This window comes from Tachypleus tridentatus, chromosome 13 (assembly GCF_004210375.1).
Source record: "Tachypleus tridentatus isolate NWPU-2018 chromosome 13, ASM421037v1, whole genome shotgun sequence".
NCBI lineage: Eukaryota > Metazoa > Arthropoda > Merostomata > Xiphosura > Limulidae > Tachypleus > Tachypleus tridentatus.
The window spans coordinates 162312963-162761822 of NC_134837.1; the positions used below are offsets into that span (position 1 = coordinate 162312963).

A 448860-nucleotide genomic window follows, 5' to 3' on the forward strand; every position below is an offset into this window, starting at 1 on the left:
GTGTTTCAAGACATTTGTATTTATTCAAAACACACTACCGATTACTTATAACCTGCGCTTCAAGATTGTATAGTTTGATTAGCATTCAATGCTTTAGATTGTCCCGGTATTCGCGTGCACTTAACTAATCTGAGTTTCAGAAGTGCAGATTTGAACATTCTCATGGAAATAGGGCGTTTCTTAAACTATTGATTAGATTGGACAGAATTATCCTCTTGAAATCTTGTAACCAGTTATTAAAAATATTGTTTTAACATATTCAAAAACAAACAAATAATTAACCCATAAATGGCAATGGGCTGATGTGATGCCGAATCCATGGAAAAGAATTAGTGTGAACCCACCTATGTATATAGATATTTCTCTGTATAGAGCTTAAGTTTGCATTGAAGATTCGAGCCGTGAATACCTGTGAACAGTCTCTTTCATCTGTAGGAAAGTCGTTTGTTTGTTTGTTATTTTTAGTTTTACGCAAAGCTACACGGGAGTTATCTGCACTAGCCGTCTCTAATTTAGCAGTGTAAGATTAATCATCACCACCCACCGCTAACTCTTGGACCACTCTTTTACCAACGAATAGTGAAATTGCCCGTTACTTTATAACGTCCCCACGGACGAGTATGTTTGATGTGACGGGGTTTGAACCCACAGTCGAGTGCTTTAACCACCTGGCTATGCCGGGTCTATGAAAGTCGTAATTGTAGCATTTTTCCAATATTTGTAAAATATGTCAGTGCAGGTAGCTGATATCGTTTACTAATTACAATGTACTCGTTCTGGTTACCAATTCTAAAGTAAAGGTATCTGTACTTAAATGGAATTTATGGGTTTTTGACGTGAATGTTTCGTGTACGGTGACGTTCAAATATTGAAGATGCCAAATATACTTTCTTGTCTATTGTCGATGTTCGACGTGGCCCTAATAAAGATATTAGAAACAAAAAAAAAGCCTCGAATGAAAAACAAGAAACGTGTGATATTCCTAGGTGAAAGGTTAGTGGAAGCCAGGGGTAAGCTTAGAAATGTGTAAGAATTTCAGTAGCTTTACATTATAGCTATTGAACAAATTACAATAGCTACCTTATGCTCGTAAGTTATGAATTTTGTTTGCTCTTTTCCATCACTTAACAACATTTAGTCTTCATATTAAATTGTTTACGTTAAACTTTAAATGTTCTTAACTGACTATTGGCCTTAAGTTGGGATCATGATATTATTGTTTTGTTGTAAACCTCCAACCATCAATATATACATGTCTTATTTCTCTAACTATAATATGCATTCACTGTATTGTCCTGGACTTTGATCATAATGTATATTAAATTTAATCAGTATCATGTCATACATTAAGTTCTTTGGGCTGAGACTTCGCCCATGATAACCTTTAATTACCCTGGAGTCCTAGTTAGAAATATACATTTAATGTCTAGTTGTCAACTACTAATCTTACTATATATATTTTGTATGTTATTCTATTCCATTAACGGAATTGTACGTCTTATTTCTTAGTATTTCATAAAATATCTCGTTTTCAACTTTTTCAACCATATACATTTTATGCCTTGTTTTCTAGCTTTAACCATCATTAGGCCTCCCAGTGGCACAGCGGAATGTCTGCAGACTCATACTACTAGAAACTGGGTTTCGATGCATGTGGTCAGAGCACAGATAGTCCATTGTGTACCTTTGTGCTTAACTTCAAACAAAATTGACCATGATTGAATTTATTTCCCAGCTCAGCCACTTGTCTTAACAAAAACTTGCATCACCTTTTTCCAAACCCCGATTATTCTTGGCATTATATTCCTAGTCATTAAAAGCATGTCATAGTTTGTGTTTATCCTTTGACAAAAATGTATTGTTTTATGCACGTGATCCTTCTGTGATCACAAATGCATTGACCTGTCTTTAAATTTCGATCATATTTCATTTCAAATTAATGGTTAGGAAACGCATTTATTATCTTAAGCTAATTTTAAATTAAAATCTACAAGTTTTTACTTAATATCAAATCCCTAATGGTGGCAAAACATTAGATATTAATACATAAAAAGCACGTATTGTTAAAATATGCAAATTGTGTTGCCAATTTCAGTAATAATAATCCAGTATATATGTATATTATTAGTGTGTGTGTGTACGTATTCTCTTGTGTTTAGACTCTGACCATGTTAACTGTTATTATATTCTCAGACTCTGACACTATTTTCTATTTTTATTTACAATATTCTTATTGCCATATATACAATATGTAAGCGTTTCTTTGTTCGCCTTTGTTTTCTTACAAATTATAAGACGTTCAAACAAAAGTTCAATTTGAAAATATTAGTATTTAAATTATACCTACTGATGGATATAATTTTTTTTTTTTAAGTTTCATTCTGTTGTCTACAGATAAATTTGAAAACTTTCAATAACATCAAATAGCCCACATACGGAATGTAAATACTTTGCTTTCATACTTTATTACAGAACAACACGTCTTCTGGATTGTAAACAAAATGTTCTTTGTACCTTTGACCAATAGAGCTCGAGCAATGCATTGTTGCTTAGTGCATCGCGTGTAAACTCGTTAGGAACGTATCGTGGATACGATTCTCCACTTCTTTCACTGAACTGTAGTGATTGCAGAATATCGTGTCTTTAGGCTTCGAAGTGTTTTGTTTGTTAAGTCTGATGAACCACTTCGTGATAGTTTTGTATTATTCCTAGGATAACAGCTTCACACGACAGCAGCACGCGAAGTTGTTTTTTTCTTTTTCTGTTGTTAACGATGTTCAAATGGCAATCATTCTCGAAGGAGTTCGTAATTCATATTTTGCATGACTGTAATACCGGCAAAACATGCTGACATCATTCTAACGTTGTCATGGAAACTGAGATTTATCAACTGGTGGTAGAATTCTCACAAGTTCTATGCTTTATGTACTTCTCTCATCACATCTTCAGTAATATAAAGTCGACTAGATTATCTTCTCTTCTGATAAACATGTAAGAGATTTGTTTATATTATTGATGAGAGTTAGACAAGAAAGACAAAACATTACATGTAGCATTACACTCACAGGCGATAACTCGTACAGATAACACTTTTCGTCTGTTTTTTTTATTTTTCATGTTTATTAGGAAATTATGAACTAAAAAAAGCCAAATTAATACGTTGAAACTAGATTGTTTTCCAAAGATTAGTGATTTAATCATCTGCATATTCGTATTTTTTAACTTAATTGTATTAGGATATTTGAGTTGGATGTAAAATATATTTATAGAATTTTCTTAGAATTTCCTGAGGTTTTATAGAATGGGTCTCCACATCAACTAAATGGGAAGCAATCAGAAGAAAAACGTAGCATATTTATGGTCTCAAAACAGTAATAATTGTATACTTTTTAGTAAATGAAGGATTTGATTGGCTGTGAAATTAGAACGGGAAAAAGCATAAATGCTTAGAAGTAAAGAGAGACACTGGATTTCAAGTATTAAACTGCTGTGTTTTTGCGTTAACTACTTTAAACAGATTATCAGGAAATTTCGTTTCTATGGGTTGGCAGTTAATGAGCACGTATTTTGATTCCTTTGGTTCAAAATCAATTTTATGACGTAAGAACAGTAAACTTACAAACCTTATAGTTTTAACGAAAATAATAACTTTGCTCTCCTGGAAAGAAGGAATTTTTAAGAAATTTTATTACGAGCAATTATGATACTCAGTTAGTCTGACTCAGTAAACAAGCAACATTATTGTATAATAAATGCATCGAAAAATATAATCCTGTAATTTAAGCGTAGCTCTTTCCTCCATTTACCCTAAAATATTTTGAGCTTGTGGTATTATATGCATTCAGATATCAACCAATCCCCGAAGTTTCAATGGTCATCACCTGTCGACAGCAAACAGTTTACCAGCCAATCAGAGAACGGGTATATAGCATGAGTTCGTTATCTCGACACATGTAAGTTGCAAGCTGCACTACTGTTGATCCACGGCTACTCTCTAGCTCACGCTGAAGGTTTTGTGTTATTCGTAGTAGAGAACTGTCACTGTTGCACGCGTTTGTCTTACTCTCTCACAGTGGGAATAGATATCAGTAGCTAACGGTGATTAAGACAAGGTAATCAGCCTCAGATGCCGGTTATCTGACGCTGGACTCAGAAATCCCTGCTGTTATGGACTGTTAGAAACCACGCCGTGCATGCTATGGGCTGAGGACGAAGTGTAAGCAAGCTAGCAAACCGTGTATTTAGCGGGCCGACACAAACGGCTTCTGACTGCTGCTCTCCCTAGGGTTTCGGTATTAGCCCACTTTGGAACAACATTTACGGACAAGTGATCGTGCTTTCATCTGTTGACAGCCTGACATGGGCCGCCTAGGGTTGTGGGTCGCACTGCTCAACCAGGTGGTACTGATGGTCATGGTCAACCCTGCTTTGGCAAACTGGATGTAAGTACATATCTTCGTTTAGATCGCTGTGCTTAATCAAATTATTTCGCGTTTAATCATATCATAATTGTAAAGTGTATCGAATATCGTCTAACAACTTAAGTTAAACTATGAACAAAACTTTAAGCCATCTTTGTACGTACGCTCTCGACGGTTTATGTAACAGTGATAACAAATCACGTAATTGCTTTAAAACTTTAAACTGACAATGCAACGTGCACTGACGATCTAACAACAAGAAAAGTATTAATTTTGCTTATGTTCTGTAAAGAAAGAAATACGAAAGTTGAAGATAATTTGTTAACAAAATTTATGAAGTTTACCTTACAGGTTTCAATACGTTTCAATCAGGATTGCCGAGAAAAGCAATAATTTGTTAATGAGGTAACGTATTAACAGATACAACTAGAACCATTACTAAAGAGTGTGACAAGCAGGGCAGACTTTGTGCTAATATGCAAAGAAATGATACTCAATAAACAGTTGAACTTTCTTAGGAGAAACACCGTTACGAAACTATAAAACTGTTAGTGTTGTAACCATTGCCATAAAAATCAGTCTCTGCTTTAATCATTTTCTGGTTATTAGTTCTAAGAATCAATGAAGTGAAAGCAAAGTAAAATACGTTATAATGTGTCAACCTCAAGGTCTTTCGTTCAATACCAAGGTTCACAAGGCCGGCTGGGATACGACAGAGATAGTAGTAATCTAGACGATAGGATAGACGTTTTAGTTAAATTAGAAAGAAAAGCTATATAATTACAAATTCCGGTTGTACTGGGAATAACATACTACTTTTAAATATTGTTTAAGGGACCAATATTTATTTACTGTCATAAGACAAGTAAAGTTGCAGCTTTTGTTATTCTCAAAAACTTAAATAAGAACTTTGGGATTTTGTTGAGCTGGAAACTACTATCTGTATGAAAAACTCTTTTTTTTTCTGTAGGAAGATACACGAAGTTTTGTCATATTTGTTATTAAATGTAAAATAATCCCATTGTTGAAATTTAATATTAGTTCTGTGAAAGCTTTACTATATAATGCCAGATAAGGCTCTGGAGAATATTGTAAAAATTATTGTGAAAAACGCAGTCAAGGGTTGTAATTTATATATTTTGTTACAAACACAGCTAATGGTTGTAACATAAAAGTCAATCAATCTCGAAGCCTTAAGCAATAGAACATGTGTCATAAAGTTTACAAACATGGATATTAAATAAAACAACTTTTAGTGATAACATTTACAGTACTCTCATTGTTTTAAACACAATGCTTGTCATTTTATCTTACGCCTTCCTTACTGATAGGTAAGAGTTGAGGACATCTCTGCTAGCTAAGCTGTTAAACTGATTAGAGCTTGTGTCTTAATAACAACGTAGGTATTTTCAATAGACTTGTCTATTGAGTTACCATGTTTTAATCAACCATTCAAAGGGTATCTGATAAGTTAATATACACGCACAAGTAATTCAAGGTTACTTCGTTAAATACTTAGTTAATGTTATATCTCCCAATATTCTAAATCTTTCGTCGTTTGGGTAAAATTGTTTGGTTTGGTTTGAATTTCGCGCAAAGCTACACGAGGGCTATCTGCGCTAGTCCTCCGTAATTTAGCAGTCTAAGACTAGAGGGCAGGCAGCTAGTCATCACCACCCACCAAAAGCTCTTGGGCTACTCTTTTACCAACGACTAGTGAGATTAACCGTCACGTTACAACGCCTTCACGGCTTAAAGGACAAGCATGTTTGGTGTGACGGGGATTCGAACCCGCGACCCAAGGATTACGAGTCGAATGCTTTAACCACCTGGCCATGTCGGGGCAGATAAAATTGTAATAAGACTTTTTTAAAATGAATAATAATTCTTTTTAGGTATAAATACACTATCGCAGCATGGATAGTCAATAACAGCCGTTTATAATCGTATCTCTGAAGAAGAATCTTGGCTGTTAGCTGAGTCTTAAAAACACGTGTAATCATGACGTCTAATTGAGCCAAAATCTACATTAACATTCTGCGTTTATAAGTGTATTAAAATAAATCTTACTGGAAAAAACCTTAACCATGCATAGCAATTAGTACTTATGCTGAGTTAATTTAAATAAATATGTAGGGGGTATGGGGGTAATACAGGTTTTGGCAGATGACGTAAAACGGATGTTTAAGTGTTTTTTTTTCTTTGTAGTTTAAGCACGAGGTTATACAATGGACAATCTGCTCTCTATCAATCACTTTAAGTATATCAGTATGAAGAAAAACTCCGTTAATTCAATGCATATTTTCACATAACTAATAAATTTAATTGAAATGCATATAATGTTTTACCAGAATCAAATTTGTTTCTCTTTCATTACTAATAATGTCCTAATCAATGTTTTGTTTTTTCTTAATGGAATTACTGTCGAACTTGTCTTTTTGGTAATTGTCTTCCGTTGTTTTGTTACTGTTTTGGTTTGTATAGAATGGATCATTAATCTTCTGGCAAGATCTTCTTAATGTGTAGAAATATAGTTTCCCGTTATGAAAACTGATGAAATACAATAAATCTAAATATTCAGGAATAGTTATACTGGTATAACATAAGATATCTTCTCTTTAATAGGGCTTTGAATCTGTAGATGCAGTATGTTGTACTGAACGATTTTAATGGTTATTATAATTAAAACAGTTAGAAGGCATTTGTTTAAAGGGTAGGTCATTCGGCTGTTCGTTAATGCGGAAAAACAAACTTCTCGTAACCTGTAAGAACAAAATTTGAATGTTTCTTCTTGGAGCTTTTACAGGTAATGTGTGTTTTTTTTTATCTTAAGAAGTAATTTTAGTTTTAAGTTCAAGGACTAATGCTTGGTTGTTTGTTTTTTTAATTTCGCGCAAAGCTACCCGAGGGCTATCTGCGCTAGCCGTCCCTAATTTAGCAGTGTAACACTAGAGGGAAGGCAGCTAGTTATGGCCACCCACCACCACGTCTTGGGCTATTATTTTGCAAATGAATAGTGGGATTGACCGTCACATTATAACATCCCCACCGCTGAAAGAGCGAACATGTTTCGTTTGAAGGGGATTCGAACCCGCGACCCTCAGATTACAAGTCGAACGCCTTAATCCACCTGGCCATGCCGGGCCGGGGTTAATGCACTTTTACTAATTAAAACTGGCTTGGTATTTCCTGGCATTGATCATAAAATTATTTATTACGTTGTGGTACTTATTAATATTGGTTTAAGCAATCTTATTTTATTTCGCATTCACGAAACAGTGACAAGTTAGATTTTACCTCAGGTATTTTTCACGCTTTTAAAGAATTAACGACCAAACTTTTAATCCACCTCTTAAAGAAATCTTGATTTAAGGTGTTTTGCGACTTCGTAATTTTAATTATCCCATTCGTGATGGAATAAAAGAAGGTACGCAGCTAACAACTCCCTCGGCATGTTTTTGCGTTCATAGTCGTTGCGAATGTTACTGGTTAGACTTCGTTTGTAAAAATCGTTCTAGAAAGTTCATGAAACGCAAAGTAGTCTGGGGTGATCCATGGAATAAATCTTTTAATAACTTCACATGTTCTTGGAAAGTTTTACATCCGTTTCTAACTGGGCGGTCTAGACGCATATACTTCTTATAAACTAAGTAGTTCGTGTCTGGTAGGAAAACAAGTACGTTGTAACGTTAGTGTTTCAACCAATTACTGTTTTTACACTGTATAACTGCTCTGACGTTTCTCACAAATTTCAAATGTATTGTTCACTAAAATATTTCTTTTTTGCTCAACACTATTTTATAAGTTCTCAACAAGGAATATAAAATGATGTCACTTCTGTAATTTTCTGCAGAAGTGGTAGGCCTGGCATGGCCAGGTGTTTAAGGCATTTGACTCGTAATCCGAGAGTCGCGGGTTCGAATTCCTGTCACACCAAACAAGCTCGCCCTTTCGGCCGTTGGGACGTTATAATGTGACGGTCAATCCAACTATTCGTTGGTAAAAGAGTAGCCCAAGAGTTGGCGGTGGGTGGTGATGACTAGTTGCCTTTCTTCTAGTCTTACACTGTTAAATTCGGGAAGACTAGCGCAGATAGCCCTCGTGTAGCTTTGCGCGAAATTCAAACCAAACAGTTTTACCCAAACGACGAAAGATTTAGAATATTGGGAGATATAACATTAACTAAGTATTTAACGGGGCCTGGCATGGCCGAGCGCAATAAGGCATGCGCTCGTAATCTGAGGGTCGCGGGTTCGCATCCAAGTCGCGCTAAACATGCTCGCCCTCCCAGCCGTGGGGGCGTTATAATGTTACAGTCAATCCCACTTTTCGTTGGTAAAAGAGTAGCCCAAGAGTTGCGGTGGGTGGTGATGACTAGCTGCCTTCCCTCTAGTCTTACACTACTAAATTAGGGACGGCTAGCACAGATAACCCTCGAGTAGCTTTGTGCGAATTTCAAAAACCAACAAACAAGTATTTAACGAAGTAACCTTGAATCACCAAACCAATTCTACGAAAACTGAGACATTTTGTTATCCTGTTTATTGAACTTAAAGTTGAAATTGTTTCTTCTACAAAAAGTAATCCTGTTGATATTCTGACCTGATAATTATAAAATGTGTTTCTGGTAAATTACTCCTTGTATATATTCAAACTATTATTAAATATAAATGAAAAAGGTTTTATGTGATATTCATACTTCGATCATATCTTGTATAAATAGTTTACTACCTCTTTGTTCTATATCATAAACTTATGTAATGTAAAAATAAGTGATTCTATAATAAAGACAGTGAGTGTAAGTTTAAAATACAACGAAACATTGTGTGTATTTTTGTTTCAATGCAAACATTTTATTTTAAGTGTAATGAGAAAAATCTTCATTTAAAATGCAGCGCAAGTGAGTTTAGTTTGATTTTAACGTTTTTGTTTTTGCATAAAATATACGCATGAGAAACGTATAAAAAATAAATAAGTATTTGTTAGGTGCATTAAACATAGTTATCAACATTTCCCTAGTTTATACGCCCAAGAAATTTCATCGATTGTTTTTAAATGACTGGTCTTGCTATATAATAAACATCTGATAACAAAAATCAGTTTAGCCTAATGAAATTATTCCATCTTATTGAACATCTATAGGCCATTTACATTCACCTAAACTACGTTTCAGCGGGTATTATTGTTTTAGTATCAGTTAACAGATGACAATACCTATAACCAGTTTTTTATTAGATAATTCAGTACTATTTTATTGGTACGGGAATACAATATTCTGACATACTTCTTTCTCTATTATATCACGTTTTACCTTTCTCATCTGAAAAACAAGTTAAAAATAAGTCAGTAAAATATAAATACATATATCATGAAATAATTTTTAACGTGTAATACCCGACTATACTTCATTTTAGAACAGGTTCAACAGAAGTTTAGTTGTAATATAATAGTTGTAATATTTTCGTAATATAAACTCTATGTATTTGATGGAGAAAATACTGTTTTAACATAAATGAAAAACAAAGATAAAAGTTAACCAAATAAGAGAAAATTAATGATAGAACTGATAATTTAATAAGTCAAAACTAGAATCGTTTCTCATATTAATCTTACTGATGATTCACATATCAATATTTATTAATGCTTATATATCATGCATAAAGTAATATGGTTTAATTATATCTTTTATCTGTCTTTTCTTATGTAACATGGGACGCTGAGTTGTTATAAATTGTTTTTACTGATTTTGTGAATTTTAATAGAACATAAAATTTGTGTTTCTCACTTAGATTAAAAATTTGTTGATAATAATTTAACTCTTATTGAACCATTAAACTGCAAACTTTGAACGTTTAAATTCAACTGCTTCACTGGCGCCATCTATTACAACAAGTTAACACTCCATATGTTTCTTCTAAACAATAATAAAATAACGATTTAACAATTGCGTATGCATATTAAATATTAAAAATGTCGTTGATTTCAAACTAACATAAAATACTCATTAACGCAATTTATTTCCCATTTGAATTGCATGAACAGAAGTTTTTTCCCACTTTTGTATTTATGTTTTACTGTTTTTTGTAAATCAGTTTAAAAACAAAATCTATAAATTAAAGCAAACGTGATAAAGTCTGGTAGGCATATTTTATCTGTGATTGTAAATGTAATATTATGAAATTTAGATTTAGCTACAAGTTCCCGTAATAACTATGTGATTCTTTAATTTATAGTTAACGTATGTATCAAATATATGCTCAGTGTGACTGGTTTTATACGAACTACTTTGTTACGAAATAAATAAGTTTGTGTATTTAAAAATAGTTCGCGCCAGTGCATGTCACATAGTGACTTTTATTTGGATTTTAAAATGTGTGTGTGTCTATGAGAGAGAGAGAATAAATGTTTGACTTAGTTAGATTTAATATTAAAACACTGATTTAATTCAGTCTGGATATACATTTTCTTAACACAGCAGACTGTTTAATGCCGAGAAAAATCGATCTTTCAGAAATTCTGTTCCATGAACTACTAATATTGCAAACGATGGAGTAAGACAAGAACTAACATTTTAAAACCGCTTTTCTTTCAGAGATTAGTGAGCAAAAACATTTGTGAAAGTAAAACCTGTGACAACAGCTCTTACCAATTATTGTTGTTTTTCACTTATACAAATAACGGTTATAGAAATTTTCATTCACCAGTCAGAGATACTATTTAATTAGAAATCAGCTTTTCGGGCATTGAAAAAATTTAAAGATTTCTCTATAAGCTGAAAGCTTTTTTGATTGCTTATAAGGTAGTGCTTACGTTTGCAAATAGGTGGTGTTTAATAAAATCAAATGTAGTGAAATGAGATTAAACTCCAAAATTCAAAGATTGTAAAAAGTTTTGGTTATTCCCTTTATTTTCAGCTTGACTCTGCTCGAGTTGATTTACCCTAAACTTCTACCATTTGAATATATGTACAATCACATTCATTTCATTAATACACAAGTCTACACTGACTTTTTTTTCTTTTCTTTTTTCTAAATTACAGAAGCTTACGTAAAAGCAGCACCTGTAGTTACAAACCACTTCTGTACTATGAGTGATTTGTGATTTAATTAATTTCTTTATTTTTGTATTAAGCTGTTTTGGTAATATTAATAATTATTTTTCTGTCGTAACTTTGTTTATTTTTTTGCTGTGTAATATGTCAAGGGTTTCAACTTGATAACATTTCTTCCTCCACTCTCCTTACCTAAGTTTGTTATTTTGTCATATCCTTTTGTAACAAATGGCTTTATTTCTTTAGCTTATAATCTCTAAGTCAACTATGTTATATTTCTTGAGTATTTGTTAAGCCTACTGCATGTTCTTTGTATTTTTGTTGTTGTTTTGAATTAAGCACAAAGCTACACAATGGGCTATCTGTGCTCTGCTCACCAAGGGTATCGAAACCCGGTTTTTAGCGTTATAAGTCCGCAGGCATACCGCTGAGCCACTGGGAGGGCTGTTCTTTGTAAGGAGCATTGATGAATCTCTGTGTAATTATCAATCTTAATTTTTTTTAATGTCAAAAGGTTTCTCTGTATCACAAACATATACTCCAAACTACTTATTTAAAAAGTTATATGAGCGTAAAGGTAATAGTGAATTCATCCATTACCAAGAGTAAAATTCAAAGTAACTCATACAGTTGTTAGATTTTTATACTAGTTCAGTTGGTGTTGTAGAAATTAGGATAACAAAAAGAATGTTTAGAACAATCTTGAAGTTACATGACGGGAATATTAGAGGGTAGAAAAACAATCACATGAACGTGTTTAGTGTATTTATATAGTCTCGAACTCAGAGATCAGGAACAATAAAAGAAAAGAAGAGAAGCAGAAGCTTTGTGAACTGTTCACGACTTTTGAATTATTAATTCGATAAAGAAACAATAACTTTATAGAATGTTCAAACCCGTTGAATGATGCAACAAAAACTCTAACATAAAGACGACAATTTTGGAGAATTATTAAGACCTTTTGATAAAAAAAATAAACAAACTAGATAAGAACATAAAAATAATTATACATGAATAAAACCAGCCTTATGTGTTAAGTCAATCTACTGAATATCATGATCACTTCACAAGAACACTAAAACAAATAATGATCAAAGTGCATTGAATCATCAGTGGCATACTCTTCTTTTCAAAAAATAAATAACAAAATTACCGCCAGAGCTCCGATAGTACATCACAAGTTTGATTAACATAATTTAAGATAGTCCTAAGCCTATTTATTAACCAAACAATGCAAAATAAGCTTCATACTCATAGAACTTAACAAGTTATTGTAAACATTGTAGCAAGTAATATTAATGTTAAGTACCGTTAATGTGAAAAGAGCGTTTCATTGCATATAAGTTTTATAAGCGTCGATGTGCTTGCAACTGTACACATCAAATAAAAATAACTTAACTTACATTTTAAAACCTATACAAGTGTTTAAAACTTATGGTGTTAACAACATTTTACTTATACATCAAGAATCACAGAAAGCAACTGAAAATGAGTTGTTTGCATTGTATGAAAGAATGGTAAAATGAACATTTGAATAACTCCTCAACTTTGGTTTTATTTTCAATAAGTCATCTACAGATATTGTTTTTAAACAATATTAATTTAAAAGTTAGTTAAGGGTAAAAAAAGTCAATAAGTGAAGTAATAATCTATAATAAGAACTCATCTTATGAGTTCGGACATTAAACGTAACTGGTTTGAAACGCGTCAATCAGACTCATCCGCACAAGTGGCCTCGTAAAAATAAAATGGTTCTTGTTTTATTCTTTCACAGGCCCAAAAACAATTATGGTATCATAAAGCGTCGTGTTGTTGAACATTGATAGCCCGAGTTGGTTAAATCAAAATGCATCGGTTCTGACGGTAACCGAAATCGGGTAATATAGCTTAAAAGGACGTTTTAGCCCATGTGACTAGCCTAACGTCGGGAAGCAGGAACGTTAAAGTCCCTGGCGGTTATCTCGAGAATCTGGCAAACACTGTAAAACCTCTTTGCATTTATCCTAACATTTTGGTCACTAGATCTTTAAACGCTTTTTGGCCCAACCTCTCCTTGAGAAGAAAATTTCCAGATAAGACGACATGGATGTTAGAATTACTGCTGTTTCACTGTACGTCAACCGAAGGTTGTTAGAACCCGCCTAAGGGACACATTGTCCCAAATGTTAAAGAATAATGTTTACAAGTATATGTCACAACTTAAATGTCGTTTCCCAAAGCAATGCATCACTAATTGGAAAATTGTGTCATTTACATAATCTTTATTTTATTCATTATAGAAAAGAACAATTTTTTTTCAATTATAATTCTGACTAATAAATAGAGGAACTATAAAACATGTTAAAAAATAGTTTATCGGTAAATTTCTTTGATTTGAATTTTCGTTCAGTTCCTCTTGTGTTCAAAGCGAGTGAAATTTAGTTTTAGCAATACGGAAAAATATTCCCTTAAATTTTTAATCATAGTATAAAAATAAGCACGGCTGATTGTTGTGTTTTAAATATATGATAACGTATGAAACCGCTTCTTGGAACGTGTTTTGCATACCGTAAACATGCTCATAAAACCTTGTATGTTAGAAACTGGTATCTAAGACGTACTCTGTGTATCCCACACTCTGAGGTCAGCCATTCAACATACCAATCACGAAACGTAATAACAAAATCTATGAACGAATTTATGATCAAATATTCTCGTTTGTTTTATTTTCATTTTTTATGCGTTTCCTTTCCATAGAGTCACTGAGTAGCTAGCATATTTTGTAGAGAATGAAGAACACTTAGGTTCAGAAAGTCTTGAATAGAATGATATAAAACTTCATGACCCGAGTGCTTTCAAAGAGTTTTTATTAATCTTTTTCGATAGTAATATCTAATAAAAATGTTCACAAAAAGTACAGAACGACTCCTACCGGATTTACTATTCTAGTAAATGACAAATGTTTTTTATAGTTTTAACACTAACCACTAGTCAGTGAAAGAATGGACAAATTCTGACGTTTTTTGCTCAGTATCATGTGTATTTTTGTGTACTTAGAGGACACCATTTATGTTTATCTTCTTTTTTTAAAGTCACGACATACATGATAAACTAACGGGTTTCAAAAGCAATGTCATTCTGCGCAATCTTTACTGAAACTTTATTATACATAAAAGGAAAAACAATTCGAATTTCTCATTAGGTGTTAGTTATTTAACGAGGGATTGGAGCGTATACGAAGCTTGGGTGGGAATAGTTAGCCACCTCACATGGGTGAAGAGAGATATTTCATCTCTGACCGCCCTAGAGGCAGTCCTCCTTGAACACCTGTCGCGAACAAGCAATCTCCCCTAAACAAAATGTCTCTTATAGAGCATTATTTTCACCGACTCAAAAATATTATATGATACATGTGACAGAAGAGCCTACCCAAACAAAAGACCCGCGCGTCACCTATGATTTAATGCAAGCGGCACAGTTTTTATTTTGTGTTTTTAAAAATTTCTCATTTTGCTTCTGAAAAGTGTTTTAGTGTTAATGCAAAAAGTAATTATCATAGTTTGTCACATTTGTAGACTACAGAGAGTATTCGCTGTTTTTGGTTGTTTTTTTTGCAGAATGTTCTTTCAAAAAAATGTTCAGCCTTTTAAGATTGAATATCATTTAAGACATCTATGCTAGAAAAAAAATTATATTTTTAAAACTTTCGTAATCTGTTGTATTGTAAGTTATTTTTTATGTATAGTTTTTACGTACACATTTGGAAACTACTACGCAACTAAATTTGCACGAGAAAATCTGAAGTAAATGTTTGTTTGTTTGTTTGTTTTGAATTTCGCACAAAGCTACTCGAGGGCTATCTGCGCTAGCCGTCCATAATTTAGCAGTGTAAGACTAGAGGGAAGGCAGCTAGTCATCACCACCCACCTCCAACTCTTGGGCTACTCTTTTACCAACGAATAGCGGGATTGACCGTGACATTATAACGCCCCCACGACTGAAAAGGCGAGCATGTTTGATGCGACGGGGATGCAAACCCGCGACCCTCAGATTACGAGCCGGACGCCCTAACCCACCGGGGCTGAAGTAAATGATGCATTATTGTAATTCCTTTTAAACATAGTTAAAGCATCGTTTACAAAATTTTGCTAAATAAACATCAAGTTAGCTAGCTGGCAATTGCCTCAACTGTTTATCCTTTTTTTTTACTTTCTTCAAAAGGTCGAGGACCTGATGACTGGCTTATATGAATAAATTCATAAGAATGTACAAATTTCAAAGTTAGTTATTCCAATTGTTCCTGAAAAACCTCATTTTTATCAAGGGATTTCATATCAATATACACACTTTTTTGTTTTCAAACTGATTGACCAGACTAAGCTTTGAATCTCCATCCAACTGGTAATCTTGTAGTGGGCAACATTTTAGTTTCTTTGCTGAGACTTCGTCAGTCGCTACAGCAATTATATAGTTATTGTTTTAAGTTAAGTTACTGTTATTAAACATTGAATTATACACACTTTTCTGATATTTATATATCAATTTATTTTTTATTCTTAATTTACTTTGTCTCTATATCGAAGAAGTTAATGTGAAAAAATATTTTTAGGCCAATTGTATTCGTGTACATTATTATAAGGTTATTCAAGTATATAACCTCAAGCATGTACATTAATCCTGTACCTTGATGCGTAACTAAATTATACCTGTACAGTTACTTAACAGTAAATAGTACAATACATTGATTGTAGCCTCAGCAAATAAATAATAATAAAATGAAATAAGACTTTTTTTACCTTCAGTCTCACTATTGAAATTGAAGTCGAAAGCGGCGAAGAAAATCTCATCAGTTACACGTTATACTTCTAAAATCGCTAAAGTTCGTGTACAGTGTGACAGACGTGTACGAACAGCGCGAAATCATAAGGCTAAGTTAACAAACCACGATTACAAAAGTAAATCGAAAACTTATACTGATTTACATGCACAAGATTGTTTGTTTGTTTGTTTGTTTTGAATTTCGCACATAGCTACTCGAGGGCTATATGTGCTAGCCGTGCCTAATTTAGCAGTGTAAGATTAGAGGGAAGGCAGCTAGTCATCACCACCCACCTCCAGCCCTTGGGCTACTCTTTTACCAACGAATAGTAGGATTGTCCATAACATTATAACGCCCCCACGGCTGAAAGGGCGAGCATGTTTGGCAAGACGGGGATGCGAACCCGCGAGCTTCAGATTACGAGTCGTACGCCTTAACACACTTGGCCATGCCGGGCCCATGCACAAGATAACATAATTTTGAGAGTAGAAGGTACATACACATGAGTAGATTTGAGAAGAAAATGTCCACTGGAAGAAATACAGGTCTTGAAGATGTTCCTGGTACAGGTGAAGAGTGAGAGTGGTATACAGGCAAAGAGTGAGAGTGGTATACAGGCGAAGAGTGAGAGTGGTATACAGGCAAAGAGTGAGAGTGGTATACAGGTGAAAAATTAAAATGGTATGCGAGTAAAGAATGAAAGTGGTATACGGGTGAAGAGTGAGAGTGGTATACAGGTGAAAAGTTAAAATGGTATGCGAGTAAAGATTGAGAATGGTAAACAGGTGAAAGTTAAAATGGTATGCGAGTAAAGATTGAGAATGGTAAACAGGTGAAGAGTGAGAGAGGTATACAGGTAAAGAGAAAGTGGTGTACAGGCAAATATTGAGAGTGATATACACGTAAAGAGTGAGAGTGGTATACAGGTGAAGAATGGGAATGGTATACAAGCAGAGTGTGAGAGTGATGTACAGACGAATAAAGGCCACTGGCGAGTACATAGACATCTTAAGGATGGAACAGGTAAAGAAGACAAGTATATTTTTATATATGATACATTTCCAAAAGAACACGTACAGAACGCGAAGATGAAAAAGATATGATAACGTAGACAAATTATGATAATAAGATATGTGTATAACGCAAATAAATCGCGAAGGTGGAACACGATAATGCAGATAGATCGTTGTGGCACAGGGTACATGACAGCACAGACAGGTGTTGAATCTTAAGCATTGGTAAGAAAAGGTAGATTTTAAAGTTATGTTATGCGTCAAATATATTGGTTATGAGTGCGTTGTATGCACGAGAACACTGGAAGATATTCGACACATTAGTAGAAATGGTCTTCGAACACAAGGCCCTATATTAAAATATCAACGTCCGCTTTTTTTTAAATCAGAGAACATTTTGTACGTCTGATTACATCGTGCCACCAACGTTTCGGAGAACATTTTGTACGTCTGATTACATCGTGCCACTAACGTTTTGGAGAACATTTTGTACGTCTGATTACATCGTGCCACCAACGTTTCGGAACCTTTCTGAATTATTTTCAGTTTTGAATTTTACTTCAGTAATGTTGTGAAGTTTATTTTTTTAATAAAGCTTTAAATTTTACTTTTACCACAGTTATAAACTTTGATTTATTTGAACAATACTATGTACTTCATTTTATTTGAATACTACCACTAACCGTATTTTATTTAAATAATATTGTGAACTTTATTTTAGCTGAATGATAATAAGAAATGTACGTATTTGAATAGTATTTATTTTATTTCACTTGAATAACGTTATGAACTGAACTTTATTTAACTAATATTTCCCCAGTCATGTTATTATTGAAGATAAGATGAAATCGTAAAACACTTTACTTGTGTGATTCGTATCGTACATTAACTGTCACGAAACTCATAATGCAGACCATTCTACCTCGCGAACAGAACTTAGCTGATCCAGACCTAAAGCGGCAGTTTTTACACACTAATCATCAGTGCATAACTTGAAGTAAGAACATTTTCACTTTACCTAAAGTCTTAACTAAACTGCCTGCTTCTCGTTAAACTATAATAGCACATAAGAACAATTTCAAATGCATACTCCTTTTAAGAAAGCTAAAGAGGCCGTCATAATTAATACGAGCATATCATAAATATTAAAAAAACACTAGTCAAGTCACTTACAGCATAACGACCTAGGATAATTATTTCTGAGAGATCAGTTGATTTTTTATTACTATTGTTTTTTTTGGGTGTTGTTTTTTTTTTTTTTTTTTGCAATCTTCTACTTGTAAGTTTACGTAGCGCATAATATTCTGATCGTTGGGTGTCTGCATCGATACCAGCATGAGCAAACTCTCCAGACAGACTCTCAGACGTCACCAATCCACTGACCTATGTTTATGAATACCAGCAAGTTAAAAAGAAAAAGACGCCACTCTCAAGGCCGCTGGTCACGTGACCACTGGCCACCTTGTGGTGAATTATTTTTCCTCGTCGCCTCTAGGGCATCCTGCAATAAAAACTTAGCATTGGAATTTCTGCGTGCGTGGATGGCGAAGGAAAAATTGTGTGGAAATGAAGTAAAAACCTGCCCTGGGCTAGGGAAGTACAGGAACCTGGATGCTGGATTGTCTTCACGTATAAGAACATGTGTCTGTGATTCCATTCACTTCCACCATCTATAGAAAGGCCAAGTTTTTATTCTTCTTGTTGAATACGAGAACAATTTTCCCGCTGTTTTGGGCAGAGAAGCATTTTATTCGAAAATCCTTTCCTCGAATCTTTTGTTGTATTCACCAACGGTGGAATAATCAAAGTGAATTGAAACTTCCACTGTAATTTCTTCCACACAAATATTAACGATGTTAAACATTACGCTCTTATCTATCGGTAAGGCCGCCCTGAAGACAGCGGCACAAGTCGGCGGGTGGTCCCGGTAGCGCCCCCGTGACTCCCTCGTCTTCTCACAGCTGGGTTTCCAGGGCTCATGAACCTTCCGAAACTTGATAGAGTTCTACCGGCTCAGCTCCGGTAGCCTCGACGGCAGGCCAAATTTGTCTCTTCTTAGCTAGGCCATGACAGCTGGATAATAAACCTTATCTATTAGGCGCCACCCGACACAAACATCGCTGAGTGAAAATTGAAACCCATTGAAGGGTGAGTGAGAACAACGGTGTTGCACTTATTTCCAATCTAATGACGTCACGCTTGGTCGAGAGAGCGTTTCCCAATACTTCAGGCGAACGTAATATATCAAATAAAATTTGTAATGAGTTATTGCAATTACATAGTGTTTTGTTTTTATTCGAGAAATAATTCAGTCCGTGTCAGGCATGTATTTTGATTCATTTCTTAGTTCGTACTCAGTTGTGAACACTACTATGACCATCTCATTTACGCTTGACTACCGCTAGTACAGCGGTAAGTCTACGGTCTTACAACGCTAAAATTAGAGGTTCGATTCAATTCGGTTGGCTGAGCAGATAAGAAAAACACATATACACATTTACTCTTATTATGAAACGTGTAACTAATTTAGCCATGTCTAGAAAATATTTTAAATACCTGTGGTCTTTTGTTTTGGGGCCTGGCATGGCCTAGCGCGTTAAGGCGTGCGCTTCGTAATCTGAGGGTCGCGGGTTCGCGCCCGAGTCGCGCCAAACATGCTCGCCCTCCCAGCCGTGGGGGCGTTATAATGTGACGGTCAATCCCACTATTCGTTGGTAAAAGAGTAGCCCAAGAGTTGGCGGTGGGTGGTGATGACTAGCTGCCTTCCCTCTAGTCTTACACTGCTAAATTAGGGACGGCTAGCACAGATAGCCCTCGAGTAGCTTTGTGCGAAATTCAAAAAAAAAAAAACAAACAAACTTTTCTTTTGTTGCTCAACATATCACACGATGCTTCGTTCGCAACAGAAGAGAGAAAAAAAAATCTGTGTAGGAAACATAATGATGAATAAATGACAAGCTCTATTTTAAAAATGAAGAGGTCCAATACATTCTGCTCATTTGTTGTTCACGTGTTAACTGGTGTAAAGATATCAATGACGTTTTATTTATCAGCTTGAACAGTCCCTGAACCTCACATACAATTTTTACTACCTATAAGATTATGGTACTTCATGTCTGCGGGACGACCAAAATTCTGATTTTTCGCTTCAACACAGAAGTGGATGTCAGTGTGCAGAGTTTTCCAAGCATTACACGATTCGTATATACAGTAATGACGAATTTGTTTGTTTGAAATTAAACACAGGACAATACGACAAGTCATCTGTGCTCTGTCCGTCACGAGTATTGAAACCCAAATTCTAGCGGTATAAGCCCACAAGCGTATCGTTGTGTCACTTTGAGAAACATACATTATATTTATTCAGTGGTACCACTGGTCTGAGACACAATCATACACAATAGCTCATACAGATCATTAAAATCATTGGTTTATAAACCACTTATATTTCGAACATACTCTTCAAAATGAAGAAAATAATAAACAGGACAATCACAATTTGTTTTTAACACAAATACAACCACGTTTCAACAAGAATGACCTTCAAATGATGTTGTACGTTTTTATTCCCAACTGATCTATCTACCGGAGTCAACTGTTCACACAGTTTCTCACCATAACACAACCATCTTACCTCAGATTGATGATTTTATGGCTAAAAATGTTTATTATGTATAGAAGAACTTTGTTAACTGTAAGCCATATAGTCTGAAGCTACTCGTAAAAGAAGCATCTGCGTTGCCTATAAGAAGCGGGAAACCTTGTATTACAAGTTTTTTGTTTTGTTTTTCTCACAAAGCCTTCTTAAGGATTGGTATGTAGAAGAAAACTAAACTAAATTGACATGTGTACCATATAATTAATATTTCGTAACGATTGTTCAAATGGCGTTCCAAAGATGACTGCTCATATAGAACACTACAAAAAATGTTCCTGTATTACTTAACCCCCTCTAGTGGCACAGCGGTATGTCGGCGGACTCGCATCATGGTAACCAAGTTTCGATACCCGTAATGGGCAGAGCACAAATAGCCCATTGTGTAGCTTTGTGCTTAATTCTAAACAATGAATTAATCAACTGGTACCTAGAGCACAAAAGCCAGTCACCTTAAAAACAAAATATTGATACTATATATAAATATATAGTATGTTTTGAAATATATATAGAATTATTTTCAAAGGGCTGCATATGATTCTCTTGGAAACTGTAAAAGAGTATATATTGAACTGGTAAATATAGTAGCATGTGGTTATTTTTGTTTTGTTACTGCCCAACTTTTCATCTTTGTCAAAATCATCCTAACCAGTTTGTTTTTTTTCCCAAAAATGGTATAGGTGGAAAAAAAAAAAGATCTAAACATAATAAAGATAACAATGTTTGTTTTTCCAAGAAAACAAACTGGATTATTTCAGAAACACAGGCAAGCTGAATTACCAAGGAATCACACTTCCAAACAGAAGACAAAGAAATGGCTTTAACCAGTTTCTAGAAATATATTTAGCAACAATAGCTACTTGTTATGCTAATAGATATTCTGCATCCGATAATCCTCGAAATTGATTATGTAACTAAAAGTGGGTTAAATATATCAAACTTGCGCATTTATTATTGTTCTTTATAAAAATATGAATATATTGATACCACAGAAGAGTTTAAGAATTGGGTTGTTTCGTTATACTTTTATATATACATGTATGTATGTAATAATAACTTGTATTACAAGCATCTTCAGTACCCATAAACTCCTGTGTTATTTTGATAATTACGAACATATGTACGCACGAACTACGAGCTAAAAGAATACCAATCGAACAGTATATAACACGTGCTGGCGTGCATGTTGACGTACATAATTTGAGACAAGTTGCTAACAAGCTTTACCAGGTACGAGTTTAAAAAATCTCGTACCCAGAGTTCACTTGACAGCATGTAACTAGTATGACCCAAAACTGTGATCTGTATTCTTCAGAGGAAATAAAAGGAAATACGAAGAAAGAACCAGTTCCCGCTGCTCACTAGTACTATTTATTGTCTTATGATGGGCTGCTAATTTCATGTCGTAAACAGTCACGCCCTGACAACCCCGGACTTTCCTATGTAGGGCTTAAAGATCAATTCTGATCTAAGAACTCCTCGTGCATACTAATATACTAGTTGGAAAAAGAATTGTTGAGCTTATATCACGTTCAAGCTGTCTGTGCTGGTGCTGAATAATCAAGTGTCTCACGAGGGGGCGCTTGAGTAGACATCTACTTCTTTCCTCATGATGAGAAATTGATCTAACTTCTTCAGAACAGAGCAACACATAACTAGTCAGTAGGTGTACTGTTAAAACTTATATAAATAGTAATAATTGTTAAATTTATTACTATACGCGTGTATTAAGTTTTGTGTTTTGTTTTTTTGCACTGAAAATCAGCAAGTGACAGACATTCAAAGTACGTTTCACTGCTTGTGCTGGTATATTTTTTCGTGCACAATGTTTCTCAACAGATTAAAGCTATGAACAACATCTTGTGATCGCTGATAAAATTGATCGTTAGTAAAAGATTTTCAAATTTCGTTGAAAACTTACGCAATACTATCGTTATCTTATAGACGTTTTTAATTGTTCATTTTTAACATATGTATAGGCAGAGTCTAAATATCGAATTTCTCTGATATTTACGGGGCCCGTCATGGCCAGGTGGGTTAAAGCGTGCGACTCATAATCTGAGGGTCGCGGGTTCGCATCTCCGTCGCACGAAACATGCTCGCCTTTTTAGCCGTGGGGGCGTTATAATGTGATGGTCAATCCCACTATTCGTTGGTAAAAGAGTAGCCCAAGAGTTGGCGGTGGGTGGTGAAGACTAGCTGCGTTCCATCTAGTCGTACGCTGCTAAATTAGGGACGGCTAGCGCAGATAGCCCTCGTGTAGCTTTGCGCGAAATTCAACAACAAACAAACATATGTAGAGAATTATTTTCAAAGAGGCAAAAACAGTTCTCCTAGCAACTACGAACTACGAAAAAATAATAAATATTATATTGCTTGTATGCAGTAGCATGTGGTTAGATCTGCATTTTTATTGTCTAAAACTATTACTTTTCACCTTTGTCAAATAATCATTGTAATAAGTTCTCCCAAAAAAGGTAATAGGTGAAAAAACATCATCTGAAGGCTATAAAAACTGTTTGTTTTTGGAACAAAATAAATTGGATTATTTCAGATACATACAAGGTGAATTACAGAGCAATTCTAAAAGAAGCTAAGTAAAAGTTGTTTTTAAACAGGTACTAGAAATATATCTTGCACTGACATTTAATTGTTATGGTAGTTCAAATTCTACACCTCAGAACTGAATATTTAAATAAAACCGTGTTAGATATATTAAACATGCATACATTTTTCATTTATGTATGTGGGTGTATTGAATATATACATTTATCATTCTTATACAGACATAAATGTAGTGTTTTACGTTCTATTTTCAAAGTTTTTAATGTTATTGTACAGGTATAAATGTGTACTAGACGGGTTTAGCCCATAAATTTATCAGTTATTTAAATAACTAAAACTGTGAACTCTTTTCAAATCCACAAATTTGCCAACGTTTTTATACAAATAGAAATGGTTTTATGTGTATGTGGGTTAGCGTATGGGTGTGTTAAGACAAAAAGAACTGCGTTTCTTTACTTATAAATAAAAACGTGCTCTTTCTATTAACTCTACAAATTTATCAGTTTTTCGTACAAGTAGAAATGTAAGTAGAATTCACCATTTCTTTACTTCCGTATAAAATGTAATTTTTTATTCAACGTATATATTTACCAATATTTTTGTACAAACAAATATGTGCAATAAGTCTGTTAACACCAGGAATTCATCATTTCTTTACTTGTAAATAAAAATGTGCTCTTTGTATTAAATCTAAAAATTTATCGATGTCTTTGTGCAAACAAAAGTACGTAATGAATATGTTAAGCCTACAAATTTATCATTTTTTATTTATAAATAAAAGCCTTCTATCGTCATTTAACCTCCAAATTTATCAATGTCTTTGTCACAAGTTTGTACTGTGTGTATGTGTTGGATCAAGAAAATCACCATTTCTTTGTACAAAAGTAAAAAGCACTCTCTCTAGTGAACCTATAAATTTATACTTTTGTATGAACACTAATGTTTCGGATACGTTACACTATAAATTTGTAACCGTGTGTTAACAAATATTGGTTTAATATGTCAATTTCTGACAAATCGTCATACTTTTACATAAAAAACGAAATCTGATTGGTGGATTGGCCTATAAAGTTTATCATTCCTTTATATACATAAAAACCTACTGGTGGTATTAAAATACACATTTGTCATTCTCATAAATGATAGGTTTATTAAACCTACAAGTTTATTATTCTTTTATCAAAACATAAATTGCTGAGAATGTTAAACCTACTACTTTATCGTTTAATATTTCTATAAAAAATCAAATATTGTATATTAATTTAACAAATGTATCAATCTTTTATACTGATAACAAAGAGATCTTGCTTTTAAAAGAAGTATAATTAAAACACAAATTCTTACTGATGGCTCATGAACTGGATAAAACAGAATTAAACGAAAATAATAACACCGTTTTATAAGGTGTTCCATGCTGTGTTCCTCTGCATTGTATAAGAACATCAAATGTTTCTTAGAAACATAACAGTGATAACGAAAGATATTTTATTGTAGATGTGATATTCTATATACTGTGAACATAAGAACATTTGTGATATAAAAGTATAATAAGGTTTTTCAGAAATCGATTATTTTGTTCCCATATTTAATTTTATTGAATGAATAATGAAATGAGTCACAAATTTTCTTTCCGTCGTTTTAGCCATCTTTTAATTAATTCCATTAATATAATTTAAGCCCGTGACAGCTTCGTTGGATGTAAAGTAACAAGTGAAAATTGACTTCAGTTTGACGTTAAGTTTAAAACATACATAATTTACTTGCATACTGTGCATTGTCAAATGTTTCCTTATAGAAAATCGAAAAGGCAAAATAGTGACACATTTTTGTGTGTCGGCCACGTTAGGATACGTAATAGTGACACATATTTGGTGTGTCAGCTAAGTCAGAATATTTTATAGTGACATATATTTGGTGCGTCAACCAGGTCAGTGTAATTATTCAATTCTAGATGATACACATATACATATACATATATATATATATATATGTTGAGTGAATTATGCTAAGAAATATGAACATTTTTCCGAGATAAATGTTGAGGGGGTGTGCAGGATTAAGAGCATATTACACTCCCTATCGTGACACTTGTAAATAACATCAACTATAGCAAACCAAGTGTAAAGTTAACAGTTACGTATATGAAGTTATTCAGCTGGGCTAAGAAAAGTGTACATTTCATTCTTATTTTAAGAAAAAGTAGCCAGTATGACCAAATTTCGTTTCAACTTGAGTCAGAATAAAATAGTCAATATGATTCGTTTGACCGAGTTACTCACTATGAGATATAGTCCGGTTATTTAGTGTTTTTCTAGAAAAAAACAAACCACATATTTAATCAATGGTACTAACTGGCTTTGCTTTCAAAAGCCCTCCAGTAGGACAGCGGTAAGTCTTCGGATATACAACGCTAAAATCAGGGGTTCGATTCTTCCCCGCGGTGGACACAACAGATAGCCCGATGTGGCCTTGCTATAAGTAAAACATACACACACATTGTTTTTAAAAGTGTTTTGATATTCACCTTAGTTATAAAAAAGTTCTGAACATTCAGCGAATCAAAATAAGAACCTTCAAATAAAAGTTAATGATATTATTGTTAATACTTGAATTTCACAATAGTTAAGATTATCATTCTAAGCATAATATACAAACTAATTTTCGTATTCTAGTTTATATGTAGAAAATACTACAAGAAACAATTTGTTTCAAAGTTTTTTGAAAACGTTATCAAGCTAATTAATAGGTAATTTAGCTGCTAAGATAAAAGTAGTTTTAAAATGATTTTGTTATTAGCTAGCACATACGTTCTCATTTAGCAAGGTAACATTGTTAACAAGTACTACTGCATGAGCAAATTATTTTTATTATAATACCTCAGTATTTGTACCATGTTAATAAATAAACCAACATAGATCAATAACTAGGTACTGAATAATTAAAATATTTAGTATTTTCAGTATAAATAATTGCGTATGATATATATATATATATATATATATATATTTCACTTTCAAAAAGCAGTACCTTCGAAATATTGCATTGTACTATGTCACATCTTAAGCCATAATATTCTAACGACATTTTGGTTTGCTTCCTCATAGCACAGCGGTGTGTCTAAGGGCTTACTACTCTAGAAACCGGGTTACGATACCCCATGGTGGGCAAAGCACAACTAGTCCACTATGTACCTTTGTGCTTAATCAAAAACAAAAATATTGTCTTTTTTACCTCGTGTACAGAGAGAGAGAGAAGAGCCCTGTTCATAAGTTCATTCTTATTTCTATTGATACATTTATGATTGTATTGTTAAGCACAAAGCTACATTGAGGGGTTATCTATGCTGGTCACTGCGGGTATCGAAACCGATTTTGAGCGTTACAAGCCCTCACGCTTAGCGCTGAGCCACTGAGGGACACAGTTGGGGTAAATCTAACTATAACACAAACATCTGTTTCCTCTTCTTCCTCGCTACATCCTCGTGGGATGTTGAATCCAGTGTACAATACAATAAATAAAGTTTAGAAAATAAATGCACATACCTTGAACCACTGAGTAAAGTGTATTTATTAATATGTTTTAATACGAAAAGCGACATAGCAACGTCTGAGTAATTGACGAGTTAATCCCTTAATGGTAATCTTTCAGACGTATTTAGATTTGTATTATTGTTTGGTACATTAATTTATATATGGAGATTATATTTGTTTGCACTATATGCACAAATAAAATTACCTTTTGTGTATGGAAGAACGTTGAAGTTTCTCACTTGTAACATAGTTAGGACTATTTACAGTGTATACTAAATAAAATCTCAGAACCTGAACAAAACAACGAATGAAAGTATGAACTTGTAAAGTACATTACATTATATTAGTTTGTGTTGTGTTTTTTTTTTTCCTGGCTATTACAGGTATCTGGGAATGTTGGGAGCGTCGGTGCCTTCCGATGGACCCAAGAATTATGATAGTCCAAGATCTGACCAGCCAGCTCACCCTGGCACATCTATCTGTTCCAGCGTTCCTGGACTGGTGACCAAACAGAAGAATGTATGCGAGGAACAACCTTCTTCCATGAATGCCGTCATCGTCGGAATCCGTCGTGGCATTCTGGAGTGTCAGCAGCAATTTCAAAACGAACGTTGGAATTGTACCCCCGAAGGAGATGAGAATGTTTTTGGATACACGTTAAACAGAGGTAAGCTCGTAGAACTTTTTTTGAGTAAATAGCTTGTTTATTTCGTTTTTAGTGCAATAGACTACATACACTACACCTACGATGGAAAACCGAATTAAGGATTTTTAGCGTAAACTTGTCACTGACCTCCCCACCGATGAACATTGCAACTAGTGCATTTTTAATTTCAACTATTCCGCATGCCTTAGAACAGTCGTTCCCAACCAGGGGTGCTCGCACCCTTTGGAATGTGAGATAGCGTTTCAGGGGGTGCGAGATAAGATTTATTTTGACCACCTTCACCTTTATTCGTAAATAAATAATTACTGTGAGGGGTGCGAGAACATATTAAAATTGTTTAGGAGTGCGGGGCATAAAAAAGGTTGGGAACCACTGTTTTAGAAGTCAAGCTAACTAGCCTAGAAATTATAAATGTATTGATGTTCTTGGTTTCCTCACTCTCGTTTTGTGTGTTTATGTTTAAGAAGCTCTGATGAGTAAAAACTTGAGCATTTTTCTCTCTTTTGCTGCCCATAGTGGCTCAACGGCAAGTCTGCAGGGTTACGACGCCAACATTAGAGTTTTGATACCCGTTGTTGGCAAGACACAAATAGCCCATTGTGTATCTCTGTGTTTAACAACAATCAACTCAAACTCATTTGTTTCGATTCTCGTAATGTTATTATATAATTTAACAGTTTAAAAAAATAATATTCGTTCTCTTTTAGTTAAAAAGGACTGTTAAACCTAAAAATTTTCATTTTTATAGGTTTGAAATACCTTTGTTTCATAAATAACATCACCTGATGGCTCAGTGTGGTAGTTAAAAATTAGATCTAGATACTCACAGTGCTCAAAGTACAGATAAGTTATTGTGCATATTTGTGCTTAACAAGAAACATTAAACATTGGGGTTGTTGTATATTTTTATTCATAAATAGTTTCTATTGAATAATAATCTTGTTAATCTGCTAGAAAATCTCATTTATCACGTCCATAGGTATATTTTAATGTCTTTTTTTAATACATAAGCTGCGAATGTGTCTGGTATTAATGTAAAGATATAACTTAAAACTCCTGTCCAATGAAGTTATTTTAAACTAGTTTTCTTAATATTTTTGTAAATGATCTTCTGAGCAAGAATAGTTTCATTTAAATGATCAATTTCACCCCACCCATCTTCTTTTTTATCTGAAGTTCCATTATTGACTCAAAGAAACTAAACATTCGTGGTTAAGTATTTTCTGAAAGCCAAAACTCCTACAAATGGTTCTGTAAGTTAATATTTTATAGAAATCTTATGTTTTAGTGATTGTTTGTTTTTTTTCTTCTGAAAGTTATTTCTATGTGATTTACTATTAATAGCAACTTTATCATTATGCAACGTCATTCACTCATTGTAAGCATCCAGTTGGCAAGCATTTTAGGTGCAATCAAACTCTATTTCACTGGCAGTGAAGTTATTAGTGGCCCCACTTAGCTTTTATCTTCCATAACTGTTCTTATATAACCTTATACCACCCCTTGCAATTTGTTTGTACCATAAAAGATGTAATAAACGCAAGAGGGCACGGAAGGGTCAAGTACTACACACACACACACATATACAGTCACTACCTAAAAGCAGCATATAGTTGCTGATGGAAGGGTGAAAATGTTTTGTCAGTAAGCTAATTTCTTTTTATTAAAATACATTGACACTGTTAGATAGACTAAGACACGTAGAAAACAGTAAAAACACCTTTGACAAATTATTATCACGATAAAAAAAAAGCACTGGCTGTAATACTGCTGTTGGAATGGTTATAGTAAGAAAAAACAATACAAGGTCATCCTTCACGATCACGTTACTAAAGGCACGGAACAAGTTAGCTGCCATGAAAACTACCATGAAAGTCAACTCATGTAATTGACCATCGTCACACGACTGTCAGTTAATTCAAACGCTTTGTGGTGATAATTCGCGAGAAGAAAATAATTATTTGCCATCTGAGATAAATATTGTGTTGTCCATTGTCAAAACAAGAGTTTTTGACCAAAGAATATAAAATAAGACGTACCATTTCGTGATGTTCGTCACCATTATATTTAAGTATATATATGTATTTATTTATTTATTTAAATTATATTCTATCAATTTTGTAGGCTTTATAATCGTCCAGATGTTAGATTTAGTTCAACATTAGTATTAAGTAATGGGTCAAGCATAACACTAAATAACACTGAATGCTTTAAAACTGAGATATTTGGTAGATAAAAACTAAGTAAGTTTTTATTATTTAAAATTCGAAATAGGCCGATTTAAAACGTCTTCGAGTACCTCAAGTCGGAGCGGCATAACTGAATAGTTAACATATTTTATTTTGTCACACAGAAGATATGATTGTTTTATGGGTGATGTTATAATTCAAATATTCCGCAGCTGTGTGATCATCATTTAGTACAGATAAAGAGCCTCGTTTGTTAACGGTTTAAACAACGTTGTTGAGTAGATGAAATATATTTTTGTGCATCTCTTCAACCATATTCTGAATGATTTATTGAGAAGTCTTTATCTAAGTCCTTGTAAGAGAACAAGTTTAACAGTATTACTAACCCTAAGGCACTCACGTCTGAAATAAGATCGTCCAACGATATGATGTACATAGGTATAATTATGAACTCAGCCCTCTAATTCCACTCTCGAATAAATGACTGCGGGAAAAACGAAATGTTTATTTTTCGGAAACCACAGTAATATATGATTCTGATCACATAGGAGTTTTCTAATGTCATTATGTGTTTTGAGACCTATATACTTGATTCCTGAAGCTTAGAACCTAAATAAAAACCTGAATATAGCTTAATAAGTCAAGTATTGTGAAATACAATTACGTAAAAAGGGCATCCCATTAACATATGATAAATTTCATGATAAATATTCTTTCTTATTTCTTTCTAATGAATAAAAAAGTGTTTGTTCGATAATCACTTGGCGGGGAATAATTAATGCCCTATAGATCAATAAGTACGAATTTAAAGCAAACATTTTACAACAAAACCATCTAACCAAATGGGTGTTACTTTTTAAGCCCTCTGGTGGTGAAAACAAGTTCAAAGTAGTGTAATGGTTATTCTCATCGAGTGATTATGATATACTGTCCAGATGTAGGGTGATGGCTAAGCCTAGTTCATCCAAGCGACTGGTTTAACATATGTTCGTAGTTCTCTATATAAAGCTTTAAGTTATCACCAGAATGGGTGATGATGCTATTTTTTTTCCGAGTTAGACTTATCTATCAACTTTTAATATTGTAGCCTCGATGTTTCTTAAGATAGTCCTAAAAGCTCAAATACACAGTCTGCCTTTTCGAATAAGGATTAGGTTATCTAGTAGCGCTTGGTGTAATGGAGAGGATGATGTAGTTCACGGCTTTAGTGTCTAAGTTTGCGAACAAATGGCTACCAGATTACGCTCTTAAACTGAAAGATGTGGCAACGTTTCGGTGTCTTAGTTTTTTAGCAAGCCAAAAGAATTACTTACTTATCTTAAACATTGTACATTTATTGGTGAATTTGAAACTGTCCAGAAAAATAAATTAAAAACAAAATGTCGCTATATTTTGCTCTACAAACAATCATGTTCCAACAGATACAATCACCCTACTGTTTAGTAGTAGTTTGTTTGTTTGATTTGTTTTTTTGGAATTTCGCACAAAGCTGCTCGAGGGCTATCTGTGCTAGCCGTCCCTAATTTAGCAGTGTAAGACTAGAGGGAAGGCAGCTAGTCATCACCACCCACCGCCAACTCTTGGGCTACTCTTTTACCAACGAATAGTGGGATTGACCGTCACATTATAACGCCCCCACGGCTGGGTGGGCGAGCATGTTTGGCGCGACTCGGGCGCGAACCCGCGACCCTCAGATTACGAAGCGCACGCCTTAACGCGCTAGGCCATGCCAGGCGTTTAGTAGTAGAAGACAGGAAACAGTACTGCAACAAATTGATTATTTTTACATTTAACATGGTGTTATTGACTTTGTTTGTTTATTTCAATTTCGCACAAAGCTACACCAGGGCTACCTGCGCTAGACGTCCCTAATTTAGCAGTGTAAGACTAGAGGGAGGACAGCTAGTCATCATCACCATTGACAACTTTTGGGCTACTCTTTTACCAACGAATAGTGGGACTGACCGTCACATTTTAACGCCCCCACTGCTGGAAGGGCGAGCATGTTTGGTGTGACGGGGATTCGAACCCACACCCCTCAGATTACGAATCGAGCGTCTTAACCACCTGGCAATGTCGAGCTAGTTTATTGATTGTAGTATAAAATATGTAATTATCACAAAAAAACAACCAAAAAACGGTGGATTGTTTGTTTGGGAATTAAACATAAAGCTACACAATGAGCTATCTGTGCTCTGCCCACCACGAGTATCGAAACCCAATTTCTATCAGTGTGAAGAAACAGTATTACTATAAATTAATTTCTCTTTACTTTTAATAGGGTGTCGGTGACATTAGTGTAGTAGAAGATACGTAATTATTAGAGAGAAACATTAGAGATAAAAAGCAGCATTATTATAAACCAGTTCGCTTTTCCTTTAATAGGGTGCAAGTGGTTTGACTATAGTATAGTATATGTAATGGCAAAAGAAAAATAAAGCATTAAGATGTGAAAACCTATTAAAATTAACAAGAACTTGACTTTTTTCTTTTACCTCGTTCGTGTTGTAGAGCCCCTAGTGGCACAGCGGCACGTCCGCGGCTTTGTGTCTAAATTCAAACAAACCATGTTATAGAACCACTTAACTTGGTATAACCCAAGCAGAACATCAAAAGACAAAATAGAAAATATATTATGATTTGACTTTTTTTTTTTTGTCTCACCAGAATATGGCGAAGTAAAAGATATCCGTACATAAATTATGTTTAGTTTTGTTTTTATAGATTAAGAAAGCACGATTGGAACGTGAAACTTAAAAAACCTTGCTAATCAACTTCCGTGATTTATTTTATCTTACCTGTTCATAAATAAAGTACTAATCACGAATAGTACAGTAATTCTTCCATGCCATTCGTGGTTAGAAGTTTCGAACGTTATTTGTTAATAATTTTATTGATTCTTCCAGTCGTTGCTACCCAAAAAGTTTATTTGTTTGTTTTTTGAATTTCGCACAAAGTTACTCGAGGGCTATCTGCGCTAGCCGTCCCTAATTTAGCAGTGCAAGACTAGAGGGAATGCAGCTAGTCATCACCACACACCGCCAACCCTTGGGTTACTCTTTTACCAACGAATAGTGGGATTGACCGTCACATTATAACGCCCCCACGGCTGAAAGGGCGAGCATTTTTGGCGCGATGGGGATGCGAACCCGCGACCCTCAGATTAGGAGTCGCGCCTTAACACGCTTGGCCATACGGGGCCACCCAAAAAGTCTGACGTTGAAAAATGAACAGCGTTAATAAACTGCTGAGTACTATAGAAGAAATATTATCAAGGATGTTGTGTTTATGCTGAGTGGAAATTCTTATTAAAGGCATTTATATTAATCTTTATTAAACTACCCAGTTTTTCCCATCATTTACCTGATTCTTGTAAGTAATGTCATAGAATTAATATTATTTAATTAATGTGCTTTAAGGCCGATATTCGAACACATCAAATTAAAGAAACAAAATAAATATTTCGTCATTATGTAATACTGGAGGCGAACTGTACTCCTCTCTATTTAACTCGGTTGTATTCTTCTGTGATTTTTCTTTTTTTATAAAAATGCTCCCACCAATGGCACGGCGGTATGTCTACAAATTTACAACGCTAGAAGTCAGGTTTCGACGCCCATGGTGGGCAGAGCACAGACAATCCATTGTTTAGTTTTGTGCTTTAACTTTAAACAAGCGAACAAATCTATAAAAGTGGATTTATTTAAAACCAGAAACTTTCTTCTGTTGTACTTAATTGGACTGAGTTCCTAGTTAAAATGCGAACTGTCAATGAGAGAGCCCATGGCTCGGTTCCAGTTGCGATAAAATCGCGCTTTGCACTTCCGGTCGTAGGTGTCTTACAAGATTAATAAGCATATCCCACAAATCGATTAGAGTTGTCCTAGAATTGACTGTGAGAGCTGTTAGCCATCAGCCTTCCTTCAGTTCAAAATTAAATAGCTAATGCAAACAGCCTGTGTGCAGCTTTCGCGAATATACGGAGCAAACACAAATTAAGCTAACTCTGTGTATTTTATCACGGACAAGATAAATGGTTAAGTTTTATAGCAGAGATACGATATTATATACAGAACGTAGATATACACATACATATTTATGTTTTCATTGAAGATCAGTTATTGTCCAGTGAAGAATCTTCTGTGTTGATTTCTCTAAAAGAAGCTTCATCCAAAACAATTTCTTCTTTTAGTTATTTCTAGATAAAAAAAACTATTAAAATATTAAACAACACGCTTGAAAGAATCGTTTTGTAAGGTAAGCACTTAAGAAAGAAGTGAATTCTGTATTAAATCATAGAATAAATCAAAATTACTTAAACGTCATTAAATAGATTATTTCTAGTTACAGAACGTAAAAGTGGAGAAAGTTTTTCAACAGTGTAAGTAATAGTTGTATGAAAACTAAATTACAGCGGTTGAATAAAAAAAAACATAGTTTTATGCCAGTGCAAATAACGAAACCAAATTTGTAAGATTTGCAGGCGCCGTCTATCGTTACAGCATCCATAATATCAAAAAACATGTTTAAGAGATGCGGCGTTTCTTGTGTAAAAAGTAAAATTGTGGCAGATAATATTTACTAGTAAAATAGTTTTTTAGAATAGATAAATAGATAGATTATTTGAATCACTTCATCATACTAACTAACAGTATAAAAAGACGACACGTCAGCTTTCCTTTTTCCTATCATCTGGTTTAACAAATGACCGATCTCACCTTCAAGTTCACAAACCAAACAAACAAGCAAAAGCGCTAACAAGAATCAAAACGTGTTTGTATATTGTTGTTTTAAATACAGGCTCTAATGGTGTAGGTAGTTATTTTTATGTGCATAGATACCGGTTTAGAGGCACAGAATCATTTTCAGAGTGGTGACCATCAGCAAAATCTAACATGAAGTTTTAATACATCATAAATAAAATAAAAACACTGGAATATACATTCTCATATCTTTTTAGCAACAACAACATAACCGTTGCTTCTCTGAATTCGGTTAAATCATTCTTATTTTATTAATAAAAACAGTTATAAATAACAACTTTATTATTATATATAATATATATAATAAAATCTGTATAATTTTTAAAAGGAAAGAACTCGACAATAAAGCCTAATTTCTTCAGCAGAAACTTTGTTATTTGTTTTTATTGTTGTTGTTGTTAAGTGTTTTGCCCACTACTGATGTTAAAACCAATCTTTTAACGTTATAAGCACTCACATTTACCACTGAGTCATCGAGAGCTTTTTCAGAGTTAAACGGTAGCATTATAACCACTGTTTTCCTCTCTGCTTCAAAAGGCATATTTTCTGAAACTGCTGCCAGGTGGCATCACAAAAGAAAGGCAAAACAGTTCGATATGATTCGTAGTTTTATATATACATAGTATAGCTGGTATAAACAAAACTATGAAAAGTCAGTTGGTTACACAAATTGCGCAATCAATTTCCTGAGAATATCTTATGTTACAATGGACTTAGTATCCCGTTTTTGGCATGTATACTTTTATAGTACAGCAGATCATAGATCTATTGAATAATATATATACCCTCAGTAAAATCTCGCCAGCCTCACTTCAAGCTTAGCTTAAATGTTCAAAGACTAGAAATATTTAAACAGCATATTTATAGACTTGTGTTAATAGCACAGAAATGGCCTTATTTCTCTAGGCGGATTTTTTGTTTGTTTTTGTTTTCGCTTTTCTGCTCGTGCGATCTGCGTTTACTCTTTACGTCTCAGATCAAGTTTGGAGTGCACAGTCTACAAAACAATCTAAACAGAAAAGCTTTGAGCGTATTCATCCTGTTTCGCGTATTACAAGTTGTTGTTTTTCATGTTATCATGGGGTTTTCTCTTTAGTATTTTCGTTATCGGAATTTTGGTCTTTGTAGACCAGGGAGGGTCAGGTCCACTAAAACCTCTTCCTCCTTACCATGAAATGTTACAACATCTTTGTTTGGTTTTTAATTTCGCGCAAACCTACACAAAGGTTATCGGTGCTAGCCGTCCCTAATTTAACAGTGAAAGATTAGAAGGAAGGTAGCTAGTTATAACTAGTCACCGTCAACTCTTGAGCTATTCTTTTTACCAACGAATAGTGGAGTTGGCTAAACATTATAACGCCCCCATGGGTGAAAGATCGAGCATGTTTGGTGTGATAGGGATTCGAACCTACGACCCTAAGATTACAAGTCGAGTGCCTTAACCACCTGGCCATGCCGGGCCAGAAATTACCGTAACAAAGTGTATTGAGATTTAAAAACGTAGATATGGAGAGAATTGCGAGTCAAGTGCCCTAACTACCTGACCATGTTGGGCCAACGTACAACCCTCCACTGTCGTCAAAGCACAGCTAATAGTCAAACGCATAGCTATCTACACATCAATAAAAAAAATATAGTCTGAGATTTTTAAACAGTTTCATTTGGAATTCCAAAGAATGATCGTTCATTCCCTAGTCTCCTACCAAGAATTTCTTGAGCTAATACTATCAATAACAATAATAATAACTAATGACTAAAAGCACCAGCATTCATTTCCGTTGATTACTTTTTTAACAAACATTCCAAAGTCATGGCTGACCTATACACCCATAAGTTAAAACAACTTTGTGTGATGTGAATGTTATAACTAAAGCAGTAGTTATTAAAACATATTTCTTCAGCGTAGTTCCATTTTTTGCACAAAATACATGGTCGAGTTTTGTAAAAAGGAAAACAACAGAATGGAAATAACATTATGATCTACAAAAATATAGTGTTGGAAGTAAATTCACGTGAGATTTGTGCATGTGATAACAAATTTGGTGTCGCCAATTAAAACTTTTATTATTACCACAATTTGTTCTTGCTGTATGCTCAAGCATGGGTAGCGATAAATTATCTTGTTTTTAGCTTTATTCTGTTAAGCTATAGAAAAACCAACTTATCTGTATTAGTTTTGAAACGTGAATAAAATCACGTGTTAAAAAAACAACAATGACATAGAATACTCGAGCAAGGATTGAAAAAAAAATAGGATAACAAGATAAATAACATTAAATTCATTCTTCATGGCTTGTGATCACGCCAACAATGAACCTGTTCATATCCCTCGGGCTAACGTTTTATATAGTGTCATTGCCTAATTTCAAACCTGTAGTTGGTTCACGTGGTTCTTTTTATATGTATGAGCAGATAGATTTCTGTATGATTACTCATATTATCTTTCCTGTCAAAAGCCTTTGGAAGTGCTGGAACAGGTCTAACACGAGGGGCACCACTTTAGGACCATTAATAAAGAATTAGCCTACTTTGATTTTCAACCACTTCAGGGAGTGTTCTTCTGGAGTTTGAGGCGGGAGTCGTATTACTTTTATTTGCATCTCGGTCAGATTAATGTTTCATTCCTGAGAGTAAGAGAAACTTTTGTCCCTGTAAAGCGCTTGTGTGCGTTAAGTCACGCATTGTCTACTCGTAATTGTAGGGTAGGGTTTAGCCCTTGATACCAACAAGGGAAAACTGTCTGTTGAGAGGGGTGGGGCCATCACGGCGTTGGGTGCTAATCAGTAAGTCACACTCTGTGAACTTTGACACATAAAGAACCTCTCAATACTAGTTCACGTGCCCCTGAGATGCAAAACATAACATTTCTTACTCATCATCCATCGCTTAAGTGTGACTGCCACGCCCTTCCCGCCACCTGCCGGTAAGAATCTTGATGAACGGGGAAATATCTTGGAAGCCAATTTTAAATATATGTAACTAACTGTCTGATAAGTCGACTGATACATTGCTGAAGGACGGACGATAAGCTAATGGTCTAACTCTTTAAATCAGCTTGTGGCGCCATCTTGCCCAGTTAACCAATTCCAAATAAAAAAACCATATCATACAATATAGGCATTCCGGATTTGTAAAGTTGTTTCAACAACAACACAAAAAAGTTATTACAAAATTATTCCTAACAAATTTTCAGAATATCTGTTTGAAAATAGCACATAAGATACAGTGGTTTGATTCGAAAATAGCACATGAGATACAGTGGTTTGATTAAATTGCCATTTTGATGGATTCTTAGTGGACTGCGTTTAAAAAGTATCAAAGTGTCATTTACAATTATTACATGGATTTCTTGTTTGTTTGTTTTGTTTTTTTAATTTCGCGCAAAGCTACTCGAGGGCTATCTGCGCTAGCCGTCCCTAATTTAGCAGTGTAAGACTAGAGGGAAGGCAACTAGTCATCACCACCCACCGCCAATTCTTGGGCTACTCTTTTACCAACGAATAGTGGGATTGGCCGTCACATTATAACGCCCCCACGGCTAAAAGGGCGAGCATGTTTGGTGCGAGAGTGATTCGAACCCGCGACTCTCAGATTACATGGATTTAAAAAAATAAGAATCCTTCATTTATTTATTTCTATTTAAAAGTTATAATGTCATTTTATCATAAATGAGAAAACAAAACGCCAAATCTATAAAATGCACGAAAAACAAGTCAACCTTCATCTGTAAATACCTAATCTGTTTAGATATTATCATATAGTAACTGAATAAAGTTACCCTGTTGTTTGTCTTTCCCGCAGTATTTGTTTGTTTCTTGTTAAGAATAAAACTATAGAATAGACTCTCTGTGTTGAGATGAATATGAGCATGAATTCCTGTTTTTAGCAATATAATAAGTAAATCTTCATACTTACCGCTGAGTCATTGGTGGGAGAACCCTGGCCTCCCGAAATATAGTTTAATTTTAACGTTAATTACATCTATCAACAGATGGCGCAAAATATAATATATGAGTATTGAAAGATTATATTTAAAGTACAAAACTTCACAATGAGAAAACTATCTGCACTGTGCCCATTGCGGGTATCGAGTCCCAATTTTTTAAGTAAAGCTTTAAGCTTACTGCTGAGCCAATGGAAAGTGATCGGAGTGATACTGTGCTTTATCTGTTGTATTTCTCCTGTTTGTCAAGAACAATATATGTACGTAATGAAAAGCACATTTCATGTTTCAGGATTGTCAGGGTTTAAATTACCTCATTGAATTTTTATGTTCAATTTCTTTGAAAGCCTGATTTTTTATTTTTTTTTCCTAAATCAAGTTCTTGGTTTTGAAACGTTTTGAATTCATAAGTTTCACGAAATCGTAAACTCAATCAGAAGATAATATAATGTTTAGGGACAACAAATGACCAACTGGTCCATCTTGGCTGTCCCATCCTCTAAACTAATCCAAAACTATTAGATAAAAAGAACTCAAACATAGCCTTTATCATTCATACAGTTATCAAATTACCTCTCAGATTCGCTTACGTTTACTGCCTTCACAACATTTGAAAATACCTCGTTCTAAAGGCCAACCACCCTGATAGAAAAATATAACTCTTGGCTGAAGATGACTCCTACGCTGCCAAAATTTATATTTGTGTCCCCTAGTTCTATCATTCTCACCATTAAGTATTAAAAATATAATGCATCAAGACTATCAATTCCCTTAACAATGTTATTCACCTCAGTCAGATACTCTCTAACTGTTCCTTTTCTAGAAAAAAAAAAACCAATCTGAGAGATTTCTGGGCCTGGCCTGGCCAAGCGAATAACGCGTGCGACTCGTAATCCGAGGGTCACAGGTTCGCGCCCGCGTCGCGCTAAACATGCTCGCCCTCCCAGCCGTGGGGGCGTATAATGTGACGGTCAATCCCACTATTCGTTGGTAAAAGAGTAGCCCAAGAGTTGGCGGTGGGTGGTGATGACTAGCTGCCTTCCCTCTAGTCTTACACTGCAAAATTAGGGACGGCTAGCACAGATAGCCATCGAGTAGCTTTGTGCGAAATTCCAAAACAAACAAACAAACAACCAAACTGAGAGATTTCTACCTCTCCATCCCAAGAATCACTCTATTAACCTTTCAACAATTCAATGTCCTTCGTAAGGTAAGGAGCCCAAGATTTCTAAACACAACACTCAAAATGTAACTTAAACAGGGACTTAACAATGAAATTATAACCTCTTTAGACTTGTATTCAATGCTTCTGAAGAAACAATCTAAAATCCTACTTGCCCTACCACTAGCGACAACACATTACTTGGATGGTTTGAAAGACTGTTCAACCAATATACCAGAATCTGTTTCTTTCATAACATTGTTAAGGTTATTTCCATCCAAATTATATTTATAATTCAAATTGTAATAATCCACGTGTTTTTCGCATTTTTTATAATTAAAACCCATCTGTCATTTACTTGTTCAACTTGCTAAATAATCTAAATCTATTTGTAGATCAGAAGTATCTTCTTCATATCAAGCAACACTCAAGATAACAATTCCTTCACCTGTCATTAATGTAAATCGAAAAGAGTCCTAAGACTAAGCCTTACGGTGTACCACTTGCAGCATTAATCCAGTTTGACTGAACTTCATTTATAACAATCCTCTGCTTTCTTCCATCAAGCCACTCTTCTATCCAGTTGGTTATATTATCCCACACACCTGTAGAGATAAATTACTTTACAAGCCTTTCATGTGGCACCTTGTCACATGCCCTCTAAAAATCTAGATACACCAAATATGCACACTTACCCTCATCTACATGTGCAATAACAGTTTCAAAGCATGTCAAAAGATTTGTAAGGCAAGATTTTCCCTTCGTAAAATCATATTGATTATCTAATAAAATTCTAAACTTTGTCAAAAGACCTTGCATAGCATCTTTTATCAGGCGTTTCAAAACTTTTCCCACGACCGATGTGAGGTTGGTAGTTGTTCTTCTAATTGTAGAGTAAGGAGTATCTTTGGAAATCTAGTTCGTATTGTTTGTTTGTTTTCTAGACAAAACTTCACAGCTTTTGTTATGTGAAGGAAGACTAAATTCAGTGGAGAAAGTAATTTTTAAAAACATAACACGTGTTGCTGTTTTTGTTTGTTTTTTTTCGTTCTAAAGAGCAGAACAATTTGAACGGAGTACCAGGGAAGGACATCGTTTTACTTTCAAGAACAGTAAATGCCATTTTGTCTTACACTTAGAATGTTTGTAGGGCTTTAGTCTACTTTAAAAAAACGTCAAATTCGAAGTTTTGCAATTTTTTAAAACTATTTTTTATAAACTATTTATGTACCAAATTCCTTGTGGCCCCATAACTTGTTGGTTAAAAGATCCCCAAAATAACATAAAAGTCATACAGTACCATAAAATATCATTAAAAATGGCTTCAGTATTACATTTAATCCCACTAAAATGTTTTAACAAGGTAAGTTGTTTCTCCGAATTTTGTATTTTTTACAATTAGTGTTTTAGCAAACAAAATATAAAATGACTCATTATGATGCAATATATAGACCCCTACCAGCAATGAACGGTATAAAAAGTCCGTAATTTAAGGATTAACTCATATAAACTAGAAAATATCAGAACAAACGTGACTCAACATTTCCTCGTGTAAAGCAGAATCAAATCATGGCCGTTCCGATTGTTGAGGTAACCTTTGATTCAGCTGTTATAATCCTACAAGTTGTTTTATTTTTCGCCATTTTTACACATTCTATCGCTGAGGCTTACGTCTATTCATTCATATTGGTCATCCAGTTTGTTTTATTTCTTCCTCTTCTGAACTTCCCTTCAATGACGTCACGCAGGAGAATGTTTGTAAGGGTATTTAAAACTCGATCAAAGCATTGAAGTTTCCTTCTTCTTGTAGGTTCCAATCTTCTCCACAGTTTTCTCTTTAACTGAGTGTTTGTTCTTTTGTGCATGATATGGAGAATGCGCAACAATCTTCCGAGGCAACTAATTTTACTCACTTTTCCAACCTGTTTGAAAGAATAGATGCCTCACATCCATATTGTGCTGTTGAGGTAGCTACAACACAGGAAAGATGATGTTTGTTTGTTCATTTAAATTACCTACATTGCTGTTTTATTCACTACATGCGAATTTTCGATATATACTTTAAACTACGAAATATAGTGAGCAAACAAAAACAATGCCAATGCGTTCAAAAAGAAACCTTCCTTGTTTGATATATGGAACACAGGAACATTTGAACACTTCCACTACTAACAGAACAAGCTAACAGTCATGAAGATGTTTCCATATAGTGGTGCGAAAGATACTAATAATTGTGTGACCATATATCTAACTGCGGTACAAACAAAAATATGCCAATATCCAAGCATAGTTCTTTAGAAAGTTCAATAAAATAAGGCTAAAGTACCCCTGAAAATTTTAAGTATTAAATACTATCTGTTTAGCTTAAAAAAAAAGAGTATACCCTATTATCCAGCAAATATTAATAATAGGTATATTTTATTTTCCCATTATTTTGCACTGACTTTTTTCGGTGTGAATCATTTCTATCCCCCTTCTTATGCATGTACTTGAAACTTAATTTTATGAAAATTTAGTCCCCCGTTGTTACAGTGGTAAGTTTATGGATTTACAACGCTACAATAAGGGGTTCAATTCCCCTCGATGGACACAGCAGATAGCTCAATGTGGCTTTGATATAAGAAAAACACAAACACACATGAAAATTTCAGTATAGTTTGTCTGTTTGAATTAAGCACAATGAGCTACCTGTGCTCTGCCCACCACGGGTATCGAAAACCGGTTTCTAGCGGTTTGAGTCTGCATAAATACCGTTGCGCTACTGGTGTGTAGCTCCAATTAGTACACTTAATTTGCTCAAAAAAATCTCGGGTCGTCTTATACTGAATACATAGTTAATAAAAAAATTTAAGTGTAATTAGATAAAAATTGGGTGACTCTAATAAATATTATAAACATTTCATTGGTATTCATTTACATGATATTGATTGCAAACAATTATAGCGAAAAACTATAATGTGACAAAGAGCGGATTGTCTGCCGACTGACGACACTAGAAACCAGGTTTCAATATCCATGGGAAACAGAGCACAAATAGTCCATCGTGTAGCTTTGTACTTAACTACTACAAACAAAACAAACAAACAACAAAGAGCTCAGTATAAGTAAAGTTGGTCTTTCCCTTTGAATGTTTGTATCCTCTTCTGTGATTGGAGAAAAATGTCAAAACTGCACTGAAGAGTTAGCAACAACCAATCCTGTTGACTCTTACTCTGTATGTGGATTTAACTAGATTTCCAATAATATATTTTATTCAATATTTAATTTCTTATTTTAATCCATATATGGCTCCTCACTGTACAGAGCCCATAGTGAGAATGCGTCTAACGCATTTTCACATCTTTGCATCTAATTGGCTCAAAAATCGTGGTAAAACTTTCACGGTCAGAACTTTCATTTATAAAGACGTTCTACTGAGCTATTTCCTTACTCTTCTCGCAGGTCACTTTCATGACCTAAGCCTTTCTTCGTACAACTGCGTCAGTTTTGTTTTTTATATTTATATAGAATTTCTGTGTATGACGCCCTCGTAACGCAGAAAAGACCAACACCAGGGTAAAAATAATAAATAGTTTTTAGATATAATAATATTTGATGTGCACAAAAAGAATTTTGTACAATGTTTTTGTTTCATTGTACTTGTTTTGTACATACATATATATATATATATACGCAAATAATTAAATATAAATTTTGCATTTATCAAAAACAAATACGAAATGTGAGACACAAACAACTGGTATTAAATATTTATTTTTATTTTGCTACAGAGTTGGTCCTTTAAGTGACAAACACAAAGATATATAATTGCTGTATACAATCTTGCCCCTAAAATTATCGATGATATATAGACTCAACAAAATATTTAAGGAAATAATACTATTAATATTATAATTAATTCCACTTATTACTGCTAAGGCCTGTACCTTTATGCACTATAAATAGATCACGAATGATTTTACACAACGTTTTTTCAGTTCTTTGCACTGAACGTTCTGAAAAGATAAAATATAAAACTAATTGATTTGATAAAAGATGTGGTAGTAATTAATACATAAACAGTAAGTAATTTAAGAGGTAATTACTATGCACTATTTCTACTGAATATGGAGTTTACAGTGCTATGAAAATAATTTTTATTTTATATTCTATACCAATAGAAATGTATGGAAACATTTAGGTGTTTATTTCCTGGTTACATAAAATTTTCTTTTCGTCACTAATAAATATAACCGCTTTCAAGCTGTAAGAAAAACAGTTGTTGTGTTTGTTATTAACCGTAAGGCTACACAAAGAATTATCTGTGCTCTGCCCACCACGGGTATCGAAACCCGGTTTCTAGTAACATAAGTCTGCAGACATAACGCTGTGCTACTTGGGGGACGGAGGAACAAACACCCCATTGAATAAAATTCCTCTAAACTTTTCAAAAAGTATAATCAGCTCCTTTCTCTGAGTTAAATCCTGATTAAGACGCCTCCAGGGTGATGCCTTCATGTCGAGATCCTTTTTTGAAAATTCTGGTATTCTATTTGCATCTCAACTTATTTTAATGTGTGAGCCTCCATACTTTTACCACCGCGTTTCCTTTTCTTTCAAAACTAGTAGATTGTCCATGGTTTCCAAGCATGTATCCTTGTTTAGCAATTGAACGTCAAGCGTTAAGAATAAAGATTTTACCCATGACAACCATAATAAAGAGGGTTTAGCCTTATTTATGCGTGTTGATCGGCAAATAGTTTTTCTTTCTCTTACTGATATTTGCTTCAGAAAACTCAGTGAGGTGTTCAGTATTGGGCCTAATAATTTTCCACCTATCCCACCTGGTCTCCCGGAAGATCCTAAGGGGAGAAAAAAGAAAATCCTCAAACTTTTCATCAAATGAGGCTTTTTACCTGCCCATAGTAACGGAAACGGGGTTGTTTTGAGCTCTCTATTTGGTTTATGGTACAAAATCCAGATTGAACAAGCCTGTAGATAACTCTTCGCCGGTGGTCGTAGAACGCACAACATCATGCCATCGAGTTAACCGGGCGGAGCCGAGGGTTGTAAAAACACGTTCGTCCGAGAACTCGTCACCCGTGAAGTGTGACGAATTCTCGGCGCTATCCAAACTGTTCTCTCCTGCCATCTGTCAAAATCCAGCTCTCGGAGGCCGCTCATCAAGCGAGTTTGAAAAAGAAATTTTTATTCTTCCACCCAGCGTAACACAATTTATTGTGACAGTTCGGCTTTAACAACATAACAAAACAATGAACAGGGAACCGAATGAAAGCTTAGGTGGTGTTGAGAAGAGTTCTGTGCATGGTCTGCGCGCCAAAAGGTATTAATGAAAATCTGTCATTTTGCAAGGTCGCTTTCTTATTTTTCAAACTGACAGGTAATAATTATTGTTATTACTCTATTCGTTTGTTGTTGTTTTGTTTTTTGTATATATTGAAAAAGTAGATTACACTAAAGCCACGTTACCTACTTACATTCTTCAATCATTCTTGGCGTTTTTTAGCTTTTCCTGGAGAAGTCTCTTAACACTATTTTCGAACTACCAAATTCCTATGTTAGCATCTTGGCCTAAGGCGACATCAAATAAGCAGCCAGTACGATAGACAGTAGAATCGCCATTGGTGGCAAAACGAATACCGCTTTGTGACGTCATAGTTTATGTGTTGTTTTTTTCTTTCTTTTTTTTTACCTTGACGTCATAAATTCCAGTTAAGGTTCGTGCCAAGTTTTTTTAGACGTACACAAGAACAATAGAGAGAGATTTTAGCCTTTTAGTAATTATATAATGGTTTAATAGAGATGAGCTTATATGTTTTAGAGCTTTTACTTAAATTAAAAATGCACCAACTGGAATGACACAGAGCTCTTTAAAATATTGTATATATATATATATAATGGACTTCAACTTATGACAAAGTTCGAAGTCATGCTGAGATTTAACTTATAGTATATTGCTGGTGTTTATTCCTTTTGTTTACCGTAGGTAGCAGGGAAACAGCATTCATCCACGCTATCCTAAGCGCAGGGGTCGTCCATGGTTTGACTGAGGCCTGCAGTGCAGGAAACCTAACAGTGTGTTCCTGTGACCGTTCTCAAGAAGGCATGCCTACTCCCGAAGGCTGGAAGTGGGGAGGCTGTTCGGACAATGTTCGATTCGGAGCCATGTTTGCTCGGCACTTTGTTGACGCTCCGGAAAAGGAATCTCGTAAAAACAGTAGAAAAAAAGATGTGAGGGACATGATGAACCTCCACAACAATAACGCCGGTCGACTCGTAAGTTGGGTGCTACCACCTGTTTTTATTTGTTGTTGTTTTTAACTTGCATATTTGTAATTATCTATATGTGTATGAGTGTGTGTGTGATAGAGGTCCTGATTTTATTTCTTTCTATGTTTTTGTAGGCCCGGCACGGCCAGGTGGTTAAGGCGCTCGACTCATAATGCGAGGGTCGTAGGTTCGAATCCCCGTCACACCAAAAAGATGCACGTCCTCTCAGCCGTTGGGGCGTCATAATGTGACGGTCAATCCTATTATTCGTTGGTAAAAGAGTAGCTCAAGAGTTGGCGGTGGGTGGTGATGACTAGCTGCCTTCTCTTTAGGCTTGCACTGCTAAATTAGGGACGGCTAGCACAGTTAATCCTCGTGTAGTTTTGCGCGAAATTCAAAAAACAAACAAATCTATGTCTTTGTTGGTGTTTGCTTTTTACTCCCCTTGTGGAATTTTGGAGTAATTTCACTCTTCATACGTTTGAATTTCTTTTGCTTGTGAATGCAATGCGTTTGTTTAACGTATATGTTCTTTTTCATTGGGCATTTATCTCTTATTATCTTATTTCTCATATAATAAAAGCTTATATGTCAAATTGTAACATATATATACCAAATGGCACTATTTTTGGAAAATAAAAAGAGAAGAGTTTTTTGCGTATTTATTAACTTATCAATTTAGTGTTAGCTTTCTGTCGTAGCAAGTTAAACTAAGACTTTCTCTAAGTTTAATATATATATTCGGATTTGAAACATGTCGATCTACTTAACTTACCACTGCATGAAATGTTTCAAACTGTCAGCGTATACTTCTCAGGATACTTGTATCTAACTGGTTGTTACATGTCATGTTCGAGTACTCTCAAGCACAGGTACACAACAGTATCTATTGTAATCTGTACAACATATCAGTTTAACGTATATATGTGTTGAGTATGAAATGCTGCCTATGTAACTACGTCAGCCATTTTATTATTACTCATACAATGTTTTAAACTATCTTATAAAATAACACATTGTAGCAGTAGTAATGTACAAGAAGTAAAGTTATTTTTATAATTCTCTGTGTATGTTGCTTCAAACTACGTTTATCTTAAGTATTAGATGAAAAGTAAATTGATACATTTTTTATATTACTTAAAGTATTTACTTGGTCAAACTTATTTTCACTTGGTGAATTTTTTTGTTTTTGTGTTATTTACCAATTAGTTGTAGAATGTGCATGCTTTAAGTATTAGTGTCTTGTGATTATTACGACAAAACTTTGAAAAACTTTTCATAAAATTGTGTAAATAAATAAGCCTGGCACGATTTTTAAACGAAAAGGCAAAATATTTCTATTAAAAACTCCCTCGTCAGCTCCGTATAGATAAACTCTCTCAATTTTATATACCCGTGCGTGATTCACTTGAGGTAGCGAACGTTTTAGCGTTTACAGTTGTCCTAACGTGATATAGTCAATGAATGGAAGCAAGATTTATCAGCCAATCCCCTCGGGATAGTAAGACAAGGATATAGCCAAAGAGCTTTTCCATGTATTTTTCTCTGATACTATATCGTTCATGAGTCACAGACTGGGTTTATGAGTGATGTTCTTGTTAAAGGGCTTGTCTATATCGCATTTCATTAAATGAACCTATTTAAAACCTTGTTATGAAATGTGATAAAGAATAATCTAGTTTCACGTGTATACTGAGACGCGAGTCACGTGAAATTGCACGTGTAATAATAATTTAAAATATGGATATTTCGTCAATATGGTACATCATTCGTACCGTAAAAGCTTCACCACATCATAATTTCTGTTCCATATTTCATTATTTAGTTTATTTCATTTCAAATATTACTCATTAGTTTCATAGACCTATATTTATATAGATTATCATCATATGCTATAGAGGTTACTGTACTGCAAATTTTTTAATGGAGATTTAAAGCTGCAATGAGCGCCACCCAGCGGAATGAAATGTAGCTTGTTACAGTGTAAATTTTCTGAGTAAGTTTTGTTTAACTGATTTAATTTTTTAATTCATTGTTTTCGTATCTTCATCCACATTTATATTACTATGTTTACTTTTTTATTTTATTCTTTTAAAAAATGGGCTTGGTATGTGTGAATAACTAAATTTAGCGATACCGTACAAATTGTCTTCTGTTATGATAGAACTTACAGAAAAATAATTTACTCAAGTGATTAAAAAAAAAAATTCAAAGATGCTAAAGGTTGCAATACATCTTACTTCTCATAAAGACCGTAATTTTGTTGCGAGACAGGAATATAATATTTGATTGTAGGCTTGTCATATCGTCCGCCTAAGCGCTCGCCAAATAACTTGCAGTCCTTAAATTATATGACTATTACCGTTGAAGATAACGCACGAACTTGCATCACGAAGTCACGAGCTCCTCCTGGAGGACGTTAGAGAAGAGAAACTTCCATCTTTTGAAGTTACAACGTATAAGTGCATCTTCAGAAAGTGGTTAACTTTCATAGCGTTTTCGTGGAGTCGATTAAGAAATGTATATATGACTCGTGTTCCGTTTTATCGTAGCTGAGATTGGAAGCAATACCGGAAATGCTAGAAATCGTTTTAAGTCTATAAAATGGTTTGTAAATAGCTATCATTACCCCAAAGCTCACAGGAAATCACCTCCTGCTCATGCCATTCTTCGTATTTGGTTTTGTGTCCCTGCAAGCTGACACAAAATCATTTAAGGAATTTGGATGCAATCGCTCAGAGTCTGTAGTGAATAGGATGCTATAATGGAATAAAGTATCGCCAGTAACAAATACCAAAAGAAATTCACATTTTCAAGCCAAATGAGAGTTGGAAAGTTGATGGAGACATTGGAATATTACTGGAAATGTAACTTTTTATGTTTTATACCAACAGAAGTGTGCCTAATGATGTAGATTTTTTTTATCTTCTTTCAGACATAGTTTTGTTCGAACCTATTTACAGAAAGGAATTCTTTTGAAAATGATAGCACGCAGATCGACTTTTAGTTAGTATTTATTTATTAAATTATAAAATTCGCTGTATATACATAAGTAATTATTCAATATCGAACACTGTTTTAAAGCAAAACACTGATGTGCCATAGATTCAATTGGCAAGAAATAAGTATGTTTGTATATGTATGTATAAATCAAAACTATTACAAAAAGACTTAAAAATCAAAATTAATTTTTGCGTTACTACTCCTTGTTTTTATAATTAAAACGAATAATATCTGTGGTCATAGCACCCAAACGCGTAGATGTTCTGTCTTTCAGACAAGATCCAAACGCTGATAGTAAACTAGTCAGCAACTGAGGAAAATCAGTTAATGGTTAGGAATTGAGTAGCTGAACCCACAACATTTCAACTTCTACTGTCAGATACTGAACATTTAAATACAACTTTAAAGTAGAAATAAACCACTCTAAATGTGTACATTGTAAAAACTCCCAACCAGGGGCGTAGATTTTTTACACCCGATGGGAGGGATGATTTTTGCAAATTGGTAATCTCTGATTACGTGAACCTGAAAGCTGTAAACATGCACTCACAGAGTAATCTCGTTGCCACGATACTTGCATGTATACTTAAGCCTACTGACTGATACTTACGAACTATCGCTTAGATCGAAAAGCTTAGAAGCACGCCTATATCAAAGATGTACATTTCGGCTACTGAAAAAGCCTACATCTAGGAGTAATTATGTAATTTGATTGGTAAGAGCACGAGAATCACAAGAACAAACACACAATTTGTAGGCCTGTGATGCAATAAAACAATTCAACAGACCAAACTGTAGGGGGGATAATTGTATGCACCATACCCCCCACCTAAAATGAAAGGGGATGTATGCCCTCATCTCCCAGAATCTACGTCCCTGCTCCCAACCTACACCCTTTATAAGATAAACAGAAAATCAAGAACGTTCTCATTGTAGAAACAGACCGACCTATACTATATTTCTACAAGATTCTCAACCTCCGCACATTTATTTAATAATTACAAAATGACGTTAAATAAAACTAAAACCCTTACTTTAATAGGTCTTATTTATGTTCCTTTCTCTCGAAAATTCGTTCAAATATAAACTAGATGAGCTGAGGCAAGCCCTGAAGTTGGTATTTCCGTCTTGATATAACGAAAACATGACCTAAATATTTTAAGTCAATGGTTATATTGAGTAAGTTAAGGTTTCTATGTTCTCCACAAAGTAGAGTTTATTTTTGATATAATTTCATAATTATTAAGTTGTGATGAATTATTTCTACTTTAAGGTTGTATCTAAATATTAAAGGCCTTCCCATAACTGACTAGAAAGCAGTAGGAGTTGAGACGTTCTGGGTTTAAGTACTTAATTCTAAATTCGTAACTGATTTTCCTTAGTTGCTGGCTGGTTTGTTTCAGGATTTCGCACAAAGCTACTCGAGGGCTATCTGTGCTAGCCGTCCTTAATTTAACAGTGTAAGACTGGAGGGAAGGCAAGCTTATCATCACCACCCACCGCCAACTCTTAGGCTACTCTTTTATCAACGAATAGTGAGATTGGCCGTCACATATAACGCCCTAACGGGTGAAAGTGCGAGCGTGGTTGGCGCGACCGGGATTCGAACCCGCGACCCTCAGATTACGAGTCGAACGCCTTAACCCACCTGGCCATGCCGGGTCTGTTGGCTGGTTTAACATCGGCGTTTGGATCTTTTCTGATAGATAGAACATCCCCTTTGCGTTTGGGTGCTATGACCACAGATATTATCCGTTATGAGTTCTAATTATGACAACAAGGATTAGTAATGGAAAAATTAGTTTATGAGTCTTTTTGTAATGTTTTTAATTTATACTACTTTTGTCATTAATGTTTTATAGTGCTGATTAAAAATCGCCTATTTACGATTAACGTATTTGATAACTTTAGAACTATATATATATATATAAGTTAACAAGTCAAGTTTCAAATCCTGTAGATATTATAGTTCACATAATAACTTCTGCTTCCATACAACAATTCTTTTTATTCTCGCATTCTACTTGCAAAATTGTTTTAAATTAAATATTCTTTAGAGAACCGGTTTTGTAGATTGACTATTTTTTTAGCCTGGAAACATTAACATTTAAAAGTACAATTAAGATTGCGAAAAGTGAATACAGTTTCAATAGATAGAATCATAACAAATTCTGTAAACACTTATATTTTTAAATTCATTTAGAATATATAAAAACATAACAAACTGTGTAACTTCTAATTAAATTCATGTAGATATAAACAAGGAAATTACGTAATAAAACATGAACGTTCCCTAAAATTTATCCTTTTTCAGTTTGTTTGAAGTTAAGCACAAAGCTCATTGGTGGACTGTGCCCACCATGAGTATCGAAACGCGGCTTCTATTATTGTAACTCCCCAGAAATAACACTGGGCCAATGGCGGGCTCCTTTTCGCTAAGCAATAACAAAATAAAATTAATATAAGAAAAAAAAAATTAATCAAGTTTTAAGTTTCCTTGAATAATACTTAATAATAAATTACAAAAAAGAAACACTTAATAGCAATACTTTCAGCCATTTGTAAAGAAATAACTTACAATACTCAGTGTAGACAATGAGAAGTTTATTTATTATAAAGCTACACATTGGGTTACCCATGCTTTGCCCACCACAAGTATCGAAATCAAGTATTTAGCGTTGTAAGCCTTCAGACTTAACTACTGAGCTAGTTTTAAAGAAATCGAATGCCAAATTATACTTTGGGGTTAATTACGTTTGTTTACCCTTTGAATTTTAGAAAGTTTAATAATGAATAGCGTTGATGCGCTACTTATAACCGAGCTTTGTTTCTGTAGTTAATTCTATTACAACATTCGTGAAAATTATTGTGTATTTTGTATCTAATTATTCATGCTAAGTCATATATGTTTGTTTATAAATATGTGCTTTATAATTTTTATCTAGTTTTAAAATATTCATGATTATTATCAAATATTACTAGTTTGTTGTTGTTTGAGTGTATTTGCTAAAGCATATATGGTTTATCATTAATTATTTTGTGTTTAGTTTTCCTTAGTTTCATGCTAAGTGTTGTCGAGACATAGGACACATTAGCATTGTTACGGATGTATTTTTCTCCAGCTATTATTGTTAACTTAAAATGAAGAGTTTTAAAATGTTGACATTCCTTAACGTCGCTTTTACAACTGAATTCACAGATGTCTACTGTGACTAGACACCGAAATGTTTACTGAGACTAAGATATGCTTAATGGCCGGTCATTGCAATAAACGGTGTTCTCTTTTATTGTGAGAAACACCGAATCGTAGTTCTGGGATGGTGTGGCTTCCACCCGTGAACTTAAGTGGTATTGGTGTTTTGTTTGTGTGTGTTCAGAGAGACATTACAAACATGCCAAGTGCAGGGCAAAATGGAAAAATGATCACGAACACTTGGGTCCAGGCACTGTCCGACCGACCTATACGTGTTGGTCGGGCTGTGTGGTTCACGAGCTGTATTTAGTCGCCCTGGAAACAGATAGTAGAACAAAAGGCTGAAGTATGTTAGATTATTTTCTTTAAACAGCAAAGAATTCTCTCCTTGTAACTCACTTGGTCATTGTTGATTGTATTTTGCTGTTTATGAATGTATTTGAAACGATCAGCGTTACAAGAAAGGTAACAATAATATTGTTCGGTAGGTTAGACTCACTCCTAGTGCATTTTTCATAACTTGTATCTATATCTTCTATATTATAAAACGATCTAATTTAATAACTCTCGAAACTCTACTAACTTAAATAAAATGGTGTCGCTAATGAGACAAAAGAAAAAAACAATACTCAAGAACAGCTGATATGTCCCAAATATTAAATAAAACTAAATGTCTGGACGTAACGTAAGGGGGAGAGCGCAATATAAGTTCTTTGCGCTTTTCGTATACCCTACAGCTCTTGAACTCGTTTTCCCATTCGTCTAATATAGACAGTATTTTACCAAAATTATCACCTATATCTGCAGTAGATTATTTAGAAGCTTAATTTCTGTTATTTTGTCTCTCCCTAACAGTTTCTCAATGATTTTCATTTCAGTCTACTTCCACAATCATAACAAAGGGGTTCAAGATTTGAGACGTAATACCACTCAATACTCTTCGAAGTTTCAACTTAGGGCCGGTTGTAAAAAATGCCAATCCTCTTATACCAACGGGTGTTGTTGGCTATCTATCTTCTGATCAATAATTCAAAGTTAGGGAGAATAATATTTGACACGAGAGGTCTCTGACTTGACCGTTGGATCCATGTCTCCATAAATAATGTTTAGGTTGAAAATTCTAATTCCTAATCTCCCCAAAAATAAATTCTCCTAACTATTGATAACCAAAAGTTATGTTCAATATAGGGCTGTATCAATGTGTTCTCTAACTACTTAAAACTTCAACTATTTTGTATATCGCCTTCTGCATAACCTCAGTTATTCACAGTATTGTCTTTCAGAAGTTCTAATTATTAATTTTTACCATTGTTTCATTTTGTGCCTTATACCTTTTAACCAAATAAAGTTGAATTTAGACACTCCTTACAAGTTTTCAAAGGCTCAGCAGTAAGCGTGAGAGCTTATTACACTAAAATTCGAGTTTCGATAGTTAGAGTGACTAGATCAAAGATAGTCCATTTTGTGGCTGTGAATTTATTGACAAACAAGTCTTTACAACTTGTTAAAGCTACTTTAGTGTGCATCGAACTCTGAAGAAAGAATTGTAATGCCTTCAATGTCGTCGACGATTTAAAATAGGTCTCTTGAAGACTATCGAAAACAAAGGTGAAGAAAGAATAATACTGGACAGAGTTTTATGTTTATGGTAACTTATTGTTACCAGTACAACTTCTCAGAAAACTATCTTCCTGTAGATCAGTGGTTAGTTTCCGAGCTTACAATGCTAAAATCCGGGGCTCAATTTTTTGCACTAGACAGAGGGTAAATAATCCATTGTGAAGCTTTGCGTTAAAACCCAAAAATTTTGGCGTGCTATATCTATATAAAGGATTAATCATACTTCATTAAGACGATTTGCATATGCCAATACAGTGGCATGTTTCTATTCCTGCAACTCGTAGCGCTAAGGACGACATAGGTACCATCTATATATATAATTCGCTGAAAATTCTCGATCGTTCAACAGTACAATGCTACTGCAGACATATCTTATAGTCATTTCTGAAGAAGGATATTCGTAATGTATAGTGAAACAGCAAAGAGGTGCAAATGAAACGTCAATTTCAAAGACATTTATATATAATATCGTGAACAAATATTGGCAAGGAAAGAACTGTTTCCCATGTAAGATAAAATTATTTATAACAGTATTTCGTCACATGCTAAGTTACTGTTACTGTACTGCTAAAATTCGCAGACTGATCGTCCAGGAAAAGCCCTCCCAGCCAATAAAGAAATTACTTCCTAACAAGATGAATATATTCCCATCAACGTTGCAAAAGATAATTTTCAAAAATACTTCATTCTTAAGAAGAAGAGCGAGTGCGCGAGTTTCTTCATAGTAATATTGACGAAAGAAAAACAAATCAGAAGCCTGCACCAAAATATACCTTGCGGTTTGAAAGTGAGAATAGATTAGTAACAACACTAGACGAATGTGGCAAAATTGAGCGATTCGCCAGCGGGACTAGAAAGTGATAAGGAGAATATAATAATAGTTTATCGCCAGAACTTTGTGGTTGCTGTAGGTATTTTTTATAATGGGAAAGTTAAGCTTCATAACGTATACAGTCCAACAAAGATGAACGCTGGATATTACCAGAAGAACATTTGACATCAGTTGTGCGAGATACAAAAAATCGTGCTCTGTATGTCATGGATACCAAGATATGACTGTATCAAGAAAAACTGCTAAGTCACATTTCACAACGGAATTTCTATGAACCAAAGAAAATGAAACTGGTATTTACACCTCTAAGTCTAAAACGTGATTTTTATTACCAGTAATGTTATCTGATTGCTCACCCATTGAGTTCTGTGCATTTGTTTTGCCTAAATATGGTCTTGGAAGCCAACATCCACGTACAATGAAGGGTCTGTGGAAAGCTTATGTGTGGTCTAAGACAAAGATTTCCATCCTTTGCAGAAGCTTGTTTCAGTGAAAATTGACGTGCCGGGCTACAGTATGTAATCATGCCTATCATATCGAGCACGACTGATTACGGACGATGTAGTTCTTAGGACAATAGAGGTCGTGAAACATCATTCATAAAGGTGCGATAACCCTCTGTATTCGATGTCTTATAATTGCCACAGCGTTAATACTTGATCGAGTACACGCTTTCAGTTTGCATATACATAGTTTTAGCAGATTGTTAATAACCCCCAAAATAACTTTGAGAGCTCGAAAAAGCCAGTATTGTAACAACATACCTCATCTTCACAATAATGGTATGGCTGAACAATGCTTATAACGTAACTTCAAAGAAGAATTAAAGGAAGACCTGGTTGTTTCTATTTTTTTCGGTCTTTACTATTCGTCTGTCTGTCTGCAGTGCAACTTGAGCTATTAATTCTATCTTTTTTTAATATTTCTCATAACATAACAACCTTCCTCATTGAACTAGGTTTGTTTGTTTTTTAATTTCGTGCAAAGCTACACGAGGGCTATCTGCGCTAGCCGTCCCTAATTTTTCAGTGTAAGACTAGAGGGAATGCAGCTAGTCATCACTACCCATAGTGGGATTGACCGTCACATTATAACTCCCCATCCCCTCCAGCTGAAAGGGCGAGCATGTTTGGTGTGACGGGGATTCGAACCCGCGACCCTCAGATTACGAGTCGAGTGCTTTAATCACCTGGCCATACCGGGCCTTGAACTAAGTCTAGTGTGAACGATCTTACAATAAACCAAGTGACACAATACTTACGTTTAAGTCACTTTGGTGTGAAAGTATATAAAGCTCCTGATGAACCATAAAGCTTAACATTTGTAAAGTATGACTGCTTGATAATGTATACGTTAAATACATCATTTATATGTATGTGTAAACTCGGATACAGAAAATACGCACATAAACATAGTATAAGTATGTCAAGATACTTTTACCGTCCGAAATTGGAGAAATGATAAATTAATAAAAAATATTTGAGTAACATTCACTTTTGTTATACAGTGTAACTAAAAAAAATATACTAACAAGTAAGTAATTCAAAAATTGAGAAATGTAAGAAAATAACTGATCGTTATGCTATGAAGCGTAGCAACTAGTGACAGCATAAGTGATGACATTCAAGATCATCTTGAATGTCACGTCTTTTGTATATTTTATTAATATGCAACATACATCTAAAGTGTTACTGGTAAAGATGTAGACAATAACAAAATAAACATTTTAAATCAAAAATGGCCAAAGTCGCTTCTCAAGAACGACTTTTTAAAGCATGAACGCGCCTCTTACTTACGTATGGAATTGTTTCTCAGAAGACCAAAATTTGATCTCAGTAGAAGCTGTCACAAAAGCTTAAGTTTGAGGTGCATTGTAAGAGCTTTCGTAAGTAGTTCACTGCAAAGTTGAAGGGTCCAAATGGTCAGAAAACATTAAATAAAAGCACCTACTTTAGGTAGAAAACAAGCATTGCGCCGCAGCTGTTCAAACAAAATCTTAGCACTGACACAGTACTCAGATGAGGAAGAGTATAACGTGTAATGTATGGATACTGTTACCAAAATTCAAGGCTTCTGCCAGATTGTATACCAAATAATTCCTAGATTAACATAATTATTCACATTAAATGACGGGAAATGTGTGTCAGTGGCTGCGTACTATAGGCTCATTTAACGCACGGACGTCGTGCGTGCAGACCCAAGAACAGAAATCAGTATTAACAACAAAGCCGCCATATTAGTGTCTATCATGTTTGAGTAGCACTTTGAACACGTCTATTGCTTGTTTGCCCCACCATTTCGTAATACTGTTAATGTTAAATGCTTATCTCACTTGCACTTATACCCAGAACTGTTGTAGTTGTGGAGCGAACTTAATCATTTTTAGCTTAAGATATACATTTCTTATCGTTTACGTTTTGATATATTATGCATAACAATAAACGTTTCGAAGTATATGATCTTAAAATTGACCTCATTGATAATTTCACAAGGTAAGTCCACAACACCTCATTCCATAACACTAAAAATTAGTTTCCTATACCACTCTATTAATACCTGAATTACTTGCCCATAAATGGATTTCTGAATCACTCTTTACATTTGTCAACGGTTGTCAATATATATCAATCCAATAAAAATTATTTCAAGATATTGACCTTTAAAGTTATTTAATTTACGTACTTATTTAATATCACATTAAAGCGTGTATTGCATTTTACCCCTCGAGTATATTATTCAGCATATACATGTTTGACGTGCAAGATTAGGCATTCGGAAGACCACACACGCACCTGTCTAGCGCTTAGTGCTTTGACGGAAGAACCCGGAGCGTGAGCAGTTCCCTGTAGTCACCCCCAACCGTGGCCGGAGGTGTCCATGGTACAGTGGTACAACACCCGCCCTGATGGGGTCATTACAACCTCGAATGTTGATAACATGGATATGAATCTGATTGTGAGGAACCTCATCCATCGTGAAAAGCACAATCTAATAGACTGACAAAAGCTTATTGTGGCTTTGTAGCTGGAATCATTGGAATACAGATTTGTTCTTTCCTTAAAGCCAAAGTAGCTTTGACAATCAAGCCTCTTGTTCAGCTACATGAAGTGTCACCCATTACAAGAAACTAAATCTCATCCAGAGGCTAGAATTTCAAAAATTATCAACATTGCTGGAACTCACTGTTGTCTTTTCTTCACCCTGCCGTCTTTAGTGACACAAGACATCGCGAACACCACTTGGCAAACTTGTGATTAATGTTTTCATATATTTTCTTAATGCATATCTTTTGTATACTTTTTCCTGTAGGGGATAAAACTTTAAAAACAGAAAAGGAAAACGTATCATACACGTCAAACATAACATTTTATTTCAGCAATTCACAAATTAAAAAAAAATTAAACAATAATCCAAGATACATTTAGCCATCACGAACTTAAACCTGCTGGTTAAAGCCAATCGATTCAGATGATGAAATAATTGATTTTTAGCTGCAACGTAGCTGCTCATAGAATGGCTGAGTTTTGTTTGTTTGTTTTTATCAAGTACAATCTTTTAGTTCATAGTTCCGTCATCTCTTGACCGAGTTCAGATCTAATTACAGTTATCAACTCAGGAGGTACTTGACCACGTTGAAGGACTCATAGATTAATTTACTTTAATCCTACCCAAAAGAACTCCAATTTGAGGGTAAATATTGCTGGGGCACAAAACTATAGTTAATAAAAAGGAAACAAAATGTATCATAGATTAATTTACTCTAATCTTGTCTAAAAAAATTCAAATGTCGCAACTATTGAGGATTCTCTCTTGTTTTAGATGACAGAAGAAGGAAAATATTAGTTGTTACGATGAATTGCTTTACATTTCAATAAAAAATAGCATGGCTTCAGTAAAATTTATTAACAGAACCTTTACGTAAACTAACTAACCCTCTGTGTTTTATAAAATAGTTAATTTATGAAGCATTGGGAAAAAAAGATAGTTGTTTAGATTTCCTAACTTCTGACGGCCTTCTTTTTCCATGTAGTATGTATGCTTTAGATGATAAGAATTTATTGTTGTAGGCTATTCTCCAATGTTTATATATGCTAAAATATTTATTGCTGCGAAAATAGAATACTGAACAAAATTATTCAGTTTTTTAACTGCGATCCTGTAGCAAATTTGCCGTATTATGTTGAATGTAAAAAGGCCCTAACATAAGATTCTTATACAAAATATCCGCCATTATTTTTCACTGTGCGTTATAAGTACTTGAAAATAAAGTTAACATAGACTGACGTCTAATGATGTACAAAGAAACATACCACGATGGACAAAAATCGGTAAGGCATAATTGGTTCGTTACGTTAGCTTTGCAAACAAAAAGGTATGGGAGTTTAACGATTTATTTATTAAAGTAGAATTTATGTATCTAAACACGTTTTTCCACACACACACACACAAATAAGAAAAACAAAAACAGCACACAACATCCTAAAGTACTTAACTCTTTAAATACTGCGAGTGATCCAATGATTTTCTCAATGCTACGATGTTACTAATTGTTTTGAAATAACCGAGGGTCACGGGTTAGAATCCCCGCCACACCAAACATGCTCGCCCTTTCAGCCGTGGGGATGTTATAAAGTACAATCAATCCCACTATTCGTTGGTAAAAGAGTAGCCCAAGAGTTGGCGGTGGGTGGCCATGACTAGTTGCCTTCCCTCTAGTCTTATATTGCAAAATTAGGGACGACTAGTGCAGATAGCCCTCGTGTAGCTTTTGTAGCTCACCATGATTTAACGGGAAGTTGGATAACGGCTCAATTGTTCTCAGAAATCAACTCGTGTGGTCTCACAGTGTCCTCTCCAACTTTTAAACAGTTAACAAAAGCAGCTTGGTCTGATATCTCAAGCAGTCCTACATATTTTCTCTGAAATGTATAAGCCTTTATTTTCTCTTTAACGTTTATGGACAATTTTCTTTTCTAAATGTGTGCGATATTTTATTTTTTGAAATCCTCTTGTTGATGCTACCATTTTGTTTAAAAGCTTCGTCTTCGATGTTTCGTGTCTGTATGCCTGACCAAACAGTCACTGGAGTGTAAAATCTTTCGACATTGATTAAACAAAGAACAATCAACTAACGTCGGTTGAAATAAGCTACCGTAAGTAGATGTGTGCCGGAGGCTATGCCTGCCGGAAACCTTAGTAGCGAGATCATTAAAGGTAACCCAGTTTGAACGTTACTTACGTATGCTTACCACGAAGACGTGAAGTCGGGCCCGCTTCCACGTCGAACTGGTGTTATAAAGTACAGCCAAATACAGTAGCAAAACTGATAAAACAGAACCTCTTTTTTTCTTTAGCATGTCAGGCCAAGTTGGCCTATCGTACCACCTCCAGCTGTGATGTACGGAAGAAAACTATGACCTCCCACGGTCAGTTGCGATGGTGTTGTAAGATTGAAGTTGACAAACTCTTGTTAGGCCTTGTCTCCAGTCTTGACAATTGAGTTCCTAAGAGTCTAACGGTCACGTAGCACGATAATTTGTGATTCTTGTCGCATCATGCTAAACACTCTTATCACACGTGAAAGTATAAAATATCAACTAAAGACGACATAGATTTCGCGATTTTTACTGATGTTATAAGAAGTATGTACAAAATAAAAATAACTGAAAGCGTGACGAGATTCTATTGTCAAAGAATGTTACAAAACATGTAACGTGGTTCAGTTATATATACAATTCCTTTATTTCAATAATTAAAACTATCATGTTTATATTTTAACAGGTTAATGCATTTTGACGAGTCTATTAATCTTGAATGGAATAACTAAAATAAAATTAAAACCAAACAGGCATAACCCACGTTAAATTACAAATAGGGTATTCAGACAAAATCGAATTTTGAAACCGAACAATACTGTTCAATGATTAGCTTTAATAGTGAATGAGCAGTTAACCTGTAATATGCCAAATATGACATTCATGTTTCTAGCTTTAGTCAAACAAACATATTCCGTAATAAAATATTTATGTGTAGATTCAGACTAAGTAAAGAGCAGTGCTTTATTTCCTAAAAGGAAATCCTACATTTTTTATAGCAGGAACATTCAAAATCTATAGGCATATATCAAATACTAAGAGTGTTTTCCCTAACATAATATCTTACTTCATATTTGAGCCGAAGACCTGTTACACACGAGAGGATTGCTATATCAACTGATCTAAAAGGATTAACTATGTTAATGAGGCATTTTTAATTAATCTAATTTCTACATTAGACTTAAAAATATCATTTTTAATGCAAATAAAATCCAACCAAGGCATCCAAGTAACCTAAAAGAGCCTTGCCGAGCTTATTTTTGAACAGAAGTTTTTAACACATTCTAACAATTAATCCACTAAAACAAGCGCAGGTTATGTTACATAAGTTTAATTGACGTATGTTAACGTTTTGTATAATTTCGTTTCGTTTTTTCATGAGTCTACATCGATATATGTAAACAACACCCAAATTAAACAAACGTTTATGATTGTTCAGTGACTTTATAACATTTTATATGACTCTACAGAATTGAAATTCTGATATTACTCTGCATATTGGCGTTACAATATGAGACGTTACACAGTATTAATCCATTTACTAAGAAATTCATTGAGCAAAATAACTCTCACTTGTGTTGCCATTGATTATTGGAAAGTACAGTACCACAAACAGCAGTGGCGGCACCAGGATATTTTCGTTGGGGGAGGGGCTGAGGTAAACTGTGGAGGGGCTTCCCAAGATGCCATCAATATGAAGTATAGATGGTAAATTATAATAATGTAAATACCAAGGTACATTTCAGAAAGGTTTTGAACTGTGTTTTCAATGCAGTTTTCATTGGAAACTCATACTCTGATTAATAATTCATTATTACAAATTAGAAATAATCTGTTTATGAAAAAATGCGTATATGTAAAAGAGAAAGCTCACCTAAATTCCACTCAAGGTAATACATAATAATAAAGAAAACCAAGATTAGCTTAGATTGAACATTTGATATACCATTATGAGTACAGCTACAAATCAAAAGAAGTATAACATAAAGACATACTTTACATAGCAGAAACGAATTATCCCATGTAAAGTTAATACACTCTGAGGAAAAGTAAGGTCACTACCAGGCTAACTATCAGCTAAATGCTTCATAGTTTTCACCTATACACAATACACGTATACATGCATGCTATGTTTTACTTTTCAATAAAAGATAAATAAAATTAATGGGTAAATACCTGTGAAACCTTTGGTTTATCAAGTAAAATCCCTGATGATCTGTTGTAACTTGAAATCAACGTGGTTGTCTAATCTTCGTCAAAACTCAAGATAGAATGGCATTACACAGGGAGCGGCAACACAGCGCATGAGTTTCAGTGCATTCAGTACGTTGCTATGGGATGCATGACACATACTTCCGTCTTAATAGAGACATTGAGTTCTACAGGCCTGTCTCTTTGATGTTAATTGTTAACCAACAAAGACGATTGTGTTTTCCATATTTTATGAATATATGTAGGTAACAATATTGGGGGGCTGAGGAGGTTAGCTCATTTGGGGGGCTCAAGCCCTCCTTGGCGCCGCCACTGACAAACAAACCATATTTATTTCATTCATAACCAAATTATTATTTCTTGTTACTGAATTATATTTTACTCTTTATGTACAGTTTCTACCAGTACCAAAATACTGTACAATATTTTCTTATTGCTTAGTCAAAACAAACTACCAATAGATTAGAAATAAATGTTAAGATAATATAATTTATTTATGAATTATTTCCACTTCACTAGGAGTATGTATTTCCATAAAATAAAAAATGTTAATGATCATTGATTCGTCATTTGAGTGCCCTTGTTATCGACTGTGATCTGGAAAATATCTCATAAAGTTTGGCCTGCTTAGGAAATTTCTAATTGTCCTGACTTCATCTCTTCAGTAAATAATGTTCAAACAATGTAAAATAATCTCATAATATTTACAAATATGTTAAATTAAAAAATACAGACTATCTATGTTACAACACCACAACATTTGAACTCCTGTTTTGTTTTATTTTCTTTATTATTTCCCGGCATCTTATGACATAATTTGGTTTAAATTCAACAGCTGTCTTGGCTTCACAGGTCACTCACTCCTCAGGATGCAAGTTTACAGAGAAATTATAGGAAAGAAAATCTCTCATTTGCAATTTTTTATGAATAATAAATAGTCTTGATCAAGTACATTCTTTTTCAAATCATACACGCATAAAGTACTATCTTAATAAATTAAGTGTATTAAAATATACTCAAAAAGAGACTGGTTTCTGCTTATTAATGGTTTCGAATCCCGTCCCTGCACATGCTCGCCCTTTCAGCCCTTAGGGCGTTATACTGTTAGTCTCAATCCCACTGTTCGTTGCTAGAGTAGCCCAAAGTTGGCAATGGGAGGTGTTTTTAATCGTTGTCTTCCCTATAACAATGCTAATTTAGGGACGTTTAACACAGATAGCCCGAGAGCGGCTTGTACAAAATTCAAAACAAACTTAATCAAATATGGTTTTACTAGTTTTTTCTTATTCGTTATCATTTTCGTCATTCTGAAATTTCACCTCTATTATGCTTTTACATGTTACTATAAAAATATAGTTTATTTCCACCATCTTAATACAAAATACCTCTTATTTACTTTGATGTCCTTTCTGTGATTTCAGTTCCAACTAGGCCTGGCATGGCCAAGCGCGTAAGGCGTGCGACTCGTAATCCGAGGGTTGCGGGTTCGCGCCCGCGTCGCGCTAAACATGCTCGCCCTCCCAGCCGTGGGGGTGTATAATGTTACGGTCAATCCCACTATTCGTTGGTAAAAGAGTAGCCCAAGAGTTGGCGGTGGGTGGTGATGACTAGCTGCCTTCCCTCTAGTCTTACACTGCTAAATTAGGGACGGCTAGCACAGATAGCCCTCGAGTAGCTTTGTGCGAAATTCCAAAAACAACAACAAAAACAACAGTTCCAACTAACCTTACTCAAGTACAGTTCACCAGCCTTCATTTCCACCTGGCGCCAAAGAATTATGAAATATTTTTTTAAAACTAATATTTCATGTTTTATTTTACATGTCCTGAAAGAAAAAACTTAAAAATACTATTTTTACCGAATATTAAATGTGTTCATAATACCTTTGCTAAACTATTTCCTGGTGTATAGTGCTCTTGTCGTTTCAGTTAATCTCGTATGAAATTTCAGTAAACTCATTCTTAATCTCAAATTATCTGTTTCATCAAAACAGAATTTGCCAAATTTTACACACGCTAAAAATATTACCTTTCTAAAACTATAATGAAATAAAATGTTCTAAGAAAATCGTATTATTTTTATTCATTCTTTTTGTAGGTTCGTTACAACATAATTTGCATAAAGCACGATTTTTTTTCATAAATGAACATTTCTTTCTCAGAAGCCCTCCAGTGGCTCAGCGGTATGTCTGCGGACTTACAACGCTAAAATCCGGGTTTAGGTACCCGTGGTGGGCAGAGCACAGATAGCCCATTATGTAGCTTTATGCTTAATTCAAAACAACAACAACTTTCTCAGAAAAATTTATTTTCTTGTGTGTACGTATTTAATAATCTATATAAATTTCAGAGCCCGGCATGGTCAGATGGTTAGGGCTCTCGACTGGTAATCTGAACGTCGCAGGCTCGTTTTCCTGTCACACAAAACATACTCACCCTTTCAGCCGTGGAGGCATTATAATGTGACGAACAGTCCTACTATACGTTAATAAAAGAGTAGCCCAAGATCTGGTAGCAGATAGTATTGACTAACTGCCTTTCTTTCAGTCCTAGATTAGGGGCAGCTAGGGTAGATAGGTGTTGAGTAACTTTGCAATAAACTCCAAACAAACTTTGCAACCATTCACTTAATTGTCTCTCTTTCAGCTAAACTGTCTTACTAATAATGTTATAGTAATATTGTGTGTTTCGACTATACAATATAAAACCAGTGAACTATTAAAATCTGTTCCTTGTTTTATGTATACTTTTTGGTGCTCCAAAGTGAGATGTCCATTTCTTACCTAATTTATCAGCTACGTAAAGTACTGGACATTTTTCAGCATATTTACTGAATAAAGCACTTATAATCAGCACAACCTCATTGCCCTTTTCTCATTCCAAGGGATTTGGCTCTACCCACGGTGATCTGTTGCTATTGAGGACCTTTTCTGAAATATCTGTTTCTTTACCTGTATAGTACGAATAATATAGTATCGATATCATTAATGAACACCATTACAGGACGTTTCCGGTAGAACAACCCCCTTAAGTTGATTATGGTGTACGACACACTCTAATTTCCTTTGTTTCTCTTATCATAAAACGTTTTAAAAATATTCTAACTTAAAATCCTATAGACTACTATCTGTTTCACAGTTTGTGCTCCATGTTTTCATGGTTGATAGCAATATTACGGTGCTCTCCCGTATTATCTACTGTTTATAGAGTATTGTACTGTATTGGCTGTGCACGTCTTTGACTGTTCTATTAATTAGCATTCAAGGTAGGTTTGAGTCATTTAACTTGACAGCTTAAGTGGTTTATTAGTTGATTACAGTAAACAGTTATTCTTGACATTTTCATTGCTGGGAAGTCTGGTTGCCAGTATGCAAATTTAAATTTTTGCTGGTTTATTATGACCAACAAATGAATGTAGTCCTATATACCTCAAAAATAACCCGTCTGCATTTGAGTTATATTCTTGAAGTGCAAAGAGTCATATCTTCTAAATCTATAAAGATGGAATAGTTACCATAATAACACGTGGCCTACTTTCGCGTTTTAACGTTTGGAAATTCTTCAGACGTTTCACAATGTTCACTCCGTCATTGGACTTATAACAACTTAGCTTTGGTATAACTACGTAGACACCTCACATAAATTACCAATCTGGCTTCAGATACACTAGCACTAAAATATCTCGTAAAGCTTCCTTTAGTGACTTGGATGTCATAACCACATCCCTCAGCAAAAGTATAAATCAACTTTAATCAAAATAGATAACTTTGCTTCTATGATTTAGAAAATTCCGACACTATACTGATATCATAATGCTCAATAATATTCCTAGCTTCTCTCTAAAATGTAGACCGTTTCTGTTTTTGTTTTATCCCCGTAGTAGTTTGGACTGGTTTGTTTGATATTTATCACAACTGTTGGGTACTGATACGCCTTCTGAATGTAGTACACATCATTTCCATTGCAAAGCACACCATAAGAGAGACGGTATGAGCCACTGGAAAGTATCTGACGCATTACAAATGATTTACATTAAAATGAATTCGACGAGTCCTTTCTTTAAAACAGACTTGGGTCTGCTGTCATCATCAACAAAAACCATCAGAGAGTCAAACACGAGCTCTGAACAGCGGATTCTCTAAAGCATTAACTCATATAAATGTATGAGAATGGCCTTAATACTCCAGAGTAGCCTTTACAATAGTCATACTTCACCTTCATCTGTATAATGCTGTGTCGTGATTTTTCTACTTCGTGCAGATGACTGTCTAGTCTCTCAAAACATCCGAGTACTCTACCAGCACCAAGATGAGTTATGTTTGTTAATTTATTCTACAAATTCTTTTACCAGTTACCACAGCTATTCTATAGTAGCAATTTGTTTTTGTTCGTGGTCGTAACGCCACTGGAAAAAAACCAACAAAAACATACAAACTATACAGCTAGTTTTGCTTACTTTTTACATGTTTAGTCTAAAACTAAACCATATACGGAAAATTTTGGATGCCTCTCCATAATTACATGCCCTTACGAGCACATAATAAACAATGTGTTGCATCTGTAGTCTCACACCTCACTATTACCGGTCTTCCACAGAACAGCAATCGTGCATTGGGAAGGAAGCTATTTTCTTTTTATGGCACTGGAACAGTCCACTGTTCGTGAGTTTTATTGGGTGAACATTTGATAGTCTGTTCACAGACTGCCTGATTCACAAGCTATGCTGGCAGATAGATGACACAGCAAACTTTCCGCCAAGACATCCAAGTTTATACCAAGGTCAACCGTTACTATTTTTGCTTTAAGCAACGTTTCGTCAGTCATGAAACAGAGTTGAAATGCTCTGTTAACTTCAAAGCAGTTTCTGTTATTCACCAAAGTCAGTATCTCTAGGCCTGCGTGTTAGCTTAAGTATAAATATTTGAAAGTAGAGTCTTATTTCATAGACCTGGGGGTTAATTGAATTGTTGATCAGATCATTTAACTGCATCAGTGACTCCATTTCGAACTTTCTCATAATATCTTGTGGTACCTGTAACTAAATTACTTTTTATTGTTTTAGGTGTGAGACCTTGAAAGTTTTTGCTGGCGGTTGAATACAAACTCTAAATCATTTCTAAGTATGTTTCTATTCAGCAACATTGGCAATGTAAATATATTTTAGTCTACTGTGTTGATTATTATCGTTATAACTATTTCCTCTGCTTCATATAATCTACATCTTTCATGCCAAACTTTAGTAAATAAACTAAAGAGCCTAAATCAACAATAGATGAAAAACATTAAATATTTTGATTATATTTTAAATACCATTCCTGAAACGTACAAAAAAATTAAATATTTTATGTCTAAATTAGCAGTTCTAGGCATCAAAGATGTAGTTTAGAGTCAACAACAGGCAAGACCTAGTTTAGCAACATCTGTAAGGAAACATAGGTTACAATAGCTGTATATTATATGATATACATCTGTTTCAAACTTGAACTAAGCTTAAATAAATGAGCTGATAGAGAGGGGGTACCATCAGTTGTTAACGTATATAATTCATTTCTCGGGGAGAAGCTGAATTTATCGATTAAAGTTACCATATATGGTGCTTCCATCAAATATAAAATCAATTATCTTCTCCTATTTGTTGCCATACACGTTGACGTCAGATTTGAGCGTCATAGTAACGCAGGTTTTTATTGGATTAATAATATATTGTGGAATTCATGCAATGGAAAATAAATTAGTGTATAAAGTTAGCTATTTGACTAGTAAATAAAGCGATAAAAGAATTGTCACATTCATTTAAAACACGTTCAGCGTTTCTTATTGATGCGAAGACTAGAACTGTCTAACGTTTGTTTTTAAACTAAATCAAGAATAATCCATACATAATCACATTATGCAAATGATGGCAAGAAGAGCACCTAGACCTTTACTATGCCTGTCGTATACCAGCCGTTTTGATGAGCCCTCGTATTGATGAATAGGCCTTGTCAGAATTTGAAGTGGCAGATAACGTATGATTGAATCATTATTATTACATATTTTTCTTTGCTTTTATTCGTAAATTCATTGAATAAGTGTATGATGGAAATACGTGAAACAAAGTGTTCTAAATGAATTATTATAACTTTTCTGTGTTGATCACCAGTTTTTAAAGTGTAATGCCCACGGCTTTTTTTACCTCAAAGACAGACTTTTACGACACGTTTTGCTTGGTTGTTCATATTTGTATGAAAAAAAAATCATAAGCTTCCCATTTTAATGACTATATTTTAAATAAGGTTTATGTGAAATCATTATATTACGAAATTTCAAAGTAAGATGACTTTTCTTTGACCTGGTCATTTGTTTGGTTTGAATTTCGCGCAAAACTACACGAGGGCTATCTGCGCTCACCGTTCCTACTTTAGCAGTGTGAGACTAGAGGGAAGGCAGCTTGTCATCACCACCCACCGCCAACTCTTGGGTTACTCTTTTACCAACGTCTAATACGATTGACCGTAACATTTATAACGCCCCCACGATTCGAACCCGCCACCCTCAGTTTACGAGTCGAGTGCCTTAACCACCTGTCCTTACCGGGCATGACGCTGGCCATATAAAAAAATTTCAAGTTCTTAACGCTGTATATAAACATTTTTTCCTTTTTTCTTTCCATATTTATAACTTCTCATTTGCCTGTTACCCAACATGCACTACATACCAGGTATAAATGTTGAAATCAGATGTATAACATGTTTTATTTAGCCTGGCGTATGTTTATATTACGTCAATGTAATTCCAAGAAGTATCAACTAATTGCGTTACTCGAAAAGATAGTGTGCTCACTAAGTAATTCACTATTTTCTCTTTTAACTGACAGAACATCAAACCTGCATAACTATTTTAAACTGCAGATAACCAACAAAAAAAATCATACATTGCTAAATTGTAAGAATTTTTCTTTTATCAACGGAAACAAAACTTTTTTAAAACTTAATGTTTCTTAACTCTTCAATTTTCATTTATATTATCTTTTAGAGACGATGTTTTTAAATGCAACTGTCACGTTCAAAGTATGATTCCTTTTCTGTCAGTAAAGCGTCCTATATAATTCACCATTGCTGTAATTTACCAGTATATTACAGTTTATATAAATAATTTTAAATTATTAGTAATGACGTCTCAAACACGTTACTTTTTGCTATGAAACTCTGTTTAAGAATAAGACTATCGGTGAATTTTTGTGGAAATTTAAACGCAATATCCATATGCCATATAAGTTGCCCAGTTTCCTAATAAAGACTTCGTAAGCTTCTGCGCTGCCTTTTTCTATTATAATTATTAGACGTTTAAATTAATATATACTCAGTAACATAGTTATCTTTTCAGAGACTAAATTCGTGGAAATTTAAGTCCTAAAAATTGTGGAGGTAATCAGATATTGCTCTTTGTTTCAAACAATGTTATATCACTTGTTAACCAGTTTTGTCAAAGTTTGTAATTAGCTTGGGTTGAACCTTGTGCAAACACTGGTTTTTCTTAGGGTAAGAAAAACCTACAATACCCGTTGTGGCCATCAACAAAGACGTTTAATTTCAGGTTGTTATTTAGCTAGTTAGCGCCATGCTGTGGTGACTGAAAAGAAGCAGGAACTCTGTGTGGTCCTGTGACGTAAAAGATAGCTACGCCACCATGCGGTAGGTAACACCGAACATTGAGAGCCTAGTAAATAACGTTAGGCCTAGTAATTAAACAAATCGAACGTCGTTTATGGTGACGGTAATTGCCCATAATTAGGATGGCTTCACAAAAGAAATCATGAGCTGAACAGAAGGCCAGAAACAGCATCCTGATGAATGGCGGAAACACATCATGAAGTCGATGTTCCCGAGGCCACACAGATTGGCAGCGCTGTAGGTGGCGTGCATGTTGTTTATGATGACCTTTGTCCACGGGTAGTGAATGAGGTCGTATGATAGCCATGGGGTCCGTTTCTAAGTTTAATGTTCTATACAGCAGGAGCTCAGGTAGGCGTTGTTCACAGATCATACAACTGCTTTTGTTGAGCTGACCAGGGTTCCCTGTCCTTTTGATGAAGTTATTCACGAACTCAACTGAGTGCTTATTAGATGACTCTCACGTTTCGAAGTCGTATTCCAGCACCTCATTATATGTTAAAATCTGGTGTAAAGCTCAACATTTCCTCTCCTTCGTGGATGTGTCAGGATCGTTATCACTATTTACGTAGTGCTGTTCTTCTATCGTGTATACCAAAGTAGGCAATAAAACAACACTTAAGTATCTTGTCGGTACAAGTTCAAAAACAGATTAAACCTTTAAAACACACCATCGTAATGTATAGCTATATTCTGTTTTATTGAATACAGACTTGTATTTTACATTTTCAAAAATGCGTGTCTGTCTGCAAAAAATAAATTTAACGTGTAGTAACAAAAGTCAGTTTCGTATCAGAGGAAATCAAATGTATTGTTATATCTAAGATGAAAAACAATAAGATTTCTAACATTCGTTCAATACTTTTTCATTTTTAAGTTAATTTCAACAAAATACTGTTTGGGTAATTGAATATTTATATATTGCGGTTTAATTCCACTGGTTACGTAAACTATTTTCTGCTCCAGATAAAATATAAAAATAGAACCAACCAAAAAGGCCTAAGTTATGCTTTAAAAACAACACCTTAAATATTTAATTTTTACTTAAAATCACTGATTCAAAATGGAATTCCTACAAGTCGTATTTAAATAAGTAGAGAATGCTTTTTTTATTGTAAGTAAATAACTCAACTGGCATCCCACCTAATATTTAAAGTTAACTAGAATAGCTGAGTTTGTGTATGTGTTTTCTTATAGCAAAGCCACATTGGGCTATTTGCTGAGCCCACCGAGGGGAATCAAACCGCTGATTTTAGTGTTATAAATCCGTAGACATACCGCTGTACTAGCGGAGGTAAAATAGGGGAGAACACATGTTTATGAAGGTGATAAAACGCATAAGATACATGTAATGACATATAGATGTAAATTGTTAATATTACATCTAAAATTATTTTAACACAAATAGATAAAGCTTGTTTAGAAGTTTTGCGCAAACTAATACAAAGGCTGTAGCGAGTCCATAGTTTTGGACAGCTGATGGACTATAAGGAAGGCAGATAGCCAAAGCATCCACCGTTGGCTCTTGAACTACGCTGCCTAATTAAATAGTGGGGTTTGGTCGTTAGTCTTACAATGCACATACAGCCACAAAGTGTAGCATGTGTTTTTTTACAACAATGGAATATGAACCATAAATCACTGTAATAGATTAATAAACCTTTTTGCATTGTTCTACAATTATTTGATATAACACGAAGAAACAAATTATTTATTTTACATTCTCGGTTTGTTCCACTCAATAAAGAGTTTACGGAATAGACTGGTTATGAAGAAAAAAATCAAAGGCATATCATTAAGTTTGTTTAACTTTTGAGCAGAAATTTTGTGTTATTTTATCAATGAAGTTCACAATAATTAAAAACAGTACAGGATGTTTCTTTAATGGTGTCGATAACAATAACAACAAAATTCAAGAGGAATTTCAGAAAAGTAAATTTTATGATGGAAACCATCACAAGAAGTAAATCAACCTCCTTCCGCCCTTTTTATAACTACTTTAAAATTGAAGCCTTTTTTAACATGTTTATGTGACCATTACACATTTTCATTTATTGATTTTTACCTGTTGTAAGAACGATGTTAAATAGTTGAGTTTTAACACCCTACTAAAGTTGGTAATATCACTTTAACTTGTTCAAACACTGTGCCTGTTTTATATAATAATTAGTTTTAAGTTTTCAATAAGTGTTGTTTCAATCATTTTAAATGAGTCTTTCGCATAACTGCTCCACCCTAAAAGAGTTTAAGTTGATTAATTTTCCTTTTTCTTAATGTATGCCCACAATGAGTGAATACCAAATTTGGATATTTCGAACAACGCTTACATTGACTGTAATTGTTTTCATTAATTATTCCAGGCAATAACGCGTCATATGCAGAGGAAATGTCGTTGCCACGGAGTTTCAGGATCATGTGAGTTAAAGACTTGTTGGAGAAAGTTACCATCTTTTGTTGAGGTTGGTAACCGTCTGAAAAAGAAATATGAGGACTCTGTTTTGATATCCATGAAGGCAAGAAAAAGACTTCGACGACGAGGGAAGAGAAAGGTACCCGTTAGAAAAGATGATTTGGTGTACATCAACAAGTCTCCAAATTACTGTGTAGAAGATCCAGCCAACGGTATTTTTGGTACAAGTGGTAGGCTTTGCAATAAAACTTCTGCTGGCCCAGATGGCTGCAATTTGCTTTGTTGTGGACGAGGTTACAACACACAGGTAATCACACACGTGGAACGATGTCACTGTAAGTTTCATTGGTGTTGCTACGTCACATGTCGCAACTGTACCACAGAAATGGAAATTTATACTTGTAAATGAAAACTGAACTGAATGTTTGCATTTGTGACAAGGAGTTTATTAAAGGTTTCTTTAAATCAGAAGACCACTGCACCTCAGGCTGGAATACGGGTTAGTTAGCACATCCAATCGTTCGGACAAATACAAAGATACTGGCAATAAACCAATCCACCTACCAATTTTCTTTATGCTTCATGGGGTAGACTCCTGTAAAAAATTTTTGCGGCATATCCCCAGGAAAAGAGATGTAAGAATTGAACTTAATATATTGAAGCTTAGGACACAGCTGCGGTATATTTAGTATATGCAATGTTAATGCTTTCAAAATCAAATCCGAAAAAGATTTGTTTTACCTTGTAATATTACATTCTGCTTTAAAAACAACTGTGATACATACGGAAGAATATAAGGGCCAGACTTTTCGAATGCTAGACAAAACCAGGCTTACAAGAGCATTTCGATCATCCATATTACTGTTTTACTCCTTTTCATCATAACACTATGAACATTGTAGAAAGTTTTTCTCTACTCAATCAAGATGTGAGCGGAATTTTCCAAAGAAACACAAATCTATGTTTGGTGATCCTGTATAATATGTAAAGACTTGGATAGATGAACAAAATGTTTTGTTCTTATGGGTCAGTTTTCTGTACAAAACTTTAAAATTAGCCATTGATTTAACTTTGATAAGCCGCAATACATATTTTTTTAGAAACCAAAGAAAGTTTTACGTGATGGTTTTGCAGCATTTTTTTCTCAGAAACATCAAAGAAAGATATTTAAAGAGCCCTATTAGGATATCTTTTTCTAAATAATTTTGAGAAAGTCTAGCAAACGAATTTTCATTCAAAATATTCAAATTCGGTCGTTATTCATTCAATCTGACAACGTATGAATATTAATGATAATACAAAGCATAAATTAGCAGGTTATGTCTGAATAAACCTAAATGAACTGTTAGTTGACGAATAACCAGAAACAACTACATTATTATAATATTATAACACTAAGAACAATTTTGCTGTATGTACGATTGGGAAATATTTTTTATTTTATTTCAATGGGAGTTTTTCTATATTTCAAGTTTGAGAGTTAAACATCAGTAAACAGTAGTTACATAAAGAACAACTATATAAGGAAAACTGTGTAAGCAAAGTGAGTAATATAAAAGTTGGACATGTTAAAATAAATCTTGTATCTTTAGGACATCTTTCTATTTCTAAATCGGTAAAAATATTCGATTTATTTTTCTCAGGCATTTATTTAACATTATTTTATACAATTTCAGCCTATAGGAGGCTTTTTTTCCTGGGAAATTAAATTACGTTCTTAGTACTGGAAATGGTTAAAACAGTTAATGAAAGAGAATATCGAATATATGAAAGAGTAAAATGAAGTTATAATTTATATTGCATTATAAGCTACAGCTTTTACAGTAAGTACCTATACTAAAAATAAATGTCACTTGCTGTAAATGTTGTAACTTGAAATACAATTAATCAGTAAGTAAACTCAAAATGAAACTATGAAATCATACTTTTTTCCGACTTTGTATTTCAGAATTTCATTTGTAACAAGACAAGAACCTACATTATATTATAAGTTTTTAAACAAAGATCAAATTGCCAAATTTAGAGACTGTACTAATATTTCCTTTCAAATATTTAGGTTTTCTCGTGCCGTTTGAATGAGACCTTTTAATTTCTCTGAAGAACTTTATGATGCTTTCAGTTAACAAAAAAAATTAGAAAATAACTAAATATTGCGCGTCTGTATGCTTTTTGTACTTAATCAATGATTTTCATGTCGTGAAGAAAATAAAGATTCTCGAAAGTTTAAAATATAACCATCAGAGGGAACAAAGCTTTTTTTTTTTCGTCTGAAAGATGACAAATGTGACGTTTATATCCCGTGATTATCACGTTGTTGAGCCACAAAAAATAATATTAAGCGAGTGATTATGTGTTTAAAGATAGAGAAAAGTAACTATTACCTGGCTTCCTTCAAGTCTTTAATCCAGAATTTTTCTTGTAAATCTTTGTTGAATATACATATGCCACGAACGTCGTGCTTTCGCGGTATCACGTTTAGGGAAATCCCTGCAAGACAATAAGAAGGTATAGCCTGGAAATCGTTTTTCTTCTGTATCAAGGAGTCCACTATTCTGTTCAGGATAAGACTGATTTCTCTAGGAAATGTGTGGAAAGAAAGAACTGAGATAAAATACCCAGTAATTCAGAACTATGTATAATATATGTCATAGAATGGAAAATCTTGCGTGGTTGAGCTGTTAGAGTATGAATATACAGAAGTGAGGTACAGAATGAATTTTATGTATAGTCTGTAAAATGTTCTAAATGTGGTCCATGTTTTTGCATTTATGTCTAATTTAAATACTTCAATGTAGACTACTTAGATGTATACACTTTTCGTATTAACTTATTTCTAAGTTTGATTGTTTTTTGTTATTTTTTACTTTGTAGGTTTTGTGATCAGAAAGTAGAATATATGTAATAAATGGTGTTGTCATGAATGTCCTTCGACGAGTTTGGTGTTTAATTTTTTATATTTTCATTAATTAACGCAATGGTTTTTATTTATTTCAGAATTTTGCGCAAAGCTACCGAAGGGTTATTTGAGTAGAGTCGTCACTAACTATGAACTAATATACTAGAGGGAAGGTAACTACTCAACAACGCCCATCACTAATTCTTGGCTGCTCTTATTTGATCAAAAAAAGCAAAACTTGACCGATGTTTTTGTAGCGCATTGAAGACTCCAAAGCTCGGACACTCTTTGTTTGTTTGTTTGGTAATAAACTCAAAGCTGCAACATAAACTATTTGTGTGCTTTACCCACCCTGGGTACTGAAACCCAATTTTCAGCGTAATAAGCCCTCAGGCTTAAAACTGAGTCACCAGAAGATTCAGACACGCTCACACTAATGGCAAATGGCCCTGAATTACAATGATTTAAAGAAATATGAGATTGTGAGGATAAAATAAGCATTTTGAAAGTATTTAATTAAACAACGATCCCCTCAGAAAACTTTGTATATGTAAATAACTTCTACAAACTTTTTTTTACAGAAGTATTACGGAAGTTAATATTTTAGCTCCTTTTTTGGAAGATTTGTAGTTCTAATTCTTTATAAACAAAGAGAAATTTTAGTACTTTTAATTTTCTTTTTTTGCGTTCTAAAACTGAAATTGCTCAAATGGACACTTAAAGTTAACATATGTAATTTTGTAATATTTACTATCCTAATTACTTTCCTAAAAATTTTGTTAATATTTTTTCTCTAACAGAAAAATTAGGCTGTAATTTATCAAAAGTGGTCATTTCAACTCAACTCTAAAAAGCACTGTTCCAGAAAAAAAACGAATTGCTTAAATATACTCATCGATATATAGTAATCACTTATATATTATATATATATTAACATGTGTGTGTGTTTTCTTACGGCAAAGCCACATCGGGCTATCTGCTGAGCCCACCGAGAGGAATCGAGCCTCTGATTTTAGCGTTGTAAATCCGTAGACGTACCACTGTACTAGCGGGGGGGGGCGTGTATTAATATAAAGTGTTCGTTTATATTATCTTTCCAGTTAAGAATGTCTAATGTACGCAGTACTTACGGATATGGATTACTTGATTATATTGTCGTGTTAATTACAATACAATTAAGGATGAAATTTTGAGGTTAAGAAAACATGATTATGTGTGTTCTTATAAAGCCCAAGTGGACAGCATTGCTTCTTCAACCTTTCGTATTCACATCAACAGTCCAACTTTTTATGAATTACTTTAGGCAACTGTTGATATTCGTTATAATGAGCTACCTATATGTTTGACATAGCTGCGTTGAAACTTAAATTTAACTTAATTGTATCGAGAATAGTTAATTCAAGTATAAAAAAATGTCTGAAAATGTTTTCTAACAAAATACCGATCGCTTTCGTGTAAAATATTATATCTTATTAAATTAATTATTAACAGATGAGTGAAATTGAATTTCTTCTTAAATATATATGAGAGCTAAAATATAAGATAGTTTAGGTTTTTATGGAAATATGTTCGTTCGAAGTTAAGCACAAAGCTACACAATAAGTTATTTGTGTTGTGACCCCCACGAGTACGAGTATCGAAACCGAAACCCTATTTCTAGCTTTATGCCACTAGGAGGCATTAAGATACGTAAATCCTTAAACAAAGTATAATCTATCAACATTAATCCCATCTTATCTGAGTAAGTTATAAAATCTAGCATCTGGTTGGTTCTGGTTAGAGCTTAATCACTTAATTTTGTACAAGTAAACTATGTATGCGTGTATATATGTATATATATTTATCAGTAAGTTTTGGCGTCAAGGTTACCATTTCTGATTAAATATTTTGAAGTTAAAAACAAATGTAAATTAATTAAGAACTCTGTATTAACGTTTAAGACAAGCGAATATAGGATTGGCTTTAAATCGGTTGTGTAAAGTATGTAACATGTATCCTAAACCAAAGAGAAATATAATACATTTTGATGAAAGGAACACAATTGCAAGTAAGTCCTGCATTCTTCGTTTCAGGAAAAATACCTTAAGAGACTCTTGAAATTCCTTGGGTTAGCTATTTGCAAATTGTATAAATTTCAATACTCCCCCTTATTTGCAATGTCCACTTCAATGTAAATTTTGAACGTTCCCTGATAAAGTGCAACTTTTCATTAGAAATCTGATAACTTACTTTTCCAAGAAGTAATGACTGACAGTGATCAGTTAGGTGCACAGTGATTGAAGAATGGTGGAAGTGCTGGTGAATCAAGTTCTCCAAATGGTATTCTGAACGTTTGTTTGTTTTTGAATTTCGCGCAAAGCTACACGAGGGCCATCTGCGATAGCCATTCCTAACTTAGCAGTGTAAGACTAAAGGGAAAGCAACTTGTCATCACAACCCACCTGCCGACTCTTGAGCTACTCTTTTATCAAAGAACAGTGGGATTAACCGTTACATTATAACGCACCCACGGCTGAAACATGTTTAGTGTGACGGTGATTTGAATCCCCGACCCTCAGATTACGAGCCGAGCGCCTCAACCACCTGACCATGCCGGGTCACTTTTGAACTTATTCGTTGAACTTAAGTTGTCAAATTCGCAACTCTAGTAACTTCTTTCCTAACTCAAAATCTCATAGATTTTATTATCAGTAATCACACGAAATGTGTATATACTTGCATGAACAAAAATATATGTATCATTAATTTTAATATATGTCGTTGTTTAAATAAACTTTTGTGGTATTTTCGTATGTATTTCGTACACATGTTTCAACATATTGCGGAAAGCTTAACTCGCTGGAGTTAGATTTTTTGTAACATTTCAAATGTTAACACCAGTGCATGAGAAGGAAATACGTATTTGAAAATGATAAACTATCTTAGAATTGCGAGAATCACAAACCTTTGTGTTTGAATTTCGCGCAAAGCTACACGAGGGCTATCTGCGCTAGCCGTCCCTAATTTAGCAATGTAAGACTAGAGGGAAGGCTGCTGGTAATCAACACCCACTGCCAACTCTTGTGTTACTTTTTTACCAACGAATAGTGGGATTGATCGTAACATTATAATGCCCCCACGCCTGAAAGGATGAGCATGTTTGGTGCAACCGGGATTCGAACCCGCGATCCTCGGATTACGAGTCGAACTCCTTAACACACTTGGCCATGCCGGGTCACCACAAACCTCATTTCAGAATTAGTACATTTCTACGAGCTATTTTGTAGTGCCACAGAAACAGCTATAATTCTCTGGTTTAACACACACAAAAGCGTTAATTATTGACTTATTAATCAAGTTCAGTATAGCACGTGTGTTATAACATCTGAAGTTACAAGAAAGAATAAAAAAACATAAATTCTTGTTTATTTTCCTATTTATTTTGTTTTTAATTAATGCATAATTGCCCAAATAACAAACCTATAACGTAATTAAAGACAACTGAACGAAAACAAAATGATTAAACGTCGTTAGATGACAGATAAAAATTTATTTTAAATGAACGATGACAATAGTTTTGAATTTTTTAAGTGTTGTAAATTTATTGCTGTTAAAGTTTGAAATATGTGTACATGTGACTTATCTTTGGAGTGACTACTAAACACTTAACTATTATGTGAAACCCAAACTTATTCTTTTGATTTGCCCTAGCCTACGGAACTTTTCGAAACTGGTAAAACTCAGTCATAAGTGGTAAATTGGATGATAAATTTGGCTTTGAATTTTTTGTTTTTATATATTTTAAACAGATTTACGGTTAAAATTTCACAAGAATAAGTTAATAGGGCCAATGTTGCAAAGTCTTGAAATTCTTATATACGTATGGCTGGGATTACTGTTTAGAGTAAGCAACATTTCAAAACATCATACAAGAAAAAAAATGTTTGGGAGAAAAATGTTTAAATAAATCATTTATGTGTTTTATTACAGACACTTGTAAGGCCTTGATTAACGAGACAGCTATCCAGAGCTGCCAATTAAATAGACCTACAGGAAATGTTCATTCTTTTTAGTTTGTAAGCACTTTTACGTTATTGCCAAAGACAAGTAATTGTTTGGAACCCAATGTCCTGTTCAGTTTTTAAGTGGTTGGTACACACGCTTCAAGCTCTTGAACTACAATTATATTCGAGTTTATTTTCTGCTGCAATGCATACAACTGTAGATGAATCAGCAGCACTTGGGCAATGATTTTTTTTTCCTTTTTTCTGACCAATAAATACAGAATGACTGAAAAATTTAATGAAAACCAGAATTTATTTTGAAATATATATATATAGAAAATGTTCCACTTATTCATATAGATATTTATATAGATATTTTTCATCGTTAACATTCGCTAATCTTGTTTTTAAATTCCCCCCTTTTTTAATCTTTGAACATTTTGAAGCAACCAATGTAAATTATGCTATTATGCACCAGTCTTAAATTGGACAGTTTTGCAATTGACAGATGAGTCATGAATATGTTGATACCTTACAACTTATTTTTAAAATTATTCAAGTATTATATCATTTGCACATTAGTTTCAATAATTAATTAAGTTATGGATTATGAAGTATTTAATAAAACTCGTTGACATCATATCGGCAGGAATTGTATTAAACAAGAGGAAACCCTCAATAACCGCGGCACTTAAAATTCTTTTAAGTAGAATTATACTAAGTTAATCTATGAAACCTTTGTTCCCCCTTTTTATTAGCTACATTTTTGTGCGCCAGAAATGCCATACGCGATTCTATTCTATTTTATTATTCATCAGAATCTTTATCAGACAACCCTCAAATTGAAATTATTTTAAGCAGAAGTAGACTAAGTTAATATATGAAATCTTGGGCATGATCAAATACATCAATCGAAAGGATTTGACCTCTTGAGTCGAAAACTATAGTTATATCTCAAATTGGCCAAGAGATGACGGAGTTTCGAGATATAAGTTTGCACATAAACAAAAATCAACTCAGAACCGTTCATCCGCGGCTAAAAACTCCTATATCGAGATAGTATAAGGTTTATTTTACGAACAACACATGGTTTTGGTTCATTTCAATATGTTGTGAAACTGTTATTCAGGGAAAGGGGATTAGCCAATAAGAGATAATGAACCAATTATAAAATTTGCTTTCCTGAAGAGTAATGTCGTATACATTTTGAGTTGAATTTGGTGTACCCGGAAAAAGTTTCTTCCGAGAACACTAAAAACCGTGTACTCTCTTTGAAAATCGATTCACCTAGTTTTAAATTAAAGCTAGATTACGTAATAAGTCTATAACTTCTTCGTTTCGTATTACATATAATTTTTCTACACTATTCATGCATTTAAAAGTTATCATATGAGCCGAATTGTTGATCTGAGGATATGTGATTCGCGCCCAGTTACTGCAAAAACAAATAATAAAGTGCAAATAAGCTTAATTATATTTAAGTAACATTATAATAAAATATATTTAATCACCTATGCTCGTTATTATGGTCAAAATGAAACAATGCTCGGTTTGAAAACACCAAGTGATAAACTAATTTGCTAAAGTTATTAACACATTGTTTGATTAAAGGATATTAATTCGTGATTGACTATTCGAAACTACTGATGATGTCATCAAACACTTCATTTTCTTTTTACGGTTTTATTTTAATCATAGGTGCACCAGGAATTATACAACAAGTCGAGCTTGTTGATGTATTAGATAAAGTAAATGCTATTTAGCCACAATTGAAAATCATGTAAATAATCTATGACAATCTATACAGTTGTTAGAAAAGCCATACAGATAGGGACGAACATTTAAAGATTTGTGAGTTGTGCATAAAATTTCAACTTTGGGCTTATGAACTGCATAAAGATTTTTTACTGCTAAGTATTAATTGCATAGTGGTATAATAAAATTTAGGTCACAATTTCGATGGCTCATATATTTTCCCATAAGTAATATTCTTGTTAATAACAATAATAATTCGTAAGTGCCAGATACGTGTTGTAGTGAAAATGGCAGTTTTGTGACCTTGAAACTTTTTTGTAATGTTTATCTCCACGAAATGCTAAATCACTTTAGAAGTGTGTTTTAATGAACGTTGCACTTTTCACGGTCTGTTAACAACGTGTCTAAGCTAAAATCTACACCGTATGTAAACATTCACCATTCACTTTGGGTTAATCGTATACTCAGACATACAGGCCTTGACGTAATAAACTGTGAATATGAACTAGGTCAGTTGACATTTTAACTGGAATCAATGCTTCCCGGAATTTGTCACTTCTCCCGATAATTCTGCAAACTGTATATCCGATGAATCGCTTTCACTGCAGCATAATTCACTCATGAAGACAAAATTGCGCTGTCGCAATGTTTCGGTTGAAATCGGTTTGGTTTGAATTTCACGCAAAACTACACGAGGGCTATTTGCGTTAGCCGCTCATAATTTAGCAGTCTAAAACCAGACGAGAGGGAAGGCAGCTAGTTATCATCACCCACAGCTAACCTTTGGCTACTCTTTTACCAACGAATTGTGAAACAGATCATCACATAATGATATCACTACTGCTGTTAAGGCGAGCATGTTTGGCGGGACGAAGATTCGAGCCCACGATCCTCAGATTGCGAGTCGAGCGCCCTCTTTTCTCTGGTCATGCTGGGCCCATTTAAGCTGAATCATTGTTGTATGGAACAACAGAATAGGCGAAGCCTAGCAGTTATTTTGCCCGAGGATCCACTATTCACAGCACCTTGTCTCAAAAATGCACTCCGCACCCTATAAGGCCGTGAGTGCGTTTTAAAATTCGAGTAACGACCAAAAGTTACTATTCGATCAACTAATAGTAGCTCAAGGGATGGTTTTTGTCTAGTTACCTTCCCTCTAAATCTATCAGTTCAAGTTGGTACCTGATATGCACAGATAATGCTTTGTGAAGTTTTCTAAGATAAGTTGTTTACATTTAAATCCATTTTAATACACTCGTGCCTCATAAAATATGAATATAAAACGTTTGTTTTAGGCAACAACATTAAGTTTCTGCCACTTAACAATTGTTTTTAGGTTTACGTGTTGAAATTCAACAAGTTGAGCCCTCGCGTATTTCACTTGCCCATAGTTGTAGGGAGATCTTGAACTTAAAAAGCATTTACCACTTTACAGGTGAATATTTTGTGTATGCATTAAAGAGAGTAGTACAAATGTTCCTGTTGTATGGAAACGTATCAATTCTTCTTCTTTTCTGTATATAAATAAAAACACGCATAAAAGAATTGCATTCGGAAAATAAAAAATGTCGAAACCAAAAAGGTTAACTACCGAGTGAAAATAATAGCTTAAGCAATCAGTCATTATTACTGAAAAAATCAATAAAAGCTGAGTTCGTGAAGGTTGAATAGTTAGAAATTAGTTCAGCTACCCAGACATTTCTTCCGTTTTCTATCTTTCTATGTTAAGTACATGTTTGAGCTCAACAATAACAGTTTCCAATATTTGATATTGACATATAGTGTATATATTTGATATTTCCTACCCCCCCAAAAAAAAAAAAATATATATATATACTCATTCAGGCTGGTTTCTTACAAAGGGTCCCCGTTCGTACAGCCGTAAGTCTACGGATTTACAACGCTAAAATCAGGGTTTCGATTCCCTCGGTGGACTCAGCAGATAGCCCGATGAGGCTTTGCTATAAGAAAAACACACAAACACACACTCATTAACTTATGTTACTTTTTAAACTTATCTCAGTTTTGATCGATATATTTAGCTTACGTTTGTATCAGAAGTTGTTGATAATTAAGGTAATAACATAAGAATGGTTACATAGAATATGTCATGAAAATATTTTGTAACTGAGGCTTCTAGTCCAGGGACAATAGAGTAAAGTTAGGATGGCTTGTCACGCTTCACCAAGCTTCCCACCAAATAGTAGAAAATATGATGGGGATGCCTTATTGCTATAGCTTTACAGGCCCTCTCGTGGAGTGTTTTCCACTGTTATGCTCTACGGAACCACAAATCATGACTTATTCTCTGTTCCACACCCTTTTCTGTATGAGAAACCCTAACTCAGGCTAACAAATGCGACGAATGCCTTTAAATAGGACCCATTAGCCCGTGCAGATTACCACGTCTATCACATATCTCTCTTCAGATTATTCAGTGAGCGCTCCAAATCCGTGGGCGGCTTCGAGAAACTTCCGCCTAACTTCACTCAGACAAAGTGATCGGCTTAAGTGAAGAAGACGTGGCTGTCAGCTTTACAGCTTGTTCGACTGGAGAGGGCTCGCTCTTCCGGCGAGTTATGTATTTTCGGAAGCTGTACCATTCAGAGAGTGAAATACACCCACATTTGTCATGAAACAAAAGCCCTGGAGACGTCTTCTTTTCGATTCTATACAAAATCCATTTTTCAAAGAAAGTGATTCCAACTTTTCTTTTCAGCCTCAATAATTTTTTTTTTCAGTTGGCACAATTATATGTCACAATATAAAAATGTACACTACTACTACCTTCCCGAAACAGCTTGAAAATAAAAGAATGAACCACTATTCAGATAATTTGACCACCTAGTATATTTGTAAGTACTAGACCGACCACTGTTTTATAACTGATGTTTAACCATATCATGACGTAAATAAAACATTAAAAGGGAAAGACACTCAATCCAACCATTCATAGCCGATTTAAAGATTATAGTTTACTGTGTACTGAGAATAGCAGCGAATCCTGATTGTATCCAGGATTGATTTCAGCATAGAAAATAATAATTTGTTTATTAATATAAGTTCTAAAAGTGTTCATTATTTATGAACTACAGAAAGTCATTTAAATCATGAAATACATACAGTACACAATTTTCCCTTATTTATTCTAGACACACAAAGCGAAAACTTTATACGCATCACTCAACGAGGGGCCCGACATGGCCAGGTGGTTAGGGCGTTAGACGCGTAATCCAAAGGTAGCGAGTTCGGATCCCCATCACACCAAACATGATCACCTTTTCAGCTATGAGGGCATTATAATGTTACATTCAATCCCACTGTTCGTTGGTAAAAGAGTAGCTGAAGAGTTGGCGGTGGGCGGTGATAACCAGCTGCCGTCCCTTTAGTCTTATACTGCTAAATGAGAAACGACTAGGTCAGATAGCCCTCGTGTAGCTTCGCGCAAAATTCAAAACAAACCAACCCATTATCTATGGTAATAGAAAATGATTAGAAATGAAGTTATATGAGACACGGAAAGATCTATATGTTTAGCTTCATAAGTAATGTGATATACCTATTACTTGATACATTTCGTTTTAGGTCTGAAACAAAAGATATTTTTATGATATGAAAAACAACACGCGGAGATCAATGATTTAGTGAACTAGTAATTTAAGAATAACTATTTAATACAGAGAAATCATATGTCAGTCATTTAGCTATTTTGCTTTTAAAATAAACATAAGATCAAAATTTACTTTTTTACCCAATTGGCGAACTCAAATGTAGGCTCTATTGTTTGTCTCGTTCAGAGTTGAGCATAAAGCTGTACATACGGTACCTCTTTGTATTTATCGAGGGGATTTAACCCATAATTTTATCGCTATAACTTCACAGTCTTATTGCCGAGTAACTTGTGGTGGGGGTGGAATTTTAATGATTCATTGAACCCTTCCAAAGAACATATAATTTTTATAAAATAAGGGTTAAAATCAGTACACAATCACAGCACTTATGCATAGAGATTTATTATTTAGACAGTAAAATAGGCCTGACATGGCCAGGTGGTTAAGGCACTCGACTCGTAATCTGAGGGTCGCGGATTTGAATCCCCGTCACATCAAACATGCTCGCCCTTTCAGCTATGGAGGCGTATGATGTACGGTCAATCCCACTATTCGTTGGTAAAAGAGTAGCCCAACAGTTGGCGGTGGGTGGTAATGATTAGCTGCCTTCCCTCTAGTCTTACACTACTAAATTAGGGACGGCTAGCGCAGATAGCCCTCGAGTAGCTTTGTGCGAATTTTAAAACAAAATCAAAACAATATAATGGAAGATAAGGGATATGAACAAGTTCCAACTTTGTAAATATAAATATAGCAAAATAGATTATAAAACAATATATCTACCCTAGCCGTCCCTAATTTAGCAGTGTAAGTCTAGAGGGAAGGCAGCTAATCATCACCACCCACCACCAACTCTTGGGCTACTCTTTTACCAACGAATAGTGGGATTGACCGTCACATAATAACGCTCCCACGGCTGAGAGGGCGAGCATGTTTGATGTGATTGTTCTAGAAATGCAGACCATTAAAGTTTTTCGTTTGTTATTAAACAGAAAGCTTCACAATGGGCTACTTGGACTGTGCCCACTACGGGTATTGAAACACGGTTTTTATCATCATAACTCTTCATACATTGCATTTAGCCACTGGTAGAGGGTCTTATTTTAAGTTTACTTTTTAACTTTTGAATCCTGAAAGAAATGGACTTTTGTTGTTCAACGCTAGAATATGAATAGATGTGCAACCGTCTGATCATCAAATGTGGTAAGTTAAGCTGTTAAAAATAGATTATTAATAATCCTCAGTAGGATAACAGAGGCCTGTAAACTTAAACTTCATAAAAGGTGCTTTGGATCTATCAATGAATTTTCTATAATTCAGCTATGCAGATTTCGAAAATAATATTATTATTTTTTCTATCCCATAAGAATTTATTACGAATCAGAAAGAGCAAAAAACTCTTACATAGATCAAATTATTATTTCAATTACCATAATGGGCATTTATTATTGTTACTTTTGTTAGCAAAAATATAAACAACTTGAAGAAAAGGAAAGAACACTGACGTCACATGAATATGCATTCTCATTCATCCTGATATTTTTTTTGTGAAATCTACGTATTTTAGAGTCAAACCTACGTGTTGTTAAGTTCTGTCTGCACGAATAACATTACCAAAAATTGATGCATGTACAACTTCTGTGTTCTTGTATTCATTTCTTCTGGAGTATCTCGCTTCAATGACCAGCAGTAATCAGCAATAATGGTGATGTTCCATCTTCCCTAATACCTTTTATCCATTTCCCTGATGTCTTGATGAAACCTTTTCCCTTGTTCTTCGCTGATGGAGCAAAGATTTTTAGAGAAATAGTCAATATCTGAGTGCAAGAAATGAATTTTCAAGCTTGTATTACAACCAAACTCTTTGCTTGTTGTTTGTTTTTAGAATTTCGCGCAAAGCTATTCGAGGGGATCTGTGCTAGCCGTCCCTAATTTAGCAGTGTGAGACTAAAGGATAGGCAGCTAGTCATCACCACCCACCGCCAACTCTTAGGTTACTCTTTTACCAATGAATAGTGGGATTGACCGTCACATTATAACGCCCCAACAGCTGAAAGGGCGAGCATGTTTGGCGCGACGGGAATGCGAACCCGTGACCTTCGGATTACGAGTCGCACACCTTAACCCACCTGGCCATGTCGGGTATAAACTCTTTGCATTTTCGAACATGTTATTGATTATGTTTTCGTAATGTGGGTCCCGTTATTTCCTAAAAATTATCAACATCATATTTAAAGGTAATCCATGCTTATTTCTGAATTTAATCATTGTCCTTTGGAACAGCTCACCTCAAGTAAATTTCCTAGCATGAGGCCAAACAAAAAAAAAATGTCTTCTTTAAGTTTCGCTTCTGAATGAGCTGGGAACCGTTTATATATTTTCCGTGTGTTATTTGTGGGTTCCAGAATAATCGCTAAGGCTCTTATGTCGCGATGAATCTAGAGAAATCTATGGTAAGTGCTTGTCAAGATTTTAAGCATTAAAAAATGTGACTCGGTTTCAATGAAAATGATACATTTCTGGAAGAGAACATACGAGATTTTGCGAAAATTCCGTACGTGATACAAAAAAAAAATTGATATCATTTTCGGATTCAGCGTACAGGAACATGTAGAACAAGTACAAATTTGAAGATAATAAAACAATTGCAGACTCGTGTAATCCTTTAGTTCAATGAATAAAGATTCGGTTGGCGCGTGATAGCCCGGCATGGCCAGGTGGTTAAGGCACTCGACTCATAAAAAGAGGGTCGCAATTTCGAATCCACATCACACCAAACATGCTCGCCCTTTCAGACGTGGGGGCGTTATAATGTGACAGTCAATCCCACTATTCGTTGGTAAAAGAGTAGCCCAAGAGTTGGCGGTGGGTTGTGATGACTAGCTGCTTTCCCTCTAGTCTTACACTGCTAAATTAGGGACGGCTAGCACAGATAGCCCTCGAGTAGCTTTGTGCGAAATTCAAAACAAACAAACACTGCTAAATTAGGGACAGCTAGCGCAGATAGTTTTGCGAGAAATTAAAAGAACTGAACGCCTCACATAATTTATTGAATATATTGTTAAGTGATGTGCTTGAATCAATGATCTAATGTATTCCCACTTTTATAATTTGCCTTTAAATAAAACAATTGTCTAAAATATCGAATAAAAAGTAATTAAACACGAGTGTGTGCATATGTGTATGTGTGTGTTTTTTTTTACAGCAAAACCACATCGGGTAAAACTATGGTGAAGGCCGCTTGATTTGTAGATGAAGACTTATCCCCCAGTGACACAGCGACGTGTCTAAAGACTCATACCCTTAAAACCGCGTTTCGATACCCGTTATGGGCAGAGCATGGATAACCCACCATATAATTTTGTGCTTAATTCCAAAAAACTGAAGTTTAAAACGTTTTTAAAAATTAGGATTACCAGTTATTTTAAAATATGAAACTTTTTTTTCTCACTGTAAAAAATAAATTTTAATTTTTTTCTATCGACAGTTTACCCATATTTTACACTGAAATGATAAGTACGTCGACAGGTACGCCCATTTAACTAAAAAATTAACGTTGTAACGCAAATTATACATAATATCTTAGAGTTTCGGTAACCCTCACTCCTCAAAAAGTGCATAAATAGCACGTGCGTAAGTGTAATTCTGCAGTTTTATACATCAAATTCTTATATTTTGATGTGGAGGTTATTCAACAATTAACATGGTTCCGGAAACTTAACAGATTTCCACGTCAGTTTTCCTAAATTTTATTCCTTGTACTGACTGATAATCGTGTGATAACCACACTGTAACCAGAAACTGAATTTGTTTATCTCAGATACCGGTGCAAGATATCTTACAGATATCGATTCCTGGACTGTTGTAATCAGATTGAGGACTACAATTTTTCACTTATAACGCCCCGAAGTACGGAGTACAATTTTGTCTTCTTTTTATTACTGAAGCGGGATACAAGTCATAGACCCGTATATTCACAATCCGGCGCACTAACCACTGGGCCACGCATTACAAAGAAACAAAGAAATATCTTAAAATTATGATATATGAATTATTGAATGAGGTGCTCGTGGTTGCTTAAACAACGGTGGTGGTTGAGCTTTTCTGTTACACAAAGACTTTGTCGTTACTCTCGTGCAAGTTACGTCATCTATTTTCAATGACACATGAATCGCAAGCTTAAACAAGCACAACACTCGTGTCAGCAAAACTTTTGTTGAGTTTTGCAGTCAACAGCACATGAAGAACGAAGGGTGACTGTCACAAAAGTACTACAGGAAGTGACATGTTCAGCTGGCTCCCTGACAACCCCATTGGCTACGCCTAGATACAGCGCAATTCAACCAGAACTTGCAGGTTTCTTATTATCTTGCATATTGGATATACACCGAAAGCTTATAAGCGTTGCGGCATCATATCGTGGCTATTGAGCTCTGCCTGCCTTGCATCCCGGCTCTACACGATTAAAATGCCAATCAAAACGTCAAGTTAGACACGTGGAGCGCCCGTGCAGCGTTTCGTAACTCCGATGGGAATGCGTGGGTATTAAATTTAGGTTGTTAATATACAGCTCATAAAAGAAACGTTATACCGTGGATGTGGTGTATTATCTTGCCATTTTTAGAGTTACCCAAGGAAACTCTGTAATTAAAATATCCATAAAGCCAATATGATCCTGCATAATATTTGCATGTTTTATAGGGTTGCACAAGAAAAACTAGCGTGGCGAAATTATGATTGTCTGGAACGAAGAGTAAATTTCAAAAAAGAAAGACGTGGACTTATGAACTTTGTGGTTCATTCTGTCGATAAGCTCAATGTTTCTTATATCGTTACAGACCAAATAAATCTATTAAGGATAAATTTCTTTGTTTGTTTAGAATTAAACACAAAGCTACACTACGGGGTATCTGTGATCTCCCCACCAGAAGTTTCGAAACCTGGTTTTTAGCGTTGTGAGTCCGCAGACATACTGCTATGCCACTGGAGGACTTAAGAATAAGTAATCATGATGATATATATGAGACTGTATATGTAGCTTTCGCGTTTAATTAGTGCTAATAGTAAGTTAAACAGTTTGTGATTATGTTGCACGTAAACTAGAGTTCATGGATGTGAAAATGGTGTTATGTATAAACAGAGGCATCTAGAGCCTAAATGTTATTTGACGTGCTTACACTAGTAATTGCCGATATGATAGAAGCTCTATCGTATCATCTAGGTAATTTGAACTTTTTGTTAGTGAAATTTACTATATTTCGAAACATCAACTAACAAATTAAATTGCACGACGCTTTCACATGTGATTTTGAACTCTTAGCCTGACATTTGTCACAGTAACTTGTTAGTGATATAAGAATAATTTGTTTCGAATTTCTGCACCAGCTGTCCAAATTTTAACAATGAAAAACTAGAAGGAATGCAACTAATCATCACCATCCGTCGCCAATTATGGGAGTACTATTTAACCATCGAACAGTAGGATTTACCGTAACTTCATAATGCCCCAGCAGTTGAAAGAGCGAGGAGGTCTGGTAGAAAAAGAATTCGAACCCGCCACCCTCAGGCTGGGAATCAAGCGTTCTAACCACCTGGTCGTGCTAGGCCACATAATAACGGAGAGAGTCATAAAGTCGCTAATTTACACTCTTCAGAACTTTAAAAAACGTACATAGTTTGAATAGCTTCCACTGTTACATTCTCTAAACTTTCATTTAAATAGGTAACAATAATTAATAATTTCCTTCGAAAAAACAGTTATTCAAATGTTAGAGGATTTAACCACATTAATTTTATAGCTGTTATAGGCAACCAATAGTGTTGTTTTAATATATTTCGATATTTTCAAATATACTTTGCAATCGTTGCTACAGACGTAATGTAAATGTTAAGTATCATCCTTTCGTGTAGCATAAGATCTTCAACGTTTGTCATTTTAGAGTATATGTGTTTTTCTTAAAGCAAAGCCACATTGGGCTGTCTACTGAGTCCACCGAGGGGAATCGAACCCCTGATTGTAGCGTTGTACGTCCGGACATTATTTTATAAGAAGAGTTACAAGAGAATCTAATACTTAAAACGATTAGATCTTAAAAATTACTCCTTTTCAACGGAGACACAATGGGAATCGTAAGTTTTAGCAAGAAACTTTGAATACGGTACAGAGTTTCCAAAAATGACACAGAAGGTGCATGTTCAACATGATTTTTTTCATTCTCAATTACTATATATCAAAATAATTCAACACACCTATTCTTTGTAGAGATATTGAAAAAGGTCAAATACTGGTGATTTTCTAGATTTTCATCAGTTTCAAATGATTTGGAGAAAGTTTTCATTAATTAAAATATCTTAATGAATCGTATAATATATCGCATTATAAGGATCCTCACAGAATCTACAGTTACGACAGAAAGTGTTCGTACCCCTGCGTCCCGAGTAGTTTTTTGCTCATAACTTAAAAAGTACCATGATTAGGCTAATAGACGTATAGTATATATTATAAATATTATACTAACACACATCTACATAATTTTTGTTTTGTAAATTAAACGACAAATAAACTGTTTATAAACAAATAACCAAAAATAGGAGGAGCAGAAAATGTTCGTACAGTTCAGAACTTATGAAAAAGCTGATATTCTTGTAAAAATGTTGTTTAGTTTGGCGAATAAACTACATTATACCATTCCAGAACTAGACACTGGGTTCATAATTATTGGAATTTAGCCAGCAAAAAATTACTTCCGGCAATTTAGCACCGTCTCCGTCATTATCTCCTTGGTCATCATGGCGAACAGGAAACAACTGTCCAGTGATTTAAAAACACCGAATTATTGTAAAATACAAGTCGCGTGTGTCTCTTTCCGGTATTGCTACACAACTTACTGCGCCGATATCTACTGTTCAAAGCATAATTGTTAAGTTTAAGCTTATAGGATCAACTGCTAACCTCCCTCGTTCCGGACGCCCCACCAAAATTCCAGAGAGAACCAAGAGGAAGGTTCTCAGAGAAGTTAGTAGGAACCCTCGTTTAACATGTAATGACATACAGAAACTGGTAAGGGAAACTGGGGTTGAAGTAAGCACCTCTACAGTTATGAACATGTTATGCTCTTCTGGCTTCAAAGCATACCGTCCTCGTAGAACTCCATATTTAAAGCCTGTTCATTTAGAAGCACAATTGAGGTATGCAAGAAAGCATGTAGATAAACCCTTTACCTGTTGGAAGAGTATTCTTTGGTCAGACGAGACTAAAATCGAGCTTTTCGGCCACTATGATGTTCGCAATATTTTCCGTAAGAAGGGGGAACGAAATCTTCCAAAGAACACCGTCCCTACAGTTAAACACGGAGGTGGCTCGATCATGCTATGGGGTTCCTTCAGCTCTTCTGGTGTAGGCAGCCTTCACCGCGTCAACGGAATCATAAAAAGGAAGAATACGTTGATATATTAGGCACTTATATCAAGAATGATGCTCGGATCTTGCGGCTTGGGAATCGTTGGATGTTCCAGCACGACAATGACCCTAAGCTCACATCGAAATATGTGTAATCCTGGTTGCAGAGGAACCATCTAAGCGTTTATAATATACTATACTTTCATTATCCTAATCGTGATACTTTTTAAGTTGGTTTGTTCCGTATTTGAATTTTGCGTAAAGCTACACAAGGCTATCTTCGCTAGCTGTCCCTAATTTAACAGTGTAAGACTAAAGGGAAGGCAGATAGTTATCATCACCCACTGCCAACTCTTAGGCTACAATTTTACCAACGAATAATGGGATTGATAGCACATTATAACGACTCCATAGCTGAAAGGGTGAGCATGTTTGGTGTGACAGGGATCTAAAGATGGACACAAAAATTGTAGAAATCGATTAGCTAAAAAAAAATAAAGTATATTCTAAGCGATACGTGAACTGTGTATTCTGATGCATTAATTTTTAAAAATTAAATAATCACAATTTTACTAAAACTTATTCTGCGAATATTATGAAAGCCAAGTAAGGGTTAGCTGACATTAAAGTGTGTCAGGAATGTGGCATGGCCAAGCGCGTAAGGCGTGCGACCCTAATCCGAGGGTCGCGGGTTCGCGCCTGCGTCGCGCTAAACATGCTCGCCCTCCCAGCCGTGGGGGCGTATAATGTGACAGTCAATCCCATTATTCGTTGGTAAAAGAGTAGCCCAAGAGTTGGCGGTGGGTGGTGATGACTAGCTGCCTTCCCTCTAGTCTTACACTGCTAAATTAGGGACGGCTAGCACAGACAGCCCTCGAGTAGCTTTGTGCAAAATTCCAAAAAAAAAAACAAATAAACAAACAAGTATCAGGAATAAGTCTCAAAGGATATAAGTTAAAGTATACCCTAAGTCACTCTTAGTTAATCCTTTCATTCTATAACCGAGACAAAGAAAAATTAGGATGCTATTTTAATACTTTGTTTGCTGAACATGTGAACTCTCTGGGGTATTACAAACACAGAGCAGCTAATTTGCTGCTCATACATGTTAAAGTACCACTGTGGAAGCAGATTTCTGCCTTTGAATACAAATATTTTAGTATACATGAATTAACCTATCTTTTATAACAAACGGGAGAAAGCTTATGTATTGTTGTGTTTTAATATATATATCTTCTTTCTGGTGCTTACAATAGTTCATTTGTTGGTTCTTTCCGGCTTTGAAGCCTATAGCGATGGGGTTTTATATAAATCTGTATAATAGTATCGGCTAGATTATCAAGATAGAATATATGTGACAAAGCAAAACGATTTCTCATCTTTTAAAAATAACCCATTTTGTACTATCTGTAGATTAGTTCATTCCAAATACCAATAAAAATTAATGATATAATTTGGTTTTCAGTTTGGGTCAGTAGATTCCCAATTACATTAGGTTATAAATCTCTACGTGAATCATTTGAAAAACATTACATTAAAACTTCACGGATAAAATAATTACTCAATCAAACGTTAATTTGTATCTCGCCGCTATGGGAATTGTGAACACTGAACAACGCGTAATTTTTTTTAGATATATAGAATAATTGATACGTTGCCCTATATCTATACACAGCTTAAAGTAATTTTCTTTAGCAAATATATTATTTCTTTTCTTATATTAGTTGAAATTATCATAAATTCCACAATACTTGCAAAAGTTACTTTTAATTGCTCGTTTGTTGTTATGTCTTTTATCGTGTATGTTACTTAAGTTTAAACTGTATGACATTAATCTGAGTACAAAAATAAGTTAGAAATATTGCTTTTTAAGTCTTTTCTATTTGAAATTCTCCGTTGTACCAAACATGCTCGCCATTTCAACCGTGGGGGCGTTATAATGTAACGATCAATCCCACTATTCGTTGGTAAAAGAGTAGCCCAAGAGTTGGCGGTGGGTGGTGATGACTAGCTGCCTTCCCTCTAGTCTTACACTGCTAAATTAGGAACGGCTAGCGCAAATAGTCCTCGAGTAGCTTTGCGCGAAATTCAAAAACAAACATTTGAAATATAAAATAAACAGCTGAAAGAGAGAATTTTAACTCACTCATGATAGCAAATAAACATTTTCGTTTACATTTACGAGCACATAAAAAGCGATATATAACGTACCGTAGTAATTATATAATAATTAAAACTATGTAACTTGAATTATGGCGAAGAACACTATGATATGAAAATTACAAGTAGATAACATTAAGTTATTTATTACAATAATTCATTTTCATTAAAGATATATTGTTGTTAATTCTATCCTTTATTTTTGACTTTATATCTTTAATATTTAATAAAAATCATACTATTACCTTAATTTACCTTTAAGTTCAACTGTAATTACTAGCCATTAAAACTAAATTTTACGATAGCTAAAACGTAACTTCAAATAATTTAGTTTAATTTGTTTTCATTCTAATAAGACTGTTAAACATGAGTCTGTTCAAACATTTTAAGGTCAGTCAAAAAAGTAGAAACTACATAGTTTGATGTCCACTAGCATAGCTAGGAAAGTTAGGCCCACGTGCATAAAAAGTAATTGATTTGTTTGTTTGTTTTGGAATTTCGCACAAAGCTACTCGAGGGCTATCTGTGCTAGCCGTCCCTAATTTAGCAGTGTAAGACTAGAGGGAAGGCAGCTAGTCATCACCACCCACCGCCAACTCTTGGGCTACTCTTTTACCAACGAATAGTGGGATTGACCGTCACATTATACACCCCCACGCTGGGAGGGCGAGCATGTTTAGCGCGACGCGGGCACGAACCCGCGACCCTCGGATTACGAGTCGCACGCCTTACGCGCTCGGCCATGCCGGGCCAAAAGTAATTGAAACTTCCTACATTTATTTTCCTTTTCGGCAATTCTCAAGTTTGCCAGGTCCTTCGACCCTTGACCAGTAGTTTCTGGGTTTACAATGATATACTTGACAAGTATATACCACTGACAAGTACCTACCATTTGGGATTTTAAAAAAATACCCATTTTATTAAAATAAAAACTTGGTGTTTCTCGTTAAAGTTTTTAATAGCACAATTTATTTTTTTTCACCGAGAAAAATAATGTTGGAAGTTGTTGAGATTTATTCAAGTATTTGGAAAATAAAAATGATTTTTTCACTTCTAGAAGTGCTGTATACGCATATTACATTAGGATCATCACTCCTCTATTTTATTTAATATCTTTCAATAGCAATAACTGCTATTTCGCATATGTTTAACATTTTTACTTGAAATAAAATACAATACTCGGAAAAAGAAAAAAAGCAATAATAAAAATAATATAAAGAAAAGCAAACTGTAACATACCACTATTGAAAATAGGTCATTATGCCATTTCGGTTCGAAAATTTCTTATGTGTCAAAATAAAGAAAAAATTATGGCGAAAGACAAAATTAAAAGATAAGTTATATAAAGAACTAACATAAGATAATGTGTCCATTTCATAAAGGTTTGATAAAATGCTGAAACATTTTATATATTGATGTATTTTTGTACGAAAACAAACTCTTTTAAGAGGAATTAATTTAGCTCAATAAAACCTGTTTTCAATTTCCTTTTTCCTTTGCTTATTATTTATAAAGACAACTAGAAGATTGAATAATAAAGACTGCTATAAAATTAAACAAATAGTTTATTGCAGAGATGTTCCTGTATCTTATTTTGAAACAACGTGAAATATTTTATAGTTAACAAGACAGAGATTAATCAAAAGGATCACCAGTTCATGAGTAGGACGCCTGTGGTCAGGAAAATTTAATTTGCCTTGCAAAGTAGACCACCGTAGGCGCAATTTACGGACCTCCCGCGATTTGTTGCTGTCTGAATTTGTTTTCAATCATAAATGGCCAAAATCCGAATTTCGCAAATTTACAAAGAAAGGTTGCAAAGATGTGAAATATTAAAGAATGAAGAACCTGTCAGATTTTCATGAACCCCGTATTGTGATGAAATACGTCTACAGTTGAATGTTTGTGAAAACTTAACAGGTGAAAATTTAATGTTATTCCTAAGAAGATTCTATAGATGACACAATGAGGTAAAAAACGTTAACATCAATCCCGAGATATTACGTTTAACATCAGCTTAATTATATATTTAAGGCATGATTATCTCGATCAAGCCTTTGTATATATAAGTGGGTACAAAGCTCTACAAGTGGGTAGATTGATGGGTAAATAATTTACTGCTTTTAATTCATCTTATTGTCTGCTTAAAGAAAATCAATTCTAGCATACACCAATAGTTATTTACTTCTTTCATAACACTGTATTACCAGAATCACTCAATGTATGAGGTTCTCGATTATAACGTACCGTACAACAATCTTGGACCTGTAGACATGTTGCGTTAATTATATACGCAACGGGATAGCTATGTACTCTGTTACTCCCACTGTCTTATCCTATCAGCTTGATTCCCATAGACCGTAATTAATGATGCTTTAATGACAGAGTTTTCAAGAGTGTTGAAGTACAACAGGCTTCACTAAAAGAAAAAACAACTATCATGGGAGGTAGTTTTTGGTGGTCAATTTTGATAACGTTTAATGCCTTAAACTTAGTCGTCTTTGCCATTTAAATTTCATTTTTTTTCTGAGAAAGGGGGAAGATGCGTAAGGTTTCAGTTCATTATTGTATTCATTTAAAATGCTAACGAAACAAAGACCCATGCTGAGTGAAATCTGATATGAGACGCTGTTATAGGTTGTGGTGACCCAGAAATGTCACCAATGGGCAAAGAAAACATTGCAAAAATATCAGTATTGAAATCATGTGATGTAACAATGAGGTCCTCTAAAAGTACAATAAAACATTAATACTTAAATCTATATAACCTATCATGGAATTAAATATTTTTATATTAAATTTGTTATTAAACCATATTAATCGTATGACAGTTTGACACGCTCCCAATTTACTTGTTTCTATGTTAGTATTGCCATCTAGTGAGTAACCGTAGAAGTTTCATAGAACAAACGACACAAGAACGAGAATCTCAAAATTTACTAACTCCTGTTTGTTATAATTATTTAAAATATAATATTTTAATAGTTTTGCTTTCTGAAAACACATTGTTTACAGTGCAATGTTTTAAGAAAAAGTTCACATTTATATAAAGTGAAGTCATATATATTAATCCTGTCACCTGGTTCGACAGCGTCAAGAACTTACAACGTTAAAATCCAGGATTTGATTTCTAATAGTGAGCACGCCATATAGCTCAATGAAGTCTTACTCTAAAAATACAAACAGCTGAATGAAAATTCATACATTTCCATCGTACCTAACAATTAAAATGTAGAAATGTTTATAAACTGGTGTTGTTAATCTACCTTTATAAATTAATGTTATTGAAATTACTTAGCACTTATAATTCATGGTTATAACCCAGGAAGTATTCTAATGAGTTTTTTTATTATCAGTAAGATAAAATTAACCGACTGGAAGGTCGGTGCAAGTTGTGCATTACGGTGCTTAACTGAAGATGGCTTTCAGTTGAATACACACGCTATTCTAAGAGTTTGGTGTGATTCCAATAACTTCTGGCAGTTTCTATTTCATAACGAAGACCAATTTTTATTCTTTCGTTAGGCCAATCTAAGACAACCTTAGAAGACTCTGCCACGTTATTTCTCAATAATGGAAAATTTTCGTAAAAAAATGGTCTTATTGCTGTCCAGGTGGAAGCTTTCTTTAACAATCCCATCTCGAAATGGACATTATTTTACCATCTTTACTGCTAGCGTAACCCTGTTAATAGACATTACTTTATCACCTTTACGGCTGGCATGACTCTGTTAATTCACATAAAAGTATTCTGGAACACAGAAGTAGTTAAAACAAGGCTCACATCATTATGTTATAAAATATTCCACTGCCTGATACTTTATAATACTCTAGTTATTCTCAAGAATTATTCAAAGAGACCAGAGGGTCATAATCCTTCTAATACAAACAGAAGGCTGCGTAACTATGAATGTGAGGCTCTTTATTCTCACTACAGAGAAGTGTCTTTCTCATCTGTAGCTTGTATACACAATATAAGTTCCGAGAAAATCTCTTGTCTATCAAATAGAGCTACATTTTTGAGAAAAACAGGGTGTCATAACTAATGTCATTTCATCACCTAGTCATCTAGAAAGCTTGTATGCTGTGACATCTAGATTGCTTGACAAATTGACTCAAAGTTTGGTATGACAAGGAACCTTATTAATTCATCATTTTCCTTATCAGGCAGGTAGGGATGATCTTTCATTTAGCAGTGGCCAAATAGATAGGAGTTCTGGCTGGTAGGGTCCGTAATAAGCCACAAACTGACTTTATAGAGCAAAAAAAACAGAGCTTAAAATGCCATCATGTCAACCCGTCTTCTGATAAATTAGAATTTCTGTTAACAACATTGGATCAAAAGCTACAGCCTTGTTGAACAGCACCGAATCTTTATTGTAAACATGATATTAAATGATGAAAGAGAATAGGTGTAATATCTTTCACAGCATGACAAAAGCACATATCTTACGCTGGAACAAGTGTCTCCAAAGTGTCTCTGAACATTCTAGTTAAAATCAGGTTTCGATTGTAAACTTCTTTAATGGACGTCTCAGAAATACACAGATTCTCCTTCAGCAAATCTGTGATACCTGAAGGGGATAATTTCAGTATAATTACTAATATCAGAATACAATAAATAGTGTTAGTAATCTATAAAATATTTGATTTATAAAAGAGAGAAAGCTATTTCAATAAAGTAAAGGGGAAAAAAGAGTTGGAATTTTTCTTAATAATTGGATTTTTGTTTGTTTGAATTTCATGGAAAGCTGTCTGCGATAGTCGTCCCTAATTTAACCGTGAAAGAGTAGAGGGAAGGCATCTAGCTACTCATCACTACCCATCACTAACTCTTGGACTACTCTTTCACCACGCTCCACAGTGGCACAGCGTTATGTTTGCGGACTCACGCCACTAAAAGGTGGGTTTCGATACTCTTGGTGGGCAGAGCACAGATAGCCATATGTGTAGCTTTATGTTCAATTTCATACAACAACTCTTTCACCAATGAATAGTGGGACTTACCGTAACATTATGACATCCCCACGGCTGAAAGGACGAGCATGTTTTTTTGGTACCGGAGATTAGAAACCACACTTCGTAGATTGGGAGTTGAGGGCCCAAACCACCTGGCCATACCTGTATTTTCATTCATTCTAATCATTATCTCCACAAGATAGTTTCTAAGGATTTGATTGTTTGTTTTGAATTTCGCGCAAAGCTACTCGAGGGCTATCTGCGCTAGCCATCCCTAATTTAGCAGTGTAAGACTAGAGGGAAGGCAGCCAGTCATCACCACCCACCGCCAACTCTTGGGCTACTCTTTTACCAACGAATAGTGAGATTGACCGTCACATTATAACACCCCCACGGCTGAAAGGGTGAGCATGTTTGGTGCGACCTGGATTCGATCCCGCGACCCTCGGATTACGAGTCGAACGCCTTAACACGCTTGGCTATGCCGAGCCCAGTTTCTAAGGCAACGAGGTTTGATGACGTTTCGTTGTGAGAGTATATAGAAGAGTTAAGTGGAATTTAAAGTTCAGTGTTTCAGAAATTCCCATACATTCCAAAGCACGTACTTGTAAGTGGTGATAAGTCTTGTTTATATAAACAGTTTTGCAACCACCACATGAATATTTATATACAACCTTTGAATGTAAGAGCGAAGGTAAGATGTATTTAGTTCTAAAATATTACTGATACGAAGCGACGATTTGTAGATAATGTGGAGTCAAATCTGAGAGTAGAAAGACCTAGATAGCTTATTGAGATGGGTTTTAACTTATATTATGTGTATCTGATTTAAGCCAAGCTTTTGCTACCTTAATTTCTAAGGCTCTGCTAGATAAACTATACATTATGGATATAATGGGAAAGTTACATGATTGTTTTATAAATTACTTGAGTAATAGGATTACAATAACATGAGTTGGAGAAATAATGAGTGATAAATGACAATAAAGTGTGATGTTCTACAAGGTTCTGTTTTGGGTTCACTCCTGTTTAATATATATTGTAAATATAGGTATAGATGGCAGTCATTTTTTTTTAGAAAACTGGTTTTCTGGATTCAAGTGTAATCATCAGTTGCTTCCTCTAGTGTTTCAACTTTCTTTCATCCAAATAAGTTTTGAGAGCGTCACTTGCACAACATTTAAATTCCTCTGTTAGACATAACTGTCTTAGTTTGACGAAACTATTGCCGATATGCATAAAATTACACCACCGATCAAAGTAAACCTCTTTAGTAAATTCAATGTAAGTTTGATTATCTTGTTTACAATAACCTCGAAACTTTTAGTGATAACCTTCCAATATTAACTCGAATGATTTGAGAATAACTGCTTTAACCTTATCATAATCCATACAATCCTTTAAAAAAAACAAAAAGCATACGCTTCTTGTGTTTTACCAGATAAAACACTTAAAAATAATAATGAGCATTTTTCAGTGGGCCATTCCATAGTTTGGCAAGCTTTCTCAAAATTTTGGATATATCTTTCAACTTCATTTTTGTTAAATGGTGGTTCAAAGTAGTCATGTTTCCATAATCTATCGGAGATGGGTCTAATTACCATTTCTTTCAACCTAATTTTTTCTCGGCTTCTGTACATGCTTGTTCAGCCTCGAGATGTTTACCTTCTCTTTCTGCTTCGATAAGGGGTTGTTCTTTCCGAGCTTCAATGCGGACTTGTTCAAGCTCAATTTTTAAATTGGATTTCTAACTTATCTTTATCACACAGCTCTGGTTGGCTAGTGGAAACACTAACGTATTCCCCAAACGCTTTCTCAGACAACAAATTGTTATCGACTAACAATTCAATAATATGCTTTTTTAGTTTATTTTTTCTGATTGATTATTTTAATCTCTGATTTTAAGATATTGGCAATTTGGAGCAATTCACTTTTGTTATATTTTTCTCATAGTTCGAGAGAGAATGATTCAAGAAAATCATGATAATGAGACATAGACAGATCTTGTCGGCACTGATAATTATAAATCGAATTATGATTTGAATTTGAACTTATTTCGAATTCTGTTTCTGATTCGGGTATCGGACACAAGTTTCAATTTATTATGCTACGTATTATAATTTCAAATAACCGGAAATTTGAATTTGAGTTTAGAAGTTAAATAAATGTTAATATGTATTACATTTATGGTATTTCCCAACAACACTGATACGCACAATTTTCTCTCTTAACATAAAAATATTTTAATATACAAAAAAATGCAATTTATAATAATGGTTATTGCAAATAATTAATAGAAATAATTATTTATATACAAAAAGTTTACAAACTGACAAACAATAATCAGTTTTATATCTAGTCTGGAACTTAATATTTTATCGACGGTCCAGGTTCACGAGACGCAAATTACTTTTATGTTGATACACAAATATACTTCACTTGACGGAAATGCTAGATAGTTGTATTCTTGTTTGGCCTAACGCAGTTGTACAAGTTTTCTTTTCACAGGGAAAGATAGTTATCTAATGTATTCGTAGAAATACTAACGTTCAAAGTTAATTTTCTGAAGTTAAATGGTTCTTAATGATCGAAATTTATAAATATTTCTTGTCAAATTATGCAGTTTTCCGTTTTATGTGCGTTAATTACATTTATAGCTTTGAGGCTTATAGTGTAGTACCTGGGATTGACAAAGCTGTCACTTGGCGTCTTTTGATAGCTTGCCATTATATACCAGTCAAGCGAGATTCTGAAACGCTCCACAATACTCTAAAACACGCTAGTATTTTCGTAAAACACATATTGTTGATTCTTGCTCGTGAGAATCTTCTACAAATTTAAATAAAAGACGGGACTTGCGCAATACACATCCAACATTATACGTCATATGCATAAAACCTATACTGAAATAAACGTAGGCATTAAGCTATGTGTATAATAGTAATTCTGCTACAACTTCAAAATGAAACTAAGGTCCATATGCTACTACTTTTGCCAGCACTTACCGCAAACAATATCTTTATGGTAAACCACTCCAAACTTGCAAGTCACTTGTTAATGCTTTGATTTCAGGAAATGAGAAGTGCTTTAAGCTGCTTTTGTGATAGAGGATCACGTTCTCGCAGCTGCTTTTCTCCCCTAGTTTAAACTGATTTGGATTTGCTCTAACGCTGGAAAAGAAACTACAAGAAAGAAAAGATGGTTAAAATCTTTCAAAAAAGATGGAAGATAGCGATTATGAGAGTTCAGCAAATGCTGATTTAAGTGAATTTCCGTTATTTTTGAGCACTGAGGAAAATGACGATGAATATTTCTTCATGTGCTTTAAGCAACAAAGAAAATCTGTAAGTAATTCATCCCAAAGTAAAAGATAAAATAACACTGTTCCTAAGAACAGTCTACTTCAAATGATATAGAATCAAACATGTTCTCTTCATCAGCTGTTAAATCTTTCTTTATTTACTTCAGTACACCCATTCCATCGCGTGCAGCTGTAGAGCACAGTTTTTCAACAATTTCGAAAAGCTGATGCTAATGAAGTCAATAACTAATTAAAACAATAGTATAATTGAACAAATCAGAAGAGACGTAATACCTTCTAACATTAAAGATTCTTTATTTAATATTAGCTCATTTAGTCCTCCGTAATTTAGCAGTGAAAGGCTAGAAGGAAGGCAGCTAGTCATCACCACCCTCCACCAACTCTTGGGCTACTCCTATACCAACGAATAATGGAATAGACTGCACATCATAACGTCTCTACAGCTGAAAGGGCGAGCATGTGTGGAGGGACGGTGATTCGAATCCGTGACTCAGAATACCACTCAAGTCATCTAACCACCACGACATGGCTATGTTTTATATATATGTATTAGATCTTTTCCTTTAGATATGTCGCGGGATCGAATCTCCATCACACCAAACATGCTCTCTGTTTCAGCAGTAGGAGCGTTATATGGTGACGGTCAATCCCACTATTCGTTGGTATACACTATACACTGCTGAATTAGGGACGGCTAGCGCAGATAGCCCTCGAGTAACTTTGCGCGAAATTCAAAAACAAACCAAACCTATAGATACTATTATTTAATGGGCCTGGCATGGCCAAGCGCGTAAGGCGTGTGACTCGTAATCTGAGGGTCGCGGGTTCGCGCCCAAGTCGCGCCAGACATGCTCGCCCTCCCAGCCGTGGAGGCGTTATAATGTGACGGTCAATCCCACTATTCGTTGGTAAAAGAGTAGCCCAAAAGTTGGCGGTGGGTGGTGATGACTAGCTGCCTTCCCTCTAGTCTTACACTGCTAAATTAGGGACGGCTAGCATAGATAGCCCTCGAGTAGCTTTGTGCGAAATTCCAACCAACAACTATTATTTAATGTATTGAAGACTGTATAAATATGGATAAGCTTTTCTAATAATTTTTAATGTGTTATTGTAGCAATAAAATAATACCATTTGCCAATAAATCTGCATTTTTCTTTATTACATTATCCAAAAACAAATTATCGTGAAAAATGTCAATTTCGAAAGTAGCGGTAGCGCTGCTATATTTATCATTTAAAGCGACAACAATATCGCCGCTGTATTTTTGCTGTCAAGCGGTAGCAGCTCGATATCTCAAAGGTACCTTTGTTTGTTTGTTTCTAAATTTCGCGCAAAGCTACTAGAGGGCTATCTGCGCTAGCCGTCCCTAATTCAGTAGTGTAAGACTCGGGGGAAGACAGCTAGTCATCACTACACACCGCCAAACTCTTGCGCTATTTTTTACCAACGAATAATGGGATTGACCGTAACATTATAACACTCTTACGGCTGAATGGGCGAGCATGTTTGGTGCGACCGGGATTCGAACACGCAACCCTCAGATTACGAAGGGAACGCCTTAACCCACCTGGCCATGCCGGGCCCGTAAAGGTAGCGCGCAGTGTAATATCTATATGTGGGATAATGCAAATTATTAGATTTCATTTGTTTTGCAGATTGTTTTTGTGTTTTTTGACGTGTCTGTGTTTTTCTTAGTTTGTTTAGTTTGTACAACAGCTGTAACAAAGAACAGATTTATGTTAGTAAGGCAGTGAACTAAATGTGCAAATTCTTCATCGATATTTTCTGTGATGCATACAGTGTAGGCTAAACGTAGGAAGCTTGTTTAGCGTGTATAGTTTTTGATCGATTACTTAATTAAAAAATCAGTTTCCATCACTTCCGCTGTGTGGAGTTTTTCTGCGAATTATAGTGGCGAAGTCTGATGGGGGAGATGTGTCTGATGTGTAATTTTTTTAAATATTTTCTCTTTGTAGATTGTTTATATGTTAGAAGAATTTGGTTGTTTATCTTGACAAATAAAACAGTAAAGTACATATCTAAGTCAAAAAGAAAACTTATATAATGAAGTGACTATGGCGTGTTGTTCTATGCGATTTAAGAAAAGAGTGACTAAAGTGCCCGATAATGGGTTTCCATACAACAAGTCCGTGTAAGTTAGAAAGTACAAATATCTCTATTGAAAGCAACTATATGTGGCTAGCTGTAACAGTTCGACTAGATGTTTCATTTTTATGTTGATTCTCATTTAGAGTCTTGCGAAATAATTTCTATAGTACGTTATATTGACTCATGACAAGGCTTTTAAGGGAATATGTTTGTGAATCAAAACTATACATAACGGCGTTACTGTCTACACTATGGGCCTGGCATGGCCAAGCGCGTAAGGCGTGCGACTCACAATCCGAGGGTCGCGGGTTCGCGCACGCGTCGCGCTAAACATGCTCGCCCTCCCAGCCGTGGGGGTGTATAATGTGACGGTCAATCCCACTATTCGTTGGTAAAAGAGTAGCCCAAGAGTTGGCGGTGGGTGGTGATGACTAACTGCCTTCCCTCTAGTCTTACACTGCTAAATTAGGGACGGCTAGCACAGATAGCCCTCGAGTAGCTTTGTGCGAAATTCCAAAACAAACAAACAAAAGTCTACACTATGTGATCATTGTGGGAGGTGTGAAGTGTTTTTAACTGGGTGCTTGTTTTGGAAACTCAAGTGGATTGGTTTGTTTTAAATTTCGCGCAAAGCTGCACGAGAGCTATCTGCGCTAGCCGTCCCTAATTTAGTGAAAGAGATAAAGCAGTTAGTCATCACCATCACCGTAAACAATACAGTTGAAAATTTACGAAAGTTATGGTTTAAAATAGTTATAAAATGATGTAATGTTATTGAATTTTATGGACTTTCGGTAAACCGTTGGTGCAACAACTTGTAAGTTTAAAATTAATAATTTATTCCTTTAATACTATTTTGAGTTGTTTACTTAATTCCTTATTGTAAATTTAGTTGAAGTCAGTGTTTAAGTAAATAAACTTAGACCTATCATTCAATATGTATTTACCATTAAGAAATCACACTGTTCGGTTGGTAGATTCACGACAGTTTCCTTTATCAGCTCTGTAAAAGGCAGTGTCTTCACTGTTTCTAAGAAGTTTTAGGCAGTTTTTTTTTTCTATTGGCATCAAATTTTGTTTTATTGGCTTCTTGCGGTTTAGTATTTTCGGAGTTTTTTACTTATTTCATCTCACGCACGTACGCAGGGGAGGTTCGAAGGGGTTCTACTGAACTCCCTACTTTTGCAATGTGAAAAGATTATACTTATATAGAAGTAGCGCAGCTGCTTATGATATTCAACGTTTTCTTTGTAGCCTACATTCTTCTGATGAAACAACAGCACTATTTTGACTTGGAATAGTCACATGGAATTGCTTCTGTTGACACTTCATAATTGGAAGTTCAAAGCCGTATTCCTACTGTCAGGTTTTGTAGACTAAATTCTTTACAAGGCAAATGTATGTACAAATATTCGTTAAACGGTTGGTTATCACAGTTGTATCCAGAGGTTAAATAATCACCTCTTTTCAGTCAATATTCACACAGGTTGGTTCAATTACTTCAGAACACAATTGACAAGATTGATTATACTTCTCTGCTTTGTTATGACAATACAGTTTGATAATTTAATTCTAAAAATTATCACTATATACTCTTTATCGCTAAACTCACAATCACATAATCTAGATACAAATAACGATCTTTCAACGCGTATTTATACCTCGAAAGTAATCTAAAGGATTCTATGCAATGTTACACATCCTGATGTAATAATACTCGATTAAAACAACGAAAAAATTCGAAAAGTTTTAGTAACAGAACGCAACAATATAACAATTGTTATATTGTATAAGACGAGGAGTAAAATCAGGCATTGTCTTAAGAGTAAACAATATCGTCTTAAACACTGGCAAATACCCTAAGCTCGACCTTCGACACTTCTTACTAAACAGATTGAAATACCTACGCAAATGTTTTTTTTTTATTTTTTGTCATAAAAGGATCGGCACGTGATGACAAAAGTTTGGTTTGGTTTGGTTTGAATTTCGTGTAAAGATACTCGAGGGCTGTCTGCGCACGACAAAAGCACAGTACTATGTAGACTTCCTGCTTTAAAAGCTAAGATAGTCCATGACATACAATTAGAGTAGTTACCTTATGTTGAGGGCCCGGCATGGCCAAGCGTGTTAAGGTGTACGACTCGCAATCTGAGGGTCGCGGGTTCGCATCCCCGTCGCGCCAAACATGCTCGCCCATTCAGCCGTGGGGGCGTTATAATGTCACGGTCAATCCCACTATTCCTTAGTAAAAGAGTAGCCCAAGAGTTGGCGGTGGGTGGTGATGACTAGCTGCCTTCCCTCTAGTCTTACACTGCTAAATTAGGGACGGCTAGCACAGATAGCCCTCGATAGCTTTGTGCGAAATTCAAAAACAAACAAAACAATCCAAATGTTGTGCTATACATTTAACTGGTGTTTTAAATTACAAAGTTTGTCTTTAATCCATGAATACCTGTTTTGATAAAAGTAAAGAAAAGCAATCTTAATATGTCAAGACATGTTCAAGAAGTAGAACGTTACAAGCAGTTTTATAATTTTACGAATATGCTAATGTCAAACACCCATTTGTAACAACTCTGAAGAAGCCACGCAAGTGAAACATTAGTTTAGATAAAAAATATATATATTTTTTTATATTTATCTGGAGTGTACAGGTGTTCTATCTTTCTTTTTTATCAAAATATGTAAATCCTCCCAGTATGCATTACAAAATTTGAAAGAAAACAAAATTTACCATTAATACCTATGTATGATATTATAATTATTCTATATATATGGATATGTGCAACACTTTTCACCATATATTTTGTATCATATAAACTACAATGTCATGTTAAAGCTATGTATTTTTTGTAGCCTTTTCAAAATTGCTACGTACTTTTGTTTTCAGACACTTCTAATTACAACAACTTTCTTTGGTTCCAGTGGTCAATGTGAAGTTTGTGAGGTTGACACTATTGCACTATATTTTTTTAGTGATTACCTTTAACTGTAAATAACGGTTTAAGGTAAATGTGAATCTTGTGATTTAAATGCTTCAAGTATTGCGAAAATGTTAAATTCACCAACTTTCAGAAGTGATAGTTTATTGCAGGTTTGTTTATACAGCTGCATACAAATCATATGTTGTGTAGTTCAACTGTTATGCGGCCTGGCATGGTCAGATGGGTTAAGGCGTTCAACTCGTAATGTGAAGGTCGCGGGTTCGCGCACGCGTCGCGCTAAACATGCTCGCCCTTTCAGCTGTGAGAGTGTTATAATGTGACGGTCAATCCCACTATTATTTGATAAAAGAGTAGCTCAAGAGTAGGTGGTGGGTGGTGATGACTAGCTGCCTTTCCTCTAATCTTACTCTGCTAAATTAGGGACGGTTAGCGCAGATAGCACTCGTGTTGCTTTGCGCGAAATTCAAAAAACAACAAATCAAAAATAAACAATCAACTGTTGTGAATTGGTGCTTGTTGTATTATTGTGCCATGTTACTAGAATATTTTTGTTTTACTTGAGTATTATTGCATCATAATATCTTACAGTGTGTAGAAAGTTATAGGCCTTCGTCAAGGTATAAATATGCATATAAAATGAAGTTCAAGTTAAGTTAGACAAAGTTAATTAGAGATAGATAGATAGATCTGGACTGAGTAATTATGAGTATAGCCATAAAGAGCATATAGTAGCACACTCTAAGTTAAAAGTATCACAAACTGTATTTTAATAACAGAGTAAAAATAAATAATTTTGTCGTTAACTGTGTTCTAAAGAAATTAAACAACCTGTGTGAGCTTTGACTTTTTTTTAAGGTTCTGGATACAACTATGATAACCAATGTTGTAACGTAAGTGAAATTATCACAAATCGTATTGTAATAACAGATCACAGAAGAAGAATTCGTCTTGTCATATGTTTTTTAAAGTAACTGAACGAGACAGTGTCGACTTCAACGGAAAAAATAACTATTTAAAACTTTGGATACAACTGTGTTGATTTAGTGTGTAATGAACATTTGTGTATATATTTAAATTGTTTTAATATATTATTTCTGAACAAATGTATATGGTTGCTGCTTGTTGAAATGTATTGCCAACAAGTCACAGACACCTACTGTAAAGAACTTGGCTCATTCACATGTACATAACAAAATCTGACAATGACATTGCTGATATACAAACTACTTTACTCAAAATACTTCAAGTACTAACAACTTCATTCTTCTTGGACCATCATCATCGCACTAAACTATAGCAGCCATAGACTAATCAAATATTTATCATAGTATTTCTGCAATCACTGGGTCATTCATTGATACTGACAGTTTACTGACACGAGCGAATCACTTAATGAAAACTGTTAAGCTGTTAGTAATATATCAAGTACTGAAAAATATTCCTATCTTTACAAGCAAACCAAAAATGCTTTTTCTACTCCTGTTTCATGGATATAACTGAAAATTTAAAGTAGCTTGGATAGGAAAATACCCATGGTTATCATAAAGCCCAAAAATAGATAGTATTTTTTGTGATCCTTGTGCTACCCTTCTTCCAGTACATAGTCGACGTGATAAAATAAAATTTGTCAAGAAATCGTTTAACAACTAGGTAACAATTAGTAATAGTTAAAGCAAACATACTGATTTTTTTATTATCGTGTTTCTGTGCAGGCTGCTGATGCTTCGAAGGGTTCCATTGAACATCCGTCATTCAGTAAAATTGATACTATTACCAACAGCACCCTTCAATCATGTATGACTTAAACATATTCTCAATCAATCTGTTTGTGCCATTTTGTGCTTAGAAAAAGAAGGCTTGGTACTTCGTGGCAATGTCAAAAATGTAAGTTCTTCCAAAAATTCTGGCAATTTTCTGGTTTTCCTGAAACATTGTATTGGAAATGATGAAATACTAAAAGCTCACTTGTATCACCCCAAGGCAAAAAAAAATGGTACATATTTATCTCCCTACTCACAAATTAACATCCTCAATGTCATAAGATATGATTTAAATTGAATAAAAATTAGTAATCAAGTAAAAAAAGTTGAATTTTGCTACGTTCTTTCTGATTAAATGTCTTCTCACAATGTGGAACATTTGCCAGTATTTCTCTGCTTTGTAAGTGACAACTGTAAAATTAGGGAAGAATTTACTGGTTTGTTAAGCCAGAGTAACAGATATTGTGTGTGCACTTACAAAGATATTGACTGATGTTGGATTATCTCCACATGAATTGTGTTGTCAATGGTATGATGCAGCATCCATCACAGATGGCGAAAGATCTAGTGTCCAAAAACAAATATAAAATATTCAAAGCAAAACCTTGTACATACACTCATTGCACGAGTCACTTATTTAATCTTGCTATTATAAATTCATGTTCAGTTTCACCAATATGAAATTATCGATCAACTTAAAGGAATGATTACTTCAATTAAATCCTCAAGTAAACGTGGGTTACTATTAAAGGCAATATATCAAAAGAGCACCTAATATGGAGCAGTTCATCACGTTTTCCACTACTCAATATGTGCATTACACGTTAGGTTGAGATATTGAAGTCTGGGGAAAGTTCTGTTTATGTCTCCCATTCTTAGTTCACATGCATGAAGTTATTGTATATGTAGATGATAATTTTGAAATATCTAATGGCAACTGGGCTACTGAAGATAAGAAAAATGCCATGGTTTATCAAAGAAATACTGGAATCTTACAAATTCATTTCTCGTTTAACAGCTTTACTATTTGAAAGACGCTTCTGTAAATTTTCTAGTGTTTCCTAAATAAAACAATGCTGTAAAGAAATGACTTCACCAAAAGTGAACACAGAAGGTTATTGACATCGTACTTTCAAGCACAGCAATAATATTGTATAAATCATATACGAATGTCAGATGTCTCGAGTTAGTCAATAGCAAATCCAACGTGCAAATGTAGAATATAGTTTTGTAAAGGATTAGTGTAAAAACATAGTAACCGTTCCTTTTCGTGATTACATTATGAGTAATCTTTTTTCCAGATTTGATATGCATGTAAAACAAGCAGCATCAGTTCAGAAACTTATGTCATCAAAACTCACACACTAAATTTCTATTTCTGACATCAGACAATCTATAGATTTTTAGAGGAAGGACTTGTCAAATCCTGACGTTTTTAATGAAAAGCTTCATTGATGGAAGACAAGATGTCTTTTTATATCTTTCCAGGAAAGGCCCCAGATACCGGCTGATTGATTAAAAGTGTGCTTCAGTGTACTAAATATATTTATGTTACTGAAATTCTTCGCCACTAAGTTCATGTGAATGTCAGTCCTCCACTAGTTGAATAATTATATCAGATATACACAAACTGAAGAATAACTAAGTGCTCTATCTTTAATACATAATCATTATAATGCTGTTATCAACATTGAAACAACATATAAGTTATTTATGGTAGAGCACATTTGAAGAATGGAGCATGCTTACATGTTATTTCAGTAGTGAATACATGTACACATATAATAATCAATGACTGAAATAGCCAACATACTACTGTTGTACAGAGTTGTTTCAATTAGTAATATAATTTACAATTAATAACTTCTCTGGATGTAGATAGTGTCAGTATTTTATAATAACAAAGCATGAACATGTATGTTAATATCAGTCTAGCTACACATGCAGTGTTTCCCCTAGTGACACAACAGTATGTTTGCGGACTTACAATGCTAGAATCCGAGTTTCGATACCCATGGTGGGCAGAGTACAAATAGTCAATCGTGCTGCTTTGTGCTTAACTTCAAACAAAAATATGCAGTGTTCTTGTTGGATGTTTGTGTATTTTAGGCAAAACAATATGAGTAAAAGTTTAAGCTGTTTCATTCTAGACCACGTATTTTGTTTCATCCATCATCATGATCCAAGCTGAACATATATATGTAAAAACGGCTCGTTTGGGTTGAGAAGATATTTTACGTAGAGGAACGAACAACGTTTCGACCTTCTTCGGTCATCGTCAGGTTTACAAAGAAAGAAAGAGGTAACTGACCGGAAGTTGACCACATGTGTGAAAGGGGTTGTGTAACTCAGTGTCGGAATGTAGAGGGCGCGCTTAGATGTTTGAACATAAAACGCAGTCTGGCTAGTTAATTAATGGACAATTGCTGTACAATTCTTATTAATTCTTTATGTGTAGTTATCAGTTTAGCCATCAATTTTTGACCACGTATTTTTTTAATACTTAAAGGGCTTTGAATTAGACCTTATATCACGGATAGAGAAGCTTGTGATAGTTTCATAATACAAACATTTTCAAAATCACCATACTTTTAGATATAAGTTGAGTTAGCCCTTTAATATAACTAAAACTTCATAGTTGAACTAAACGATAAAAGACTAATAAATAAATAGTAAAAACTATAACTTTCATAAAAATGAAAGTTGCTATTTCATTTTTAGTTTTGTTGTTACTTCATGCAAATATTGAGCGAATATTTTAATTTTATATTTAAGGAAAAGGCGCTAGGTGTCGCGTTTTGGATAAACTGTCTTCTAAAATATAAGAAGTCGCACGTACGTATGCGTTCACTGTTTTATAAAGTGTTTGTAATCGATATTTTAAAATATTCTAATTTGTGTATCGTGACACAAACCTGAAAAGTTGTAAAAGTTGGTTTAGCCTATAAACTCACTATTACTTAATTTAAACGTAACGTTATGTTTATAACTTTTGAAGAATGAAATACTAACCAAGTAAGCAAATATTTTTAGATGATTTATAATAATAAATTATGAAGCATATGAACTGTATGGTTAGTTATTGAAGATTTTGAACTATTACTACTAGTATTAGTATTATACGACAGGTAGCTATTTGGTACGTAAATACGTTATATTTACAGTTTAAGGCTGTTGAGGGCTCTTTCACAATCACCCTGAAGTAAACATTTAAAGCCGCCATTTATATATCGGAAAATCATCGATATTCCCCTTAAACTAAGTTAAACTTTAGGTAAGGTCTTTTTTCCAAATCTCAGATGTGTGTCCCGTCATATTACCAGTAGTATCGTGTTTAGAATACAGCAAAAAACAAAACAAAAGCAGAAGATTTTCTTTATTTTATCAATCTGTTGGATAGTCTTGTAATGCAAGGTGTAAACTCAAATAATTTGACGCTTTTAGACTTCTTATAGCTATATCCTTTTCACATGAGAAAATACGAGATCTTTAACTCTTCCTTCCTGGGAATCATACTAGTAGAATATTAATAAGTAATAGTGCTCACCTGAACTCGTTGCATTAATTTATATAGAAAAGAAGAAATCTATTCCTTTGACTTGAATTTGAAACCAGTATGTCTGCAAATACATTATAAAAAAAACAACAACAATGTTTTATAAACTTCAGTACTAATACCTATACTATAATACTAAATTGGATTTTTTAATTATTATTTTTAACTATAATGCCACCATTTTAAAGGGATTCCACCTTACACAGTTATGCAGTAAATTTCAAATTCTGGCCCCTTTTTTTATTTAGTACTAAACTACTGCTTATAATTACCAGTGCAACTCTCATCATGCTAAAAACTATCCAGTACTCAGGCACCAGGTCACTGTCTTTTGATCTACTAGGAATGAAAGGCTTACATATCTGATCTTTGACCTCTTATAAAAGTACAACAACAACTTCTAGATTTGAGCATCAAAGGCAATAGTTTGTAAACTCTCAGGTATCTGTATGTTTAAATGACATTTTAAGTTAATTACTACTAAAATTTATGTATTGAACCAAATTTAGATCTAACTCTTCAAAACAGGATTTTCATCTTTACCACGATGCAGTCTATTTTCACTGTAGGCTGGTGTAATGGTATATGACATATTACCACATTGGAGTGATATAGAAGACTGAACACAATTTCTGCAATGCATGAAGTTTAGAGCTAGATAATTAATTTTAAAATATAATGGATTGCTAATAAGTATCACTTACATGATTATTTCACATGAAGTAGAAATTATTATTCAAATTTATGGTCAGTTCAATTAATGTCATGAAAACAGTAAACTACTTGGAAGTTAATGTTTCCTATTATTGTTATCTGAAGTAATTGAGTAATTGAAATTATTATTAAATTGAGTAATTTCATGAAAATAATCAATTGTTTTTTATTATTCCAATTACTCAAGTAATCAAAATATTGCTATTATTATCTCTCAGTATTATTTTTGATAAATTCAAGGTTGTTCAGTTTAATTAGTACCATGGTGCAAGAAATTAATAAGTTAATTAAAATTGATATTTTTCATTATTACTATCTTTGACTATTCTAACTATCCAAGTTTATGTAAAAGTAATGGATTAGTTAATTGTAACTAATTAATGAACCTGATGATTATTCGTTATGAAATTCTAGTAATTGTCTAGTTCTAGAATGAACACAAGTTATTCATATAGATTAATTTTGTTTTTACTTTTTTAGTGCAAATTTTATAATCTTTGTTCAAAGGTATTTTGATTACATTGCTGCAAGTTTTATTTCTTGCACACATAAAAATAGTTTAACAGTTGCTTGTTTTATTTATTTACTTATAGATTGTGTTATTACTCAGCAAGATGATTTTGTAGTCAGACTTTGAAGAATTTATGGTAGGAATTGAAAGACATTGAGACTTGTTTTATTAAAAAGAAAAGAAAACCCAGGGAAATTTAAATTTTGTTTTTCCACCAATTATTTGTAGAGAGAGAAAAAAATGCTATTGTTCTGCCCAACGTGTGCAAACATATTAGTAGTTGAGGAGGGTCCTCAGTGTTATAGGTTTGCTTGTAGTACCTGTCCTTATGTACATAATGTGAAACAACGTATCACTAACAGAAAATATCCTAAGTTAAAGGAAGTAGATGATGTATTAGGTGGAGCTGCTGCTTGGGAAAATGTGGACTCAACTGAAGAAACCTGTCCTAAATGTAACCATGGCCGTGCTTTTTTCATGCAGATACAGACTCGTTCAGCTGATGAACCCATGACAACTTTTTATAAATGTTGCAATCCTCAATGTGGACATCAATGGCGGGATTAACACTTAAACAAGCTAAGGATTATGTATTGCTCATGGTATATTGCACCTGTAGCTAAACCCAGAATGAAGAATAGTTGCTATGGTGTAAGAAATGCCATGTTATTTCCTTGGTTACCATCTGACAGTTTTATACTTATAATCACCAGGAATTTGTTATTAGATGTAAATGGTTTAGTAAAATGTTTTGTTTAAAGTAAGTGGGTCATATAAAAGATAAATTCTAATGAAAGTTAAATGTTAAGTATGAATCTAATATTTTTATACATTGTGGAACTTTTTTTTCCCCAAATTACATTAATGATGCCAAAACAGAATACAACTTGTTTGATTTTATTCTTTCAGATCTGTGCATATTAAAAAATTATAATGAACCTGAAGAGGAAGATGTTTATGGTAAAAGTAATCTTTTTCTAACAGCTCTAATATCTTGAAGATAATATATGTATGTCATATATTCAGACAAACTGAGTATTCATTCAACCTATTCAATAAGTCTGCTAAATAACAGGAGATTCATTAGAGTTATAGATTATGGAATATAACTATATAACTAAGCCACTTAATTGAGTTGGTGTTAAACAGAATAATAAAGCTAGATACAAATGTAGAATAAAATGCACAATCAAACACAGAGTCAATGTGTATACTTGCAGTTTTCATGCCAGACAATCACTTTCAACAGCCCTTTTATATCCAAGTGTTTAAACATATACAGTACTCTAAGTTGAGATGAAGTTCCATACAGACCAAATGCAACATTTCTTAATTACCCAGAACAATCTTATTACAGTGTTCTAATTCAAGAATGGTGAAGGATGTAACCTCATTATCACCTGAACAACCACTGAAGGATATTGCTATCAAGCAGTGTTCTCCTTTAGCATCAGTGAGCGTTTGTTGTTGTTTTTTGAGACCAACAAAAGAGCATAGGTAACAAAACTATATCAATTTAATGATTTTCTTAACCAATGTATATGAAATCTGCACATATTCAGAAGAAAAAATAAGTTTAGAACAAATATTATCATACCACAAGACAGAATACCATGGTATATACATATAAAACAAGTCCTGTCTATAGAGTATAGAATCTAGTTTACTTACTAAATTTCCAACATTTTTCTTCTCCCTATTGTATTATCACACATTTATTTGACACATGCATACAGTTTCATAATATTGTATCATTTGTATAGTTGTTTATTTAATATCCTATCACAGTGATAAGAATTTTTATAAAACAATTCTTAATCAACACATTGAACTTTCTCCAGAGTTAGTAACAATGACATGTAGCAATGTTACTCAAAGTGTAATACATGTACTACAGGTGGTACCTAACAGTGACAGAAAATAAACAGAGATACCTGCTTTAAAAAATCCCTGATCCCAACATGCAGGGCTCTATGTTGGTCTTGTACATATCAACACTGAGCTTAATATTCCTGCCCCTACTCTTTGTTCACAAGCAGTTCCACCCCTCAAATGAGCATCAATTTGTTTACTTACAGGTACGTAAGCAAATTATATTTAGTGGACAATAGTAATAAAGTTCATAAGATTCTTTCCTTTTCTTTTCTTTTTGTACATTGCTTGTATTATCATGTGACTGTCTTCCTCTCTCAGACAGCAGTTGGATGTTATTCATATCAGCAAACACTTGATTGGATGTATCCACAGTTCCATGAAGAGTTCAACACTCAATTAGTTCTAATAACACACACTTCTAAGTTATTTTGTCACCCTTTTGGGGACTGGATTGGTTTTTCATGTAACAGAATTGCATCTAGGCAGCACCATTTTGAATTTTGTGACATGTTCTGCACTTTTTGCAGCATTCTTTAGTCCATGTGGCAACACAAATTGGAAATAGGCAGAGATGATGCATAAAATGGGAGCTCCACACGTGATCAACAATCTAGACGAAACTGAACAGAGGCAGTTACATGAAGGTGATCATCTGTAAATGAAAATAGATATGATTAGGAAGATATTCTGCATTGCAAGTTAATATTAATTGGCCTGGTTAATATCACCTTTGATCTGTATATTTAATCCTAGCAGTGATTCCTTCAGCTAGATGATGCTAAGTGTCATCACTCCCAATAGGGTTTCAAAGAAACATGACAAAAATGTTAAAACATTGGTGATTGTCAGCCAATAATTGCATTATGAGATCTGTGAAGAAACAAGTCTTCTGTTCCAGTCAAATGGAAGTCAAAAGTATGAAGCAAATTCAAAAAATTGTTGAAAGTGCTCATTCTAAATTTACAGGTTAATATAAATGTGTGCCATGCTTTAATATAGCCATATTCTAGGATATTTTATGTTCATTACCTTAGTTTAATATGACCCTTATCTTTCACGTATATTGGTACACCACATGTACGTTTGTATTTCATTAGGGTCCTTCTCAATGATTGGAATTCCTGATATGTCAAGGCATTCTTTATATAAATGCACCATATTTTAATACATTCCATACATCTGATGGTGTGTGTCACATTCTGTGTACTGGACATGCCATCTTACATCTCTGTCAAAAGAAAGTGAATGACTGCAGAAATTCAAGGAAACAACACATATAATGTATTGATGTCAAACAGGAGCAGCTTTGGTTTAAAAACAACATTGTTTACACATTGCTAGAAAGCTAATCCTTTATCAAAAGATGATTCTTAATAATAACATGCATGTCATAATATTTATGAGCTTGTCAAGATTATGGCAAATGATTGGGGGGGGAAGAGCAGTTCAAAAGAAATTTTATACAATGCACACAAATCTTATATACAGGAACTATTTCCTTATTTGGTTTTGCAGTATTCAGAATTTGGAATTGGAGAACTTTTAACTGTTAAGCTTGTGTGACAGCAACCAGCATTTCTTGGGAATTAGAAGATCGTAGTTTCAGAGTTGATCACTTATTCAAGTGGGAGGTATTGATTTTTTGTAGTGATTAGTAAAGGATCTGTTAATCATGGAATTGGCCCATTTGGATTTATTCACCCCCCATGACATTCCTTGTTCTCACAAGGCATATCAGTAGCGTATAGTGATGACAACAGCATTGATCCTCTAAATATTTATGCATCCAATTTTGTTTGCCAGATTACTTTCCCTAAGAGTTTTAACTTCTTCATCAGATGATGGACAGCCATTTGTGAGGGATTTTCCTTTCAACTGAACTTTACTGAACTGACAGAGAATAAGTCAGTCAATAGTTACACACTTCTGTCATGGTGCAATGATTTCAGGATACTGATAAGTTTTTTTCCCAATATCCACCATCATCAAACAAGACTTCAGAAGTTGTTCAATGCCACTGAATATTTAGCTAATGATAATGCAAGATTCAATACAGACATAATTCATTCCACAGAACTTGTCCAACTGTGTGCTGGAGCTGTTCTTACTGCAATCTGCATGTCAACCTAAATACAATCACATCTTTTGATAACATATCAAGGAACCCAGAAAATTAACACTCCTACGAAAAGACGTTTCTAATCCTGATTTCTTCAAGCCCGTTCCCCTGGCTGTGGTTTCACTAGATAGTAGATAGGGACAGTGGGAATCTCATTAATCCATTCATTAATGGATTTAAATGGCAATTTCATTTAAATACAAAATTATTAGCCTAATATTAATAACCTTTCAAGTTGCTCTGGGGCCTATTAGGCCGCACTTTTCATAGGAGTGTTAGTACATTATAACAGTAGTTAGTTATAACCAATTGGTCAGTAGAGGGCATTTTCACAAAAATATGGCTTCCATAATTACAATGTACCACAATATAATGTTATTTTTTGTTTTTGTAATCTTGCATCAGACTGAAATACATGTAAGAAAAATTAAGCTTCCAATCTTTATTTTCAACTAAAGAGGATAATTTACAGCATCAATGTGTCAAGACAGAATTATGTCACTCTACTTGCAAAGACAAATATCTTGCTTAATAAGATCTTTTACCTTGGTTTGAAGATGACCCAAACACAGTGTAAAAAACATATCTTCAATCAGCAACAGCTGCATAAAAATTGCCGTTTTGAATATTTTGGTGAGACGAAGTTACTGCACAGCTTTACTAAGCAGTCCTTGGCTTGTGACTTTGAAGGCACTTCTTCAGCAATGAGTATGTGTTTTCTTATAGCAAAGCCACCACATTGGGCTATCTGCTGAGCTCACTGAGGGGAATTGAACCCCTGATTTTAGTATGGTAAATACTAAAATATACTGCTGCACTAGCAGGAAGCCCTTCAGCAATGAAGTGACATTTTCATTATTTTCCTCATCCTGATCATTATTTTGATGTTCCAGTATGAAAGAAACAATGTCATCATCAGATGGCAATCCACAAACTTCATTTTCATTGTCTACATCCACATAATCCAAAAATGGTATTTCAGGAAACTTGAAGTGTCAAGATAGGCTCTCCCAGAGACAGCCAACTTCTTCATTGGGATCTTATTAGAAGTTTATAAGTTTCACTGGAATTATAGTTATCAGCACTGACATCAACTTCACTCTCTATGATGAGACTGCACAGTATTTTGCACAAGGGAAAATGACACTTTACAGAAGCAGTTGGCAATGGTCAATTTTGTAACTTTCTGCCATGATGAATGTAGCATATCAATTGTGTTTTTGATGTTGATTGTTGGCAGATTTATTCCAGAATCGATAGACACCAGCATTTTCTGTACAGCCTGTTTTCAGTCGATGCTGGTTCATTGTCAATGGACATGAGGATTTTTCTTAAAATCAAGCTTTGTTATTTGTGTATCCAATCTCTGAATAAATTACTATCCATCCATGCTTTTTTGTTTGCCTGATAATCGAAAGGTAAAAGGTTCACATTCTTCAAACACTGCAATGTCTTTGATCTTCTTATAATGAATAGTATCAGTTTTTCTGATCCATTTATATTTGTGCACAACATTATGGTGGTTCTTTCTTTGTTTTTCTTTCCTTCCAAACAGACTTCATTTTTAAATGTTAAAATCTTATCAAGCATCAAATGAAAAAATAATTCAGTTTCATCAACATTAGAAATGTATCTTAGAGCATAGTCTTCGATTATCACTGGTCACAAGGTTAACACCCAGTCACCAGCCATATTATTGCTGACAGCAGGAACTTCACCAAACACCAATTTATAGGTGATACCACATTGAGACTTGAATCTTTCCAGCAACCATTGCTGGCTTTGAAAGTGGAATGATTCAATTTTTGTCCCAGTTCTGTGGCTTTTACTTGGAGAAAGAACCTGCTGATCAGAATATTTATTAAATTTGCATTAATAAATCATTTTAATTATGCTTGCTCATCATCATTCTCTTATAAAAACTGGAAATTTTTGCAGATTGGTTTGATTTTATTGTATTAATACTTTTTCTTCAAAAGTATAGACAGTATACCAGGTTTCACATTGAATTTTAAACAGACACACCATGGTGAATACTGGACTACTGGACAGCTTCGATCATTTGGACATTGTAGTCCAGCAATAGAGCATGCTATTTAGTAGGAACACAAGTTGCTGTCATCTTAAAGATGGTGCATTAAGTGCTGCTTCACTGACATAAATGTTCCAATTTATTGAAAATTGTAATGTCACTATTTAATAGTTTTTATTCATGAATTTGTGGATGTCATTTTGCAATGACTAATCATGCTAAACCTGCAAATGATTTCCCAGCTTGTGAAAGAAAAAGAAGTGTTTGTTGTGAGTGTGAAAAAATATTACAAAAACAGTGTACTCTAAATAGGGTTTTATAGTAAGCAACTTCATTTTAAGCCATGTTTATTTACAGTGGTATTTTAAGGGACTTCGTAGTATTGTTCATTGTAACCAAGATAGTATTAATGGGATTGAACTGTATTTGAAAACATATATAAATGAGAGTTTTACACTTCTGTATCCGAGTCTTTGGTATGAACCACCATCACTAAATATCATCAAGAGTGGATTACTTTTAACATCCAATGACTGGATTAACTCCATTTATTCTGGAGCATGACAAAAGAGTTAACTCACTTGGAGTGTGGAATCCTTCAAAGTCTTGGTGACTTAAGCAGTGTAGAAACTTATGCTGTTATCTGCTGGAATATCAGCATTCAAATACACACAGTTGGGGTGAATGAACCTTTATGTTGTACATCATGATCAAGAGCCCTTTACACTGATTTTACTGATGGAAGTGGTTTTTCTCAGTAAGCACCTGTGGACAGTTTCTAACTGATTTAACCATAATCCACCTTTGCTTTATCATTGACACTTAGAAATGTACATATTCTATGACATAATTTCTCATATACTTGAACTATTCAGCACAAAAAAACTCATTAATATAAGATGCTCTTGACTGGTGTGACTGGACTTTAAACTGCATGATTATCTTCCCACAGTATAATTTTGATGCCTTGGTAAATGCATTTTTCAGAATGAATGCCAGTAGCATTTAGAGGGCAAAGGTCTGTTACCTTTTCAATTGAGTACCAGATTAATAAATACTGTAAAAAGTAAGGCACATTATTTTGACCCCATCAGATAATGTAAACTTTTCAACCCGTTTTTTCCAGAGTCTTAAAGAATATTTGGAACATATCCCCAAGCCATCCTGTATTGGAATGATGTAGTGAGTCAGTAACAAAATCAAAATTTTCTGTGAGTAAAGCACGATGAACTCTTTCATCGATATCTGGATTCTGATCAGCAGAAGCATCCTGTGTAGGCAGCTTGTATAATGTGTGATGGCATATTTACACCAATATTACAGATCATTTTCTGAATTTAAGCCCTTTGTTGACGTGTGTTGAAAACATTCAGTTTATTTCAGAATATATCCTGATATAACTTTCATTGGTTCTCTGTACAAAAATAGCTGCTGTATGCAATTTTCCTGGATGATATATAAGAAAGAAAAAAAATCCAACACTTGTATTTGCATATATGTTAATAACTGGTATCTATTTTTGTTTCTCTTTGAGGTTCATGCATCCAGTGTGTTCCATTTATTGTTAATGAACACCATACATTCTAGGGTGCTTCACAGAAGGAAATGTAATACATACACTCACATGATCAAACATCAGCAATATTATGCCATAGTCTAAGGAAGACTAAACAATATACAAGACCCTGTGATTATGCCATGACTTTGCCAGTAAGTTTTTAGCTTTCTTATTATTGTAGGCCTATAACTGTTAATGTCTCATATGGAGAACACTGTACTAGACAGTATTGAGCCTGCAGAAAAAGGGATCTGAAGGTAGGTGACAAGTGCATGAGGCCCAAATTCTCTTTTTCTATCATCATCCTGACAACCTCATTAATATGATGACTCTGCCATTATTTTAGAATTCACTTGTTATGTTAATTACAATGTTTTGCAAATGATGACCTTCAATTTATGAATAGTCTTATTGATATTGTTTGCCATTCAGTAGAGATTTCTTCCATGAGCAGTCCTTATTCACATAACTGGTGACATTTCCTACATAAATGTATAGCAGATGCCATTTTGTGTTTTTCAATAAATGGCTACTAACTTATGTCGGCATCTCATTTACTGACATTGAGCTGGCTTACTGAAGCTATTCCATAGTATATAAAAAACAAAACTTCCAACTTGTCATCAAACACTACAAACAAGATCCATGTATATACCAAGCAATCTAGATCTTAAAACTTTGTTTACCAATGAATGTAGCAAACTTTACAATGTTGACATCAACTATAGTTTCATAATTATGAACAATTGGAAGCAATGGATGCTTGCTGAATCTTCAAATAAAAGAAACAACACCTCTTGCATGTCATAATATTATAATCTGAAAAGGGTTAATTCTAAGACTGATTTGAAATTATTTAAATTGTAAACTATTTTTGTATACATTTCTCAAATATATATATGTGTATATAAATAGAATATTAATACTGAACAGTCAAGTAAAATAAAATCAAAAGGAAGAACTGTGTTAAAAACAGCAAATCCAAACTTCTGACTAATAACTTGTTATAAACAAAAACACTGCACTAATTGAAAGGATCCCCAGGGTACAGGCTACAATGTAAGATACAAAATGCACCCTAGGTTTTGGACATGGAGGATAATTAAGTAATAAAATAATCAAAATAATACTGGTTAGTTTAGATAACTGTTTGAGACCCTTTATACTGGTATAATTTGACTACTGGGCTACTAATTAGTGCCATACCACCATAATGGGAGCTTGAATGCCAACTTCAAGAGGTAAGTTTATTTAACTAACTTACCCCTAAGTGATAATACCTCCTTTTTCCTTCTTCATCTTTACTTTGGAGAGTGATCATGTTCCCACAACTGTCCAGGCAGTAAAAGGTGATATAGGTGGGGGACATGGGCTTGAGCACCCATGTCTCGTTTCCTAATTTCTATTCAAATTATATTATTACAGTAACCAATAAGCTCTGTAGTATAGCCATTCTAAAATGTATATATAAGCAAGATCTGCACCTACCACTTTTGCTTTGTAAGCAAATCCTCCTAGATATAATTGGAGCATGAATTCTCCATTCACATCTAGTTTACATCCATTTTCAGAAAACAGTTTGTGTAAATCTGGCTGAGTGATGGTTTTATTCAAAATATATTAGAAAAATACTGTACTGGCCACAAGATAGAGGCAGTTTTCTCAAAAGCAGCACAATGCACTGTATATATACAAAGGCATTGATAGAAATTTGCAGCATATTAAGTATGAGAAAATCAGGATAGCTCTTGCTGTTCACTGTATACCAATTAGGCTGCATTACACTGCCAAAATGTGGGAATCAACAGTTAATCCTAGACTGCATTTGAACACAAAATGGGTGCCTGGGTAGGAAAGGCTGCTAGATAAGTCATTGAAGCTGCTTCTAAAGGCTTCTTCCTCTCTTGGAATCAATGCAAAGTTACTTTTTACTATTATTACATCATGAAAGAAACTGATTCAGTAAGGACAAGAAGGTCTCTCACACTTAGATGATGCTGCAAGGGTAAGATCTATCACACCTAGGTGATGTTGCACCATCTTACTGGGTAGCTCCTCTAAAAACTTGTCTAGAAGGATATCTTTACAATATTTTGAGGCCATTGTAGAATAAGCTTCACCATCCAAATAGTGAAAATAATTTACAAAAGTAATCAAACTACCAGTAACACTCCCTTCTGACCTTGAATTTAGCCTAATAAATTGCTTTGTTTTTCACCAATTTTAAACTCTTGAACAACACAATTATGAATTTTTGCACACTCCCATTGTTGCTACTCATCTGACTACTTGATGGAGTCTAAGGAGAATAGTGTGTTTCTTAATCCATACATTCCAAGCAGTTATATGCCTGAGACATTTTAGGAAATTATCCAAATGTTCCTTTGCAATACATTTGAATCACTGGAGTGATCTGTTTCATTTTACTTACAAAGACCCAGGATCTTGGCCAGAAATTCTCCTTTCCAAATTCTTGATCATCTCCTGCCTGAGATATTAGCAATATCATTGGCAGAGCAAAGAAGAAACACTAAAAGGTCTAGGTGATCCAGCTAGCAATAACTCCTGATTATACTTTCCAGTTTAGGGAGGTTTACCACTTCTCATGACCCACAATTTTCATAGTTTGGCATGTGTTATATCTACTGCTGATGAGAAGGATCTAGTTAGCATTGTTTATTATAGTGATTCCAGTTTCATTCTGTAATTCTTACACAGCTTTGATCAGAGTTAAATCACTCTAGCTGTGATGTATCTTGCAGTCATGCAAAAGGTTTCAGACTGAACAGGTCACAAATTACAACAGTTATCAGTCCATGTTCCCCTCCCATCAAAGTTGATCCTCAGGGAAAGAACTTGACTGACTAATCTGGATGTACTAGATATTGACAGATCCTTTTTTTGGGTCATAACCTTTCAACAAGATTGAAATCAGAACCATCAGATCATTGGCAGAAATTCAACATCCAAAACAGGATTTCTATACCAGAAAACTCTCCCATACAATCATCTCTCTTTTGCAACTGACACTCCATGTGGACCATAAGTTCTTTTGGCAGTCAAAAATGCAATTTCTCTTATTAGAAACATTTTTTTTTTGTACTTGATAAACCTGAGAGTTTAAGTAAAGGGCAGCACACACTAAAGTAAAGTAATAGCAAACTCCACAGTGATGATATCCTACATTCATAGCATCAAAATTTTCTACAACCTAGCTACCCTATGACATTTGTCCAAGCTATCAAATAGGTCTGCTAAATAACTGGAAATTTATTCAAGATATTAATTATAGAATTTTTATTTAATTAGTTGATGTTAAAAAGAATAATGGGGCTCAACAGATAAGTAGAACTAAATGCACAGTCTTTACTGAACAATTAAACACAGACACAGTGTGTACTCAGAGTTCTTGCACTTGATGATCACTTCTATTTCCAACTGTTCAAGTTTAAAACATATGTAAGATTATTTACTTCAGAACGATGTCCCAAACCATCTAAGTCTCAGGTTCCTTTGTTTACAAAAAACCTTATATTTACCTAGAGCAACTTGTATTGCTCCCATGACTGTTCATTCTTATAGCATAGGTAGGGCCACAACCTCTAGATATTAACTTAGTAGCTACTGAATGACATTGCTGTTGACATTCTTACACAGTGAAATATTAAGCAATGTTCACCACATGTGGTAACAGGTATTACCTACTACAAGAACAACCCAGATATCTTGAAACAATATCAACTTAATTTGTGTGTCTTAAACCTCCACATATTCTTAATAAATAATAATTCTAAATAAATATTGTAATACAACAAGAAGATAGACGAAATGCATGATATATTCATATACCACACACTATTCATCAGAAGACTAAAGACCTGGAAAAATAAGAAGCGAGGGAGCTGAGAGATACTTTTCTTACAAAAAGAGCTGTGAAGAAATTTTGTGCCTCAAGCTGTTTCATATAGTAAAATAAAACACTTTGAGAATAGTGAGATACTTGAGCTACCAAAGAAAAAATATGAAAGATAAAATTTGGTATGCCAGAGCAACAGAACCATTTCTTTGATTTCACGAAAGTGGTAAGCACATTAGGATAACACCCACAGAAAATAATTCAGTCCCTTTAAATATGTTAGGGGACTGGCATGGACTAGCGCGTAAGGCGTGCGACTCGTAATCAGAGGGTCGCGGGTTCGCGCCCGTGTCAGGCCAAACATGCTCACCCTCCCAGACGTGGGGGCATTATAATGTGACGGTCAATCCCACTATTCATTGGTAAAAGAGTAGCCCAAGAGTTGGCGGTGGGTGGTGATGACTAGATGCCTTCCCTCTAGTCTTACACTGCTAAATTATGATTTTCAATTTTGCTAGTTTAATACTAAGAATCAAAGTTCAAACACTTTCTTGTTTTTCAAAAGATTTATCCCTTTTTTTTAATCCTTATGCAATTTCCAACAAATCTGGCACAAATATTTAGTGAGTAAAAATTTTATTTTCATTTTCTGATTTGTACAACATCTGTGTACAGAAATTATCATAAATTACAAGTGGTAAGGTAGATATCACCTATTTGATGATTTGTCATGGAATAATTCTATACTAAAACTTATTAGTAATGACATTTTAATCTTTTTTTTTTTGCTGTCTTTCTTATTTACCTGCTAAATCTTTACACAACTAAACATTTGGATGATATTAATATAGTCTTTCAAACAAATGTTACATTTTATGGCATCTTGATTTTTAAACAAACATGAAGTATGTTAACCATGACTTCACTATGTTATGAGATTGGAAACGTAACAGTTCATTTTTTAAGTGATCATCCAGTAACACTATGCTGTTGTAAACATTTATAGTTGAAAGATAATCTGCCCAATACAGAACAGTTATGTGCTTTATTATTGTGTCTTTGATATTAACTAACCAGTTTCTTTTTAAAATTTATAAATATACAAAACATAATTAAACTGCAAAGAAAATATGATATGTATTTGATAGCATCCAGGGCCAGTCCTTTGATTGTTTTCATCATTTGCTAGATACTGTGATTACCAAAGCAGCTAATAATTTCTATAAAATTGGCTTCTGATTTTAATTTTGAATAAATTTAAAAAAAATTGCTCACAATATTTTACCATTGTCAAATAATAAACATGTCTTTGGAAGATTAAAAAAACAATGTTTCTTATAAAATTCCTGATGATAGTTACTCAGCAAGAACTTGACAAATATATTCAATATTATTTGTATCCAGCTGATCAAATAAAGCACTCTCTTATTTTGTCTAACATGTTTAATATAAACTATTTAAGTGTTTCATTTGTCATTTTATGATTCCTTGATTATGAAGTAAAAACTATTAATTTTGTTAATCATTTGGTGATTACTTTTACACTGAAATAAGCAACTCTCATGAATTCACCTTCATAACTGTTTTTAAATGTAAAGTATTTAGCTCTAAAGATATATATATATATATATTGTACCTTTTGAAATGATATGATTGTAACATTTTTTTGAAGTTACTTACAAAGAGAAATTATTCATGATTAGAAAGTTATTCTAATTTTTATCTATGAAATGAGGAAGACTTTGGCAAAACTTTGAAAATTACAGGGTTGACTACCAATGTTAAAAAGATGCTTGAATATGCTGTTGTGGATCACTTAATGGATGATCTTGTAATAAAGTACAATTTGTTAAACAATACTCAGCATGATTTAACAAAAATTGTCTGGTCTTGTCAAGTTACTTTGAATTACATATAAGGCTAGTTTAAAAAAAATAATTAGGGCATTGAATATTAGATAGTAAGCAATGAGGTACTGCAAAAAGATATAATTTCAAATTTGGAATCTTATATGTAAAGTGAAAATGGGTTTCATAATATAAAGCTGATGGCATGAGCATGCTTACTGAAAATTTTGAGAATATTTATTCTACAGCTCCTTGCTGAGTAATATAGCAACTTGAGCCCTAAATTATTCAGATATACTGGTGTCAATAAGTTGTTGAGGAGAATGTTTACTCTGAAGAATCTCAACATGCTTAGTTTTTCATCAGCTAAATATGTAGTAAATAGATTTATGTAAGTAATAGATTTGGCTATGTATTTAGAATTTTAAAAATCAATATGACACTAAAATATTTAACAATTAAGAAACAATAAAAAATAAATTATAAAACAATAAATCTTGCACTTCAAGTTAAAACAAAATAGTGATAAGAACACAAAAACTTCAACCCAATGTATGTTAACATATGAAAATGTATACAAGTTAAATAAATCAAAATTTAATAAGAGCTAAACAAAATTTGTTTCAGGTTATCACCTTAAACCTTTTCACTCCAAATGCTACTATTTCCACATTTAGAATGTCTCTCAGATACAGGTGAGGTAACACTGACTTGCTTAGAAGTACTTTGATAAACTTGTTGAAAAGGGTATCCTCACAAACTGCTGACCATAGTGGAATATGCCTTTCCTTTAAACAGCAAAGATCATCTACATAAGTAGATAATATTTTGGTGAAACCCTTCTTTCAAGCTTTGAGTGTGACTCCTTGCTTAGCTCTATTTTCACCAGGTTGAAATGTCAGTGTAATTCAGCCATAACTTAAACTAGTTACTAAGATGCTCTTCCATCAACTGCTCAATTAAATTAAGTACGACTGTCTAAGATCAACATCAGGCATTTGTTTAACTCTTCTTGAACATTCCAAGCAATTACACACTAAAATTCTTGACTTAAACATCAGAGGTGTAATTTGTTTAACTTCAACTTATGTGTGATGGTAGTGTCAGCCTTTCTTTCATGAAGTTGTGGCCAACATTTGACTCAGATATTTTAAACATCAGAGCACAATATAGTAAGTGTGTTGGTGGCTGTTCACTATCATAGTTCATTTCAGCAGTTTATAAACTAAAAGGATGATAGACAGATTTAGCCATGGTTTGACTTGATTAGTAGTAACAAACTATCCAATCACAGTATTGATACAGGATCATAACAGTGTTGATTCCTATTGAGTCATACATTATCAAAGATTGCAACTTTGTCATTACTTTCTCATGGACTAGTTTTAATAAAGATAGTGGACCTTGACACACATTTCAGTTAACATCTTTCAATCGTCCCATGTTCTTTCCAACACCCTTATATAGTCCCCATCTACCCGAGTATTCTCTCTCATAATCAAATCTAAAAAAACTTCACTGTTGCACAACTTCATTTTCATCTCTGCCAGTGGGGACAAAAAAAAGCCAGACCTACACAATTAACCTTTTCTTTCATAATATTTATGTACCTTACTTAAAATTTTTTATCAGTGATCTTTAAGTTTACATAGTAACTTTCTAGCTCATGCTTTCAGTTAACTGGTTTATATAACTTCATTAAAAACAATCTATTACTGTATACATTTGGTAAACTATATTTCAAGATCATTTTTAGTTCATTTTCCTAAATAGCTAGCCCAGTGTGTTCTTACTATAAAACAAACGAACACTCAACAGGAAAAAAATCATACTTATTCATCACTCAGTTTCTTACATGATCCATAACTTGCATAAAATTAACTTTTTTTCACATAAGTTAACTCATTAAGTGGTAATTGTATTGTTAACTTTACACAAGATATACCTTTATTAATTTGTATTTAAAATATGCCATATTAATCGTCAGACTGAGAAAAACTATCTGATCAATGCAGTGAAGACATTTAAGTTACACTGTTGTAGTGCAAGTTGTAATTCTAGTCTAAGCAATAGTGTTTAAACCAATAGCATTAAAAATATCACAATATTACAAATCAAGTCTAAAAATAACTTTTTTTTTACTTTTAGTTTATTTAAACAACTGTGCAATATATATTTCATTCCTAATTCTCGCGAATTTTCACCAGTTCACTGTAGTGTATCTCATTATTAATTACTTAATGACAAGAGTAGAAAAGTCCAACTTCATTGTACCGATTTAATATAATAATAAAATCCTACTAAGTTACTATAAGTAATATGCAAAACTGAAAAAATTAGCTTATAAATTTTGTGTATAATTCCTAGTTGTATTACATACCTTTATTATTATTATTAGTGATTAATTAACAAATGTTCCACAGTTACACAACTCTGTATATAGTACAAAAAATTACCAAACTCTTATTATTCATTTTCCTTTCCTTAACTTTACACATCGATTTCCACTTTCCTTTCACCTAGAACTAAAACTAAACAAAATTTGAAACCCATCCTGTTAAATAACCGCTAGGTGGCAATGCAGCAATAAGACAGTATGTTTGGTTACAGCGCCTGCGTGAAGAGCCTACACAATAGATTCATGAAATTTGGCGTCTGTGAGATTGTGAAGACTAATTGTAATAATAGTTTGTTTTGCAAGTTATTGTATATTCAAGAATTATGGGTAAGTAAATTGATATAAAATTGACCATTCATTTTTTAAAAATACAACGAATTAACTCAGGCATTTCGTTTTTCTTTGTTTGTATTTTAAAATGTAAACAATGTAAGTTATTCATAAATGATTTTTGTTGTACTTCAAAGGTACCATGTTTTCCCGCCATTCCTCGAGTTTGTTTCTTCCAAAACAAAATTTTCACCCAAATTACGTAATTATAAGCTCTTTAAGGTAATATAGTATTCGTTGTTCAAAATTAATGTCATCTGCTAATGTAAAGTGCTTGTAATTGTAGTTATTTGAATTTAATATCGAGTATAAATTCTCATGAAATGGGGGGCTCTGCCGCCGCTCCTCCAAGAGATAAAAGCTGGCAAAGAAAGGAAGCCAAAAGTAGGGTTAACACAAGCTATTTAGTGAGAACCAGTTAAAGTTGTCGTAAAATTCAGCTGGGAGCTTTGGACCAATCAGAAAGCTATTTTGAATTACGGCAAATGTCGGCTGTATGAACTGATAATATAAAGCTCGTTTTTTTTAGTGTGTGGCAAGAAATGAATTTATTGTAAAATATGCGAAGATATTTTACATCAGGAACTTAAATATTATGTTATGGAACAGAAACATTTTATGTAACGTTTAGGATTTCATTTTATGAAAGTGAAAATGAATGGACAGTGGCAATTTTTGAGTTTATTAATGAAGTACTTTGTAAAATGTAAAACTTTACTGTTAAATTTGGGTAGAAACTGAAACTTAATTAATCCATATAAAGTACTAATTAATTATTATTTTTAAGCATCTATTCTTATTCATTGAGATTAAGATCTTAACATTTTAAAATGTTATACTAGTTTTAGCATCCTAAATAGAACATTGGAGTACAGAACTTATCGTTTTTTGATGGAAATAATGATAGTAATATTGTAGTAAGATATATTCAAATTTTAAAGAAACAATAAAATATTGTGAAAATTTGTAATAAACATGTTACAAGATTACCATAGGAAAATAAAATGAATAAATTGAATGCACATACTTTACAAAGTTTAAAGTAAATCAAATTTTAGGTCACTGTTTCAAAGGAATGAATTATTAAAATTCAGAAGTACAGTTAGTGATACATGTAAGAGTTATGATAATGATCAATATTATTTAGGTTTTTTGTTGGAATCCAAACTGTTAAAATTAGCAGGGGCTTCAGTTAACATTTTAGGAAGTCCTTGAGAAATTTATCACTTGCCAAAAAAATTAGTAACAAAATTATTTTATTCTTTCTTTACATGTGTGAAAATATGTGTATAAAAAATGCAAACATTTTAACTACTGTTTTAAATGCATTGAATAATCCACATTACCACATAGTTGATCTGTTTACAAATCTAGTTTCAGTAATGTTTACTATGCTTTAATACAACTGGTAATTAGGTTTACATTATTTATGGTCCTTTAAACAATTTCATACTGCATCTTTCAGTAAGATAATTAACTGTTAGAGTAACAGCTGCTATACTTCTTGCTCTCTCTAAGACAAGGCATAGCACCCATTAGTGTCCTTCATCAGAATTACAGTTGAAGCCATTGATGGTTCAGGATCATTGATCATCTCATCTTGTAGAAATCTACCCAAGTTAGTTGAGTACTGCAACATGCAATACGAAATAGTAACCTACTACAGTGTTTTGCCAAGTATAATCTGAAGTATTTTATAAATCAAGGAAAAACCACAACAATATGAAAGGAATCCTTGATAGAAGTATGGAGAATGCTTCACCCAGGAAGTAAAGCTGTTCCAAAACATATCTCTGCTGATAATGTAACTATTTCTCAGTCTCCAGGGTTTCCATTCTGCCCATCTAAGTAATGAGAATGCTTTCTCCAGTCTTTTATACCCAACTCGATTGCCTTAGGCAAATTTCTTCACCAACTTCAATGCACCTTCTATTTAGGCACTGTATATAAGTACCTCATCTCTATAGAGTATCACTCAGCATGGGTTTTTATCAACAATAGTGTTGTGAATATTTACTTTGGGAGATTATAGTTACTTTTTGCTTATAATTATACATTGTGTAACCAAAAAAAAACCAAGAGGCATGAATTAGTGCATTATTTTTCTACTACAGAGGTCAGTAGGACCTCTGCTGTATTGTGATTGTCAACAGCCAAGGGAGGAATTACTATCAGTCAAAGCTGTCTGTGATATGATCGAGATGGAGATATAAGTGCAGATGAAGGGCATCTCTCCAGGGTTTCTGAGGTGTATTTTTTTTGTTATTGTTTTGTTGGGGTGGGGGTGGGGCAAATGACCTCGGAATGACTGGCAATAATTTATATTCTTTTTTCAACTCTTTCTAGGTGAGCCTCAATAGAGGTTTATTTTGAGCAGCCACCTCAAACCCCCCTTTCTTCAGTTGGTAGCTTAGGTTTATGAGGTTTTCAAGGTCTCGTCTATTGTATTTGATTCCTTCCTTGTTAGTAGAAAGAACAGTAAGTGACTGCTTGGTTTTCCTCCCTCTAATGCTAGGAAGTTTGGTCCACAATTACATGATGGGATAACTTTGGCTCATTACTGCCAGGAAGAAACCTATTTTGATCCTCAACAGATGGACAACTTTTGGGCCTGTGGATGTCTACATTGGAACCTGTGATCACTTTTAACATATTACAGTTTTCTTGTATTTGACTTACTCTTACAACTACCATAAGGAATTTATCATGAATCTAACTTTTGTCTGAAGCTTATCATTGTTCCCCTCAGCAACTTAAGAATGAGTTGGAGATTTTGCTGATGTGTCTCTTAGTCAGATCGTTTAACTTTGTTCTTTCATTGATTTTCTAGCTGATTTGTTGTTGGGATTTATTGGGTAGAGATGCTTTGTTAAAAAGGTTTCATTTACTGTCATCTGCCCTCAGGGAGTTACAGGAAGCTCTTTTTTTTTCCACCCCATATACCAGAGACATTAGAATCATGAATTGTTAACATTCATTTACATTTTTCATCAAAATTAGCTTCTTGTCTTTCTGGGTCTAATTTGAGAGTATTAGCCCATAGTGTTTTCCAGGCGTGTTAGTTCCCATAATAGGGTTCATCCATATTTTCTGAAGAATCTTCAGCTCAGATTGAAAATGATGGCATCGGTGACTATTATGGGGTCTAGAGAAGCAAGAACATGATTACCTCACTTCATGGACACTTGTAGTTTTTCACCTGAAATTTATAGATACCCCATATTTTGGCTGCTTCAGGGTTGGTCATTCAGTTTACCTCACCTTCACCATTGTCTGCTCAACCTTTTGCCCTTTTATCTCCAACATATCCACAGTGAATGGAGCTCTGTTCACAGGCAATGAAAAAATTGTTCATATAAAAGGAGAGGGTCAATCCCATTTTCCAGGATTTTATTCCCATTCATTCATGGTACCCAAGAAGACAGGATACTGATAACCAACAATTGATCTATATTGATTTAACCAGTTTTTAGATCCTCCTCTCTTCACAATGGGATTTATTCTTACCTCTCAATGGCACTTTGCACTAAGGCTCTGGGTGACCATGTTTGATGTTACTGATGCATATCTTCATATTCCCATAGCAGAATCTTCCCAGATATTTCTCAGGTTTTGGCCTTGCATCAACATTTTATGTCTATTTCAGAATTGTTCAAGCTTTTTCTCATCACTTGCATTCCTTGGGCCTGTGTGCACGTCATTATATGGACAACTGACTCTTTCTGGCTCCATCCCATCAGTTAGCAGAACAACACTCAGATTCTCCTTTCAGAAGCAACAAAAGCAGGCTTCCTTATCAGATTGGAGAAATATATTTTGCCATCAGTGAAATATCTCATCTATTTGGGTGTGTGTTTCAATACTCAGGTTCCACTCAGCCAACTCTCATCAGGCTTCAAGCCATGGAATGAGTGGCCATCAGGCTTTTACTTCTGTCTCCTGCTGGCTGATAGCTATCTTTCTCAAGCATGGTATACATTTCTTCAGTATCTGCAGGCACATCCACCTCTATCTCTTCCATATTGGAAGTCTTAGTTAAGAAAACTTTGGTCAGACATTCTGAAGTTTTTTGCCTGACATGTGTATAACTTCAAAAGTATCTCTGCACTTACCTATATCTCTCTGTAGGCCAACCATGATAGCTTATCAACAGAAATGGAATATTTATTGTTAGTGGTATCTTAAAAGGAAGTTAAACCCTCTTCATTCAAAGTATCTATTATATATTCCATTTTTGACTTGGGTATTTGAGAATGTTCTTGCTTCATCTGCAGTGGCTTTATATAAGGCATCCTTATCCACTATTTTTATATATTCTAAATGTTGGAAGGTTTATTGAATTCCCAGTTTTATCTGTTCTGCTAAAATTCTTTCATATTCTTTGGCCCAAACGTTTCAGTTAATGGAATTGTGATTTTACAGTTGTTTTACATGTGTTACATCATCAACTTTTTGAGCTCTCAGCTTCATGCTCTCTGTTTCACAATTCTCTTAAATTGTATTTTTTTCTTGTTGGATTGTGGACATCATCAGTTGAAGTTGCCATTTGCATAGGACTTTTTATCATTCTACATTTCTCTTGCTTTACCACAGTAGTTCTTTTCTTCCCAATACTGGTAACCAGGAAAGGAGAAAGATCCTTCTCTTTAATCCATTTATCAGCCATTTATAACCACTTCAATCCTGATTATTTGTTAGGTCCTATCAGAACCTTTAAGTATTATGTGGCTCATACTAACTTATTTTGAGGTACTGAGAACTGATTGCTCATTCATTGGGATCCTTCTATTTCCCATGACTTAATTCCCATTACCCTCACAAGGTAGCTTTACAAATTGATTCATGTGGCTTATAATAGATTATCATAACGGGGAGGAATCTTTTGCATGTCACATTTCACCAGATTCATTACATCTTTATATCATTATCCACCAGGTTGAATTGCTCTCTGAAAAACACTGTATGGGCTTGTATGTGGACTATGCTTAATACTTTCTTATCTCATTACTTGTATGACCTGGCAGTTTCCTCTTCTGAGGATTTTTGACTACCTTTATAGCTGTTTTGACCATATTTGTTAGACTTTAACCAGAGGTGAGTATTTTATTCAATCATTTTCTCTTTCATTTCCATGTTCCCTTTATTTTTTACTGGATTCTACTCTGGTGTTTCCTAGGCAGGAATACTTTCTTTTCTCAGTTCTGCACTAGCAACCACTTTTGTTATAATTACTACAGGTTGCAATAGGCTCTGTCAAAATGGGATGTCTCATAAGACCATCTAGGCATTTTCCAGATGGTATTAGATTATTATGGACTGCTACTCATTGATAATCATGAGTAAAGTTAAAGGAGGTCCTTTCTGTCTTTGCCAGTCTCCAGGTTGAATGAATCAGTATGAGTTTGCTTTTTAAAAAGTAGGGAACTTGTTTCACCTATTGCACAGTTTCCAGAATAATGTTTCTTACAACTCACCAACATATTTTACCCACTCCTCATATTCTCCCTCCCAAAATACTGATTGAGAGGTGATCCCATCCTAGGTTCTGGGTTGAGCATAGGTTTCATGTTCTTTCCATAATTCCAGAGACAGTCAGAATACTCCTTGTCCACTTGGTTGGGGAGTAATGATGAATATTCATAATTTCACTTTGGATAACTTTTGTTCCTTTGATTGAGTTGGCATACACAATCCCATTATTCTGAGCCTCCGTTATTGCCTTTTGGGCTTCTTGAGGTGGAGAAGAAAGTTTGTTCACACAGGTATTGCTTATTTTATCATTTGTGATTCTGGTGGCATGAAACCTATCACTCTGTGGATGTACATATAATATTATGATCCAATTGCCCTAGGTACCAATGTGAATATAGATGCCATAATCCATTGATTTGGACAATGAGTTGTGGAACCTTGATGATCTGATTTGGACTGGCTTATCTGTTTCACCTTTCATATAGAAACTAAGTTCCAAGCAAAGAGCATACTTGTTCTAAATGTAGTGCAGTTTCCCCACTCTAGTACTGTTTTTTTCTCTTGATACACTCCTTTCCCATGCAGATGCTTTCCATAAAGATGAAGCCTACATTGGCCCCTCTACCTTCTCATTGTGGGATTCTAGCTATAGTGTCAGTGGATGGTATGCATGTTTTGAAAGTTAACATTTTCCTTAACTAAACTCCTAGGTGTGGATTCCTGTACGTGGTGAGGGGACCTCCCAGGGAAGGTTTTGTTCTTTCAGTTTACCTTCTCTGGGATCTAAACATCCACCCACATGTTTGCAGTGCGACCCGTGAAGGGGAGGAGAGGATCCTGGTGGTTGAGGGGTCCAACCCAAACACACCACTTTGGCCTTGAATTCCTGTAGACGGGCGGCTTTTGGGTGGCCCCCATTGGGTCATTCGGCTGGTCCACTTGGGCTAGAGTCAACCAAGTACCAGTGTTGGAAGTTCTCAACGGGTGTTGTGGACATTGTGTCTGATGCTGGATTTTGGGTATAGTGCTCACGAAACCCTGGCATTGCTGTAATGTCCTTGCATGACATTGTAGTGCATCCCCTTGTAGGGCTCCATGGTGGTTGGGATCAGTGGGTACCAAAATTTTCCTTTTTTCCTATGGATTCTCCAACAAAAGATTTAAATAAAATAGTGAAAAAACAGTCAATAGGTAAACAACCACGTCTTGAAGACTCTGAGCAACAATCTTCAACATCTGTAACACCTGTACTCCATTTTCTTATATTACATTCTCTTTCAGAAAAACCTTTAGGGCAAATGTCTCCATTTTTTATTCAGAAGGGACTAGAGGGACTTGCTGGCAAAGTCAGTAAAGAAGCTTTGATCTGGAGACATATTGGTTGAAACATCCACATCCAAACACAGTGAACTCCTTTTGAATTCAAAGGCAATTGGGGATGTACCTATTGAGGTTACCCCTCATGCTACCTTGAATTCATCACAAGGAGTTATTGTTGAGAGGGATTTGAAGAATGTTCCCGAGTCAGAGATTCTCGCTGGTCTCTCCACTCAAGGAGTTTCTGCAGTGAGGCGCATCTACACTCTCAAAGACAGAGTTACACTGCCAACAAATATTCTCATTTTGACATTTACATCGCCACGTGCACCTGCCACCATCAAGGCAGGTTATCTAATTTGCAGGGTACGGCCGTACATTCCAAATCCTCTTCGATGTTTCCAGTGTCAGAGGTTCGGTCACTCGTGGTTCCCTGACATGTGCTCGTTGTGGTGGCAAGGACCACGATGCCTGTGAGTGTCACACGGACCCACATTGTGTCAACTGCAATGGTTTCCACCCTTCCTACTTTCGTTCTTGCCCAAAATGGTTGGAGGAAAAAGAGGTGAAGCGTTTGAAAACGACCCATAACATTAGTTATCCTGAGGCTCAGAAATTGCTGTCTGCCACTCCATCTCGGACATATGCTGCTGCACTTTATTCCATAACTACAGTGGGAGTGCAGACAGATCTCTCTGTACCTCCAAGAGAATCATTTTCAAAAGAAATGAAAAGCCTTTTGACCTCCATGGTTAAAAAGGTTGATGAATCGACTTCTACACCCATCTCTGTTCCTCCCATACAGTCCAACACTTCTCAAGATTCACATCCTTCAGTTTGAAATACAGGCATTTCTTCTGATACATCTTTTTCTCCAACCCCACAATGCAAAACAATCTTTCATTCGCATCTTTAGTCACTGGAATTCCCTTCCAACAACAAAGACTCACCCAATCGACCCAGGGCAGGATCCATGGAGGTTGATAGACCTCCTCCGAATAAGGACAGTGAGGACAAAAGACGTGGTCATAAACAGAAGGGTTCTCCAGCTACTTCACCTACCCGTCATTAAAAATGGTCACCTTAATACAATGGAACTGTCGATGTTTACGTTCTAATCTGGATGATATCAAAACACTGATTGCTTCCTACCATCCTGCATGTCTTTCCCTACAAGAAACATTTCTAAAACCTGTTGATACGGTCACCATTTGGCAGTGTTCTCTGTACAGAAATGACAGGCTGTATGATGGATGAGTACATGGAGGGGTGGCACTATTGGTTGATCAGCATGTGTCCACCCTGTCTTTGTCACTCAACACACCCTTGGAGGCCGTAGCCATCCGTGTTTCCTTGGGTCATACCATCACTGTTTGTTCTCTTTACCTGTCCTCTGGAGAGACATATGATCAATCAGACCTTGATGCTCTCATTGAACAGTTGCCATCTCCATTTCTAATCCTGGGGGACTTTTATGGGCATCATCCCCTCTGGGTTATTGATAGGAGGGGTCGCTCTGTAGAGCGTATGCTCTCTGATCACAATCTTTCTCTTTTCAATACTGGTTCTTCCACTTATTTTCATGCACCAAGTCAGTCCTTTACCACTATTGATCTCTTGGTTTGCTCCCCTTCATTATTTTCCCATTTTTCATGGAGGGTTGACAATAATCCACTAGTCAGTCATCCTTTTGAGAGAGACTGGCCATGGTCGATGCCACCATATCCGTGTGCCCAGGTGGAAGCTGGATTAGGCAGACTGGTTTACTTTCACTGCTCTCGCAGAACTTGATTCTGCCACCGTGAATCAGCCATCAATAGACAACTGTGTGGCAATGGTAACTGACTGTATTATACAAGCAGCTGCTCAGTGTATTCCTAAAACCTCGACATGTTTTCCACGATATCATCATCCGTGGTGGAATCCTGCTTGCCACTTGACACAGAAGGTTCAAAAACGGGCCTGTGGTACTTTCCGTAGATATCCCACACTTTCGAACTGCATTGCTTTCCAACAGGCCCGTGTACATGCTAGGTAGGTAAGACGTCAAAGCCAGAGGGAATCTTGGATTAAGTTCACAACTAGCATATCTTCTACCACCAGTTCCAAGGTCATATGGGACAGAATTCGGAAGGTCAATGGGCACTACAATTGTGTCCCCCTCTCCATCTTACACTCTGATGGCCAAGAGGTAGCTGATGTCCAGAGCATCACCGATACTCTAGGTGAATGTTTTTGCCGGATATCTAGCACTTCTGCTTGTTCCTCCACCTTCTTGGCCTTCAAGGCTCGGGCAGAGCGTTCACCTCTTTCCTTTCGAACCGACTGTTTTTTTTACTATAATTGTCCCTTTACACTGGTGAAACTGAAAATGGCCCTTCATCGGTCTGGCAGTACATCTGTTGGACCTGATGATGTACACTGTGACATGCTGCACCATCCTTCTCCTGCTTCTCTTGATGTCCTTCTAATTGTCTTTAACCGGATCTGGCAGGAGAATGTTTTTCCTGATGCCTGGCACCAGGCTATTATCTTACCTTTCTCTAAACCTGGGAAAGATCCCAAGATTCCTTCACACTACCGTCCAATTGCTTTGACGAGCAGTCTCTGTAAGACCTTAGAGAGGATGGTCAATGCTCGTTTTGTTTGGTTCCTCGAATTAAACAACCTCCTCTCGCCCATTCAGTGTGGGTTCCGACGACAGCACTCCACCACAGACCACCTAATTCGACTTGAAACATCAATCAGAAAAGCCTTTCTCAAATGCCAACATCTTGTTTCAATATTCTTTGACATTGAGAAGGCTTATGACACAACATGGAGGTATGGCATTTTGTGAGACCTCCATATATGGGTTACGTGGCCATTTATCCATGTTAATTAAATTTTTTTAATGAACAGGAGATTCCAAGTTCGTGTGGGTTCAACACTTTCCCATTCTTTTGTACAGGAACTTGGGGTCCCTCAGGGCTGTGGTTTGAGTGTCACACTTTTCAGTATAAAAATTAATGCCATCACTGTTGCAAATGGACTCTATGTTGTCGACTTTCACATTTCATGTCAATCATTGAACATGAGGTATATTGAGCAGCAGCTACAGACCACTCTCAATTGTTTACTGTAGTGGACCACAGCAAACGGCTTTAACTCATCTCTCTCTCTAAAACCATTTGCATCCACTTTTGCCACTAACAGGGTATTCATCCTGATCCTGAACTCCATATTGGAGAAGTTGTGCTGCCTGTAGTCCCTGAGACAAAGTTGACCGTAAGCTGACCTTTATACCACACATTCACAACCCCAAAATTCCAAATATAAGGTGAGGGACTTCATTTGCCCCAGACAAAATCATGTTCTTCTAAATATATTAGGATTTTGTCTCTAAGGCCAATCAGTCTTTACTACCCAAGAATTGCATTTAGCATGACCTGAAAGTATGCATATATATTCAAGAAGTGGTGTGAATCACACTGATGTTCCATTACTATGTCTCATTTTGCACACCTCTTTTCCGTGTGAACTTGCCCTTGCTGGCCCTTCCATCTTGTCAGTTTATGATTTTGGCTAAACTATGAGAGGAGGCATGTTTTCCTGTACCAAAAGCATACTTAGATAAAACTTATCACCTTTCACACTCTTCTGCACTTCCTTCCCATAGAATGGCTGGTTATGGGTCTGTTAATTTGAACAGTCTCAAAAAGTGATTATGAAGTAATAATGGGGAGCTTATATACAAATCTGATATAGAAGTACTGTTGACATAGGTGGAGAAAGTCACAAGATTTAAGTTCATATGAGCAGTATAATGGGATGTAAAGATTAGAGCAAGTGAGGTTAGATTCACACCAATGCTTAGATGGGCAAAGAATAGAAAGTTTCATCAGGATAAAGCTAAAGTCTGAGAAGAGCTAAGTATTATTGAAAATACATTTTCAGTGTAGGAAAACATTAACTTTTACCAAAAATTGAAATATGAAAACTTTAAGATAAGAAGTAATTTCATTCTTATCATGGAAATCACCTTTCACTCAGACTGATTCAGTAAAAATTATGGAAATTTACAGATAAATCTTTAATAGAAATAATTTATTAAAAAATCCAGTTTTTGCAGACTTGTAACATTTACTAAAAGCTTGTCAGATTTTGAAAAGATACAATCCATAAATTAGAGTTGTAGTATGTATAGTTTTGCAGATGTAGGGTTGGTTAAATCAACCAACTTTTTTGTAACAGCCAAAACAGCTATCCTACAGTCCAATCAGGTAGTCTTTCTCCAGTGTAATTTTTTAAATTTAATCTTCCATTGTACCACATAAGCAAAAGCCTTTTAAAAATTAAAAGTCCCCACTATATTCATTATACAGATAATAAGTAACATTTAAAAAAGTTAACAGGTTAGTAAATTAAGATTTGCCTTTAATGATTCATGCTAACTCTGTTTTATATTGTAACATTTCACTAAATGATCTCACAGAGGTTAACATTTGGATAATAAGGAATAATTTCATTCACCAAGGCTGTCCTTGCACATGCAGAAAAGTAAAACTTAAACCTACCCTTTATTATTTGATAAATCATTAATTCCCCTCTTAAACTTCTGTCAAGTACTGACTCACTAATATTTACAGCTTATTTCTTGATGGTCACTGTCAAAACACTAAGCTCCACTGGCATGTCCATGTAGCTACTGCTAATTTTGGGTCAAGAGAATTTTTAGATCTCAGCAACCCATTCATTGTTTCCTGAACTACTAACAATATGTAATGGAGGTATACATATATGACCTTTAACCTGTTTCCTTTTTCTTTCTCAAGTAAGTTCAAAAAAAAAAAATTTTTAATTTTGTTAAATTAGGCATGTTGAGAAAGTGAAACTATTTTGTAATAGTTTGTTATCAGTTTTATTATTTGAGGGAAAAAAGTTTTATAATGAACTTGAGATATCTCGTTAAAAATAAGAATAGTGTATGGAAAATAATATATTTAGGTTTTTTTGAATTAAATGTCTTATACTTTTAAAAACAATTACACAACTATAAAAATGAAGTAAAGTGATAAGCAGTCAGAAAAATATTTAAAATCTGTAGCATATTCAGTTAGGTATTTGTTGTAGTATAGTAGATTTGGGAACAAGGTGTGACACAGAGTGGTACATGAGTTGGGAGAAAAATACATGCTTTCTCTCTCCATTAGCATCTCATTTTCTTGTAGTAAGGCAACTACAAATATATTTGCTTGTGCTGCCATCTGTTAGTGTAATATAGATTAGATATCATATCAATATTCAGTCTCATATATAAGCATTGAATATACTTAGATAAAAATCTTTCAGAGTACACCCAAACCTATATTTCAGGCTGTTCCATGTGAAATGTTGGATTTCATGTGCAAACTTGAAACTCAATTTTTAGTAGTTGAAAGAGAAGCATTATTGTAAATTTATCAGAATAACATAGTATATCATCTGGTTCATTTCAAGCTCACTTTATTTTTTCTTATTTCGGGAACTAAATCATATGTATATTGATTTTTGTCACCTTGGATAAAATTGATATACATGTAACTTTCTCTGAGTTCAAGCTTGGTCACAGTGGGACAACAATAGCTCATACTATCGATTATACATTTGATAATGGCACAACTAATGAGCACACAGTTGATTTGGTGACACAAGCCTTAAAAATGAGCCTTAGAGACAACCTCAGACAGCCACTAATAAGGAAGAATTGAAGACCTTAGTTGAATCAAATACCCAACAAAAAGTGAGAGAACTTGCCAACTTAATGTTCATTATTCAATGGTTTCTCAACATTTTGAAGCAACTAGTAAGGTGAGAAAGCTCGATAAATCGGTCCCTCACGAATTTACTGAAAACCCTCGAACAAGATGACTTGAAATTTGTTCCTCACTCCAAACTCGTAATAAAAATGACCTGCTTTTCCATAGAATTGTCACCTGTGATGAAAAATGAATTATTTACAAAAATCAACAATAATGTGGACAGTGGCTTGACTATGAATAAGTGCCAAAATGAGGTCTTCACCTTAAAAATCTTATGGTCAGTGTTTTGTGGTCATTAGCGAGTGTGATCCATTATTCATTCTCAAACCCAGGAAAAACAATCTTAGCAAAGAAATATTGTTGTAAACTTGAATTATGCATCACAAAGTTGTTACAAAAATATCTAGCAATATTCAATTGCATGCTGCTTCTTGAGAATGCTCGACCTCACTTCTTGCACATTTTTGTCCAAAAACTGAATGAACTTTAGTATGAAACTTTACCTCATTCATCATATTCACCAGATCTTTTCCATACATATTATCACTTTTTAAACATTTATATATTTGTTAAAGAAAAAAAAAATGCAAACCAAAGGTCAATTGAAAGTGCCTTTATAGATGTCATTTATAAACCTATAGTTCATTGGCAGAAGTATATTGAATCTAACAGGGTTTGTTTTGATTAATTAAATTAAACACCAAAAGATGTACTTGTTTCACAATTTCCTTTAAAAATCTGACATTTCATATGCAACAGCATGATAATATGATACAATGATTAGTTATAATACAGCTTTGCCTGAGTGAATGTGGGATAACCAGGAAAACATTGTCTAGTCCTGATGTTTACCTGTCATTTAATCTTTCAGTTTTTTTATTTACCATCATTAGATTAATCCTTTTGCAATGGGCTCGATATAATATATACAAGTTCATCAACACTTTTGCACACACTAAATATTTGCACTATAAATTTTGATAAAACTTGTCTATCTTCACAAAATTTGGTAGATTTTGAATGAAGTATTTTTACTAAAGATTTGTTTGTGAAAATATTGAGACAATTTCATTACTAGTCATAGTGCAAGGTGATTTTGTGTTATGATTTTAAAAAAACTTATTCATTCCCAAAATCTCCAATATTATTTATATAATCTCTAAAACATCCTAAATACATATCAAATGTTTGTTTTCAGTAAGACAGTATGTTATTTTCCATACCTTAACTATGTGGGGTCTGTCACTTGACCAACCTCATAACCATTATAAAAAAAAATATTAGGAAATAAATATAAGTTAAGCTTTTCTACTGCTAAAATGACTACATATATAACATGAAAATATAAATATTTAGTCTAAGTAGCTTAATTCTCATAATGCTACATATTTATACATATATTTATTATATTAACCTTCAGTCATACCTAACTGACATTAAATGGCTTGGATTGATGCATTGCACATGCACTGATGTTATGTGTTCAATAATATAAGACTGGCCTATAGTCTTCCTGTCTTGGTTGTATTTTAATGGATTAGTATTTTGTAATATACAGTCATATTTCAATTATTATATACAGGGTGTTCAGAAAGTCACTGTGCAGTTTTGTAATCATATTTTATTCAGTCTATTTCAAGCCAGTAACTAATAGCGGTGTTTAGAAACAAAATAAGAAGGATCCAGGCCTGTATTGATGCCAACGGGGGTCACTTTCAACATTGTTTATAATTGTCATTCATATTTACCTCCTGTATTCTATATTGAAACGTCTGTTAATAAATATATAAGTGCATAGTGACTTTCCGAGCACCCTGTATGTATGTAGATTATTACTATTTAGAAACAAATCATTTAACTTATTTTTCTTAAAATACATAACAATAAAGAAGTGAAGCAAACAATTATATCTTCTAGCTACAAACTTTGAACTCAGTTGCTGCTGGATGTTGCACGTGGAGGGGCATCAAACAAAAATTTTTTTAGGTTCTACATATATAGTTGAATAAACACTAAACCATAAATAACTATAATGTTACTGTAGAATTCCATTATAATTTGTTAGGCTTGGTAACTGAGATATACTGAGGTTTAAAAAAAAGATACGAAACTTCAAGCAGACTAAAACACAACCTGTCTTTTTTTAAATCTTGGTTTGAAACAACATTCTAAGCTGTCAGTTGTTCCTGTCATACATTGAAGCAAGTGTATATTAGGGAAAATTTCCAAAAACAGAGGTGAATGAGCTTACAATTTGATTCAGTACATAAGTCATATCTCAAGAAAACAGAAAGATATGAAGTTCTTGTTTTGTATTCTAGCTTGTTAATATTGGTAATTTGAGTTACTAATTTGTCTGAAACTAGACTTACTATTTTAGCATCAAAAACACATAATTTTAAGCAGTGCTGCATTTAACCTACTACATAACTCATTAAAATTTACATTTAGGTTGTTCTTTTAAAATTTACTTTAAGAAATTAACTCATGTAATATTAAAGTTTGAGTTATATTTGATTCCAAACTTATTGGTATAAATTCATAAAATAGTAATTCAATAAAATTTTGAATTCAAATCAACAAACTTGATGACATGGACTTTGACCTCTGACCTATTGTGAAAGGGTTAATATCTAAATGATTCGCATCAGTTTTAAAATGTTTCATCAGTATCTTAGGTTTAGAAATATTGTTACCATTCTCACGTGTAACAACAGAGGAAATGAAAACATCAAAAAGCTCATTCATGTCATTGTTTCCAACATTCTAAATCCCTAGTTTACCCATAGATCCACCAACCTATTTGTCAGGTGAAACTAAACTTGTGACACTTATAGTAGGTACAAACACAATACCATGTAAAGTAATCCAATATATAATTTAGATCTGTTGTCAAAGTCTTCCGTAGTTCATAAAAACTTTGGAGTAAAAACAAAAATCCCCACTGTCAGAACATATTGCAAATTTTCAGATCCGTGAGTCAACATGTGAAAAAAGAATTTGTGATGTGTAAGTATATGTACAAGCAGGATCATTAGGTTTACAAATTATACTAAGCAAAGTAAATAGTAATAAGTGTTTATTTCAGTGAAGATGTATATTTAACATTGCACTATTTAATAAACAATCTGACATATACACTTGTAAGAAATTAAGGTATCCTTATTTATTCCTTCAGATATAAATATCTGTTGATATATGGTCATTAAATGTATTATCATATTATTACACATGCAACTTCTGTTAGTGATAACTGATATTTTGTGCATTCATCCTGTATGAGCTTAAACTACAGTATATAACATAATAGTCATATGATTTCGGATGAACAGGGTATTCATTGTTGATTGGCTTGTGGTGTACAGTTATAACAAGTTCTGTAAATGTGTAACAGTGACCTATGCTGAGATACAGTATAGTTAGGTAATGAATTTTTTTTTAGTAGTCGTTTGAATTTGTACTGTTCTTATATTCAGTCTGTTGGTGCTTGTTGGACCTACTACTCAGCATGTGAATATCATTGGTCCAGTGTTTATGAACTGTCTTATATAATTGACCTTTGTGTGTTAATAACCAGCTATTTGGATTACTCAGTGTGTCTTTATTGAACTAGCCAAGTCTATAGTAGACAAGCAGTTGTCATGTTATACTTACAGAACAATGTCGTCCTTATGTTAAATGCATCATTTTTTATATATGTATGCGTGTATATGTGTTCACTTTTCATTTTCAATGTAACAAGTTATGATAAAAAAATAAAACCATGTTTTGAGAATTTTCCATTTTCAGTAATAATTTACTCCATCAGTATACCTATGGCTTTCACAGAAACCCACTTTTAGAGAGTACAGTCAAAGTCAAATGAGTTTTCATTGTTTTCATTTAAACTTATCCTTAAATGTTTTCTTCAGTTGGGTCTTTATTATGTTGACGTTTACAGTACTAACTGGTGTAACCATCAGGTGCTTCATAACCACAGCTGTAGTAGCTGATTTCATTGCTTCTTATGTGAAGTGATAAACTGGGTTGGACATAATTATTGAATCTGTTCACTTTGATTAGTTTTTACTCACTTTCTTTGATACTATATACTTTACGTTTTCAGCAATCTTAATTATCTCATTATTTATTGAACTGATATCTGTGTGGTAAGCAGGTGAAATTAATTACTTGTGACTTGTACAATGAACATATTCTGCATTGAAACATTGATGTTCAGATGTGTTGTAAGCAAAAATTGTTAAATGCTAGATTTTGTCACTAACAAGGGATTTAAAAAAATCATGAAATACTATTCTAGTGATGTTCATAATGGCCCCTGACTATTGCTTGTTTATGGAACAATAAGTTTATATGGATACATTTGTGACACTGTCGTGTGTCCTTATCAGTTAAGTTTTTGTTTGTAACATAAACACTCACACAGCTTATTTTATAACAGAGCTTCAAGTTGCTCAAAGGTAAAGATTACCAAACTCTAGCACAAGTATCAAAATTTGTATCCATGTACATTACTTTCCTCGATTATTGATTTAAACTGTTTTATAACACTTATCCCTGATTGTCTTGTTTGACCATTTCTATTATCATTTTGTTTTTGTTTGTTGTTTTTAGAAACTTGGCTATTTTGATTTATTTTTATTTTCTGAACCTAACTTTTATCACCCATCAACTCATTTCATTATTCCATTTTATATACAGTACATTCTGTCTCACAGCATCTGAATATCAGGAGCTAACATTAAAATTATTTGTTTTTTAATAAAATAATTTAGTTTTGGACAATGTGTGAAAGATAATAGTTAAACATCCTACCATGTTCTCACTTAAGCTCCCTTTGAGGTTTAGGATACACCTTGTTAGGATGTTTATAAAATTTTCCTCATAAAAAAATTCAGTAATTTTACTTGAATGTCTAAGTAAAACGTTATCACTTCAGATAAACTTCTATCCTCCATTGTTAGGTTCCAATTGAAATCTTTTAAAAGACCGACATTATTTTTTACACCTTATATAAGAAGAAAACAACCTAAGTAAAATTTAATCCAAATGCCTTTCGTGATGCCTCTTATTTAAAAAAGTAGTTTTCTTTACTTCTTTTTGGCAGGAAATTGTTCAGTTTTGTGTAAGATTTGTCTCATCAGTGTTTTATGATTATAGTATACCAAGTCAAATACCATGGCAGGTATTTAGCTTTTTAGGAAAGTCTTTTCACTTTTCCAAACTGGAGTGTTTAGTGATATGGTTATCCCCTTTCACCCCACCTATGAATATGCTCTAGAAATGTTGAGGGATTTGATGATTTATAATGTCCATGGTTGTTAGTGTGTGCTGATTGAAGGATCAGGTAAATATCTGTCATGAGCCCTGGCAAATGTTTGAAGAGTGCAGAGGCAGGGTGAAGCTCAAGTTCAGAGTCATAGATGTCGATGATGGTGATGACAGCTTTCATGGTGTGGAGTTTGTACAGAGATGATGAGAAGAAGCAAGTCAACAATGTTCAGAAAAACATCACATCAACAGACCCTTTAGCAGGACTACCTGATGGCTAGGATCTGCAAATCCAATGCCATTACTAGGATCATAAAGTCTAAAAGAGCCAGTGAGTTAGATGTGGGGGAGAAATGGGAGAACCCTGAGAAAACCCACTTTCACAAGACAGGCACAGAAAATTCTACTTGTCCTGTGGCCAGAGCTGAAAAAGAAACCATACAAATAGATTAGTAATGCCCCTTGAGTGTGTTTAGGATTCTTTCATGACTAGGTATGCATTATGTAGTAATGTTTTATGTGGTGCACTTATTGTTGTGTGAAGAGCAGCTGTTAGGGAGTTCCTTTTTTCCACTTTTTTCAAAGTACTTGAGCACTAAGATGGTTAGTCTTTCATTAATTGTTTCGATGTTACATATTCTATGCAGATAATCTATTGGAAGGAATTTAGGAAGTCTTAATGCTAGTTTTAGAGCTATGTTCTGTTGTATCTGGATCTTGTTTGTAATTCTGTTTGAACAGATGAAGGTGGTTGTTAGGAGAGGAATATATGGTGAATAATATTTTATATGTGTTTGAGGTTTACACTCTTTATTCCTTTCTGTGATGATGCTTAGGTGAGCAATTTGTTTATTTATGGTTTTATTTATGAGTTAAATGTTCAGCCCACGTGAGATGACTATCCAAGATTATATTAAGAAACTTGGCCAAGGAACATATTTTTATTTCCTTATCATTGAGTTTGATTGTGACTTTTTTTTAGCATTTTAAAATGTTTGTTAAGGTTAAGCAGAAAAATTACACCTGTTGTTTTAAGTGGATTTAGAATTTCTCTCCACTTGTTATACCATCTGATAATGATATCTAAAGAATTCTGAATTCTAGTGGCAGCTTTAAGGGGTTTTGCAAGGTGCTCCAAGCAGCAGTATCATGTGAATACTATGAAAAGAGTGTATGGTAGGTTCAGGATGGGTATGTTACTGACAAAAAGAATGTATAGTTGTGGTGACAAGATGGACTCTTGTGGAAACACTTGCAGATATGTTGAAAGTTTTGGATATGGTGTTGTTGACTTTAAACAGCAACTGTTCTGTCTGAAAGAAAATTATATATCAATCTAATGATTGTATTATTGGCTTTCATTTCATGCAACTGATATCTGAGAACATTGTGACACACAGTATCAAATGCTTTTATGACATCAAGGAAAATGGTGGTGTTTGTATTATTATTAAAAGCTCTGTTGATGGTCTCTGTTAATCTTGTTGGGTGGTCTATTGTTTGCCTGCCTTTATGAGAGGAGTTCTGTATGTTCAGGATCAGATTATTATTCTCATAGAATAATAGCAATTTGTTTATGGTGGTACATTCCAAGAGCTTGTCTAGGCAGCTGAGGAGATTGATGGGTTTAAAGTTATTGGGATTTAAATTATTAGTATTGGATTTAGGAATTACTGTGATTATTGTTTGATAAAAAAGACATATTCTTTATGTTTTGAAAGTGAAAAGGAAGGTGAGGTGATGCATTTTTTGAAAATAATGTTGTGGATACTATTATATTGCAGAGTAAATATTTTTAGTGATTTAATACTTATCTTAATTTCACCAATGGAAATTTTTCTGTTGAAAAGGTCACAGTCAATCAATGATGTGTGCACATTTATATTAACTTGAAATTTCAGATAAAATAGGTCAGGTCTGGAGGTAAAATATATTATTGTTAACTTCTTGTTTGAGTTGTACAATAAAATGGGGAGAGTCAGTGTTGGAAAAGGAAACTTTTTAGTATTCAGCTAAGAGGTCTGTTTTGGCAGTGGTGGTGGTGTTAATTTGATTATGGTGGAATAATATGTTGTTTATCTCACTCATTAAAGATTGGAATTTTACCAAAATTCTCTAGGATTGTTATGGCTGGTATCCAAGGAGTTACAGAATAGTAACCAGTTGTCATTCTTTAATATTGATTTTTTTTTTTAATTAGGGCATGAATTTCATTAATATGTGTTTTAAGTGACAGGTCTTGTGTATTCATGAAATATAACCTTAGGCATCTTTGTTCTAGGATTAGATTGTGTATTTTTGGAATAAATTTCCAGTGTTGTATTATGTAAGACTTGTTTGTCATGGAGTTAGTTAACTTGATTCTTAGTGTTATTGCTAGTTCACTTTTATTGTTTATGGTAGTGATGGGATTAGGTAAAATATTATCTAAGAGCATGTGGAATTTGTTCCAGTCCATTTTAGTGTAATTAAACACCGATGGGAGGTTAAGAGGCTATAGTATACCATAATAATAAGCTTGTTTTGGTTGGTAGTGTACCTAATTTAGCTGTTCATGTTCCATTTAGTATAAATTACTTACCCAGGATGTAATCAAACATTTTAGTTTTAATATTAGTGACTGGTATATTGATTATAGATTTTATCACTTTATATAGCTGAGATCATGGTCAAGTGAGACCAAGTCTTAAAAGTGTGACATCAACATTACACAGAGTCTGTTGCTTGTTTGAAATGTGCTGCTTACATCTGAAGCTATGTTCAAATAATTAGTTTTATCAAACAGTGTTGTTGGATAACAATCTTTATCATATTTGTTTATTCTTTGATGAGAAAAAATCTTTGATAAAGTGACAAGCATAGAACAAATATACTTCTCAAGTTAAAGACCAAAAATAAATACATCAGGAAGTGTTTTTGATGAAAATATATATTCTGTAAATATAATGATAAATAACATCAACAAGTAACAAATAAGAGCTAAAAAAACAGTGTTTTAACAAAATATTTATCATGAATATACAAGTGTTGCACAGAATACACGTACATTCCTATCAGAATTACTCTTGCTCATAAAGAACACCTTCAAAGTATACATGAGTTGCTCTTATGGTAGCACTACAGCTGCAGCTGTTTCTCCCTGCTCATTACACTCCTGCATTTTTATCTTCTTACCATGGTTTTTGGTCAGTCTCTAGTTATTTATTATATAAATTTTCTTACTTGCTACCATCTTTTAAGAGTACAATGCCATTATACAAAAGAAGTATTTTTTGCTTATGTAATCAGAAATGTTTATAAATTTTTTGTTGTTTTTTTTTTTCAAAGAAAATGTGCAAAAGTTTTTAAAATAATTACTTAATAATGTTACAGTTGAAAGACAAGGAAAATAAAATAAGATTTTATTAGAAGAACCAGCATCAGAAAGTCATGAACAATATCAGTCGATTCAACAAAGGTTTTAAATAAATCTCAAGATATAAAATTGCGTGTGAAACAATTTTTTTTGTTATGCCATTCTCTGCACTTTTATCAGACAAACAGTTTCTAAACAGATCTAATCAAATAAATGATAATTTGTGAAGAAGGAAAAAATATTTTAAGCATTGAGATATATTTTTAAACAAGTTGATTTGGCTTGCAATATTGTACTATAAATAAGTTATAAGTTATGTTGGTGAAAAATTTATATTTTTTAAAATATGCACACTTATTAAGAGTGATGCTAAATTGGTGCATGTATGTATGACCATATCATATACTTATTTCTTTTCTTGTGATTAGTTATTGTTCGGATCACCTAAGATGATTTCATTATTTTCAACTTTCAGATTAATATGTCCAGTATGCTGTGCATTTAGAAAGTGTGACATTTTTTGTTTTGTTTTTCTTACCTACAGCAGAGTATGACTTTCAGGGATTGGCACAGCATCAAGCAGCAGCTATGTCATCAGCTGGAAATTCCTCATCTGGTATCCATCCTTCAGTGGCTCAACTATCAATATTACCAGCAGGACTCAATTTAACAATGAATGCTGCAAATCAGTTGGTAGGTTCAGGACTACAAGGTTCACCTTTTGTTAACAATAGTACTCGGCATTTTCCTCATGGAGCACCTCTAATGGCATCTTATCCAGCTGGCAGAAGTGGTGGTGGAAAGATGAAAAAGAAGCCAAAAATGAATAAAGATGGCATGCTTGCACCAAAACGTGCTACCACTGCATACATAAATTTCACTCAGTGGTATAGAGAAGAGATGAAGAAATCTGGAAGACAGTTACCTCGGGTAAGTTCAGAGACTAAATATTACGTCAAAGTTTAGTCTATAGCAGTGGTTCTCAAAGTATTTTTTTTGACAGACCACTTGATTTTCTTGTTATTTCTTTTAGCATGCCACAGTGGTGTGTGTGTGTGTGTGTGTATATATATATATATATTACACACACACTGTAATGCTGCTTGTTTCTGTAATTGCACAAGATTTCTGTAGATCACACTTTATTTGTCAGTTCATCTCAATTATTCAGTGTATTTTGTTCTAAAATAGGCAATTTACTCAAATTGTGTAGTTTGATCTCATGACTTCAATAAAATGCGACTTGAAATTTTGGATGTCCTTTATGCATATATCACTTACCCATAATTCTCCACTCTCCTGCCTTCCAGGTAAATTATTTTATAAGCATTGGGGATTCTTGTATAAGCTATGTTTTCTTTCCATAATTTAGATCTTGTTAACACTCGTGCTGTTCACTTTATTACTCTGTTCTTTCTATTACGACTATTTCTACCACCATCAGAATTTCTATAACTTAGTTGGATACCAGATGTAATTTGTCTGTAGAATGCAGTCTTAGCTTTGAAGATTCTATGTAATTATGCTGTTGTATACTGATGTTGGCATGTGTGATGATTGTGTGCATGCTTGATTTAAGAAACACTAGCCTTGGTCATTTGTTTTAGATGAAGTTTGATTACTTATTAAGGTCGTCTGCTGGTCTCTTTTTTTCCTCCTCCTTCTCTCAGCTGTATATTGAACTTGTTTCTATGATATACATGGGTGCTATGGCCATGTGAAATTATTTTAATACTTGACTTTTTAATTTATTCCACTTTTTTTTAGTATTAAGGTTGCAGATATTTTTCAAATATTCATAAACTTTATATTTCTCTTCTACTCCTCCCTCTCAAGCATTTTTACACTTTACTTGGAATTTGGTTCTTGCAAGTGAATTTTTCACAAGGTTTTTAGTCAACCCTCTCAATTATGTATTTGTGCTTTGAATATTTTGGTATCCAGAGCATTTCTCTATTGCATTTGGGACTCTTGCTTCCCTAAGAGCTCTAATTCTTATTCATCATGCACACTTTCCCTTCAGTGAGCTCTGGAGGATCATTGGAACATATGTTCTTTTATTTACCCTTGAGTCTTTGCCTTTCTTTTTACTTCTCTTTCTCATGGCAGCCCAGTCACTCCAATACATTCTGGGATGTGCCACTCCATTTTTCATCCATTGATGATTCTCTTTTTGGACTGTAGAGCAGTTTTCAACTTCATGACTCTTTCTGGAATCTGTGTCTTCATAAAATATCAACTTTCTGAAGATGAATTTAGATTATTGGTCTTGCTCCAGTCTAGCCTTGGCTATCTAGTTATCTAGAATATGATTATTCACTCAGACAATGCAATGGTTGTTACTTCAGTCAGTTACTAGGGAGGCACCCAGTCTTGGGAGATATGTATCTAAAAAAATGCTGTTTGTTTTTCATCTTAGTAGTAAACATTCAATGTGACAATCAACTTTTGCTGATCAAGCTCAAAAACAGATTGTAAGTCGTGGTACCACATATTGTTTGCTTTCATCGATGTGATATAAAACAACAATCAGCAGTCTTTTGCTTTTACTGAGATAAGTGTGTGAATGTAGTATTTTAATTTTGACCAATTCCAGATGCCATCTGGTTTTAGTCAGTTGACTCTGTCCAGTGTGTTCTCTGTGCATTGATATACAATATGTTAACATGTCACAAGATCATGGTTTGCACAAATTTAAGATGGCATGTTCTGCAAGACTACTATTTACATAAACTATTTGTTACAAGAACAGCAATTGTAATAATGCAATGTCTTCTCTAAGGGGAAGAAGTATGACTGTATTTAATTGTATGCTCTAATTTTTGTAAATCCCTAACAGATTAGATTAAAAAAAGATGTAGTAGTCCTCATAGTAGTGTCTTATGACAAATGTAGTTAATTGTAATCATGCTTCATCAGCTTGGAAGAGGCATTTGCACCATAACAATTGTTGAAAAAAAATGTGATTGCTCAATATCTTAGTCAGAAAAGCACATGTTCATAGCATGGCATGATTTCATCTTGATCAAGACACATATTAGTGTATTGTGCTGCAGAACACATTGTGTGTTATTAACAAGATTGATAGTTTAGCAATTTTTTTACTTGCTGTAGCTTGGAATGGTGTAATACAAATCATCACATATTTTCAATGGATGTGCTCTTCTAGAACCTGACTTCATGTACCATGTTTCTAGGAAATCCATTAAGAAATATTTGAAACATAACATCTCAAGTTTTGATTGTAAGAAGTAAGATGATGTTATTTCTGAGAAAAAACATGCTTAAATTTCATAGATTTTTTTCAAATTTGATACACTGATAGATCTTTAACTTACAGTTAGGAATCAGATTTGGTGTATATGTAAGACACAAGTGCATAGTTATTCAACAAAATCATACTATTTTAATCAAATTTTTTGTGCACATTTACCCAAACATCTGTGAGCTATCACTGTGAAATTTTACTATAGCTTCACCTAACGGTAGAAGTGAATGTTTTTTATTTTGTTTGTCATTCAGATTAAATATGGCTGATTTAGATTAATGAAACTATAGGGTGAAAGCATGTGCAGATGCATAAGTATTGGTTAGGCCAAGTAAATTAGATTAGCAATTTCTAGCTCAAGCTTTCAAAAGAATCATACAGGTGGATGATTATTATTGATTTTTCCTGCCAAGTTCTAAGCACAAATTCACTAAATTTTAATAAATTATCCACATTAAAGAACTTTTACATCATGTAATATTAGTGTAAGCAGTTAACATAAATAATGATAGTTGTAGTTGTATGGGGATGATGACAAGGAATTGCTAATATGAGTTCCATGGCATTACTATAAAGGAAGTTGTTAACACTATTTTAAAGAGAGAAAACTGCTACCACATGTTTTTAAAAAATCTGGATAGTTCTGTAAAGTATAGGTCTGTTTTGAATAATAACTATGGCTAATGTTTTGCTGTCAAATGTCACTTTCTTAACAATTCATAACATTGCTTATCCTGAGGCTCGAGAGCTGCTGTCCACCACTTCATCATGTACATATGCTGCTGCACTTCACTACACTACTACAGTGGGAGTGCAGACGGATCTATCTGTGCCTCCAAAAGAATCGTTCTCAAACCATATGAAAAGTCTTTTGATCTCCATGGTTAAAAAAGTTAATGAATCAGCTTCAACACCCATCTTTGTCCCTTACATGCATTCCAACAAATCCCAAGAGCCACCTTCTTTGGTTCCAGCTACAGGTACTACTTCGGATACACCTTTTTCTCCCACACCAAGCTGTAAAATGATCATTCATTCATGTTCTCAGTCACTGAAATCCTCTTCCAGCAGCAAAGACCTGCCCAATCGACCCAGGGCAGGATCCATGGAGATTGATAGACCTCCCTCGAATAAAGACAGTAAATAAAAAAAGACGTGGTCATAAATTCTCCACCCAAATTGCCTACTCATAAATAACAATGACCACCTTGATGCAATGGAACTGTCTGGATGACATCAAAACGCTGATTGCTTCCCACTATCCTGTATGTCTTTCCTTACAGGAAACATTTCTGAAACTTGCTGATACAGTCACCTCTCGGCAGTTTTCTTTGTATAGAAATTGCATGCTGTGTGATGGATGAGTGCATGGAGGGGTGGCACTGTTGGTTAATCACTTGACACACTTGGAGGCCCTAGCCATCTGTGTTTCCTTGGGTCATACCATCACTGCAAACAGTGTCCCCTGTTGTCTGGACAGACCTATGACCAGTCAGACCTTGATGCTCTTATTGAACAGTAGTTGTCTCCATTTTTAATCCTTGGGGACTTTAATGGACATCATCCCCTCTGGGAAAGTGCTGATATTGATAGGAGGGGTATTGTAGAGTGTATGCTCTCTGATCACAACCTTTTCAACACTGGTTCTTCTGTTTATTTTCATGCACCTAGTCAGTCCTTTACTGCTATTGATATCTCCATTTGCTCCCCTTCACTATTCTCCTATTTTTCTTAGAAGGTTGACAATAATTCACGAAGCAGTGATCATTTTCCTAAAATTTTAAGAGTGACTGGCCGTTGTAGATGCCACCCGACCAGTGTACCTGAGGTGAAGCTGGATCAAGCAAACTGCCCTTCTTTCACTACTCTCGCAGAACTTGATCTTGACATCGTCTGTAAGCCATCAGTAAACGACTGTGAGGCAGCAATAACTGACAGTATTATATAGGCACCTGCTCAACGTATTCCTAAAACCTCAACACGTTTTCAACAATATCCTCATCCATGGTGGAATCCTGCCTGCCACGTGGCACGGAAGGCTCAAAAATGGGCCTAGGATACTTTTCCAAGGTATCCCACACTCCACACTCTTGTACCTCATTGCTTTCTAGCAGGTCTGTGCATATGCTTGGTGGGTAAAACATCAAAGCTAGAAGGACTCTTGGATTAAGTTCACAGTCAACATATCTTCTACCACCAGTTCCAAAGTCATATGGGACAAGATTTAAAAGGTCAGTGTGCAATATAATTCTGTCCCCATCTCAATCTTGCTCTCTGTTGTCCAGGAAGTACCTGATACCCAGAGCATTGCCAGTACTCTAAGTGAAAGCTTTTGCTGGGTATCTAGCACTTGTGCTTCTTTCTCCACCTTCTTAGCCATCAAGACTCTATCAGAGTAATCACCTATTTTCTTTGGAGCTGATTGTCCCTTTACACTGGTGAAACTCAAACTGGCAGAACATTGGTTGGACCTGATGATGTACACTATGAAATGCTGCACCACTTATCTCCTGCTTCTCTTGCTATCCTTTTAATTGTTTCTAACTGGATCTGGCAGGAGAATGTTTTCACTGATGCCTGGTGCCAGGCTATTGTCCTACCTTTCTCTAAGCCTGGGAAGGATCCCAAGATTCCTTCAAACTACTGTCCAATTGCTTTGATGAGCTGTTTCTGTAAGAGAGAGGGTGGTTAATACTTGTCTTGTTTGGTTCCTCGAATCAAACAACCTCCTCTTGCCTATCCAGTGTGGGTTCCGACGACAGCACTCCACCATGGACCACCTGATTCGACTTGAAATGTGATTCAGAGAAAGTTTTCTCAAATGACAACATGGAGGTATGGCATTTTGCGAGACCTCCATTTATATGGGTTATGTAGCCATTTGTCCATTTTTATTAAAAAAAATTTTATGGTGGGTGATTCCAAATCCATATGGGTTCGACACTTTATTGTTATTTTCTACAGGAACTTGGAGTCTCTCAGAGCTGAGTTTTGAGTGTCACACTTTTCAGTATAAAGATAAATGCCATTACTGAATAACTCCGGGGCTTTCCGCACTTCCCCAGGTCAGAGCTAATACACAGAGTCTCATGAACCTTCTTTGCCCCTGGTGTTTGCAACTGTCTTTACTATGTGCCTTGAAATGTCATTCTTTACTAAAGTATACCACCTGGGGTTGTGTTTTCCTTCCTCAGTGGGCCATACTTTTTCAGAACAGATGATCTGCCATTGCTTCTTTTGGCCTTCATATCCAGGTGCAGTTGGATGAACTGGGTCTGTTCTTGGATAACATTGCTGCATCCACTGGTCAGCCCATCCCACCATGACTTCTTACAGTCCCCAAATGTGACCTATCCTTAAGTCATCTGAGTAAAGCAGACACTCCTGATTGGAAATACTGTCTGTTATTTGCTGAACATCTTTTGAACCATCTTTCCATTCCTGTTTATACAGATGGTTCGAAATCAGGTGACTGTGTGGGCTCTACCATGGTTTGTTGTGGTTGCTTGCAGAATCCCCTCTACAGCTTCTGTGTTCACTGCTGAACTGTATGCCATTTCTCTTGCCTTAGATCACATAGAAGCTAAGCAGTATTCAAACTGCACTATTTATACTGAATCACTTAGTTCTCTACTGGCTTTGGAATCGCTTCACATTAGTTTGTGCTCCATTCTTACAGATATTCAGAACTGACTGGCCCATTTCTCTTTAACATCTACTTCTATCCAGTTTTTCTGGATACTGGGCCACATTGGTATTCACAGGAATAAGTGTGCCGATACCACAGCTTAATCTATCTACTACAGTACTATCATTGCTGTACCTGTTCCATATATGAACTATGGTGCTGTATTCAAGGATCGGCTCCATGCCAGTTGACAGTCGACTTGGAGTGAGCAACGTGAAAACAGGTTTTTTCCAAATAAAACCCTCTGTTGGACTTTGGCCGTCTTATTTTCATAAAGATCAGAAAGAGGAAGTTCTAATTCTACTATGCCTTGATTACAGTTTTTTAACTCATCATTTTCTTTTATCTGGGACTGATGCACTAACGAGTTGTGTAACACTCAGGTCACAATAAGCCACATTTTACTGTCTTGCCATCATTATGACTCTCAAAGATGGCATTATTTTAAATGTTTTGTCCAAAGGTTTATCTGCGACATTAGACAGTGTTATTGGTGATGGTGACATTGTCCACCTTAGAAATGTTTTAAGTTTTTTAAAGGCCATTAATCTTTTTAATGTTATTTAAGTTTTTTAATTTATGCATTAGATATTTTTAATGTGATTCCCTTTTCAGAATCAAAGTACATCTAGTTCGATTTGAAATTAGAAAATGGCCATAACATCAAATAACTCGAAACCAGGTCTGGAAGGGCTAACTTCAGATGACTAATGCTGCTGTTTGAACTGCCCGTTAGTCATCCTGGCAAGTTATAATTAAAATTTTGGTAGGGACTCAGTTGACAGATTTTGTTCCCCTGTGAATAGATTTTGCCACAAATCTTTGGGTTATTCATTTATTATCCAAGAGGCTTGTCATCAAATTATTTTCCCATCCTGCATTATCTCTAATGCATGTATTATTTCCATTGCCTCAAGATACTACCACCAGTCAGTGACTGTCTGAGGTGGTACAAAATGTGCTATCCTAAAAAGCTGTCAAACCTGTAACTCATCCTCCTCCAGGTTTTTATTCCAGGCTATTTATGGTACCTAAGGAAACTGGAGACTTGCAACCTTTGATTAATCTGTCCCACTTCAATTAATTTTTGGTTCTGCTCTGCTTTACCATGAAGTATTTTCTAACCTGTGCTTTTTCTCCAGGTCTGTACATGAGAAAGGTAGATATTTTGAAGGCTTATCTACATATTCAAATATCTCATCTTTGGTTTATTCATCACAAGGTAGTATATCAATTTCAGACTCTGCCCTTTGTGCTTCCTTTGGCCCTATTTGTCTTTTGTTCAGTGGTGAAGGTTTTGCCTGACATATGCATGCTCAGGGGCTGTGCTTACATAATTACATTGGCAACTGGCTTGTATTAGCTTGTTCTGAATGGCAGTCCATCTATCACAATAATCTGTTACATCTGGAGGCATCTCCTGTGAACAGGTTAATCAAGTTGGATTACTGCTCATGAGGTCCTAGTGCTTTTCAGATGTGGTCAAGCATATATGAGGTTTCTTCAGTGGTTTCCGTACAACTACTGAAACCTTGCATGGGATGTCTTGGATTATCCTATTTCCTTTTGCTTCCCCCCATGGCTGGGAGTGTAGGCCGATCAAAAGGAAGCTTCAGGTCTGTGGTTTCTGGCTGATAATTATTACGACAACAACATTCTGGAGCTTTTGGCTGCACATTGTGCTTGAGATTATTTTCTTCATCTTGCCAAGAATCATCTGGTCATGAACCATTCCAACAATTCTGTGGTGGTGGTAGCTTGTATCAATCACCAAGGTAGCAGCTGTTCTCATTCTCTTTGTGATCAAACCTTGGATCTTCTTATCTGGTCCTACATGCTTAATATTTAGCAAATAGAGGGAGTCACATGCATCAGGATGGTGTGTGGCACTCCTGTTTATGAAGGGTTGTTGCACGATGACTTATGTGCAAGATGCAGTTGAACCATGTCGATTGTGGGGTACATGGGAGCTCAAGGCTTATGTTGCTCAAAAAAATATTTTGCATATAGAGAGCAGCACTGAATGAAATAGATATTTCTGTGAGAAAGGGTAAGTACATATTGGAAATACATTTTCAGTATAGTAAATTATAAATGTATAGCAAATATTCATTCATTAGTTAGCTAGGCTACATATTTTGTTCTATCCACCATCATGCCCCAGGTTAAAACAAAATATATATTTTCTTTCTAAAGCTGGTGTTCATGGTAAATAAAATTGTGTCTCACCATTATTCAGGTTCTGTCAAATTTTGTATCAGTCATGGAAAAAAATAACATTTTAATCAACTTTCTAGTTCATTAGCCATTATTCAAGAAAAATTGGAATATCAGGCATTATCATATAATCCAAGAGAATGTTAATCACAAAACCAATTGTATACAGGACAGAACATTTAATGATTACAAGTTTTATTGTTTAGTATATTAAGTTATCTTTATACATTTTGTTATGTTGTATTCTACAAGATGAAGTATTGAACATTTTCAGATTGGAGATTTTGGTAAAGAATGTGCTGCCAAATGGAATTCTATGTCAGAAGAAGAAAAACAACCTTTCCTTGATGCATCAAATAAAGACAGAGAACGTTACAGAAGAGAGGTATGTGATATTGTCATGTGTTATTAAAAATCACACAATGTACATCTTGTGACTAAATTATTTTACATGTGGTTAATTTTTTGGATACATGCTAGATGAGAGTTAAGGAAGTAAAAAATATAAAGAACTCTCAGATAATGTTCCTCACTTCTTTCCTTTGTTGTTAAATCCCTAATGACATTATAATGTGCTATTTACATAACCTGCTTTGTTGGATGTAATATTTGACTCTTTTCACTTATTAAGTACTTGTGATTTTAAATTTAAAGCTAAAAGACTATGCAAAGGTGTAAATGTTCTTTGTTTCAATATTTTTATCTGCCTTCTGCAAAATATCCCATGTGTGTTCTCAGACTGAGACCTTGTACTAGGAAGAATAAAAATCACAAACATCAAATAAACATTATTAATATCTTAACTGCAAATTTTTTACAGTTTAATCCCATGATCTTTGTTTTAATGAATCCTTGTATTGAAAAAAAGAAAATGTAATAATGTAACAAATGAATAAAACTAAAACCAGTATTGGTGTCAGTAAATTCTTTATAATGTTTGAAGCCAAACAGGATAACACCAGATTTACTAGAAATGTCAAATATCAGAGATAATTGCTAACACCTGACAAATATGTGCACCAGATGAAGTCCATACAAATTTGTAGTAAGCCTACATGTAATGCAATGTATGGTAGCAGTTAGATTTGAATAGCATGTGTTATTACTGTGGATTGGCATACAGGCAGTATAGTAGTGTGCATCTTCACACACACACACAGAGAGAAAGACATGCACATACACAGACGTTATTGTTCAATTTTATGCTAAGATTTTTTTTTAGTACATATAGTTTTGTGCTTTAGATTTCCACTGTTTCACAGTTTGCAGAATAAGTTAAAATGGCAATAATATAGTAGAACGAATCTCAAACATAAATGCCATGTATAAAATAGTGAAATTTTTGCCATTAAAAAACCCCTATCAGTTTATATCTGAGTAGGTCACTCATTATTTACAGTGGTCAATCTAGGCTTAAATGTTCTGAGTGGGGATGTGGGTTTTATAATAAGTCTTTTGTGGACAATCAAGATGGTATATACAGTATTTTGAGTGTGTTATTCTGTCAAATTTTCTTATTAATTAAAGCATTTATTAAAACACTGGTCCAATAATTTATGTGCATTCATTATTCCCTCTGATGACTGATAATGACAGCACCCTTGGCAACAGATGAAATTATTCAGAACAGTTATTGTGTTAAATATTATATAAATGTGGACAAATGTTAAATTTTAATGAAAATTACAAACAGAACACCACATTGAAATATGAATGTTTTATCACCCCACCAGGTTTCAAATTATTTCAGATAGTATTTTGTCAGGTGTAATTGTAGCAATAAACTGAGGAAATGCTTAGACATAATAGAATACAATTGTGGGAAAATCATGAGATACAAAACAGTAACAATATGAGAGTGAGTCTTTGCTTTTTTTCCTTTTTTTAATCTTCAGCACATGTATTTCCTGAATAGTATTCATTTAGGGCTTGCTAACTGAAGGTTTGAAGGATACCAGGTTTTGAAATGTGTGCCTAATTGAAGCATAAAAATGCACAATTATCTGTAATAACAGACTCACAAACACTCAAACAAAACATAGGCAGGTATATCTGTGTTTTGTTGGACTGGTGAGAGAAAGAAAGATATTGAAACTGTAGTGAGTAGCCTCATCAGTTTGGCTTCCCTGTAAGAGAAAATAAAACTGAAATTTGAAATGAAAACAAATGCAAAGTTAAGAGAGAAAACAAAAACTCTTAAGTTGCATTATTTACTATTTACAAAGTTCAACTCGAAAGGTGAACTAAGATCACAGGAAAAGTCTCAAGATCTCAAAATTAAATAAAAAAATGCTAAATAAAGTTAAATCTAGTTTTAAATACTACAAAACACAAGATAAGGTTGCACACATCACTTTTTAACTACATGATCTTTGTCCACTACAACTTAAGTGAAGGTGTAGCTTAATCCTGAGCCATTACCTAATTTTCTAAGAGAAAAGACAGTCATCTATCACAAGTAACCTTTCTGCAAGAAAGAGCAAATATGCAGATATTTTCCAATTTGTAAAATAAGCCCCAGGAAAAGCTAGTATTAGTAATAGGTAGGTTTGTTTCTTGAATGGTTTTTTTGTATTTCATTTGAACAGAAAGAAAATATAGTAATCTTAACATGGTACCACCTTGTATAAGCTTGATTAACTTGAAATATATATTTAGCAGCCATTCACATACAATATGACTTCTTGTTCCTTTGGTTTTGGTTACGCACGAGTGTTATGGCAAAGCATTGTATTTGTGATAAAGGTGCAAGGCTTTATCACTTCTTAATAAATTGAAATTGGAAAAAGTTGGAATATAGATAGAATACTGTAACTGATGAAAAAAATAGGTTGTTTTCAATCTTTTGTATGGTGGACATGTACATTTATTGTTCTGTAAGACTAGTAACTGTAAGCAAATTTCAGGTGACCATATAAGTTGAGATTAGCTAAGCTTGGTTATAATAAACATAAGTGTTTTTTTTTTTGTCAGTGACTTTATTTTTGCCTTACTAAGTTACAATTTATGTAGTTTTGAATGAAATTAGGTATAATGTAAGTAATGAAAAAGACATTCTTAATCTAGCTTTCAAGTTGTGACTGTAACAGAGCACCATTATGATTTTTATTATAACATGGTGGTTCTTAACCTGGGTTCAATCGAACCCCAAGGGTTTGGTGAGTCAGTCTTTGAGGTTTGCCAGAGGTCAAGACACACACACTGTGTGTGTGTTCGTTCCATTCACCCCACCTCGTATGATTCGTGACGTCATGTTCCACTTGGCCATCATTGGCTATGGCTGATCACGTCACATCACTTTGCCTTAATATCTGAGCTGCAGGGAACTTCATGTGCCTAGCAGTCAACTTGTGACTGTAGTAATCGTGCGTCATTTGTGATTTTTTTCCTAATCTTTCAATCCCTTCATACTAACTATGTTGAGCAAAAACAGAAAGTGGTGGGACGAATACATACAATATGGATTCATGTGTATAATGGAACATGATGGGAGTCAGCATCCTCAATGCATGATTTGCAATGCCAAGTTGAGCAATTCTAGTCTAGCACTGGCAAAACTAAGAGAACACTTCTTAAAGCAGCATGGAGATGGGAAATACAAGAATACAACTCTTGCTGAATTAAAGGTAAAGAGAGCTAGGTTCAATGAAAAGGCTACTTTGCCTGTTCTCGGCTTTGTACTCATTGACAAACCGATCCTCACACCATCGTACAAAGTTGTGTACTTGATCGTAAAGCAGGGCAAACCACACACTATTGGTGAAGCACTCGTAAAACTAGCTGCGTTGAAGATGGTGAATACCATGCTGGGAAAAGCTGCTGAAAATAAGTTATCCCAAATTCCTCTTTTCAAATGACACCATCAGCAGCAGAATAGATGACATGAGCAATGGCATCTTGGCTCAAGTAGTTGCAGATCTGATTTTAAGTCCAGCAAAATTCAGCCTTCAACTCGACGAGACCACCGACATTTCCAATCTAAGCCACCTTGTTGTATTCGTGAGCTATGTGAAGAACAATGAGACAAAAGATTTTTTATTTTGTAAGCCTCTTACAACAACAACTAAGGCAGCTGACATGAAGAAATTTGTTGATGACTTCAGAGACAACGATCTTTCATGGGATATGGTTTCTGCAGTTTTGGATGGAGATCCAGTCATGCTGGGATGAAACTGTTGTTTTGGTGCACTGGTGAAACCCGATGCACCACACATCATTGTAATGCACTGTGTTCTGCACAGGCATGCATTGGCAACAAAAACCTTGCCTTCAAAACTGGCAGAAGTATTAAAAATTGTAGTGGAATGTGTGAACTTTGTGCGAAATAATGCCCTGAAGCACCACATCTTCAAAGAGCTGTGTAATGAAATGGGCTCTGAATTTGAGGTGCTTCTGTACCATTCTAATGTTCGGTGGTTATCCCGGGGAAAGGTGCTGAATCATGTTTTTGTCATGGGTCTGAATTAGCCCTGTTTTTGTGAGAGCACCAACATTGTCATGCAGATTGCTTTGAAAGATCTGAGTTCATTCACATTTTGGCATACATGGCTAATATCTTCAATGCTCTCAATTAACAGATGCAGGGCGGTGGAGTCAACATCATCGAAGTGGAAGAAAATCTGAAGGCTTTTCAAAAAAAAGCTAATGTTATGGAAACGACGAACAGAGAATGATAACTTCGCAAACTTTCCCCTGCTGGACGACTGTGTAAGTAAGATCGAAGATGTGTCTGAAATCGGAGACATTTCTGTACCCGGGTAACTGAAGCAAGCAATTCCCATGCATTTAGATGAGCTTGCAAAGTCTCTTGACGGATACTTCCCTACCAGACAGTCATATCCAGCATGGGTAAGACAGCCACTCACATTTAGTGTTGCAACAGCAGATGTCAATGATGAATACTTTGACAAAATCATTGAACTTCAGCAGAGCCAGGTTCAACAGCAACTTTTCAGAACAACAATGCTCTCCACATTTTGGTGTCACCAAGTCGTAGTTTACCCTCTTATTGCTAAGAAAGCCCTTGAGATACTCATATCATTTGTTACAATGTATCTTTGGTAGCAATCCTTTTCGAGGATGGTAGACATAAAAACGAAGAAAAGGAACAAACTTTGATGCAAAAATGATATGAGAGTGGCACCTGCCAAGGTGAAGCCGTGCATTTCTGAACTTGTCTCTGAAAGGCAACAGCAAAAATCACATTGATTTGCAGTAAATATTCATTGAGTTTTTGTTTTTGTATGAAATTCATGTTTTGTTGGTTTTGTTCTTTGAACACAGTGATATTGTGTGCAACTGATGCATGGTTCATTTTGTGCACTAATAAAATATCCAGTTATGTTTTGAATTTGAAAAAATCATATTTTATTTTTCCAATTACGAAGGGTTCAGTGAATGCAAATGTGAAACTTCTGGGGTTCAGTACCTCCAACAAGGTTAAGAACCACTGCTTTAACATATGTAATGGACTGATGTTATGATTTATGTTCCATTTATAAAGTGGTGAAGAATAATTACAACCATACAAGCCATAAGGCATTAGTATTAGGCTTTATTAATATTTAAGCAATTCATTTATTATTTGGATTAAGAATTGGTGTTTTAAACTTTAATAGACCTAATACTAGTACCTTAGTAAAACTATTTGATGTCTTTATTACTTGTATAATAAAGTAAAGATCATTAACTAGAATATTTTTTTGATGTTTAGATGGCTATTTACAAGCCTGCTCGAGATGCCAACAAACCAAAGAGACCAGAAACTGCATTCATGTTATTTATGAAAGATATTCGAAAAGAAATGGCTGGAAAAGAACCTGAAGGAGGTGTAGCAGCTCTAGCTAAGTTAGGTGAGTTGAAAATGGCACAGAGGAAATTGTTTTCTCATTATTAAAGTATATGATTTTTAATTATCAACAAAGTTAATATTTTTAGCCACATCTATTCTGACAGGAAGTCACATAGAACTGTGACACAGTTTCAGTTGTTCAAAAAATTATATAAATCTGTAGATATTCTTGTATATATAGTAGTAGACTCTTAATTGATGGGCACCTCCTAACAGTTGGCACTGCACTACTAAGGGCAGAAATTTTCGGGCTCTTTCTTTTTTCTACTATTTGCAACCAAAATAAATATTTCAATATTGGACACCTTGATATTTCAGAAAAAAAAAGTCTTATTCTCTGTACAGGATCTTGATAAAACCGGTAGTTAACTCCTTTTCTGTAAGCAGGTTAAAGTGTGCATGTCATGTTATTTTGATAAATAAGGGTTGGGAGAAATTAATTGCAGGTGCAGGAAAGCAGTGATGAACCAACCCCTTTGCCTGAACCAGAACTTATGTCAAGTTATTTGTACAAACATGATGATGGGCTTTTGACCTAAAATAATATGAACCTGAACAAGGTTTGTCAGACATTTTCACAGCTCTCATTGGTCGATTGCAACACCATCAGTGTAAATGTGACAGGCAGTAATTTATTTAAGACTTTTTTTTACAAAGTAAATACATAATTAATGACATAAAGAATATGAGTATAGGTATTCTTTACACAAATTTGTGGCCCGGTATGGCCAGGTGGTTACGGCACTCGACTCACAGTCTGAGGGTCATGGGTTCAAATCTTCTTCACAACAAACATGCTTGCCCTTTTAGCCATGGGAGGCATTATAATGTGACAGTCAGTCCCACTATTCATTGGTAAAAGAGTAGGCAGTGGGTAGTGATGACTGCTTTTCCTCTAGTCTTATACTGTTAAATTAGGGACAGTTAGTGCAGATATCTATTGTGCAGCTTTGTGTTAAATTCAAAAGGTGTTTCAGCATTGGTTACATAGCTGACACATGTATGTGTTTGTTTCCAAGAGTAATTCAGTTCATCAAAACAACTGCAAGTTCTTGATGTTAATGAGAACTTACTACAAACTCTTGAAGGTTCTTGTTTTTAAAAAAAAACATTCTTAATTTTTAAAAAGATTTTAATGTAAGTTTTAACTTGTCTTTTGTGAAAACTTGAATAAAGAAAGGTTTGTCACTGATAGCTGGAAAAAGTATTTAAATGAATTTTTAGCTTTCATTTTTGTTTCTCTTTTCTTAGTCAGCTCCCCTTACCTGTTTCTTAAAGGTTTCTCAGCTGTATATATATATTATTCTATACCATATGTTCTAAAGGTTCTAAGTTGTTATCTAGTATGTATGTTTTACATTCTGTAGATGAGATCTACTGTAAGCATGCTAACGAGATTGTTTGCCCCAGTATTGGGGCTTATGAGGCTATTTTTTTTAATGGTTAATGAACAGGTTCAGTAAAAACTTCACTTTTTTGTGACTTGTTACAAATTAAGACAACAGACATCATATCTGAGTTATGGACTGATGTCTTTATGAAATCTTACCTAAATCATTGAAAGATTGTTTTCATCTTAATCCTTTTGCTATGGCTATCTGCTTCTGCACAGGTTATGATGTTTTGGTGAGTTACATTCAAAACCTAATTAAACTATTTGCTTTTTATAGTGTGCCAATAAATAGAGAATAAAAATATAGTTAATAATCCATATTTTAAAAGTATATGAGCTTTAAGTTTTATAAGGCAGTGTTGAAGAAAAAACACCCTATAATTTCTCCTTGTATGCAAATTATGGCATTTGCTCTTTAGGTATCCTCTCTTTTCTAATTTATTTGCCACCCCCTCCAAAAAAATTACAAAATTTAACATAAATTACTTACTGTAATATCAACTTCACTCAGGCAGCATATAATTTTTGTAGCCTACAATGTTGTTAGGTTACAGAGCCATGAAATAGACAACCATTCTTCCTGCCATGTCCACCTGTGACATCCTTTCTTTCAGAAACTGCCAGTAGTTCTTGTTCACACTGTATTATTTATAACTGATAGAAAGATAAGGTTTTTCTTCTATCAAACTACATTTTATATTGCACTGCTTACTGTGCATAAAATTTTTAATTTCTCTTCCAGTTCATCTTTATCCCCATGGGAAACAATGATGAGCTTAACTGAATTCCTAATGGCTCTTGTTGCATAGTTAAAAAGCCAGAAAATTTTTGATAGTTATGGAATATTATTTGTTTTTCGCATGTTATTATTCTCTATTTTTTTGGTGTATTAGTTACTTAAATATAAAAAAATATTTAATGCACTACTACTATTAGTATAAAAAAGTAGGGTTAAGTGTCACCAACGGTTGACATAAAAAAAAAAAGACTCAGGTTAATACTTTCTTTTCATGTTTCATTAGTGTCATTTATTTATTATCATAAAAGTAACCAGAATGTAAAAATAGGAAATATTTTATATTAGTTAAGGTTAAATTTGTTGAAATAAATATTATATTATGAATAATAAAAATATTTTTTCACAAGATATGCTGGCAGAGTAGTTCACCTGTAACATAAATAGATAGTGTAAAGTGAGCTACATGCATAGCCTCTGAAGCCACATGGAAATGAGTTATGCAGCAGGTGGTATAAGATTTTTAGGAATCAAGGTACCACAGCATTATATCCAAGAAAGCATTATGACTAAATGTGTTAAAATGAAGCAGTATTGTAGTTTTCATTTATCAACTGCCATTATCATGTAATATTTATAGATATGTTGAGCTTGCTGGTTTGTCGATTTTCTAATAGAAGATTAAGTTTTTATTTTCTTGTCCTAGGAGGTGAACGTTGGAGAAACATGACTGAGGAAGAAAAACGGCCATATGTTGAAAAACAAAATGAAGCCAAAATAGCATATGAGCAATTAATGGAAGAGTATCGTAGACAGGTAGTGATTTGATTTTAGTTTGTACTTTATATGAGAATGTCATGATAAGAAAATAATTAAAACTAGATTGTATAGCCCCTGTTGAAAAAGTTACTTGGCTGCATGCTAAAAATTTGAAGATATTTATCTCCAATGATCCTAATATGTATTGTACTTTTTAGGTAATTTATTTTCTGCTTTTGTTCTTTCTTATTATGCATATGTATCATCTTTGATAATTGCATACTTTAATGACTTATTTATTAGTGGCCACAGTACATAAATGAACTTACTGTTGCTACTTACCTTCTTTCTTTTTGTTCTATAATAATAATCTTGAAAATTTATTTGTAGTAACAGAAAAAATATGGACTTTTACACATTTTCTGTATCCACAGCAAAGTGCAACAGATCAACAGGTAGCCAAACAGCCTAGTATGATGATGATGCAATCAGAGGAAGAAAATGACTCCGAGAGTAAGGACATAGCACAATCTCCATCTGGAAATTCTGCTTCAGCTTCACCACCTGCTGCTCACTCTGACAGCCCAGCCCCATCAGGGTCATCTCCCAACATTCCTTCTGGCATTTCTCCAATATCTTTGGCTCAGATGACTCCAGCTCACACTGGAGGTCTTCAAATGGCATATGGTCAGCCATCTGTGGCTGCTATTCCCAACTTTTCTCACTTGGGTAACATCTTGAATACCCCGATCAATTATACTCAGGCTCATGCTGCCAACAACTCTCCATACATGGGTAATAGTAACAACAGCTACAACCAATCACCACAGTCTGGTCAGTACAGCTGGTCATGAGCATTTTGTGGTGGCAATTTCAAAGCTTAGAGTTCTTTACCACGACTAGGGACTGAGTTCATTCTAGCTTCTTTAGTGCATGTGAAATGTTATCCAACTGCAGTGGTGTAAGGCAGATATTTATATTTTTGTTTTTATATCTGTGACAGTCTGGGCTGATTTGTGCAGTTTTGTGTACTTTAGATATGGATTGTTCTCTTCATTACATATACAAGGTGGTTTAAGGTTCACATGGTAAACAAACCTTAAGTCTAATTACCTAATCCCCAAAATGCAGAGAGCTTTGGTAGTGTCATTTACTCAAAACAGTTCTGTAAAATGGCCCAGAACATTTGAAGCTAGCTTATGTTATCAGGGGTATTCTGACAATCTACAATGAAACAGTGCTTGTAATTGTTTTTAAATTATGTTATTGTTAGTGATTTTTTATGCAAATTACAATTTTTCTTTACCTGAATACACATGCTCCAGTATTTATTTTTTAATTTTTTTAGCTAGAAAAGAACTGGTCACAACAGGTATTTTAGACCACTATGTGCATCCATTGTGTCATTTTTAGGTTATTTAGTGTATTACAGATGTATTTTACCTGCACATTTCAATTACATTGCTTATACCAGAAAGACTGTGAAGCCAGCCAGTTTGACTGCTTTTGCCCAATCTTTGTTTGTGTGTGTATCTATACACACTATACGTCACATATAGTGAACAAGGGAAAATCCCATAGTTGTAATTGACTACAGACTTACAATAATTGTGCTAATACATGATTTTACTTTAAAAATTTATCCTTCAGCACATTATTTTATCATTTTGCATTAACAAGGCTGTTTGCAAGAATAATGTTTTACCACCTGTTAAATTCTTCCAAAGGCCACACTACTAATAATGTTTTCTCTTCCATTTTTGAAAGCAAATTATTGTAAAAACTGTTGTAATAATTGGTGTATTATTTATTTAAACATATTTCATATTTTCATATTCAGTTATTATTGCTGTATTGACATAGTAAGGTTTTGATTATGGTAAATGATTTTACAAAATAATTACACTTGGGTTTTTTTGAGTAAAAAAGTTTTGTAATACAAGTAATACATTAGTCAAATTTCTTTATGTAATTTTAATGTTAATAAAATATAAGGGGCACTCATTTAAATACTTTATAAAAGTATATAACATAAAAAGTAAAAAAAATATTTCAGAACAATAAGACATTATTCAAATAATTTTAATTTTTCTTATTTTGTTGTTACAGTTTTTACACATTTTTCACAAAGTAAATAAAAGAGAATGTTCCAACTCAAATTAATATGCAGCTCCAAGTAGTCTTGCCTATAATAAAACAATGATTTTTGTAATAATTTTACTGCCAGTTCCTAAGTAAAGGTTTATAAATACTGAGTAACTATCATTCACAGAAAAGAAAATATTTCTTGTTTCTTGTTGATTTTCTTTCTCCGTTAGTGGTTTTATTATCACTGTCTTCATTCTTCCCTTTTATGAATTGGATATAGCAGGTTATAATCTATTTACACCAATGTAAAGTAAATAAAATTGGTTTCAACAATAATTTGTGAGATTTTAAATACTGACTACCCAGAGGTCCTGTAGAATCAAACAAAGCAATCTGGTTTACGAGACTTGCGAACAAGCTATGGATCTGAGAATGTTTTAGCTTCTCTAAATACTCTCTAAGTTCCAAAAAATGTTCTTTGTTAAATTATATTTGTTTGAAAGCTATAGAAATTTACTGTCACAGGAAATCACTTTATCTTAGATTTAGCAAATGTAGTAGGCAAAGGCAATATATTTTAATGACTTAAATCTTTATTTATTGAATGTTATTGTCTTGTTTATTCCATTGAAGCAAAGGCCATAAAGCTCCTATTATTTATTGAAAAGAAACTGTATTTATTAGATACAATTTGATCTCTACGAAGAACCATAATACTGAGGTTGACAAAGGCAACCATGATGTCATCTTTAAAAGTAAGATCCTTGGTCATCAAAATCTTTATTTTTTTTTTTTTTTCTATAATTTTTAGCTTAAAGTAAGGGTTGAAAATGTGTTAATGAATATCAGTCAAGTCGTTCTTGAGATGTATATGAAATGGATCTTTCTAATCAACAGGAAAAAATAAATAAATTTAAATTATAAGATGAAAAGAAAACAAATAATTTTTTTTCAAAAATCATGTCACAACTAAATTTAGAAAATTTAACAACCTAAAATATGATAGGAATATGAAATAAAATTTTTGTATATTACATATATATATATAAGTATACATGTTAAACAGTTTGTTTTCTGTGTAATATAGAATAATTACTTCAATGAAATGTCATAACATTATTAATTTGTTACTATTATGGTATAGTAAAATGGACTCGCTACCCCATAGACATAATGTCTACCAAGTTTCATTCAGTTTGGTATTTACACTGTGAGAAGTTACATATCAGAGGATATTAGTGACACCCCTCCTGTTTGGAAAGTTAATAGAACACGTTCAATCCATCATTGACATATTATAAAATACTGCTCTGAAAGGGAAGAGTCACAGGGAAGTGTTTTTGTGTTTTTTTAACCTCCTACCTATGTAGTTTTGTTTGCAAAATCTTGTGACTATGCATTTAAAAGAAAAAAATTAACTTATCCAGCTTAGGATGGAAATTTTCATATGCAACTTTCGGAATGTACTTTTTCCCATTTCACTGAAGCCTTACAACTACAAAACTGTGAGGAATTTTACACAGCATCTGGGCCTCTGCTGTCTTCTCAAACAATTTCTTATACAATTGGAGTAAAATGTGGCACAAAAAAGTAAACAGTGCATTTGGCAATTATTAATGTATTTTGGCATTCATAAAGCTACTATTGACAAATGTATATCCAAATACCTTTTCAGTGAACTGAACAATTAGACCAACCCTCAGTGTACACTGGAAGTGATTTTCTTATTGAGTAATGTGTCCTTGTTGTCCTGACAGTACAATTTCTTGATGATTTTTTAAAAAAACTAAAGTACTCCATGATGTTATTCAAAATGTTGCTGTAGTGCTCAACATTTTGCAGTGGTACAAAAATAGTGGAGCTGACACTCTTCTTACACTTTCTTAAAGTTTATTTTAATTCATTTTTCTAGTGAATAAAGTTGCAACCCAGAATTCAGAGCATATTTTAACTGTAATTAGATAAGTTTGTTTGTCTGCCTTATACAAATGGGGTAGAAAGCCTTTGAATATACCTGATACTACATCATTCTTTAAAATGCATGTCCTTGCTTTAGTTTATTTATCATACAATTACTGTAAAATTGCTTGCCACAAAAGCAAATGTACCCTGTATGCTTTCACTTTTCCATTTTTAGTGCATTCAAAGTTGGATTCAGTGCATCTTCTCTTATTAGGGAAGTATCTGTATGTATAAAGTCAGCTAGGCCTGCAGTAGGTTTAAAATTTTTTATAGAATCTGACAATTCTCTCTTTCTTCCTAAAAAATAACAAATCCAAGCTAGTCTTATTTTGTAATTTTCTTTTTAAACTAAACATATGGCTATGACAAACAAGTAACATTTCACTCAAAACTCATTTTATGATTTTAAGTTTCCTGTAGCAGACGTGGTTAAATTTAAATACCATCTTTCAGTTATGTGTTCAGCATTAGGCTTTTAAACTTTTAGCACTGTGAAATAAAATTTCTCTGAAGATGGGCATCAGAATTTAGAACCTACTTATTTTTTCACCATGCAAAAGTGGTTGAGACAGGTGGTGTCACCTTTCCTCAAGTTCAACCCATATGCTGTCTTTCCATAAACTGTGAGTCCACAGTGTGTGTACATACATATGTAGTTACTGTAATTCACAATTACTTTTTAGGAACTGATTTAGCATCCAGAGTTTATTGATTAATAAAATACATTTATATCTAAGCATGTTCCTTTTTCTTAGGTAATAATAAAACACTACATTGCAAATCATCAAAATTGGTCATTACGAGAAAGGAAGCATATTTTAACAAATGTTTTATGGAATTTCAGTAAAGTTGTTTTTTGTTGCAAGTTTTGCTTTATGTTGTACTATTCAAGTTTTGAATCAAAATTAACAAAAAGCTTGACAATAATAACTTTTCTTTTTAAAAACCTCAGTGAAAGCTTTTGTTTACTATATGTTGATGGTTCGACTATATTGAACTTACCCTCAGAAGTTCTAGAAGTTTCAGTAATATCTACTAAATATTTGTATTGATATGGTATTATCCCCATCACATTGTACCACTATTAGTTAAATAAATATACGTGTATATAGAGTTGTCTGATAAATATTGCATAGTTAGTAATGTTTGTAATTATAACTGTGTGTTCATAATTACTTTTTCTTTTTTATCCTTTTACATTTCATATTTAGTATTACAGAATACTGAGTTTCAGAATTGCCTACTTGAATATTTAATATAGTATTTACACGTTGTAGATTGTGGTGCCATGAAACTGACTGTTTGGTAATATAATGCAGCATATTCTGAAGTACAACTGAATTTCTCTGTCAAAATTAAGTTTTTGCAAGTTATCGTTGTTCTAATGTTTGTTATCATTCACCCAAAATATCTGTGCCAGGTGTTGATAAAGTACAAGTGAATTTATTTTAACAATCAAAAGTAGTTTTTTTTTTGTTGTTGTTGTTGTTTTAGTCTTATCTCAGTATTAGTTTATTTCCCAAAGATTTTATTTATTTGAAAAAAAATCATTTTAATTAAAGGGTAGATCAACATGATTTCTACACAACATTCTCTTCAGCTTTTTATATTAAAATTATAGACTATCTAAGTAATATTTCTGAAATAAATAAAGCATTACTGTTGTTAGTTTTACATTGTCAAAGTTTCTGTAGTTTCTGAAACAGTTTGTAGTTAATAATATATTTATATTTATGATAGATATGTGTAATAAGCCATTTTAGTTTGTCTTTATGTTTTCAGTAAAGGCCCATTTAAAGAAAATAAACATTCCTTTTAATTAATTTCAAAAACCAAATTTACAAATTTTTTGCAATGCTCTGGTTTCTTCTACTATTACATTATTCTAATTTGTTTTAATTAATATGTGAATTATTGTAAGAGGAAAAAGCCTTCACTCATATTTTAAGATAATGTTATAGATAAAAATCTTAAAATTTCTCTGTATATTTTAAAATTTTATGAAACTTTTTAACAAAACTGTGCTGTAACTTGTTAAAAATATATTTGTAGTTATATGATCTTATGCTTTATATGAATAACTGGACTGAAGGAATTTCCTGATAGTATAAATTCTAATTTATCTGTGAATAGTATGGGGAAAAACTTTGATGTATTAAATGTTTACAAAAAAGTTGTTCAGTAACTGACAAGGATCATTATTTATATTATCATAATTTTTGTCATTTTAAATTTTTAAACTCACATTTTATTAATTAGCAGAACCATAAAAGGTTTTTATGGTACATGTAGTGGGAGGAAAAAATAACCCCTTGGCCCTGTATACAGTTGCAGAAGGTCAAGCAAAAAGATGTAAATAAAAATACTAGTGCTGGGATTTTATGAATTGTTTTTTTAATATGTATATATGTATATGTATGTATTTCATATGTAAAACTTGCAGAGTTAATACAGTATATGGAAGAGCAAAATGAGAAAGTGAATATTTAATGATTTCCATGAAATTACAGTTATTTATCTGAACATGTTTGTAGCTGATGTTGTTTCTACTATCATTTTTCTGGTGTACAATGCATAATAATATAGAGAGGTTTAGACTCTACTGAAAAATGTTGTTTGAAAGAAAAAGCATAAAGGACTAAATGTAAATTCATATTTTGTTTTTAATATATTATTGTGCCTTTTACACATGAAGGAAAGAAACTAACAATTCTCTTTAGTGCCAATAATTACAATAAACACTTTTATTCAACAACTAATATTACTGTAGATATTCCATTATCTTATAAAAAAAAAAAATATATTTGTTTATAAAATCTAAGTACTTGCTTCAGTGAACTGTTAGCTGTTCAGAGTTCGAGATTATGATTTTATATGCTTTAAAATAAAAATGAAAATCTTGTGTATGTTTGGTTAGAGAGAGAGAGAGGGGTCTCTCAGATCCATGTATTGAATGTTCTTTGAAGTCGCATCTGCTTTCGTCCTCTTTGCTTCAGAATCTCTAAAGAAACAACGAAAGGATATGCGTGAAAAAATCATGCACACTAGTTGTTTTTCTCTTTTTTCATGAATGATATTTGTAAGTTTTCTTCATTTTCATGTGCCTACTTTAAATCAGTTTTTACCTTATTTCATGGCAAAAAAAATACTTTCCCATGTAACTGGCTGAAGGTTTTCACTAATATAGTGTAGCTGGTGATCTTTTGTTTGTTTTTATGGAACTTATTAAGATAGTATATACCCTTTACGTACTATTATCTAGGTTTGGTCTTTTTATCAGAAAAAAACGCATCTTTATGTTATTTCTTGCATGAAAATATGGTGAAATAGGTATAAAGACATATTCTGGGACACTGTGATTAATCTGCACATTATAAAAATGAAGAAATACAAAAGAAATTTTCCTGATAACTTCTACAAAAATGAGTAAATATTCCAAGAAATGGGTCCAGACATTGACAGGATGTAAACAAGTAATTAATTCAAGGTCAAATTACAGCACTAACGAGTATGTCCTAATTAAGACATATGTTGCAATGACTCATTAAGGGCCATTTAATAAAAACCAAATCTCTCATCAACTTTAGTACATTATTAGATACTCTAATAATGCATATTTATTTCAATTGTGAAGTTATAGCATCAACTGATCTGAAGATAGGAGTTAAAAATCATTATAAGAATGTCAGTTTTCAGATTTTGATAAAAAAGTATTTAAAAATTTGATGCAAAATAGTCACATAAAGGTATTTGTCTAGGCAGAAAAAGTTATACTGTGTCCTACAAACTGTGAAAGTTGCACCCCTTAAATATGAAAAAAATTGTGATATTTTTTGACATTTAAAGGGTATATGCTACCTTACAACAATGCTATAGATTCTGAACCACTTAGTTTTCTAACTTGGTAAAAAATATGTTATGATTGCACAGAAATTAATTTAAAAGTTTAAAACTTCACAATTTCAGAATTGCAGGTTTTTGAAGTAAATGTTCGTTCCATCAGTTTTCTGCTGAGAAACGATTTAGTTAAATTGTAACTTGAGATGGGTATCGTTTATTAACTTGCTGTTAATAAACTTGTTTACATGTTAGATTCATTTTTATATACCCTTTATCAACTCATTTTGTAATATTGTTGATTAATGAGACAAAACACCTGTTGCTAATAAAACTTTATAATATTGTTTAAAAAAATTATATCACGTCCGGAGATAAAGAATAAACAGCAGAATAAATAATATTCTTTATTTAAGGCCTAGGTCTTTTATATTTTTCAATAATGAGCTGTTAAGTTAATCTTGTTAGGCTAAGATGAAAGTAAGAAACATTAGAAATGAAACAACACTAATGTTACCTTGTATTAATTGAAATTTGAAAACAAAGTCATTGATTTATAAAAACATTGAAAGACCTAATTTTTGGATAACATTAGCTCTTGACTATAGTAAAATTGTTGATTTTTTTTTAAATTTTGCACATTGAGTGAACTCCATTTTATCGTTTCTGTGATAAGTATGAATTGAAACAGATTACCTTCCTACCTGAGAATCAGTGAAACCATGTATTGTTTCAATTTTGCATTGTTTATTATACATTTTATTTGGCAGTAGAAACATTAAGTATGGTTTATTTTCCAATAAAATGTATTCACTTTATCAAGATTCTTGTATAGCTGAATGTCAAGTGTCTGAAAGAATGGCAGCTAAAATGTTCTTATATATTTAAAAGGTTCTATTTTGTTGGGGGGTTTTTTTCTTGCTTTAAAAAATTTAAAAGTATTTTTGCTCAATGGAGATGATTCTCATCAACCCTTGTTCGGATAGCAACACCAAGTTTCAATTCTGTAAGGTTATGAGAGTAACATTTTGTAATTCAATAAGACCTTTGTAAATAGTAACATTACCTTTATTAAGCGTATATCATATTTACTTTAGACCAGTGTTGGAAATTAATGCTTCTGTATTCTTTTATCACTTTTGAGAAAAATATATTCATATTGGAAATGTAACTTCAGAACGACTACAAAAATCTGAAGTAATTCAATAAGACCTTTGTAAACAGTAACATTACATTTATTAAGCGTATATCATATTTACTTTAGACCAGTGTTAAATCAATTTAGGTAAACAAAATTAATGTAGTAGAGTATTTTCTTTGAAAAACTTTTCTGATGCCTTTTATGTAAGCTAAGTGGCTATTATAGTTAAAATTTGGAGCTGGGTAACTGCTGTGAACACAACACTGATATTTCATTGTTCAACTTTGCAAGTAGTCAGTTTGAAACCGTTATCCAAACAGTATAGTAAAAACAGATTAAATATATAATTAATTTTTATTCTAATTTCATTTAATGTATATCAAAATATTTTCCCTCTTCTGATGTTTTTAAAGCAGAGTAATGGTGTAGTTATTGTTATTAGGATGTAGGTGACACTCATTTTTAAAGTTTTAGATAGCATTACTTTGCCACAAAAATACTAAAATGCTCATTTGAATACACTAATCTACAAAAAGCATTTGATACAAAGCCAAAGAAAGGCATAAATCTCAAATATATTTGCTTTAATTTCTTAATCTAAAGCCAACCATTGTTATTCATATGGTTATCAAGCTTTCTCTTGAACTCACTTAAATTTACTGACTCCATCATATCTTCAGTATACTATATTAAAATGAATTTCAAGCCTCACCACATCTAGTAATCTTGACAATAATTCTTTAGTGTAGTTTACATTACGAGAGACTGTGTTATATGGCTATTGTATTCAAAGCAAATATCTTATCTCTGCTATTCTCCATAATTCATCCATTTCACAAGGATGATGGCCTGAGTGATTTCACTGAATTCTCTAAACCACGCAGTTGACTTTTTTATTACAATGTATGGCCTTTCCCAGCTTTTGCTTAACTTTTGAAGTTCATCTAAGGCATACTGGAATCGTGTCTTATCAGTAGTATATCATAATGTGTTTATTTTGTCACTACCTGATTTAAGCATTTCCCTGGTACATTCATGTATGATGTCATAGGTGTTTCTTAATATCCCTAGATATTCTGTGTAAGGCTTTTTTGAAAGACTGTCTCTAGCTGCAAATGCAAAAGGTCCAGTGGTATTTAAAGTTCTCTTCTAAACATCAGTGATGAAAATGATGATGTGTTGCATTAGCTTAATGTATTGCTTTATGATAACTCGTAACTAACAGTGAAAGACCTTTATCACACATTTTCTGATATTCATCAACATAAATAGTTAATTTATTTAAATATGTGTGGTTGTATCTTTCCATTATGCTGTCAGAAAATGGATGAAGTTGCTGTTATGTTGACATTTTTTATTATATTGGTACAACACATTTCTGACAACAGGGCTGGTCTATAATTTTTTTCCTGGCCTTTGTAAAATTTTGTAGACATACTGAATCTTGAAAACATTTGCCAACAAAATTACTTGTTGGTGCTTCTGCTTCCTTGGCAGCCATTTGATGAAATGGTCCACAACAACCATGATGCATCTTCCCATTATCACTCCTTGGCAGGTTACTAAGGGCATCAACAATAATTCTCAACTGATTTTTCAGCATAATACTGCCATAGCTGCACATGCTTTCTTTTGTGGATCTTATGCTCACAACAAAGTTCATATTTTATACCAATTCTCTACAGACCTCCAACACTCTAATAAGCATAATGAATCCCACTGTGTGCAGCCCACTTTTGTCATTGGACTTATATGGATTGATTGTTTACCATGAGGGTCTTTCTCCTCTATTCTTGATCCACGAAGTAATTGTTTTCAAAATCGTATATGGTCTTTGAAATAATGCCTCATCATTTGTATGGTTCTGTCCAAGGTGATGTGTGGGTTTAAAGCTGTACACCTAGGATTTTTAGAATTATTTCTAAATTATTTCTTATTATTTTGCTTTTTGGATTGTCAGAATTTTCAGCCACTTTAATATTGTATGATCAAATTGAACTTTTCAAGTTGTACAGTATATCCTGTTGATGACATTTATAGTTTTGCTGTGGTGAGAAATCACATTCTTTTCCATATTTGTGACAAAACTGCTTGCTCTACAAAACCATTGACATTTGTATCCAAAATGAGTAGATCTTCCAGAATTGGGTTTGCTGAATTATTGGAGTTTTCAAGATTTTGTGTTGAGAATGAGCTATGCAATGGAATGATTAACAAAATGATGGCAGCAAAAGAAGTCCTTATTTCATATGAGTTATTTGGTGTTGACAAATTCTGAGAGAGTCAGCCTTTGATGGTTCTGTTGACTTACAAACTGCTGATTATGTGTCCCAAAAGTCTCACTTTTTGATGGAATAATTCACATGCTTGGAGATTTAGCTTAAGGTTCTCTTTCTTTAACCTATCACATGCATTATCAAAGGTCTCCCATGTGCAGTTGTCATCCAAGTAAATGAGTATTTTATTACCTAATAGTTCAGGTAGAGCACACTACATTAAATTTTGAAGTGTAACAGGTACTTTACACCATAAAAATGGTAAATCAACAGATAGCTCAATCCATTTCCTGCAGTAAAGGATTTCTTCTCTCTACTTACTTTGTCAACTTGTTCTTGCATATATCTCATGCTGAAAACCATTTAGATGTAGTAAGTATACACAGGAGTAGTCAGACCTTGGTAGTGATTAGGCATCCATCCTTGTACTTTATACACTTTATAGTAGCCCACACAGAACTTTGTAGTCCATCCTCCATCACAAGTACAATGGGTGATGCCCAATAACTAGAAATTGGTTTTTCTATTCCTTGTTTCTCCATGGCTTTTATCTCTTTGAAAATCTTAGACTGTTTAGTATTTCATTTTTTGATAGTATCAGTATCTTTGTTGTCATAGGAAGTTCAACCTCTTATGTATAAGTTGTCATGTAGTACACAAGGATTTTCTGGTCATAGATTGTGAAACTACTCTAACCTTACATATGTGTTTTACACAAAATCAGTTTCCAATATGCATTCATCACAGTCAATTACCCATTCATCAAGTGGTACAGAGAAATTTTATACACCAAGGAGAAATCTTTACTTTACTCTTAGGGCAACTTTTTCTACTCACTGTTTTCATCACTTCCTCTTATTTTTTCATCTGAAAGGCAATTTCCACCTTTTCAAATCAGGTTAAATTGTTGTAGCTGTAGAACCAGTATTGATTAAAATACAGCAAGGCTTCCCATCAAAAAGCTTGTGGACTTGTTTTTTTATATATTTTTTTTATTTCAATGAAGTAGATGGGATATTCTCTGCTGAACTTTGGTATATATGTCCAGTTAATTCTCTCTCTTTGTTGTTGTTAATTGTTGGTTCCTTCGTGTGGTTGGGCACAAAGCCTTATCCTTTGGTATTGTTTTATGGGTGTATGTGAAGAATCAGTAGGTACTAAATCTCACTATTATGACCAGGTTTTCTGTATCTATAATGGTTCACCATTTTATTATCACCTGTGGATGGATGTTATGTTTCACTTCTATGTATGTGTGTGTGTGTGTTTGTCAGCAAGATTTTTTCAAGATGGCTGAATGGATTTGGACAAAAGTTGGTATACATTTGTATTACCACCCAACTTAGAAGTAATTAATTTCTAGAGGGCCAAGCTTATGAAAATCAAAGAAATTCTGTTTGTTAACATGGAGACAAATTTTTCCCACTATTTTTGTTCTGTACCTCAAAAATGATCATGGCTTGATGAAACTTGATGGATTATATAAAATATTTTTTTCAATGTCCTGCTGAAAATGGTCCATTGTTATCAGTGGATCTATAAACAGATTTTCATATATTTTGAAGGCCAGATATGATCAGTGCTGTGTGGTTGGAGGTATGAGCTCTACTGAATTCTTGTTTATCTCTTTAGGTGAAGTTTTCATTCCCTACAGTCTTTTAACTGCAGTTCATAGCAAAGTCCTTTCAAATTACTTGAAACACGTGGTTTATTTCCTTCATCCTATGTAACTAATTTTTCAATTAATCATTTTAGTTCTAGACTGTCATCAGTGAAAGATGATGTTTCATTAACACACTCTTTACTGATTCTGTATCTTCAAGGTGATATCTTTAATTTTTATCTGCAATTTTGATGTAGCCTACTTCCATCACCAGTTGCAGAACTTCCCTTAAAGATGTACACCTACGCTGCTTTACCCTAATTCTTTTATCCTTGCCTTTTATAAGTGTGTTTGGTTAAGATAGTTGGGAAAGCTGTTTTAAATCTGCAAATTTGGCTCAGATCTGTTCTTTCTTTTGTACTCTGTTCTAGAACTTTACTATGGATGTTTTCTTCTGTTGTTCTATTCCAAACTTGTTGTATGAGGTAGCTACTACTGTTTGATAGTTGTTTATTTATAAATTTCTCAAGTCTTTGGATCACTACTCCCCAAATTAGTGTATTCTTTAAGTAAAGCTTAGAATATTCTAGGTATCCTATACCAAGTTTTATTGACTAATGTGTGAACTAAAGTGTTGAAGATACAGACTACAACAATATATATATGTATTAACGCTACTAAAGGTCGTGTAGCTGTTCAACACTAATAGGATTTACCAGTTAATAAGTTGTACAATTAATGCATTTTTTCGTGTATTTTTAGGAATTTTGTTCAAAATGTTTCATGCAGTTGCTCTGCATACATTTAACGTCAGTGTGAACAGTATGTAAGAATTGATAAATTTGAGATAATTCTTGTTTCTGTTCCAGGTTACATACTGCATTACCCATTCCAAAGAGCTTAATAATTTTATTGTAGTACTTTTTTTAGTGAGTGTCATTCACAAATAAACAAGATGGTATATATGTTCGACAATTTGATATGAGTGGGAATTATTTTATCCTTGAATGTATAAAACATAAATGATTATTTACATAGGTAATTTAAAATTTTGGGAGACCACATGTGGATTATGGACTGAATTGAAAGGGGTAAAAAGACGCCCAAAACTCAAAAGCCTGAGCTCTACAGAAAGTTGAGGTAGTCTTACTAAAGAAGACACCACAGTCAAAGAAAAAGCCAACAGTATTGGATGATTGAGCTCTGAAACAGCTAGAACTTGCAATAATACTAAGACTTCACAAAGTGTTACTAACAGCTCCACTACTAAAGGATGTCATGGTGCAGCAGCTTTAGTTACATATGGGCCAACAAGACATCCCAGGTACATTTGATATTGCTGCAATACCCGTGCATTAGCTTTATACCTTGAGATGATTCTTAAAGCATGAAGAATAGAACTGCTGTTTTAACTGTTACTTAACAGATCACTAGAAACAAAAATGCCCATTACGTACCTGTAATGGAAAGAACAGTTGTAGGTTTTATTGTATCCAATTCCAAAGCAAATGCTGCCATTTATGACAAGTTGCAGTTTCACTTCTTTCTTTGGTTTAACTAGTAGAGTCTGAATACCAGGTCTGATAGCTTGTTTAGTAAACTCTGGAATTAGCATAACATGCTATGACAATACATGAACTTGAAGTTAAGTTTCCTATTGACACTGGAACATCCGAAATCTTACTTTCATTACGGCCACCATTTTGTACTATTCATGTAAACTTTGTTTTAGTGAATGATGACAAGCTAAATGTTAGCGTAGAGTTAGATTTGACTTCGTTTTCGTACTGTCACTTACTGAATGTATATAGTTGTCACTAATCTTGGTACAAAAATTGGGTTTTTAGGAATGCAGCTACATCAGAATTTTTCAGCCAGTTTCACACGGAACAAGTCAGCTACAGTTTTGGAAATAAAGTCCAGGTTAAGCCTCATAATGGAGAATGAAATTCAGCCCACGAGCATTTTGAGATTATAAACATGGAAGTGGTGTTATATGATGTACTACGTGTGTTGTCTAGCACCTTGTCGCAATCTGCTGTTGTGGGAAAACTAACAATTGGCAGACTTTTTTATGCTCAAAATAAGCTTTATTTTCTTGAACAGTTATCTGTATGTACAATGCTAGCATTATGTTAGTGTGGATCTGTAAGTGTACAAGTTTGACTGTTCAACTTTTGGGTAGTGCTGTGACAATAACTCAGTGAATTGCTTATGTGTAACTGATTAAACATTTACTATGAGATTAGTGTTGTAGCACCAGAGATTATCTCGATGCTTAGATTGAGGAGATATTATTAGAAGAATACTACATTTGGAGAGTGCTTTATCATTTTCATTAGGTATTGTGAAGAAGAAGAAAACTGGTCGGATTATGGGATCTCCACTTTAAATAATACCATAGTTTGTCCTCTCCCTTAGACTGAATGAGGTAATCTGTATCATATGCTAGTCGTAACTGAATACTACATGAAATGGCTAAAACATATTTGGTAGTCAAAATGTTTGCACAGTCTGTCTCTCATGGGTTAACTGAACAATATATCACACATTTCTAGCACTTGGAGAAACTCACACTCAAGAATTTCAGTAGTGAATCGTGTAAAGTATGGTGAAGATGCACACTCTCTCATATCTATTGCTTGAATGTTTAACAGAACGAGTAATACATACTACTAATCAGGTGTTTATAAAGTCTATTAGTTCTGACCAAACTGACCGGGATAAGTAACTGCTGTATATCATGATGGGGTATTGTAGCAAAAGTCAAAAAGCTGCTTTACAGATAATCATAATTTGTTGTGAATTATATTTCGATGTGGATGTGGGCAGTTTCAGGTCCAAATGCAAATGTGTCACAGTTTCCACAAAGATATCTGAAGTAGTTTAAGCCAACATTAGCTGTGCACTAGTAATTGTGTAAGGATACCATGTTATAACAAGGTAGAAAAGAAGTAGAGCATAAAGACTGGTATGTCGTTAACGGAGATGCCAACAATTACGATTTGAGCGTAATCATTACGATTTTGGCGTATACATTGCGACTATACGCTCGTACAGACAAATATTACGACTCGTTGCAACTCCCAAATTATTATATATTATATAGGCCTATACAATAAAGGGATAAATTGTTCCCCCAGAGCTTGAAAGGGGTGAAAAGAAAATTTCTAGAGAGGTACAAATAAATTTTGATAATAAATAAAAGACTACTTGCGATAATCATGTTTGTGCTTAAAATAATAAAAAATATTTGTATCTCCGACGTCTACCAATAGTTTGAGTGCGGTGCTTCTCCATAGTGGGTACGTTGGGAAATCCATAGTTAAGTCATCAGTGCCTATCAGCCAATCAGCGCTCGCATAGATGGGTATTTCTCGTTTTCTAAGCGGCATAGAAACACCAATGCGATTGTTCACAAGATGGAAAAAGGGGCCTTGTTTCTGGCAAATCTGAAAGGACTAATACTGTGAATCAAAAATTTAGGAAAGAGTATAGTGCAAAATATCTGGTCATTGCATCAAAAGTCAGTGACAGTCATGCGTTTTGTACGGTTTGTCACATCAATTTTTCTATGGCGCATGGCAGGATAAACGATTGTTCCAGACATACAAAATCGGCATCTCACCAACAAAAGGCTGAGGCGAAGACAAAAACGATGCAGATAACGACATTTACGATTAAGAATTCAGAATATGAAATCATAAATGCAGAAGTGATGTTCACGCAATTCATCATTGTTCATAATTTACCCTAGCTGTAGCCGATCATGCCGATTTTTTAAATTTTTCTATTTAAAAAAAAGCCTTCAAAGTTTCTATCTGCTACTGAGTCTGGCCACAATTTCTTCCAGGCTGAGTTCATGGTCCTCAAAGACACTTCCCTCCAGGCTTTATCTATGATCCTCAAGCAATGGAGGATATTAAAATTTATTTTTCCAGAACTCTGAGGGTTAACTGTGTCAGAAGTCACTTCAAAGCACCTTTGAAACAGTGCTTTGGTGTAGAGTTTCTTAAAGTTCGATATGACCTGCTGGTCCATAGGCTGAATGAGAGGAGTCGTGTTAGGGGGCAAGAGCTTCACCGTAATGAAACTGTACTTCTCCACCAAGCCTGGTAGGTGAGCAGGTGCATTGTCCATCACAAGAAGGGCCTTGAGTAGCAACTAATTTTCCATGTGGTAATTCTTTACACTTGGGGCAAACACTTCATGGACCCACTCCATAAAAAACTGCCTGGTTACCTATGCTTTACTATTAGCCCTCCATATGACATTTAGTTTACTTTTCAGGACATTATTTTTCTTAAAAACCCTCGGGTTTTCAGAATGGTACACAAGCAAAGGCTTAAGTTTTAAGTCCCCACTTGCATCACTACATAACAATAGAGTTAGCCTGTCCTTCATTGGCTTGTGTCCTAGCAGTGACTTCTCCTCCTTAGTGATGTAGGTTCTCTTTGGCATTTTCTTCCAAAAGAGGTCTGTCTCATCACAGTTGAACACTTGTTGGGGAATAAAACCATCAGCTTCTACATAGTCCTGAAATTCTCTAACAAATTTGTCAACAGCGTCTTTGTTAGAACTGGTACCCTCCCCATGTCTCACCACACTATGTATGCCACTTCTCTTCCTAAATTTTTCAAACCATCCCCTACTAGCCTTAAAGGCATCATTTGTAACAGCACTCGTTCCAGGGGTGTTTTTCGAAAGGTCAGCATACCACAAATAATGGTCTCAGAAATGCTATCACCAGCTATCTGTTTTTCGTTTACCCAAATCAACAACAGTTTTTCTACCTCTTCCATTGTTTGTGATCTTTGTTTCGTAAGCACTGTCACTCCTTTTGCAACATCAGCTCCTTTGATGACCTCTTTATTTTTCATATGGTGCAGACTGTAGATTTCGCCATATCAAACTGTGTAGCAAGATCAGACACGCGAACACCACTCTCATACTTCGCTATGAAATCTTTCTTCGCCTCTATTGTGACTCTAAGAACTTTTCTTTTTGGTTTGCTGCTTTTATTATCCTTCTATGACCCCTTGGTGGCTTATTTAATCAGAATATTTAGAAAAAAAGAAAAACGAGAACGTTCACAGCAGATTTTAGTGGGGTTGTGGACTGAGCGACAGGTGCGGGTAAAATGTTTTGGGCAAGCTTGGCGTGGGCCGAGAATGGTCGAAGGGTCGTTCGGGTTATTTCGGGGGTTCGGGCCACGATAGCTTGGTTCGGGAACCAAGTTTATGTTCGACAACCGAGACATTTTTTTTCTCAAACAATATGTTCGAAAACCGAATTGTTCAAGAAGGGAGTCGTTCGAGAACAGAGGTACCACTGTATTTTTCTCTACAAGTTTGTTTTCTCGCCATCACGAACTAACTTGATCATTTCACGAATGCAGTAAAGGTGGCAGTCCGTTGTCCATAAGGTGAAATAAGCACTTCATTGTTTTGTGTTGTGTCAAATAAGGATTGTTTTCATTGTGTATCACACTTTTGTTTATTTCATAATACAGACTCTTATAAGTTATCCAACAAGATTCCAGTGCACGAAAACTTGAGTGATATCTCTATAGTGTTACAGAATTTCCATAAACAAGGGTTAGTGCATGGAGCTGGTGAAAATCTGGCCAGAACTCCAAGTTATTTGATACCTCTCTAATATTATAGAGAGTATATAAATAGATGTCAGTACATGAATATTTAGGAAGCTTAGTGCACATTTGGAGACTGCGACAGCGAAGACAAATACAGAGTTTCACAAATGAATAGCCCAAGCGTGGCCAGGTGGTTGTGGTGCTCGACTGGTAATCTGAGGATCGCGGGTCCGAATCCCGGGCACACCAAACATGCTTGCCATTTCAGCCGTGGTAGTGTTTTAATGTGACGGTCAATCCACAATTCGTTGGTAAAAGAGTAGCCCAAGAGTTAATGGTGAGTGGTGTTGATTAGCTGCCTTCTCTGTAATGAGTCTAGTCTCACACTGCTAAATTAGGGACGGCTAGCGCAGTTAGCCCTCGTGCCGCGTTTTACGAAATTCAATAAACAAACACAAATGAATAACAACAGGATGTGTATTTACACTCAAACATAAAACTTGTGCTTATACGTCGAATAAATTTATTTTGATTGAATAACAAAATTGGTACTATTTCCTTTAAATTTATAATAAGATTTTCATTAAACTTAAAAATTGTATAACTAACTAAATCTAACAGTACATAATTTTGCGAAAGAGGCTTAATGCAAATCAAATGTGTTAAAGAAAGGAGCCGTAGATCATGAAACAGCCCGGCATGACTAAAAGGTTAAGGCATTCGACTCGTAATCCGAGGGTACTGGGTTCGAATCCCCGTCACACCAAACTTGCTCGCACTTAAAGCCGTGGGGGCATTATAATGTGACGAATAATCCTACTTCGTTATTGAAAGAGTAGCCCAAGAGCTTGTGGTGGGTGGTGATGACTAGCTGCCTTCCCTCTTGTCTTACATTGTTAAATTAGGAATGGCTAACGCAGATAGCTCTCGTGTAGCTTTGCGTGAAATTCAAAACAAACCAAATCAAACAAGATCATGAAATATAAATAGCGTGTGTGTGTTTTTTTACAGCAAAGCCGTATTAGGCTATCTGCTGAGTCAACCAAAGGGAATTGAACCCCTGATATGAGCGTTGTAAATTCGTAGACTTACCGCTGTACCAACGGAAGACCAAAATATAAATATAAAAAAAAAGTTTTCAGATAACACAATTGGCAAGACTGAGGCTTCAGAAGCACAGTAATAATAATGTAAATTAATTTATTAAAATAATTCCATCAGTTTTCATTAACTTAGAGTTTTTTTGTAGTGAAGCACAAACCTACACAACAAGGTATCTGTTTTTTGTTCACAATGATATTGAAACCCGCTGTCTAGAGCTGTAAGTCAGCAGACCTACCGCTGTACCACTGGGAGCCCTTAACTTACAGAATAACTTATATATATGTTATTTATGTTTTTATAGTTGACGAATTTTATATTATCTTCAATAACCAAATCATTATTATTATTATTTTACCTCTTGAAAACGCCTACCATTTGTGCGTGTGTTTTTTTTATAACAAAGCCACATTGGGCTATCTGCTGAGCCTACCGAGGGAAATCGAACCCCTGATTTTAGCGTTGTAAATCCGTAGACTTAGCGCTGTACTATCTACTTTTGTGTAGACGAAATTCCCCAGTGTTTATATTTCCATACAAGCTACTTACAATTTCATTTCATAGTATTCCAGAATAATTAATGTTGAATAAATTTCAATTACTCTGGTAATGCTATTAAAAGTATCATCTTATCCTGATCACGTTTTTGTAAATATTTTCAAAATAGATAAGATTAAATTAGATATTTACCAGATCTCTTTAACAGCATGCTACTAGTGTCTAAAGGTCTCATGCAAAACATTGATATCCACGAAGATTATCCGAAGATGGCAAGTTGCCAAGTCAGTGTAGTCCGCCTCCACAGAGCGACAAAAAGAAATGCGTTTTCCATAAAGGGAATGAATGTACTATGCTGACGTGCTTCACCGATCAGAAACTGACACAGACTTTTAACTTTAAATCGAAGATCTGCCGTCTGTTTCATCAGTTGAAAGGTAAGCACATCGTGTTTATATGACATAATACATTTAAATATTTTGATTTTATCGTTTAAGTACACTTTGTAGCGAATGAGTTGAAGGTTATTGCAGTACGGTTCAGTTATACACAATAACACACAAATAATGTACAGTATGCGTATAGTGTATTTGTAGTGGATAGTAAACATTCCTCTCTCACTCTTTCTCTTATCAAATAAGTTTATTTATATAGATACATTAACAACTATGATTAACAATGAAAGACACATTTGAGATAAATTAAACATTGCTTATAAAGATCACTGAAAATGACGTTTGCAAAAGACACAGCACGCTTCCATAAATTAGCTATGGTGACGAATTTCATAATTTCCTTTCTGTAATTTACACTTATTTTGATTATATGTTAACAGTAATTCCCACTACAGTGTGACTACAAGATGTAGCTTATTTAGCGTTTAAAAGGTTCATTGACACCTTTATGCATGGAAGGTCATAGTTTGTTGGGTTTTTTTAATTTCGCGCAAAGCTACACGAGGGTTATCTGCGCTGGCCGTCCCTAATTTAGCAGTGAAAGACTAGAGGGGAGGCAGCTAGTCATCACCACCCACCGTTAATTCTTTAGCTACACTTTTACCAACGAATAGTGGGATTGACCGTAATATTATAATGCTCTCACGGCTGAAAGGGCGACCATGTTTGGTACGACGGGGATTCGAATGGAAGGTCATAAAATGTAGTAATTGAAATTCCTGCAGAAGCATAATGAATATGATCCCCACTGAAACAGCTGTAAGTCTATGGATTTACAACGCTAAAATCAGAGGTTCGATTCCCCTCAGTGGACTCAGCAGATAGCCCGATGTGGCTTTGCTATAAGAAAACACACACACACAATGGATATACATAGAAGTGTCGAACAGCGAATAAAATCAACTAGATGATGAAAAATCATCACAGAAAACAAAACAAATATTTATTTAAATTGTATTTTCTGTGTAAGATTTTTGCTTTAGATAAAATATTATCCTCATTTTCAAACTCTCAGTTTATCAAGTTACGGTTGTGCGCACTCAATTGGCCTCTATACTCTCACGATGTCATTCTTCCATATTTACTGTATTCTTGGAATTGTTGTTTTGCTGGGAAATGAGTTATCGCCCGATTAATCGTGTTTCTAAGGTCAGAGCATGATGGATCAGAATCTGGGTACGTGTATTTGTCAGTAGTCAGAATGCCATCACATGCTGCCCCACACTGGTACCGAACCCCTGCCATGCTTTACTCTAAACATATGGTATACATTGGCTATGATAACGTTTCCTCCTTATCGTCAAACGGACTATCGGCTGTTGACGAACGATTAAGACTTGGATTCATCAGTAAAACACGCGTCTCCAGCTTTGTTACTTTCACTGCTTTCTGTTCGACACCAATTCAACTTTTTGGTTACCTCTTCTTAGCATCGGTTTTTTCGAGCACCTACACTCCCGTTCCTAAAGTGTTTCTGTTCTCGAGACATTATTCACACCCGTACATACACCAAAGTCGTTGACAAGATCTTTACTGGATTATCATTTGTCTCGTAAAGAACCTACCCTGAGGTTCCTGATGTCACTACTGAATAATTTCAGTTTTCTACTTTCACCATTTCTGTCATTAACAGTGACAGTTTCGTTGTTCTCTTCAGAAAGCTGCACACAGTTATTTGCATGAAGTTTCTCTGATAAGCCAAAACCGAGATTTCAGACCTGATAACCACGAGCAGAATTACACTGATACTACTAGACACATTATGTCTGTACTATTATTATAAGTTTTACACTTATATGACACTTTGTGAATGGACATGTGACAACCAACGAGAGTGTAAGCTATCAGCATGTGTTCTTTAAACTCTCTTCCTTAAAACGTAGTTGACACCTACGGTTTTTATCTAACTGAGGCTCTTGTCGAAAATAAAAGTCAAGTGTAGAGTGGAAAAGTGCCAAATCAGTATTGTTTGTTTGTTTGTTTTTGAATTTCGCGCAAATCTACTCGAGGGTTATCTGTGCTCGCGGTCTCTAATTTAACAATGTAAGACTAGAGGGAAGCCAACTAGTCATCACCACCCACCGCCAACTCTTGGGCTACTGTTTTACCAACGAATAGTGGGATTGACCGTCATATTATAACGCCCCCACGGAAAGGGCGGGCATGTTTGGTGCGACCGGGATTCGATCCCGCGACCCTCGGATTACGAGTCTAACCCCTTATCACGCTTGGCTATGGCGGGCCTACCAAATCAGTAAAGTTTTAAAACTATACCATTTTATTGACAATCTAACGAACACCATACATTTGTTAATTTAACAAACAACATAAATTTGACAATCTAACTAAAGCTATAGAGTTGACAATCTAAATAAAGTTATAAATTTGCCATGCTACGTAACGCTGTATATTTAGAAAATTAACTAAATCTACATATTTTACAACTTATCCAATGCTATATACTTGTCAATGTAACTAATGCTATATATTTGATAATCTAACAAACATTATATGTGTGGCAACATGAAATAAAAAGAGTTTTAGTAAATTAATGAAATAATTTACCGTTCATACGTTAGCAGCCCAAAACTGGTCTTGTAAAGACCTTCGTTTGATGAAGTTTGTCAAGGCAACATTCTAAGAACTGAGATTAAAGTAATATATCAAAAGTATTCTGATATTATGATATATACTTAGACTTTGTGTCTGTAGAAATTAGGACTCACAAAACTTATTTCTTTACAATGAGTTCTTATTTTCACAAGATACAAGCTGAGTCATTCCGAACTTGGTAATCTAGAAAACGATGTTTTATAGCTCGGTCAGTCTGTAGCTCGTGCTTTGAGTTATACCTTCAAAAGTTCTGCGATACTCTATCAGATTGTTCATAGTAAAGACGTGTACACGTGTCTCGTTCAAACAATCTTATCTGGCAATGTGTATATGAGTGTAGCGAACCCATTACATTCTGTACTGTTTAGTTTATCTGTGAGTTAACTCTACGTCCTCTTGGAGCTATTCTTAAGGTAACTTGTATAATCAAATTTATGTTTGTTTAAACAGCCTGTGAGCAGATTTAATACGATGATCGTGCTTGTTGATAGAAAATACACGTGGTTGATGATGTCATATATGGAACTTGTGTTTTTCTTTTCTCAGTTTTCCGCTACATTACATGATATAAATATATAGTACAGTATTTACTCATTTTACACTATATTTCTTATTTATTCAGAACGTTTGCTGTAATCCAATATATACTGCAATTCACACTTAAATAGCAGGGAATAGCAATTACTTAAATTATATAAGAATAACTGTTGGCGTTAACTTGTTTGAGTTCACTTAAAATGATATTACTGTTGTTAACTTCATTGATAAAAATACAAACATAATTATATATGATATTAAAAACAGATTCAGGGTTTGAAGTAAATGTAATCAGGCTTTTTAGTCATTTTAATGGAATGTTAAGCTTAAAAACTTTAACTGTAAAAGCAATACCTTTTACCCTCAAGGCTGACTTATACCCATTTGTTTTGGTTATCTTCACACTAATTGAAGGACGACATACGAAACAAATAGTTTCACCGAAGCTTCTTTATTTAACCAGAGAGTTGTGTTTTGTTTATTTAACGAATATTCGCTTTTCTTGGCTACGTAGGTTGGAGCGTCGAGTTACAAGACATCACGTGCAGTTCAACCAGCTGTATGAGATGTCGTTAACCACTTAACATATAAGGCCGTGCAAGATAAACTTAATCCGTTCCATCAGAATTTTACACAAAAATAAACGTGCCTGTTTGTTTTTTTGTTAGAAGTATTTCAATATGGTCTATTGAGTATTTTCCGGTTGGTTTTTTTTATAAGATTTTACCCCGAAATAAACACAAGAAAAACTAGCTCACGCTCATATAACGAACGATGTATCAGTTATTGTACAAAGAAAAATCTAATTATTTCTAACATTTAATTAATCAGTGCGACTTACTCACGTTGAGCATTAATCGTACTTTTTATGAAAAATGCTCCAGGTCGTGGTTTTATTCATCTAGAGTCTGATGGCTGTGATTACGTATTGACGGCTGACACCAAGATTTCCATTGTAGCAAGCTGCTGCAAAACACGGTATGGTTGGACTTGAACAACATGTTTTAACAGATTTTTCATAAACCTTCCATTGTATTCAGACTTCAGCCTCCAAGACTGAAAGCATAAAAGACCAATTGTATTGCGAAACCTGATAAGTATGCGGTAGAACAGAATTAATGATTATGTTTTAAACGCTCTCCTATGCGAGTTTTCCCGCTTTAATTAGGAATATTGAAGGTTCCGTCTTCAAAATGATGTGTAAGTTGGCTCCGCTTCTTGTAGCAATCTTACCGTACTAATGTCCTTCCTCTGAATGTAATGCGACACCTAAGTACCTAGGCTGTGGCGACACATTACTGAGTTAGCGTATGAACTGAGATTCACTATCTGTACGATTAATATAAAGAACTGAAACTGCATCACACTTTGGATTAATTTATCGTTTGTCTGCTCGTACTGGGCAAAAGGCCTCATCAGTACTGGCTATAGAAGATATAGTGTGAATGACATATTATTATACAATCACTTTTTTTTTTTACTTTAGAAAGTTTTATTAATAACTTAAAGCAAATTTAGCCACACTGTGTTATTTGAGTGTCTCTTGAGAACGTGTTTAAAACTTAAGTTCTAGACGACAAAAATATTTTTAAGTATGTTAAGCATTTTTAGACTGTAACCATCACCTGATAAAGATGTTTTTTGTTTTCTTATCCATTTATAACAACTTAAGCATTTGTGTGAAACTTACAGACTACTGGATAACATTACTACAGTTGTGGTCATCATACGTGTTTATGGTTTCCTATTATATTTAAAAATTCGGAAGATAGACAGCAGTTCAGTTTCCTTTGAATGTATTTATAGTTCCAAATGATGCATTAATTACATCATCAGTTTTTAAATATTCTGCAAGTTATGCTAGTTGGTTTAAGAACATATCTGTTCAGATTATTGGTTTATAAAACAGAAACATCAATGTCAGTACAAAGTTGGTTTAAGAAAATATCTGTTCAGATTATTGGTTTATAAAACAGAAACGTCAATACCAGTACAAAGACTGTAGTGTTTCTTTGCCTGTTCTCAGTGTAGCTTCGTTTCGGAAAACGCCTAAAAAAAAATCTGTTTTTGGATCTTAAGGTGTCACCGACCTCGAGGATCAAATTATTGGCTTAAGAACTGCTGACACTGTAACTTTCTTAACATTCCAGACGTCAGTAATGAGAGGGAATTAATTTATGAAGGGAATGTTAAGTTTAGGTAGTGGATAAAAAGTTGTTTACATATTTTGCTTAACATATAGTTTATAGATAGTTGTATTCAATGTATTTTAATTTAAAAAATTCTTATTTTCATCTCTCGTACTTTTTAAATTGTTAGTTATTTGATACAATTTTAAACAGAACAAATACTGTGAATTAATAAAATTCGTAGGTAGTTTGGATATCTTTATTTGAATATCCAATGTTACTGAAACAATAAACACTTGGAGGGGGTTGAAGGATATCGAAATTTGTTTTCAACTACTTTATATATAGGATGTTAACAATTAATTTTTTTTACTGAAATCGAAAGTTTGGTTAGGTTCGTTTTAATTGTTAAAAATTAACTTCGTGAATGTTTGTTTGGTTTGAATTTCACGCAAAACTACATAAGGGCTATCTGCGCTAGCCATTCCTAATTTAGCAGTGTAAGACTAGAGGGAAGGCAGCTAGTCATCACCACCCATCGCCAACTCTTGGGCTACTCTTTTCCAACGAATAATTGGATTAACCGTCATATTATAACGCCACCACGGCTGAAAGGACGAGGATGTCTGATGTGACGGGGATTTGAACCCGCAACTCTCAGATTACTAGTCGCGTACATTAACCACCTGGCTATGCCGGGCCAGTGGATTTTAGTTTGTTGGTTTATTTCTTCTAATATTGCTAGTACAGATAAGGAGTAATTCAGGGGAAATATTCTGAAATAAAAGCGTTTAAAATTGTGAATTTTCAACATTTATCATTACACAAGTGGTAAAGGTGTTAAAAAAATAAACGTTAGCTGGTTGTTGTTTTCAATCAAGCGCAAAGCTACACAACGGGCTATCTGTGCTCTGCCCACTACGAGTATCAAAAGCCGGTTTTTAGCGTTGTAAGTCCGCAGACATACCGCTGAGCCACTGGGGGGCACGTTATATGGTTACAGAAAGAGCAACAAATTTTAAAGACTGATTTGTTACTAAACAGACCAAAATAAAATGTAGATAAATAATAATTCTCTCTTTGAAATATGTGCGTAAATAAATGAGGGAAACGTTAACTCATTAAATCGTAATTACAGTGGTAATTTTAAAATGTTAATTTTCAATATTATAAAGAATAGAATTTTCTACCCCTTCATAGACAAAAGTTAAAACTTGAATAACTTGTAATGAGATTCAATGTGATGGACACATAGTTTTTGTTTGTTTGTTTTTGAATTTCGCACAAAGCTACTCGAGGGCTATCTTTGCTAGCCGTCCCTAATTTAGTAGTGTAAGACAAGAGGGAAGGCAGCTAGTCATCACAACCCATCGCCAACTCTTGGGCTATTCTTTTACCAACGAATAGTGGGATTGACCGTACATTATAACGCCCCCACGGCTGAAAGGGCGAGCATGTTTGGCGCGACGGGTATGCGAACCCGCGACCCTCAGATTACGAGTCGCACGCCATAACACACTTGGCCATGTTGGGCCGTGTCACATAGTTTTTGATTAGACACAGTGTTAAGTTAATAGATAATAGTATTGGATAATAAAATGACTTAATAACAAAAAATATAAATCAATATAAGTAATTTTTTGTGTGTTTCAAGGTAATATGCAGTAAACAAACAAACCTGAAATAATTATTCAAATAATACTAGCCTGCGATTATTTTATTGTCTTTAAATTTTTAGATGTTCTACAATAATTCCTGTGCGCTGAATCCGAAAACCATATCCATTTTTCTCCATTACGAAAAGATTTTACACAAAGCATCAAATGTTATAACATAATACACAAAAGAAAAACTACAACACGTAGTTTTGAGACTAAAAGACGAAGAGGCCCTGCAAGGCCAGGTGGGTTAAGGCGTTCGACTCGTAATCTGAGGGTCACGGGTTCGAATCCCCGTCGCACCAAACATGCTCGCCCTTTCAGCCGTGGGGACGTTATAATGTTACAGTCAATCTCACTATTCGTTGGTAAAAGAGTAGCCCAAGAGTTGGTGATGGGTGGTGATGACTAGCTGCTTTCCCTCTAGTCTTACACTGCTAAATTAGGGACGGCTAGCGCAGATAGCCCTCGTATAGCTTTGCGCGAAATTCAAAAACAAACAAACAAACAAAGACGTAGATTTCACACATACACACACATAAAATCAGAATAAATGAGGATATAGATTCATCTGACATCAATGTTCTTCCCTTTTCTTCTTCTTGGGGGCATCAACGGCATGTCTGCGAACATACAACGCTAGAATTCGGGTTTAGATACCCGTGGTGGGCAGAGCACAGATAGCCCATTGTGTGGCTTTGTGCTTAACTGCAAGCTACAACAACAACAATTTTTGCTAACAAACATAATAACAAAAAATGTTCATTGTGATAAACTAAATAATAATTTGATCTAAGTAAGAGTTTTTTCATCTTCCCTATTTGTAGCGCATATAGCCCTCTTGTAGCTTTGCACGAAATTCAAAACAAATTTGAATAATTTGTATAAAATCCTTACGTGATAGAAATATATATATATATATATACATTATTTTCGAGTTTATTTTATTGTCTGAATTATAGAAAATATGTTATTAAAACTAAAACAACTTATATGAAGTTTAAATTCGCAGGTCTGTGTGATCTATAACCAGAAAAAGCTGTTAGAAACACATCATACTGCTATATTTAAACAGATAGCAAGTAATAACTAAAACTCTGCTGTCTGTTGTGTCCACCGAAGGGAATCGAATCCTGAATTTTATCGTTGTAAGTATATAAGTTTACCACCGTCCCACTACTAAAACAAACATCGATTACGAGAATTAAATTACCAAACACTGTTAAAAGAGGCAAAAAACTCGATGTTCTTTGATGATATTACATGTGAAGAGATTTAACATATCGAACCTTATTAGCGCTGAAATTGTATGTTTGGTCGACTTTTTTCCAGAAGCACATTTCGTATAAAGGTATGGTAATATTATAGTATTTATTCTAAATTATTCTTTATTCTGTATATGTACAGATTTTACGTAACGAGAAAGTCGTAAACTTGATTTCGTTTTAGCTGTCTGTTCTAGATCGTGAACATTTGTGTCCTTCAATGCTACCATAACGTGATATGTAGAGGTTATGGTTTCACCTGTGTTGTAGTGAAAATTTCTGTCACTGTGTAGCGCTAGTCACTCTGGGTAAATGCGAGGTTTATGTTTGTTTTTCGAATTTCGCGCAAAGCTACTCGAGGGTTATCTGCACTAGCCGTCCCTAATTTAGCAGTGTAAGACTAGAGGGAAGGCGGCTAGTCATCACCAATCGCCGCCAAACCTTGGGCTATTCTTTGACCAACGGATAGTGGGATTGACGGACACATTATAACGTCCTCACGGCTGAAAGGGCGAGCATGTTTGACGTGACGGGGATTCGAACCCGCGACCCTCAGATTACGAGTCGAGTGTATTAACCACCTGACTATGCCGGGCCTGTGCGGTTTCTTTCGAACTAAGGTGCGTTGGTTTAAACAGTTCATGACATAGATGCAACTTGAACAGTTGAATTTAGAAGTTCCAGAAACAAGTTATTGTTCTGCAAAAGTTACTTAAAATTCATACAATGAGTTTGTGTTTTTAGTGTCGTAATGAAGACTGATCATTTTGTGTTTTTACTTTGTGAGCAGTCTCATTTAACATCATAACTCAGTTAGTCAGAGATTTAATATTTTTCATAGATCACTATCTTGATCGAATCTCCAATTATCTCGAGGAGTAACTCAGTCACTGGTTAATCAGATGTGTGTTATTTGCGAAAAAAAAAAAAAAGAGATTGTGAGCCTAGCCTATAGAAAAACATGTGTAGAAAGAAAGACATAAATATCGGTGTGAAAACGAGCAAAAACAAACAGCTCTTTAATATGCAAAATAATTTCTGAATGTCTATCTGTTAGACTATTTATTATGCTGTTCTATGTTAAACTAAAATAAATGTTATAAAATTTATTCAAGTAAAATTAAAATAAACTACTTTGAAAAATAAAAGGGTGAACTGATAGATACAAAGTATACATACAATCAGTAAGTTTCACAGTGAGAAAAACATTTAGTTAAACTACAATACTTTTGTCTCTTTCAACTTTGAAAGGAACTTGCTCGAAGGCGCCAAAACTGCTCTCACATGCCACATTCTCTCCATAGCTGATTGATTGGTTTAATACTCGTGTGAGAAGTTAACAGTAGTCGGAAATGTTTACTTCATGTGAAAATTGTAAAAACAATTTTCTATAAATAGGCTAAAGTATGGTACAATACAACTATTTTCATGAACTAGTATATAGTTTCTATAATGGATTTTGCTACAAAAGTAACACCTACAACTGAATTGGAACATAACCTCGACCCAATTTAGTGGGTTCTGAATTAGAACAACAGTAAGTACGAAACAACACCATAGGAGAGTGAGACACGTGGCATTTTCATATCACTCTTACATACTGTTTCAATGAAAGTTATATGTGTGTTAAATTCACTTGTACATTTTATTTCTGCTTTACAAATTAAGAAGGTTCAGGAATCGAACATATATCTAAAAGATTTAGCATTCGTCAATAACTATGGTTACCAAAATCCACACACCAGAGTTTTTTTTTTTTATCGGGAAAATGTAATGAGCCTGTGCAAAGTGCAGTGAATAGATTGACTCTGGTCTCACGGTGGATCAGATGTAAGTTTTATGGACTTACAATATTAAAATTCAGGGTTGATTACCCGCAACTGGCAGGGCGCAAACAGCCCATTATGTAGCTTTGCGATAAAAACAAATAAATATTGTCTCCCTCCAATCCTCCAACACTTATTTATGTGATTGTATTTGACTTTAAAAGGACATTTGGAAATGGAAGGAAAGTAACTTCTCAAGACATTTCTCATACACTCCAATGAGCAGCATTTTCATAAAATCTGGGCTCACCCACTTAATGCAGGATAAAAAAACAAAAAACATTATACCTGGATCTAAGAATCTATGTAGTCATGTTAATAAAATACCTAATGCGAATTTAAAAATGCATAAGAAAAAGTTGCTTAAAAACTTAATACGCACCATTGCAGAATCAGTTCCTTGGACTTTTAATATACAGTTTTTAAGCTAAGACTACAGCGGTCTAGTGGTTCACGCCCATTACTGCCTCCTCAAATATTTTAATTTGCGTTTCACATCCTGGTGTTGTGGATACATTATAAGAATCATGATCAAGTTTTATTATTCGATATGATAAGAGTAACGCAAAAGTTGGCGGAGAGTAGTGTTGATTAGCTGTTTTCTCTTTAGTCTATAACTTCAAAATTAAGGACGGATAGAGCAAATAGACTTTGAGCATATTTGTGCTAAATCAAAGAAACAAACAACTAATAATCATTCTTCAACTGTTGAACAGTAAATTCTCTAAAAACATAAAATAACACTGCTGCTAGTTGGCTCAGTGGAAGAAAAAATTACTTAAATAGAATCGACACTAAAATAAAAGAAAAACAGATAAAGTTTGTTTATAGGTTACTAGTAATTTAAAACTTTATTACTAGAATGAAACATTTTAACAATATATTTAAAAAGAGAGGTAACCAAGATAATGACATAGACATGCAAAGTTTCTTTTTTTATTATTAGACATTCCTTGCTGAACATTATATCTACACGTCGGTTGCATCGACAAAATAAAAGATTCGAGTATATGATCGATATGCATGTTTCTTGTGACTCAAGAGAATCGAAGAAGATCGTAGCCTTATTTAAACTGTATTTATAGTTTTTGTCTCAGTTATACCCTCTGATTTTAATCTCTCTTTTAGCTTCAACATGTTCTCTAATTATTTCTTCTTCTTTTTTCTAACTTCACCCTGGCCAGTAATTTTGTTTTGTCTCTTTTAACGTCAGCTTAGATTGAAATTCTATTTTCTTTTCTATCGTCAGCATATATTAACATTAACCCCGCCTCTCATTCTTCTAAAGTCAGTTTAACCTCTGTTTATGTCCCTCTCAACTTTAACCCAGCGTTTGATTCTTCTGACGTCAGTTTAGGTTCTATTTATGTTCCTCTCAACTTTAACCCAGCGGTTGATTATTTTAACGTCAGTTTAAGCTCTATTTATGTGCCTCTCAACTTTAACCCAGCGTTTGATTATTCGAACGTCAATTTAAGCTATATTTATGTTCCTCTTAACCTTAATCCAGCGTCTGATTATTCTAACGTCAGTTTAAGCTCTATTTATGTTCCTCTCAACCTTAACCCAGCGTCTAATTATTTTAACGTCAATTTAAGCTCTATTTATATTCCTCTCAACTTTAACCTAACATCTGGTTATTCTGACGTCAATTTAGGCTCTATTTACGTTCCCTATCAACTTTGACTCCGTCTCTGATTATTTGTTTCTTCTAACTTCAGCCTAGCTTCTAATTCTTCTTCCTCTCTTGCTATTTTTACTTCATTCTAGTGTTAAATATTGTTCATTCTCTCTTTCTCACTTCAGTCTGGCCTCTAATTCCCTTTTCTGTTGCTCTTTCTCTCTCTTTTAGCTTCAGCCTAGCCTTGAATTCTTTTTTTTCTCTCTCTCTCCTTTAGCTCCAACCTAGCGTCTAAATTATTTTGTGTTTCTTCTGACTTCAGACTATTTAAGCTCCAGCATATCTTATTCTTGTCTGACGCCAAAGCTCAACTAGGATACTACATTACAAAACATAATACAAACACACGTACCCCTCCAACCAAGCTGAACTAGTTTAAACTAGTTGAAATTTCATGGCTGTTGTGTCTTCTCTATAAATAAATAAACGCTAATAACATATAGATTTTTTTTTTAAATTAAGAAGTTAAATATCATTATCAGTATTTGTAAGTTATTGAGAAAAAATAAACGTATAAAAATGAAATATATAAGTACAGTTTGTCTTTGACTTTAAGTTTAACCTTTGCTGGGTCTCCTTCTATCTACTGATTAACGTCATCAGGAAAGTAGCAAAATAACATAATCGAAATCAAAATATGGACAACAATGTGTGATATTTTAAACTTCAATCCCATTTTATGAGCTTCCATCAAGAAGGGGGTTAAATACACTATTTATTAAAATATTCTGGTCACTATTTGATACAGAATTACAGTTTCACTAAAGAAACTTAAAAATAATGGTACAACACATTAGCCTCCAGATATGTCTTTATTGTAGTTGCTGTTTGATTTTTTTTTACCATATTCTCACTATAGAAACGCTACTTTACGCGCCTTGAATTTAAGATACATAATGAACAATTCAAAATGAAAGAGAAATCTGCTCTCCTTGATTTAGATGTCGGATATTAAGCCTGTGAGTTTATCTTACTTCACCTGCTGCATTCGGTATTAAAATTCAAACTTTATACTTAATAATATATTAAGTTACAAGTACGTTTCATTCCCTTGATTGGTAACAAATATATAACATCAAACTTCATCATCGTGAAGTTAGGTGATTAAAATAAGTACAGATACACATAGATTTAAGACGTCATATGTGTGTGCTGGATTGTTTATGTAAAAAAAATTCATGTACTGAACTAAGTTGCCTTAAAGTAACACATTAAACCAGGACTCACTTTACCCCTATGGTATTTTTAGTTAAAACCGATTCTCCGACAAGATAGAAATAAAATGTATTGCAACAAATGCAAAGTTCACCCAGAAACTTTATAAGAGGATTTTGTGTAAGATAATATAACTGAGTTTCTTTCCTTAGAGGGAAAATAATGGGTCTAGATTCTTGCTGAAATAAAAAAAAATAAACAAAAGAACTCAGTGCACGTGGTTACATTGACAGGCAGATAGGCCGTTCTTCTATCCAGTGGATGTTCAGTCCTGTAGCTTTTCTTCTTTCAAAGTTGAGCGCTGAAACACCAAACAAGAATATTTTCCAGTAAAAAAAAAAGATTAAGATCATCTAGGGAGAAAATTGGGCTAAAAAGCGTGCCTATGTTCAAAATGTTAACTCGCTTTCTATGTCAAATAGACAAGATCATCACGTGACCTCTATTTCCTGACAGCATCTGTCAGTTTCAATCGACGTCATAATAGGTCAGCAAATGTTAATTGAGAAGGTACTAAACCAATGATATGCCCCCATATCACTTCCTGTATCGATAATTTTTTATAACGTTTGCTATTTAAGTAACATCTTTCAACCATATTGTTTCTTTATACTTGTATTGTGACTCGGTGGTTAAGAAAATATGTATTACTTTTATATGATTTGTGTCGTGTGTAAGTACAATTAATTTTTCAATGAAATATTTTATTGCTGTTAGTTTTGTACCTTTCATGGAATTGAAAGAAAATTTTCCGTTTTCCACCAAACATCTGATGTCATCGTAGATGTCATATTTTCGTTCCTAACGAATTAGTGTATCATATCGATAGCTATATCTTTAGTATTCTCATTAAGTGTTACACATTTAATGCTGAAGATTTCTATCAGGTGAGATCATGGCTATTGATATTAGAGTATGATAAGAAAGGTTTCATAGAATAAAAATTAGTTAAGATATGTTTAAAAGCTTCAGAGACTTTTAAACTGGAATATAAAGATATCTCATTGTTACTCAAAACGAATTTCTATTTTGCATCATGTGAGAATTTTAAATCTCTGCGTAGTACTATTATAATTTATTAATTAATTATCAAGATGCTGATGTAGGCAAGAAATAACAATAATTAGCGCAGATAATCTCGTTGATTTGCACCGTTGAATTACAACCAACAAACAAAAAATTAATCCAGTAATGAACACAGCTAATTAATGTGTTTCATTACATCCATACTCATCAATTAGGATACATTCTTTCATCATTTGAGTACCCTCGCGGTTAACAATATTTTCAGCAGTAATCCATATAATACCTCAGGAAATTCCACCAACTTAAGATATTTAGGTTACCCCTAACAACACAGAACAATATTTCTAATAAAAGTACAATAATAGAAAAATAAAATTAAAAATATTAAAATTAGATATAAGTTAAATAAAGTATTAAAATTTGATATATTAGACAGTGTAACCAATACTGTTATTAAAAGTAACACTTCATTTTGGGAACAAATACCAGCTGTTGGTTTTGACTGCTGTTAATGAAGTTGGTGTTGAAGAAAGAATAAAATAGAACCTACAAAACACCGGTCGATTTTTTATTTTGTTTTATTATAATGTTATGTATGTGTGTGTGCTTGTAAATCCGCATTCCCCGAACCCAATTCTGGTTGGAATTTTGTAATCTTCATCGCATTTGTGATTTAGCAAATAAATAGACTATATTATTATAAATTATAATGAATGTATGTGGCTGTTACAAAATGTTTAGGGGAAGGAAGAAAGATGACAAAAGTGAACACATTTCACTTTGTTCAGAGGTGTAATTCATTCGAAGAGTTATAGAGATTGTTTGGGCAGGAACAATCGTCTCTAGTGGCCGAGGTACAAAATTCCATATCTGATGAAAAGTTACGAAGTTTCACAACTGCAAATTTGGCTTTCATTATGTGAAATTTTATCTGAAAAAACAAGAAATGTCAGGCCTAACACCTCTTTTGAAACTTGTGAAAGAAAACATAGTGCAATATATATCTTGATGCAACTGGTAAAATTTTACAAACTTACTCCCAAAATTAACCACCACGAAAACTTAACAGCTCCATAGCAAATTTCTTCTTTCTTACTTCTTAGGCAAGTTTTTATTTTAAAAGCTAGATGGAACACTTGGGAGTTTATGAGTTTTAAAGCACTACTTAAAAAACGAAAGATAAGTTGGTTGAAATTTTCTTAACGAATTTTATTTTAAAGAAAGGAAAAAAATTCGCTTACCAAGTTATCGTTATTTTTAATTTGTAGACAATTATCTTTCTTGGTGTGACCAAAGATTTTCTGCTCCATGCATTATACTGATAACCTGTCCTTTGATTTTATTTTGTTTCTTTGGAATTTCGCGCAAAGCTACACGACGGCTATCTGCGCTACCCGTCCCTAATTTAGCAATGTAAGACTAGAGAGAAGAAGCTAGTCATCACCACCCACCGCCACTTTTGGGCTACTCATTTATCAACGAATTGTGGGATTGACTGTAACGTTATAACATCCCTAAGAATGAAAGGGTGAACATGTTTGGTGTGATTGGGATTCGAACCTGCGCCTCTCAGATTACGAATCGAGTACCTTAACCACTTGGTCATGTCGGATTTCTGTTCTTTGAAAAGATCAACATTTAAAATAAAAATAGAAAAAATAATGGTATCTCATCTTTTCTGCAGAACATTTCGTTTATTATTTAGAGACATTATGTGTATCTAAAATAAATTTTTCACCATCCAACCGAAAATGGAAAGTGGAAAGTACAAGAACATTTACTAACATTAATGAAATTCTTGGTTCATAACTTATTCATATTTTAGTAATAATTATTTATGGAGTAAAATAATAAAATGAAAACATTGTATTCATATGTCAACTACAATATATCTAGTATATCCAATGCTGATAGATTTTTCAGCTAACACCAGGCTCATCAGATCAGCAGGGATATGACAAACGTACATAGTTGTGATCGAAACGCTATTTATATTACCGCTTGTTAGAATAGCAGATGTTTCAATATAATTTTTATTTACGTCTTCACAGATTAGAATTAGTTTAAGATTTTTAATAACATCATATTATTTAATTATTTTATCACCAACTCGTTTATTATTAAAAAATATTTACTTATTTAATTATTTGTAGGACAGTAGGACAGCTTTAAGTCCGAAGGCTTATAATACTAAAAACCATGTTTCGATACCTCTGTTGGGTACTGCACAGATAGGAATATGTGTAGCTTTGTGCTTAATTTCAAAGAGACACTTTATTTATCTATTTTACTTGAATTAACTGTGACCACAATTGTACAGCGGCGTGTCTGCGGACTTACAACGCTAGAATCTAGGTTTCAATACCCATGGTGGGCAGAGCACAGATAGTGTATTGTGTAGCTTTGTGCTTAATTACAAATAAACAAATGAATTAACTTTACTTGTCGTTCAGCTGGCGAACCAGTAAGCTGGTTGGTTCAGAAGCCGAAACAGGTCAAGTGCCCATAGCATCAACAGGAGAAGATTACAGTAGCAAGTAATTGTAATAACTTATTGCTCTAAGTAATATTTCCCCTATCGATATCTACATTCTCAGATATTATATAGCGGGACCAATTGTTATTGTCACATAATAAAGTAAGAAAACTGGAGTCTGCAGTGTCGAAGTTTCGTAATTTTTGGAAAAGTGATGTATGCCGGTTCTCTAGGCTTTAGCGATATTTAAAGGTCACAAAATATATATTTCAGTCTATGACCTTTAAACACACTTCTTAGTTTAGTGGGCTGTAGCGCTATTCAGTTTTTCCTTAAAGAGGAGTCAATATTCACTTTTAGTGAGAGAAGACGTGTGGTATTTTCAACTTAAACGCCACTTTTATGCCTTCAAAGAAAACAGTCCCAAAGTTTTAGTTACTTACTGGAGAAAAGTCAGCGAGCAGCAGGTGTTTCAACTGATTAATACAGTCGGCTATAATCTTTATAATACCCCAACAGCTGAAAGTGTTGCCTGAACCTAGAACCTTTCGACTGCAACCCTGCACCGTAGCCACTAAGCCACGTCTAGCCATTGCTACTATCAGTGTAATTTACGAACACAAGTTTCACTTGTGATACATTACACGTTATGTAGTATTGATATGAATAAATATTTATGTATACAATTTATAATCACATTTTTAGAAATATAATTTACATCATCAAGAAAGTCAAAAAACATTGTAGTCTTTAAAATAATCTACGTTAAAACCCTACGACATTATATTAACAAAAACTAATCAATTAAGCCTAGGTCATTGACTTTATACTATTATATCTTGCAGGATAAGTGCGCTTGCGTGTTTTAAATATATATTTACATTTATCGTTTATAGAATAAAGTTTCAACTACTCTTGATTAACTCAACGTTGTATTTTAACAACCTTACGGATGTTATAATTTCTCCCACACTTTCCCAGTTACGCTGCATACAGTCGTTTAATTCCACGTTTATAAGAACTGTAATTTCTTAAAGGTTCCATATGCGCGTGTATTTTGAAGTAGGGGACATTAACTGTTATTTTATTTTGTAGTTGTTTCAGCGTTTTACGTTGTAAATGAATTCCTACTCTGGTTTTGAAATGCCTGTTTTATAAACGCTTGCCTTCGTCTAGTAAATGGCCCGGCATCGCCAGGTGGTTAAGGCACTCGACTCGTAATCTGAGAGTAGCGGATTCGAATCCCCGTCACACCAAATATGCTCGTCCTTTCAGCCGTGGGGACGTTATGATGTGACGGTCAATCCAACTATTCGTTGGTAAAAGAGTAACCCAAGAGTTGACGGTGAGTGGTGATGACTAGCTGCCTTTCCTGTAGTCTTACACTGCTGAATTAGGGATGTGTAGCGCAGATAGCCCTCGTGTAGCTTTGCGCGAAATTCCAAACAAACCAAACTCTAGTAGATCGTTGATTGAAAGCGTTTAAGAGCTCCTCAGGAAAAGTCGTAAACATAATTCTACGTGTACTAAAAAGTCAAGTAGCAGACAACAGAGTCTATGCACAAACTGTAATTTATTACAGTTCATCTAATTACATCGTAAAACTGTTAACCAGTAATGTTAACCTAATATATGACAATAAATATCGACATATTGTTATCTTGCACGCGTGATATCAATAAAACCACTGAAAATAATGAAAGGCTTAAGAAATCTGATGACGTTACTGAAAAAAAATACATTTTTGTACTTAAGAAAAATAAAGTCCAAACAACACGTCGAAAAGATGTAATGTTAAGTGGAGTAAAGTCGAAACAGAAACAAATATCTTGGAGAAACGTGTTTAGTTGAAGAATGCACATGTAGAGGGTTTAAACTTATGAAAATAAAGATAAGGCATTAATTGTTTGATTTGAAAAATGGTACAATCTTCGTAGTTAATAAGAAGGATAATTCGTCTGCTTACACCAACAGTTTAATACATCCTTCTTATGTTCTGATAAGTAAATACGACTATACTTAAGTTATTTTTGTGGTATATTTTGCACCAAACTCTATATTCACTTCTCTTCTTTTTATAACTCAAGTATAAAATACACCATTCGTAAGTTAGATTGTGTCAAACAAGATATGCTGAGTAATTTGGTTTTATAGAAAAAAATGAAATGTCGCTTCGCCGGCGTGGTATTTTTAGATCAAACTGAATTGCTGCCTTGTTTTTCTGATGGATATGCCAGCGAATAACTTCCCGGGTTAGGCCCAGTGGTTTAAGTGACCTTCTCGAGTGAGAGTGTTCAACTGAGTTTTGAAACTCGTGTGGGAATACGAGAGCCTATACACGCTAAATAACGTCAAAAATATATTTGTTTATTAAAACTTAAAAACCGGACTCGTACCAGCAATCCTCACTCCATGTGACTGTTATTCCCGAAGTTTTCCTTTTCTTAAGATAGATTACCTCTACACTAAACGCTGAAGGAACTTCGGAAGGTCCTCCTTGTACAACACTGGGAGATTCCAAACATCAGCTTGCTATCTTCGTCCAGCAGATAGCGTCACCTTGTGACCTTTGTTCTCCAACAGCATTGATCAGCTACCAGATTCAGTTGACGTTATATTTCAGCCAGAAAAGGATTTTCTAGTTTAAAGTAGTTTTAATCCAGGCTTAAAATATTTAAACAGATTTATTTTATTCATTTTTGAAGTCTTTATTGGTATTTCATGTTCGTTGATGTTTTCCAACGTTCTAAGAAACGTCAATTCCAGAAATCTCAATATTCGAAACTATGTGAAACGACATAATCGAGAACGACTGGAAAATCACGAATCTTTGGATTATAACGGATTTACTATGATATATTTATTTAAATATCTATGTTTGTTTCAGTTTAATACGTATTTAGAAATGCATGTAATTTATATTGTTAAATGTGTGTTGCTAAAGTCTTGTTTGTTCTCTAAATTTGTAGAAGATTCTTGAGTGCAAGAATCAACGATATGTGTTTTACATTGTTGCCAGATGAATTTTAGAGAACCTCGCCTTAAAGTTTATAAATCGTAACACCCAGGGAAACAGTTTAGCATTGTTGGTTTGCTACAATTAGTATACTGTATACCACGAAAGTTATAATTATAATTAACGCTTATTAATCGAGAAAGTGTAAGTACTTTACCAGGAACGTTTTTAGATTTCGAACATTACAAACTGTTCAACTTCAGATAATTAACTTTAAACTAAACGTCAGTATTTGTACGAAAGCATCCGCATAACTTCAGCGGAAAACCCAGGTATGAGCAGGGAGAAATAGCTTACCTGTTAAGTTAACTGTATCAATATCAACATAGAATCATTCGTTCGTCGTTAACCGTCGATAAAATAGTTAGTTCCAGACTAGATAGAAGACTCAGTATTGTTTTTAAGTTTATAAAACTTTTGTATATAAATAATTACTTGTAATAATCATTATTATGAATTGTATTATTTTTTGTATATTAAAGTATGTTTGTGCAAAGAATGGAAATTGTGTGTTTTAGTCTTGTTGGTAAATATCAACATTCAATTAATTAACTACTAAATTCAAATTTCCGGTTATTTTAAATCATAATACGTAACATAATAAATCGGAGGCTCGTCCGAGATAAATTATAAGACGAAATAGAAATAACAGTTCTGGCATGCTTACTGCTAGTTTTCGCCTAGATCCAGTATTCTAAACCTACTTATAAGTTCTGAGGCCTGTATACCTTTTAATGTATTCTAAACATACTTATAAGTTTTGATGTCTGTATGCCTTTTTATGTATTCTAAACCTACTTATAAGTTCTGAGATCGGTATACTTTTTTATGTTCTGAAACAAGACAAGGTGTGATAAAAAATTATTTACATATATTTTACAACAATTTAGTGAAACAGTCTATTTATAACGCGTCTCTTTTTACTTCACCGTTTATAGGTTGCAACAAACCCAGGACACATTTGGGCAAAATAATAAATGACGAATATTATAGCATTATAACACTGTAGACTTTGTAACCCGACAAATGTGTGATTGTCACACCACCCTCCAATGTCACAGCGGTATGTCTGCGGACTTACACTGCTACAAATTGGGTTTTGATATCCATGGTTGGCAGAGCACAGATAGCCCTTTGTATAGCTTTGTGCTTAAAAACAAACAACAACTGTCGTACTCAGTCTTACCAACACCACAGCTAAAAGCCCAAGCTGAGGAATGTTTTTCTCAGAGATTTCGCGTCATGTATTACAATACATTTAGTAGAAAATCAAAACTCATTATAACATATTCATATAATGATATGACTTCAAAAGTAAAATAAAAGTGTAGAGATCCATAGCTAGCTATAGGATCAACGTACGTTTACTCTCACTAAACGCTGCCATGATTATATGAAACCTTACTGTAGAAAGTCAGATTAATGATGTATACAAAGCTAACTTGGCCATGAAACACCAAAGTTATAAACTGACTTCATAAAAACCTTTTGTTATCATTAAACAAAAAGTCCATAACAAATCGAAAAGCTAACCCATATTCTATAGAAACTCTCAATAGAAAACCAGTGTGCCTGTAATTACTTTTACGCTCAGACATTTTACGAGCATTCTTTTAGGGGGGAAATTTTAGAGAACTACAACTAATATAACGTTTGTGATACAAGAAGAGATCGATTAATGTTAAGTTCACAGTAATATGACTAGTAAAGAACAGTTTGACTAATTTTGCCTTTCATAATTTATCGATGAAAGAATGGCTATTAAAATGTCACCTCACTAAGTTTTTTTGTCTTTACGAAGAAATAAAGTGAGATATATATATATATATGTAATAAATTATTTTCAGATTTATCCTATAACTATTTGTCGGGAGGTTTTGATTTGTTTTTAAACCTAATAAGCATTTGAAAACTAAATGGCGCCATCACCATAAACAAAAAAATCTATTCGGGTTCACACTGACGTGTGATGCCTTGACATTTTCGAAGTATCTGGACTTGACATATAAAATGTCAAAGCTTGAAAAAAGATAAGAAGAAAGAAAAGAGAAAGGCATTAAAAATATAGAGTGGCAATACCCACGTTTGGGCTACTCTTTTACCAACGAATAGAGGAAACAACCGTCAAAATCATAACGCCTTCAAGGCTAAAAGGGTCAGCATATTTAGTGTGAGAGGGATTCGAACCCGCAACCCTCAGATTACAAGCCGAGCATCCCTAACCACCTGGTCGAACTTTATAGAAAAATTAATGAAGACCATGAAAAAGAGAAAGAAATGTAAAAAAACCTCAGGAAGAAAATAACGAAAGAGACACAATTAAAATAAGGACAAGAGGAAATAATCAGAAGCTGAATTCAATTAGAAAAAGAATATATAAGAAAGATTAGAAAGAAAGAGATGTGAATTTAATAGAATAATTAAAAGAAACACACAAAATGTAAAGAAGAATTACAAAAATGTTTGATTCAGAACAACAACAAAGAAGCAATTGGAGATGTGTAGAAGGCCCATAGCAACAAGACAGAAGTAATGCAAAACGACACCTATGAAGTGCATAAATTATGTAATGACAAATTTGAAGAAGCGCAAAAGAACATCGACAAAAGTGACCTATAACGTGTATAAGTATTATAATAATATTCAGAAGTACAGAAAGAATATAACACCATGAACAACGATATAGAAAAGAATGTCAATGACATTAAAACGTCTGAGAAATTAATTCGTAAAAGTAAAAACTTTAACAATCATACATCTCTCTGAACCTCCTCAAGAATTTCAACCACATAAACATTAAAAAATTCAAGAAACTTATTAATAGAGCCTATTCACAAATTAAACTCAGCTGTGTTTTCAGAACACAATACAGTCTAAAAACTTCTTCCCGTTGAAAAACTGAATTAGATACATACATAACTTCATGGTTATGTAACAGTACCAATGCTCTAGTAGTAAACAAGAGTGTATATGGTCGATAGTCAGAAGACTAAAAGAATGAAGCAATGAAAACCTAAACTTTAGAAGTGCACTCTGCATAAGTAGTAAGACGTATACTAAATTGTTACAACAGCCCATCGAATAAAGAACACTTCAAGATCCTTCTCAGAGCACATAATGAAAGAAATCTACATACTATTAAAACATTACGATGAAAACAGAGAAAATCACCGATCGTGGACAAGCGTTTCCATTTTTTCTGACACCATTAACTATGAAATATAGAACAACAAAACCCCTCTGACATACCCTTTTCACTACTATTGTTGTGTCACTTATGACAGTGGAACTTTTATAGATTGCTCCAGCTATCTATCACTACCTAATTCAGTTCCTGAACTTAACTGGCAATATCAATGTAATAACCCATTTGAGCAATCAGTAAAGTATGCACACATATTATAATGGGAAAATGTACTGGAAGGCATATTTGTCTCAGTTTGAAATAACTTCTGAAGAAGATTGATGGATGGTGAAAAAGAGGTTATAATTTAGTTATCCATTTAAAAGAACCACCCTTAACAACGTTAAAGAATCTACCCCCTGAGAACCGTTACAACTACAAACATTGGTAGCTGCCTTATCAAACAGGCTTGGTATAATGAAGATAGTATAAGAGCTTAGATAAATTCACAGAAGATATGAAAAAGCTTGTTTGATTGCCTCCTTATCCAGATACCACAAGTAAAAGATGGACTTGTTGGCCAGATATTAGTTCATAGATGCCACAACAGATGAGGGTATGCAAATTAGACTAAGGCAACGTAGATGTACATCTTTAATCTTAGAAAGCTCTCCAATCAGTAGAGAAACTTTAATTGATTAAAGTTGCAGATAAATAAGTAAAACTACTATCCACAAATTATGGATGGTTAGATCAAGTAGTGTGCAAACAACAAATATACCTGATGGAAGTCTAGAAGCAATCAAAGAATTGATTACTTAAAATAGATAAAGTAAACGAGAAGGTAATCATTGTTTTAACTGCAACTTAAAAGAACGTATTACCAGGAGCAGCAGATGTAAGGCTGTAATAAATACAAACTCTTTCAAAAAAGATGTCAGAAAAGGCAGCTGTAATAACTGCGGGAAACATTAACATTACAGCTGGGACTGACAGAAATAAACAGATGATAATAAGCCAACAAGACGATACCTTAAGGGAGAGTCACAGAGTCCAACCAGACTAAAGGAACAACAAAAACTAACCAGACATTTAAAAACATGAATTAGCAGGATTAGTGGTTAATATTCATATGCCCTAGTTTAGTTAAAAATTCATTAGTTAAAGAAACCAGTCTACGAGTTGGTAGGTCTGTTGATGAGAGGTTTTACAATTTGTTGATCAACACAGATTCTATAGCTGAAATTGTTAAGCTCTATCTGATGATGAAGGTTGAGAATTTCTCCAAGGATGAAAGTGGATTGATGTAAATAGCAAATGAACAAAAAATTCCAGCACATTTATCTATATCACATGTGTGGGAAATTGACATCGAGGAAGAATACATCTTGGAAACTGATTTTACGCAGGTACATGGATGTCAGATTATACTAGCTTCAAATAACTTCGCAGCCTTTGGTGAGGAAAACTCCATGCACGAGTATTACACCACCAATGTTTTGTCTTCAAGTGACAACAAAGACTGTTGCACAGGGTAAAGAAGATGGCCAAATTGGAGTGTAATAGAGAAGAATAAAGAAGAACTGTTGATCTAAACCTACAAAGACGTCGATTTTAAAATAGCTCTTTGCTTAACATCAGCGGACTTCAACACAAGTAAGTTAATCAGTTGAATAAACCGAAATTTCTGTCGAAACCACTTTCAGAGTACCGCCAAAGATGGAGCCATTTGTTGATTCTACCGACTATCTATCTGTAATGAACTCAAAGTGACAAGACAGCAAGCGTCAGATACCCCTTCTTTGTACCACACTCCATTGAAGAGAAAACAACCAAAAATTATTGATCAATGGGTAATTTACACATCATAAATCACTGACGAAAAAAACTACCTGTCTTGTTGATCAAATTAAGATCGTACTTTGTGTATTTTGTATATTTCACTTTCGATTCAATAATTATAAAGTTAGATGATTGTTTCTAAGTTTGGACTTTTTTATTTAGTGTATAACTTTATCTGTATATTGGGATTGTTCAGGGTAAGTCATGATTCAGGGATGGACAGTGCTGTGAGCTAAGTTTTAACATTTTAATTTGATCATTTCGTATTGTTTTCTAGATGGAGTTATCACATGGTATAGTGACAATGCTTGATGCTAGTAGATGTGAAGTCTCGAATTTTCGAGAGACTTATGGGTTGGAATAAATGCTGTAATAATATAATACACTAGTCAGTGAGAGAATTAATCGGTTAGCTAGTGAGTTGATTTGGTAGTTAGTGACTCTATTAGTGTTGATGATCGATTAATGAATTACTTTTCGTGTCGATTTTTTCTATATTAGAATTGATTGATTATTTGGAATTAAGCACAAAGCGACATAATGGGCTGTCTCGGTTTCAAGCAGTGTAAGTCCGTAGACATACAGCTGTGCTGCTTGGGAGTGGGCTATGTTAGAAACTAAGTGTATGTCAACTAGAGAGTAATAACCTAAAGAAACACGATCAGTTTTGAAAGATGTAACGTGAAGATAGTAATTTATTCTCAACGTATTGGAAGGTTAGAAGGTGATGAACACCTGACTGCAGTTTGATGTAAGAAATTACACTTCGATTATTGATCGTAACAACTGTTGAAAATTTTATTTGTATTCTGCTAAAGAAATTATCAAACTGAACAGGTTAGTGTATATGTTGTATATAGAAGTTATGTAAATATATGTTTTATATAGATATGTGGTATATATTTGCCGTACCTATATGTACACAAGTAAAGTAAAGAAGTGAATGTATGGATGGCTGATATAAATCACTAGCAAAGAAGAGAATACGGATGGCATTTGCATCATCCCTACATAATAGAAGAGGCACAATGTAGTTGAATGGTAACAGACAAAGACTGGATAAATTAAACTCAATAGTGATTGAATAGTTATATATATATTGCTACATGTTAATTCTTGCAAGAATTGTGTTTTGTGTGTGTGTTTGTAAATCCGTTAGACTTCCCGCTGTACCAGCAGGGGACCTTGCAAGAATTAACACCCAGTTTTTTTACAAATAACATCACTTGTTTCTTGCGCCATTAATAAACAATTGCAGATAGTAGTTTAAAACATTTTAAGTTAGTATTGAGTTGAAGAGACTGGAAAACATTTCTACATTTATTCATTTCTTCTTTTTTTTTCGTGTCTGGGATCACATTTGTGTCCATAAATAAGGTATTTTGAAGACATCAAAACTTTATTTCATTTGTAAATAGTCCCGGCATGGCCAAGTAGTTAAAGTTAAAGCACTCGACTCGTAACCCGAGGGTCGCGGGTTCGAATCCCCGTCACACTAAACATGCTCGCCCTTTCAGCTGTGGGGGCGTTATAATGTTTCGGCCAATCCCACTATTCGTTGATCAAAGAGTAGCCCAAGAGTTGGTGGTGGATGATGATGGCTAGCTGCCTTCACTCTAGTGTTGCACTGCTAAATTAGGGACAGCTAGAGCAGATAGCCCTTGTCTAGCTTTGCTTGAAATTCAAAAACACACAAGCAAATCATTTGTAAATTAATATAAATTTAGTAATTGCACATAACACCCACGCTTTTCTATTAGTTGCTGTGCTAGATTGAAGAGCTCCGCGAATGTGATGTCACAGCTGGAGAGTCTCGTTTTAGAACTATGAATATGTATGCAAGTATAACTATTTACCTAGTCATTTATCAGGCTTCCGGATTACTTTCACAGTTTAAGATCAACACCATTATTTCGTTTGTCATATGGATACTAAAATCAGCAAAAATATACAATATTTTGGTAACTTTAGATTTTATTTTCATTCCATTCTGAAAATAAATTGAAATATTTAGAAGAAATTTATGGAATATAATTATTAGAGTACTAGCATGATTATACGCTTGTGCTGATAAATATTTTACGCTTGGAATACTACACATCTTGAAAATAATGAAAATGCAGTGACATTTTTTTAACTGTCATAAAGTTGCATGTTCCTACATGAACTATTGTACAAAAGAGTTGAATATTAAATTTTAAAAATCAACGGAAAATATTCAAATTTCGAGTGAGAATCACTTTAAAGCAGTTTTGGTATCTTATATTTGATTGTATTGAAGTTTTAGGCAAATTACTGATCTAGAATTCAAGTAGGATTGAAATATTTTAGAATGAACATTATGTTATTCTTGATGACGAGAAACCCGCTTTAAATAAATATGTATCTCAGCACTGCTGGTGTGGGTATTAACACTTTTATTGATATGTAGAGAACAACGTTTTGACCTTCCTAGGTCATCTTCAGGTTAACTTTATTGTATCTCAGGACGGTTGGTATCAGTTTTAACACTTTTATTGATAAGCAGAGGACAACGTTTCAACCTTCCTAGGTCATCTTCAAGTATTGGTTAAAGTTGTTCTCTGCTTATTAATAAAAAATATTATGTTGCTTTATTCTGTTTCTGAAAAACAAGTGCAGCCAAGTTTGTCATAATTTTGTGTCTAAATATAGAATTCAGGCAGTAGCTGACACTTATATACACACTTTCTTCAGGCAGTAGCTGACACTTATATACACACTTTCTTCAGGCAGTAGCTGACACTTATATACACACTTTCTTCAGGCAGTAGCTGACACTTATATACACACTTTCTTCAGGCAGTAGCTGACACTTATATACACACTTTCTTCAGGCAGTAGCTGACACTTATATACACACTTTCTTCAGGCAGTAGCACACACTTATATACACACTTTCTTCAGGCAGTAGCTGACACTTATATACACACTTTCTTCAGGCAGTAGCTGACACTTATATACACACTTTCTTCAGGCAGTAGCTGACACTTATATACACACTTTCTTCAGGCAGTAGCTGACACTTATATACACATCTTCTTCAGGCAGTAGCTGACACTTATATACACACTTTCTTCAGGCAGTAGCTGACACTTATATACACACTTTCTTCAGGCAGTAGCTGACACTTATATACACACTTTCTTCAGGCAGTAGCTGACACTTATATACACACTTTCTTCAGGCAGTAGCTGACACTTATATACACACTTTCTTCAGGCAGTAGCTGACACTTATATACACACTTTCTTCAGGCAGTAGCTGACACTTATATACACACTTTCTTCAGGCAGTAGCTGACACTTATATACACACTTTCTTCAGGCAGTAGCTGACACTTATATACACACTTTCTTCAGGCAGTAGCTGACACTTATATACACACTTTCTTCAGGCAGTAGCTGACACTTATATACACACTTTCTTCAGGCAGTAGCTGACACTTATATACACACTTTCTTCAGGCAGTAGCTGACACTTATATACACACTTTCTTCAGGCAGTAGCTGACACTTATATACACACTTTCTTCAGGCAGTAGCTGACACTTATATACACACTTTCTTCAGGCAGTAGCTGACACTTATATACACACTTTCTTCAGGCAGTAGCTGACACTTATATACACACTTTCTTCAGGCAGTAGCTGACACTTATATACACACTTTCTTCAGGCAGTAGCTGACACTTATATACACACTTTCTTCAGGCAGTAGCTGACACTTATATACACACTTTCTTCAGGCAGTAGCTGACACTTATATACACACTTTCTTCAGGCAGTAGCTGACACTTATATACACACTTTCTTCAGGCAGTAGCTGACACTTATATACACACTTTCTTCAGGCAGTAGCTGACACTTATATACACACTTTCTTCAGGCAGTAGCTGACACTTATATACACACTTTCTTCAGGCAGTAGCTGACACTTATATACACACTTTCTTCAGGCAGTAGCTGACACTTATATACACACTTTCTTCAGGCAGTAGCTGACACTTATATACACACTTTCTTCAGGCAGTAGCTGACACTTATATACACACTTTCTTCAGGCAGTAGCTGACACTTATATACACACTTTCTTCAGGCAGTAGCTGACACTTATATACACACTCTTCTTCAGGCAGTAGCTGACACTTATATACACACTTTCTTCAGGCAGTAGCTGACACTTATATACACACTTTCTTCAGGCAGTAGCTGACACTTATATACACACTTTCTTCAGGCAGTAGCTGACACTTATATACACACTTTCTTCAGGCAGTAGCTGACACTTATATACACACTTTCTTCAGGCAGTAGCTGACACTTATATACACACTTTCTTCAGGCAGTAGCTGACACTTATATACACACTTTCTTCAGGCAGTAGCTGACACTTATATACACACTTTCTTCAGGCAGTAGCTGACACTTATATACACACTTTCTTCAGGCAGTAGCTGACACTTATATACACACTTTCTTCAGGCAGTAGCTGACACTTATATACACACTTTCTTCAGGCAGTAGCTGACACTTATATACACACTTTCTTCAGGCAGTAGCTGACACTTATATACACACTTTATTTTAAATAAGCACCCACGTGACACAACGTTATGTCTGCGAACTCACACTGCTAGAAATCGGGTTTTAATACTCGTGGTAGGCAGAGCACAAATAGCCAATTGTGTTGCTTTGTGCTTAATTTCAGACAAACAAACCAACCAAACTTTTAAGTTAGTTTTTTTAAATATTTAAAAGTAAAAAAATGATTACGACCATGGTCCAATCATTGTAGGCTAAAACTAAAAAAACGTAATAATAATAATAGTGCATTATGTCTATTTAAATTCCCTAGAAATCCAACTAGTGAAACACGCCCATTTTGGGATAAAAATTGGATTTGACAAAAATTCACGAAGAAAAGAAATTCACTGTAACTTCACTATTCATAGTTTGATTTCAGTAACCAAAGTTATTTGTGTTTCTTTAAGTGTATTTTATAGCATATTAAAAATGCCTTATGATTCAATAAACTAACCATTTTCATTTTTGGCCGAAATATTTTTTCTGTTATTTTTGTTAAATTGTCATGAAAGCTTAAAAAATTTCTTTCAATTTACAAAACTGTAAACCTTACCTTGGACAAACTGTAACAGGAAAAATGTTTACAGACGATCAGTTTATAACTGTTTTATATAACATGAAAGAGTCATTAGATGTGATACTTCCCATTTTGGATGGAATATTAGTATTTTTTTGTTAAAGTGTGTGTTTTCTTACAGCAAAGCCACATCGAGCTATCTGCTTTGTCCACCGAAGGGAATCGAACCCCTGATTTTAGTGTTGTAATTCCATAGACTCATCGCTGTCTCAGCGGTGAATTTTTTTATTAAAAACAAGAAAAATGAAAGTTGGTTATTGAAACAATTCAGTGTCTAAATTGAAAAAGTAAAGGGTTTTTAGTTTTGTTTAGTTACTGTACTTTGTAATAATATAAAAAATCATATGGAATCTTTGGAACTGAGTATCTTTATTTTGGAAAAAAAAAATCATTGCTTTTCTCTAAATATTGTGAAACTGGAAACTGCATTGAAATACAGTACAATGACTAATTTTATATGAAAGAAATATGAAAGCGATAAACTGTATTTGTCTGTTGGACTAGCCTTCTGGTGCATACGATAATATTTAGGGTGTGGGTGGATGAGGTGAATATTTATTCCGAAATCGTAAAAAAAACATCTAGCTATTGCTTTTCTTCAGGTCATTGGAATCAGCCTGATTTGTTTATGTTTTATATTTTAAGACTAGTTTTATGGCATGCTTTGTGTATGTATTGAGCATACTTAAGTTTATTAAAGTGATTCAGTCAAAATTTAATTTTGGCACCTTGGCATGTTGAAAACCACAGAAAAACATACATTTTGCTGCTACATCTCAGACTGAAGCAACCTGTCCTAGTGTTATATATAATGACATTTGGTAAAGCATGGAAAGCAGGTTCAACATCTGTCAGTTCAAAAACCACATGATCATTTCACTCAAACCATCTTCAGTCATGAGGATTCACATTATGACCTGTTTCTTTCCGTAGTCTCACTTGAAAGTATGGTATTTACTAAACACTGAAGATAAGTTTATGAAAAAAACATGTAAGGAATCAGCTCCAAACTTTCGGTTTCCATTCCATATTAAAGTCTTGTCACAGGCACCAATAAACCGAATTATTCCTTCATCCTCTAAAAGATTCAAACTTTGAATCTTTTAAAAATTAAAAAGATTTAATCTTTGTTACAAGTCACCCATTTGTAGGCTGTTTTCTTCCTTGCTTTCTACAAAGTATTGAACGATCTTTCCAAATGCGTCCGACCTTTAATCTGTTAAGTTTGATCTTTTTAAAAAATCGAATTCTCTGATTTAACTTTACATACATTTATGGAATAACTTTCCTTGATTTAAGATTAACCAAGTTCTGTTTGTTATAAACACTGTCTATGGAAATCTATAGTGGCAAGGTATCTAACATGAACCTTACTTGACCATCCATCATTTCTAAGCTTGCACATATTGTCAGCAGGTTCGTAAAAAGCCACGATTGTGACAGAAAAAAATTCCAGATTATTTGTTCGTTCCGTATCTATCATAGTACCCACGAAAAAAAATCTGAGCGTAAAAATAATTATTTACTTTTCACTTTCAGCACCACTAGGCCATTTTTGTGTGTGGCAGCTATATTTGTGGTTAGTGTATATATATATATATATATATATATTGGTTGTGGACAGTGTGGCCTGTTTTGACAGACTTGTTATCGCTCCTATTTCACCTAACGAAGTTATTCTTTTCACACACTTCTCTTGGAGAGCTACAGTTTGTTTTCCACATGAAAAAAATAAGTTGGAGAATACGAAATTATCCATTATCATTGTTTATTTGTAAAAATCTCTCAACAAACAATGAGGACAATCGAATTTGTAATCTTTGCTACTGCTTGATAGATAGACGTCAGAATTCAAAATACTGTACTCGAAAATTAGATTGAATTTCCAGTTTTTCATGTTTCGTCTAAAAAAGTAACTTTTCCTCCAAAATAAACACATTCCATTAATTGGACTTCCTAGGAGTTTTGATGATATAGAGTACAGTTAACTGTACAAAATGCCTCAGATTTAATTTCTTTTGCAATTTGTTCTAGATTAGGCCTAAAATTCCATGGTCGAACTGGGCTACTATATTATTTTAATCAAACATCTTAAAGGAAATATTGGCATAGCGTGCATTTCTTTAGAAATTCAAGAAAGCAATAGGTAAATCATACTGTAATTTTTGTCTGTTTTATTCGTTTTTTAGAATTAGGAAATTGGGCATTATAATTTCTCATTTATTCCTATAATGCTTTCGCTTTTTTAATTCTTGTGGTTTGAATTTCGCGTAAAACTACACGAGGGCTATTTGCGCTAGCCGTCCCTAATTTAGCAGTGTAAGACTAGAGGGAAGGCAGCTAGTCATCACCACCCACCATCAAATCTTAAGCTACTCTTTTAACAACGAATAGTAGGATTGATAGTTACATTATAACGCCCCCACGGCTGAAAGGGCGAGCATGTTTGGTGTGACGGGATTCGAACCCGCGACCCTCAGAGTACAAGTCGAGTGCATTAGCTACCTGGCCATGTCGGACCTATATTAAGAAAGCATTGTTGTTGTTATCCTCCGAGTCTGAGACTTTATAATGCTAAAAATCAGCTTTCAATACCCGCCGTGGGCAGAAAGAAGGCAGGTACTCTGTTCAGTATCTATCTGCTTTTCTTCCTATAGTCAGACAACCGGTCTGAACAATTGCTTGTATATTACAGCCACTGAGTGTCATCGATTTTACTCAAGTACATTTCAGTATTATATGTAAGAGTTCAACATTCCGTAACAGTAAGTATAACGTTACTTGAACAATACAGCACTGTTCTTTCCGGCTGACGTCAGCAGTAATGAAGGTACACTTGAAAAGTAGTTGGGAAAATTATAGCGTCTAGAAGATTTTAAACATCAGCATGCGCCGTTCCTAGTAATAAAAAAAAAGGTGGAAAAATCTGTATTAGCGCACAATATTTAAAAATACCCTAGGATGAGCTGACAAAGAATGAGACGGTTAAATCCTAGATTTATAAAATCTTTCTTACTTATGGAGTTTTAGTTAATAACACTGGCCATGATGTTAAACTGTGTATGAATTGCAAGTTAGTTTTATTATGAAACACTCCCTTCCACTCTTCTGTTTTATACGTTCATTTCAGACCATAATGTTCCAATTTGCAGCCGTGTAAAAAACATCGTAGTTACGTACTAGCTTTTGCTTTCCACGTACGCAATAAACTTCAATCTGCACTTTAACCTGCGCAGTCATGAAAAACTAACTTGATTTTTCGTTTCCCTAGTTATTTCAAGCTGGTATTAAACTACTGTTTTTACTTAAGCATTTAATTTCAAACTAGTACTGTCCTAAAACAGTCACTAGCAAACTCGTGTCATTCTTTATAATTATCTCGAACTAGTTTTCTTCTTATGTAATTTTAGATCAAATTCGCTTGTTTATTGTTTTATTTTTCTGTGCTTTAGCATTAATCTTCTGGTCAAAACAACGTTCCGCCTTAGCATTCTCATGAATACCGGTCCTCTTGAAATTACGTTATTCAAAATGAGTTTTATATTTGGGTCATGGATGAGTTATAAAGGTATGTCAAATTTCACTGTTCGGTCAAACAAACGTAGGTGCTGAGTGCTGTTAGTTAGCTCCTTTACTTCTAGTCTATCAGCTCAAACCGAGGAACAACAAGCAGAGAATGTTCGAAAAACAAACAAACAATATCTACACGTACCAGTATCATGTTGTCCTTCAGGCATTCCAATGTAACCATTTTCTAGATTTTTTATTGAAAGGGCGGTTTGGAGATAGAATATTTGCTACTTTATGCACCAAATAATATTTCAAATTATTGTTTTGGGAAATTTATGTATTGTATCAATGCTGGTATTTTTATAATTCAATGGGAAGATAACGTTAAAATTATAATGTTACTTGACAGTTGAAATACATTATATAAAGGGTTTTATCAAAGATGATATCTTTTTAAATAACGGTTTTACGTCAGTTTACAAAACGTGAGGTTCCACAAGTCCATTTTTAAGTTTTAGTTTATATATTATGTGGTTTCAATACTCATCTGTTCAGTTAAATGTTGTCTACTATAACGACGAAATATAAATTTGAAAAGAAAGTTTCATGTGAATTTTTGAAGTAGTTGTGTTTATTCTTTTCTGAGAAAGTTTGAATAGGTATATTAAACTGGTTGTTTGTTTGTTTATTTTTGAATTTCGCGTAAACCCACACGAGGGCTATCTGCGCTAGCCGTCCCGAATTTAGCAGTGTAAGACTAGAGGGAAGGCAGCTAATCATCACCACCTACAGCCAGCTTTTGGGCTACTTTTTTACCAACGAATAGTGGGTTTGACCGTCACATTGCCCCCCGCTAGTACAGCGGTATGTCTCCGGATTTACAACGCTAAAATCAGAAGTTCGATTCCCCTCGGTGGGCTGAGCAGATAGCCCTTTGTGGCTTTGCAATACGAAAAACACACAAACACACTGACCGTCACATTATAACGTACCCATGGCTGAAAGGGTGAATATATGTTTGGTGTGACTGGGATTCAAACCATCGATCCTTAAATTTTGAGTCGAGAGCTCTAACCATCTGGCCATGCCGGGCCTGTTTATTAAACATTCGTTTCTTTGTTTCTTTTATGGTGATAAAAATAAAAACTATCTGTAAAAACAATAACATCAGACCGAAAATTATATCTTAAGGAATAGATACTGCTTGAACGGATATCTATTATTACGATATAATCAATATCTAACATTTATATTATTATACACATTATCATGCATAATAAGTATCCAACCTATTTATTATTAACAAAATGCTGTTTTATGAATAGCAGATGAATCTCAGAAAGTAATTCAAATTCTCTATAGGATACGGGAACATGAACTTTCAAGGTAGAGGTAGCGTCCAAATAGTATACTTGCCAAATAATTTATTTATTTCCTTTCAACGAGCGCAGGATTTAATTGAGAAATTTGATAACCTAAAGATTATATTTACCCTTGTACAATTCTAACACCTGCAGAGTTATTTTTCACTACATCTGAACAGACAGCGATAAATTACACTTTCTCTAATTACAAAGTATTCGAAACTTGGTACTGGAACATCTAATATTCTCGTGACAGGCATAAAACGCCTCTATAGACACCTGGAGAAAAACGAGAAAAACAGTGACATCATTCTGGCACATATTGTGGAAAAGAGCGATTAGTTAACTAATGAGAGTTGAAACAATGGAAAAGACAGGTGGTGATCTCATGACACGTGAATGTTTAGTTGTGAGGAAACAAGCTAAAACGAACAGGTGTCTATATGTTACGTCATGTAAAGCTTAAAAATACACGTCATGCTTCAACAGTTGCTAATATTCATTTTACGCGTTACAAGCCCAGTATTATACCAGGAAAGCGTAGTGACGAGGCCTGTTTCGTGTACAATGATCTAGACGTCGTCATAGGCAAGTTTGTTCACACGTTTATATCTTTCTTACTACAAAACTCATTAGTCGACACGCACAAGAAAACACTAGTCTTCTTGGTTATGTTACAGCAGAAATTACCGATCGTGAAACTAAAAACAAACAAAGCAATTTTACTATACTAATTATTCACAATTTTATTAAATCATAATAAGAATAATTTTACAGTGACAATATTTACACAATTTATTAATATAACAACATTTACACAATCACGAAAATAATAAAAATTAATTAATATGGCCAGAACCAATAGTTCCATAATACAATAATGCTTAACACGCACAATTTAACCGTCAAATACAATTCCAGTTTGTTTGTTCTTTAACTGTCACACACAATTCCAAGTTTTCTAAAAGCAGGGGCGTGATGACTTTCAGCAGTCGGTTAGATCTCTGTAGAAGGTAGTAACTTCACACCACCCTTAGTAACATTTATATGTTACACAGTTACAGTTTCTATGATGACTTTCAGCAGTCGGTTAGATCTCTGTAGAAGGTAGTAACTTCACACCACCCTTAGTAACATTTATATATTACACAGTTACAGTTTCTATGATGACTTTCAGCAGTTGGTTAGATCTCTGTAGAAGGTAGTAACTTCACACCACCCTTAGTAACATTTATATATTACACAGTTACAGTTTCTATGATGACTTTCAGCAGTCGGTTAGATCTCTGTAGAAGGTAGTAACTTCACACCACCCTTAGTAACATTTATATATTACACAGTTACAGTTTCTATGATGACTTTCATCAGTCGGTTAGATCTCTGTAGAAGGTAGTAACTTCACACCACCCTTAGTAACATTTATATATTACACAGTTACAGTTTCTGTGATGACTTTCAGCAGTCGGTTAGATCTCTGTAGAAGGTAGTAACTTCACACCACCCTTAGTAACATTTATATATTACACAGTTACAGTTTCTATGATGACTTTCAGCAGTCGGTTAGATCTCTGTAGAAGGTAGTAACTTCACACCACCCTTAGTAACATTTATATATTACACAGTTACAGTTTCTATGATGACTTTCAGCAGTCGGTTAGATCTCTGTAGAAGGTAGTAACTTCACACCACCCTTAGTAACATTTATATATTACACAGTTACAGTTTCTATGATGACTTTCAGCAGTTGGTTAGATCTCTGTAGAAGGTAGTAACTTCACACCACCCTTAGTAACATTTATATATTACACAGTTACAGTTTCTATGATGACTTTCAGCAGTCGGTTAGATCTCTGTAGAAGGTAGTAACTTCACACCACCCTTAGTAACATTTATATATTACACAGTTACAGTTTCTATGATGACTTTCATCAGTCGGTTAGATCTCTGTAGAAGGTAGTAACTTCACACCACCCTTAGTAACATTTATATATTACACAGTTACAGTTTCTGTGATGACTTTCAGCAGTCGGTTAGATCTCTGTAGAAGGTAGTAACTTCACACCACCCTTAGTAACATTTATATATTACACAGTTACAGTTTCTATGATGACTTTCAGCAGTCGGTTAGATCTCTGTAGAAGGTAGTAACTTCACACCACCCTTAGTAACATTTATATATTACACAGTTACAGTTTCTATGATGACTTTCAGCAGTCGGTTAGATCTCTGTAGAAGGTAGTAACTTCACACCACCCTTAGTAACATTTATATATTATCATAGAACTCTAGAAACTTTTAGACTAAAAAACTTCCACACGTTAATGTCATCACATCCTTCTGGAAAGTTCGATTGTAGTAAGTTCACTGACCTCCAACCTGCATTCCAGAAAGTTTCGGCATCTTATAGATTCCTACGCATATGTTACGAATGTTCCAGTATACGCAATAACTCTTCTGTAGTTAGAGAAATATTCAGTGAGAATCAAACATATCGATTATGCTAAGGATTTTGATTAAGGTTGTTTGGTTTTTAAATTCTAACCAGGTATTAAGTTCAATATTAAAAACAGTAAGAATTACGTCTAACCATTACAGTATTATTATTAGCACTACTATGTAACAGTTATTAGATTTTATACATGAGGGAAAAAATCTTAATGAAAAAAACGAATATTTGTGAGGAGTCACTTTCTTCCAAGATTTTATTCTTATTTCTTTACTACTTCAAGTTCTATAAAAAACCGCTCACAATGGAAGGTGATCTATTGTAAACTTGACCCTAACAACTCGGTAAATTTGGTGTCTTGGACCCAAGTCCCGAGATAGCAGTATGCTGTGTTTAAATTCTATCATGAGAAAAAATATGAAAAAATTCTGAAAATCCACTTTTGTTTCATTCTCCTAGTTTTAATTCTCCGCGAACGATTTGCTCGTTGCTTTATTGAACTTAAGAGTTGAATTATTTTTTATTCATTCTGTTTCAAAGTACGTTATAATCTCAATCACAAAACGTCGTAAATGCTATCCAAATAAATCGTTTTAACACCGAACTTCCGGATGGTCATTATAAGTTAAGTATTAGTTTTGTTATTTTCTGGACTTACTGAAGTGTGAACGAACAATGTGTATGTTGTATGCTTATCTATCTGTCTATGGGTAAAAAGTTTGAACATGAAGAAGAAAGGTTCACCCTTTTGAAAATGTTCTGGTTATACGATATCATATCTTCGTGTCAAGTTTAACGTATCGAAATATTCAAAACAATGACTATTATTTTTTTGTTTTTTTTTCTATTATATAACGCATGAGTGTATTTAGACACGCCTAGCTGCCCACTTCTCACATTGAAACCATATAAAATCATTTGTAACAAAAATTTGCTAGTAAAACTGCTTGTTTAGTATATGATTCACAAAGGGATGCTTGTAAGAAAACCTACTAAAAAGGAACAACGATTTTTTGAACAAACATTAATAAAATATGAAAGAGTGAGTGTGTGTGTGTTTTATTATAGCAAAGCTACATTGGGCTTTCTGTTTTGTCCACCGAGGGAATCGAATTCCTGATTTTAATGTTGTAAACCCCAAAGCTTACCGCTGTACCAGCGGAAGACAAATACGAAAGAACAAGCAATTTGATTTTAACGTAAAAAATTACAATTCTAATATATTCATGCTAAATAAAGCTCAAAATGGTTAACTTTTAACGTAAAATTTGTAAGCGAAAATACTGATTAGTATTTCTATTCTCACTAGTAGTTTTTAACTAATTTGACACATCTTTGAAGCATTATGAGGTGAAAATTGACAACTCTCCAGGAAGACGTAATGTTCACCTACTAAACTAAATATTTTATTTAACTTAATAAACACATCCATCCGTGCTAGGAGGGTACCTGTGAGATGTTTTAAAGCATTCCATCGTCAGGAATATCCTAAACCATCCAATGAAATACTGATTTAAAATTAGACTTTTATAACAGAATTAATCTGGAAACTGTCTGCCATTAGCATTGCTGATTTAACTTCGTAAGTCCATGTACGTACACTGAAACATAGGTTGCAAAGGTCGGCGCTTGGAGAGGAGAGAATCCTTGATTGAATCATTCGGTCTACACTGCTGAAGAACGGAAGTATCATATGACGTCATGTTGAAGAAGTCAAACAAACACATCAGGGACACAGGGAACATGTGGAGAAATTATACAGTTCTATGATGGAAGTGTGTGGGTAGTATAAAATTAAACACTTGGTTAAAGGCAATTATTCTATTTCTTGTTTCCGAGTTAAAACGATGTCCAAACCACCATTAAAAATTATTCACTAGTAACGTACAAAACCCTTTGTGATGTATCTATCAGAAAAAAAACACCTACAAACCTGTGAAATACATCAAACGACAGCATGGCCCTCAGACCGCTAGTAAATACAATTTATTACACGCATGTCCCTTTTAAAACTACAAAGAGGGGTGGGAGAGAGTCGGTAAAACAAGAATAAAAATTGTAAATGTCTTCGCCTGTTTTCTATTTAAGTGATAAAGTACATGATGTATCGTCCACAAGAACTACTCCTTTCAGATATGAAGACAAACCATACCGAAAGAGATTTTCTCTGTAGTTATATCTGTAAAAATGAGTTTAATTCTAAGAACTTATGAATGACAGTAAAGAAGAATATGTAATGTTGTTATGTTTTACTGTTGACATATTACTTATTTTTATTTACTCTTCATGAAATAATTGTAATTGAGTTGTGACGTTGGGCAATAGACAATTACATAAGTTTATAAAATAAAGTTGTATTTCAAAAATAAGCAATTATCCGTTTACCTGATCATTTTAATAACGAAAGGTTTATGGATATAAAATTAGAATAAAAATATAGTGATTTGTTGCAGATGTAATGAAAAAGACAACACACAGTGTGAAGATGAATTGTTTGTTTCGTTTAATTTCGCGCAAAGCTACACGAGAACTATCTTAGCTAGCTGTCCCTAATTTAGCAGTGAAAGACTAGATGGAAGGTAGTTAGTCATCACCACCAAATTCCAACTCTTAGGCTACTCTTTTACCAAAGAATAGTTAGATTGACTGTCACATTATAATGTCTCTACGACTGAAAGAGTGAGCATGTTTAGTGGGATAGAGATTCGAACCCACGACCCTCAAATTGTGAGTCAAGAAGGAACTATTGGGATAAAGTTGAAGTAAATTAATGAAATACACTTATTTGAACAATTAATGGAATAAATTATATCTGCCAAAATAAGGTGGAAATTAGTTTTACTTGAAAATAAACCTAAAATTTAGGGTGTTGGTTAAGCGCGTCTCAGATCCTGGATGTCTGGAAGGAATCTGGTTGAAAATGCCAACTAACTGCTCTTACACTGTCGTTAACCGATGACAAGTATTTGGAGGTATTTCTGATGTGACAGCCATAAAGTAGATAATGTAAGATAAACTAGAACTACCCATAACAGAATCCTGCTACAGAAAGTAACACCAGTGGTTGAATTTACTACATTACGAACGTTTGTTTGTAGTTAAGCGCAAAACTACACAATGGGTTATCTGTGGTTCGCCCACTACGTGTATCGAAACCCGGTTTCTAACGTTGTAAGACAATCTGCAGATATACCACTGTGCCATTGGGGAGCTTAACTTGTCGGATAATTACTTTCTTCAATAGTATTTCAACACTCTGTGTTCACCAAATCTGTTGCTGAGGGCGCATTTCGATCAATGTCTTATAGCAAATATGTATGTGTGTGTGTGTGTGTGTGTGAAGGGGTTGTTGTTTTCTAATAGAAAATTCTCATCGGGCTATCTGCTTTTTCTACTGAAGGGAATCGAACCCCTGATGTTAACATTGTAAATCCGAAAACTTACTGCTGTCTCATCCGTGGACTATGGTAAATATAATTAATTAGCTCATCTATTATTTATTTTTCCTACAAAATATAGCAGTGTAAGAAGTAGAGGGGACAAGATGCTTTGGGGCAATCTTAAATATAGGTGTTAATTATATGTGTATATATGTACGTGCAAACACAAGCATATAAACATGAATTAGCAAAGACAAGATATTCGATAATTAACTATAGTTTAATATCCATCAAAAACAAACTCTTCAACGAAAAAAATAAGATTTGCTACAATTAAAATCCGTTCGTGCACTAAAGTTAAAATTTTGTTAGGTTTTGCGCTAGCGCAAGCGTAACTGTAGGTGTAACTCGTTTTCATCTCAAGATTCTCAATTACGACACATACGACATGCAACACTACCCAAAACATAATATAGTCGAAATTCGTTATATTATAGCTGTGACAAAATACTATTACAAAATAAAACCTCCCAGTTGCACAGCGGTATGTCAACGGACTTATACTGCTAAAAACCAAGTTTCTACACTCGTGGTGGGCAGAGCACAGATGGCGTTTTGTGTTTAATAACAAACAACTACAAAGCAATAGCAACCACCTCCCCCAAATTAATTTATTATGCTAGTCAAACAATTAGTCGCGATATATTAAATGCAAATGAGCCTACGCTCGTAAACGAATGATTAGCAGATGTTGTTATATCTTTATAATTTATAAGCATCTTACTTTAATGCTGAGTATGGTTACCATGTATAGCAAAGACAGTTGGCACCGGCCTTGCACGCATGGTAATGAAGTTCCGAGTTATTCTCGACCACTCCTTTGAAGAAGCGTTTTCAGGACATCTTTAGTCTGGAGTTAGTTGACGGACTATAATACGTCTCTTCCGAAGCATCCCGTACATGATGATACTGATGTCCGTTGGGTGTGAGGGTCACTTTTCTAGGTTAGTCATTTTCCCTTTAAGACATGTAACGGTTCAGCACAGGAAGAAGAGGAACAATCAGTTTGTCTTAATTCAGGACTAATTGTGCCATCATTTGTTGTTGTTGGATACCATCGTTACAATATATGGCCTTAATGGTAAATTTCACAATTTGTAGAGGTTGGCACATCCGCTAGTGGTTATTCCTTCTCACATGTTACTTCCTACTCCGCTATATCCGTCACATTTCTGTACGTGAAAGAGATGTATCTTGTTCTTTATTCTATATATATATGAGTATGTAAAAACAACACAGCTACATATGTTATTGACACAATTGTAGGCTAGATATCTTGTGTCTTGTTATGATATTGTGAAGTATATTTCTGACTATTTTTATACTCATTAAACACGCATCTGCGGCTGAGAACATCTGATTTTATCTTGGGATGTGCATCGTACGATTTAAGCAAGCCAGCACGCACAGATAATGGTCTTGTCGTTTCACAATGTTCTGAAAGATGGTGTAACGGATTTACCGTTGTACATTTATTTTGGTGCCTACATTTGTTTCTGTACAGTTTTCATTTTTACCTATGACCTAAGTTCTTAATTGTGATTTGCGCATGTACCACCTGTCCTCAAAATCAGTAAAACGTTCTTGAGTATAAAAATCAACAATAGTTGTTTGACGAAAGCACTTGAGAATATTGTTGAATATAACGTGTTACATAACGTCTCTGTTGCCAGATATAAGTTAACAAAAACAAAACAGCACAATGTCCAAATCAAGTGTAAGTAGAATCAACGAGTTTAAATTGTTTGTTCTTGAGCGCACAGTTACATAATGGGCTATCTGTGCTGTGTCAGTCGCATGTATCGAAACTCAGTTTTTAGTGTTGTAAGTCCTATGGAAGTGCATACAGAATTAACAAGTTTAAATTGTTTGTTCTTAAGCGCATAGTTACATAATGGGCTATCTGTACTGTACTGGTCACTGGTATCGAAACTCACGAGCTTAAAGTGCCTTATTGTGGTAATCATTTTCACTTGATTTTTGTTTACTGTGAAAGCTGTGTGTATCCGTATTCGTAGAGGTGTGCTACATAATTATTAATCGGCAGGTTTTTTGTTTTTGTTGTTGTTTGGCATGTTTGCACCGGACGCTCACGCAAAATTATACCAGGACTAATTTTAAACTCTAGATAATAGGAAATAAAACTAATTAACAGCACTCGCCCCAACTGTTGAGCTATTTTAATGAAATAATTGTATTTGATAGTCACTTTTATAACGCATTCACGGCGGAAGTGATTTATTTCTTTTTCTTCTTTGCTTCGATAACCGGGCTCGAACCATGTACATCGGATCCATGCACCCTGGCATGCTAAATTAGGTCTTACCTGGCCATTCGTTAGGCCGAAAAAAAAAAAAAAACATTCCAGAAGAAATTAATTAGAAATTTAACGGAGGCGGAAAGTATTTGTGCAGTAAGTGTTAAATGCATACACCTAAAATATTTAATGACCTGTTAGTGAGAAATGATGTTTGCTTTTATTAAATATTTGCTGTTGTAGATTAAGAAATAGCGACTACGCAGTTGGACTGCAGGTTTCATTACGCCTTCTTCTGTTTATAATAAATAGTCGTCTGAATAATTTTTAAGCCTCGTGTGTCCTAAATCAGTATGTACTGATAAGTCTGTGATGTAGCAAATAAGTATTCTACTTACAAACAACTATGTAGTCCTATCGTCTCTGCTAGTTATTTGGGTCATAATATATGGAGGAATCTATTAAGTCACTGAAACTACGACAAAGCCTTCAGGTGATTTAATTAATCTTTTCTTCGCTGACTGTTTACTGGTTTCTGGTTACACCAGCTGTCAGTTGGATTGCTAGTAATACAATTTATTGCTCCTTAGCCAAGATGTATGTGTGTGTTTTCGTATAGCAAAGCCACATCGGGCTATCTACTGAGCCCACGGAGGGGAATCGAACCCCTAATTTTATATACATGTGTATATCATCTTGTTCCTAGAATTTAGGTGATTTTCGTCGAAACTTTGCTGTTGCTGTTTTTATTTCATAATGAAAACTGACTTTAATATATACATATTCCTAGTCTCACTCCTACAATTAGAGTGAATTTTGTTCCTATTGTCGAGTCTCAGGCCCGATATGGCCAGGTGGTTAGGGTGCTTAACTCGCAATCTGAGGGTCGCGGGTTCGAATCCCCATCCCACCAAACATGCTCGCTTTTTCAACCGTGAGGACGTTATAATGTACGGTCGTTCCCACTCTTCGTTGGTAAAAGATTACCCAAGGGTTGGCGGTGGGTGGTGATGACTAGCAGCCTTCCCTCTAGTCTTACACTGCTAAATTAAGGATGGCTAGTTTCTTCAAAAAAGAAACTTAAGAACGTAAGCGAGCATTGAGACCAACTACTCGATCAGAAATAAGTAACCCAACAGCCAGTTTAGTTTGGATTGAATTTCGCACAAAGCTACACGAGGGCAATCTGCGCCAGCCGTTCATAATTTAACAGTGTAAGGCTAGAGAGAAGGCAGCTAGTCATTACACCCACCGCCAAGTCTTAGGCTACTCTTTTACCAACGAATAGTGGGATTGACCGTCATATTATAACGCCACCACGGCTGAAAGGGAGAGCATGTTTGGTGTGACAGGGATTCAAATCCCCGACCCTCAGATTACGAGTCGAGTGCCTTAATTACCTGACTACGTCGGGCCCAGCAAATTTCTGTTGTTGGACTAATTAGTAGGGGTGTATATCTCATCCTTGTCGTCAATATGACACCTATCTAGGTATTAATACCGCGATAAAATGCGTAGCTAGATTCAAAAGTTTCACCAACAGTTGTTTTACAAAGTTTGACACTCTTGTCTGCAACTTTATTACCTACATTATTAATATTATCTTACTTAAGTACTTCACACTTTATAATGCTTTTCCAAATTCTCAGGTTTGATCAAATAAGTGGCAGTTGGCAACAGAAGTAAAATAGAAAAGTTAATATCTGTCTATATTTTGTCATTGTTAATTTCTTATTTTACTTTGTATGTATTTTGATGAGATAAATAAAGACAACATGTAATACTTAATACTTACTTTCCTTTATTGGAAACAAACAAACAAACAAAATCAATACAATTGTATCGCAGTATCACGATATGATATAAGTATCGTATCACTGTACTGTCATAACTTTACCAGTTAGCTTGTCTTATGAAATCAAAATTTATGCACAGATAACACTGGTTTTGTTTTGAGCGCGCGAAGTTCTGAAATAAACGAAATAAAAATTAATATGAAAAAAACTTGAAGTGGACCCAACTTGATACGTATGGAAAAAAAATGTGTAAAAAAATGGCTTCCATGAAGTGGACGAGAATTGATAGGTATGATTTTAATAATTTTCTTCACAGTTTTCACAAATCCGCACCAGTTGATAAATGAATTGATCACGCAATATTGTCACTAATGCATTATTAGCATAATCTACTCGTAAATACTAGATTTTTGTTTTGTTTTTAATTTTGCGCAAAGCTACACAAAGGTTATCTGCGCTAGCTGTCCCTAATTTAGCAGTATAAGACTAGAGGGAAGGCAGCTAGTTATCATCATCCACCGCAAATTCTTGGGCTACTTTTTTACCAACGAATAGTGGGGTTGACCGTCACAATTTTAAAGCCCCACGGCTGAAAGGGCGAGCATGTTTGGTGTGACAGGGATTCAAACCCGCGACCCTCAGATTACCAGTCGAACGCCTTAACCCACCTGGCCATGCCGGGCCCCGTAAATATCAGAGAAATTCGATATTTAGACTGTGCTTTGTACAATAACAATAAGAATTGCGAACATTATTTTTAAGAGCTTGTGTCGCGTGACACTGCATGACGTCGTACAGCTTAATTAGTCATTATAGTTAATTTCATGGATTGATAATAATTTAACTACTGTCATCTAAGAAACTGCGTTCAGTAACATGAGAACACACACAATAAAACCCATTATATTATATTTTTTACTTTTACGCTAACGTATAATATTTACCGCTGCCTTGTACATCAGTTATAAACTTTTGTTAAACGAACGAATGAACTAAAATATTGTAAGAAAGTATGAATTTGGTATGACTTTAGTATTTTGAAATTAACACTGAAAAGCAAAAAAAAAAAAATATGTATGTGTTGTGGCGCGTGTTGATTATCATGTATGTTTGTGAGGTTCAATGGTGGGTAAATAAACACTGCATTAGGAAATGAATAACACATGCTCATGAAAAATTTGCAAGCAATGTAACACAATGTATAATTGACAAATTTATAGTGTAAAATTCCATAAAATATGCAATACTGACCCTTACTTATGACATACAATAGGTTTCGAAGAAGGTCGAAACGTTGTTCGCTCCTCAATATAGAGCTTTCTTTATCCATACAAGCCCGTTTTTACATATATAAAAACACCCTTAGGCTAATTTAAGGCAATTTTTTTTCTTCACATTACTGATTTATATGACAGAAATTGACCGAAACTTATCTGACGTTTCGCCTCAGGTTCAAGGCAGTCGCCTTCCATTACACGAAATTTCATCTTGAGTTTTATTGTATTATTTCATTTAAAATATGTGCATCTTTATTCTAAAATATATTGCATTCTGACAAACTGATCCAAAAAGGCAGCTGCTAATGAAACGAAAAAATAACTTTTTTTTTTTTTTACTGAAATGTGTAAAGTTGATAAGATACAAACAGACCAAAATAAACTGATAATACATTACAGCTTCGCTCCAACATCAGTTCCAGAAAGATTTTGTAGCTTATGGTCTTCAGAGCATTTAGCAGTATTTTTTGTGCAGTCTGGGATCTTATTACACAAAAATATGGCTTTCTTAATTCACGTAGATATGAACTGGTAGGATGTATAACATTTCTTTAGCATTCAAATTATAAACCAGATTTCATTTAAAAACATTAACACTTCTGACAACTAAATTTCTGGAACCTATAAATAGTTGTTATTGTTTTTTTTTAAAGAAACTGTTTTCATAACTAGGTTTTTTTTGTTGTTGTTGTGATTTTATCACTTCGACCTTCCACAAGAACAAGCGCACTCTTACGAGTCAACCATCTGTAGTGACTCAATTATCCTACCACTTCAAACTTTGCAATTACCAGTATTTCCACTAACGTACAGGTATCTACTAAGGTAATTTCTTTAAAATAACATTTCGCAATGTCAGAGCTTACGTTTACTTATATTAACACTGCCTGAGTCATCAGCGTATTGTCATAACTAAGAATGTTCTGTGAGCCAACATTGTCTGAAAGGAGAATGTGTAATGTTTGGCACGTTGAATCAAACTGTACTCAACTTTTGGAAAAGAGCCAAACTACATTTAAATGCGTTGTAAAACTATTGTGGGGAGAGTTTTATAACACATTTAACACAAACTGTTTTGCCTGTTTTTTGATACCAGGGAATAATATAAACCTGATCATATGTCTACAAAACACAGGTATACTCTTGTGTTAGTAACTTACTGAGTACTCGACTGTAAGAATAAATAATTGCATAAAGTTGTTCTATATTTTCATTGTTAAATCATTATGGTTGCTCTCCCACTTACGTTATCGACCACACTCTATTCTGTGATACAACTACTTCACGTTTCCTTTGGCCAGTAAATCAACTTCTTACTCTCGAGGACAGACACCTTTCCAGTCAAATTGGTATTTTGAAGGACGCTCCTGCTGTTCAGTTCCTTATAGGGCGTGGGTGTGGCTCACTTTTCATCATGACGAACAGTGGATCCAAGGCTAATGGTTCGAAAAAAAGAGCACTTCACACTTTTATTCCGTTGATACGTACTGGTTCTAAAAACTTATGAGTAAAAACAAAGAAGTACTTATAATAACATGCTATTATATCGGATATATATAGTGGCGACGAGGCCTTTCGCCTATATCAGAACTCACCAGGTCGGCTGGGACACATTTGTTTGAAGTTAAGTTTAAAACTACAAGATGAGCTATCTCTGCTCCGCCCACCACTAGTTTCGAAACCCGGTTTCTTGCAATGTAAATCCGAAGATATACCGCTGTGCCACTGGAGAACAACTGAAATACGACAGAAACAGTTGTGGTTGAGCTGCTACATTTGACGATAAAACCTTGATATTCGATTACAGCAGCTCGAGATTTGGCAAAGGATGGCTAGCGCAAATATCCCTGGCTTACTAACACGCAAGTATATGAAATTAATTAAAAAATACTTTCTTAATAATAGGGCTGAAATGCAGTGCCACTTACTGCATACTTTCATTGAATTCTTGAATACAATTTGAGCCTTTCTTAGTTGTTATAAACTATTTTCAACTTGTATTATATTTGTTGGATGAGAAGTTTAACTATAGTTGGAAGATGAAGGTAACTATTTTCAAATGCTGTTCCGTGTTCATCTGTTGTACATGTACATCAATACTGATTGTATCTTTCAGAAACCCCCAATTGTAGAACAGTGGTAAAGTTGATCACATATTGCTATCCAAAGGAAATGCTATCCAAACAGTTTCCGAGAGCTTAAGGATGTATTGAACATTCACATTACGTAACACAAATTTTGTTCCTGGATAGTATGTGTTATTTCTTAATTGCTTATGTTGTAAAAGTACAGGAATCGGCCATTATTCCCTTCAAACTTTGCTTTTGTGACCTGGATAATGAAATTTAGAAATTAACCTATTTTCTACGTAAAAACGGGCAAATTTGCACATTTTCATTTACGTAAGATCTGAATAAAACAACACATGAATCGAGATTTACATGTATTTATACTAAAGTTATACAAAAATGTTTAGAAGGAAGTAGTTTTTCGAGATTTGCGACAGTAATGTAAATCACTTTCACGTATCAGCACTCAAATATTGTCTCCTATCATGTTTTCGTTATGCGTTCCTTGATAGCGGCGTTCAAAGTCCAGTATATCTTGGGGTAAGCGCTCGTCTTGCTCCTCTGAATATGTTCCCATGTTCTCCTTTAATTTATCAAGATGAGTGTCAAGGATATGGACTTTCAGGGACATTCTGCAGCCCATTGTGCCGTAGATTTTCACCAGAGCCTCAACCAGTTCCACATAATTTTCGGCCTTGTGATTGCCCAAGAAGGCCCGAACCACTGCGACAAAGCTGCCCCACGCTTTTTTTCCTTCCTACTGAGCTTCTTGGGGAATTCTGTGTACTTCAGGATCTTCTTTATTTGTGATTCAACGAAGACACTAGCTTTGACAATTGCTTCAGACATCTTATAGAAGAAGTCTCAAAGGTACTTGAAGGCTGCAGACTCCTTATCAAGAGCTGTGAAAAAGTGTTTCATAAGACCCAGTTTTATGTGCAATGGTGGGAACAACACCTTCTGTAGGTCCACTAGTGGCTCTCACATGGCATTGTGCTTTCCCACAGAGAACTCGGTCTTTTGTGGCTAGTGCTTCCTGTTGTAGTGCACTGCGGATTCCCTGCTGTCCCAAAGGCAAAGATAACAGGGAAACTTGGTAAAGCCTCCTTGGAGACCCATCAGGAATGCCACCATTTGAAATCTCCAATAATCTCCCAGCCATACTCATCATATTTCAAGGCTTCTAGCACGGTCTTGACGCTGTTGTATTCCTCTTTGAGGTGCACCGAATGAGTCAGGGGAAGAAGCGGATGCTTATTCTCATTATAGAACAGCACAGCTTTGAGGCTTTTGGATGCTTCTGGAGAATGCTTGCAGCTTCTTGATGCCATCTCTGATAGAACCAGATAGCGCTATGTGTTCACTTAGGCAGTTAGAACTATACTGAAGTGGTGAGTGGTGAGCCTCTGTATATATATTACTATGGATAGTTCTAGAAAATTCTAAAAGGTTCTTGAAAATTTACGTAAGTTTTACAACATTCTAGAAAGTTCTTGAAATTCTTGTAAGTTCGAGAAAATTCTCTATCAACTACTCAACACTGAATCTACCTGAAATGTTCTGGGAAATGGGTAAATTTGAAAATTTCATTACCCAGGTCACAAAAGCAAAGTTTGAAGAGAAAAACAGTTTTTTTTTTACATTTACTTTAGGCATAAGCAATTGGGAAATAACATTTTCTGCTGAGGAACAAGAAAAAGTAAAAGTTTTGTTACATAGTGTTATTATAATCTCATAACAGCATGTTTTCTCGTCCCCCTTCCCGATAGCTCAGTGCTAAGCTATGTCCGCGAAGGGCATGATAACCCTCATTGTGTATCTTTGCTTATAATAAAGAAACAAAAAAAATATTTTTGTCTTTTTTGAAATTAATATGTTTTTATCAGCGAATAATCCTGTTCACAGATTTAATTTTGATCTTGTTAAATTTACACGTTTGCCAATTAAACACAATAATATAAACAAGTGATGACATATGGGTCTTCAAATATTAAAGAAGGCAGTTCTTACCTAGAAAAATCTTGTTGAGAAAGTCTTGTAGGAATGAACAACACAAGGTCAACATTTTTAGAAATAACCATTTAAATTTAAAGAGCGTATACATTGAAATAGGAAACGTACCATTCACAGCCTTCTATTTATCTAGTAGATAATTATGCAACTAACCAAGGTTTATCGTTTCTCGTGTGAAATTAATGAAACATATATTGAGAAAGAAATAGTTTGATTACATCACTTTGCGTTTTAAATAACTGGGAAACAATAACAGGTTTCCCATCGTTATTTCTGTGTTGAGTCCTTAAACATTTTTATTTACCATAATGAACCATTTTGAGGAACAAAACATAATTTCGGCATGGTGATTGTCATTAACAATATTGTAATTGGAAACCATAATTCGTGAAGGATTCAAAACCTGTTTTGTGTTGTTATTAATTGTACTGTAAATATGTACATCCAAACACGTACCATGTACAATGTTGTTCCCACCAGGAGTTGATAGTTTATATTGCAATTACGTACTGTCTTACTTTTCGATCATCTGATTTATTACGATCAAAATCTGGCTTATATTGGTACTCGGACAAACAATAAATAAACCTGACATAAAACTGCCTTCAAACATTGTAAAATTAAATCAGTAACCTGCACTTTATTAGAGTATTCTCTCGAATTCCATTTCTGTCACATCAGTAAATAGTTTCATCCCTAAATAATGAAAGTTACACTTGAACATAATGTTATCTTGATAATGAATGTGACGGCTGGACTATCTGCTCTCAATACTCGTTAAAAATTTCCCATCAAAATATTACGGGTTTATTCAAAAATATTTGTACTTACAATTTAACTATGATATTTTATTCCTAATTAAAATAGCATCAAAATTTGAAATAACAAAAACAGCTTTGTCACGTGTTCTTATTATTTATCATTAAAGCAGTGGGTCTACTTTTTGAAGAGAACACTCAACAGAACAGATTCTGTCTATTTATTTTGTAGTTTAACTTATTCTTAACTACTTGAACGATAGTTTACCATGTACAATGATTATTGAAGCATTGCTTTACTTTTCATTGAAATTGTAAAACTCTGGGTAAGTACATCATGTACTCTCTCGTTTCCTTAAACAATCTTCTCTTCATCACTATTCAAGAGTGCTTGAAGTCTTAGTCAATTGCTAGCTAGCTCTGTCCTTCGTCCTCTAAACAAAGCTGACTTTGAGGCACGCATGCTCAAATTAGTAATTATGGTCAATTAAAGACCCTGACCATCGAACCAAGCCATGATTCATGCTAGACTTCGTTTACATTGTTTACGAGTTTGGTCACATGATTCTAAGTCCATGTGCTATTGGCTCTCCAGTGGAATGTAGCCAAGTCATTCATCTGTAGCCTAAAGTTTGGAATGATCAGATAACGCGCAGTGTACCAAGAGCAGTGTAACGTACATGTTTACATGTAGTTCGTTTCATTTATTGCATTTTGACCCAGTGTTTGTTTTCAAAAGAACTAACAGACTTCCCCTAACAAAAACACACTACACAGTTTCAACAAACACCAACCTCGTTTTCTCTGCATTGTTTAAAACATTTTATAATTCCTCATAAACATAAGTTTTAATTGTATTGATAACGAACACTTTAGTCTTTCCGTACTTAATAACGGACAACATGAAAAACACCTAAGCTTTCATATTGGGGGGAGAGCATTAATTTTTTTTTTTTGCTATCATTTTCGCATGCATTCGCGAAGTTCACAGTTTTATTTAATAAATGTTTAATAGCAATATAAAGGCCTGATTATGTTGAAACTCCTGAACGTTTGTCATAATGAGAACGTCAAATAGATTCACTTTGAAATTGTTTCACATTGTGTATATAAAGCATGTCCAAATGACATCTATATTTGTTTAAAGCACCTAAAGTTAATCATTTATTTCTGTATCGCAAGTGAGTGATTCTATAGTTTTCTTTTTTTATTCTTAATTAGAGACAACAACACCATTGTTTAGAATAATTAGCTCGAAAAACGTTTGACGACGTTGAATATTTTGTGAATGAAGGTTATTATCAAGACTAAAAATCATTTTAGTTGTTGTAGAGCACAGTTATGGGCTACTAGATGTGTCCACTACAGAGAATCAAACTCCGGATTTTAGTCCTTTAAATTGGTAAACTTACCGCTGCCTCACCGAGGGACAACTAAACACATCAGTAGTCTGGTAAAAACACAAATCAAAACAGAAAAGCATGATCACTCCATGGTTATTTAGAAAAATCTTCCTGAGATCCAGTTTTTATTTCATGCTTTTAGGTTTGTGTATGCAATTAAGGGATTTTATTTTTTTATTTTTGTTTGAAGGGATTTAATTATTTTTCTTAGGAAAACTTTTCATCCCCGTTTCTGAAGAGATTTAATGTAATTAATTTGAAAAAAAAAAACAAGGATGAAAGAAGATCTTTGATTTAGTGAGAATCAGTTAAATAACTGGTACTCTATAGTACAATTAATATTTCTCAGGTAATCAGATAAATATAAATCACCCAAAAATATGCCCTCAACCCAGCTGTATGTCCGCGAACTTAAAACACTAGAAACCGAATTTCGGAATCCATGGCGGGCACAGCACAGATAGCTTGTTGTGTAGCTTTGTGCTGAACTTTAGATAAGCAAACAAACCAAGAAATATAAATGATGGAGTAACAACAGGCTGTACATTTGTACTGAGACTTCAAATGTCGCGTGGATTCCCCCTTCTTTCTCCATTTATTTTTGTTTATGGAATATTACGTCAGGCTAAGGGCTGCAGTTGAAGAAATAATATTAGATTTTTTTATGCGCAGATGGAGAGTGAAGGAACAAAGCTCGTGACGACAGCTCCTATTCTGGTGTTATAGAAGGGCTGGTCTGAAAAGCGTCTGTGTTATAGCCATGGGAAAAAAAAAACACTTTATTTTTCTTTACTTGAGGGGGTGGGGGTAGTGGTGGAAGTTCTTAATGTTAATTGTTATTCTCTATAATAACCTGACACCAAGCACATGGTAGCTTCGATATATCTATCACACATATCTATAGCATTTGTCGATCTCAAGTTCGATCTCTCGCGAATGAAGACTTGTTCTCACGATGTACGTGGTACGTGGTTAATACGTCATAACCAAAATTGAGCGATGAGTTAATCGAAGTGCTGGATGAGGTCAACTCGTTCCAAACGCTACCCGCAAAAGAAAGTGAACAAGTAGAACGAAACAAGACAAGAACTCAACCGAGGATCTCAAAGACGGAAATGTTTCTCATTGCTATTAAATATGTAATTCATACTACTTGAGAAGATAAAACTAGATAACTAATTTGGCCTGTCTCAGAGTAAAGAAAACTTCATTGGACTTTACTTATGTATGTATGAAAAACGGCGTTTTTTTTTTCATATATTTTCAAGTAGCAGTTTTATATGAATGTGTTATTTACAAACTGTAACATTTACTAATATAATAAAATTAGTAATCGAGTCGATGAGCAATAATACAAGTGAATCACTGTGTGAACGAATAGAAAGGACTTAACTTGTTTATTCCTCAAAATAGTAACTTAATACGACACCCGGTGGTTCAGCGGTAAGTCTTGGGACTTATAACGCTGAAAATTGGGTTTTGGTACCCACTGTGGACACAGTATAGATGGTTCATTGGACAACTTTGTACGTAACAACAAACAAATCTTAGAAACGAATGAGACAATAATTTGTTAATTTTAATGAAGAATAACTACAAATACGGGTATAATCCATGTTATTTAATGTAAGAATTCTGTGATATATCATTTCCCATTCGTTTAGTCAATATTTTGTTTATTCAGTATTTTTAAACTAACAGCATTTTTATTTAATACTGTGATGGCGCCCTAGTGAGCAATCAATATAACGGCATATTAAATTATCTATGTTAATTACTAGGTTACCTTTTAGCTATAATCTATGCAGGTGAGTTGCTTTGGCCAGATGTTAATTAGTGATAATAGCCTAGCCACTTACATTTCTATTAACGAGATTTTCATTTTGTTTCGTACGTACACCAGATAGAATAGTTGTGGAAGGTTGTTTCTTACCACTTATCTATCCACACCGAGTTATTTATTACCCAAGAAAAAATCGTAAACAAATGATACACTTATTCGTTGGTGAAGAGTAGCTCAAGAGTTGATGGTGAGTTCTGCCGAATGGTTTTCTTTCTTTCGATAAGTAGTTCAAAATTATAAACCACGGCAGACAGGTTTGGTAGCTCTTGATGAAGAGAAACCCGCTTGAAATAAAATTGTATCTCAAAATGGCTGATATGGGTATGTTAATACTTTTATTGATAAGCTGAGAACAACGTTTCGACCTTCCTAGGTCGTATTTAGGTTAACAGTTCTTCAATTTTATCAATAAAAGTGTCAATACCCATACCAGCCATTCTGGTATCTTTTGTCTTAAAAAATTTAAAATCTTATCTTCCTGCGTTTATGTAGATATATACATATACTGATCAACACCAAACGTTTTTTGTTTTGTTTTATAATACATAAATCGTTGTGTCGATGAATATTTAATTTAAATGTTTCATGTCGTGTGAATTACTATTTTCTAACTGTGGTATTTTCTTCACGTGCCTCATCTTCCATTCATCACGTATTTATCCTCCTTTTTTCAGTAACTCAAAACGTATGCAAGCCCACGACCTCCATAAAAATAAGAACAATACCTATTCGTTTCACTATTTTATATACAGTTTGCGAAGACTAAACCTTCTGTTAACGTTTTATTCATGTCTCTGAAAATCGATCATGCTTAAATAAGGCTATGAAACAGTCAGAGAATTTATAAAGAAATATAAAATAGTGGAATAAAAAACACGCCCTTGATACGTCAGCACATTCCTTTTTTCTATTTAAAGCACGAAAAACTTTCCTCGGCATATTTAGTTTTATTTGTAACCAATTTATAAAGCAATTAATATACACAAGCAAATTAACTTATTTTGAAAACTCTGGTTTTTGATTTTTTCAATTAATCTTTAGAAACGGAGCCAAAGAACAAGTTTGTGTTCTTTTCTGTTATTGTGGTCATCAAACGATTTGTTTGTTTTGGAATTTCCCACAAAGCTACTCGAGGGCTATCTGTGCTAGCCGTCCCTAATTTAGCAGTGTAAGACTAGACGGAAGGCAGCTAGTCATCACCACCCACCGCCAACTCTTGGGCTACTCTTTTGCCAACGAATAGTGGGATTGACCGTCACATTATAACGCCCCCACGGCTGGGAGGGCGAGCATGTTTGGCGCGACGCGGGCACGAACCCGCGACCCTCGGATTACGAGTCGCACGCCTTACGCGCAAGGCCATGCCAGGCCGTCATCGAACAATTAATTCTTGTTTTGTTTGGTAGTACTTTCTGTAATCTGTTATTCATATGTTTAGTCAAGAAACAGCACCTTTTATGTAAAGTGTACTGTAATAGTCTAAACGTAACTTCTTGAGTAAAAATATATTTTGTTTTCACAAATTCGTGTAGTTGCCAAGCCTTTAAATTCTATGAATCGTTTTAATCAATTATGTCATCTGTATATGGTATGCAAGTTTTCCAAGCATCAATTTGATGAATCATATGAGAGATAAAGAAGCCGGAATTATGACATGTTTGGTTACTGGTGTGAATAGGAGTCAACTGATAAAAAGAATAAACAACACTGAAAAACAGGACGAATCTTTCTTAAACAATATTTCCAAATGTTAAAGCATATTCTAAATGATATTATATCCTGTCACTAGCCAGAGTGATTTAACTGTAAAACCCTTAGGCCCAGTTTTTCTTCCAATGTCAGTTACTTATTTCTGACTGAAACCACAGTCTCAAAAAGGGTATCAGCTGTCTCTTTGGTAAAAACCGAAATATGAGTATGTATTGGGCAGAACAAGTAAATAAAGGATCGTAAGTGCATTTTGACGTAAATATTATATAGGTTGGTCAAGGATTAAAATGGTTATTTTTGGATGAACATTATTAAAACAATATCTGCCACTAGAATGGCCTGAATGAAGAAATGGCTATCTCTAGAGTAAAATAGGTAAATAAGATTTGTGAGTCAGACCAACCAAACGGTGGCTGTCTCTAGGAGATTACAAACAGAAAAATGACTGTATGAAGTAGTACTGCCAGGGCAATAGTTGCTTATGGAACAATCTCAAACGGGAAATCACCCGTCTCTTGAGTAACACACAGAAATAAAGGCCTAAGCAACAGACCTCTTCCAAGAAGATGTAGAAAGCAAAATTATTATGTCTGACTGACCACTAACAGAGCAGTAATTATTTCTAAAATGATTTAACTAGGGAATAGCTATCTCTTCGATTAAGCACGGGATTAAGAACACTTGTTTTTGCTCATATACTCCCATGAAGTCTAGTTACGCCACTAGGTATACACATAGATATGACTGAATAAATAAATGTTGAAAGAAAATAAACCCCAACAAAATAGTGAAATAGTTAAGGTAGATCTAAATTGTAAAAAGGCTGTGAATGCTGCTCAGTCTTAAGAGTGTAGTAACTGCCTTTTGGTAGAAGTCTGTGTTAAATAGACTGAACTTTAATGGCAAATACAGAGTTTTTAATGAGTTCTTTGTTCGGACAATAAATTAATTATTAAAATTATAGAATGTTTCCGAAGATGAAACAGGGTACTCTGCAATTGAAATTAACAGTGTTTTTGTTCAAGTCATATTGAAAAATAATTCAAAGTGTTTAACAACATAGTCGATATACTCTCTAAGTGATGCTTATAGTAAACATTTGAACGTTGCGATGTTTGAACTATCTCTGGAAACTCCCCAAGGAGCAGTAGTGAGCACGACCGTACACATCACGTGATCTTCTTGACTTCGTCTAGCGCTTGAAATATACCATTAATGTTTTCAGGGCTGTTGTGGTAAATTTTGTATGGTGTTACGATCTGTCTGGTCCTCATATTTCTTTGTTATGTTAAGTTGGCGACCCAAATTATTAGAAGACGAATATTTATTTTTTGTCATGAAATGAAATTACAGTTTATTCGTCAGGTATGTGAATGTTCAAAGTTACCAAGCAAAATATAAGTTAAGTTTAAGTTCAAACTATTTAAAGAATAAACGCAGTGACAGTTTTACAACTTCGTACATTTATAAATTATACTTAAACAATACAAGTTACGCTGAAGTTACAGCGTTTGTTCATAACTTGATCAACTTCCTTGAGTATTACTTATACCAATTATCATAAATGTAATAATTAACATTATCAGTTAGTATTACTTCACATTGGTCCTACGAACGTTTTTTTTTCTTTTTGTCTATCGACTGTTTTACTCATGTGAGTTATGTAAGTTTGCCTGTTATTATTGCTAGTACTACTGCTAATAATGAACGGCGTAATATCATTTTATGAATAATATTAGCATAATTCATTGTTTTTTGGACATTTTTTCGTAAGTTTTTATTTCAACGATGGGAAGAGGCTAAGTTAGCGCGAACGGCAAAGACATTCAGTAAAAAATTCTCTCATAATTCAACCACTTAAAATTCAACCAGTTATCAACTGCTTGTACTTGTAGAGTGAAATCGAGTTCAAGTCGGAACTTCTACCAGTTCAGAATAGTAAAATACCATTTCCACAATATATTCAGTTTTAACATAAAAAAAAACTTTAAATTTCATCTTAAACATTATAAAGTATTTGGAGTAACTAATGAATGTTTTAACTTCTTTAGCCTGTTGATATGAACGTTGTTCTGTATAAGGTTTAACATATGTCGTCATGATGACCTATTTTGTTTGTGGTAACTTTTTTTTTTTACTTTGCATGCACCTGGATATAGTATATAAATTTAAAATATAAGCTTGGGGACCCAGTACTTTATGTCATCATATGTTATTTATTTTCATAAGTACCTGCACATTTTATGACGTGTTATTTCAGGAAGAGCCTTGCGTGTGAAGTAATAGCATTACAGTAAGAATATATCTGCCCGTGTAAGTGACAAAATTTAGGTTAACGTGGGAGTTCTCAGTACCGGTTTATTTCTTTTATATTAATTACTGGTTTAAAGAATACGGGCTCTCTTTTTTTACTTTCTGTTACCGTGTTTTAAATTGGCTGCTCCATTATTTGTGATGTGCCCGAATATTAATTTAAATCACATTCCGAATTTTCTTGTTACATATAACAAGATGAATTCGTGGGATACAAATACATACTAATCACGGCGTATAATACCTCATAATATAGTGGAATGCTGTATGTTAATAATTTATCATATATTTAAATACACGTTTTCGGTTCACAAGTTAGAATAATTATTAAATTTATTCAGTGTTTTTCATAAATATTGTTTTAAATTCAAGTGCTAGTGATAAGTCATCCGTATTATAGTTAACTTTTCTAATATTCAACCCCGAATGCGATAAAAATTAAAACAAATTTTATTGAATTTGTATGTTTTACAAATTCGTCTCTACGATTGAGAGCATCATGTGAAATTTGGTTTAGTAACTTGTACAAGAGGCCACATTCACTTTACAAAATGTTTTCATTCAATGAAACATAAATAAAAATATTTTTACGGTATTTTAGACGTTTTAAGAATAAGAAAAATATCAAATTCATAAAAACATCATGGTCTATTTAGTTTACTTTATTGGTTCTTACTGAAGGTGCGGGACTAATTTTACTGATTTTGTTAGTAGGATTATAATTATTCACCTACTTGCATTGATTAATGAACGAACTCGAGCTTGTTGCATAGTACCACTGAGGAAAGACGAAAATTGGTTTTTAATTATATGTAGTAAATTTACTTATTCAGTGGTGAAGACTGAAATTACATATTTTAATACACCAAACCACTTCAGTATCACGAGTCCACTTCAGAGTAGGAAAGACTATTTATTGCTTTAGGCTTTCTGACTGGATACGTTAATCTGTTAATGCAAGCTAAAGCTAATTAGGAATATGAATAAATTAGTTATAAGTCCTTAAAGAATAATTTAGTAAGTGGTCTTCTGTTGTACAATTAAGAGCATAAAATGTGTTATTATGATTAAACTTCCATTACCATGAAAATACGTGTCATAGGAGAATCCCCTCTCAATCAATATATTTTTTAAGGTTGTGTTACCAACCTCTGGCTAAGTGAATTTGATGTTGTGCTTATCTCGTTTTTCTTGTTTGCTTTTTCCTGTGTCACTTTCTATTATCAAAAAATCACAGGTATTTCTGTGATTGAAATAAGTAACAAAGGAAGTCTAGCATTGATTGTGAATAGTTAAAACCAGAATGATATGGTTCTGAGGTATTTTCGACCATTCCTTTGTAAGGGCTATTGTCTAGAGTCGACCTAAAAGGGCACAGCATGTTTTCTAAGAGCGTTCCACAAATGCTCGATAGGATTGAAGTCTGGTGAGGGTGCAGGTCCGTTTGATCAGTCTCCTATTATTTAGTTTATCTAATTATAAGGATATATGCTGAAGAAAGGATCCGTATGATTTGGTGTCATTAACTGTACTGGTTCACAGGATGAAAAGCCACCAAATGAGTCATTCATATATGAAGATTGGGTTGGATATTGGTTATATTTCTTTCCAAATTAACATACCCCTGTTATCCTTTTGCAGGGTGAAGTGCGATTCCTATTTAGAATAATATGGTTTTATATGTCGTTGATCTTCTACAAGTGTTCTTTGTATCAGTGTAGTTCATAGAATGGCATACAACCCAACCTTGGGAGGTATGTTTTTAACCATATTTCACATCCGGCAGTCAGTTATGGTTACAAGTGCGTGATGTAGTTGTGAAGCTGTCTTTTGTTGTGGTTTATTGTTTGAATAAATATCTAATTATGATAATTTCTTTTTAAGACTTTGCTAAATTTATTAACAGAACGGAAGTTGTGTAAATTCATGATTAAAGAAAGGTTATCTTAGGACATTTTTTCCTTTATATATAATTAATAAAACACGTCCTTAAAAACAGCAAAACAAAATGTGAAACCGTAAATTTGAAACCTAACGAACCTCCATATCAATTTTGGCTGAGATCCATACACACCCTATAATGTATTTACATGAACATACAACAAACTATTGTATAGGTGACGCTAGTGCATAAGATTAGCATGTGACGTATTCGTAACGTCATATCTGCACCTTAAAAATGGAGAAAAAGTTTTCAGTGACAGGAGATGGAGGAGAAACGAGGAATTCGTAACTACTTTTGCAAATCTACATGCACACAGGATAAAAAAATCGCGAATTTGGAGATTGCATCTTGCGTAATAAAAAATATTTCCAGTATCATATAAGCAAGAGTTCCATTATAGTATGATATACAGGACTGGTTTTCTGATGTAATGCTACTGTTGTGTTTCTGAAGATATTTTAATACCACTGTGCTACTTACAAAAGACCAGTTTAATATCTTTTTATAAGTTAGGAGAAATAATTGGTGTAAAAGTGGTGGTATTTTCCTTTTAGGAGTTGACTTCCTAGGCAAGCAAAGGAATACACACTGTTATAAAGTGCTTTTTTCGGACGGGTTCTTTGAAAGTATTTAATGTAAATAATGCGAATCCAGTTCAATAACGATAACGAATTAGTTTATTTTCCTTACAAAGTTTCTACAAGCTAGGTTCACTTACAGTGTTGTAGACCCAAGTTTAAAAACATTTCGACCGAAGTGTTTCGATAACAATAGTATATTTGAAATCACTTGTACAGCTCCATGAGTAACTGATTAATTAAATTGTTTTGTTTGTTTTGAATTTCGCGCACAGCTACACGAGGGCTATCTGCGCTAATTAACTAGATATATGCGATTAATAACATTGAGACTTCTGACAATCAACTAAATCTTTCAGTTGAGTGTTGAGTAACATTAGTTTATCGTGTTCTTTTCATGCTGCACTTCGGATAACGTTGCACCCACTGAAAAATAATCATCACCTGTATCTAAAATGAGGGGTATTTGAGAGTTTGGTTTGTTATTAAAAAGTGGTGGTCAGGGTTTTTTTGGCTTTAAGTCCAATAAAACGTGTTTGGTTTTTAATGTAAGTCGTATGGAGGATAAGCTGTGGCAGAATGGTTTTAGCAAACGAGGATCGTAGGAGCATTTTGTGTACGACACATGAAAACGTTGAAACCAGTTCCAGTCTTTGTACCAATGTAGGAGCACAGTATTTTGTGTACGACACATGAAAACGTTGAAACCAGTTCCAGTCTTTGTACCAATGTAGGAGCACAGTATTTTGTGTACGACACATGAACACGTTGAAACCAGTTCCAGTCTTTGTACCAATGTAGGAGCACAGTATTTTGTGTACGACACATGAAAACGTTGAAACCAGTTCCAGTCTTTGTACCAATGTAGGAGCACAGTATTTTGTGTACGACACATGAAAACGTTGAAACCAGTTCCAGTCTTTGTACCAATGTAGGAGCACAGTATTTTGTGTACGACACATGAAAACGTTGAAACCAGTTCCAGTCTTTGTACCAATGTAGGAGCACAGTATTTTGTGTACGACACATGAAAACGTTGAAACCAGTTCCAGTCTTTGTACCAATGTAGGAGCACAGTATTTGTGTGAAAACGTTACGACACATGAAAACGTTGAAACCAGTTCCAGTCTTTGTACCAATGTAGGAGCACAGTATTTTGTGTACGACACATGAAAACGTTGAAACCAGTTCCAGTCTTTGTACCAATGTAGGAGCACAGTATTTTGTGTACGACACATGAAAACGTTGAAACCAGTTCCAGTCTTTGTACCAATGTAGGAGCACAGTATTTTGTGTACGACACATGAAAACGTTGAAACCAGTTCCAGTCTTTGTACCAATGTAGGAGCACAGTATTTTGTGTACGACACATGAAAACGTTGAAACCAGTTCCAGTCTTTGTACCAATGTAGGAGCACAGTATTTTGTGTACGACACATGAAAACGTTGAAACCAGTTCCAGTCTTTGTACCAATGTAGGAGCACAGTATTTTGTGTACGACACATGAAAACGTTGAAACCAGTTCCAGTCTTTGTACCAATGTAGGAGCACAGTATTTTGTGTACGACACATGAAAACGTTGAAACCAGTTCCAGTCTTTGTACCAATGTAGGAGCACAGTATTTTGTGTACGACACATGAAAACGTTGAAACCAGTTCCAGTCTTTGTACCAATGTAGGAGCACAGTATTTTGTGTACGACACATGAAAACGTTGAAACCAGTTCCAGTCTTTGTACCAATGTAGGAGCACAGTATTTTGTGTACGACACATGAAAACGTTGAAACCAGTTCCAGTCTTTGTACCAATGTAGGAGCACAGTATTTTGTGTACGACACATGAAAACGTTGAAACCAGTTCCAGTCTTTGTACCAATGTAGGAGCACAGTATTTTGTGTACGACACATGAAAACGTTGAAACCAGTTCCAGTCTTTGTACCAATGTAGGAGCACAGTATTTTGTGTACGACACATGAAAACGTTGAAACCAGTTCCAGTCTTTGTACCAATGTAGGAGCACAGTATTTTGTGTACGACACATGAAAACGTTGAAACCAGTTCCAGTCTTTGTACCAATGTAGGAGCACAGTATTTTGTGTACGACACATGAAAACGTTGAAACCAGTTCCAGTCTTTGTACCAATGTAGGAGCACAGTATTTTGTGTACCGACACATGAAAACGTTGAAACCAGTTCCAGTCTTTGTACCAATGTAGGAGCACAGTATTTTGTGTACGACACATGAAAACGTTGAAACCAGTTCCAGTCTTTGTACCAATGTAGGAGCACAGTATTTTGTGTACGACACATGAAAACGTTGAAACCAGTTCCAGTCTTTGTACCAATGTAGGAGCACAGTATTTTGTGTACGACACATGAAAACGTTGAAACCAGTTCCAGTCTTTGTACCAATGTAGGAGCACAGTATTTTGTGTACGACACATGAAAACGTTGAAACCAGTTCCAGTCTTTGTACCAATGTAGGAGCACAGTATTTTGTGTACGACACATGAAAACGTTGAAACCAGTTCCAGTCTTTGTACCAATGTAGGAGCACAGTATTTTGTGTACGACACATGAAAACGTTGAAACCAGTTCCAGTCTTTGTACCAATGTAGGAGCACAGTATTTTGTGTACGACACATGAAAACGTTGAAACCAGTTCCAGTCTTTGTACCAATGTAGGAGCACAGTATTTTGTGTACGACACATGAAAACGTTGAAACCAGTTCCAGTCTTTGTACCAATGTAGGAGCACAGTATTTTGTGTACGACACATGAAAACGTTGAAACCAGTTCCAGTCTTTGTACCAATGTAGGAGCACAGTATTTTGTGTACGACACATGAAAACGTTGAAACCAGTTCCAGTCTTTGTACCAATGTAGGAGCACAGTATTTTGTGTACGACACATGAAAACGTTGAAACCAGTTCCAGTCTTTGTACCAATGTAGGAGCACAGTATTTTGTGTACGACACATGAAAACGTTGAAACCAGTTCCAGTCTTTGTACCAATGTAGGAGCACAGTATTTTGTGTACGACACATGAAAACGTTGAAACCAGTTCCAGTCTTTGTACCAATGTAGGAGCACAGTATTTTGTGTACGACACATGAAAACGTTGAAACCAGTTCCAGTCTTTGTACCAATGTTTTATTTAAAAAGCACTGTTTGTGTTTCTACATTAGATGACATACACAAGTATTTTTCATTACTATGCAGTAGTGATTTTAGTTTTCTTTATACTTTAATTTATGACGTCAAACATATTGTAACTTAAATATCAGGTCATTCCTTAAGTAATGTCCGATTTTAGGTTCAGAAAACGCTGTATGTTCCATAATTTTAATTACTTCCTGCCAACGATCCATAAGCTTCTGAATGCCACTTCTATATTATTCTTGGGGCTTGAAGGAAAAGAACGTAGAGAGGGTAGTTTTGACATCTTCATGTGTTCCAAACTTTTTTCCATCAAGATAGTTCTGCAAACTTCGGAATAGACGATAATCAGATGGGGCAAGGACTGGAGAATGAGAATGTGGAAGTTTTTCCCAGTCTAGCTTTCAGTATTTGCAGATGTGATCCCTGCTGTATTGGGCCGTGCATTATCCTGGTGTAACAAAACATCTTTACGATTGATTAAAGCAGGCCTTTTTTTTTCCAGTGCAACATTCAAGCGCTCTAACTGTTGACAATAAAAGTCTGATGTAATCGTTACATTGAGTGGCAGCAACTCAATGTGGATCTCACCAAACACTTAACAAGACTTTCGTAGGGTGAAGGTCCATTTTGGGCTGTGCATTACCCAGTTTACCTGCACTGAGCCATTGTCTGTGGCACTTAACATTTTATAAAATATCCATTTTTCATCTCCAGTCATTAACGTGTCCAAAAAGGTGAGTTACGTTCACTCTTGCTCTAAGGTTGGCTTCTGTCATGGGAGATCCATTTTCCAAGTTTTGACATATTTCCAAGCTGTTGCAGATGACAGTGAACTGTTGAATGGGTTTAATTAAGCTTCTATGCTAGTTCTTCAAGTGTTACGGCACAACCTTTATCAAGTGCAACCAGCAACAAGCCATCATTAATCTCAACAGGACGACATGAACTTGGCGCATTACTTAAGCTGTAGTCACCTGATCTGAACTTCTGAAACCACCTTTGACATTTTCTTTCTATTAGAGACTCCGCATCATAAACACCTTGAATGTTTCGTGCAGTTTCTGCTACACTATTGCACTCATGAAGCATTATATGCCTGTGCTCCTCCGATGCATCAATCTTCATAAACGCTTATTTGATTAATGACGTGAAAAAGTGGAGTTGGGTTAGTTTCTTTTATTTACATAGTTTAATAATTAAAGCCTTCTACAAAGACAGAAATGATGATGCACTTTCTGTATTAAATTTTCGGAAACATGGGATGACCTGATAATTATGGAGCAAAATCAATTCAAATACATTTTTAACATTTAAATGATTGAATAAGCCTACGACTTGCTAAAATTAAGTTGTATGCAAGAAATAATAAAGCGTGATTTAAAATCTACTTATGTATAGTATGAAATAGTTTTGGACAAAGGTAGTTATATTTGATCAAAACAATTGCATGAAATGACAAGCTTTGTTAATAGGAATAGAGAAATTATGTAAAGGTTTATAAATATGAAAAGATAGAATATTAACGGTCAAGTTGAACACGAAACAAAAGATCACATTGACCTTTCCTCTTGTAATGAAAAGGGCAGAGTCGGTTTTACTGAAGTCGTCTTTTTATTTTTTGATTTCTTAACACTGAACACTTTTCACACAAAAAATTAACTGGTTAAATTAACCACACTTTGTTTACGTAGACTTCTCTGGGCGAGTTGAATAGTTATCCAATACTTCACCAGTTCGTTAGTGATGGATTATACTAATATATCAACCAGTAACAAGTCCTCGGCCCACTTACTAAAGTAAAAAGTAACGGTCACAACATGCCAGTTTCCTCTTTCAGCCTCTATAAAAGCACCAGTGACAGTCGGGGTTATGCTCTGCTGTGTTAAATCAACAATTTTCTGCTGGAGTTTTTATTTGGGCAATATACATCATGCATTAATTACATCAACAACTGATATCTTGATGCGAATATACTCAGCATAGATGTCATTTAACATTAACACCTTACTGAGCTCCAGCCCTTTTGTTATTCAAAGCTTGAAGTGTTTTCTGTTAATGAATTCTGGAGAGCATTTATTTGAACACAAGTTGAAAACCGTGTTCGTGGTTTATAATAATGGCTCAGAACATTTTGTTGCACCTGTACGTGGTTATTCCATTTTAGAGTGACCTTATCTTTAATTGGTGATTAGCTATCTGCAGTAATTAACAAAAAAAAATTAATTGTAGGGTATATTTTCACTCTTAAAAGGTTTTAAGAACTTAAGTGAGGAATAAGTATAGGTTAATGGTTAGTGTTGGCTACAGCAATTTATATTTCGTCAGAGCAAAAAAATATAGTTTATTTTAAGGCAAAGCTGCATTGAACTATTTGCTGTGTCCACCTCGAGAAATGGAACACCGGATTTTAGCCTTGTATGTACATACTTACATTCTCTTGATGGCATGGCCAGGTGGGTTAAAGCGTTCGACTCGTAATCTTAGGGTCGCGGGTTCGAATCCCTGACCCACCAAACATGCTTGCCCTTTCAGTAGCCCAAGAGTTGGCAGTGGGTGGTGATGACTAGCTACCTTCCCTCTTGTCTTACACTGATACATTAGGGACGGCTAGCGCAGATAGCCCTCGAGTAGCTTTGCGCGAAATTCAAAAACAAAAACAAACATTCTTTTGATACTCCGTAAGAAAGCAGTAACACTCGGCACTTTGGAGATGTGGATTTGTTATAAGAGTGGACTGTTTTCAATATTCAGTTCCCCTCGGTGTGGATTGCAGTACGTGGTGAGGGGACCTACTGGGGAAGGTTCTGTTCTTTCAGTTTAACTCCTCTGGGATCTAAACATCCACCCGCATGTTTGCCGTGCATGATGATCTGTGAAGCGGAGAAGATCCTGGTAGTTGAGGGGTCTAACCCTAACACGCCACTTTGTCCTTGAATTCCTGTAGACATACGGCCTTGAGGTGGCTTCCCCTTGGGTCAATCGGCTGGTCCACTTGGGCTAGGGTCAACCAAGTACCAGTGTTGGATGTTCTCAGCAGGTGTTGTAAACATTGTATCTGATGCTGGTGAATGGGTATAGTGCTTGTGAAACCCTAGCGTTGCTGCAGTGTCCTTGTTTGGCACTGAAGTGCGTCCCCTCCTAGGGCTCCTTGGTGGGTGGGGTCAGTGGGTACCGAAATTTCCCTTTTTTTATGGATCCTCAAAAAAAACTTAAATAAAACTGAAAAACAATTCGTAGGTAAACAACCACGATTTGAAGATTCTGACGGCAATCTTCAACATCTGTAACACTTGTTGTACCTCATTCTCTTTCAGACAAACCTTTAGGGCTAATGTCTCCCTTTTTTATTCAGAAGGGTCTAAAGGGACTTGCTGGATCTCCAAAGTCAGTAAAGAAGCTTCAATCTGATGACGTATTGGTAGAAACATCCACATCTCAACACAGTGAATTCTTCTTGCATTCAAAGGCAATTGTGGATATACCTATTGAGGTTACGCCTCATGCTACTTTCAAGTCATCACGAGGAGTTATTGTTGAGAGGGATTTGAAGAACATCCATGAGTCAGAGATTCTCTCTGGCTTCTCTACTCAGGAGTTTCTGCAGTGAGGTGTATCTCCACTCGCAAAGATGGAATTACGATGCCGACCAATATCCTCGTTCTGACATTTACATCACCACGTCCACCTGCCACCATCAAGGCAGGTTATCATAATTATATGGTACGGCCATACATTCCAAACCCTCTTCGATGTTTCCAGTGTCATCGGTTCGGTTACACAAGACAGTATGTCGTGGTTCCTTGACGTGTGCTCGTTGCGTTGGCTTTGACTATGATGTCTGTGAGTGTGAAACAGACCCTCATTGCATCAATTGCAATGGCTCTCACCCGTCCTACTTTCGTTCTTGCCCTAAATGGTTGGAAGAAAAAGAGGTGCAGCATTTGAAAACGATTCATCACATTACTTATCCTGAGGCTCGAAAGTTGCTATCCATCACTTCATTTCAGACGTATGCTGCTGCACTTCGTTCCACTACTACAGTGGGAGTGCAGACGGATCTCTCTGCCTCCAAAAGAATCGTTCTTAAACCATATGAAAAGTATTTTGACCCCCCTGAGTAAAAAAGTTGATGAATAAACTTTAACACCCATCTCTGTCCCTTACATACATTTCAACAAATCCCAAGATCCACTTTCTTTCTTTCTGGGTACAGGCATTTCCTCGGATACATCTTCTCCCACCCCAAGGTGTAAAACGATCATTCGCTTACGTCCTCAGTCATTGGAATCCCCTACCAACAGCAAAGACCTGCCCAATCGACCCAGAGCAGGATCCATGGAGGTTGACAGACCTCCATCGAATAGAAACAATAAAGAAAGAAAGATATGGTCGTAAACAGAAGGGTTCTCCGCCAAATTCGCCTACACGTAAATAAAAATGGCACCCTTGATACAATGGAACTGTCGAGGTTTATTTTCTAATCTGGATAACATCAAAACACTGGTTGCTTCCTACCATTTTGTATGTTTTTTTTTGACAGGAAATATTTCTGAAACCTGCCGATATTGTCCCTTTTAGCAATTATAGTTAGCAATCGACTTGGAGTGAGTAACGCGAAAACAAGCTTTTCCAAATAAAACCCTATTTTGGACTTTGGCCGTCTTGTTTCCGTAAGGATCGGAAAGAGGAAGTTGTTCTAACTAGACTACGAATTGGTCAGTTTTTTTACTCATCGTTTTCTTTTTTTCTGGAACTGATGCATTAATGTGTTCTCTGTGTAACACGCAGGTCACAATAAGCTACATTTTACTGTTTCGCCGTCGTTGAGAGTCATAACGACAGCACCATTTTAAACATGTTCTGTCCCAAGGTTTGTCCATAACGTTACAGTGTTATTGGTGATTGTGACTCTATCCACGTTGGAAATGTTTTTAGTTTTTTAAAGGCTATTAATCTTTTTAATGCTATTTAAATTTTTAATTTATACATTAGACATGTTTAATGTAATCCCCTTTTAAGAATCACAATCCATCTGGTTCGATTTGAAATTAGAAAATGGTTGTAACGTTAAATAACTCGAAACCAGGCCTGGAAAGGCCAACTTCAGGTGACTAACACTACTGTTTGAACTACTCGTTAATCTTCCTGACGAGTTGTAATTAAACCTTTGCTAAAAGTCTTTTAAAACTTTTAGTACTTTAATTTCTGAAAATGACCATAACGTCAAATAACTCGGAATCAGGATTGGAAAGGCTCACTTCAAGTGACTAACGATGGTTTTTGAACTTACCTGTTTGTCTTCCTGGTGAATTATGTTATAGAAAGTCCTTTACAACTTGTATTACTGTAGTTTTTCTCTTATCGCTATAGACTATATGTAAACATTGGTTTTTAATGCTATTTATTTTTTCAAACTTTGTTTTACTTTAATTTCCTTCTTCGAATTTTACTAAATTTACTTTAACTTTTTACCGGATGTTTGGCGCAGATAGCTTAGTTGCTTTGTGCTATAAAACACCAAACCAACCAGTATTCAGTTATAGTAGGTACAAAGTAAAGGTTCCGAAAAACTCTTACCTGTGAGTCAACAGTGAGTTCACGGACTAACAATCCCCAAACGACAACAGAAGTGACAAATTCACGATCGAAATAAACAGTTTATTAAAACTAAATTGGTAGTTTGTACATAATTTTACACACTTTGTAAGGCTAGCGCCCCAATCTACCCCTAATTATTCGAGTTTCTTTTGTGAATTTTCGGTTTTCGTGATTATCTAGTTTGCACATTTTGAGTGGCGCCATCTACTAGTGATATTACACAAGACAATTGAAGTGATCTGCATTTTATAGCCATATTCGTTAGAAGAGAAGCAGAAAAACAACAAAAACCGATAATACAGCCCTACAACTCTGTATTAAAAGCTTTAGACCATTTACTGAGTAATGCAGCTTTTAAAGTAATAAGTTCTGTTTAAATTATCTCGTGGAAAGTATTTATACTTTTATCATTGAGTATTTTCATACACTTGACTTTGGCTTTTTAAATACTCAGTTTGTATTGCAACTGATTTTATAATTATAACAACTGCAACAATTGATAATGTTATAGTATGTCTCTTTTGACACTGACGTGCTGGTTTCGTCTTCACAGATATCGACCTGTGTTTGTCCAGTAAGTCAAGTACTATAGTTTGAGCTCAGTTGCTCAAACGTTTGAGTAAATCTAAGTTCTTGTGGTGTAACCTTTGTTCCACATGCTTCAGTTGGAGAGTTGGATGAAACACTCAGAATTGTTATCGAAGATGAAAAGTAGAGCTAATTAAATAAAGTATTCGACGATGTGTTCAGGAATTCGGCTTTAAACTTGAACTTTGTAGTTAATCTTCTCGGTTGTCGCTTAAAGTGAAGCCTGCAGATGAACTTTACGCAGATAAAAACGTGTTGTATAAATAGAAGTAGATTTTGTTAGGAAGTATTGTTGTATTTATCCCATGATTTTAATGGTGTTAATTGTATGTTTTTGTTTTTTCCTCATTTGATAGGGTTTTAGCATTTCTTACTTATGACTGGCTTAACTGAATTGAATGTGCTTTTGTGATTTTATAATGAACTTTTGAATGGTCATTTTCATATATCAATCATTTTTCAAACCATTTCTAAATTAGAGGCCAATAATGTCTCCTCGCAATCCCAACATGGCCAATTTTGACATTAGAAAAATCGTGCGAAGCAAAAATTGAAAATGTCTATCACTGCTTGGAACTCACAAGAAGGTATTTTTGTACAAAATCTCGTACAAATCTGTTGACATATACACATGAATAACACAAGAAAACTTCAGATTATGCTTTCGTTGCTAAAATATTGAGCAATAGACAAAAAATTGTAAGCTTGTCTACATGCATGTTTGGGATTTGGGAACTAAATCCCACGTAAATTGTTCGAAATATGGCAAAGTAATTGGTCAAGATCCCTAATAGTATGTTTTTTGTTGTTTTCACTTTTGATCCAAATGGCAATATCCCCCATTTTGTGTCTGTAGTTACGTGTAAGTGTATATATGTACCAAATCTCACGTAAGTTGGCCGAAATACGCCAGCGTAATTGTTAAAAAACCTTAAAACTGTTCTTCTTGTCATCTTGAACCCCTTCTCTATAATTACTAAAAATAGCAAGTCCCCTATTTTTGTTTGTCAGTGTGTGTGATCTCTAAGAAGTTTCTTCTACCATATCCCCTGAAATTGGTCAAAATATGGCCGAATAGTTTACCAAAATCTCAAATTATGATTTTTGTTGAGCTCTGGCTCCCCTCTTAAAAATGACCAAATCTAGATTTTTTTGTATCTCAATGTGTTTTGCGCATGAATATTATTTTCTTGGTTGCTGTAAATATGATTGCACAGGAACTCGAACATATTTGGGTTGTTTGAGTTTTAATTCTATTGCCATTAAAAAGGCTTAAGTAAAAGAGAAAAAGGTATATTAGACCTTGGCATAATTTTACGAACTTTCAAGTTAATTATCCGAGAAATTAAAATGACGGTTTATTGAAAAGTGTTTGGAAGAAGGAGAAAAATATAAAAACAGTGTTCTTGTCTGCGGAAACATAAAAATCACAAGTGATTTAAATCTGCAAATTGAAGTGTCTAAGTAGCTTGTGTTCTTTTTGATAAGGTTAATTTTGTTTTGTTTTTTGTAACTTGTTGACAAGAAGTTGTGGATTTGTTTGGAGTTGACTTATTTTTGTGATCTTGCACTGTATAAACAAAGTTCTACTATAGCGCTGTTTTTCTTTTTTTTTTCTTGTTTGAAGAACCGGTTTAGCTGTATTACAAAACGCTGCGCGTTTTTTGTTGGTTTTTTACCCTCTGTCCGTATGTTATAAAGTGCTATCTGCTCTGTCCCTAATTTTGATCTAATAACTACACGAAAGACAGCTAATCAACAACACCAAACTCCAACTCTTAGGCTTTTCGAACAAAATCGTGGATTTTAGTTTCATAAAGCACCTATGGCTCCAAAATGCTGGCGATAAGATACAAATATGGAACCCTAGTATTCACAATCCGGCATGCTAAATACTAGGCCACGCCCAGCCTGATTAGGTTTTGATCATAGCCAGTTATAAAACTGTGTATTACAATGAGTGTCAATAAGGACTTGTAAAGCACGTTGGGCATAAAGTAGTAATAGCACCGGTGGCGTCAGATTTGTGAATATAACCATTGACTTCGAAACTCCATTAAGTTTGAACTTAATTGTTGTTGTAGGGAAATAAATGTCATTATTTGTTGTGAATGTTTCGTTGATTTGTGTACACAGACACTTCATAAAAACCCTTTGTTAGTATGTCATATACGAACAGAACTCAGTTGTTCAACTATATTTGCACCCAAAGTACAGTTCAACTCGGTAATTTTAAAAGACGACGTTACAATATCTTACGATGAGGTCATACTGCACATGCTTATTACAAAATCTTAAGAGTTCAGAGATTAATATCACGCAGGGCATTCATTCCCCTCGACTCACACTTCTGGCTAACCAACATGTTTCATGAACTTTGAAACTGTAAACGAAGCGTACAACTTCACAAATTCTGTATTTGCAAAAGTTTTGTTGAAGCAAAATGGCTGTCAGCCATTGAAGACTGAAAATTGATTTTACTTTGGGCATCTATTGTTATAATATTGGTATATTTATTTGCGTTAATTAAACATGAGGCATCACTTTTTTTCTCTTTAACAGAGTAGCTTCGACTCCACAACCGAATTAGCTTGGAATGAAAAATACAATGTGGCATAACTCTTTGGCTATTCTGAAGTCCATAAAATATGCTAAAAACTATGAACAAAATCGTAATTGACTTAACTGCAAAACACAACACACACATTTATGAAGAGAGCTGTCAATTCACTGTACTGTTCAATACAAATAGCAGAAATTCGGAATTTTTACGTCCAGGTCGAGAAGGATGGAGAATCTGACTGATTCGTTTACTTCACAAAAAGGACCAACGATGGCTAATCAACTGGACATTGTAATCCGACAGATCACTGAGAGTACGAACTGTTAATTATGGATATCAGCTACGAATGTTAAAATCTGTACATAGTTGTTTTAGTGAGGGTAAAGGTGGATATTCAGACAAAAAAACAAATGGTTTTTTTTAATTTGCAGTCGTGAATTTGAAATCAAACGGTATATGAAGCTTAGCTTGTGATACCGTAATATCGGGAAGTAAAGATGTGTAACCCTCTTGTGTGAACTTGTTCTCTGGTCATGGTCTGCAAGCCACAGAATGTCTAAGTTTAGTCACCCTTGACAAAAAGTTTTATAAATCAGTTGAAGCAGAAAATTAAAAAAAAAATCGCTAATGATGTTATAAACTTGCGTTTAACAGGTTATCTGGCAATCCATATGTGAACTTTGAAGAGTTAGGCGAAATTTTTAGACTCTTCACTGCATCCTCAAATCGTAGAAGGTCATTCATTCACTGTACATTTACGAAAAAAACTGATTATCTTTCGTCAGTTAAAGAACGAAATTCACGATTTTGTTTAACATTTACCTATAAAATTCATTTAAGAATAAAACCAATAACTTAGTAATGTATTTGTTTGGGTAAGGTGTAGCCCAATGTTTGGCGTACTGGGCTGAGGATGGTCGAAAAGTTCGATCCGTGATATGTGGGGTTAGAAATGTTACAGTCAATCCCACAGTTTGGTAAATATATGAACGATGGGTGCTCTGACAGCTTATCCTTTCTGTGGTGACGAGGATAACCCCTTTTACGTATATTCATTAATCAGTGTTATCTAGGTACGTCTGCATTTAAATACGATTAAAATTTATTTTTTAAGAAAAACTTTGTTTTTTTTATATTTCATTTGATTACAGTCCACGTGAATATAAACTAATCAGATTTTTTTTATACGAGATACTACAATTTCTAACCACTTTTCAAGTACGACAAATCTTTATTTCTTTTTACTTAGGTTATGAATTTGTTATACATGGCAGTAGTTTCTCTGACCATTGGTGGTATAATCAATTCAAACTTTTCTGTAAGCCACAAAATTGGTGGAACAGGGAAACTTAATGTTAAAGGCACCAGCCATTATCAAATATAGAAATACATGATAGTTTATTTAGTCATTTAAAGATTTTTTGTTACAAAAATGTAAGAGATAAAAGATAGAGGTACTTAATTTAGTTATTAATACCTAAAACAAAATAGTTTTGTACAATATATGAATTTTATTAGTTAATACATTTCTAATAAATATAGTTTAATAACGCGTTTGGCAACTGAATCAAGACAGGATCGAGCTTCTTAATATAACAAAACCTTTACTGGGGCCCCACGGTGGCTCAGTGGCAAGTCTGTGGGCTTATAGCTTTAAAAGTGTGCTAAACAATAATAAAACGTTAAAATATTTGAACATTTTCAGTGATATTGCATGTACCATTAAGTCTTCGTAAAACCACAAGTTAAATTGAACGTTTCTAATTGTAATATAACTTGTTTAGTTTTTGTTTTAATGTAGTATTCTGTAATGCGGTATTCTGACTAAACTTTCGTTTCTGTTGCACATACCTTTGTTAATAAATTTTTCGTCTGTACAAACATCCATTGAAGTTTTTAGATTTGTAAATGATAGTATGTGTTAATCGTACACAGATTTTTTAATGGAAATTGGTATTAACAAACATTTGCTAATCAAGTTTTTCCCAAGGTTGTGTTGGAAGTTGTAGATTTTAAAATTTTTTACAAGGTTACACATATTATAGCAACAATGTAGCTATAGGTTTGCAAGATTTATTCGCTTCACCTACCCTACAACTTGTAGGAAACGGCGTTTCACTGTTTCACTACAAGAGCAAATTGGATTCCAGTTACAGTAGTTATGAATGTTTAAAATATCATTTGAAGATATCTCTAAATTTGGCACTCGTTAAATGGCTGTATGTTACTTTGTACTAGGTTATTGAACGACCTGGTTTGTTATTTGGTGTAGTTGAAAAAAGTGTGTGTGTGTCATATGTATAATGTATTTATGTTCATGTATAATTAAATCTAGCGAAGAATTATCGAGGGAATTCGGTGATTGGTTCAAGTTTCAATTAGAAAGTCAGTGAAGAAATGTTGGCCTCGCTTCTGCCCCTGTCCCTCACTAGTACAGCAGTATGTCTACAGATTTACAACGCTAAAATCAGGGGTTCGATTTCCTTCGGTGTACACAGCAGATAGCCCGATGTGGTTTTGCTATAATAAAAACACGCACACTAACTCACTCTGCCTGTTATTTAATCCTTCGAAACCACATCTTTTGAACCCTACAGTTCCGACAACATTTTTTTGTTAGCCATATTTTAGTAGTATATTATTGGGCTAAATATAAATGTAAAATGCGTTACGCGTATGGCGTCCATAGCGTTGTCTCAAAGAAAATTTGTTTGCTCCACGCTACTTTCAAATTTAGATGAATAGTATCCTAGTGATATACATTTTTGTCAGTGAAATTAAACCTTGTAAAATAGGTAGTGCGTTATTACGTATTTTTTCAAAATATCGAAATTAGAAACCAGTGTAACTGTGCAAGTTGTATTAGTATTAAATAATTATAAAGGATTTCAGCAAATGTACACCTTGACTCTCCTTCGGGCAATTGGCACCGCGCCTGATTGTGTTAAGGAATTTGCGTCTGGTCGTCTGGTTTTATAAGTCGTGACGCAGCTGTTAAAAGATAAATGCATTCTGTTACTACATCTAGGCCACGTTAGGCTTAACCACTTTTTTTTCGACATCTTAACACTCCCATTTCCCCTTCCTCTAAATAGATTCATAATATTATCAAATTAGAATACCTCATGGCCTCTAGGTAAGCATGCCCATTTCTTTTCACTTTTCTTGTATAATGTGAGGGTTTTACTTTAACGCCCTCTTGATGATTCTAATCTTATTTGTGCCTTTCTACAGTGAAATAAAAAGTCTCTTTAAGGTAACAGAGGTGCGTTTTCTAATGTTTCATTTTTAAGTTTTTACGTGATGTATTTTGGAACTCCTAGAAAGGTGAATGTGTAATTCATTTCAGTTACTTCATGTCTGAGAGAGAACTGAGAAAAGGGTGCAAATATTTTTTCTTTTCTGACTTATCACAGTAAACAGTTTATCATTTGGATATCAAAACAAAGAAGATTGAAAATATATTAAGAGGATAACGTTTGAAAACGATGTATATTATTGTATGTAAAATTATGTATATTGTTAAAGGCACACTAAAATTCGTTAAACGCAGAGTGATTGTTGTACTGATGGCAATCGATACAGAATAAAAGTATTTATTTCAGTGACAAACTCAGAGGAATTGCTGGGTGGGCTCAAATCCCTGCTTTCATATACTTATTCCCTCTAAAGTGCGCCTTTTCTCAATCATAACAATTGCCTACATCTACTAATATATGCCTAATTCCACGCTGTAGGTCTTTAAACTAAAAGGACATTTGTGATATGTTGCTATTGTTAATACGCTATAACTCATTGTTTAGTTTTAGATTTAAGTGTTTGTGACAGATTGAGTGAGATTAAAAGAGAATGTTTTCTTGTTAAGGCATTCTACCATTTGTGTACTAGAGGCAACCCACAGTCCCCTTCCCCAATTCTTTCCCTTCGTAAGAGAAGTTATTTCTTTACGATGCTATAAAATACTTTTTATCAATGAGCCACTGACATTTTAATGTCCTTAGCGCGTTCTTTTAAGTGTGGTATTGGTACGTTTTCTTCCTGTTAAGTATGATTGTAAGTGAATACATGAATAGTATTTGTATGTATTTTTGTTAACACTTTGCATGTATTCATTACGTACAATTGGTGCTCCTTGACTATTGACATGGCAAAAAATATTTTGGTTTGCAGTTCCCTTGTCATTAAATCGAAATGAGAATCCCTCGCAGACTAAAGCGGACGCAGTTGATATTTCTGTCTTTTGGCTGATTTTACAAGAGTCAAAGGTCAATTTTTTACATAAATACACTTTGCGGTATGATAATTGTGCTTTTCTTTCGAGTTCAAATGGGTTAAAGGTAAAATGAAAAATAGCAATATATCGAATAGGGAGCTTTGGACCTCGAAACACTGTTATAAAGGTTTTAGTAATTGATATGGTTAGAAGAAAACGAAGGATAACGATACCCAGGATAAACCACATTATTTATAACACAATGGAACACAGATAATCAATATAGTCTTCGTTTAAATTGCATATTTAATGTGCAGTATTTTGTAACTCGTCTAATCTTTGTTGTAGCTTTGCTTAAATTACTGTTATTAAACTATGTATTTCTTGTACTTAAAAGTGATGTAATTATTTTATTTTACTTTAGATACTAAAAGTGAAATCTGTTTAATTCCGAAACGTTTATCTGTGTCGCATTATTATAAGTAAATAATGTTTATCTTAAGTATTGTTATTAGGGTTTTTATTATGTATTTTACACCAAGTTGCATCTATACGGTGTCAAAAAATAGACCTCGTATGCCAAAAACTTGTAAAGCTTTTTTCACAGTTAACAAACGTGTTTCACAAACACTTGTGTGTTATAAGATCACAATTTTGTGCAATGTATCGCAACAGGGAAGAGGAGGGCTTGTATTTCGCAGTTGATCTGTTAATGTTTGTTATAATTTTAAACAAAAAATAGGCAATTTCTGGTGATTTTTTTTCACTTAGTAAGATACGGGTGTTGTATGCTTCGTATTGCCTCAGTTTTTTTGTTATATAGGTCAGGTATTGAACTTCGTAAAGCTTAAGAGCTACAAAATAAATTGTAACCAACAAGTTAGACACGCACGTTAAAAACATGGAATAAGTATACGTGTTCTGGCTCGCACTTAACCGGTAACTGTACATGCAGAACTGAACTGATCAGGAATCAGATGACTTTGGGAAAATACTGCAATGCCATTAGACATTCTACGAACCCATAAGTCAAAAAAAAAAGTCCTAATTTAGCAACTATGCTACATCTGTCGTATTGTATAAGACAAGTAAAGGGAATAGATATTCAAGGAACCATACTATTATCACTTTCGATATAGGTATTTGACACTAGATTGCTCATTTTCTAGTAGCTGTAGTAAATCGTTCGATTAGGGTGTAATCGTTACTGCTTGTTAGACAGTAACGAGCAAACTTGTTAAATTAGACGTTTGGAGTAGTCGTAGTATATCATTGTAAAATAACAACAACAAAAAACGACCCGGCATCGCCAGGTGGGGTAGAGTGCCAGACTAGTAATTTGAGGGTCGCGGGTTCGAATCCCCATCACACCAAACATGCTCGCTCTTTCAGCCGTGGGGGCATTATAACGTGACGATCAATCGCATTATTCATCGGTAAAAGAGTAGCCCAAGAGTTGACGGTGGGTGGTGATGATTAGCTGCCCTCATTCTAGTATTACACTGCTAAATTAGGGAGGGTTAGTGAACATAACCTTCGAGTAGCTTTGCGCGAAATTCAAAAACAAATAACCCATGTAAAAACAAAATTATTGATCGTAGTTTTTGTTTCTACGTTTTTATCATAATTTCAGTATTAAATTTCTTTTTTTCGAAATGGAAATAAGTTCCTTTTATTTAATCACTTCAGAAGAAAGAGACATCCCACTTTTTATGATTTTGTTTCTCCCTTTTTCTAGCTACAAAATTATTGAACGTTTTTACACTTGTGAACTTTATGTGAACTGTGTTAATAATCATGTCTGAAAAACCTTTGTTGTCCTGCCATAGTAAGTGTTTTATATACTTAACAAATCGACAGTTATCTGAGATTTACTAAAGAAAATAATCTTTCTTCTCGGGCATGCGTGTTTTACTTCTAAAATACAAAATTCATATTTATCGCTTCTCAGTGGCAGAGCGGTGTCTTTGCGGACTCACACCGCTAGAAACCAGGTTTCGATACCCGTGCAGGTTTGTGCTTAAACAATTATATTTCCTATAAATCCAAGACAGTTCGTTGATCAGATGTAGAATCGTGACACACCTCTTAACTCGATAGTTGTGTAGATGAGGAATGTTTGTTTTATTACGACTATCCATGACATTTATAGACATAATTATTCGGATTTCATTATCTGCTTCCTTGTTAGTTGTATTGATAACTTGGGTACCGTGTTTAACGATTTTTAGGATTTCCGAATAATTCTTTTCAAGATCAGATGTGTCATGTAGAGTTAAAATAAATTGATGAAATCGCTTTGTAAAATGACCCCAAATCGAAGCTTTTTTGCGTGCTAGCGCGAATCTATGAGTCACGTAAAGTTTAGTGTACGTATTCAGGGATGTTAGTCGCCCTAATAGCTTAAATTAATCATGGTGTGCAAACCTTTGTGTAATAATTTTAAAATATATGCATTTCTCTTCAGCTGAATGAACTCGCTCGATTTTCATTAGCAAGTTCAGAAGTAGTTGTTTGTAAATTCTTGTTCATAATGAAGGTGAAACTTTATATGTAAATACCACGAAACCGCTATCTATTGACGCTAATTCAGTGTATCATTATTTTTAATTGTGTATTTTGCGCATGCACTTGTGTTTAATTGTTTTACGTACATATAAAGACGTGCATGTGAAGTTATTTGATTTTGTGTTTGATAAACTCTGTGTGTTTGTTGACATAAACTTCATTATATTTAAAACATGACAGGTTTTTTATCTTTTTTTTTTCAGGACTGGTTAAAATCATCTTGCTTAACAATTTCCTGGAAACATGCTTTGACGAAAAAGGTTCATTGAACGTATCCAGTGTGAAAGCAGATAACCTTGTGGGGTTTTATCCGACTCTACCACACATTTCACTAATATGAAATTACCGTTTAACCTCCTCAGGTCCATGTTACCAAAGAACTTCTGTTACAAAAGTGTACAGATGATAGTCTTAATTCTATCGTTATTGTGCATGACGTGTGTATCAGTGAACACTACTCAGGCGGGGAGTTTCAATAAACTCCAGGGTCTGCTGAAGAAAGATGTACAAGTAAAGAGGTTCTGGGGAGTACCAGACACCACTGCGACTATAGGGAAACTTTTCAACTACTCTATACCTGAAGATGCTTTCACGGGACAAGTGGATCATTACAAGGTGAGATTTGTATCGGTTTTATTTAATCTTGTTTTTAAAATACTTTTTGTGAGTGAGGTGTTATGTGATATATTGGTCATATTTGTAAAAACACCTACCAGCTGTCGGGTTCCATCACCACGATAACACTTGATGTAGCTCACAATGTCAGAAAGTGTCTTGTTTGACAGCAGCTCATTCATAGAGTTTACAGTTGATATTCAGTTGGCATCGCCGAATTACTATGATGAACATGCATTCAAGTGTATCCCAAAGATAATCATGTTGACAGATACTCAACAGTTGTTTTGGGGAAGGATTATCATAGTCACTGTCATGCCCTCCAAACCAATATTGGACAATAGAGCAATGCGGATTGGTGTATTGTCATCTTGGAAGAGCTTCTGGCCATCATTATTGAAATGTAACATCGTGGAGTGAATGTGGTCGGTACATTTATACCTGTAAATGGGGTCAGTGCCTCCCACAAGGAAAACGGAACTCCTAAGGCACGTCATTGGCTTCAATTAATTTATTGTACTCATTTTACACTGAAAACCCACCGAAATCGCGATTTCCTATTTATTTAAAAAATAAATGCTTTTTTGTTATATTATATTATTTTGCATCATTCACTTAGTATGATCAGAGCTCATTTAACCCTAACTGCTGTTACCGAAACAGATCACTAAGGGCATGGTCTGATATCTTTTGCATTTTTCAAGCCTGCCCAAACAGTTAGTGGTCAGATAGATTTCATTCGTTTCCCACTATTGGTAAACCCTGCCTATATTCTACATATGCCTTTAAAATGCTTTCAGAGAGAAGGTATGTGATAACAACGGTCCTGTTAGAAAGTATATTAATACTTTATTTTATATACTAATTATAATATGAACGGTTAGGTAAAGGGATGTTGTGCGCATGAGTGTGAGAGAGGAGAGAGTTTTATAAAGTGTACGGTCGATGCATGTATCGTTACATGTGTTTTTTTTCTTTATTTTAAGCCTAGTCATTTATCTTCATAAGTTAGAATTTAGCATGTAAAAAGTTAAAATTCTGTCTTAATTCGACAGAGTTAAAATCTTGTATACTACAGCTTTGAAGTAAACAGTAATTCATTATTATAATCACCAAATATTAAAATGTTTATATTTTAAGTATAGTGGTGTAGCTGTTCTGGTTGTCATAACATGAAAATGAATCTTATTCTGTAGATCAGTGTTATATCATACAATACTTTCTTCACCAAGGTTTATAATTTTTAAACTTAACATTGAATAACAGTTAGAGAAACTTAATTGCCGAGAAATATGAATAAGAAACAAAAATTAGAAGCAGCGAGACTTGCAAATCTACCATTTCTTTTAATTCATTGAAAGGAAACGAATAATTAAAATGTACCTTAGAACGGTTTGTAAGGGTATTAACACTTATTGATAAGCAGAGAACAATGTTTCGACCTTCCTAGGTCATCGTCAGGTTAACAAAGGTTAACTCTCGTACCAAACGTTGAGATATATTTTTATTTCAACTGGGTTTCTCGCCATCAAGAATAAGTAAATGGCCCTGCTATTCAGGAGAAACTGGTTCTTGTTTATACTGACTGTAATTCTTCTAAGACTCCTCTCCTTACACATGTACTGTTGTGAGATAACTAGACAGACCCCTTATAATTAGAGATTTATTTAAAATGTGTTCTTCTGCCGTATGTAAACTTGCCACAAATAAGCGGTTAATTTCGTGTTCATTTTTTTGCGGATTTCTCAGAGCTTGCATTGTCTAAACGAAAACAAAAAGCCACAAAAATAACAGTTTATGTGAACGGTACAGGATACAAGCTTGGCCAGTACTGAAACCGTTTAATTGCAGTCTTTCATGTGGTGAAATACATCTGGGATGAATTACATGTTCATGTACATACAAGCTGAAACCCAGCGGCTAATACGACTTGTTCGCCTCAGCTACGCATTTGTTTGCTTTTATACTGGTGACGTAATTTTTATATATTTTTTTCCATTTGTGTGAAGTAAGTGTCCCGTGGGACGCACAATGATATCTTCAACGGAAGAGTTGGGTTCAGGGACATGCCCCTAATCCTGAAAAAGGAGAAAAGTTTGTTCGGTTTGGGTACAACAAAACCTTTGTTGAGGTGCAGGATTAAGTAACCATGACAGTAATTAAATGTTCATAATTAATATCGTGTCAAATTATGAAAGTCTCTTCAGTGATGTGGCCACTTCCCGAAGTTTCTGTCGCGTTAGGATTACCTTGAACGTGCCAACTACCAATAAATGTTTATATTATCACTGAAAGAAAGAAATAGAATTTTCACACGTGCAATTAGCAAAAATGTACTATTAAGGTCATAGTAAAAGAAAGTACATTTTAAAGTACACATTGTGTAATTGTTCAAGTCCCATGTATCGGACACGCGTTTTTTAGAAAAAAATAGTAGCACAAAGGTCGTAGTATTACATTAATTATTCCCATTTTAAATCCGAATACTTTAGAGTACCCGCCATATTTTACCAGTAGTTCGGTAGTATTTAAAACTTCAACCTGATACAGGTTTTATCTTGATAGCGACTGATATACAGTGCCAAAGTAAAATTACTAAACAATATCAAATTAGAAGTCCCACTCAGTTAACCAAAACATGTATTTGGTGGAGAGCAATTGTCAGGATTACTTGACAACGAGCGGCTGTGTGAACAAGTTAATACTGATCGGTAGTATTTATGCTTCAAGTAAAATAAAATTTAAAAAAAACGTAAATTTTTGGTTTTAGAAAGGACAACGTAGAAAGTGTTTGTTCTTTAATCATATCCAATTCATTGCGTCAAAATGATTCAATGTAGAGACCTCAGTTTTCGAATAATAAACTGCGATGTTTTCATATACTAAAAATGCTGCTTTTATTGAAAAATAAGTTTTAAGAACCCAAGTTTGTAAGTAATACATCAATAAAGATATCAAACCTTCATGTATAAAGAAATGGTTGTCGCACATATACCACATTTATTTTTCTAATTGTCTGAGTTTAAATACTGTTTTTTTTTTTGGTGCCAGTCAATAGACGACACAGGCTTTTTAGTAACATACATAGATATTAACATACACACTACGTTTGTTATACTAAGAAGATGAAGAGCTTGTAAAATGGTGACAATAGCTGTGATATACTTCGACAGGATTTTTGTAAAAATGAAACGGGCATGGCCTAATGGTTAGAATGTCTGGTCTTTCACTCACAATGGTTCATGGTTAAGGTCGCGTCTCTCACTCTGGTACCGTAGTCGCTATCATAATAACAATACAATTACACTATCCAATGATAGTAACTTAAGAGATGACAAAAGATATTGTTGATTAACTGCTTTTTATTACGTCATCCCCGTCACACCAAATATGTTCGCTCTTTCAGCCGTGGGGCGTTGTAATGTAACGGTTAATCCCACTATTCGTTAGTAAACGAGTAGTCCAAGTGTTGTTGGTGGGTGGTGTAATATTCTAGCTACAAATCAGTGCATTATTATATGTAAAACGAGTAGCAAATATTAGCCTAATAATAAGGCATATTACCACACAATAACATTCTTAGCTGAACGTTTCTGTTATAATGTATCTAATCAAAAACGTTAGAAAAATAAAAAAATAAAAAAAAAGACGTTGCCAAAAAAAAAAAAAAAAAGAAGCAGTACACGACTTCAAAGAATGAACTCAAAATTATTTATTAGTTAAGCAGGTCACGTTTTTTGTTCAACTAACGTTCGTTGAGGCTCTGGGAGTCTGATACGTTTTCGATTTCTTCCTCAATTTTGTTCAACCAAGCATGTTGGTGGGTAAAACGAAATACGCAGCCTAGCTAACTAATGGCAGGGGTGTCTGCGCATGTCACAACGTTTTAATGAGTTACATTTAAAATTTAATTTAACTACATAATTATCATGGTATACGAATAAACTTGACATCAAAACACAGATAATAAATCACGTTTTAATATTATATAAGTTTTTGAAAGGGAATATTTAAAATCCTAAATCTTTCCTGTGGTGAGAATATTGACATTTGTTTTCCCGAATTTAGTTACCCCCGTTCGAGAAGTACGAAATCTAACACGCATCTCGCTATAATATAACCATGTATGACGTGAAGCAAAATGTTTACAACTTTCAGTCTTGGTTGTCTAACTTCGAAGGGTAATCAAATTGAAAATCAGACTTTTCCCGCCATGTCCATCTGTTATATCCTCTCTTTTAATGTTATTAGGGTGCAGTCGATTTTGAGTTGGGAAATAATGAAATAGAAAATATTTTACTTTAATAGATATATTGAACCGCTATGTGTGTACATACACGTCAATGAATGAAGTAAAGAATTATCTAAAAAATCTTGCATATTCAAGCGCATACATGCAGCAAGTTAACTACAGATGGTGACCTCTCCTTCCATTCGTAAGTCTTCCTTTGCTGTCAAAATTATAAATGTGTGAAAAAAAAACCTTTACGCACCTCTGATTTCGGACCGCAGTGGATAATTTAAGAGGAATCTAGGGGGTGAAAAACATCTGCAGTTAACTTTTTTTGTTTTACTTCATAGCAGTTTTTACGCCTGTTGCTATACCATATTTTACCGGCTTTCGGCGTTGGAATCAAGATAGATAATCAGCATTATAAGATAGCACTGGAAAAATTTACATTTTCTGTTTGAAGAGTATATTCGAATTACTGGACTACAGGGTTATTGTTAAGCCGGTATGTATAATTGAATTTCATTATCTGTAATTCCAACTCAATACACCTTTACGTTAATTACATCGTTCCCAGGTTGCTACGTATATGGAAGCTGTTAGTAAAGCACTATGTATACTGATGTACGTATTTCCGAACTTTTGTATGTATAAAACGTGATAAAATGGCTTTAGGATGGCTGTATTTATTTATAATGCGTGTCATATATCTTTTTTTTTTACTGTAATTTCTGTTTTCTGTAGACAAGCTCGGTGCAACAAATCACGCGTGTGGATGTTTGAACTTTGAACAAATTGACGGAAAAATAACTTTGTAATTTATTAGCACGTTGTTTTTAGTTAACTTATTAAACACGCATGTAAAACTGATTAGACCGAACCATCAATTTTATTTAAAACAATGGTTACAGCTACGAATTTAAGAAAGCATAACAACAATATATATGTAAATAAGCTAAAACTAGTTACAACACAATGTATTCTGAATATCGTGAGTAGTATTGTAATTAAAGTACATTTGATATACTCGTGTTGAAAAGATAAATCGGGGCACGAAAAGACAAGTCGTACTATATTTTTGTAAATTGTAAAATTATATTTTGAGTGAACTGGAAAAGGAAATGGAGACACAATACTTCAGGACGTTCAGTTCAACGTGTTTGTTACTATTCTGTTGTCACTAGGATATGTAAAACTGGAACTATAAGATTTTGATTCATCGCAGGAATCAGCGAACGACCCATTTCCAGGCAAGATAATCAAGTTCCTCCTACATCTACATAGAAATCTTTACAATGATGAACTACGACTTGAGTTTTTCGGTTATTTCCTGATGTTAACTGTGCTTTGTCTGTTCTTTAATTTTTTTGTGTGATCCAAGTTGTTATATTATAAAGCTTGTTTACCAACCTTATACCTGCATGTTGTTCATTATTTTCTCGAGTTTAAATTAGTAGCAGATATTCCGTATAATTGTTTTAACGCACTATCTTCTTAGTATATTTATATCTACAAGCATATCCAGTCATTGTTTTTGATTACATAGTTGTAATAGTTTCTTGCAGAATTATAAAGTTCTTGAGGGGGGGATATATTTACACTATAAATAATTTATATATGATGCACATAGACTTACAGTACTAAAATCTGGGATTGGACAAAAACAAAGACAACTTTATATTAATAACTAGCAATCATATGGCGTTCAGTAATGTATAATTACAACAGTTGCATTTTCAAATGATAATTGTAAAAAAAAAAAAATAAATAAAATAATAACGAAAACATGATTGTAGATAACAAGAATTTGGATGAAAGGGTTTGGGTTTTGAATTTTGCGCCAAGCTGCACGAGGGCTGTCTGCGCTAGCCGTCCCTAATTTAGCAGTGTAAGACTAGAGGGAAGGCAGCTAGTCATCACCACCCACCGCCAACTCTCTTGGGCTACTCTTTTACCAACGAATAGTGGTATTGACCGTCACATTATAACGCCCCCATGACTGAAAGGGCGAACATGTTTCATGTAATGGGGATTCGAACCCGGGACCGTAATATTACGGGTCGAGTGCCTTAACCACCAGGCTATGCCGGGCCTGGATCAAAGGAGGAATAATAGTTTGTTTTAAAGAACCAACAAGATGAAAGTTTACAGTCGGTGACCTCTGTAGCCAGAAAAGTTGTTACACATTATATCGATGTATCACGATATATTTATATCAAAGCACCTGGACTACTAAACGCAAAGAATCTGTAACATCAGAAATTAAAGAGAGTCAGAGTCCAGTTGATGCTTTTTATACTTAACTGTAGGGTAATTTCTTTTGGGGCGAAGAAAGTGCAAATTAACACATTTCTGGCGTAATGTTTTGTTTTTGTTTAATTAAGCGAATAAGTGTACATATGAAGAGTCCCGATGACAAGTGGCTTTATTCCTAAAGAAGACCGAGCATTTCCTAACAGTTAGTTCGTCCTGCTGATCAAAAGACGTGTGATTTGAGACTGACTTTTCTGAATATTTTTTTACACATTCCTTTTTGAATGTGTATAAGTGACAGTTAATCCCGTTATTCCAGTCAGATAATGACTAATCATGTGTAACTGTGAGTACTGCTGGTTGGCTTCTTTTCTTCTGGTCATTAATTCAAAATTAATGACGACTATACTTAAATCCTTTGAAGTTTCTCTCCTTGTCTTTTAGCCCACGTGTGTTGTTTAGGTTAAAATATCCAGTTCCTTTCAGTAAAAGAAAGGAACCTTCTGATTTTGCTGTTATTTTTATGTCGACAATTTCCTGTAAAAATATTTTTCCATTATTACTAACGTCATTATTAACCTTGTTTTAAAACTTAAGTGCAGTTGTTAATGTAAATCGTCATGTTCCAAACCTCAGTTTTGCACTAACGAAGAAAGTCCAGTCAACACACTTTCTCAGCTTATCAGTGTGTGTGTGTGGTGTTCCTTTCCGTTCCGTGATATATGTATTTTACTTGTGTAATTTTAGATAAGAGCTTTTTTATTTTCTCCCAGTACAGGATGAACCCAAATAAAATATTCGGTCATATGGGAATATGTACATGTGAAAATTGATTAAAATATACCTGGTTTAGTATTATTCAGTTAAAAATAAATGCCTTTCATAGTCCTTATTCTTTGGTTCCCCGAATCAAACAATCTCTTCTCGTCCACCCAGTGTTGGTTCCGACGACAGCGCTCCACCATGAACCACCTGATTCGACTTGAAACATCAATCAGAGAAGCCTTTCTCAAACGACTTGTATCAATGTTCTTTTACACTGAGAAGGTATATGATATAACATGGAGTTATGGTATTTTGCGAAACCTTCATATATATGGGCTACGTTGCCATTTGCCCATTTTTATTAATTTTTTTAATGGGCATGGGATTCCAAGTCGTGTGGTTTCGACACTTTCCCGTTCTTTCCTTCAGGAACTTGGAGTCCCTCAGGGCTGTGGTTTGAGTGTTACACTTTTCACTATAAAGATTAATGCCATCACTGAACAACTCCCTCACTGTTGCAAACGGGCTCTATGTCAACGACTTTCACATCTCATGTCAGTCGTCGAACATGAGGTATATTGAGCGGCAGCTACAGACTGTCCTCTATCGTTTACTGAAGTGGACCACAGCAAATGGCTTTAACTCTCTCTCTCTCTCTCTCTCTAAAACTGTTTGCATGCACTTTTGCCCCCATCGGAGTATTCACTGATCCTGAACTCCTTATTGGAGAAATTGTGCTGCCTGTGGTCCCTGAGACAAAGTTCTTGGGGCTTATCTTTGACTGTAAGCTTATCTTTATACCACACATCAAGCAGCTACGGGTCAAATGTACAAGAGCATTGAACATCCTCCGTGTCCTCTCTTCCACCACTTGGGGGGCAGATCGATGTTCTATGCTAAAGATGTATCATGCTTTTATTCGATGGAAACTAGACTATGGATCACTGGTCTATGGCTCTCCTAGGACCTTGGCTTTAAAGATGTTGGACCCCATTCATCATCAAGGACTTCAGCTCTGTACTGGGGCTTTCTGCACTTCCCCAGTTCAGAGCTTATACACAGTCTCATGAACCTTCTTTGCACCTCCACTGTTTGACTGTCTTTACTGTATGCTTCGAAACTTCGTTCTTTACCAAAGCATCCAACTTGGGTTGTGTTTTCCTTCCTCGGTGGGCCATGTTTTTTCAGAACAGACGATCTGCCATTGCTCCTTTTGGCCTTCGTATCCACTGGTCAGCACACCATGTCTTCTTGCAGTCACCAAATTGAGCTATCTCGAAGTAATCTGAGAAAAGCAGAAATTCCCGATTGGAAATATTGTCTGCTATTTGCTGAACATCTTGCGAACCATCCTTTCATTCCTATATATACAGATGGTTCGAAATCAGGTGACTGTGTAGGCTCTGCTATGGTTTATTGTGGTTCGGTGGTTGCGCGCAGAGTATTCTCTGCAGCTTCTGTGTTCACTGCTGAACTGTACGCCATTTCTTTTGCCCTGGATCACATAGAAGCTAAGCAGTACTCAAATTGCACTATTTATACTGACTCGCTTCGTTCTCTACAGGCCCTGGAATCACTTCACGTTAGTTCACACCATGTTCTCGCTGATATTCAAAACCGACTGTCCCATTTCTCTTTAACATCTACTTCTATCCAGTTTTTTTGGATATCGGACCATGTTGGCATTTGCGGAACGAGCTTGCCGATACCGCAGCTAAATCTATCTGCTCTGGCACTATCACCGCTATGCCTGTTCCATACATGGACTATGGTCCTGTATTCGAGGCTCTGCTCCGTGCCAGCGGACAGTCGACTTGAAGTGAGCAACGCGAAAACAAGCTTTTCCAAATAAAACCCTATGTTGAACTTTGGCCGTCTTGCTTCCGTTAGGATCAGAAAGAGAAAGTTGTTCTGACTAGACTAAGCATTTGTCAGTTTTTAACTCATTGTTTTCTTTTATCTGGAGCTGATGCACCAATGTGTTGTCTGTGTAACACTCAGTTGACAATAAGTTACATTTTACTGTTTCGCCATCGTTGAGAGTCATAACGACGGCACCATTTTAAACATTTTAAACCCAAGGTTTATACATAACGTTAGACGGTGTTATTGGTGACGCTGTCCACCTTGGTAATGTTTTTAGTTTTTTAAAGGCCATTAATCTTTTTAATGTTATTTAAGTTTTTAATTTATACATTAGACCTGTTTTTTAATGTGATTCCTTTTAAGAATCGCAGTCCATCTAGTTCGATTTGAAATTAGAAAATGACCATAACTTCTAATAAATCAGAACCAGGACTAGAAAAGCCAACTTCAGGTGACTGACGGTGGTTTTTGTTCTTACCTGTTAGTCTTCCTGGCGAGTTATGATACAGTTATGCTACAGAAAGTTTTCTATAATTTGTATTACTGAAGTTTTCTTTTAACGCTGTAGACTCTGTGTAAACATGGGTTTTAATGTTATTTGTCTTTTTTAAACTTTGTTTTATTTTAATTACCTTTTATGAATTTTACTAAATTTACTTTAATTTTAACTTTTAACGGCACACTCGCATTTAACTGCAGGAGGCGGACCGTACACTGTACGACGAATCAGCAGTCTATTAGTTAAAGACGATGCAAGAAGATAAATAAATAAAACTAGTTCCATAAATCAAAGTTGGAGTTTAATTACTAGTCGTTTCAAACTGTACACGCAACTAATCAACGAAAGCAGATTTGTTTCTTGCTTTCTTTGGTTTGTTTGTTATACTTTCAGAAATCCACTTTGTCATATACAAGTTTTAACAGAGTTGAAATAAATAGAAAATTTCTAAATCATGAAAAAAATGCATGGTAAAGATTAAGTTCACACCTTGTTATGTTCCGAAATTTATCAGAAAACAATGATTTGTTGCGATAAATAAAAGCTATCATAATCTTGATTGTCTAATATACACTTTTTCCATTATTATTTATGTATAAATTATGTAAATAGTGTGGCTTTTGAACTTTGAGTCTGATATCTGTTTTATATCAAACTCACCCTTGGGAAAGCATATTTCTTGCTAACTTCAGATAAACAGTTTTTTTCCTGTATAAACGACTGGACGAGTGAATCACCCTTTTGACATAGCAGTCTAATTATTATTTTTAAAAAAAAAGAGGTCGGAGAAAGTAATAAGAGAGTTGACAGAGTTATTTATGCTTTGGAATTCCGATTAATGAATTCTTGTGAAAGTTTAAGATTTAATATAAGTTAAATATTTAGGTTCAACTCGATGTTACTTAATATGCAGATCACGTGAAACAATTGTATAAATAAACATGATGAGGTAAACAATTGAACTTTTTTTAGTGTTGCTTTAACAATTGTAACTTTGTGGAATTTGTACTGAAATATTACCAGGAAATCCAAAACTGGTGTATTGTTCAGTGTATGTTGCATGATGGCAGAACATCCATTCGTGGCATACCGTTTTATGTATGGTGGATGATGAATTAATGTGTATTGTTCTTTATACAGTGAAAGCAGTTTTGATGAAGCCCACAGTACAGCAGAGAGTGATTGAGGGACGGAATTATTAACACAAGAATTTATGAATTGAAGTTGAAAAGAATGCAACATCTCAACCACACTATATTTGATATATCCAACGAGACCTTTCGTCTAATACCGGGGCTTTTCTGGCCAGCCAGGATACTACTTTTATTATTATTTTTTTTTTTAATTTCACACAAAGCTACTCGAGGGCTATCTGTGCTAGCCGTCACTAATTTAGAAGTGTAAGACTAGAGGGAAGGCAGCTAGTCATCACCACCCATCGCCAACTCTTGGGCTACTCTTTTACCAACGAATAGTGGGATTGACCGTAACATTATAACGCCCCCACGGCTGAAAGGGCGAGCATGTTTGGCGCGACGGGGATGCGAACCCGCGACCCTCGGATTATGAGTCGCACGCCTGAACACGCTTGGCCATGCCGGGCTCACTTTTATATTGGTGGATTGTAATTGTTTTAATCAATTCAGCGATTGCACATCACAAGAAAATGTGTAATTCATATTAATATCAGCGTATTTTCATTGTTAACATGACATTTGTTTTCATTTCTTACATAAGACATAAATAATTATCAATTAGTTTACTTGAATTAATTTTGCTCATAATTCAGAAGAGCAGGAAGTTACTTTTCATTCCGTACCTGGTAAAAAGGACCACAGCTTCAACGATAGAAAAGTACATTAGTAGTTATAAGAACTTACTACATCTTGGTCAAAGTTCAGGGTAAAAACGTTGTTTGAGAGCTGAATTCAGTAAACAACTTCACCTTGCTTACCGAGAAAAGTATCCATGTAAATGTAACCATGTGGTGTCAGGGCCATGTGGACAAAAATGCGCATTTGCGTTACACGAACATCAAATGAAGGGTAATTTTGTGAGAGCAGTCAAAGTTGTATTGTTTGTGTACGTTGTTTTATCGGTGAAGGTTTTGTGAAGATCGACCACATTATTAGTTCACAAACTGTATAGAGGGTTATATTCCATGTGTGGTGATGTCTCACTGAAGAACAGTATCGGACTATGATGCTTGACAATTATTCTATTTAGTTAACCATTGTTTCTATCTGAATTATTTTGTTCGTTTTCTATTGCACTGAATATATCCATACAGAATAAAGTAAGTTAGTTCTGTAGTACTGTTAAGTAATGTATGTCATGTATATCTATTTCATCGTATGCTTATTAAAATATGGCTTAAGTTCGTCCAGGTTTTAGGCCATAACCGCTAACCATTCTTCTGCCTTTTACACATGCGCATACATACGTTCAGAGTAGAAATGTGGATTGAAGCCTATTATATAAAATGAGGGTTTTAAGTTAAAAGTTATGTTTTATGTTTTACTGGTATATTTGAAAGAGGATCAGTACAAGCAAATCATTTTGTGACTTACTGAGTACATTTCGTTCGGATACACTGAATCATGCACCGTCCTCATGGTTGAAGGTTATTTAAATACGATAGTTTAATAATTTTGGCACCGCAAGGGAGAGGAAGCAAAATGGAAAAGTTAGTTGGTTGTTTTCACTCTCTCCACGGATATCAGTTATACAACTGCGGTTTCACAGCAGGGGATCACTTCTACATCAACCCTGCTGTCACTAGCCTAACAGCTGTCGTGATCCCTGCCAGACACGGTGGTTACGTGACACCTACACGCTTGCCTTACTTGCAAAACCAGTGAACTCTGTAAAGTTGCGTAGTTTGTCTCATCCAAGTGTAGCTTTTCCTTTCTTTTATTGGCAGTTGTTTATTTTAACAAATATGTTTGTGGTAGTCAAGACTACAGCAGTTGCTATTAGCATTAGTATTGTGTATTCTTTCAGGTTTTTCTCCTAGATTTATCTTGCGTAATCCATCCAACCATCTCGGTGTTCAGTATTGTATTTAAATTTCACTTTGTCGGAATTATTAAACCGACAGTTCAGTTCTGTAAGTAAGAATCACTATTATATATTCAATATAGTAATAGCAGGATTAAGAAGCAGTAACCAGTAGTCTTAAAATGAACGTTTACTTGTTCAGCTGCACAGATTAATAATCGTAAACGTTGTTGATCCAAATGTGTAATGGCGAAGTTAATCTACTCGTTGTTGACGTTCTTTTTACACGTTAATGCAGTGTTCTGACGTCTCTAAAAATTTAATCGTACAAAACCAGCTCAAGATAGCGGAACAGTCGAAAAAAGCTAACTACATATCGGTTTGTTTTAAATTTCTCGCAAAACGACACGAGGGCTATCTGCGCTAGCCGTCCCTAATTTAGCAGTGAAAGACTAGATGGAACGCAGCTAGTCATCACCACCTCCAGCTAATTCTTAGGCTACCATTTTACCAAGGAATAGTGGGATGGACCGTACATTATAACGTTCCCACAACTGAGAGGACGAGCATGTTTGAGTCAAGTACCCTAACCACCTAGCCATGCCGGGCCCTGCCCTGCTCATTAATGTTAAGATTATTTGACGTGTTGCTATGTTTGTATCGAACATAGTTTGAACTTTTAAGTGAAATCTCAGCATATATTTTGGTTGGTAAATCATATGGTACTGTCTGAAAATAATTTGGTATCGAGAAATTACTAAGTTTTTGACTAGGTTAGAAGTTCTGTTGATGAGAAAATAGTACACACTTGAGGAATGAAAATAATTTTTCATATAAATGTTGTCCTTAATCTTAGTTAGATAGAACTATAAAGTTAGTTCTCGCAGCCAATCGCGAGATTCCTCAAAACCTCTTCATCCGAATGTGTAGACGAAGTTCAAGTAATTTCAAAATCTAATAATATACTCTTGTTATGAACGGCTGTTCACAATGTCTTTGCCGGTTTATTTGTAAATGTATGCTCAACCCTGAGAGCTTTCCAAACCCTTTTGTCAGTATGACAGTTTGGAAAAAATCAAACGGAGATAGTTGTTTTGAACTATTCCCTATATGTGAATCTCAAATAATATAAATCTTGTATGCAAGGACTACATTGTTTTGAATGGCTCTTTACATATTAATACTTATTATAATTTATTCCGGGTGAGTCTTCGATTTATTATGTTACGTATTACGACTTCAAGTAGCCTGAAATTTTAATTTAGAAGTTAACTAAATATCGATCAGCATCAAATTTATATTTGCCAACAAGACTGATACAGTTTTCTTAACAAATATATTTCACTCTACAAACAATAATACATTTTATAATAACGATTATTACAAATAGTTATAATAAGTAATGATTTACATACAAAGTGTTTACAAACTTACAAATAAGTCTTATTTGCGGTCTGGAACTTCCTTTATCTTATCGAGGATTTACGATAATCGAATTAATTCCGAGTTATTGTGAACACAACCGACTTAACAGAAAGCTAGCTTGCTTTGTATTCTTCGCTGATCTCACGCCGTTTACAAGCTGACTTTCACCGCAAAAGTTATGTTTTTGTAAAAATATTGTCCGATGTTATTTCATTGAAGTTGAATGTTTTGTAACGTTCGAAATCTATAAACTTTCCCGGTCAAATATTTGTAGTTTCCTGATTAATAAAAATTAATTACAATTATAGCTTCAGAGGTTTAGAGCAAACCAACAACATAAACTCTTGGCGCGTCAATTTATGAACTTTAGGTGAGGTTTTCGAAACTTCAGTTGGCAACAATACTTCAAGACATGTTAGTGAAACATATATTGTTGATTTTTACACTCGAAAATATTCTACAAATTTAGGGAATAGGTAGGTATTTTGCATTACATTTAACAGTACAAGTTGCATGCATTTCTAAATATATATTTAACTGAAACAAACGTCGATAGTAAAATATATAATAGTAAATCCGTTACAACACAAAACTTGAAATAAGTCGGTGAAAGTCAAACTTGATACCTCTCAATAAACCTATTCCTCAATTTTAAAAAATCTTGTTCACAACTTAATTTTTTCTTTGATATTTAGTGGTGTGAAACTTCAAGTTATTCTATCAACTTGAGGCAGAAATTCAGAAATCAAAATAATGTAGGTAAAGAATACAGAAACGGTCCCAGTAACCTGAAGTTTACGAATGTGTGGTAAAAGATATGTTGATGTAGTGACAGAAAACTCAGTAGTAGTATGTTGTTCTATGGTGTAGTCCACAGAGAGCTCAGTAAGTGCCATTCTGTAGCATGATGTAGGCTGTAGTAATTTTAAGTGAATATGGTGAATGAACGTATGTTGTAGTCTCCGGAGGGTGAATGGTATGATTTAGTTTACGCAGTCCACAGAGAACTCGTTTAGTGGTGTGAGGGCAGTTAACTTGGCATGTTCTACTCTGAGAACACAGAACTTATTGTAATGTAAACTTGTGTAGTATTTAGATAACTGCTGTGCGTAGCCCTTGGGGATAATAGTAGTTAGTGCTGGTGCTGTGTTCCCCAGAGTAGTAGTGTATTTCATTAATAAAATAATTTCATGGGTCTTATAACGTAGGGTATCTGTAACACACAGAAAACAACGACGTTATGGTCTATGTAACGTACTGATCATGCACATCAGTGTATTTTAATGTAGAGCATTGAAAACTGAGGCTTTTTTCACCGGTATTTCATCTGTTTAAGACTAGTGCGTGACTATGAGTTCAACTGAAAATTTGTTTTTGTTTGGTATCGTATATACATAGGAAATTATCATAAAATTATAAAACACTAACATGAATAACTTGTATCAAAACGAGAGAGAGAAAACCCTTGACAGCCGTGGCATTTGAAATTCTTTTAGGTAGTATTAGAGTAAATTAATCTATGTCACCTTTCTTCCTTTTTCTTAGCTATATTTTTGTGAGCTATTATTACCGAGTGAAGGGCGCACATTTACCCGATTCGATTGTATTATTCTACCGACCTAATCTCACATTGAAATTCTTTTAAGCAGGATTGGAGTAAATCTACGAGACCTTGGGCGTGGTCAAATACATCAATGGAAAGAGTTTACCTTCTGAGTCCAAAACTGTAATTAAATCTTTGGTCAAGAGATGACGGAACTATGAACTAAAAGTTTGTACTCGAAAAAACAAAACAGACGGCCATTATATAAACTTGTGCCGCAGCTAAAAAATCGAAGTTAGTGAGTAATAAAGGTTTACGTGTTTTGTGCTTGTATCCAAGAGTGAGGTACGTGAGAAAGTTTGAGGTGCTACCATGCTCTATTGCGATGGTAGTAAAGAAGAGTTAATGATAAACAATTTGTATGCTATTATATTGTAATAAAACTGATAAACGTAATCAAACCATCTTTGTTGGCACTGTGCGAGTTTTCAGTAACAATAGAAATTTAAACGATTAACAACACAAAGCATTGGTCGAAATGTCGCACGCACGCGCGCGCGCACACATCGTAGGTGTTTTTCCTTATATAGACAGACACACGCACACATCGTAGGTGTTTTTCCTTATATAGACACACGCACACATCGTAGGTGTTTTTCCTTATATAGACACACACACATATCGTAGGTGTTTTTCCTCACCTTCTCAATCAGACTGTATTCTTTCTACGACTGCCCTTATTTTTCTTATATAGTGAAACGTTTCATCTCTGAGTACAGAGAAGTACAGGACTACTACTGCTGAATAGTTTTATTCAAGTCCAATATATTTATCAGTTGTTCTTCCATAAAGCATCATTATTTTGTCCTTGGACTAAATACGGATTAGTTATATATTCATTCACATTACGCATCATGTACATTAGAGTGAAGAGAATTGTTAGGTTAAATTACTATGTAAACAAATGAAAGAACTATTAGTAAAGAGCATGTGTTAAAGGCGATAATGTATAATGGTTAAGTGTTTTCTACATCAGTAGCTAATTAACTAACGCAATAGACACCAGGTGGCAGGATTTCCATGTCTCTCTGAAGTTCTGTTTCTAGAATCCTGCGTAATGAACATTAAGTCGGGTGTTTATGTTAGGCAAAAACTCGTCTTGCGCATGATTGATTGAATTTACAGATTAATGCTGTTACTCCGTTCCAAGAAATTCTTAAATAAATTACATGATGCGTGAAAGTAAACAAAAATAATGATAGTGAAAGGACAGTTATCCGTTATCTTTCACTTATATTGCAAATTCGAAATACAGCAAAATATTTAAATAAATGTTTTTTCTGAGCCTAACTTGCTTAATTGTTGTAGATTAGTTTCGAATCGAACAGGATTCATTCACACTTGAGACTTAAAAAAAAACAGCTTTGATATTTCTGGACATTTTAGTCCAGACTTTGGCAAGGAAGTTCAGACGTTCAGAGGAGTGTTAGCTCAGCTACATCCATATTTGGCAGCCATGCCGTTTCGACCTCACACGTGTGCTTTTGCCTCTATACATATGGTGGTAGGTATAGGATGTGGAATGGTTTTTGATATGCAGGCACTTTCAAGTTGCCATCACAGAACTCCTTGAAAAGACGACAAAGCTTTCTTTAGAAATCCTATAAGAAACTCGTAAATGTCAGATAAAAAAAACAACAACAACAAACGTCGCGGTTTGAAATCTAAACCCACGTTATCTTTGACATACTTAAAATTACAAATATATAATGATGCTCATGGAAACCTGAGAAAGGTATAGTTTGTATTTTTGTAAACGTTGTTTCAAAAATAGCCTCAGTTCGACGTTAGGGCCAATATCTTAAACTGGCGCATACTTTTAGAAGGTATAGAACGAATGAATGACGAATATCTGTAGTGTAACATAATCTAATAAACCGCTAGGCCAGTTTGATAGAAGCATCTTTTATGTAAAACAGCGTTAGAAACAATTTAATTAAAAATATTTATGTGGAGAAAGTTGATTTTCCGAAATACATTATCAACGACAATATTTATACTTGGGCAATATTTATATTAAAGTGTTCATGATATTTCCTTTCTTTGTAAATACATTAGACGTGTTATTCAAACCTGATTAAATACAGTAGCATATATATAATGGGATTTTAATGGTTCTCAACTACCTTCTTTTTTACCAGTAGTGCACAGTATATTTTCGTGTAATGGTCTCAGGTTTTAACTTGTAATTATCAAAATGCATTTTTTAATTTAATTATTCCTTTAAAAAGTAGAGGTCACTTGCCGATGTAAGCACTGAGTCAACTAGACAGTCACGGGCGACAGATCTGTATAGACTCTGAAACAACAAAAATTTAGTGGTCGAAAATGATACTGTCTTGGCAGACAGTAACCACGCATCATATTTGTCATCTCCGATTAAACAAATATTGCATGTTAGTTAAGCTGTTTTAACGAATGTATTTGAATATTATTGTTTCATTAACAACTCTACTAAAAGCACGTAGTTTGATTCTCAGTTCTGTCTTACCCATATTATACAGTTAAATAAATATACGTTGGCTGTATTGTTAATTCAGAGCTACTAAACGTTGTAGAACAAGAGATACGTTAGATTGTTATATTTTTTTATTCGGTTGAAATAAAATCAGTACATTTGGAATTTGAACTTTTTTTAGTAACTGGGTGATTTACTGAGTATGGAATTGTGGGGGGCGCACAATTTGAAGATTTGCATGGGTACCAAATACCCTTGCATCGGCCCCGTTAGAAGTTACGAATGTTTGTTTAATTTTCGTCAAATATTAACGTATGGTATTACCAAACAGTGTAACGAGAAAGTTTGAATAAATATTTGGAGTAAAAGTTCAGTAACTTTTTGTCGATCGTTTATCAGCGTTTTTAGAAGGACAAGAAGCATCGTTTTCACTCGTAGCATACATAGACTTGTTTTCAACCCTGAACACGCCAGAGAATATGACTACATTATTCACCTATAGTATTACGTTCACAAAAGCCAAATTTGTCTTAATATTTAGTCATTTGCAATCATGAGACCGACATTCTTAACAGGGAGATGAATGTGCTGGGAACTCGTGTCTAGTTCACAAAACAACTCGAAGTTTTATCCAGATATAGTTCCACGGTAGTTAGTTTTCATATGTCACAATTGATAAGTTTTTGTTAGGGATAGTTTGGCAATTTTTGTTTATTAACTTAATGGTTTTAACCTAATGCAAATTGCTATACATGGGTCGCCGTATCTGAAGGAAAAATTTGTGATTTTATTAAGATTACAAGCTATTATAACTTACGTTAAATATGCTTAGCTTAGCATGCTGGAATCTAATAATGATTTTCGCCAGGAGGCGGAACAGAAGGCAAATGAAAGTATAGAATAAATTTCATTATGTATAAATGCTGATTGTAATACTTTAATAAAATTACATGTAAATTCATCATTATAAGAACTACACATGTAGTGCCGTGAGTGCTAGGGGGCGCCAATTAGATTTATATTTGAATGCATAGGTACGGGTAAACAATAATGCGTTTTGTGTAAAAACTAATTTTGTGTTAGATCTTTGAGGTCGTAGTATTTCCTGAGAACCATTTATGTATGCTACAACATGCACCCCAGATATACATTGTAATGTAATAAGCGTTGCAATATGTTGAGTGACTTGTACATACCTAACACCGTACGGCTGATAAATCGCTTTAAAGCGTCAACAAACTTAGTTTGATTTATAACATAAAGACGTCGATGGTTTTTCTAACTTAGTTCCACTTTCGTGTTTGGAAGAAGGCTGTAGTCAGATAAGCATATCAGTATGTATTTGATATATCTATCGTTGATCAGAGCTTGCAGAGGGTGGATATAGGAGGCAGTTTATCCCAACATTCGTAAAATATGTTCAAGCTGACAAACAGGTTTTTCACGTGTCACTTAAGTGTTGTGGTGGTGTAGTTAATCTGTGCTTTTGGTATGTGACAAGAGCCACCTGGTGATGATAGAGAGGGAAGAAGCTATTTACTTTCTTTAACTCTCAATCATAATACAGCAGGTCATTGACCCTAAATGAAACTGAAGTGTCACTTTAATTTCTATCTTCGACATGATCCAGTTCATCTACTAGCAAGTTTTTGTACATATATGGTCGTGAGACTGAGAAACTCTCCAAGTTAACATATGTACATCAGTAATACTGTAAGTAGTATATTTTCCTTTGAGGATTAGTGTAATTTGTATAGAAAACGTTAATCTTAATTCGCTTGAGACTTTCACGACCTATGAGTATCTATACGTAATTCTAAAATTGTTTCCAACCCACATTGCAACACAGGTATACGAAGCTCATATTGTTATTTGCAAGTCTATTCTAAAATATATATTGTAAAAATTCTGTATCGTCAGTATTCCTTTCGAGTTTTATTTTGATTTGGACCTATCGCTCTGTAATTGCGCATTTTACAAGATTATTGGGTATTCGAAAAAACTTTAGATTTATATATGAAAATATTCTTTTTGAATTTCGCTTAGAGCTACATGAGGGCTATCTACACTAGCTGTCCATAACTTAGTAGTGTAAGACTAGAGGGAAGGCAGTTTGTCATCACTACCCATCTCCAACTCTTGGGGTACTCTTTTAATGACATATAGTGGGATTGACCGTACATTATAACGCTTTCACGGCTGAAAGGGCGAGCATGTTTTGTGTGATTGGGATTCGAACCCGCGAGCCTCAGATTGCGAGTCAAGTTCCTTAACCACCTGGCTTACGGAAACCTTTGTTTCACCAGCTTTTTTTGTTTTTATTTTTTTTTACATCATCTGTGTACGCGTTTTTCAGGTATTGCATAAATATAATAACACTTTAGTGGAAGGTATATTTAACCATGACTTTCTTTAAAGTGAATGGAACTCATGTCAATGACACATTTTCAATTGTGGGATTCAAATGACAAGTCAGAATTTTTTGGTAACCAAATGACCACGTGACTCAGCGGCTAGTCTGAGGACTAGTAACGGTAACGACTTTTTCGCGTAAACAAGCCAGTAAAGAAGTCTTACAACGTTCGTTCTTTGTTTTCGTTTTCGTGTATTTTAAAGGGCTTCATGTTTTCAAAACAACTAATTATTACATGGTTTGAAAAGAGGCTTCTGACGGGAGACGAATGTTATTTACTGATGTGATAACTTCCTCTTGTTGTTGTTGTTGTTGTTTTAACTAGTCCTCCAAACGTTCATCTTTGAATGGAAACATTTAAATGTATAAGCAGTTGTTAAATAGCGTGTTCAGCGTTAACAAGTAAATTTACATTAAAATAATTAGCAGAAGCTAAACTGTTCACGGACTGTGAAAGTATAGGGTGTCGAAAAGTCTGGAACCATGGATGATTTACAGATTTTCTTAGTTTCAGTTATGTGACTGATTATCGCAGTGCCAAGGTATAGAATATCGAGTTAACTCTGATGTTAATTAAAAATTGTTTTGAATTACAAGGACAGCATGTGAAACAGCGTTGAAGTGCCTATGGTTCCAAACTTTTCGGATACACTGTAGTATTAAAGCCGCATTTGTAATATTTTCTTTTAACCTACTTGACATTACTCTCATATATTGTTTTGCTTTTATCATCTTTCTGGGATGGTAACTATTAAGACCTTTATTTGTTCCACAGCTTTCGCGAGTAACTACACAAAGGGTTGTATGCGCATTGTCGTACCTTACTTTCAGTTGATAGATCAGAGGGAAGTTAGCTATTGAGTGACGCCCTCCGTCAACTCTTGGGCTATAATATCCAATCGAATAGTAGTGGTTGACCACTTGTTATATCACACCTGCAGACCAAAGATGAGATGCAAATCGTAAATTAAGTGGGCACCTTAACCGCCAATCCCAGCCTCGCTCTGAGAGATTTGTAACTGCTGCACATATTATGATGCAAATCGTGAATTAGGTGGGGACATTAACCACCAATCCTAGCCTCGCTCCTAGAGATTTGTATCTGATGCACATATTATGCAGCCGTATCATTGAAATGTAAGTTCGAGACTGATAGTATACCACAAGTTCCTTTGATGCTCAAACATCATTTGTTTAATTCGAGGTTTGTTTTTTATTAAGATATAATTCTTTTTGTAAAGTCATGATTAAAGTTTTTGTGTGTGTTATATAATGATAGCATTTCAAGTTCATGAAGTATTAGAACTTTGATAATCATACCTGATGAACGTTATCAAGTCCCATGAGCTGATCTTGTAGATTACACCATGTGAACGTTGGTTTGACTTTTCTAGCAGTAATGTTTGATTTGATGACACCAAAAATTCCCATAACTACCAACCCCCTCTCTCGTCTTGATGTTTTAATTTTTTATTTAGAGAACCTAAACCGTAAAGAAAGAAAGAAAGGAGTAACTGACAGAACAATGTATTATTCATGCAAAAATAATTATTAGACAAAAATATTTATTTTTTGTAGAAATCTTAACTAAGAACTTCATAAAGTATAGAACGTGTTATAAACTGGGAAGCATTCCCACGCAGAATTAGTCTTGTATTTGATGACATACTGATTCGGTAAACATAACATCACTCCTAGAACTTACACAAGTTGTACGTCAACATCAATTAATATTCTGTTGAAAACTAACTTGCGATTTTAAATCAAAGGATATCGTGGCTGGAAAAGGGAATTATTTTGCACTATTGAAGACTTATCAGCCTAATTTAGAAATTTAGTGTAGGTCATGGAGTTTCATACAGGCCACCATGTTTTTGAGTTAGAGTACTGTGCGAAAGTGTTAAGATTAAGTGCAAAATTAGATTTCAGGTTGCATTCAAGGTAAATCACAGCTTGAAACATCACACTTTTATAAATCTTCATATTTAGCACAACAGAAAACTTTGTGGTAGTGCTTGAATTCAACAAGCATTTAATATTTTGTGTCTTTCTTTTGTTTTAATAACTGCAGACAATCTTTCAGGCATTGTTTCAACATATTTAATGAACGTATTCTTTGGGTTTCTACTTCAAACTTTCTAATACGCTCCCATAAAGTTTCTTTTGGAGGTAACATTTGATTTATCCAGTTTTTAATTTATAAAATTGTAGAGCTGCTCAGTTTGGATGCCATTGTATCAGTTGCATAACTTCAGGAGTTTTATTAGCTAAGTAATTTCTGCATAGGTTAGATGAGTGTTTGGGGTCATTTTCTTCTCGGTAGTACAGTCCTTTATCAGCAATACGCAAACCACTGGGTATACCATCACTGATGAATATCCGATTGCACTGTGCTGGTCCATTATTCTATTTTACAAATAACTCCTGTCGCCTTAGCAGAAAAGCATCCATCACACTGCCTCCCCGTATGTTTTATGATAGGTGCTGTGCATTGAGATTAGTATCTTTCATCCTTTTTTTATCGCCGGACGTACAACCTGCGCTCTGAACCAAATATTTTAAACTTGGGATCATTCATCCATAAAACCCTTTTCAATCATCAGCAGTTCAGTTTTTGTAATATTTAGCAAATTTTATCTTTTTAAAATATTTGGAGATAAAAGTAAAGGTTTTGTTTTTTAAAACTGATACATGACCAAATATTCTTTGTCGTTATGTTTTCATATTGTAGATCTGGACAGTTTTTATCGTTTGGTACATGGTTGTTTATCTCGTATTTGAGATCATTTGAAGTCTTCCTTCTGTTCCAAAGGCTGCATAAACAAAGGTACTTAATTAAAGACTTAATACACAGTTTTAAATACTGTTTTTATCAAGGTTTAATTGTGGAGTACTAAAAAATTGATTTCTTCTGGCATATACCGGTATCATATGGTAGATTATTTCTGTATAGTTAATACACTGCGTGGGGTTACCATGACTGTTATTTCAGACACTAAATTTGATCAGTATTATCACTCAAGCAAAACACTTATGACATGCCCTTAGTACAAGTGTATAAGAATTCTAAAAATAAATATTCACACTCTGACTCATTCATTTGTTAACAGAAATCAGTGAAGCGTTAACATGTTGGTGAAATTTACATTTTTATAATGGCATGAAAGAATTAGGGTAGGAGTGGAATTGTTTTTTATCTTTTTATAATGTCTATATGTTGTTGATTATTATTCATATTTCTAGTATAGTCTATGGTGAACTTGTAGTATATTATAAATTTGTTTATTACAAAGGTACTGTCACTGAGTTAAAAGCCCAAACCACAGAACTTAAATTTTCTGTAGAATATATATATTGTAGTTAGACTAATCAATACGAGATGGCAGTGTGATCGGTGAGTAATTATATTTGTTTTGAAATGAGCAGAAAGCTACACAATGAACTATTTGTTCTCTGCCCACCACATGTATCGAAACTTGGTTTTTAGCAGTGCGAGTCCGCAGGCATACCGTTGTGCCATTGGGGGACTATATTTTATTGCAAAATAACTAACTATTCACGTAATATTTTTGTTGAACTTTATCTAAATCATACTGAAATCTAAAAGTAGTGAACTACGAAAACTATACTGGAATTGTTTCAAACAAAATTATTTATGGAAGGTCTTAAACATTTGTTTATTCCAATTATTTTGGATGCAAGTTTTTATAACCCTGCTCCTTGCATATTTTGTTTAAACAAATTAAATGTAGATAAAAAAGGAAACATTTGTGTTTAAGATAAAAAAAAAAAATCAGGCTTACAACAGTCTGGTATTTAGGGCTCAGGACTTGCAATCTAGAGATCGTAGGTTCGAATACCATCACCATACATACTTGCCCTTAAGGCGTGAGTCCATTGTAACGAGACAGTCGATTCTACTTTTTAATAAAGAGTAGTCCAAGAACTGGCGGTCGGTGATATTGATTATTCAATTTCCTTCTAGTCTATTCTTATAAATTAAGGATGGCTAAGATAATTTTATATTAGCTCTTATTAACTCTTGCAGTACAGTTTCTACTGGGAAAGCTGATTTCTCACAGTTCACACCAAGATGTACAAGTTTTTGATTCTTCTATTTTCATTGTATACTATTATTTCAACTTTATAACACAAATACTGTACAAATGTTAATTCTCAATCAAAATAATATACACTCCTTACTACATTACCAGTAATTACCCCACTTCATCAGAGATATGTTTTTCAAAATTTAACAAAACAAACAATCAGTTGCCAACATAATCTACTATGGGTTCAGTTGATATAATTTAGTTTTTAACTATTAACTTTGTTTCCTTATCTCCAGGTACTTGAAGCTGGTGAGTCAACACTTCCAAAGTGGTTAAAATTTGACCAGGCTCAGCACACCTTTCTTGGTGTTCCTACATCTGATGACCAGGGCCAGTATTACATCAGTGTAAAGGCTGTTGGGCCACCAGACATAAATGGTAAGGTACTTTAATTTGTTTTGATGGATAATTTGGCATTTTAGGAATTACAATCTAATTGTATCAAATTCCCTACCATACCTCATTAATGTAACAAAATATTTTTACTAAATTACATAAAAGTCTATATTAAAGACTGTACTGAAGAAGTTTAGCCTTTTCTGAGGAACTTGTATATAATGCAATTTGTATACAGTTTAGCTGATCACAAAAACAAACTTTTGAAGTTGTCAAACTGACATTACATAAATAAGATATTAAATAGCATTTCTCACTGTCAACTTCTGTAATTAAGATAAAGCTGGTAGTGAATGTTTTTGTGAAGTGAAACAAGATATACATCTATGACTTTACCAGATAGATGGTACTAAGATACCAATTATTAAAGTGCCACTAGTCTAAGTTTCTGATTCACAGAATATTAAGAATACAGTTAGGCAGAAGTCTGTCAAGTGGCATCTGTTTATTGCTCTCATGGAAGATATAACAGTTGCTTCACAAGCACATTGCAGGTTTTGAGTTTAATTTTTCTATTTTGAAGAAAAAAATGCCTTGAACACTATTAATGATGCAAAGTGAAAAGGGCAAAAATGAGGTTTTTACTGCAAGTGAAATAAAACAATGTGCACGTTTGTTACGATTTATTTTTAAGACACAAGTTAGTAAGTGTCCAAGTTTCATTTTATGAACATTGAATAAAAATACTTAATAAAGATCTATAAACATGCACCCTCTTATATTTAAGGTGGGGAAAAAGTTACTATACAGTTTTTATTTAGAACATAGATAAATAAAACAAATTGAATAAATTTGTAGAAATTAAACTAAGTGATATATTTTGTATAAATTATACAAAGTGTATAGTAACTTCGTCCTACCCTGTGCATTTGTGGATTGAGATGTTTTAATTTGTGTACACAATTTATTCATAAATATGCATTTTCTTTAACAATTAAATATAAGTCAACATCATTTGATGTGCATCATATTAAATTCAGAGTAAATTGCAATTGAAAAAACAAACTATTCTGAATAACAGATTTATGGTTCTTTTCAATTGTAAAACAAAGTTGAATTTTTGTTTTTTTGTATAGTAAAAACATTCAAACCATCACTTAAACGAAAAACAGTGTTTGTCATAGATAACGTGTGTGTGTGTGTGTGTGTGTGTGATGCAATTCCAAGATTTTCTATCAAAGGAATGCTATCCTTGATGACAAAAGCCCACTTGAAATAAAAAATGCATCTCAAAATGGCTAGTATGGGTATTAACACTTTTATTGATATGCATAGAGCAATGTTTTGAACTTCCAAGTTAAACTGAAGACAACTTAGGAAGGCCAAAACATTTTCTGCTTATCAGTAAAGGTGTTAATACCAATCCCAGCCATTCTGAGATGTAAAGGAATGCTATCTTTTGATAAATGAAAAAAAATTTCCATGGAATTTTGAAATTAGGTTGCTAATAATGAGTTATGTAACCATTCACATTTTGTAAGAAGTTGTAAAAAACTTGTAATTATACAGAAGCTAGGTATATATAATTTTGATTGATAAAAATGCCACACACATGCACACAATTTTCTCCATGCTTTAATAACATTAAAAAGCCTGAAATTGTTATCTTCAGCTTTTTATTAATGAAAGAATTAAAATAAATTGTTAGATCAAAGAAATGTAATATGTATGCATTATTCATTTTATCATGCTCAAGTTTTGGATTCAGTAAGTTGGATTCAAGTTTAACATTTACAACTATGTGTGTAAATTTGAAATTAGGGAACATTACTCTATATAATTTGGATGTTAAATAAGGCATCTAACTTGGTTTTTAAGTATTTATCTAACATGATCCTTATATCAATCATTGCTTCCACATCATTATTCTTGTTACCAGAGTATTTACTGTCCCATTTGTGTTAGCATGAATCTTTCAAAAACTCCTTACTTTTCTACTTATTATATTATTTTTCTAGAAACCTGCTTAGAGTAAGTAGGAAAGTATAGTGAAAAATGTTTGGATTTTGCATTATTTTCCTGTGATAGAAGATACAATATGACAAGTAGTATATATATCTAATTTGTAGTTCTTGTATCTTTAGGATACCCTTCTGTTGGGAAGGATATATTCTCCATTGAAGTAGTACCAGAGTTGCCTCACTTCTCATCAGTTCACCTTGGTTCAGAATTTTTCCACTGTCCCAAGGGTGAGTCCATCACTGTCGCATCTGTCTTTGTTGATTCCAACTTCAGTGACCTAACTTCTACACAACGTGTAGATGTTGTTTCTAAACTTGCTTCAATTACTGGAATATTGGGTGATATTATAAAAATCTCTCCTCTTACCACAGAATGGAAGGTTTTTGATGAATCAGCCTTGTTGGTAGGACAAGGAACAGTCAAAAATAGACAAAAAGCAGGAGTAGCCTTTCAATGGCAGGTTGGATGTTTTGGTATTATTAGCCCATCCCATAAGAGCAAAATTTCAGAGTTAGAATTGTTAGCTGCAAATGGATCCCTAGGAACTCTGCTAGGTTATTCAATTATTGGTTGGAATGTAGTTAACCAGCAGCCACTTGAGATCCACCGGGAGAGAAGGGAAGTGAATCTGAGAGGAACTCCTGTCCCAGAAGTACCTCTTCCTACCAAATGGCCAACGTTCTCAGAAATAGATAGCCCAGAGGACCCTTCAGAGGAAACAGAAGTTCCAGAATCACGAGTAATTCCTACAATGGCATCTCCAACTTTTGTGTTACCATCACATCGACATAGACACCACCATGGAGAAGACTTTAGTGAGGCAGGACAAAGAAATTATAGAAGTGGTGGTCAGATGTCACCATCTTTAACACATTACTATCATCATTTGCCCACAACTAGATTGTACTCTCCCATGATGACACCTGTTTTTCAACCAGAAAGACCAACTATTTATTTCTCTCCATCTGTCGCAGAAGAGTTGCAACCAAGCAGAAGCCAACTAGAAGAAATGACTCCTATAGATACTCTTCTCTCATCTCCAGTAATGTCAGATACAGAACTCTCAATGCCAACAGAAACAATTGTTCTTTCTCCAGTAGCTGAATCATCTTTCATCCAACCCACTAAAACGTACATACCAGAAAAGCCAACTAAAAAGCCAATTATACCAGTTAACTACAAACCAACAGTTCAAAATCACATTAAAAAGTTGCAGCTGTATACTGGTCAAGTATGGAGTTGGAAGATACCTGAAGACACTTTCTCAGATTATGAAGATGGTAGCACTAGGAACCTAAAGTTAATGTTCATGACAGTAAAAAGAATGGAAGTTTCACCATCACTGTGGATCCAGTTTGATCCTGAAAGACAGAAACTGTATGCCCTCCCCCTTGCACAAAACATTGGCAAGCATGATTTTATTTTGGAAGCCATGGACAGCCATGGGATGTCAACATTTGACCAATTTCAGATTCAAGTGTTGGAAGATCCATCACAATTAGGTCTCCATCATGAATTTACAATGGTTCTAAAATATGAGAAATGGAGGTATATTATTAACATTGACTGGGAAATAGAAGTAGTTAACAAACTTGCAAAAGTGTTTGGTGATGAAGATACTACTCATATTTCTGTCCAGTCAGTAACCCAAGAGCCTCCATCTCTGACTTGGACAAACTTCTCACTTCCAAATTACCCTTGTCCACAGGAAGGTATTGATATATTAATGAGGAAGCTTGTTGCTAATGATAGAGATCGTCCATCAAAGCTTCTGAGGAAAACAATGAAGCCAGAATTCAACATACAGAAGGTGGATGTCAACTTTCATGGAATATGTGACCTACCACCAAGTCCCACAGACACCAATTTTTCACCAAGATTACAAAACCCAGTTGACACTGTTAAAATCAAAGTGGGAGAAATACTTGAGTTTACAATTCCAGAAAATACTTTTTATGATATTGAGGATGGCAACACTACTAATCTCCAACTGTCACTTTTAACATCTGACAACAAAGAGCTTGCAAAATCATCCTGGATTCAATTTAATCCAGATTCACAGGAAATATTTGGTCTTCCTTTTGAAGAAAACATTGGAAGTCATGAGTATCAGCTTATTGCACTTGATAAAGAAGGAAAAGAAGTCAGCGATGTTTTTGTTGTTACTGTAGAATCAATAGCCCACAAAGAAAACAGTGTAGAATTTAATATACATATTGATACAGACTTTGAGGAGATAAACCAAGATACAAGTAAAAAGATACTTATTGCCCATAAACTTGCAAATGTTTTTGGAGATCCTAATCCTCAATACTTAAAAGTATTATCTATTACCAATGGCTCAGTTGTATACAAATGGACTAACAATACTCTTCCATCAGATCCCTGCCCAGAAGACATGATAAGTGAACTTATTAGTCACATACTTGTGTTAAACAAAACAGTATCAGAAAGATTTATTCAGAAAATGGGCCCAGAGTTCATAATTGATCAGGTTAATGTTGATCCACAAGGTGCATGTATAGGTGTTTTTACTCCTATCTCTACCTCTGTGAGACCTCAACAACCCCTAGATGAGCCAGCAGTTACAGATGATGATATTTATATTACTACTGTCATTCCTGCTGTTGTTATAGTAATCATGCTTATTATTGCAGCTATGGTTGCTTGCTTTTTGTACCGTCGAAGACGAAAAGGAAAAATGAAAATGGAGGATAGTAGCTCTTTTATGAACAAAGGTGTACCCATTATTTTTGCAGATGAACTTGATGATAAACCAAAACCTGCCAAATCACCTTCCATAATGAAAGAAGAGAAGCCACCTCTGTCCAGTCCAGAGAATGGGAAGGCTGCAGAGGAAGCTGCTCAACACATTCCTCTTCTTCCTAAAAACTCAGAAGCTAGTCCTGATTCAAGCTCTTCCCCACTGTATCACCCACCACCTCCCTTTACCACAAACAGAGACAGTAAAAATACCCGACCAAAGACAGCACCAACATACAGGCAGCCTCCACCTTATGTTCCTCCTTAATGCTTACTTAAACCATTGTGCTTTTCTCCTAACTTTTGACAATACTGAACTATAGCATTGGTTGGAAGTGCCAGATCTTATGTTTTGTTTTTACAGTGACGCATCTGTTTCTGTGTCAGTTTCTCATTATTTTGTTCAGCTTGTTTCTAGTATTCACAGAACTTTTATAATATTCTTTTGATGTTGAGTTCACAGACAATAAAATATCTAATTTTTCTATTGCTTCTATTTGATGTAGAAGAAGAATGATCTAGTGTCAGATATATGCTGAGGAAAGGTATTAATAATCAAGTAATGGATGCATTACAACTACTAAAACATTTTGCAAGGAGAAAATAAAGGGAGAAAAATTATCTTAGGTCATGCAGCATGGGAAAAAGTGAACTTTGACAATGGGTGTATAGACAGCTTTATCTCCTTGTTTAAAATCCAAATTAGTTGTATTATCAGTGAAAAATATTGTTACTTTCATTACTGTTTTACTGTCAAAGTAGTATTGCTTTCATTGTGTTGTTAAAGTGTTATTCAGTGCCATTTGTACTTTCTATTTGTCAGAGAATTTGAAAATATGAAAAAATTTAAATTGTCCAGAAAACAAGTCACCTTTTGATACTATTTTTGTATTTTTAACATACTGCATAGTATCTTTAAATCTTGTATCTTAGAAGCATCTTTGTCACAGACTGATAAATAACTATTATAGATAGTCTTCTGTCTAAAATACTAAAGTTATTTTAAATGGTACTGGTAGTGTTTACTAGATTATGGAGCTTATCCTTATGTATTTTATAAATGTTAAACAAATGTTTAACAATAGTGTAAGGTCTTGTTCATATGATTAATCAAAGTTTGTGTGTGTGTGTGCACATATTTCATAATGTTTTCATGCTGAAACTTACAATATGATTAGTAGTATTTGCAAAGTTATATACTAATAAATAATATTTAAAGTTAAATATGTTCTGTATGTCAGTAACAACTTAGCTTCATTTGGTTTTTGTAGAATAACTAAATCTTGAAATTTTTCTCTAAGTGAAATTTACAAACTGGTTTGGGATTCTACTTATTTATTGAAGTTTTTGGTAGGACTATTCTGAAATCTTCATTAGACTTTCAGTTCAACAACAGGAGTATTTCTATGAACTGATATTTCTAATAATTCTTAAGTTTGCTAGCAATTTTTAGTAATTTAAGTCTCAAGCAGGTTAAAGATAACTGAGCAATTGTTACATGTGATCAGTAATTTTAATTTATACCTACTGCCAAATTTTCTTAGTTGTAAAGTTAATTTCAAGCTTTGAAGTGTAGTTTGATATATGAATCAAAAATACTTAAGTAGAAAAACTATATTAAAATTCAAGTTTTTATTTGCTTCAAATCAAGATCAGTTTTTTTTCCAGTAAGTAAGCTACTTGAATTTTATAATACCAAAACTTGCTGATAGAATATTGTTACACTAATAAAGTAAATTGTATAAAATGTAAAATAAAATTGGCCTTTAACTTAGTCATGAGCCAAAAATATCAGAAAACAAATATTTTAATACATTAAATGTGCAAGATATTTGACAGTACAAAATTATTTTGAGATACTTTAAGTTCCCAGGAAGATTACTTATTCTGGAATTAGTAAGTAAAGCAAGTAAAGTTAACCATTCTTGTCAGCATGATTCTAAAGGAATCAACCTCAAATATGCATTTAAAATTAACTCAACTGACTTGGAAGCACAATATAAATTTGATGTTAATAGTTTTACTTCATAAGTAATCTGTCCTTGCTTCCAGTTAATCGGCAACTACCAACGAGCATACACGTTAGGTTAAGTTAGTTTTTTAATGCTGATTATGCTATATCTGAAGTAAGAGAAACTTGTATGTACATGTAAAAAGGCATTTTCATAACATTTTGTTTAGAAAAGTTTTACAGTGTCACATATTGAAACAATGGGGAAGTAAGTCTTGAAGGTGTACTATAGACTAAACTTTAACACTATTCAAGGTATAATACATAAGTTATATATTTAATATTCATAGTAAAAAGTTACACTTGTAAAGTTAATTACCACTTCACAGGTTCCTGTGCCTTTGATTTATGATTAATTCTTATGTGTTTTTTTTTTATGGCCACTACTAACATGTAATTTTTATCAGTCACATTAGCAGGGCTGATCTAGAGAGAACAATGTGATTTGAATCTTCTCTGGTTTGGCAGTTATTGATGAGATGTTTACCATACAAAAATAAAATTCATTTCTTAGTTTAAATCCATAAACTTTATTTTTTTTTAATTTTTACATTGTTTGAGTAAGGTATTTGACTTGTTTTGAACCTTCTGCACATTTATTACTGGCAGCTGTTGAGAGTTAAATATAATTATAATGATTCAGAGTTTACCAAATAACAAGGCTGTTCTTTTACATTTTGTTACATGATTAGTTACCCATTGGACCTTGTGTTTCCCACAAAAAAGAAGGAAAATTAATATGTAGATCTCTTACATGTGTACATTTTTTATCTACAACCAAAGGAATAAACACTTAGCAGCTTCCCATGTGGGAAAAAAAAAATCTGAACCAGTGTTTGTTTCCATAAAGTTATTTTAACAGAGATCTTGTTCTTATAAGGATTTTTTGTGTTCAGGAAAAATAAATCCTCCAAAATTATCCAAAGTTGTATTTGCAAGTCAGTTCTACTCCTTTCAAGGTGGTCACATGGTAATTGTTAAATCAACCACTACAAATCATTTGCATACTAGAGTAGTTCTTAAATTAAAACTTTATGTTTTTGGATATTGTAAGTCTCACCACAATAGAGCAGGGTGTGCAAGGTAAACCAAACTTTCGGTTCCACTCTGTATAAGCCTGACACATAACTTTGTCTTATGTGGGTAATGAAAAAGGACCTTGATTTCACTGCCAAATGATACATTTTCTAAGTCAGCTTCAAGGATATTTTTAACATCCACTATAATAATGCTTCACCAAATGTATATGTATATAGTTCTACCCACAGAGCTTAAATATCTTAAGATTAAATTGTTGGAGCATTCATAATAAATAGACGATCTTCCTCTTTCTTAATCCATCTTACTAATTTGTTCATTGTGTTAACTGCTGTAAACTTGGTCACCATAGGTTCAAAAGCAGCATACAGTTCAAACCCAGCCATGTGCTGAAAGAGATTTAATATAATGAAATTACATGTACAAGCAAAAACCCCAACAGCTACTCTGTTCATTTCCTAAATGAACCAGCAGGGATTGGTGATATTTCAAATATTAAAACACCTTAAGTTATTTTCCAAGGTTTTAAATCTTCCTTCTTAAAAAATTAAATTACATAATATACCCAGACAAAAATAGAGAACACACTAAAGATGGAATCCAACATTCACAATAAAGAATGAGACTACAATGAAATTAAAGTTTTTGTAGCTGTATATAGATATGAAAATCAATGAGATAAAGTACTCAAATGCTATCTTAACATGGTTGGAGATGAAATATTGCATCAGGATAAGTCTTACAGTAAAATTAATAGCCTCAGCTCTACTTTTACTCTTCGATCAGATGGTAACAAGAAACACATGAAGTTTCTGAATTTAATCACTGACTGATGAGCTGTCCCATGAGCATATTTGTTTGATATTCAATTCGAGGATAGGAAAGCAATTTCCTGCAATACACAGGCATCATAAATTGGTTTCTTTGGATGTACATTTAGGTAATTTACAACTGCTCCAAGTGTTCGCATGTACACTGTTATAACAATGACATGAATTGTACACTAGCAAATGTTTTCTGAAATTGCTACAACCCAGAATGATGAGGAAATGGACTAATTCTTGTATAGTACACATCCTTCTATTTCACCTTAATCTTACTAATAAACTGTAGCAACCTTTTGCTTGAATTTGGAGTTGGGGGGGGAGCTTAATACAATTAATGCATGTCACAGTACTCAGGTAACTGAAATGAAATTCTGCCATTCATTATTAACCTACACCAACATTGACTGCAAAAGTGCTACATTTCATATCCCTGAAAAAGCAAGTTGTTGGGGCACTTTTCCCTCACTAAAATATCAGTACGAGAGCATTGTGTCCTTCCATATATCTTATATTGCTCACAAGCTTGACTCCAATAAATATCCTTATCTAACTTTATGGTTTGTATTTTTTCTATAAGTGGTTTGAAGAAACATATATAACATCACCAAAAATGCACAATACAGTGTCCAAGTTTTGTACAGTTGTCACCTTTATCACATAGCTCGAGAGACATAGTCCAGAGAACTGATAGATCCATTCCCCACATAGTTTTTGCTTTGCAGTACATAGTATTATCTGCCCCCTACTTTACAGGTATGGTGTATCATCCTTATATGCACACAGGTTACTCTTTAATTTACACAGAAATTAGAGGTTGAATGGTCAACAATGTGCTTTAACAAATTAAAATAAGTCAAGAATAAACTTAGAAATACTTAGTTCTATAATTCAAGTGAAAGTAAAGAGGATGTGTTAAACAATCTACACCTGCTGTATCCAGTCCTCATGTGACCCTTTAAAATGCTATTTATATTAGCAAGTTGCTTTAATAACATTTGTGCCACAGTGATTTTCATCAGCTTTATTTCCCTCCACATCAGAGTTAGAGTAAACCGTTTTCAACTATGACTGTCTTGAATTTGGAGTCATAGATAAAATATATATATATATATATATATATACACTAATATAACATACCACAAAATATAAAGAACTCACCCAACTTAACATGATTTCTTTCTGACCCACATAGAACAGGATCTTAAGAGGTCTTGCAGAATTGTACATGCGATGATGTAGATACTGGTACAGTCCAAAAGATTAGTTTGATCTTTGCTACTCACATATGGAGCTTCTAAGCGAGGCTCAGTAAACTGGGCAGCAGACTTTGACTTGTAAATAAAGTGACGAAGATCAGGCAGTCCTACTTCACTTACAGCATAACCCTCAGACTCTAAAGATGCATTTATGGCTTCTAAACAGTTATAACGATGTAGTCTCTATAAAATGTAACAAGAAAATGCATAGTTCTTCTGAATGCATAAATGTTATGAAAAACAAGATCTAGGAGCAGTCTATACAAGGAGAAAAATAGAACCATTTGAAAATGTACCTTATATTTGAAATAAAGTTTTTATTAAAAAAGATATGCTGTTCATGTAAATATTTCTCATACCACTGATAATTTTGTAATTTACTGTTATATAGTCTTGACAATTATAGGATTTTTCTTCTCTAAAAAAACTTTTGTCTACATGTTTAATAATACCTCAATGAAACAGTTAGACAAGAAAAGAATGTCTCTATAATAAACATAACTTATACAATACTCTGGCAAAGAGAAAGTCAAAGAACTTTAAAAACACTGTAATATATAGCTATGGTCTTAGGATTAAAGCATATATTCAAGACAAGCTGAAACACCTGTCAACTGATGGGGAACATTTAAACTTTAACAACAATTATATATTTTGAACATAAAGTTTATTTCAACATTTTAAAACTAAGCTTCTTCATAAATAACATTTGCAACTTGTTGTTCTTCTACCAACAAATAAAATAGTTTGAGTTGATACCCCACTTGAACTTCCTACATTTCACTAACCATGAGAAAAGGATGGTTTTTGATAAACAATCCAACAACTTTCATGCTCTGACAAAGAATCCCTTTAGAATGTTCAACATAGCCTGAGAGTAATTAAACAACAGCCTTATGTTCAATTTTGACTACCTTAGGTCATAATGTTTACATACAAAGTTTGGTTAAAATTAGCACACTAGGCTCAGGGTGCAAACAAACTCATCCTTCAACATATAGATTATCCTGGTTACTTTTACATTTAGTCCAGTGACAAATGTCTCGAAACTACTTATGAACTGAAAGAGGCAACAGGCACTAGGGGATGCATAAACACCAAACTAGGTTCATTTTTTTAGAATAATAAAAGGGTTTTTCAAGTAAATGCATACCTAGTGAAAGCTCTTTTTGTATAACCAGTTGGATCTATAACAAAGATCTTGATGCTTCAAACATGACTACCCAATGTTTTCAGTGGTAGTTGGTATTTTAAGATTTCCTACTTGGCAAATCACTAATGTTGAGATAACTAGGAAGAGGGCATTTTATTACTATTTAAATAAACAATTAGTCCATTCATCTTGTATAAATCAAAATGTCTTACTATCACTAGTAATGATATTATTCAAAATGCAAGGAGCCAGTTAGCCAATTTATTTACACATATTTGAAAATGATGAACCTAAAAACAATAAATAATGATTTGATTCATCAGATTATTTTGCCATTACAAACAATTCTCAATTTCTATGTCCTCAAAATGTCCCACTTAATGCCTTAAGAGCTCCAACTATCAACCTTCCTATGAAATCATAAAATATTGCTCAAACCACTTTACATAATCAAGTCACATCTAAACTTTCTTTAGAGCTGTTTCCAAATTTGTGTTTCATTAATAAATGATGAAATAGTTTCCTATGATATCATAAAACAAACATGGCAATCAAAATGTTCAAAAAACTAAGACAAGGATAATATGTTCTCAAGCAGTGACTGTAAATTTAAAGACAGTCTTTGCAATGGGAAGAATTTTTTTTTAAACAATCAATAATAGCATCGTTTACCATTTTCTTTCATGAATTATGCTATAAAGAGGTCCTGGTGTGGCTAGGGTGCTTGACTTGATTCACAATATGAGAGCTGTGTGTTCGATTCCCCATCACACCAAAGATGCTCACCTCTTTCAGCCATAGGAAGATTTTAATTCAATGGTCAATCCCACTGTCTATTAGTAAGAGTAGCCCATAACTTGGCAATGAGTGGTAATAGCTAGCTGCCTTCCCTCTAGTTTTACACTGTTAAATTAGGGATGGCTAACACAAGGTAGTACTCATGTAACTTGAAAGAAATTCAAAATACCATTTCCCAAAAATTAAAAATTATTCAAATACAGTGAGAAATGACATATAAAACTAACTTAATTTTTTATGTTTGAAAAATTCATTAGGTGAAAGTGATAGCAAAAAAAATAAAGTCAGAGGAAACCCTGCTATTGTGAAGTTCATGGTATTAGGACAGCCAAGATCTATTTCTAGCAAACACCAGATTTGTCATAGATTCCAAATCAAATATAGTAAAAATGATTAAAAGTTCTACATTTCTGCTAAGATGGCCAAAACCAAAATCATGGTAGATATTGTCTCTTAAGAAATAGGGAACAATAGGCAAAACCAGGTTATTCTTATAAAAAAGAATGAAGTGCATCTATTGAAACAAAATGCCAAAAGATCATAGAGTTTTAAACAGAATAGTTACATCTCCTCCTTCATCAAAAACTCCTTGAAGATGACCACAACAGAAAGTTATGACCATTTACTTAACAAACCTACAATATTTCAATGAAAAACTCAAATGCATAGCCAAAAATTTCAACATAGAAGTCCAGTGGAAATCCTACAATACCTTAAGGTCCATTCTGGTAAAAAAAACAACAAAAAAAAACAGCGACCTACCAAAGAGAATCTCAAAAACATCATCTATGAAATTCCATGTTCCTGCAATGATACATACATTGGAGAAATGGGAAGAAAACTTGCAACAAGAATAAAACAACATAAAGATTGTACAAGACTCATGAAAACACAAAATTCAGCCATTGCAGAGCATGCCATGTCAACTAGACACAGAATAAACTGAGAGAAAACTAAAATCATCAACAGAGACAAATTCTGGAAGGCAAGAAAAATCAAAATCATTTTGTATTAACACTATTAAACCTTCACTTAACAGAGATTCCAGATTAGAGGTGAGTAACCTGTGGCTGCCATTGGTTGAATCTATAGAAAATCTCTCCTCCAATCAGAAACAGTGATAATCCAACCAATCACAACACACTCTCCACAATCCACCAGGACACTATAAAAGACCATCAGCACCTACACTTACACTGGGGTCGAGGAGACACAGAGTAGAATTGAGTCCAGAGCTAGTCACTGAGCAAGTCAGACGTGCTGATATTTCTGCCAACATACTTTTTAAGACGAAACGTTCATCCATGCTAGTTAGGCCATAAGTACCGCCAGTAATCATCGACGGTGCCTCTTCAAGTCGCCACGTTGATCACCCAAGCCAAGCCAGGGGCAACCATTGAACCGTCCAGGACCCGAATCTTACGCCGGGGCGGAATTCTCATCCAACCCGCCACTACCGCAGACCAAATTTATCTGTGCCAGCCATGGAACACCGAATTTAATGTAAGTTGTTCCCCTACTAAAAGTCCAGTCAGTCTTTATTCAGTATTCCTCAGGGGCGTCGACCCATCAATACAACCAGAAGAAGTCAAACAAGCCAAAGAACCTCAAATCCAAGCCAATGTATATGCTGTTCATCGAATTTTTTCTAAAAACACTAACCTTCTTACATACTTCATAAAGATAGTGACAACGTCGAAGTACAGTGCTGACTGTATTTTACGTGACGGCTGTTATTATCACATATTCCACTTTAGAGCCAAACGCCCACATGGACAACCATTCAACACATGGTCAAACAAAGCACCCAGACATCACAAACAACCAACGGACAACTTCCAATGAGAAATTACAAAAATACCGCTGAGGCCAGATCTAACCAGAAGAAACACGAAGACAGATACAGATAACTCGTCCCAGAAGACGTCAACTCCTTCTGTTAGGTTAGCAACATGCCAAGTTTCAGCAGTCCAAGAAAGAAAGAGGACAGATCATGCCAGACTTCAATCCCAGTTCCACAGAATTCAACAACTGGCCAGACTCAAACCATTACCAAGATAACCATCGACGCGACAGTTCAAACTGAAAAACAAACTACCATCACTCAGAAAACTCAAACCAAAATCACAAGAAGAAACAAAGCATCACAGACCAGCGAAAAACAACTCACTGAAGAATAGCCAGTTGTTCTATCACCTAGACCACGTTTTTCACTTGTGTGAAAACAAGTTCATGACGAAGTTACCACTTGATCTACAAGACCGCAGCTAACAGTTTCCATGTATACCACCGTCACAGTTCATCAGTTTTTCTTCTGATTTCTCTCTCTCTAAACTAAACCCCTGCCACGTTAGTTTGCATTTGCACATACACTGACTTGAAGACAAAAGGCAGAAGACTTTTGAAACTTCGTCTTCTACACTTGTGTCTCCACAACAGGCAGTTGCTGTCCATTCTACAAAGTTTCATCAGATCTTCTTTAAGTGAAAAAAATAAAACAGAAACACATGGCAAAGAGGAATAGACAATTAACATACTGAAAAGAGAAAGTACAACTCAAAAACATGAAGCAGAAATAATTTCAGAGGTACAGAAAGATTAAATATCTTTAACGATATTTAACGATCTAATTGGGATAAATGAGTAAAAGTAAGAATGGCTACAGGTTGAAAAGCCAACCTTGAGAGAAGAATACAGAGTGGAGCTTCAAGAACAGAAAAGCACAAAGAGGCAGACAGAATGAACAAACAAAAGAAAAGTCACAGGTACTAAAACTGGAAAATTCAAGAGAAAGTATGTATGCTGACAAGAGGGCCTGTCATAGGAATAGTTATGAAGATGAATCTGGCCAAAGATGGAGTTCACAATACATTTCCTAAAGGTGAACCTTATGGAGCTTTTGTTTGTTTTAGTGCAAAGTTACAAAATAAGCTATCCATGCTTTGTCCACCACAGGGAATCAAATCCCAGATTTTAACATTATGGTAACTGTCAACTTACCACTGAACCACTGTGGAACCCTTACGAAACTGAATCTGCATATAATCTTCCTCAGAACGTGAAATAATGTACTAATAAACAGACCTGACAAAAAGGAAGACCTGTAGAAAATGTCAACCTTAGAATAAAGTATCAGAATGAAAAAACAACAAAAAAACAAATAGTTGAGCATAAAAATTGCCATATTAAAAGCATAAGAATCTGATGAAATCAGAGAAAAAAGCAACGATTAAAAAAGACTAAAAGACTGTAGCTCCACATCATTATAAAACACGATATTCAACTAATCTGGTCAAAGGAAGCCTCCTAAGAGTACTTGCATGTAACAAACCAAAATAAAGTAAGGTGCAAACAACTGCTAGCCCACAAAATGTGTCAGCAATGTCAAGGAAGGAGAAAGCTTGACAAAAGAACAGAATATCCAATAAATCATACACAGACCAAACACACGAAATTGTAATAAAACTTCTTTTTTTTACAAAAGTTATAAATTTCTTGTCTTGTAAACAAAATATCTAATCTGAAAGCAATGATTTGCATTCTTCAAGAGACAGTATAACAATAAGTATTATAGCAAAAGTGCATAAAATGAAATATTGCCAAATAACTGTACTCACCAATCCTTAATTGTATATCACATACAACTATTTAATTATATTTAGAAAAATACAGTGTCCAAAAATTAAATGGCATGTTACAATCTTAAACCATTATAACAGTTATAAACTTAAGTTTGTGGTGGATGGAGAGCATGTGTATGTAGTTTTTTTCCAGACATCATTTGCCATCAGTACACCTCCACATCTACTTCATTTGTGGCCTTCAAGATACCAAGTCAAAATTTAATTTCCATCTGCATGTTAACCAGGATATCAGGCATGACAGTAGCTGCTGCATCAGTAATCTATTCACAAAATGTCTAACTATTTCTTACTTTTATCCTCTACATGATTTCCTTCACACAACTGCAAAGAAGTAACATACGGGAACAACAATGACTAAGAGATTGGCTCCTTTCTTGTGTCACATGCTCTCCAGTTCTTGAAAATATCAGTAACCATTTCTTGGTAAGAATATGGACCTTTTCCATATATTTTAGTAACATTGTCTTTGCACTAGAATAGGGGTTATTTCATCTCTCCTACCAAAGAATGCACATAACCTCCTCTGTCACCACATCTGTCAATGATGTAGTTGTTGACTATGCATGCATAATGTGTCATTACCCTTATCATTATGGCAAAAACTGTATGCTGCACTCTCAATCCAACACAAACTCTAAATTTGTAACTTTTGCTCTCTTTTCATGGTTGAAGTTTGTGACACAACACACAAGTTTTGAAACACTGTATACTTGACACACTTTTCTTAGATGTTAGTTACCAAATCATTTATCATTATTATGTAAATTTGAATTATTTGCTTGAAACTGAAGAGAGTTAGGTAGAAATTTAGAATGATTATCATACATGTTAGAAGGGGCATACAGTCAATGTGTAGTTACTTCACTAATTATCATTGGTTTGTTATCTTGATCTACCAAAATCATTTTTATAATAAAAAATATCAAATAAAACTACATTTACCACAGCAAAATATTTATTTTCTTTAAGAATACTGATAATCACATCACCAAAAATGTATAAATTGTTCATGATTTTTCACAAGTTGACAATTTAAAATAGTTTAAAATTTTGAAACTTTTTCAAATTCATTAAGGTTTGTGTAAATGCTCTAAGTTAAAAATTAAGTTTTTCAATAAACAATACTTCTAAAAATGAGACTGTTTCTTGTATGAAAAATACAAAAAATTATTAAATAACTTACTGTCCAGGAGAAAATTAAAAAAAACCTCAATGAGATTGGAAACAGTCTTGTGCACACAACGTTTCTGGATGTGTTTACTGTATCACCTTTGTGAGTGTAATGTTGTGCAGTTATCAGACTTATTTATACCCTTAGAAGATATCACCACAATTTGCAATTTGCATATTAAAGAATTTGATGCCATCTACTGACACTTCCTTCAGTTTCATCATCCTTATTTATTATCTTAAATTTATATCTCAGTAGACTTGCATATATTCATATGTTGTTGAAAGAGCTGTCAAAAAAGGATGAAAATATAAAATTAAAACCACTAGGTGATAAAAGTAAAATGAAGATTTAGTACCGCAGTTTATAACTGGTTTGTCTTGTCAAATAATGAATCAATTTAATAAACAAGTAAATATATTTCCAATATATAAACCAATAAACAGAGTTTACCAAGCTCGTAATATAACTCAAGTTAAAATTGATATTCCTGTAAAAATTTGGTATATGTAAAAATATCATGTGAATGTGAAAAGAGTTTATACACAGGACAAACAAGAAGAAATTTAATAAAGTTCAGAAAGAACAAACACAAAAAACATGTTAAAAATAATAATATTACTATTTCACCATCAGCAGAACATATTATCAAAATCAAACATACAATTCAATGGAAAAAAAAACTTATTTTTGCACAACCTAAATGTGTCATTTTTATGAATGTACATAAATCTATTGAGATAATCAAATATCAAACAAATTTAATTTAAAGATTTAATAAGGATGATGGACCTAATAGAAATCTTGTCAATAAATAAGGTGAAACTCTTTAATATGTAAACTGTATTATGATAATTTTTTTTGTAAGAGTATACAGAAGTCTGATTTTTGCACAACAATACACTCCTGTAAATGAATCAGTAAACACATCAAAACATGGAAAGTATGAGACTGTTTCCAGTCTCATGAGGTTTTTTTCTTTTATCCTGTAGAGGAAGTTATTCAGTATTTTATTGTATTTTTGAGACTGGGAAGAGTCTCATTTTTAAAACTATTTACAATAAATCATAGTTTATTGAAAAAATTAAGTTCTGAACTTTAGAAATATATTACAAATTCTATTTCTGTCTATGAAAGCTAAATAAACAGGTGAAATTTCCAACTAAGTTTATGTGAAATATTTATCTATATCTATTAGACTATCTGTCTAGCTATCCAAGTAGCTATCTCTTTATGCAAAGCCAGTACATTCACCTTCTATTTGTAATATTTTTACCTCAACAATTTTCCGACGACATTCCTGTAGTGTAAAAAACAAGTTTTTATCCACTGTGAGGAGTAAGAGGCAAGCTGGACAATTATCATCAAGATAAGAAACATGGGCATGGAGAAAACCACTATTAAGTAAAAAAAAACTGCATTACAAAATTTGTAATAATAAATGATTAAGAGTTATTAGCTGCTTCGTACATTTAAAAGAAACAAAAAACAAGTGATTTAATCAGTTCGAAGCAAGCTACACTAGTAAGCTCATCTATAAAACATTTGAAATTCCAATAGCTTCTGGAAATATCAGAAGATGAGAAAAAAGTTAGGGTGTATAATGTCACTAGTCATGGTACATAACAGTTGTAAAAATGTAATTTACTCACATACTCTATGTGAGTGGAAGGATTTATTGGTGAGACAAAAATTTCTCTCTGAAGCAAAAAAAATATTATTTTTACAAAATGTAATTAAAATAAAAACTGGTTCATAATAGAAAAATAAGGTTTTGAATGACCATCTCTACATTTAAACAAAAAAATTATTGTTATTAATAAATGGACAATGTTTCAAAGAAGCCCTACTTATACAGCAACTGAAACCAAATTAAACAGATATAAAGGAACACCTTTATACCTATACCAATTAATAACCTGCAATGCCCCATACAGTCCAGTACCCATTTATACTAGACGTGTCCTGCAACTGTCACTTTCAAATTCTTTCTTCATATGAAGATGACCTAGGAAGGTCAAAACATTGTTCTCTCCTTATCAATAAAAGTATTAAGACCCATACCAGCCGTTCTGAGATATAGTTTTATTTCAAGCGGGTTTCTCATCATCAGGAATTATTCTAAGCACTTGAGTCCCAATGTATAAAGATCTAACTCCCAAATATTACATTATCTATTATCATTACAAATAAGTACAATATCTGTTTCATGATGTAACTAACGTATTTGGATTGAATAATTATCTGGTGCATACTTTTTCATATCTGTGATGTTTTTCCAAAATCAAAAAGAGAAAGAATAATATGATCCTAGGTATTATTATTTTCTTCATCATTTTAATTAATACTTTAAAAAATCTAATGTTTGGTACGATTAAGATAATCAGTATCCATAGTTTGTGAGAACATAAGTAGAATATTCAATATATTAATATTCCACTACTCATAGCACTTTGATTAATCTACTAAAAATAATATTTTAAATGAAATACAACTATAACCAAAATATGATCTGGAATACTTCTAAAATAAACTACAACAATAATAAAACTGATCAACATACTTAATTTTGTGTTAGCAGTGAATTCTAAAGTGCTTATAAAATAAAATTTGAGAAAAATAAAACCTGTTTGAAATGTGTGTGCATGCATGCGTGCATATGTATATATTTATTAATTATTTAAACACATATATGCATATAAAAATACAAAAAACAAGAAATAGTCTTGAAAGTATGGTAAACTTTTTAAGTTTGCAAAATACATCTAAATTCACTAATTATAGTCAGACTGAAACTGTTACTAACATCTGAAATACATGTCCAGTCAATAATGAAACATTTTGAAGATTAGCTTCTATTTTCTTATTCAAGCTTTCTTTTATTTGTCCCTAGCATTTTAATTATAGCTAATACTTGTAAATCTTTCCTAAAGCAACCAATGTAACTTACCCTAAAGTATCATTTTTTTAATATAACAAATATTTCAGATTGTTAAATTGTTAAAAAACACATAACATGAAAGAATTAGTAACTCACAATTAGTTCATTTATTATAATTCACCTCTTACACAGGATTAATTTCACTATATTTAAACAATATGTATATTCAAGTGCTGTGATGTGTCATCACAGATGTAGGCCATGATGTCCCTTAACCTGTTTACCATCTACATCTTTATGAATGAAGAAAATTTCACAACACTATTGAAGTAAAGATATTCAGAAAGCAAGAACTGCTAAATGATATAGAGCTAAAGCATACAATCTACTGAAGAAAATCCTCTAATGAAGTGAATAAACTAACATTTAGAGCAGCAAGTGACACCTAATCTGGAGTAAAACTCTCACCTGCAAAATGAATACCTGCAAGAAGCCATTATGATGAAGTTCAGTATGTATATTGCTACTGTTAACAACATAGTAAACAAGGATTTTAAGTTGAAAAGAGGTTCAAAACTGAAAATAAATAAGCTCATAAGCCATATCTTAAAAACAATGGCTCTTTTCACCATGAAGATTGCAAAAGAAACTAAATCATACCAATCACACACAACATACCTACCTACCATGTCCCTCAATGTAGGTTCAATGGAGATTCATGCTTTTGCTCTGCTTAAACACAAACTTAGAAGCTGTTATTCTATGTATATGGAAAACATCAAGAAAATCTGGTAAGGTATAAAGTACAAGATTAACCTCCTTGTCATTCTTAGGCTGGCTACCCTGGAAATTATGTTGTAAGACAGTAATGAATAATCATTGCTATTATAGTGTGAACAAATGAAGATGGAAGTAGTAGTCCCAATGGCAACAAAGGACATTGAATACTCTTCTTATATAATGTGACTAACTGCAGTAGATGAAAATTTTGCTTCTTTATAGTGAAAAAAACAAACAGAAGAAACACATTAAGAATATAAACTAAATATAATGATAATCTAGATGTATCAAGATAAAAGTACAAGTACTCAAAATACCTATCTTTATCATTCAATGACCAACATTATGCTAAAGCAGAGCCTTTGAAATATTCCATGTTCCAAAAACAAGGTAAAAGATAAATGAAAGGATACCAAAAAAAAAAAAAAAGATTTGAATAATCATTCCTGATGGGTATTCAAATAAGTGTAACCACATACTTCTCCAAGAGACAGACCTCTTGAACTGGAAAAAAAAGCATGCAAAGATCCAGAAAAAAAGGTAAAAGAAATGTGAAAACAGAAAAATAAAATAAGCTTAAAAAAAAAAACAAAACAATTAGAGAATCCAAGGATAATAAGGACCTTAGAAAAATAAAATCACAAGGAAGTAAAAACAGGTTTGAAAGTGAAAAAAGGCATTAAAGAGCTAGAAAATATTTACAGAAGATAGAACAAGTTAAGGAATTATCCTGGTAAAAACCTACAGGTGTAAGGAATTCTTATAAAAAAAAAACATCATAAAAAATGCCCTACAATTTCTTTTGGAATCAAATCAATACAGATTTGCAATACATGGTTTAGAAAGTCAGGGTTTTCTGCAGCTAAAATTACTTTGCTGCATTTTCTTAAAATATTTATTATACCTTGAAAAGAAATTGCAGAATTCAAGGACATTCCCCATCTGTTTAAATTCTTTAGCTTCATTGAGACCTTGAATTGATAAACTAAGTTTGGAAAGTAACTTGACTTTATCACAAACCTTTGTAAGATAACATTATGTAACAAAATTTTTATTTTTTCTTGTTCCTCAGCAGAAAGTGTTATTTCCCAATTGCTTATGCCTAAAGTAAATGTAAAAAACCTATTTTTTTCTCAAAACTTTGCTTTTGTGACCTGGGTAATGAAATTTTCAAATTTACCCATCTTCCAGAACATTCCAGGTAGATTCAGTGCCAAGCAGCTGATAGAGAATTTTCTTGAACTTACAAGAATTTTCAAGAACCTTTTAGAATTTTCTAGAACTTTCCACAGTAATATACAGTATACATGGGCTTACCACTAACCACTTCAGTTTAGTTCTACCTGCCTAAGTGAACACATAGACTTATCTGATTTTATCAGAGATGGCATCAAGAAGCTGCAAGCATTCTCCAGATGCATTCTACTATGTATGTGGCCAATTTATCACGACAAGAGCAAAAAAGTACTTTATGACAGCATCTGTTAAAATGTGTGAAGCCTAAAAGGCATATTTCAGCATGCCTGTTAAGGATCAAGACAAACACTGGGCACCTCATTTTACCTGCTTGAATGGTAAGATTTTGCATTATTTAAATTTTAAAAGGTCTAAAATTTGTATTTTTTTTTCCTTTTTAATTTCTAATAGTATAGAAAAAATATCACATATACAATATTTTGCATGAACCTCTTACACATTAGTTGTGGATGAAATAAATTTATTCTTCATAATAATTTTATTTTGCTCTTTTGCAGGATGGTACAGAGAGCCATGAAGTTTGCTATTCCAAGAATTTGATTGAACCCATTGACCACTCAAGCAATTGCTCCTTCTGCAGGCTTGTAAATGCATCTGCTATCATGTATCCAGATCTTACATCATCCAGTGCCACACTGCCCTGAGCTCCCTGTACCCACTCCACCAGAGAGAGAGCAGAAAGTTAGAAGAGGAGGTAGACGTTGAAGATCCAGGTTACAATTTCAGAGGTGCAGCCGATGAGAGAAACCCATACTACCCCAACCAAAGAGACCTCAATGACTTGATCAGAGATCTTGGTCTAACAAAGTTGAATGCCGAGCTTTCAACATCTAGGCTCAAGGAGTGGGATTTGTTAGATGAAAGTGTGCAAGTCACAAGTCAGAGGAAGCATTACCAACATTTTTCAAGCTTCTTCACTCATCAAGATGGGCTCTGCTTCTGCCACAATGTATCCGGTCTGTGCAAGGCAATTGGAATTGCCTGTAACCCATACAAGTAGCGCCTCTTCATTGATAGCTCATCCAGAAACCTCAAAGCTGTGCTGCTCCATAACGGGAATAAGTATCCATCTCTTCCCCTGGCTCATTTGGTGCACCTCCAAGAGGAATACAGCAGCATCAAGACCTTGCTAGAAGCCTTGAAGTATGATGAGTACAACTGGGAGGTTATCAGAGACATCAAAATAGTGGCATTCCTGATGGGTCTCCAAGGAGGCTTTACCAAGTTTCCCTGTTATCTTTGCCTTTGGAACAGCAAAGACATTGCAGCACACTACTTGATTCATATGTTGTTTTATTCAGACCTTATATAAATGAAAATGTGCATATTTGCCCATTTCTACATAGAAAATAGGTTAATTTCTAATTTTATTATCCACATCACAAAAGCAAAGTTTGAAGGGAATAATGACTATTTTCTGTACTTTTACAACATAAGCAATTAAGAAATAACACATACTATCCAGGAACAAAATTTGTGTTACATAATGTAATTTTTGGTTTTTCAATGATAGTCTTGTGACTTGCAGAAAGCTCCATAGCTAATAAACCAGTATCTTCAACATGCCTGAAGTACTGCTACTTTTCCATATATTTTACACAAACAAGGGGAACAGAATGTTTAATTTTTGATTGCAGAAACTGACTATAGATAATGGAAGATTAACTGTTGTTGAAAGTAAAAATCAACTATTCCTTATGACTGCCAAAATATAGTTCTCTCTGTGGCAGAAAGCAACAACCTTCCATTATCTTGAATTGACTGGTAGACACCAGATGCACTGATATCTGGGAGTGTAATTGGGAAACACTTGTATAAGCAGTCCCTTAGCTGGAACCCCACCTGGCACCAATGCATGGATAAATCAGCTGATTGTTGTATTGTCTCCATGTTTTTGCCTTAATTAAGCATGTTAATTAATGCTATAATAGCATCAAGTTATGCAACTTGTATTATATATCTTTATGCATAATACAATGAAGTATACTGCAATTTACAAAGTTATTATAATGAAACAATGGCATGTGCCACCTATATATATCCATCAACATACATGACTGAAATAATAAATACAATGATGCTATCTATTGTGCTGAAATACAAAATGATCTCAGTACCAGAAGTAGTGATTGAGGCTTATGTAATGTAGTGCCAGCTACTGAACAGTACCACAAACAAAAATCCATAAAAAAATGTTTACACATTTCTTATTCAAGATTTAGACAATTGGAAAAATAAACTATGGTATGTACAACAACCATTACTTTATAACAGAACACAATTTTAAATAAAAGTACTTTCCATACAACATGAACACGACTCTCACTAGAGCTGTACATGAGGGTTTGATTATATATCTTTATTGAGTTAATTTTAAAATGTAGTACTACAAACCTGAAGTTCTTAAAAAATTACTTTTTCAGTAAAGGGTAGCACTTGTAAGATATAAAAACATTACAGTCTATATCAATACAATTTATGAACATTTTGAGCTCTATACATTCAATCATTTTAATGCAACGAATGTCTTTGACTAAAGAGCACAAAACAGTTTTCCTATCCAGTACTTCCAACAAAAAAACTTTAAAAAATGTTCAAGTTTTTACAATAAGGTATGAATACTACAATTACTGATTACTAGCATATACAGTCATCTTATGAGTGGCTTTTTCAATGGAGAAATGACCATGAAGTCTAAGTGTACAGTAAAAGGATTAAATAACTTTTATCTATCTTGCACACTATTTTTGGTAAACGAATCATTCATATAACCTATCTTTGTATAAAAAATTACAGTACAAAAAGTAGAAAACAGCATCTCATTGAACTGAATATTTAATTCAAAGAATTTTTATTTTGTGTAAGACTGAAAAAGAATGACTATGTTTCCCAGACCTTTCCTTCGGAAAAGCGTGAAAATGTGGTTGAGTTGGCCATTGCCTTTTTCTCCGAGATAAGGAGGACTGGCAGCATAGTCTCTCAGTCATTTCAATGGTCATGCAAGAGAATGTCCTTACAGCATCTAAAGAGAGCTCATCCTCTCACTGTGCTCATTCTAAAACACTATCATAAGTTGATGCAGTCAATACAGACATTGCATTACAATTCAAAGAGTTGTAAAATCCTGTACGGTCACTCATAGCTTAAATGTTATCCTAGCTCCAAAATTTAAATAATGGCAAGCAATTTCTTTCTGTATTACAACATGAAAAATGCTGAAATTAACAGACACAAACCATAAATATCATAGTCTCTGTAAGGAGGTGAAAGTTGTAGTCAGCAGTGGGCAGGTTTGTGAAAATTATTTATGGAACATTTGTATGATGCTGACTAGATCTTTTGGTGTATAAACAATCAATATTTTTGTTTGTTGTGCATTGTGTTAACCTTTGTTAAAAATTTCAACTATTTCAAATGTCACAACAGTAGACCATTAGTCTGCTGTAAGTAATACATTTTAAAAAATATAATTTATTATAATTATAATAATAAATAAAATTGTTGTTCTGGTAGTTAGAATGCCAAATAAAAAAATTCTAATTGAATTAATATTATTTGGACAGTAAACCTAACCTGATCATATCTCCTTAAATATAACTTAAGATATTTGCAAACTACTTTTTCTCACAACTATTTAAATGTTCAAAATTCAAATACTATAAAAAATTACTACACAATATTTGATTTAAGTAATTAAATGGCTTAAATATCATAAATGTAATGTACATCCAAAGATGCTTTGGACTAATAAGATGCCATGAATACAGCCTTCAAAACAAACTAAGCAATGTACCTATATTGATTAAAAAAAAAAAAAAAAGAAAGAATTTTCTAATTGGCTGTTAAATTAATTCCTTTTCTGCTGTTTGAATAACAGTGAGTATATGAGCTTGAGAAGCTGATTATGCCATGGAAAAGCAACAAATCAAACATATGAATATATCAAAAAGTTAAGAGATACAGTACAGATACTCAGTACTGAGCCACTAGATCCACCAGACTAGTATGTCATGTTAGCAACTGGTTTGAATGCTTGTCCCAAGCTACTGGGCCAGTATTGATGTCAAGTGCTGAGATATAATTACATGGCAGGAGTGATGCAGATAAATTCTTATATAGACATGTTGGATCTACTTCAGAAGATGTACAAGAACTCACAGCCATTATTTCTACAAAAGGTGTATAACCAACTCCTACAGAGAGGAGTTGTGTGATACAGAAGCAATGCACACATACAGCATCAGTAGGATGGTTTATATACCTCAAACAAAGACTGAAGACCAGCTTTCCAGTCTGAAGATGCTGCAAAAGTTATCAATGACATTTCCAATGAATCTGGCAATGAATGAAGGTGCAATGTGAATACTTAGCATGCGTGAAATGTGATATTTCTAGACATGAGTTACAAGCAAGATTAAAAATAATTATTTGGTTATTTTTATGACTTTTAAACATTAATTAAATGAAATGACACAACATATGTGAATAAAATTTTAAAGAGTTGTCAAAATTTCTATCTTATAGAATATTGTCCTTTATAACTATTGGGATACTCTTTTACTAATAAATTACCAATAAATATTTTACTAATAAATGGGATTTACCATTAGATTATAATGTCCCCCATGGTTAAAGGGCAAGCAACATTTGCAATACAGATCACAACCCATGACCCTCAACCATGAGTCAAACACCTTCACTACTAGGGAAAGTAACCCCATGTTTTTAATTTTTTTAACTGATAAAAAATTAGAAATAGGTATATAGAGCACAATTTATACAAGAAATCATACCTGGAATCAAACTTTGGTAGGCATATTGGTGTCCATGATTCTGCTGCTTTAAAACTATCTGAAGAATTTACGAGGTTCATAATAAGATGAAGATCAGATGGATGAAGAGAATATTTCTTCATTCGAACAATTGTCACAAGCTGGTTTTTGGCAACCAGGATGGCAAACACAACATTCTGTTGATAAATATTAGAATTTAACCTTAGTTATACCTTTTTTATTTTATTTTTCATTAAGTTAAAAAACATTTCAATCAGTTTACTACACAACAAATTTCACTTTGCCCTCATCTGAAACAAGCAAAGCAAATTTTCTAGTTTTAATACAGATTAATTAAGATTAAATTCAAAGACGTTAAAATAAATGAATTTTCACTTTAGTGACTATAAACATAACCATAAATTATATTTAAAAAGCTGGAATAATTTAATCACAATTTAAGCCACAAATTTCAAAACTGACTTAAAATACTTCATATAAAGTTAATTGGCATACAAAATTTGAATTAAGTATAACCTGATTTAAGGGTTTACTGGTGACATTTGTGAACTGCTTCTACCTTAGGAGTTTCTGGATAAAGTTTTGAGCTGTTAGTGCAGGTCTTCATCTTCTCCTTATAAGAATCTGTATTAGCATTTCAAAATACTGTCCATCGACTTCTAAGAAAAATACAGTTCACAGACATCTCCAATCAAGTATAGTCTTCTCTGCCTAAACTTTCTCTTAAAGATTTGAAGACTTGTCTTGATTACTAACACATACAATGACCAAAATGAATCACATTCTTTGCATAATTATACACACTAATACGAGCTTCCTACAAACTGATAATTTTTCTCTTTTTAACTGAGCAATGTAATACAACTAACCTTAACTTTGCTACAATACTGAACAATACTTTGACTAATAGTGTCTCTAATAGCACTTGCTAGTGGTAAACAGCGAACAGCAACCAATAAAAAACTCGGATCTGAGTCCATTGTATCCACTAAATTGTCCAGGAATTTTTCTGCTCCTCCCAATAATCGTCTTAAATCATAGTTTCGTCTCTGTTCAAAAATACTACACAGCTGAGTAGAAGTCAATACCGACAAGATCAGGTTGTACACGCAGTTAAGCTGAACAACAAGTTGAGAAGTTGAAGCATTAGTATTTGCTACTGCTACTAAAATAAGTGGGAGTCGAACAAGAAAGACAAACTTATGATCTCCAGCATGTATGGAACGAATCACATCACCATTGTCTTGCACAAACGACACCAAAGCCTGCATGACTCCCATTAACGTTACTAATTTGTCCTCACTTCCAAAACTGTTAAAAATTTAAAAAAATATATACCAAGGGTATAAAAACACATCATTACATTCATTTTTTAAAGTCTAACAATAAAACAATAGTTACTCTATATAAATGAAAAGTCTATAAAGATACTAATGAAATCTGCATCACATAACTTTAGAGGTTTAGTAAAACTGATGTTCATAAAACTGTTTTTAGACTTATACTAACAAAATATATATAGTTTACAATGTGCATAAACAGTAATTGTTAAGAAATAGAAGGAAAATGTTACAACATTTTTGTTATAATTTAAACTCAAATATGATATAAGGTATATAAAGTAACACTTCCATTTACATCATGGATGCATTCCCAGAAAATACAACATTGGGTGGATGAACATACATTTGCCTCTATTTTCCCATTAATTTAGTATTGTAAAGACAGGCTGTATTCTTGAGACTAATTTCAAAACACCTAAACTTAATATAACCCAACATAAATACATGGAAAATAAATAAATAAATATAAAATATTCATGTTTAAGGGTTTTTGGAACATTTGCCACAAAAATAAGCAAAGGGAATATCACTTGATACTGACCAATAGGATAGACAATATGTGACTGCAGCCAAAGGAAATGTTGGCAGTCTGGTTTTGACCTGATTCCCTGGAGTGGAAAAATTCCTGTGCTCTGCACCTACTTGTTATTAAGATGCAACAAAGGCCTAGGCACATGGTTTGAATTTTTGGTTTTTTGGCATTTGCAACCAAAAATATTAAACGTACTTTAACAAACTTATTTTAGATATTATTACATAACTTCTTAGGGACTTTAAATCAGATCAACATATAGGACAAAGTTACTGTACTTTCTTAAGGAAGCTTTAAAACAGTATGAATTACCTCACACAAAATATGTATTGAGTATATACACATTTATTTTAGTTTAAATTCTAATTCAGTCTACATAACTCAATACGACTAAGAAATTTACTGGAGAACACAGGGTATAATATGAAGCACACATCATACCGACTATAAATAGGTTTTCCTGCTTCACTGAGGATAAAGATATGTTTCGAATGTTGTTTCCATTCGGGGTTGTGAATATCTTCTGCAGTTTCTATTATTTCATGTTTTTCTTCATCACTTGACATCTGCATTGAATCCATTTCAATCCTAATTGGTTCAACCTAAGACCAATAAAACCACATCACTTCTGTAGAGTTCTTTATTACAATAAAAGGAAAAGGTTTCAATGAATATTACATCATTATATGTCACATACAAAATTATGTAACTGACACTGTTTAAAATATCTTTATTTTTAGATTTGAAATGTGTCCAAAAATAAAGATTAGAAACCACTTCAACCATTGCTTGCCTTCCATTACAGAAGCATGCTTTTCAGAAGACATCACATATACATGTAAACCACCTCAAGTGTATTAAGTCTAATGTGTTAGGTTGTTCAGAAATAAATATCAGAATTCTCACTATGTGAAGGTGTCTTAATTGTCTGCTGTTTCAACTCCACTGAGAGTAAGTTTCGCAATCCCAAAGACAGCATGGACAAGAAGGACTTTAATCTGATTTTCCTCTATGACTTCAAACGTGGATGAAAAGCTACAGAAACTACACGGAACATCAACCAGGCATTCAGTCATGGGTCTGTTACTGAACATACAGTTCAGCATTGGTTCCAAAGGTTTTGACACGGACATGCAAGTCTTGAAAACCACGAAAGTCATGGAAGGAAGCCATTTTTAAACGAAAACACATTAAGAGAAGTAGTTGAAACAGACCCTTGTACAACAGCATGTGAGCTTGAAGAAAAGCTAGGTGCAAGCAAATAAAGCCTTGCCAACCACCTGAGTGTAAATAGAAAGACAAAAAAGTTAGATAAATGGGTTCTGCACAAGATGACTGACAATCAACAAAAATCAGCATTAGGAGACCTGCTCTATGCTGATACTGTGGATCCAAAATGATCCATTTCTCTAGTAGATAATGACATGCAACAAAAAGTGTATTCTGCACGACAATTGGAATCAATCACAAAACAGCTCAAAAGCATTTCCCAAAGCCCAAATTTCACCAAAGAAAGGTCATGGTGACTATGTGGTGGACTGCGACCTGCATCATTCATTACAGCTTTTTGAATGCAGGGGAAACAATCACAGTGGACAAATACTGTCGAAAATTGGCCGAAATACATCAAAGGTTGCAAGAGAAACCACCAGCTTTGGTCAATCAAAGGGGCCCTATTCTTCTTCATGACAATGCTCCTCCCCACATGTTAAGGATGCTGCTCTGAAAACTGAACAAATTGGGAATTGAGGTTCTGTCTCATCCACCTTATTCCTCAGATCTACATTTCCCTACAGATTTTCCTTTTCTCAAGCACTATGACTGCTTTTTAAACAATAATTATTTTCTAAACTAGGCAGCAGCAGCACAAGCTTTCACAAACTTCAATGGCCATAGAAACTCTGATTTCTGCAGCAGGGGTATAAACAGCATTGTTACACATTGGCAAAAGTCCATTGAAACAAATGGCACTTACTTTGATTAAAGCAGGTTTCACAACACTGATTTATACTTTTCCAAACTTCACAGTTCAGAAAACAATATTTATTTCTGGACAACCTAATACGTACCTCTGTTCTTTTGTGAAGTTCACATATTTCTGACATCCAAAATTATAGGAGAAATATAATTCAGCACTCACAAATAAAATATGGAAAATGAGTTTAATACTGAATCACATAAAATTATGCACTATAGGTATGTGAATTTGGGTGTGCTTAAAAAAAACACACTATGAGATCTTTTGTTTAGTGTTTAAGTATGATGAAAGGATCTTATAGAATGCTGAAATATTTTTATAGAATGTTATTACATTTACAGGCTGTGGTAAGAGATAGTTTGAGTTGTTACAAAGCACCATATTTACAGTTGCTTGGAGTTAGTCCTTTAACTCTGTTGAAAGAGTACTTACATTTCATCCACAGATACAGAATTCAATCCTAGGATATGTTAAAAGTCACAATAACACAGAATAATTGCCATCAGTATAGAACTGCCTTGTGACAATGAGATATAACTCAAGAATGGGTCTTTTTTATGAACAGAATATGCCAATCAATTAGTTTGCAAAGTTAAAAAATGTCTTAGAAAAACAAAACTGTCTTAACTGAAGATGACTCCTACCCTTCCAAAATTTGTATGTCTCTTTGTCCTACGTTTATATCATTATATTTAAAATAAGACAATGAATCAGCCTTGTCAATTCCATTAATAATCATAAACATCATAATTAGATCCACTCTAACTTTTCTTTATTCAAGAGAAAACAATTTCAATGAAATTGTACAACAATCTTTTCATCCTAGGTATCTTTCTAGTAGCCCTCTGAACTATTGTCAACAATTAATGTCTTTTCTAAGATGAGAAGCCCAAAACTGAACACAATACTCCAAATGCAATCTAATCAATTACTTATACAATGAAATAATAACCTCTTTAGTCTTGTATTCAGTATTTCTGTGGAAACAACCTAAATCCCTATTTGCCCTAAAACTAGCAACAGTACATTATTTGAATGACTTAAGAGACTTAGCAACCAAAATACCATGGTATTTTTCTTTCATAACACTGTTAAGGATATTCCCATTAAGATAATATTCATGATTCACCTTGCCCTTTTTATAATTAAAAGTCATTTTCCATTTACTCGCCCAATATTCCAAATTATTTTGTAAACCAGCAGCATCCTTCTTACAGCCAGCAATACACAAAACCTTTAATATTATCAGCAAATTTAAATAATCTGTTGATCATTTCTTCATCTATGTCAATGAGGTAAATAAGAAAAGGGACAAAGGTCCTAACACTGAAGTACTCCACTTGTAACATGAATCCAACATTACTGAATTCCATTTGTAACAACCCATTGCTTTCTTCTTTCCATCCGGTTTGCTAAAAAATGAAATAACCTATTCCCCAAACTTACAGAAAAAAACCTTTTTGGAACAAGCCTTTTATGTGGTACTTTTCTCACCTATATCAGCAGTAATGTACCTCTTCAAACAAATGTCAGAAGATTAGTAAGGCTTACCATTCAACAAAATTGTAAACATAAGTAAACAACTTTGCAAATCATCTTTTATCAGATTTTTGAAAACTCTTCCCATGACTCAAGCCTTTCCTTTAACAAACAGGAAAATATCAATTCCCCTTTTAAACTTTTGTAAATTTCTGGCTTTCATTAATCCTTTCATTATAGGTTGGGTGGAATCCAAACAGTTTGTAACTATGAAAGTATTCATGAGAGTAATTATACTACAATTTTTGACAATGTATACATATATTTACAAAATTTGTTGGTTATTGATAAACATTACAAGGCTTTTATACACAAAATGTCAGGTTTCTTAAGTATGTATTAAGATATTTTAATTAAAGATTTTATCATAAAATGTTTTATTTTAGAATGTTGACTATGCAATATGCAGTGTAATTTTCATTTTAAGATTAAAAATAATTTTATGCATCAGAAAATCTTCAAATTTCACATGTGAAATCTATATAGCCTTCAGATAATTATCAAATGTTTTTTAAATATAATCTTCTATTTTCGCTATCAGGTCGATATCTCTGTACATTTGATAGATTTGACCGATTTCGTAAATGCCCTGAAAAAAATTTAGAAAATAAATATAAATTATGTTTTTTTTTTCTTTCTAGAATAACTATATCTGAAAAAAAACACAAATGTTTAATCTAAATAGCTTAAATGTCATAACATTGTACATTTTTATATATATTTATTATTTTTATTATAATGACCTTTCAGCAACTGCTGGGTAATTTGACTCAAGTTACAGTGACACGGCACAAATGCACTCATGTTACTGTATATAAGAACATAAAACTGACCCATATAAAGTGACCTGTCTTGGCTACGTTTTATTGGACTAGTATGTTATAAAATCTTGTTGCATTTCACTTATAATACATTATATATTAGCATACAATATTACTACTTACAAATAAGTTTTTAAACTTATTTTTTTATAAAAACAGAGCAACAAATAAAGAAGTAGAGCAAATAATTATCTCTTCTAGTTCCAACCTTTGTACTTGTCTCAGGTTGCTAAGCCTTGAAACATTTTACACATGAAGGATGTAATTCAAAATTTTTTTTAGAATTTATATATACATTTGAAGAACCAAAAAATCATAAATTACTATCTCAATACTATAGAATTCCATTATAATTTATCAAATTTAGTAACTGAGCTGTATTTAGGTAAAACAAAAAAAAATTCAAAAGCTAAAGACTCAGCTTAACAACATGAAGGTTTGTTATAAAAGAAAGAGACAATGCCGTTGTACTTGAAAATGGCTGAGAAAACCATTCATGGGACATTCTGAGCTTTCAATTCATTATATACGTCATGTACAGAAATAGTGTATATAAGGGACCATGTATTCTAACTTTTAAATATTGGTAATTTGAGTTCCTAATTCAACAAATCTATAGACTTTGAATTTTGACATAACAATGTTTAAAATGAACTAGCACTGCATTCAACATACCATCTGACAAACAACAATAGATGATTAGTGTTTTTTTAAATATTTACTTTCAAATGAAGAAATTAAATAATGTGTAATATGAACATTTAAATTACAATCCATAGCTTCATACCAAATGTAATAAATTCATAAAATATTCGTTCAATAAAATTTGAATGCAAGTTAACAACTGTGATAACTTGGCTTTCAACCCACAACAACAGGTTTAATGCCTATAGCAACTCATTCCATAAGTCAATCACCCTATTAGAAAAATAAATATCTTTACGGGAGGCTAGCCTATCTTTACCAAATCTTATGTTTGTGGGTTTTTTTCCTCATATCATCTTCAGGACATCAGTAAAATAAATCAAAGGCCTTTATCATGTCTCTGGATAATCCTGTAAAATTCAATTACATTTTTACCCTTCTTTTCTAAATAGAAAATAAGACATCATAGCCTTTCCCTATAAGATAAGCATTCTATCCCCAGAATCATCCCATAATAGTCCTCTTGTGAACCCTTTCCAATAAGGAATTAATTATTTGATAGTACTAACTCTTTTATGAGTTATGATAAATAAAAGATTGAATGAAAAACTTAATTATTTACTGTTCCACAACTTTACCTATTGTCTTACATTTTGCAAAACAAGCCAAGCATAATAAGTCTGTGGAACAAGATAAATAACATGGAGCTAGTGTCAAAAGTGAGGTCAGTTTGAAGCTAGAGAAGTTGAATTGAAATTTAAAAACATATGTGAAACAACAATTAAATAAAAAGTGTATTTTTTTTCAAATTAATCAAACCCCTTGGCAATAGTTTGGCATAGATAATGAAACTTGTGTAATTTATATTTACATGTGATGAAATTTTGTACTTCAAATGGATCGGGATAAACACCTCACAAAAACATAATACTCCAGAAGCAAATGTCTGTTAGTTTCAAAGATTTTCTTTGTTTATTAATTAAAGTGTTAATGCCTATCTACAAAATGTGGACAAGTACCTCACTCAGAATCTAACATACACTGTCACTCACCTTTCTCATGAAGGATATTTACAGAAATAAAAATGAAACTTGGTATTTTTGAATAGAAAATTCAAAACAGAATATCTCAGTATACAAAAGTAAAATAAGCATTATTTAAGTCACTTGTAATAAATAACAGTTACAATAACATTCTTTACATAATTTGATACAACTTCAAATAACAGAAATGACACCTATAAAAGTAGCACTGGGCTAATTGTAGTCAAAAGTATTAATTTTATTTAAAGAAACAACTGAGTTCTGACTTACTGTCTTAAAACAGAATGGTACCATTTTCAAAACTGATATGTTGGTAATTACAAACAATATCATATATAATGATTTCCATCTTTGCGAAGTGTTTTACTATACAGATATATATATATATATAAACATGACCATGCAACATTTTGACCTCTCTACTTAAGTCATCCTTCAAGCACAAAGAAATAATAAATATTGAGCTGAAGAGAGAAAATATACAACCAAAATAATGTTTTAACTGCATGAAGCAAGAGCAATAATAAAAATAAACTTGGGTCATTTATGATTAAAATTTACTTATGAAAATCAAGAAAAGAATACTTTACCTTTAATGACGTACTAACTACTTGAGATGATCAAAGTTTTTCAACTTCACTTTATTGAAACAAAACTTTCATAGGACAGCTCACCCAGTTTGATAGTTTAATTCCTGTAGGATATAAGATCAACCTAGCTTAAATTACTTACAAGTAAACTAATATGTAAGTTGGCTAACTGATTGAGTAACTGAATATATTCTATAAGTAACACTGATTTGAATTATTCACTGAAGACTTCAGTCACTTCTCAATAAATACTTCACTGAATAAACTTGGTATCTATAAACATCATAGACCCCATCTCTAGATACTGCCTGGATATAGATTTTTACATAATCACAAGCTTTCTACTTATTCTAGGATTTTTATGAACTTTCTAGATCAGTGTCATCATTCCATTTAGTAGCTCCCTCAAGCAAATAACTAAAATATAGCACTGAAAACACAGCTCACAACCATACTTTCTAACCAAGTCTTTAATAAGAAAGTTCTACCAAGAGGTCAAACAATACAATTTTCAAACTGTCCTTTAGATTAAAACACCTTTTTAAAAGGATGGACTGTTTACTTATTTTACCTCTCCCTCCCTCTACCTGATTTTCCAAAAATATACTTATGAAGACTGCAAGTCCCATTGCACCAGATAACCTAAACAATTTTCTGCCTGCATCCATGAACAAAAAAAAGAGTAACTTTGATCAGGTAAATTTTTTTAAGTGCATTCAATTTCGTTAACCCAAGTCACAGACATAAAAATGTACACACAATAACTGAACTGAGATTCACTAACCTTTGTAATAGTAATTCTGACTAAACTTTTAATAAATGAAAATCAATATATAACAAGAATCTCCTCCATTTTAGATATAATGCAATTTTCAAATAGAATGTTTACTAAAAAAAAATTTCTATCCTCTGTTGCTACAGTTTCTAGGTGTTCAATAACATTGTTGATTAGATTTATTTTTGTTCTTGCTTCACATGATTAGAACATTTTTCCAATCTTGTATTTTCTATTTATCTTAGTTTCATGCACGAGTACGACTTAAGTAACGAGATCAAAATGTTGCACAGCTTGTTTCACTACTTAGAAAAATGATAAGTTAGTTTCTGTAGCCCACTATTTTACTGATCAACATCAACAATGCACTAACTGTATTGAATTTACAGTTTAATTTCCTCAAGTGGTTCTTAACAGGACAATAATACAGAAATAACAAGGCAAATGTCTAGAGAACATGGTAAAATAGTTACAAAATTTAAGTTACAAAAGAAAATCAAAACAGTGAAACACTATAACATACAAATTTTCGTCACTGGCTTTTCATTTTCAGCACTACAGTTTAAAAGTGAAATATGCATAATGTCAAAAGCAGTTTATATGAAGCACACAAATACAACACATTCACTGTCTGCTGCAGACAATGAACATTATGTTGTAATTGTGTATCAGAGTAATTGTTCTCAAAATCTTTATATATATATATATATATATATATTCACATTTTCAACTTAAATGATGTACAGGGTGTTCGGAAAGACACTGTGCAGTTTTGTAATCATATTTTATTCAGTCTATTTAAAGCCAGCAACTGATAGCGGTGTTTAGAAACAAAATAAGAAGGATCCAGGCCTGTATTGATGCCAATGGGGGTCACTTTCAACACTGTTTATAATTGTCATTCATATTTACCTCCTGTATTCTATATTGAAACATGTCTGTTAATAAATATATAAGTGCACAGTGACTTTCCAAACACCCTGTATTATAACCTAATGAAAGAGAATTCCTTAGTTCATTAAAACTGTGTATTTATCCTATTTACAAGATTTTTTGTGTTTTTCATTTGGACCTTCATATCTAGCCATAGCAGATGCAGAACAATTAGATATTATTCACAGAGACTGTGGTTGTGAAGATTGTTTTGTTTGCATTGATAACGTTGTTTTTAGCAAATCTATTTTGTTGTGTTATTCCGACAAACAAAATTTTGAAATTTGCAGATGAAAATAAGATGTTGAGGGTGGCTAACTATGTCAGAGATGCTACAGACTTGTAGGGAGATTTAGATCCTTTGATGCATTGGATCAATATGTGGCAAATGATGTCTAACTATTCAAAATGTAAGGTGATGCATATAGGTTTCACAATTCAAATTATTGTTATGAGTTAAATGGGAATACATTAAATACTGTGTTTGAAGAAAAATCTTGGTTCTATGATTAAAAAAATCACTTATGTCATCTAAACAATATATTGCAGATAGCAATAGGGCTATAACAGGATTTTAGGTAGCATCTGTAGAAGTACTAAATACAAAACAAAAGATGTTGTTTCACTGTATAAAGCAATTTAAGGTTTCATATAAAGTACTGTATACAGTTTTGGCTCCCTTCTTTATGAAGGACACTGAATTGTTGGAGAGGTTTAGAGAAAAGCCACTCAAATGATAACTGAGACGTCGGGATTGTGCTATGAGACTAAAATCTCTAAACTTGTATTCTCTCAAAAGGAGAAGGATCAGGAAGGATTTAATTGAGATTTTTAAAATTTTTAAGGGTATTGATGATACAGATCTCTCAAATCTTTTGTGTTTAACAATAAAAAATAGGACAATCAGTCATAAATTCAAATTCTGAGAGTATAGGAATCATCTAAAACAGTGGTGCAGAAAGTCCGCCCGAGGGCCAAATGCAGCCCACGACGAGTCGCTGAGTGACCCGCAATGTCCAACGGGAAAGTCAAACATAGAGAGTTTGAACCTGCTCAAAGATTAAGCGCTATAGAAGAATAAGCATTAGATTAAATACTGGATGGTTTCATATTTGTGTCGAGCAATAAAGAAAATTTAATAAGCAAATATCGTTAATGCATAGGCATTTAATCATTGGCACAATGACATAATATGTCCGTAATTACAAAATCTCACGCGTTCCAACTGTTCTTCAAGATTTATTTACGAGCCCTATTTTGATATTATTTCATAACTAAAATGGCAGCTAATCGTAAAAGAAAAGTTGACAACGAAAACCAGCAGTTTCATGATGATTGGACTGTGCAATACTGTTTTGCTCAACAACAGAAGAACGTGATTTGTCTGCTGTGTCATTCAACAGTAGCAGTGGCAAAGGTATCCAATATAAAGCGTCATTATGAGTCTAAGCATAAATATTTCCACAATATTGTCGGTGATGAACAAACAGCTTGAATTGAATCTCTGAGGTGGTCGCTGAATCACCAGCAGAATGTTTTCTCAAAGCAGTCAGCAGATTTTGGTGCAGCATGTGAGGTCAGTTACAATACTTTGTTGATGATAGGGAAATTTGGCCGACCACTCACTGATGGTGATTTTGTCAAGCAATGTATGATCACTGCATCGGAAAAGTTGAGTCCAAAAGCAGTTCACAAGCTAGAGACTATGGCTTTAAATTGTATGACAGTTCAACAAAAAATTTCATACCTCTCAACAGATGTGACAAGGCAGCTTACTTCTCTTTGGCAGCAGACAAGTCAGCTGACATCAGTTCAACAGCACAGCTACCAGTTTTTGTTTGTGGTGTGTTGTCATCATCTGATATCACAGAGGAATTAATCAGCATGGATTCCATGAAGAGTCAGACAACTGGGTCTGCTCTATTCGAGGAGACAATATGACTGTAGTAGTGTTTCATTGGATTTCACGAAACTGGTAAGTGTGACAACTGATGGAGCACCAGCCATGACTGGAGAAAGTAGCAGGCTAGTAGCATTGCTGATGAAGCATCGAGGAAAGCAGAACAGACAGTTAGTGAAGTTGCACTGTGTTACTCACCAACAAAACCTGTGCAGTAAAGAACTTGGTTTTCAGGCACTGATGGCATTAGTGACGAAAACCATTAATTTTGTCAAATCACGAGGGCTCAATCACCGTCAGTTTTGAAGTCTTCTTGAAGAAGTTGATTCAGACTATGGTGGCCTTGTGTATCACTGTGAAGTACTCAGGCTGAGTCAAGGGAAGATGCTCAGAAGATTCTGGGAGTTGATTGATGAGAAGCAAGAACAAAGACACAGAAGTGACTAACATGACTGATTCAGTATGTCTGTCAGCTTACAAGTCACGTCTCAGCTTTCAGGACAAAGTTGCAGTTGTTCCAGCAGCAAGCAGCATCAGGCAACTTTGTGCACTCTCCCACTTTTCAGTCACAGCTATAGAAGAATCAGGACATTGACACACAAGTTTATGTTGAGAAGATAGATACCATAATTCAATCCTTCAACTCAGAGTTTCATGACTTTGACCAATGCAGATTGTTGATGAAACTTTTTGCTGATCTGTTCAGTGTGTCAGTGAATGACTTGTCAGCAGAGTATCAGCTCAAACTTATTGATCTCCAGGCATCTGATGAACTGCGTGTTATTTACTGAGGAAACAGTTTGCTTGACTTCTACAAAACATTGCCGGATACATTTGCTAATCTGAAAGAGAACGCACTTGTCCACACCAGCATGTTTGGCAGCGCGTACTTTTGCGAACAGGCTTTCTTGTATATGAAACTGAACAAAAACAACACTAGCAATCAGCTGACTGATGATCATCTGGAAGCAGTCTTGCATCTTTCAATGTCAAACATCAAGCCAGACATTTCTAAGCTTGTAGATGATATGCAGCACCATCCATTGCACTGACTTTGTGACAGTTGATGTATCATAACATTTCTTAGAATAATGTGCAAACTCTTTGATGTAATAATTATTTGTGTGTTTTTAAATGTGATGTCCATCTTGTGTGAAACAACTGTGGGACGATTTTAATCTTCACTTTTTTATGGCCCCCAACAGTTACGAGAAGTCTGTTTGTGGCCCCTGACTCAAAAGGTTTGTGCACCACTGATCTAAAGTTTAAACAGTATTACTTTACAAAGGATGGATGGCTTTTGGAATGAATTAACTGCCTTCCAAGGCAGCAGAGGTAGAATATTTAATTCAATAAAAGATCAGTTAAACACATGAGTAGTAAAAGGTGTTTATAGTTGAGAACTGAAAGGGACATCTTTGATGGGCTTATAAGCTACATTTTGTTCCTTCAAAATTTTATGAATTTTGTTCAATTTGCTTTTATAACATGTTAAGTTTTACATTATTGTGTTTTTATGTTAAACCTGCTTTTACACATTATACTAAGTGGTTAAGGGGTTAAGTACATTATACTAAGAACACTCTAAAACATACAAATCAACAAGTTGCATAAAAACCACAGTGAATATAAAACTGTGGTAGAAGGAAGAAGAACATGCATCAGAACTATATCTGTATGTTTCATAACATAATGTTTTGGAACAACATGGGGCCTACTGGCCCACCTTAGCTGTTCCATCCTCTAAGCTAAAATAATTTTAAAAATCAAAAAGTCTTAAAGCCAGCCCTTATGATTCATATTTTTATCAAGCTTTTTATTGAACTCGCTTAAAGTTACTGCCTCTACAACATCTGAAGGTAACCCATTCCAAAGGCCAGCCACCTTGTTAAAAAAATGAAATTGTCTCAGCTGATAATGACTCCTACCCTACCAAAATTTATATTCGTGTCTCTTAGTTCTACAATTCTCATTGTTAAATAAGAAAAACAATGATGCATCAACACTATCAATCCCCTTTATAAGTCTAAACACCTCAACAATTTGAGATATTTCAGCCTCTCCTCATATGACAACCCTTCCATCCCAAGCATCATTCTCATAACTCTTCTCTGAAACTTTTCCAAGAATTTACTATCTATCCTAAGACAAGGAGCCCAAAACTGAACACACTGTATGATGAAATTATAATCACATTAGACTTTTATGTAATATTTCTGTAGATACAACCTAAAATCCTATTTGCCCTACTACTAGCAACAGCACACTGTTTGAATAGTTTTAGACTTTTTCTTCATAACATTGTTTAGGTTACTTACATTAAAATTATACTTATAATTCAATTTATGATAACCCATATGTATTATCTTGCATTTATTATAATGAAAACCCATCTGCTATTTATTTGCTCAACACATAAATCCTTTTGTAAATCAGCAGCATCCTCTTTGCAGCTAGCAACACCCAAAACTTTAATGTCATCTGCAAATTTATGTAATTTATTGACTGTTCCTTCATCTGTATCATTTATGCAAATCAAAACAGCAAAGGTCCTAAGACTGAGTCCCAAGGTACATCACTAGTGACAATTCAGTTTGACTGAACTCCATTTATAACAACCCTCTACTTTCTTCCATATAATAAATAAAGGAAAATAAAGGAACATTGATCAACTTGGAATACCAGGACCATTCAGAAAGTGGTTTGCAACAACTCCTACCCTAGCCATGATGTGAGTATTCATAAACACATAAGTTAGTAACAAAAGTAATCCATGCATCTCAGGTAAAAGTATGCAAAAGAAACAAGTACCTCCATTTGAAAGAATGATATAAGTTGTATGTGCACAAGTTACTTTATGTCATATCTATTCAAATGTTTAATATCTCAAGTAACTAAGAAATGAAACTAATATTCAAGCTACTCCATATAAAGGCATATTAGTCAAGTTACAAGATACAGCATTAATGAATTTATGTACAATCTGACTGCTAAAATAGGCACCAGCAAACAATCATCCTTGTACATTATATAAACTATGGAAGGCATTTAGAGAACAGTGGTGTAATATGGATGTGATGGCCTTACAGTAAATTCTTTTGTAATGGAAACTATGTTGTAAGGTTATTGGCAAGATGCACGATCAGACAGAGTATTACAAGACATTGGAACAAACATTGTGACAACATAGGATCCAGAAAAATTTTTTATTTAACATACATATCCTCTAACAATTTACAAATCACATTCTACAAGTATCTACACTTGTATGTTTATTTTAATTTGATATCCATGTACATCTCATTTGTTCAACACAAATCAAATATATTACACTGACCAATTTATTTCGATTGTGAGATTTTCAACTACTAAGAACAAAAACATTTTCTTTGATGTTTTAGAATAAAAGTAATTCCTGTGAAAAAAGTATCGTTATTTACACACGAACTTTGTTTCATTTGAAAGCTGTAAGACCACATAAACACTGAAGTCTCACTTTCAAGTCAACTATTGCAGTCATACATAATATATTCTAGTAACAATGATATTTGGCAAAATGAGTTATCCAATAGTGGCAATCTACAATAACATCATCACAACTAACCTTACAGATTACAAGTAATTTATTAAAATAACGCGTCTACTCACATTTGGACTGTTCTTTACTTCTATTGAGTCATCGTGGCCAATTTCCACTTTCGACTGACCATCTTGACTCTTGGCGTCAAACGATTTGGATGTTTCAATTTGTTCTTCAACAAGAACCCTCTTTCCTGCCGATTGCTCAAGTTCACAAATTGTACTTTTCCTTTTGCCATAACCAACATCTTCATATACCGAACCAGGTGAATTTTCAACCTCTTCGTACAAATCTATTGAAATCAGTATTGATTCGCTTGAAGCCCCTGGCTCAAAATCTTTTGGAATTTCAATTTCTTCTTCGCTTTCCCTTATGATTACTGAATCTTCCAAATTTTTACAACTGTTTGTTGCCATTTTAATTTTTCGCCGTCGCCACCTAACCGTAAAAGAAGGAAATATTTCTGTTTAAAATAAAAATTAATGATAATGGGAAAGAGAGTGTTTAATTGTCGAAAATAAACGTAAATGAGATGAAAGTACATATTTTAAAACTATTTCAGTAATTCAGAGGGTAGCTTTCCTATTACTCTGTCTGAAATAAAGGACGTGTTAAGTTTATTTCTGAACAATTTACTTTTACTCAAATTAGCCTAGTGAAAGCAAATTCGAGAATTTAAAGTAATGGAGTGTATTCTTTGCATTTAAATAAAGTAATAAAAGTGAAAAAATAAATGTGATACGATTCAAGGGGTATAATCAGAGTAAACGTTGAAATCAAAGTATCTGCAAAACAGAAAATTCTTGTAATTTTGTTTGTAGTGTGTAAATATATCGAACTCTACTAAAAAAGTGAAGCTTGTGTAGCAAATAAAAACTATTAGATTCCATAAATAAAAGAAGTCTATAATTCAAGTGTATTTAATTTTGTTTTTCAAAATTTTAATAATGGTATGCTACAAGATGTTCGGAAAGTCACTGTACACTAATATATTTATTAACAGACATGTTTCAATATAGAATACAGGAGGTAAATATGAATGACAATTATAAACAATGTTGAAAGTGACCCCCATTGGCATCAATACAGGCCTGGATCCTTCTTATTTTGTTTCTAAACACCGCTATCAATTACTGGCTTTAAATAGACTGAATAAAATATGATTACAAAACTGCACAGTGTCTTTTCGAATACCCTGTATTTCAATATCGTTCAAGTTTCTTATGATAAAATATAATACATACCTTTTCTTTCACGTTTCATAAATCCAGCATGTTTGCTATTCAAATAAGCTGTTGCGTCCATTATACTAAGTTTCGATTTAGAACCGCGTATTTGTCTTTTAAATATAGTAAGCTTGGATCCTTCTTATTTTGTTTCTAAACACCGCTATCAGTTGCTGGTTTGAAACAGACTGAATGAATGCTGTTATCGCTACTTTCAAGTCATCCAGCGTGCGCGGACGATCTCGATAGATTGCAGATTTTGCTGCTCCCCATAGATAAAAATCTGGTGGATTAAGATATGGTGAGCGTGGGGGCCACACATCTTTGGAAATAATGCGGTGTCCATATCATTCCTTTAATAACCGCATATATCTGTGAGGTGTGTGAGCAGTAGCACCATCCTGTTGAAACCATGAGTAATTGATTTCATCACTTGTCATCTGACCGATGAAGGTGTGAAGAATCTCCGAACAATAGCGCTCGCTGTTTATAAAGAAAATAGGGCCAACAATTCGACGTCTGGAAATCGTAACCCACACACCAACCTTGAAATAATATAGGGGTGTTTCGTGCAAACTGTGAGAATTATCGGATGACCACAATCTTGAATTTTGTGAATTAATGTAACCCGAGAGCTGGAACCATGCTTCGTCGGTGAAAAAGGTCACATCCAACACATTAGCTGTATTCTCTTCGATAAATCGGTTAAACCATCTACAATAGCGTTTTCGTTTTTCATTATCAGTTGCTTTCAGTTTTTGTACCGCCATTATTTTGTATGGGAAGAGCTTTAATTTCTTTTTGACGGCCTTATGAGCACTTCCAAGACCAATATCATGCTGTTGAGCTAACTTTCGTAATGATTTTGATGGACTCTGCATCACACTGTCAGAAATATCCAACAATTTCTCCTCCGATGGCTTTGCTGGCCTTCCACAGCGTTTGACATCATCCACTGATCCTATTTCCCAAAACTCATCAACAAGGTTACGAACTGCATTGCGATGTGGAACAGGTGTATCTGGGAATTTTTCAGCAAATTGCTGTCGCACCACATCTGTGTATCTACCATCTTCTCGGAATACGTGTTTGACGAGCCATACACGTTCTTCAATTGTTAAAACCATACTGGGATCAAAATCTGAAATATAATAACATATGATTACAAAACTGCACAGTGACTTTCCGAACACCCTGTATAATTAGTTAGCCAATCTGATGTAAGTAGTGTCGGGCCAACATTACATACCACAGGGGTCATTAAAAAGAACTTTTACTCCGTTGGTGTGTTTCTATATCGCTGCTATCCTAGTAGAAGCATGTTACAGATATGTGAGCATGTTAGTATGAGTAGAGGGTTAATTTTCTCTTGAATCCATAATGAAAGTTATTATTGATATAGGTAATCTCGAGTTGTAAGAAACCACAATAAACTTTGTCTAAAAAAAAGTCACCCCTCATCTTCCATACTTTTGTTGTTGCCTCCTTCCAAGTAGCACAGCAGTTTGACTTTGGACTTGCAGCACTGAAAACCGGGTTTTGATGCCCGTGATGGACAGAGCACAGATAACCCTTTGTGTAGCTGTGTACTGTTGTTATCTTTGTGGTGAGAAGTTTCTACCATTATATATCATGCACCATTAAGATGGTTAATGGCATTAAAATACCTTTTCTCTAGGTTTGCAAGATAGTGAGTAGTTGTAGATCACCTCACTAGAATTCCAGAGACAATATGCTTGACTGATCAAGAAAGAGCTAAGATCGCTAAAGCATTTGTAAATGACATAGTAACTAGACATGGTATTTTCTAGTAAACAGAGTCATTAATTTAATTTCTAAGTTAATGAGGAAAGTTTGCACGTCAATAGGTTTTAGAAAAATTGAAACTATGGCTTACTATGTACAGCTTCTAATGGGTTAGTAGGAAGATTCAATAGAACTCTATTAAACAATATTTCTCAATACTGTGAGAAAGCTCAGAAAACTTGGGATGAACAAGTTTCTTTACTGTTGTTAGTATATACAAATGCTGAAAATTAGTTCTCAAGAAACGTTTTCATTGATTGAAATTAAGCACAAAGCTATAATATTGGCTATATGTGCTTTGATCACCACGGGTATCAAAATCTGATTTTTAAGGAGTCCGAAGACATATTGCTGTGCCAATGCGAGGCAGTTAATATGTAATTGTCATAAACATCTTTTTAATAATAAAGAACTGTTTTTATTTGTGAATAATTTCTGTCAGTTTTCGTAACAAAATCTAATAAAAGGTTGTTGGTTTTGCAGGTAGGCGCTAATTGTTATGGACTTATAAAAATAGAATAATTTATATTCTGATATTTATTATTACTTAACTTTCGGCTGCTTCGTTTCTATATTACTAATTTATAAATTTAAGCACGCTTTTGTCTGTTTTATTGTATGATGGTTTAAGTTTTTATGAGGAATAGTGATTTGGGAAACTAAACATTTGTCATTAACCCTGCCGATGGTAAATTGTAAAGTAATCGAAATTTATTTAACAAAATTAATTATTCAAACTCGATATCATGAATTTGAATAACCATGAAGTGATGGAAATTTTATATACAATTTAATTAATATTTTTGTCACCAGTAGGTGGCGATATTTTTATAGTTGTTCGCCCGCACAATGAGTTGAAAGTTTGTATGTGTTAAGCACATAACACTGATGTAATTTTTTTAAACATTATACTAATGATATTTCATTTTACACTCTGTAGTATTTACATAGATTTATTAACATGAAGCTTGTTGATCATGTGGTGCAAAGTTTCTGCGTCGCCAAAGTATTCAGAGAAAATACTGATCGTATCAATAGTATTGATTTCTCGGCGAATGGTGAAACACTGATTTCAAGCAGCGAAGATGACTCCATTGTAATTTACGATTGTGAAAAGGGAACGTAAGTGACCCCAAACTGGTTGAAAAAAATTAAAAATCTATTCATCAAAGATATGGAACCGTATCACTCGGTGACTTACATATGTATAGTTCTGCAACTATTACTACCAGTTTCGTACGGTTATCCATGAAAATAGTGATCATGTTAGGCTTTACTTAAAGCTTGTCTACAGCGTTAAGCCTAGTAACTTCGCTGTATATATCTTATATTTATGGCTATATCTTCTGTTTAATTTCAGACACTGCCGTTAGAGAACGCAAGTTGTACTTGCAAGTTTCAAAATGGCATATTTATTTAAAGCAATTTATATAAATAAAAAATAAATATTCGTTTAAGATGGTATTATTAAATCATGAAATTATTATTTCAAGAATTACATTTTTTAGTTCTTTTTGCGTAAGTGAATGTAGTAAAGGAAATATTAAAAGGCTGCACTCTGGATTAATGCTATAATACCAGATTTAGTTTTATAAACGTACTACAGATATAATTTAAAATGCTGGTTTAGGCAAGACTATATGTAGTACCATTGAAAGGTACAATCATAGAAATTGAATAAGTAAGAACAGGCCTGAAATATGTTTTTATGCAGCTACATTTTTTATGCTTTCATTTTCAAAATTGTTTTTGTCAAAAACATTGTAATAATATGTTACATTTGATTTTTATCATTACTGCATTTTTTCTATCTTCAAATAACCCACCTCCTACCTGTTAGAAATAATTGCTCTGAACATGAATATACAGGTATGAATGAAAATATTTTAATTTTTTTGCATGCTTTTTTTTTTTTCCAATTGTTAATCACTGTATTTCCTTATCTCTAATATAAAGTTGAAAATTAAATGGTTAAAATGTGATTATTTTGCATGAAGAAAACAAAGTATACAGATATTAAGTGTTTACAAAATTGACTGTAACTTCAGAATGATACCCTTCTGATACATCAGTTTTCTTATTAGTTTCAAGAAAATTGTAATTAATTTTCCTTATTGGAAGGTTCTGGTATCTTGTCTCATTATTTATTTGTCCATGAACTTGTTAATAAAAAGGTTCAATTTGCCTGTAAAATTTTGCATGAATTTCCAGATTATTCTAATAATTTGAAGCAGTGGTCATTTATAAGTTTGTTAAATACTCAGAACCGTGGGTCCCTTTAGATTTAGGCAAATAGAAGCCATTTTTATGTAAAACAATTTTATTTTCCAAATTGGGTGGTTAGCCTTTGGAATAGGTTGCCTTCAGATTTTGTGAAGACAGTAACTTTGAATGAGTTTAAAAGACAACTTGATAGATATATGAATGATAAGAGGTGGCTTTGCTTTTTATTTAATAGTTTTAGTTTAGCATAGAAGATGGGACATCTGAGATGGACTAACACATCATTTGTTGCCCCTAAGCTTTGTTGTTGTTGTTTTTTTTTAGTGTAAAAGTATATATCTGATGACATAAATACACATTCCATTCAAAATATATTCTATAACTTTTTCTGTATGAGATCTCTCTCCGAAATTTTGGGCTGACTCCTACATCTGAAAATATGTCGAGGCCTATGACCTCACCACTGTTACTTCTTGTTCTCTGAATCTGCATTTTCAATCACAACATTGCCTGTAATCTCCACTGTGCAAGTTTAGTTTAAACTGTCATTAATAATGAATATCTTTAGAAATTTCCCACTCATCTTACTGTTAGTGGTGTGCAAAGTTATCAATTATAGTGATAATGTTTAACTTTCTGAACATTAACCAGATACTTATTATTATGAACCAAGTGTTTACTTAATATTTTGAAGATCAGTTATAACAAATAAAATAACCTGTACTAAGTATTCAGTTTGAGGAGTTTATGGCAGTAGAAATGAAACTACATACTTGAGAATACACACACACCTTTTATTTTGCTCTTACTGATTATGCAGTGTCACAGGCAAATTTTTTCACCACATACATGAGCGCCTGCAATTCTCAGCTCAGTTTTTTTCCTTATGTTTCACCAGTTATTTATTACTGTCTTTACACTTTATGCATCATTTTTTGGGTTTGCCTTGTCTTTTCTCCTTGTTATTTGAATGTGTACTGTTTCTCTTCTCTAATAGCTTCTTTCTTGCACCCTATTACCTCATCCCCTTTGTGTTCATGATTCATTTTATCATGTTTTATAAAAAAAACTTCCTTTTTTTTATTCCTTTTCATTGGTTTCTTTCTGGCCATCTTGGGCATTTGAGCCCCTTACCTTTTATATCACTTTCTTGTTTCAAAATTATATTTTTTTTGTTTTTTTAATGTGAATGCCTTCCTGTACTACTGCTTCTTACTGTGTCTTTTTGTTTGTGACACTTCTTCATGCTTCAGATGGGGCTTTGTAGAGTTCCTTCCCTTCTCTGTTTGGTCTGTTCCAGTTCTACTTTGTCATTCCATATATTGTTCTAGGTCCAAGAGAGAAATTCTGGACCTTGGTATTTCTGATTTTGGGCTTCTCATCCTGTCTTACCTCTATCCCCTTGATCATGTATATTACTTTTTCCCTTGCAAGACTAACCAAAATGAAGCATCAGCATATAAATATAACCTTTTTGTAAAAGAGAGAGGAGGAGGGCATCATATATGTGGAAAATACTTGCTTGAACTCTTACCCACATGATCACAGGTCCTGATAATTTGCACTGGGTACACTGCCTTCTTTCATGCTCTGTTTTGTTCCTCTGCTGTTGGGTCTCATTTGGTCAAGTTCTGTTCTTTACCGTCTTCTTCCTCTTTCTAATGTACTGTCTCCATTTGTTTTCCCAACTGTCTTCTATAATGTTCCTTTTTCCCCAGTAACTGGGACTGGTGTTACACTGCATTTGCTCTTATCATCTTCCCAGTTTTTTTTCTTCTCTACCTTACCGTTTATTTCTTTACCTCATCTAGTTCAGTTTCCTCTTCACCTTCCATTTCATAATATAAGCTTTCCCTTTGTTTCATCATCATTCTTCCAGACATCTAGTTAGTACTTGTCTCTGATTATACATGTCTCTTTCCTGGATACTCATCTCTTCTCCTACTGTTGGTCTCATTTTCTGCTGACACTTGTTCTTTTTTTCTCCATTCCTCTTTATTTTGCATTTTTTCTCATTTCATTTTCTCATCTTTTCAGTCCCATCTCTGTTTTCTTTTAACTAATCTGCTGCTTCATGTTTGATGGGTAAAATGGCTTCCTGTGCATCTCTCTTGACCTGTTATCCCTTTGTTTTTCATACATTATGACAGATCTCCCAACTTTTATGATTTAGGCATAATTGTTTTGGTTTTTTTCATTTTATACTTATACAAATTATGTTCTTTTATAATTTTATGCAAATTTCTGGACTCTCTTTTTTTCACCACTCTTTTCTTCTTCTAATAATTTTCTGGAAATAAATCATTGCTCTCTGATTTGTGTCTCAATCTTACAAACACTTGAAAAGTCTTTTGCTGTGTACATAGTAAGTATTTAGGGTGTGCTGATCATTTTTGGGGAGAAAAATAGGGGGAGAAACCTGTTTCTGTTTTGTTTTCAATAACTCCAGAAAAGAAAAGTTTAGAGCAAATAAATTTCAAGCAATAATTTACAGATGATTTCATAAAGAAATCCAAGAGTGCTGTTTATGGGGCTTTTAATCAGTAACTTACTGTAATTAATAAGTATTAAGTAAAGCATAATTGGTAACAACACTATTTACATTTTTTGCTATTTTTCCCTTGTTTCTGTAGAGATTATTATGTTTTAAAATTTATGTTGACAGTTCTGTCCTGAAGATATTTGATTGTGTCATGTTTTATGTGGCCAGATTCTGTATAGTAGGTGTATGGGGTTTGTTGGCATTAAATGTCAGTAATAAATGGATAGTACACAATCAACTTGTGTTAAAATAACATATTTAAATGTATGTACAAAAATTTGTTTTCTTATTGGTCATCAAAGCTGTATATAAAGCTTTAAGTAATTCTCTTTTCTTGTCAAAATTCCACACAGGCTAGTTTAGTTATTTTAGAGCCCAAATGACAAGATAAATGTTTTTCAGTACTGTTTCTTACTGTACTTTTTTTGAAAGATTTACTTACATAAGGGAGCAGATCCTGATTATCGTGTTCATTTATTTCACACCAAGTTTTTGCATCTTTATCTGACCGTATCTGCTCTCCTACAGCACTTGTCTACCAGCCCTTTCATTTCTGAGGCAATCCATTAAGATATTGAAGGTTTTTCAAGGGATATCTTCTCCCTGATTACCTCACATTTGTCTTCTAAGGCTCTAGCCTTACATAAGTGATTCTTCTATAGTTGGAATCTTCTGGAGAGGAACTTTGTTTTGCCCCAGGTTTGTTTACTAACAATTTATCTCCAGAACTTATGTATGGCCTCTTTTCCACAGTGTTGTGTGTTTGGATAATATCCTCGAGATTGTGTCATCCTTTGTTGAAATGGTAAGACAACAAATGACACTTTCTTCATTGGTAGACTATTTATCTCATTCAAGGTGTAGATGAACCTCTTTTACTGTTTTCCATCTTGCTCTTCTCAGCTGTTATCTTTTCCTACTTCCTCTTCTAATTGTATCATTCAATGCAGATAGATATGTGGACAACAGTATCAGGGACTACTTGGCAAGTTCAGGCCCATTGGGGGCTAACTTGACAAATTTTGTCCCCTTTGATGACTTTTCACCACAGATATAAGGGTTATTTGGGTAATATCCAATAGACTTGTCATTCACTTCCTTTCCTTTTCTCTGTTGTCTTTGGATTATATAACCAGTCATTGTCTGTCCCAGGTGGTACAAGATTTTCTCTCCTGGAATCTCATTGTACCTGTTAATCATTATTCTCCAGATTTTTGTGATACCCAAGAAAATTGGGGATTGGTTGCCTGTGATTGGTTTGTCCTACCAGAATCAACTATTTGTTCTACCTTGATTTACTATGGATTCTTTTCTCACCCCCAAGTGAGTTTTTTTCTAGATTCAGGTATGGCCAAGGTAGATATTATGAATGCCTCCCTCTGCAAGAATCCTGTTTGTTGAGGCATTATCTGTGGTTAGTTCTTCATGGGATATCTTATCAGTTTTGCATCCTGTCTTTTGGGCTTGTATCAGTCCTATATGTATTTTTTCAGATGGTCAAGGCTTTTGCCTGATATTTGCATCCTTGAGGATTACTCTTACATCATTACATAGACAATTGGTTTATGTTAGCTTGTTCAAAATTAAAGTTATTCATCACACTCATTTAATGCTCCTGGAGGTAGCTTGTGTGGGTTGGTTAATCAAATTGGAGGAGTTGTTCCTTATAGAATACCATGTCCACATTGGCATATTTTTGAACACTCATCTGAGTTGGGCCCAACAATCTTTTCTTCGACTTCATTCTTTGGAGTTTTCAGCTTTCCACACCCTAACTGCTCCCTCATATAGCTTGCAAGGTTCTATCATTTCTGGGGAAGCCCTTATCCCCTTGAGTCAAGTGCATATGAATTATCTTCAGTGTACTTTGCATAAATAGTAGAATCTTGCATAGGATCCATTAAGAGACTCCTATTTCCTTTCCTCCTACCCTTTTTGGAGATCTGCACTGGTAGTTGGATGAGGCTTGCATGTTAGTGGGTGTTCTACTTCTTCCCCCTTGTCCAGATTTGCATATATTTGTGGATGCTTCCCTTTAGGACTGGTGGCATGGATTGATCAGCAGGAAGCTTCAAGTCAGTGGTCTTCAGCTAAAAAATCTGAATCCTGGAACTTCTGGCTACATGCCATCCTTTGGATTATTTTCTTCATCTTGCCAGTAATTATCTGATCTAGATCCATTCTGACAATTCTATGGTGGCAGCTTATATCAATCACTAAGACAGCACTAATTCTAATTTCTTTGTACTTGAACCTTGGATCTCCTCTTTTGGCTTACACACTTGAGTTTTGTCTCTTTGTGTACTATGTGCCAGTTGCATTCAAACTTCATGTGAATCACTTTTCCCATCTCGACAGAATGGTCTCTCCATCCTCTTGTTCTTATCACTTAGATGTATTTACCATATTCCTCAGTTCCAAGTGTGCAGTTTTTCAAAATTAGAATATCAATGCAATATTTCATTGCCGTACTTTGTCCCCCTTTGAACCACTGTCCTTATGTTTGATTTTGATTTTACACGTATCTGTTAAGACTTATTTCTTTCTCCTATTGGTCTGTGGATGTCGTTGGTCAGAATTCTTTGCTATCAGTGTGTCATATGTTCTCCTTTATCTGGAATGATCTCTCCTTCCCAAAACTTCAGTGGCTTGGGAGTCACATCCTCTTTTTCCCTTCAATTTCGACATGTATTCTTGGTTGGATATGGATAAGTCACTATTTGCAGTATGTCCTCTTTCTTGTTATGTTTGTTACTCATACTCCTTTCTTCCATGGTACCCATTCTCACCTATTCATTCCTTGGCAGATATCATCTGTTTGTGACATTTCTCCTTCTATCATGAACAGTTGGGTTTGGCTATTTATTCGATTGGCTTATTTTAACATTTCTTCTTCCCCAACTTTATTCTAGATGTCTTCTCCCTGGCATCTCATTTCCATTATTCCTTGAGGAAATTCTTTAATCTGGTATGTAGACTTCACCACAGAAGTTCATGTCTCACTATCTGTATTGGATCATTGTTTCTTTATCATTAGATTGCCTTCTTCCACCTGGTGAGACTGTGACTATTTAAGCTATCTTTTGTGTATGCATACGTGTGTGTGTGAGATTACCTGTTGTGCTGTCTATGGTATTGATGCTTCTTCTGACTCTCCACTGCATTTTCTCTCCAATTTTCCTTCCAGTGGAGTGTGGGAATCCTTACTATTTTTCAGGTCCAAGCTAGTAGGGTGGTGAATATGGAAACATTCTCATAAATGTGATATTGATAAACAATATAAATATTGTTAAAACCATTTATTTGGGACTTGGACAGTGGTGTTTTGTTGGTGTTAATGATAAGATGCCCTCCAACCTGATGCACCATCTCTATACATGTTTATCAAAGATGTTGCTACAGCTTTTGAGTGAGCTGTTGTAATTGCAATTCATCCCTTTGATTGAGATCCCTCTTCTAACCTCCACAATGTTTTGGATTCAGATCTGAACCAATCACTGTAAGCCCTTATACATGTATTATAGGGGTTTTTGTTCTTACTCTTGTTCTCTCCACTGTGTTGTGAGTCACTGTGGTTGAACTTGTAGATTAATATGGTTCTTCTTACGCTATCCCTCAATGATTTTTATATACAAAGGATGTTGGATGTTTTGGAATGAGCTTCCATTACACTGCATGTCAAGTTTCCATATAAGTCCAACAATTTATCACACTGCTATCACGCATCCCATTCAGAGATCAGGAGGTATGATATTGCCTCTGTTTTGCTGCAGTTGAAGAAAAGACAATATGATCCTCTTTCCTACCCACTCCAGATGGTTGGCTTTTGGATTGTAGTTGACTTACTGATAGTATAATGCTCATCCTTCCCCTGCCTGATGTCAGTCTCTGGGTTTTGGATGTAGTTGACCTGCAGTATGTGGTTCATTGTACCCTAGTCACTCCACACCTAGGAGCACATTCTTTAACTCTATCCTACACTAATGTACCCTGTAAGATTATAATTTTGTTATTATTGTGGTTTAGATCCCAATCCAAACATTGGTCTCTCATTTTCTACCCATGTCTGCAACACCTCTTTCCACACTGGGCAGAGAATATACTTGGTAGAGAAGTGCTGCACTCTTCCATGTATAATCCTCTAATGCAATGATCTACACTTTTTGAATGCTCTCAAGGACTTTCTTTCTTTTTTCCTCCACCTGTTATTCCAGCTATTTAATGTAGGATTTTAGCTTTTTATGTGAGTGGAGATAATGTACCATATCAGAAATTATAAATTTCCAATACTAAAAATATATTTTTGACAGGTACTTACTTCTACACTTTCTTCCCTTCCTCCCCACTGAAAACTGTTGGTTCCACTTTCTGCTAAAACTCAGTGATAGTTTAGTAGAATTGAAAAGAGCAAGTCACAAGTGTCAGGAAAGTGTGTTACACTTCTGTTCTTAGTGTTGTCTCACAATGACTTACATGCAAAATGCAATTGAGCCATATTATTGTAAGGTACATGAGAGCTTAATGCTTGTGCCATGCAAAAATGTTTTGTATACAGGGAGCAGCATTGTATGAAAACATCTGTATGAGAGGAGATAATGTACTCTATTGGAAATGCATTTTCAGTATAAAAAATTATAACTTTTATTGTCTATATTTCATTTTAAAACTTGCAACTTCAATGCTAGAGACAGATGAAAGAGTTCAATTAACATCAGGTATTTGACAATAAAACAAACTTGTTCACTTGATTGGAGAAATATTACTAACGGTTTTGGTCAAAACTGTGTCAATGGGCACTAAATATTTTGTTTTTTAATTATTAATGTGTATAATTTAACAAAAATATTCAAAATGAAGTTAAACAACCTGCCCTGTTATTTAAGTCGGGCTCTGTTACAGAAATAATGCAAGTAGTAATATGATGAAGATCTGAAATGTCATCCTACTTAAATTACTAAACTTTATCCCTCTATGATTTAATGCATTGTAAATTATGAATATATTTCAGTATAATTTATTATTTTACATGCTGTTCTCATATCTGAAACTGTTTATATAGAAATGGAATTTTTTTAACCTGTCTCATAACTTCAGATTTAACAATAAAGGAAGTAAAACTGTGTTATCTCTAGGTTCTCTAAATGTATATTTTTAATTAAACCAAAACATTTAGTTTTACCAGTTATTATTTGATTTTATTAGTAAATTACAAACCATATCCAAAAAATTAACATTTTACAATGCAATGTTTTAGGTCAGTCATAGTATTTCTGAGGCCATGCCTTTTCCTCTCAAATTTCAGCTTACATTATTGTTTGTTCCTTGCCATATTTTTATTCTCCCTTCTCTTTGGTTTCAAGAGACCCACTTTCATCACACTAATACTTGGCTTGGGCTTTTGCAGTCTTTTTCATCAACCATTTAAACAGTGATCAACTTCCAATTTATGAACATCTTGAAACAGCTGTATTGTGTTATAGGGTATGTCTGCTGAAATGGACTATTTCCATTCAGCACAATGTGTGATGAATGAAAGTAGAATGAACACAGACATTTTCTACACTATTAATGAATATTGCATAGTAGGTGTAGCATCTCGCATTGTTTCTACAATCAACTTGACTGTTTATTTATTGAAAATTATCCATTTGTGTAAAGATCATTACTTATTATCATTTTTTTAAATTGAAGTAATATACTGACATAAGTTCCCTGTTATTGGGATACCTCTTCTTTTTTGTTGTCCCTTGGAGTGGATTCCTGTATTTGGTGAGATCTCCCAGGGAAGGTTCTGCTCTTTCAGTTTACCTCCTCTGGGATCGAAACATCCACCCACATGATTGACGTGCGTGGTGACCTGTGAAAGGGAGAAGAAGATCCTAATGGTTGAGGGGTCCAACCCTAACACATCACTTTGACCTTGAATTCCTTTAGAAGGGCAGCCTTGACATGGTCTCCTTTGGGTCAATTGGCTGGTCCACTTGGGCTAGGGGCAATCAATTACCTGTTTGGGTGTAATGCTCGCGAAATCCTGGCATTGCTGCAGTGTCCTTGTTTGACATTGTAGTGCATCCCCTCATAGGGCTCCATGGTGGGTGGGGCCAGTGGGCACTAAAATATTCATTTTTTTATTACAGATTCTCTAAATAAAAATTTAAATAAAACAGTGAAAAAAAACAGTCCATAGGTAAATGACCACGTCTTGAAGATTCTGAGCAGCAATCTTCAACATCTGTAACACCTGTTTTACCTCATTTTTTATACCACATTCTCCTTCAAACAAACCTTTAGGGCAAATGTCTCCATTTTTCATTCAAAAGGGACTAGAGGGACTTGCTGTAAAGAAGCTTTGATCTGGTGACATATTGGTGGAAACATCCAAACACAGTGAACTCCTCTTGAATTCAAAGGTGATTGGGGATATAACTATTGAGGTTACACCTCATGCTACTTTCAATTCATCACGAGGAGTTATTGTTGAGAGGAATTTGAAGAACATCCCAGAGTCGGAGATTCTCGCTGGTTTCTCCATCCAAGGAGTTTCTGCAGTGAGGCATATCTGCACTCGCAAGGATGGAATTATGATGCTGACCAATGTCCTCATTCTGACATCTACATCATCACGTCCACTTGTCACGATCAAGGCAGGTTATCTTAATTACGTGGTACAGCCATACATTCTGAACCCTCTCAGATGTTTTCAGTGTCAGCAGTTTGGTCACTTGAAGACATCATGTCGTGGTTCCTTGATGTGTGCTTGTTGAGGTGGAAAGGACCACAATGCCTGTGAGTGTGAAACAGACCTTCATTGCATCAGTTGCAATGGCTCTCACCCATACTACTTTTGTTCTTGCCCTAAGTAGTTGTAGGAAGAATAGGTGCAGCATTGGAAAACAATTAATAAAATTACTTACCCTGAGACTCAAAAGTTGCTGCCCACTACTTTATCTCGGACGTATGCTGCTGCACTTCATTCCACTACTACAGTGGGAATGCACATGGATCTCTGTGCCTCCAAAAGAATTGTTCTCAAACCAAATGAAAAGTCTTTTGACTTCCATGGTTAAAAAAGTTGATGAATCAACTTCAACACCTATCTCTGTCCCTAACATACATTCCAGCAAATCCCAAGATCCACTTTCTTTGGTTCTGGATACGGGCACGTCTTCTCCCATCACAAGATGCAAAACGATCATTTGTTCATGTCTCCAATTGCTGGAATCCTCTTCCAACAGCAAAGACCTGCCCAATCAACCAAGGGCAGGATCCATGGAGGTTGATAGACCTCCCTGAAATAAAGACAGTAAAGAAAAAAGATGTGGTCATAAACAGAGGGGTTCTCCACCCCATTCACCAACACACAAATAAAAATGGCCACCTTGATACATTGGAATTATCGAGGTTTATGTTCTAAAGTGGATGACATCAAAATGCTGATTGCTGTCTACCATCCTGTGTGTCTTTCCTTACAGGAAATTTGAAACCTGCCAATACAGTCACCATTTGGCAGTTTTCTTTGTACAGAAATGACAGGCTGTGTGATGGATGAGTGCATGGAGGGATGGCATTGTTGGTTGATCAGCATGTGCCCACCCTGTCTTTGCCTCTTGACACATCCTTGAAGGCCGTAGCCATCTGTGTTTCCTTGAGTCGAACCATTGCTGTTTATTCTCTCTGTCACCTTGAGAGACCTGTGATCAGTCGGACATTGATGTTTTACTTGTTTTCATGCACCTAGTCAGTCCTTTACTCCATTGATCTCTCAGTTTGCTCCCCTTCACCATTCTCCCACTTTTCAAGTAAGGTTTGACAATAATCCACGAGACAGTGATCATTTTCCTATAATTTTGAGAGCACCTGCATGAAAGCATGAAAGCTGCGGTGGAAGCTGGATCAAGTAAACTGGCCTTCTTTCACTGCTCTCACAGAACTTGATCCTGCCATCATCTGTAAGCCATCAATAGACAACTGTATGGCAACAGTAACTGACTGTATTATACAGGCAGTTGCTGAATGTATTCCTAAAATCTCGACACATTTTTCACAATATCCTCATCCATGGTGCATCCTGCCTGCCATATGGCACAGAAGGCTCATAAACGGGCCTGGGATACTTTTTGTAGGTATCCCACACTCTTGCACTGCATTGCTTTCCAATAGGCCAGTGCACATGCTTGATGGATAAGACATCAAAGCCAGAAGGAATCTTGGATTAAGTTCACTGCTAACATATCTTTTACCACCAGTTTCAAAGTCATATGGGACAAGATTCAAAAGGTCAGTGGATAATATAATTCTGTCCCCCTGTTGATCTTGCTCTATGATGGCCAAGAAGTAGCTGATAGCTGGAGCATCACTGATACTCTAGGTGAAAGCTTTTGATGGGTATCTAGCACTTCTGCCTCTTCCTCCACCTTCTTGGCCCTCAAGACTCAAGCAGAGCAATCACCTTTTTCCTTTTGAGCTGATTGTCTCTATGACTATAATAGTCCCTTTACATTGATGGAACTCAAACTGGCCTTTCATTGATCTGGCAATACATCGGATGAGCCTGATGATGTACACTATGAAATGCTGTACCATCTAACTCCTGCTTTTCTTGCTATTCTTCTGATTGTTTTTAACCAGATCTAGCAGGAGAATGTTTTTCCTGATGCCTGGCTCCAGGCTATTGTCCTACCTTTCTCTTTGCCTGGGAAGGATCCCAAGATTCCTTCAAACTACCGTCCAATTACTTTGATAAGCTGTCTCTGTAAGACCAAAGAGAGGATGGTTAATGCTCGTCTTGTTTGGTTCCTTGAATCAAAAAACGTCCTCTCGCCCAACCAGTGTAGGTTCCGACAACAGTGCTCCACCTAATTTGACTTGAAACATCAATCAGAGAAGCCTTTCTCAAACAACAACATCTTGTATCAATATCCTTTTACATTGAGAAGGCTTATGATGCAACATGGAGGTATGGCATTTTGCAAAACCTCCATGTATATAGGTTACATGGCTGTTTGCCCATTTTTATTAAAGATTTTTTAATGGACAGGAGATTCTAAGTTAATGTTGGTTTGACACTTTCCTGTTCTTTTCCACAGGAACTTGGAGTTCCTCAGGACTGTGTTTTTAGTGTCACATATTTCAGTATAAAAATTAATGCAATCACTGAACAACTCTCTCTTACTGTTGCAAATGGGTTTTATGTTGACGACTTTCACATCTCACGTCAGTTGTCGAACATGAGGTACATTGAGCAGCAGCTACAGACTGCCCTCAATCACTTACTGAAGTGGACCACAGCAAACGGTTTAAACTTCTCTCCTGCTAAAACTATTTGGATGCACTTTTGCTGCCAACGGGGTATTCACCCTGATCCTGAACTCCGTATCGAAGAAGTTGTGCTGCCTGTGGTCACTGAGACAAAGTTCTTTGGACATTTCTTTGACCATGAGCTGACCTCTATACTACACATCAAGCAGCTACTGGTCAAATGTACAAGAGCACTGAACATTTTCCGTGTCCATTCTTCCACCACTTGAGGAGCAGATCAATGTTCTTTACTAAAGATATATTCTCTTATTCAATCATAACTCAATTATGGACCACTGGTCTATGGCTCTGCCAGGATCTCAGCCTTAAAGATGCTGGACCTCATTCATCATCAAGGACTTAGTCTACGCACTGGGGCTTTCTACACTTTTCCAGTTCAGAGCTTATACATGGAGTCTCATGAACCTTCTTTGCACCTTTGCTGTTTGCAACTGTCTTCACTATATGCTTCAAAACGTTGTTCCTCACCAGAACCCAACTGGGATTTTGTTTTTCTTCCTAGGTGGGCCATACTTTTTCAGAGCAGATTATCTGCTATTGCTCCTTTTGACTTTCATATCCAGGCACAGTTGGATGAATTGGATCTGTCCTTGGATAACATTGCTGTATCCACTGCTCACCCCATCCCACCATGGCTTTTTACAGTCTCCAAATGTGACCTGTCTTTAAGTCATCTGAGAAAAGCAGACACTCAGGACTGGAAATACTGTCTGTTATTTGCTGAACATCTATATATATCTTTATATGTTTATACAGATGGTTCAAAATCAGGTGGCTGTGTGGGCTCTGCTGTGGTTTATTGCAGTTTGGTGGTTGCATGCAGAATCCACTCTTATAGCTTCTGTGTTCACTGCTAAACTGTATGCCATTTCTCTTGCCCTGGATCATATTTCAGCTATGCAGTACTCAAACTGTACTATTTATAGTGACTTGCTGAGTTCTCTATTGCCCCTGAAATTACTTTATGTTAGTTCACACCTTGGTTTCACCGATATTCAAGACCAACTGGCCCATTTCTCTTTAACATCTACTTCTATCCAGTTTTTCTGGATACTGGACCACGTTGGTATTTGTGGGAATGAGCTTGCTGACACTGCAGCTAAATCTATCTGATCTGGCACTATCACTGCTGTGCCTGTTACATACATGGACTATGGTCTTGTATTAAAGACTTGGAGTGAGCAACTGGAAAACAAGCTTTTTGAAATAAAACCCTGTATTGGACTTTGGCTATTTAGGCTTCCATAAGGATTGGAAAGAGGAAGTTCTAAATAGTTGATGCATTGGTCACAGTTTTTTAACTCATCGTTTTCTTTTATCTGGAACTGATAAACCAGTGTGTAGTCAATATAACACTCAGGTCACAATAAGCCACATTTTACTTTCTTGCCATTGTTACGACTCTCAATGACAGCACCATTTTAAACATTCTGTTTCAAGATTTGTCCATAACATTAGACAGTGTTATTGGTGATGGTGACACTGTCCACCTTGGAAATGTTTTCACTTTTTTAAAGGCTATTAATGTTTTTAATGCCATTTAAGTTTTTTAATTTATACATTAGACCTTTTTTAATGTGATTTCCTTTTAAGAATCACAGTCCATCTATTTTAAATTGAAATTAAAAAATGGTCATAATGTCAAGCAACTCAAAATCAAGACTGGAAAGGCCAATTTCAGGTGACTAATGCTGCTGCTTGAACTGACCATTAGTTATACTGGTGAGTTATTATTAAAATTTTACTTCAAACCTTTTAAAACATTTATTACTTTACTTTTTGCAAATGGCCATAATGTCTGAAAACATTGGAACCAGGACCGGAAAGGCCAACTTCAGGTGACTGACGGTGTTTTTTTTCTTATCTGTTAGCCTTCCTGGCGAGGCATGATAATTACAGTTATGCAACAGAAGGTCCTTTACAAGTTGTGTCACTGTAGTTTTTTTCTTAATGTTGTAGACTAGATGTAAATATTGGTTTTATGCTATTTATGTTTTTAAAATTTTGTTTTGTTTTACCTTAATTTCTTTTTATGAATTTTACTAAATTCACTTTAATTTTAACTTTTTACCAGATGTTGGGCATAGATAGCCTAGCTGCTTTGTGCCATAAAACACCAAATCAACCAACCAACCAACCGACCAAGTCTTTTTTTTTTTTTATGGTAATGTATTTAAACTTCATGAAGCTATGCAGCATTTTAATATTGGATGATGATTTGCTTGTATCATTATTGGACTTTATTCATCCTGTTTCTTCTCCACTTTTTTCCATACTCATATGTGAGCTGGTTTGTAGTGAGAAACTCTTGATTTATAATAGAGTACCTTACTGTATGAATATGCTTCATTTGTGATGATTGCACTATAGGCTAAAGGACCTGAAGTAATTTGGTTTCACACCCAAATAACACTTTCATTAAAAATATTGGTACACATTTGTCTTGGAGAACACTCAGAAACTGCATCTTCAAATTCGTTTGACTGGAACCTTCTTGTAAGTTTGAATGCCTTTGAAACACTTAATGGATGAGCCAGTTGAGTTGTCTAAAGTTTAAATTATTACCACAGTATTGTTACATGTAGTGAACAACTATGTTAACACAGGACATCTAATCATAATACCATCAATATTATATTGCAGATGTCAGAAGGTATTTAAATCTTCCTAGACATTATGTATGCCATTTGTTTTGACAGTCAGTCAACTGTGGTTTTGTCCCCATAAATACAGCATATTTACACCTTTAATCTCATCTACATAAATACTAGCATTTTCAAAGAACATCAAAATAGTAGTAAGACAAGGTTTTCCCTTAGCAAAACCATGGGGACTATCAAACAAATCTTTAAATTTGTCAACTGACTTTGGAAAGCATCTTTAATCAGACTTAAAAAGTTTCTCCACCACAGATATAAAGCAAATAGGTCTATTGGTATTTTGATGGTTTTTGTCATTTCCATACAATGTTAGCGAACTTCCAATCTTCTGGCACCTTGCTGCTGTTCAGAAATGTAAAAAAAAATAATATCAAGTGGTTTACACATACCCTTAACCTCTTTCAGAATTATTGGAAAAATGTTATCTGGCCCAGGTACTTTATAATGTTTCAAACTTTCAGATTTTTTAGAAAGTTTAGAATTAACATGATCTTGTTCAATCTTGTTTCCATCCAGCAGCTGTTCAGGATGAGGAATATTGTTTAAATCTTCATTAGTAAAAGTTGAATATAAAAAAAAAATAGATTTTAATAACCTGGTTATTTTATAATCATTAAATATTAGCCTTCTTACATAATCCTTCATTGGTCCTTTTCCTAGCTCAACATTTTTCTCACTCTTAACATATTTAAAGAAATTCTTACAATTTATTTTTACACGTTTGTACAACCATTTTTTATATAATTATTTTATTTTGTAATATTTCATGTGACCAAATCTCTGAATCCTCTGTAATGTAGTTCTCTGAATTTCCCATCATTGTAGTCAGCGTAAATTTTGAATATTCATAATGCTTTTATTTATTGTTTAAATTCTTTGTAAGCCCACTTGATTTTTACTTGCAGCCACCATTGTTTTTTCTCTATAAGGAACATACCTGTGTTGAATAATTAAGAATTTATTTTTGAGATTGTTTTAAATTTCATTGGTATTTTCAACTAATTTAGTCACCCAATTCACAACAAATAATTCTTGTCACATCCCTTCAAGATTTTGTTTTAAATTTGTGATCCAAAATCTCATTATTTCTTATTTTTGTATGCAGCAAAATATCAAATCCAAGATAGCAATGACCAGTTGCATACATACGAGGTCTGTTCAAAAAATACGCGGACTGACGTCATAATACAAAATGTACTTTATTTAGAAGTTACAGGTCTGGGACCCCTTCAAAGTACTCTCCTCCCCAACGCACACACGTATCCCAACGGTGTTTCCACTTGTTGAAACAGTCCTGGTACGCTTCTTTTGTAATGTCCTCCAGCTCCTTCGTCGCATTTTCCTTAATCTCGGGAATCGTCTCAAATCTTCTTTCTTTGAAGGGTCTTTTGAGTTTGGGGAACAAGAAAAGATCGCAAGGAGCAAGGTCAGGTGAGTAGGGGGGGGGGGAGAACAGTGATCGAGTGTTTGGCCAAAAACTCACGAGTTCTGAGGGCCAAATTTCGCAGCAACGCAGTGCATCTTCAATTTTTCGGTCAAAATCTCGTAACAAGATCCAACTGATATCCCACACTCTTCAGCAAGCTCCCTGACAGTCAGACGTCGATTTGCCCACACCAGGGTGTTGATTTTGTCGAGGTGTGGGTCGTCAGTTGAGGTGAAAGGACGTCCAGGACGATTCATCATCTTCAATGGACTGTCAACCATCCTTAAAACATTCATGCCACTTGAAACATGCCGTACGCTTCATAGCAACATCACCGTAAGCCGTGTTAAGCATAGCAAAAGTTTCAGTTACAGATTTTCCAAGTTTAACACAAAATTTCACAGTAAGTTGTTGCTCCTTCAGGTCATTCATTCTGAAATCTGCCAAACGAAAAAATCGCACTTCACTTAAAACCGCGTAGCTAATACACAAATGAAGATATCTGCAATCGGGAAATGGCATCGTAATCAGCTGATCTGTGTGAACCTAGCGACACCAAGCGGATTCCCCTGGAACCAACTGGAGCCGTGCAATTCAAACAGTCCATGTATTTTTTGAACAGCCCTTGTATGTTTCCCAATGTTTATCTTATCAAGCAATTTTTCCTTAGCAGTTAACAATAAATCTAAAATAGCATTGTTCTTAGTAAGTTATATATCACTTGTTGAAGAAAATAATCCTAAACAGTTTCTAAAAACTTATCAGCCTTATACTTTGACTCTAACTAACATTTCTATATCTTTACATGCCTGACATTAAAATTGTGTGATTATGTCCTCTTTAACAGTTGAATTATTTTATCTCTTTGTAGTTTCTCGTTAATTTCATAAGTCTCATCTGTTAGCTTCTAACAAATTCCACCTAAAAGTCTTCTCCATTTATAATCACTAACAAACATCCAGTTAAGTTCAACATCATAGCTATTAGCTTTGATATCCTCAACTTAAACAGACTGTAAACTCATATTTTACATATACATCTATTCTTTCCCCTCTTTTCAGTGCTCTGTTCCTGTTAAAAAATGTAAAATTCTGTATTTCAAAGAAATTTCTGTCATAAAATTGTCTGAATTGAACAAGGTGTCAGTTATTCCCATTATATCAAAATCCTCTGTTGTGATCAGTTCTCATATCACTGATCTTATTTCCTATATTTCTGGCATTGCAATAATAACAGTTCAGGCTATCATTGAGATGCTCTTTCTTTGTGTAAGCTGATCCTACAAATCCAACCAGCCAATGTGTTCTTCCTTACATATTAATCTAAGCCTAGTATTCAACTCTATATAATCAATAAGTACAGGTAATTGAATAGAAAGCTCATACATAAAAAAACTAAACAAAAAAACAAACTTAAATAATATGGTGATAGCCAAAAACAAATTACATATGCAAATATGAGTGCTCACATTAGCTTAAACGTTATTAATCCAAAAATATTGTACCTGAAGACGTGTCAGGTTAAATGAGTGGTTTTAAAATGTCTTGAAAAACCTAAAACTAACCGAAAATAGGAAAATTAGTCTTGTGTGAGAGTAATTTATTAGTTTAATGGAATTGATCAATAAGCCTCCTGATCAATTGACTAGCAAATTCCACTAACCACCCAGCTCTATTTATCATGGGTGTAATAATATATGAAAATAAAAATATTATGAATATTCCTTCTTAAGTGTGTACTAACAGTTTTCTAGTGAATTTTATGTTTTGATGACAGAATTGCAATATGAAGCAGAAATTGACTAGTTATTAATTTTGAGCCTTGTAACTGTATTCTATATATTGTGAGTTGTTTTAGGTGTGTATAGCACAGGAGTCAAGGGAATGAAAATATTGATTGGAATTATGACCTGTTGCTTCTGTTGGGTTCTTTAATTATTTCTTTGACAGAGCACACTATTAAATATTTTATTGTACAATTAACAAGTATCCTGTACTTTTTGCCTTCAAATGTTTTTCCATTCTGAGGGCAAGTAATAAATCATCCAAACAAATGCTCTTGGTTTTCCAAACCAGGCACAACTTTATTTGAAGCTTAAAAGGATGTCCTAGAAGAAACTGTTAATCTGAATGCAAGATCAGCAGTACAAGGTGGTGAAAACAAAGTTGATATGGTATGATGTTTTGCCAGAGTTAGCTTCTTTGTGACTATTATCACAGCATGATGTCATGTTAATGTGTTGAGTGGTATATCAATATTGTTTTCATCTCCAACAAATGCCAATTTTTCATTTACGTGGCTTTGTTTTGTTAGGTCATAAACAATTTCATTAGAAGTCTCACTTTGCTGTTTATAATCTGATATTTAGTACTACCAAATTTCTCCACCTTCACTTTTAATAATTTTGATTTCTTAGATTTGTTTTCCAATAAAATACTTTTCTTGTTGTTTTTTTTTTACAGTATTCTAATACATACCCAATAGAACATTCCTTTTGCAAAATTCTCAACTAAAGCTGCACTGAAGCATGGTTATAGAATAAGCTTAATATTATATGCATAACAAAGTTTGAGAACCACAAGGATCTATTGATCTATCTAGCTGTCCCATCAACTAAATTAAGCTGTAAAAAAAGAAACATTTAAACACTCATTATCACTTAAATATTCATAAGCCTTCCCTTAAACTATCTTAAATCTACTGAAGACAATGCATTCCAAAGGTCAGTCACCATGATAGAAAAATAAAACTGTCTTAGGTAAAATGGCTCCTACTGTGCCAAAATGTATTTGTGTCCACTTGTTCTATTTTAAAAAAAAAAAAAGTTTCAAAGATCTTAACCTGTCATATTACAATCTTCCCATATCAGATATCATATCCCTTGTCTGAATCCTTCAATTCACTGCCTTTCTTAAGGTAATGAGTCCAAATCTGAACAAAATACTTCAAATAAGGCTTAACCAGAGATCTGTACAAAGAAGCAGCAGTCTCCTTTAATGCATTTAGTATGCCTGTATATACAATCCAAAATTGTTTTCTGTTACTTTTAGAGAATACATCTTATTAAAAATAAGATACCTTTTCCAGTTTCAAAATGTCATTTTCTCTCTTGAAGCTGCATGGATGTTTTCATAAAGGTTACCGAAGCCACAGAATAAAAACCTTTTTTGTTATTTTTATTTATGAAATAAAACATTATACAAAACTGAAAACCGATTACTTCCTGGAATGCGTAACTACAAAAGAAAAATGTTTTTCAGTAATAGTTGCAAACACCAAGCTTGCAAATATTATTCTTTTGAATGGTAAATCTTGAAACATTAAATTCCTCTGCTGTAATGATTATGTAGTTCACATTTTCTGCACATTTATCTCATGTTTTTTAACATACTACACATATGCTTTAAGTACAAGGTATTAGTTCAAGGCTTTTTGCATTGAATCTCACATCTGTGGGTAAACCTTCATGTCAAGGGTCAATATGTTATATTCTGTAACTTGAAGGTTTCATCAGAGCTAAAACAGTATCTTTTTCTAAATTCATGATGGTCAACATTCTTTTCTTGTGAATGTAAATTACAATAATATCTGTATGTTGCAAAGCATTGAAACATTTCATAAATTCCTAATCCATGGTCACTAACATTTTTTGCCTATGTCATTGATCTGTGTACATACAGAAAGCCTTAGAACTCTATATCCTAGACCCTAACCCATCAATAGACATTCCCAGCAACTAGTTAGCAACCCTTGTAGAATTCACCATGATGAAGACAAACTCCATGTTCAACAGCCACATTTATATACAAATGGCCTAAGCATGGGCAATCCAGTATCACCAGTTCTAGCCAATATTTTTGTCACAAGTTGAACACAAGCAATTAACACAGCATTACATCCACCACTACACTGATACAGATATGTAGATGACACGATTGAGGGATTCATATCTACAGAACACACACTTAATTTTTTTCAATCACATTAACTTCACATGTGAACAGGAAGAAAGCAATCACATATCATTTTTAACCTCAAAATTACAAGAACCAATACACAATTTAAAACAGGAATCTACTGAAAAATCACCCACACTTGACTATACATTCCTTGGAACTCAGCACATGAAATAAAACAAAAATTCAACATACTAAGAAATCAAATAAACACAACCATAAAACTATGCTCACCAGATAAAATTAGTGATTAATTAGACAAAATAAAACAATACTTCATCAACATCAATAAGTTTCCTCCACAAACCATAGAAAACAGTATACACACACACCTAGACAAAAAGCAAAATCGACTAACGAAAGTAAATATATCGCACAAATTAAAATATCATGAAACCATATACTGCTGCATACCATATATTCCTGACATCAGCAGAAAGATAACCAACATTTGGCAAAAACTAGTAATAAAATGACATTTCAGTCAATACCAAATTTATTCAAAAACCAGGCACAAAACTAAGGTTTATACTGTGTAAAAACTACAGGGTGGCTTGTAAGTCCCTACCCATCCATATGTTATGTTATATTCAATTGTGTGTATTATAAATTTGTTTCTTTTTTTTAGAGAAATATGGCCAATGTAAGCCCATGTTGAGGAAAATATCTCACAGAACATGAAGTCGCGTAATAGTATGCAGTGAGAATGAGGGACAGCACACAGATACACTGGATACATGAGATATATGGATAGGTAGGGACTTATGGGCCACCCTGTACACTGACAAACACAGCACCAATATTATTTATAAAATACAATGTGATAACTGCCACAACTTCTTTATTGGAGAAACTACCAGAAAAATGGAAACCAGATTCAAAGAGTTGCCCTCACACGTTTTAGAACACTGCAAATCAAATAAACACAACATAACCCTAGAAAACACCCAAATATTAAATAAAGAAACAAACATAAACAAACACAAAATTAAAGAAGCCTTACTTATACAACAACTCAAGCCCAAAATAAACCAATACAAAGGAACACCTTTATACCTATATTAATAAATATATTCAACATCTAAGCACGCCCTCTACATTGCTACACTCAATTACACAACTGCCTTCAAACCTGTGGTCAGCTACAGCTCAGTTACCCTTTCTTTCTTTGTGAACCTGAGGATGACCGAAGAAGGTTGAAATGTTGTTTGCTCCTCTACTAGTGCTTTCTCTACCCATACTAGCCATTTTTAAATATAAAATTTTCTCTAAAAGATGGTTTTCTCATCATCACGGATCTTTGCCTTATAGTTCTTCATGTCTTGCACTTTGATCTTTTCTGGTGTAAATTTTTAACGTATGGGTAGCCATCATCACCACATAATTCTTAAATTTTGTAGACAGTGTATATTGGCTTATCTATGATGAACAACTGAAAATTGATTCTTAATTATATCTGAGCAAAATTGGTTTTCAATGTTTTTAACTTTTTTTACATTGAAATGCATGTGATAGAAGTTACATAAAGTAAAGCAAGTTTTATTTTACCCTTAAATTTTAAAGTGCTTCTGTTTGAAAATGGTGATTAAAGGTTAATTATCCTTCCTTTGTTTCATTTCTTCACATATTTTAGATGGTATTGGTTAATAAATATTAGATAATATTTGTCATTTGGAAGTGAATGTTTAATAACTAATGTTTTTTTTCTTGACACATAGGTAATTGTTAGTGCATGACCATCTTAATATGATAATATTTTGTTCATTTAAACAGTATAGAATTAATAGACACATACATCAGTTTTAAAAATAAATAATTAGTTTTTAATTTGTTTTATTACAAAGAGAAATGTACTATAATTGTAATGTTCTATATTTAAGAAAAATAAAATAAAAACATTTCAAGAGACTTGTACATTCCATTTTTATTACTTGAATTTTTTATGTCATTAAATCTTACCAAATTTATAACAAATACACTACAAACATCCATTCTGGAAATTGGCCAGTTTTTTCATATTGGTTTAAAAAAAACACTTGAAGTGTTCTTTGTTTCTCTTCTGCTCTAATAGGCACAAAAAGACCCTGAACAGCAAAAAATATGGAGTTGATCTCATTCATTACACGCATGCTCCTAACACAGCAGTGCATAGTTCAACTAAAGTGGATGGTAAGTTAAGTAATTGTTGGATTTATATCCATCAATATGATTTTTAATTTATACACCTAACCTAAGAATAAAAGTTTACAACTAGTGTATTCATGTTTATTAGTCACATCAAAAACTTTCTATGACAAATAATTAACTGCATATGTAAAATAATGTTCCCAACACAATTATCAATTTGTAAAACTCTTTTGCATTGGTAAATGACTTTAATCTTCTTTGAGAAATGCAAATACATAAGATCAATCCTTTCTCTATTGGTCAAAGGCCATGTCATCACATTTCTTGACTAGCATTCAAAATATTATTGAACTACTGTTTTATAAATTTATGTCAATAAGTTTGGAATCAAATTGTAGATAAAATTCAAAGGTTAATATGAGTAAATTGCTTGATTAAAAAGTAAGCGTTACAAGAACCCACTTAAATATAGATGAGTTATGTGTTATGTCAAGTCAACACTGATTAAAATTAGATGTTTATGATGTTAAAGTACAAATTAGATACTCAAATTACTAATATTGACAAGCTAAATTATAAGAACCTTGTATCTTTTTATTTTGCTGAGTGGCCCTGTTCATTTCTTTCTATTTTTAGAAATGGTCTCTTGTGTACCCTTACTACAATATACAATGTGAATAACCAATAAACAGCTCAGAATGTCCTTGTGGTTTTCTCAGTCATTTTATTCTATGGAAATGCAATCATGTTCTTTCAGTCCAAGATTTCTAGGAGGTAGATTGCGTCTTTAGTTTGCACAAAGTTTCTTACCTTTTTATATTTAAATACAGCTTAGTTACTAAGCTTAATAAATTATAGTGGAATTCTGTGGTATCATAGAATGAATTTTTGTTTATTGAATTGTGTATATGAAACTTTAAAAAATTTTGATGTCCTCCATGTGCAGAAGTTTAAAAGGCTTAACAACCTACATCCAGCAACAACGAAGTTCAAAGGTCGTAGCTAGAAGAGATAATTGTTTACTTCCTTATTTATTGTTTTGTACTGTTATAAAAATAAGTTTCATAACTTATTTTTAAATAGTAATAGTCTGTTATGTATATAATGTATAATAATTTAAATGTTATTGTATAATACAAAATATTAGTTCTCTAAAACACAGCCAATACTGGGTCAGTTTTATATTATTGGATATAATAGCATGAGTGCACATGCACTGTGTTATTGCAAATTATGTAATTATTACAAGCTGCGAGTTATTTTATTTATCTTTCAATTTCATGAATTATGCACTTTCAAGTTTGGGTGATCATGAATACAACTGCTGTTACTGCTGTAGTGGAACTAACAATAATATCCAGCTGGCTGGAACCATGATTTTTGGCCCAGGAAATGATAGCTCTGATCCATATGTAGCATACCAATTTTATGTAACAGTCAGAACTAACTGATGTTTGTCCTGTTGAACCTGCTCAGTGTTCAGGAAGTTTTGGATTTGTCATCCTTTTTTACCCTCCTGAATATGCTTTCAGTCATGTTGTTTTGGGGGGCTTGACCATGGTTCTTTCCTCTTTGGTGGAATTGATCATTCAGTTATGTTGTGTCATTATTTCCTCTTTTATATGGCTCCATTCCTGTCCTTTTCAGGAAGGAGCCATTGGGTTGTATGTGTTTCTTCATTCCTAAATTATTGGAGTTCATGCAAGTCATTTTTGGGGGGCATTTGTATTTAGGGGTTAGTATGCCTCAACCCCCACATACTGAAGGCATTCATGATGAAAAATGAAAAACATAATTTTGTTTTTATTTGTTCAGCATGTATATGTAAATTTTTTATTCACTTCATAATTTCACACTATTTTGTCTCTCACACAGAAATATTTCTACAGACACGATGACATTATTTAGGTGCCCTGAATCTGGTCATGGATTAGTTATACTATCCCAACAAGATTTTCCCTGTGGAGTGGTTTTCAGATCTCCATGTTTTCCAGGTTTTGTGTTGTGCTATGTGTGGTGTCCCAGATTTGAAAGCTTTTGTCATTGTTCTCAGTATACTGCTTTATGATTTTGGCCTCCTGGTGCTCATCCTCTGGTGGAAGTAGTTAATGCTCTCAGTCAAAATTAGCCAGGTTAACACCTATATGTATATCCTCCTATTCATTTCCCTCTATGGGTGCTTGCCATACTTTGGATAAGTCTGTGTAGTGTGCTACTTGTGACTTTGTTTTGGCTTTATTACACTGTTGTGATCTCACTCACATCCATTACCTAATCAACGCTCTGCTTTGGTATCTGACACTTACTGTATTCTTCTGTGGTTCTAGAGTCCATTTGCTTATTCAATGGTATCCTCACCTCTCCTATGACTTTTCATTACTCTCAGAGGTTGAATTCTCCTGTTTAATTGCCTGGCATTTTCTTCCTTTTCTCCTGATGTTTTTCACTTTTTTCATATTTTCTTCTTATCAGATCCATCATCTTACCAAATGCTTTGCTGCCCATTTCTGTCTTCCCCTGGAGGACATCATCAGTACTTTAACAATTTATCTGTGGTTGGTAAGTACTTTTTCTTTGAAGGTGCCCTTATTGCATGTTTGGATCCCACTGTATTGTGAGTGTTACCTGACCATGCCTGGCTATGTATACTTAATCTTAAATCTGCAGTGCACAACCTGTGATCATGTACCATGATAGGTGGCTGTGACATTGAAGCTCTTCCTCCCCAAACCTGATGTTCAATTCAAGATACCACCAAGTGCTGGTTGTTCAGTTCTGTCAACGTATTCTCTGTGCTTTCAGAGTACAATGTCGTAACACATATCCAGATCATATTATACCCATCCTTGAGTTGGGGTGTTTTACAGGACCTCACACTTTTTGCTTCATAACTATGTTCATCCTGGACTTGTATGGATTAACATGAGTAAAGCAGACAGGGTTTACTTCCCATCTCTTATGATCCATGGTATTGAGGCTTTACCTACTGTGGACCTAATGTGCAATTCCAGATACTTATAGGCATTTGTTGATCGACTCCATCAACACGATTGTTCTGCTTTTTGAATAAACACTGCTGTCACCTGTTGAACTATGTTTGGGGCTGTAGTCCTATGGCCTCTCAAATGCATTATTTTCCTCCTTCTTCTAGCAGAGTATTGGAGCCCTTGCCACTTAGTTGTTTCTTGCTGTTGGGGTAGTTGACTGTGGAGGTCTGTCCTTCTGAGTGTGCACAATAACACTCAGTTAAAGGTAGGATGGTGGTATTCTACTGGTATAGATGATGTAACATCCTTCTTATCATTGACCTGATGTATAATTTCTGTTACCACCAGATGTTTGACATAGCACTCTGCCATATTTTGCAGCTTACAACTTTAGTTGAAGCATCCTCCTTACCATCTGCTGCATGTCAGCTCCAAGGGACCAGCCACATAATTCTTTACATGTGTTTGGATGGCTATCCTTTTCCTACCATGGACTGTATTATCAATTCCCAATATTGCCAGGTTTTGGACTGAAGATGCACCCAATATAGCTGTTCTCCTTTCTACCATCCACTGGATGAGACACATTAATTCCTGCAGGTGTAAGGCTGGTTATCATTCTCTTATCGTGGACTGTATAAAAAATTCTCAATTCTGCCAGCTTTTTGACTGGGGATGAACATCCACCTGGGCCCTCCAACTTTCTGCTGTTTGCCAGATGTCAGCTCCCTTGATGGATCTGGCATTAGTTGTGTTGAAGATGCATGTCTGCAGAGGTGGGCTTATTACTGTAGAAGATTATATTCTCTGGGCAGTATCCATTCTTGAGGTGAAAGGTAGATGACCCTCTTCCTATTAAGGAACTGATGTATAATTCCAGGTGTTAGTAGAAGTTGAACACCCCTTTTCTGTCTGTTGAGGGGTCTCAATATTTCTGTAACTTTTCTTGGGGTTTATTTTTTTTTACCCTTTTTGCAACACATTTCTAATGTGGGAAGAGTATATCTAGCTCCAAAGTACTATGGTCTCTCACAAATTTGTTACTTCTACTTATTTTCTCACTCCCTATGATTTTTGTTTGAAGTCTTCCTCAATGAAGGTTATCTTCTCTATCTGTTCAATGTGAGATTCTAGATTGAGGTAAGATATTATATCAGAAGTTAACATAGTAGTAAGTGAAAATTTGCACAAATAGAAGATTAGAATGTTTTTTGTGAAGGTAAGTAACTATTGGAAATATCTTAAATTGAAGAAAATGGTAACTTTTGGGTTTATATTTGTGCAGCTTTTAGACCTTTCAGAATTTTACCACTGGAATAAAATGTTGTGATATAGTAACATAATCATCATCTTAGTCAAAGCAACATGTGTATAGAGAAAGTCTCTTGTGAAATTTCACTAGAGATAAAACTTCAAGATCACATGTCTGTATGTATGACCAATGTATCATATTGCTAGGGTATTACATAGCTGTTTATGTATAATATTGTTAACTGTATCATACCACACACAAACCTTGAATGTTTAATTACTATACTATATTAATTGCAAAAAAGTATTTTTATGTGTTATAACCTCCATATGAAAATGCTTATATTCATTTCTGATTGATGTCCATGGTATTTAACAATATGTTATGTTTGTGCTGTACCCAAGGAATTATTCATTTGTATTTAATAAAACACATGAAAGTTTTATGTTTGAAGAAATTACATATTGAGATAACATTTTCTGAGAGATTATTAGTGTATTTGAATATTTAAAATACAAGTTGTTTATATGGATAAAATATAGGTGTAAAAATACATGAAAAAATTGTAGGAGCATTTGTAGAAGCAGTTTCAGAGTTAGACTTTTCTTTGTTTGTGATGGACTATTTTATGGTATTTGAGTTGAAACTTGTTTCAGATATGTTTTATTCTATATTATTAGTCTTTCATTTCAGACACTATTAGATATCTTTCCCTCCATGACAACAAATATATTCGATACTTTCCAGGTCACACAAAAAAGTAAGTTTATTTGAAAATATTTATAAATAGATTTATAAATTTTTAAGTCTTGTGATTAAGTATAGTGTATATAAATATGTTTGTCCCCTTTTGGAATTTAGTCTCATTTTTCCTGTATTTATTATTTTAAATACATTTATTTCTTTTGAATCATCCAGATGAATATAAATTGTTCTTAAAAGTTGTGAGAATCACATTTTTAAATTACATATTTATTTTCTGATATTTTCTTGTTAATAAATTTATTTTATTATTTAGTGGATACCTTAAAGGATATTTCTGTTGATGATTGTTCGTACGGAGTAAGGTATTTGTATTAGAAATTGCTTGCTTAGTAAACAGCATAGTTCCTAAGTGCCATAAAATGTAATAATACATCTGAAACATCTTTTTAATATTTTGAGCATTAGTCATTACTGTAGCTCGAGACAACAACAACATGCCAAATAAATGGAAAAGATATGTAATTATATTTGTGAAAGACTTCTCAACAACTCAACATAAAAACAAAATTAAGGTGGGCCAGCCTTGGGAAAATACAGGACCTAAAACAAATACTGTAGATTGGAGTTTTGAGTTTGGATACTAAAAGTATAAAATTTTGCTTGGCCACGAAGACACTGGGCCTGCTGTGGTTGCCTCATTGGCCTTGCCCAAAGGCAAGCACCGTTTCTTAGACTAGTCCATCATAAGCTGTTATATAAACACACTGTGTGTGACTTCGTAACCAACTTATAAATTGAAATACTTAATTATTTAATATCATATTTATAATATTTTCTAATACTGATAGTTATCTCTTTTTGCTGGAATTAGAATAGCTATTTTTTAATGTAGCTAACTCATTGTAAAAATGACTTGGGCCATCTTCTTTCAACTCCACTGAGAAGAGAACATGGTGTTCTGAATGCAAAACTGGTTGTGTGATAGTTCTTTTAGTTTTTTCATATATGTAGATTGAATAACTTAACCAGAGGTTTATGTATGCTGTAATAAATTAGTCTTTTTAGATGTGGAACACAGTGGTAAAAGTAATTGCAATGAATATAGTTTATTTTATATAGTCTGGACATTTAGATAAACTTTTGAAATGTATGCTTACTTTTTTGTGAACGTTGCATAAGACACCTTTCTATATATATATATTTCAGAGTTGTAACGTTGTGTATGTCACCTGTTGACGACAGTTTCTTGTCAGGGTCTCTAGATAAATCAATTCGACTATGGGATCTACGCTCCCCAGGTTGTCAGGTAAAACATTACCTAATTGTTTGGTAGTCTGAAATCTAATTTAAGCTGTTAAAAACACTATATAATTGTGAAATCTGTTATATGCTTTCATTAATGATTAAATGTATTTTAAAACAATCAACATTCTACATTTAATTATAAGTCATTAGTTTTAAGGGTCTTCAAAGTCCACAAAACATTCAGCATAACCTCAATTGCTTCTGATTAATATATGAATAGCCTCATAGCAAGAAAATCTTAAGATAACATCTTAGATTACTGTTATACATACAGGAAAAAGTAATTATATGTCAATTTGATAGTACACATTATGTATTAAATTTTGACAAAAGTAAAAGAAACTATCAATAATAAAATGTACGTGTCCAAAATTTCATTGTCATAGCTCACAATTATAAATATAAAATATAAAATGGGTGTATTTTTGAAACTTCTTGAAAATTGTACTATTTTCTAAAAAATTATGATGTTTAGATGTTTTCTCTTGAAATGTAAAACAATATATTCAATGACTGAATTTCACTTTTATACATGTGTTTAAAGAAATAACTGAGTTATAAAGAAAACTAAATTAACCTTATTGACATGGGTCACAGGTGAAAGGCCATATCATCTCATTTGTTAACTCACATTCAGAATTTCATTCCAGTACTGTTTTATGAACTTGTATCAGTACGTTTGGTATCACACTGAATATTATAAATCAGACTTTGGTATTGCACATTAGTTAATATTTATCTTTAAAATAAGAAACTAAAAAACATACCTGTATAACACTTTGTGTGTCACATGGTATGCTGAATGCAGCATTAGTTCAAATGAGATGTTTGTGATATTCAACCAGAAAATATATAATTTTTTGTGAATTAGGAACTCAAAATACCTTTAATGATAAACTAGAATATAGAAAAGAAACTTCTGTCTTTTCTGTTTGTTATCTCTCATGTACTGAATCAAACACAGTGGTTCTGCACACACCTCTGTCTATTTTTTGGAAATGCTCTTTTATACATATAGTTACTTCTGACTATGACATGTAAATAACCAAATGAAAGCTCCGAATGTTCCCTTAGTGGCTTTATCAGTCATTTTGAAGTATTATGACAACAGTGTGCTTTTTCAAAACAAGATTTCAGAGGTAGATTGAGTCTTTAGTCTACCTAAAATTGTATATATTTTTAAACCCAAATACAGCTTAGTTTGTAAGTTTCACAAATTATTGTGGAATTGTTTGGTATCAATATAATAATTTATGGTTTGTTTGGTTATTTCAGAGGTATACAGTACAATGTAAAAGTGTTAGGACAATAGAATATTTTGTCATTCTTTCTGTTTTATAGGACTAATTTGTCCATGCCAGTACAGAATGTAAATTTCAACACTATGTTAAAGCCTCATTGATCCCTGTTGATAAGTGAATGAGCCAGGGTGAGAATATTTATCATTCTTTAAAATTCCCATTTACTTGTACCAAGGACATGTCATAAGGGTTCTGCTTCAATGAGCATATTGATCAAATTCAGGGTTTGAAATAATGTTAATGGTATTGCATGTAGTGTCTCAACTATACAGAAAGAATCTAGCATAATTACTGGTATTATGGTATTATTTTCATATCATGAACTAAAAAACATATATAATTGTTAAAAGAGCAGAGTGTTTGCCTGAAAACTCTACTTGATACTGATTGGACTCTCCAACAAATCACTTCAGACTTGAAATGTTGTGCAAACACAGTCAGGTATTGTGAGACCGAGACAGGTAAATTTGAAGGTAGGAAAGGAAGAGAGAAAATGCCTAAATTCAATGACACTGATATTAAATATCTTCTTGTTTGCAGCCTTCTGGACAAACGGAAGACTGTCACTGATCTAAAACATGAGAAAAATGACCATGTACCAAACGAAAGAAAAGTATCTGAGATCTACATTATCAAGAAGATTCAATGAAAATGGAATATATGGTCATGTGACAGTTAAAACAACCTTTTCTTTGATTTCCAGATGTTGTTGAGAGACTGAATTTTCTGAAAATTGATAATTGGAAAAGGGTGTTATGGACAGATGAGCCGTAGTATAAAATATTTGGTTTAAAGCATAAGTTATACATCCTGTGGAAGTAAAATGAAAGATACTTCCCTCAGTGCATAGCACCTACCATGAAGCATGAATTGGTCAACCCCATATAGGGTAGAGAAAATAACAGATAAAATACAAAGTTTTACAAGAGGTTGTGAAGATTACAGAAATGATATTTTTGGGATACAATAGTTTTTTAATCATAACTGAAAATTACCTCTATTCTTAATGGCTAGTAACGAAACAGACTAAATATATATTCAAAACAAATCTATAGTTAAAATATTTCATTACAAAATCTGATTTTTGTGCAAAAAAACTTGTAAGGTTTACTAAAATTCTACCACATTTTGTGAAGATGCAAATACTGCATTAAATATTTTAGTATAAATATTTGATGTGCATAAAAGTGTATACAAACTAGTGTATTTTGTATCAAGCTGTTGTGAATTTATTAAATATGCTTACAGTGTAAAGACCAGGACTGGCTTAGCCTTGTTTTATGGCAGAGTTTGAGAAGGCCACTCAAGATGTAATTGACTTAAAGATGTATGACTTCTTAAGTGTTACATTTTTTTATAGTGTTAAAAATCTTTAAAAAAATATGATTAGCAAAAAAGTTCACACACACACACACAAGATCTCAAAACACACAAGAGTATGTATTAGATTAACAACCACACATCATATGTATAATGTCTTTAGTTTACAAATTGTTCAGTATGTTATTGTGTTGCACTATGATCTGTAATTTGTGTCCCATTACTTGCAAAATAATCTCACTCCATATTTTGTGGCCATCGCTGTGTTATAAGAGTGACACTTATTACTGTTTACTGCTGAGTTTTTACTCAGTATCAACTTATAATGAAAGAATATTCATATATATGGGTTTGTTTTCTAAAAATATGGTGAAAGTTTAATCTGTATTCAATATGTATTGAAATATGTAAAACAATTTCTAAAAACATTTTTGCTTTGGAATTATGAAACATTTTTGAATTTCATTAATTTATTACAGAAATTTTTTTACGTTTGCAATTAAGAGAAGAACAATACTGATTACTACCTGTTTTACATGTTGCTAATATCTGTAAATTGAGATTTATGTAGTTATTCTATTTTACAGGGTGTAATGCACTTGACTGGTAGACCTGTGGCAAATTTTGACCCTGAAGGACTAATTTTTGCTGTTGGTGTTAATTCACAGTCAGTGAAATTATATGATCTGAGATCTTATGAAAAGGTGAGATTTGATACACCTGTTTGACTAGTCATTTACCATGTTCTCTATGGCACTACCCACAACCTAGTGATTTCAGGTTTTCCTCAAAAATATTTTTTGTTGTACAGTTATAATTGTACTTAATGAATAGGGAAGTGTAATTAAATGCCACAGAAACTTCTTACTGCTTGTACTGATTTAAATCCCATAAAAAAAGTATTGTTACATTGTTGACTGAAGGATGGAAACCATTTTAAAGGAAGACTACAACTTCAGATAAATGTTTTTTATTCTATCCAATATTTTGACTTAAAGCGTTTTTGAGATTACAAAACTTATCTTTGATTATAGTAACATAAATTACTATCACACTACAACAATCTAATATAATGGTACATAGTGATATGTGCTAGAAAGTTTTGATATGAAAAAGATTAAAGTTGCTGATCACAAAAGCTGGTAGGTTCTATCCTGTATTTTTTGCCTTGGGCAAAGATCTCATGCCTCTCGCTTCTCACTGTCGGTCTTCCATGTTCAAAGAGAATTTAAGTGACAGTCTTACCGAGATTGAATCTTTTTAACAGAGTTATATTTACACTGATATTTCTGTGGAATTGCTCCCATTCTGGGAATCATTTTTTCATAAAATTCATTTTCTTGTACCTTATCTCCTTCTGTCTTGACCAGTTTTGTTAACTAGCTACTTTGGCTTGTCTATTCTTTCATGGGAGATTAATTTCTTTATTTTTGTATCACTTTTCATTTGGTTCATCTTCTTGCAGATTATCCTTCATTTGGCTATTAACATCCTTTGAATGAGATATGCAGGCAAGAATGTGGACAACCCTGACACCTTTATATTGTATTCCTTGCATCATACTGTAGTTTCTTCTACCTCTGAGTTTTGTCTTCTTTCTGTTGCCATCCTATAATCTTCCCAGAATATCAAAAGATTTGAATTCTTTTATTATTTCTTTTCCATATAGTTTTCACACACAAAAAAGCTATCCTTCCATAACATACAATATACACACACACACACACTTGTGTAATCCACCACAAAGTTGGTATTATCTCACAAGGAACATCTTTATCCCTCCCTACTCTGAAGTCTGTATTTGTATGGGTTAGCAGAAAGTATTAAAACTCTCCTTCTGCTTAGTGTCAATGTTGAGATTGTTTTTTTTTACCAAAAGACAGTTCGGCAGTCATTATGTTTTACCTTCTCAGACAAGCTGCTTCTTTCAAATGACAACAAAAAAGAACTAGCACTAAGTGTGTTCACTCTCCCTACACCTTTTCAGCTTCTGTGTGAACTTATGCAGATTATAGATAATTCCTGTTTGGTCAATGTGCCTCTTTGATGTTCTCACTTGTACAAATTTCTCTGTCCCATTTTCTTCTAGTAGAATAGGAAAACTTATGTTTCCTCTGTACCAAGCTACTATGGAGGATGATTCAGAGAGCTTTCCTTCCGTTGAATGTAATCTCTTTGGTATCAAACTGAATGGATGCATCCCTTTGATAAAAACTAAAGCAGGGGTGTCTACCTGGAATTGTACTCAGGCCACCCCTACATATCACCAAACCAACTGGAAGGGTCTTGTATTCTCTTTGGGACTCGGATCTTGGATGATTCATTCCTGCATCTGCTTATTCAAGTAAATATTTCTTTCATACTGTACAACTTGACTTGTTATGATAGCCACACTTCATGTACATGGTCTGCCAAACCACCGGGATGTACAGGTAGTTGTCCAGTGTTTACTTTTCACCTACCTTTGTGACATTTTAATACCATACAGGAGCTTCTTTTGACTCTACCCTTCTTCATTTTCTTCATTCTGTAGTAAAGAATAACCATGCTTCAGAGAGATTGAGGATGGTCTGGAAAGATAAGTCCACTCTTTTTCTCTTTACTTATGTTCACATTCTATGATATGTTTCACTCTTGTATATTATGAAACTTTTTTTTTTTTTTGATTAGGGTCCATTCAATAGCTTTAAGCTTCCACAAGACAAAGACTGTGATTGGACAGGTCTTAAGTTTAGCCCTGATGGGAAGATGATTCTTATATCCACCAATGGGCAAGTCATACATTTAATAGATGCTTTTCAAGGAAAACCACTCCAGACATTAATGGTATGTTTATCCACCTAACTTGAAAAAAAAATATTTTTTTTGTAATTGATATGTATAATTCAAACATATCTTTCATTTGAATAGTTACTTTGTTTTAATTTTTAGTTGTGCTGGTAGTACCTTAGTGTTCTGTGTTTATAAGTCTTGCCTTATTTTTTTAAACTACAGATATGTTTATAAAGTGCTTTTATAGTTATCCAAATAAGATTTGGTAGACTGGAATAGCATAATTAAAAAACATTGAATAATGTAACAGCATAATGAAAATGGTATTTAGATTTTTAAAGTGTATAATTTATGAAGATATGTCAGTCTTTTTGTATATTTTTAGGGTCACATTAACAACAAAGGGCTTCCATTAGAAGCTTCCTTCAGCCCAGATTCTCAATTCGTGTTTAGTGGTGAGTTTTTAGCATATAAATACACCCTTAGGTATGAATAGTCCTTTTATTACTTTTGTTTTAATAAAATAAAAAAAACAAACGTGCACATCAGTACCATGTTAGTTTGTTATAGAAAAATACTCCTTGTACCTTTTGATTGCATGCATAAATATTCACTTTCTTGCTACTGATGGATTCCAACAAAATTCTGTTCAATTTAATTTATATATATGTGTGTGTGTTTGAACATTTTTCTTTATCGAAATGGTGATAATTTGAGTAATTCATTTGAACTATGTACTTCTGACTGAATAGTTTTTAGAGATTAATAATTCTATTGCATATCCATCTAAATATCCAAATTTGTGAACTACTTATTTCACCTTTCAATTATGGGCTACATGCTAGTATTTATTCTTTACTTATCTCAAAAAGCAATAAAGTGGTAGGTTACATAAACTTTTAAAAAAGTTGTTGGATTTGATTGTGATGTCCCCTGTTCATTTTTAAGTTGAAAGTTCATGTTATCTGTCACAATTGCTAGCAAGTAGAGTGAAAAGGATAGCAAATATCGTCTACTGTAGAGTTTTGTTTTTAATTTGTGTACTTCCGAGACATACCTCCTCTCCAACTATAGCTATTATTCAACTGCCAAAGTTTCTTTCTTTGCCCATTTCAGTATTGGTCTGATATTTTCTTACTTGCCTTGGTTTTTAATACCCCACTTAATTACTCTTGGTGATATTTGTCTCATGATACTATCCACCTATGTCAATGTGCTTTCTGTGTTGGTACTGTATAGAAGAACCTCATTCAGATAATGTTGTTACTTTTCTTAACAAAGCATTCACTAACAGGTTCCTCTGTATCATGATCACTGTAGATACTTTGAATGTTCTTGATGTTACCTCAATTTTCAAAAAAAAAAAAAAAGTTTTGTTTAGCAAGCCTATATATGCCATGAATTCCAGGATTACTATGTTTGTCATGGGGGCAAATCAGGTCTCTTCTATCCCACTTCTGATACCTAGCATTGATCAGCAACTGGGATGGTAGGAGTCACTGTTAGTGAAACTGTCAGTGATTTTATTCGTAGTGATATGGGGAGACATTTGGTTCAGTGGTGCTCCTCCATTGGGCTCTGAGATTGTAATTGAATATGATCCTGGACATTCTGGAGAGAATATATATTTGTGTTTTTTTTGTGCACCTCCTTTTATTCTATTAGTTTCTCAGAAGGCCACTTTGGAATAAGCTGCTTCAGACTCCTTTTCTTCAGTTGGTTCATCAAGTGTTTTGTTTTGGGTATTCACCAGTTACTTTTGCACCTATGCCTTACTTAATGGCAGAAGAGTCTGAAAGTAAATAATTAGTTTTCTGTCAGTCCACTGATATTGTGGTTCGTGCATGGAGGTTAACTGCTCATTTTGTAAAAAGGGCAACCATGCCTTGTCTGCCACAGTTGTCATAACCATGTGGTTTAACCTACCACTGCTATGCAAAAGAATATTCTGTTTCTCAAAGAATATGTCTACTCCTGGAAATCTGGGTTTCTAGAGCAGAATCTGAAGGTAACCTGAATAGATCACAAATTTCTGTGATATGTTTCACCTTATATATGGTGCTGAGTTATTTATTATCTTTCGAAACTTTGTTGGAAGACACTCAGGATCACTAAGTCCACTGATGACAAGCTGGGACTATTGTTAGCATCTGCATTGGTTTGATTGTTCGATTTTACACTCATACCTGTAGTTGTTGATGTCTCAACCTTTCTCAGCTCCTAAAGTGTATCTTAATTCCACCTTTTTTTTTGAGAGTTCTGAACCCCAACACCAGCCTCTCTGTCTGTTGGTATCCAGAATAGATTGTGTCCATATCCAAGGATTCTGCTATTTGGTTAGAATACCTTTGTTCATGTTGGTAATTATTTTATGCTTTTGGAATCTGTAGGAGCTTGACTTTGAAAATTTCTGAATATATGGTAAATCTTTACCATGGGCATTGAAGATCCTTCAGTCAGGATGAGTCATTCAGTTCACATCTTCATTTCTATTATCTACCCAACCTATTCTGTCTTTCACAGATACTTAGATTTTGGAACTTAATTCTAAGGCTATTAAAGTTTGGTTGATCTTGGGTAGAGAGAAAGAGTCAGGCCAATTATTCTGGGGTTTTATTCCTGTCAGTTTGTTAGGCTCAAGGAGACAAAAGATTAGCCTCCAGTCATTGATCTTTTTCCTCTATATCAATTCATAGATTTTCCAAGATTCACAAGTGATTATTTATCATCACTCTGACTTGGCATTTTTTACTAAGATTATGGATATCCAAGTTTGATGTTGTTGGCTTCTATTTGTACATTACCATAGTAGTATAACTATCAGCATTTTTGTGCACAAGGGTTAAGTACTACAGTTTAGGGTTCTTATATTCAGAATAGCATTGCACCGTATTGGTTATGACATATCTTGTGATCTTTTACTCATCACCTTCATTTTCTAGCCCTGTGTACATGCCATTCCATGGATGACTGATTATTGTTGACACAATTTCATCATTGTCAGAATGTCTCACCCAGATTTTACTTTCAGAAATAACCAAGGCAGGCTTCATTGTCAGAGCTGAGAGATCTGTTTTCTCTCTCCAGCATGATGTCATCAATCTGGGTACTTTTTCATCACATTTTTCTGTCAGGCTCAGCCAAATCACATGTGAATACATGCTTTGGAAACAGGAAGTTAAACTCTTACTCATCTTTCCTTCTCTCACTGTGCAGGTGGTACTTTGACAATATGGGCATCATTTGAATCCCTCTTGCTTTTGGGACTGGTGCACAAGAAATCCCTTCAGTCATCTTTTATGCAACCACTATATTGTGAACAGCGATTCATTGGATTCCTCAGTTTTCTTATTTAATATCATTCTCTAGATCAGAACAATACTAAGATTGGGTGGATATCTTGACAGGAATCTAAGTCATCGTTACACTGTTGTAGAACTTCTTGCTCTGAAAAAAGTGGTATCTCATGATTTGGGCTTATTAAGTAGAAAATCATCAGGCTTCACACCAATAATTCCACAGTGCTGTCTCATATTTCCCATCAAGGGGGCACTTTGTTTAGGGCTCTTTATTTTTGAACCTTACATCTTCTTTCTTGTGACCACTCCTGTCATACCACCCTACTAACTTGGCATGTTCCATGGATGATGACTTCAGTGGCAGATCAGTTGTTTCAACCCAGACAGAACAGGTACTACATCTCGAGGTTTTTCTGTTGTTGGATTGGCTCTCATTTTGAAACACTAATGATTGGTTGGTTGGCCTCTATTTGGAAACCCAACTACTGGCAGACCGGTCTCCAATATCTCACCCTCTGGCTTTAGCAGTAGATTTATTCCATCAGTACCAAATGGGATTACAATTTTAAGCTATTACTTCAATTCATATATTATCCAAATATGATTTCTTCCAACCCATTTTCAGGTCCTGTCACTAACACCAGATTGGAAGCTACACTCTGGTTTCTGTTTCTGCAGTACCTTCAAGAATGTAAACTTCTTCCACTTTCTCTTTGGCCATCTTTGTAGAGGCAGCCATGATCTGACATGGTACATTTGGCTATCCAGAAGCTTAATCTCTAGACATGGAGGTTATACAGTTTATCACATGGCATCAGAGTTCTGAGGTTGTCATGTATCTTAATCAGTCTTTACTTATTCCCACAGTGGACATTTATCAACAGAAACTGCACCTATTAGCAGTTGTGTCAGTAGAGGAGGTCGAACCTATTTCAATCAGAAGTGCCAACCATAACGCGTTTTTAATTTTGCTCTTTGGCAAGAGTTTTGCATCTTTCACAATCACCCTGTATAAGTAAGCTTTGCTACCTTTTGATACTTCAGACAATTTCTTGAGTCCCTAGTATTCCTCCTGTCATTTTGGATTCTTTGTCTGTAATGACTATTTCATTTACTTAAATGGTATATTAAGGTGATATTACATATCCTTTCTCAATACCTATTTGAGATCTTAACCTCATGTATTACCTTTTCCTGTAGATTTATTATTCATTGCTACAGATATCACCAGTTGTGTAGTAGTTTATGCACAAAATGCTTTATCATTCTTCCATTCTCCTCAAATTGGTTCTTCTTCCCTGAGACACTGGCATCCAAGGAAGTGGATAACTTTTTTTCACTGATTCATCTCACTTCTATGACCAATCCCCTCAGTGTGAATACCTGTATGTGGTGAGTGGATTTCCCATGGAAGGTTCTGTTCTTTCAGTTTACTTCCTCTGGTATCTGAACATCCACCCACCAGTTTGCCATGCATGGCGACCCGTGAAGGGGAGGAGAGGATACTGGTGGTTGAGGGATCCAACTTCAGGTGACTAATGCTGCTGTTTGAACTACCCATCAGTCATCCTGGTGAGTTATTACTAACATTTTACTACAAGTCTTTTAAAACATTTATCACTTTTTGAAAATGGCCATAATGTCTAACAATACCAGGACTGGAAAGGCTCACTTCAGGTGACTGATGGTGGTTTTTGTATTTACTTGTTAGTCTTCCTGGTGAGTTATGATAATTACAATTATGCTACAGAAAGTCCTTTACAACTTGTATTACTGTAGTTTTTCTCTTAATGTTGTAGACTAGATGTAAACATTGGTTTTATGCTATTTATGTTTTTTTAAACTTTGTTTTGTTTTACCTTAATTTCCTTTTATGAATTTTACTAAATTCACTTTAATTTTAACTTTTTACTGGATGTTTGGTGCAGATAGCCTAGTTGCTTTGTACCATAAAACACCCAACCAACTATGATCAATCAGATCTCGATCATTTGTTATATTTAGTGAGAGTCTTAAAGATTTTGTTGCCCACACTAATGCCTCTAGAGATGCTAGACAATGACTTTTTATTCATTGGGATTATTCAGTTTCACAAGATTTATCCCTGATTATATTGATGAGTTAAGTACAAAATTGACCAATATTGTTTATTCTGGGCTCTTTTTGAAGATGGGGAGACTTCTGTAAATTGCATCTAATCAGAGTCATCACATTTCTATGTCCTTAGTAGCCAGGTTGAATTGCCTAGCAACTATAGCTATCTTAACCACTTCCACAAGATTTTACAGAAGGGTGAATATTTTCATTGCTACATATGTCTCTTCTTTACCTTTCAGTGTCCCTTAACTCATTTTCACTGGATCCAACTCTGTAGTGGGTGGTTACCCAGGTAGGTGTGCTTTTATCAAACTAATTCCATGCTAGCAACTGCTAATTCAGTATACTTTATCTAGGTTGCAACAGGTTCTGTGGAAATTTGGTATTCTGTAAGACCACCCTAGAGGCTGGATGGGTAACATTACTGTCATGTACTGGATCACCAGTCATGGACTATAACGAGTAAAATGTAAGGGGATCTTGCTATCATTGGATTGAGTATATCAGGTTTGGTTTGCTTTTAAAAATTTCAGAATATTGGTTTACCTATTGCACTATTTCTTAAGGCTGCCCTGCACTTGCTACCCACCAGGTTCTACTAGTTAGTCTACATGATGTCCTGCCTCACTTTTTTTTGAATCACTGGGGTGGTGGACAGAGTCTTTTCCTCCAGATTATCAGAGATAAATTCCTCCAGTCTTGGAGAAGAAGGCAAATTTGGTGGCCCTTCTACCCAGGCACCTGGATGATTTTTTTTTTCCCCAGATGTCAGTAGGAGAGGCACAAGCATATGTGGGAACATACTCATGATACCAGTTCAGATGTGGTGTTCAGCTGTCCAGTTTGGCTGAGTGTGGCCCTTCTTTTGATTACTTCATTGTTTATAGAAGAGTGTTCATCTTTCTCATGATTCTGAAAGGGAGTGGCTCCCTCCCAGGTTCTTGGTTGAGCACAGTTTGTTCCACATCATGCCCATAATTCAGGAAACAAGGAGAATTTACCTTGCCCATTCAGTTTGGGAGTGAATTTGAGTACACAGGATCCTGTCATCCCAAGCCTTTCAGAATTTTTCAGGTTGAGGAGAAGGTTTGTCACTCTGGTGTTGCTTACTTTCTTGCTATGATTCTGGTGACTCGGAATGGAGCAATGTATACCTACAGGTTAGAATCCACACACACACACACGAGTTTTGTACAAGAGTAATACAAACAAACAGTATTATTGAGTTCTGTATTTGGTCTGGTACATTCTTGGTATCTTATCAAGAATTCACAATGAGCAAAATAATATTGAGCTGATGTACTGTACTTAACAGTTCTTCATTCTTTGTTGAATACACATGTTGAGTTTTCCACCATAGAAATTATATAAGGTCTTTATAAAAATGCTAGTATCTGATGTGAATTCACTGAAGATAAATGTTGCATAATGCTCAAAATTTATGAACAGTGCTGGTGAAATATTTGAAATTCCCAATTAATAAGCATTAATCACAGTTATGGCTTCTGAGTTTTATAGTATACCAACTGTGGCAAACCAGTAATATATACTGTTTTTGGTACGACCCATTAGTTATACTTATCGGTTTGAAGAAAATTCCTGTATCTGCAGCTTAGGGAACAATATAGATAGTACACTAGTGTTCATGTACACACACATTGTTGATTTTTTGCTGTCAAGAATCTTCTACAGTTTTCATGAATAGGTAGGAATATTGCAATATAGATTTAGCAGAGTAAGTTATGTACATTTGTAAATATAAATTTAACCTAAACAAACATCAGTATTAAATAGATATGTAATAGTAAATCTCTAATATGTGTGAAGAGCATACCTATTCTGGATGTAGTGTGGTTCCTCCACTAGGGTGCCAGTCTTTTATTGGCATACCCATAATTTATACAGATGCTTTATCACTGGCCCCTACACCATATTAGGGTGGTATTCTATCTGTAGTGTGGGAGGATGTATGGTTTGGAAATTGATCTTCTGTTAAATGAAAAATGTATTTCCACTAGTACTTACCACCAGTGATACTCTCCCATTTTTCCTTCCTACTAAGAACTGGTGTTAGAGACTGTATATAAGTCAGTCTTGGAAAAGTGATAGTATTATCTGAATGATATATACAGTACCAAGATTAAAGGCACACTGACATAGATGGAGAGTGTCATGAGACAAATATCAAAGACAGTTAAGTAGGATATTAAAGACTGGATCAAGCAAGAAAAAATCAGACCAATGCTTAAATGGACAAAGAAAGAAACTAGCAGTTGAGTAACAGCTGTAGTGTTTATGTGAGGAGAGGTGAGTATTATTAGAAATACATTTTCTATATAAATAAATGTTAACTTTTGATGACGAGAAACCTACTTTTATGAACCTGAAGATGATCTAAAAAAGTCGAAACATTGTTCTCTGCTTATCAATAAAAGTGTTAACTTTACTGATTTTCATTGTTGTATGTAATGAATAACAAATAACTATAGAATGTTTAATTCAATGCATATTTTAAGCAAATATTTTTTTTTTCTAATTTTTGCATGGTTTTGTCCTATAGTAAATAAAAATGGTCAAATAAGTTATATTAGTAATAAAGGTGAAACTTAGCTTGAACTTTTTGTGAAATTTAATACTTTTAAAATATGTAAACACAATTCACGTTGTTTGCTAAGCACATCATATTTATTTCTATCAATATTATGTAATTTGAAACACAGGATCCACTGATGGTAGAATCCATGTATGGAGTGCTAAAACAGGTGTTAAAACAGCAGTTCTTAACTGTGATCATACAGGCCCTGTTCAGTGTGCTCAGTTTAACCCAAAATATATGATGTTAGCATCTGCCTGTACAAATATGGTAAGCAACAAATATCAATCTAGTGTCTTGTTGGTAAATTAATGTTAGTTTCATTGGATAAAAATTTGATATGTCTTCAGTTTTGTTGAAGTAATATTGGTTATAGTTCTTTCAATTTTTAACAAAAAATAACTAAGATTTTTTAGTTTGAAAACAGGAAATTTGTTGTAATTTGGTTTTATTGAATGAGGTTTACAATGTTTAATACAGAAGGAATGTTCCTGAAACTGTCGTTTTTTAAATGGAAAGCATTTAATTCCATCAATATTTTCCTCTGGCAAGTGAAGTAAATTCAACTTGTTTCTTATAGTGTACTAAAGTGATTCATTTTATACAGTAGTAAGAATTTTGTAGGAGAAAGGATTGCTTTTTGCCCCAATGCTCATCATTAGAGAAGGAATCATTAAAAGTAGAATACAGTAGAATTTTGACATTAAGGGAACCTTTCTGACTGCATCTGAATGCCCTCTATAGCAACATATCCTTAATAACTAAAATAAGCCACTCAAAGCTAGATTCCATATTGACCAGACTAAATTGCTGAATTTTCAGACCCCCTATTTTATTATGTATATGCAGGATATTGATGTTTTTGAGTTGCACATTGCTGTGATGTGGAGCATTGTCAACAGGAGGATGATTAACCGTGCCCTTTTTTCTTTATTATTGGTCACAAAGTTTCAAAATACTTCTCCTCAAAGTTTGAACTGCTAAACATTTCACATTTATTTTCTGTGATTATTTTACTGTCAAAGGCTGAAGTAGAAATTACCTGGAAATACAGCAACAAATCACTAATTTTGTCTTTGAACACACAAGCAGAAATAAACTAGCTTGATTCCTTTTCCAAGAACACAGTGTGGAATTTGTCAGTTTGTGTATCTTACAGTGTTAACAACAAGAATTCTCCAGAGTAATAAGTTTGCACTTTGAATCTGTAAAAACTTTTATTACTATGTATGGTTTGGAGCCAATCCAATAAATATTGCATTTGAATATTGTTTATTCATCTGGAATATTTGAATTTAGTGATATACTGTACATGCACACTATCAAGTTCCTGGACAGAGGAGGAGACTTGAGACACTGCCCTCAATCTGTAACATTGAGGTGCTCATTATTGCAGTAAATATGTTGGTTACAAATATAAGAAAAAAGAAGACTGGAAAGTTTTGCCCTTAATGATGTGGTGCCCATTGTTTTGAGGTGTCCATTAATCAAGTTTCTACTGTATAATCATTAATTTTTTTTTTCCTATTGTAAAATCTAAACAGTTACATATCTGTTAAATTCATATACATGTAAGCTATAAATAATTTTTTTATTATTAAACTAATTTTTTATTTCAAGTTGTTTTAAAAACAGATGTTTCACAAGTATTTTTCAATAAAATAGTTCTGTGTAATTTTTTCAGGCTTTTTGGCTGCCTAATATAGACGAAGAAATGTGACAAAAGATATAGAACTTTCTTGAACAGTCCCATAGAACATGAGAAACCCACCAGTTTAAATAAGAATTTCCTTACCCTGGTGGCAGCAAATAATGTAACTAAAACCTTTACTTGAAGTCTGGCATTGAATAGGAAAATAAAACTGTAATCCATGTTGTGGAATCCTTTCAAGGCTTCAATTTAGGCTTATCAGTGATGTTATTTTACTGTCATTAAAAACTGTTAACATTCATATGACCAAACCATTTTTTTATTTCTTGTGTATTTTCAGCATTTTTGTCACCTCTTCACCATTTTTATAAGTTAGGAATACAATTGATATAAAAGGTTATATTAAACACAAATGTAACATTTTTCTTAACTGTGCTTATAATAAATTCAGTGCTATAATTCGAATAGTCATATTTCATAGAAAGTTAAGATTTTCATGTAACTCAATTTTTTTAAAAAACCTAATCAAAGTAATCTGGGGTGTAAACCATTGAAAGATGAATATCTTTTTTTGTTTTCAGGTGTGTGTGCATCTTATTGTGTGTGTGTGTGCTCTGTTTATTAATAATGAGGGCCATAATCAAGCCTTGAATATTTCTAACACAATTCTGTATTTTAGCATTCAATTTTTATTTAATGTTTATACTTCGTTGCCTTGATTGTTCCTTGTGTCCAGTGTCATAAAGGTGTGAAGATTTTATATCGATGACTAGGTATCTCTCTGTCTCACAAGTTAGTCAATGAGACTTTTTTTATCATTGTGAGGAATGAGGATCAGTAGTTTCTTTAGAGAATGTTGTGTGCTGTCATTTTAACATTTTGTACTATCTAGCAATAATCAATAAAATATAACATTTTACATTGTACTGTTAAAATTTTAGATAAGAATAGAATAAAATATTTGTTGCTACTGTTCATAATATACTTAGATTTCTTTTGACAAAATTTATCCTGATGATGTGATTGTTGTCTATTGCCATTATTGTACAGCCATGTTTTTGGTAGTTTAAAAGCTAATTTGAGTCTTAAGTGAATAAATACTGGGAATGCTTTACTTGTTCTGATAGAAACTGAAGAAATTTGTTGTTGCTCAAATATAACAGCTTGGTGATGTCTTTAAAATATTCTGTATAGGAAAAAAACACCACCAATTTTAATACAAAGATAATCATTGGTACATTTTAATTTTGTGTAACTATTACAGTAGAATAGAGAAGTTATAGAGCTGATGGTTTGAACAGTTTGAATATAAATATGAGACTTGATAATTGGATAAACTAGCTTGTATCTTTTCCACATTTACTGTATTTCTTGTTTAATTTCATTTTTGTTCTAATTGTTAAGTGTGTAGTGTGGCAGTAGGAAATATAAAGGAATTCAGTATAGTTTGCACTTCATGGTTTAGTCATGAGTGTATGTATGAAAAAAAGTAAGATATCTGACCTATGTAAATATTGTATCAAATTCACACATTATTGTTTATAGTAGAAGTTGCATCCTAAGAAGTAAAGATTCATTGATATTTTAAGTTAACCAGTTTTAGGTCAATTTTGTAAGTATTTGATGATAAACTTGTAAACATAAAAGTTGCCACTTTTTATTAACTTGTAAGATTTTTTAGATATCATATTTTTCTCCAGTGTTTGTGAAAAAAATAAGACAGCTAGTGGTACATACCTTGAAAATTGTAATAAAAACTATATCACATTATTTTCGTTCTTTGTAAATATAAAAGAGCTATGGAGTTGACTAAACCAGTCTCTGTGTGATGATACGGATGTTTATGGTCCTTATGATTATCTTAGTGTTTGAAGCCACTTCCTATTTTTCGGTAATTTTGTTTTTATTGAATATTTGGTGGTAATGATGATAGAAGAGTGGTGAATTAGAATTCTGTCATTTTTGCTATCATAAGAATATTAAAGGATCAGTAGAATTTGTCATCTTACATGTACTTAAGGAAAAGAATTTTTATCATTGCAAAGTAGTCATTCACATGGAAATGATTCATATAATTAATATAATTAGTTTTTTTGCATTATTTTTATTGAAACAATTACAGTTTATTACGTTTTCCTTTTTTAGCTTCGTACCTTACCTATTCATTATACGCCTCTTTTAACATTGAAATTGATACCATCTTCTTTGAAATATTTTTATTCATTTTGTATTGTAAATTTGTAGAAATTATAAACATTTTTGTGTAAGATGTTTTTATGTATCACCAGTATTGTGCAAAATGTGATAAAACCTACAAAGAAAAAATACAATAACATTAACAGATCAATCTATCTTTAAAAAAAGTGTGGTTTTATTTGGTCGATTGTATATCTCGAACAAATGAACTGATTTGATGTAATTGTCATACTCAAATGTTTAAGATTTGGTAGTTCTACATGACATATATATATATATATATATATATATGGCAGAAATAAAAGAATTAGCCACATTATTGTTTATGACAGTGTTGTACAGTCTTCTTTAACTGTGATGAGCATTGTTATTTTGGAAAGATTACTGGTAATGGCACACATGAATCCTAGGCTTCAGAAGTAATTTAAAAAATGGCATAGAAAGTGATTAAAAAAGTGTAAGCAGCTTTTAGTATTAAATTATACAATACGTAGTGAGTAAAGAGTTAGGCCAATAAATAGTCACATACATTAGATTATCAAAGCACCAAGCACAACAAGTTGGACAAAGTGCCCAAAACTAGCCTACAATTTTAACTGTATTTGTTCAAAAAATTCAACAGAACATAAATATAATAAAGATGACTGTAATACTACACTTAACTTAACAGAGATGAGACTTTAAAGTTATCAAAGTCAATGGGTCAAGTCATCAATAGTGTTGTCTATAACTTCTGCTGCATCATGTAAACCTGCAAGAAGAACACTAATCTCTTGAGGTCATTTTTATTCATTGACCAGTATGTCTGAGAGAAATTACATGACAGATACTATTTCATAAAATAATAAAATTAAAGACTTTGAGTAGTAGGAAACAATTTCAAGAAAACATACATTACTGAAATATGTTTATTGATTCCTGCGTTAAAATAACTTCATTTTTACAGAAGGACAGTTTTATTGAGGATAATTAGACTACAAGATGTTTCTAAGCCCACAAGATACAAGTAACATTTGTTACTGAAAAGTTCAATATTTTCAGTAGTGGGACAAACAGTTCACTCCCCTTTGTACGTGCTGTTTTAAGCTGTGCACTGATAATAGTATCAAAGTAACGTGCATGTATACCTTGACTAAATATTTCAGAAGGAATATGCTTTATTATTTACCAATAAATAACACCCAACGTGGGGAACAAAGTCCATCTGCAGACAACTTTGGAAAGTATAAAGTTACATCATGGTCTTTCAATACATTGATTCTTTACAAGCTAATCCTTGTAACTCCACAATGCTCTACAGTTTCAAGTTTAATCATGTTCTTTGCTGCAGTGAAGCCATCTGCATTTTACACAATATTAGAACAGGAACAACTGAAAAGGTTACTAAGAATTCCAATGTAACTGCCTATAAAAGTAATCTACTGGCAGTTAGTGAAAACTGCTTCTGGCAACTTCTGTTATTTTCTCTAGCCACAGACTTTCAACCATCCAGTGAACTTTTGGTAACTGGTCTAGACAGACAGGATTCTTTAGGTCTGTGTTGTTTGCACCTGTGAGAAAGGAAATATCTGTGATTTAAATCATAGAAAAATGTTTTTTTTAGGTGTCTATGACAACGCCTTTAACAGGAAAAGTAATATGCTAATTTATGAACATCTGTCTTCAACTGCAATAACAGTTAATTTCTTACACTTTGGGCATAAAAACACTTGGTATTGTCTATTGATCTTATGTTTAGTTTTTCTTGCTTTAGACTTGAAAAGTTTAGTGCACTCTGATGCTTTCAAAGGGGGAACAAAAGCAGGGTTAGTTTTGTCCATGTGGTCATCAATTACAATAATGTGCTGGAGAATGATTATAGTGAAATGCTACTGAAAACAGTTTTTGTAGATTGCATCACTTTCAGATATAGGCAATTCATTTTCACTTGGAAAATAAGTTCTAAGCTCTATATTATGAGGTCCAGAAACAGAATCCCCACTTGGCGAAAAACATCAGAAAGTATTCTCTGTTAGTGGGTGTTCTGCTGCGTGATTTTGTGTTATATGCTAAATCGTAGCTGATGATTATGCCAATTGATCCATGGACTGTGTTAAATATTAGCAATGAGATGTTTCAAAAACATTTAAACTAAAAACAATCTTACAATATTTTTAATGTAATGTTTTGGATTTAAAATTGTTGAGTCTTCTATAAACAAGATTATTTTCAACATATCATATAGTGTATGATGTTAGACATATTTCTTGCTTAAAATACTGCATTGTCCATTACGACCAATAATGTCCACATTTGAATCGTTTAATTACAATCTTGGTAAATACATAGCATGGGCATTCTCCAAATATGTAACATCAGCCAGCTCATCCATCACAGACTCTTTTAATTTCAAGTCTAATCTAAATCAACTTAATCATAAAGCCTTAATGGCCAGTTTCGATGTTATATCCCTCTTTACAGAAGTTCCAACCACTGAAGCCTGCAAGATAGACTTAGAACTCTATATCCGAGACCCTAACCCATCAATAGACATTCCCAGCAACAAGTTAGCAACCCTTGAAGAATTCACCATGATAAAGACAAACTTTATATTCAACAGCCACATTTATATACAAATGGCCTAAGCATGGGCAATCCAGTATCACCAGTTCTAGCCAATATTTTTATGTCACAAGTTGAAACACGAGCAATTAACACAGCATTACATCCACCACTACACTGGTACAGATATGTAGACAACACGGTTGCGGGATTCAGATCTACAAAACACACACTTAATTTTTTCAATCACATTAACTCTACACATCCCAACAACAGGAAGAAAGCAATCAAATATCATTTCTTAACCTCAAAATTACAAGAACCGAGACACAATTTAAAACAGAAATCCACCGAAAAATCACCCATACTGGACCAGACATTCCTTGGGACTCAGCACATGAAACAAAACAAAAACTTAACATACTAAGAAACCAAATAAACACAGCCATAAAACTATGCTCACCAGATAAAATTAACGACAAAAATAAAACAATACTTCATCAACATCAATAAGATTCTTCCACAAACCGTAAAAAACATTATACACACACACGTAGACAGAAAGCAAAATCAACCAACAAAAGTAAATATATCTCACGAATAAAAAAATCACGAAACCATATACTGCTGTATACCATATATTCCCGACATCAGCAAACAAATAACCAACATTTGGTAAAACTAGTAACAAAATATTACATTCCAATTAATACCAAATTTATTCAAAAACCAGGCACAAAACCGAGGTCTATACTATGTAAAAATTACACTGACAAACACCAAACCAACATTATTTATAAAATACAATGTGATAACTGCCACGACTTCTATATTGGAGAAACAAGTGGAAAAATGTAAACCATATTCAAATAACATAAAAAGTCATCTTCACACGTTTTCGAACACTGCAAGTCAAATAAACACAACCTTACCATAGAAAAAACTCAAATACTAAATAAAGAAACAAACGCAAAATTAAAGAAGCCTTACTTATACAACAACTTAAACCCAAAATATACCAATACAAAGGAACACCTTTATACTTATATTAAATATAATGAAATAAATAATATAAAAATTATATATTCAAACATCTAACACCGCCCTCTACATTCCGACACTCAGTTACACAACCCCTTCTAAACATGTGGTCCTCTTTCTTTCTTTGTGAACCTGACGATGACCGAAGAAGGTCGAAGGTAAAATATTTTCTCAACCCAAACGAGCCGATTTTACATATATATTTTTCTACAAGTGGGTTTTCTCGACATCACCTTCTAATTACAGACCTATTAGCCTTATCAACACCCTATGCAAATTACTAGAGAAAATCGTTAGTAATAGACTTATTTTCTTCGCTGAGACTAATGATCTCCTGTCATATATTCAAGACGCCTCCCGGCGAAAACGTCAAACTGCTGACCACCTCGTTAGACTTCTTCTTCTTCATGTGTCAAATCTGCGGCAGACATCGACGACCATTGCATGCCAGACTTCTCTGTTGTCAATCCTCCTTATCAACTCGATGTTGCTCATTGAGTTCTTGGTGACATAGTTATTGAGGCTGTCGATATATTTAGTCTTTTGACACCCTCTGCTTTTCCTCCCTTCTATTTTTCCACATAGCATCTGTTAGACTACTCGTTAGACTACTGAATCTCTATTTCAAGCTTTTAACCGGAACCAGGTAGCCGTGGGCGTATACCTTGATGTCAGGCGAGCGTTTGATTCGGTGTGGCATAACGCACTCCTCTATAAGCTATTCTCCATGAACATTCCGTATACCTTTATCGGTTGGATATCTAGCTTTTTAAATAACCGTTTCGCCAGAGTTAAAGTTAACAATGAACTCTCTCACTCATTCCCCTTATTAGCGGGAGTCCCCCAAGGCTCCGTGCTCAGCCCTTTGCAATACATTCTCTTTGTAAATGACTTCCTTTCCCTGCTATTACTCACACTCGTGACACTCGCCGATGACACAGCTGTTTGGAGTACGTCTACTAACCCGGCTACAGCCGTTTATCGTGTATAGACTACCATCAACGCCATCACGCAATAGCGCTACAAATGGCGGGTAGCACTTAATCCTCGCAAATCTCAAGCAATTTTATTTTATAGATGCTTTAAGAAGAAAAAGAAAAGAACGCTCAAGGTACAAATTAAAATCCATGATACTGTGATCCCCTTCTCAAAATCTGTTAAATTTCTAGGTGTCCATTTTAATTTTAAACTTACCTGGTCAACTCATATTAACATAATTGCATCACGTATCAGTCAACGCACTTCCTTCCTTCGAAGGATAAGCGGTATAAACAAAGGATGTACCCCTCAAACTATTATGTTCATATACAAAGTATACATTAGATCGCTGGTCGAGTACGGTTGCGTGCTACTCTGTAACATGCCCGACTCTTTCACCAAAAAATTATAAGCATTACAATACATGGCTATCAGGACTGCCTTCCGTTTGCCATGCTAAACTTTCCAATGCTACCTGGATAAAATATACGACATACCACCTATTAAAACACGTTCACCTCAACTAGTCACTAAATTTTATAAAAAAGCAGTAAACCGTAACTCGCTTATAACTCAGTTTACCGATTTATCAGCTTCCTCCTCCTCTTGGCAAACGCAAATTTCACCCATTAATACACTCAACTTTTATAACAATTTAGTTGTGATTATTTTATCTGATTATCTTTTTTGTTTACAGCTCAGGCACTAACCACATTTATTTTTCAGCATCTAGATAGTTAGTGAAAATGGGTTTTTCTCGGGGTACTCCCGTTTTCCTCTCACAACTAAATTACTGAGTATTAGGATTTACAAATCCATATCCTCGTGTTGTGTTCTTTTTTTTTTATGGAGTTAATATTTAACCTCACGCGAAACACCAACGGACCTATGCCACCAGTTGACTGCGTAATCTCGTTAACTTTAAATTTTGGTGATTAAATTTATTAATCACCAGCCCAGCTAAATCTATCTTCGCGTGTAGGGCGAAGAGAAGGTCTCTTCTGAGCGCCCTCTATTGCTTGGCATCTCAAAGAGAGATGCAAAGTGTTAAATCGAAATACCTGCCATGAATTTTATTATTTATTGTAGTATGTGACGTTTTTCTCAAATAAAGAGTAAGTAAAACTTTATGATCTTCTCATATTTTTCATATAAAGATATCACTAACTATTTGCAATAACATCTGCAAGAAATTTTAAAACTCTTCAGTTGGATATACTCGAATGAGTACATATTGTTTACTAATTACTGGAAAAATATACTATCATAATTTCTTTCAATCATTACCATACAACACTATTAAATGAGATTAGTGTTCTATTATCACATCCCACAATTCTTAAATAGGTTACATACGTTAAAGATCGTTCCAATCACTGGTATTCAAGAAGGGTATAAATTAAAACTTCCAAAGTATTCTATTTTTTACAAGTTTCCGTAACACCTCTATAAATAAGTATGATCTCACTCCAAGGAGAAATAAGGTACAAGTAGGGATATGCAAATATAAACATCACATCAGAATTCATCCCCCTGATATGTTGTTTTCATCCAGGCTACAGGAATGACACTAGTTTGCGACCTTTATACTTCCGGTTTACAAAGACATCGTTAACCACAAAAGGCTAATCCAGACTAGATACCCATCCCTCTTCCAGACCAAAGGTTCATGGTTTGGTGGAAGAACAAAGATTATAGAACAATAAAGCCCTAACAAAAATATTGGAGCTGTCCCTGCTTCATGCAAAGTATCGACATGAATATTTAGAAAACAATTTACGTGAATATACCTGAATAAAGATATATTCTTACAAATTTGAAAGAGTAAAATTTCATTATTTTCCCAACTGTCTTATAGATATCCTTCCATATCCCAATCTGAAACTCATAATCATCTTGATGTTGTGATCAGGTGAATGTGTATTTCATTAGCTCAGAATGTACTCTGTACTGATAATCCTTATAACACATTTTTTGGATGAGTTTATCCTTGATATATTTGCTTTCTGCTTCATTATTTTAAGCGTTTGATTATTTTTTTACAAACAAAAAATGTTTTGTCCATAAAATGAAAGCGTCTTATGGCATAGGTTTTCCTAGGAGTCTCTGAAAAGAGATTTAAAAGGCTCATTGAGAACTTATAAGAATTATTAGTTAAATTATAATGACCAAACTAAGTTTTATATTTTCACCAGCTCTTTAATAAATTGATTACGTGTGTAAACTACTATCCTGATCAACTGCACATCCAATTGTTGACGTTATGTTTCAATACAGAAAGATGAGATCTCTTTGACAATCATCACAAACAAACAGTCAATAAATTATATAAAAATGTAGAAAAAACAGCAATAGCATTGCTTAAGGTCCTAGGGCCAAATCATAATTTTTTGTAGGTCCGTGAGAACTTCGTTGACGTCGAATGGGTCTGCACTCTGAAGAAAAGGCTGAGAATCTAATTTAAGTTGAGGCAACGTTGCTTAATTACTTACTGTATAATTTATAGAGGCATGGATCGTCAATACATAAAAAAGCAACTAATATTTGGTCGAATAAAACAGCATTACCACATCACGTTTAATTGTATATTTATTAGGTTTAGTGTTTTTCCCGTTATATATTATTACATTTTTTGTCCTGTGACAGAAATAATTTATTTATATAGTTTTCGAAGATTACATTTTTATAAGTATGTAGATGGCACTTATAATTACAGAGGTGCAGCAACTAATATAATGAGTTATGGTGAAAAAATGGATGTGAAAGAAAACTTGATTTTCGATTTGTACATTGAATTCCGGAGTGTGCAAAATTAGAGTGAATACTAGGCCGAATGTTAATAATTATAAAAACTTAGAATAATGCCCACATTAGATTGTCAAACTCAAGATCAAAGTCCAACAAGTTTATGCTCGCAAGCAGTCAGTTTTAATCCTGAAATCCATTGTACACATGGAGCACTGACGGATTCTTTTGGTTGGTTTATTCAAGGAGTATTGGCTGGTTTAGCTTTCACGTGTCTTATATGTAAGTTTAAGTATTTTTTCTTTAATAATTTCATGGTTGTAGATGTTGAATTTTGTGGAATTGTGTTAGACGAGTTATGTTTTATATAATCTTTATTTCAGTTTCAGTACCTTGATTGGAAAAAGCTACATAGTCATAAGCACAAAGTCTTGGTTATTTATATTGTGTACATTAGTAATAAAAGCTTTTTATGAAAATATCAAATTGATTGTTTTTATATAAAATATTAAAATTGTTATGTTTTATATAATCTTTATTTCAGTTTCAGTACCTTGATTGGAAAAAGCTACATAGTCATAAGCACAAAGTCTTGGTTATTTATATTGTGTACATTAGTAATAAAAGCTTTTTATGAAAATATCAAATTGATTGTTTTTATATAAAATATTAAAATTGTTATAATGATCACTTTATTATGGGATTATGTTTTATTAAGTGACATTGAGTTGCATATTCTGATAAAGAGTTACCATATATAAAAAGCAGGAACCTACTAATAACTTTTTGAATGTGAAATGATAGGCATAAAATAAAGTGGCAGGTCCATAACATGACATTTGTGATATATATTGTAACATCATTCAGCTATCATCAAAAATAAATTTTTGATATTTTGCAGTGAAACACTAAATTTACCGTTTGCATTTTGGAAGGTGGTTCTGAAAGTGGAGTGTGCAAGTCATGTCCAAAATTTCATAAAAAATATGGATTATAAGTAATTTTGTAAAGATAATAATTGAGGCATCAGCTATTTCCTTACAATATATTAAGAACTTAAGAAAGAACATGTTGACAGGAGTTAATAGATACAAAGATGCAACAATAACTCCAATAAAAAAAAAAGTATATTAAATGTAGCCATTTGCATCATGATAACACATTAGAATGCATGTAACTAACATTTTTTTAAGTGCCACATAAACTAAGTCATCAACATTTATAGGTACTGAAAGAGAGTTTTGGGTGCTAAAAAACTCTCTGCCTAATTTTTGGGTGTTAATAGAAAATTAAGTGTTCATTTATTGCTGAATTGCTACATACCTGTGCATTTATGAAACAAGTCCAACTTTTTATATGCAAAAACGGCTCGTTTGGGCTGAGAAAACACTTTACATAGAAGAGCGAATAACGTTTCGACCTTCTTCGGTCATCGTCAGGTTCACAAAGTCCAACTTTATATGTATAGCAGGGACAAAAACCTGAGCATCCCCTCTCCCTATCAAATAAAGATAGTTTACTTGAAAAAACAAATTATGTATAATGACATATTTGCATAATGCATATTGACACAGACAAATGTTAGGTTCATTTATAATCCAAAATATTTTTATTAATTGGTTTTCATTTTCTTGACATGGTGATACATCTGCACATACAATGTGACATCCTTCTTAGTAGCTTGGTAAAGTGCGGCTCCACTTTAAAGTGTTAGAACTTCTTCAGTTATTTTCAGTAGCATTAGGAATCTGCAAGTTCCTGATATGGTGAGGAATTAGATCCCATTCTTTGAGAACAGTATAATAGATGGCACTGCAGTACCATTCACTCACGATGATCTTTCAATGAGTTTTGCATTTATATGAATTCACTTTCAGAATATTTGCCATGTGTTAATAACCTTTGATTGTGTTTTTTTTTACAAAGCTGAAAGGTTGTGGAATTTGCAATGCTTAAATGCCCATTAATTGTGCTCCTATAATTAAATATGCATTTGTTTTGTTTGTATAAACCATGGATATTAAACATGTAACTCAAATGATCAGAACCAAAATGCATTACCTTCCATTTACTACAGTTAAAGAACATTTGTAATCTGTTTTTTTTCCTAATTTACCTTTTAATACAATTCAATCTATGGTTTTCCAACATTCTTAATATAATTAAAAATACCCATAACTTTAATCTATTAACCAACTTTACCAGTTTGTGAATTATTCTCCAAAGAATATTGTTAATATAAATAATAAAAGACAAAAAGTAACATTACAGTCCAGTTAACTACAGTATTTTATCCAAACCACCACTGTGATTTTCTTTGCTTATCTTAAATAATGTGTCTTATCAAAAATGTTTGAAAAGTGTACATCAGAAAGTATATCAAATCCACACTCTTTCCATCATCCAAGTAAGTAAAATTATCTGGAAAATAAACAGTTTGTTAAGGCAATTTATCCTTGTTACGATTTCATGGGTTGCTTTCCTAATAAGATGGTCAACCTATGGAATAGTTTTGTGATAAAAGCTGTGATGATAAGGGAGTTTAAGAAAAGGTTAAACATGTCAGGGATATAGTTTTCTTACAGGAAAATTGGTTATATATAGTGGTAGTAGAAAATGGGTTAACTTGTCTTTCTTAAAATGAAGCTACTTTCAAAAGTATTTAACTGCTGACTATGGGGAAGATAACTGGTTAACAACATCCATTTCTAAATTTTTACTTGTACATACCATTGTTAGACGAACACTGTACAAATAAATAAATAAATTTTAATGAGATTGTTGATTAATTGGTTAACAAATGTGACTAGTCCTCTCAATTGCTACAGGAGTATTTCACTTCCATTTCACAAATTGTGTGGAGAATTCTTATCACTTTTGATATAATATTTATTTTCTCTTTTTATTAAGAAAGTAATAATTTCAAAGACAAGTATGATTTCTGTATGTTTAGGAGAAAGTATATGCAAATAATAATCCAGGAAAGTAAGAATGTAATAAACATAAAATATTGCAATAATTTTGCTAGATGTTTCTTTTTGTAATTAAAATAAGTCAATTATATCAAGTGCTGGCAAGTAGGTTCTTTTTTTTGTTTGTTTTTTCACAAACTAATGTAGTTTATGAGAGGTATATTTGTATACCTAAGTACCAGTGAAGTCTGTAAAACCTATACTGAAGTGCATTAGAGATGTTTTCAATGTGATATTAGAAACTAATTTTACATTATTGTAATAAACTATGTCATCAACTAATCTGATGTCTGCTGCAAGTTGTATTGTATTTTACTTAGTGTGTGTATTTCTTTAATAACAAGAAATTATATTTGTTTAACTGTATTTGATTAGTAATATTGTTGTGTGCTTGCATATGACAAAAACATTTCTTCATGTGACTAGTGATAGTACAGTGATAAGGTTTATTTACATGCATTATTGGAGGTACTTTTTGATGTAGAATGAAAGCAATATTATAAAAACTAAATTGTAATCATGGGTAAAGATGAATTTAAGAAGAAGGATACATACAGTCATGTGAAAAAGTTAGGACACCCTATGAAAGCCTGTGTATTTTTGTAGCATTTTTGGATATATAGATATTTAATCTCAATTTCAACAATACTGAGAGATTATAGGAATAATTAAAACTAAACAATTAAAACTGAAGAAAAGACTTTTCAAGATCTTCTGTAAATGTAATTATACAAAAATGTATATTCTAACTGAGGAAAAAGTTAGGACACCCTACCCCCTAATAGTTAGTGTTACCCTCTTTGGCTGAAATAACTGCAGTGAGACTCTTCTTGTAACCATCTACCAGTCTCTAACGTCAGTCTGAAGAAAGGTTGTCCCACTCCTCAGTGCAGAATTCTTTCAGCTATGAGATGTTTGAGGGGTTTCTTGCATGTACAACTCGTTTTAAGTCACCCCACAGCATCTCAATGGGATTAAGATCTGGCTTTTGACTCTGCTATTCCAGGACTCCATTTCTTAGTTTTCAGCCAGTCCTTGGTGGATTTACTGGTATGTTTTGGGTCATTGGCATGTTGTAGGGTCCAGTTCTGCTTCAGCTTTAAGTTTCTTACAGATAGTCTCACATGATCCTCAAGCACCCTCTGATACACAGTAGAATTCATGGTGGATTCTATGGTTGTGAACTGTCCAGGTCCTGCTGCAGCAAAGCAGCCCCAAACCATGACACTTCCACCTCCATGCTTCACAGTTGGTATGAAGTTCTTTTCCTGGAATGCTGTATTTGGTTTACACCAAACATGTCCTCTGTTCTGGTGTCCAAATAATTCAATTTTGTTCTAATCTGTCCAAAGAACATTAATTCAGAAGTCCTGGTCTTTGTCTACATTCTCTCTGGCAAACTTCAGTCTGGCCTTGATGTTTCTCTCAGAGAGCAAAGGTTTCCTCCTTGCACACCTCTCATGCAAGTTAAACTTGTGCTGTCTCTTTCTGATTGTAGAGGCATGCACTTTCACATCAACAGTAGCCAGAGCCTGCTGTAGGTCCCATGATGACATGTTAGGGTGTTTGGAGACCTCTTTTAGCATCTTGCAGTCTGCTCTCTGGATGAACTTGCTTGGACGACCAGACCTGGGCAGGTTGGCAGTTGTTTGGAAAGCCCTCCACTTGTTGACTATTTTCCAAACAGTGGAATGCCTGATTTCAAAATCCTTTGAGATCTTTTTAAATCCCTTACCAGACTCATAAGCTGCTACAATTTTCTTTCTGAAGGCCTCAGACAGCTCTTTTGCTCTCACCATGGTGCTCACTCTCACTTCAACAGTCAGGAGCACACCAAACTAAATGTCTGAGGTTTAAATAGGGCAAGCCTAATTCACAATGCTGAGTAACAATCTTCTAATCATGTGCACCTGGTGTGATACACCTGTGTGTGAGTTGAGCCATTTTAAATGGAAATAAATGTGGGGGTGTCCTAACTTTTTCCTCAGTTAGAATATGTTACATTTACAGAAGATCTTAAGTCTTTTCTTCAGTTTTAATTGTTTAGTTATATTCCTATAATTTCTCAGTATTGTTAAAACTTGGATTAAATATCTGTATATCCAAAAATGTTACAAAAATACACAGGCTTTCATAGGGTGTCCTAACTTTTTCACATGACTGTATATTTCATGAGATACACATTTGAGAAACATCTCACATTTTGCACTTTTAGAAACTGTTTAAAAAACAGAGCATGATAAAGATGTACTGTGAGATTGTGTTATCCTGAATAAATTAGACAGTGGTAGAGTGCTTAGGAGATCATAAGAAGTAGAAAGTGATGCAAGTGTGGATAGTTTACTAAATGGGTGAATTTCAAGTTTTGAGAAAAATAATGAAAAAAGTAACAGTTGCAAGATGAATGCATTGCAGCTGTTTCTCATATCTGAAGATAATACATGTGGCTTACCTCTAAAGGCTTCAAATAGTTGTATTTATTGGTGTAATTATCTGTTTCTTCAGATTGAATGAGGCATGAAATGGCTCAGTAATTCTAAGTTTGGTTTGTTGCACTCTGTGCTTTTTTAGGTTTGAGAAAGACTTGTTCATTTGGATGTTACTTGTTTTTCCCTTGCAATTCAGGTGGCTTGCATGTGATATCTTGTAACTTTTAGGTAAGTGCCTGAGCCCTTAGTTTTGAGTTTAGTATGTTGCATTTTGTGCTTTTTCAGATTGGAGGAAGGGTTTGTCCACTTAAGTGCTGCTAGCCTTTTCTCCATGGCTCAATATGCAACATCCTGCAATTATAAGGTTGGAATTTCCTTCATATCATATTTCTATTATATGGTTATACTGCAGTCCTCTTGCCCTATCCACTACACCTTGGATCTGGCTTTGAGTTCACAGCTTTATAATTCCAACTGTGTGGCATGAAACCACATTTATATGATTAAGGTCCAACTTTAAGAGATGACACAGCAGTGAAATCAGGACTACAAGTAAACATGGCTGTAAACAACATTGTTGAAGAAATAAATTAATTTGTTGTTATCATGTGGACTGGACTTTGCATTTTCACCAAATAATTGAAAAGAATCTGCCCATTGATAGAACTTAGTGCAGCAGCATTTTAAAACTGTTTGCTTCCAAATGCCTTTAAAGCTAGTATAGAGGCTGTAGTAAAGAGCCATATTTATATACTGTATTCAATTTAAGCTACAACAGTAGTGATAATAGGTGTAGACTAAATAAGTTTTCCTATTCCGGATTTTGCAGTGAATGGTGCTTTAGGTTGGAATTATAAGAGTTGATACAGAAAGAGGTGTGGCTAGTTTAACCTTTGCATTTAAGAATTATTTTTAGAGATGTTACTTAACTCTGCACCACTTAGAGCAATTACTTTGCACTGCAACAGCTATGATAATAGAATGCACAGGGTTATTTGTGCATGCCATATTTTGAACAAAGTCCCTCTCCTACATGTGTCAGTGTGCATTGATTCAGTTTGACAATCATCATAATGATGTAAGTCTTCTCTACCAGTAGGAGAATGGCATATGTAAAGTAATCCTTGTGAGCATTAACCCATGATTTTATTTTCAATCATTTGTTACATAATCATAGGCTTATTCTTTTCTCAGTGGTCTTCAGATATGTTTTTTCTGTGCTTTTACAGTTTCTAGTCACTTTGATCTTCAGCTTTTCTTTATTTTGTGCTATATTACTTTTGTCTTCAAAATTTTATTCCATCCACCTTATGGCAATATTCTTCTTTACCCAATGCATTTTTTCTTTGTGTTATTTCAAACAGTGGTTACAAATAACAAACATGAAAAACTTCCTGAAGCAGTCATTCCTCTTGAAGCCCCTCAGTGAAATCCTGTACATGGCATGGGGACCTCCCAGGGAAGGCTCTATTCTTTCAGTTTACCTCCTCTGGGATCTAAACATCCACCCACATGTTTGCTGTGTGTGGTAACCTATGAAGGGGAGGAGAGGATCCAGGTGGTTGAGGGGTTCAACCCTAACACACCACTTTGGCCTTGAATTCCTCTAGACAGGCAGCCTTGGGGTGGCCCCCTAGTGTCAATCAGCTGATCCACTTGGGCTAGGGTTAACCAAGTACCAGTGTTGGATGTTCTCAACAGGTGTTGTGTACATTGTATCTGATACTGGTGTTTGGGTATAGTGCTCACAAAATCATGGCATTGCTGCAGTGTCCTTGTTTGGCATTGTAGTGCATTCCCTATAAGGGCTCCATGATGAGTGGGGTCAGTGGGCACTTAAATATTCATTTTGGATCTTCCAAATAAAAACCTAAATAAAATAGTGAAAATACAGTCCATAGGTAAATGACCATGTCTTGAAGATTCTGAGCATTAATCTTCAACATCTGTAACACTTGTACCTTATTTTCTGACACTACATTTTCTTTCATATAAACCTTTAGGGCAGATGATTCCTTTTTTCATTCATAAGGGGCTAGAGAGATTTGCTGGCTCTCCAAAGTCAGTCAGAAAACTTTGCTCTGGTGACATATTGGTGGAAAAATCCACATCTCAGCACAGTGAACTCCTCTTGCATTCAAAGGTGATTGGGGATACACCTACTAAGGTTACACTTCATGCTACTTTGAATTCATTTTGATGAATTATTATTGAGAGGGATTTGAAAAACATCTCCAAGTCAGAGATTCTTGCTGGTTTCTCCACCCAAAGAGTTTCTGCAGTGAGTCATATCTCCACTCACAAAGATGGAATTATGATGCTGACCAATGTCTTCATTCTGATATTTACATCACCGCATCCACCTTCCACAATCAAAGCAGGTTAATGTAATTGCAAGGTATGGCTATACGTTCCAAACTCTTTCAGATGTTTTCAGTGTCAGGGGTTCAGTCACTCAAAGACCATGTTGTGGTTCCTTGATGTGTGATCTTTGTGGTGGCGAGGACCATCATGCCTATGAGTGTGAAACTGACCCTTATTGCATCAATTACAATGGCTCTCACCCATCCTGCTTTTGTATTTGTTCTAAATGGTTGGAAGAAAAAAAGGTGCATCATTTGAAGATGATTCAAAACAGTACTTACCCTGGGGCTCAAAAGTTATTGTCCACTACTTCCTCTCGGATGTATGTTGTGCACTTCATTCCACTGCTACAGTGGGAGTGCAGACAGATTTTTCTGTGCCTCCAAATGAAAAGTCTTTTGACCTCAGTGGTAAAAAATGTTGATAAACCAGCATCAACACCCATCTCTGTCCCTAACATACATTCCAGCAAACCCCAAGATCCACTTCCTTTGGCTCTGGGTATGGGCATTTTGTCAGGTACATCTTCTTCTTCCTATCCCAAGATGCAAAACAATCATTTGTTCATGTCTTTAGTTGCTGGAATCCTCTTCCAATGATAAAGACCTGCCCAATCAACACACAACAGGATCCATGGAGGTTGACAGACCTCCATCGAATAAAGAAAAAAGATATGGTCATAAATAGAAGGGCTCTTCATCCAATTTGCCTACACATAAATAAAAATGGCCACATTAATACAATGGAACTGTTGAGGTTTATGTTCTAATCTGGTTGACATCAAAGCACTGATTGCTTTCTACCATCCTGTATGTCTTTCTTTACAGGAAACATTTTTGAAACCTGCCGATACAGTCATCTTTCAGCAGTTTTCTTTGTACAGAAGTGACAGGTTGTGTGCTTGACGAGTGCATGGAGGGGTGGCACTGTTGGTTGATGAGCATATGTCCTCCCTGTCTTTGCCACTTGACACACCCTTAGAGGCTGTAGCCATGCATGTTTCCTTGGATCATACCATCACTGTTTGTTCTCTCTACCTTTTGCCTGGAGAGACCTACAATCAATAAGCCCTTGATGCTGTCAATGAACTGTTGCTGTCTCCCTTTATAATCCTGGGGGACTTAAATGGACATCATCCCTTCTGGGAAAGTGCTGCTATTGATAGGAGGGGTTGCTTTGTAGAACATATGCTTTCTAATCACAACATTTTTCTTTCCAGTACTGGCTCATATACTTATTTTCATGCACCTAGTCAGTCCTTTACTGCTATTGTTCTTTCAGTTTACTCCCTTTCACTATTCATTCACTTTTCATAAAGGGTTTACAATAACCCACGAGGCAGTGATCATTTTCCTATAATTTTGAGAGACTGGCTGTTTTCAGTACCACCCAACCTGTATGCCCTAGTGGAAGCTGGATCAAGCAAACTGGGCTTCTTTCACTGCTGTCGCAGAACTTGATACTGCCGTCGTTTGTTAGCCATCAATAGACGACTGGGTGGCTGCAGTAACTGAGTGTATTATATAGGCAGCTGTTCAATGTATTCCTAAAACCTCGACACATTTTCCACAACATCCTCGTCAGTGGTGGAATCCTGCCTGCCACATGGCACCGAGGCTTAAAAACGGGCCTGGGATACTTTTCCTAGGTATCCCAGAATCTCGCACCACCTTGCTTTCCAACAGCCCCGTGCACATGCTTGCTGGGTAAGACATCAAAGCCAGAAGGAATCTTGGACTAAGTTCACAACCAGCATATCTTCTATCACCAGTTACAAAGTCATATGGGGACAAGGTTCAAAAGGTCAGTGGGCAACATAATTCTGTCCCCCTCTTGATCTTGCTCTTTGATGGTCAGGAAGTAGCTAATATCTGGAGCTTTGCCCGATACTTTAGGTTAAAGCTTTTGCCAGGTATCTAACATTCTGCTTCATCCTCCACCTTTTTAGCCATCAAGACTTGGGCAGAGTGATCACCTCTTTCCTTTCAAGCTGATTATCTTCATAACTATAATTGTCCCATTACACTGGTGGAATTCAAACTAGCCCTTCATTGGTCTGGCAGTACATCAGTCAGACCTGACAATGTACACTACAAAATGTAATCTCCTGCTTCTCTTGCTCTTTTTCTTATTGTTTTTAACTGGATCTGGCAGGAGAATGTTTTTCCTGATGCTAGGCTATTGTCCTATCTTTCTCTAAATCTGGGAAGGATCTGACTGTCCAGTTACTTTGAGGAGCTGTATCTGTAAGACCTTAAAGAGAATGGTTAATGCTCATCTTGTTTGGTTCCTCAAATCAAACACCCCTTCTCGTCTACCCAGTATGGGTTCCAAAGACAGAGATCCATCATGGACCACCTGATTCAACTTGAAACATCAATCAGAGAAGCCTTTTTCAGATGACATGAATGGGCTTGCTGACATTGCAGCCAAATCTGTCTGCTCTGGCACTATTACTGCTGTGCCTGTTCCATACATGGACTATGGTCCTGTATTTAAGGCTCGTCTCCATGCCAGCTGGCAGTCGGCTTGGAGTGAGCAACATGACAACAAGCTTTTCCAAATAAAACCCTCTATTGGACTTTGACTGTCTTGCTTCTGTAAGGATTGGAAAGAGGAACTTTGTTGTTTTTTGAACTTACCCATTAGTCATCCTGGTAAGTTATTATAATTACAGTTATGCTACAGAAAGTCCTTTACAACTTATATCACTGTAGTTTTTTCATACTGCTGTAGACTACTAAATAAAAATTGGATTTAATGCTGTTTATGTTTTTAATTCAGAAAATAAACTTTGTTTTGCTTTACCTTAATTTTCTTTTATGAATTTTAATAATTTTACTTTAACTTTTTACCAGATGTTTGGCACAAATAGCTCAGTTGCTTTGCACAATAGAACACCAAACCAACCAACCTCTTGAAGCATTTTTTTCAGCTGTGTTAATTATGGTGGCTAGAAGCACTTTCTCTTCATGAAACTTAATTTCAGTGGTTATCCTTTAGCTCACTTTATAAAGTATATGCTTATTATGAAACAGATTTCATTATCAACCTGTAGCATGGTACTATTATTATATTACGTAACCAATATCTTATAGGGTTTTGATGAATCATGGTATCATAACATGTTCACTGCTGATGTTATAAAACATGTTTTTACTTCTGTTATGCATCAAATGGTTGATTCCCTGGTGTGTACTTCCCTTACAAATAAGTTTTTCTCATCATTATTTCATTACCTTTTGTGGAACCTGCCTTATCTGTGGGCAATTTTTGCCAGCTCTTCCTGTCCCATTCCCCTCAAGGTGGATTCTTGTACATGGTGACTGGCCCTCCTTGGAAGTTTCTGTATTTTCTTATTATCTCCTCTGAAATCTGAACATCCACCAACATCTTTGTGGTATCTGGTGACTTATGAATGGGAGGAGAGAATTCTGGTGGTTGAGTAGTGTTTGGGGCAATACAACTCACCAATTTGACCTTGAGTGTCAATATACAAGTGGCCTTGGGGTGGCTCTTCAGGGTCAGTTGGCTGGTCCTGTTAAGTTAGGGTCAACTGAGTACCAGTATTGGGCATTCTCAGTGGCTGTTGTGAACATTGTCTGATTTTGGTGTGTGGATATAATGTTCACAAAGCCCTGGTATTGCTAGTGCCCGTGATTGGCATTGTAGCGCATCTTCTTATGAGACTGTGAAGGATGTGGTCAGTGGGCACTGAATCTTTATCTTTTGCTTGTGAATTCCTCTTCAATTAAAAATAAATAGTAAAGAAAACAATTAATTGGTAAGTGACCATGTATAAAGGACTCTGTTCAACAGTCACCATCGGTTGTTTCCTGTACCTCAGCTGCTCTAACTTTTATATTCCTTGGCTGAAAAATCCTTAGGACAATTTTCTCCCTTTTTTTTATCCAAGAGGGATTAGAGCAGTTTGTTGGCTCTCTGAAGTCAGTAAAGAAGTTGCATTCTGGAGATCTTGGTTGATACATCTGTGTCTGTTATTTTATCAACCTTAACACCATAAGGTTTGTCAATTGTTTTTACCTCATAGCTGCCATAAAGATTTGGAAATATAGATTATAACTATGAAACACAAATGATGAGTCTAAGTGGCTTAAGTCTTATTATTTTATACACTTGTATATATTTTGTTGTATTGATCTTCCAGTTATGCCTGGCTAGCAGTTTAAAAGTTACAATGGTGTGACACATGCACTCGTGTTACCATATCCAATAATGTAAAACTAACCCTTAATCTTTAAAAAGTGACCTCTCTTGGTTGTGTTTTACTGGACTAATATTTTCTAAAATACAGTCACATTTCAGTTATTCTATATTATATATGAATATAGATTATTACTATTTATATAAACAAATCTTAAGTTTATTTTTCTTTATATGTAGAACAGTAAATGAAGAAGTAAACCAAAAAGCTATCTCTTCTTATGACTTTTGCACTCAGTTACGACTTCTCATAACTTGCTAAGCCTAAAGAAATTTTGCATGTGAAGGATGTGAAATTAAATAATGTTTTAAGGCTTTATATATACATTTGAATAACCAAAAAAATCATAAATTACTATATCAATGCCATATAATATTGTTATAATTTACCATGTTTGGTTACTAAATTGTATTTTGGTTTAAAAAATTAAATTAAAAAAAAAAATGAAATTTTGAGCAGACTAAAGATGTGGTCTATTTGCTTGAAATTATTTCAAATTAATAAAAAAATCATTCTTGCATGTAAAAATTGCTGAGAGAGCTATTTCGGGGATATTCTGAGCTTTTGGTTTGTTATTCATGTGTCAGATAGAAGTAAATGTATGCAAGAACCATTTTCAAATATGGAAAGAGGTAAGCAGGCCACTGTTTTTGATTCAGTACATAAGCAATATCTTGAGAAATGGAAAAGATAGAAGGTTTTTTTCCACATTCTATCTTGTTAATATTGGTAATTTGAGTATCTAATTCATAAAAGCTATAAACTTAATATTTTGACATTATAAACATATAATTTGAACTAGTGCTGCATTCAGCCTCTTATGTGCACACAAAAATTGATGTTTAAGTGTTTTTTAATATTTACTTTTAAATTAAGAGATTGAATAACATATATTACTAAAACTTGAATTATAATCAACAGTTTTATACCAAACTTATTGTTATAAATTCCTAAAAATAGTAGTTTGATGAAATTTTGAATGCAAATAAACAAGTAAATGGCATGGCTTTTGTCATATAGCAATAGTGTTAAGGTAAAAATAAACTAATTTGTATAGTACACAGTTGACATATCAAGAAACTGTTTTTGTGTGATAACTAACAATGATCAAGATGCATGCACTCTCCAACAGAAAAAAAAAATGGGTTGATTAACTGCTAGCTTAAATATACTATTTTCCATCCCTGAACTGTCCACTTATACTTACATTTTGAGACATGCTTTTTGACACTTTGCAAATTATTTTGATCATTATTCTTGTATGTTCTAGGACTTGATTGATTCTAAAATGATCCAATAACTGGCTGTCATTTAGATTTTCACATTGAAAAATTTAACTTACAACAGTGTTATTGTAAACATACAGAGTACTAGTACACTAATACCTGTAGTATATTCTTCACCTGCATTAGTTTGCTATACAAGAAAACTGTTTTTAATTCCTGCTACATATTACTTTACTGTATATGGTTTAATATAATATTATTGTCAACCTGTATTACCATATATCAGAATAAGCCCACATTAAGTTAGTTTAAGGCCCTGGTTCAGTTATTTTTTGTAGCATTAATTTTAAAAATCACAGTCCAAAAAGAAATAAAACAATCAAATTTAACTAAATGGTTGTGTAAGGTTAAGAAGTTTTAAACTATTTAGTGTACAAATATGTTGTGTTCAGCTACAGTTTGAAGTAATTTAAAAAATAAAATAAAATTTTGATATTTTTCTCTTTATTATGGCTAAGAGGTCAATCAAATCGATATTCTCTGTAATGAGCAGACCTAGAACAAATTAGAGGTAAAATATAAATATGTATTAAAAAAGGAGAATTAAACATGGCCTAGGTTCTCAGTAGAGGCCCCTTACCACTTGGGGTTCTGGTACATCTGCTCTATGGTTCATGCGGTCCTGTACAAAATTATTACCTTCACTCTGAACTATGTTTTCACATTGTCATGTTTGAAGAAGTAACAAATTTCTTCACATCTGAAATTTAGCATGCATAAAACTCCCTCACTGTCTTTTTTTTAAACTTATTAAATGTTGATTGCGATGATGGGAAACCCACTTGAAGTAAAAATGTATCTCAAGACAGCTGGTATGGGAATTAAAACTTTTATTAAAAGTTGTTCTCTATTTTAATAAAAGTTTTAATACTGATACCAACCATCTTGAGATACATAAATGCTGATTGATTAACACTGGAAAACCATGAAGAAAAATGATACAAAGACCCACAATAAAAACAGTAAAAACAAAATATTTATGATTAGGTTTATTTGACTATTACCAATTGCACCATTTGAGAAGTAAATTTTTAAGCCAAAAGAATCAAAACATTTTCCTTCTCTCATGAAGGCATTTTATTTTTATAATCTGCATTAGGAAATTTCTTGTACTTTTAACCCTAGAGATAAATTTACTTTTATGTAGGCTATCATAATACTTAATTTTTATAAATCTTTGGCTTCAACCTGTTCTTTCTGTTTATCTTTCTACATAATGATTATGAAGAAGGCATTATTTTGACAGTGGAATATTTGTACAACTTTAGTTAAGTATAAGCAAAACGAGTAATTGTTTTCAATAACTTCCTTTGCTAGTCTCACAAATGTCTTACTTTCATTGCACAATAATTGACTTGTGTTTTTGTTCTGTATGCATGTATTTGTGCTAAGTTTTCAAATGCTCATTTTTAGTGATAACTGACAATAGCATTCAAGGTAATGCTAACAGAAGTCAGATTTTTAAGCCTATAGCTTTTCAGAAAAGGATTACATTGGTAACCTTCCATTCATCAGTAATTTCTTTAATGTCAAACTTGAGAACTGTATAAGATGCAAACTTTTCAGTACTTCTACTGGTATTATGAAGTTTTACATGTGTATGTAATTACTTTCAAAATGTATGATAAAACTGATTGGTTAGTACATATAAATGTTTTAAAATGTACATACAATTAAAATATTAACTTCTGAACAGAAATTATTCATTTGATTTTACTGTACACCAAGTGTTGGTATTAGTAGTTTTTAGAAAATTTTCATTCCAGTGAAACGATTTTGTGAACCCACAAAACAGAGGAGACCATGGATAATTTGGTGAGTGTTTTTTTTCTATATATATAAGTGTTTTTTTCAAAAATAACTAAATGTTTTCTATAAATTTTTCTTGGTTGAATACTGATGTAGCTGGAAAAGTTTTTGATTTTAAATAATTTTTTATAACTTAAGTTTCTTTCCTTTAATGTTCATTTACTGTGTGAAAAATTAGCTTTGATTTATATTATTAGAGCCCATCTTCCAAATGTTATAGTTCTCACTTCAGCAAAGTTATTAGTTTTTTTTAAGTATTTAAAAATAATGGAAAGCTATTTTACAGTTCTTTTTCTTTTGTGTTTTGAAGTTATCATATTTTTAGTTGAAGTCTGTAGAAATCTTTTTCCCTTTGAGTAGTCCAGTTGTTTGTAGTTCCTGCATTTCTTCATTTCAAAATTTATCACTTGCTTGCTTGCATGAAAACTGCTGCCTTATTTTCTCATCATCTGTAGATGGTAAATATAGGTATTAAATTCAATATTTACTTCTATCTGGGGAATAACTTAATCCTTTTTTGTTAATAATTTTAAAATAAAATTCCATTGTAAAATATTCTTTAATTGAGCAGGATGATGAAAATAATTCAAAATAAGTAAGAAAATTGGTATATTTTTCCTTAATGTTTGCTACAAACCATTATCACTTGTAAGAAGTTGTAGGCTTATAATCACGAATAACATGTTCACTTTCAACAAAAATTTGCTCACTGATGATACTGTCACTAATTTGCAGATAAACAAGTACAATGTCAAGGGTAATTGATTAAGTAACTGAATGTATGCAATAATTAACATTGATAAATACTCCTCTAACTTTTCAATCATTGAACAAGCATAAACTAACTCCATTCTTCACCAGTTTTTGTATTCATAATGTATCTTTGTTTCTAGATAGTTCACAAAGTCTCTTGAGTATTAACATTTACAAACTTTCTAGGTATTTTTAAGACTGCCTTAATAGTATCTCTAAATATAATGTCATCATCATGTTAAAAGCTTCTTTATTGTATAACTAAATTAAAACATTAAAATATGGCTTAAAACAGTACTGAAAATATATGGCTATATATTTCTTAGCTGTCAATTGAAGTGTTCATTGTCACACACTGTTTTTTTGACTCAGCTTCTCAAAGTTATGTATGCATATAACTGAAGGTAGTGGTCATTGTTTCTAAAAATTTAAGGACTGTTACCTAACATTAAGGCTGTGTGTGTGTGTTTGTGTACTTTATGTTAATTCTTTGGTTAGACATTAACATGTTTAACAAGGTAAACATGTGTTTTAGGATATATGAAACTATCACTATGAAGATTCAACACTCGATATAAACTAATGTATATAGTAAACCTCACATATCATTCTAGAACATTATGTTTTGGGACAACGTGGGGCCTATTGGTCCATCTTTGCTGTTTCATCCTCTAAACTAAAACTATTAATTAATAAATAAAAAAAAACATCTGAAAGCCAGCCCTTATTATTCATATACTTATAAAGCTTTCTTGTAAACTTACTTCAATACATCTGAAGACGATCCATTTGAAAGGCCAACTACTTTAAAAAAAAAAAAAAATGTTTTAGCCTAGATGACTCCTACCCTGTTAAATTTTATATTTGTTCCCCCTAGTCCTACTGTTCTCACTGTTAAGCATGAAACAAAATGATACATCAATACTGTCAATTCCCTTTACACTCTTAAACACCTCAATCAGATCCACACTAACTATCTTTTACCAAGAGTAAAACCACTTGGCTTTCAGTGCCATCAATGACCTACATTTATGATGCCAAGTCATATTTCACCACAACAAACCCTGAACAAGTGAAATAATATGTATCGAAAACATAGTAACATCATACCAAAGTTCAATAAATAGAAGTTGTAAAAAATGTGTATTTGTAAATGAACATGCTTTTACATAAGTTGGACCAGTTTGAGAAATATTTTTGTTCTCCACCAGTGCTTCTCCAAAATGGAAAAGTGTTTTGCTTAATTTTTTTTGATTTGGCAAAAATAAGAAATAAGAATTTTAAAACCTTGAATATCATTTGCATTGTGATCATAGCTTCATTTAGTTGACATGTTTCTTGGAAAAAATTTGAAACTTGTACCATAAAATTATTACCATTACTATATTTTTAATGTTTTTTCTGGCCATTTGCTTAAAGGCAAACAAATTTTTTTATTTAACCCTCATATTTAACTATTTTTAAGATAATTAAGAGTTTATTCATTAGACTGTATATGTTAAAGTTGATATTAGAATTTGTCTGTCCAGTTAAGCATGACATGGATTTGCTTAAGCTAAAAGCTTACAATAAGAAAATATTAGATAACTGTTTGTAGTATACTGTCATTGCTTGTATTTATGAATCAGTACATTATTGATACTCCTTCGTCTAGTGGTTTGTTTGTATTTGATGTGGACTTTTTTATAAACAAGAGATTATTTAGGACATAAAGTCCTCATATAAGCATTTGCTATATATGTTTAGGTTACTAGTTTTGACAAACATTTGAGCTAAATCTTATTTGATAAGGAAATCTCTAAGAATATTTCTTATAATATTGTGAAAGAATACTTAAACCAACTACATTGATGTAGAAAATATTTTTGAATACTTATTAAATATCTACTGTTTGGAGCATATTTACAACATAGCCTTACAAAATGTATTAGGCTGTTGTTTGAGTTCTCCTCTTGCATATACATTGGTATTGTTTCAAAAACGTTTAGTCATAATTTAGTATATGGAGTTGACAGGCTGTCAACATCTTGGCCATTATCTTGAAATAACAGCGTACTTTTACATCTTAGCATATCCTTCATATCACAACTGATGGGAATATTTTACCTTTTTCTTCATATGTTACTGCATATCTGATGTTTTGAAAGCTGTAATGTGTTTTCAAGGATATAAAGAGAGCATATTTTTACATTGAAATATGCCTTTAACTGTGCAATGAAGTTCAAGGAGTCTAAAATTAAGTAAGATAAAGCCAGGAAGCTTGACATCCAACATGCAAGTTATTAAGTGTCTCACTTGGGAAGTCAGTTACAAACATATATAGAGTAGTACTTTCCTTTTTTGAAAACTACATAAATTCTTCTAACCCTTAAATGGTGGCCATCGTCAATTGATGCTGCTACCTACAACATTTTTGATGTTTAAGGGTTAATGCTTTATTTCCAGTGCAAGATACGATGCAGTGCATTTGCTTTACACTTCTAAACTTCACATAGTAACATGTACTGAACTCTCTCATGTCTGGTAGCTACTTTAATTTAATTACTAAAGTTATGACCTGTTGAGATGAAATGGATATATTTTGTTAGTGACATGAACATTTCTGATAAAATACCTTACCTTCTCTTGCATGTCTCCTTTCCTGATTTTGTGGTGTGTTGCTTTCTATATATATACAATTTTTTACTCCCCATTAGCTTTGAGGTTTCCATGTGCTGTTGCTCCACATGAACATGACAACCCTTCACCAATAGGAGTGTGAAAAATCTTCCTAGTGCAGTCGAGTCACTTCTTGATTGGGCACTCATGTGTAATGTGTATTTTTTTTTGCTCTTGAACTTTTCAGGTATAGTCATTTTTAGTGGAGATATCTATGAAGACATTACTTATTGTGATAGCATTTATTGTTGGATTTTGGATTTTCATTTTTCGATATTTTCTGCACTTGCAGATTCTGTTTTTTTTTTAGTTGCACACTATTTTTTCATAAATGTTAGAAAGTTCTACTTCCAATATGGTATGTTACCTCTTTTCACATGTATAGTTATTCTTATTGAAGATCTGTGGCATACAAAAAAAATTTTGCAGATAGACGACAGCATGTGAAAAGAACACAATTGAAGATGTCTGTACTTCATCATTGCCTAATGAAAAATTATACTTCATTAGAAGGGAATAGGAGTCCCATGCTGATTTACATGAGAGAGAGAGTTGAACTACACATTCATTTCATTTTTTGAGAAGTAATGATTTACTTTATTCATTTGCTACAGTTACTTTTTTCTGCAGTAGTTTGCTACACTAACTTTTTTTATTGGTTTTTTCTTATTTTTAATAGTTTAAGATGAATTCTGAAGTTTGTGTTTTAAACCTTTTTTAATTTTATTACCACTACTTTGGGTGCCATTATTGGCTTCAGGTCTGGCTGTATCAACAGAATTTTTCAGCTATTGCTTGTCTGGAAATGGAACATTATATGAAGCATCATTTTCTCCCAACCATGTTTGGGTTCCTTCTACATTGTCCAAGCTTGTTTATGTCAAGGAGGATTTTAACTTTTCTTATTCCTCCTCCTAACTATGCCATGCCATCCCATACATCTTCTACAAGATCTGTCTGGCCTAACATTTATTTTGGACATGCTTTCTGAGATATGTTCCATTTTTTTGTCTTAACCATTTTTATATGACAGTTTCTTTTTCTTCCCTCATGACACCCATGATGATGGTTCTTTGTTTTTCTTCCTTTCCCTGACATGTGGATTCCTGCTGATCATTTTGTTTTTCACTATGGATTTCTGGGAGTTATTATTGTTTGGCTTATCAGCAAGCTGATCAATTCTTTCTCGACTTTCAACTGTTCAAGTTACTTTTGCCAATGTGGAAGACTTTCCCTGATAATCCTGTCCATTTCTCTTACATTTTTCTTACCTTTACACCTCTCCTGCAGTAGTTGTACACAACACACCTTTTTTCTCCACCAATTCCTTGAAGGGTTTTTGGGGTGAACTTTCTCTTTATGACACTCTTGTCTTCTGTGGCCTTATACCTTCCCATGTAATTTTGTTGCTTTTGGGATCATATTGGAAAGGATGCTGTCTTTTAAGAGGTTTGTCTACCTGCTCTTTATTTTTATGATCTTCAGATTGCTACTTTTCTCTGTCTCTTTAGTTTTGGAGATTTTCCTGAGGCCTTGGAATCACATGTGGACTTTGGGTCAACATTTGACCCTTTAGTTTTCAATTACTTATTCTTACACAATGACATCTCTCATAACTGTTTCTCATACTGCAACTCCCAGTCATTTACCTGTTCCTACCACTAGGGGTTTGAAATTTCCCAGTGTGTCTTGAAGTTGGGTTTGTTGGTAGTTCCATTTACTTTCAGGTAGTTTTCAATCTGTTAGGGGCTTGTTTCACCACATTTTTCACCTGAGGCAGTTTCTCACTATGAATTAATGGGTTATCTAAGACTTGTCAAAAGAATTTTTCATGTTTTTCCTTTCTCTTCTCTCCAACTGCCTTCTCCATCATTTATTTCATGTAGTTGTTCTTAATTGGGGCTTAGCTCTGAGCCATTACCCTTCCTTTGGACCTTTAGCCTCTTGTTTATTGGCACATTTTTTGCTTCAAACATGTTTCTCACCTATTTTGCCTGTGGCCTTAGGAGATCTGATGTGTATGCTATTGATACTTCTCGTATTCTTTTCCAATGCTTTTATATCTCTCTCTCCTAATCCTGCTTTTCTCTTTAAAACTTCTATGGCTTATGAGGGGATAGTGTTTCCACTTCTATTTCATTTCTGCCCATTCCTCAATTTTATTTTCATTCTTATCTTGATTGTTTTTTCTGCCACATCCATTCAGTTTGATATTATTTAGCCCAAACTACTATTTTTATGGTTCACACTGCAATGTATTTCTTTTTTGGAAGTCCTCTCTTGTGTGAGATATTTTTTCCATTATTCTGATGGGATGCTGTAGCAGCTTTTCCATCTAGTCTATACTTTATATGTAAATCACACTAACTTTTTTTGGTCTCCTCTAACCTAATCTGACCATTTTCCATTACCTATTGGAGATCGTCTATGCTGGAGTGTGGACTTCCCCATATACTTTCATTGTCCATTGTTATCATCATCTGACCATCTCTTCATTATTGGTGTATTTAATCATTCCTGTCACAATTCTATATATACCTTTGTGTCTCTCACTGGGTAAGTTCCTTTTTCTTTTTTTTTTCTTACAATTACAGGGGCTCTATACTGTATTTCAGGATCTCACTAAGTGGCATCAGGATTCCTGCAAGGATATACATACACTTACATTCATGCCATGTAATCATTGTGGATTGTAATGTTCACTGATGATATGAGATGTTCCACAAGACTACTAGAGATTTGCTTGCAGTATATCATTTGTTAAACAAGACCTAATCTACACCAAACATATTCATGAACTATAATGAGTAAAGATGTTCCAGAGATTTAGCTGCCAATCCTTCTGATCCTAGTTAAGTAAAATGAGACTGGCCTGTTTTTAAATTTGCATTTTGTTATGAGTTGTTGCACTGCGTTATAGTTTTCCTTTCCTCCAAGCTCACCAGTGTAGTTTCACCTCCCGGTTTTATTCTGGTGGAGTACAGTATGTTTCTTTTCTTATCTTTCATTTGTGTCCTTTAATATTGCTTATTCTTAACTCCATGGATCAGTTCTTATAATTGCTTTATCCTTTCTTTTTGCTTATTATCACAGTTTATGCAGTTTCTTTTCCGTAATATCTCCTCACTGTGCCTTGTCCCTTGCATTTGCTGCTTTTTTTGTCTTGCAGACATTTTTTCCTTTATAGATTCCCTTTCTTTGGTATCTATTTGGCTTATTTTGGGATCAAGCTCCTTGCCTTTTATTTTACTATCTGGTTCCCCATTTTTCTGTAGAGGTTCATTTCCTTCTCTTTTCCATATTAGTCTATCTTACTTCTCCTCTGTCCCTCCTTACTTAGTTTAACTGCTGTTGGAACTCATTGGGTCAGGTTATACTCCTCTTTACTATATACCTTCTTCCTTAGCTCCCTTTCTTCACCAGGATGTTTTTTATGGTTTTTACTTCACACTAGTTTATCATCTTTTTCAACCCTTCCTTTTGACCCCTGTTTCTCATCTGGATCAGCCTACCCATAGTTTTCCCATTCTAGGTTCCAGGCTTTCATATTTTTCATGTCTTTCTGCTACCTGACATCATGTTCAAAATATCTAAGTCCTTTCTTTTGACAACTCAGTATTTGGTACATCTGAGCATTTTCATTATTTCTTATCTCAGTTTTTTCCTCTTTGTCTGTAAGCTGATGCCAGTAATGCTTCCAACATTTTCATAACAACTAAACCATATCTGTCTCTACAATAATTCTTTATTCTTGGATTGTGGTGCATTTCTGGATTATATTACTTCTGGCATTTGGATGCAAGACAAGCATTAATTTCATGTCAGCTTACTTCAACTTATCACTGTTAATCAGACATGTATTCATTTCATGGCCCTATTGGTAGATCAGTTGGTTATGATCCACTCCAACACTTACATCATTGTCTCTTACATGAAACATGAAGGAGGTACTTATTCTGGAGTGTGTTTGTATGGAACCTATACCATTAGGTGTCCTATTTCTTGAGCTTTCCCTTTGGATTCTTTTTGAAGGAAGCTTATCCAGTTTTAATTTTTGTATTCATCTCTCCATCAATTCAATGGAAATTAAAACTTTTGTGAAAAGTTATTTTTCATCTCAGAAGTTAATATTTTTCTTAATCTGAAAATGTTTTTCTTTCTTGCCTTGTGTGAGAAGAAGCTATCATAAGTCCAAGTGCATAGAATTAGTTACTGTACATGGAGGTTACGTTGCTCTCTTGTTGGTGGAGGGTATTGTTGTTTGACCACATTGTGTATGTATGCAGTTCATATTTAACCCATTGATTTAGGTGGCATTTAGTTCAAGACTAGTGGCATGCAAATTTCATGGGTAGGCATGCAAGGGAAATAGCATTTGTGCCAGGATATGAGTATCTATCAGAAATACATCTTCAAATTGAGAAAATAACTTCATTTTGTTAACATGGAGAATGGTATTTCCCACCATTCCCTTTCAGTTTGAGTGTGCATGAAGTTAAAATATAAAAAGGTGAAATGCATCTCAAGTTGTGGTAATTTTGTTTTTTCATTATAGTGAAGGGTGCAGTTTTACTGGAATATTAGGAAGTTCAGGGTTGTATTTATTATTAGTTTTCTGTTTATTGAGGAAAGTTAAGAGTAGGAATGTTCTCAATGGGCTACAAAGCTTCTTGATGTCCCATTATTTATGAATTATAATTTATAAAATTTATTATCTGTCCTTAAATGCTATTTTATTATTATTTGTTAAGTTTTCAAGTAAAGGGCATAATTTGTAGATACGTTTGCATCAAAACCCCGAAATTCTTGTTAACAATCTATAGCAGTAAGTCACCTTTGCTTATAAACAAATGCGATTCCATTTTCCTTTTAGAAATAACATATAGAATGACAAAATGTGGCTGTAAACAATCTATTAGGCAAATGTATTGCACATATACTCTAATTAAATGAATTAACTGCACATTTTATGCTTATCTATCACTATTTTTTAAGCAAATTAATTCTGGACTGTTTTGACAAGCATCTATTTTATGTAACATGTAATTTGAAGAACACTCTAACTATATGTTTTCATGTGAATGTCTGTTTTTTTAGGTTTTATGATACATCCAAACAAGGTGTGGGTGCCTTAGTCATTCATTTTGCAAATGTATTTCTAGCAGAGTTCTTCCATGGAGATCCTTGTACTTGGTACGTTTGAATCTTGAATTTAGTTTCATATTTATACTTAGGTGAAAATACATCCATTTATCCAGTCTTTGGTTTACTTAGATATTAAAAATGTAAACTACTTTCTTACATTTATATTTAATAAAACATATTTTATCCTTGAAAATGGAATATTTTATAGTCTGATATGTTTGAAATGCATTTAATTAACTGATAAAAAGTCTGCCAAACTAAACTTTATGCAATTGTTAGAATAACAGAAAAAATAAAATGAACTTTCATTATAATGCAGTGTGTATTTGATTTGTGTGTGTACTCTTGTAAGTATTTAAAAAAACACAGCATATATTAGAAATTAGTAGTTTCAATTATACAGTTGTGAAATATGGTCTAGCTCACATCCAGTAATTTGTGAGCCTAATCAATTAATAGCTGCTCAGCAGAGTGGCCATACTTAATTGGTGTCACTGTATGGGATCATACTGAGTCCTCAAAGACACAGTACATACTCCTACAACTCACCCATAATATTTTTAGATGTTTCTGTTTAATACAGAATATTGTAATAATGTCTTTACCAACCTGTTTTTACATTTCATGTCTAAATAATAAAATTTTATACTGTTACTTTTGATTAACAGATAAATGTAAAATTTGGGATGACAATAAGTTTTATGACTTTCCCTTGCACCACAAAAGTATGAGAGGTCAAGATATGATGCTGTTATTTATGTGCACATGTGATGATACCAGGCTGTAATAATACTCAAATCATAAAACAACAACTTTCTGCCACTTCCATCAATATGGTACATGGAAATGACAAGAAGTGGTCATCACTTGATTTGTTATCCCTAGTTTCAGTGAATGGCATTCAGTAGTTAAGGTATCAGTGGAAGAGCAGAAATGGGAGTCATCAGTCTGAATACAATGATTTCAATTGAAAGAAGGCTTTTTTTTCATATCGTTGAATTGACACATGTTTTATAAAAAAAATTATGATATTGGACTTTAGCATGCACTTTCCTGCCTTTATTAATAGCAATCAAAATTGTTAGCCTAATGACTCAAATGTCATGAAGCAGTAGACATCACACTCATGAGAACCAAACCTTTCTAATTCCAGTCACCTGTATGGATGGGTAAAATCCTTTTTCTTTTTTGCAATAAAGGTGGTTTCATGAAACAACATACATTTTGAAAAAAAAAAATAAAATAAACATAAAATCAAAGCACTGTAGTAATGTATGTACAGTGTGGCAGAACAGAGACAATTGATTTGGCTGAGAGTGCAAGAGTTCTATTTTTATCAATATAGAGGGGAAGGTGACAAAACTTGAATGTTTTAATTTCCCCTTTGAACAAATGTTTTGTTCACAAAAAGACCCCAGTGACACTGAACTAGAAGACTTACAAATGACAAGCTTTAAAGGCATGTGAAAACTTATTGTTTGTGTGATAGGGTATATGTGATTGTGTGATGATCAGTGCAGCTTGAGGAGTGATGTATCGGGTAGAATAAACGTGCCACTAATAGGAAACACTAATTGTTACCTCATTTGTAACACCTACAAGACGTAACCACTATCACTCGATGTACAATAGTGGCCTCACTTTGATTGACAGATCTCATTTGTGCAGCAGCATTATGAGTACTCATAATATGGGATGTTTTACAATCATAAAATAGAATGAAATGTTTGGCACTGAGTCAAAATGGCTATAATATAATTAAGGTTTTACTGCTATATCTTGTTGACCAACATATTGCTCTGGACTGTATATTAAAGTGTTGCAACAAAAAGATAAATTTTTCTGATACTTCTTATTTATCTGGCTAGGTATATAGTCAGCTTTCTTTTGGATTCTTCTATTGGATTATTCATTATCTTTATTGGAATACGACTGACACAGCATTTTGCTAGAAAGAAGGGTTGGCATTATATTGTTTTTGGAGAATATGGTAAGTGTTAAAAACAGTATATACAACTATGTTAAGTTTTTGGTATATCATTTGAGTGAGACTTAATAAAATATTTGTTTAGTGAAGTTACAATATTTTAAATTTTACTGCTTTGTAAATATGTGCTGGTAACTTTTCAGGTCATAAAATATATTATCATGTGGTTGTTATCTTGATTTGCAAACGTAGCAATAATTTAGTGTGAAAATAAAATGTTGATCATGATTGCCTGAACATATTTATAGTACTTAGAAACAACTTACAACCTAAATAAAGATTGTGGTATATCAAGCTCATGTATTTTGTACTTCACTGTATGAAAAAAAATAAAACACAAACACTGTTCTCTTCTCAAAATGACACTTGAACAGTTTTCATATGAGATATTTCTGTTATATCTTGAGCATATGTGGCAAGACAGAGTGACAAATGCAGAGGTATTTTATCATACAAATATCTCTAGCATGTATCTGCATTTCCACTAGTGCAGTCTCAGATGTCTCTGCCACAAAGAAAGGATGAAAAATGGATATATTGTGAGCTGGCTATAGGGAAAAAACAAAACAACAGAACTGCCCCAACCTACATTTCAAAGATCCTTGCAAGAGAGACATGAAGAGTATGGACATTTATCCAGACACACAAGGAAAAACTATTGAGAACAGGAGTGGCTGGAAGCAAGCAGTTAAACTAGATCTCAGAAAGAAAGAGGAGAGAATAAAGAAACAAGAAGAATGGAATATATATATTATTTAAATTAAATAATTACATCTAAATGAAGCCAAATAAGTAAACAAAATCATGATGATGGACTGTGTTAAAATAGCAAATTCCAACCTCTGATTAATTATATTATAACCGTAAATTTTTATGCCATAAACAAACACATTAAAATTAAACAAAATATGCTACGTATTTTTAAAACGATCCTTGGGTACAAGCTACAATGTGGGGTTATAAAATGTATCCTAGGTTTTGGAGGTAACTAGAAGTAGGACCCACATTGTGGTGGGGATACACTGATTATCAGTCTTAATCTCCAATTTGCAGAGTGTGTCCCACTCCTGCAGTCACCTCCAAAATTACTATTGTTTTAATTTTAATGTGTTTGTTTATGGCTTAAAATTTATGGTTATAATTAATCAGAAGTTTGGATTTGCTGTTTTTAACACAGTCCTTCCTCATGATTTTTTTTACTTATTTGACTTCATTTGGATGAAATTATTTAATTTCACTAAAATTTATTCAGTGTATGTGAATGGTTACAGACTATGTTGCACCTTCCATTGCATTTATCAAGCTTTATGAAGTTAAGTATGATAACCCTAACTAGTGACATATTAAATTGAAACTATAATTTAGTCTACTGAGCTGGTTACAGTAATTATATTGCTGCAAATGTAATAAAATGTAAAAGGAAAAGATGTCTCACATGTATGTGAGACTAGCAATTTGGAGGTTAAGACTTTGTGTATCCTGACAACAATGTGGGTCATATTCCGCAGTTACCTCCAAAACCTAAGATATGTTTCATAATCCCATATTGTAGCTTGTACCCTAGGATCCTTTCAAAAATACGAAGCGTGTTAATTTTAATGTGTTTTGTTTATGACTTAAAGATTTGTGGTTATAATGTGTGTGTATATATATATATATTTTCCAATGTACTTTGAGGATACAGGCATTTAGACGTGAATGATAATTTATTAACTTTGAGCTATAGGGATGTAAAGCTATAAGAATAGATATATAAACTTTTTAGATAAAAGTGGAACTTTGAGTCTACAGGTATTTGAAATTGTAAAGCAGCGACTTTGTGCAATACTAAGATGATAGGCAATAAAAGTGCAAAGCAAAAGGAATATAAAATTGTGAAGCAATGGTCATGTAAAAATAAGAAATTCAACAGGCAAATAAAATAGTAAGATAAGGAATTTTTATTTTGTACATTAATAAGAGGTGCATTATTGTGATAACAAATTCAATTTTTGTGTACTTCAAATTAAACTTGTGTATTTTAATAAAAAAGAAAAGGGGTGGTGGTTAAGCCTGCTGAAAATGTACAGTCTTTCTAAGAAGAGAACAGCATGGGTATTAACTAGAATAAGTGTGCTTAAAATGTACAGTCTTTCTAAGAAGAGAACAGCATGGGTATTAACTAGAATAAGTGTGCTTAAAATGTACAGTCTTTCTAAGAAGAGAACAGCATGGGTATTAACTAGAATAAGTGTGCTTAAAATGTGCAGTCTTTCTAAGAAGAGAACAGCATGGATATTAACTAGAATAAGTGTGCTATAGTTATACATATTACTGATAATTATTTTACATTGTACTCTTGGATGATAAGAATATTTTTTGCATCAATAAGACAACTATGTCAATCAGAAACAAGAGTAAAGGATTTTTGAAAATTACTAAAGTCAGTACAGCAGGCAGTAAATTGTGTAGCAAATTCTCCCAACAGTTGGTTTCTGTGTATTTTATTTACAATGTCAAAAGAAGTATTAGTTTTATGATTTGATAGAAATAATTTTATATAACTTTTATGTAACTGAAATTTGTGTTCATACTTCTTCCACCTGCAGACATGTGACTGTTAAGCTGTAAAGCAATTCTAAATGTGTATGTAATATACTTGAGGAAGGAAAACAATGATTTATAAGCATAAGGAAAAATGTTATTGATGGTAGAACATATTACATATTTGGACAGAACAGTGATCTGTTGTCTCTAATTTTCATCCTTTTTTACCCTATGTGGATGGGATGGTCACACTGCATATGTTATGACCTATTTTCAGAGTTACATTCATATTTTAATTAAATTATTACGTATGTCAGCAAGCTTGAGATCAAATTGTAGCTTATAATTCAAGATTTTATATCTAAGTTTTAATTTTGTTATTGCGATGTAAAATAGTTAATTATATTCTCAAGCGTCACTTCTGTGTGTCACATGATATGTCTGTGCTCTGATTGTTCATTTTAGATTTTATTTCTATCATTATATCATTTTCTGATTTTCCCACCAGTTTTATATAGGTATTGGCAAACCAGAACATAAATTTCTAGCCTTCAAGCTTCTTCCTTTTTTTCTTTTTCCTTTTTTTTCTTGAGCTGTAATAAAAAAGTCAAATTAATGCCCCTTCCTGTCTAATCTTGTTTTTTAAAAATTGTTAGCATTTCTCTCTGACATTAGTTATTGGATGATTTATAAGCAATAAAAAGAGCAGCTAGTTCCTTACAAGATTTGTTAAGAGGCTAAATCATTTTAGCATTCATAATTAGAGAGTTGGTCTTGGGTTACTTTTTTTGAGATCTTGGTTTTCTACTCTGAACAAGAAAGTGAATTTTTTAATATGCTTATTGCTTAGTTTGAAATCCAATTAAATGGTAATTGCTTGTTCCATTATTTTGCCTCTGTGTTCTCAAATCTATGTTTGATAGCTTTGGAGCTTATTTAAAGAACATACTTAGTGTACTCGCATATATTGTGTAAGTCACATACTTTGTTTGTGGTGTTTATAATCCACAGCATTTTACATTCTGTGGTTGTTGGTTTTGATGGGTGCTCAAATAGGCACAAAGTAAAATAATAAAACCATAAATTTACAGAAAATAGATGTGCAAATATTTGAAGTAAAAAACTACTTTAAACAAGGGAAAGTATGCATTAGAAGAAAAAAAATTCATATTTTTAAACTTTTTGTTTCTCTGTAGAGTGATCATGATTGATCATTTCTCTACAGTTACTGTTATGGTAGACAAAATAACTGCTAAGATATAAATTTTATAAAAAGTTATCAATGAAATGTGAAAATTGTAAGTTGAAAACATATTTTTTATTCTAACTTGAAAGTCATCTAGCACTCAGACTAGTAAAATGTCTGACTGGCTTAGTCACTTCAAGACAAATCTTTAGTGAAGAATACTTTATTAAAAATTCTCATTTTTTTGTATGAAAGATTTTTTAGTGTTTACTGAAAATTTGCTAACTTTCACTGGGATAAAAATAGTAAATATCAAAATTATAGGAAATGTTAATTGTCCAATATAATATTGGTCCAATGGATTGACCTATGTAATTAGGGTTAAAGGTTCTTAAGTACTATGCATATGGGAGTTAGATTTACAAGTCTAAAATGTGTGATACTTTTATCATTACTAGGTGATCCTCCAAAGATGAATGCTTGGTTGGCACAAAGTGGAATGTATGTTGTAATTGTTATACTTGAAAAAATGATGATTACCTTACTGATTCAACTACCCTTCTGGAAAAGTGTAAGTAAATGCTATTTTTTAAACTGTCATCAGCATTTGTTTTTTAGAATACAGAACAGTTGTTTTCTCAGTTTTGTGTCTATGCTACAATCTTAAGCTAATGACTTCTGTTTGCCCCAAGATATCCTAATTTAGTTGTTACCAGTTGAAATTTATAATTTTGTAGCAGTAAGTTTGATCTTTAAAAAATAACTATTTTATCATAATTGCGCCTCTTCAACCCATACACATTGTCATACTTTTGATCCATTATTCGCCTATTACATGGTGCTACTATCTATACCTGGCTTTTATCTAAGCAGTTCCTAACCAGATGTCATCACTATATAATGGCACTTAATGAGTTCAGATTTTAAGCTTTGAGGTGCTTAAAACTTGTATGTGTTTTGGAATTTATCCTTTGTTATTTCTTAATTTTTGAGACTTTGATATAAGAATTTCTGTTAATATTTTCATGAAGTTTATGAAAATTTACTTCATAACTCCCAACTACCAGTCATTAAGTCTACTTTAACTACCAATTTTCATGTTATAAACAAGCCTTTGTATGCAGTAAGATATTCATCTATATAAAATAATGCCAAATTGTTTAAATGGCCTTATTCTCAACTCAAAATAGTTATCAGAAAATTTTAGTAAAATGTCTTTAAATTTTACTTCTGTATATTTAATTAATACATTCACGTATTTATTACAAAATATTTTAATTTTATTTAAAGTTTCTTTATTAAATAATTCAATATTGCCTTTTGTACCAAAGTTTCAACATTAATAATAAAAAATATAACATATTTGTATGTGTATATCTCACATTATTGCTTGTACCTTGGGATCCTTTAAATTAGTGCAAATTGAAGTGCGGAAAGTTTGAGAATTATTGGGGAAGATAAGCAGTTTGTAGTTTTGTGTGCCTGTAACTGCCCACCAATGAGAAACACGCTGAAGTGCGGCAGTTGAATTGTTGAGATGCTTGTTGTGCAACCACCTGTCTAATTTTAAGTAAAAATTTTCATATTTTACAACATTTTGAATTGCCTAAATTTTTTTAACTATATAATATTAATACATCAAACTTAAAATTTAAATATCAAAGTTTCCATCATATTTAATGTATTTTCTCATTTATATATATATATATTATATCAACCCTCACACTGAGTGAATAATTAGGTTTTGTATGATGTTCAGTAATTCCATGGATTTTGCATTTGTTTAACACTTGTAGCATTTCTCAAGGTCATTTATTTGTAACATTTTCAATAAATTAGGATCTTTATACAGTTGTTTTATTCTACCTTTATGCAAAGTTCACCATAACAAAAATTATTATAGGGGTCACAGTGATACCCTAGAGAGTCTCAGGGGATAAGATGATGAGAAATGTTAAGAACCACTGAATTAGTGCATCATTTTTATTTTTAATTTATTTTTGTTTTGGCTTGTTTTTGGTTATAATAAAGTAATATAATTTGTCAGAGGTTTGGATTTGCTGTTTTTAATGCACTCCTTCCTTTTTATTTTGTTTTAATTTAATTTGCTTAACTCTATTAGTTTTAATTGTCTCTAAAAATATATCCCATCTGTGTGATTTGTTCCTATGTTGCACTTTTCCCTTACATTGTTCAATCTTTATGAAGTTAAATGTAATAGCCTTAACTAATAGCATATTATGAAACTATAATTTAGTCTAGCAAGCTTATCATAGTAATTATATTATCTACAAAACCTATGGTACATCGTATACCCCACATTATAGCATGTACCTTGATATCCTTTAAATTAGGGCAGTGTTTTTAATTTATTTTCATTTGGGCTTGTTTATTATTATAACAAACTACTATAATTTGTCAGAGGTTTGGATTTGCTGTTTTTAATGCACTCCTTCCTTTTGATTTTGTTTTAATTAAACTTGCTTAACCATATCAGTATTATTTTCTCTAAAAAAATGTGTGTGTGTGTGTGTGTGTGTACATGACATTGAACTTTAACTTATGTGAAGTGTTTGCAAATTAATAACAAAGTTTACGTTATTGAGTCTTCTACCACAATTTTTTTCAAATATTTTCTCTTGATTTGTAATTGGAAAGTATAATATGAAAAACTTGGTCTAGAGAACTTGCTTATTACAAATATGGAATTGGCTTGTTATTTAACAGTATAATGGCTACAGTTCTGTGAAAGCATATTTCACAGTTTTAAATAATTCTATACACCATATTGGCCCAATTCTAGGGTGATCTTGAATATAAGATGATCCCCATTTTCAGAAATCATCAGAAAGAAAACAAATTGTGTATCGTAACATCCTTTTTAGGTCTACAAAATCAGTACAATAGCTGAACAGTCTCTAGGTGGATTAGTTGCAAGAATTTGTGATGACTGTGAGAGAACATCTGGCACACTTGTGTAGATAGATGCTCTCTGAACATTTGAGAATGTAACAGGCTAATGCAGGGAGAAGGTGTCTCTTGTTGGTGAGATTATAAGGTGACTACAAATATTACAGCCTAATTAATCAAAAGACATTGCCTAATGATTGGACCAATATAGTATTTAGTTGTTATGTTATCAATTATTATGACTGTAAAAAAAGTGATATGATATTTTGCTTTACAGGTGAGAGCATTCATTATGTCTCCAATAACAAATGCTAAGGTTGAAGTAGCCATTGTGGTGTTGGTAGTTCCATTTATCATTAATGTGAGTATAGTATGTGATGTTTAATAAGTTTTACAATAATGTAACAATCTTATTAGATGTGTTTTACCTTTTAAAGTTTCATTTGAGATAGCATGAATTACAAGTCTTGATACCTTTAAGTATTGTTACTGTAGTATTGTAACAACAATCATGTTTGACCAGAGGATATTCAAAAGTAATGTTATAATAAAGTGCATGTAACTGTTTGAGGCTCAAAGTTCAATTTGATGGTTTGCATGAGACAAAGCATTTGAATCTGACTGAAGATCTTTGACATTAAAATGAATCAGTGAAACAGAACTACTCTGCTGTTTACTACTTGTAACTAAAAAGTAATAAAATAAACCATATTGCTTAGTATGAAAGATCTAAGCCTTTGGTGCAAAATTGTCTACAAAATAGTTATTTTTTGAATGGCATGTTTAAATCAACTGGTTTTAACTAAATAAAAAATGTACACTGGGGTATCGTAATAGGATTTAGACAGTATTTGAAAAGTTGTAGTTTAGATAGTCTCATTAGTTTCTATTATATCAAGTTAAGGTTGCTGCATCAAACATAGAGAACTTTCAAAGAGACTTTGGGATGAAAGTAAAAGGTTTAACATTTGAGGTTTTATTAGCTAGGACCAAACTAACCATCAATCTTATGTTCTGTGTACTTCTTTATCCAGCAAGATGACTTCTGAATTTTACATGTCTAAATAATATATTCGAGAAGGTGCATTAATCCTGTAATTTCAACCTCAGATAAGAGAAACTTGATGCTCTTAACAAAACTTTTATTTTGTTCCAGATCAGTGGGTTATTCAGATACTCTTTAAGGGACAGTTCTACACTTCCTTTCTTCCTTTGTCACAGATAGCCATTTCCTTCCCTCTACCTTGAGATCCTATGACCATCTGGCATCTGTTGGAGGCAGTTCAGGACCCTCTGCCCCAAAAAGCCATCAGATCTGTGAATCATCTTGCTCCTGGTTTTTATTCCAGAAGCTGGTGGCCTGTCATAAACTTGTCCCACCTCAATCAATTTCTCCAGGTTTATGAATGATCAAGGTGAACATTGCAATACTTGCATATACCAATTGCTAAGCAGTTGCAAAGATATTTTCAGCTTGTATATCCTAAGGGGATTTGTCAGTTTCATGCATTACCCTTCAGGCTTGTTTCATTCTCATTGTCCTTTGTCAGATGGTGTGACATTTTGCTTATTATCTACATACGTTTGGGATGTACTTTCATTATTATGTGGAAGCCTGGCTATTGTTAGCTCATTCCAAACAGAAGTATGCCTGTCTACTCTTCAGCTGCTCTGGTCGGCAACTCGGGTGAGCTGATTAATCAAATTGAAGAAGTCTATTCTTCGACCTACCCAATATCTGATCCATTTGAATGGGTTTTTTTCAACATCCATCTTAATCAGCAAGGTTGTACCCATTCTTGATCTCTATTTTTTCACACATTAGATCTTCTTTTCTGGGCTCACATGCAGAATTTCTATATCATTGTGTGTCATGTGCTAGGTGCTTTCAATCTCATCACAGATCATCTTTTTCATGCAGACAGAACTTATCTGATGGATTGGTCTCTCAATTCTATGGTTTTCTATTTGCTTTGCCTTCAGTAGAGTACTCCTCACATTGATGCATTTGCCACATCCCTCTCAAGTATCTCATCCTCTTGCTGTGGCTGTTGATGCTTTCAGTCAGGGTTGGATCAACAAATATCTTTATGTTTATTCTCCCTCAGTGATTTTGCTCATCCATAACATCAGGTTCTTCTGATTATGCTGTATTGGCCAACTGATATGTGGGTTCCTTGACTTATCTAGCTCTAACTTACCCCTCCACTACTACTACTTCTCTTTCCCTCCCTTCTTCAGAAACTTTGGTCATCAGTGCTTCATCCTACTCTTCCTGCTTTCCACCTTCAAGCTTGGTTTTATCCAGTCCTTGACAAGGAAATAAGGATTGTTCTGATGTGTAGCTTGATTTTTGGCCCATTTCATCCAAGTTTATCAAAATAAATGGAACATTTTCACCCATGGATCTCTGGACCATAGGTTTTTTGTGGATTAGCCCACTGTTCCTCATATTCTAGAATTTTTTACTTTTTTTTTTTTTTTATCAGGAATCCTATATTTCATCAATTTCTGGTTGTTGAGTGGCTTTATCTCACATCTGTTGTTTTTCCAGATACTATATTCTTTTAACCCTTTATATGCTCTCCCTATTAATCTTCTGGGTCCATCAGTGGACCAGAATTTTAATGTGTTCTTCCATTGTCTGACTTTGCCTCCATTTGAATAACTTTCCACATGCTACTTTTTTCACCTTGCCCTTAAAATTTATTTCCTTTTCTTATTAGCCTGTGGATGTCAGCAGTCAGATTTATATTCCATCAATATTTCATGTACCATTTATCATCCTATGTATCTTTTATTGGCATCATTCTTTTCTACCTTAAACCTCAGCAGCTGGAAAGGACTCCTTCTTTTCACCAGTCACCTTTCTTTCCATTTCCTAACTTTATCCTTGGCTTGATCCAGACAGACTTGTATGTTCTGTATGTGCTCTTTATTGTTATATTTCCCACATGACTTCCATCTATGGTGCTTGCTCCTACCTCTTTATCCTTTAGCAGACATCCTCTCTTCATAATCTTTCCCTTTCTGCCCTCACAAAATGGGCATGGTTTTTGTTTTGATTGGCTCATTCCTCACTTTCATCACCCTCTTGTACTTTGTTTCATGTGTCTTCTCATTGAGTTAAACACCTTACCTTTCTGTCTGACATCTCATCTTTTTTGTCCATTGAAATATACTCTTCAGTCAGGTATGTGAAATACACATAATGTGTTAGTCTCATTATTTGTGTAGGATTGTTGTTTCTTCCTCTTTGGGCTATCATCTTCCAATTGTGATCATTCTTCAGACTTCCATGCAACTATAAGACTGGGCAAGTTATATATTTCCTTTCTTACATCTTCAAGGGCCTTATTCTCCTTTTCATCGTAATTTTCATTGTTTGGATTTTGCTCTGTAGTGAGTGTTGCTTGATCAAGTATTCTCTAACCTTTAAAATCTTCACTGTTCAGCCTTGTCAACATGCTTAATATGTTTCATGGCCATGTAATACATACTATTAAGATGGGATGTTCCATAAGATATGTTCTGTTTTTAAAATTAGGGTTTCATGGTCACCTATTACACTATTTCAGGTGTTGACGTTCCTTCAGACTCTTCACCAGGTTTCACCCCTCACCTTTCTTCGAGTGGAGTTTGGAAGTCCTTTCCACTTCAAGTTCCAAGTTGCTGGACCATATAGGCATCCTACTGAATAGCTGAATAACATAAGATATAAATACAGAAGAACATTAAGTGCAGAATAGGGTGGTGATGTTCTTTTGTATATGTGACATGATATCCTCCATTATAATACATAAATAAACCAAAGGAATGAGCCATTAAATTGTAGTTCACTCCTCAGATTGGGATCCCTCATCCTACTCCCACATAAAAGTTTGTTCCCACTTGTCAGATTTTGAATTTAGAGTAAAACCAATCAACATACTTCCTTACACGTGTATTATGGATGTCTGTATTTTTCCCTCAGTCATACTCCATTTGTGTTGTGGGTCATGTTGGAGATACTTAAGAATATCCAATGGCAGTTCTTTTCCTTCTACTCTCCCTCAATGTATCATATTTCTGAGGATGTTATTGTACCTGCTGTTTTAGTATTGAGGGAGTCAGTTTCTCTCTGGTAGACTTTTTTTATATATATATATTCTGTATGTTGGGTTCCTGGGTTGATATATAATTTTCTGTTCTTAACATGTGCCCTGTTCCAGAGTCAGGATGATTTGAGATCCCTTTTGGCTTCTTAAAGTTGAGATGAAGCCAGTATGATCCTCACCCTACTGAATGTTGATTCCCAGCCATGTGGGTTTTGGATGTAGTTGACTTGCAAGTGTATCTTTCATGCTGTAGCTACTCTCTACTTGGAGATCAATTTCATTTCTTCTTTTTCCTTATAACAGTTGGATGTGCTTCTCTGTTTTCTGCCCATATATACAACACTTTTCTCAGATATAGAGTGATTGCATTATTGATATTTTGGTGTTTCTAACCATAAAAGTAATTCGTATTTTGTATCAGAATATCTTTAATAATATTGTTAATGTTCTGCTTAAACAACTCTATTTATATCTTTGTAATTACCAGCCTTCCAACCTGTGAAATACAAAAGAGCTAAGTTTTTTGAAAACTAGCTCAAATGTAACTGAGAAAAATATTCTAATTATAATCACAGAAATAGTTTTTTCCTTCCAAAATAGATGTTACAAACCATATTAAATATTCTCTAAGTTAACATTCTTGTTATTAGTAGCTGGAGCTTCTGATATTCTTAGCTAATAGTTTCAACTTTAATTTTCTTCCTCTCTCTCTCTCTCTCTTTGTAATATTATTATTATTAGTAAGGTACACAAGTTTTACCAATTTATTTGGTTACTTGGTTAACATGAGAAAATATAAAATGTGTATAAAGAGTTTCACTGGAATGCTAATAAAATTGAAAAAGATGAATTTTGTGATGGAAGTATTGATTATGTGTGCTTCAGAAAATTAAATGCATCAAAATGTTTGAATAATTAAAGATTTGAGCCAAAAACATAAAAGCATATATTTTGTATTGATTTTAAGTTTTATGTATGTTATATGCTTTTTTTCAGTAACTTATGAATGTGAATCTGTTGCTTTGACTGTGAGTTAAAGTATGATATTTTAGTGATGTTTATATCTTTTTTTTTTTTTTTATCTAGGATCATAAAATGATTCTTTTCTTTTTATTTATAATTACAGATGAGCCTTTCATAAAAACATTTCTCTTTATTCCGGTAGATTTTATTTCATCTCAATGAGCTACTTTGCACTGAAAATCAATTATTTAAAACTTAATTGCACGATTACAACTTTCAGTAGTCATACATACATTTTGCCATTAAAAATATATAAATACTTTCATGTTTTATATATGAGCTTACAGATTTTCAACAGTTGAAATGAAAATATGATATTTTATTGTAGAATTAATTGTATTGTAGGTCATAATGTTCTGGGTGACTGACAACTTTCTGATGCATAAAAATCAGCTCTTGAAGGATGATAGACACAACATTACAAAACTTAGAATGCATTATCAACCAATGGACTGTCACAATAATTCAGAAGTAGAAATTCTTATATCAGATGAGGAAATTATGGAACCAGATAACCTTTCTCATCAACATAGGCATGCCAATTCATCTTCAGTTACTTGACTTGATTGATAGTAGGTGCTGACAGTTAGTTAAGATGAAGTAATTGGGTTATTTAATTGTGCTGTTGATCTTTTTCTAGTGTGTAATAAAAGCACTACACAAAGTTGAAACTAGTTTATCTAAGAATTTCTGGATGGTAATTAGTCACTAATAAAAGTTGTTAAACTATTTCTCTGATCAACCTAGTGTATTTTTACACGTTTGAGACAAGTTATAGTGTTGTCATTTGAAATTCAAAACTATGTAAATTATCGGTTTGTGATGTGTTAGTTGAATGATGAATATGTTGAACCAAGCTGCTAAATACTAATCAGTATTTCACAATGTAAAGAGCAACTTTATCATCCCTATTAAATAAGATTTTGTCTTTAGTGTAACTAAGTAACTGATTATATGTGATGAATGAATCAAATGTTTTATTTATTCCAAAAAATATATATATATTTCAGTGTTGTGTAAGCTAATGCTATATATTTCCATATATATTTTAATCAGACTTTCAATGGCATTTTGATGATGACTGTTATTTGTAATGAATGATAATAAATATTGTCTACATGATTTTAATTTAAGATTTATAAGAAATTTTGTATCGAGCTGCTCATTTAAGAATAGCTAAATCATGATGTATATCACTGTATTACTTAGACTTTAATGAAATGAATTAATATATATTGTAGAACTTTGATCCTTAACTCTTACAAATAATTAGCAGTATGGTACACTTGTGTATTTCCTTATTAAGTTCAGTGTTTTAGATTATTGCACTTCCAAATATTTAATTTAGAGTATCAGAGTAATATATAGAAACATTATTTGATAGGTAGTCAGAGGCATTTATTTTAGCTCTAAGAATTTTTGTTAGTGACAATACATATTGTCATTTCCACATGCAATAAATATTACTCATATCAGTGTTAACAATATATTGTTTTTCTTTAAATTAAATCTGAAATACTTATAACAGTATTTTTTTAATTCAAACATTGATAGTTTTGGTCTTAATATATTTATTGAGAAAACTATGAAGGCAATTAAATTTCCAGTATTAAAAGATCAGTTTTGAGCAATAATTTTTGAAATTAGTGGGACTTGTATTACAGGTTTCCTAAGCAGTTACAGATTACAGTCTTGAGTAGGGGTTCTGAAACTAAGATTGCAGAAAAATAGTGTGTGTCTGTGTGTAACAAATAAACAATATTGTTAAAATACTTAATATCTATATTGTCAGTCAGGATGTTGAATGTTTTTTGAGGCCTTATGTTGAGGAAATTTGGGAACCCCTGATCTAGAATATTGTAAATAGGACTTGTATTGTTTATATTTTTACATCTGAATGATAGTAAAAGTGGGGCCAAGCATGGCTCAGGGTTTAGCATGCTATACTGTGGACTTCCTTTTACTGGCAAAAAGAAAATTGTGCACTACACTTATGGATGCATTATAAGATTGACAGTCAGATCATATCATTAAGTGTTGACTTTTACTCTAATCTGCCATTTAGAGTAAGATAACCCTCAAGTAGCTTTGCATGAAGTTCAACATCAAACAAAGTCGTGATGAAAAGCATTAAATAAATTAAGACTATAGGATTATCTGAAATCATAACTGCACCTAGAAACATATGTTGAGGATAGTAATATTATTTGTTCTGTTTGATAACTGCAGTTTTTATAATTACAAAACAAGTGTCCTTTGGTTTATACATTGTAAGTATGGAAACACCAGACAATATTTTCCATTAAACTTGTAGGATTACTGACATTATTGATTGCTTGACCTACAATTATGATAAATTGTTTGGGTTTACCAAATTACCATATAGAGACAAAGATACAGACTAATTTATAATCATATAGTTTTAACTTGAGTAATAGTCCAACAGCTATGCACATGTATTCAATACCTAGTGGTCTGAAATTCACAAGAATTTCATCCATGTACTTCTCGAGTAATCGCAGTTTGGTAAGTTGATTATAGTGTGAGAGCATCTGTAAATGCATAAGAGTTGAAAATATAACTTTGAATGTATTAAAACATTTTAAGCTGTTATGAAGAGAAAATATAAAATGCAGTGCAAGGTAATGTTAATGTGTAAGAATTACCACTATTACAGTAATATGAAGCTCTTTATGGACATTATTGTAAGAAACAAAAAGTATGCTGAGAAGGAACTTGAAAGTAGCTGGGTGAGTATTTAAGACGTGAAATTTAATTGTGTGAAACATGAGTAAAAAAATATGTATATTCAATGTAAGGTACTGGCTGTCACAATGAACATATATTTTCTGCATTTATTTATTTATATTTATATTAGCTGAGATAGTGGCTCAGAATTATGTTTATTTGTTCAAAAAAAAGTAGAATTTTGGTTTTAACTTTGATTTAAAGTATGGTCAATAATGAAGTATTGATTTTAAATTTTCATGCATAATCTTGAGTTCAAGTTCTTATTTCATTTCATAAGCAGAATATAGTGTGTTAATCATAGATTACCTTATTTCATTCTTCAGTTTTAGAAATTGACAAAGCTGGGCTTTTTTTTTTTTTTTTAGGTATGGGCTGTAAAGTTTTAGCTGCCCATCTAGGATAACATTTTTTTTTCTGATCACCATGTTATACTTGTTCTAGTACGTTGTGCGTTGATCATCATATGCATGCACTAGTATACACAGTGAGGTGATCTCTATCGTACTTGTACTGGTACACACAACAAAGTGATCACTATCGTATTTGTACTGGTACACACGGCAAGGTAATCACAATATTATACTTATACTGGTACACACAGTGAGGTAATCACCATATTATACTTGTACTGGTACACACAGTGAGGTAATCACCATATTATACTTGTACTGGTACACACAGTGAGGTGATAATGATATAAGATTAACTGTTCTCTCTTGTTCTGGAAAAGTAGTATCTTAATGTAAAACTCACTATATGTTAATGAAATACACTTAAAAGATATAGATGTTAAAATCAACCTTACCATGTCATTTGATATATTGGAAACAAGAAGTTATTTCAAAAGGTATCAGGTTGTGTTAACATAACTTGCACATTTCACTCAATAACAAAACTATGAAAATGTGCTAAACATATTGAATAACGGTGAAAAAGAAACCAGTAATAAATAACTTACAAAAACAATTTTCCAACAAATCATTAGGATTAATATACAAAGATTGGGTGCCTTTTTACAAAAAGGTCATAAAATAAGCTCATTTGTGACATATTTGTGTCAAATTCTCAATGGTATACTTCAGATTAAACTTCTAGCTCTTTGACCATTTAATATTTATCATCTGTCTAATTTTATGCTTGACATACATTTACTTTATGTTACCTGAAATATTTTAAGATAATGTTTAAACATATGCCTTAAATTTTGTACACAAATTACAGCTACAATTGTTATTATATGTCTGTATGTATATTTATACCTGTAACATTTATGTACAATTTTCAATGCCCATCTTTTCTTCTATGGATGAAATTTACTTAAATGAACTTTAAAATTTTTTTTTTCTTTTCTTCCTTGGGTAACTTGTAGAATATTAATGTTAAATGTAAGTGAAATAGTAATCATAGTTGATAAAACCTTTTTTTTTAATTTTGTTATTGGAGAATATTGTTTTTGATAATATTTTATTGATGTAAATACAACTGAGGGACCATATTTAATGTTTACAATTTGTTAGAAATTAAAGCTTCCATGAGAAAGTGACTGAGAAAATTAAACATACGTGAATATCAACTTGCTGTGATGATCAACGTGGTTCTTGCCCATTTTAGTATTCTAGAAATCCATATTGTGATATTCACATAACACCCTCAGATTGTTGCAAAAGTGGAAATTGTACACTTTGAAAGACCTAACTGGTAATACATTTTAAGACCTAGATTTTTTTACAGTTTATATTTGTTTTGAAGATTACCATCTGATGATAGAAGGGTTCATTCAAAGTCTTCATGCTAAAAGAGTGCCTTTATGGTAGAAGTATTCCTATTAAAAAAAATTTAACCCTGAGATATTCAAGTGAACCAAATATGTCTGAAAAAAAGCTATCCCTTAAATATCTGATGTTGAAATAAAAGTTGTGATGTGCAATTACTCCTGGACAAAGAATAAACATTTAAGACACTTTTGAAATCTGTTTGAGAGTGCACTTTTGAAATATTCATGCAACAATTCTGTTGGCATTTAATGAGTGTCTTAAAACATTAATTTTGTAGTTCTAATATAAAACCATTGATAAAATGATGGTTTTGTTAATTTGAAAAAAAAGTAAGCTTTTTTAAATTTGCATAAAATCCTGAAAATAAAAAGAAAATTGACCTTCAGAACAGCATATTAATGTTATATATGAATTTTGTATGTATTTGTTCATGTTGTTATAGCAACATGGCAAGATTGCAATCTAACCAAAGATGTATTTCAAAATTATTGTAATTTTATTTGAACAATAAAATAGAATTTTGTTGTGCTTTATCACTGTTATCTTATTTTGTACAAAGTCATGTATATAATATTATACTGTTTGGATGAGTTTGAAGCATGAGCCTAATGGTTAGCATATCAGTTACTATTGAAGGGTTTAGGATTTGAGATATGATGCTGCTGAATACCTCCACTCTTTCAGCTGTAGATTATTATAAAATTTACATTCACTTCCATAATTTGGTTAAAAGAACTGCACAAGGCCCTTGTGGTGACAGGTAGTGCTGGTTGGGTACCTTTCCTCTTGCTAGTAGTTCAGATGTACGGAAGGCTGTAATTAACTCCACGGGTCTCTAACCTCCTAGCCGTTCAGCCCATGTGTACTTGCTGTGTTATTCAGATTAAAACTCCTTTCTGATTGAATGGATGTAATTACTGTTAACTTGCCTGAGGTCCAACAAATGTGTAGTGTTCACAGATTTACTTTTTTATGCTGTAAATTTGAAACCTTAAAAGACAATCTTCTGTCATACCAGAATTTATTTCTTCAAAAAAATATTATTGCTTTTAAATTCTCACTTTTATTGGTGGCAAAAAATTTGTAAGTAGATAGTAGTGATTTCAAGTAGTTTAGAAACTTATTGTGATTTGAATTAAATGTTTGAGTACTTAAATTGTACTCCTTTAAAAAAAAAATCAGCATGTTATATATGACAACCACAATTGATGTGAAATTGTGTTTAAATGGCATGCCCACATTTTGACATTATTTTGTTGTGTGATGCCACCAAAAACTGATCACTTTTTTGGAAAGGTATTTAACTGCCATTCTCTCATACAAAATATTCATACATTTAGGTCATAAGTAGATTTAGAATTTCCAAGATGAAGATATCCCTAGCTCATAGTATCATTGAAAAATGAAGGAATTTTGATCAACTTGGAGCACCAGAACCATCTAGAAAGAGACCAGCAGTGAAGCTTATCCTAGCTGTTGTAAACAAGATGTTGTGTCATTTAGCAGGTGATAGTTCACAAATATAAAGTTCAGTGACAAAAGATATTTATGTGCTTCAGGCAACAGTATGCAACATAATCAAGAAGAGTGTCTATCTTTAAAACAGGGCCAGTTGATTACGGTTTTACAAAGATAAATCTTCTAGTCATGCCTTTTTTGTAAACGTTGCATATCTCAAGGAGCTGAGGAATGAAATAGATGTCCATTCTATTCCATATGAAGATATACCAGTGAAGTCTCCAGATGCAGTACCTATAGATTTCTTGTGATACGACTGTTGATAGCTGTATGATTGAGTTATATGCAATGGAAACTACACTACAGGGCTATTATCAAAACGTACAGCCATCAAATAGAGCATAACTTTTTTGGCATGATTAACAACTGCATTTTGTAAATTTTAATAAAATTATTTATACACTGCATAAACGTTACTTTTATAACTGTGTATGTGTATGATAGTTTCAACAGTAATCATGCAAATATTGATATTTTTATATTAGCTTCTGATAACAACATCAAAAACAAGGGTACAAATCAAGAAATTCTATACAGTTTCAATAACTGGTTAGGACACTGGCCAACTGTCAAAAGGTACATCAGTGGTAATTGGGAAAAAATTGATGATATAGTAACAGGTACTTGAAAAAAAACAAACCAAAGACAACACTTGAAATGGATAATCATTAATATTCGGAATTTTGAAACAAGTTCAAACCATGTGTTCACAGGCTTACCCATGCCAAAACTCTTGAAAGAAATCTTAGCAAAAACCACCTTGTCAATGGAAACATTAAGAATGGATTTACCTGTATTATTACAGACAGCTTCAAGCAATATTTACCATATTAAAGAATATTGTTTGAAAAGTAATACTTCCAATGAAATTATCATACCTGTGGTAGTACTTACAGTAAGTGGGCCAAATGTGCAACACAAATTAAGTTCTCAAACACTGCAAGCATCATGCTTTACAAGCACCTTTCACACATTGTTGAGCAGCAGTTAAATCCACTGTAGAGTAACAAGCAACCAAAGTACTTGAGAAAGTCTTTAGAACAAAATTCCACTTTGTTTGCTTACCTTTTGGTGCTACATTTCCTACTTAATTTTTTATTTAAATATTTTTTGCACTTGTAGATAATAGTTTTGGAAATTATAAAGTAAATACAAAATGTAGATGTCTTGAAGTAAACTTGTAGCACTACTTTACAGGAAATTGTAAATAAACTAGTTTTTGGAAGGAACATTTTCTTTTATAATTGTAATAATCCACTAGATGAAGTGCATCATAATTTATGCTCAAGCTTGAAAATACCTCTTCCAAATAATAGAACAATCCTGATCATACCAGAGTGGAAACTACCTGCTCCCAAATGATACTTCTTGTATTGCAGAAAGATAGAGGAAGCTCCAGTAAGTGGTTTGTAAGCCCATGCAAGTTATCATTAATTTGTTGTGACCTACTGAAACAAGGGAAAAGCAAAAAATTTGCTACTCGGAAATGAAGATCTGGTGACAAGATTAGGCAGTGTTTCTTTCCTGAGTGCTTTACAGTTTATCATTATAGAACTTATGAGATAGCAGGAGGGTGAATTATCTCTGCTTAAAACAAGTGATGATCTGTTATCAACAGTTGACAATCCTGTCTCGGTAGACCAGTGGTAGTCATGTCGATTAACTGTTGTTCTTTTCTGTTGTTGTTGTCATGATTAGTAACTTGTACAAACACTCAAGTTCAGTTATACGTTTTTACTTTTTTTTTATAATTTAAATATTAGATACTAATCACCAACAGTTACTGAAAATGACACAAATGAGATAGCAGTGTTGTAGTGTTTTAAGTGCTTGGAAACACAGTCATGGTCTGCCTTTTATCACCAAGAGGTCTGTATTATATTACTGACTCAGGATGAGAAAGGTTAATTTCTTGTTATCATAGCATGCTTAAATAACTTCTCCAGAATTGTTGTACGCTTTCTGTTAGAACATTCTGCTGGAAACATCATAGCATTACTCACATGAATACCATTTATGACTTCTCTACATTTGATTCACTTCTGGATATTACTTTTCGTTGGTTGAGCCATAGCAACTATAAAATGCAGTACCTTCTCATTATATAACCTTTTAGAACCAGAAATGTGTATCGTTCTAACCCCACTTACACTTTGACAATTGTTACTTTGCATCTTATCTTATTTTCGATCTATGATTTAACCTTTTTCACAGAATGTGCAGTATAGTTACAGAAATCCATTTCCGGAACAGTTTGGAAACTGTAGGATGCAATGAGCAATCTCAGTGCCATTGTTTCTCCACAGGTATATCTTGACATATTTTTATAACAATGTCTTGAAAACAGATGAACAAATTTAATACTGTTTGGCATAAAGACCAGTTTCCTAATTTTCATAGAAGTAAGTTTTTCAGTAGTATATACAATTATAATTTCCTTGGCTTTCCTCATCAGGAGAAAATGAATATATATATATATATTAATGTTTAAGGTTCATAAAAATAAATTGTAGGTCAGAATGAATTATATTTTATAGTTGAATGTGTATGGAAAAGTTTACCACCCTACACTGATTTCTCAGTACTAAAAACATTTTAGTTGTTGGATGACACTTGTTAACTTAAATCTATCTCAAACCAAAATGGCACAAAGGAGCTGGTGTTGAAATGTAGTTTACATTGCATAAGTACACTCGTTGATAAAAAATATTGACACATTCTTTTTGAATGGGGTGCCAGCTTGTCGTTGGTTAACCCACAGCTACCATTATAACCCACTTGGTACTATTATACACCTGAGTGGGTAAAATGTTTTGCTCAAGGACACAACAATGTCATATGCAAGCTTCAACTCCTCAATTTCTCAGCTGAGAGCTTAAAGCACTAACCATTGGCCAACACTGATCATGTAAAACGTATATAAGCCTTTCTATCACTTCCCTTGGAGTATAAATCACCTCAAAAAAGTACCGACACAGAAGCATGACCAAGTTCTTCACAGTTTTTAACCCGAGTCAGAATTAATGCAAGTTAAGGCTATTTACAAATTATTACAAGAACGTTAAAATTTACATGAATATACTTGCCTGAAGATATATCACTTTTTACTTACAAAAGGTTAAGCTAAATTGAACAGTAACACAACTGGCCTATGAGATATGAAATTATATTTTTTCATTGTTATGGTTGTGATTATCGTTCATTTATTATTTTATGTTGTGTGGTTTATCTATGAATTTTCAATGCATTGAAATGTTAACTCACCCACTAGCAAATGATTTGTATTTTAAGTAAATATATGTATACGTATGACGAAACTGTCACCAGCTTCCCTAACAGTTCCATACAGATAGCATTAATGTAGCAAAAATTGTGTCAATTCATGATCTTTGTTGTGAATACTCTGCCAAAAGCGTTATTAAGAGAGAGAATCACGAGAAAGTTAGTGAAGAATATTGTTGAATTATTGCTGCTTGTTACTCGACATTATTATTAATATTGAAAGATATTTTTGTGTTGCTGTATTTTGGAATTATGTTTTTCTTTCTGGTTCTCTTTCATGTTTACATTACTTGAACTAATATTGATATTTATTATGTATGTTCACTAACATTAGTGTCAAGTTATGGTCACACGCATATTTATTAATACTGTTTTGGTAAGTGTTTAATTTATTTCTAAATGTTATTGTAGTTGAATAACTTGTTTTTGTTGTTGAGCCCTAGTTGTAGCTATGCGTTTGTTTTAGACAGTTGCAGGTTACTTAAGCAAATAATTTTAGAAGAGCCAATAATCTAATTTTAAATAGAGTCAAGATAGAAAGCATAAGGCCAAAGAAATTCCAAATTCATCAAGGTATACATGTCGTAAAATATTTAATTAACCAGTCACAAACCTTATCTTGTCTAAAATTACATTATGTATAATAATAAAACTATCACCTAGGGTCAAGCAATAATTCAATAGGCTCTGAATGTTTTCATGCCCTATATTTTGTAGAAGCATGGCCCACTATACTTCACTAAGTTTCTGTTTGACTATTACGTACATATGTGCTGCCCACTGGGAAAAGTTAACCTCTATTATTCTTTGACTCAGCCACATTCATTCCACTACTTTATGTCTGTTATACAAACATAACGCTGGTTCTAGCAGAAAAGAAATAGGAGATGAAACTGCAGAAACTGGTTTCCACACTCGTTTTGACCCAGGTTATTGGACAATAACCCCTAACATTTTACCACGAGAATCACTTAACGCTTACATCGTCTCTTCCTAGGACCTTTTACAAATACAAATTTAGTGCTATCTTGGTACAGTTAGAAGAGTTTCACCATGCGGGTGTTGGTTTTCATCCCTCATATATGGCTTGATATCATCATAATTGGAATACGCCAACATGGTGTCTATGATCAGGATATTCAATAAATAGACAGGGTTTTACCACGTAATGGGACAGTCTATTGCTATTTCCATGTTACAGGTCAGGAAGATGCTGTATGATAAACATTTTTCTGCAAAGGCGTTATCCACTATGGAATCACTCTTCTATATTTCTAAAGTTCCTCAACCATTTCAATAACACATGGTTCACTCTAATAGTAAACTTTACAACATACAAGCAGTGTGATAATGTTTCACGAAGATCTAGAATGACAAGCAGTTCAATATTTGTCATTCAATATCTGCCTTCACGAGCTATAAGTATGTAACTAGAATACGTGATTACAGGTTCTACTCCATCCTGCAAGTGCAATAACTGTTTTGATTCAACTTTCACTGACATCATTACTGCCTAAACTTTACAGTCTTCTTATATGGCTTTTGCCATAGTTTTGACTTAGCTTCCATTAGTTTTCTGGAGCTGTAACAGAAAAATTTACTATTTACTGTTGAGTAAAACCGATAATTTTATGTCCACAATATGGACATTTTTTATGTTGACTCAATATTCCACATGCAAAACAAATACTCTGTTCCTTTCTTCCAGATCTCCACTTCTAACATTGGCATCACCACAACATGTAAATTATATGGATCTTGAATAGCCTTGGCTAATCACTGGATATTAGTGTGATTGCTCTGCAGCATCAATACATGATGGGAGTTGGTTAAATCTTGGTAAGGCACAATGGAGGTACCTAGTAAGGACAACTTTTCTGAGGTACAGCTACTCTACGTTTTTTCTCTCAGACATATTTTTAGTATAAAATACTTTCGTCATATAAAGAATGCACGCTGTCAACACTTGTATTTCCTGTGGTTTCTTTCTTTTTAGGTTTGTGACAATGCGCAATACAGATTAAAATTTCTTTAAATGTTTTATTTCAACTCGGGTAAATTAAATGTTTAATGTTGTGAAAAGTTTCATATCAGAATGTTAATATAAATATATGTATTTGTACATTGCAATTCACACGTGGTGAAAACGTACTTCGCCTTTAATCAAACAATGTAATGCATTTAGAATTACATAGACATCTTAGTGACAAATGCAATTTTTTCAACTTCATGTTCTTGTCAAATCAAACTTGACGGCTTGTTCTGCTTTCTAGTAAAGAGACCTGTATTCAAAACTGTTCTGGTTGCCAAGACGCATTTCTTATTCAATCCGCCTACGTTTGACATATAAGCGTTTCAAATAGATTATCACCGTGTGAGATTTGAAGAGAAGAATTTTGGCGAAGATTCAAAATTAGAAGGAAGGGAGAAGAAAAATGGCGATTTTTTTGTACAGTACTGTTTTTGAAATTTACTTCTAAAAAACACAAATAATTTGAAATGACAAATGTAATACTACTTATAATTCCAATTTCCTAACGTTAAAGTTCTTCAGTCTGTAAGCTTACAACGCATAATGGGATTTTGTTATCGTGGTGGGCAAAGCACAGACAGCACATCGTGTAGCGTTTTGTTTCACCAAAACCAGCTCGACCCTAACGACAAAATTATTTGTCCGTTGCATTGTTACAGTAACTGTTACAATCCTACTATGCTGCAATTAAAGGCTGGTTTCAGTGAATGGATTGTTAATTGTACATGCAGTTTGACTGATCAAACTTTTAGAGTTTTGACATACAATTTTACCTCTAATACCGTTTGTAGCAGTGTTTTCTTTTATGATCACGCAAGTGAGTGAATTTTTTAGTTTATTACTTTAAAAGGTAAAAATTAAAGTGGCAGACGAGCACTTCTAAACTTAAAAAAAAGTTTGTTTATAGTTAAGCACAAAACAATGTAAGTCAGCAGATACTCTTTACTTTATACTCTTTATTCCAAACAAAGTGGAAAGAAAAATACAGGAGCCAAAATAAAGATTTTAAAGTTTATTAAGGAACAGTACCTGCAACTCTTAAAGAATGGCATTACGTTCTGTGACATGCGACTGGCTGCTTTTCAAGCTTGGAATACATTTATGTCTCGTAACGTTTTAAATTAGCTTGGGATAAATCGTTTCAGCTATATATTGCAGTTAAAAACTCGTACAGATACCACAACAGCCATTTTAGAAACACTTTGTATTCTTGTGGTTTTAAAAATAGCACACATTAAGCCTTTAGAGCGCTTTTATATGGGATAATAATCATGTTTGACAGTTTTGTTTTGTATTGCAAAACTAGGCATCAGGTATCGTCGTTTTATCTCTAGCACAACACCTATATTTGTTAATAAGTTGTGTCATTCGTAGTGAAAATACGCTGGGTAATATTCGTATCTTACCTGACTTTCGAAAACGAAACATTTTTATGCTTAAAAATTTTGTCTTGGATATTCGAGTAAAGCTACATATGCGTGAGCCGTCATTAATTTTGAGCTGGTGTACTTAGAAGGAAGGCAGCAAATCAACAGTATCCACCATCCAACGTTTGGGCTACTCTAACCAAACAGTAAATCGTAACTACTACTCTTATAATGTGTCCATAGTTCTAAAGCGAAGAGCGTGTTTCTGTTGTAGCGGAACGGGATTTAAGGTCTTCGGTCTTACAACCTGCCACGCCAAACATTAGTTCACAAACAGCCCACCCAAAATAAACGATTTATATATGTATTCTTACTTAGAAGTACTATATTTTAATTAGAGTATTGTGTTTATATAAAAGTCAAAATTGATTGCAATTAAGAACAAAGCTATAGAATGGGCTATCTGTGTTCTGCTTAGCAAGAGTATCGAAACCCGATTTCTAAGGGTTTGAGTCGGTCGACATATTGCTCTGCCACTGGAAGGGCAAAAGTAAAAATATAATAAAAAATAATTTATGAAATACTTTCCTTTAAGAGGAGAGAATGGCGAAAAGTGCCTTGTTGCATTCGCCTTTGTACATTTAAAGTAGTTTAAATTTAACAAAACTCGTTTCTGTTATTTCTACATTAACTGCGACTTTAATACCTTTATATTTAGTTGAATGTTTCATTGGCCTTGTGGCACATCTCTGAATCTCGGAGACAAGCTGGGTTTGAATCCACTTGATACTACTATTCATGCAAGACTTTACAAGTTATAGACTTACTTCTTAGGTTTCGGAGCTAAGCTTAAACTTTTCCTGAAACTTCCCCCCCCTCTCTCTCTGGTATTTGGGTATATATATTTGTATACCCATGAGGGTCAGGTACACTAGACATCTTCCTCCTTCCATGACTTTGTTGAAGTGCCCAGATTAATATATTTCGAGTAGTACTGAATGGCTGGAGTGATATCATAAGTTTAGTCAGGTCCTTTTCAGGGCAATGTCCATTTATATTGTTCTTTGATTTTTATAATTGTTTTTTAATAAGTCTAGAACGTAGGTGGCCTGTTTTATTTTAGCTCTATTCTATTATTACTATTATTATTATTTTAAATGATTTTATCTTAATGATATGATGTAGAAATTTAGCGGGAAGAGGTGTTTAGGTCTCTCTTCATCACACACGCAATATCTGTCTAATTCGCATAACAACTCATTTTTTCGCAAATTTTTATCAAAATATTTTATTGTACTACGTAGAAGTCTATCTGGTATTGTTTGTGTATTTGAGTAATTATGCATGAACTTTGATGAAGTGGTTTTAGGAACTCTGTATGCTGATGTAATTAGTGTATTCTGTAATGTTTGGAGTTTGGTTTGTAATTGTTTTTCACTTACATTGATCCATGCAGGAGCTGCATAGTCTATTACAGGTCTAATGTATGTCTTGTATATTTTAATGATGTTTTCTGGTGTTGTTCCGTAGTTTTTACCAGTTAGACTCCTAGCATAGTTTATTCTTCGCCAAATTTTAGTTTTTATGTTATTTACATGTTTTATCCAGGTAGGTTTAGAATCATATGTTAACCCTAAAAAAGTTTGCAGATGTAACAGTTTGGAGAAGCTCTTCGTTCATGTAGATTTTGGGTTGAACTTTTTGATGTTTCGTAGATTTTGAAAATATTACTAATTGTGTCTTCGCTGTATTTATTTTAATTTTATATTTTTCGCAATATTCACATAATCTATTTAGTTGTGGTTGCTATTTCTGGTGTAGGGGCACTTTTCCAAATTGCTACATCATCAGCTAACTGAGACGCGTATCCATGGTTTGGGTCTTTAAGTGGCATATTATTTACATACATGATAAAGAGAATAGGGTTAACCACACCTCCTTGAGGGACTCCAGCTTCTGGAGTGAAGAACTCCAAGAAAGTTCCCTCTACATTTTCTATTTTCCAAAAAGTTTGATAACCAGCGAATAATTCCTCGCGGTAGTCCCATTTCATACATACGGAACCGAAGACCATTGTGCCATACACTGTCGAATGCTTTCTCGATACCGAGGACGCAGGCGATAGTGCATTCTTTTTTATTAAAGCTGTTTATTATTGTTTGAGTTAACCTAATTAAGTGATCTGTTGTTTGTCTATATTTTCTAAATCCGTTTTGTTCTTCTGGTAATATTGAATTAATCTCCAAAATGTGGAGAGTCTATTGCTTATTATTATTTCGAGAATTTTACCTAGACAGCTGGTCAGGCGATAACTGTTTGGTTTATTGGCTGGTTTTCCTTCTTTGTGGAACATTAAAATAATAGCTTGCTTCCAAGAAACTGGGATGTATCCAGAGTATAGACATAAATTAAATATGGCTAATAGGTGGTCAAAGAATTTTGGAGTGCCTTTTTTGAGAAGAATTGTTTGTATTCCATCATTTCCCGGTGCTTTGTTTTTTGTATTTTTGATTGCTTGTTCAAGTTCATTTAGTTTGATTTTTTTGGTGAGTAGTTGGGTATTGTAGTCATATGTACTGTTAGTGTTGCTGTTTTTAATGTTGACTGGAAAGTGTGGTTTATATAATTCTATGCTATTTGTTACGTGGTTGTATATTTTATTATAGTAATAGTTGTTCATGTTCGAGTCATTGTATGTTTTGTAACTGATGTTTGAAGGCTTCTGTTTTTTCTTTGTTGGTTTGTGCTAAGATGTTGCTATATTCCAGTGTTGGGTATTTTCTTGTAGTGGGTTCATTTGTGAATGTTTTTAAGTGTAGCCAGAACTTACTAAGGTCCGTTTGTTTGTTTTGTTGAGAGCAGAAGTTGTCCAATTTTTCTTGTTTTAGTTGTTTAATTTCTGCTCTAATTTTATTTCTAATGTTGTTAATTTCTGTTTTTATTTCTTGTTACCATGAATAGTCTTCTTAATTGACTTCGTTGTTTGGTTGGTGTCCATGCATTGTTTGTGGTTATATATTGTCGTTTTGGTATCGTGTCTGTAGCTGCTTTTAGAAGGCACTCCATGATTATTTGACTGTAAGAATCAATTTCTGATTCGCCTGAACCTTCGATGCCAGGATTGTTTGTTTTTGAATTTCGCGCAAAGTTACACGAGAGCTATCTGTGCTAGCCGTCCCTAATTTAGCAGTATAAGACTTAGAGGGAAGACAGCTAGTCATCACCACCCCCTGCCAACTCTTTTACCAACAAATAATGGGATTGATCGTCACATTATAACACCTCCACGGCTGAAAGGGCGAGCATGTTTGATGCAACGGGGATTTGAAGCCGCGACTCATATTACAAGTAGAACGCGTTAGCCCACCTGGCCATGCTGGGTCCTCTATGCCAGGAAAGCCTTTCATTTGTGCTTCAAATTAGGGTTACAGTCACCAATATCTCGAATTTTGTTCTCTTAAAGATCTGGAGCATAAGTATAACGTTACTTAAACATTTTGAGATTCGGGATAAAGTTCTAATGCAATGTTGCAGCTTCGTTTATAGTTCTGTGTCACAGTAAAAACGTCTACAGAAGTATTAGTTTAGCTTTATTAATATTTCCCACAGTTTAGTCCCAAGCTTGAAGGTTTATAATGCTAAATGCAGAAACTGATACCCATGGCAGACACAGTGAAGAGTCCATTGTTTAACTTTACTCTAAACCAAAACTTTCTTCAGAGTAAGGCTGTAAATATTCCCACATCCCTAAGTATTATAAATCAGTTATAACTTTCGTAAATCATTTTGGCGATAGTTTCAGGTTTGTTTTTCAAGTTTTATTTCAAGAGAAGGCTTTCCAAAGTTCTAGTTAGAGACAACGTCTTCACTTAAAAATTAATAAATGTGCTTACAACTTATCTAAGAAATCTAGTCTATAGATAGAAGTACCGAGTTCCGGCTCAAAGCTCCACATTATGGTTATAGTTTTATACCAGAGTTTCTGATAGCAAATTCTATTTTTGTTATTTTATGGCTGTGTTTATTTAGTTTATGAAATTTTAGTTGCATTATAATGCTAGCTCATCTTTTACAAAATCATTTGTAATTTTAGTAGATATATGTATCAAAACCGACACCAACTTCCCTAATAATAACAACAAATACTATAATGGAGCAGAAGCGTAAATAAATTTATAATCACGAGGTTTTACTTTCATGACCTACTCTGTGAATAAATACCCTACCATAAGTCTCACCAACAGACAGAAAGAGTCACAAGATGGTTATTGAAAAATGTAGTTATTTAATGTTAATGTCGTTTTCTTTTCTGAATTATTTTTTTTCCTTCTGATTCTATTATTATTATTGAGTTATTAATTGTTGGTGTGAAGTCCTGGTCAAGCACTTGTTTATTTATTGTGTTTTGTTGACCATTGAATTTATTTCTAAGTGTTGTTATTATAAATAAATTGTACTTTTGTTGTTGAATCCTGATTGTAATGGCATTTTACAAGGGGTTAAAATTTCCACTGAAGTAAGAGGCCAGGATTATGACTTCCCAAAAAATTTTAGATGAGGGTTACCTATTCCCTTACAAGTTCAGGCCAGTGTTATTAAATCTATTTCATGCTGCAGATTCCCTTAAAGATGTTTTGGATTACATTT

At 34.0% G+C, this 448860-nt stretch overlaps 8 protein-coding genes and 2 long non-coding RNA genes across 15 annotated transcripts; 6 read left to right on the forward strand and 4 right to left on the reverse strand.

Annotated features, from left to right (window-relative positions):
• The first annotated feature begins 3974 nt into the window (after nucleotides 1-3974).
• LOC143238306 (protein Wnt-16-like) lies at nucleotides 3975-76275 on the forward strand. 3 transcript variants are annotated; one of them, XR_013020512.1, is made up of 5 exons: nucleotides 3975-4442; nucleotides 27417-27700; nucleotides 45744-46033; nucleotides 71994-74747; nucleotides 75038-76275. XR_013020512.1 is itself a non-coding variant. In XM_076478404.1 (4 exons), the coding sequence occupies exons 1-4, from the start codon at nucleotides 4360-4362 to the stop codon at nucleotides 72450-72452; spliced, it is 1116 nt and encodes a 371-aa protein (XP_076334519.1). In that variant the 5' UTR covers nucleotides 3975-4359; the 3' UTR covers nucleotides 72453-76275. The 3 variants fall into 3 exon arrangements, 2 of the variants coding, with proteins under 2 accessions (XP_076334519.1, XP_076334520.1); XM_076478404.1 differs by having other exon boundaries at nucleotides 71994-76275; XM_076478405.1 differs by lacking the exons at nucleotides 71994-74747; nucleotides 75038-76275 and adding an exon at nucleotides 46162-46688.
• A 25752-nt stretch (nucleotides 76276-102027) lies between these two features.
• Polr3K (RNA polymerase III subunit K) lies at nucleotides 102028-114290 on the forward strand. Its single transcript, XM_076474624.1, has 2 exons — nucleotides 102028-102150; nucleotides 113952-114290. Exons 1-2 carry the CDS (start codon nucleotides 102028-102030, stop codon nucleotides 114288-114290), a joined length of 462 nt encoding a protein of 153 aa, XP_076330739.1.
• Nucleotides 114291-129588: 15298 nt separating this feature from the next.
• LOC143236786 (uncharacterized) lies at nucleotides 129589-171845 on the forward strand. Its single transcript, XM_076475343.1, has 6 exons — nucleotides 129589-129735; nucleotides 151478-151863; nucleotides 160381-160491; nucleotides 165820-165958; nucleotides 168793-168902; nucleotides 169280-171845. The coding sequence occupies exons 1-6, from the start codon at nucleotides 129732-129734 to the stop codon at nucleotides 169697-169699; spliced, it is 1170 nt and encodes a 389-aa protein (XP_076331458.1). The 5' UTR covers nucleotides 129589-129731; the 3' UTR covers nucleotides 169700-171845.
• Nucleotides 171846-175772: 3927 nt separating this feature from the next.
• Nucleotides 175773-189188, reverse strand: LOC143236788 (uncharacterized). Its single transcript, XR_013019752.1, has 3 exons — nucleotides 189137-189188; nucleotides 183210-183354; nucleotides 175773-175896 (listed from the first exon to the last, which is right to left on the reverse strand). It is a non-coding gene; the product is annotated as an uncharacterized LOC143236788 (long non-coding RNA).
• A 58-nt stretch (nucleotides 189189-189246) lies between these two features.
• LOC143236784 (dystroglycan 1-like) lies at nucleotides 189247-301693 on the forward strand. Of its 4 annotated transcripts, none has more exons than XM_076475339.1 (4): nucleotides 189247-189381; nucleotides 268606-269017; nucleotides 293879-294020; nucleotides 296123-301693. In XM_076475339.1, exons 2-4 carry the CDS (start codon nucleotides 268739-268741, stop codon nucleotides 299029-299031), a joined length of 3330 nt encoding a protein of 1109 aa, XP_076331454.1. In that variant the 5' UTR covers nucleotides 189247-189381; nucleotides 268606-268738; the 3' UTR covers nucleotides 299032-301693. The 4 variants fall into 4 exon arrangements, with proteins under 4 accessions (XP_076331454.1, XP_076331455.1, XP_076331453.1 ...); XM_076475340.1 differs by lacking the exon at nucleotides 189247-189381 and adding an exon at nucleotides 242523-242545; XM_076475338.1 differs by lacking the exon at nucleotides 189247-189381 and adding an exon at nucleotides 246043-246238.
• Nucleotides 229663-239283, reverse strand: LOC143238831 (uncharacterized). Its single transcript, XR_013020796.1, has 3 exons — nucleotides 239157-239283; nucleotides 236324-236513; nucleotides 229663-230919 (listed from the first exon to the last, which is right to left on the reverse strand). It is a non-coding gene; the product is annotated as an uncharacterized LOC143238831 (long non-coding RNA).
• On the reverse strand, nucleotides 301281-336502 carry Mon1 (vacuolar fusion protein MON1 homolog). Its single transcript, XM_076475342.1, is given in 8 exon segments — nucleotides 301281-302201; nucleotides 303798-303895; nucleotides 303898-304078; nucleotides 311938-312058; nucleotides 320373-320548; nucleotides 321242-321683; nucleotides 322689-322849; nucleotides 336120-336502. Coding segments are annotated over 8 exon segments (1668 nt in total). The 5' UTR covers nucleotides 336468-336502; the 3' UTR covers nucleotides 301281-302060.
• A 1122-nt stretch (nucleotides 336503-337624) lies between these two features.
• On the reverse strand, nucleotides 337625-338738 carry LOC143236352 (uncharacterized). The gene is made up of 2 exons (XM_076474625.1): nucleotides 338732-338738; nucleotides 337625-338298 (listed from the first exon to the last, which is right to left on the reverse strand). The coding sequence occupies exons 1-2, from the start codon at nucleotides 338736-338738 to the stop codon at nucleotides 337625-337627; spliced, it is 681 nt and encodes a 226-aa protein (XP_076330740.1).
• Nucleotides 338739-339908: 1170 nt separating this feature from the next.
• On the forward strand, nucleotides 339909-387142 carry LOC143236748 (WD repeat-containing protein 82-like). Its single transcript, XM_076475234.1, has 9 exons — nucleotides 339909-340205; nucleotides 363280-363377; nucleotides 368268-368334; nucleotides 369486-369585; nucleotides 372793-372909; nucleotides 374876-375031; nucleotides 375363-375432; nucleotides 383094-383236; nucleotides 384651-387142. Exons 1-9 carry the CDS (start codon nucleotides 340045-340047, stop codon nucleotides 384684-384686), a joined length of 948 nt encoding a protein of 315 aa, XP_076331349.1. The 5' UTR covers nucleotides 339909-340044; the 3' UTR covers nucleotides 384687-387142.
• Nucleotides 387143-394085: 6943 nt separating this feature from the next.
• LOC143236949 (store-operated calcium entry regulator STIMATE-like) lies at nucleotides 394086-436547 on the forward strand. The gene is made up of 7 exons (XM_076475666.1): nucleotides 394086-394400; nucleotides 409161-409209; nucleotides 417712-417807; nucleotides 419628-419749; nucleotides 423917-424029; nucleotides 426646-426729; nucleotides 431834-436547. The coding sequence occupies exons 1-7, from the start codon at nucleotides 394235-394237 to the stop codon at nucleotides 432047-432049; spliced, it is 846 nt and encodes a 281-aa protein (XP_076331781.1). The 5' UTR covers nucleotides 394086-394234; the 3' UTR covers nucleotides 432050-436547.
• Nucleotides 436548-448860: the final 12313 nt, after the last annotated feature.

Excerpts from the sequence above, each read along its gene's own strand:
- LOC143236784 (XM_076475339.1), top strand. The coding sequence starts at position 268,739 with ATGAAATTACCGTTTAACCTCCTCAGGTCCATGTTACCAAAGAACTTC. Across the intron at positions 269,018-293,878 it reads GACAAGTGGATCATTACAAG|GTACTTGAAGCTGGTGAGTC; the intron begins GTGAGATTTGTA and ends CCTTATCTCCAG. Across the intron at positions 294,021-296,122 it reads TGGGCCACCAGACATAAATG|GATACCCTTCTGTTGGGAAG; the intron begins GTAAGGTACTTT and ends TTGTATCTTTAG.
- LOC143236748 (XM_076475234.1), top strand. The coding sequence starts at position 340,045 with ATGAAGCTTGTTGATCATGTGGTGCAAAGTTTCTGCGTCGCCAAAGTA. Across the intron at positions 375,433-383,093 it reads TTCTCAATTCGTGTTTAGTG|GATCCACTGATGGTAGAATC; the intron begins GTGAGTTTTTAG and ends TTTGAAACACAG. Across the intron at positions 383,237-384,650 it reads CATCTGCCTGTACAAATATG|GCTTTTTGGCTGCCTAATAT; the intron begins GTAAGCAACAAA and ends TAATTTTTTCAG.
- LOC143236786 (XM_076475343.1), top strand. Across the intron at positions 160,492-165,819 it reads GAGAACGTTACAGAAGAGAG|ATGGCTATTTACAAGCCTGC; the intron begins GTATGTGATATT and ends TTTGATGTTTAG. Across the intron at positions 165,959-168,792 it reads AGCAGCTCTAGCTAAGTTAG|GAGGTGAACGTTGGAGAAAC; the intron begins GTGAGTTGAAAA and ends TTCTTGTCCTAG.
- LOC143238306 (XM_076478404.1), top strand. The coding sequence starts at position 4,360 with ATGGGCCGCCTAGGGTTGTGGGTCGCACTGCTCAACCAGGTGGTACTG. Across the intron at positions 4,443-27,416 it reads CCTGCTTTGGCAAACTGGAT|GTATCTGGGAATGTTGGGAG; the intron begins GTAAGTACATAT and ends TGGCTATTACAG. Across the intron at positions 27,701-45,743 it reads TGGATACACGTTAAACAGAG|GTAGCAGGGAAACAGCATTC; the intron begins GTAAGCTCGTAG and ends TGTTTACCGTAG.
- Polr3K (XM_076474624.1), top strand. The coding sequence starts at position 102,028 with ATGGAAGATAGCGATTATGAGAGTTCAGCAAATGCTGATTTAAGTGAA. Across the intron at positions 102,151-113,951 it reads TTAAGCAACAAAGAAAATCT|AGAGAGAAAAAAATGCTATT; the intron begins GTAAGTAATTCA and ends AATTATTTGTAG.
- LOC143236949 (XM_076475666.1), top strand. The coding sequence starts at position 394,235 with ATGCCCACATTAGATTGTCAAACTCAAGATCAAAGTCCAACAAGTTTA. Across the intron at positions 424,030-426,645 it reads AACTACCCTTCTGGAAAAGT|GTGAGAGCATTCATTATGTC; the intron begins GTAAGTAAATGC and ends TTTGCTTTACAG. Across the intron at positions 426,730-431,833 it reads TAGTTCCATTTATCATTAAT|GTCATAATGTTCTGGGTGAC; the intron begins GTGAGTATAGTA and ends ATTGTATTGTAG.